At 46.4% G+C, this 473,641-nt stretch overlaps 40 protein-coding genes, 10 long non-coding RNA genes and 1 other non-coding gene across 83 annotated transcripts; 29 read left to right on the top strand and 22 right to left on the bottom strand.

Moving 5' to 3' along the window:
• Positions 1-4,810: 4,810 nt before the first annotated feature.
• On the bottom strand, positions 4,811-11,390 carry LOC127589145 (transcription factor Sox-10-like). Of its 3 annotated transcripts, XM_052048184.1 has the most exons (5): positions 11,221-11,390; positions 7,417-8,234; positions 6,963-7,231; positions 6,644-6,829; positions 4,811-6,556 (listed from the first exon to the last, which is right to left on the bottom strand). In XM_052048184.1, the coding sequence occupies exons 2-5, from the start codon at positions 7,845-7,847 to the stop codon at positions 6,015-6,017; spliced, it is 1,428 nt and encodes a 475-aa protein (XP_051904144.1). In that variant the 5' UTR covers positions 7,848-8,234; positions 11,221-11,390; the 3' UTR covers positions 4,811-6,014. The 3 variants fall into 3 exon arrangements, with proteins under 3 accessions (XP_051904144.1, XP_051904143.1, XP_051904145.1); XM_052048183.1 differs by having other exon boundaries at positions 4,811-6,829; XM_052048185.1 differs by having other exon boundaries at positions 4,811-6,829; positions 7,071-7,231.
• A 4,749-nt stretch (positions 11,391-16,139) lies between these two features.
• LOC127589372 (ATP-sensitive inward rectifier potassium channel 12-like) lies at positions 16,140-21,851 on the bottom strand. Of its 5 annotated transcripts, XM_052048501.1 has the most exons (4): positions 21,700-21,851; positions 21,414-21,473; positions 20,086-20,208; positions 16,140-18,445 (listed from the first exon to the last, which is right to left on the bottom strand). In XM_052048501.1, the coding sequence occupies exons 1-4, from the start codon at positions 21,759-21,761 to the stop codon at positions 16,939-16,941; spliced, it is 1,752 nt and encodes a 583-aa protein (XP_051904461.1). In that variant the 5' UTR covers positions 21,762-21,851; the 3' UTR covers positions 16,140-16,938. The 5 variants fall into 5 exon arrangements, with proteins under 5 accessions (XP_051904461.1, XP_051904463.1, XP_051904462.1 ...); XM_052048503.1 differs by lacking the exon at positions 20,086-20,208; XM_052048502.1 differs by lacking the exon at positions 21,414-21,473.
• On the top strand, positions 17,246-20,852 carry LOC127589404 (uncharacterized). The gene is made up of 2 exons (XR_007959386.1): positions 17,246-17,292; positions 20,482-20,852. It is a non-coding gene; the product is annotated as an uncharacterized LOC127589404 (long non-coding RNA).
• A 1,448-nt stretch (positions 21,852-23,299) lies between the features above and the next one.
• On the top strand, positions 23,300-26,957 carry LOC127589389 (ER lumen protein-retaining receptor 3-like). The gene is made up of 5 exons (XM_052048528.1): positions 23,300-23,767; positions 24,513-24,613; positions 24,698-24,856; positions 24,939-25,191; positions 26,153-26,957. The coding sequence occupies exons 1-5, from the start codon at positions 23,677-23,679 to the stop codon at positions 26,194-26,196; spliced, it is 648 nt and encodes a 215-aa protein (XP_051904488.1). The 5' UTR covers positions 23,300-23,676; the 3' UTR covers positions 26,197-26,957.
• LOC127589402 (uncharacterized) lies at positions 24,999-26,157 on the bottom strand. Its single transcript, XR_007959384.1, has 2 exons — positions 25,666-26,157; positions 24,999-25,294 (listed from the first exon to the last, which is right to left on the bottom strand). It is a non-coding gene; the product is annotated as an uncharacterized LOC127589402 (long non-coding RNA).
• On the bottom strand, positions 26,764-29,305 carry LOC127589381 (GTPase IMAP family member 7-like). The gene is made up of 2 exons (XM_052048520.1): positions 28,859-29,305; positions 26,764-28,056 (listed from the first exon to the last, which is right to left on the bottom strand). Exons 1-2 carry the CDS (start codon positions 28,890-28,892, stop codon positions 27,026-27,028), a joined length of 1,065 nt encoding a protein of 354 aa, XP_051904480.1. The 5' UTR covers positions 28,893-29,305; the 3' UTR covers positions 26,764-27,025.
• Positions 27,915-31,423, top strand: LOC127589400 (uncharacterized). The gene is made up of 4 exons (XR_007959381.1): positions 27,915-28,072; positions 30,781-30,933; positions 31,050-31,130; positions 31,308-31,423. It is a non-coding gene; the product is annotated as an uncharacterized LOC127589400 (long non-coding RNA).
• Positions 29,406-63,171, bottom strand: LOC127589369 (ankyrin repeat and fibronectin type-III domain-containing protein 1-like). 2 transcript variants are annotated; one of them, XM_052048498.1, is made up of 19 exons: positions 63,152-63,171; positions 37,696-37,840; positions 37,324-37,609; positions 36,617-36,817; positions 36,205-36,318; positions 35,641-35,738; positions 35,206-35,296; positions 34,485-34,592; positions 34,242-34,341; positions 34,030-34,159; positions 32,943-33,062; positions 32,646-32,752; positions 32,303-32,417; positions 32,033-32,199; positions 31,728-31,905; positions 31,304-31,466; positions 31,041-31,207; positions 30,706-30,910; positions 29,406-30,478 (listed from the first exon to the last, which is right to left on the bottom strand). In XM_052048498.1, exons 1-19 carry the CDS (start codon positions 63,154-63,156, stop codon positions 29,742-29,744), a joined length of 3,237 nt encoding a protein of 1,078 aa, XP_051904458.1. In that variant the 5' UTR covers positions 63,157-63,171; the 3' UTR covers positions 29,406-29,741. The 2 variants fall into 2 exon arrangements, with proteins under 2 accessions (XP_051904458.1, XP_051904457.1); XM_052048497.1 differs by lacking the exon at positions 63,152-63,171 and adding an exon at positions 39,360-39,497 and having other exon boundaries at positions 37,696-37,881.
• LOC127589366 (meiosis inhibitor protein 1) lies at positions 37,514-62,887 on the top strand. Of its 3 annotated transcripts, XM_052048493.1 has the most exons (33): positions 37,514-37,633; positions 40,637-40,797; positions 41,142-41,265; positions 41,533-41,583; positions 42,375-42,448; positions 42,888-42,993; positions 45,958-46,167; positions 47,000-47,163; positions 47,735-47,849; positions 48,201-48,320; positions 48,762-48,861; positions 50,149-50,283; positions 50,496-50,604; positions 51,177-51,268; positions 51,408-51,555; positions 51,726-51,837; positions 52,382-52,442; positions 52,841-52,938; positions 53,261-53,441; positions 54,020-54,170; positions 54,338-54,523; positions 54,654-54,776; positions 55,097-55,286; positions 55,545-55,655; positions 56,367-56,477; positions 57,065-57,237; positions 57,465-57,549; positions 57,894-58,078; positions 58,587-58,668; positions 59,375-59,481; positions 59,658-59,789; positions 61,838-61,959; positions 62,517-62,887. In XM_052048493.1, the coding sequence occupies exons 2-33, from the start codon at positions 40,654-40,656 to the stop codon at positions 62,584-62,586; spliced, it is 3,972 nt and encodes a 1,323-aa protein (XP_051904453.1). In that variant the 5' UTR covers positions 37,514-37,633; positions 40,637-40,653; the 3' UTR covers positions 62,587-62,887. The 3 variants fall into 3 exon arrangements, with proteins under 3 accessions (XP_051904453.1, XP_051904455.1, XP_051904454.1); XM_052048495.1 differs by lacking the exon at positions 50,149-50,283; XM_052048494.1 differs by lacking the exon at positions 37,514-37,633 and having other exon boundaries at positions 39,630-40,797.
• A 2,460-nt stretch (positions 63,172-65,631) lies between the features above and the next one.
• On the top strand, positions 65,632-69,121 carry LOC127589387 (coiled-coil domain-containing protein 134-like). The gene is made up of 6 exons (XM_052048527.1): positions 65,632-65,749; positions 65,945-66,066; positions 67,160-67,244; positions 67,493-67,674; positions 67,943-68,014; positions 68,304-69,121. Exons 1-6 carry the CDS (start codon positions 65,653-65,655, stop codon positions 68,427-68,429), a joined length of 684 nt encoding a protein of 227 aa, XP_051904487.1. The 5' UTR covers positions 65,632-65,652; the 3' UTR covers positions 68,430-69,121.
• On the bottom strand, positions 65,635-68,307 carry LOC127589401 (uncharacterized). The gene is made up of 3 exons (XR_007959383.1): positions 68,202-68,307; positions 65,860-65,952; positions 65,635-65,766 (listed from the first exon to the last, which is right to left on the bottom strand). It is a non-coding gene; the product is annotated as an uncharacterized LOC127589401 (long non-coding RNA).
• A 748-nt stretch (positions 69,122-69,869) lies between the features above and the next one.
• LOC127589395 (uncharacterized) lies at positions 69,870-70,508 on the top strand. The gene is made up of 2 exons (XR_007959377.1): positions 69,870-70,126; positions 70,271-70,508. It is a non-coding gene; the product is annotated as an uncharacterized LOC127589395 (long non-coding RNA).
• Positions 70,509-71,189: 681 nt separating this feature from the next.
• Positions 71,190-83,288, top strand: srebf2 (sterol regulatory element binding transcription factor 2). Its single transcript, XM_052048496.1, has 20 exons — positions 71,190-71,501; positions 74,244-74,596; positions 74,675-74,828; positions 74,968-75,110; positions 75,217-75,336; positions 75,458-75,712; positions 75,801-75,915; positions 75,984-76,135; positions 76,218-76,416; positions 76,520-76,695; positions 77,627-77,876; positions 78,894-79,063; positions 79,143-79,314; positions 79,413-79,530; positions 79,618-79,724; positions 80,136-80,268; positions 80,467-80,638; positions 81,017-81,193; positions 81,327-81,438; positions 81,631-83,288. Exons 1-20 carry the CDS (start codon positions 71,414-71,416, stop codon positions 81,831-81,833), a joined length of 3,369 nt encoding a protein of 1,122 aa, XP_051904456.1. The 5' UTR covers positions 71,190-71,413; the 3' UTR covers positions 81,834-83,288.
• A 320-nt stretch (positions 83,289-83,608) lies between these two features.
• nol12 (nucleolar protein 12) lies at positions 83,609-85,783 on the top strand. Its single transcript, XM_052048526.1, has 6 exons — positions 83,609-83,793; positions 84,160-84,265; positions 84,346-84,394; positions 84,554-84,699; positions 84,788-84,882; positions 85,086-85,783. The coding sequence occupies exons 1-6, from the start codon at positions 83,684-83,686 to the stop codon at positions 85,285-85,287; spliced, it is 708 nt and encodes a 235-aa protein (XP_051904486.1). The 5' UTR covers positions 83,609-83,683; the 3' UTR covers positions 85,288-85,783.
• Positions 85,784-87,535: 1,752 nt separating this feature from the next.
• On the top strand, positions 87,536-91,425 carry LOC127589370 (uncharacterized). The gene is made up of 4 exons (XM_052048499.1): positions 87,536-87,717; positions 87,854-89,828; positions 89,992-90,109; positions 90,702-91,425. The coding sequence occupies exons 1-4, from the start codon at positions 87,624-87,626 to the stop codon at positions 90,807-90,809; spliced, it is 2,295 nt and encodes a 764-aa protein (XP_051904459.1). The 5' UTR covers positions 87,536-87,623; the 3' UTR covers positions 90,810-91,425.
• A 210-nt stretch (positions 91,426-91,635) lies between these two features.
• Positions 91,636-98,996, top strand: triobpb (TRIO and F-actin binding protein b). 3 transcript variants are annotated; one of them, XM_052048509.1, is made up of 13 exons: positions 91,636-92,020; positions 93,391-93,447; positions 94,041-94,109; positions 94,175-94,287; positions 94,403-94,512; positions 94,697-95,126; positions 95,524-95,761; positions 96,116-96,227; positions 96,575-96,734; positions 96,871-96,972; positions 97,358-97,444; positions 97,772-97,953; positions 98,121-98,996. In XM_052048509.1, the coding sequence occupies exons 2-12, from the start codon at positions 93,417-93,419 to the stop codon at positions 97,931-97,933; spliced, it is 1,614 nt and encodes a 537-aa protein (XP_051904469.1). In that variant the 5' UTR covers positions 91,636-92,020; positions 93,391-93,416; the 3' UTR covers positions 97,934-97,953; positions 98,121-98,996. The 3 variants fall into 3 exon arrangements, with proteins under 3 accessions (XP_051904469.1, XP_051904470.1, XP_051904468.1); XM_052048508.1 differs by having other exon boundaries at positions 91,637-92,020; positions 94,198-94,287; XM_052048510.1 differs by lacking the exon at positions 97,358-97,444 and having other exon boundaries at positions 94,198-94,287.
• A 68-nt stretch (positions 98,997-99,064) lies between these two features.
• ndufa6 (NADH:ubiquinone oxidoreductase subunit A6) lies at positions 99,065-100,633 on the top strand. Its single transcript, XM_052048531.1, has 3 exons — positions 99,065-99,247; positions 100,193-100,308; positions 100,405-100,633. Exons 1-3 carry the CDS (start codon positions 99,109-99,111, stop codon positions 100,534-100,536), a joined length of 387 nt encoding a protein of 128 aa, XP_051904491.1. The 5' UTR covers positions 99,065-99,108; the 3' UTR covers positions 100,537-100,633.
• Positions 100,634-102,028: 1,395 nt separating this feature from the next.
• On the top strand, positions 102,029-104,492 carry LOC127589398 (uncharacterized). Its single transcript, XR_007959379.1, has 3 exons — positions 102,029-102,166; positions 103,338-103,468; positions 104,356-104,492. It is a non-coding gene; the product is annotated as an uncharacterized LOC127589398 (long non-coding RNA).
• fam234b (family with sequence similarity 234 member B) lies at positions 102,311-108,334 on the bottom strand. Its single transcript, XM_052048500.1, has 13 exons — positions 107,931-108,334; positions 106,373-106,876; positions 106,148-106,261; positions 105,915-106,082; positions 105,575-105,690; positions 105,305-105,455; positions 105,047-105,188; positions 104,771-104,965; positions 104,614-104,692; positions 104,362-104,529; positions 103,332-103,455; positions 103,009-103,235; positions 102,311-102,847 (listed from the first exon to the last, which is right to left on the bottom strand). Exons 1-13 carry the CDS (start codon positions 108,097-108,099, stop codon positions 102,845-102,847), a joined length of 2,160 nt encoding a protein of 719 aa, XP_051904460.1. The 5' UTR covers positions 108,100-108,334; the 3' UTR covers positions 102,311-102,844.
• Positions 108,335-108,516: 182 nt separating this feature from the next.
• On the bottom strand, positions 108,517-108,670 carry LOC127590558 (U12 minor spliceosomal RNA). The gene has a single exon (XR_007959684.1). It is a non-coding gene; the product is annotated as a U12 minor spliceosomal RNA (small nuclear RNA).
• A 330-nt stretch (positions 108,671-109,000) lies between these two features.
• On the top strand, positions 109,001-113,277 carry poldip3 (polymerase (DNA-directed), delta interacting protein 3). Its single transcript, XM_052048511.1, has 10 exons — positions 109,001-109,221; positions 109,861-109,961; positions 110,337-110,770; positions 110,867-110,911; positions 111,033-111,110; positions 111,194-111,412; positions 111,691-111,768; positions 112,000-112,129; positions 112,287-112,353; positions 112,612-113,277. Exons 1-10 carry the CDS (start codon positions 109,127-109,129, stop codon positions 112,823-112,825), a joined length of 1,461 nt encoding a protein of 486 aa, XP_051904471.1. The 5' UTR covers positions 109,001-109,126; the 3' UTR covers positions 112,826-113,277.
• A 577-nt stretch (positions 113,278-113,854) lies between these two features.
• On the top strand, positions 113,855-115,833 carry rrp7a (ribosomal RNA processing 7 homolog A). The gene is made up of 7 exons (XM_052048522.1): positions 113,855-113,991; positions 114,195-114,337; positions 114,465-114,590; positions 114,684-114,807; positions 114,897-114,994; positions 115,068-115,275; positions 115,726-115,833. The coding sequence occupies exons 1-7, from the start codon at positions 113,928-113,930 to the stop codon at positions 115,809-115,811; spliced, it is 849 nt and encodes a 282-aa protein (XP_051904482.1). The 5' UTR covers positions 113,855-113,927; the 3' UTR covers positions 115,812-115,833.
• Positions 115,834-116,145: 312 nt separating this feature from the next.
• LOC127589374 (zona pellucida sperm-binding protein 4-like) lies at positions 116,146-119,033 on the bottom strand. The gene is made up of 12 exons (XM_052048506.1): positions 118,841-119,033; positions 118,647-118,771; positions 118,344-118,464; positions 118,059-118,193; positions 117,802-117,974; positions 117,538-117,617; positions 117,348-117,481; positions 117,097-117,280; positions 116,875-117,013; positions 116,715-116,784; positions 116,385-116,519; positions 116,146-116,318 (listed from the first exon to the last, which is right to left on the bottom strand). Exons 1-12 carry the CDS (start codon positions 119,031-119,033, stop codon positions 116,161-116,163), a joined length of 1,647 nt encoding a protein of 548 aa, XP_051904466.1. The 3' UTR covers positions 116,146-116,160.
• A 392-nt stretch (positions 119,034-119,425) lies between these two features.
• Positions 119,426-123,293, top strand: wbp2nl (WBP2 N-terminal like). The gene is made up of 8 exons (XM_052048521.1): positions 119,426-119,595; positions 120,273-120,381; positions 120,492-120,630; positions 121,136-121,228; positions 121,323-121,523; positions 121,716-121,829; positions 122,203-122,285; positions 122,380-123,293. The coding sequence occupies exons 1-8, from the start codon at positions 119,537-119,539 to the stop codon at positions 122,434-122,436; spliced, it is 855 nt and encodes a 284-aa protein (XP_051904481.1). The 5' UTR covers positions 119,426-119,536; the 3' UTR covers positions 122,437-123,293.
• Positions 123,294-123,837: 544 nt separating this feature from the next.
• On the bottom strand, positions 123,838-128,151 carry LOC127589390 (heme-binding protein 1-like). The gene is made up of 4 exons (XM_052048529.1): positions 127,823-128,151; positions 124,824-124,962; positions 124,487-124,667; positions 123,838-124,208 (listed from the first exon to the last, which is right to left on the bottom strand). The coding sequence occupies exons 1-4, from the start codon at positions 127,898-127,900 to the stop codon at positions 124,031-124,033; spliced, it is 576 nt and encodes a 191-aa protein (XP_051904489.1). The 5' UTR covers positions 127,901-128,151; the 3' UTR covers positions 123,838-124,030.
• A 1,203-nt stretch (positions 128,152-129,354) lies between these two features.
• On the bottom strand, positions 129,355-130,989 carry fmc1 (formation of mitochondrial complex V assembly factor 1 homolog). Its single transcript, XM_052048532.1, has 2 exons — positions 130,840-130,989; positions 129,355-129,795 (listed from the first exon to the last, which is right to left on the bottom strand). Exons 1-2 carry the CDS (start codon positions 130,966-130,968, stop codon positions 129,592-129,594), a joined length of 333 nt encoding a protein of 110 aa, XP_051904492.1. The 5' UTR covers positions 130,969-130,989; the 3' UTR covers positions 129,355-129,591.
• Positions 130,990-131,795: 806 nt separating this feature from the next.
• Positions 131,796-192,596, top strand: grin2ba (glutamate receptor, ionotropic, N-methyl D-aspartate 2B, genome duplicate a). Its single transcript, XM_052048492.1, has 17 exons — positions 131,796-132,686; positions 136,929-137,033; positions 137,696-137,803; positions 149,251-149,865; positions 163,868-164,010; positions 164,714-164,984; positions 167,796-167,988; positions 173,033-173,147; positions 174,630-174,838; positions 174,992-175,163; positions 177,331-177,484; positions 177,825-177,950; positions 179,125-179,354; positions 179,444-179,604; positions 180,125-180,312; positions 182,575-182,813; positions 185,944-192,596. Exons 3-17 carry the CDS (start codon positions 137,755-137,757, stop codon positions 188,191-188,193), a joined length of 5,115 nt encoding a protein of 1,704 aa, XP_051904452.1. The 5' UTR covers positions 131,796-132,686; positions 136,929-137,033; positions 137,696-137,754; the 3' UTR covers positions 188,194-192,596.
• A 5,856-nt stretch (positions 192,597-198,452) lies between these two features.
• On the top strand, positions 198,453-212,473 carry tcf20 (transcription factor 20). 5 transcript variants are annotated; one of them, XM_052048490.1, is made up of 7 exons: positions 198,453-199,220; positions 199,307-199,453; positions 201,627-209,613; positions 209,793-209,886; positions 210,053-210,102; positions 210,621-210,676; positions 211,004-212,473. In XM_052048490.1, exons 3-7 carry the CDS (start codon positions 202,654-202,656, stop codon positions 211,101-211,103), a joined length of 7,260 nt encoding a protein of 2,419 aa, XP_051904450.1. In that variant the 5' UTR covers positions 198,453-199,220; positions 199,307-199,453; positions 201,627-202,653; the 3' UTR covers positions 211,104-212,473. The 5 variants fall into 5 exon arrangements, with proteins under 5 accessions (XP_051904450.1, XP_051904447.1, XP_051904451.1 ...); XM_052048487.1 differs by having other exon boundaries at positions 199,307-199,465; XM_052048491.1 differs by having other exon boundaries at positions 199,307-199,465; positions 210,621-210,701.
• A 1,490-nt stretch (positions 212,474-213,963) lies between these two features.
• Positions 213,964-216,503, top strand: LOC127589380 (germ cell-specific gene 1-like protein). Its single transcript, XM_052048519.1, has 5 exons — positions 213,964-214,289; positions 215,078-215,125; positions 215,213-215,377; positions 215,446-215,557; positions 215,682-216,503. The coding sequence occupies exons 1-5, from the start codon at positions 213,992-213,994 to the stop codon at positions 216,172-216,174; spliced, it is 1,116 nt and encodes a 371-aa protein (XP_051904479.1). The 5' UTR covers positions 213,964-213,991; the 3' UTR covers positions 216,175-216,503.
• A 278-nt stretch (positions 216,504-216,781) lies between these two features.
• Positions 216,782-221,276, bottom strand: LOC127589391 (peripheral myelin protein 22-like). Its single transcript, XM_052048530.1, has 5 exons — positions 221,128-221,276; positions 219,624-219,714; positions 218,339-218,447; positions 217,992-218,132; positions 216,782-217,891 (listed from the first exon to the last, which is right to left on the bottom strand). The coding sequence occupies exons 2-5, from the start codon at positions 219,699-219,701 to the stop codon at positions 217,731-217,733; spliced, it is 489 nt and encodes a 162-aa protein (XP_051904490.1). The 5' UTR covers positions 219,702-219,714; positions 221,128-221,276; the 3' UTR covers positions 216,782-217,730.
• Positions 221,277-221,448: 172 nt separating this feature from the next.
• LOC127589399 (uncharacterized) lies at positions 221,449-228,833 on the top strand. The gene is made up of 2 exons (XR_007959380.1): positions 221,449-222,052; positions 227,938-228,833. It is a non-coding gene; the product is annotated as an uncharacterized LOC127589399 (long non-coding RNA).
• zgc:65811 (uncharacterized protein LOC393524 homolog) lies at positions 228,389-234,811 on the bottom strand. Of its 3 annotated transcripts, XM_052048524.1 has the most exons (9): positions 234,735-234,811; positions 234,371-234,458; positions 232,465-232,564; positions 232,204-232,301; positions 230,592-230,666; positions 230,401-230,502; positions 229,949-230,044; positions 229,784-229,867; positions 229,231-229,514 (listed from the first exon to the last, which is right to left on the bottom strand). In XM_052048524.1, exons 2-9 carry the CDS (start codon positions 234,434-234,436, stop codon positions 229,317-229,319), a joined length of 819 nt encoding a protein of 272 aa, XP_051904484.1. In that variant the 5' UTR covers positions 234,437-234,458; positions 234,735-234,811; the 3' UTR covers positions 229,231-229,316. The 3 variants fall into 3 exon arrangements, with proteins under 3 accessions (XP_051904485.1, XP_051904484.1, XP_051904483.1); XM_052048525.1 differs by lacking the exons at positions 229,231-229,514; positions 234,735-234,811 and adding an exon at positions 228,389-228,810 and having other exon boundaries at positions 234,371-234,475; XM_052048523.1 differs by lacking the exon at positions 234,735-234,811 and having other exon boundaries at positions 234,371-234,475.
• LOC127589397 (uncharacterized) lies at positions 234,340-234,727 on the top strand. Its single transcript, XR_007959378.1, has 2 exons — positions 234,340-234,475; positions 234,641-234,727. It is a non-coding gene; the product is annotated as an uncharacterized LOC127589397 (long non-coding RNA).
• A 1,790-nt stretch (positions 234,812-236,601) lies between the features above and the next one.
• Positions 236,602-267,043, top strand: LOC127589378 (RNA binding protein fox-1 homolog 2-like). Of its 5 annotated transcripts, none has more exons than XM_052048513.1 (13): positions 236,602-237,585; positions 245,526-245,576; positions 251,135-251,284; positions 251,837-252,010; positions 252,349-252,402; positions 252,597-252,689; positions 258,657-258,744; positions 258,935-258,991; positions 259,297-259,450; positions 262,206-262,248; positions 263,617-263,723; positions 263,850-263,925; positions 264,227-267,043. In XM_052048513.1, exons 1-13 carry the CDS (start codon positions 237,328-237,330, stop codon positions 264,269-264,271), a joined length of 1,350 nt encoding a protein of 449 aa, XP_051904473.1. In that variant the 5' UTR covers positions 236,602-237,327; the 3' UTR covers positions 264,272-267,043. The 5 variants fall into 5 exon arrangements, with proteins under 5 accessions (XP_051904473.1, XP_051904476.1, XP_051904474.1 ...); XM_052048514.1 differs by lacking the exon at positions 262,206-262,248 and adding an exon at positions 261,837-261,879 and having other exon boundaries at positions 236,603-237,585; positions 258,938-258,991; XM_052048512.1 differs by lacking the exon at positions 262,206-262,248 and adding an exon at positions 261,837-261,879 and having other exon boundaries at positions 236,605-237,585.
• Positions 267,044-268,881: 1,838 nt separating this feature from the next.
• Positions 268,882-272,983, bottom strand: LOC127589379 (G-protein coupled receptor family C group 5 member D). 2 transcript variants are annotated; one of them, XM_052048518.1, is made up of 4 exons: positions 272,600-272,983; positions 270,203-271,362; positions 269,186-269,241; positions 268,882-269,026 (listed from the first exon to the last, which is right to left on the bottom strand). In XM_052048518.1, exons 2-4 carry the CDS (start codon positions 271,326-271,328, stop codon positions 268,937-268,939), a joined length of 1,272 nt encoding a protein of 423 aa, XP_051904478.1. In that variant the 5' UTR covers positions 271,329-271,362; positions 272,600-272,983; the 3' UTR covers positions 268,882-268,936. The 2 variants fall into 2 exon arrangements, with proteins under 2 accessions (XP_051904478.1, XP_051904477.1); XM_052048517.1 differs by having other exon boundaries at positions 270,203-271,357; positions 272,596-272,981.
• On the top strand, positions 271,434-272,741 carry LOC127589403 (uncharacterized). Its single transcript, XR_007959385.1, has 2 exons — positions 271,434-271,787; positions 272,052-272,741. It is a non-coding gene; the product is annotated as an uncharacterized LOC127589403 (long non-coding RNA).
• Positions 272,984-274,021: 1,038 nt separating the features above from the next.
• Positions 274,022-276,146, bottom strand: pde6hb (phosphodiesterase 6H, cGMP-specific, cone, gamma, paralog b). Its single transcript, XM_052048533.1, has 3 exons — positions 275,971-276,146; positions 275,162-275,310; positions 274,022-274,709 (listed from the first exon to the last, which is right to left on the bottom strand). Exons 2-3 carry the CDS (start codon positions 275,302-275,304, stop codon positions 274,592-274,594), a joined length of 261 nt encoding a protein of 86 aa, XP_051904493.1. The 5' UTR covers positions 275,305-275,310; positions 275,971-276,146; the 3' UTR covers positions 274,022-274,591.
• A 1,354-nt stretch (positions 276,147-277,500) lies between these two features.
• mgp (matrix Gla protein) lies at positions 277,501-291,952 on the top strand. 3 transcript variants are annotated; one of them, XM_052048258.1, is made up of 5 exons: positions 277,501-277,577; positions 291,032-291,143; positions 291,231-291,260; positions 291,433-291,535; positions 291,683-291,952. In XM_052048258.1, the coding sequence occupies exons 2-5, from the start codon at positions 291,053-291,055 to the stop codon at positions 291,840-291,842; spliced, it is 384 nt and encodes a 127-aa protein (XP_051904218.1). In that variant the 5' UTR covers positions 277,501-277,577; positions 291,032-291,052; the 3' UTR covers positions 291,843-291,952. The 3 variants fall into 3 exon arrangements, with proteins under 3 accessions (XP_051904218.1, XP_051904217.1, XP_051904219.1); XM_052048257.1 differs by lacking the exon at positions 277,501-277,577 and adding an exon at positions 289,691-289,853; XM_052048259.1 differs by lacking the exon at positions 277,501-277,577 and adding an exon at positions 289,727-289,857 and having other exon boundaries at positions 291,038-291,143.
• A 1,220-nt stretch (positions 291,953-293,172) lies between these two features.
• bglap (bone gamma-carboxyglutamate (gla) protein) lies at positions 293,173-294,735 on the top strand. Of its 2 annotated transcripts, XM_052048256.1 has the most exons (5): positions 293,173-293,321; positions 293,564-293,749; positions 293,792-293,854; positions 294,135-294,216; positions 294,350-294,735. In XM_052048256.1, the coding sequence occupies exons 1-5, from the start codon at positions 293,264-293,266 to the stop codon at positions 294,450-294,452; spliced, it is 492 nt and encodes a 163-aa protein (XP_051904216.1). In that variant the 5' UTR covers positions 293,173-293,263; the 3' UTR covers positions 294,453-294,735. The 2 variants fall into 2 exon arrangements, with proteins under 2 accessions (XP_051904216.1, XP_051904215.1); XM_052048255.1 differs by having other exon boundaries at positions 293,564-293,854.
• Positions 294,736-296,051: 1,316 nt separating this feature from the next.
• On the top strand, positions 296,052-301,340 carry LOC127589155 (WW domain-binding protein 11). Its single transcript, XM_052048195.1, has 12 exons — positions 296,052-296,245; positions 296,652-296,737; positions 296,852-296,883; positions 296,970-297,063; positions 297,199-297,395; positions 297,580-297,713; positions 297,892-298,052; positions 298,172-298,360; positions 298,850-298,975; positions 299,065-299,337; positions 299,629-299,811; positions 300,211-301,340. The coding sequence occupies exons 2-12, from the start codon at positions 296,674-296,676 to the stop codon at positions 300,855-300,857; spliced, it is 2,100 nt and encodes a 699-aa protein (XP_051904155.1). The 5' UTR covers positions 296,052-296,245; positions 296,652-296,673; the 3' UTR covers positions 300,858-301,340.
• A 216-nt stretch (positions 301,341-301,556) lies between these two features.
• On the top strand, positions 301,557-305,102 carry ddx47 (DEAD (Asp-Glu-Ala-Asp) box polypeptide 47). Its single transcript, XM_052048196.1, has 12 exons — positions 301,557-301,735; positions 301,943-302,036; positions 302,228-302,416; positions 302,495-302,566; positions 302,791-302,909; positions 303,050-303,121; positions 303,275-303,391; positions 303,501-303,647; positions 303,862-303,999; positions 304,087-304,157; positions 304,300-304,429; positions 304,751-305,102. Exons 1-12 carry the CDS (start codon positions 301,601-301,603, stop codon positions 304,916-304,918), a joined length of 1,452 nt encoding a protein of 483 aa, XP_051904156.1. The 5' UTR covers positions 301,557-301,600; the 3' UTR covers positions 304,919-305,102.
• An 878-nt stretch (positions 305,103-305,980) lies between these two features.
• Positions 305,981-333,246, top strand: LOC127589114 (myosin-10-like). 3 transcript variants are annotated; one of them, XM_052048138.1, is made up of 42 exons: positions 305,981-306,151; positions 307,542-307,919; positions 310,671-310,827; positions 317,051-317,078; positions 318,375-318,477; positions 318,751-318,780; positions 320,778-320,870; positions 321,056-321,119; positions 321,369-321,467; positions 321,908-322,051; positions 322,153-322,248; positions 322,767-322,885; positions 322,996-323,148; positions 323,233-323,406; positions 323,488-323,661; positions 324,595-324,709; positions 325,343-325,536; positions 325,744-325,865; positions 325,986-326,055; positions 326,134-326,294; positions 326,399-326,507; positions 326,576-326,707; positions 326,791-326,997; positions 327,357-327,494; positions 327,614-327,737; positions 327,830-328,001; positions 328,915-329,127; positions 329,200-329,344; positions 329,420-329,626; positions 329,777-329,881; positions 329,971-330,123; positions 330,212-330,460; positions 330,535-330,747; positions 330,831-331,043; positions 331,119-331,280; positions 331,358-331,486; positions 331,547-331,635; positions 331,712-331,835; positions 331,913-332,121; positions 332,196-332,304; positions 332,391-332,563; positions 332,650-333,246. In XM_052048138.1, the coding sequence occupies exons 2-42, from the start codon at positions 307,575-307,577 to the stop codon at positions 332,816-332,818; spliced, it is 5,985 nt and encodes a 1,994-aa protein (XP_051904098.1). In that variant the 5' UTR covers positions 305,981-306,151; positions 307,542-307,574; the 3' UTR covers positions 332,819-333,246. The 3 variants fall into 3 exon arrangements, with proteins under 3 accessions (XP_051904098.1, XP_051904096.1, XP_051904097.1); XM_052048136.1 differs by having other exon boundaries at positions 306,006-306,151; positions 318,751-318,784; positions 320,782-320,870; XM_052048137.1 differs by lacking the exon at positions 318,751-318,780 and having other exon boundaries at positions 306,006-306,151.
• Positions 333,247-333,598: 352 nt separating this feature from the next.
• On the top strand, positions 333,599-335,396 carry LOC127589115 (serotonin N-acetyltransferase-like). Its single transcript, XM_052048139.1, has 3 exons — positions 333,599-334,121; positions 334,714-334,868; positions 335,011-335,396. The coding sequence occupies exons 1-3, from the start codon at positions 333,677-333,679 to the stop codon at positions 335,368-335,370; spliced, it is 960 nt and encodes a 319-aa protein (XP_051904099.1). The 5' UTR covers positions 333,599-333,676; the 3' UTR covers positions 335,371-335,396.
• Positions 335,397-336,046: 650 nt separating this feature from the next.
• On the top strand, positions 336,047-337,725 carry LOC127589258 (uncharacterized). Its single transcript, XR_007959333.1, has 2 exons — positions 336,047-336,091; positions 337,690-337,725. It is a non-coding gene; the product is annotated as an uncharacterized LOC127589258 (long non-coding RNA).
• Positions 337,726-340,107: 2,382 nt separating this feature from the next.
• evplb (envoplakin b) lies at positions 340,108-352,639 on the bottom strand. The gene is made up of 22 exons (XM_052049944.1): positions 352,428-352,639; positions 350,248-350,347; positions 350,019-350,173; positions 349,449-349,572; positions 349,236-349,367; positions 348,554-348,595; positions 348,302-348,463; positions 347,795-347,902; positions 347,624-347,719; positions 347,440-347,550; positions 346,723-346,869; positions 346,450-346,604; positions 346,280-346,377; positions 346,037-346,209; positions 345,764-345,942; positions 345,520-345,658; positions 344,871-345,064; positions 344,587-344,737; positions 344,427-344,510; positions 344,214-344,357; positions 344,039-344,131; positions 340,108-343,930 (listed from the first exon to the last, which is right to left on the bottom strand). Exons 1-22 carry the CDS (start codon positions 352,466-352,468, stop codon positions 340,451-340,453), a joined length of 6,108 nt encoding a protein of 2,035 aa, XP_051905904.1. The 5' UTR covers positions 352,469-352,639; the 3' UTR covers positions 340,108-340,450.
• Positions 352,640-354,685: 2,046 nt separating this feature from the next.
• ddx5 (DEAD (Asp-Glu-Ala-Asp) box helicase 5) lies at positions 354,686-359,830 on the bottom strand. 3 transcript variants are annotated; one of them, XM_052049945.1, is made up of 13 exons: positions 359,660-359,830; positions 358,871-359,048; positions 358,646-358,742; positions 358,430-358,563; positions 358,282-358,347; positions 357,999-358,140; positions 357,764-357,924; positions 357,507-357,679; positions 357,296-357,406; positions 357,163-357,224; positions 357,031-357,090; positions 355,556-355,777; positions 354,686-355,406 (listed from the first exon to the last, which is right to left on the bottom strand). In XM_052049945.1, the coding sequence occupies exons 1-13, from the start codon at positions 359,710-359,712 to the stop codon at positions 355,036-355,038; spliced, it is 1,830 nt and encodes a 609-aa protein (XP_051905905.1). In that variant the 5' UTR covers positions 359,713-359,830; the 3' UTR covers positions 354,686-355,035. The 3 variants fall into 3 exon arrangements, 2 of the variants coding, with proteins under 2 accessions (XP_051905905.1, XP_051905906.1); XM_052049946.1 differs by having other exon boundaries at positions 355,141-355,406; positions 355,543-355,777; XR_007959611.1 differs by lacking the exon at positions 354,686-355,406 and having other exon boundaries at positions 355,574-355,777; positions 356,114-357,090.
• Positions 359,831-360,824: 994 nt separating this feature from the next.
• Positions 360,825-392,042, bottom strand: smurf2 (SMAD specific E3 ubiquitin protein ligase 2). The gene is made up of 19 exons (XM_052048151.1): positions 391,545-392,042; positions 378,380-378,418; positions 377,297-377,405; positions 375,655-375,788; positions 372,971-373,036; positions 372,706-372,790; positions 372,430-372,513; positions 372,074-372,288; positions 370,923-371,007; positions 370,402-370,560; positions 370,227-370,274; positions 367,969-368,170; positions 366,405-366,508; positions 365,911-366,025; positions 365,599-365,777; positions 364,734-364,992; positions 363,988-364,189; positions 363,177-363,252; positions 360,825-362,975 (listed from the first exon to the last, which is right to left on the bottom strand). The coding sequence occupies exons 1-19, from the start codon at positions 391,594-391,596 to the stop codon at positions 362,876-362,878; spliced, it is 2,313 nt and encodes a 770-aa protein (XP_051904111.1). The 5' UTR covers positions 391,597-392,042; the 3' UTR covers positions 360,825-362,875.
• Positions 392,043-392,678: 636 nt separating this feature from the next.
• Positions 392,679-396,705, bottom strand: kpna2 (karyopherin alpha 2 (RAG cohort 1, importin alpha 1)). The gene is made up of 11 exons (XM_052049930.1): positions 396,580-396,705; positions 396,237-396,356; positions 396,005-396,145; positions 395,321-395,409; positions 394,860-395,128; positions 394,677-394,771; positions 394,227-394,490; positions 393,546-393,779; positions 393,268-393,450; positions 393,021-393,170; positions 392,679-392,945 (listed from the first exon to the last, which is right to left on the bottom strand). The coding sequence occupies exons 2-11, from the start codon at positions 396,291-396,293 to the stop codon at positions 392,856-392,858; spliced, it is 1,572 nt and encodes a 523-aa protein (XP_051905890.1). The 5' UTR covers positions 396,294-396,356; positions 396,580-396,705; the 3' UTR covers positions 392,679-392,855.
• An 859-nt stretch (positions 396,706-397,564) lies between these two features.
• Positions 397,565-415,353, bottom strand: bptf (bromodomain PHD finger transcription factor). 3 transcript variants are annotated; one of them, XM_052049929.1, is made up of 31 exons: positions 414,625-415,353; positions 412,824-413,637; positions 412,383-412,603; positions 412,083-412,271; positions 411,470-411,619; positions 410,982-411,143; positions 410,771-410,856; positions 410,345-410,688; positions 410,030-410,161; positions 409,793-409,922; positions 409,569-409,704; positions 409,191-409,445; positions 407,633-409,112; positions 407,368-407,492; positions 406,969-407,097; positions 406,633-406,783; positions 406,338-406,461; positions 405,961-406,219; positions 405,582-405,712; positions 405,437-405,494; positions 405,102-405,337; positions 403,525-404,560; positions 402,064-403,427; positions 401,905-401,987; positions 401,607-401,832; positions 400,730-401,244; positions 400,471-400,647; positions 400,191-400,383; positions 399,701-399,785; positions 399,429-399,615; positions 397,565-399,082 (listed from the first exon to the last, which is right to left on the bottom strand). In XM_052049929.1, exons 1-31 carry the CDS (start codon positions 415,142-415,144, stop codon positions 399,067-399,069), a joined length of 9,714 nt encoding a protein of 3,237 aa, XP_051905889.1. In that variant the 5' UTR covers positions 415,145-415,353; the 3' UTR covers positions 397,565-399,066. The 3 variants fall into 3 exon arrangements, with proteins under 3 accessions (XP_051905889.1, XP_051905887.1, XP_051905888.1); XM_052049927.1 differs by having other exon boundaries at positions 397,565-398,314; XM_052049928.1 differs by having other exon boundaries at positions 397,565-398,314; positions 411,470-411,616.
• A 2,534-nt stretch (positions 415,354-417,887) lies between these two features.
• grb2b (growth factor receptor-bound protein 2b) lies at positions 417,888-430,411 on the bottom strand. Of its 2 annotated transcripts, none has more exons than XM_052049931.1 (6): positions 430,203-430,411; positions 428,780-429,026; positions 421,697-421,794; positions 420,643-420,765; positions 420,175-420,358; positions 417,888-419,793 (listed from the first exon to the last, which is right to left on the bottom strand). In XM_052049931.1, exons 2-6 carry the CDS (start codon positions 428,855-428,857, stop codon positions 419,608-419,610), a joined length of 669 nt encoding a protein of 222 aa, XP_051905891.1. In that variant the 5' UTR covers positions 428,858-429,026; positions 430,203-430,411; the 3' UTR covers positions 417,888-419,607. The 2 variants fall into 2 exon arrangements, with proteins under 2 accessions (XP_051905891.1, XP_051905892.1); XM_052049932.1 differs by having other exon boundaries at positions 420,190-420,358; positions 430,203-430,409.
• A 2,961-nt stretch (positions 430,412-433,372) lies between these two features.
• On the bottom strand, positions 433,373-459,244 carry usp43b (ubiquitin specific peptidase 43b). The gene is made up of 16 exons (XM_052048210.1): positions 458,339-459,244; positions 454,633-454,779; positions 447,209-447,303; positions 445,384-445,476; positions 444,197-444,332; positions 443,872-444,016; positions 442,197-442,362; positions 440,850-440,961; positions 438,757-438,860; positions 437,338-437,415; positions 437,122-437,251; positions 436,656-436,983; positions 436,395-436,553; positions 435,910-436,074; positions 434,730-435,776; positions 433,373-434,223 (listed from the first exon to the last, which is right to left on the bottom strand). The coding sequence occupies exons 1-16, from the start codon at positions 458,972-458,974 to the stop codon at positions 434,213-434,215; spliced, it is 3,552 nt and encodes a 1,183-aa protein (XP_051904170.1). The 5' UTR covers positions 458,975-459,244; the 3' UTR covers positions 433,373-434,212.
• Between the last annotated feature and the right edge of the window lie 14,397 nt (positions 459,245-473,641).

Raw genomic sequence — 473,641 nt, 5'->3', positions numbered from 1 at the left:
GTAAAACCACGGTTGAACTTTTTGGCTCGCTTGCTCATCAACAACACAGCACAGTGGCAACAGCGAAGCACGGCAGTGGCGGCAACACGAACGGGCTGCTTTTGTTTAGCTTCAAGTATGTAAGGCAGAGGGAATTATGAACCGTTCAAAATGGCCGTCAGTGTTAACACAAACTTCCAAGCTTCAGAGTCAAGGTTTCAATGTGATTGGTTTGTTCCCAATTTTTTATTTTGACATCACAAAATCATGACACTCGACCACGGTGTGTAGACTTCTTCAATCCACTGTGACTATTGATGTGCGCGCAAACTGTGGCTGTCAGTAGAAATATATAAAAAAAAGAAAGAAAAGCCGGCAAACAACAAAGAATGGGGGAAATTTGCAGCGATTTCGCAATGAATCCAGTTTATGCCGGTTGTGATGATTTCATATGTGAAGTCTTTTGATAAGAGGAGATGACGCTGCCTCGGGGGCACTTGTGGGCTGCTTTCATGGCCATGTGACAATCAGCTGCACCAACCCCACTGAGGACACCATCAGGTCGCCCGCAGCTGAGGATCCTGCTTCTTATCTTCTCATCTCGTCGCTGCACGCCATTACTTTGCTGCCTTGCCACATTTGTCATTAATCATCTTTCCATTTGCTCATTCAGTCACACATTTTTTTCTTTGTCTGTAGGACGGCGATCTCTGAACAGCCGCGGCACTGTCCCCCTTCACCGTTTGATGTCTTGCAGTTGTGCTTGTCTTCACCAAAAAAAAAAAAAACATTTACTTTGATCCAATAATCCGTTTAATTTTGAAAAACTGCTGTGCCCGGCTGATATGACCCCTCGGATAAGCGGAAGAAAATGGATGGGGTGAATGGAATATTGAAAAGCAGTCCGCACGTGTACCTGGCAGTTCTGATGGCAGGGGTTTCGAGTCTGGGCTCCGGCCTTTGAATGACCGAGCTTAGAACTGTAAGGCAGCTAGCTATATTATCCACAAGTCAACTGTGCTGCCCCGTGCCCTTCCAACTCCATATGAAGAGCCCTATTTTCACACCCAACTTGACTTGCGGGGTTCTGTGCATGTGCATTGATGAACGTGAAGCGTGTAAGAAAATGTAGCAGCAAGATCTCCCCTTGCGGATGAGGCACCCACAAGTCCTTCAATTAATTGACTTCTACAATGATCCAAAGGCATTGGTCCCATGCTTCTATCACATTTTTGATTGAAATAGGACGACATCCACCTCACAAGTCCTTGGGGCTCCCAATCTTGTCTTCCCGCGCCACCATCAAATACACCCAAATATCTTCCGGTGCCACAAATTTGACGTGGCTTTCAGTATTCTAAAATTTAGTCTCGGATGCGACAGGAGGATAGAATAGAAATTGACCTGAGCGTGCTCTACCAAATTTGGAAACGGGCTCAACGAGACTTGCCATTTTTATGGCAGGCGGAGCTGAACGGTTGATTGTCTATAAAAAATAGGGCCCGTTTGTATTGAAAACCGAATGAGCTTGTTTTCCCGCCGCTCCTTTTCATTCATAAGCAGTTGTGGAGTCGTGGGGGTGCCTTGCTCAATGTGGCAGCAACCAGTCGGACTTGTTTTTTCGACCGTTGACAGGCCCTCTCCACTACTGCCCATTCTTATACTTGCTCAAATGAAGTGTTTGTTATTCTTCGGAGCGTCGACTGTTTTTTCGACCTCATTAATGAACAGAAAAACTAACTTCCCCGTGCATTTTTTTTTTAAGCACACAAAGCTCTTTTAATATTTACTCCAGGGCTCCTCCAACAACAGTTTATTGATCATGATATTGTAAAAATAGACAGAGGACTGACAAATACTGCGAAAACAGCTCAAGATGTCGTGTGATCTTAATTCTTTTGGTAGAACGCCAACTTGAGGCTGAAGGAAATGGAAAAAAACAAAGCAAAGCTGGCCATCCAGCCAAACATCGTGCAGTGGAAGCTCCATAGTTCAACACAATCCATTTGCTAATGCCAATTGTATTCCAAGTCCTTCCACTTGTCATTTCCAAGTAGGATTTCCCATTTATAGAGTGAATTACTTTGTGCCGAGCTCACATTGTCACTCATAAAACATAAAACATTTACTCCGTGACAGTGTTTTAAGGCATCAATTAGCATGAGCAGCAACATGACTGCGCTTTGACGGAGTCTCAGCTTGTGCGCTGCAAAGTTTGTACAAACAAAGTCCTCTTTTGAGAACTAATATCATCAGGTGTCCGTGAATATTATGTGTGGTTAAAGTGGGTCAACAGAGATGAAGCGAAGGCATTGATCCATTTTCGATCGCGGTCGTCCTCATTACAGTCACGGGGTGAGGCGGAACCTACGCTGAGAGGCAGAGGACAGCCTGGCATGGTCACATGCATGGGGGAGTACAGGCCAATGAAAGCTAATCTTAAAGTCAAAATTTATTAGATTTTATTTTTGCTGAATTCATAATTGCTTTGTTGTGTTCTACCTGTGATGGTACAGACATCAAAGTTGCTCATAAAAATCAGATTGAAGCCTTTCGGGGCTACTTTGTCTTTCGATGAAGGGTAAATGAACAAACAAACAACCATTCGGATCGCTGAGATGTGTCAGAAAAGTTCCAGGACTTGATCAAGGTCTCCTGATGTCTGTGAGCAGGAATGTTACTCCAGCACAACGATATTTTCTCACCCAGGAACTGAGGGATGTTGGGCATGATGAAACGGCAACAAATCTCCTGCTACAATCACACGCGATATCTTAGTCGACGGGCTGATTGATGGTCTGGCCCGCAGCGAAGGGGAAAAACTCCACAAAGTTTGTCATTTTCATTTGTAGTCCTGAGATTTTTCTGACGCACCTCATTTGCCTCGTGCGTTGTGGTGGGTGAGGTTTTTGTGCTTTTTACCGTTCCCCCGGCATCAAATTGGCCTTTAACAGTCAACATTAACTACTCGTGCTCTCCCTGGTAAACGTTCTCGAGTTTTTACATCTCGTTCGGGTGCCAACGTTTCTTTAATCAAGGGTGGCAAATGCAGCAGATGAGATGACGGCACAAGTGGGGTCGAGCGGGAGGGGTGTTGGGTCGACGCCGGGGGAGTATGAGAGTCTCTTTGTATCCTGGTGAAGCTTCAGGCCAGTCAGCTATGGGGAAGGCTCCCCTCATTGCTCTGCCACCCCCCCCCCCCCCTACCACCACCACCCTCAGTTCCCCTTCAATGGCCTGCTTTGTCTTTACCCGGCCGATTAAATAGAGGGAATTAGGAGTCAATCTTAACCTGGCACTTACATAAAAATGCATCCATGAAAACAACCCCCGCAAAAATATACACCGGACCTCCACCTGATGTCGGCTTTGGTTATCAAGTTGTTAGCGATCATCTCTACAGAGACTTTAGCGGTGTGTTGTAGTTGCCATGCGTTGCGTAAGAAGGCTGATAAAAATGATTGATCCGCCAACAGCTTCTCATCCAGCCTCATATTTGTCCTGTTGCGCCTTGATTTGTGTTTCAGCTCCAGCCGGAGTGGAAGGCGTTTCCCTCCAGCTGGGCGCACCTGTGCCGCATTTCCTCCTCAAGCAGAGGTCGCTTCCCTTTTGTCCAATTCTTGACCTCGCTTGCTGTCGCGCGTCAAGTCTTGTTTTTTAGGCCTCGCGATACAATTCATCATGGCTCTCGTTTTCTTCTTTGTGAGTATTTAGTTTTGTTTTTTTTTTCTCTATTGCTCTTGATTGTTTTGGTGTCATTGAATTTTTGGACATTTCGTTTGGCAAATAGTCTGCGTTTCTATTTACTTGGCAAGTAAATATTTTCTTCCATGCGTTTTTCTTTTTTCTAATTGCACTTTGTCTGACCCTGCATCTTTGGACTCCTAAAATATTATTTTGTTTTGTGTGAACCGAATAATATTGGCCTTCACTTTGATAGTTTGCGTCTCAATCAGGCACCGGCTGCGGGGGTGGGGGGGTCCTTTTTCAACGTGCCATCACCTGAATTTAATAAGTAGTGACAATAACAACGTTCTAAATAAGGGCTGAAATCTCTAGCTTGTGTTTTGCGTGCAATGTTCAAGGTCGGCATCGAATTTCACACAATGTCGCGGCTTTCATTATGCTCTCACGCACGGGGGGGGTCGGGGGGGCGACTCATTTTATCGCAAGGGCCGTTACGAACCGCGAATACTGTGAATGTCGATTGACCTCATCGCTTTTAGACAGAATTGCCCCTGGATTTGAGCGTCTTTGTGTGTGTGTGTGTTATCGACAACCAAATTTAACTTGACATCACAAGTCATGGAAAATGGTGCCCGAGAATATTTTTAGGATCGGCCAACAACTATTATCTCATTTATGTGGAGAAAAAGGGGATTTGGCCGCTTTTAAATGCTTGGGTAACTGATTAAAGTGAAGAAAACGAGCAATTTTGGTCCCGTTTTCTGGCCAAATGAAAAGAACGAATCCATTTGGCGAAAAACAAGAAGTAGACATGCATGTGCTTTAAACAGGCCACGCGGAATACGTTTGAGTCCCGAATGCGGTTCACTGGCGCGAAAGACGACACGAAAAGAATTCAAATTGGAGTAAGGCAAGGTTTTATTTGAAATGTGTGCAAATGATCATCTTCTCGCGTTTCAGCTTCACTCCTGCCGCAAGCAGCCGTCACGCACGACGGGCGACGTATCGACCGTCGAGTAACGACAAAGGTAAGCAAAAAGTACAGAAGTGGATGAGAGCATTTTCATACACGGTATATGAATAAAAAAATCGGTACAGGTGCTTACACAATATTTAAAGAAGAGCAAAGCCGTATGCGATTGGATTAAAAAAAGGATATTTAATGATTATATGTGAGACAAATCCATCGGATATGTTTTCTAGCTTTTTAAACAAAGAGCAAGTGGAGATAAAAATGTAAATATGAGCGATGTTGACAGATATGAAATGCATGCTTTGTAAATTCATAAGTAATATTTAAGGAAATGACGCTGGGCTAATATGGAATATAATGTGTTTAATTTTGGAATTGAATGCGTAACGAGCACCAATGAAGAGATGAGGCGCAGCGGCGATGAAATGTGACGCTTCATGAAAATGCATCTTCAAGTGGTTCTGTGAGCCCGCGGCGGCGTTTTGTGAACGTTGCCGTCGGGCTGAAATTGTGCACAATGGTGAGCGTGGAACTCGCATTTCGGCGAAAAATCTTTTTGACGTGACATTTTAAGTAGCAATTTGCAAATCGGTGTTGTTTAGGTAAGAATGTAAGACGGCTTGGAATGTCGCATCGGATCACATTTTTGGAGTCATTCATTGATGGTATCGGATTTTCCGATGATCTTGTGTTGTTGGTTTTTAATAAGCGAGCAATGGTGCAAGCTCTCTCCTACATGCATATTCATTGTAGCTCCAAAAAAAAAATGCAAAGAAACGTGAACCCAACGAGATGAACGGGGACAAACGTGCCCTGAAAATCAATTGCGGTATATTTCAAAATGGTGCCTGAGATGTGAGCGGGCTCTCCTCCGCAAAACAAACCGATACATTGAATGAGTGCTCGGGCTTCGATCGCCCTTCATTCTTTTGTAGCTTTACAGTTTGTTCCTTCTTCGAGTGAACCATCCTAGCCCGTTTCTACTTGCTCATAAGCACGCAGGGAGCCGCCATCCCGGCAAGGGACGTCGTCCTTGATCTAATCGTTTGGAGCCGTGTCCATTTTGGTGCCGTCGAACTTCGGCGTGGTGCCAAAGTCCTCATTTATCCCACCGCAAGACGGGCGGTAGTGCACCAAATGATGGGCAAAACGCTTTTTAAAAGCGCCACGCTCCAAACTCGGCCTTGACCTCCGACATCATTTCCGCCTGCGGGTAAGAACGGGGCAGGGTTTCTTCCCTCCCGTCTCCCCAGCAGGCTCCCCCGGTGCCAGCCCGCTCCCCTCCGCCCGGACCGCTTTCACCAAAACCACCGCTGCTCGTCGGGTCGGGCGTGGGGGCTGGAGCGGCACCGGCGCCCTCTGGTCTCGTTATCTGTCATGGCCGCGACAGCGTGGTGTAGACGGGCTGCTCCCAGTGCGTGGGGCTGTGCGACTGCGACGCAGCCGACGGCTCGGCGATTGCCGTGTACAGGGGCCTCTGGGTGGGCCCCATGTAAGAGAAGGCGGAGTACAAGCCCGTCGCCTGGCTGGAGTGAGCGTAATACGACCCGGAGGCCTGCTGGTCGGCATACTCGGCAAACTGAGCCCTGGCTGCCAGTGAAGGGAAGGCAGCGCTGTAGTGGGGGAGGCTGAGAGGGCCGTAGGTGACGTGGGAACCGGCCGTGGCCAACTCTGAAAAGTGAGCGCCGCCGCCGCCGCCGGTGGTGGCCTCGCTCTTGATCTGGGTCTTGGATGGGTCTGAGCTCACAGGGGAGCCGTGGTGGTGGTGTTGTTGCGGCGGCGGCGGCTGCTGCTGCTTGGAGAGCCAGGCGGCGGAGTGTCCACAGGCCGCCGCCAGAGCGGAGGAGATGCCGTAGGTGTATTGAGATGCGGTAGTTATGGGCGTCGCTGCTCCTGACCCAGAACTCTGCCCGATCCCTGGATGGCCATTAGGGGGAAGGTACTGGTCAAACTCATTGACATCAAAAGGCTCCATGGTGGCCATCACGTCGTTGCTTATCTCACCGACGTCCACATTGCCAAAGTCGATGTGAGGCTTTCCGGACCCTGCCGCACCTGAACTACCCTCCGCTTCCATTGGGCCACGGGAGACCCCGTGGCCCAAAGCCTCCCTCTTTCCTTCCCCCGCCCTCCCAGACTGAAGTTCCGTCTTGGGTGTGGTGGGTGGCGTCGGAGGACTGTGGCCGTGACCTGAGCACACAGAAGAAGAGACCCGCGTTACAAAAGGCCGCCGCGCTTTTGCCGGCGGTTCGCTCCGCATTCTCAACCGCGGATATCGTCAAGGGCATACTGGTGAGGTGGGTCAAGGGAGCCGGCGGCCCACCTGCAGCATGAGGGTGATGCTCATCTGCCAGAGGGAACCCAGCTCCCCCAGTGTGGACCACTTCCAGATGGAGGCCCTTGTAGATGGATTGTCTATGCCTGATCTCACCCTCCAAATGGCCTTCCGCGTCACTCCCCGACCCGGAACCGGTCTTTCCGTTCTTGCGGCGTCGAGGCTGGTATTTGTAGTCGGGGTAGTCCTTCTTGTGCTGCTTTCTCAACCTTTCCGCCTCTTCGATGAAGGGTCGCTTATCGCTCTCATTTAGAAGCCTTGGATGAAGGGGGTGGGGGGGACGGGGGGGGGGGAGAAAAAAGGTTGTGGATCTCGTTTGTAGAAAAAGGCCATCTCCATGCTAATAAAGAAATTCGCGACGTTCAATAAACGACGTATGAAGTGCATCTTTTGGTGGGTCGCCGGCCGATAGAACGACAATAGCCCCCCCCACCCCCCTCACCTCCAAAGCTTCCCCAGGGTCTTGCTGAGCTCGGCGTTGTGCAGGTGCGGGTATTGATCGGCCAGTTTCCTCCGCGCCGCCTGCGCCCACACCATGAAGGCGTTCATCGGTCTCTTGACGTGCGGCTTGCTCTTGTTGCCGTTGTTGACGCGCACGGGCATGGGCACCAGCGTCCAGTCGTAGCAGTTGAGCACCTGACTGACCGCCTTACGGATCCCCGCCGGGAAGCGCTCGTCCTCGTCGTCGGATTTACCGAGGGGCTGACCCCCGGCGCCGTCATCCAGAACCGCCAGCAGCCGTTGCCTACGGAGGGGCGACTCGTCCCCGCCGGCGCCGGACGACTGACCCGGCGATCGGGAGCGGCTATCGTCCGACGCGCCGGGACTGAGCTCAACATCTGACGAGCTTTGCTCCTCTCTGGACATCTTCATGAAGATGCTTGATTTCTTTTAATTTTTTTTTCTTTTTCCTAAAACTCTACCTGTTGCCTGCCCGCCGTCGGTCGCTACTCTGATGCACTGATGGGCAGTACTATGACTTTGGCGCGTTTGATCGTCACCTCGGACCGCTGTCGAATTATAATATAAATTGCCAATCTGTCTCTACTCTCAGCCTCCGTTGTAAAACTCTATGAGGGTTGAACATCAAAGTTCTTTCCATCCGTGTGGTTGATATCATAGGCGGCCGAGTGCGCACCTTAGACCCCAGTTTACCTGCTAAAGCACAGCGGTGTGCACCAAACTCGCCCCCCTAGCCGATGACTTCCCCGTGTCGCTCTCCTCTGTCGCTCCCGCGATGAAAAGTCAACAGGGCGGGACCTGAAACGGCACAATTTCAGATGTGGGGGGGGGGGGAGGTTTTCAAACAATTCAAATCGCAATTCAATCGCTGAGGATTGATATCATGTGATTGGCATCCGTTTCTCCGAGTTAATATTTGTGAAACTACGCGATATAAAAAGAAAGAGGGCTCTTGTTCACTAGCCCGGGGGTGTGCCCGGGGGCCTTCCGCCTCAGGTCATCTGTGATGGGCTTCAACGAGCCCACGCCCTGCAGGATCATCCGTACACAAAAGGGATGGACGGGATGGAGTGATTCAGTCAAAAGAACTGCGTTCCAATTGCTGGGTTCAAGCAAGAAAGCCAACAGAGCCAAGAAACGTCAGCCCAAAGTCTAGTTCGTGTCTACTTTGCCGTTTTATCGTCCAGTCACACCCTTGGGCCTCACGAGGACAAGCGTTATTGAAAATGGATGGACAAGAAAGACTTCACATGCTTCCCCATTCCTTTGTCTTCTAACTTTATGGTCTGGCAGTGGTCGCTCCCCCCCCCCCTCACCCCCTCCCCTCGAGACTGACTTTTGCATTACTGTGTATGTGGTATAAAGTGTTGCGCAATACTTGATGTGATTTGTTTTTTTCCACACAAGTGAGAATTCTGGTTATTCCAAAAGGCTTCATATTGGATTGGTGGAAAAGAGATATCGGGGGTGCGACGTGTCCATTGGTTGAGTGGGAGTGGCAATGATACTGGCTCTTTTTTTTTTAATTTTTAGATGCATTGAAAAGTGGACGTATTAAAAAAAAAAAAAAGTAAAATGGAATGACTCTTTTGTATCTTAATTCCCTTCCATGCCTGTATGCTGATCCTGTCCAAATGAAAAGATCAATAATGAATCTGTTCGTTGCAAGTAACTAAAAAAAAAAAAAAGAAAAAGGGTTACATGCCGGCGCTTTGTGTACGCATCACCCACACAACCGCACAAAAATAAGCCACTGCTGTTAAAGATTTGGCAGTTAGTCCAAGCTCCCGGGAGAGAAAGCGTCGGAATGATGCGAGGCCGCAATAGCACAGACCTTGGATTTACACGGCGCTTCTTGGATAAACACGGCCTAGCTGTGGAAATAGAAACCCCACGGCGCACGGTGTGATTTGACACAGGGGCGCTTGTTGCACAAGACCGCGGCCATTAGAGGCGGCAAAATGTGTCCTTGTTTTGTCCGTTAAGTCAACACCCCGTCTCACTTTACACCCGCGTCGGCTAATGTGCCGTGAATCGGCAACTTACAAATACGTGGTTTGTTTGCCACCTTGTCGGGGTAAATTGCGGCAAAATTAGAGCTGGAGCCCACATTATAAGAGGGTTGACAATTTAAATGTCGTTTTTTTTTTTTTTTTAATGGAAGTTTCAGCGACGCCCCAACCCATGCACAGCACTACACCGGATCAAGGGCTATGGCCCTGTCAGAAATCAGTCGAGCCCCCCCCCAGCAGTCAATGTTTTTCTATATTTATTCAAGTTTTAAAATATATATATAAAAAAAAAAACTTGACAAGTAGCCATCCTGATCCAATACAACTCCTATACGCCTTGTCTGTGTGTGAGTGTAGGGTGGGGCGCTGTGAGTCTTTCAGTTACTTGCATAAGAGGCACAGTCGCAAATAATTCCAAAGTGCGCACTTGTTCATTGCCAGTGTTTGGCAACTTGGAGCGTGGCTCAAATTTGTCGTTGGGCTATTCAGAGTGCACCAAAACGGCACTAGAAGACGAACGGGGTGGGGGGGGGGGTCACGGTTCGCCAGTGCTTGCTGCGTTCGGAAATTAATGAGAGCGGAACGCACTCTACCTCTCCGAACAAAACCACTCTCAGAGTAGTGCCGAGGCGTCAGAGTGAAATTCCAAAAACGCTTTAGGTATGAGTTCGCTTATAGTCCATCTCGGCAATGGATTGCTTTGTAATTTAAAAAAAAGGCCTATGTTTTCCCCTGAAAATCTCCCAGTCTCCTAGGGAGGGTAAAGAATGAACCCGGTCCAACTCCTGAAGGAGCATCGTTTGTAGTTCGGTACACAGACTTCAAAATAATGTGCAACAGGCATTTCCCCAATCAAACCAGGTGAAAACATCGATGTGATGTGGCCATACCATTTGGGCAGTTCCCCCACCACAAGCCTTTTCTTAGCCATGGAAGGGAGAAAAAAAAATGCCGATGTTGTGCCTGCCCCACCCTTTAGCATCCAACTCCCGCAACTTTCCATTGCAAGGCTAGCAAAATACTTTTCGTACTGACCTTTTGCTACCTGTGCTTCTTGTGTGTGTGTGACTTATTCTAAATTTGCATGAGGCTCCTTGAGGATATTTTTTTTCTGCTTTACCCCTCCAAATAGTCTTCACTCACAAGCTAAAAAACAAAAAAAACATCCGTATTGCTGCAAAAAATTGTTGCATTTGTGCCCAACTGATATATGAATGTATATTAAAACAGTGGTTGTAATTTTCTCCTCTTCAACTAAACCACATTTGTACTATTTCTTATGTAACAGTTTACAAAGAACACTTAATTACTGTACAATTTTTTTTCAGTGCAGACAATGAATTTCATAAATTTGAACTTTCTCCCCCTCAAATTAAAATAGCAAATATTTACTTGGATACTACCAACGACCTGAAAACAAATAACAAAGAAAGGAGAAAACGCCGGATGCAATTTGCTGCACAAACTGTTAATAATTACTTTTCGATCATAAGTATTGCCATCAGACTTCCACCGAATTTCATTCAATATAAAATAACCAAAATATAACTTGGACTATACTGTCACGGGGGTTATAAAGGTCATCCTCTTGTGAACCAGTTCAAATAATGTAATCGGCAGGCAGGCGTGATGTGTGCAGACGTTGAATGACAGTTGAGAGAGCTTCCATAAATGTCAGCCAGTGGGTGTTCATTCAATTCAGAGTGATGGATTCAAATTGGCAAAAGGTTGAAACTAGAGCAGCAGTAGAATGAAAATGCCGGGCGTCTTACTTCAGTACTGAGGAAAAGTTGAAGGTGTCTTGTGCAGGAGAATCCCCTCAGTTGCTTTCCACGGTGACACTGCAGGCTTCCCCAGCCACCTCGGTCGCTGTGCCTGGCGATGAATGCAAGCTCTGTGTGACTGCGACAGGTCTTAAAGGGCTCCTTGTAAGTGGCCAGAGAGGTTTAAAAAAAAAAAGGAAAACGAGGGAGGACAAGCCTTAAAGGAACAGCAACTCGAACGGGGATGGGGTTGGCCTCAAGTTATTCTCTCTCCCTCCCAGTCTTGAATTGGACAAAGCTCTTAAAACGAATAAAATATGACTCGTGCGTAAAATAGACGAGGCGCTTTATGCGTGGTGTTCGGGGACTTGCTCCCATTCGCGTGTGATTATTGTTTACGTTTTACATGCGCGTATTGTATTATTTCACCCACAGCACTAGCATATGGATTCTACATCATTAAACGACCGCACAAACTCCAAAATTGCATACTAACTAAACTATGAAGCCACATATTTTTCAAGATGTTGTTGACGACATCCTTGGTGTCATATTTATGAATGAAATACGTGACAACCATCACACAAGTCGGCGCTGAATCTGTTTACCTGCACCTCGATCAAATGGAGTAATCCCTCGTTTATCGCGAGGGTTGCGTTCCAAAAAGAACCCGTGATAGGTGAAATCAGTGAAGTAGTCATCTTTATTTTTTACGATTATTACATATACAATACAACACTGTATTGAATAAAAACAGATGAAACCGTGTTTTTTTTTTCAGTTTTAGCGAGGGATTACTTGACATGACAATCTCATTACGCCACCTGTGCTGCGCAATCAAGCACCTTTTATCCATCCATCCATTATCTGAACCGCTTAATCCTCACTAGGGTCGCGGGGGGTGCTGGAGCCTATCCCAGCCATCTTCGGGCAGTAGGCGGGGGACACCCTGGATCAGTTGCCAGCCAATCGCAGGCCACACAGAGACGAACAACCATCCACGCTCACATTCACACCTAGGGACAATTTAGAGCGTCCAATCAGCCTACCATGCATGTTTTTGGAATGTGGGAGGAAACCGGAGCACCCGGAGAAAACCCACGCAGGCCCGGGGAGAACATGCAAACTCCACACAGGGAGGCCGGAGCTGGAATCGAACCCGGTACCTCTGAAGCCGACGTGCTAACCACTGGACTACCGGGCCCAAGCACCTTTTAGCTAGTATAAATTTGGTTGACTTTTTGTCGCCAAATTGCGAGATGAGCCAAGGGGCACAGCAGCTCGGTGTAACGGAACGCCCCGCTCAGTGAGGTGTATCGTGGCCCCAAACATGCTTTTTAAATCAAAGAAATCATGGAGAACAAACTAACAAATTTACAGTACGTGTTTTCACCCCCAACTACAAAAAAAAGGAATACTGGAAAAGAAAAATCTACAAGTTGGGGAATCGTTGAACCACAAATATGCAAAAGTCCAACTGTATAAAATATTGGGGGTTTGAATGCATGCAATGCTTATCGTATGTTGTCATTCCAAATATAATATCAAAGGTGGCGCAATGAGTCGCTCAGCTGAGTTGTCCGGGGGTGCGTGTCTTTTCGGCTGGGAGCTGCACAGCACGTGTTTCAAGCAAACAGCGTCAGTCCATGTGAAGAAAGAAGGAAGGCTGGAGTCTTTTTGGATACAGACGCAGGCGCTGTTCTTTGCCAACAAAGACATCCGCTGTCCTCGGCATGCGACGCTCTGTGCCCCAAACGTTTGGGGCACTTTTTTTTCTTCTTCTTTTTGTCTTTAATTGTTGAAAACAGGAATCCAAAACTTGGCCCTGTGCCTCCTGTGCCTCCTTTCCCCTCCCCCCCTTTATTTTTCGTATAATATCGCAGATGAAATCTAAACGAAGTTCGGCAAATAAAACTGGTCGAAAAGCAAATCGATGCACGTGAGACGGCAAAAGTTAAGATGTTGCTCGGCCAATTGACAAAAATGATCCAAGTAAAGGGCGGTGGGGGGGTAGTTTTGCGCTCTCGGCTTGAGTTAGCCGGCCTGTGGCTCGGCCTCTTAACTCTGCCGTGATTTTGGTGCCAGTACGGATGATTGTCAAAATCGTCGACTTTGCCGCTCCGTAGTGTTGGCTGAGCTTCGTCTGGGGGGGGGGGGTGGATTCCCTTTCCGAAGTAACGGGCGATTTCAGGCTTCACGCACAGATTTGCTTCAGACCACGTGCCACCACGTTGCTCAGCAACGGATGGGGAATCTCGCGCTGTTATAATTCGTTTCTAAGCTAAGCCGCGGCGGGAATTAGCTTCCCCGGGTTCCTTGAAACGAAGGCCCTTTCACAGTTTTGTGGGAATAATCTGGTCGTTGTCATGACATTTACGGTGTAAAGGTGTTGGTTGTAAGCCAAATCGCCAAATGGAAAATGAACCGCGTGAAATTGCGACTTTGAAATGTGAATGTTACCGAGGCGGAGAACCTGCGCTTTTCCTTCCGGTACTTTCCGCGGGGGAATTTTTGGGAACAACCGGTGAAACGTAGTGACTCTCTCAAATAAATGTTTGAATTGCAAGTTTTCTTCACGGTTATTAAAATCCGCTTTGATACGCAGAAGAATGACGGAAGGTGTGGCCATCGCCTCGGACGAGAACATTGCTGCAGTTGTAGCGAGAGAATTACAAACGCCGCCTTTTCTATCCGCCAACGGTCAGTCCCGCTATCTTTCACATCTGCCACTTTCGTATCTTTTCCATCTCTGCACGGATGCATAACGGGCGATGGCGTCGCTGTCCGATGAGGGCGTTGACTGAAAATTGCGAAGGACGCGCAGATCGAGTCATTTGCCGAAACATTCCGAAAGTGACGCGCGAGAATTGAGCTTCAAACAAAGGATGTGCTTTGTGGGGACCTTTCTGCATCTCGTCTCGGGCGTCAGGTTGTGTCCGAGGCGCAGTGCGGACATGGCTTGACTTCCTTCGTGACACATTGTGAAGATTAGGACTTGTTACAGGTTGATTCTTCTATCGAGACGGAAAGTCAAAAGACGCATCTCGAGACAAGATATGGAGAAAAAAAAAGAAAAAGTCACTTTCAAATCATGAGTTTTTCATGGAACATTGAATAAAGCAGAGTGAATGGGTGGGGGGGGGGGTCTCGAGGGTCTGCGGGCGGCCGCCCGCAAAGATGCCTGAATGAAAGAGTTTGTTGTTGAAGACTGAGAGGGGGGGGGGGAAGATGAAAGAAGAGAAGGAGACGGTAAATTAGTCGGCTAGCGCTTCCCTCTCCCATCGCCTTGTCACCCTGCGGCCCTGCCTCGCTTTGCCCATGTGAGCCCCGAGTTCAAATGCGGGGCCCACAGCTGCTTCTTCAGACTGACATCAACACACACACACACACACACACACATATCAAGTTTTGCCAATAATCGCAACAGATTCCAGTTCAAAATCTAAAATTCTCATAAATGGATCCATAAAAGCCACACGCACCAAATCCGTTTATTTGGACTCCTTTTTCGCATCTTGCTTGTCGTGTCTGAAAACCGAAGACTTTGTAGACAATCGCTGGATGATTATCAAACCAGAAACAAACACGAATGACAAACGCATTATGCTGGCATCAGGTGGGAACCTCCTCTGTCCAAATTTGATCCGTTTTTTTTTTCTTCCATACAGATAAACATGATTGCGTCATCCCCACATGGGTCTGTTATTTTCACAAATTACAAAAACAAATAAAACTTAAAACCTGAAATGTTCAGAATGGTTTGCGCTCTGTTACCATGGTCGTTGCTCAACAAACGTCTTTTTTTTTGTGGTGGGGGGTGGCGGGGGTGTCCTGAAAAGTGATGGAGGGATTCTGTCCGACGTTCGACATCCGAAACAGGCAATGTATTGTTTATCAGTTGCACATGGGAGGAGTGCAAGGCCCAGGAAAAAGAAGTGCACTTCCTTGACCGTGGAAAACCGTGTGTGTGTGTGTGTGTGTGTGTGTGTGTGTGTGTGTGTGTGTCGCGCGCACGCACACACACTCACACACTTATGCACAGACAAATATCCCATAATTAGCATGCTTACAGGCAGTTAAATGTCCGGCACAAAGACTCAAGTGTTGGGCCTCGGTTGCTCTCTTTATAGACAATGCACAATACGTAAGCCCGTGGGACACCCCCCCCCCCCCCAATCACCCCAATAACCGCCGTGACCCGGCTTCTCCCATTTCACGATTCCACCCATGACTCTCATTCACTCGGTGACCCGTTAATGAAAAGCCGATCGCCTCCAGGCCGGTTCCTGCACAGCTCGCCACTTTCCTCCATCGTTCTCACCGTTCTTGTGTGTGTGTGTGTGTGTGTGTGTGTGTGTTGCCAGTAGATTTGCACTTCCTGTCCTCATGAGACTCAAATGTCCAGCTTGGTGCCGGTGCATGGGAACCGCAACGGTTTGACGTGATGGGAGACTTGGTGCCGAGTCAAAACCGATCCCCAATTTTGAAAGATGCCGATTACATTGAGATCCCGATGGAGACACCGCAACAGGAAGTAGAAACGAGCGGCAGAGTCCGTCAGTGACGGATAGAACTGAAAACCAGCTCAAGTGATTTTTAATGGGATGAATGTTTGATACCGCAGCACCTCTGTTGAGTGTTTGGGCCGGGATCCATGTTGGGCCTGGTGCCTTTGAGTTTCTGCGTGCGTCAAGGGGATCTTTCTTGATTGTACATTTGGACACTGATTCGACCTTCTCCAGATGATTTTTTTTTAATGTTGTGACATTTTTGTGTTAGCATTCACCAAAGATTGGATTTTATGAGCAGTTTTTGTCGACTTTACTGTGAGATCTTGCCAAAGGCCTACCGGGCGGGGGCTTGGCGGTGGTTTTCATGCACTTGAAATAGCTGCACTGACATCTAGTGGCACGGAATAGAACAGCAAAGACAATTCAAAGATTTATTTCTGACATTTTAAGTTCAACATCAAATATTAAAGTGCAGTGGGGTTTTTTTTAATAAAAATGCCGCTTACATTTAAAATAAATTATTTGTGTGTGTTTGGAAAATGTAGAAAGCTGGGAAGAAAACACATTACAGCGATATGTACCATTTCTCTTCATCTCACCCCAATGAATGTTGAAATTGAAAACCCTCAAAACATGCACATCGTGTGTGTGTGTGTGTGTTTCGATTTGCACGTGGAAAGTGTTTTTTTTAAACCTACTTCGGCACTACCAAAATAAACAACAATACTTTTTCACGTGAATGTAATGTTAGTTGTCAGTGAGTGACGCGTAATTGTTGCTCATTAGCACAGACACGAAAAAAAAAGAATACCGTACTTAATTTTCGGTTTGATATGATTTAAAATGTAATTTTCTTTCCTCTAAGCTCCCAAATATTCAAACGATATACCGGTAGGTTAGTTGAACACATTTGAATCATGCGGAACCAACAGCACGTGTTCGAATTCAGGAAATGCAATGGAAGCAGGCATGTTTTTTTTTCCAGTGTACGATTCCTCCCAAATCCACATTTGAACCAGACATACGTTAAAAAAAAAAAAAGAAGAAATGAGTAAGTGCAAAGTGATTACAAGCTCAATGTTGCAGAAAACTTGAAAATAAAATAAAACCGCCATAAGCAAGATTGCGCACTTTGACTTTTTTTTAATGATTCCTCCGCCGTATATCAAATGGCAAACTGCAAGACGGTATTAAATGTACGACTTCGCCGTGCTCTTCAAATCTCCGGCTCGTTCTTATACGTCACCGGATCAAGCGGAATGGCCGCCTGTAGGATGTCAAACTCTATCTGGTTATTGTCCATGTCGAGAACGCACATGACATTGCGGCTCACAGATGTCACGGCGGCCGTGTCTTTAAACGTGTTCTGGAAGTCCACCGAAGTCCTTCTCTCCTCCGCTCTTTCCTTCACGACGAGGTGAGAAGAGTCAAAGATGTCATCGTCATCTTCTTCTTCTTCTTCCCCGCAGCTCAGCGCGACCTCGTTCTCATAGCAGAAGGTGCTGACCGAAACCGCAGAGGACGTCCGCTCGAGCTCTTTGGCGCTGAAGTGGGGCGTGGACGGCACCTCGTAAGTCTTGTCGAAGCGCGCGTAGTCGACCTTGTAGCAGTTGCGGTCCTCGTAGATGACGGGCTCGAACCTGTGGCCCCAGAAGATCTCCCTGGAAAGGTATGAGCTGCGGAACTGGGTGGTCATGGCCGTGGCCTCCACCATCCCCTCGAGGATCACGACGATCTCAAATTCATCCGTCTCCAGATCCGCCGGGCTCACGGCGTACAAGGGGCTGTCCTTGTCGATCTGGTGGACGATCACCAGCGGCGAGACCAGAAACAACCTGTCCGTGCCTTCGTCGTAGCCCACGTTGAGGTCCGTCTGCTCCAGCGGGACGAATTCTCCTTCGGCCGTGACGTAGGAGCGTATCAGCTGCGCCCGGACGTGAGCCTCCACGATGTGGCTCTTGCGCAGGTTCCCCACCCTCCACATGAGGCACAGCTTGCCGTCGCGAAGGGCGACGACGGCGTTTTTGGAGAACACCAGCGTCTGGTTTCGTTTCTTTGGCCGCGCCATCTTGGCCATAATGGTGCCGATCATGAAGGAGTCGATGATGCAGCCGGCGATGGATTGAACCACCACCGTGACCACGGCCAGGGGGCACTCCTCGGTCACGCAGCGCCAGCCGTAGCCGATGGTGGTCTGCGTCTCCATGGAAAACAAGAGGGCGCCCACGAATCCCCGCAGGTGGAGGATGCAAGGCATCCTCTTGGCCTGGCCCGCCACCGCCGCCGCGCGCGCCGAGTCGGGCGAGCGCGGCCCGCCGGCCGCCGGCCGCTCCTCAAAGTCCCCGTGGGAGAGGGAGACGCCGTAAAAGATGATGGCGAAGAACAACCAGGAGATGATGAAGCTGGCGCAGAATAGCGACAGCAGGTATCTCCAGCGGATGTCCACGCAGGTGGTGAAGATGTCGGCCAGGTAGCGCCGCCTCTTCTCCTCCATGTTGGTGAAGACCACGTTGCATTGGCCGTTCTTCTTGACGAAGCGGCTGCGAACTTGGCTCGAGCCCCTCGTCGGAACCCTCCCGTTGAAGTTGCTCATCCCTCCTTGGACAGCAGCGGAGGCTCCTGACCGCCGCCGCCGCCGCCTCCTGTCTGGTTCCGTGCCACGGGCCGAGTGCGAGCTCTTTAGACGTTCCTCGTCTGGTATGTTGTTTGACACGATGCTGTACCTGGGGAGGCAAACCAAGAGGTCACGAACAATATTGGGGGTATTTTCAAACCCAGACCGCAAGTCAACAAGCGGGGGCCCACAAACGGATTCAACATCGGACGGTTTCTGGCTTGCATGACCTGGATCGGGTCAATGTTTCCACTCTGGTGGGGTTTTTAAGGAGAACAAACCGAGAAGACCCGGAGGACTTCAAGATGGCCTTCATTCATTCACTGACAATGGAGCTGGGAAGTGGGAAGTGGGAAAGCGCCTTCGACTCTGGAAAGGGGAAAACTCAACTCTGTCTTTTGGTTTAGAAATGTATTTTTGGGGCAGTGGCCCGGTAGTCCAGTGGTTAGCACGTCGGCTTCACAGTGCAGAGGTACCGAGTTCGATTCCAGCTCCGGCCTCCCTGTGTGGAGTTTGCATGTTCTCCCCGGGCCTGCGTGGGTTTTCTCCGGGTGCTCCGGTTTCCTCCCACATTCCAAAAATATGCATGGAAGGCTGATTAAACACTCTAAATTGTCCCTAGGTGTGAGTGTGAGCGTGGATGGTTATTTGTCTCTGTATGCCCTGCAATTGGCTGGCAACTGATTCAGGGCGTCCCCCGCCTACTGCCCGGAGACAGCTGGGATAGGCTCCGGCACCCCCCGCGACCCTAGTGAGGATCAAGCGGTTAGGAAAATGGATGGATGGATGTATTTTTGGTGATACGGGTTCTCCGCTGACGGTTCGAGATGTCTCTCCCTTCAAGTGGATTACCGTTTGAGGAAGGTGAGCTTCGTGAGAGGGATTAGCGGTCATGGCAGATTATGAGATTATAAACTGTGTGCGTTTATGAATCTGAATCGGTCACAGAGTCCCTTTGGAGCCAACATGCGAGATGCGAAAGGGGATTCTTCCGACGAGGTGGCGGCGGTTTGAGGCAAAGCCAGCGCGTGTTCATGAGTTTCGTGCCAAACAATGTGAGGAGAGCCTTCACGTTGACCCTCCATCAAAAAACCTTTTCGGAATGAAACGCAAAAAAAAAAAAAAAAAAATTTTAGCGACACGCCTCCATTATTGCCAAGACGGATCCACTTCATATTTTCTTCCGTTGAATCGTTCCATCCAGATTCATGGATCTTAATTGAGTCCAGAAGAGTCATCTGCAGCCCTGTGAATAATTCATTCCATTGCGGGGAATTGAATTAGGAACCAAGTCAAGAAAAAAAAAAGGGAAAGAGGGAGAGAGAGAGAGATCCAGTCCACTGATAACGGAGATGCGCATACGATATAAACAATCTGTCAAGATATGACATGCGCTGGTTGTCATAACAGATGCTCGTGCGGCTGCGGGATGAGGAGGAGAACTCTGTGTAGGACGCTACAGGATGGCCTTAACCTTTTGTGAGGATCTGCTGGCTGGAAATATCCCTGAGCTGGTTCTGACTCACACCGTTTAAGGGTCCAATTAACCAGACCCCCCCCCCCCCCCCACACACACACACACCCCTGCACCAAATTGTTCGACCGTTGGTGAGGTTGCGGCCCGCCTGACGCCGCACGCTCGCTCGCTGGCGCCCGGGATTTCATCTATCGCCGGACGGAAGCCGTCGGTGAGACCATTCAAACGGTCCCACACAGAAGCCTGCCTCCATATCACCTGTGGGGACCTACTTGTTCCCATGGCAACAATAATCCCTCATTTGAGGTTTTGGTGGGAGGCCAGTCTGATTACTCCTCCCACAGATCAGGCGTCCAGCGGGCAGGCAACGCTCGGGCCTCGGAGAAGACCGCTCGCTACACAAGAACAGAAGCAAAAAGGGAGTGCAAACAGTCTGTCATGAATGGGGGGACTTTGGAAGCAGGAAAAAAACAAAAAAAGAAATAAAATAAAATCACCAGCCAGAATGACGTCGATCAGAACATATTTGCAATTTGTGAGATATTTCTTCAACCTAATCGGATTTTGTCCACGAGGGGGCGCCAGTCTTTGTATCATCTGTGTCGTATTGTCGATATAGAAATGTGGATTTCGATTTAATCCTTATTTATCTCGGCTGCGGTTTACAGACATCCGAGATGGGATTATCTCGTCACGAGGATCACGGCGGACGCAATGGATCAGATGGTGCCCGGACACCTCAATGTCAAGAAAGCAAATTTTTGGAAAAATCCCGTCATATAACAAAAAGGAAATAGGCACATTTCGTCTCGTGCTCTTTTGTTATGATTATTTCAGCCCTTTTGGAGGGAATAACAAAGAAAACATTCACAGAAATTATGGACCGACTGTTTCGGTCTCCGGTGAAGAATCAATTTGACAATCAAGTCTTGCATCTGTATCTCAGATGCGTTTGATTCAATTACTGGAGTGATCGATTAGGACGACTGTACACGCGGCGATAATGAAATGATAAATGCTTTCTCAAGAAAAAAAATGGTCGCCTGTGAGCACGGTTCGGCTAGACGTTTTCTGGCCTCCAATGAGCAAAGATGATCATTTGACCCGGTATCGGGTCAAGATGGCCGCAGTAGCTTGGCGGATGACTGTCGGATGTGATTCAAAATTCATATTCAAAGCTGACTTTTCAGGAAAAATATATTGCGAGCTGGTGGATTAACGAACTTCGCACACTCGGGATGAGATTACAGGCTGGAGCAAAAGAAAGAAGAGTTGATTTTAAATCTATGGAAAAATCTGCATCTTTGGTGAGTCTGATCTCTTGTTTTATTTTTGTCATCTGACCAGATAAACTTTGAATGTCAACCACTCAAAAGGACATTTTTTTTGGTGTCGCGGCTCGGAGCCGCTTGGAGGAAGATAAAGGATAGGTGGATGTGGCGCAAGTCTGCAGGTTGACTTTAATTTGGCCACGGGATGTCTGTCAGTCCGCCTCTTGGCTTAGAAGGATCAAAAGCTCAATGATGCAACCTGACAAATTATTTGAGTTTTCAATTGATCGACAGCTGCACGGCGGCAACGACAGCTGATCGTGACGTACTGTATCGGCATCATTTTTATTTTCCCATCCTGCTGTGATATCGCCTCTCTCGGCTTACTCCTGTGAACATAAAGTGACCCGGTCATACTTTGCCCAGCAGTTTTTTTTTTTAGACTACTCTAAAAAATGTTGACCCTAATATTTGAGACGATGCAACTGCAATTTTTCATCTACTCTCAACCAGTGCAAGCAGAAAATTTGTTGTTTGTTTGTTTTTATATATTGCACTAAAGTTCAACTGTCAAATCGAGAATGAAAAACTGACTAAAAAAAAAAATCAACTCACCTTTCAGGCTGATTGTTGTTTTCTCTGTTTGGATTCAGTTTCCCTTTGATTGAAACTCCCATCCCCACTTTGCACTGTCCGCAGCGACTTGTTGCCTGGTGCTCGAGTTTCTCTTTTCCTTCATTCTCGTTTAGTTGTTTCTTCCTCGGCGTTTTTTCATCATTCCTCCCTTTTTAATCCGTTATTGTCCTCCTTGGCGGATTGTATAACCCCCGCCACTGAGCACGCTCCTGTGTGTAGCCTGGTTTGAAACTGCTTTGTCAATCTGGCCTCTGCACTGCATGAAAGATATGCAGAGGGAGGAGGCGAGTCGGAGAAATGATGAGAACGAAAGGTGGTGATGTGTGGGGGGGGGGGGGGGGCTCGCCTCTGGACAAATATGTGTCGATGTACGATAAGTTTGCGCCGTGTTTTCTGTATTAGCAACGAGAATAAAGGGCACAAAAATTTAAAGGTGACTTTTTAAAAAACAAAAACAGCAAAAATCATGTCTGCGCATCATGCAACACAACACTGAAGACGAAATGAGACAAAATGCCTCCCTCGCAGCAACTTTGTTGACGCTTTCCGAACTGTGCAGCTTCATTTCTCCGCTGCCTTTGGAGCCGCGATGGGCTCCCACTCACATTCGTGATTCGTCCACAATGGACGTCATGAGGGGCCACGTGGGAGCGCGACTATTTTCAACTGCGCATCTGCAGATGCAGGCTAATTAAAGCACGAATAGCCGACAAAACTCATTGTCTGAGTTCACCCACAATCCGTTCGTTGTTCTCTCTCCCATCAAGCGCCGATTGGAATCTTTTTTTTTTCAACACCACCTCCTCTGAGTGGGGATGTGGTTGTAGCTCTGCCAATGTGCCAAATGCAAAGAGGAGCAATACGGGGGTGGCGGGAGACGTGTAACCTGTAAATAGCTTCTATGGTGTGGTGAACACAAAACATAAATTTAGAGATGCTGTCGAAGCTGGAAAGAGACTTCCAGGAAATTGAAAGAAGTGTGCAAAGAAAGGGTGAACTTCAAAGAAGGGGTGACGCAGCTGAGCAACAATGGATTAATAGATAAATGGATGCAAAATGTCTCTCGAGCAATAAACCCCCTTGACGATTGAATTCACAACAAAGACTTAGTCGCGAAACAAAATGAATACATCCACTATCTACTGTCTATTTGGAAGAGAACATCAAGTCCGAGTGCTCGGTGAGAAATTGATGGCGGGAGAGCCGTTGCGCAATCTGAACAATATGAGATGAATGAGAAGGATGATGGCGAGACCTGACTCTCTGTATGTATAAATAGAAGTTAAGCAGGCCTAGGTGTCAGATTAGTTGCCAAAACCTTTAGCTCAGTCCTGGGGGTCATTTGTCCACTGTAGGCCTATGTCTTGCACGTTTGATTTCCCTGTCTGCACATTTGTCTTCATTTTTTTAATGGGTACTTCACTAATGTAGAGCAAGAACATTCATAACTCTTTCTATCCACCCATCTTGCTATCTACAGCTACTGAATCTCGAAACCAGTTCACATTCAGACAAAGGTTTCTAATAAAATGCCTACTGCCATTTTATTAATGTACGTGTTCAGTTACGACAAACAACTGAAACGCGGCATGTCCGGTGTTATGTGGACGCAATATCCTTTAACTTTGGAAATCAGCACCGGAAACGCTTTATTTCATGAATGTAACTTAACAAGGATTTCGCGTTTTGCTTCGTTAGCTGTCAGCCACGTCACCTGGTCTCGCTGAAACTTTAGTTCCAGACAACTGCCTTGTGAGCAGATGCTAACTGATGCTTGTTTTGTTTTTGTTTACGAATCGGCACACGTCGACGGTTGGGTGAACGGCGATCAGCGCTCGGCATCTTTTTGTAGCCTTTTTCATAAGCTCGTAACGCGAATTGCATTTACTTGTCGGCCCAGTGGCCATAGTTATTCAACTAAATCAAGGTGTACTGTAACTGAAACGGAAACACAAAATGAACGCCTTTCGCCTGGCTGGTGATTTGTCGCATCTATTGGCCATCATTATTCTCTTAATAAAAATATACAGATCCAGATCATGTGCAGGTAGGTTGGCATTTTTTTGTACATTTGTGCTTCAGCTTATTGTACAGCATTGAAAAGTGACATTGATTTGAAGTGAGGTCGTGTTTTTACAGTACATGTACGAATATCGCTGATATCATCCATAAGTTTTAACGGAGGAATTTGAATCATGTGTCTGTAGTAGTGGAAGCTACGTGGCAGTTAGCATACTGTGATGTACTTCCCCTCCCACTTTATTACATTGCTGTCTATGGATGTTGGGCTCACAATAATCTTTCGGCTGAAATGTGTTGATTAACCTAAAACGCAGGCGAACATGATTTGACCATCTGAAGATGCGATACATAACTCGACGGGGAGACGAAGGAAAGTCATGTCTCGCTTACGCTCCACACAAAACTAAATTGTTACATTGCAAGCGGCAAGCTACTGATCGAGTTGATTTATCCAAGAAGCAGGCTCCAGCACAGATCAACTGGAAGCGTTACAAAGAGGCAAAGGCGTAGACCTCATAATGAACAGAAAATTCCCGCAAAAATGACTGAATCGTGCAACAGTTGGACAAATATTCAATCATTACGATAAAGGTCCCCTGTAAAGGTTACAGTATATTTTCGGTTCATTGTGAAATTTCACCTTAAAGCCCAATCAACATCCCTAACTTTTTGTGAGTCGTGTTTGCAGCATGCCCACTAAATCCTACGAAACGCAACATGCATTTTAGATTATAATATCGTAACCGCTCTCGTTGTTTTTGTGTTTGTAGGCATCTCTGGGAAGTCTCAGGTGCTGTTTGCGCTCGTCTTCACCACCAGATACCTTGACCTATTCACCATATTCATTTCTCCTTACAACACAGTCATGAAGGTAAATGGGCGACGATGCTTGTACTTGCAAGCGAGAGAGAGGATGTGTGGATGTGATTTAATCAAAGTTCCGCTCTGGCCTCAGGTGGTGTTTTTGGCGCTGTCCTACGCGACCGTGTACATGATCTACATGCGCCACAGGGGCACTTACGACTCTGAGAATGACTCGTTCCGTGTGGAGTTCCTGTTGGTGCCAGTTATTGGCCTTTCCTTACTGGAGAACTACGCGTTCACGCCATTGGAGGTAAGCAAACGTTTGACTGCACGGTGTGAAGTTTTCTTTCAGTTCCGACTCCCAACTTTTGTGCTTCTTTCTTGGCACCCAGGTCCTTTGGACCTTCTCGATCTTCTTGGAGTCCGTGGCCATCATGCCGCAGCTCTTCATGATCACCAAGACGGGCGAGGCCGAGTCCATCACCACCCACTACTTGTTCTTCCTCGGCCTGTACCGAGCCCTTTATATCGCCAACTGGTTGTGGCGCTACCACACGGAGAACTTCTTTGACCATATCGCCGTGGTGGCGGGTGTCGTCCAGACCATTTTCTACTGTGACTTTTTCTACCTTTATGTCACAAAAGGTGAGCCCAAACTACAAATGCATGACAGGTGCACTGTAAATTTGACATTGCTCCTTGAAGTGTTCATTCATATACAACGGAAGACACTGGCTCCAAATGGCGGCTTGTGCTCAGGCGTGGATCACCCAATTTGCTGGAACCCTTGCTCGTCTTTTCTTTGGCTAATCCGGTTTCCTCCCACATTGCAAAAACACGCATGGCGGGTTAATATGGCACTTTATAAATTGTCCCGAGGCGCATATGTGACCGCGAAGGGTTGCTTGTCTTTTTGTGCCCTGCGATTGACTGACAACCAGTTCAGGGGTGTACTGCCCCAAGACGGTCGGGATGGGCTCGTGAGGGTAAGCCGTTCGGATAATATTGGATGTATTACCGACACCGAACCTCAGTTAGTTGGTATGCAAAAAAAAAAAAAATCCAAAAAGCGTGACGGCGCTTAGATTCAATCAGACTTAAAGCACGATGACGTTGCACCCGGTCATTGGACATAAGACGGTGTAGAAAGCAGTAATTAGTACAGGCTCAACGAGTTTGCTGTCACAGAGCTCAAAGACAAAATCAGACTGAGAAACGGCTTGCTGCATTTCCGCTCGACATTACCGTGAACTACAGCCCACGAATTTGAGCAAATATTTCGGAAAAGTCACCCACCAAACACGCCTGAAAATTCATCAATGGGCTTCAAGGCTTTTGTATTTAATTCCTTTTTTTACACATCTGGCACTTGAGAAAAGGGGGCAGGTCCTACTTCTAAAATATGAAATTGATATTGAAAGTTCCACATCAGGGCATCTTAATGTTTGCTATCGGAAAACAAAACGACCCTTGAAGTTTTTTGCACCTCCGAGTCAGGTGAAAGGTGCCTTTTTTTGAATCAAAGTGACAATGTGTCGAGTTTGCCCAAAGCCTCACTTGTTCTTTTTTTTTTTGGTAATCTTTGTCTTTTATATTTTCTCTGCAGTGCTCCGGGGGAGAGGAAAAATGAGCTTGCCGATGCCCGTTTAGTCACCGGTCGGAGCGCACAGACCAACCCCCTCGACTGTACGACTTTTAACTCTGGGGACAGATGAGCTGACATTCCGTCGAGCAAAACAAGTGCTTTACTCCGAATGTAATTGCCGCCTGGCTGGTACTTCTTTTTCGGTCTTTGTATGTTGACAATGTTTTTACGTGCGGCCGACATTTGGGCAACCTTTACCATCACTATATGAACACCATTTGCTTTCATAATTGATGTCACAAAGACAAACGAATGCAGTTTCCTACACGTCATGTACTATGAGTCGATGAATTGTAGACCCCGCCCCCTCAAATATTTGTCGGAATCATAGTCCATCTACAATCTCCATGAGTGCTTACACTTTGGAATGTTCTAAACATTTCTGCATGAACGCAAACATAACTTTGTATGTAAAAGTGTACCCAGTCATGGAGCACAAAGTGCCTTCTTTCATTTGGAATTATTAGACACTCCTCCTTTATTCATACGGTATCTTTCCCCCTTCGTGCCAAGGATGTGTCCGTGATGCGTTATTTTTTTTTTTTTCTCTCATTTACTTTTTCTCAGGATGATGCGTTTCGTCACAGGAGTAAAAAGGGCTCAGCATTTTTTTTTTTCAGGAACAGCAGCCAAAAATGAAGCATAACCGTGTAATATAAATAGAAATTCATTCCAATGTATCATTTTAGCTGTAGTCAGGATTTATTATTATTTTTTAACTTTAAATGTGTTTTCCGCTCTAAATTAAATTGCACATTTATTATCATTGCCTTTTTTTTTTCTTGATCCGTGAACACTTACGTTGCAAATGTGTGCTTTTTGGAATCCATTCAGTCAGTGTAGGAATGTTTTGCGGTGCTTGTAGAGCACCTTACTTCCTTCTCTCACAGCACCTCCAACCACCTTTGCAGCTGAACTGATGGAGAACGGCGAGGTGACCAGAGCCGCCGCCGCCTTCTCCACCACTTTGACTTTCTTCAAGGCTTTGCCTTTGCCTTTGTCCGTCTCGGTGAAACCAGCCCCTTCAGCCGCACCTGTTCCAATCGCAGTCAACAGCTCGCACCAGAAGAGCCTCTCTGCCCTCCGTCTGGCAGCCGCCGCCTCCTCCTCCCCCCTCTGTCTGTCTTGCAGCTCCGGCTGTGGGCCCTCTGTTTCGTTATCCTCAACATGTAGCCACCGTTGTCGCTTTTCTTCCAGAATCCTCTCCCGGGTGTTCCTGATGGCATTCTCGGCCTCCTTGAACATGTGGTTGCTATAGCAACCGCCTCCGTTGCTTTCCACAATCTTGTTGATCTTTGTCAGAAGTTGCTCCACTTGTTGGGAGCAGGGAGTCGTATTCCTCCGCTGGCTATTGTCAAAGACGTGAAAGCTTCCATTGCAACTGCTGACAAATGCAGACAGCTCATCATTCTGCTCCAGAAACTCTTCCACGCGTTTTCCTCGCAGCTGGTCTCCCCACGTGAACAGCACCAGTGTAAACCTGGTGGCTTCAGGTCCAAATGTTGCCTTAATCCACTGCAGGACATCGCTCTCCTCCTGGGTGAACCTGCCAAGTTGCAGGGTCACCAAGAATACGTGGGGTCCAAGAGTGGACGGGGCGACACACCGTCCCACTTCTCCAATGACCTCCTGAGTGGACAAGTGTGTGTGAAAGAAGCCCGGCGTGTCAATCACAGAGATGCACCTTCCGCCTGCTGTCCCCGTCTCCTTCGTGCAATGTGTAGTGACAGAGCAGGGGGAGACGTCCGCCGCGAAGGCCGGCCTGCCCAAGATGGTGTTGCCAGAGGAGCTCCTCCCCGATCCCGTCTTTCCCAGAAGAGCGAGCCGCAGCTCGGCCTCCGACGTGGACCGTGATGCATCGCGAGCTGCAGCAAAAACACGGTAAGCTGTAATATACTGTAGAATATTTTCCGTGTTATCAATGGCCACTGATAGACTTGCACAATCCAAATTCTACTTTTCAAAATCTCTGAATAACTAAACCTTCATGTTCATTGATAGTGCAAAGTATTCCATTGGACAGGAATTAAAATGAACCCCCCCCCCCCCCCCCCGCATCTCTTCATATTACACAGAGAGTGTAATTAGAGTTACATTGTACAGAGAATGAAGGCTGACAAGTGAGCTACAAATAATATGCTATATTTTTGCCCATACTGTATTAACATTTCAATTATTGAACACGTTAATAAACACTTTCAAATGCCCAGTTGAAGTGCTTATTAATGGCTATGTTACAGTTAAATCTAACACTTGTCAACAGCATTTAAAAAAAAAAAATCTGAGATGGCTTTGTGTGTCCCGGAACGTATTTTTGATGTTTATTCAAAAAACGTCTTTTTTTTTAATTCAAGCAGATCAGGTTTTTGACATTTTCGTTTTTTTAGTTTGACGTACGTGTGATGTACGTATCAAAGCTTGCGTAATATGGATTTTTAAAGTGCCATAATTGTATGCTGTAGCATCATTTTTACGGGCAACACTTTTGATAGAACAAATGTCGAGTGCAGGCGTCTAATGTGGCCGGTAGCACAAACTACAATATTCGGTCCATCATCGAATAACGAAACATTAAGATCAGGAGTTGTTTGGAGAGTATTGGGGGGGGGGGGGGCATTTCGTTGGCACAATGCTGCAATATGATCACGCAATTCGCTCGCGACATACCTCCAGATGACCAAGCATTTTCAGATGTTGACATCCTGACAGAGAAGATGCTACGTCCCAGTCTGTTGGGGGGGGGGGGGTACCTAACAAATAGACTGGATTACTTTGTTAGAGTAGAATGGTATTTAAAAATAACGTAATACGTCGAAATTATTTTCCGTCACTCTGGTGCAGTGCATGCAAGTTTGATTTCATGGCTGTAGTGGCTTATTATGGCCACACGAGGGCAATCAAACACTTTACATCAGCGGTTCGCCAAGGTTTTTTTTTTCCTCCCACATTTCAGTACCACCTCAAAATTATTTGGCTCTCCCACCACCGATGATCAACACGATAATGATCAACGTTAAAATTCAGGCACGCAATAAGGGAGGGTTGACTAAAAAGGATAGTGGTTTTATTCCTAAAATGCTAAAATTACTTTTAATATCATCCACTGTCCACAGTTTCAACATTTTACAGTTTCAATACTGTACACTTATTGATATGAGTAAAAATCAACTTAAATTACATTTTAAAATACAAAATAAGTAAGTACATGACACACTTTAGAAGATAGAATACTTGTTTTTTTTAATGTCATAATTTGACAGTTAAATGTTGCTTCACCACATTTTAGGTGTCAAGAAAGAGAATGTTTGCATTCTGGATTTGTTCGGAGTTTTGATTTGAGTAGAATCATCAAAATGGGACAATCAGCGGAAATTATTTGTTGGGCAATCAAGGGAGCGCTCAAGGCAACATAACTATAAACTCCAGAACAGGTTTTCTGGACTTACACCGACCCATTATGAAACGACTCCGGTAAATATGTGCAGCTAGATCCAAAATGTTGCTGTGACAAATCAGCTGACCTGCAGCTGCATAAATTATGAAGGTCTTTTTATCTGGAGGAATTGTTAAATGATCTGTCCCATTCGGCCTGGTTCCTGACTGGAAAATGCAGTCCCCTACTGGGATCCTGCAGAGATACGTTACCTTCCGGGGCACTGTCTGTGTCAGGCACCGTGGTGTGTGAGCTGGACACGTCTTGTTCAAATAAAATAGTATGGTGAGAGTTTGTGTCATTCACGCTCTTGCTTTTGTTAGGACACAGGATTGTCTCAGTCCCACATATGGCCCCATCCATCAAGCACGAGTTCCCCGAGTGGAAACAGCTGCCCTTTTCAGCCATCCCCAGTCCAAAGCTTTGAATCATATCCATCACCGACGGCGCAGAGGGACTACTCGGGGTCTCCTCTTCAATAAGACTCAGTGTGGGCAAAATATCCACCAACTCTGCCATCTCCATTGGGCGGATGACCTCAGAAATGCTGGAGGGGAAAAGCTCCGTCTCACCGAAGGGCTCGGGTGCGTCCATCGCTGCGAAGCCTGCTTCCAAGGGTCCAACAGGAGCAGGCTCGAGTCCAGATTCAAATAAAGTGCTGGCACATCCCAATTCAGACTGGCCGATGCTTGTCATATCCGCAAGAGATTGGACACTGATGTCGACCGGGTAGCCTCCCTTTGCAACGCCTTCCATTAACACCAGTGCGGCCTCCTCCACGACGGCCAAATTTCCTGCTGGAGAGGACACTTCGGCCGTGACAACATTTGGTGGAGCCACGCCGACTAAAGTCTCTGAAACACATACAAAGGAATTCATATCGCCTGGTGCTATTATCTCAAAATGCTATCCGACAGCAATTTTTGATCACAAATCAATTAGCCACCGCGTTTTTGACCACTGCACAAGTCCATTGCAAGGACGGTATCAAATATGCAGTCTATACAAAGGTGGAAAAGCACATTTTGGGTTGACACTTGAAGAGCGCAATCCACACGTCCCCCATTTTTTTTTTTTTTACCTGCGGCGGCCCTCTTTGACTGCAGCCGGAAGGGCCACGTCAGTCTGGCCGTCAATCTTTCGTTCTCTTCCTCAGGATCGGGGCATGGCGGCGGGTCTCCGCCCATGACCAACCCAAGAGGCACCGCTCCCACCCACTGCTTGGACCGAACGCACTGCAGACAGTCCATAATCCATCGGGCATCTCGCCACACCGCATCCAGACGCTGATTGAGAAATGCAAGAAATGGTGAGGATTGTTGTGATTGAAAATGATTGGGGGACAAAAGCCCTTGCGATGATGCAACATCTCGTTTATGTGAGCATATTTTCCACAGAATAAATAAATCAACTTGCATGGGACAGGTCGGTGACGTGGTTGAGACGCTCACGTGCCACTTGCACTTCTCTGGTGTCCAGCGCCTCCCGCAGAGCCTGCTGAGCCAGGTGAGTGTCCAGATCCAGCCTCACCCAGGCCCGGCAGTACTGGGACGCAAAGTCCCGCTCATATGTCCAAAAGTGTACTGCTTACAAAGACGGTAGAAAGGAAATTCAAATGACAAAGAGCATAAAATCACAAGAGAAATTTTGGGATCTGTTTCGGTGTCTTTTTAACTCACCCAGCTCAAAGATCTGCAGGGGCATGGTCAGGCCGCCCTCTTTGGTTCCCAACAGTGGCCAGTAGCTGGAGCTAAAGTCTTCACTTGGAGGGAGAAGCAGCAGCATGGACACTTTGTCTCCTAACTGCAGCAGCTCTCTGGTGTATACGCCATACTGGTAGGCCTGTCACGGATACACATCACAGCCATCCTGTTTATGTCAAATCGCCGTACATGCTGTAAATCGCAAGCACAGGCAAGCATGCTTGCGGACACCAGAGGAATTGAAGACTAGTCAGTCCACATACGTGAAAATGGTTGTCTGTCTGTATGTGCTCTTTGTCCGTTAACCAGTTCATTGTACTCTCGGCATGTGTAAACCGAGTTAAGTAAGTGGTCAAGTGGATGCTGCTTGGATGGATGCATCAAGTCAATCTGCGTTTACCCTGTAGAGGGGGATGTTGAGCTTTGTCAGAAGATGCGAGACCGCTGCTCTCAAGGCCCTGATGAACTCCACCAGGCTGCTGTTTTCCACCAAGTTGTCCTCCTTGCTGCCGAGTAGGTTCTGAACACCGTCACTGGTTGTTTCATAAACGTTGCTCTGGAGCCACGCCCACTCTTCCCTATGACAACCCGGTTTGAGTTAGCAAATAACGACTCTCACAAATTATACGTATAATTACCGGTATATAAGGTAGTAGGTAACAATCAATTTAGTTCAAGTCATAATTGTAATTCAATGAGTGTCACCTGGTGACGTGGGCATTGTGTCGGACCCTCGTGTGGCACAGCAAATTGGGCAGCCTTTGAGGCACCAGAACTCTGATTTGTTCCACTGAGCTCCATAGTTTCAGGATGCCCACATACAGACCCGATTTGGCCCCCCGAGTGCTGTGCCTGTGATAGTCCAGCTTCTCCTAGGAACAAAGTTCATAAATATATATCCTAAGTGTGAATACCTATATGTATTTATACTCCCCCTCCCCCTTTTCTTTTCTTTTCAAGCCAAATATGGCTCACCCTTAGGTGTTCATAGAGCATATCCATAGCAGTGGGTTCAGGCAATAGAGGAGCTCTGCTACGATTCTTCTCCAGGCGAGTCAGAGGCATCCATTGTAGTGGAGGCTCAGGATGGCTTGAATCGGAGAAAACAAAAAAGCATCAATGTATGAAATGTATCCGCACTCTGATGAGTGTAACTGAGTCATAGATATGACAATACAATTTAAATGTCATTTTTGTGGAAAGCAAACTATAGTTGAGTAGATTTTGGCCCTGACCAAAAAAAACTATAGGCAAGTGGCAACGTTTCAACATTTTGCTAACCAAGTATTGTGGTTGTCTGGTAGGAGTCAGCAATCACCTGTTAGCATTTGGGAACTCCTTTAATGTCACAAGCAAAATGTTGCCCTGTCGGTCTTTGAGCGGTTCGTAGTACACTTGGCCAAGGTCTTTTGTCCCCAGTGAAGACTGGCAGCAAAGCAAAGAGGAGGATGAATATATGGTACGTTAGTATTGGGGATTCACTCAACAAACAAAAAAGGGATTTGGAATAGCATCGGGTAGAAAAAAGTGAGAAGCTAATTAAAGATTATGCCCATAAGCAATTGACCTATTTTAATTCTTCTTGTTATACAGCGTTAGCAATTAAAGTTCCTACCTGCAGCTGGGAGACGGCTTTTAAAATATTGTGCCTATTCTGTAGGAGGGATGAGGAAGATGAATGAGCAGAGGAGAGTTCTTGCTGGAGCCAAGGCACTTGCTCCCATGCGCAGGACAACTGCGGGAAATAGACGGCATTCCGGTCTAAATTGCACTTTTGTGCACACAGTTAAATAACTTACATATGCGGAATCATTGATAAGAACGAATAGCTGTGTAACCACTGCAACCGCAACATTATGACTACTTGCACCATTTAAATGAGATTTAATACAACGGTTGTCTAAAAAAAAAGTGCATTTACAAGACAACAGGGCGTTCATTTAAGAGAACCTTGATCGTCGTGGTTGTGATTTGCATTGATTGGTTACTTGATGTAACAGCAGCTCTCGCTTTAACGCAGAGGTTTGACGCCAGTGCACTTTCAAAACAAAAATAAACCCGTTCAAATTATTTCCTCTCTTAGACTGCAAGTCCAAGATGAGCATTTTTATATGCTTCAAGGCGAGACCTTTGTGAGTTGGTTTGTTTCGTTGAGTCGTCAGAATGTAATGACAAAACTCTCACGGCCAGTTCCCGTAGAGCTCGTGAGTTGGGCGGTAAAAAGGAACATAAAAATGTGGTTTTCCATCTCCTAACGTCAGGTTATATTCCATGGCTTGTGCCCTGCTACCATATGGATTAAAAAAAAAAAAAACACATCAATATGATTGATTGCACAAATTGCAATGCGATGTCACAGGACGGGAATGCATTGGACAGAAACATCACACAATCAGACGCCGCCTCACCACCTCTCTCACGCTCGCATTCCAAATTATAGCGTGCGGTATATCGATGCGTATTAAACACTGATGTTGTCAGAAATTATGGAGACACTGTATTTTTCTTTCACGCGGTAGCTGCAAATGTGTTATATTGATATTTTTAGTCACCTTGGTAGAGGAAGGACCTTGAGTGTCTCGTTATGCTTTCAAAGGCTCCGACCGCTTTATACGGCTCTTGCATTAGATCACAAGTGGTGTAACGTGGCCGTAATGGCGTGGGTGCTGATATGTTCGCCCACGTGTTCCTCGGGAGCTCACCTTGGCAAACCAAACAAAGTTGTGAGTGAGAGTGGTTGAGCAGCACGGGATCTCCACCAGTGGGAGTTGATCTTCCGCAGTTACCAGGATGTTTTCCTTGTGGTAGAACACGGTTGCCAAGTACACGCCCCTAATATATGAGAGAGGGAGAGAGATAATAATAATAATAATAACAAGGTAGACTGAGACAGGTGAGCGAGATGGAGGTTTACCTCTGTAAGAGACGAACAAACTTGGTAGCAGACTGGAACAGTTGTTTGATGCCCCGAGCCATGGACAGGCGCATGCTGGGGCTGGAGGCTTTCGGAATCTCTGTTAAAGAGCAGATTGGGAATGACTGGCATGAGTCACTATTTTTCATTTGATAAGACTTTGTGCACTCCCGGAGCCTTTGATTATAACTAAAAGATGAAGAGGCGGATCCCAATAGTACCAGCAAAGATGTGTTGGCTTACCTTTGTAGTAAGCTCTGTTATGAGGCTCTCCGGCATCCTCCAGAAGCTTCCTCACGAGGGATTCATGGTTTCTGTCTTGGGACTTGACACCACTGCATTCTTTCCAACCTGTAAAGGAACAAAACGCGCTATGCAATGATGGAAACTCCTTCGCCCCGCCAAGCCCTTGCTTGCAGTGAAATCTCAAGGCCTTGGGCTGTCGATTGACGACCATCACCGCAACTGTGAATGGAATAGTGATGTTTCGCGCTGAAACCTTGAAATGAAAATTCAGAACCGAGTATTATAATCGACTGTTTTTTTTTCCTACTTTCTAGCAGACGGCTGAAGATTTTGTGCAAACCATAACGGCCGTTTTTCACAATTTCATCCATCTGGTCTGAACACGCTTGTCAAGAATCATCCTTCATTTTTGCCGTATTGGGATTTCGTTGGATAATTTGAGGCAGAACTTTGTCATAATCATCGTCTAGCATCATTTCTCAGCACGAGGGGGACGTGACTGCCAGCGACAAATGTTAATTCAACCGCCCAGCGGCCGCGACACAAAGCCCACAGTCACAGGGACATCTTTTAAAGCCTCCACCTTTTAATAATTCAGGAATCTACCCGCAAATGAGTTGATTACCACTGTCACATCAAGGCGGGTGTCACCGTAGAGCGAGAGCAGAAAAAGAACACCAGCCTTTCAAAAATGTTGATCCAGGTCGAACATACTTACTGGAGGGAGCAGCACTGACGGGAGTAGAAGACCGAGGCGGGCCCCAGCCTTTCACGTTGTAGGCACTCGCCCTGACAAAATAATCCACTCCCTGCATATGAAGAGGCTAAATTATTACACCGGACAAAGGGTCACTTTCAAGATAAATGAAATGACAATGAAAATGATTTCATTTTGCTTAAGTGGGACAGTTGGGTGAGATAAGTCTTTGTTTGATGTGATTTCAGCACATCCAAAAGGAGTTTAACGCCGCGGATGATGATAAGGGGATAAATCTCTTCTGGGGGTCCAGCCCGCTGCGTGGGAATTGCACAACACTCCAGCAATAAGTGAAATCCGCGAGATAGAAACACACCTTGGGCGTGTTATTATAGCATACACGGGGTGGGGTTGGGGAGGAGGGGGGGGGGGGTGTGTAGTTGCTTGATGTCTTACAGCGATGAGTCCCCGGATACTGCAGGAGGGATTCTTGGTCTCGGTAACTTGGGCTGAGCCAAGGATGCGCTTGAAGCTCTCCGAGGTGCTCCATTCCACTGTCAAGCCAAAACAATCTCACTGACAATTTATTCTCTTTGTCCTGTACAGGGATCGAACTTGAAGTTTCAGTGCCTCGGGTAAGGAGACCGTACTATTGGCCGTGATATTTGTGCAGTTGGAACATTCATTCATTCATTCATCTTCCTAACCGCTTGATCCTCACTAGGGTCGCGGGGGGTACTGGAGCCTATCCCAGCTGTCTCCGGGCAGTAGGTGGGGGACACCCTGAATCGGTTAAACAACGCTGGAAAAAAAAAAAGGTATCGCTCTCCGTTCCCTATCCCGCTGTAGTCTGAAAACATTTCAATTCATTCTCTGACCAAAACATTCAACGACTGTTCATTCCCATGGAAGGTTTCCAACTCGATAACATCCCAGAATGTTGCTAACCGCCCGTCGACGATGCGACAACGTATCAATCTGTAAAATATTCCCGGTAAAATGTCTTTGTTGACTACTTACCCTTGTAGCAGGTGATGAGCCCCGTGCGGTCACCTTCGAGCTCTTTGATTGCCACAAACAGAGAAGATGTGCTGGTCACCACAATGGATACTTGACAGGGAGGACCTGGGAGTTCTGGATTTCAAACGTACACAAGACAAAATGAGTCGTATTAAAAAAAAAAAAAGCAGAGACTTGTCGCATTTCTCATTAAAACAGGAAAAGTGAGTTCTTGTTAACAGTTGAGCCGGACACTTTTACTCAGACTGTAACACCATGGCCGCCCGCAAAACTGTCAGATAATTGCTCGTGAAAGGAAAGCAATGAGAGTCGAGGCAAGGAAACGGCCTCAAGGCTCACAGTGTTCGCGGCTCGGACCCCATTAATAGAAATACACGCGATGCCGACCGTCCGCAGCAGACCGTTGACTGACCTGTGTGGTGGAAATTCTCCTTCATCCGGCAGTAAAGTTGCAGCCTGAGGCTCCAGAGTCTGATTTGTCTGTGGACATCGGCCTGCGCGTGGGAGCCCGCCCCGGCCTTCTTCAGTAACTCCTGCTTCTTCTCATCCACCCTTTCTTTCGCCAACGTCACGAGATCATCGAGCTTAATCGCCCATTCTTCCGGTCTCAATACTAGCAGTCATACAACACGAAAAGGAAAAAAAAAGCAAGGCTTCATTTTCAATATCCTTTGTATGAACGCATTGAATCGTACCTATCAGTGAAGCTTACCAAGGGAAATCAGGAGCAGGGATAGAAATTTGAACTGCGGGGACCGAGCCGTCAGCAAATGATTTTGAGTCAATGAGTTATTTTTGCGTCACTTACTTTCCTAAGAGCCCGTTGGCCAAGGTTTTGCATTCAAAAGCAATTGGCGAATTCTTCGTTGAAATCAAGGAGCGAAAAAAACGCGTTCAGATTGATTTGGCTTTTGATGACCTGCATGTCGGTCAACTTCATCTCCCTCCAGTCTAACCTTGCTCTGCCCCTGCTTCTTCGTTTGCAGCCCTTTTGTTGGTTTTTAATTTGGCTTTGGATTTAATTGTGCAAGTGGTCGCTAGGTTGCCGGTCTATTCCCTGTTAAGCAAATCTATCGCTGCTTCTAAACACGGCGTGACCGTTTCCAACCATGTACTTACAAATCGGGTTGTGCTTAGCTCCGGCTTTGACTAGCACATGAAGCAGAGGTGAATTGTGGGTGAGGGCAGCCACATCCAGGGGGACGAGACCCTGTTCGCTGACTCTGTTCACCCCCCTCTCCCGGTCTTTCACCCAGTCTCTCTCTTTCTTTTCTCCTCTCTCCCACAAGGTTCCTCCTCCTCCCCCTCCTCCACCTCCTCCTCTACAGTTATTGTGGATTCGGGACAGCAGACTTTGTACAGCCAACGTGTCTTCATTCTCCACCGCGTCCCACAAGGTCTTGTACTAATGGGGTGACAAGAAGATGCTGTGAGTAGGCGGTTGGCGTCGCCATAACATACAACGATCACCCCTTCAAATAAGTATCTTACAGCATCTGCAGATTTTCCGAGGTGCTTGGGTGTGTCTGCTTCCCCGCCGACAGATGACTCTCGTCCCCTTAGCCTGACTGATAGGTTTCTATAGAGCCGCTTGGGTGAGACGGGACTCAAAGAGCGCCGGTGATGCGGCGGGTTCCTCGGGGATACAGACATGACAAAGCAGGAAGAGAGAGGAGACTAAGCAGAAAGGGAAGTGGGAGACACAAATGGCAAGACTGAAGACGGTGGTGTGAAAGATAATTTTTTTTTTGTTCATTATTAAGCATTGTTTAGAACCCTCAACCATACAAAACCGAAGGGGGAGACAGGATGAAGAAGTGAGTCTTAGTCTGCTGTCCTTGTGTCAACTCAATACATCGGTGTGCAATTCGAGGACCAAATAGGAAGGTTTTTTTTTTTTTCCCCCGCGATGCCAATTCTGTCAGGGATACATAACAGACCGTACCTGCGCCTGCCAGGATGTGGGTATGTGACAGCAAAGGGTGATAATAACAACCACTGTTATTGGTATAATTATCAGAGTTTGTTTATTATGCCTTACGTCAGCTTTAAAGTGCTGACGGGGCAAGTGGGAGAAGGCGATTAGCTTTGAGGCATTACAGATAAGTGAAGGCAAATCATTTGGGAAAAGAAAAGGCTGGACGCAAATTATGCTTTGGGGTGTAGCGCTGACATTAATTGTGTAGTAATGCGCGCTTGGAAAGTAGCAGCAATGACTCATGACAAATGCACCTCATAAGGCCTTTGTGGTTTTGCATTTGAAATTCTGTCGCGTCTCGGCATCTGGTGACAGGCTGTGTATTTTTTTTTTCCGTCTCAGTTGTGGCGCGTACATGTTGCATAGACTGTCAAAACTGTAATACGGAGGTTGAGCTCAGAAATGTTTGACTTTTGTTTTCATCTTTAGAATCCCACAGCAATCTACAGTATATGCATTATTTTATGTAGCTTTCTGTGGGAATGTAAACTTGAATGAATGAATGAAAAATGAGGACGTTAATGACATAAAACTTTCACCTAAATGTAATGAGAATCGAAATTACCTCACGATCAAACACGCGCCGAGTTTGCAAACAAAAACAGTGCAGCTCAGCTTTCGTCACGGGCCAAATTGTAGTGATGGTTTTCTTCAGCTCGATGCTGTTTGTTTTGCTCTTATATCCAAATGTTTTTATGCAGTGTAAACAGGACAAATATTTTTGTAAATGAAGACAAACGAATGATGTCTGACAGTTCCAAAAAGAAGAGATGTAACCTGCTGATGTTTCATATTGAATGTCATTTGCTCTGCTCCTGTTTACACAAAACACAAGTCCCGGTAGTATGTTTTGCATTGTGTTTCTTTACTGGACCGTATGTGAAACCAAGCGATGAATCAAAATCAAGGCAAGTAATTCCCAAACTGTGACTGTTGGCATATCGTGAGACCTGCAGCAATTACATTCCTTGAACTACCGGTATAACGAAATTCCTATGACAGTTGTTGAGTTGAAATTGAGTGTTTGCAACTAGACTACAAGATAAAAATGATCATTAGACGAGCATCACCTCAAATTTAATCTAAACGGGACAGTTGGCAATGAAAGAAATAAAAGGAACAAAAATAAAAGGTAACAAGTTGAAATCAAATTTGCACAAGATTTTGTCATGCTTACCTTCTCATCATTTAGGTTCCAAATAGTTGCTTCAACCTGATAGTCTTTGAGAAATAACCATCTTTTGATCAGATATAATCCAGTGATGTGAACTCAGAACTCTCTGGCTGAGATGCACCACAATGCATCTCGGTGGTCAGAGCACACCCCTATACCCTCCTACTGGATGGGCTGGCTGGCCCTCCTCCAGCTCACGTAATGTCAGCTGCAAGAAGTACATGTGTCAAACTTGTGTAAGATTATATAATATTGTATTCATCATTTTATCAATACAATACAATACATTATCAGATCCATATGAATAATTATTATTAAAAACACATTTCTAAGACTAAAGTGAGTTAAACGATGATACAAACGCCAGTGGAAACACTGCATCAAATAACGTGCAGAATGATTACGTGACAAAATATATACTCGAGTTGACTGGAACGAGATGAAAGACGTCTGGTGTTGCACAACAGGAAGTGGCTGACATTATGCACGGTGACACAAGAGTAAAGACAATTGCTTGCATATTTGTTTGCGTGTTTGGCCGCCAGCCGAATCCATGTATCTCCATGCTTTGTTCGCCATATAACATTTCTATCACTGTAGCCTCAGGCCGATGGATCAACTATGTTCTAGCACAAAGAAAGAAATATAAATGTTCCCACCTTTTTATCTTGGGCGGGGTAGTTGGGGGGTTTATTACACATTAGTGAGAATTCCAGTACAGTATTTACCAGTGTATGTGAATTAAACGTTGCAGAGAAGTCCAATGTGATTTGGGGCTCTCGCTAGCATTTAAAGTCTGACTCTTTAAGCTAGCTAATGTACTTCTTTTATTTCTCGATCTCTTAAACAATTGCCACTATCTTTCTTTGTTGGAATGATAGATTTATACATAATTGGCTTAAAAATCAATTGGTATTGACATGTACAAACAGCTTTTGTCACTGTTGATATCAATAAAGTTTCCATTCAAAAATAAGGGGCCTTTGCGTTCGAGCTGTTAGCTAGCTAGCATTAGCATTATTACACACAGATTGTTGCTGCTGTTCCTGAAAGGTATTGTAATTAGATATTTTAAATATTGGCAAGAGTAAAGTGTTTTGGGAGCATATGAACAGAAAAAAACATCGCTTAATAACGCGTTTTTTTCTTATAACCCTGTAGTTGTTATCTAGTCTTGGCTCCATTGGATTCATTGCAGCTAATTAGTTTAGCATTTGTTAGCAACTCTCACAATTATTTTATAGATAATGTTTCGTGTTGTTTTTGTGTGCGTGATTTAGAACGGCATAGCTCCAAAATGGCAAACAAGGAGATTATATATGACAAGATTCACTTCAGGCATGACCCAAGATGGAGTGGGCGCCTGGGGCCTGCTGAGGAAGGCGGGCTGCTTCTCTGCGTGGCTTGTGTCATTGAAATGGTGGAAACCGACGAGATTTCAGTGAGTAAATTTAGATTTTTTAGTGAATCACCTCAACCCTTTCATTTCATCTGCGAAATTTCCACAAAGACGGTGGACACTTGTCGTATTGCGCCAATGGTATATTAGTTTGTTTTAAAAAGAATAATTCGGAAAAAACAATGCCTGAATATTGTTCATTTTACATTCATTAACATGTTACTGTTAATGTTGCCAGTTCTAAATTATTACAGTGGCCTTGTGGGTTTTTCTGTCAAAAGGGTTCCAATAATTTTGCCTACTTGTCTATAAATACTTTTATTGGTAATGATTAATGGCAACCACATTTTGATATGTGACTTTTCCATATGTTCTCTGTCTTTCAGTCAGTCAGGAAGGCTTATGCTTTGTCTGCTATTAGTGGGTTGCTAAAGTGTTCTCCTGGGGCTTTGAGACAGTTGCTCCAACAAGACCACCGAGTCTCCATTCGATTTATAGATTCTCTAATGGGTAAGAATCATCACTGCAGAGAGGTGGGCATCCAAGAATACTGATTTGGATAGGGGGAAAAAACTGCATCCAGTCCTCCAACATTGACTTTTCTCCAAATCTCTTTCTATGCAATGTTGTCCGTGACACATCAGAAGACAAGCTAATTGAGCAAACCAGTTCAAGAGACAAAAGATATCGAGCAAATCACCACATAAAGGCTCATAAATGCCTCACCATTGCTGTTACCTTGTGCAATCAAGCCTATCATTATTGCTCTATACACAGGGATGCTTCACACGATGGTGGACCCAGCCACTCTGGAGAAAGTCGATCAAGGTAAAGAGCAAATGTGGATAAGCATTCCTACGTTACCGATGCACAAATTGCGCAGTTATCCTACTTGCATAACTTGCAACTCGAATCGTAACAGCATAGAAGTGCATGATCAATATTCCTCCACTGCCCTGTGTTATGTCTTTTTATTCGAACAATCAAGTTAGCCTGCTGTGTGCTGATATTTCCTTCTTGTTGACCCCCCAGTGAACTGAGAGTTTTTAATGCAGAACTAGAAGTTTGAATCCAAATGACAGAATTATTTTATAGCGGCTGTCTAAGTATGCCTGAGGGAAAACTTTGATGTAATGCTAGACTTCAATTGAAACTTGGGATATGTGAGAAAAAGAAGATAAAATTAAGCATCTACATCACTCAAAAACTTGTTAGGTGAGAGTGTGGGCGGTTTACAGAGCAGTGTTTCAGCTCATCATGACTGATATGATCAATCAATCAATATGTCACATCAACATTATGTTCATTCGTCATACCCGCATAAGAGTTTCATATTCCGTTTATGACCATAAAGGACAAATAAAAGCAATAAATATTCATCGGCTAATTTTGAACAGATTCATTTGGTGGTGGGGGGGTGGTAAATGACTGCTTAACGTTGACACAGCTGTTCAAATTGCTTTCAGTTTGGTTGCATACAGGAGTCATTGAAAATGTAGTTTACTACAATGACAAATGGTGGAAAATAAGGGGCATAGAACTTCAACACTCAACTACGGTACATATGATAAAATCGCTCCGAACATTAAAATAAATGTTTCTCTCTACGTCATGTTCAGTTCTGGTTCTGTTCCTGGTGGAGCTCCAGAGTGAGCTGCCATTGCACTACGTTTTGGATCAAATAAACAGACAGGTAAGAAAGCCACCTCGAGAGGGTAAAATCTCCTTATGTACACATGTACTGTACACTAAAACATGTATCATCACCTTTGCAGCCAACAACACATCCTCCTACAGTTGTTTAGTAAACAGAATAACGCGCATGTCTCCCCTTGCTACTGTTGTGTAACCTTTGGGGGAGGGAATCGTGGTAAAAATAGCAGCAACCCACCCTGCAAGTGCAAAATAGTAAAATCAATGGCAGAAATACAGAACACAATTCACCTCATCGGAAGTGTGCATGAATAAAAGTGTACAGAATGTATGCCGCTGGATCATTTTGTGATACATTGATAAATTCTGTTATTCAAAACTTTAGCATTGATTTGAGTACTCTACCTGCCTCAAGAATTATATTGACGTCTATCTTTTGCTGTGTGAATATGGTTTTATAGTTTTTATTACTGCTCTAGGTGATTGACCAGCTCAACGTGAAGAGTTTCTTGCCAACGTTCAACTTCTTAGGGAGTTTGGTGGAAACCGTTCCCAGCGTTGCCTTCATCCTGGTGACTCAATACGGTGAGGCCCGAGCAAGACTCACATAAGATCATAAGCTGTACACTTGAAAACACTTGTAACAAATGCGTCTTGTTGTTTGCCCTCCCACGCGCCGATCAACTGACCTCCACTTTCCCTCGTACATGAACATTCACACCGTTTCATTGTATTCAAAATCCTTCAGATTAATCTTGACTTCTGATTCATCGATTTGTTTTTGTTTTGCATTGTCTCTATGTAATAGTGTAAGGAGGTGATTAAACGTGTTTATGGTCTCACAGTCACAACGGCCCCCGAAGGGAAACTTCGATTACAATAAGACACACGACAAAGATGAGTTTGACAGCCCTGATATACAGCTACGTGTACTGAATTATTTAGTTTTGAATTAGATTGTGAAGGAAGAAGTGGCTTGCCACAAAGAGATGAAAGAGGACGAGAATAAATCAGTCTGCAGATATTGTGGGAGGCTGTTGCCGAAAGGCTGTCCAAGCGGGGCGTGCAAAAGTCAGACCCGACCGGGTGGGGACAATCCAAACCCCTCACCCCACGTGACCCCGTCGATGATGGTTGATGAAGGGGCATCGTACAAAATGAAAGGGCATTCGTCTGCGATTGATGGGCATAAAGACCTTTACCCCGCCACCGCACATTGAAAACTAAACCTGAATCTGCACGTTTTCTTTGTTTTGTTTGTTTTTCAAATAAGAACGTACATGGTTTAACACTGTCCTATATCAATTAACAGTCATAGGACTAGAGAACAATGTTTACAACGTTAAAGAATAGAGGGAAGGAGACTTCAACCCAAAAATTTAATTATTTATTTGCAATGACATTCCTCTCTGCATTAAATATCGTTTCTGTCCGATGCCCGTTTCAACCAATTTATTTATGACTGTGTCCTCTTTTTTGGGAAACTTGGCCATGTGTTGCTCTACCCAACACACTACGTCTCACACTGTGTCTTTTTCACTGACCTCACTCATTTCAGTTTCTCGAACTGACCTTTTCAATTACGCTCCAGCTGCACTGAGCTGCTGTGTCACCCTCATATGCAATGCATCGCCAAACCCATGTTTGAAAACAGTGTGCAATCCAACCAGTAGTTAAGCTACAAGTAAATGCAATATTTGTTTATGACACCCCACAGGTATAACATGAATGCAAATGCACCTCTCAGAGGCATCAAAAAAAAAAAAATCTCTCAGTCTTATGATAGCCACTCCTGTGTTTCTTTCTGTACAATTTGTTCACCCCGATGAGCATCTTTGTGAGTTTTACAAGCTCCACATGGAGCCAAATAGTAGGGAGGCGCCTGATGCTAATGCAAGATGCAGGCTACCTCTATTGACTGTATGTCTGTCAGTGGCCTGTCACTCAACACTTCTCCATGGGGTTGTTATGACTAACGACATCAGCCCCGCACTGACAACATGAACCGGGTATATGTCACACGATCGCTCTTGCCGTCTGCCTTTCCGCCTAACCAAGTTACTTCATATCTTTCTCCATTTTTGATGATGATCAGGGTAGCTTCAAAGGACAACACGAGTAGCCTGCGGGCATTGTTCTAAAAATAGCTCACCAGTGAGGACACATTGTGATTTTCTGGGAATGTTGTAGAGATGATCATTTAAAAATGTTCTTTCAGAAGTGTGATCCAAAACTGGTAGACCCTTTGGATCAATCGGTCCGACAACCATCTTGGATCTATGAATGGGATTGTTGTCTAAACCGAAATACAGCATCTCTTGGCCAACGGCAGCAGGACCTTAACAGTGTGTGGCGTCCATCCTTTACTTGTCTCACTTAAGCACCTCTGTCGATGTCATCCAATGTTCTCTCTTTCTCCTCGCATTTCCAACTTCTGTGTATCTCTTGCGTTTTCAGACTGCGCTCTTCCCACTCCTCCTCCCTTTCTTCCTATGGCTGCGTCTCATCTTGACCGCCTCACATTCTTTGGTTTAATCAAACATTTCTGGAAGCCTCACTTGGCTCTTGATCTGCTTTTCAGAGCAGCCTGGCTTTAGCTCGGCTCGCCTACTTAGTCAGTGCGGAGTTTCTCCTGTTTGCGGCCGCGTCCCTGCCATGGAGTTAAACACTGCTTATCCTTCTGTACAGTCTTTCCTTCTTGCAGCTGCTCTCTCTGTAATACTGCTATGATGTATGTGGTATTACCTGACCTTGATGGATGTACAAAACTGCTTTTATCTGCTTGATTCTACCTCTGACATCCTTGCTGATTTGAAGTCTAATTTGAGTTCAGGCTTTTAGCCGGCTGTTCGTAATGTACGTTCCTCTCAATCAGGGAAATGGCTCATCGTTAAATTGCTTTCTTAATAAGAAAGCCTCCTTTTCACTGCTAAGATGTTCGAAGTTATGTTGTCAATGGTGCTTGAAACGAACTAACCCCCCCCCCGTAACTGGCTGTGTGGCATCTGCCCGTCTTTCTTTCCTTCTTCATTCATATGATCTGGACACTTGTCCCTACCTCACTTACAGCTGCCTCTAACTATCTTTCTTTTGCAACCTTCTCCTTATCACAGTCCCTTTCCAAATCAGTGACACACTTTCTCATCGCGGCGACAAGTAATGAGCATTTGATTAATGTTCTCCTCTCGGTTTAGTCTCTCCCCCACCTTTCATTTTGTTCCACTCTTCTCTGTAGCTGCTGCACTCGTCTTAATGGCAGCATTTGGCGTGTTTTTTTACTTTCATTTTTGGTCACTGCTAGATTGAAACTTAATAGTTGCATTTTGTTGCCAAGGGCTTTTTTTTCCTACATACACACACACACACACACACACACAAATACCAAAAGCCTACTCACCAGCATAGCATTTTTTTTCTGTGTTATGTGTTTGCACACAATTTGTAAGACAGAATACAATATTTCTCCATGGTTGCATCCATACTGTTTCTTTGGCTATTTGCGCGTGCGTCGTCTAGCCCAACATGGTTACTCTCACCTTTGTCCTCCAGTGCCCTTACTCGAGCGCCTGTGCTCGGTTTTGCTATATCCGGATGAAGGGGTGAAGGCATCAGTTCTCTATGTTTGGCTCAAGTTGTTGGGGACCTCCGGGGGCTCAACAGCACAGTCCCTGCCGGTCACCATTCGGGACAGAGTCTGTGTCCTGTTGCAACAAACCTTTGCCTCTGCCACTTGCCCCCAGCTCATCAACAATTGCATTGGTAAACACAGCATTCATCTTTTCTTCTTATTACAGTATTATTATTATGTATGTCTGCTAGAGTTCACCTAGTTGGAGGTTATGCATTCAGTTCCCCTTAATGGCCAGTTTGAAAATTGCATCATTCACGATTCAGGAAAAGGTCGATGTTTTATTTTAAATTAATGTATTATGTATGTTTGAGACAGTTCCAGAAGAACATTTTCTTATTATTTCCGTGCTCTTCACAGGGCAAAACTGCATTTCACTTGTTCCATGGTTATAGGGTGGTTGGGTTGTTTCATAATGCACAATGACATATTGTACCTATTGTATTCCGTTTCAATTCTCCACACTTCACGATCTCTGTGGAAATGTACATTCAGCAGCTGTAGCTGTTTTGAAAGCGTTAAATAAAATAAGTTGAGTTGATATGCCTTGACACTTACTTGAATGTGGATGGGCCTATATTATTCTGCTTTTTGTCGCACATCTGCAGCACTCATTATGCTCAGTCGGCAGTATTCAACCTCCAGATGAGACTTATGGGGTTCATATTAACATTTAATGTGCTCTATTTTTTTTTGTGATGACCTCAACACTACAGTGTATATTAAACCGTTATATTTTATTCATGCAATGCATCAGCACATTGCATTTATTCAACATTTTATAGTCCTTGAACAAAATTGTTGGCGTTGTATTTCGATAGCGTTCCAGAGACTACTGTTTCCATAACAGATCTACAGTAAAACAACTTTGTGTACAGCTATCGACATATCAGTGTCCCGTATAATTTTATAATTTGCATAGATGTCATGAATCGTCTTGACACCATATCTTCCATTTCGTAGCTCTACTGTGGATTCTAGTGCAGTGGGGAGAGGCAGTTTCAGTTCTTATGAGCCACGCTGGTGATCAGTTTATGTGCAGCCACAATGGGAACACCATTTCCAGCAGCCAAAACCAAGAGCAACAGACTCCCGATCACTGTCATCTCCCTCTCATCCTGAAAAAGGTCTCTGTCCAAACATCCTGCCTCTATGACCAAAACTTGCATTTGGATACCGAGAACATCTAATCCTGGATTAGTGTGTCTTTGCAAAGGGAATCAAGGGGTTCTGCTCTGGATAAATATTTTTGCTTCATGTCTGGGAAATCAATGTGTAGATGGCATAGCAGAACAGCTCAGACTTTAGTTGATGACTGTGTACAGTCACACAATAAATTCAGTAATCTACTGGTAGATCCAATCAATTGTCAAGACAAACCCTCCCTTTAAAACATGACAGTCACGCCATAGAATAAATATAATAACTTTGAAACTCTAATTGGATATCATATTGTACTTTTTCATGCCTATGATACCACAATCTAACAAACGCAATTATAAACCGCTTGCAAGTTTGACCACATACTGAAAAATAATAGGAAGCCAAGTAATTTCTACCACTTGATCTCAGGCTGTCGAGACTAAACTAAACAAGAATAGTCAGTGGTGTGTAAACCATGCAAACGTTTTTTCGGAGCTGTGTGTCTTTATGTGGTTGTTTTTTGTGATTCTAACAAAGTCCGTTCTCTGTTTCCAGTTACTCTTGAGTGGTGATGATACATTGAAGGTGACCGCTGCAAAGTGCATTGCAGCTATTCTTGTTCATTCTCCCACTCAGTACGGTGCTCCTTTTATCAAAGCTGACATACCAGGTAAAATGTGTATACATACACCAGGTACACTTTGGGATCCATTTTCATGCTCAGCGTAAGAGTACCGGTAGTGGGAAGCGTGTTCTTACTTTGCACGCGGGGTGGGCTAGACCAAGTGTTGATATTTTGGCAGACCCGTGCAAGGAGGCGCAGTGTAAAAAAGGCCACGTTGCACCTTTATTTAAAAAGGGGCGTTTGCGTAGTTTTGGGCGTGAACACTGTCTTCGACATTGGTAATTGTTTTGTCCCTCGGACTGCTCCTTTGTCTGAATCTCAGTCTCTCTCTCAATCCCTTTCTCCCTCGCCCCATCTCACTCCCCCCACTCTCTGTCTCTCCCTCGCACCTTAAAGAGTTTCTGTTTGACCGGCTGGCTGATACAAGTATTGAGGTACTGCTGTGGTCTATCTACAGCTGTTTGCTGTTACTGATTGAAGACCCACTATTCTTCTCCCAGTGTCACGCAGTATATGGTGAGGGAGTTTGCCATCATCCAGTTTTATTTTTCCTGTGTTTTACTTTGAACTGGTGTTCTTGAAACTTTCACAAAAGTAGTGGTAACTTGATACCAAATCCCTATGACCAAAATGGAAGAATATGCTTTGTCATTAGAAATTGGGAATATTTAAATCAGTGATGTTGGATGAAAGGGCCTGGCCTGGAGTCACCTTTGGCCCAGTTCCAAACACACAGGTTTTTCAACACTCAACACATCCAACCGTGCTTGGTTGCTTCCAGCCGTGCCTAAAATATCTTGGTAAGATCAAGAATTAAGACTTGAGGAAAGGGATTTTTCTACAAATCTCATTTATGATTGACTACTGAGTTTTGAGGAGATTTGCACACCACTGTCTGTACTGTGCATAGCAATGTCATTGTGTGATGTATTATGCGCATGCTATTATGTGTGTTAGGTATTGAATCCCTGGTGCGCAGTCTGAAGCAGGCACTGCAGCTGACTAACGTGGATGTGATGAAACAAGGGCTCTTTCTCCTCACTAAGATATTGGAAAGGTGAGACTGCTCAGTAAGAAAAACAGATTTAAAATGACAGCCGACACTTGTGACGTTGATTTGGCCATGACAGAACAATCCGCTTCATTGCTTTTGAAAAACTCTTGGGATGTATTTATCACATACGACAGAAACAAAAAACACAAATGTGAGCCCTTCTAATCACACGCGTCTCTGTGCACACTGCACACGCATAATCATTATGATTTATATTTTCACAAATTTAATTCAATTCAGTGCAATAACAACAGATAAATCACACACCAATTGAAGTCTGGCAAGGCAAAATGTTAGCTATTTCCAACATTTTAATACACAAGAACGCAACCATATGGGAGTCTTCAAAATCATCATCAAAATAAGGAAAATGTAATTTGTGCTTAGTGAGAAATGGATAAAAAAGTTTTGAAATGGTGTGTACTCGTGTATGTCAAAGGCTGTATGATTTGCACTGGGAAGTTTAATTAGATTTAAATGAAGTGTCGAAGTGGCTGTAAATCAGCAGACGGTAAAACACTGCCGCATTTTTGGAAGATTGACATAATTTTAATTGGATGTTTCCGCGGTCACAAATTACAGATAGATATCTTAGGAAAATCTGTCCTTTACATTGTGTGACACTGTACAGTAGAAAGTATTTTAAAAGTGCCGAACAAGCAAACGTACAGTACACATAAGAGGGCCGCAGAGTCTTCAAGGCTCATCACAGTTTTTTGAGCGCAGTCGAACCCTGTGTGTGGTATATAGTACATAGTTTATGGTAAGGCTAGATTAGGTTGCACGGGCATGAGTGCGTGTGCACGTGTGCGTGTGTGCACGCAAAGAGTTGAAAGGCAAACCACTATTGTGACTGCAGCGAGACAATAGTTTTGTTGCTGCATAATGTAGCAGTGACAAACGTCAATATTTGGAATGTCAATAGTTCGTCCTATTTGTTATGTTAGCCACCTCTGTGTCTTGTGTAGGTTAAGGAGGGAGAATGGTCATTTAAAAAAATTGCACATGATGTGCATCAAGAGCATATTGTAATTTTAATGGCCCTTTGTCAAAAGATGTGATGTGATTTGGGATTCTTAAGAGCAGATGCACTTCATTTCTGTTCTATTCCAACTTTGGAAAACATTCGACATTGGAAACATTGGGAAGTTTCTCTTGCATTTAATATCAGAAGTATTGAATTTAACTTGGCATAAAGCTGTATAAATCCTCAATAAAATCAGGTTATTTGCATTTAGTTGAGTTTTGTTTGTTTGTGTGTTGTGCGTGTGTGTGTGTGCGCGTGCGCAGGCACCCCACAAATCTACACTTATTCCTCAGTCCTCCAGCATTTGTAGCGGTTTCAAAGGCTGTGCTTTGTGGACTTTCTTCTCCCTGCCTGAGTGTAGCCACACAAGCTGCCAGCGCCGCCTCCAATCTCTTTAGGTATCAACATGCATGACAGCCTCAAAAACAGCTCGCAAAAACAGCTCGCAAAATTTTTAACACCAACCTTCAAAATTGTATCCATCAGTACATCGTAAATTTAAGTATGGTTGTTGTACAATTATTACTTTAATTACAGTTTGGGCCTTGGGCACCCTATCACCACTTCGTAATTTGTATTTATTGTCAAGACTTGGTTAAAATTTCTCCAGAATGAACCACCAGTCCAGACCAGTCCAGTACCAGGAGTTACAAGGACTTGTTGGGGCCATCACAAAAAGGTTCCCTGAGCTTCCTGCCTTTAGCTGCCAGCAAAGTAGAGTGAGTTTGCTTTGATATGTTTTATAAAAAAATATGTGTATGCATGAGCCTCAATGGAAACTTGAAAACTGCCGAAATGAAATTTGATTTCATGTCTCAAGCTTGGTACACACCTCAAGATCTCTGGCTGATTTTCAGCCACATTTTGCTCAGATCGATTGTCACATTTTTTGGAAAGATGATCTTGACGTAGTGTGTGATGTTTTGAGATGTATTTTTTCTTTTCAATTTGCTCTTCAAGCGGTCAGCCGACCAATTTGCAACATGTTCAATATTTGCAATCATGTGTTATGAACATCGAGAAAGTTCAAGCCGCGGACTCTGATTGTGATGTGGAAATTTAAGTCAATCTGCAAGCAAACAGAAGTAAGTGGTTCAGTTGAGTCATTGTATAATCGTCCCCTCAATTTTGTTTGTTCCGTTTCTTCTGTTACCACTTTGGCCACCATGACGAATACTAACCAGGGGTGGGCATCATCAGTCAGCTGCTGTCAATATTTTAGGCTGTCCCACTCCATTGACATTGACATTCTTTATGTCTTCTTTCATTTTCCAATTTTCTGTATTAATAGGTGAGTGGGAAGAAGTCGGAGCACAACAGCCCGGAATCTTGGGCAGAAGGATTTATGCTTCACTCCTCACTTTGTTTTCAGACTGCTTGCAGGTCAGCCTTGAAAGTCACACTTTTGCACAGTCAAAATAATTGCTCAGTTTTGGTGTATTTTTTGATTTCACTGCGTTTTCTTTACTTTGGCAGACACGGGTTTCGTTTTGTATTGTTGTTGGTATTTGTGTGCGTCTAGATTGGCTGAGGAGTGTGCATCAGATCCTGTTCTGAAGGAGAACGCGTTTACAGCGCCATCAAAGAAGAGCCATGGGCCTGACTCACTGGAGTCTCTATGCCAATGCCTGCTTCGGTGTTGTGACTCTCTGTGGATACCCACTGTTGTTGTGAGTGTTGGTCGCGCACACACTTGCAAATTGCAAACGTCTGTTTCGTCATCTTCTCATCCAAACTGCATCACAAACGCGAATGAATCTCGTCAAGTTCTTTTCAGTTGTGTACAGTTATCATTTCGCTTAGTGTGTGTCTGTGTGTGCGTGTTGGTCTGTGTATGTAGAGGATGTGTGAATATGCACCCAGTCCTCAGATACTACAGATCTTCTACTCGGTCTTGTCCTCCCTATTCGCCCTCGTTCCATCCGCCATGCCGGCCTTTGCAAATAAAATGGGTAAGTGAAATTGCAGATGCATTATTTACCTTGCGGCTGTTGATGGAGGAATACAGAGAAGGTCAGAATGAGCTGCAAAGAGGAAGACCTGAGAGAAGAGTAATAGACGCAGTGAGGGATGGCACAAGGGTGTTAAGTGGAAGAGAAGCCGCATTTGGTTTGCTGTGGGGGGAAAAGGAAAAGGAAGAGTGTATGTGATACATGCTGCTGGCTTTAATGCAGATGCTGCGGGTGGGATTCGTGGCCAGTGCCACGGGCGGTGCCAGGCACACACAAAAAATGAGGATGGGTTACATCAGGAAGGGTAAAAACTAAGCCCAAATAATTGATGTGATTGACTCACAAGCAGAAAGTTGCAACAACTAGATTCGGGAGATGCTGTCCACGCGTGTGTGTTCTTAAAAGCTGCTTCGGTTTACAAGTGTATGCCAGCCTACCGGTAATATGTTCTGTTCCCTCTGCCGTTTCCTTTCTATACTTCTGCTTATCCATCTTCCCCGTACTTGCTGTCTCATCCCGATGCTTGTCATTTTCTTCCCTCCAGCGTCCTCTGGTTTCTACAAGTTGGCTTTGGAACACAAAGGGATTTTCTGCGTGGGAAACAGGTACACTGCACTGATGTATTTGTGGGTGAACGTGTTGCTTTTTTGGACGGCCGATAATAAATTGGTGGTTCCCCAGAAAGTTCTCTGTTTTCAAACTACTGTGTCTGTGTTTTCATCCCATACAGCTTTCTTCTCTCTATATGTTTTTGTGGTCTAAAACGGAGTTGGCACAATAAGTGTAACGCAAAACTGCTCGATGCTGTAATGAATTGTTGAAAGACTAAATGATGGTGGCATCCATTTGAGTATCACATCTAGCCGATTCGAAACTGAATTCACTGGGTGCTTTGTTTCTTAAAGGTGTCCTCATTCTTTATTTCGATCAGTCACTCCTTTTTCTGCACTCCTTCCGACATTTCCATATTTTAATACTTATTTTCTCTCCCAAATTCTTTCAGAAACACACATTTAAATGTGACTTGCTGTGATTTCCTACAGAAACTCAGTATGTGTTTGCTCTCCCAGTCAGTTCCTGCTTCTGGCACGTCCCAACGGGGTATGCAGATCCAAACGCGCGGTAGCACCACACGCAGAGTGCAAAGCACCTCGCTGTGTCCTCATTCAGTTGGTGACTCTGCAATTCTGTGTCGGGTTCTCAAGATATGATTGTATGATATAGATTAACCCCACCTAAGTTCCATAAACCTTTCTGAACTTGGCTACACAGAAATTGCATTTTACATATTTTCATTGCCTTTCTTAACAATTTCAATGAAGATAAATAAGCAAAAATTAATGAGTAACATCATGTTGTTGAATAATTCTTCGTGCTTTGATGATAAAATTCTTTTGTATTTCCATGGTCTCCTCCAACCCAGATGTAGAAGAATTAGAAAATCTCCTGCAGTCCAATCTTTCCTCACTGTGTTGTCGGCTCTCAGACTGGCCGACACTGCTTCGCGAGTCCCCGGGGCTCCAACTATGTGATTATAAAGGTCCAAGAGCCACTCAATACTGCCTGCTGATCATCCTACACCTCGCTCTGCAGCAAGGAGACAGGTACACGCAGATTTGAAACAATAATCAGACCCCATGCATCCACATTGAGTGGAATTGTTGGTATGTGTCACAATAATTGAATTAAATGCATACGGTCATAAGTGTTGTGAAGGAAAAAGTACTCTTGATGTTATTGTAAGCTAATTCAGCTGTATAAATATGTTTTTCAAGACTTAATTTTTATCTTTAGGTTCGTTGGTGCCTTTGGATTTTCATAGAAAACGCACATTGAATGTTTATCGGCCTTTTTGAAGAATTTTGGGGGAGGGTTGTTTTTATTTTTTTTACCCCAATGCATTTAAATGGGCACCAATTATGTACAGTTTTTTGTGAGGTGGATGTACTGTAACTAGTAGTACCAAAACAAAGGTCATATTTGTTGGCCTGTGGAAATTTAGGAAGAAAAAAAAGGGTAAATATTTGCTCAGCGATAGGAGTATGCATTGTATCTTTGTTTGTTCCATTTAGTATATTCACACTAAATCTGCCTGGGGGTTGATTTTCAGCTACAGTTGTTCTGTGAATGTATGTATCTATTTTGTCTTGTCTGTTGCTTTTGTGTTGCATACATGAACTAGGCTCCTCCCAGACCAGACAGTGTTTTCCAGTGTAGTGTGGCTCTTGCGTTCAGTGCAGGAGGAAGGCAGCAGCACCCTCCCTACCTTGGTCCTACGGTCTTCTCTTTATCTGCTAGCCGTGACACAGGATGAGCGCACCACGCTTGATGGGGTAACTTAGTTTACATAATACAGCATGTCTTATTATAGTTTATTTATTGGTACTTTTTTTGCACAAGTCGCATTTTAATTTTCTACGAAGCAGTTAATACTTTTCTGGTGTGGCAGCACAAATGCCAGCATTTTTATGTTTCACCTTTTCTCGGCACCCTATTCAAGGCTCCATTGGACTGTATCACCAAGGCTCTCTCTTCCTGTCAAAGTTTCTCATCGCTTTACATCCATCATCCTGCCGTCCTCCACTTCATTTGCGGCCATGAGCTGCTTAAAGAGAAATTTGGGGGCCCGGTGTTGGAACTTTGGTTGACCAAACAAGCACAGTCCACAGATGCGGAGCTAACTGTGGTGAAAAGCATTTGGTTTATTGTCCCTCATATGATGTTTTTTTTTCTACCCAATTAGTTACAGTCTAACGGTTGAGACTCATCAAAATTGTGGTTTTTTTTCTTTTTCTTTTTTTTGTGCGTGTGTGTAGACAGACAGACATGTTAAGGAGAATAGTTGTGCTGGGAAGGCGGAAGAACAGGAGCCCGCCACTGAGATTGTGGAGCTTTTGTCTGTGTTAAAGAAGCACCCGTCTGTCATCCTAATCCTCCTGGTGAGATCAAGATACATATGGACTTCAGAAATATTGTGCAAATTGGAGTTCATTAGGAGTACCGCATACGACAGGAAGATGATTGGTGAATTTCTAAAAATAGAAAAACATAGTTTGACATCTCAGCGAGCTGGTGTTGTCACTGTACTCCAAAACCCACCTGTGTGTCTAAAAACAGTTGAGATGCTATTCATTGTTGAGATTTGACTGATTAAGCTCAGATGACACTTATGTGAAGCTCAGCTTTAACCTGTAGCAACTGGTTTGATTTGGCAAAGCCAAGGACAGCTGAAAATTGTTTTGACTGTCTTACCATATAGGACATAGTCTGTACCAGGGAGGCATCGCTTGCAGAGCGAGCAATATCAGTTCTGATGGTTCTATTGGATGGCCAGAGTGACTTTCAGGCAGACTTGTGTACCAGTCTGAAACCTGCCTTGCTCCGGGTGTTGCAGAAGCTCAGTGTCGAGAGTGTGGCCCATATACAAGGACAGAAACTTGTTGAAGAAGGTAGGCAAAATGAGTTTGACACCGCTACACTGTATATCTTATATTTTTACTTAGTTGTATTCACATCCACATCAATGAAACACTTGTAATAGTGCCTGTAATTTAAATTATTTTACTGTAGACAATTGTGATTGGATAATGATAACATTGGTAAATGAAAACATTGGAATGCTTTATTTTCATACAATGATGACGTCCTCTCATTCAGTTAAAACCCTTTTATTTATTCATTTTTTGCATTTACTCTTTCTCTTGCAGTTAATTCCCTCCCTCTGGTGCTTAAGCTGCTTTGTGCAACACATGCCAACCTCTCACCTTCCCTATCCTGCAGTAAGATGGACGAAGTTCACTTCAAGCTGTTCTACCATGGTGAGCTCAAAACACCCCCGCTGGCAAGGTCACACTATTCCTCCCCAGCATGTTATTCAGAAATAATGCTTCTTCCACGTAGTCCACACCGATCCTTCACTGCCATTGACTTGTACCGAACACAAATACATGTGTGTGTGACAGACCGACTGGATCAGCATTGGAGCTTTATTCCCAAACCACTGGGAAGCAAATAATATATTTTACTGTTTTTTTTTTCTTGACCAAATGTATCGTCCAGTTTGTAATCTTTGAGCCACACCGCAGGCTTTGAGAACGATTGCAGATTTACCTAAGGACATTTCTAATTCATATTCATGCTGTGCACTGACTGACTGACTTATCCTGCCTGGATTCATCTGTATTTCCTCATGAGCGGTATCTTTACTCCTCTTCAAGATCGTCAACATACAACAGGCTCTGACTGCAGAATGCAATGATGACATTTATTAAACCCTTAGATAAATGCACCTTGATGTCCAAATCCCTCCGTGAATAATTATGGTAGTACTGTACTTGGCTTGAGATCATGCATACATTCACTCAGCCTTATCCGGTGTTACATTTTTCATTTTGTCATTTTTAAATTAGCCTGGTCTTTACTAGCCGCAGTTCGGCACGAGTGAGGTAATCACATCATAGTCTCCTGTTGATGTATTGAAACTAATGTCTGAGAACGTTGCCTGATTTTGCATGTACTGTTTGTGTCAGTCAGTAATATTGCAGGTCGGCTGCATCAGTCCAATACGGAGAGTCTGGTCCCTGCCTTTAGCTACCTGTACTGCTGCCTGAGTCTCTCTCCTGCACACTGCACTAACAGAGGTTTGACACGCTCTCTTTCTTCAATTTATGCGTGTATTTTCCAAGAACCTCCAATTGCGCTTCTCACGCTTGCCGCGTTCTGTCTTATTTTGACAGAAATGATGCTTCGAGATTGGTTTGAGTATTGCGTAAGATATAAAAATACCATTTGACACTGGCTGCTCTTGAGTCAATATCACCATCAAGGTGCCTTGGAGACGCACAAAAAAGAGCTTTATGTTAAAAAAAACAACTCTTTTTTATATTAAGAAGTTCTGCTGGTAGAAATGCAAATTCAAAATGCATGCAATCATCAATTTACGGTATATAAAAGTCCCAATCCCCACCAGGACCAAACAAAATGGCCAAAGTTTTAACCACAATTAAAACATTAGGATAATTTAATTCAGTTCAAAATCAAAATGTTGTTATGTACGGGCAAGTGGGTTGTGTATTAGTTTACCAGCTCTGTGTGGGCCAACGTGGGTGTTTTTTTTATGGTGGTGGGGGGTGATTAAGTCACACACAGTGACAGGCCTGTGATGCGCTACCACACACACACGCACACACACACGGTGACACACGTTGTGGCACCTTCTCCTCCCCAGCTGTCTCCATGCTACTCTCCAACTGTGGAGTGATGGATCAGCTTCAGACAATCCTCTCCTCATCCTCTGCGCCATCCGTCGTCTCTTCAGCTGCTTCTTCCTCAGCCCTGCTGTGCTGCAGTCATCTTCTGCTGTCCTCCCTCATCACTTTGCAGCATGAGCACTCGATCCAAGTACATGTTGTAGCTCCTCACACGAGACAAAAGAACTTGAAATTCTAATGACAAAACTGCTGTTGTAAATGCATTTTGGTGTGACTTGCCAGTCTCCTCGCAGCTGAGGATAAAACAAACTCTCATACTTGCAATAAGCATTTGGGCTAAAGCTAGTTCCTCCTCTGATTCAGCCCATTTTCTATTGTTTACTTCCCCCTCTCTCTCGCCGTCTCCATTCATTGAAGGTTCACAAAAGCCTGAGATGGAGTCTGGACACAGCTGTGCAGCGAATACTTATTCAGAAACGGAATACAGACACTATCTTGCTGGGTAACGATCTGAACAATGTCATTCCTCTCAATGAATTGTATGAAAGCAGAGTGGCAGTTTGAAAGATTGCATGCAATCATGGCTCAAATTACTATCGGTCACGCCGTCTTTGTCGCTTCCGATTTTTGCTGTGGCAATTCAAATGTTCTATACATTTCCACGCCAGCACGCAACTCTGATTACTTGTGTGCTGGAGACAAAAAAAAAACCAACAACGAAAAAAACGCATGATTACTGACTCAAGTATAACAAGTTGTGAGATTTTGAAATCCCATCTCCTTGTCATGGTTTTGTCCACAGCCATCTACATTTTTGCCTTTTGCATTTTTTTAAACTCTTTCCAGTAAGCTACTTGAGGTTGCTGCAGGCCTTACTCAATGTTGACTTGACCACCGCACTGGTGTGTGTGACCACTGGCCCAGGCTTAGTTGGCGAAACACCCCTGGAATTTGAAGATGGTGCATTATTCCCGCTTGGCTCCAGAGGGGCTCGGTGCCTCTTAATTGCTCTCAGTGGACTTATTTTACAGGTTGTATGGCCTCGGTGGGAGATTGGGTTTCAGTATCATTTGTGTGCTGTCTGTATACTTGACTGTTCCGCTATTTGTCCAAAATCTTGATCATTTCGAGAGAGATTTTTGAATGTTCTAGCCCTTGTTTTGCTTGACTGAAGTGATTCTAAGCAAACCATTTTTCATCTACTCTCGCTCCTGAAGACATTCTTGACCTCTCCATTTCAAGATTAGTGTACTCTGTGTTTCGTTGATCTATCTGCCTACGTGATTATTTTGGGATAGGACCGCTACATCAGGAAAGACAGTTATTATTAAATCCTCATCTTGGCCCTCCGTTTGATCTTGCGTCGTCCTTCTGTTTCTGATTGTATCATATTCCAAGATTGAAATATATTTTCCTTCAAGCATCAAGATATGCTTGCTTTTTTTTATGCTGCACATTCATTTATACGGCATGTTGGTAGTATACGGTAACTCTTATTCCCCCGAGAGGTATAACGACTTCTCAACTTTCCCTCCTCAGAGGAATGAGCTGCTACTGAGAGCCTCGGTCAACTGTCTAAATTCCGTGCTTGGCTTCCTTCAGAGGAAAAGTCCTCAGACAGGTATTTGTATTCATAAGAAAATATTTCATGTCTAGTCTGCCCTTTCAGTATATTGTACTGCTAGCCCCTACTTAGTCTACCCCGGAACAGTTGACTTCCATTTTTGTATTCAGAGATGCATCCCATATTGATTCATTTTCAGACCATTGGGAAGGAAAAAACAGCCTTTTTGTAAGCAGTCTTTCATCAAGGGAGAGGGGTTTACGGTGCGGTGTATTTTTTTCTGTTGTAGCTCGATAACCATTTCTGATAATATGCAGAAAGAAACAAAATCGGATAAAACTACAGCAGAATATGCTCTAAAGCACAGAAATGTCATCAAAGCACTAGCCTTAAGTTCCCTACTTAGCAGAGCACTTCCTGGTTTTTATGTTATGTACTGACAGGCAGTGACATTTTTCCTTCTCAAACACAATGGACTTTGAAGGCAATCACTGCCAAACATCAATATTTAACGGTTTCCTTCTTTGCACACGCACCACTTCTCCACAAAGTTTCGGAGAGTCATAGCGCTGGTCTCAAACTGATCAGTTCACCGTTGTTGGGAACTAGAAGATGGGTGTTGTTACAACAGTTCATGTATGTACATTTTTTGGGGGGGTTCTGTTTCTGTTACTGGAACAGATAGAGGGGCTGAGTCTCCGTTCATTGGTATTCATACTTAGCATTAACACATTTGTGTGTGTGTGTGTGTGTTGATTTTTAGCCAATTATGAGGTTTGTCAGCCATGGAGTCGATTCCTCCTCTTGTGCCTGCAGAGCTCAGGAGAGAACGTCCTCCTGCACCCAGCCATTCTCAGGGTCATCACACTTGTGAGATGTGACACACGCCCCACAACTTGGAATCAAGCATCATTTATGGCGCTTTAGTCTAACAGTAGTACATTGATCCACGGGGGGTTCTCTGTGTGATCAAATCCAATACAAATGGGACAAGTGTGGGTCTGTGTGTGTGGCCGCATCTACCCATGTGTTTATGTCCGGTGTAGCTTTTGCAGCATGGCGATCTGGTGGTACAGTGGGAGCCTGACCTGCTTCAGGTGATAGATGCAGTGGAGAAGAACGGAGTTAAGAAGCTCAGCCAGGAAGCATCACAAGCCCTCAGGCGACTCCTCACACAGGTATGTCCATGTGGTTTGATTATTTGAAAAATAATAACTAAGACGGGAAAGCCCAAGTTTGTTGCAAAGAGTCCTTGAGGAGAGAAACAAGACTGAGGGCCCCAATTTAAATCAAGTTAGCTGTCAAAAACGGACACAAAATGTTGATATGTTTGGCTTTTGACTGCCTTACTGTACCCCGATAGGCCGAACTTGACCCTAATATGGAGACTTGTGTCTCACTTGCAGCTTAACACACTCGGTTGCTTTTTATTTCTCAAACAAATTATTTACGACTTAGAACAATTTCACTGTACTGAATTGGCAGTCCTGTACCGTTCCGGCAAAGTGGCTCTTTTCTTGGCACGGCCTGCACTGCTCGAGACAACCCAGATGAAACATTATTTATTACACTTTTAAAACTAAGCTCTGCAATGTTTCAATTCATCGACCTTGATTACTTTTTGACCAACCGCCCTTATTCTTACGGCATTATTCTCCATTTGCTATCCACACCGGAATCCTCACAAAGTTTTTATCGTCATTCTTTCTCAATGTTCTTGAATTATTGAATGATGAACACGACTGCAATAAAGACGTTGCACATGCCAGCATAGCTGCTTCCAAGCGCGCCAGCGCAAATGTTTTTAAATTGTGGCTAAATAATTGATGAAAGCCACTGCGTTAAACTATGATGATCATCAAACAAAAATCAAAAGGAGTGCAAGCTTCTCATTGTAATTGGTTTATCTAAAAGGGAAACCTTTCATTATTAAAAACTTGTTTTCGACCAAATCAAAAATGGATAGTAATAAAAGATAACACGAGTCGAGGCAATAGTATTGGTCATTGTCCCTGTAGAAGCCAGTGTGGATACGTTTGAGTATAAAACACTGCGTCAGAGCAGCTTTATAGGGGTTAAGTTGTCACTTTCAGAGCATGCGACAGAAGAAATGCTTTTGGTATGCAGAGAGTAGCTCCGAATAGGAGGAGTGACAATGATGGCGTCTGCCCAGTGGAGTGTGTGTGTTGCCTGGGAATCATGAACCGGGTTAACACTAACGCCTCCCTGCTTATTTGCAGGAGATGGTTTGCGTGACGAGACAGGCTGCAGTGTGACAAACACTTCTCTTGATGTGACCTTTGCTCTGTCGTCACCTCTCGTCCCGTCGAATCTCACTCAAGCACGCATACGCACGCACAGAGTTGGTGTTGATCTGCCTGTGTTTTATAGTCATGTTTCATTTTGGGAGGAAGCTGTCTGCACCTGGCAGCAAACTGCTGTTATAACAATAGCACGCCTCACAGTGCATAGATACAGGGTTGAATTCTGGCTCCTGTGTGGAGTTTGCATGTTCTTCCCTGTGCCTGCGTGGATTTTCTCCGGGTACTCCGGTTTCTTCCCACATTCCAAAAACATGCATGGCAAGTTAGTGGAGCGCTCTGAATTGTCCCTAGGTGTGATTGTGTCCGCGAATGGTTGTTTGTCCACGCGTGTGCCCTGTGATTGGCTGGGACTGAGTTCAGCTGGGATAGGCTCCAGCGTGCCCACGACCCTCATGAGGAGAAGTGGATTATAAAATGGATGGATATTGCAACCCTGACAGATCTGTTGGCAGGAGGGGTGCTCCGCCATGTTGTGATTGTATTTAACCCACATTAGAGTCCATCTTTACTGCCATCTGTTGCCTCCATCTTACGAGAGCGCACTGCTTGCTTGGATAGTGGCACTTATGGAAAATCTCTGAACGTGCCTTTGAAAATTGGCTGACTGCCAGATGAGTGAAGCTCATGAAGACAATCAATGAGTGGCATGTGCTTTACGGGCCACTGCTCTAGTCCTTTTCAATTCATATTTTTTTTCCCCCGATTTAAAAATGCCATTAGCTTCTCGAATCTTCCTTTGCATAACTTTTGTCACGCCGGTCATAATGGTGTTACATCCCACCCCTCTCTATTCTTTGCGATCTTTTCATGTCTTGTTATACTCGTAATTGTTCTCTATAAGCCCATGTTATTTTTTTTTTATTATGCAAAATCAAATTGCCTATCTTCATTCTTTTGTTCAGATACAGAGCGGTGTCTTTCAGCCTCCACCCACAGAGGAACACAAGCAGAGAGTCAGGAGTGTGATGCACTCCCTGGACTCACTGCCACCCTCTGAGAGCTCCAGTTTGGCCTGCAACATCTTGTATCCAAAACTTCAAATGAAAGTCACTTTTCACCCAATATAAAGCTCAGCGAAACCTATGCACACACACACACAAGGTAAGTAGAGTAAATTAATAAACTACGGGTCACATCCAGCAAAAAACAGAACAAACTGTATATCAGTCAGGGTCTGATTATGTTGCTGCACACACCCATTATGCTGCCAACAGCTACAGTCCACCATCATTGATTTTGTCTGGCAATTCACTAACTGTTACTGATGTACTTTTTACTCCTCTGGCAAAGTGTGTAGCCCACGCACTTATTACTGTTTTTTTCAGTAACAGTAAATATTGCTACTTTATAGACTCACTTAATCTTTATACGTGATTGTCTCTTTCCTGATCACACAGACCACAAGGAAAATGGAAATCAGTCCAGTAAGTGATTGCTGAAAGCAACATTTGATTCAAGATCCTTCTAAATAGAACATTTTCAGAAGATGTTGCCATAATTTGGGGTCTTTTTACAATACAGACTTAAGAACAAGCTCCTTTCGCTCAAAGCCACACTTTGTTGTTCCTTAATTGTCTTCAGACGTTTGGGGGAGGTGTCCATCTGTTTGTCTGACTTCACAGTGAACAGTGAAAGTGCGGTAGAAAAGTGACACATTTGGAAAGCATCGTTATCGTTATGCTTCTATTGCAATGTCCTTTGTGAATTCACATGACCCAATAGTATTTCCACAAACATTTTATTTACTGTGTACAGTATATTTGCTAACTAAAAAGTAGCATTTGGATGCTCCTAGATAAACGCTGAAATAAACCGTCACTTCAACTTTGCAAATGACACACCATCAATCAATCAGTACCATGATTTGACAGTCATTTGTGGTACAGGGGCTTCACAATATGTCATGTTGTGCCTCATGGACCTTGTAGTTTCAGTAATCTTTCTCAAGCACTGTTTTTTCCATTGACGGTTTTTTGTTGTTGTTTTGTATCAGTATTTTGTCCGTTTTCTGTAACTATAATAAACTTGACAGCTGTTAAAACATTTGTGTTTTTATACATTAGTGCGGTCCACGCTGTTACATCATTGGTAGAGTATATGCTATCACATTACAGCCAAAAGACCTCTGATAAAAACTCATTAGCGTTTATCTTGCCCGGTTTTTTTTTAAATTCTCAAATACTCTACGGATGCGGCGGTGCCGAATCGGAACGGACCCCATGTGGTGTCACCCTCTAATCATTCCGGGAAGAAACAATCGCCTTAGGCGGCTGGCTGTTTGCTGCCAATCGTCGGAGGGAAGCCTGTGCGATCGTGGCACCAGCGGAGTGGAGCAGCAGCGAGCGCAGTCCGCATATGTAAATGAGCCACCGCAATCCAATGTGTCTGTTTTATCACCTGAGGATCTTCGTGGGTCAAGTGTCCTGTCGAGCACTTCGGCTCGCTGAAGTAAAAGATTAGTACGAGGGAGAGATTTAAAAAAGGACCTCCGATTCTAACGCGGTGAGTGATGAGCGAGTTTCATTTATTGTTCTGATCTTCTCTGTTGGCTCAGAAGTGACGATGTCCTTTGCAAAATATCCGATTCCTTTTGCAACGAGAGGTAAATACGCGTGACACGTTAATAGCTTGAACAAAGTCAACAAACTGGTAAGTGGATGTCAGAATTCTTTGATTTACACACGACGACCCATATAATCGCCCCTGAATGAATGGGGAGAGGATGTAACTGCAGTCATGTGTCATTCTTCCAAGATGAAACTTGCTTGCTGGAGCCTTCAAAGAACCTTTGGGGGATTCCGCAACACTCGTTGTACAGCTGTCTGATCAATATTGGCGCCTGTCCCGCAATGTGCTTTTAACACCTCCGGGCTCAGATATGTCTTTCAATGGATGTGGGGCATTTGGCTGCTCCAAGCTGCCTCCCACACTTAATTATTTTTTATAGTTTTAAAGCGGTGGGACTTCAGCAGTAGCAAAGTGACATCGCATGTTTGGATCCCGGATGCATGTTTTCGCGTCACATGGATTTCAACGGCAATATGAAAACAAGTTTAGCTTCTTCGTCTTTTAGTATTTCAGTAACTTCACGAATTCCATTTAGCAGACATTTCACCTTAGCCTCTGCACCACAGGAGGTTGTAATCGTCTGGCAAGACTTGAGCACACTCCACTGGCCTTGGAGCTAAACACACCGAATTGGAGCAGCAGCAGCTGAAGCAAAATCCAACCAGGTGAGAAGAGAATCCAGGGCGGATGGAAATTCAACACCCTGTTTAACCCCCCCCCAATTCAGTTGAAAATCTGTTCCTTGCAGAAGTGATCAAAATTGGTCAGAATGTGAAGCATAGGTTTTATAACACCACCGATTTACACTTGGGTATTCATCTGGGTTCTGGCTGGGCAACTCAAAAACTTTCATTTTATTCCACTTGAGTCTTTTTTTTTTTTGTTACTGATTTTTGTGTGTATTCTGGTTTGTTGTCATACTGAATGGTGCCGTTCTTCGACCTCAGCTTTCGAGCTCAATGAGAGATTTTGTCCAGGTTTGAAAATTCCCTCGACATGGATTGAAGCCCCAATGCCCCCAATAATGACAACAACAAAGTCGCTGAAACAACTCGTCTCGTCATTAATTTTTTTTTCATTGTTTTCCATTTATGCTAATGTTATACAACTACGCGGGCCCTATATTTCATGATAAATATTTAATTAGTATCATTATTATTCGAACAGTGCACTTATATGGGGAAATGCGGGTCCATTTTAAACTCCTTTGTTAGCTGGCTCTTCTCTGTATTCTCCACATATAAGAGTAATCAAATGATGCTCTTTAAAAAAAAAAAGAGTGTTTTTGTACCAACTGACAACTGGGCATTCATGTTTTGTCACCACTTTACCTTTGCGACAATGTTCCGGCGCTTTTGTCCAGCCTGTGACTTCTCCGCTATCTTGCACTCAAACGACATTATTTGCACTTATTTCCACTGTGCCTCAGCAAAGAAAATTTGCCGTGACCCTCTTCTCAAAATGCTACTCTCTGCTCTGCCTGGTCACCTTCATCTAACCTTCTCATAGCGCATTGATTGCCTTTGCTAAATTATTCATCTGTCATGTGATTTATCGTCCGGCCTCTTCCTCTATAACGTATACCGCTCATTCTTTTTTCTGCACTTCTATTCTTACTTCATAAAATCTTAATTCGTTGAGGCTCTATTTGTCATTATTTATCTTCTTTGCCTCCCTTCCAAAAAAAAGCCTCCGCACAAGGGAAAGTAGCAGCCGGACATCAAAATCGAATGCCAAGGCAATTGGACTGTAGGAGGAGAGGGAGGGAGGGAGAAGCAGAGAGGCAAAGCCGGTAGGAGGGAAAGAGGGTGATGCTGTGCTTCAAAATTCTCTCTGGAGATTAAACGAGTGCCAGAATCACATGTCTTCGATTAAGAGGGACATAAGGAGCCCCACTTTGTAACGCCGACTACCCTCTGGTGTTCCATACTGACCATTTTCCACAAGTACCAGCGTAGAAAACTGGTACCACAAACGCATTGATTTGAACACGCCTTTTGTTTTCTTTCCGATTGTTTCTGACCGAGCTGCATTACGCCAAAAACGTCACCGGTTTCCACTTTTGAGGGGAGGTTTTCGGATTTCATCCATTTTCTGCTTTTGCCTCTGCGTGCAGTCGATTGGCGGCCGCGTCGACCTCTTCCTGACCATGTGGGGCGTATGCGTGACGTTTCTGGCGCTCGCCTCCCTCAGCTCAGGAGACACCGACACACTCAAGCCAAGACACGACTCCAACCTGCAGATCTGTATCCTTCTGCTACGGCTGTGGTGAAAGAAGGAGTGGAAATGTAAGACCCAAAAGATGTACTTTTGTTCAGAGGGGAAAAAAACGAAAACGTAAGTGTAGTACAAGTACCTGAAAGTGTATGGTCAGAAAGAATTTTTCCGTAGTTATGTTCTACCGCTATGTGCGTTTCCGCCTCCTGACTCGCTCCCACCAGATAAGCGTCTGTTTGAAACAAAGAGAAGAGATCAACTCAACGCGCTGAAGAATCTGGTGGAGCTGAATGACATCAACCAGCAGTATAAGATCATCGACATCATGCTCAAGGGCCTCTTCAAGGTAATGTGTGACATGCGCGCAGGCATTCACGTCACGTCAGAAATCGCATAGATAGCTTTCGCGCGCAAATCAAGCTGTTCCTTTCTTAATTGTAAATGTTCGTTCTCTCCATGTGGAGAGCGAGGTGAACCCTTCAGCAATTCAATTCACCGCTCCTCCTTTCGACGTGCGTTTTTGTCTTCTTCCTCCTCTCTACACTCGAGACTCGTCGTCGTTCTTGATGCGTGGCGCAATGGAGCGATTTAACATACACAATAAACAGTAAGACAAATCGGTAATAAAGGCGGTAGAAAGCACCAAGCAGTAAAATCAAGAACAAATCTAAGTCATGCTGAGTCGAACGCCAAAGAATTACAAGTCATCCTCCCTAAAGACGTTGACGTTGTCTCTGCATTTTACGCGCATTGGCGGCACGTCAACCGAATCAAACGCGCGCTCGACCACTCGCGGAGGTCTTACGCGCGGCTAATCCAACCGATTGTATTCATCAGCAGGTTCTCGAGCTCTTGAGAGAATCTGAATTCCTCTGCTTGCGCGCTCCATCCAGTCTCGCTGTGACTAAGAGCGACGCCGTATCGTCATTTGCCAGAGCCTCTGTTGGATATCCCGCCTGGCATCTCTTGTGTGTGCCCCCCCCCCAAGGACTAGTCAACCTCCAGCTAAAATGCATCATCGGCAGATCTTGACCGCTTTGTCCAATCACCCGCCACAGACAGGAAATACAAACTGCACGTCATCCCCTTTAGGAGTCTCAGAAATGCCTTTTGAGGCGTAATGCGGAGTTTCGACATGACGTTTGTAAAGACAGAAAGTCACTGCGCTGACTTCACTTGGATTTGTCATTTTGCACGTGGGCCAATGTCTGCGCCTTATCTCTCGTGTGCACTGTTGTGGATGCATCACTGGCCCGGCACGAAGGCACATTCCACTCGGCACGACCGTCGCGGCAAAAATGTCAGAACGCTACATCAGCAAGATGATCCAAAACAACTCCTCGTGGATAAATCTAGCCAGTGAAGAATCCCCCCCCCCCCCCCCCCGCGGTTTTTTTTTTTCAAAGACCGTGTCCTAGTAATGTGATTTTCTTCCTAAGGTTTTGGAAGACTCCAAAGAAATCCTGGTCTCAGCCAACATGCGGCCCAATGACCCATTCCCTCTGGACGATAAAATCAAAGAAGGTCTGACTCCCTTTTAATTTTTTTTTAAATGGTTTAACCTTTGAACTTTCAAGCATCAGCTCCGCGGTATGTTTCAAACACACCGACTCGACGAGTTTGATTGGAACAAAATGAGCATTTCTCTTTCTTCTAAAAGCAATGCCTTCACCCATCACTTTATTCTGAGTGTTCTCTCAACACCTTGCTTTTAAATATTTCTTCTTTTTTTTTTTTTTTCGGACTAACCCTCTCGTCATTACGCTCCCCAGCTTATTCCCACATCGTGGAGAACACGGCATTTTTTGGCGACGTGGCGTTGCGCTTTCCACGCATTGTCCACCACTACTTTGACCGCAATGCCGACTGGGGTGGACTGCTGCGGTGGGGGCTTCATTTTTGCAACCAGACCGGCGTTTTCACAGGAGGAGCCCACCAACATGTCCTCACACTGGTAAGATTGCCAAATTAAAGTATCTTCTCCTCTCAACTGTAAACATTTTTTTTTTTAAGTGACGGTTTGTCCAAAATTCTCCACTGTGACGTGAAGCAGTGTTTACGAAGCTTCTTGAGCTGAAGATGCACATAAGAATTTTGGTTCTTCCCTGAGGCCCAAACACTCGTGGCCACCTCTACCTCCAATTGAAGCGATTTGCTTTATTTCTTATATTTTCATTTGACTTTTTGCCTCCATCTGTGTGTCACCCACCCCAATCATGAAGATGTCGCAAGAACTGGGAATAACAGAGAAATCTGCGGACTTCATCAACCCTTACCGGACAGAAAGAGACGATGTAAGTGAAATGTCGATCAGGTCGCCCCCATTTTGCATGACGCGGTGCGTTTAGATACTAGCAATCGACGCTACGCTGCCATGTTCTGCAATTGCTGTGAATCTTTTAAAAAATACAGTAAAAGTAACACGACTGCAACCGACACAAGATAGAGAAGCCCGATTGTTTCACCTAAGCAGCCACATACTACTTTCTTTTGTTACATCCAAGAGCCCGCTGACAGATCGTCTTGTACTTTACTGCTGTACACTGCATCTTATCCGAGTCGTCTGGGGTTTCGTGGCCTCAGGTGCTTCACACTGCGGAGGCCTTCCAGAAGATCCTGAGGGAGGAAGAGAAGAGGAGGAGGAAGGAGGAGAAGAGGAAAGAAATCCGAAAAGGCCCTCGCATATCTCGCTCCCGCAGCGAGCTATAGCAGCACAACTCAGCGGGGCTTCGTGGAGGAAGAGAAAGGATGGAGGGAACAAGCGGTTTCCCTCGTGGACTCTTGATGACAGAGTGGGAAACAAAAGCCATGATCACTTTGTCATCACAAAGGACGACCATCGTGGAAGATTAAATGCGACATCACATGATGTAAAAAAAACAAACAAACAAACATGGAATTGGGGTGTGAATTGCTGTATACGGTCAGTGATTGATGATTAGAAGATAAAAGTGTTATGTTCCAGGCAAATGTCAGAAGGTATAATTGTTGGGGTTTTTTTAAGCATCTGATGGTAAATTGATAAGGATTAAATATCTGTGTTTTAAAATTAATTTATGTGATTTACTTCAAAACTTGACCGTTTTGCAGTTTCGACATTCACCGTCTGTTTTTAAGTCCTTATGCTACAGGTTGCTAAATATAAATTCCAGCTGACCTCGCTGAATATGATTGACTTGTTTCTGATTAGGCGACGCAAATGATGATGGGTCTGAAACTTGCTCAACGATGTACAGATGTATCTCACAAACCCAATTCCAATGAAGTTGGGACGTCGTGTATAACAAATAAAAACAGAATACAATGTTTTGTAAATAATGTTCAACCTATATTGAATTGAATACCCGACAATGACAAGATATGTCATGTTCAAACCGATAAATTTGAAGGAATTGACGATATCCTTTGACTTTTGTTTTACAAGAATCCACACGGATATGCTTTAATTTTCCGATTTGGATCGAATGTGCAAAAATGTTGTATTTCTAATGTTGTTATGTTGATATGTACAGTAGAAGTATGGTGTCGCTACTGCAAGAATTGTACGGCGTACAGTTTTTTTCCCCTTGTGGTTAGGGGCTATGTGCATACGAGGCACAAGAATACAGTAATCACGGTGCACATTCTTACAGCTTTGCGTTTTGTATGTAAGGGGTGCCACTTGTTTTTCAAACAAGTATTTATTGTAACGATAATTTTAGTACTGCTATGCTGATCGATCCAAGTATCGATATATCCATCAAAACCAAAAAGCGGGGTCGATTTTTTTTTTATGGGAGGGGGCACCTGGGTTCCTCGCGCGTTTCCTTTTTAACTCGCGTAAGTGAACGATACATGTCCGTGACAGCTGGGAGCAGTCTACATCTGAGACGAACTTGAAGTTAAATGCCAAGTTTACTACCTGCCAGCAGAGGTCGCAATTTTTCTTCCAGTGTGCGGTCTGACCAGCTGTGCGAGACCACTGGAAAGGAAACCAAAACATCGGTAACTTTCATCACCGCAAAAGCGGAGAGCTCGCAACAGATAAGGCTTTTGATAAGACGCAGCGCGGTCACGCAGAAATCTCTGTCGTCTGGATGAGTCTAAAGTGCCAATGCGTGCCCAAAACATTTCCAAATGATGTCATTTGCTTTTTGGGCAAGTGACGAACCTTCTCTCGGTGTTGACTGCCCCCTAGTGTCTGTATTTGTTGCTGCTCTACGACTATCAGTTGTTTCAATGTTAAGAATGATGTACCTCTATGTTAATTTATTGTTACCCTCCTACCAGTTTGATTGAGCATTTTTTGGTGTTTAGCACCGTTAATTCCTGTTTGTTTTTGTGTGAATTTTACAGTCAACTTCAACTTGGAGTGATCAACAAACACCTTGGAGCAAGTACGCGTTGACCCTTACATGGAGAAATATGTAAGCAAGAGTGTCTTTCATTTGTCAGTACATTGTACTGCTGCTCCAAATGATGTGGGTGAAAAATAAAAGTTTTTGAAGTGACTGCATGCATTGATCAGTTTTTATTCCCAATTGTAATGAGTTTCAAAACGTTTTGTGCAGCTTTCCCCTTCACTGAGTGGAAAGGAGCACGAGCCAGTTGATTTGGAGGATGTTTTGGGGATGGCGGGGCTTGAAGAAGACCTCAGGTTGGTTCTTATCGGAAATACGGGTGATTTTTTTTTTGTTTCGTTTTTTTTTTAGGTATTTCCTATATACTGTATTGTTAATGTACACGGTGCCTCCTTTTTGTGATCAACCATGTAATGCCAAATGACAAATAAATGCACTTTTAAAGACATCTGGTCATCTAGTTTTGTTTCTATACCATACTTTTTTAAAAATCTGTAATTTCATCTTCGAGGATTAATTGTTTTTTTGTTAAAAATGTGCTCGGGTGGTGGGGACGTCATAGACAATGCAAGTTATTATATGATTTGGTTTATTTCACCTGATAACGGACATTGTTTTTAATCCCTTTTAATTTGCGTCAACCGCCGCTTAAATAAATAATGGCATTTTAACAATACGTAAACGAATTTAGTAATAAACGTTAGACTGTTTAACAATTCACCCAAAAAGAGGGGATCAAGCTCAGTCCAAATATGTCTTATTTGATCAAGAAATAATGCTGGCATTGTTTAGGTTGTTGGTTAGAATGATGAAACGCATTTACCCATTATGTAATCGGTAGGCGGAAGACGGTGATGATTTCAATTACCACGTGTCCTGAATCTATTTTTAATTTAATTTCTATTTCAGAACCAGTATTATCAATGTATTACATTTGGCGGATGCGGTTCACCTCTCGTTGCAGGCGGGTGCGTTAGGGGCGGGGTTTATTCAAATGAGACAGGAGCTTCTGATAGATGACGTACTATCAGGCCACGAAGAATGTGGTTTTCCAATTGGTCGATCGCGGCTGGTCTGCTGACAACAACACATCCGTTTGGACCAATCCGAGCGCGTTTTAGACCACGGCGTCTGTTTGTGAATGACGTAACTACTGTAAAACAATATGGCGTCTTCGGCCGACACTATTAATTGTAAATAAGTACAGCCGGATAGACCGCTGCCTCTTTTGAGGCGCTGGTGTCCGACTTCAACTTTTAAGCACAACAAATAAATACTAGGGACCTGCGTGTGCGTTGGCTTCTGTTTGGATTCAACTCGAGCCGAGAGCTGTGTCTGTGACGGCGGTCAAGGATGGACTGTGGAGAGTACATGTCTCCAATGGAGAACGTGGATCCGACTTTGGAATTAGGAGATGGCTTAACACAAGGGGACATCGATGGTGAGTTGTAATGTCACTGACCACTGTGTTTCGTCTTAATTGTCGGTTTAAGCTCAGTCTGGTAAGGATGGGATCTGCGAGTCATAGCACAGCGGAAGAGGCTGAGGCTGTCTAATTTATTGAAGTCACGAGTAATTAGTGAGAAAATCAGATTAATCTCTCCCGTCGTTGAAAGCAATGTTGCTCGGGAGCTCTCGTTCAGTATTCGGTATGTTTTCATTCTAATTACTTAATTGCATTAAAAAGTCTCATGGGAATGGTGCTTCTGTATATACGATTGTTTCAACGCTGCTGTATTTGCAGTGATGCAAATTCATACAACTAACTACATGCTCGCGTTTGCAGTGATGTAAATTCATAAAACAAGATGCTCGCAGAGCTTCACCATTGTATAACACTCCCGAATACTGAAATGGATTGCAGTGCACTCCCTTTCAACATGGGAGACATGGGAGACTATTTTATAACATCACTTTGAGGAAAAGAAAACTGACTTGTACGATTTGCAAATAAGATTTGTCACTTTGAATTACAAAGTCAACCGTAACATGAATAAAATAGACACAAAACATTTTATATTTCAATGTTCAAATGCAGAAACGGCACAGACGAATCAACTGAAGGTAGTGTAGCTGTTAGAGTAATTCTAAAACTTTCGACCGCAGCTACTGCACTGGAGGTGTGCAACTCTAAACTCAGATGTGCATGTGTCCTGTAAAGGCTCATTAAAAACAATTGCTTGAAAATCCACAATTTTACGAATGATGAAATGTGCGATAGCGAGGAAACCATAACAACGCACTTCAACTTATTGTTTTAATGCTGTGTTGTGCAGTAGCTCTTCTGTGCAAGTTGTTCATGTACCAGATAGCCAAGTCCGAGACCACAAGCATCTACTTCTGCCAAATTATTATGTCATAGCGGCATTTACATGGTGCAAAACAGTTATAATGGACAATGATGATTAATGAATGAAGGAATTTATTTTGAACGTGTAGCACTTTGCGAGTTGCTGCGTGGACAGCCTCGTACAAAGTGTTTGTTTACCATGAAGTCTTTGGGACGTCATTTTATAATTCGGAAGACCAGTTCTTCGGGGAACCACCCGACCACCAACATACCCTTAACAATGGAACATACAATGTTCAAAATCATGTTGTTGTCTTTTTTCCTTAAAAATCAGTTGACGCTTGTTTCGTTTAATCATGTCCACATACTTGTGCACTTGTCCCCGTACATCTAGAACATTCCCTCCCACCTTCTAATTAATCTCTATGGAACTCTAATTACAAAACCTTTTTTTCTTTTCATCGAGAAGCTCACACAATTAATTCTCATTGTCTGGGGCATTGAGGGCTCCGAGCTACCTTGTTCTGTCTGTCCGGCCAACAATGTGCCCCCCCCCCCCCCCCCCATTGAATTTGTCAGCATAAATGCATTCATCTGTGATACATGACAAAATGAGCCTGAGTTTTCATAGAAGTCGAATAATTAGTGGCAAGCACTGGATTGTTGGTAGTTGCGCAATTATATCCGCATGTCATTTCATCAGTTTCCCAATGGTCAACACTTCACTGAGCTTTCAGCTGGAGGCCTCAAAACCGTTAAAAAAATATTAGATACTTTCTTCCTGAAGATCTATAGGTATTTTAAAACCAGTTAAATAATGACGGTATTCAGCTTCATATGAATAAATGTAGTCGTCGGGCGTGTACCGAGTGATGTCACGTCACCGGCGAAATGTGTCTGACTGCTTTCATTCTTTCCGCCCAAAGCCGCACAAGGATAACCCTCAGGCTGCCTTGTACAGTAGTTGCGTTAGAAGTAAGGCTGTTCAATAGGGCCCTCGAGTCATATTCTGAAAAATTTGTCACCATTTAGCCTATGGATGTTGTACATCTACTTATATGGTTACAGTGTTAAAGTTTAAGTTAAAAAAAACATTTAGGATGAAACAATTTTTGGGGAAATTGAGAACCGAATAAGATTTTTAAAATATACTAGTCGTCAAAATTTGGGTCAATATGTCATTCATCAACAACAATAGCAGACTGATTTTCTCTGCTAACGTGTGACTGTGTCACTTGTACTGATCTAAATGTTGGACATCTTAGGACAAACCCAGTTCCAATGAAGTTGGGCCGTTGTGTTGTTGAAATATATGCCACAAAATATATCGACGAATGATAACATCGCGAGATACTACCCAGCCAGATCTAGATGCCATTTTATTAAAATGACACCCAGAAAAAAAGGTGGCAAATTCCCACCTTCAATCAGCAATTAAGTTTCATCAGTGCCACAAACTTGACGTCAAAATTCCAGTTTTACAGTTGGTCTTGTCTGTCTGGGCCATCGGCACCTCATTTTTCAAGGCCAAGAGCAGAAGCAGAAGTCTATGTGCGCTTCAAGGCCAGTCTGCGACATTCGCACCTATTTCTTGTCTTATCTTGGTGCCATAAAAACAGCTTTGACACTTCAGCCGTATCGACAAGGACAACTTCCTTTTCACTTTTACTCAAGTACATACCGAGTCATCACCGGTGTTACTGTTACAGTGGGCACAGTATTTGTAAAGACACACATGAGAAAATTGTTAGTACCTATAGATCATTACTTTAAATAAACAAACCAAACAAAAGACATTGGTCAATTATATAACTTGATCTCCGCGTACTGTGCTGTACATGTACTGCAGTATAGATGTCACGGCTTGTCTTGATACGCTCCGTATTTCCTCAGAATTGTTCCAGCTCGTCAACCCGGTGGGGGACTTCCTCGACTTGTTTGCGGAGCAGATGAGCTCCGCCGACACTCTGAGCACCGCCGCCCGACCGGCCAATCAAAACAGTGGACCCACCCAACCGGCAACCCCAGTCTCCTACAACGGCTCCAGTGTTGGCCTTTCTGCCCCTCAGACATTGTCCCCCAGGTCCGGGTCCCTCCCCCCGGCTCTCTCTCCTGCTCAGAGCCCCTCCGCGACCACAGCATCCGCAGTACCGCAGCAGGTGACCCGCAGCCCCCCGCCCCTTCAGCCGCGGCCTCAGGTGGTCCAACCCATCCAGCCCCACCTCATGGCCCAGCCCACCATTCAGGTTGGAAATATGAAAGGTTCTTCATATCTCATTTGTCAGTGTTGATGGAACTTGTTTTTCCTTTTTGTTTTGATGCAGATGCAGACCCGTCGAGTCCCAGTTCACACTTTGGTTCCAACACCCATCCAGACGCAGGCGGCCCAAACTGTGATGATTGCCTCCAGTGGCGGGCAGTCCCATTTCATCCAAAACCCAGTCATCTGTCACCAGAGCCCTACGGCTGGTTACCCAGGTGATAGAGACTCGCTAACCACAACCTTCACTTTTCAAACTTGCATCACAATGTCTTTGAAATGTTCTTGTTTATTTAGTTCAAATCTCGCTATTCACGTTGTACTGGTTCTCATTTGTCATTTCTCATCTTCTTCCAGTACTACAGCCGCAGATGCAAAGTCTCATGACATCTCCCCAACTGCATCCAGTGACCATTCACCAGCACCTTCTGACAACTGGTCAGGCCATTCTTTCTACAGCGCCCACTACTGTCCATGCTGTGCCACAGCAGATGCAGCAGGTACCCAAAGGATTATTTTGCTATGTTGCGAGATTATTGATGACTGAGACACATCAGTTCTGCAAGTTCTATTTTTTTTTGATGGTGTGAGTGTGCTTTTCACCAGGTTTTGGTTCAGCAACCTCAGATTTTGAAGACAGATTCCCTGGTTCTGTCCACCATGCAAAACCCAGCAGGGATCACCACGTTGACCACGCCCCTCCAGAACACAACACTGCAAGTTCCGGTACTCAGCCAGCAATACACTCCAAATATTCATTGTCACTGTTGTTAGTACAGGGGGTCCTTCGTGTTGGACAGCCAGAATTTATATGACAGTCATGACTCGTCATGACTGTTGTCTGTAGACACTGATGGGTGGCAACCTCCTGACTCCTGTTCTGGGAGGCGGAGAAAAGCTGACAATCAAACAACTGCAGCCAGGCTCCTCCCACTGCGCAAACGGCTCCATATCAAGCATAGAGACGAGCCCTATGACTGGGGGGGTGGTGAAGGAGGGTGAGAGGAGGACCACCCACAACATCATTGAGAAGCGGTACCGGTCCTCCATCAATGACAAGATTGTGGAGCTGAGAGACTTGGTCGTAGGCAATGACGTCAAGGTCAGTCTTACCTTTTGAAGCTAAGCGTGACGGGATTTTCACATTAATTTTTTTAATTTTTCCCCCTCCTCTGCATTTCTGCCCTCAGATGCATAAGTCGGGTGTGTTGAGTAAAGCAATCGACTACATAAAGTACCTGAAGCAGGCCAACCACAAACTTCGACAGGAAAATCTGTCTCTTAAAATGGCAAACCAGAAGAACAGTAAGTGTGCTTGCGCAGATGGCCGCCTGTAGCAAATACCGTTGATTTCATATCTTTGTTTATCACAGAGTCGGTGACACTGTCTGAGGATATGGAACCTAAAGAGGAAATTGCAATGATGTCCCCTCCGGCCTCTGATTTGGGCTCGGTCTCCCCTCACCAGTTCTCTCCCTACGGTGTGGATTCTGAGCCCAGCAGCCCCTTAATCGATAACGATCAGGTAATGTACTTGTTGTTTTATTTCAAGTCCCAACCGTGGCATGTTAAGCCGCATATGGGCATGATGTCACTCTTTCTTTCAGATGAAGTGTGAGCCAGACTCTCCTTCCTCTGTGGGAGTGATGGATGGCTCTCGTCTGCTTCTCTGCGCTCTGACCTTCTTCTGTCTCTCCCTGAATCCACTGCCCTCCCTGTTGGGTTCCGAGAGCTCAGAAAGTCTCTCTCCCGGGCACGGGCCCTCTAGAACTCTTGTCTGGTTCCCGAGCGCCACCCAAGATTTTGGTGAGAAACCGAGAAACTTTGGAACTGATGTCCATTTGAATTCCCAGAAGTGCTTCTGCGACTCTGATTAACCTGCGTGCGCTTTGTTCTTTCTGAATCCTAGCGACTTGGCTGCGTTGTCTGTTGCCATGGGTGATGGCGTGGCTGCTGAGTGGTTTGGGAGCGGTGTGGGGTTGTGTGCGGGTGCTCTACCTCTGGGAACCCGTCACGCCGCTTCACTCCCCCAAGTCGGTGTCTTTCTGGAGACACCGAAAGCAAGCTGATGTTCACCTTAAGAGAGTAAGTGCGATGAAATTGTCCATCGGGCATAAAGTTTAGCACGCACGTCGCAAATTGTGGCTTCTGCATTTAAAACATCACCACCAGGACATTTGGTTGGGTGAGAACAAAGACTGAACAAACACCGTGCCTACTTTGCAAATTGGAAGAGGCTCGGATATGCCCTACCTTGCCATACCTGGCGCAGATTTTCTCTAAATATATCCAGACTGCTGCTAAAATGGCAACACTCACCCCTGTCATTGCTATTTATATAGTTGCACATTCGTTTGCATTTGCAGGAGAGTAAAACCCATGATTACCCTCCATCAGTCTGTTTTCATTCATTCATTCATTCATTCATCTACCGAACCGCTTGATCCTCACTAGGGTCGCGGGGGGTGCTGGAGCCAATCCCAGCCGTCTCCGGGCAGTCGGCGGGGGACACCCTGAATCGGTTGCCAGCCAATCGCAGGGCACACATAGACGAACAACCATCCACGCTCACACTCACACCTAGGGGCAATTTAGAGTGTTCAATCAGCCTGCCATGCATATTTTTGGAATGTGGGATGAAACTGGAGCACCCGGAGAAAACCCACGCAGGCCCGGGGAGAACATGCAAACTCCACACAGGGAGGCCGGAGCTGGAATCGAACCCGGTACCTCCGCGCTGTGAAGCCGACGTGCTAACCGCTGGACTACCGGGCCGCCCAGTCTGTTTTCGTCTCGTGTAAAAGAGGGGCCTGTTTTTGATTGACTATTTTAAAAGCATTCAAACAGTGCGCTTCAACGGGTAACTTTATCAAAGGCCGTTGACTATCTTGCTTCTTTTTATAGGTTCATTCTCCTTGTCATTTGCACCATCAGACACTTTGCCTGGAAGGAAACGCCGGAAAAACGCCATTCGCTCTTCTCCAAACGCCTTTCCTCTGTTGTCCTTCTCACACAGGGAGATTATCCTGCGGCATTGACCAGTTTAAAGACCTCCTTGTCCATCTTGACCAGAGCGTTGCCTTCCACCAAACTGGACCTGGTCTGCTCGTTATCCTGGAACCTGATTCGGTATTTTTTGCATCGCCCGACCCCTCTCGGATGGCTCGTTCACCAAATCAGGGGCAAACATGAGGGGGATGAGGCGAGGACAAGCGCCAAGGATGCTGCTCTGGTATACCATCGTCTGAGCCAGCTGCAACTCACTGGTTAGTAGGAATGGTCATTCGTCAAAATTGGGAAATAACCTTAAACGACAATCTCAACAAAAATATACGATCGATTGTGGACTAATTGTTTTCATCAAGTTGTCATACATGTCATGACGATCCGAGTGACACTAAGGGCAAGAGTTGAAAACGGCTCTTCCGAAACGTACTGAAAATGGGGAGGGGCAGGCCCATGAGCATACCTTGTTACTTTGCAATTCTAGTCTCTTCTAGTTTTTACTTCTTCTTTCTGTTGTTGCATTCCGTTTCAGTTTGTACACTCGTCTGTGTTGCAAGCAAACTGGTTCAACCTGAATTACAATTTCTATCCTCGGATTCATTGAAAAAAAAAATCAACTGCAGTGGTACCTTAATATTTTTTATTTCAATAAAAACATGCAGTAATGATGTGTTTAAATAAAAGGCCAGAGTTTTTGCCCAGTTTTTCTAATGTGTATTCCTTGGGCACCTCCCGAAAGTATAATACGGACGTAGAGACGCAAGGAGAGTTTCACAACTGACTTTTCGTCTGGAATTAAGAATATATGCCTGTGAGTTTTGCTAAATTGTCTGTCTACATGTGTTGCGCTGCCGTTTGTATTGCCCATCGCTGAAGGGCTGATCGCACAACATGGATTCAGTATTCGGCTAAACGGGCTGTCGTAAGGAAACCTGTGTGGTTATTTTAAACGCGCATTGTGTCATTTTCTTTGTTTACTTCGACGGTACACTTCAAATGCGAGTGGCGATAAACGGCTCAAAGTCCCTTTTTTGAACACCGAGTGTTGTGAAGCGAGTTGAGTTCACTGCCGCCGTACAGTGCTTATTTCGCACAATTTTTTGCTTGTAGTTAAAGCAGAAAAAAAAAAATCATCCAAAGAATGGCGCTTAGCTTGGAAAACTCGTAAGTTGGGGAAATGATCTCTCAAGTCACCACTGTACCGTGTGCACGTGTAGAGGAGGGTACCGCTGCACTTTGCTCAGCTTTGTTTTGTGATTTGATTCTTTTTTTTGTAGGAAAGCTGCCCCAGCGAAGCAGCTGGTGGGCGCTGTCGCTGTCTCTGAGCGCTGTCAACCTCAGCGAAAGCGCTCAAGGAAAGATGGCATCCGCTCAACTCGCAGAGATCTACGTCACCGCCGCCGCAGCCGTGCGCACCGCGCTGGGTCTCCATCTCGCCTGTCTGCCCGTGCGTATCTCACGTCTTGTCATCTATTTTTGAAAATTGTATCCATTTCAAGTGACGCAAAGTCCCTTCTTCCCCGCAGGGTTACTTACTGAGTTGTGCAGAGCGCATCGCAAATCAATGCGAGGCGAAGCACACCCCCGACTGCCTGCGCTGGCTCTTCACCCCGCTGGGCAGGCACTTCTTTCTAAGCTGCGATTGGTCATTGAAGTCGGAGAGCAGCGACGGGGTGTTCACATCGCAGAGAGACCCAGGTACCCATTTGGAAAGCGTCATCAGGCGTTTGTCAAAGGCCAAACCTGCTGCCGTACTCGACGCTGACTTTGCGTGACTGTAAACGTTTCCCTTCCAGCGGACCCCGTTGCCCAGTTACACCGCTGTTTCTGCAGAAAGTTGCTTGAGAGAGCCGTTCACACGCTCATACAGCCTCAAAGTGACTCTGAAGCGGGCAAACATAAAACCGGCTCTGGGTATGACGGCCAGCGTTGATTTAACAGAGGCTGAATCAATGACTGACATTATTCTTCATCTATTTACTTGTTGTTTCCTTCTTCCAGGGACTTTTCCAGTGCCCTGGAGTTCCTGCAGCAGTTGAATAAGTGCACAGAGGACTCTCCGTCAGCTCCTCCCTTCTCAACTCCTCCCAGTCACGTCATCACACCCGGTATAAGCGCAAAGCCGACACTTCCTTGTTGGGGATATTTAGAATTGAACTTCCTTCACGGGATTCTTGAACGTCGGAGTGGCAAAGAAAGAATCGATATGAATTGATTTTCATCTTGGACCCGCGGTACACTTATAGAGCTAATAATTGGACACGTTTTTTTTTCCTGAAATAAAAAGACGTGCAAATTATATGGTGCTTGCCACCCCCGCCATTTAGTTCATGCTTGTTAAGATGCTGAGTCAGACCATAACGTGTATTGGAAATAATGGCAAAAGTGCACAAGACATCTTCAAACGTGATCAATTTATCTCAGAAACAGTAAGACAAAAAATGACGTGATGTGTTGTTTTCGAAGCCTTCCTTTAAAGTCGTCCTCAACGGCGCTTTTCCTTCCCTTTTCTCTGGCAGTGAAAGATTCAGTGAGTCGGTGGTGGGCTTCTGTGATCAAAGCTGCCGTCTATTGGCTTCAGGGTGATGATGTCACCGTCAGGGCTCTGTTGGTGGAAGCAGAGCGAATGCCGAGAACTCGACACACTCTTGAGTAAGTGCCATCATGGGTTGTGAAGTCATCAAGTGTCTGAGGGTGTGTTCACGGTCCGTTCATGCACTGCAGTACTTTTTTTTTTTTTTTTTACTCCAACTTCAACTTCACAACATTTTGTGTATGTGTGCGTGTGTTTTCCAAATCCGGTTTACCGTACCGTGTTTTTAACCGTCTTATCTCCCCTGTTGGTTTCAGCCACCCTCTGCCCAAAGCTGTGCAGTCCCTCTGCAAGTCGGTTCAGATGAGTCTGTCGCCTCTAAAGGGAGAAGGAACCGCAGCCTGCCTGTCCCGTTGCGACCAAGCCAGCAGCTACCTGCGCTCCAGCATCTCCGTGCCTCTCGGCCAGCCAGGCGACTACTTAAACAAGGTGAAATATTTGCCCCACGGCGTCTCGTTTGGAGTTTTTGTTGGGTTTGTGGTTCGCGATGCTTAAAAGTATATGGTGGGGCTCGGTGGACGTTGCGGTGAGATGTCAGGTGGTGGCTGTGGTGCATTGTAGTTGCATTGCATGATCTTCCAGCCAAGTGCAATGCATCTGCAGTGAATGACAGAGGCCTCCCGGGTCTGCACGCCGCTCCTACACCAAGCACACAGTGCTGGGGCACGTTAGTGACTTGCTTGTTTCTTGCTGTGTGCAAGAAATGATCTACCTTCAAAAAGTAACAAGATTTTAAAAGTAACAGATTAGATTAGACGTGTCCTACCGTAGAGTTTTCTGCTCATCTTTTTTCCTTTATCGTCTAAGGCGATGGAGCTCTTGGTATGTGACCTTCTACTGACCTTGAGGACCAGTTTATGGCAGCGAGGAAGCACCACTAATGGGGAAACTGGCCCGGCGTCTGCATCTCAGTTGGCCGGTTTTCAAAGTGACCTCAGTGTGCTCAGAAGACTCACGCAGTGCTCCAGACAGACCCAGCATAAGGTGAGGTGTCAAATAACCCCATGAATCCCAATAATGATAATAAGGAGAAAAATCGTTCCCGTCGGCGAGTTTCGCGAGCTTCTACCGCTCCGACTGTCGTTAAGCCATGGCTGCTGCGTCTCTTTTGGTGTAGGTGTTCCTCCACGAGACCACAGTGAGGCTGATGGCCGGAGCGAGTCCCACACGGACGCACCAGCTGCTGGATCACAACCTGCGACGCCGGACGCACGGCCTCCACGCTGCAGGTGACGAACACGGCACGGTTGCGTTGGCGCATTGCACATGACGGTCATGTGATCGATGTGAATAGATTAGAACGTCGTCTTTAAATGTTCAACCAAACCAATACAGCACAAACGCGTTACTCACACGTGTATATATTTTGGACTCAACTTTTCTCTGACGCTCTCTACTTTTCCTCCCCGTGTTCTCGTCAGAGGGTGAGCGGGAGCGGGCTCATGCCATTCTGCTGGCCTGCGGCCACCTGCCCATGCCCCTGTTAACCCCGGCCGGGCATCGCGCCCATCTGCTGGCCGAGGCCAAACGCACGCTGGAGCGGGTGGGAGATCGTCGATCCCTGCAAGATTGTCAGCAGATCCTGTTGCGGCTGAGCGCCGGCACGACCGTCGTGGCATCCTGAACGCTCGCGCACATACAACCCGAAGGCTACCGTTGATTGAACTCATCAATTTACAGCCTATAAATGATGAGCGCCAATTTTGTACACCCAATACATCAGCTTTAGAACAATCTCGCCACCTATTGGTCATTCACGGTAAAAAGTTGGCTCACTGGCACATTGTGTGTGTGTGTGTGTGTGGGGGGGGCTTTTAAAGACAAAGGGAACAGTTTATAAATAACTGTTCAAATTCATGCCATCCCAGAGGTGCATCGTTTAGCTGTTTAATGCCACGCTTGATCAGCACTTTCTATCATCTCAATCGCTCGGCCAGCTCCGTTTCCAAGGGCCGTAAAATACATACTCATGAAAATCAGACCGGTTTACTTTCAACTTTATTAAAGAGTGTCGCTTCTTATCTACCTCATTCACAGTACATTATACTGTGGGGGAAATCAGAATACGCAAGCGCCGGGTCGCTTATTCTCAATTGGAAGTCAGAAGGTGCAGCTTTCAGTCATAAATCTGCTGCTAATTAATCGAGTTTGATACAAACGCTTCCTGACACAGACAATACATCTTGTAGAACATGTAAAAATGATTGCATATTTACAGTTTGTACTTGGGTTGTAAATACAAATAGAACAACTATGAAAAGTAGATTGAATAGTACGCGTTTGCGTAATTGTTCCACGTTGTAGATCACATCACAGGTAATTGTTCCTCATCGGGTCGGTCTGATGGCAGGACCACCTGAACAATTTGAGCTGTCTGGCCCCAATTGTCAAAATATTATCCCGAGTTTAAAAAAATACTTCTGTTTTATGTAAAAAAAGGCATCCCTTTATTTCATCAATGAAGAATTTTTAAAAAATGTAAAAACAAGGTGTTTGTGCAGTGATACGGTTGTTAATCCTTCAAGCAAAACATGCTTAATTTTTAAGCAAAAATATTTTATGTGTCATCACATTTAAAATTGAAATTTAAAAAAAGTTTGCTTTTTAGTTTGTATTTTTTTCTGCAAAGCGCACTTCTGTCATTCCAGCTTTTGTGTCTTATTCAATGATGTACATTTATGATTAATGCTTTGCTGGAGGGGAGGAAAGTCAGCCTGTTTGTGTGTGTTATTTTTGAACATGAAGAATTGGTGTGGTAGCTCAGCGTTGCCTTCTGTACACATCGCAAATTATTCATTTTAGAATAGGGGAACAAACAAATTATGCTTGGAGGAACTTGCAGAACATCTTCTTAAAGGTCAAACTGGCAGACGATTTTTTTCTTGGCTGCACAAAGAACAAATCAATGCTCATTTTACCAGAGGTAGGCTGGGTTTATTACTGTTGTTCCATTTTTAATTGTTACATCATTTTTTGTTTTGTTTTTCCTTCCCCATTACGCATTTTATTTTCCAAACTTTATTCTTGTCCATTATTTTGATGTTGGTGGTTTTTTATAATAAAACAAAATGTGATGGTGTTTAGAGTTTGATTGACCCTTACTCTGTGTCGTCTATGTACTACGCTACATTGTTGCATAAACATTGAACAGCTCGTGCATTCAGAAGTTGAGAGAAGGTCACCTGAAAAGGTTACAGTCCATTTTTGGTAAAGCCTGATGGTTCATCCGAAAGCCGTATGGTCTTAACTTTTATATTTGTAGCGTATATCGTTGTTCTTTGTTTATGTATATACTGTACTGTCCAGTGCATCCAATTTTTAACGTATGTAACTGTGTCGATAGTTGCCGGACCCAATCTCACTAATCATGTTTTGAGTCGGACGTGATTAGCGAGCACGCAGTTAAACACTGAAAGCCCGGAAGTTGTCAGACAGCCGACTCCCAATGCACATGGGAAATACGAACACAGAGCAATGAAAAACAGAAAAAAGCCCAATAATAGGCCCAATAAGGCCAAATTCAAGCCTGGATCTAAGAAGAGGGAAAATAAATGCGTCCTAATATTTGACGACGAAGAGAGAGAGTAAGTGTACCGAATAATTCTTTTATGTTGCTACAGCTACAGCTTTTGTTAAAGCGTTAATGCCGTACAAATAAATGTATTGGCTCAGTTAATGGCTAGTGACCACATCACTAGCTGTATTCGTTGTTGTTTCGCATGTATATTTGAATTGGGTCTATAGTTTAATACATCTTTATGAACGGCGTTTTATATCATTATTATGATTGTTATTTGAAACCTATAAACATCTCTGAGTATAAATTATAAATGAGTAAAAATTTGATTTTACACTAAACTGCATTCACCAAACAAAGAGCATTATTAGGCTATATACTGGATTTCTAAAGGCGGATGTGTGTGTGCTGTGTTGATACATCTTCCTGTCAGGGATTATCTCACTGGTTTCCATAAACGGAAAGTGGAAAGGAGGAAAGCAGCTGTGGCAGAAATACGCAAGAAGATCAAGGAAGAACAAAACAGAGTCAGAGAAGAGGTCGGTGCCAAACAAAGGAGCAGATTGTCCAAAACTATTTTCGACTCAGACAGCACCGTGTTGCTTTGACTGTGTTTCAGAGGCATAAGGAATACGTGAAAATGCTGAAGGAGAGACAAGAAGCGCTCGGTGAGTCAGAAGGCTCAAAGCAGACATGCATTTTATTTTCATAATTTGAAAGAGTTCCCAGGTGGGGGAATTTCAGACTGACAGATAACAGATACAGTGGTACCTTGGCATGTGAGTTGAATTTATTGACTTGTAACGTGATGTTGATGTCCCGTACAGCGGAAAGTGAAGATGATCTGGAGGATGTGATCACCAATACAACAGAATCTGTTCAAATTGACCATCCAAATCACACGGTCACAGTGACGACCATCAGCGACCTGGACCTAACCGCCAATCACCTGCTCGAACGAGTAGCAAATAAGGTGAGCATGCTAACTTGAGTGCTTAAAGAAAACAACCGTATCGAGGTAGCATCGACCTACCATTCACTGTTTTTTGTTTTGTTTTTAGGCCAACGGGGAACCTAAAGAAAATGAAAATGGGGAGGAAGAGGAGAAACCAATGACAATGCCCAAAAAAGCTGGCAATCCAATCTTGAACAAAAAGTAAGCTTCTCCACACGCGAGCTGCAACTCATGAAAATCGATCGTTGTAATGTTGTGCCTTCGGGTTCCACTCGTGGGAGCTCACCAACCACAGGTTGAGAATCACTGTCCTCTGGGAAATTATGATTGGATGTAAAAAAAAAAAAATTTTCCTGTTTATTGGAATTTCTTTGTCCATCTTTCCCCCCCCCGTACTATATCAGGATCCGCTCGCTGACCGCCTCGCTCGGCGTCTACACCAGCAAGGGGAAGAGGAAAGGGAAGCAGGACGGCCGAGGAGGACGAGGCCGACAGACAGATAAGAAGGCGGACAAGAGAGTCAGTGAGAGCAAAATCAGCGGCAAGAAAACCAGCAAGTGGCACAGGCGACGCATGACGGGGAAGAAGCAGCGGCAACAAGAATGAACGCTCATCATCTTTTTTTCGGACTGTTCACACCTTGGTTGAAGTGCTTAACAGATCTTAAGATGGTGGTTTGGCTAATCATGTTCAACATTGACCACTGGCTGAATTTAATGAGAAGCGATTGTAAGAGCCGCGTCCACATGCAAGTACTCCGTTTTGAGCAAGCGGCATTGCCGCAGAGGTATGACAATAACAACGCCTTTGTGATTGCGGTTGTAGTTTGCCAAATTGCACTGCGGCATACCGAGAGCTGCCCTTTGTCACGTTTAGATCTCGGTTCATTCATAAAAAATTACCAAGTTCGATTTGCGAAAAGGCTGTTCCTGTGTGCTTTATTGTGGCCGTGCAGGTGTGCCTTAATGGTGTGGCTGGTCCTGTATTTCCACACGTCCTGCCATGTAAACACTTGGTATCCTTTGACTCTGTCATTTTCATACACTCACTGTTTTAGTTTGATGAAAGCTTAATCGCCTCATTAAATCCCAACATTGTCACACTTGTTTGTTTCCGTGCCACTGTTTACAAACGAGAGTCGTGTTTACCGAGCTTAACCTCTTTCACTTTGGCCAAATGTATGTTCAGCCCCCCTCCTCTCTCGTGTTTATTTATTTACACTAACCTGAGCCTGCGTGCGCCGCAGCAGGAGCTTTCAAAAGCCATGATATTTAATACAAGGGGGCTTTGCAGGCCGCCAGCTCCGGGGGTCGACCCCGGAGCTGTAACCCGGTTCGCGGAGAGCCGCGGCGCTCGTCTTATCGACGCTTCTGTTTCACTCATTGTGTCCTCAGCCAATAGGAGGGATGTGCACTTGGGGACTATTGCGACCACGCGGGTGAGCCAGGTGCCCGTTGGCGGGTCAACGGGCAGTTCTGCTGAGGCAACGAGACGCTTCCCCAGTCAGGTGAGGTTCATCATTTGTTAGGACACATCATTGAACGTTGTCTATAAAATATGTTTTGTAAGAATCTTGTTTTTCTGACGCTCTCTCTTTTTGCTTTTGTCTCAGTTTTCTCCACGGGATGCCATGACGGTAATTCACATCCCCAAATCATCATGCCTCTCTCTGACGACGAACCTGCGTGCCCCGCTTTTCAACCCAACATCTTCGACCCCTCCCGCTGCCATGACTGCCTGCGTCAAAGGCATTTTCATTCCTCGCAGCGGAACTCTGCCGCAGACGCTCCCGCTGGATCCGAATGTGGGACGGGACCCGGCAATGGAATACCCTTAACGCCAATCTCCTCGCAGGTGGAGGAAAAAGACACCAGCAGCAGCAAGGTGAGAAAGATAAGATAAGATAAGATAAGATATCCTTTATTCGTCCCACACTGGAGAAAGACGAGATGGGCGGACAGGAAGCTGCGGTATCTTGCGAGGTTTCAGATGGTAAGAAGAGAGCTTGAAGCGGTGCATCTGCACAAGCCGAAACAAATCGTTTCATCCTCATATTTTGCTGACCTTACCTTCGTGCCTTTAGCTCAGTGAGATGCGAAAGTGCTCGAAACAGCTACAGCGCTATTCTCCAAGGCCTCTTTGTCCAGAGATATTACTATCACACCGTTTGTACAGCTACCCGGCGTTCGTGAGGATCGCGTCTGCCACTCGACGGGGAGATCAGTTACAATCAAATTAAAACAGGAGGTTGCGGCAAGAAAATGTGTCAATAATTCATCAGGCGGCCCTTGAAGCTGAGTCAAGTTACACAGCTGTAACCCGAATCGAACGACAGACTGCACATGCCAGTGTGTCAGAGGTGAGAGAGCGGCCAAAGAGACAAGAGCCCGTCGGACACATTTTCTTTTGTATCGTGCATATCTATCGGAATATCAAATAGTAGCCGTAAACGAAGTGGATTGAAGGCTTACATCTTCTACATTTGGAGGAAAGGTGGGCCAACTCCGTGGCACGTATGTGTCTTGTGATTGGTCCGTGTTGATCATCCCTATCAGGAGGATTCGGAGCGTTTGTCTGTGGTGAGCAGCTGCCGCGATGTGACTGGAGGTTCACCGGGTCGCGCCGAGAGCTCTTTGTACATTCTGAGCCCAGACTGTGAGCTGTACATCTGCGACGGAGATGACGACGACAGCGCTGACAGGTAACTACTGCGTTACCGATTAATAATCGTGATAAGTTTGCCTTGTCATTTATGGGTTGTTTTTTTTTGTGTGTTACCAGTTCCCAACACCATATTAGACTTTTTCTTTACTTTTAACTTCATCTTCATTTTCCACCGCCATCCCCCGTGACACTTTCCAAACAGCTGTCTTGACCAGAGTGACGACTACCGGGAGCTCAGCGGCTCCGGCAGCGCAGAGAATGAATACCCGCCGCTGAGGATGACTCGACTTGACCCATCACCTCACCGAAGCGACGCCCGGTCCTGGACGATGGACGAAACTCACAGCAGAGATGGTCTCAACAGGCGTTCAGGTCAGTTGGTGAGCGATCACAGCTTAGCCAGGCCTGCTGTGGCGTCAAGACTATCAGAAGCCGTGACCTAAAATGGCGGCCGAAATGATAGTTCTGAATATTTTTTGTCACATTGTTTAACTTCACCCCCCACCAGGGTTTAAAGAAGAAAGAGAGAAGCGAGAAAGCGGCTACTTCTCTCTGGGGAGGCCAGCAGGTGCCCGCGCCCCCCGTGTTAACAGCCCCCAAGCTCCTTTTCGCCATTTCGAAAGAGGCCATCCAATCTTTAACAGTCAAAACATCGAGCCCAAGGATACCGTCCCCTTCAGAAATCCCGGTCTCGGTCTGGCCTCTGAGAGGCAGGTACCCGAGGTTCAGGATGAAGATCTGCCTGTGGAATTCCTTCCTCCTGACCCCTACGACATTGCCGTTGAGGTTGAGGCACAGGTCGGCGCTCGTTCTCCGAGTCCTACCCCTTTCAAAATAGCTGAGTCGCTAGCCGGTGCGGAGCGAAAAGGCTTGATCCGCTCGTACGGTAGAGGAACGGCTTCTTACAATTCTGCCTCCCGACAATTTGGGCGCTTTGATTCTTCGAGGCAAGGCTCAGCTCTACAATCTCGCTTTTCCTCCCCGCCACGTGGAAACGCTCGATGGAGGGATGATGACTTTCTTTCTCCGATCAGAGGGCATACCGTTGATGCTACGGAGCCGCGATTGAGAGGCACCCTGCGAGGATCACATGGCCGACATGTAGACTCTGGAACTTTGCCAAGAAACTTTAAATCTCTTGCCAGGTCAGTCAAATCCCAATCCAGTACAGTCTCTGATTTCCGGAGCGCCTTACGAAAAACGGAAGTAAGTGGATCCTTCAGTGGTCTGGAAAGCAGGAGCTCATCTGCTGGCCAAATGTCACTCTACAAAGCCGGAAATGCGATCAGTTCTTTCCACGGACTCGCCAATCCTACGCACGCTCCATCTCGCAGACCTTCTGGGAGTCGCCGTGAAAGTCGTGCGTCCTCGCCCGCAAGAAGAACTTACAGTTCGTCGGGCCAATTTGTCCTACGTAAATGGGAATCGATGACCTCACTGGACGGAAGAGGTCATCACGGACGCTGCGGGTCCCCAATACGAGAAGGCTACGACATTGAAAGTCAGGCTGTCCTGCGAAATGGACTGAATGGTCTCGATCGTGAAAACCCAAGCCGCCCCCCAACCAAATGTTGTTATGACACAACGAGTCAGCCAAAATTTAACAAGACGGGATCCAATACTGGCAGTGGCAGTCAAGTCCTTGATAGCTATTCTGAAAAAAGATCCTTTCAGACTACTGGTCAATATCCACTTCGAAAAACAGGAAGCTGTACTTTGTTTAATGGTCGTGAAAGTCGAAATTCCTCTCCTTCAAGGAGAAGTGATGAAACTTCCACTCAGTCGACACTGCGCAAGTCTGAAGTTAAAACTTTAGACAGCCGTAGCTCTTTGCCATCAAAACAGAGCTACAGGGCCCCTCACCAAGCCTCATTTCGTAAAAATGAGCGTGGCAGCTCGCTAAAGAGAAATAATAAGAACACCCGTAATGCTTCCCCGTCTGGAAATACCACCAACGACCCTCCGGGCTACTCTGTTCTCAGACATCCCAACAATGGAGAGGGCGGCCGTTCATTTCAGAGAAAAAACAACGATAGTGTCTCCAAATCTGCCCCTGATCGCTCACCACGGTCATGGCGGGGATCAACACCTTCCCTACGCAGCTCCTCGCTATCCCGCGCTGCTTCTCCCACCATGCGGAATGCACAAGTCCACAAAAACGCTTCGGTCACCTTGCAAACTCCGAGAAGCCCCGGTGGTCTTCGATCTAGGGATGGGCGACGGGGTCTAGAAGATCGCTATACCACCCATCATGCTCAGAGGAGCCCTTCGCCTGTACCCCCAATGAAAATGCGCAGTCGTACTTTATCGCAGAGCTCCATGGATTCCTCAGAGTCTGTGGCCTCCGCTGGAAAGAAAAAGGAGGACTATGCCACGATGGCTGATCTGCCCAATGTCAAAAGGATCCATCAGAGAGATGAGCACGACCACATGGAGAGACCTCACCAGCGCTCTCGGAGACAGCAGCTCTTCAAACCAGCCAGGTTAGATTTGATCGAATCCGATAACGCACGATGAAACATGAGATGTGCTCTGGGCGGCTCCCCCGCATCCGCCATGGTGGCACATTATAAGCACTTAGTGGTTGCATCGGGTTCTTCCGTGCATTTCATTGATTCATCTGACACCTCCATTGTGCTCTTGCAGCCACTCCCTAAGCAAGCATCCCTCCAGAGAGTGGGAAGACACGGGGGAAACGGACAGAGAATGGCACTATGGCGGCATCGGGTATCTACCTCGAGTTCACTCCTGCTCCTCGTTGCAAGTAGGTTGAGAGATCGCAATGAAATGGATCCAATCGATCGGGGTCCGTATGTCCGCCCGCCTGTCTGTCTCGCTCGCTGACATTTAATATTCTCTCAGCACACTGTTTCAAACTAAACTGTTTTGGGAAGCATTTCTATCTTATGCAAATGCTTTCGTTACCATGACGATATCACCCCTTCACATCAAAAGCTTAGCCGCACAAGTATGCGCTGGTGATTAGAAGCTAATGCGCCGAACTATGTCCGCTAATGCGAATCTACGGTAACCTGACACGAAAGCGTTGCTTACCGTTTGGCTTCAACGTGATAGCGCTTTCATGCCGTGCCGACAATTCGCTTGACAATGGCAGATCTGGGAGGGCCTTCATGAGCGGAGAAACTTGGTACAGGTAGCAGTTATCATGTAAATTAGCTCAGCCAGTTAAAAGACTGAACATTTGTCACATGCATTCAGAATTTTGACGGTCAAATTAAGTTCACCATTAAAGGTTTTAATGTTGTGCATTTTGGATTCATCCTGAAATTTAACAAAAAAAACTGAAATCTTGTGAATACTTGTGCTCTTCTTAACTATGAGTTACTCATTTTCAGAGGTCTTGCAGTCCCCCAGCAGATGCGGGCAGTACTTGGACAGATTATCATCACAAATCAGCGCCAATGCAGGTATGCGACACAGCTAGTACAAACAACTTTCACTGATTTCATTTATTTATTTTTTGAATTTTCTCTGGTGGCAAATCAAAACACAGTTGTTACATAAATGCAACACAAAATGCTTCCCAAATAGTGTCACGAGCCAATTCTTCAGAACACGAAAGCTCACTCATACGGTAATAAACATTATCTTTCTTTTCTACAGTTGTCAGACCAGATGACAGCTTGCCCAGCGTTCACAGATCATGTTTATTATTTGTGGATTACACCGAACCTTCTTTTTGTCAACGTGCAGTTGTTTTGTAGACTCTCTACCGTAATGGCTACAGGCATTTCTTAAGATTGAGCTGTGTCACTTGTGGCGTACTGGCTGGGGCATGTGTTGAAATTCCTGGGTTGCGCCAAGTGAAACCAACAGTGACAAAATTGGGTGACCCGGATGTAGGTGGTGTGGACCATACATGTAGATACGTAGACGTCGCCTTGGCGCCAATTGTACGTCTAAGGCGCGACCATATTGGGTGTGGAAAAGTGAAGCGGTTGATGAAGATGGCTCATTCATTTGCCCGATAGAGATTTACGACTGACTGACATTTTATACTCAAAACCAGATCTCGTGGGTTTAAGACTGTGTGTGGGGGGGCAATTGAGAGGCATTTACTTTGTGCACTTTATAGGTTTTCACTCTATGGCGGTCAAACCATTAGCGTAAATTGACGCCGAGTAGATATGCCACATCAAATATGGCTGACGCGTGAACGTACGCAGCAACGGGTCACGATGCTTAACGAGGTGCTCAGTGTCTATTTGTCTTGGCGCTGGCAGTCTTGGTGCTGCGGACCGCGAGCGGGAGCTACAGAGCTGTGTTTTCTTCAAAGAGTCAAGCGGAGCCGCCCAGGAAGTAAACCACAAGTCAAAAATACGAGTCGAGTCTCTGCTGTCCAAGATCACGCTAAACGATTTTCTCTTTTTTTTTAGCCGCAATTGCGTCAAAAGGGGTCTGTGTTTGGCAGAGTTCACTTTCTCCTTAAGAATGTCGAAGCATCGCTTGATGGGACAGTGAATGGCGCGGGTTTTCCAAAGTCGATTAACGTTGGTCTTGACCAAGAAAGTTGTACAACTTTATTGACGAGTTGATTGAGTGAAGTCGAACGGGGAATTCCAACAGAGAGAGGTAGAAGTGTGGTTTTTATGAGTTAACGGTACTTTGCTTTTTTCCTTCAACCACGTCCTAACCGGATCCTGTTATCATGACGGTAAGTCTTTTTTTTCAAAGCAACGTCTTCCTTTCTTCCTTTCTCATAGACGATTTAGCAAATGAAACCCGATGTTCAAATGGCAACTACTTCAGTTTAAAATTGTTGCATTTGTATTCTCCATTTGCATGTTATTACCTGCTTAAATGAGCCGTCCTGGACAGCGTTTTTGTCACAGTCCAAGGGTGTGTTTTAAGTTGGTAGCTTTATTGCTATTTACGCTTCCGAACTATTCATATGGACACTAAATTTAGTTTTGTACGCTTCCCATCTCGGATTTTCTCCATTTCTGAGACCAGCGTAAGCATCTAAAAAGTGTGCCGGTTGCTTTAGCCATACTTTTATGCGTTGTTTACTCTAAAAATCTGTCGGCTGCTTCGTGCTTTCGTGTACGTTCGTCATTACAGTTAGCAATGACATCGGCGCGTTGTCAGCGACAATAACAATGTCATAATATGCAAGATACATCATAAACCAAGCAGACCAAATCACCCCCATTTGTGCTTAGAACATGGGCGTCGATCTTGGGGGAATAGAAAGCCTTCCCGGGGAGCCCCTGTGAAACCCCCCACCCCAGCTCGACACATTCGTTATTCAAAAATATCGTTTGGCAAAATATTTGTCTGGTCAACATTCACACCGAACGTCAGCTTGGATAGGCTCCAGCTCAACACCAATGAGGACAAGTGCAATAGAAAGTGAAGAGCTAATTTGATACAATACTAAAAATAATACTGATACAACGGACCACAATCTGGTCTCGGATGCTGGTGAAATGCCTCGTTTGACTTCCCGCTTCGTCCCTATTGGCTCCAAACTTTTCTCATAGGAAACTTTAGTGGTATTTATTGACTGCTGTCATTTTTACTGAGAGTGTTGGACTAACGTTTGTCAGTGAAAAGCAAAAGGGAGCCATGCGCCGCAAACAAGATTGTCTCATTGTAAGTACAAGTAAGTACAGTACTCACCAAAACCTCCCTCTCGACTCCTACATGTTTTTCTGCGGTTTAAAAAGCAGAAACAGACTGACAGCTGGATATGGGTCAGGGGTTAGTTTGAAGAAGAAAAAAAATCTACTGTCACTGGTTTATGACGAGTGATACTTTTGCCCTCTTTAAACGCCTCACTTGTTTTAATGGGTTTGCTGATGCTGATAGTAAATCCTTTGACCGAAGCACTTGGCTGTTACTTTTCACACCCGTGTCTGACGATGCAACTTTGTCGCACAGCACGAGACCACGGCCATGTTGCATGCAGTGGCTATACGATGGATATCTACATCAGGAGCAAAAACCTTTTGTCTGTCATGTGACAAATCTGTATTTGCGGTGAAGGTTCCTCACATTGATTTGTGATTCTCTGCCCCGCAGCCTGACCTCCTAAACTTCAAGAAGGGATGGATGTCAAAACTGGACGATTGTGGCGAGGTGAAATACCCTAGAAGATGTACTTTCGTTTGTTCTCCTGCAACTCTTTTCTCCCCACCTTCCCACCAAGTAGCACAGTTAGATTTGATTTTCCCAAAGGTTCACGCAGGGGTGAGGCATACTTTTGTGCTCAAGGGCCACGTTTAATTTCACACGCGCACAGACAGATGGGCAAGGAGTTTTGCAGAAGTTAAAACCTATCTTTAAAATAGTTTACCGGTATTTTGAATGCTAAGTGGGTCCGATTGAAGATAAGAGTTAGTTGTCTGTGTTCCTTGGGCCATACTTTATCTGCCACTGACAGTAAAGATAATGGCATTAACCGCGCCGTGAATGTCAACAAAAATGAAGTCAACAAAAAAGGGGGCACCAAATATAATCCTGCACTCTACTCACGAGAAGCAAATGACTCTGATTCCTGTCTGCCTTGGTTAGTTTGGTGTTTTTTTTTCTTCCCTTCCTTGCAGCCGCTCTCTCGAGTCCAATCAGTGGACAGCAGTTTTAGGCTGCTCAGTCCCCCTTCGACTTTTCTGTTTTGAAGTCCGTAAATGTTTCGGTTGCGTTGTCTGACATGTGATATCTGCTGCATACAGTGGAAGAAGCACTGGTTTGTTCTGACCGATGCCGGACTGAAGTACTACAGAGACTCCAGTGCGGAGGAGGTGAGTTGAGTCGCCTGTTTTCGCAAATAAACAATAAAAGGCGCGTTGGAACATCAACTGAAAAGGGCGCTTGGGTCTTCTGGTTCAGAAAGACGACTCGGACGGGGAAATTGATCTGAAATCCTGCATCAAGGTGTCGGAGTTTGATGTGGAGAAGAATTATGGGTTTCAGATACAGGCAAGTAATTTCACTGCTTGAACATTTGATTGTTTTCCTTTTTCTTTCTTTTCCCATCTGATGAACATGTGGCCACGTCTTGGTATCTTTGAACATTTCATCTGTTCTTCTCCAGACACGGGAGGCCATGTTTACTCTTTCCGCCATGACAGCGGGAATCAGGAGGAACTGGATTGAGGTTTTAAAGAAATGCATCAGGCCCAGTACCTCACCGGACATCACACAGTAATTTCTGCATTGTTCTTCATAGAAAGTTTGAGTTTTTCAGATTGTGGTCTGCCAGTTGCCCATCCCTAAAGGTAGCTTCAGATTGTATCCTATCCTCTACCGCTAGCTAACAAAATGATGCTAATGCTACCTTGAAATTGATCCTTTTTTTTTGTATTTGTTTGTTTCAAATATTCTCCAGACTGCCTGATAGCAGTAGTGACAAGGAAAACTCCCACTCCCGCCTTCAAGCGCCTTCCCGGCGACCGTCATCACGGCACGCTGACGTGCCCTTGGAAATTCCTGCCTCTTCGCGCAGGTTTGACTACGTCGAGCTTTCGCCCGTTTCTGCTTCGTCCAGCCACGTGCAGGCCAGTCAACGAGAAATCGGGGAGGGCCACCACAAGGCGCACAGCCAACGGCAGGAGGACAAAACACGGGACGCCACCAGCGGCCAGTGGGAGGCTGTGCTGTCTCGGAAGGGCACCGGCGGAGGAGTCGATCAAAAGCTGCGCATGGAGGAAGAGATTGAGAAAAAGTGGGCGGAGTTTGAGCGGATGCCTTTAAAGGAGAAACCAACAGTGGGGTCGCGGCCTTTCAGCCAGTCAGCCAATGAGGCGCTGCAGAGGGAGGTAGTGTGTGGACAGGTTTTTTTTTTTTTAATTTGCAAACAAAATTCTGATGCAAATTAACCTTCATCTTTTTTGTTAGATGAAGTCTTTTCCAGTTTCTGCCTTTTAATACTTCAAATAGACGCTGTCCTTCTGGCCTGTGTTTGCTTTAGCAGTATTCCTCTTAGCTTAAAATTTCTAGAGAGATAGGATGATGTCCCCAAAAAAAAAAATTGGACTTGAGGAATGCTGCCAAATCTGACTGCTGTGCGTCTGTGTTCGTTTTTTTATACAAAACGTGTTCCAAATTGTTGGATTGAAAAAGATCCTCCCTCGCAGTTTAGAAATGCGACGGTCATGGTTAGACTTGAGTTCAGCGCTCTCAGTGGGCTTTACTTCCGTCTTTGTCTCTCTTCAGGTGGCCTCACTGAGGCAACAGCTTGAACAACTACAACAGGGGGGAGGGAGGGGAGGGGGCGGAGGGGTGGCGGCCGGCTGCGGGCCCGACGGTCCGTGCAGCCGCAGCCTGACTGCCATGGACCAGGCTCATCGACAAGCCATGGCGGAGCTGCAGAGGCAGCACGACCGCCAGATGGCAGAGTTAGAAACCGAGAAAAACAGGCTGCTGCTGGAGGAGATTCAAGATACATCACGAGGTCAGCTTGACTATATTTTTGTACTGTATAATTTAAAAAAAAAAGAAAAAAAAAAGGGTTGACTCATACGAAAAAAAGTGAAAGTGGTGAATTGCGGCATGGTTTTGTTTCAGCCGTGCAAATACAGTATCGATGCACACTGCAAGAAAATGGGAAGTGTGACTTTGCTGCACTATTTCCCCAGCCACACTGTCCCATGCGCCACTTTTGATTTAGGGACTCATTACTGGGGGTCCCGGGAAGCCAGTTTGAGCTTCACGGTGCATAAACAAAACCTGACCACCGCAAACGCACCTTATTTGGAAGAAGACACGGTGCCTCTCGGCTTCTAAGAATGTCCTGTTTTTCTTTCAGTAATGGAGGCGGTCAAGAAGAAACACAAAGAGGAGCTGGAGAGAGAGGTGGAGAAGGTCAACAGACTAAGCAGCGGATCGCTTGATGCGCAGAGCTTGCGCATCCAACAACAGTAAGAGATTTTGTCCGTGTGATATGAATCGATTGATGGGTAACGCATTGATTGACGCCGTCCACAGTTCATTGTCTGAAGAAGGAAAAAAAAAAAAGATCACTACAGTGGCCACCAAAGAATTTGGCTGTATATCGGCATTTCTTTTTTAAAAGCTTCACGCAGTTGCTGCAATGCTTTTCCTGCGGTGCTTTCAGGAAGTGTCGTCACATCAAGCCTGTGACAGTTTTTCATTTGTCAGTCTTTCATTTCCCCCCCCCCCCCCTCTTCCTGTCCCTTCTCCCGAGGTGAATGGACAGCATTGCACTGAGGTTCATAAAGTTGTGCTCATTTCCACGTGTCTGCAGGGCAGAGAGTCGGGCCTTGCAGAGAGAACTCGGCGGACTGTCGGAGCGCTACTCTCAGAAATGTCTGGAGCTGAACCGAGCTGAACAGAGCAACGCCGAAAGGGAGAGAGAACTCAGTCGAAAGGAGCGAGACCTTGAGCAGCTCAGGAAAGAGAACAAAGTACGTTTTCTGACTAAAATGCACAACTAAACAGACATTTGCATCACGGCAGAAAAGTGGTCGTGTGTTCAGTTTGTCCTGTAACAAAGGAAAAGGTGTTGCATGCCAATTGATTTTGAAGAACTCTTCTTTCCAGAGCTTACAGGACCGTTTGGCAGAGGAGCTCCTCCGCATACGATGTACCAACTCGGATCTGGGTTCAAAAGACGACAAAAAAGCAACATCTTGTGAACTCGAGGTGAGGAAAGCTCTATTTTCACCTCAACACTTCAAAGTACATAAGGAGGGAAGTCCTTTCAATTGCACAGGCGGCATTTGTATATTCAGTTTGCCTGCTGCAAGCGTGTGGGTGTGAGCTTGCGTCACCCCCTCGGTCTTTTGTAAGCAGATTGTTGTGAGCCGCAAAGAACGCTGCACAATGTGCAAGTCACACATCACTCCTTACTCTCTCCTTCATTCACTGATGTAAAATATTTTTCGAATCCATGTCAATACCCCAAAGTCGGCATGGGCGGAATAACCTGACATCTAAGGATGACATCATTTGTGCCATCGCCTTTGAGATATGTCATGACCTTAGCGAAGGAAATGGAAAACCAACCACACTGTTGTTTCTCTTCCAGGTACTTCTCAGGGTCAAAGAAAAAGAGATTGAGTACTTATATAAGGAGATCAGCTGTCTAAGGAATGAACTGCAGTTCCTCAACACGGTACCGTATGTGTGTGATGACGTCATTCAATTTGGTTAAGCAGGCGCGGCGTCACCTATACGCCGTTTCACGCGCGCCGCGTAATCCGTGCTGTGTTGGATGAATGGTTTCCCTGATCTTTCCCTTGGCCCAATCTTTTAATTCCCAACCGCCTGCGTTGTGTGGAGCTTCTGTGAAGCGTGTGAAAGTTTGTAAAAAAAAATGTGTTCGGCGCTCAAAAGCAACACTGAATGCGAATGGCGAACCAGGAAAATGTGAAGGCTCGTTGACCTCGGGGATGTGATGACGCAACCGTATTTTAACACAAATGTCCACACTTCACACCAGGAGAAACGCCTGGCCAGCGAGCGATACGCGGAGGTCAATGAGGAGCTGAGTGGGATGAAAGGTCGCAGCGAGCGGGAGATCCAGAGTCTAAAGGAGCACTTGAGGCTGGCCATGGCCGCACTGCAGGAGGGCCAAAGGCTGGGCAACAGCATGGACCACTGAGAGCCTGCTTAGAGAAAGGTTTGAATTGATGCTGCTTATTAAGTGCAATTTTCCGAAAATGCACAACAGTGCCTGGATTATTTGACATTTTCATTCGGCTCTGGGCGGAACATGTCTTCCAATTGGCCTTGTTATTCAATGCTAAATAGAAATTTGACGCGAGTCTGTCTTTTTTGCTGTCTTGCAGGTGTCTGCTTCAATGTGACTGAATAAACACGAGATACAGAAAAGTAGAGAAAACGGTTGAACTTTGAGAGGGCGGGGCCACGATGGTGCCTGAAATTTCAGTCTTTCCGCCAATCAGCAGCGAGGCCCAGCTGCAAACTGGCTTCATTACACTGGACCATGTGTGACGTATATACTGCACTTTGCCATTCTTCCTGAAACTTCTGCCTCTAGCAAGTGAAAGCGTGTATGAGTGTGCATTTTGTCCTAAAACTGGAATATTTGTCAACTGTTATATTGCATAGTTTCCGTTATTTCATGTTATTTTCAACTTTTACTATGGATGAACCAATATATCCTTATGTGTCTGTTTTCGGCTTGAGGCCACCGGCTGACACAGAGCTACTGTCATCTCGGTTTGTTTTTTTAATGCTGTACAGCATACTGTACTTTTAAATGAAAGGCTAGTTTTTTTTTATATTGTTGTAAACAGGAAACCTGAGCTTGGGTTGTCTTTTATTTTTGTAAAGATGCAGAAAAGAGTTGGGATTCATACAACAGAGCAAGACAAATTATCACTCCTGGTAGGCTGATTAGACATGAAAGAAATAGTCTCCAACCAAATTTAGCCTCAAATTCCTTTGCTTGGAAAAATTCAGGATTGCTTTATTGCCCCAAAACACCTCCATTTTCTTTTCCTCTGTGTCTTCATCATTACTGGCCAAAAAGAATTGACAGGTGTTGCATTAATGAGCCAAGTTGTTGACAAAGATGGGACTCAAACATGTTGTGATAAAATGACTTACCTACCTTTTATAAAAAAAATATATTTAATATACTGTATTTACGGTATTTTGTAAATGATCCACTTTTACCAATGAATAAAACGAGAAGCTCATGTCGTGCTCTCTGTAAATATGTCGCTGGCGCCTGTCCTCTAGAGGGCACTATTCTGTTTGTACAACAACACCAACAAATAAGTCAGATGCGAAAGCTCGACGGCAGCAGTTATGGCGTCGTCAGCTGCGACTCGCACCGCGGCCGGTGCGGCCAAAGTTGTAAAGCCCATTTTTAGCAGGGATTTGGACGAAGCGAAACGCAGAGTCCGGGAGCTTTACCGAGCCTGGTACCGAGAAGTCCCTAACACAGGTATGTCGCCCGACGCTGTCCGATTTCAAGGCTAAGGGTGTCAAGGTCGCGTCTGTTAGCGGCTAACAGTTCCCCCACTAAAACATTGAAGAGAATATGTTCGTTTATTTTCTAAACGTCATCACAGTATTGTTCATCTGGCTATTGTGAGTACATGTGTACTGTCTCAACACTTTATAGGTTATATATTGCGTTGCAATCTTCATTAATTTTTAATGAAGATTTTAAAAAATACTCTGAAAGTAAAATATCAAACTATTACCTCATCTAAAAGCAAACGAAGGGGTCATATAAATTTTAACATTTAAATGAGTTTCCTTTATTTCCTATTAAAACCCTTTTAACCAACCCGTTTAGTTCACACAAAATTATATATAAGCGCACACACAGGTTTGCAATGTTGTGAGGGAGAGCTGTCCATACAGCTGATGAACGTGGTGGTCTATCAAAAACCAATTGTAATCCAATAGCAAATAGATTACTTACAAAAATATATTTTCCGTAGGCTCACTAAAAGTACTTTTAGCACAACAAACAAGAAGCTGTACAGCGAAATGAATTACCGGGTTCGAGCCAGAATTGGATCAAAGATGGAACAGTTACCATTGTGCAGCTCCAAACAAGATATTCTCAGATGGCAGTGGACACTGAGTTTAGAGCGTCAGCAGGTTACCATAAGATGCAGAGAGACTGGAAGAGTAACAGAAAGGCAATGAGCTAGAAGTCCTTGGAAATGTCTTGGTTGATTCATGGTTCAAACACCTTTTATCAAGTTTTCCAGTCAACTCTTGTGGAAAGTGCTGATGCATTTCAAAGTTGGACTTGTACCGTGTTGTTACTGCACCCGATACATAAAAACACTCACTAATTAGCATTTCATACGTGAAAGGCTTGAATGAAAATGCTGCTGTGTCAGCATAGTTTCTCATCTGTGTTTTTCGACAGTGGCGATGTTTCAGCTGGATATCACAACGCAACAGGGTCGAGACAAAGTGAGGGAGATGTTCAACAAAAACAAACATGTCACTGACCCCCGTGTGGTCGACATGTTGGTTATTAAGGTAACGCTTTGGAGTTTATTTTGTGACCGTATCGGATAGGCCTCACGTTAGGAATTGTTGTAGTTATTTCCTATCTGCATGTAATGTCACCTGCAGGGGAAAATGGAACTCCAGGAGACCATCCACGTATGGAAACAGAAGACACACATTATGCGTTACTTCCATGAGTCTGAGGAACCACGCCCTGCTGATTTCCTTTCCAAATTTTACCGGGGTCACGAACCCTGAACTCCAACTTGGCTTGCACCCACGCCCCCTTTTTTTTTTTGCTTGCCTATTGTGACAGATGTTTCCTTTCATTGTAAATACACACGAAACATTCAAAGGCTCTTGTTTGTGTCTGTTATTAATGAGCAAACGGGCTTTTTCGGGATTGCTATTAGAGGAGCTATTGAACAGAAATATCCTACCTTGATATTCGTTTCCCAAATGCTAACATCATGGGCAGCTATTTGTCTGATTGTCGTATTGTTTCTCATGATGACATACAAAAATAGAGCACATTATCAAAACCTTTACTACAGCATGAGAAGACAAAACATTTCTAGAGGATTTGATCAGACGCAATGACGGTTAAAAAAAATCCTGATGAGGGCGCAAGAACTCCTGGTTGAGTGGTGACTTGTACCCGCAGATGTGTCAAAAGAAAATCTGTCAAGGAAAGGAAAAAGATTCAAGTATTAACAAATGGATGAATTGGTCTGTACAAAACAAGGCAGTATAAGATGAACTTTGACCTCTAAAATTTCAACATCACAGATCCAGCTCTGTTTCAGTAGCCTACCTTTTGACCAAGTAAATGTTTTCTAACAAGGAGCTGAATGACAAAATTCGGTTCTCCCACCCGGGCGTCGACTAATACACGGTTCTCGGCGTCTTCTAGTATGTCTGTATCAGTTGCACACTGCAATTGTTTGTCATCTCTTGTTCTAATTTGAACAGCATGATGAAGAGGACTGTTTAAACATCAATTCATAGTGAAGAAGGAAATGGACTTGGCCCTTAATGGATCTAATATGTGTTGTGAATTTGTGTTCACTTGTTAAAGAAAATAAAGTTGTATTTAAAAAAAGTACTGAAACATTGAACAGTTGGACTTTGAAATGTTTAGAGGTCGAAATAAGTAGTACATTTTATCTGAAATACGAGTAGTTTATTCAGTTGCTGACTGGTGTTCGTGCACGTGCCTGAAAACATTGCTTTAGTTTTTATATTTACGGAATGCTATTGAACGCAGCACCCACCTGGCCCGGAAGATTTTGTCCTTGATTGGCTCGCGGTGCTCATCAGTCGTCGTCATCGTCGTCCTCGGGGACAAAGATGTCGTGTTCCTCCAGAAGCTCAGCGAAGCTCTTGCTGATCCGAGTCCCCACATACAAGAAGGGCACCACTACCGCCGCGATCCGCCAAAGGCCGAAGGGAGTCTGCTTGCCCCGTGTCCCGCCCCCCACCATAGAAACATCTCGGTTGGTTAACGTCAGTAGAGATTAAAAGGAAAAAACAAGGCAAAAAAAGGTTCCTCCGTGCATGTGTCATTCTTCAACGGTGAAATCTCAAGTACCAGAAGTGATTCGTCTTTAGTCAGTGCACGCTGTGCTTTACTCGGCTCGTATGAACACTCACCTTCTTGGGTTTAGGTAGAATAGCCCCGGAAGAGGAGCACACAGCCATCCGACACGCTGTCGCAGTCTTTGCCGGCGAGGCGAAAACGTTTGCGACAGCCGAAACCCAGCCGAGTCGACTAAGGGCTGACGCCATGATAAACAGCGTTTGGATGCGGCAAGACAGCAATGCGGAACCACGTTGAGGATGCGACGAGAACAGCGCCACCCAGCGCCAATATAATGGCACAGCAAAGGTATGGACCCAAACGTCTACTGGCCGCATACACAACCAGTAACTAAGTCAGTTGTGGTTACATTGGGGAGACAAAATAGACTCAACTAATCCTCTGTGCGGTTCCCCGAAAATTGCTTTAAGTTAAAAAAACAAAAGATCCGTGTTGTGAACATTTTTCATTTTAATTTTTGTAGTACCAGAACTGGCAACTTACAATAACATACTGTACTCATGAGCAGCCAAGTGAGAAAAAAAATACAAACAATACATCAACCCAATAAATACTGTACAACAATCGATATTTACACACATAACAACTACAAAATTACCACTTGAAGGGATTCTATTCGTGATTCATTGTGATCTGAGAATATGCAACACTGGCCATGTAAGATTTACAACCATGAAGTACCGCATTTACACTTCTTTTACTTGAAACAATGTGTGGTGATCAAGTCCAAACAATCGATCTTTCACTAAAATCTTAAAAACACTGGCGTTCAAATATATACAAGTTTTGAGTCAACATGATATAAATAACATGACGATAAACGCTTCACATTTAATGAACTGAAATGAAGTACTAATTAAATAGACAAACGGGTGTAATGTAAACGGGTTCAAATGAATCTCGCCTCAGTGCAGTTCTCCAGTTGTTACCCCTTCTTGTGACACAGCATGGTGGAAAAGCGGCCCGTTACTAAAAAAAATAATACAAAGCATGAATAGTTATGCACATCGTATGACCGTCCTGCATGATGTTGAATGTGTGGTTCTGCTGTATATACTCATCAAGGTCAAATAAAACAGTTCATGACTGCGCTAGGAAAGGACCCCCCCCTGAGCCGCCGGCCCCGTCACCTGATGTTTGAAGAACAGTTGTCTAGAGAACTTGTCAAGCTCAAACGCATCCGGTTTCAGAGCTGTCCCAGAATTGCTGCTCTCGCCTAATCTGACCACTTGTCCTCGAGCGACGGCTGCCCGCAGCCGAATGCTCTTAACGATCCGAGCGGCGGCCTTCGAGTCGGGTGTCGGCCGCGAGGATACGGTGATGTAAGACGCGTCTTTCTGGCGCTCCTCATAACTCACTGGCACAAACGAACAGAGTCATTGTACACGCTGGCTAGAATATCGGCGGTTCTTGCATTTTTTTTTTTCTTATAAACTTATTCTCCGACTTCTACCTGTAGCAGCCACCGTGGTATCGGTGGTCGTGGCGAGCTGCATCAGGATCGAGGGATGGGCAGGATGCAACAGGAACAGCTTTCTGATGACCGGCTCTGCTGCCACAACAGCCGGGGGGGCCACCTGTGTGTTTAAGGTACATTTATTCACGAAATAGATATATCCTTGATGAGAATTGCTGTTCTTTCAGATGATCATCCTCCCTTTTGATTGACACATTCAGATAAGTATCGAGTCAACAAAAGGTTGATAACGGCTGATATCGTTTGTAGTGAAGCTGCATTGCACCTCATCATACTCTGGAGAAAGTATATTCTCAGGCGGCTAAATCAAGTGAGATGATTTTTTTTTTTCTGCTTGGCTCTCGACGAAGGCGGGCGCTTTTTTGCAAGGCTCCGCCCCTCACCGCTCCCTTTCCTTGCTCGCCACTTAGTCTTTGTCTAACTTTTTTCCTAAGAGGGAGGCCCTTATTACATGTTATGTCTTGTGACTTGTAACTGTCATAGGCTTATTTATGTGCTAGGGTCTTTTTTTTTTTTTTATCCTGGACTTAAATTATCCTCAGTAATTTAATAAAGGACAAATAAAGGATATTCATTCATTCATCTTCCTAACCGCTTGATCCTCACTTGGGTCGCGGGGGGTGCCGGAGCCTATCCCAGCTGTCTCCGGGCAGTAGGCGGGGGACACCCTGAATCGGTTGCCAGCCAATCGCAGGGCACACAGAAACGAACAACCATTCGCGCTCACACTCACACCTAGGGACAATTTAGAGTGTTCAATCAGCCTGCCACGCATGTTTTTGGAATGTGGGAGGAAACCGGAGCACCCGGAGAAAACCCACGCAGACCCGGGGAGAACATGCAAACCCCACACAGGGAGGCCGGAGCTGGAATCGAACCCGGTACCTCTGCACTGTGAAGCCGACGTGATAACCACTGGACTACCGGGCCGCCCCAAATAAAGGATATCTTAATCTTAATGGGAAACAACCAATGTTGAGGACGCTTGCTCTCTTGGCAGACTCACAGTTGCCTTGGTGATATTTGTCCGTGCACCGATTGGCTCGCTGGCCCAGAAGACAAAAGCCGAGAGGCCGGTCGAAGTGGAGACGGCTGCCGTTTCCAAAACAAGACGGGGGCACACGAACTGCGCCGTCCAGAGAGGACGGCCGTTCGCACCATCAATCACCTGCGCCTACGTCAAGAGAGAAATTAGGTCAACAACCATGCGAACAGATACCCGATTGCTTTAAAAGCTCAAACTAAAACCTTGCATTACCTTCATAATGCCATTTGCCGAGTGCTGGAAGAAAAGATCGAGGATTCCGTCCTCATTAAAGTGTCCCGGAGTCGGCTGGCTGTGACGCACAAGGGCATGTTTTCACAGAGACGTCACTCCAAATTCATTCTGTTCCAACACGCGGCTCGATACCGACCTGTGGATGGGGGCGGAGTTAAAGGTCCACCGTTTGCGGACATCCTTCTGGCCGAGCACGGAGATCTTGCTGAAACCGTACACCAACACCCAGTCACTCTTGCTGGTGTTCAGGTTGGAGACCGTGTCCAGGTTGTTGTGGTAGGTGCCAAAACCGGCCACCAGGGGCAGCAAGAACTCCACACTTTCAGATCCTCTACGCACACACGCACGCACAAAAAAACCATCGGCACGCATTTAACTTTGCAAAAGGGAGCCATTCAACGCTCAGGCCAACCTGAAGATGTGTATGAAGGAGGACGAGTTGCTTTTCTTCAGTCCCTCCCACCTGGCGTCCTTCCGTCTCAACGCGGGAATCACCGGTAACTTGCCGTTTGCACGGACGTACATATCCCGCAGTGAGATGGCCACAACGTTACCTCGGAAGACAGACCGATTTGTTGAGATGAAATAAGCGTCAAGCCATCTGCTCGTTGCGCAATTCCGACTTCACGTATCCGGAATCTTGAACATCGAGCCGAGAGTCTGCGCTTACCTAGGCCGAACACGATGTAGTGTGCCCCCTGTTGCGTCTCATGCAGAAGAGGCCCGATCAGTTTCCCTTGTCCGGTGAGGTTGAACGACACAGACTGTCCCAGTTTCGCTCCGGTCAACCCGGAAATTAAAGTGAGGGAGAGATCCAGAGCCTGAAAGTAACTCGCAGACGTGCGCGGTGAGTAAAAACGCCAAACAAAATCTCCCGCGCGTGGTCCCTACTGTGTGTGTTTATGTGCGGACAGGAAGCCAAGTGGGGAAGTGGCTGCACCTCGTCGACGGGCAGGGTGGCTACCAGCAGATCCGGGACCGAGTCTCCCTGGACGTCTGGGAGCAACACCGCCTGAGATTCAATGTTCCTCAGCAGCGCGGACCACAAGTTCTTCCCTGTGAAGTCAAATGGAAACTAGATGTGAAGATGTGGGATGCTTCCATCACAGTAAGTGGAGGGGGGGGTGGAGAAAATCTGGAGTTCGACTGTGTCTCCATAATCTTCTCGTACGACGGAGGGCATCTGTCAGAATTTGTGAGCTCGGATAAGAATCTCTGTTGCGGTCCTTGCGTGCTCAACCGTGACGTGAATGTGCAAACAAAAATGACGCTTCTCTCACCCGAGGTTCCGTTCACAGCCACGATGCTCGACTTCCCGATGAGGAGACATACGGCTAACGCCTTGCCGTTGAGCCGCAGGCCGCACTGGATGTACAAGACCGACTCCCGCGTGACTTTCCTCCATAGCGGTTGCCCGCTCGCACCGGAGAGGGCGACGGCGCTGTAAACTGGGGAGCGCAACGCCATACGAGTCATCCGGGCGGAGGTCAGAAAGTATCAAAAGTCGCCCTACTTTTGTTTCCTTGCGTGGGATGCGTGTCATTGGTCCACTCCGTGACGCTGAGCAGCACATCATCCACCGAATCGCCGTCCACATCCCATAATGCCAGCGCAGGCGGCGTGACACCTAGATGGAGCGAATGATTCACGCAGCAATGACATCATCTGATGGATTTGGTGCAAATTAGAAAATGCCCACCGAGGAAAATTCAGCATACGGCAATTCTGGTTTTGTTACCTCCAGCATCGCCGAGTGCTCTCTCCCATTTTGTCCTCCTTGCCAGTGCTCCTTTCTGACAGGGGATGAGGAAAGCGCAAAGAAGCACGACAAGCATGGCGCAGACGAGAGGCACCAGGAAAAAAGACGCCCGCACTGCGTTCTTCCTCCTCAGTCTCTTCTCTTCTTCTTCAGTCCCGCGAATCCTCAGTCCAGATCCGCCACACTGCTCCCTGTCCTCCCTGGACGGGCTCCAGTACGGCCCGCCTTTCGCATCATCTCCGTCCTGCTGGCATTTGCTGGGGAGTCGCTCTCTCCAGTCGTCGTCATCCTCCTGCGCCGAATCTCCGGCCGCCACCGGTCTTCCGACTCGACCTCCCCGCAGCTTTGTGGAGCCGCCGCGGTAGGTGTCCCGGCCCAGACCGTTGCGGGGGTAGTTGAGTACCAGGTCATCCTCTTCGCTTTCGTCCTCGCTGTCTGCTTGGGTGAGTGGGTCGTACTCACCCAGCTCCGAGCCCTTTTTCCCTGCACACACACGCGTCTTGTCGCTTGAGTTTGTCAAATGCACCATTATATCAAAATCATGATCCAGACCGACGGAATAAACAGACAAGAACTGAGACTGTAGCGAATCAAGCTATTTAATTGACAGCTAACAGCGCGTTAAGTAGGAACAGAAACCCGAATGGCGGCAGCAGATATTACATGTTTATATGAGAAATATTAACATTCTAAAATATCCAACATTTAATAACGTCATAATTATCAGAAAAAAACGTCGATGACTTTTTTTTAACATCCATTCATTTTTATCCTGAAGAGATTCGCAGACAAGAACTTGAACTGGTCGCGAGCCAGTCGCAGGGAACGTAATCGCGAAAAACAACCATCCGCACCCAAACCGTCACTGCGTGGGAACCGATCTCGAGCTGCCTGCATAATAAATCAGGCGAGTGTACCGCTACACCATCAGGGACACCTTCGTAACAAACGAATTTAAATGACCATCGAAAGAATAATGAATTTCCATTTAAGATGCTACACGACCGTAACTTTGCACGATGTACTTCAGTCTGTCCTGTTCTTTGCACATGGTTGGCGAATGCATTTTTTTGTTTATTTTTCAGGTTTTTATTTGTTTGTTTGTGTAGCTCTATAATAAATTGGAGAACTATATTCGGGGGTATGTAGGAAGTCGCTAAAATGGATCAAGGATTTTTTTTTAATGTGACGAAATTTGAAGGTAACAAGAAGGTGAAGATGCGCTCTCGGGTCAATGTGACAATGGGCTCTGAGGGGGTAACTTTAGCTAGCAGACTGTTAGCAGGTAGCAGAGATGCTTACACAAGAAAATTAGCGAGCATTTTCTGAGATACATGCACGCGTACCCTTCGTTGGGCGCAGTGTATGGCCGTTATAAATAAGGTCCTGAAACGCTCACCACGCGCCGGAAGGATGCTAATGAAGCGGCACGTAAAATGACCGATTTGCATGTCAGATGCGACAGATGCTGGTCATATAGAGCGCTGGACGTCACTACCTCGTGTTTATAGTTGAGATCACGGTGTTTGCATCTTACCCGGTAGTTTGAGGGCACGGGACAAGACTGCTGCCATTTCTCTTGGAGCGGATCTGCAGTACAGCGGTGATGAGCTGTTGGAAACTGGAGGGGGGACCGATCCACCACGCTGCGCTTGAATCTGTGCTTTTTGAGTTGCATCATGGGAGTTGTAGTTTAGCCTCTCCATTGTTTGAAGTCAATTGACAGGTCAGGTCTGTTTGTAATGGACGAATGCTACCCTCTGTTGGTGATGTTTCATAACATCACCCTATTAAAATAATTATTTTAAAGTAATCTAACATGTTTGATCAACAAGTACATCTGGTTAAGTTTATGACGTCATTTTACACGGCCAAATTCGTTTTGATTTTTTGACTTGTTTTCCAGCAGCTAGTCGAAAGAATAAATTCATGTACATGTTGCAGAAGATTTAATGACATTGTCAAATATTATATGACGTACTTTTCATACTGATAAATATGTTACGATACAGTTGAAAATATGGCGAAATAAAGACATCACATTGGATTGCACAGTGTATCGTGGACTATTTTGAACGAATTTTATTATATGGTAATTTTTATTTTTCTACAAGTGAGGGGATAGGGAAGATCCAAGTCCTGCAAAGCATCTCGCAAAGTAGGCAAGTCACTTCAGCGGGCGGACCTTTCCCCTTTCAAAAATTCTTCTCGTGATATGTACGAGGACACGGGCGTCACCCCGCGTCGTTATTTTCCTTACTCATCAGTTTAAGGCATGCCGGTTAGCTCTAGTGAACTTGTATATATCCACGGTGACTATATTTGCTCAGTCAGAGTTGCAATTATGGTCAATATGGCGTCCTGCATCAAAATGTTTTTTTCAACGGTTCATGTTAAACACAACATATTGAGTTAATTATCTGCGTTTGATAACAGCATGTTTACAGTTAATTTAGTTATAAGTTGCTTGTTTAGGTCGAATTCGCTGATGATATGCGCAAAGGCTCATGGGAAGCCAGACAGAGCTACGTTTCAAGAACAATCGATGGTTAATACGCTTATATACATGAAACGTGTTTTTGGGTCGTGTTTTTTGTGTATTTATTACACCAAAGTATTGAGTATTATTTTAGTGTAATATACGTGGACGGTTTGATAGACAAATAACAGAATTAATTTAAGCTGAGAACCCTTTTTGAACCAAAAGAGCGTCCGTAATAGTGTCAACTGTGTATGCGCAGTTTAATGCAGAGTGGCAAAATGGCGGACGTGTCTTTGGATGAAGTGATACGACAACGCGGAATAAACGTTAAGATGCCAGTGAAACGGTAATAAGACTGCAAAATTACTTTACACCTGGTTCATGGTTGGTAGCTTTAGACACTTCTTTGGCAGTAAGACTGTTAACGCATGACCGAGGCGTATTTGTGAGCTTGCTGTCCAATCGTGAACTCATGAGCGCTTCTTGAGTTAGCATTAGCTCGATGTTAGCCCATTCGCATTCGAATTCTGTTTTCATTTAGTTGGGAATGCAATTCGTTTAGATTTCAGTCAACCAATGATTATTGTTGATACTAATGTTTGATAAATTGCGTTAATTATAAAGCTGATTTTGATAGTGTGACCCAGTCGTGCGCCTGATAATTTAGCAGACTGGCTAATTTTAACAGCTACGAATTAGCGTGTGGTCTCGTCGAAATACAACATGCTATTTGAGAAAATCTATCAATCGATTTGCTCCATTAAGTAATGGTCTGTTTAATACAGACCTGCACAGGGAATAACGGCACGATTTCGTGTGTATGAAACTAACTTGGTACGGTTGAATATCAAGGTTTGGTCATTTTTATTTGACCACGCAACGTAGTCATACTAGTTACTGTGGTTTGATTAGTAATCTAAAGGTAAATGCGGCATTTGTTTGATATTTACAATATATAATCTGTTTATTGCATTGCTTACCACAGAACCATGTTTGGACGGGGTGCAGGAGGAGTTGGCAGGACTTTTGATGCCCGTCAAAGGATTGGCATGACTGATGCACGGCAACGACTTGGAGGAGGAGCGGGTCAGAATTAATGTTACAGGATTACTGTATTGACTTTTCAAAATTGAGTGTTAACATTTTCTTGGCCATTCTTTAGCAAGGTAGAGTTAGTATTGGGGTCCATATATGAGGTATGGAAGTAAAAATCCAGGAATGGGGTCACAATAGATTGACTTCAAATTGAAAGTACAAGCACTATTACTAGTTTTCCCCTGAGAAAGTAATCTCCATGGAATCGCCAACACGCTTTCTCCGCCTTCTCCACATCTTGATTTTGGAGCTGAAACAAGAATCAGTAGAATTCAAACATTGCCCAAACCTAGTCCCAGATGTCTGTGTGAGTCCCGCTCTGCATTTAGTGACATCACGGCCTGTGTTTTGTCCGTATTTTGACAGGTTTCCCATTGAAAGATGCGAGAGAAAAGCTGATTCAGAAAGATGCTCGCTTTAAAATCCGTGGCAGGGGTGGAGCGGCATCAGGAGGGGGAGTCCAGGATGCTCGTCAGATGATCAACTCCCGTAAACAGCAGCAGAATGTGTTCACTGTGCCTATACAGACCATCCAAAAGACAGCAGTGACACACCAACTGCAGAGCCATTCACTTGTGCCACAGATAAAGATCCAAGCTAACAACAACTTTGCAGGTGCGAACGCGAGGCTGTTTGCCCAAAACGTGCAAGGGCTGAGTGGGAGGGATGGCACAATCGGCCATCTTAACAAGGGAATGACAGACGCTCGTGATAGGCTGAGCCTTAAGAGGAGCATGAGTAGTGGGCTACAAAGCCAGGCATCTACACTATTGCCTCTAAAAATTACCAAGACCATCCAGGTGAGGAGAAATGTTTTGGTCTATATTGCACGCCATATGATGTCCTGTAGGGTTTTACCAGCAAATTTAAATCCATCGTCCAACCTCATTTTACAGCAACGCCCAGTTGGGGTACTTGGTGGGATGCGTCTGCATTCACAGGTATTTATTATTATTTTTAAACTCTTGGTATGTTTCACCATTAAAATTTCGGATCACACTAATTTATTTTCTGACTGTAGTGTAAAAGAAAAAAACAATAGCTGTAATTTGTCTCCCACAGCCTGTCTCGAATGATCATGATTGCCCTCCAAGTAAACAAATAAAGATCACTACTTCGAACAATTTGCTACACTCACGGGTAAGAGTTTAGATTCCATCAAAACACTTTTTCTTATCACCTCTCACACACATTTAAGCTTTTCTCTTTCGCCCATTTAACAGGATGGTCTAGTGGGCTCCCCGTTTTCTATGTCGGCCCCAATAACCAAGGTCGTTAAAAATGATGCTTACTCAGCCCCTCGTCCCCCTGTCCCTGTTGCGCCCGCCCGGCCCACCACGAGCACAGCAGCGCCGCGGCCTCCCGCTGCAGCATTGAAGTCCGTTTCTAGGACTCTGCAGCACAGCTCGGCTCAACACAGCCCAGCGACTCCTCCCCCGAAGGTAAACGACCTTATTTGCGTCTTGTTCCTTGTAGAAGCAGAGTACTTTTGTCGCAGCATCTGGTTTTCAGAGCCTTGATGCACGATCTCAGGCCGACTCAGAAAATAGAGGAACTTTTTTTCTCTGCCGCCATTGAAGTTTTATGTACAGATGACCAGCAAAATGCGACAACTGTAAAGTGCATGCTAAGAGAGTAGCTCTTGCTCTACCGATTCACAAACTGATGTGCAAGTGTAGGTTTTAAGATATGCACGTTTCATCTCCTCTTTTTTTTTAAGCCTGTTACCAGCCCTTTGGAAGGAACAAAAATAACAGTGAATAACTTGCATCCCCGTGTCACCGAGGAAGATATAGTGGTGAGTAAATCCTAGAGGTTGACACCAAGCTTGTCGTTTCATCGCGTGACTCTCAACACTCTTTATCGGAAATGGCATTTAAAATTCACATTTATGAGCCAGAAACCAGAATTGTGAAAACGAACGAACATCAACCCCATCCAAGCCTTGTGTTTCATATTTATTCATGTCATGTTTTAGCCGTGGTGACTCATTGTGTACTTTGGCCCTTTCACATCCATTTGTGCACAGGAGCTGTTCTGCGTGTGCGGTGCCTTGAAGCGAGCGCGCCTGGTGAAGGTGGGCGTCGCTGAAGTGGTGTTTGTCCGCAAAGAGGATGCCGTCAGCGCATATAGGAAGTACAACAACCGCTGCCTTGACGGTGAGTGTTGCTAAGCAAACAAGCCCGTCAAAATCGGGGCCAATGCTTGAAGATTTTCTTGCAATCTGCTCATTTCGGGATGGCGATATACATGTGCCGTATTAAAGAAAGCCAAACATTTACTTTGATTGTTTTTGTGCCCCTCGTTCACATACAGGTCAGCCCATGAAGTGCAACATTCACATTCAAGGAAATGTCATCACTTCTGATCAGCCCATTCTCCTGTGAGTTGAACGGGCTTTCGTCTTTATTTCCATGACGTGGTTCAGTTTCATCCCTCCTGACTCGGGCCGAATGATTTTGATTACTTTTCAAAATCGAATTTCTTTAACAGGGGTTTTAAAATATTATTTAATTGGTCCTCATATTATGGCAAGCCAAGGTGATTTCGACTGGCCAGGATGTTAAATACCGACTATCGTTACTGCATAGGTTGGGAAATTTGGAAAAATGACATGAAATGACCCCCCTCCTTCTTCCAGGCGGCTCAGCGACACCCCAAATGCAGGAAGCGTGGCCAAGAAAGATGGCCTTCCTCCATCTTTGTCACGTTCTGCAAGCCAGCGAACTTCCCAGCCGACCCCTGAGGTGGACCCCCAGACGATCCTGAAGGCTCTCTTTAAGTCCACCGTGCAGTCCTCCTCAACCACCGAGCCCCCGAGCTCACAGGCCACTGCCTTCCGCATCAAAATATAGCTCGTCGCTCGTACCTGTTGTTGAACATACCGATGCGTCCTCATTGATTTTCTTCCGGACAGCGGCCACACCACACGTAGAAAAGTGATTTGTACACATTCAGCATTCATAACTACTCGGTTATATGCAGCGTCCCGTTTTTGATTGGTCTGCTGGATGTCCGACGTACTCCCAGGATTGACCAGTTGAAGCAAATGACATTGCCCCCAGAGCCAATCAATTTGGTTATTGCTTGTAATACTACAAATGTTTAATCCTCACATACAGTTGTGTTTGATTTATGATCATACTATTGTTGTTGAGCTGTGTCTGTGTGCTCAGTTCATAGGGATACTTCAGAAAATACACATCTGACCTATTTTATTACGTAAGATAGATCGCCTTCCTGACTGTATTCCTGATCAGGGGACTTTTAGACAGGTAAATAAAATAACCAGAGAGATGGTCCAAGACTAGTCCAAAGTTTATTTTGTATGTAAACCAGTTTCGCCCCATCATTTTTTTTGTTGTTTTGGATTGTGTGACATTGTTCATTTTGACAACTGACTGGCTTTAATTTCTCGTTCCCTTGATTATGTTATTCGTGTTTTATACTGTAAATGACTTTGGTCTTTTGCGTAGTCGGTTTCAAAAAGCACGAGAGGTCAGTTCTTGTCCTTAAAATGTCATTAAAAAAAAGTAGCTTTGTAGAGGCTGTCGAGACTTATTTACCAATTTTAGCTGGTTTCGCCAGATTACGCCCATTTTATTTCAAAGTAACGATATGCTATGTGCACCTGTAGGGTGATACCATCTTATCTTCCATCTATCACTTTATTTTGAATAAATACATTATTGTGATAGTAAAGAACGTTACAGTGCACTTTTCCTGGTCGGAGGTCGAAAATTTTCGACTTCCCACTGTCATCGAATGCGGCAGTAGGAACATGACATCGTATCGACTGAAAAAGGCAGCATCTTCGAAACGCAATTGTACGACAGATGCGATGAACCTAAACACGTTTTTAGTGCACATAACGCCGCTCCCTACAAATTAAATTACGGAGAGGGGCACCATGTGACCCAGTATGGTTTTACTTCCGGTGTGAAAGGTCACAACAAGATGGCTCCGTCCGGACGCAACCGTGCCAACAACAAGGCTTGTGTTATTCCTGGAGGATTTACAGGTATTTAAATAATATTGGTATAGTTTAGCTTGTGGGATCTTAAATTACCAGAAATGAAAGTATTTTCGTCACGTAATAGATAAATGGAATATCTGAGGTCATTCTTTTTCATCCAACGTGGGTACTCGCCCGTGGGGACGGCCCCTTTGTCGTAATATGTTTTGACTGTTGTCTTATGTGTTTGTCGCTTTTCTTGCCCTCAGCGTTGTCCTTGAAGTTTGACTCGGACACGAACGCTGAACACAAGATATATGTGAAGGAGCACAAAGTTCGGACGGAGACCAGTTCCCACCGACCGCTCGACAGGACGTTGTTTGTTCTCAACATACCACCATACTGCTCAGAGGTACCAGTCGACACTGGGGGAGGTCTAGTCTTCCAATAATTGATTCGTGTCGTGTAAATGCATCCCAAAATACACAGAGAGCACCAGTTTACCAACACCCCCAAAATTCTGTGTGTTTGGCATTAAGGATGTCGTCAAGGAATTGTTCTCGCAGTTTGGCACCGTTAGGTCCGTGGAGTTGAGTGACCACCCGGGCTCACTCCTCCAGTCTGGGCCTAAACTATCAAGATTCTTCAAACCGGCTGAAAAACAGGTATACTCGCAGTCTTTCCGTTGAATCACCTGTGTACTATAATATCATTTCTCCCCATTTCATGCCTGTCCTCTCTTTATTCTCCTTATTCAGGCTTTCAAGGTTGGTTACATCGTGTTTGATCGCTCCTCCAGTATTGCAGCTGCAAAATCGCACCCTCCCAACTTGCCTTTGGTGGTCTGTTCAACAAAGCGTACGGTTCAGACTGGTGTACAAAGTGAGTCAAGTTGCAGAATGAATTACTCCATATTGAGTATTGTGTTGCGCTTTGAATTCTGTTTGTCTGACCCGTTTCTGGCTCGGCAGAATGGATTAAACAGTACAGAGATTCCTTTGTTCAGCCGGACACACTGCAAAATGTAGTCGATGAGTTCATGAAGAACTTTGACAAGATGAAAGAAGAAGTAAGTGCTATTCTGCTACACATGAGGGGACCACACTGCACGAAGGTAACATATTTGTTTTCATTTTTACCAGGAAGCGGAGCGCCTGAAGCAGGAGGAGGAGCAACAAAAAGAGGATGAGGAGGGCTGGGTCAAAGTCAGCAGGGGGCACAAAGGCAACAAGGCTCGTCCCCACAGTGAGGCTGCCGACAGAAAGACTCTGCAAAAGGAGATGAGGAAGAAAAAGAGGAAGGAGCTCTTGAACTTCTACTCTTGGCAGCATAAAAACACCCAGAAAGAACGTAAGTTTTTTTTTTAAAATCTGGGGAGGATTTTAAAGTCATAGTGATCTGCATCATGGTTATTATAGTTAATGAAAACTAACAGAAAAACATCGTTAAAGGGGAAGTCAAGTTAAAAAAAAATCTTCTATTCACCCCTGGGCTCCCACTCATCCAAACACTGCATTTGACAAAAGCCACGCATTAACCTTCATTGGCGGCGCCCAATCACAGCTGACTTTTCTTGGTTTGGTCATGTGACATTCGCAAGCTGAGCCCTGAGGCATTGTGACCTCATTTTCAGTCCACAAAATGATCATAACAAAAGAACTCGAAAGCTACTTAAAACCAAATCAACGGTTATAAAAACAAAAAAATCCCAAACGATAACCCTGCTCTGCGTGTTGTTCTATTTTTGTTTTGAAAATGAGGTCATCGTTCAATTTTGTTTTTTTTGTTTTTTTGTTTCAGATATTGCTGAACTCAGGAAAAAGTTTGAGGAGGACAAACAAAGAATAGCCCTCCTCAGGGCCCAAAGAAAGTTCAGACCATATTAAAGCAACAACCATTGTAAATGCACTCAGTTCACTGTATCGTTTCTCACTTAAACCTACATGTTGCCCTTTTTTTAAAAACTATTTTGCTCTTGTCCATGAAATTCCTTATCTACTTGATTTAAATCATATGATTTGAGTAATATTGGTAGTGTTTTTTTTTTATGCCAGATCAATTTTTAGACCGATTTCATGATTTATATTCTCGGGTGGCCCGAACCACTTTTGAAAAGTGATGCTGACCATGGAGAAAAATTTGATCGTATATGTGAACCCTTCCGGCTAAAGAGGCAATTGGAGTCAGAAGTCAAGCAAACGGGAACACGGCCTGAGGGGTGCAGTGAAATGTTTATTATGATATCACATCTTCAACGTGAGCCTCAGAACCTTGTGTTGTCTGTGGCTTGTGACAATTCCTCTTGCTCAAACACAATATCACAACCACCAGCACCAGCAGCAGCAGCACTGTTGCCCCGATGCCAGAGAGAACAAACATGGCGCCTTGATACACTTGAGAAAAAAAAAAGGACAGCATTGTTGAGTATCATATCTTGGCGTGGCCTGAGCTGGACTCACCGGCGTTGTGCTGAACACACGGATCAGCCTGCTTTTTTGTGCTATTCCGACGCAGCAGAAAAGGGCCCAAAGTGACGAGCTGGGTGGGAGATGCTTCGGAGGAAGCCTCTCTTCTGCGTCTCTCGCCTTCAGATGCTAGAAGGGCAAACAAAAGAATCCGCAATCGATGGTGAGTATGGCGAATTATTTTCGATTTGTTTGTGCATCGCTAAATATTGAAACTGTAATGTTGCGACATTGATGAGTTTCTATAAGTGCAGTGGCGGGAGTAAAAAATGTGTCCCATTTGAAAGCCCGCCACGAAACCCGGCCATCGCAACTCGTACTCACAAACGATAGCGCAGCGTTGCGCGCAGTCTACCTCCTCCGTGCAGATTTCCACCCAACAATAGAAGTAGATCTAATAAATGACACCATACAATAGCCCCAAAAGGGAGCGAGTAAGTTTCCTTGTACTTAAACAAAATGCTCATGTGCTTTCACGGCTTACTTCCTCAACACTTGGTTGGCCTTCATCGACGAAGGCAAAGGTCTTGACGTCAAATCTCCTGACTTGGGAATGGGAATAAATTTGACCCCGATTGTCCACAGGGACTGAACTTTTGGAGTCATCCAGGTGGTTGGGACATCTATCCAGGATGGGGGGGAAAATTGAAGTCAGCAGCGCAAAATCAGCCCTCCCGATTTTTTTCCAACGCTGCTCATCCCTTACCCTTCGTAGAGAAGCGTCCACGCAGAGTGTCGAGATGCCGGGTAGGCGAAGCAATCCCTGACATGGAGGGAAAGTGCGGGATCCGGCGATGGTTGGCCCAGAGAGATTTCCACGTAGACGGTTTCACGCAGCGGCGATATCACAGGAAGTTGGTCCTCAGGAAAGAAACACGTGAAGGACGCGTCTGAACGGGGAAAGAAAACGGTTGGGGAGTTTAAACTCGAGTGCAACCGTCTCGAGTGTTTTATTACCTGTGGCGATTCTCATCTGCACTTTGATGTTTCCCAGAGCAACCACAGGCGGCGGCTTGGTCACTGTGTGGAGGGAAGTCAGATTGACGGCACGCTTCGCAGCCGACTCGTCATATTCACAATCCACCTGGAGACTAAAATAAATGAAATTGGTCATGCGGCGGATTGCCGAGGATGCGATAGAAATTACCGAAACGGAGCGTGGTTTGTTCTTCTCGGATCAGGCAGCTCCTCCACCTCCAACTCATAGACGACGACATCTCCCTTGACCTAAAAATCAGGCGGAGTTACTTTGTCAGCTAAATGGCACCCGGAATGTTCTGATGTTGAACGAAAAGAAACGTAAGGGATCGCGCAATCACAGTGTTTGCCGCTGAGGTGCTCACGGCAACTGATAATGTCATTGAGTCCGATGCCCCGATTGACAGGTTTGTAATCAAGGAAAGTGCCCGACCTTTGTCTTAACCCCACAATCCGTGACGTGAATCTTAAAGACGGCAACGTCTGGGGTGGTGAGAACAGGAACGCAGCGTGGCCGATTCTTGACCACGAGGCTTCTGGGGCGCATAGGCGGGTCCATCTCGGTCCTTTCGACAGCAAACACAAAGTGCCCGTCCAAAGAGCAGGCTGGAAGGGATGCCAAAAAAAAACAGAAAAAGCAGGTTTTTTTTACACACTCATTAAAAAAAAAATTCAATTTCTCAAGCTTACAATTGAGTCTGTAGTAGCATGTTGAATCTGTGAAATTGTAGCAGCAGCCATGGTAGGCGCAGGAATCAGGGGACAGTCTTTGTGTCCCACATGTCACCCGGAGGTCTTTGTGAATGGCACACTGCCCGTGGAATTCTGGAAGCAATTTTAATATTTTTTTTTTCACCAAACAGTAAATTAAGATTGGTAGTGAGTGATGCAAAGTGCTACAGCGCCACTAAAGGTGGGCGAGATTGAGAACGTGATGGTGTGAGTTAAGTTTTCAGGCAGCTCATCCGCACTCACCCGGTGACTGCAGCGGTGGCCTCCCTCTGGGTCTCCTCGTCAGAGGACAGCTGATGTTGACCCTGAACCATCGATCGTCTCCCGTCAGCTGCACTTGCAGTGGGACGACCACTTTACTGCCCTGAGGGCCCAAAGTCATCACCATGTCCAAGTTATACATTCATTCGAATGGCTTCCCTTTAATAAAATATATATAGGAATGTCGCTAAATACACAAAAAAAAGTCAATACCATTATATAAATGTATTGAAACGCGCCAGTATTTTCAACCATTCTGGATGACATCACACAACATTGCTTTACCTTCACTTGAGCGTAGCAGCCGTCATATGTGCTGAAGAAAACAAGACTCTGGTTGTCGTTTCTGCCCATTTTGACTCCACACAAGCTCCCAGACCGATCCGCCGTGAATGTGGCCCCCGACTTGTCTGACATAGGAGTAAAGCGAGTAGCTTAACGGTTGTTGACGTGACAATGTACACATGTGGCAATCTCACCTTTTACACGAATATCACTGATGACCTCAGAGCCAAACACAGCCTTTATTCCCCTTTGAGAGCAGCTGACTCTGGGCAAGGCAAGACTTTGCCTCTGAGATGGCGTTGAGCCCTTTTCGATACTCAGACAAAGTTGAGCGTTGAAGGTCAAAATGCTGGAAATTAAAGAAAATGTCACCAAATTAAAATTCATCTCTTTATAGCTTTGATTGATGCTTTGTTTTATTTTATGTTTTTAAGCTTTGCCCACTTTTATCTAGGGGGCCCTCTAGTTGAAGCAGGTAGGTATCACGTGACAGCCCAATTATCTTTAATTGATTAGAAGCCTGTTGGAGCCCACACAGACACGAAGCAACCCTTCATTAAGCCCATGTGTGCTGATGGCAGTCATTAAAATAATTTATCGAAAGACATTCTATTACATTGTTGATGAATTAATAATTTACATTGAATAAAACAAAAAAATAATTCCAATGTATTATTACCATTTTATAATCAAATTTAAGTTTTGTCGTTCTCTTCAGGCTTCAGCAAGGGCGTTTTGGAGGCATGGAAAACCCACTTTTAAAAAAAAATAACAGGAAGTGACGTAGGCCCAGCTGATGTAGTGTCGTAACGCGTGTGACGTTTGAGCCGTTTCTTGTCCGTGGAGCACAAACAAACTCCAACACTGCTGAGCATAACAGCTACACGGCCATGGCGTTAAATAGAAATCACTCCCAAAACGGTGGAGTGTTGATTAACAACGGAGAAAGGTATGGATTTGTGTTGGTCTTTTTGTCTTGTGAATACGATATGAAAATGAGACTATTTCTGGCTAGTTTTTTTTCCAATCAACATCAAGCTTCGTGGCCTAGTTTAGCTTTAGCGCAACTTAGCAAACGCAGCTCTGTCGCTGACAGTGCTTAGTGATTATTTTTCCAAAGGCTATTTTAGCCGATTTTCCAAGTGAGCGTTCTTAAAAATAACTTCCTCGCGGAAGCTCATCTTCGGTTGGCGTCTAAGCTAACTTTCAAAACAGGAAGCCAGTATGTTGACATTATGATCATGATTAGCGTGTTGACACTTGCTTGTCGGATAAGTCGGTGTAAAAAAAAAATTAAATCGAGGCATTCTATTATGTGGGTAGTATTTTTAATTCGAAGAGACGTAGAATTAAATTACATCGTCATGAGAGGTGTTTATGGAAAGCTTCATTCAGCTAAACGGTGCCACGGCATTCCAATACTAAGCTAAATAAGGTCAGCGACGTTAAAAATATCATTTTATTATTTGTGTTTGTGTGTGAAATACATGGATAGGGTCAAATAAAAGTTTGTTGGCTTAAAATTCACATGTAGGTGTATCGTAGAGGAATTTATATCAGTAGGGTTTGGTGCCTCAAGAAAAAAAAAAACCCAACACAGATTTTAATGTTCTCTTTTCTCACCAGTGTGTTAAGAGAATGTAAGAATGTGGAGCTGTCATTCAGTGACGTCGCCTGTAAAACAGACCTACTGAAGGGGACCAAGAAAGGCACCGTGTACCTCACACCATACAGGGTACTTTACACAACTCATTTGTTGTCATTTGCTCTTCTTTTCTTTGTAAAGTTGACCTAACACTTCTCATGTGCCATCATGGCCTCTCTTTCTTTTCCCCGCTGGCTTAGATGGTGTTTGTGTCAAGTAATACAAAGGATTGCTTGGGGTCTGCCATGTTCCCCTACTATCTGATGAAGGGCTGCAGTATCGAGCAGCCCGTGTTTGCTGCCAACTACATTAAAGGGACAGTGTCAGCCGAGCCGGGTGGTAGGTGTCCTGTTTTTACTTTGCATGCTTTTTTAAAATTTCTAATCGGTCACCACCATTGAAACGTATATTCGCTCTGCTTGCAGTGTTCAAAATAACCATGTCACCTTCTTAACTGCTGTATAGTGTAAACAAAGTACAAGTAATAAAGTAAAAGTGCTCCTCTTTTGGCAAAAAAACGCAAAGAGAGTTTGACTCCACTTTGGCCACGGCGCATTTAAATAGTCTTCAGTCACGCTTGCAAATGAAGCTCGCATGCGCCCAAGGTAAGAAGAGATCTTATTTCTCCCATTGTCCACGGGTAGCGTGGCTTGCAATGAGCGCCATGTCGGCGCCGCACTTCCTGGTGCACTTGTTCTCCAAATTATATTTTGTGCCGTCGAAAGAACATCCTGCGAATTATTTATGAATCGGCGGGTAGGTTTTATGTTGAATCTTGCATCTGTGTAACCGTTGCATGCGTTGTCTGCAAACACGACTGAGATGTTGCGTCCTCTCATGCTAGGCGGCTGGGAGGGTCAGGCCCATTTCAAGATGTCATTCCCCAGCGGAGGAGCCATCGAGCTGGGCCAGCATCTCTTCAAACTGGCCACAAATGGTTTCTTCATGACTTCCCCTTGTTGCAATGTTCCGTTACCACACCACGCCGGTAGAATTCCTTGCAAAGCGGCTGTTACCAAATTGTCTTACAGCTTCTCGGGGAGCCCCCGCCCAGAATGGCGGCGCGTCATATCACGCCTACCCTTCTCCCGGAATGATGAACGGCTACAACCCACCTCCGCACGCCCCCCCAGTCTACCCATATGCACCCACTCCGCAGCAGAATGGATTCTACCCGGCTCCTCCACCTCCCGCTGGCAACATGGGCTACACTTATCCGGCAGCTGCTCCAGGTGCGCGATGCAGTTCACGTTTGCTCGTGCACACAAGACGCACAGAAAGGTTGAAATTGTTCATGGAAAAAGTCATGACTTGACAGTCGTAATCGTTAGTTCGTAGCTATGTGTTGACAATCTGGCCATGTCGGAAACCTGCAAACTGTTAAGTGATCATTTGTGACTTTGGGACTTGTTTTTGTGTTCCAGGAATGTACCCATACCCGTCGGGGGCTGACTACATGGCCCCGCCTCCCCCGTATCCAGGGCCACCTCCAAACTGGGCTGCGCCCCCTCAGAATTGGACAGCTGCGCCACCTCCAGGTCTGAACCCCCCGCCTGCCCCGCTCCCTCAAGTCCTCTTCCATGTCTGCGTCATTGCACCCGTCAGATGTGATCCATCTGGCCCAAAGTGAATCACTTAAAATCACGCCACCGAAAAGGAAAGAAAAAGAGGAGCTCTCATGCGCCGCGATTCAACGCAATTTAGTTCATCGGTGCTATGATGGCACAGGATGGCGGCAAAGCATTACTTTTGTCTAAAATCAGCCAAAGCCAAAGTGCCACTTTTATTCCTTTGGCCCGAGAAGAAAAACACAAGTTGTCGTGGATCTTATGAGTGCGTGACCATGTACCGCATGTTGTGTGTGTGTTGAGCGGTGCCTCGTCTTCCCTTGATGAGTTCCGTTTCTTTCAGGGCCGGCTAACGCCAAAGCCGCAGAAGCGGCGGGCAACGCCTACTACAATCCCAGCAATCCGCACAACGTCTACATGCCCACGGTAAGCGACTTTTCCTTAATTGTCGAGTGACTTTGAGCCGTCTTGGTTCCGATACACAATGACCGTCTGTATTTGTTTTTTTATTCCCCGTAAGGAGCTGCCTCCTCCATATGCACCTTACCCAAACTCCCCTGAAAAGAAAAACAACTGAGGCGCGCAGACACTTGGACACTTATTCCTTATCTTCCGATGGAGCCCCCAGTTGCAATTTACGGCCCATTTACAAAATATTGACTTTTAGCTCTTACGGTAGAGTGTGGTGAAGTGACAATTTGTAACTTTCCCCACAGCCCCCCCCCCCCCCCCCCAAAAAAAAGTCGTCTGTGGCTATTTTGCTTGGTATAATAATTTTGTTGGCACGTTGTAAAGAGCATTTTGGAGCTGAAAGGAGGCAGTGGGAAGTTGAATGTACTTTTCTCATGACAGAACTGTATGGCCACACACTTTCTCAGAGTTCATTCTTGTCGCTTTTAATAACAACCAAAATTGTCAGTGTGTTTTTGCGGTATCATTTACAGTGTTTCGCCCCCCACCCCCAACCTCTACTGTCTTTGAATAGAGTATTGTTAATCATATACAATAGCAGGAGTGGGTTGAATAGATTTTAGTCGTACGCTCTTGGCCTCGATGCTTCCTGATTCTCATCGTTTTTTTGCTAATAGCGTGACTTACAGACTAGCTTGCTCTCTAATGGCGTTCGTGTATGCAGAAGCAAGCTGATAGCTTGTTATTCGGCCTCGGTCAGGACGCGGTTACCGGGTTTCACCGGGTTTCACCGTTCAGAGCACAGCAGTGTTTTGCCTCCTGTCAAAACTCCCGAGGGCTAATCGTTTTTTTCCCCCCTGTTAAGCAGTTGACCCCCATTTGCAGGTCTTTGCGCACCCTAAGCGGATTTCCTTAGCGTGGCTTGACGTTTGCTTTAATCATATACTGTCTATAATTGAATAATGCTTGGCTGAATTTTCTTTAACTCGAATCTAATAAATTTGTCATTTATTGATTATACTACTCCCTGAGCCTCGGCGGTATTTTTTTTTTTCAAATGTATACACTTTTTCTACGCGAGAGGGGCGTCGGTGTGTTTTGGCTCAGGAGAATTACTGTCGAGAAAATCTGCACAAAAAAAAAATTAGCCTTGCACATACATGGTCTTAACTTCAAAATTCGTCCTTTACACTTTACAATCACAGAGTCGTAAAATGTCCTTTTAAATAAAGTGTTTGAGCTGCGTGACAAATGATGAAGTCGAGCAACATATTTATTATTTTGGGACAGACAAGTACAGTAAACCCTTCCGGTTTTCACTCTTTCCATAGTTAGTCGCACTACGGATGTATCACAGTCACATTTTCAGGGATGAAATTAAAAAACGGAACCTCCACAACAACATGAAAAGATTGAACGAAAGTGACCATCACAAAGTGACATGATCGGCGATCACAATACAAACTGCTCGAAAGCGAATCATATTCGAAACATGACTTCATGGGTTGAGAACTAGTTCCTAATCGAAGAACAGGATTTTCCACCATTTCTCCAAATCATAATACATAAACCACAGCGTACGGGACATTTTGGACTCACAAACATACAACGGCGCTACTTTTTGTCCGCATAGTCGGGGGATGTGTTGAATTCAAAAGAGACAAAACAATACTTAAGTCGCGTTGGTGTCCATTTGCGGGAGTGGTCGGCGAAGCAAGCGGTCAGTCTGGGGAAAGAAGCCAAAAGGGGCAAGCGGTGGCCTACGGCTCGTCCTGTATGAACCAGACCTCGTTGCGGCGTCCGTAGGGCTTGATCGGCGAGTCGTAACTGCAACAGAAGTATTGCTTGCGCTGGAATGGGGCCGTCTCGCCGAGCGTGCGTGTCAAACGCAAGGCCTCTGCTCGGTACTCGCTCTCACCTGCGAAACCTCCAAATTGCCTGCGGGTGGAGGGGGGTGGGGGGGAATACAAAACAATAGTTTGTCTCAGTGTGACGTGCTAGCGGTGAATGTTTAGTCAGATAAGTCCTGACTGAGGCCTGGGTACCAAATGCACGGCCCGCCACTGCTCAAATTGTTTTTACGTACTGCTCATTAATTTTTCAAGTGGGGAATAATGATCCCCCCCCCCATCAAATCTGCAACCATTGAAGCGTTTGGATCAAGCCCATTTAAATGCCGTGCTGTGACTAAAAAAAAATCACTGACACACGCTTACAGTGTATAGACAGTCATGCCAGGCCGGTCCTCGACCCTTATGGTGCTGTCCGTGGGGGCCGGGGGGCTCTGCTGGTATACGGTAGGGATGCGGATGGCGACCACCAAACGACGGGACAGAACGCCGTCGTTCCGAGGGTAGACCGTGATGATGGTAGGTGCCGCCGTACCCATCGCCTCACCTTGACGAAATAAGAACATTGGGAACATTGCGATTTGAATGCCGTTATTGTACGTTTTGTAACGGCGCTTTTCCCAGGGGGAAAAAAAAAATCTGCCCGCATTGTCGCACAAAGTTCCAAGCAGGCATGACGAAGCACCGCTCTGAGGTGTCCCACCTTGCTCGTTGCTCCCGCCGATGTACATGAGCAGCTTCCTCACGAGCTCCCCCGTCACCTGGTCATAAGTGCGCCCCTCGGAGGAAACGACGGCGTATTTGGCGGCGTCGTAACGCCGTACCTCAAAGCTTACGCCATCCTAGGGGAGAACCCCCCCCCCAAAAATTAGGAGGTTTTAGGCATTAGTGAAATCAACCAAAGCTAAGTGCAACATTTTTTTTTCGCAGATAGCATTTAACATCAGCCAAAGTAATAACCAGTTATCGGGTAGCCGATGTTTATCCACCGGTCTGAAAACGAGCACAATAGCGCTAAGTCTAGCACAATTAGAATAAACTATTTAACATGCAAGATTTTTACTTTTAACCCGTTGCATTTTGTGTATGATCTCAAATAAATCCAACTGTTTATAGATGTGCTGCCTAATAATACAAGACAAGAAATCTTTATTGATTATAGCGCTTTCACAACAGCTACAGTGCGCCAGATCGTAGCTGATCGCATCGCAAAAGCGTTTGAAGTAGACACGGGTCAAGTTACTGCCTCAGTGTACACAAACTTGGCGTTATTTTTTTTAAAATGTCATTTTTATGTTTGAATGGTTACTTTTGGCAACTTATCCCATTTGAGGGTTGATTAAAGACCGACATAGAGGGGATTCTAATTGCCGTCAAGTGTCCAAAAGGCTCAAATTTGACCCAACAAAGGAGTAACATAATCCTTTTTTTTTCTGGATGAGTGCAGTCACGGGGGTTATGATGGGGGCCGTTGCACTTCAAAGACTGACTCTGTGTACGTGTCGGATGTTTGTGTCCGCACGATTGCACATACGTCGGTTGCGCGGCCCAGATAAAAACATGGAGGGGGGGGACGATACATTTTGCACTCATGTGATTTAACGTCTCCTGCCGCCGCCGCGGGTTCACTCGGGCTACGCATTATAATAGGCCCGAGATACACAACGTTACGTAACGCGGGCGAACACAACTTGCCCCCCCCCCCCCCCCCCGGCGCGCTGCGTTAACATGATGCAACCGTCTTTTCATGTGATTTCGAGAGCTTCATGTGGAGCGCGGCCACGCAGCTCCAACGCGATGCAATGACCTTAATGCGTTTTGAGGGGGTTCTGGTCACAAATGGGGGGGGGGGGGCTCCATTTTCCATGACAGTGATTATACATACGATGAATCATTCGAGTGTTTTTCTAAGGATGCAGCTGTAGGAATGGAAAGGTCATTCGAATGATAATCATTCCGCGAGCAATGTTCACCCTATGCATATACTGTCCGCAAACTGTATTTATTCACGTGATCGGAATCGAGAAAATAACAGCACGCCATTTAACGTCGCTTGCCATCTTGACTTCAAGAAGTATGCCTGCGATTTTTGGCTTTGCGCATCAGTGCGTAATCTAACACTGGATAGGTCATGTTTGCACTCCATAGTCTTCGCACGAGAAATGTGAGTTTGAACGCATTGTAAGTAACCAAGTGCAATTAACTCCTCAATCACGTGTCGGTGGATGTTTGCTACATTTTCAACGCTAACTGTTAATTGCAAGCTTTTTGGGGGGTTCTTATACTTATCTCAAGACTTTTAATGACATCACTTTTTCCATTGTGTCAGATGGGTGCCCGAGGGCTTCGGTGACAATCTCAGATTTCAAGTATCCGTTGTTTAAACTCGAGTTCACTCAACAGATTTTCCCAAGGAAACTCAGTGAATGTTTTGAGAATCGAATATTAGTATTTGAACAGATTTGGCCAAATAATAGGTCCGCTGACATTTTGCACGATATATTGACATCCGATATAAAAGCTACATCAAATGTTTTACTTGACAATGACAATAATAATGCTTGTTATTTTTTTTTAATTTATTTTTTGCCATTGTGATTTCAAATGCAATTTACCTTTTTCTACGATATGCACAAACCTGACCCAGCTCAATTGACATCCCAATAGATTTTTAGCTTCTATTTTATTGAGAGCGATTCATATTTCAGTCTTATGTAACGCTTTGAAAACACTTTGTCTTTCATTATCATTTTGACGCCCCCCCACCACCACCCCCTCCTTCTCATGCGATGGTCATTTTGAAACACGTGAGGACCTCATTCTGATTTATTGATGTGTTGCGGTGTACACAGTTTTTTTTATCCCAATGAAGCGCAGAGGGCCAAAGTCAAAATAATTTAGCATCAAAACGTAGAAATTGAGAAGATGCAGAAAAACGGCAAGACTCGGATGCTCTTGCCAGGAGCGGTCGAGCTACTGTCAGCGTCAGCCAAAGAAGAGTGACTCAAATGACACTTTTCATGACAGAAGTGAGTAATCTGCTCAAGAGCATTATGACAGTTCAGTTTTAGAGACTTGATCATTGAAGCTCTTGTTTTCAGGTAAAAAATCAAACTTTTGTCAAGGTGGCGCACGGATGTGGAAAGACTGGGTTAGCCTTACACCCCCAAATGCCCAAACATTCCCTGAGGACTTGCAAAAAGATGATCACCAAAGCCTGCGTGTCTCCATGCACTCGTACTTGCAGCGGCGCGCTGTGGGTCAAAGGAGAACTCGGACCCGATACCGAAGTCGCTGCTGGGCATCGCTTCGGTGAACACGCATCAGTGCCTTGCCATCGCCGCTCTTTTCAATGCACAAAGACGCCAAACGTCACAAGGACGCCGGTGAACGGAGATACGAAAAGGTCACGGGCTTCGCTGTGACGTCACGGCAATGGTCGCGTTCGCTCGGTGCGCATCATGTGAGCTATGAGATTGACCACTCGCGGGCTCAAGTAGCTCAAGTAGCGCACGATGTCAGCGTGCATTAAAAAAAATAGTCATTTTTAAAAGCGTTATTGACGAAATCGACGATATGTGGGTCAGTTTAAGCCCAAATCTGACTGGTCACAATATGTGTGCGATTTGGGTCTATTGTAAGCGCAATGTTTTTATTCATGCAAGAAAATCATTGACGTGGCGGCTTTAAAAAAATGCGTACCTTGGTCTCCGTGCTTAGTAGTTTGTATTCGGTCTCCTCGCTGTTTCCGAAAAGCGAATTCTTGATCATTCCAAACATGTCGCCCCTCTCGATCGCGTCACTCTTTTCCTTTTGCACCTCCTGTATGTTGCCCCCAACTCTTCTCGTCAACCTAACCTCTTGCACTCGTCGCTTGTAAATGCCGCTTTATATTCACTCGGACAATGGTGAACGTTTTTTTTTGGCAATCCGCTTGGTTGTTTCGGTGTGCGCGCAGCCTCCTCCTCAAGTCATACTTGTGTGCGCCTTCTGCGGCCACAAGTTGGAGATGCTCGCTGCCTTGCCGTTTTTTTTTTTTCCCCCAGTGAGAGAGAGAGCCGAGCCTCCCTCTCTGTCCGCCTTTCTCACACTCCTCTCGAGCAGAGAGGAGTGGATCAATATGATGATGAATGATTTTCCAAAGAACGTATTAGTTGTATTGGCTACAAATATGCATTTTCGTCAAGTTCCCACTCATGTAAAAAAAAAACAACAACAACGAAATGAAAATGACGATCTACACGGCTCGCAGCCTGGACCCTGAACGTGTCATCTCCAATCGCGGTGTCAATATTTGGATGAAACCAAGACGGTGTCACTTCTGTTCGTGTCCAGCGGGTGGCAGTGGCGTTCCCGGTTTTCCTGCTGCACACCTGTCTGGCATCACACTTATTGGGACGATTTCAGGACCTCGTGGACCCACATCAAGCTGTCACCTCGCTCAAGTGCAGTTAGTCTACTTTTTACTCACGTTCCGTTTTTTTGGGGGGGGGGCTCTTGCCTTCGCTTACGTTCTTCGAGTAAGTAGTTTTTGCTGTGTTTCAGTGTATCCACGGTTTGGTCAAGAGCAAGCTGTTGAGTTGCTTTGTTGTGTCTTGTGTTAAGCAGAAGTCATTTTTGCTACAAGAAGTAAATACTGCAAACCGTCTTGGACTCATTTCTTTCACTCACTGCTCAGCGATATGCTTACTTCTGTCCTTTTTTTTGTTTTTTGTTTTGTTATGAGTGTGCTTCACAGACACGGTCGTGTGTCCAAACCCATCCTGTACTCTCCGCTTATTTGTGCATTAATTGTGACACAAGCCTTTGGTCTGTCAGAATGCATTGGAAGGTTTTTAAGCGCGCGGAATGTGGGCAATGCATGAGTGCTTGTCTTACTCCCGGTGTCGCCGTGAGTTGCTTGGCTTTGGGGGGGGGGGGGGGGGGTCATTCGATTGAAATTCACTGTGAAAGCAATGTTGGTCATCAGTGGGGTAACAGGAAGAGGAGGGCGGGGGGGGGACAAAATGGGAAGATGAATGGCAAAATGCTCCCCGACTGTCACCGTGGGCGAAAAGGGAAAGCAATGAATGGGATGAGTCTCAGCCTAAATGGGCTGCGAGGGACAACTTGGTCAAGTACTGACCCTCCAATAGAAAATGTCTTTTGGAAGCCGGAATTTCTGACAATGCTGCCCTCGTGATTTATTTCTCTTTCATTTCCCAAAGAAAGCACAAACTAATTTGATGCAAATATTAGGTGAATAGTTTAATTGAGAACTCAATCAAAGTCAAACCCTTTTTTGGTTATTGTGAATGTCTGCCATAACCTTTGAACATTTAAAAACATTTGCAGGACCAAAGCAAAAGGTGGATTCAGGATGCATGTCCTCCCTGGATCATAAGGTAGAGTCGCTAGCCTTTGCCCTTCTTGAATAACGCGTATCCCTTTTTTGGAGGTTGCTGTTCACGTAGGCATCAGTTCTTCCACCGTCACTTCTCCCAACCTTTGCCTCCCGGCTGAGTGGGCAACCTGAGCCCCACCATGCCCGCCACATCTTCGGCATTGCGCTCTCCCTTTGCATGGTAAAAGTTGTGCAGGGCTTGGTGGTTCCTGGAGGATGCCAGCAGACACAGATATGTTTGGGAGGCATGGAGCGCCTCCTGCTGGGCACGGCAGTACCTCTCTCCTGTCACCTGCGGGACAGGAGAAATGAATGATTAAAAAAAAAAGTCCTTAATCATACCTGACAGGAAAAGGACATTTGTAGAAGGGGGAAATTAACGAGTGACGTCAACAACAGATATGCCATCTTCACCAACTTTTCTCAGTCAACATTCTTCTGCTTTATCTGACGGAACAAATGATGGTGACATGAAGCATTTGGCCCAGTCCCCGTGGTTTCGCATATACATTATGTCTCTGGGTCATTTTGGGGAGTTTCCACAAATACACCCTGACAGGCTCGAGTGTTCCCCCGAGCCGTTTTGCACCACCGCACATGCGGTCAGCCAGCGATGGTGAGTCTTGTTCTCTCAAGCATTCATAATCAGAGCTTGAAGCCTATATGCTTAACAATCCGAATGCTTCATTTCAAGAGGGGTGGGGGGGGGGGGGGCACGTGTGATTCTAACAAGTGTTGCCATGAAAGACTATCACAAGGTGTGTGCTATGGGAAATTATCCAAATTCACATAGTTGGTCCAAAAAGATTAAGATATTTGTATCCATGCAAATGTAGATGACAGGAAGTACAACTAAACTGTTAACTTTTCACACAACGCAATACAGCGAAAGCGTTGTGTTGAACTAGATTTCACATTTATGTGTTGGCCGTCATTATTTCAGTATCATGTACAGTACTTTTTGACTTTTTGGGACATGGCCCGGCACGAAGTAAGCGTGACTATCACCGTATTAATTACATTTACATGACTCCTCAACTGGATATCAATGCAATGTGCACGCGTGCCAAATAAAGTGTTTTACACTGGAGTACACAGTACGGTAGTGCGCAGCAAGTTAGCCGTTAGCATGCCCTTGTGTTGCGCTCGAGTCACATGAAACCAAAACATACGTTCTTAAAATGGCCACCCACATACATGAGGAATTAAAGCTTCGTGAGCCTGGAAATATGTAGACGCGTGTAACAAATAGAGGAAAATGCCACTAAAAGTGGATTTATTATAATACTATAATAACAGCTGGCGGAAGTAAAACAGCAGGAAAGAGAAAACATGCCTGATTTTTGCGAAATTGATCCGTTACGTAGTTGTACGCCAGAGACTGCTTGTAATTTTGTCCTTGCATTGCCCGCAGTTCTTTGAGAATTCCTCTGTAGACGCGTAAGGAGGACGGCGAAGCTACCATCTTCGGATAATTTGTGATTGTGAAGCGATGCCTGCGCTCACCAAACCAGACCAACTCAATCTAACGTCGCATCATCGAGCAACCATGTCCACCACAGGGCGGCGATGTGTCGACCGCACGTCATCACCGGACACACCTGCCATGACTATGTTTCCGGAGGCAGAAAGGTAACGCAAACTTTTCAGAACACATGAGACACTTGTGCTTTCTGTTGATGTTGACATGTTCGCAATAGAGTGACCAAAGTTGGCGCAAACACTGCATTTGTCTTTTCGTGTCTGGCCATCGTGTTTTTGCTATAACGAGCAGTTAGTACTTCTACACTATCGAGTTCGGAGGGTGCAAACTCACTTTGTCTTGGAGCTCCAAATAAAATCAAAGGAGAAGGACATGTGTTCAGCGTGTCCCAGCCTTTCACCCTTGATGTATGTATTTTTAAAAAATATATCACATAGACGAAAATAAAATAGTCGACCAGCTGGCACTCATGATTGTCATTTCGAGTGAAAACCGAACAGGTGTTTTCCGAGGTTCAATCTAAAAAGTTCGACATAAGTGTGAACAAATACGCTTAACCGTGCTTCTGAGCAGAATCGCCCCAATATTTCTAGTTTTATGGACAGTAAGATTTCCCTCATCAGGTCGATCCAGGTAAATTCATCTGCAGTGTTTGAGCTGGTGTTCCGACGAAAGCCTCTAGAGGGAGCCATTCTCTTATGAATTGGAAACAGCGGTTGGGTTCCTCGACATTTCTGCCCTGCGCTCGCTTTCTGCCACACTCTTTCAATGAATACTAATGCAGCGAAATGGGCCCACCTCCCTTCCTCCCATCTTTTCGCAGAGATGGGCGGGAGAGGGGAGACAGAGCAATTCCAGCTCCACATCTTTTCCTCATGAGGCAGGTAGTGCTCGGCTGTCCGCCTTTTTCCTCCCACTGTGCGTTGCTGCCGCAACAATGTCTTACCTGTGTGAGTGGCGCCACACGTCCAAGCAGAGTTGAGGGACAGAGGACACCCGCGCCTGCTTTTTCCTCATCTGGATGGGGAGCTATTTGGGCGGGGGGGAGAGAGAAGAGAGCAGAAGGCAGCCGGGGAAGGGGAACAACTGGCACTCGCCAATTCCCCCTTCCGCACATTAACCGGAGACGACGGAGGCCACTGGAGTATTTGCTTTTATCTTTCGTTTTCTCTTCTTTTTTTTCCTCATCGCACTGCTGGGAGGTGCTTTGTCTGTTCATTTGCTGGCTCTCTCACTTCTCTGCCTCCTCATCTATTTTGCCATTTACCTGGTCAACAATTTTTTCTATTTATGAGCCCGACGAGGAGAGCGAGAGAGACGGGAAAGAAGAAATTGGAAGGGGATTTTTTCCCTCCCCTTTTTATCTTTTTTTTTTTCAAATCCCCTCTCCATTCATTCCTTTTCCCCTCTCAATTGCTCTCACCTCCAGCCCCCTTCTTTCCCTTTGCAGCCCACGCTCCCTCCTCCCTTCACCGCCTCCTCCTCTCGATGCCACTCATTGTCCGCTCATAACTTGGGATACTTTTTAATTCCAGCCAAAGGGGAATTTGCTTCACCGACCATGAAGACCTTTTAATCGGCTCCCCCGTCTTTTGTACTTTTTTTTTACTTTTATACCTTTCTCTATTTTCCATGTCCTAGTTTGTCCCTCCTTCCACCCAATGCGTCCTTTTTTGGGCTCTTCGTAAATCTAACGCTAGGTAGGTCTTTTTAAGTGTTGACTGTCTGTCACCCGGTCTTGTTTTCTCACGCCAGCAATGTTTTTGAAAGTCTGCTGCTGAGCATTTGCTATGCGCACCTTGACACATTTCTGCACACACTTTGACTGCCCTCGTCATATTCTTACCTCCCAAAACATTCTGTTGTATTTCTTTTTCTGTTTGACTACAATCAAACCTCATTCCGGCAGCGTTGTCGTTTCTGTGTTACTGCACACACAAAAAAAAGTCTGCTCTTGTGCATTCCTTCAAACATTGGAACATGTCTCGCACCTTCCTCCTCCCATGTGCCGCCTGAGCCGGCATCCGACATCCTCAACATCTGTTCAGTGGAGGACATGTTCATTCGTGATCACGGTTTTGCAAATAAAACGAGGCTTCTATTCAAAGTGAGGAACGTGGCAGGTCAAACACTTTGTTCGAGACGAGCACTGAGTCTTCACGTTGGCTGCCATCTGTGTTTCGACACCCCACAATCTCATCCCCCCACCCCCCATTCCACCCACGTTCCATCAACTGACTCGTTTCTACAGACAGACACGAGCTTTGAAAGACAATGGACTAGGAGGAGGAAGAAAGAAAAAAAAAGCCATGATCACGCAAAGGCTTTATTGCCCCCACTTTCCTTGTAATTTTCAATATTTTCAGTCCCTTTGCTACGATATGGCACCTGTTTTCTATCTTTTCATCTCCATCATCTAAAAATGTGGCACCTACGGGTTTAATTTCTGTTTGTTTTGCTCATCGGCCATCTTAAAATAATGTCACGTCTCGCCACGCATACTTGGCCTTGCTCGTGATCAGAGTAGTTGATGTTCACTTAGCGGAAGCTCTGATACAATTTAATTATCGTCATCGTTATTATGATTATTGCAAGACAAGGAACAGCTGGTTAATGATTTTGTGAAATTCATTTTTTAGAGGTCAAGCCGTTGGAGGGAAAAATCAAGGGGGGGTCATTTTGTTTGCGTACACGGACGAAGACTAACGTGCCAAAGATGCATAGAAAATTTGAAGCCAATCACAAAACTCCTTCTGCTGTCTACCTCATTTTTTTCTTCCCCACTTCCGCCCACTAGGGGAGGTTTTATGGTTCCACTGCCCAGTAGATGAAGATAATGAATGACAAAAATCGGACGATTGGGAAACAATTAGCTCCATATGGGCACGCTGGATGGAACATTTTTTAAATTTTTTTTGGTCTATGGAATTTCCATTTCCAATCTTGGATCTGTAATTCCAAATATAAAAATTCTAGCTGTCACTAACAGGATTTTTAATTTTTTTTTTTTTTGGACGCAAATGGACTGAAGCCACTTTGCCGTTTTCATCCTTTGTTGGATTTCACGAATAGATTAAAGACCCAAGCAGCGTCTGTGTCGAATCGATAACGTAACGCTGATTCGTTCGATTACTCCTGCCAACACAACCCATTGAGTCGATTTCTTATTATTTTTGTTCAATAGGTGAGTACGCTGCTTGGAATTTACTCATGGTGATCATATTTACTTTATTTTTTATGCTGAATTAGAGAGAGACAGAGAGAGAGTTAGCCTTTCATGCACCCTGTAACCTGAGGGTGCAACCAACCTCAAAGGGTTAAGGTTGGTTGAATGGAGCATATTTCATCTTTTTGGAACTCTTTCAATCTACTGGACAGCAACAGTCACGGACGCAAATCACTTTTATCTGCTTAAAGGCTTGCAAAGTATGAGCGTGTGAGACGTTCACCGTGTCAGATGCAAAAATGTATTTTCACACCCGCTCTTGCTTGGCCAGACACGCAGCCACGTCAAAATGCTGTGATTAAAAATGGAAAATGGAAAATAGTCGACGCAAGTCCGGAATCAGACATTGTCTTATGTACGCGAGGCGCTCCTACAACGCAAATGCGGACATTGTGGGCATTTTTACGCTTCCAGTGCCCGTGGCCAGTTCCGCGTAGGGGACGCTGCAGTCCTTGAACTGAGAGCGTCCGCTTGGGAAAGTGGAGGAACGTCGGCTGTAGCTTAGCATCGCAAAGCGGGAGTTTTGTCAATCATTCCAACTGCCTCGTCTGTGCTTTATCGCCAGGCTCATCGTTTTGAGGAGTGCACAATTATTGATGGATTGGTGTCAGTGTGAGGATCTTTGGTGTACCCCCCCCCCACCCTCCACCAAAATGCGGAATTATTCTAATACATTCATTAGAATCGGCACATCGACTTTGGAAATAAGGTTCCGTATTCCAAGCATTCCCCATCCAGGATGTCAACATACAATCCAACGGCCAGAGAAATCTTTGATATTGTCATGCTGCCAAAAAAAGTTCATTTTTGGAGAAGAGAAATTTGGGCTGTTCCACTGTCTCCTCCCATCCATGTTCGACATTGTCAAGTCAAGTCAAGAGTATTTCTCGAGCACTTTCAAACAGCCATCGCTGCATACAAAGTGCTGTACATGGAGCGATTTAACATGCGCAATAAACAGTAAGACAAATCGGTAATAAAGACGGTAGAAAGCACCAAGCAGTAAAATCAAGAACAAATCTAAGTTGAAACAGAAGCGGTGTGTCACATGGAGCTTCTTTGTTGTGGTCGCAAAAAACAAGAGTATTTCACGATGAATTCCCGTCCTGCGCCCCCACGGGACCGTTTAGTGTTTTAAAAACCACCCTCAAAGCTTATGCGGAAAAAGTATGCCCGGAGAGCCTTCATCAATAAACGGGCCGAGAGGGGAGACGGCAGGAGAATACTAATCTCCCGCCGTTTCCTTTTCCTCACCGCGTTCTTCCGATGGTGACGTATCGCATGTCCGGTTTCTGAGGACTCGAACAGCCTTAATTAAACCGCTGCAAATTGAGCACTTGGTTATGCGGGGCGGTGCGAAAAATACCCCGGAAGAACTCGTCTCTTTAAATGAACGATTACATCTGCAGAGCTACATGGATTGTTAGTCTTCCATAATGTGTGTGTGTGTGTGTGTGTGTCTTGCACGGTGATTAAAGCTTATGTGGGCCAAGGAGCCAACTTAAAAACTAAATCTGGATTTTATTGGCACACTCCCTTCAAGCAGCCGGAATATAGGTCATAATCTAATATAAAAAGCCTGCTCAATAATTCATCGCAGCTGATTAAAAGACGACGTATCGATGCAGGCGACTGTCGGCGAGAAGCGACGCGTCTCCTTTAAAAGCAACAGTTGAGCTCCTTGTGTGGCATCTGTATGAGTCCAAAGACATTTTTCGGTGAGCCGTCTCGGTCTGCGTTCACGTGTTTTGTTTTTGTTGTTGTTGTTTTTTTTCTTTAGCACGCGTCGCGTTGGGCAAGTTTGCGTGCGGCCCAATCGAGCGATTAAATATGAACGGAACAATCTGTTAGCCTGCAGCCAAGCGTTTATTATTCAATGACATATGTCACCGAATCATTTCTTCACCCCAAAGTATGGCCCGCGCTCTGCCAGCTTTGGCGATGGCGTTGGCAAAATGACCACGACGTGTCCGCTCAGCTCCGTCGAGATCAGATTTTGGACTTTTTTTCCAAGGTTCAACGCATCCGACCTGAAAATGTGCTTCGTAAGCGCGCCTTCATTAGCATAAGCGCCATTTTATCAAGCTGATCTGAACAAACAAATCCCGGGTCGGGTCTCAGCCCCCCCCCCCCCCTCCCCCGAATTGATTCCTCTTCAAACCGGGCTGGACATTCTGGCTGCGTTCATTGGCGGTACCGTCGATATTCTTCTGCTCGCTCTCTTTTTCCTACTTTCACATTCTCGCTAATCGTGTGTAATTTACGACGGCATTGTGGAGGATGAAAGGGAGAGAACTTTCACAGAGATAAGAAAACGAAAGCTGCGTAGCCCGCGCGGGAAAATCGCTGACTCTCCAGCGCTCCAACTCCAGATAACCGATAGGACGACGACGTCGACTTGTGGAGATGAAGACAAAGTCATCAACCGAGTCTCCGGGGAGTTAGGAGACGCACTTAAACAAAGTAAAGCTGAATGTAGCTGTTTGTTTATTTTTGTTGTTGTCGTCTTCACTGTGTTTTTCCATTTTTATTCGAAACTCGATAACACCATTGGGGGGGGGGCGGTTTGTGTTTGTTAGCTCGTTCTATGTCGATCAATCTTCGGGCGGCGGGTTCAAATGTTGCAGCGGGCACGAACGGCTCTTGAAAGCGTCGGTGACCCCCCCCCCCCCCCCCCCGCTAACCGTCTGTCCTCCTTGTGCCCCTTTTAAAACAGCAGAGGTCAGCTCGCTGGAGCCGAGAGGAGAAGAGAAAAGAAGCCGCCTCCCGTGGAGTACGTTGACCTTGAAATTGCCGCTTTTTCCCCCCCCTGAAATCGCTGGTGAGTTCTCCAAGTGATGTCATTACGAACCAAAGTTACCTAGCAACCGCCTCACCTGCTCATTCTGGACATCTAATATTGGCAAAATGAAAGCCTGCGTGCTCAAGAGTTGGAGAGGTGTCAATTAATCAATCAAGAAGGGCAAGCAATTGTGAAAAAAAAAAAGATTTAGTCCTCCAAATGTTGTTTTATCCTCTTCTGAGTTCATTCTAGTCATTTTTCGATTAATTGGCCGAAGATGGATGCTATCGTTCAAGTTTATGAGACACGCTTCTCGCTTGAATCTCTCTCCCTTCGTCACCGTCTTTTCTAATCGCGGTGACATGACATCACAAATCGCACCTCCGACTGATTGAATACTCGTTCAGTTCCTTGCCTCCCTGATGATAAATACTTGAACAAATGCATTAGGGACCACGGCACGTTCAAATCAAATCTGCCGTGTTCTGCTTCGTGGAGGAAACGTTTTTAAGAAGAAGGGCGATGTGCAATGTGGTGGGAGCCAAGCTGTTCAGCTCGAATTTGAATCCTGTTTTTTTTTTTAATGTTTCAATTTCAATGTAGAAACCATCTTTGTTGCTATGGCGTCTGTGTTGCATTGAGGAGCTTGTAAGCTAGTTGCCGATAATCAATAATCATCTCCCCTCTTGCGTTGATTGTAGTGCAGCCTCCCTCAGTCCGAGGCTATGAGAGGGAGAGCGGAGGCCCAGGCTGCACCATCATGCTACTTCTGAGACCGAGGGATGAGACTTGGGCCCACAAAACACAAGGTAAGACCAAATGAACGCCTGCGATGGCTGCTTCGAAGTCCCGCGGCCTTCTTGTATCTCGTCGTGTGCTTAAGGGTTGGGATCAAGGTTCAAGGTGGAATTTACGGCTGCAGTGCTTTTTCACGGTGTGCGCTTTGATCGATGCCCCTTGACTTGATCCAGCAGCCGTCGACATTCGCGCTTTTTTCTCGTGGACGCTTGAACCGCACGCGAGGATTTGTTGAGTGTTCGCCCCGTTGATGTGTGTTGTGTGGGGCCTTTCGCCGTCCGCTTGCGTTCATGTGGATTCTGAAAGAAAGGAGGAGGTTCTCTTTGTTGTGCTAAGACATCATTCTTTTTAGCCTTGGACCATATTGTGCAGATTGAGCTCAAGGGCGGCCGTTGTCGCACCCCCCCGCCCCCCAGCTGCATTTTTGTGGTGAAAAAAAAATGCTTGTTATTCCGAAATGATTGATTCGTTTGACACCACATGCTTCTATCGAGTGTCCTCCCGTGCACTATTCAGAAGCCAAACCGTACCGGAAATAGAGCGGGGGGGGGGGGGGAGCGCGAGTTTTTGTTTGGTTCTCTTTTTTTGTAAAGCGGGGCTGTAAACTGTTGTGGGGTCTGCGCACCAACAAGGCGGTCGTAACACACTTCCTCCTATTACTTAATCGTCTGCCTTGGCCGACTTTGGGTTGGAGGGGGTGCACGGCGCAATAATGAAGTGCCTCTGCCTCGGCCCGCTGTCATTAGCTGAAAGTCACACAGCTCCGTGGGCCAATGCTGACGCTGCACCGCGCCTACAACCGACTTACATCATAAGCCATTACCATATAGATGATTTGACTGCACGATTGCGTCGCATAAACGGTCATCCTCGCTCCTCGGAGGGGGGAAAGAAAAAAATGAAAGTGCCACTAATGGTGATGTTTGGGCCCCCCTGGAGGCTTATTTCGTCTCGTCTAATAGGACAGTTTCCAAACGGCGTCCACCTCTGGAGTTACCTTGCGGGGGCTTCGGCCCCGAGGCTGAAGCGATTCTACGGTCGGAACTTTCCGGCAGGAAAACTTCCGAGCCTTACTCACGAAAAATACTTTTGTTAAAAGGCTGAGTGGCCTCGATTGTATGCGAAGTCATTCTCGATGACTAGGTTAGGACTGGTCTAGGTTTGGAGCCTTTAGTTCAGGGGTTCTCAAACCAGGGTCAACCCCCCCGCCCTCACCCCCGTTTTTTTCCCCAACAATTTTTGTTCTGCATATCATTCCAAATCTGCAAAAAAAAAAAAAAGATTTAGCCTATAGTGCAAAATCAGACTTGTAAGTGCAACTAAGACATCTCTCTGCCATCTGTTGGTGAATGGTGATATTACAACTTTAAACTCTCGGCGATCCCTGCATATTCTCGGTTCTGCAACTGCGGATTTGCATCTTCACAGATTTTTATTTTTGTTTTTTCCAGTTTTTTTTCATGAAACTCCGCCCCCTCCCCCCATTTCTTAGCCCTCCCTGCATTAGAGCTCTTCAAAGATTTCCTGCTTTAGCGTGACAAAATGGCCGCCGTGGAAAAGGTCATTCAAACAAAACAGCCACTGGTGGTTTTTGCACTCCGGTATGCTCATCTTTGATTGATCAGATGCAGCTTTTGATTTTGCAAAATGAAATTACATGTCATAGCCAGAGATTTGGGATGGACCCTTTTGATGAATGCCCCCGTATCGAAGGACTACTCTAATGCATTTCTCTTCATCTCCGCTCCACTAAGCAGCATTTTCTTCACCGCTATAAAAGCTGCGCTAGACAAAATAAATCCGGGTATTCTCGAAAGAGGGGCGCAATCTGCACCCCGCCATCGGATTTGATGGTTGCGCATCACGGGCTGCAGCACAGGGAAGAGAGGACAAGGCTGCTTGTAATGTGACTTAAGACGAAACGGCCGAGCGTGCTTACTGACCCCGCCGCCGCTTTGCGAGGGGAGCGGCGGCGGAACGCCACCGCTGGCCCTCGTTGCTCTTCCAACGTCATGGCTGTGATGCTCCCGTTGCTCGGGCGGCCTCAACCGACTCCGGCGAACTCCGCGGGCTCCTTTGCTTTTTGCCGGAGGGCCTCTCAGCCTTGCTCCCTCTGAATGCCTCCCCGAGAGCGAGCTGGGATTGCGCCAGGACGTAATACAAAAGTTATTGATTGGGTTGCGTTAAGGGAAAAAAAAATAAAAATACCCGCCAGGAAGTGTAGGGGAAGAACTCGCAGTGGGAAGCTAATGCCACTCTGCGGGTCTTTAGCCTCCAAGTGGCAAAACCGAGGGAATGCGGGAGCTCCGCCGCAGAGAGGAGGACAAAATGTGAGCGCATGAAAAAGAAGTTGCATCACTTCTTTTTGTCACACGTCGTCCAGCAGTAAAATGTTGCATTGGAAACAAAAAGAAAGCGAATTTGCGAAGAAAGTCTGACTGATTGACAGTGTGGTGGTGGGGGGTGTGGGGGGGTGTAGGATGTTTTTAAAGTCTTACATTATAAAATGATGAACCATAACACTCCCCCAATTTAGTTGATTTAACCCAAAGTGGGCATGCTAATGATACCCCCCTACACCCCCCCTCCCATCATTATATGACTGCATTGTTAAAACATGAGCATTTTCTAATTGGACTGTGTGATAACTAGCACAACAATGAGTCACTGAGCGGCTCCATTGAAGCCATTTTAATCGACTCATAATCGTCGATGGTGGGAGGAGAGACAGTCGGCCTTCAAAACGTCCTCGTTCCTTCCTTTGTTATGCGACATGGACGCGACAGGTTGATGCGCTACGCCCAGCGCAGCATGCCATTTGCGCTACGGTTAGTCCTCTTCACGATCGCGGCTGATGTTGACGGCTTGTGGGCGCGACCAGATGAGAGCGTAGAAGCCGAGAAATATGTTTTTATCATTTGATCGATTTTCAGTGGTCCGCCATGTTGGAGGTTCAGATTAGAAGGATGACAAAGGCTTGAGCTAGAAAGACGAGTTGAGCAGTTTGTTTGTGAGGTAGGAGCCGTGTTGTTTGGATGATTTTTTTTTTCCTTTTCATGGGAAAACTATTGATCAGAGATTGTGAACTGTTTTAACCCCAACGACTGCAGTGCGTTTAATTTTCGGCTCCCTTGATTTCCTCACTAATGGCCGATCTCAACCAAGCGCCTGCTATGTTGCCTGCACTCGGCAAAACCTTCGAGGGCCGTCCTTCTGTTACTCTGAGAGGTGTTATTCCTTGCAAAGTCTTCATTTCTTCATAGCATATGACGATATCATGCCCCCCCACCCCCCCATACTTTTTCTCACTCCTGTGACTAAGTCCCGTGTTAGCTGCACAAGAACTGAGGCAACATTTAACCGCTTCAAGTCCGTTTGCTGCTCACTTGGAAACTTCCCTGCAAACCATCCCAAAAAGCTGTCAGTTGCGTTTCCCTCAATGTTGTCTTTGCCATTTTTTTACTTGTTCCCTCAATGTCTTCCTTCTACACGCACGCACCCCCCCCCCCGACTTAAACACTTGTTTTTAATTATATCTCTGTATCAAGGGATTCTCTAATGGCGGCGGCAGACACGAGCTTAACAGAGCTGTTAAACCAAAGCAAATTTCATCAGTTTAGGGGGGAAAAAAGTTGCAGCGCAAGCCATTTTCTGACACGTCGTAATATTTTAAAGCCAATATCGATGCTGTAGCCATTTCTTCCCCTTTTTTTTTCCAGGTCAGAGGTCAAAGTGATGCGTCGTAAAATGTTCATGTGAGATTGGACTCTTTCTGGGGTTAATCGCTCGGTGTGTAAACTTACTGGTGACAAACCCCCCCCCCCCAAAAAAAAAACTCGGTTGTGATTCATATTGTCAGATGGGAAATAAATTCTTTATTTTTATGCGCGTAGTTCTCGGTGATGTACGGACGTTTTAAATTTTACAACTGTAGTGCTCTGTTTAGTAATGTGTCCATTGCATACAAAGTATTACCCCCCACCCAACCAGTGGAGATCAATGCCAGGGATGGGCAAATTAAATGGTTGAGGAAAATTTAAACGTCGAGGAAAATTAGGTCAAAACAAAACAACAAATAAAAACAAAAAAATGGTCTCAAAATTCTGATAACTCTCAAAAGTGGGGATTAACCTACCCCCCCACCTCAAAAACATACTCATTAAAAAAAAAACCCAAAATCTTGATGTTAATATGAACCAATCGCGTTGATTTAATCAGCATCAACTGCAGACCCCCCCACACCCCCACACGTATACACACATATGTTTGCATGCGCACTCTGAGACACTCGCGCCACGTTATCCGCCTACAGTCGCGACCACCTCGCTGTGAGCAATGAGACATCCCCCCCCCCCCCTGCGCCCGAAGTCCTTCTGCTTCTCGATCGCTATCCCCCCCCCCCCACCCCCCCCGCGGACTCGCTCTCTACGGTGGGTAGGAGCCTGTGGTGAGGTCTTCATAAATCAAGACGCTTGCGCCGGCTACTTTTTAATTAAAACTGTGAATCAGGCCGCCTTGATTATGAATTGTACTGCGCTGCAGCTGAATAAAATACACCAGGCTTCGTTCGCTTCAACCCAACTCCCCCCCCCCCCCCCCCCCCCCCGCCTCGCTGTCTGCTTCCATCTCGCATTCACTCTTCAATTTTCGGAAATGGAGAAATGTTCACAGCAGGCTTTGTTTTTACGCGCAGCTGCTGAAGGTTGACAGTATTGCGAAATAGCCAGGGAGCTTAGCGCTTGCATAAATGTGTAATAACTCCAAATACAGAGTGCGGCGCCAACCGGGGTCAACGGCGTTGCATCACAGCCAAACGCACCGCTACCTGTCGCCGCTCCTTTCATTATCGCCGCCGACGCGCTGCCGGTTTACGCCGTCCACTCGCGTTAGGATGCGAAGGACATTGAAAATAAATGCATGCATCGTGGCGTCTGCGTTCAATACGTCCGTGTGCCTTTAAGAGGCGGGGCCTAGCATGGCGGCATGTGATGTTGGAGAGAATCAAACGCATGAGTGATAACGGCCTGCAAATTGAAGGGACCAAAGTGATTGACTCTGACCACTCTCGCGCTGTAAATAGAGTCCTCCATGTCGTCATGGCGACAGGCATGGAGGAGTCCTGTCCTGAGCCAGCTCGCCCCTCCATATTTCACTTGTTGTGAGCAATCTCGGATTTAAACACAACCGACGAGCGTTGCGGATGTCATCATCTCGATGGATCCTCGCTCGTTTCGTCTGAAAACGTCCCACGATGCTCCCGATGACAGAAGCTCCGTTAGCCATGTTACAAATTACAAACATCCCGCGTTCCAAAAAGCCAAAATGGCTGCTACGTGGACCTCCGAGATGCCAAAAATCGCGCGGCGTGGTCACGGGAGACGAGCGTTAAGTGTCGTGAGCAAACCCAGACTGTCATGGCATTGCTTGCAGCTTTTAATCGGGACTTTTAAAAACACGTGCGCATTGCTGTGCTACTCCTTTCATCACTACTTCAGATTTGTTTTCCTCCGATGAAATTCCAAAGCAGTTTGTGCCCCCCCCCCCCCCCCCCCCCCCGCACATTTGATAAAATGTACCTTTTTGCTCTTTTTTTTTTTTTTTTTTTTAATGAGCAGCCAACAAAGCAACAAGTCGGAACATGAAACGCTCGGTGGACTCTTGTTGTTTTTTTTGTTCACCGAGCGCGCGTTGCCTTTTTGTCGAAATTATTGGCAGGTTAGATTGTGCGGCCACGCGGCAATTGAAATTCACAAATTCAGCCTTTGTGTGTACGGTGACAGTTTAGAACGTCTGTGCCGAGGTTGGTTATTTTTAACTACGCCTGATACAAGGCGATACCGGTTTGATATTGAGCCCCCCCCTCCCCTGCACCCTACCACCCCAGCAGCTGAGTAACAAGTGGGCGGAGAATCGTTCTCACGCTGTCCCAACGTTGCTCCCCAAGGACACGAGGACAGTGTGGGGACGAGCTTAGCTCATTTACTGAGCACACATCGTCATCATTGGGGGGGCGGGGGGGCAATTGCTCATTGTTTCCTTTTTGACGTGACAGCTGCGGAACAGATGAAACTGCCCGCAGCTGTTTGGCAACATGCCGGTTCTGCGTCTGTGGGACTGAGACCAGTGTGTGAGTGTTGTGTGTGTGTGTGTGTGTGTGTTCAAACATCCTGGTCCATGCACCTCAGTCAAGCCCGAGGTCAGAACAGAATCAAAACAGTTTGTTCTCGTCTCGGGAGGGGGGGTACAGTACTCCCGACTGGAAACTGCTCCTTTTTTTTTTTTTTTTGCATATCAAGTCTCTTGCAGACAGAAATATATTCAAACCTTCAGATTGAGAAATGTTTTGACACCACTGCGCAGGTCTCCCCCCCCCCTCTCCCAGGGACATGTTTCTATTTACACCACCTCCTGAAGAGACGCTTAATCTTGTCAATGATTTGTGGTTTTCGCAGCTCTCGCCCTCTTCTTTCTCACCCCGTGGCTCGCTTTTGTCTATTTTGCTGGCTTCCACCTCACTCGCCTTTTGCCACAGGTGGCGCCCGGCCCGCGCTTGCTAGCGTCAAACCTTCACAGGAAGCGTGTACGCTACACGGCGCAGGGAAATGTGCATTGCGTGTTCGCAGGTAGAGGCCTCGGGGCAGGCGAGTGACCCCTCGTGACGATAAAAGCGCCGTCATCACTTTAAAGGCGTTTTATTGTCATCCTTTCGCGGATTAGAAACGCAATAATCTCGTCCATCTCGTTCCGAGTTGTTATTTTTGGCGGCGGGATCCCGGCGTTTTTTGGATTAGTAGGTTTTTGGGGAGGATGTGCGGCGAGGAACAACAAGGCTGCGCGGCGAGGTATTTACTCTCATTGTGCGTCCGCGGCGGATGTTCGACTGAAGCGCTTTTCTCGAAGGATGACAGTTGAATGCGATCGCTTCAAGTCCGAGTCGGCGTCTCTCGGATACGATTGGATGCAACGCAACTCCAGCCAGAACACGGACTAAATCCGCCGCTGCGGCGTCTGCGCGTATGACAACGCAAAAAAAAAAAGCAAGAAGTATCTTTCTATGGGGACAATTTCAAAAATAAACAGCATATTTATGATAATATTCATTCATTCATTCATTCATCTTCCGAGCCGCTTGATCCTCACTAGGGTCGCGGGGGGTGCTGGAGCCGATCCCAGCTGTCTTCGGGCAGTAGGCGGGGGACACCCTGAATCGGTGCCAGCCAATCGCAGGGCACACGGAGACGAACAACCATTCGCACTCACATTCACACCTAGGGACAATTTAGAGCGTCCAATCAGCCTGCCACGCATGTTTTTGGAACGTGGGAGGAAACCGGAGCACCCGGAGAAAACCCACGCAGGCCCGGGGAGAACATGCAAACTCCACACAGGGAGGCCGGAGCTGGAATCGAACCCGGTACCTCTGCACTGTGAAGCCGACGTGCTAACATTTATGATAATAATAATTTCCAATAGCAGATTGTCCGATGCTGGCCAGTTCAACAGATGACATAAAATGTCGTTAAGTGAAGTAACGCTGCACACCCGTGACGTATAACGAAGCAGAAGGAACGCGACGCCACCTCTTCCATCTCTCCCGCGGCTGAATATTGACTGATGAGTTTCATTTTCAGCTCTCAATTCTCTGGCTAATTTTACACATTTCAATTAGTCTCAGGTATTCTTGAGTCAGAGCCTGATTAGAAGCTGCGGGGGGGGACTTGGTCTTCACAGTCCGGAGCTTTACGCGACGCCTCCCGCCCTCCATTTTTTTTTTCTTCTTCGCTTGATCATCCCAATTTTGTCTGCTTTATCTTTGGAGGGTCACCGCGGCACGGCGAAGCGCACTTTGTGAAAGAAAAGAGATTCACGGCAGCGAATGAGTCCAGCCACGAAGGCACTTGAGCAGGTGACCCGTTGCTAAGCTGGCCGGTTTCGACATCTGACTCGAGAAGTAGAAACCTTGTTAGTCTCTTTCAAACGGTTCTTGGGGTGAAAACGGTGGAATTAAATGTTGCCCGGATGATCTTTGTGAACTTGACTAGGCCGCATAAATATTTATTTGAGCAGTTTGTAATGAGTCGGCACAGCAAGCCAGAATCTCCAAGATATGTTTTGTGTTTCGCGCGGGTCGAGCGGCCATTCGGGTGTCCGGTTCATTCCTTCTCGGTATGCGGCGCGGTGACCCGGTGGCGTCTACCGGGGGGGGCAGAGAGAGGTTCACCTTCTCAAAAAGCCTCCCACAGACCGAAGAGCGTTTTTTTTTTTTTTACATTCTCATTTGCCGTCGGCCTGTTAAATCAATGGCATAACAAAACCATCTCAAATCGCAAGGCAAGGTTACTTTTTCTATAAAAAAAAAATCCGACAAAAATGCACGAGGGAGCGACTGCTGCACGGCTCCGCTCGCAACCTTTCAAACCAAATTCATCATCCAGGCGCAAACGTGCATTTATGTCTTCCACAAGTGCACAAACCATTCTGCAGCTTGCCCAGTGTGGATTTATTACAGTGAAAGCAGCGCATGTTGCTATAGGAACAGAGTGCAGTTCACTTAAATATATTAAAGTCAGAATCGGCTGTTTTTTTTTGTTTTTTTTTTTTTCCCTCGCCCCACCTGCACAAAGATTCAGGCTTGTTTGGCTGACTGACAAGTTGTTGTGTGTGCACGTTTGTGGCATCCGAATCGTGACCTGCGCTCTAATAGCCGTCCCACTCGCAGAGAAATGCCCGCTCTCTGCCGGCTATTATTTTATGATTCGAGCTGACATCAATTGGAATTTTAGAGCAGCGCCAATTACGGAGCGCTGGCTGGCCTCACATCACCTGCTTTGTCACCTTCCACTGCAAAAAAAAAAAGGAGTCGCGTTGACCTGCATGTCCATGAATGACTTGGTTCATTGTTAATTTGGCTCATTTTGTACTCCTCCCCCACCCCCCCTTTTTTTTTTTGGTCTGAGTAACTACCAAGACATCTTGTTCTTACCTAATTGGCTGATGCCTCGTTGCATTCTGTGCAGCATCAGAGGCCGGAGCCAGTCTTAAAAAAACAAAAACAAAACTGAATAGTACCCCAGTGCTTGGAAGATTGAGTGATGATTTTTCTTGTGATGAGCTTTCCGGACGCCTCTGTGCTCCCGATGTAGCGGGATTTGCGCCTTCAGATGAGTTCCGCCCTGATTCGATCCTTTTTCATGTTCTCAAAGCTCTCCGTTAAAACAGGTTGATGAAAGGAACATGTGTGAGTTGAGTTGAGTTGAGATACGGCCGCTGTGTGCGCTGGTGTGGCTAATCGAGCAAATGGTGGGTGAGATGAGAGGGCTGGCTGATGGGGGGGGGGGGGGGGGGGGGGTCATTTAGTGCCGTAACCTCGTGTGTGTCTTAATGAGGAGACAGGCATTGATTTGACAGTGACATATATATATTGCAAATTTAAAGTGTTCCATTCACCTGCCATGCATGTTTTTGGAATGTGGGAGGAAACCGGAGTGCTCAGGAAAAAAAAAATTTTAAGTCCCAAAATTGTTTGAATACAAATCTGTATTCCATGAAAAAAACAAGGGAAATGGAAACAAATCCCAGAAATAAACAGGAAAAAAAATCTCACATTGAAAATGGATAAAAAGAAACAAAATCTGCAAGGCCGACCTGCGAAGATGCAGGGTTCATCTGTCGTTTCAAGTGTAATACCACCATTCGCCACTAGTTGCCCGAGTTGCGCTTTCACTTGTCGCACGCGTCTGCAGTGAGCGTCGCCGTATGTCGCGTATCTCACGTGTCCATCAACTGTGCCCGAATGTGAATGCATGTGGGGCTCTTTTAATTGTTGCCATGGAAACAGAGTGCTGCCAGAGAAGTCCAGTAGCTCCCGCGCGCCCTCTCACTGTGCAAGTCTCTCTTTCCGATGCCTCCTTCGTGTCCGTCTTAAATGACTTTGTCTCTTTTGTTCCTCTCCTCTTTGCTTTCATCTTTCTTGCGTCTCGCCAAGGTCCTCCTTTTGGTTTACGCTCCACGTCTTTCCTCCCACCGCGTCGTCCTCCCTTTCTGTCCTCATGCCTCTTCTCATCCTCCGTAATTCCTTCCTCCCACCTCTCCGTCTTTCCCGGGGAGGTTGACTATTAACGCGGGGACCTGTAATTAGAGCTGACGAACCCCCGGCAATTAGTTTTCCCTCAAGAAGTTGTTCTGTCATCGCCGCATACGTCCCCCTTTGTCTTCCTCACATTCTCTGTCCTGTTTTTTCCTCACCCTGTCTGTCACTTCTTGTCTTATTAGCTGTCAGCCTTTTATTTTTTTTTGCCCGTTTATTGTTTTTTTGTTGTTGTTTTTTTTCGCTTCTTTGTTCCGACCATCTGCTCCCAAATGCGGTCGACTCGCACAATGCAGCGCTTTTCGAAGCGGTTACGCCACTACTGTCCTGGGTCCATGTTGCACAATCAAAGTGGAGCGAGATGGCTTACTGGAATTGAATGTTAAGTGCAGTGCGAAAAAAAAAAAAAAAGCCCCTGTTCTTTTCACATGCAGTGGTGGAGCTACGTGGTAGCCAATGGTGGCCTCTGTACACCCGAGTAGCACCAGTTGCGAAATAAGAGCCGTCTGAACTCCGATTAATAATTTTCACTTGTGAAATCATCGAGCGGGCTGCTAAATAGAGCATCGATTCCGCAAAAGAGCCTTTAAAGGAACAAAAAAAACAAAGTCTTGTGAATCTGACCGCAACACAGAGAGGCGCGTTGTTAGCAAGCAACGAGGGCAGCAAATAAATGTTAGAGAAACTAGGCCAAAAGGGTGATGGCAGTTTGAAGGTGGGGGTTTGTGGGGGGTGGGGGTCAGCTGTCAATCATCTCACATCAATTTTAGCATCAGTCACTTTATGGAGAGCTCATTTGGTTACTGATCTTGTTTACAACAGTTTGTCATTCATTTGGAATCCGGGGGCACCCCCCCCCCCCAAAAAAAATCTTCTGCTTGTTCTATTCTGTGACAAAACACCTATTTCCTACTTTCCCTTCCCATGTTGAGAAAGCTGCTATTTTATTCACTGGCAGGATTTATGTCCGCATAACGCATCCCATAATATCCTTTCAGAGAATTCCACATAAATGATTGATTCTTGAGCTGCAGCTATGTAAACTATATGGCATCATATCACGTCCAAATGTGTTTTATGCACTATTCATGTCCGCCAAGTGCTTCTCCTCTCCCTCTTGTTTTTTTTTTTTCCTTGGGATGATTTTCTTCTTTTCCTCGACTCTTCCCACCGTGCTTGCGTACAGACATTGACACGCACTAATTCACATAAGCCACGTAGCCTCTCAGCAATCCACTTTGCTCAATCAATGTTGCACGCTTCTGTGTTCACCTCCGTCTCATTTTCCCGACCGCTTTATTTGCTCGCTTTGTTCACTGTATTCACGTTTGTTTGTTTTACCCCCCCCCCCCCCTTCTCTTCTTTCTCCAGGTATTTCTTTCCCGCATCTCCACCATGCTGTCGGCGGCTGCCCCTCCCCCCTCCGCATCGGCACCTACGCCCCCTCGGTTGTCCAGGACCCGGGGAGGCGAGGGCGCCACCTCCATCCGCCCCCGCCCCCGTCGCCGCACTGCCACACCGTCTCGCTCGGCGTCCTCCTCTTACTGCTCTGCCTTCTTCACCTGCCGCCCGCCTGTCAGTCGCGGAGAGAGAAGGGAGGCGGCGGAGGAGGCGGCGGCCACTACATCCCCATCCCCCCTCCCCCTCCGCACCACATGGCCCTTCCCAACATCCTGCGCGGCCTCAGCATCGCCGTCGTCCTGGTGGGCAACTCCAGTGAGATGGCGCTGGCCGGGGCTCGCGAGAAGGAGGACTTCCTGCACATGGCGCCCAACGTGGAGATCCTGACCATGAACGAGACGGACCCCAAAAGCATCATCAAAAGCATCTGCGACTTAATGACGGAGCACTGGCTGCAGGGCGTGGTCTTTGGAGACGACACCGACCAGGAGGCCATCGCGCAGATCCTGGACTTCATTTCGGCCCAGACCCACATCCCCATCCTCGGAGTCCGCGGAGGTTCATCCATGATCATGGCTGCTAAGGGTAGGATTATTATTATTATTATTATTATTATTATTATAAAAGTAGTATGAGGGCGGCCCAGTAGTCCAGTGGTTAGCACGTCGGCCTCACAGTGCAGAGGTACCGGGTTCGATTCCAGCTCCGCCTCCCTGTGTGGAGTTTGCATGTTCCCCCCGGGCCTGCGTGGGTTTTCTCCGGGTGCTCCGGTTTCCTCCCACATTCAAAAACATGCACGGCAGGCTGATTGGACGCTCTAAATTGTCACTAGTTTGTGAATGTGAGCGTGGATGGTTGTTCGTCTATGTGTGCCCTGCGATTGGCTGGCAACCGATTCAGGGTGTCCCCCGCCTACTGCCCGGAGACGGCTGGGATGGGCTCCAGGACCCCCCGCGACCCTAGTGAGGATCAAGCGGTACGGAAGATGAATGAATGAATGAAAAGTAGTATGAGGTTTCCTCAGGAAACGGGAAACGCGAAAAAACACCCTAACAAGATGAATGAATTGTATCTGTGGAATAGTCGTCCTTTCTTCGCCAAGAACATTTGGGAGTCAAAGGTCACGGGTCGTGGCTCACCATCTCTGTTTTTGTTCATTTCTGTGTTTGTTGTGGTTGACGCATTACAACCTGAGATGTGAACACGGTTCGCCCCCACCCTCTCCCCCGATCCGTCCTTGCCTCACTCTCAAATGATGGAGTCAGTCAATCTCGACGTGCAGAAAGACGCACAGGCTAAGCCCGCCGTTTGACTCAAAAGTCAAACGGCCGCGAGGGATCGATGCCAATGATGCGATCGGCACCACAACAGTGAATTGAGCTTTGCCAAGTTATTAGGCCCCCCCTCCTAATGGGATAAAAAGAACGCTTTATCTGCGTCGGCCTGATCCGGACCTTGAGCCCATGCGTCAAAATCCTTATCCGTTTTTGATACTTGCGCAAAATCCATGAGCTTGAAATCATAACCGGTGGAATATGCCGAGTGGCGTTGCTCTTTATGCTGATAGTCTGCCGGTCGGTCTGTGACTTTGTTGCCTCGGGGAGCCTTGTTGCAATTCGCCTGCCGTGCCACTGCCATGGGGGCCCGGGTCGTCACATGCACACCGCAAACGTCTTTGGAGTGAATGATTCATTCATTCATTCATCTTCCTAACCGCTTGATCCTCACTAGGGTCGCGGGGGGTGCTGGAGCCTATCCCAGCTGTCTCAGGGCAGTAGGCGGGGGACACCCTGAATCGGTTGCCAGCCAATCGCAGGGCACACAGAGACGAACACCATTCGCACTCACACTCACACCTAGGGACAATTTAGAGCGTCCAATCAGCCTGCCATGCATGTTTTTGGAGGGTGGGAGGAAACCGGAGCACCCGGAGGAAAACCCACGCAGGCCCGGGGGAGAACATGCAAACTCCACACAGGGAGGCCGGAGCTGGAATCGAACCCGGTACCTCTGCCCTGTGAAGCCGACGTGCTAACCACTGACTACCGGGCCGCCGGGAGTGAATGAGTTAAGAAAAAAAAAATAAAATATATATATATATATAGATCGACGTTTCGTGCTTTCGGAGGTACTTTCACCACACTGCCTTGTTTTTATCCCGCGGGGCTGAACTTGAAACGTTTCCTTGCGCTTATTTCCCCCAATTGATGGCCTACAATAGGAACCATTGTTGTGCTAATCGCCGCGGTACCCAACTCATTTATTATAATGCGTCTCCCGCTCGGCACCGCCTCGTACTTTGCGTAAACGGACACAATTAGTCGCCTTTGGAGGTGATAACAGTTCCTTTGGCACTTTTTTTTTTTTTTTTTTTTTTTAGCTTTTCATGTTCCTCTCTCCGCTAAGCGCTAGTTGCGACCATTTGTGAGCCGTCTTGAGCTGCAACGTGTCCCCGATTTGGATTTTCTTGAGTCCAGTTTTCTCCAAAGCTGCACTTTTTGTTGCTTTTTGTCCAGGCATGACGCCGACGTACACTGACCGGCTTTCTGTGTGTGTGTGTGTGTCAGTCTACTATGCCGATGATTTTCTAATCCGTATTTTAAGATGAAGGCACAACTTATTATTGTGGTGAGAATTATTTTGTTGATCCTCTGGCTGCAAGGCTCGTGTTGCCCCGGTTTAGAAAATGTTGACAGCCCACTCTGTTTTCCCTTTTTCCTGGAAACAGAGTTTCCAAAATGAATTTCGCGTCCTAAATAGATGTGGCCTATTTTCTAACCCCCCTTGGTCTCAATTACTCTGGTCATTTAGAACGTGTCCATTTTGAACGCCCCCCTGCCCCGCACCCCCTCTTCCATCTCTCCCAATAACTTTCTTTTTTTTCACCACCTCTTCTCTCACTCCGAGCAGGTCTTTTATTTCTCTTATCGCTTGAAATCAGAACGAGGCGGCGCTCCCGTTGCGCTTGAACGATGAGATGAGAAAAAGACGCCGGACCAAATGGAAAACGCGGGATAAAATTATACTGTCACTATATTCGGTCACACACCCGAACATTTCCGATACTCTCATGAGCCGACATAAAAGTGCTATTTATAATCTGCACCGTAGATTCATACACCAAAGCTTAGTTTCAAGTAAGAATTCATTCATAGGAACGTCACATTGTTTTCATTTTGTAAACGAAATCACCCCAAATGGCCTAGCGGACGGCCTTCATGCGGAATATTTACACAATGCAAAATTGTCATTCGTTGAAAGGTTAACAATACAAAATTCTTCAAGCAGCTCTGCAAAGTTATGTAACTCTTGTGGTTGATTTCGTGTACCGTGCTCGAGTCTGAATGAGAGCCTTTCTGTTCTGGATTGCCCAGAGGAATAAATGAAGGCATGTTAAGGAAAGTTGCTTTTTTAAAAATTATTAAAAAAATTTTTTTTGCATACAAATACATGGAGCTGCTGTTGGCTTGGTCAATGCAATTGCACGCACCAGAACTGAGAGCCATCTTGGCTTTCCCACCCCCCCCCTCTTCTTCAGATTTCCACCCCCCCTTTGCACAGTCACGTAATTTTTCTCGTGTTCTCTGGCTTCCTGGTAAATTCTGGTTCATGTCGGGACGGCTGACAGGAGGCAGACAGTAGCGATTTGCAGCACACGTGCAAGTGTTAATTCACTCTTCGCCGCCCACCCTACCCACACACTCTTTGTGTATTGCTTCGCCATGTTCGCATGCCGGTCGAAGACAATGGAGTGGAATACATTTTGACAGGAGTGTGTTCTTCACACAAAGAAGGGCTGAGTAAATGTTACTCATCATCCATCCCCTCCCCCTCCCCCTCTCTCCCCCACCCACCCTCAGTCACAGTCTCACTCTCACTCTCACAAGGGCCAGGCTTCTTTTTTTTTTTCCATTCCACCCGCTGGTCCCCCTCAACATGGCACTCCATCCCATCTCGCCACTCGTGTCTCTGCGCTCCCTGTGGACTTGCACTTACACCACAGTTTGCACACACACACAGACACACACACACACACACACCTCTTTTTCACCACATGAAAAGGTTTCCTTTTATTCCCCTCTTCACCTCTTGTCCCCTGAATATATCAGTTGCACCCGCCTGCACCTCTTGCAGAGCCCCCTCCACCCATCAAACAGCAATATTTACAAGTATAAGAGCTCAAACCCACCCAACCCGCCCCCCACCCCCACCCCACTCCTTGAAGACCAAACACCAGCCTTTTGCTGGACGTCCAGAGGAGTTAATAGGCCAGTGTCTCCCGTAGTTGCTACCCAAGATACATTTCAACACTTAAAAAAAAAAAATTATGATGAAGAACCAATGTGGACTTGCTCCAATTGAACAAAATATTTTTAAAAATATTTTTTAGCAATCAACCACGCATACATTGAAACCACTAAAACAACTATTCTGCATGACCACCAAATTTTTTGATCCCGTTCGAGTGTTGAACAGTCACCCAAATTATTGACTCTGTATCATATCTTTCCAGTTTAAAAATAATCACTGTGAACATTCGAGACAAACACGGCACGGCGCTTTATCAAATTTGACAACTTTTGAAATGCACGCTCACGCGTCACACACTGCTTTTGAATGTGAGCCTGCGAGACTCTGCGAGCTCTTGTCAAGTTCTTTTTCTCTCCGCGGAGGATAATTCTTCTTTTGGAATCGTCTTATGTCACAAAGGGCCACAAAATGGCCGTGATTGAAAAAAAAAACATTTGGATTCTTCTCTGATTCTTCCTTGTGACGTTTTTGTGTTATTTTCAAAATTGCAACACGTATTGTAGTAAAAACCAGAATAATCCTGAGGACTGATGATGAAAAACACTCTCTCTCCTCTCAGCGTTTTCAATTCTTCCTGACAAACTTCGCTGATTACGGCCGAGAGCAAAAGTATAAATCACTCCATTTTTTTTCCTTCATCCCATTCCATCCCTCACGAATCCGACTAATGAGATTCTAGTGCAAGAGCCGTGTTAATGATAATATCTTGGCAAAGATCATCGCACTGTTTGATTGACACTTACAGCGAAACGTTAATTAACCATTTTTTTAAGAAAAAAAAATGAAATGATGCAGCTCTTGTGCGGTCCGAGCAGAAAAAAAAAACAAAAAAAAAATTCTAATGGGATGAAAAATGGAGACTGGTACAGAAAGGTGAATCGTGGGGAAAAACGGAGAGAGGACCGCGCTGTGGTCTCTGCGCAGGTGTTGGGGGCACTTTTCTGGTGAGCTGTGCTTGTTTGCGCCGATACTTTTCAACCCGAGACACAGAAACAGGCCGGTGGTCCAACAGCAACGCGAAATAGCAGGATGAGGAAAGTATGAGAAGAAGGCACGTGGCAATATTTCGTCCGGGTTACATTTTTCGGAACTTTAACTTGGTAAAGGCGCTTGCAACTTTGACGTGAAATCGACATTTGCGGCCGAAAAAGGTTAGCGGCCCCCAACTGCTAATTGCACTTAGAATATGAGGTTGTTCCCCCCCTCCTGAGGATGTTTCACGTTTCCCTTTTGTAAATCCAGATTGTGTTTATCAATTCATCACCACAAAGGTAATCCAAGGGAAGAAAAAAACCAAGTACTGTAACACCGAAAAGATCTTTTGCCTCAACCCCATTCTGTCTCTTTGCATCTGTTTTTTTTTTTTGTTTTGGCTTTTATCTTGGGCTGCAGCTCCCCCCCCCCCCCCCCCCCCCCCCCCCCCCCCGCCACCACCTCCTTTTTTTTTCTAACATCACGCGGGTTGAGGCGAGGTGAGCTCCTGTGATGAATCTAAATGTCGGCCCTCCCCCCCTCACTCGCGCTCCTAAATTACCGCAAACGCCGTCCGTTGCCACCTTCGGTCCTCTTCGGCAGAACTCTGCAAGCCGCCGATGGCCCTCCACAGCCTTCCATACGTTCACGTTTCCAAAGCGAGTCCGACCCGATGAAAAGTCTCTCAAGTACCGCCAGACCGCAAGCACCTCCGATTCCAAGGAATGTTTAAACAAAGGCTGTCAAGTCTCGGTTGATGTTGTAAAGCGCTTGAAAACCCCCGCAGGCATTTTTCCCTCTGAATTATTATCATTGCTCTGGACGGTGTGATCTGCCCCCATTTTTGTGAGCATACGATGAACACGGCAAATGTTTTCGGAACCGCGATGAGATGCGGGCAAGCGCTTTCCTCTCGTTCCAGATGAAAACATTGGAACGGTATCTTCAGCCGAGGTCGGGTAGGAGGACACGCGAGGCTTGAGGGGTGGCCGACTTAACCGCTCGGCTTTCATTTGGCTTCCCACTTCACTCCGACATTTTCTGCTGCAGGTGTTATTCTCACTAAAAAAACATTTCGCAACTTTTGGTACATTATGACACTTTATTCAATGTGAGATTTGGATTTGGAAACCTGGCTGTGAGGCTTTTACAGTTGGTTTGCTTTTTCCCCCCCGAGAGAGCGCCGCGCACAATTTGAAGCGGAATGAACTGATTAAGACCGGAAGTGGTTGAATGTAAATGGATCAAATGGACACCAGATGGCGTCGGTTCAGTTCCTGCGCAATTTGAATGTGCGTGGCATCATTTTATAGCCAAACCTTTTCATGATTGCACGTATGGCTAAAAATAAAAACCAGAGCAAGACTAATCACTTTTTTTTTTTTTTTTTAACGTCGTCCCTCGTCCCATCACTTGTGTGATGGAACCAGGTTATGAACAAAGTCTGTTTGGGGCCCCCGCAGTGGAAACTGGGTTATTGTCACGGATGCCCTGGGGCACAGTCGAGAGCAAGCAACATGCCTGCTGCCTAAAGTAAGACCAACATGCTGTCTCATAGCCGGCCGGCCTTCAACGGACTACGCGTTCATACTTTTGCACCTCATATTATCTTCTTCATTTTCCTGACATCAATACGAGTGGAAAAAAAAGTCTCTGTTCTCCTTTTATGCAGCGACAGAGCACCGATTGATTTTTTTTTTTTTTCTCGGCAAAATTAATAACGCCCGTCGCAGTTGGAGTACTGTACACGGCGGCCAGATTCTCTTCAGCATTCGGATGCGGCGTTGACCGTTTGTGGAGGCATACATGCAAATGCAGGGGTGGGTTGGGGGGGTGAGGGGGGGGATGTTGGGTTGTTGAGTTTTGCGTCCGCGCGTGCGCTTCATACAAATGGCGAGCGGCGTTCTCTTTTTTGTTCCTCACTAATGGCATCCTCAGCAGGGCTATTACGGTTGAAACCACGTTGCCGGGGAAACGCAGCTCGTCCCTGTGAATTACAAGAGTTTCACTCCCTCTCTTATCTATGTTCACCCCCCCCCCCTCCCACACTCTGGCTTTCTGTCACTCTCCAAGCATCCTCCACCGGCCCCCCCCCCAGCACCCTTTCGCCATTCCGCTCTCGTTCGTGGCTTCCTCTCCACCTGTCCGCAGCTCAACGTGACGGGGCCTGAAGCGTTCGTCTACGGAGAGGCGGGCGCGGAGCATGAAAAGGGGGGGGGCGGTCCCACAAGCGGCACCTTCGGCCAGATGTCAAACGGAAAAGCGCACAAAACGTCTTTGGGCTCGGGCAGACATCTCGCCAGATTGTGCGCTTGATCGCGGCAGACTGCGCACCCTGAATCTGTCATCAAAACCGAGGAGGGATGTTTAAGTGAAGAGCGGGGCGGGGGGGGGGGGGGGGGGGGGGATTGACATATTCGCACCAGAAAGGCTTGATTGGAACAGAGTGACGAGATGGGAAATTAAAAGCTCAGAGTCCCGCTCCTCATCTCGATGGCATGTAAAATAGGGTGAGGGTGGGGGGGGGGAAACCGGGAGAATGAGAAAGCGGGAGAGAGGAAGAGGAGGCAAAGGAGCGATTGATTATGTTCCTCTAAGTGCTTCCGGCATTATTGGAACTGTACTGTCCTCCCGACCGGGCAATTTGAATTAACTTTGCGGAGAGACTTATTGAGAGAGGGGAGAATGGAGAAGCGGGACTGGGGGGGGGGGGGGGGGGGGCGGCAGTGAAGGAAGGAGCTTGGGAGCAAGGCTATCGAGCGAACGGGTTGGCAGTGAGACGGAGAATGTGGGGCTGCGGAGGGAGGACAGAGATAGAATAACTGGGTTCAAAAGTAGGACAGAGAGGCAAAGGGGGGAAAAGCTGCCGAACGAGCGTTTAAATGTTGGAGCAAAAAGCACAAGACAAGCCAATTTGAAAAGATCAACACGCTTAAACTCCGACTTTTTATGAATTCCAGCCGGGCACCGTGCATAATAATCCCTTTGAACCACAATGCCGTTTAGAAACCCAACTTGAAATATTCATTCCAAATGCTGAGACAAATCCATTTGGGGGTGGGGGGGGGGGGGTCGCACTAATCGCAGGCCACACAAAGCAAAACGCAGAGTCGTGCTCGGTGATACGTGGTGGAGCGCGTTAGTCTGAAGAGGAAGGCCTTGGAAATGAAACGCCGGTGATGGAGCGCCTTCCCTCTTTAGTCTAATGAGAATCCTGAGCAGGTGATCGCTTATGGTCGAGAAGAGCTTGTCGAGGTGTTTCACATCAGCTGCGTTTCACACCGCTTTCGACATGATATACCCTCTCGGTGCTTGAGAATCGCATTGATTGCTACGATGATGGTCTTTCACGCCCGGTTAAGTTTTAGAACCATGGGGAATGGATGGAAATAGTATTTGTGCACTTGTAGTTTGGCCGCAGATGCGATGAGCTCCGTGTAGCCCCGCCTGCTTTCTCTTGTTGCTTTGAAGTCACAAATCAAGGCATAACGCTCCAGTTATTTGTATTTTTTTTTTGAAGTACCGGTAACTGTCAAATGATGCTCATTCACCTTACATGTAAACGTGACCGAACATGGTGATGATTGTTTGTGAGCGCTTGGCACACCCAGAGACTGTATCTCATTCGCAAAGTTGCTCATCCTTTTTGTAGTTGTGCACCTCGCCTTGGTATTTTATGAGAGGTTTTACCACCCAATGAAAAGAGAGAAGAAAAAAAAAACTCAACAGCAAATAGCAAACAAGGAGCCTGTTGTGGTCTTGCGAAAATACTGCTACAAGCCAGATGGTAATTTAAATATGGATTCGGATCACAGGAAAGTTTCGTTTTTCCCTTCGGTTTGGCTAATATTAATTTGTATACAGTATATCATGACGGATTTGCCGGAGTGGAAGCTAGTTTGCAACCAGTAATCATCTGACCATATTGTAAAGAGTGTAAATAATTAGCATGTTTCTTGAAAGGGGAAGTGTGTGTGTTCTTTTTATTTTTGGTAGCCCTCCTTTAGTGGGATTTGAACACCCCCCCCCCGAAAATTGTAATATTATTCATAATATAGCATGATGGGATAGTGGTTAGCATGCCAACGTGAGTGAATATGTGCCATACGATTGGGCGGCGGCCATTTCAACTCGCGCCGAAGGTTAGCTAGGATAGGCGCTAGCTACAAGTGCTATGGAAAATGTTTGGATGGATAAAAATAGAATCTTAAATTGTAAAATGATGGCAGTTTAAACTGTAACAGGTGTGATTCAACAAGAAAAAAAAACATCTGACATTTTTTTTTTCTTCTTTCTGTCTCATTGTCATATGAAAATACATTTCCCCGTGTGCGCTTACAGCTGTTCTCAACTTGTTTTGACTGGGCTCTCGCAGCCTTGCATTCGTGTGACCTGATTTGCCGAAGTGTAATCCAGCGTACCTGCTCGGTAAATACTCCCGTTCTGCAACGCTTCTCTATCGATTGTGGCTGCTGCCAGCCCTCATGTCCTGAAAAACGTTCTCCCAGGCCAAGTTCCTCATCACGCAAACGAGCGCTAATGCGATGCGCACGCCTTACGACGCTCGCACTGTACCGCCGTTACCTGCTGGAGCCCGCCCGCCTGCCCGCCCGCATCTAAATCATGTTGTCGTAAGCGCCGCAGGGGTTTACACTTTTGCACGTGTCCTTACTCTAGTCCGCTTTTTTTGGTTAGCGCGCTAGATTTTACGCTCAAGTTGAGAAACAATGTGCCGCTTATCACCATAAAACGGGTTTTCTTCCTTCGTTCCTTTTGATTATTTTTAGCACCCTTTCAAAATGAATACATTTTAATCAAGAATCCGGAGTCGCCGATGCAAAACTGGAGATGTGAAGGATGGGAGCGATCCATCTTGTGGGAGTAAAGCGGTGATGACGAGTTCAAAGCGACACAGCACACACACCCGGCAAGTATGAAAGTGATTTCAGTCACAAACATGGCGGAGACATTTTTAACATGAAAGCTGTACGTTCATATGTTCACTAAATGAGATGCACATTGAGAGCGCATGCGTGTGTGTGTGTGAGTCCGCTTAGCATGCAGCGTCGGGCCTCTCTTGGTTGACAGTGTACAGGGAGCAGAGGAGGAGAGAGTGAATCGGAAATCACAGCTTTCATGCCAAAAGCTGGCATGAAAGTATGGTTTTTAGTCGTTTTTAGATGTTGGAATCAACACATCGGTCCTGTTAATACAAATTTAATTACAGCCAGGGGGTTAATCAGTCAATAAAGCAGCTGTCATGAGGTCGAAACGAGGCGTGAATTAATAACAAAAACGTGCCGAGTATGAATTTTAAAAGGTTTAATTGAAAGTTCACGTCGCCCGCTAGGAGGTTTTCATCAGCGGCCGCAATTGCAATTTCACTTTGTGTAGTTCTGTTGAGTCATGTGGCGATTAACATTTGCAACAAACATATCCAGAGAAACCTCTAACCCATGAAATTGTCCAACTGCCCATTTAAATTAAAAAAAGTTGGGTTGGGTTATGTGATTGACAATTAAAAAAAAAATAAAATAAAGTAGAAGGCAGCTCTCGGGTTTGATGCCGTCGAGGTGATCGAACGTTTAATGACGGAGGTTATTTTGTTGTCAGATGGTAGCTTGTAACCTACAGAGGGTGGGCTGAGTATGGCCATACGATCCATACGCTCCCGATCAGCCTCTTATTTGAAGAGTCCACTTTGATCTCCGCTAGACTAAATTAAGTAGCTCGCGAGCAAATGTGGGTTTGCACCGACTGCGTCATGCGCATCCACTTAAAATGCTTGTTCTCCCTCTCCCGCGACATGTGAGGACTTTAGAAATGAGACGTGGAAAACTAGGCGAGCGTGGAGTCCCCCCCCCCCCCCCCCCCCCCGGGATGTCGAGGACGCATCTGAGCCCCGTCACTTCACTTCGCGAAGCAATACGTTTTCCTGAAAAAAGCCGCCAGCCTCCCTGCTTCGCTCTCCGTAGTGTAGCTGTACTACACACACACACACACGCCAAAGAGCAACTATTCCCATTCAATAAGAAGGGAAGGGGGCGGGGGGGGGCACAAACAGGAGCAGCAGGAGCATCAGACTGCAGAGGCCCCTTAGTGGCTCATCTGCTAAACTTGGAGCAGAAATGGGCCACTGAGAAATAATCGTGTGTGTGTGTGTGTGTTTGTATGACTATTCTTGTGAGGACCACTGTGATTATAAGACCAACGTAGTGAGGACATTTTTGACAAGTGAGGACATTTAGGCCAGTCCTCACAAGTTTTTCATTCTAAAGGCCTCTAGAGGGTTTATATAGGCATCTCTCAAAGTTTCAGAGAGGTCCTCACAAATACACCAAAAATGATTTTTGTGTGTGTGTGTGTGTGTGTGTGTGCAGACATGAACCAAAACAGTGTCCTTCGATCGATATCACAGCCATTAAAATAACTTCAATGACAGCTTTTGAGTTTTAAATCGAGGTTTAAAAAAAAGGGCTTGAAATAGGGTCAGTGTTAATTAGGTGATGCTGTGATAAATGTGTGAGCTAATTAAGCAGGTATTGGTTGGATTAAGGAGAAGGCGGCGTGTACGATAAGAAAGGAGCTGATAAGGTGCAAGCGGCAGGGGGGTAAAAAAAAAAGAGGCGATGCGGGTTCCTTTTAATTGAGGGAGCGACGCGAGGAGCGGCGGAGCGAGTTGACGCGGGACAAAAGGGAAACGAAGGAGAAGGCTCGTCATCAATACGTAATTTCAGCTCCCGTGCTGATGGCGCCAACGCGCACACGGGCTTTGTCGGAAACGAAAGCGCGTGCGAATGTGTACATGCGAGTGAAAAGAGCCGCTGGCAAGTTTTTCCTGCTTTCTGTCTTTTCAAGTGACTGTGTCGAAGTGAAGGCCAGATGTTCCTCCCACCTGGCCTCCCACTCGGCTCTCTCGCTTTTTTTTTTTTTCCAGCCTTCCCAACCTCTCCCCTCTCCTCCATCTCACTTCTCTCCCGCTCCCTCCATCAGACGGCGTCAATACCGGCGTCGCTGGCCCACCAGCCCCCCTCTCTAGTTCAAAGGCGCCCTTATAGACGGGATAGAAATATGCTTTGCCAAAAAAAAAAAAAAAAAAAAAAAGCCTCCCCGCAGCGGAGCGCGTCATCGCATGCGTCGCTACTGCCTTCACTTCGACTTTTTTTTTTTTTTTGCATCACTACTTCAGAGAAGGATACAGTAAAAAAATTGCACAAAAAAAATGGCTACGTAAAAATCCGTGACATCAACCTTTGCATTATACTAATGAGCCGCTCCGGCGGCTCCGGCGGAGGTTTGTGCTCTTCCGCCATCCAAACAAATGCTCCAAGCCAGCACCGCGACGTCCTTTCGAGTTGTTCTTTTCGCTCCGTTCTCTTGACAAGAAGCGCCGCTCTCTCCCCTGCTTTGTTTTTCCTAAATGCCTGTCCGGCGCACGCGCGCGTGCAGCGCCCAACGTCCTGGCCGCTGTCCTACGTCTGCTCCGCGGCTCCGCGCCGGATGGCAGCCGAGTGGCAGCTTGGCCTTGTCCTCTCTATTTATTCCATTGTCACATTGTCCTCTGCCTGCGTCCCTCCGGAGGCATCACACCTCGTCTCCGTCCTCCTGCCCTCCCTCCCTCCCCCGCTTCTGCTACAACTCACTTTTGCCAATCCCTCTCATTGAATTCCTTCCTCTCACACTTTTACGGGATACCGCATTGTTTTGTGTGTATTGAAGCCTGCGTTTGACGTGAAGCACGAATCCAAGGCCTCCCTGGCCCGTTTCCCCGAATCCGGCTGAGTGCCTCGCTGGCCCCCGTTAACCCCCTTCTGGGAATTTTAATACTCGCTAATCGATCGCATTGTGCCAACAAGAAGCGCTAATGTGGCCGCGGTCTAATTATTGTTGCTGTAAATGAGGAGCGAGGTGTTTTGCGGCACTTCATTTTGCTCGAGGTTTCTTGCGCAATTCCATCAGCAAATTTTCTTGTTTGCCCGACCACTTTACTTTCTCACCCTCTGCCTTTCTGGGCTTCGGTATCGGTCTTAATTATGTATTTTTTCTGAAAGGCTAATGGAAATTTGGCTCTCTGAACGAGCATGTTGGACAGTACGTTAATACTGCTCTTAAGAAGAGTAAAATCGAAAGAGAGCCAGAGGAAACAATGGAGTAGAGGGGACGGGGGGAGGGGGGGGGGTGCGCAAGTCTGAAAATTCAATTATAACTGTGGCCTGGCAGACATTCCGCCGGTTTAAATGAGAGAGCGGAGCAGAGCTACGGTTGGATGATTAAGACGGAGCAAGATAAAAAGTTGAAGAAGCAAATGGATTCTGCTTTGGCGCGGAGACACGACTCCGGCATCAGCGGGCGCATCATTATTTCATGATTTTCAAACACAAACTCATTTGGCGAGTCGGCGGTGCGCTCGTTTTGCGTTTCACACGGCACACCGTAACGACATGTTTCCATCCTCACGTTTGCCGGCCCGCACCGTTAAATCGCAAGCTCCCGCCTCAAACGCAACAGCCCCTGATCTCATTAATGCAGAAACAAGGTAGCGGATGAAGTTGTGCGCATCCCCGGGGAGGGCCAGCTTCGCCTTTGATGTGGAAAGAAGCTCAAAGGCGGTCCTGAGAAGCCGAAGAGATTTCAATAGCCTGTCATCTTGATTGTTAGTCACACCGCAATCTCACATGGAGGCGCGGTTACATATAGTGACCGCCCCGCGTCTTTTGAAGACCGCCTAAAACCGCGCGGCATGGATTTTTAAGGCATACGACTATCTCGGTCAGCCATTTTTTGGTCACTGTTGAGTACTGTAGTGGTATATCGATACGTTTCCACGCTAGCGATACGCAAAGATATCAAGACTTGATGACCGTGGTCACTTCTGGAACTGAAGGACTTACTCATGGAGTTCTTCTGACTTAGGGGGCGTCCTTGTAGGTGAAGGTCATCTAAAGGAATGTTGCATATATACCAACTGTTTTCAAAGAGCGTTCTCCCCACAGGGGGTGTGTGTTAGCGTCAACCGATGAGAATGACGGATGGGATCGGGAACAGCAGTTTGGAGTCTCCTGAATTAAGCTTGTGCCGGCCCCGCGGACAAACTGATTAAAGGAGTCATCAAGGCAACTAATGAAACTCGTGACCGCTATCGTTATAAGCCGCCGGTGTCTTCTACGAGCAGAAGAGGCTAATTTAAAGCAGCGCCGTCCTTTCAAGTAGTTGACCGATATCCGTTGCGCAAAGCCAACGACGGTAAATCAAAAAGTCCGGGCCAAATGCCGTTCCTGAGCCTGGTCTTTCTCTCCTTCGCAGGATGACGACTCCATGTTCTTTCAGTTTGGACCCTCCATCGAGCAGCAGGCTTCGGTCATGCTCAACATCATGGAGGAATATGACTGGTACATCTTCTCCATCGTCACCACGTATTACCCGGGGTACCAGGACTTTGTCACCAAGGTAATGCCGCTGAGAAGAAAGTGACGGTACATCGGTGTCGTGAAGGAAATGGAAACGACAAGTCCCGGCACGGTTTTGTGCGTGGGACTCGTCCGCGACGTTTCCGAGAAATTGTGCTCCGTCGTGTCATCAAAACAAAATGTTGCGGGTTGATTGTTTGGTGGAGATGATAACGAATTCTTTCAGAGCCCACCGTCCATCCAACCCGGATTCCTTCATCTCCGCTCACCTTTCCGGTCAATTAATTAAGTCCACATTCCAAAATGGCCGCGATTTAAAAGGCTTGGGTGCTCACCGTTCTTCCTTCCGTGGACTGGCTTCCAAATCAAGGCACACTTCCTCCACTCTTCCGCCGCCAAAGTGCTCCAAAATTGATTGTGAAGGTCGATAATAAGTTATTCGGGCTACCTCAGCGGGGCAATGAGCTCCGTCTTTCTATCACTCACCATCTTCAAGCCATAAAAAGTCTGGCTAGACTGCGACCACTCCTTTAGTACCTTTAAAATCATTCGAAATACCTACTCATGAAATGTCAATAGCGGATCGTTTTTTTTTTTGAGGCGCATGTTCCGTTGCTCTCACGCAGTACTTGATGAGGCGGACCGAAATTTCACTTGGTGCTCTTAGTTGAAACTGATTTACACTTCAGACACGGTTGATACATTTGATGACCCTTATTTTTCTGCCTCCACCCCCATTCCAGATCCGGAGCACTATCGAGAACAGTTTTGTGGGCTGGGAACTGGAGGAAGTTTTACTTCTGGACATGTCCGTCGACGACGGAGATTCAAAGATTCAGAACCAGCTGAAAAAACTGCAGAGTCCCGTAATTCTTTTGTACTGCACAAAAGAAGAGGCAAACACCATTTTTGAGGTGGCCCATTCGGTTGGGATTACTGGTTACGGCTACACGTGGATCGTGCCCTCGCTCATCGCCGGAGACACCGACGTGGTCCCTGCGGAGTTCCCAACAGGTAGGAAATTGGGATGCAGTCTTTGGATTTTGAACTAGATGACACGACTCGGACACATTTGCCACAACCGAATAACTGTGAGCATTTCGAGTTTGTTTGGCAGGAGCTTGCAGCGGGAATCACAGCTTTGACTCGTTTTTGCCGTCTTAAAACAAATGGAACATTGCCTGACTTCAGTTCAGGGGGGGTGCATTATATTTCACACTTGGATGTGCACCTGATTGTGTGTTGGCGTGAGGCCTCGAGATTCATAATCAAAGTGGACGTGATGTCACCGGTTGTTCTCAGCTCGACATTTTTTAGCTGTGCTCTCGGGGGAGTTATAGAGGTGATTTACTGTCACCGTCTTTGTTCCCTCATGCGTGGGCTCTGCGCGTATGCTTTATCTGTTTGCGTGCTCTTGACTGCCGAACGTGCAGACCGGCAGCTTGTGCCTCATTCAGCTCCTCAAACTCCAGTTAAAAACAGTGCACCCGTGAGTTTGTCTCCCTTTGACTTCCTCAAATTTGGTTTATGACCGTATCGGTTGTGCAAATCACACAAGTTCCATCTTGATTCATGCAGCCAGAGAGGGATGGAAAAAAAAAATCACCACCCGCTCATGTGGTGCCCGGGTGTTCTTTCGGTTAACGCTGAAATCTTTTATAGGACATCGTGACAGAGAGAAGACTAAATGTTAGCTACTCATTTAACGCCTGATAAATCAAATACAGACTGCTGCACTAGCATACACGACATATAACAGATTTATCATCCAAACATATGATGGCGAGATTTATTGACGTACTGACTGGCGGACTAACAGATAACTAGCTATCTAGCTAGCTATCTGGCTGGCTAGGTAGCTACTGTATCTGGCTGGCTAGGTAGCTATCTGGCTAGCTAGCTAGCTAGCTATCTGGCTAGCTAGGTAACTATCTGGCTGGCTAGCTAGCTATCTGGCTGGCTAGGTAGCTATCTGGCTAGCTAGGTAGCTATCTGGCTAGCTAGCTAGCTATCCTATATGATTCATCTCCGATTTGCGATGGCACAACAACAAAAAATATGATGTCAGATTACATCCACCCACATCTTTATAGTTTTATTGCCACAAATACATGAATTGCGGACATTGGAAAAGGGAGTTACTTTCGATAGACAAAAGGAAATCAGCTATGGGAAAACAGAAATGTTGCCAGTTTACGCTCCTCTACTCTTAGGACTGGCATGTCTGTGTTGTGACACTTTTAAATCTACCCTCCGAGAGGAACAAATATATGCACATCAAGGCCTAGTTCTTCGGTCTGAGCACATCGACGCGCACATTTTACATCTCGTGAAAAATAAGATCCAAAGTTAAAGCGATAGATAGGCAACTGAGGGCGAACAGCGAGTGGTCCTGGAGGAAGAGAGCTGTCAGCGGTGAGGCGCACCCCCCCCCTCCCCACCCCCACCCACGAGGGAGGCAGTTTGCCAGGCCGCCTGTCTATTTCTCAAACGCTGACATGCTAGTGCACTGGCTGACATGCGGTCATACACTGTCACACGGATCCAGACAATTTGATGGCGAGTGAACGGGGCAGATTAAAAGGCAAACTGAGTGACAGATATCCGGATAAATTGTTTTGAAAGCGGCGCGGTCTTAGCCGAGGGCGATGTGACCCCGATCCCAGCGGTGCCCGAACAAGAAGGCCACTTACGAGCTCGTTCCACAAGGCGCGAGGGCACTTGTCGACGGAACGTTGGAGAAAGAGGCAGACCCCCCCCTTTCAACTTTCCTTGTTTGAAACTTATTTGTTGGACGCATCATCGACAACCCAAAATATATCGAGTTCATTCACTTTTCACTTTTATTACTCCCCCACGTCAACCGCGAGAGACTGCGGCTCCCTCTAATTATGACAAGCGCTGTAGAAAAAGGATGGATGGGCGATTACCAAATAGAGTGGGAACATCTTATAACAAAATCCTGACAGACCCAAATTACCCGTAATTTCAACGTGATCTACGCGCCGCGCTCAAATCGGTGCGTCGCAGAAGCCACACGGTGTCATCAATTATGGCCGACTATTTGTCACGAGTTAATCATATGAGGTCAATAACGGCAGATTATATCAATGGATCTCATTATCAAAATGTCAAGCGCATTCTAATATATGGAGCTCATTTTCCAACTAAATCACCCCCCCCCCCCCTCGCATTGGGCGTCTTTCAGTTCTCGCCGTTTAATGCCATAGCGCAAAACGCATTCCATCATGAGTCAACCAAAGCGTTTGAAATGAAAAGTGACAGCGGGTCGCTCGCATATGTCGGCACCTTTATTAAGTGGACGGATGGCGTGCAGGTTAGGTAACGGAAAGAGCTTTGAAAAAAAATGTTCCTAAAGCGACAGATTGGAGAGAGAGTGAGACAACAGCACTCAGGTAGAGGATAAACAGACGCGCAGAAAGGCTAACAAACGGAGAGCGACACGGCTTCAGACTGACAGATGGGCAAACAGAGCAAGGTGACGGATGCGCAGCCGCTGCATCGTCTCTTGGAAGCCGTTCAAAACATGTCCTCTCTGTCGAGTCAAGCAGAATGATCAACACTCCCTTCCTGCTGCGACTTTTCTTTTATTGTATTCCCCCCCCCCCATCGGTGTCTCTTTGCTCCTCCCCCGTTTGATCCCCTCTCCCCCCTCTCGCTCCTCATCTTGCAATGTTTACCTTTCGGATTTCACGTCCTTCCCCGACTGGCGCTCATTTTCAACAAATCCGTCTGCCGCCTTCTGGATGTCTCCAGCTGTCTTTTGAATCTTTTCTCCGCTCGCCGTTTTCCTTCCCGCCAAAGGGCTGCTATCCGTGTCCTACGACGAGTGGGACTACGGCCTGGAGGCCCGCGTCCGCGACGGCGTGGCTATTATCACCATGGCGACCTCCACCATGATGATGGACCGAGGACCCCACACCTTGCTCAAGTCCGAGTGCCACGGAGCTCCTGATAAGAAGACCCCCATCTCGGGAAACCCCAATGAAGTCCTCAGGTGAGCGATGCTGAAGAATGCCGCGCGCTGTCGACTGAAAATGACATCACACGTGGTCAAGTAACGGACCAATCGCGGCTCAGGTCACGTGAACGTGACCTTTTTTTACTCCCGAAAAGGAGTCAAATATCCCTTTAACCTGTTGCGGCCTTGATGGATCCGCATGAAACGGCGTCTCATCGTGACGTGAAAGCACGAGACCCCGCAAACACAATCGAACGTTATTTGCTGATATCTACTTGTTAAAAATGTCTCCGACGGCGATCAAAACACAACCCCGAAGGCGAACTTGAATAATGCTACGATTTGGACCGACGTTGCCCTCGACGTGTTCATTTCGTCATCTGTTTCTCATCGTGCTTTCATTTCATAGGATTGTCAAGCTGCCCCCCCCCCCGTGTAATAATATGCGGGAATTGGATTAGGTATCCCTCTGACTCGCCAAACCCAATTAGGGGGACTCATTAACACGCGGCAATGGAATGAGCACGATTTAGACACTGCTTTGTCTCTTTCGTGGTTTCGATTTGCTCCGCGCATTTCCCGATCCTCTACGTAAAAAAGAGACGGGCATTTTTGTAACGCGGGTGTTTTCATATATTTGCCGATGTCGCTAAATAGGGCGCGGAAATATTAGGCCAAAGCCATCGGTGCCGTTCTACGCCAATGACAAAACAAGCGCAATATGTAACATGTAACATTTTGTTTGCTAACAATACAATCGCCTCAACGAAGCCAACCTGCCAAAATGGAGGAGTGCCTGGTCTCCCGAGACCGAAAATGGTCACAGATGCTGTCGCGCAACCCCAAACACCTTCTTCCCCCCCCCCCGCCCTGCATACTGCGATCATCACCATCTACCATATAGCCGCAGCGCGCTCACACAAAAATCCAACCCCGCCCCCTCAGCTGTCCGTCTCGGCGGCAGGCCCCTTTTTTCGATCGGCTGCGAAGCTCGGCGCACGGCGTCCTAATTGGCGTCCGAACAGAATTCTATTCGGGAGGGGGGCATCACCTCTCAGACACTCCGAGTGTCATGTCTTTGCAGTGTGTGTGTGTGTGTGTGTGTGTGTTTTTCTACTCTAATTAAGAAAGTCGGTGAAGGCTGACGTGTGTGGAGCCCAACAGATTACGACCTCACTCATGCCTGAAGTGTTTCCCCGTGACTTTTGGAAAAAGTGTGTTTGACGCTTAAGTCGCTTAAGACTTTGCCGTGTCCTAATTTGTCCCGTTTCCTTCATCAGCGGAAACGGGACAAGTTTCAGCGGTGAGGGAGTTACAGTATGAACATTTGGTGACCGCTTAAGCTCTCTCCTTCTCCATCCCCTCCGCCGGCGTCCGTGCTTCGGACGTCCAGTTTTATAATCAACTTAGCGATGTTGTTGATTCGATCAGCCGCAAGCGCCGCGGAGATCCTTTTTATCCGCTTTAACTCCATTTGTGCGGCGATAACCTTTGTCTTCAAGCGCTCAATCAAAGAGATCATCGTTCGGATGCAGTCTATGAAGTTTGGAAGTGAGCGGCCGGCCCCCCCCCCCATCCCTTCGGCGAGAGTCTGCGAGAAAAGAAGTCCTGGAAAGACAAATCATGGAAAATTGATTGAACCCCAGCTGCAGAGAGGAAGACTAATCGGCAAATGATGGGAATTGGATTAGAAATTGTTCTGACTCTCCAAAACTAATTAGGAGTAGTTATTAATCTGTGGAAATGGAATGGGCAGGATTCAGAAACCGCTTGCTCTATTTCCTGTTTTCTGTTTATTCTGAGCAGCCCCATCTGAAATTACCTTCCGGAGCGATAAAACCTTTTTTCCAGTGGAACGTATTTTTACTCAATTTCAGGGAAATCGCAGCGCTTCAGAGAGAGCGGGGCCATCATCAGCGAGAGTTCTCCAGGTCAACAAAACCTGTTCGATTTATCTTTGGAAGCTGCGACACGGCTTGTTTCGCATTTGCGGACAAAAGTTTGATTTCTGGCCACCGATTTGTTTTGTGCTGTATCCTGCGAGTCAAATGAGGGGAAGCATGAGATTTGTGGCACGCCGCATTTTTTGTTTTGTTTTTTTATTGTCTCGCCACATATTCTGATCATAAAATTGAAAACGACTTGCATCAAAAGGTCCGGAGAAAAATGTTGACAGATTGGCGCACTTAAAATAAGTTGAATCTTGCGCGTCATTCCACCTTTTTTAGTTGTAAATTCCTAGTTTTACAAAACAAACAATATTCTTTTGTGTCCATGAGCAATCAAATGGTGGCAACCACTGCAGGACCAAAAAAAAAAAAAAAATCACAGTACGCAGCCCTGCGGTATCCCGACCGGGAAAGATAACAGAGGGAAGAAGCCAAAAGAGAGCATCCGAAAAGAGGCGCACAAAGCACAACAGTGTGAGGATCACGAGTTTGACAGCAGGGGCCGCCGACCCCGCGTGCCGTTGGCCACGTTCCAAACGAGCCGGAGCTTGGAAAGGTGTCAAGCGCTTCTGAAGCTCTCTGGACGCTTTTGAACTTCTGCTGCCTCGGTGGTGCCCGCGAAAGAGTGTGTGTGTGTGTGCGCTTGTTAAACCGTGTCATCACCCGACTGGGCTGTGCAGTGGCTACGTGCTAGCCGCACCTGAGCGTGCGAGCGCTAGACTGCTCCTCGATCTGGGTCAATTTAGGGATTATTACTGTTTGATCGCCAACCTGGCACACACACACATATATATATATATTTTTTGCATGACCACACAGTGACAAATGTCACATTTTCCATCCATCCAGGTCCCCGTGTGCAAATGTAATAAGTAGCGTGTACTTACTGCTACTTATTGCCATTGCTACACTAATTGCTACGGAGCCGTCATTCATGACTAATTTATTCTGAGGTTAATTTATTGAAACGGCCTTATCAATATTTCACACGCCTCCTCCATTATTCACCCGAGAACACGCGCTCCAACGTATCTGTGTCAACCCGTGAAATTTAGCACAGTGAGCGGGCGGTATGTTGTTCGCATGTTGTTCTCCACGCGTGAACTTGAAATAGGACCGCGGATGAAAGCAACGGTGTGACCGGGGTCACTTCATTTGCGAGTGCTTTTTAATTGGACAGGTGGAGAGAGAGAGCTGCTGCTCGTCTGTTATTTCACCGGGACGGTCGTTTTATTGGAATTGAATCATGCCGGGTGCTTAGTTGAATGAAATTTGTGGACAATGACACGTCGTCACATAAGAGGAGGAGGCGGCCAGAGTTTCCATGGCGACCTCAGTCATGGAGTTTTAAGCACGGCGGGACCTGCGGAATCCGACGAGTTACATCGGGTACCTGCAAAAAGGGGCGGGGGGGTGTGATTATTTAGGTGCCTTTCGCAAACTTAACGACCTTTCAATTTGAGCGTTCACAAATTACAATTTAAAAAGGCCTCAACATGACACCGTGCATTTGTACAGTTTCAACCGCACAAATGTACCGTCCGTATTGAGTGCAGTGCGAGAACCAATATGACGCAAGAACACATTTGAATCTCAACCACCTGCCCCCCCCACCCCCCCGTCCCCTTATTTTCTCTGAATCTCATCACACTCTCTCCCTCTCGTTGCCGCCCACCCTCCGAGAGATTACCGTTACCATAGCGACGCAGCGGATTGGCTGGGAAGTCGCAGTGGTTGTGGTTGCCACGGCAACTACACCCGCGCTCCCGTCGCCGCTCGTCGGGCAGGTGCGGGAGACGCACACGCGCCGGCAAACAACGGCCCGGCGTCGCGCCGCGCGTCGCCGGCTCGGTCGAGATGAAAGGCGCCGCGGCGTCGAGTCAATTTGTAAATGGCCTTCGAATGACGCAGCGCATTCCGTGCACCCTGCGTCGGTGCCGAAGCTCCGTGGGACGGGGCCGCGCGCGGGTCGCACGGGGCCGCGTGCGACGCCGTTATCCCCGGATGTCGCCGTCCATCAAATTCCATTGTGAGAAGATCAATATTGAATGCAGGGAATCGAATAAGTATGCTAGCATTAGCGTAATTGCTGGATTATGACCTTCCATTTTGTCAAATGGACGTACGGTCTATAGGTAGGCGGGTAGTTACGAGGCTGCGTCCGCGTGCAGATGGATGGATGGATAGATTTTCTCCTCTCGTACATATTTCATCTCCATATACATGGTCGCCATGGTTATGAGGTGGAATGTTGCCATGGAAACTGTCAGAGAGAGGAGGGGGTGGGCGGGTGAGAGACCAAGTGTAAAGGGTGACGAGCGAAAGAATCAAGAAAGAGATCCTGTAAGGGGGGGGGGCGGGGGGGCGGGGGGGGGGGGGGTTGTGTGTGTATGTGTTGCATCTTTATACCTCTCCGAGGAGCAGTGAGAGTTTTCGACTCCACACTTGCACACATTCTGGTTACTTGTCATCTGAGGACACACTGTTCAAAGGGAGGTTGCAAATTAAAGAATGAAAGAAAGAAAAAGGAGTTTTTTTTTGGGGCGGGGGGTAAGTTAAGGTTTAGGGTGGGGGCTATGCATTATATTCAAGAGTGCCCGTGTGTGTATATGAAGTGATTTGAGCTCACCTGACAAATATTCCCATGTACGCACACTCGCACACTCGCACTATAATCGTAGCCACGAGTGTTTGAAATGTACGTGTGTGGCGTCGCGATGCTGAAAGGAGGTGAAATTATTTCACCTGACGGGAACAATGCTGCTTTTGCTCGCTTTCTGCTCCTCCACCGCACAATCACACCGCCGGAAAGCGACACGCTGAATAACACAGAATGCGCATCAACCACCAGGGAGTCATTTTTTAATTCATTTTTCATTCGGGAGATTGTATGCGTCTTTTTGGGCTGTATTTCGGCCACTGATATTACAAACAAGCATCCGTATGATGCAACACCGCAAACTATCACCGCAATCATGACACACGTGACACTCGCATCGTTCGTTGAAACCGGATCATTTCAAATGAATATGCACAAGACGCAATGCTGTCCGATATTTGTCCCGGCGATGCGAACCTCGCTCAAATCTTCAAAATCAAACTCTTGCCCCTTTTTGTTTTTCTGCACTCAGGTACCTGATGAACGTGACGTTCGAGGGCCGTAATCTGTCATTCAGTGAGGACGGCTACCAGATGCACCCCAAGCTGGTCATCATTCTGCTCAACAAGGACAGACAGTGGGACAGGGTACGTTTAATGGGCGTATTCGCCGTCGACGACGCGCACCCGCGGCTCATTTGACAAGAAAACTTTTTTTGGGGCGGGGGGGGGGTTCATCGCATGATGTCAGCGCCACTAAATCCCTTTTGTTCTCCTATTTTGTTCATCACGAGTTAGTTATCAGAGTCGGATCATGTCGAGCTGACTCGAAGCGATGACGGCAAAGCGAGTTTCGCGTTGGCGACGCAAATATGCGCTTTCCCCTCCTCATCATCGCATTTTCGGTTTGGAAGCACTTGAAAGCTTGACAGGCACCGCACTGATGAGATCTGATCAGATTGGTGAAGGTGCCTTTGCGGCAGCACGCCGCTGCGCTGCGCACGCTCCAGAGCGATGCTTCGCCATGTGCACTTGTGACAAACGATCACAATCCCGACCATTCCGCCTTCGGTTTTTGTGTTCCGTCATCTAAAACGTGGTTCTAATTATCTAATTATTATTATTACAGCGCATCAAATTGTTTGGATTGCTTTCATCTATTTTCAGGCCATTCTTCGGGTTTGTGAAATGCTCGATCATAAGATGTGCTTTGCAGTATTGAAGTGGTGGGGGCCCAAAGTGATGTTTTTATTTCTTTTCATTGGGCCTCCAAAATACCCGGCAGCACCTCTGAGCAGGCCTCCTTCTTTGGCCCGATGGCACATTTTTGAACAAAAGTTCAAAGTTGGAATTTACAAAGTACAACAATGTTTGTCTCTTTTTAATTCTGAGATCAAATAAGGTTGAAGAAAATGTCTTGAGCGGATAGAAAATAGGCCGTTTGCGAGCGGCGCTCGGTTAATCGTCCTCAGATGCGTCCGTGGCGTCCTAAGATGAATCAATCCAGCCCCCCTCCCCCGCTCTCGCGGCCGACTTCTGTGACTCTTCCTCTTCTCTCCTCTTTTGTCTTTCTCCGCCCCACCCGCATCCAATCTATATTCTGTCCTCTGATCAGAGAACAAGGTGAGCGTCTCCCCTTCTGCCCCCCCCCCCCCTTCCCCTCTTCTTCGCAGCCCCTCTCGCCCCTGCCGTTCTCACTCATGTTTAATTCTCAGCTTGACTCGCAGCTGAACCGCTGGTGTGGATCCTAATGAGTTGCGACTCTTACACGCGTCCTTGCCGGCACCTTTCGAAGGAGTGCGAAGACTCCTGAGCGTGTCCAGTCACGCGCTGTCCCCCCCCCCCCTTCCCCCCTCCCCGCCAAGTTCCTCGCCGCGCAACACGTGGCCGCACATGTACACATTCTCGGGGGAATGGACTAATTGATCACTCTTGGTTGGAGGAGAGCCACAAGCCCTCCAAGCCTACACGCCCCGCCCCCTTTCTCCAGGGGTCATGTGACGCTTTCGCTCCACCCATCTCCCGTCTCGTTTGTCGATAGAATTTCCGCTCTCGTCTTTCTTTTCTTTATTGACACTCCAGCTGTCGTTTCAAACCCTTTTTTTTTCCTTTTTTTTAAAATGGCGACAGGTGGGCAAGTGGGAGAACGGGTCGCTGTCCATGAAGTACCACGTGTGGCCTCGCTACGAACTCTACGACGGCATTGCGACCAGGGAGGACGACCACCTGTCCATCGTGACGCTGGAGGAGGCTCCCTTTGTCATCGTGGAAGACGTGGACCCGCTGAGTGGCACTTGCATGAGGAACACCGTGCCCTGCCGCAAACAGATCAAAACATTGTGAGACGCCGCGGTTCATTTATTGATCACAAAGTGCCTTTGATCGGAAATTGCAATCGGTTTACGTTAAATGCGCTTCACTCGGCTCCGTTACGTGTTTTTTTTTTTGTTTTTTTCATTCACAAAAAGAGCTCATCGCGTGTTCCAATGCAGGAATCAGACGAAGGAATCTGGGATCTACATCAAGCGCTGCTGCAAGGGCTTCTGCATCGACATCCTGAAGAAGATCGCCAAGTCGGTCAAGTTTACGTACGACTTGTATCTGGTGACGAACGGCAAACACGGCAAGAAGATCAACGGGACTTGGAATGGCATGGTGGGAGAGGTAAGGGAGGGTTTTTTTTTTTTTTCCCACGCGTGTCTGTTTTCAGTCCGTAAGATTTGCGAGTGCTCCTGAAACAGGCCCATGGACACGACCACCAAAGGTTGCATTTATTGCTCATGAAGGACTCGGAATTTTCATTCTTCTTCTTCTAAGATTTATGACTCCCGCTTTGTGGGAACCGTTGAACCGAAAAGTGCTCTGTTCCGATTTGAGAGCCCTGACCTCAACCCCTAGTTCATCATAATCAGCTTTAGATGCTGGCCGTCTCTCAGGACCAACATCAGGACCCAATTTAAAAAAATTTTTTTTTTAAGTGTCCGCCTTTCTTCCCAAAGTTTAAACGAACTCTGCTATATTTAGCTTGGCCGTCCAAAGGATGAATTTCTTTCTGTATGTTTGTTTTGCTTGCGCCGTCTGGCCGCTGCAAAGGGAAAGCCGATCAATTGCGGCTCAAAGGTCACAAACTGTCGAGTCCGCGTAACCTTCACAAGTCACGGGCTCCATGACGACCGTATCTCCCCCGCCGCTTGGAATTTCAATTTCAATTTACATGAAACGGACCCATTTCGTCGATTATATGAAGCCGTTTAAGTTACCCTGCCGGGGGCCGGCTAGTGCGCATCGAGCTACGAGTGTCGTCGCCTGTAATAAACGCCATCGCCCTCGCTAAAAGCGTCATAATGTGTGCTGCCTTCTTCTCGGGGCCCCCGCACATGAATGATCATTAGCAGTGGGTTGGGGGTTTGGCTATTTGTCAAACTCTATTTCGCACATACACACACACACACACACACACACACGCAAAGGTGAGCATCAAGTACCAACACGTACCCAAACCGATGATTGCACAAATGTCAGTTCCGTTGTCCCCTTCGCTCTCTCTTCCTGAATTCCTCTCAAACAAGCACACTGCGCTTTAGCTGTAGCTAACCCCCCCACCAACCCACCCCAGCCCCCACGTCTGATAGAGACTTGCTGCGACCTTCTCCAGTTGGGAAACAGCCAAAAAGATGAAATATTGATTTCCAACTCTTAGTTAGACCGAGATCTGGACCGATGTTGAGACACACGCCTACACACACACACACACACACACACACAGTACGCACTTGTGAACACTTTCCAGATCACTTGAGGGCTTTTACACAATTAGTCACAACTGCAAAAAGAAAATAGTTCAAATTTGGGGGGGGGGGGCCGGGGGGCGGTGGGGGGGGGGGGCAATAATTGCTTTTCCAATTAAGTGGCATTTGTTCACTGCAGCAAGAGATGACATTGCCATTCATATTCTTCTTGTAAAAGCTTACTGCCAATTTCATACTGGGCTAGGCCTTCCAACGAGTTACACACACACACACACACACACACACACACACACACACACACACACACACATACACACACCAGCTGAGACGCTTGCACACACTCGCACAAACTCTGATCCTTGCTCACTCATTCTCAATAACACCCACACGGGTCACTTTCATAACACGGAGAGAACATGTCGTAGGAGGAAAATGGAGGGCGAGCAAATGAAGAGAGAGAGAGAGAGAGAGAGAGAGGAAGTGAGTGCACTGCCGCACTCACTGGGCTTCTTCTCCCCCCCCGGGCCGACACTCACACATTAGGCGCTCTTCCCGCTATCAAAAAAAATTGTAAATACGCACTCGTTGCCGTACCACGTAGGCTCACATCGACAACCGGGTGTCTCTCTACCTGTGAGGGGTCCTCTACGCGGGTGGGGGGGATGTGTAGGCATGCCTATTAGGTTTTTCATATTTATATTGTCGTTGATGATTTTCTAATTAGAATAAAAAAACAACAACATCAACTCTTGTTTCTTTCGCTCAATGATACTCTTTTGTTGCAACCTGACGGTTATTAAAAGGCACCTTGCGGTATCCTCACCCTGTTCCGTTTTCTCAGGACGTCGTTTATACAGACGTTCACACGTTCGTTGGCAGCGATGACCAACCCGTGTGCCACGACGCATTAGTGTTCCGTGAGAGATCAGCAGCCGCGCCACGCCAAATGATTCAATTCCACATAATTGTCCCGCTAAATCTGTGCCAGCGGCACATAGTGACAGGCCCGAACCGTGAAACGTTCTCAACCGCAACAGGCTACGCAATTAACCCCCGTCGCCACGTTTTTCTTTCTTGTCCAGGTGGTGTTAAAAAAAGCCCACATGGCCGTCGGCTCCTTGACCATCAACGAGGAAAGGTCAGAGGTCATCGACTTCTCCGTCCCCTTCATCGAGACGGGCATCAGCGTGATGGTCTCCCGTAGCAACGGCACCGTTTCGCCCTCCGCCTTCTTAGGTGAGCAACGCGGGTGTTTTCTCCGCGGGGGGCTTTCATGGAAACGGCCGTCCGCATCACCGTCGTATTTGATATTCCGACCAAGCGCCACGTTCGGCTGGCGATTCTCCCGAAATGAAATGTAAACGCTGGAATAGAAACGTGGAGCGGTGCCGGTGGTGGCCGTCGGCTAGAAAAGATGGCGAAGGACGGATGAATGGATTTACTTGGAATGTCCAATGAATGTCTTAGCATTCACCCCCCCCGTTCTTATCGCCATTGGTCCACGCCCGTGCTCCCTCTCACTCATCTCTCCTCGTCTCCACTTCTCCTCTCTCTTTTTTCCCGGCTTGCCCTCCAGAGCCCTTCAGCGCGGATGTGTGGGTGATGATGTTCGTGATGCTGTTGCTGGTGTCAGCGTTTGCCGTGTTCATTTTTGAGTACTTCAGCCCCGTGGGCTACAACCGCTGTCTGGCTGACGGCAGAGGTGAGGGCCCGCAACTCGACGCGCGCTTGTGAAACGCGCAAAACGACGACGAGACGCGGTGGCTTGGATCACGCGGGTGTCAAATATGCTGGTGGTGGTTGGGGGCGGGGCTTACGACTGCATTTGTTTTGTCATCCAAAAGTCTCTCATAAGAGTACGCGCAACGGCTTTTTTTTTCCCCACACGTTTCATTTGCGAGTTTATTTGCAGACATTTCCGGACTGACACAATCAAGTTGTCGCTGGCGGCAGCGCTTATTGTTAGCGGCTATTGTTCTCTTTGAGCCTCCGTTTTTATTTATTTTTTATTTTTTAATTTAATCTTCATCGAGCCAGTTTGGAAGCATAACAAATGCAGATCAAAGTTTGGACACAAAGGATTCGACGCAAAAAATATTTAAGTATCAATGGCTGGCGGACTGTAGCGCCACCTCTCAATGTATTGAACCGACTCTCTCGCAAAGGAGAACATTTGGCGCGAGAAGCTTTGCTTATCCCGTGTACAAAGCACCCACATCACAATTCAAACCCACATAATACCGTCTGTCTCCCTATCACGCTCGCTCTCTCTCTTTCTCTCTCGCGCACACACACAGACTCCCGTTCACACTTACCCACACGGACATTGCAAATCCAAGTGCTATATCACTTCATAATGAGTAGACGGAGACAGTCTGCTCTCAGTTCATGAGTCGGAACTAATTAGTTTTATTTTTTTTGTTTTTTTTTTTTTTCTTCCCACTACGCCACAATTCGTGATCATAATCTCAATACAGTGGATAGGGTGTCAAATAATACGCACGTGACACAATGAATGCAGGTGACTACGATTTAGGCCGCCATCTTTTATTCATCGAGCAGAGCCGAGTGCCGAACCCCACCGATCTCAAAGTCTGATTTCATTTTTTTTTCGGTTGCATCAGTGAAAAAAAACTCCTCATCATCGTAATAAAAGACTATTTATTACGATGATGAGGAGTTTTTTTTTTTAACTCAACATTTATCTTTGAATTCTGTTTTATGCGGTGACCTTGAGTGCACCTAAATAAGTTGAAATTCGAGTCCTCCCTAAATAAGTTGAAATCCGAGTCCTCATACTGCTTCATCGTGTGTGAAAACCAACGTTTGCACTGACCACGAGTTCCTCGCCGATGTGGTGCCTGTATCCTCCTCAGAGCCGCACGGTCCGTCCTTCACCATCGGGAAAGCCATCTGGTTGCTGTGGGGTCTGGTCTTCAACAACTCGGTGCCAGTGCAGAACCCCAAAGGTACCACCAGTAAGATCATGGTGTCGGTGTGGGCCTTCTTTGCCGTCATCTTCCTGGCCTCCTACACCGCCAACTTGGCCGCCTTCATGATCCAGGAGGAATACGTGGACCAAGTAACAGGACTCTCGGACAAAAAGGTCGGATGGTCGTCCTCGCCGTTTGCTTCCCCTTCTGCCTCGTGAGGCGAGTGTTTCCTACCGCCGTGTTTTGTCTTCCGTGTCCTTAGTTCCAAAGCCCCAACGACTTCTCGCCTCCCTTCCGGTTCGGCACGGTGCCTAATGGCAGTACGGAAAGGAACATAAGGAACAACTATCCCGAGATGCACTCCTACATGACCAAGTTTCATCAGAGAAATGTCAACGAGGCTCTTCAGAGCCTCAAAGCCGGGTGAGGATTCGGACCGAGCGTTTTAAGAAAAAGCTTCTTTTCGTTCTATTTTCCCCAACGGCCCATTTGGGTTCAGCAAGGCTCGCGAAGATTTATGAGGCGCACCTGCACCCATGTAAAGCTCACAATGCGCCAATTACTTAAAAAAAAAACCGAGAGAAAAACACTCGGTTTGGACTGATTCAATCTTTTGAGTCTTATTTCAATTTGATCTCGTTGATCTCTTGCCTTGCGTTGAGCATTCTATCCACACTAAGTGGCTGAAGTGGTCACTTTCTTTCCATTTCGACGCTACATGGAAGCATATCGTCGCTAAACCCCTCCCACCCCCCTTTTTCATCACATTGGGGGGGCTTTTCACCACAGCGTGTGCCACTTCAGCCGCGGCAAACCGTCTCCAAGTCGATTAGACTTCTCATCAGCTTCGTGCTATTTAGCAGGTGAATTGGATCCTTGTCGCTGCGAAATTAAGTGTGACCCACCCCCCCTCCCCCCCGTCCCTCTCCTTCTTTTTCATTAGCAAACTAGACGCTTTCATTTATGACGCGGCCGTGCTGAATTACATGGCCGGCAGGGACGAGGGCTGCAAGCTGGTGACCATCGGCAGCGGCTACATCTTCGCCACCACCGGCTACGGCATCGCCATCCAAAAGGAGTCGCTCTGGAAGAGGCACGTGGACCTGGCCATCCTGCAGCTCTTTGGGGACGGTGAGGCGCGGCGCTCGGCCGCTTTCTGAATTTCTCAATTCGCCCCGGCCAGACCAAGGACGATCGCCCGACTCCATAAGTGAAGGCAGCAGCTAGTTGGCAAGGAGGCTCCGTTCTTGGGATGATTTATCGAAAGATCCGCTCGCGTCCGAGTTTCAGATGAGACGATCACGGCGGGCCGGTTTCCCCGTCAGGAAATTAAACATGCCAACACCTTGGAACGACTGCAAGCCGATACTCTCTGAATGTTTCAAAAGTGAGATAGCGTGACATCACACATCAAACGTCTGCTTTGGATTTATTGCATCCCCTCGGTACAACTCGGAGGTTGCGTTGGATTTATTTATAGTCGTCTGTCCGCCGCCGCTGCATTGTTTTGGCGTGTGCACAAAGCGCAGGCCACGCAGTATTGTTTGGATTTTTTTATTTTTCTCCCTCTGACTTCTTTTTGGTGCTAATTATGATGAGGTTGCTCATTTGGGTATGCGGTGCGTTAATCCTCTGCATGTTTGGGGGTCACTCTTGGCAAAGTTATCATTTGTCAATCTATTCATTGAAAAACTCAACTATTGGCTGTTTAAACATTTGAATCCTCTTTCCAAAACGTCCGAAGATGCCACAAGATGTCTCCAGTGGCATCAGTGACTTTGTATGAGACACTTTTGATGAAATCATTTTAGAAAATAATCTTGCATAAAGACACACATTGAGATCAATTGAGAAAAGGGAAAACACACTACGTCTTAGATTTTTTTCTCCGCCCCCCAAGAGATTTCAAAAACCTGGCAAGTCAGACTCTGAGCTAGCGGAAAGATATGCAGAGTGGGTGAACCGTAACTCGGGGGTTCAAAATGAGTCCCATTAAAAATGTCGTGAAACAAGACGGGAAGAAGTCATGGTGACTTTTGCTCCATTCCAAATATGCTTTTGTAATGGTGTGATGTCGTCTTCTAAATTCCCGAAAACTATCCATGCTAGTTCCTGAACCATAGACCCTGCGGGACCGGCTTTCGTGCGTCCCAGTTAGTGTTGCCAGCATCGCTCCTGGTGTATTTCGACCCTGCGTGCGCAAGGGTTTCCAGGTTCGTGTGTGTGTGTGTGTGTGTGTGTGTGTGTGTGAATATGGGTCATCGCTTTCAACATGAGTGCCTCATGAGAAGCTATGATGGGAGTTGTTTTTATTTTTATCACCCTAAAAAGATGAGCGACAGGCTGACTCAGTGACACTTTTTTCGGTTTCGAAAAATCACATTTCAAATGTCAGGCAAAGTTTCCCCCCACCCCCCCCCCTTACAAGCTTCTTTTTTATGTCTTTGAACATCGGTTCTTGACTCGACAATCGGCCGCGTCTTCCCACTGCTCTGGATTTCAATGTGACATTGGCCCACCTCACCCCGCTTGCTTGCGCTCCCGTTGGCCTAGAAAAATATCAGACTCACGCGGAGAGCCCGCTCGTCCGAAATCATGTCTGGAAGGTCATACCGTTTGACGCGGGCTAAAAATAAGAATCGGTTTTCCAAAAAAAATCATGTCGGTCGTATCATGAACATGTTGTAGTTTACAAAACAGAATTTGGCATTTGTTTCTGCTCACTTTATTTTGTGATGAATTGATATTTAGACAAGATCGTTTGCTGTTGATGCATTGCCGTTTCTACACATTTGCAGTATCGCCACTTTGCCGAGACAGGTAAACGGGTAAACCTCCATGTTTTGTCTTGCAGCATTCAATTGGCCAGCCGTGACCTATCCCTGCCCACTCTGAAGCTCTTAAGTAAAAACAAAAAATATACATTTATATTTTCAAAAACCTATCTCCTCCAAAAAGCATGGGAATATCAATTCAGAGTTCAGACCCAACAAAAAATTCGCCATCTTCTCTCCTCTCCTCCTCTTCGGTTGCATCATTCTCTCCTTCCGCTGGTGTCCTCTAATAGGCATCATGTTATTGCATCATATCCCTTCTGCTTGCCACTTAAAACACACACACACACACACACACACACACACAGTCCTCACTACGTTGGTCTTATAATCACAGTGGTCCTCACAAGAATAGTCATACAAACACACGCACACGCACACACACACAGTCCCTCATGAATTATAAAACTATTCTCCACTTGTCATCACCCTGGCCCAAAAGTGACTGTTTGACCTTGATTTCCCCCCCCTCCCCCAACCACCCCTCTTTCCTCCTTGTTGCTGCGCATCATTAAACCCCGACCCTCCGTTTTCCTCTTCTCCATTGTTTCACATCCAGGTGAGATGGAGGAGCTGGAGTCCTTGTGGCTGACGGGAATCTGCCACCACGAGAAGAATGAGGTGATGTCCAGCCAGCTGGACGTGGACAACATGGCGGGGGTCTTCTACATGCTGGGGGCTGCCATGGCACTCTCGCTCATCACATTCATCTGTGAACACTGGTTCTACTGGCAGCTGCGTTTCTGCTTCATGGGCGTCTGCTCGGGCCGCCCTGGCTTTGTCTTTTCCATCAGCAGGGTGAGATTCTTACTTTTCATTTGAAAGTATTTTTGGAGTCATCGTCCCTCTCCACGACTAACAATTTTGCGACGCAAGTCTCTATATATAAATAAATTACCAAGCACAAAATGACACTTGCTCCGGAAACACGAAAAGGTGGTTAATTTAAAAGCCTCGCTTTTTTCCATGCTTCAAAGTGACTCTGATGGGTCACTGGCATCACTACTTTGCTTATTCGTCCACCCATCCATCACTGCGCATTTATTCAAATCAGGCTCTCACTTTGTTACCTTGTTGTTGAAAATGTTCACTTTTTCAGAATGATGGATGGGTTTGTTTTTATTGAATACACACTGTATGGTAATTCCCATGCACCTTCCGAAAAGATATACAGGTAAACTGGAATCTATCCAAATTGAACCACAGCCTAGACCGGTTGCCAGTTCATCACAGGGCTCTAGTTCAGGTCCACTAAATTTATAGATGGCTGATCCCTAATGTTTCGTCCGATGTGCAAATATTTGTTGTTTTTATCTGCAGACCAAAACCACTTTGGTGTCCTTCAATGTAATATTTACAAACAAATGCGACAAAAAAAATCAATAAATCACTCAAAAGCCTTCGAACTGTCACGGGTTGAATTACTAGATTGCGGGAGAGCAAAGTCACCCGAGGTGTTTGATTTGCATTCCAATTGTTCTGACACGGCTCCGGTGTAATTCACCGCTCGCCTCTGAAGGTTGAAGTGCCGCGGGCTAAAACGCACGAGGCTAATTTACGGCGCAGGGCCGCGAGCGGTGGCTCGCTCCTTCCAGTTGATATGCTGCAATGGCACCCTGGGCCGCAGAAAAACAATCCCGCTTTCTCGTATTTCCTTATTTATGTTTTTAAAGCGCGAGAATAGGTCAAAATGAAGCGCACAAAAGTATGGCAACTTTACGTCGGGTAGATTATTTTTGTCTCGTCATCAGATCTCTTGGCAATAGATTGCCCTTGCCACTGCGTGTTTATGTCCCTTGATAATGGCGCCGCGTTTGTGAGGAACACGCATTTGTGGGATGCGAAGCGGAACCGGGTTACGCCGATGAAAGATTTCGCCAAGTCCGCCAATGTCAAACGTATTTTGCCGTTGCCATTCCGATGTGCGCCGCACGAGCCCTGCTATTATGTTGATGAGAAACACCTCTCGCCCTCCCAGCCGACACCACAAATAACAAACATCCAGTGAATAAACAAACAGGGGTGAGCTAATAAACCGCTTTTAGAAAGAGTCGCTCGGCTATAAAGTCACACAAACAAAGTAGAATTGACGTGTGGAAGTGCGCCTTGCGCACGTCGTTTCATTTTGCGTTCTCCAAACCGTCACGCTTCAATTTTCCTTCACCTCATGGCGCCGTATCTGAAGCTCGCCCCTAAATTGAATTTTGACCTGCAACAAAAAAGCAAAGAATTGACGAAATGATCTCGTTACTTAAAAACTATATGTAATAATATACTGTATATATATTTTTTTATGGGAAGTTGGGGCCAACGTACAGTAAAATCAAAGGTTTATCACTTTCCTGTTAACTGAATATTTCCCGGGTGGGTAACTGTGCTACTTTTTAAGGCAAAATTTGATTACACTATTCTTGTAGCCGATGGCTCGGGCAGGTTTACATTGTCAGCATCAACTTAATTAGCATGATCTAAAAAGAAAAAAAAAAATCATGTCCTGCCTGACGTTAGTTTTTAGTAGACGGAACGTAAAATGACATCTGCCAACAATTCAGGTGACACTGCATTTCGCCGAAGCAGGCTGTTCAGAGTTGTTCTTTTTATGATTGCGCCGTTATCATTTCTATGGCCGTCGACATAATCCGAGAGCCGTTATTTTTGGGAGTAATATTTGCTGATTGCTCTCGTTTGACGCAAATAACTTCCATCTTGCTGCAGTGAGGCAACATAAATGAAAGTCACATGTCCACACACACACAGCCAGATCATTTTGTATGTAAAAATATTCGGGGGGGGGGGCATCAGGCATTGAGCAGTTTATTTGCATACGCATAGCAGAATCCTAGTAAAAGAAAAAACAGCTGACGGAAAGACCGGAAATGAGTTGAATATCATTGCGCAGGCGTCGTTCTCGCTCTCGGTTTCTTCCTCACTTCTGCTTTTCTAATTTCACAGCTTAATTGGCTAATTGTTATTGTTATTGCTGCCATTAACAATTGCGTTTGGGTGTGGAAAAATGAGTCATTTGTCACCCTTGGTTGGTTAGCGTTCCTTCGTTTGGACGCAACCGATAGCTTTTTGTCCCACAGGCTAGCTGTTCCTTTCGCCGCTACCCGAACCACTGCTGCAAATTAATTAAAAAGATTGATTAAGAGGCACCTAATGAATTGAGAACAATACATATGTCGGGGTTTTGAATTACTCCTTACCCCACCCCTCCATGTCGTTGTCACCTTCATTTGCATCAAGTATCGCACGGGCACTACCAAATTATGATCTGCTGCTCGTAGGCGCTTTGTATGCACTTGTACACCAGAAGCAGCTCGTTATTTGTTGATTTCCCGCCTCTCCTTAGCCGCTTAATCACTTATAGATTTTCCTGCGATCCCCGAGAGGAAAAAGAAAGGCCACTCTTTCCGTTTGCCGAGACTGCTCAAACAATCGGCGACTTTAATAAAGGTCCACGAGCAAAGTGGTACATTTTGTCAAAGACCGACTGCTTCATACCAAGATTTGATTGGTATGCAATGGCATTGCAGTGACGTTTGCTGTTAGCACGGCACTGACATTAGCGTCAAATTTTATTTAAGTTAGGAGCCAAGCTGAGTGTTTATTTTCTAACCTGACGTGTGAAGCGGGTACTAGCTCCAGCGTTGGTATTAGTTTTTGAAGTTTTACTTTGAAAATGTTACATGACCCAAATTATTCATATATATACGCTATACACTATCTGCACGTATACAAACACAAAAATGTTTTGCTTTTGCTATGCACGGATTTTGCAGGAAATACCTTTTTCAATATACGGTATATAAGTGACATCAATCGTGTCCATGCGGACCCGACCGAAGAATGCACCGTTTTTGGAGCGAAACGTTTGAAATACGCGCATCGTCTTAATGCCGCTCCTCCCTGCGTTTTACCTCCACAGGGCATCTACAGCTGCATTCACGGCGTACAGATTGAAGAGAAAAGCAGCTCCGCATTGAACTCCCCGTCGGCGACCATGAACAACACTCATTCCAACATCTTGCGCCTGTTACGCACGGCCAAAAACATGGCCTCCGGGGTGAACGGCTCGCCGCACAGCGCGCTGGATTTCATTCGACGGGAATCTTCCGTTTACGACATCTCGGAACACAGACGCAGCCTGGCGGGCCACTCGGACTGCAAACCGCCTTACTTGGCGGACGATAACATGTTCAGTGACTACATCGGTGAGGTGGAGAGGACGTTTGGCAACGTCCACATGAAGGACAGTAATCTGTACCAGGACCACTACCTGCACCATCACGGTTCCGCACTTGGGCTCGGCGGACCGGCGGCCAACAGGCCCCGTAGTTTGGGCAGCGCCAGTTCCCTGGAGGGCGGCATGTTTGACTGCGACAGCCTCGGAGGGGGAGCTCCGCCCATTTTCACCACCCAGCCCTGCTCGGCGCTCACCCACAGAAACATGAGCAAGTTTGACCTTCTGTCCGGACAGACTCCCCCCTCGGGGCCGGGCTTTAAGAGCGGCCTGCCCGACGCGTACGGAAAGTTTTCTTTCAAGGGAGGCGCCTCGAGTTCCACTTACATCCCCGGGCCGAGTTACTGCGCGGGGAGAGCGGACGACGATGGGAATATCCGATCCGACGTCTCGGATATTTCCACGCACACGGTGACCTACGGCAACCTGGAGGGTAACGCCAAGAAGCGAAAACAATACCGCGATAGCCTGAAAAAGAGACCGGCCTCGGCCAAGTCCAGACGCGAGCTGGATGAGATTGAGCTGGGCTACAGAAGAAAACCTTACCACATCAGCCACCACCACTACCACAACCATCGTTCTGCCTCACCGCCACTTTTGCCATCCGAACGGAAGCGAGGGGGAGGAAATAATGACGCCAACTATCTGTTCAGAGAGAAGGAGAGCGTGAGGGACTTTTACCTGGACCAGTTCCGCCCAAAAGAGGGCGTCCCTCAGTGGGAACACGTCGATCTGACCGAGGGCACCGGAAATAGAGACGGCGGAGTACCAACTTGCACTTCTTTGGTTCCGGTGGAGGACTTCCTCAAGGGCAAACCTAAAAAGTCCGAATCCAAAAGTGGCGGAGGATCCGGATTGGCGGGGGGAGAATGGGAGTGCAGGAACTGCCGTTCCGGAGCGGGAATGAAGCCGATGTCCATGCACGGAGGAGTTATCGGGGGCGGCTACGGCGGCGCTATGAGCTGCGGGTCCTCGGGGGGCGGAGGAAGCAGCCGCCCCAGCTCCGCGACCTGCATGCGCTGCGAGGGCTGTAAAAAGACGGGAAACCTCTATGACATCAGTGAGGACAACAACCACCTCTTGGAACAGATGGGAGGAGGGGGAGGAGGTGGGGGAGGCGGCATGGGTGCAATCCCCCAGCCGCAATCTCAAATCCAGCAGAGGAGGAAGGCTGGAGGATTCGGCAAGCCGCTCAGGCGGCAGCATTCCTATGACGCCTTTGTCGACCTTCAGAAGGACGACTCGGGCGGCGTGTCCGGCATGATGGGGGGTATGGGAGGCGTTGCGGGGATGAGCGGTCCGGGTATGGGAGGGATGCTACCGCCTCCCAGAAGCGTTAGCTTGAAGGAAAAGGAGCGCTACATGGAGGGCACCAGCCCCTTTGCGCACATATTTGAGCGTCACGGGGGCTCCGAGAGGGACAGGGACAGGGAGCCTTCGTTTTATGGAGGCGACGGCCGCTTCGGGGGCTTGTTTCGAGGAGGTGAGGGCCTCCATCGTCGCTCCGTAGGAGAGAGAGACATGAGAGACAGGGAGAGGTCTCTGATGGAAGGTGGAGGCGGGGGGGCCGCGTTCTCTTTGTCCAAATCTCTTTATCCAGACCGGGTAAACCAAAACCCCTTTATCCCCACATTTGATGATGACCAGTGTCTCATGCACGGAGCCAAACAGTATTACATGAAAAAGCAGCAGCAGCAGCAGGTTGCCAAAACCAGCCGAAGTGACTTCAGGAGCCAGTTGAGCACCACGTCCTATCTGCCCACATCCGCCGCCGCCGGCGTCATGTCAAATGCGTCCCCCCGGTTCCCGAAAGAGCTCAGCCTGGGCGGGCTGAACCATCACGGCTCCATGCTCGGGGTCGGCCCATCGCGACCCTTCAACGGAAGCAACGGCCACGTCTACGAGAAACTCTCCAGCATCGAGTCGGACGTGTGAGGAAACCCCCAAACCCGGATTTGGGATTCGGAACGGGATAGAGGTGCGTCGTGTTAGGAGATCAGGGATGTTTTTAAAGACGCTGTCCACGCACTGCATCTCTTATCCCGTACGGAGACTGGAATTTAGGGTCGGCTGGGCGAGAGCCAAATGCGGTGTCGGAAGCGGGATGAAAACTTGATTATAGAGAAAAAAAAATCTATATTTTGCAAGCTAATCTTGGTAAACACACACACAAAAAAAAAAAATCAGGACACCTCGCCGAGGCGGGGGATGTGACCCCTCTCTCGCAAATGGCCAAAGCTACTCTTACTTTTATGTCCAGTCACGGTCAATGAACCGGCAAAATGCACTCGACTCAAGCCCGGCGTTTTCATCCAGCGGCGAAGGCGCAGTCGCCGCACTCGGCCATTATCGCTCATCTTCATTTGATATCGGGCGCGTGAGCCCGCCGAGATTCCACGGGCAGCTCGAGAGCCGGCGAAGGGAAAACTCGCGAGACCGGAGCGCCCGCCGAGCGGCCCATCTGGGCTCGAGTCGTCGTCCCCCCCCCCCCCCCGAAGGAAGACCTCGTCGCCTTGCCAGAGTGGCAACACACGGGATGACTTGTCCCTCCCGCCGCCCTCTCCGAAGGGATCGTCTCATCTCGCCATCCTGAACTTGTCTCAATCTTCTGTTGTCACCAAAACATTTGTTCCTTGGAAGAAATACAATCACGGATGACGAGATTTTTGTCCGAGAAAGAACAAAAAAAAAGAAAAAAAAACAACAGGGTATAAGATCAACAATAATATTAATCACATTGTGAATAACAACAATGATTGTGTTAACGCCGCTTATAATATTAATTTTTTGTTTGTTTTTTTCATGCTTTATGCTCAATTAGTGTGACATTCCATCCCCGTTTTGGTACTTGGCTGGTCGTTCAACCTCCAAGCCGGACTTGAACTCTGTAGGATGTTTTGCTTCACGTGAGTATACAGTCCATCTATAAAAAAAAAAAAAAAAAAAGAAGGATCTCAAAGACTCATACTTTGTTTACCGTTTGGAGATATTTCAAATCAAGTGCGGATGTTACGTCAGCGCCCGAGAGCCGAAGTCGTCGAGAGAAAAGGACGTGCCTTAGCGGTCTCCGATGGGAAGTGTGTCCTCCTGTTGGCGTGCTCACTCGGTCGTGACTCTTTTACGTCCGTGCAGTAAAAATTTTACAAGCGGCGAGAGATGCCGCCTGGCAGTGGTTTAGATACGAGATGCTGCAGAGTTTTATAACTTTGTAAAAAAAAAAAAAAAGGCTTTTATGAACCTGTACGCCAGTTCTATTCAGGATGTCCCACCACACTGTTTCGGAGTGGCCCACTTGACAGCGTAGGCGGCCTTCTACTTAGCTTCTTTTCGATTCAGGTTGCATGATAATAGTCACCCGCCCTTTTTGACCTCTCACTCGCCTACGACAACATCCGTCCGTGGTCCGGGAGCCCGGTTGAACTTTGTGACCTCGGTTCATCATAATCCGTTGAGCAGAGGAGCACGTCCGTTCGAGAAAGGCCGCTGAGATACCCGCTTTGAATGATGTAGATAGTTTACATTTTTTTTTTGTGTTTCTATTTTCCTAAAGCTGGCCGAGCCTCATTATTGCACAGGACCTTTACCCCCCCCCCCCCCCCCCCCGTGTAGGTTCAGGCACTCGGTAGACATGCCTTATCATGCCATCACGCAACCCCCGCCCAACTCTCCCTCGCCCTCTTTCACGGGAGCTGTCTGTTAATGACTCATCATCTAACTGTACAGAATATTTTTTTTTTTTAAAAAGCCTCCATTAGCTATTTAAAGGTTTGATCTTCAATTAGCTGGCGATGTCGGCAAGTTCAAGGGCTGCAAGAGATTGCGCAGGAGTGCTCAGCCAAGATTGGAGCTGCTGGAGTGTGCAGAGCGCTGACATCTATCTTATAACCTCATCGAAATGCACCACTGTTACAGGTGTGTGTGTGTGTGTGTGTGTGTGCGTGATGATGTAAGTCGCAATTTAATAACAGCATTTTTTTTTTGTTGCACAAACTTGCTGATTACTCTTGATAAATTCACAGATAACAATGTAATCGTGAGATTGATAGCCTTAAATCAATTCACCTAGCATCAAAAAAATAAAAATAAATAAAAAAATAGACCAGCATCTCTGGAATTTTTTATACCCTGCACATTTTCAGATCAGCCATTCTCGGAGAAGCAAGTAGAAATATTGGAAAGGACTGTGCCGATGTAAGAAACACTTTGCTCAAGGCATCCGAGTCGGCATTTCAGTCTGCGACGTTTTACTTGTAAATAGCATTTTTTTCCGAACCTCTTTTCACTTTGTACAGTCAACGGACAGAAAGGATGTAACTTTCATCGAGTTTTGCAGCAATTTACGAAAATAAATCAATAAAACGTATAGAGTCGAGTGAAGACACCAATATGACTCCTCCGAAGTGACAATTGATTTCCCGCTCATTGTACGACAGTTTACCAATCAATATATAGATTATGTTAAGGTTTAGACTTTTTTTCCTTACATTCACTCAAAGTGTTTGAGAAATTGATCATTTACCGTAGGTGTAGATGTCTGGTGATATAAAAGGGGGGGGGACAATTTAGTTTTTAGGTCTTTGTTAACGTTCCCCTCGGAACTGTGTTAGATTCTCTTTTTTTAAGGCCGGCTCGACTTTTTCAAGCTCGTTTCGAGCGTCGGCGCGTTGATGTAATACGATATGACGTGTATGATATTTGCAGATAGAAGCAGCATATTGTGAGCTTTCATTTTAGGCGGCGATCCTTGTTCAAAACTTTACGACATCACGGTGTTTTGTTTTGGGCTTTTTTTTTTTTTTTTTTTTACAAAGCTGGCTTTTAACGGTGATTGCACACAGAATTTAGAGCCATCGTGGGCCCGGCCTATCCTGTTCCCTTTTTATCATTGGGATTGACATCACTGTGGTAAAGAAAGATGTATGTACATAAATGTGTGTGTGCGTGTGTGTGTGTATGTGTGTATTGAACACACTGGACACTTTCCGGTGTTGCCATTGCTGAGAATTTCAGCACAATAATGCGGGAAAGGTCTTGGTGAGAATTCATTTGAAACTGAAATGCATCAGTCCCTTATCAAAAATCAAGCCTTTGCTCATTTTTCAACTTGCAGTCCAGCTTTGCTGCAGGGAAGTCGACCGTTTTATTGTTGTTATAATTACTGACGCTTTGGGTTGCCGTTTCTTTTGCGTGTGTCTGAGAAGATGATTGTAAGCTAGATGTTGCTTTGCGCCTGCTTTTTGCCACTGATTATTTGTAATCCCGGGTATCGATTTTGGTTCGGTTGTCCACCTCCAGTTTGTTTGACTCTCATGCGAGAGTCTAGCTTGTTGTGAGAGTTGCTGAATTTTTGCCCGAGACCTTTCATATAATTCCAAATGTGCGACGTTCCAACCACAAACTTCTGAGATTTTTCCAAACAAAGTCGCCTTTGTGTCGTTGCCGTAAAATGCTCGTGAGGGGTTGTCAATGGCTCTTGTTTTGGGAGGTCAAGGTGCGCCCACACACACACACACATATACACACATATGCATGCACACACGCACACAGCGAGTGCTAGTCGGCCTCCTCGTCACAAGTCTTTGTTTCACTACAGCCCAAATTGGTCCCGGCCTGGCTTCTCTGCACACAAGCATTTGTTTCGATGGTTCACGTTGAGAAAAACACTGTGTCACAATTTCTTTCTTTTTTTTTTTTTAACAATACAAAATTGAGCTAGCTTTGAGTTACTGGAACATCCTGCAGCTGGAGGATGTAAATATCCCCCCCCAGCTGACATCCGTGACGAGCGGATGACAGGCGTCAGTAAAAATGGTTTTGTTTTTTTTAGGGGCGGCGTTGTTGTTCATGATGTTTGTCAGCAGTATTTGCAAAAGCACCTTGGGTTTTTTTTAGCACTTAATTTCATCACTTGCAGTCAGGAAGACTTATACTGTGATACTACTTGACACATTTCCTGGGAAGTTTGACATAAGACTAATGATGTAATAATTCTACCAAGTTGGTCGCGGAATCTCTTTGCTAACGTTGGACGTTTTTGTGTGTGCTTGCGTATGTATAGCGCTTCTGATTTATACAAATGCATATCATTTCTATTAAATGATAACACGATTCTTCTGTTTGTCCATCCTTTTAATTGTGACAGAAGCGATTCCACCTAAAGACACACGACCTGATTCAGTTTATTGTGGCTCAACAAAATGTCAAATATGAGTACTCTCAATGCTATACCGAATTCCAGACACGTATTTTGCTCTTGGCCAATCTTTTCTCTTTTCGTGGCCCTTTTAAATAATACCGACATGTTTACATCATGAGAACAAAAATTACACCTACACACACACACACAAAAAATGATTGTACAGGTTGTGTAAATACTATTAGAGAAGACATTAACTTTTTTTTTTGTATGAAGTCAAAGTAATCTCAATAACAAAAATTAACCATGTCATGACAGAAACTGCAAAAATGCATCGCGATGGTACTTCTAATAAGGATAAATACCTACAGTTATAAGTGCTTAAATAAGACTCTTCTTTCTCTTTGTACATGAATAAAATGTGTTGAGTATTAATAATAAAATGCTATAAGTTTCATGCAACTGCTGCGGAGTCTTTTCGGCTTTTTTGTGTTTTGTTTGTCATGATTATTATTATTATTATTATTTTATGATTATATTTTACAGTGGTGTCTTAATTCGTGATGTGCCTACTCTCGTATCTCCAATCATCTTTCCCTATGGAATGGAATTGCCATTCATCCAACTCAACCACAACCCCCCCTCCCCATTTTTTTAAAGGCAAAATAGCACACCATACGTTTATCATTTTATAAAAACATAGAATGATAACAATTAGAATATAAAGCATTAAACGGTTGGTGTATCATGATTTGATGCTGCAGTCCATTTAAGAGTGCTGCCCCTTCCGGTATGCCTACCTTGGCCACTGGGAGGCAGTACTGTGCAATACAATCATGCAGACAAAAACAAAGAATAGACTTTGACGGCTACTCCGTAAGTTGCTCTCATATTAGTCGTTTTTCATAGAGGATAAAGAATGTATGCCAGCAAATATTTTTCTATTGTCTGTCTAAATGTGTTGTTCCACCATTTATTTAAAAAAAAATCAGTTGCTTAAAGGGTTGTCTAAAAAAAGAAAAGCATTCAACTTCAAAATGTTAGCATGTTAGCATGTCACTGAGATTTGTCCTGTTACTGTTAAGTGGTGGCCATTCTTGGCGTACCAGAGTTAAGTGGTTTTATATACGCAACTTGAAATTCTCTGGTTTATGTTTTCAAGAGTGCACTTCCAACTCGGAGTGGCATTAAACATCTTGAAGGGGGTTTTTTTTTTGGGGGGGGGGGGTTAAAATTTGCAAAAGGTCTTGCTGAATGTGAAGTGAGTTGAATGCGTTGAGTTAATTGCCACGATTAAGATTATTATTGCTATCATTACACTAGCAGGTGAGCAGCTGAGCGTCGTGCTGACAGAAACGGAGGCCATATGGTGGAGCGGGTGGGTCCGGGTTTATGCCCTCCACCATCGACACTGCTGCTGGCACTCCGCAAAGCTTTATGTGGTGCCATCCAGGCCCCTCAGGGTGCTCTCGTGCTGCTCTCGCCTCCCCTTTGTACAACACTCAACTAGGCTAGTCCCCCACCCCCCCCCCCCACCTCTAACTTATCAAAACAAGACTGAGGATGTCTTTTGGAAGGATATTTGTGGAACACCCCCCCCCCCCCAAAAAAAAAAAAACATAATTGTATTGCACCTGTAGCTTAAACATTCAAATGCAGGACGAGCCATCAAGAACAGGTGCCAACCATGTTCGCGTAAATCGAAAGTGACGGGCTGTTGAAGTCCTTTTCGCAGGAATAACCTGACTGCATTTCGCGTCATGCCTTTGTGCCTATAAAAAACACCAGATGTTCATTAGTCATGTTTGGAGCTCAGCGAAGACGCAAAGGGTGAGTAATTAGCTTCTTTTCGTGATGCCGCTTTGACCTCGTGCCATTTAGAATCCACCTCGAGACAAAAACCCGAATCACGAAGCAAATCAGGCTGAACGTTTTTCGCGTTGTTGGAGTCGCTCCGGCGTCGGCTGCTCGGAAAGAGCCACTCGGCGTGCGTGCGGGAGGGAAGAGTCGTCCTTTGCTCTGTTTCCGCTGGCAGGCCGAGCGCTCAAATATGTGCTCTGCTCTCCAGTTCCTGTCCTCATTTTGAAAATGTTGTCACTCTCCAAGTTGACTCTGTGAGGTCAAAAGGGGAATGCGTGTCCCCATTTTTAAGGCATTCTGAACCTTTTACGTGCCCCTTGATAACCTCCGTACGTAATTACGCCGACGAGAGTTCAAATAAACTCTAAAATATGATCCATAGGAGAACTTTGCTCCTTTACACTTGGCGAAAACGGAATCCACGCTTGGAAAGCATTCTTTTTCTTGAATATCATTTATTTACTGCATCCCGTTCCTTCCCATCCTCAATTAACACCCACGGTGAAACAATGACTTCCTGATAGTTAACACCGGACAGTCACAGTTCTTTATCACAGAATGAGTCGGCGTGAACAAAGCGCGCGCGCGCACGGACAAAATGGCAGGTGTGAGGACGGACATGAGGGCGAGTAATTAAAAGATTAAGACCAAACGGCTCACAGATCACAACTTTGTTTTACAGCGACGGAGCGGAGGGATGCGCGGCCGGCCGTAAAGGAATGGACAGATGGCGTGAGAGGACATCGGCAAAGTGTGAGAATGTGGCGGTGGTAAAAGACAGAATGTGAAAGGGACGTGTTGACGAGAAAGGGTTAAAGACCAGAGTCGAGGAAGATGGTTGCCCTGGCAACAGTAGCAAGCGTTTTTTTTTTCCCCCCCGCATTATTTTCACGATTACAATTCATTTGTTTATTCGAAGGAGAAGGTGGCAGATTCTTGAGTGTGTGAATCATTTATTGTGTGAATTCCGAAAGCTTTTCATGTTTATACATATTGTATATATATTTAAATATCGTTTTATTGGCATCGCTTATTGGATGTGCTGCGCCTTTCACATTTCTCCACCCAATTTTCTCCATTCCAACCTCGACGTATTTTGAAAATTCATGTCATGTCATTAATTCCATCATTACAACAATTCACTTTTTTACACAATCCCACCCCCACAAAAAAGTCCCCATTCGCAATGACACATTCAATATTCAAAATAACAGATTTACTTCATTCCCATTAGAAATCCAAAATGTCCGGATTATTCAATTCACCTCGGAAACAATTATCAAAATTTCCACATACCCAAAAAAAAAACATTTTTTTTCTACACCAATGTTATCCAATCAATTTTATAACAGAGAACAACTTAAATATACCGCATATGTTTTAGTGAGCTACATGTGGTCTACGTAATGATATTGCCAACATCACATATGGTAGGCACAAATCTCGTCGGCCTTCAGAGGTTTGACGTAAGATTCAACGGACATCTCATATTGAAAGTCTCCTGAGCTGCTGCGTCAGCTTCCACTCGGTTGGCTCCTGTCGTCAATCCACCTGACATTGATGGCGGCTCAGCGTTCCCGACAAAACCCCCGTCACTCCTGTATCACTGTTGCATATCCTCACATGACGGCCACCGTGGGCGATCGGGACAAAGAGTGGAAGGAGGAGGAGAAGAAGGATAAGGCGGAGGGAGGAGGAGGACGGGATCCCGTGACTGAGGTCAGTGCCGCATCACACGAGAATTGTGCGAAAGCCTGTGCACTTGAACTGTGAGAGCGTGTGGGGGGCTTGCACTCATTTGCATGACATCCTCACAATGCTCCTATAGGGTCTACTATGGAAATCTGTTTGAAAAGTGAATTGTTATCCACTTTAAGGTCCATGTATCCGTACAGGTCATGTATCAATTCAGCACTTGTTCAACCGCATTAACCTGACATCATTGGGAATTAGCCTTTCCCAACACTTTATATGTCGCGATAATTTGTCAAAAATATCCTGTATGTTTATATGTCCAGCCACATTGCGTAACTGCGATTCATATTTTGAATCACCGCAAAAGTAGCGGCTGACACTGAGCCACTCGTGAAATCTGTGGCAGAATCCGGCACGCAAGAGCCCCCGTTTTAATGGTGAAGTGGAAATCATCTTTTCAGGTTTGCTGCATTGGATGCTGATACCTCACCAGCCTCTTCTTCTCCTCCTCCTCCGCCTCCTCCTTTGACTCTTTCACACTCTCCGCCCTCCCTCCATCCCTGCCGGTATCCGTAGTGATTGGAGGCAGGGTTCTCTGGTTGCTAGGATACGCGGCGAGTGTGGCTCAGAGGGGGCTTGAGTGTGAGTGAGTTGAAAGAGCGAGCAAATATTAGGTGATACCTCCCCCTGCTGGTCGCTAAGGTCCCCCGGTACAACCCCACTGAAGCTGCTCACTGACAATGAAGGATAATAGGTGGCAGCGCCCCCTGTTGTTTACCGATAGTAAAACCGCATTCACTAGAAATTGCCTCCCAATGTGCGGCACCGAAACGAATGCAGTACCATTTTATTGGCACCTTAATTTCTAATGATTATCTAATGCTTTATAGTATTTTTTGTATCATTTCTCGGAATAAGCTCTATTATAATTTTAAAGCTAATCCAATTCATTGATTGCAATGTTATAATTTATAACTTCCATTATTTTTACATATACAGCAAATATCACATAACACACTAGTAAGCATTTGCAACGTAGTGGCGCATCCTGCCGCCTTTCATTTGGACAATGCGGGTTCAATTCCCAAAACGTCATTCCCACCAACCATTTCCACTTACAATCACACAAATGGATCATTTACAGCTCTGAGGGAACCTAACATGCAGCACACATCCAAAGAGCAATTATTCTTTCCAAGGGTGACGTATCTGTATTTTGAAACCCATCAGATGATGCCACATAGTTGTAAACCCATCCTGAAAAGTACAAACTATGACTGTAGAAATGAGAGTGTTCAAGTAATACCGCACCGTTTGAGTCTATTTTTTGATACATCTTGTGTATTGGCTACCAGATTAGAATTGACGACACGGGAACTCTTTGTGCACCTCTACAACAATTACGACACACCCAAACGAGTTGCATTCTCCACCGTGTGCTTTGTGGCTGCTCGATGGATGATTTTCTGACCTTGTCTGTGATGGAGCGACGGTGTGTAGCCCAGCAGGCATTTCTGTTGATTGACTAGGCCCGGCTGGCTTGACTTACTACTTCGGCGTTATCAATGCGCGGCACATGTCGCCTCTCGGCGCTTTCTCTTTCAGCTCGCTCGCACAAGTGGGCAACCGCACGTTGCACGCAAATTGTTTGGTTGCAGGATTCTACCTGAATAGTGGATGCTTGTGAAAATGTGCAGGTGAGCTGCAAATGTCGGTAGCCTAAAAAAAAATATTCACAGTTAAAGCGCTGTGCTGCAGTTGCTATGGCAACGATGATGGAAATAGACGTGTGTCTGCAAGGGAAAGAAATGCATTGAAGTGTTGTTAAGAAGACAGGATTTAGCCTTGATTGGTGGGTTAAGTGACCACGAAAGCTTAATTGTTTTAATCACCTGTTTGATTGTTGTATTTGTGTGTGAGTGCATCTATCTGGAGCATCCTGCTCACCCGAGACCCAAATCAAGATAAATGAGCAGATTGTTTTAAAATGTACAGAAAAAATATGACTCAAAATATCTGCTACTACCAAAAGTAATCAATGAATATTTTCATATGGGCATTCTTTTGCTGTTAAAAACTGGAAAAAAATTAGTTATAGAATTTTTAACTAAAATACAATTCAGATGGATCCATCACAATAGATCCATCATGATAATAGCACGGAAAATCATACACAGCAGTCCTACGTTACAGTCTATGCAAGACCACAGTATCAATTTTGTTAATTCTTCTCAAGCTGGTGAGTCTCCATGGAAGGGCATTTGACTAAATTTACTGCTTGGAAAAACTAACAAATCATTCATTGTATTTAGTGAAATATTATTTTCAAATGAATGGTAAAAAATATATAATTCCTAATGTAATGAATGCCAGTAAAGTTAAAATCTATTTGGAAATTAACATGACCATTTATAGTGTATCCCCAAATTTTCCTGTTTTTCCCCAAGCTGATATGTCTCCCCGGAAGGGAATGTTTTTTTTTAAATTAATGAATAAATTGGGCCTGACAAGTGGACGAAAAAAAACTGTCTTGCATAATGTGTTGAATGCCAGTACAGTTACAATCAATTTATCGATTAATTTGCACGTTCTTACATCAAAATGTAGTAAAAGTTAAGGTCCATTTTAAACAAAAGTGCAATGCAGCTGTCAGAACGATATATCTATGTTTCAGCAGCCATAAAGCCCAGTAACATAAAAAAGGCCACTTTGCAGTCTTACTCTGCAAATCTATTTTATGTCTGCCATTGTACACTGGTAACTCATTCACTTTGACTGAAGCTGGGACAAGAACAAAGGGGCTGCAGTGTGGGGGGAAAACATCGTCATTATAGATGAGAACAAGACACCAACATTAGTCCAATGTATATATTTTTCATGGTAGAAATAGGTGAAAATCTGAGCAATAACAAAAGAGATGGAGGGATGTGATGTGGAAGATGAGGGAGGGGGGTGCAGGCAAATGTGTGTGTTTTGTGTGCGCGTGTGTCAAGGCGGTCTTTCGGTTGCGAGAAAAAAAAACAGTCTCGGTGGGAAAGGAGCATATGATGAAGGTATGTAAATGCACTTAAGGGACGGAAAGTGGCGTCGGGGGGGGGGCTTCGTCAGACCGCACGGAGGCTTCTGTGTTTGATTTTTAGTTGAAGATAGGTGCAGTCACCTCAGCGGTGTGTGAAAAGAGCGAGAGTGGGCGGCGGGTGTGTGTGGACCTCATCGCTGACGGGACCCACAGCCACCCCGCGATTGTGCCCCGCTCTCTTCATTTCTGGAGGTGAGGACAAAAGGGGAATAAACAGGGGACAAATCAAGAGAGGCCCGGGATCCGATTGTCGTGACGCCCCCCGCCCCCCTCCCCAGAAATTGGTCGCCGGTGGTCGGGATTTCCTGGACCCAAAACGTCTGAGGGGAAAAAGCGGCGTAGCATTCGACTGAGACTGGGGGTTTCCTGCCACAACAGCGGGATTGTCAAAAGGAGCCTTTCACTCTCAACGGGGCCTCGTATTGGTACGTTTTCAGGTATGTATGTGTTGAAGGTGTTAGCTTACGTGCCCCGACCCACGTTAGCTCCGAAAAAACGCCGAGGTGAGTGATGCTAATTATCTCACATCACGTCTCTTGCTCGTTTTCTACCTTGACGCGAGCTAAACCAGTTATTTTTACAGCTCCGCTGAATTGTGAGGGGCGAAACATCTGCATCTCATCACCCCTTTTTTTCTAGCTAAACGCTGCTTTTAGCCTGCCGTGGCTATCGTTGCGTGAACGCTTCTCAAATAACGTGCAAGAGCGTAATAAACCTTAATTAGCTGTCTTGCTAGAATGCTAACCACAGCTAGTAGCTTTGCTAGCTTCCAATTGGCAGTAAATATGAGCTAACGCCAACCGTACAAAGCTAAAAAGGCAGCTCGACTAAGCTAATTGGAATGCGTAAAGCCTGCTGTTGGCTATTGCAGCTCCGAAACACCAGCATCATGTTTGGTATAAAAGTGGTGCAACAATATATTTGCGTATGCTGTTGCTGACACGATAGCCATGTCTTGCTGACATTACACTGGCTATTTTGTTTAGTTGGTCGTGCTCAAGCGAGCTACTGTGATTAATTAGTTATCAAGATTCAAGGGTGGAGATCGATAGAATCCCTCCAACTGAACAGGGTCTCTCCCCCCCCCCCCCCCTCTAAACCAGCCTCCAAGACTCCAGTGGCATGCTTGCCTGATACATGCACTTATGTTTGCTTTGGTGTCTCTGCTCATCGCTGGATTATTTGTGTTCACTCATGTGCAATCTATTGTTAAGAAAGTCACAGGCAGTTACGTTAATAGTTTAATTATAATGAAATTCTTTCTGGTGTGCTTTACAAAACGCAATTGCCTAAATGTGTTGAAGGGCAATTAACCATTCTGTCGGTTAAGAAAAAGACACAATGCAAGCTTGACACTCAAGGCAATTATGGGCCCTGACCCCATAAAAAAAGGGTGCAATCCCTCAAATTGTGAGCCTTTGTAATTAAAAGGAGTGTACACACAATCAAGTTTACATATAGTGCCACTATAATGAGGCTTGGCTTCATCAAGTTGTTTCAATCCAGCAGTTGCAGTGGTAGTTCATTCATTACGTGACTATGAATGTTACTTAATTTCCAGAGTTACTTGCTCTCACTGCCCCACTTTTGTGTCCACCAAACCTGTTTATCAGTCAAGAGGGAACGCTTAGGCATGCCTTCTTTATTTTCCAACAGCTGTGTCGAAGTCCATAAAGACAACTTGGTTTTCATAAATGTATTGAAAGGCTTTGTCATATTTATTTGTTTCATAAAATATTTACAAAGCCTGTATCTAAGCTTATGTTTATAATGCATAGACCTTTAGAATCTGTACGCTTAAATAAATTACAATTACAATAGCAATTCCTTGGGAGTAGACAAATATCTACAGTGCCAAGCGACGCCATACAACCATGGACTAAACAGCCACGTTATGATCACTCGCACAATGTAACGATACCTACTGCTACGGCTGCATCAAATATTCATCCCTTTTTTTTCAAGATGTTTATTTTCTGTTTTGGTTGTCACTGAAAGAGGGGTATTCATTTAAAAATGTTTCATTGTCTGGGGAGCTTTTCCTAATATTTTTTTAAATCTCAAGCGACTAAATGGGGTCAAAATATTAAGCGCAGATTTCTTCACCACTGCAAACTTCAGCCACAATATTAAACAAATTGCCTAATTAATAATTCTCTGACAGTGTCTATCAAAACTCTCGATTATTACTTTTTGTAAAGACGTACCATTTGATGGAGCTCTTGCAATGATCATTGTGCAAGTGGTAATAATGTGCGGCTGGTGGCTGGATGTTTTGGTTGTTGTGTACGCTCCAGTTGTGCTTGTATGTGTATTTCTTCGCTCCTAAGCCAAATTGTTGTCATGTTGTTTATAATTTAAAATAAATATATGCACACTGAAAATATCAATACACAGTAGAAGCATGAATTGGTGACGATTTGTCGTCATCACTAAAAATGGTGGTTGGTGACACCTGCTGCAGGCTATGCAAGTACATAATGTTCATAGTCTGTCTTGTCTCTATGCATGACTTCGTATGACCACAGAAAGAACTCTTATGTCGGGTATGGATTTGTGTTACATGCTGACTTAAACATTTGTCTTTTGTTGCTACAGGTTTCTACGTGTCTGGCCAGCTGGAAAATGAATTCATCTGCATGGAGTTGCTGAGGGAAAAACGAGAGCTGGAGTTTGAAAGGATTGAACTGGAAGTGGAATAAATGGATTACCTTCCTTTTGGGAAATACGTTGCTCTGGATTTGGGTAGAATTAAATGATGGCTGACAGACAATAACAAAGGTAAGACGGCTAAATGCTCAAGTACCAGGAGAGCGCCAAGAGGAATCGATGCCCGGAATAATGAAATAAGAGGGACCAAAGACTGTTCTCGCCCAGATGAATGCATGCAGTGAAAGAGGAAAACAAAACAAAAAAACAAACATGATATGAAATGAGAATGATCAAGAAAGGCAAGAGCTGAAGTGTCACCCTGCATCCAAGAGTGGATGAGAATATCAATGGAGTTCTGGGAGGTGTGTTGTCAAAGTCTGTTTTCAGACCTTTGTGACGCAAATCTTTTGAAACCTTTCTGGTCCACGTCCTGGCAAAATTACACATTTTAACGGAAGAAAAAGACATCTTGTCAAAATTCTGTCTCAATGGAACAAATATTTTTTGCGCCATTGCAACTGTGTCTTTCCATCATCGGGCTCCTGAAAGAGCCATGTTTACAGGAGCTGTTTTGCTACAGCATCTGCAAGTGAGACTTTTAAAGTTGCCTTACATAGTGATGTGTTAGTCATCCAGGATATCAGATTCTTGATGCCAAACCGCAGAGGAATGACGACAAGTTTGAAACCCACCGCAATGTCGGCCTTTGTATGTGGAATCAACCATATACCAATGCCACATTGAAGTGAGAACATTTTTACTCTTTGATATGACTTTGATCTGTTGGGTACTTGTAGCATTCAGCTATACATTCCCAGTGTTCCAGTGAATTGAACCGAGCATTTTTTTTTTTTTAAAGTTCTGCTGTCTTCTGCATCCATGATTGCCGTTATCAGCCCCTCATTTATACATGGGTGGCATTTCCCACGGACATTAATGGGTGTCGTCTTTCTTTAAGTCGAAAGGGACAAAGATGCAGAATTTTTCCAATAGCCCCACCCCCCATTCTCTGGCCCCCGGCTTTAGCATGAGGGGTGGAGGTGCACCTCCGTATCCCCCGCAAACCGCAGACCCTCAGGTCTCCCCGAGGATGACAGAAGATTATGCGGCAATGCAACAGCAGAGCCTACACAGAGGCCAGCTCCAGTCCAATCAAGCCAGCCCCATGCTCGCTTACAATGCTCGAAACAGAGGCATTGTCGAGGCACCGCCCACACAGGGTAACCTTCACAGCGGCAGTAACAACCCTTACAGGAAGGACACAATGGATTATTATTTTTCATTGGGCGGGAAGGACAAAAACAGAAGAGGGGGCCAGGTCTACGGAACAGGATTTGGTTACCCGAATATTGATGGACACATACCTCCCCAGTACAGACATTCTGGCGCAGGATCTGTATTATCATCTGGCATCATGTCACAATATTCAATAGATTATGGGCCCGGCACCGGATCAGGTGGAGGATCGGGAGCTTTCTCTCCTCATCAATACAATATGAGTCAGAACGCTGCATTGCAGGCCTTGCCATCTTCTCAGAGCCGCCAACATGGACAAACGTTCTCCTCCGTCCACCATGGGCAGCAGCATCGGAGTTATCCGAGCTCTGGGCATAGAATGACCCCTCAATACCCACAATACTCTCCACAGGCTGGAGCGCCCACAGGGTCATCGGGAATATATAGCCCACCTCCACAGAGATATGCTGATGGCACTGCTAGCACGGGTTTTGATCCCAAAGTCAACAGTTCTCACAGTGTCAACTCGAGTGCAAACTCCGCCTCTGGTTTATCTGCTGCTAACAATATGGGGCCCATCGAGAGTGTTCAGCAGCGTTACCATGCATCAAACTACGCTGGATACGTTCCGCAGACGCAAACGCTTAATAAGGACGGCACACTGCAGCACTGCAACACGCAGCACAATTTAAGTGTGGGCTATGACAACCCTCTTAAGATGCAGCACCAGGGCCCAACTCGCGGCTCCGTATATGCTAAACATCCCCAGGCCTCCACGCCCAGTATGCCTCCTGCAGCATCTCAAGAACTCGCTAAATCCCCATTGCATCCTCAACAAAGTCAGATGAACCAAAACCTCAGCCCGATTTCCAACCCGTCCCCAGCTGCCTCTGCGGTACATTCCCCCAGCTGTAGCTCCACCCCTTCCCCTTTGATGGGTGTCTCAGAAACCTACGTGAACCCCTCTATTCCTTCCCACCCGTCATCTACCGTCCATAGCAGCAGTCACGGTCATAGATTAGTACAGGCTGCGTCACAGTTAAGTCCAACACCCAACTCAAACAGTAGCATCAGTAGTTGTGGTAGCAGCGGCAGTCACAAAGGTCATAACATCAGTACTGCTAGAGTAAACAGTGTGCCACCATCAAGCTGCAACAAAACTGGTCTGGGTTCAGGGCCCGTGCCCCGAGAGGAAGGTCCCTCTCCCTCCGTTTATTCATCTCCCCCAGTTGGGAAAATGCAGGACGCAGGAGTAAATAGTCTTAATGCCTTGAGCTCCCAGGTAGCGAATTTACCCAACACCATCCAACACGTGGTCCGCACCGACAACGTGCTCTCACAGAAGAAGGGCAAAGATGGTGGGCAGGTGCAACAAGCAACCCACGGTGTTCCGCCATTGCCACCGAGGAGTAGAAATGCAAGTGCAGCCTCAAGCAGCGGCACGGTTACAGATGCGACTGTTGTAGGACTTGCCGAAGGTGCCTGTTTAGAAAGTGCTGCCGATGAAGACTCCTCCTATGTGTCCGCGGAGACCAAGATAGAGCAAGAGGATCACTTGATAGAGGGCGGGCATACGAGATTGAGGCAGGCGAGTGGTGCAAGCAGTGCATCCGAACCCATTTTTTATCATCCTCCTCACAGTCAAACCCAGCCACAACCTGGACAAGCATTAAATGCCAAAACCTTCACTTACAAGTCATCGCCAAAGGTAATAGTCTCAAAAGGAAATGTTTGCCCCGCTTCTGCATTAGCATCTCCATCTGAGTGTCACTCGTCAGAAGCTGACCCAAATTCACATTCAAAACCTCCAGTTTCCTCATCCACCTCCTGTATTATTACTCCGCCCCAACCAAACCGTGTCTCGCATCCTAGTTTACTAAATAATAACTCAAAAGGCGGCCATAAAAAGACTGCAGAAATCATCAAAAACGAACAGATCAAAATCGAACATGAAGATGGGGTTGAGAAAATGGAGAAAGGCAATAGCCAAATACTTCGAGATGGCGAAATCGGCACAAAGCGCGGACAGGACAAAGAAAACATGTTGCGTACTGCTTCCGCGGCGCATGACGAGAGTGATCACAAACCCATTTCCGAGGAGCAGCTAAGTGTTGGCGTGATCGTTTCCGCTCGTTCCGAGGGAAGTCAGGTAGAAAAGGGCAAGCAACCCCAAGACCTCTGTTTGAAGGAAAAACCCTCGCAATCCTATTTGAAAGAGTCGTCGAGTAATAACGGAGAGGAAGGTATCGACCTAAGTAGATATTCATCTCAGCACCCAAAATCAAATATGGAGCAGGCCCACAATCTCAACCAATTTGGATCACATAAGTATGGCTTTGGAGACTCATCGTATGGCTCTGATTTGTCCCTGGTGAAGAAAGGAAGGACGAGGCCAGCGGGTGCGATGGAAACAAGTTCCAGAAACTATCAGCAAACGCATTCCGGTTATGGTCCCGAGCATTCAAAAGAACTGAGTTCTCTCGCCGAGTCATTCGGAAAGAGAGGCCAAGCCATCGGACCAAAAGGCCAAGAGGATATTTCTCAAATCCAACAATTCCCGAGCCTTTTACAAGAGGTTCTTCAGGGTTATAATTTAGATAGACGTTATGGAAGACCAGAACAGGCATTTCCTGCACATCTTCAAGTTCAACAACCATTTCAAACAAGATACGCTTATGGTATGACCGAAAACATGAGGATGATGGAAGGTGGTGGAGCCAGTGACAATTTGGCCCTAATGGGCACTGCCGGAAAGCCCCAACATCCCAATCATCGACTTGGAAGTAAAACCAATTTTGCCACAGGTCTTCAATCCTCCATTAAGACGGATGTTTCCAATCCCAAACTTTTGCAAAATACTGCCAAAAAAGAAGCGGATTTCTCTGAGGATCATCTACCAGCGGCCTCGGACGCACAGCCAATCCAACCGAAACACATCAATTTAGCCGACTATTCTCTACCGCAAAGAAAAACATTGCCCAGTAAGTCCACTTCATCATCTGCTGTACAGGAGCTGCTTTTGCAAGAGCCCGAGCCACTGAAAGGGTGCACCGGTCAAGGAGAATCTCAGAAATCTGAACGTCGCTCTGTCATCTGTGATGTGTCGCCAAATACACGGAGCACACCAGAGAAGGACAGGGACAGTAACAGAGAGCGAGAGAAGAATCAGAGCGCAGCCTCTGTCATTCAGCAGCCGTTTTCCTCCCCAGCATCAGTCAATGATATGAGTAAAAAGGACCTTTTAGAGAAGAAAGTGGTCAAAATCGAAACGGTAGCCAAAGAGATCGGCCCGAATCCCGATTTTCATGGCAGCGGTGGAACTCTTGACAGCGATGTGGAATATTCTTCAAAATCGGCACATTCGTCCATTCTGCTAAATGCTGACCCCTACAGACACCCGCCGCCCCAATCGCTGAGCACAAATCCTTTATCGTCACCATCGAGACATCAGTCGTATCTTCACGGTGCGGATTTAGCGACGAGCAATGCCAACAGTTTCCCTGGCTATCGCTATGGAGACACCAGAGAAAGCAATGTGCCTCACGGCCACTCTCATTTTCCTTCCCACCATCCATACCACAATTTATCGCCGCCGGCTCAGATTACAAACAAGCTTCAAATGTATCCTCACCCTCGCGGGCCTTTCCAGCATTCCCACGAAATAAACGATTGGGTGAAAGCAATGAACAGGTCCGCCAAGGATATGATGATGATTCCAGGTTCTTCCCCGGGAAGACATAAAGTTAGCCACCCAGAGCACAGACAGAGGATGATCCCTCAAGCAGACATTCACGGCGATCACCATGCTAGCAAAACACTGCTGCATCACCAGGGCGGATATTATGACGTGAAAATGTGGGACTCGACAACCCCGGGCAGAGATGGCGTTAGAATAGTCGACGCCGATTCTTGCTACTGGACACAGGCACATCCGCCGCCGCCGTCATCTGTTCCTGCAGTTTCACGGGTTCCTCCGAAGGCTCATGGCCCGAACACGGCTGAACTTGAGGAAACCAAACGTCCCTGCTTTCCTCCTCCGTGCAACTCTACGAAACCTCAGACTGACGTAACTCCTGCTCAACCACAGGTGCCGCGTCAAACCAAGTCTGGTGGTCCCGGAGAGACAAATCCTCTTATATTGAGAAGGAGAGTGCGTTCTTTTATCTCTCCTATTCCTGCCAAACGACTCATGCAGGATGCATCTCAGCAGAGGGCCGCCGCGAATTCACACGCTGCTGGAGCGCACGCGGAGTCAAACCATCGCAATGAAGACGAGTCGTCCTCTTCTGATGTTCCGCATCTCTCTTCCCCTTTGCCTGGCGAGAACATCTTTCCCAAATCTCTCTCTCCATTAAGTGGAAGTACAAAGGCCTTGCCTCCAAAGAAAGGACGCGGTTTGAAACTCGAGGCAATTGTTCAGAAAATATCACCGAGTGTTGGAAAGCCTTCAGGCATGGGTGATGATGGAACAAATCATTACCCGGGCTTTACTAATGCCACAGTGCCACCGTTTAGTGCGTCACAGGACCAAGACATGACCCATTTTCCCAGAGTTGCCGGAGGGGATGACGGTTACATTGACGACACTCACTCGTTAAATGACATGATGTCCTTCAGAGGTGTAGATGAGACTGGCCCGTTGCCACTGTCTGGCTACCCGTGTGATCCACAAACCCGCAAGCAAAAAGATTTTGACTTTGGCTTAGGAGGTGCCGTGGCATCCGGTGACAAGGAGGACTTTGCGCTGCTCGGGCCTTTACCCCCTCCTCCACCCCTCCCTCGCCCGGTTCAGGGTTCTCCTCCTCCATCCTCATCTGCCCTGTCAGACATTCAGCATTTCACCAATACTTACCAGCAGCTTGAGACGAGAAGAGGAGAGCAGTCCGCCGCCAACCTTCTCCGACAGAAACTTCAAGAATCTGGCATGGGGTTTGATGACTATGCTGGTAGTGACTACTACGGCGCCACCTCACCGCATCATAGCCAGTCTCAAGGACATGTTCTGAGCAGACATCAGATGTCTTCTCCTCGGCCACTTCTCTCCTTACAAGATTGTAAGGCTTCAGATAGCGCTGTGCCTAAAGGCTATTTTCCATCTGGCAAGAAGAAGGGCAGGCCGGTTGGAAGTGTGAATAAACAAAAGCGTCTCCCAACCCAAGCCCAAACACCGATCCAGTCTCAAGCCCCAGCTCAAACCGTGAATCAGAATTCTTCTCAACCGCCACCGACTCCCGCTCCAGCCGCCCTTACGATACCGGACATAGTCCAAACTGCAGCCAGCACAGCCACCTGCATCTCGGAAAACAAAAGCACTCCTCCTCTGACGCCGCCCACTTTAACCCAGATGGTAAAAGTGGATGTTGAGAGTCCGTTGAGTCAGCCTGAGATTGAAGTGAAACCTGCGAGACGGCGGCGCAAAGTTTTGAAAGAGGAAGGCGGCTCACCGGAAAGAAGAGGCCGCCAAAGAATAAGGAGAGCAGGCGCACCGCCGTCACAATCGGCGGCTAAAGATAACCCAGATATGCCGCCGGGGGCAAAAGGAGCCAACGGCATCAATAGAGCATTCCCGGATCCAAATCTCAAAGGCCTGTTTGTGCCGCACATTCACGTGGAGAACAAAATACCCGAGATCGGGTCGGTGTGCACCATCGTAAATGCTGAGGACGACAAGTTAAAAGGCGAGCGTAGTGCAAACGGAGGGAAAACGGGTGTCGGCGCTATTGATTCTCTGCCAATCTCAACTTTTTACTCGCAGTCGTCAAAGAGAGAATCAGAGCTGAGGGAGACGGACCAGGTGGAGACGACGCTTCAGTCGGGAAAAGCGCTTCCTTCTTCTGGCTACGTTGTTTCCGGACCTGCCGTTACAGAAACTAAACACTCTGGGCGTCAGCTGTGCTGTCTGTGTCAAAAATGGGCCAATTACAAGCACCTCGGAGATCTTTACGGGCCGTACTATCCTGCAGAATATGCTGCCAAGCTCCCCAAAAACCAGCCCCAGCTTCGACAATGTCACACCAGCACAGGTGCCACCAAAACGGCACCAAACCCACAAATCGGCTCAAACGCTTTGGACACTTTGCAGAACTCGCAGAAACAACACGTTCCGTTCTCCAGACCCGTGGCTACAACTAACTGCACCGTAAACTTGGATTTGAATCTTAAATCTCTTTCCGCCGCAGTAAGAGCTCCTCCCTTAACTTTTAGAGAGGATGTGATTGGCGAGTCCAGCGCCATTGCCTCTTCTTATACCGCCAATAAAATGCCATCTTTATCCTGGGACGTGAACTTTGATATCATACCTATTCCGGAGCTAAAAAGAGAGCCGGACTTTGACACGTCGCACCAGCAGCTGCAGCTGCTAAAACAGCCACAGGAGCAACAAGCAGAGGAAGCCCAGCAACGACCGCAACACCGAAAGCTGACCTCCCATCCACGCTTTAAACGGAGGCACAAATCGAGCGAGGACTCCCCCAGAATGGTGCCGTCCAACAGTAAGGCCTCTCTGCCCTTTCAACCTCCGCCGCCGGCTCTGGACTCCCTGGGACCGTTGGCGCAACTTGCCCAGTTGCCTCAGATGCCCATGGACCCGGAGGAGTTGTGGGTTCATGAAGGATGCATCGTGTGGACCAGTGGAGTATATCTTGTCAATGGGAGGCTGTACGGCCTGCAGGAGGCACTAGATGGTGCCAGAGAGACAGTAAGTAGATCTGTGTCATCTGTTGCGATTTTTGTTGTCAAGTGAATGTCCTGGTGAATTATTATTTTTATTATTATCATATTTTTTTCCTGTATCCGTTTCGAAGGGAGCTGCTGAGTTAAGTGGCTGCCGCGTCGTGTCCCGATTGCTCATGGACATTTCTGCTCTTTGTGTCCTAGAGCTGTTCATACTGTGAGATGGTTGGCTCCACCCTGGGCTGCTACAGTAAAGGCTGTATCCGGCGATATCACTATCTTTGTGCCATTGAAACGGGTGAGCCAAAATTTTCTGAATGCTTACAACGTATCCGTTGTTCTTTTTGGTCATGTTGTCACTTTCCAGAATAATACCTGGTATTCTTAATAGATGGGTTTTGGAAGGCCGATCTGTTATTTATTTTAACACCCCCCCCCCCCTCCCCCTCTCCCCCTCCGTCCAGATTGTTCTCTCAATGAAGATAACTTCTCATTGCGGTGTCCAAAGCACAAGGTAAAGATATGATCATGATATATGCCCCCATATTGTATTTTCACATAAAATGACACGAAATTAATAGCAATATTCTCTTCTTTTTTCTATGTATTTATATAACCCTATTTAAATAGAAAATACAATCAGTAAAAGGTAAATCACAGATAAAGTACAAATATGCAGTGGACAATCGCCATTCCAAATATTTGCAAGTAGAACCAACGCAGTTGTGCAAAGAATTGAAATAAATAGAGTTAAGTACTTCAAATATTGTCCAAGTACTTGTTTCACCGGTAATGCTAATAGAAGAACTTTTTTCAGAGGTGGAGCGCTCTGATATGAAATCCAAGCCTTTCAGTAACTTTTTAGCTTTTTGGTCAAGGGATAAAAAGCTGGTCAACTCTTTCAGGCTTGAGACGAGGGACCGTTTAAAGTAAAATAATGTAAACACCATCGTGTTATGGCACAGAAAAGGTTTCTATATCATCCATTATTATTTCATACGATCGCTTATTGGTCAACCGTTCCCTCTGCAGGTAACCCAGAACTTCCGGCCCGCCAAATCCATGTACCTGGAGCAGTCTGAGAGAGGGTGAGACTTATTCCGCCTGGAAGCGGTAAATTTACTCACGTTACATTTTTTTATCTTATCCAGTCGAAACGGGGACTCTGGTCTAAACCGTTTGAGGATTTTCTCAGTTTTTCCCTTCTTACTTGGTTTCTGTTCACATGTAGAATGAAATGAAAGCAAACCGTAAGTACCTTGAAATAAATGGCGCTCTGCCATCGGTCAGCAACAAGCACAAAAAGCCATACCTTTTATACACCCTCGCGTTAATTGGAATTGGGGTTTGTAGGACCACGAATTGCACGGTTTGCGATGTTTGTATCTCAATGTGTTTTTTTTCTTTGTGCGCAGGTTTGGACAAGAGGTCGGCTCAGAGATGCGACTCGGCGTGAAGACGACTTGCGCAGGGCCGAGCACCAAAAGGGAATGTACAATTTCACCAGGAATCTGAATCATTTCCATTCAAGACATTACAGAAAAGAGGCCGCTATTATTGCTCTGTGACTTCAAAGCAGAAAAAGACCCAAACATGCAGATTAAACGAACAAAGCGGGAGGAAAAAGACCTTGAAAAGAAAACACTGAGATCCAAGTGGAATCGAGTGACAGGGGAACAAAGGAACGTTTCAGTCAAGAACAAAAGAAGCAAATTTCTTCTCTGGGCTCACCTTGGTTTTCTTGAAACACCCCCTTAAGTGTTCAATTCTTGCTCATCATCACCTATTTTAACATTTACTTTTTTTTTTAGTCTGGATATTCTTTTGATTGTTTTAAAGGAGGCTTGTTGGGAGAAAACGGGATGTCAACCTGAGAAAAGAGTGATTGGGAGGCTCTCTCGCAAATAGTATTTTATCTCATGATATCAAAATGAAGTCATATTTTAGCCCTCATTATTATTTTTGTATCCTCATCAGTATTTACCCGTATTGATAAAAATGGATGTATTTCACTTTATATTTCGTCAAAACGTTAATTGTCTGCATTTTCCCCCCTCCCTTCTTTCTTTCGTTCCTGGAGAGAGGGAGAGAGGAGCCAAATTGATGTCCTGGAATGTCAGGGTCAAGTTTGCCACAAAGACATTTATTGCCTTGGAGAACGGACATTTGTTGCCTTTCAATGGAGTGTAAGTGTGTGTGTGTGTGTGTGTGTGTGTGTGAGCGAATGCGTAAGAGAAAGAAAGTGCTATACCATTCTGGTCCTTTTTGAAAAGTGTTCTTATTTTTCATCATGAGCTTTTTACGGTACAGCGAGTATTCCTGAAAAAAATCAGATGGACACAGTCTTATTTTTGGAGCACAAATGTTCCTCACGTGCGCGGAGAAGGTCAAGCCATGGACCAACGTCCGGGTTATCTTTGACCATGCGGAGCGGACTAAGATCGAAAGATGAAGGACATTGAGCGCGGTGCCCAGCATTGCGCAAGCGCGTGGTGGGCACTACGTAGGAATTGTGACGAGCAGGCGTCAGTCACGCCTTCGGTAACACTTTGAGGAATAAGACCAACGCGAGTATTGAGGATGTCGTGGACGGCTGCGATTGGCCGCGCAGGCCAACGGGGACCAATCTTCACTAAGTAGTTTTCCAGCGCTGGCACAGCGGGAGATCCAAAATCCATTCAAAAGAGACATTGCCATCCGATTTCAAACTGTAAGTTGTACATGGTGTTGTCTTGATCATTTTTTATTGTTATTCTTGTACGAGGAGAAAAAAAAAGAAAAAAGAATCCAGCTCGAAGACAGCAGTAACACTATCAGAACCATGTTGTATCACAAAAGTTGTCAATATGTATATGAATTATGAATACACTTGTTAAATGCTTCAACTATGCTCTTTTTTTTTTCCTGGAACATATTTTATTCTATTCTGGGTAAATATCCGCGCACAATCGATCAAGTGTTATTTTTTAAATACTTTGAAAGGGGTGGCAGAATCTCTGGATGTGCTGAGCTTCTGCTTCCGCGCCGGTGTTGTATTGAGCCCAACATTGCCCGCCGCTCTTTGTGGATGTGTCTTAACTTGCCATCGCTTTGTTCATCAGAACAGGAAATTGTTGTCACTGACTGAACAGCGCCTCTGCAGGTTGCAGCCGAGTAGTGCACGGCTTTTTGCTTCAAAACCCGACAAATCCACACAGGTAACGCTGCACAGAATTACGAATGATTAAGAAACCAATAAATAGATTATACCACCCCTGATAAAATGATCACTTTTTTTTTCTTGTAGCTTATTCTCAAGTTCATTCTTGGCAGCTTTAGCCCAGGCCTTTTTCATCACGCTGTGCTATGACATGCACGTTTTTCTTTATTTACAGCTAGAGCTTCTGGAACTTGAAGAAAAGGAGCCCAAATAGTTGAGCTAAATATAATCCTTAAAAAAAAAAAAAAGTAACTCGTTGGAAAAGCCTTCCCCACAGTTTAACTCCATTTTGTCGAGTGTGTTACTGAAAAAAATGTATCATTTAAGGAATGCATTCTTTTTTGGCAGCTGTGGGTTTACCTGCTGGGTCCTCAACTCAAAAGTGAGTTGTGGACCCGTTTTGGCTTGGGTGAGTATAACTTGTTTTTCAATCCTTTGCCCAAAACAACATCAATCTTCTGGGTAGAATGCGTGCAGTTGTCAAATAAGTCATCCTCTGGGCTTTCCCTTAGCGTCACCACCTCGCAGACCCAAGCGCAGTCGTACTCGGCAGCGAAAAGCAATGTTCATGTAATACTCTCGATTTTCATCATGTCAAGGTCAATGCCGATGTCACAGATCAAAACGGAAGGAGAGCACCCCTGGGGAACACGAGGTGGCGGGGGGCAGGGATGAAATGGAGAGAAGATGAATGGGAGATTTGGAAATGAGTTACAGAGCCAAAATGAAAACAGATGGAAAAGAGTTGTGTGGTTTGGATTAATATGGATTAAAAAAGAGGAGTGTGTGTGTGTGTGTAATATGCACACAGTTGTGTCCGACTGCTGGCTTCATTTGGCACTCCTCACGATGTGATCAAGAGGGAGAGCAGGCTGCAAGTAATGCAAGGGGGGTGAGTGCATTTTTCTTATTTTTAATTGAATTTAACGTCTGTATTCATGTATGTCTGATTCCGAAGTACTTCTGCTTTGCTTCTCATTGACCCCTAATTACCATAACTTTGCTCTGTTGTATCCCCCCCCCCCACCCTCTTAGTGAAATCCTTTAAATTGGATGAAATCCTGCACCTTTTGTGGAAAATCAAATTCAAAATTGTCAGTCAATAGTTGTTTGCAAGTAATGCGGTGAGACCAGACAAAGTTTGACCCCCCCTGTTATAAGGCGCACGCACACACCCACTGACCAGCGTCTCCGCCACCCAGGCATGATGGCGTTCCTTCAGCAACTACGTTCCCCGGCGCTCTCCTTCATCCAGACGGTCGCGTCTCTCTGCCTGGCTGCCATGGCGCTCACGTCCTCCTACTGGTGTGTGGGCAAACAGAAGGTACCCAAGCCTCTGTGCTCCCCCACCAAGCATAGCAAATGTATCCCGGTTCCCGGCCTGTCCAACTCGTCCAGCGTTCAGTTCTCCTGGGAGACGGGAGACGACCGCTTCGTCTTCCCCGCCTTTCACACGGGCCTGTTTGTCACTTGCGAGGAGAACATCTACACGGATGCGAGGGGTGAGTGCGGAAAACACAATACCGTGTTTAGAAATATTCATTTAAGACTAAAGTCTCCAAAGGAATGCCCACGGGCCATTTGCGGCCTGCCATCCACTTTTCAGCCGCCCGCATCAAAGACCAAAAATTACATTTGACACGCGCCCCGCAAAGTCAGCATTATTATTTTGTGAAGGCAAGATATTAGATACTGTACAACAATTGCATTAAATGGTTCAGATGTACGTGGAGTTTAAACGACATCCTCACGTTAATGCACAAAACTGTTATCATTAGCTGTCCAATGCCACAGTTGTGCCATTGTGCCACTGGGATTAACGTGAGTGCAGCACAGTGAGATGAAGATCTGCACAAACAGGAAGTGCAGACAGCAAATTGGGTCATAGAGGAAGTGGAAATCCAAGGTGAGAATCGGGCCTGAGCTCCCGGTCTGTGTTAGTTGCAATTTGTGTGTGCGTGCACGCTCGCTCATCCTAAAGGGGATTAACTCAAGTGTGTTTTGTGCTTGTGGAGATTTAGTCTTCAGCAGTATGGCTCAATCATGGATCAGGAATCCGAAGAGCAAAAGGTCAATAGAATGCACAAACACGGGCTGAATATCATCCGATTATCTATTAGTGATTAATTATACCAGAATTGAACCCCGGCACCTCTGCGCCGTGAGGCCGACGTGCGAAAACGTCTCGCCTTCACAAGCAATTTTTTTTTTTTCCTCGGGTGAATGATCGACTTCCAGATTGTATGACTTCATGAGTGTCCACCGTCCTGTCTCCTCGTTTCTATTCCAGAGGAGAAGTGTCGGGGGTTCTACACTTTAACGCCGCGTTCTGAAAGAGGTGACTTGCTGCATCCCTCCTTCTGGCTCACATTTTTAAATTGCTGGTAAATTCATTCGGATGCTTTGTCCTTGTCTTTTCCCTCAGCCATGATGTGGCTGTCGCTGTCCTTGGAGCTCCTGTACGTGGGTCTGCTGCTCATCAGCTGCATCCTGCTCTCTGTGCAGTTGTGCATCAGGGCCTGGTTCCCCTCCACGCAGCGCTGTGGCCAGCTGCTCAACGCCTTTGCTGCCGTTTTCACAGTCTTGGGAGGTACAGAATCGCTTTCGATGCCTGTGGTATTCTGGACTACAGTCTATCTTTTGATTTGGACTCCCCAGGTCTGCTTGGAATGGTGGGTCACATGATGTTCATGCAAGTGTTTCAGACTACAGTGTCCATGGGCCCAGAGGACTTCAAGCCTCACAGTTATGGCTACTCTTGGGCGTTTTAGTGAGTACATTGAACGTACTCGCGCGCATTGCAGCAAATTCTTCATCAAGATGCCTTTGAAGTCAAATGAAAGTGCCGGATGTTTTCAGTGGTGAACAAGTTCCCTGTTTTGCGTCTCCTTCAGCGTGGCCTGGGTCGCCTTCACCGTCTGCATGTCAGCTGGCGTCTCCACCCTGAACAACTACACAAAGAACGTCCTCATGGTGGCAGCGCGGCTTAACTCCAGCCTCAACCCCTTCAACTTTGTGGGGCTCCTACCCCCGGCGCCATATTTCTCTGCGCCGAACTCCGGCGTGGCCCGCGCTTTTCACCAATCCCACGCGCCAATCTCCCATTTGTCCCCTTACTACGAGCAGCCGCCATCCAAGTCACCACCACCACCACCACCACCACCACCCGGTAAGCCTTCCTACTCCATTCCTCTACCCTACTCGCCGTCCTCCCACCTCGCGTCCGCATCCTCTTTGCACCGCTTGTCCCTCCCATCTCCATCTCACTCGCCCAGCTTGCCCGCTCTTGTCCGCGGACCCCTGAAAGGTCATCAAGGACCCCTGAAAGGTCATCAAGAGAACACGGTCCCCCTTTACACGACGCAGGATTACTGCAGCCCTCTTTGAACCGTTATGGTGCAGTTCATTCGGTCAGGTGCCAACACCGTTTTCAAACTCGTGTGCGGATCAAAATCGACCAGTGGTCTGGTTATGGTTCCCAACAAACTTTGGTGCGATTCACGTGATTTATTTGCCAGTGTCCTGTAGCGGATAATAAACATCCAATAATTATTCCTTCAGAAGAATTCTGTTTTGTCCTCACCGGCTGTGCGTCCAAACAGAATAGCGTACACTATTCCATTTCACCACAGGGGGCGACAGAACTCACTCACTCCAGCTTTATCAAAAGAAAGTAAAAAAATATTATGATAATAAAGATAGAAACTAAATGTTATGATCCTCCAACTGAAAAAAAAGTATCGTTACAGCGAAAATGTCCTGCGTTTTTGTCCCCGTCAATTCAAACGTGAGCGTTTTCTAAAAATGAAATAAAACTACACTACGTCATCTCTGCCTTTCGTATCCACTTGGGGGCAACGATGAAGTGGCGCCAGTGCTGATGACAGGATGCGGTTGCCCTAAAGATGACTCAAGAAAAATTGGTCCCAAAAATGAAATGGAAACGTTGCGCCGGATAATTGCACATGAGAACAAAACTCTCAAATGACAATAATTGGTTGGAAATCTCTTTTTATTATCGTAAAAATAATTGTCATTGTCATCCATGGTGAGAAACAACAAAACAGAACAGCATTAGATATACAAAGCAGAACAGGAAACGTATTTACATTTAATGTGGGGCGCCAGTTTGTTAGTTTTTTTTTTTTGTCTGTCAATTCCTTAGTCAGCAATGACATTTGGAAGGCAGTGAAGGTGTACATTTTAAGAAAATTGCTTTAAATTTGGTTTTTACCGGAACAATAATATGAACAGTTTCTCGTTTCTTGAAAGCACTAAAACAAACGCGTCATTTAGAAAGCATGATTGAAAAGTTGGTATCTTGAAAAAGATGGCTGCGACACACTTTCTAATCTTAAATAAGTCCTAAACAAGCACAACCTTCAGACATCATTGTTCAAAATTAGCATTGCGTCGTCCTTAAATCTACAACACGGGCTGATGCCGTCATGCTGGGGCAGCACCGGAATAATCTTTAGTAACGCTTAACATATAGCAAGACCATCGAAAATACACAAATTGAAGTTGATAAACTTACAATGAAATAATGGTGGGGTGGAGGGGGGGGGGGGAACCTTGAAAAATAATAGACTCACCCTCTTTTTTTTTTTTTTTTTTTAAAATCTACTTATATCCACATTTAAAAGTACGTACAAAGAAGATCACAGATTTTACTTTTAAAAACTTTTGGGGTTGCTGAAAATCATGATGGATCTCACTCTCTCTTTTTTTAGCAACGTGGCGCATATTTCGGCCGAACTCTGTGTGGAAAGAATAAATTCCACTCCATTACAACTTAAGTTGGTTGCGCCTCTGTTTTACTGCCATTGTGGAATGTTGCAATCTGCTCTTGCTCAGTAACTAAAGATCAGCTTTTTGCGAAACAGAATAGATCCAGCCGAACATTTTTTTGCTTGGATGGGTGTTATTTCTAGCAATCCCTCTCATGCCGTCTTCTTGCGTAGCACAAAGTAAGTGACGGCGGAGATAAATGTGAGCGCAAAGGAGATCCATGCCAGGATGAAGCAGTGGCCATAAGAACCGAAGCTCTCGTCCAGATGGAAGCGGTCTGTGTAGATGGAGGCTGCGATCATGATGCAGAGACCTGAGAGAGAGAAAGAGCGGGTGACGGACAGGCGGTTCTCGGTTGGTTACCGAAAGAACTCAAAGGAGGCCCCCGATCGGAGAACCGACTCAAAACTCACAGGCGAGGGCTTGGAAAACCCCCGAGATGGTGAACCTCTGTCCTTTGTTCAAAGTGAAGAGCTGAGCGACAAACACAAAGATTCCCAGGATGGAGAATATACAGGCAAGCACTGAGGTGGCTTGCACTGCCTGGAGGTAGTCTGTAGGGGGAGCCAGAAAGAATCACGCCATGAAATCCGATGAGGTTGAAATATGCGAGTGACGCTGCTGCTGCTGCTGGCTCTTGAGCGAGCTGATTTGAACACACGGGCCGAGCCGGGGCTTAGTTCATGCTGTGGGCGTAGGAATTGGGATGTAGCATGCGGGCATTTTCCCTCTGACTGATGGCGACGTGTGTACGTCTTACCCTGTGGGTAATGGGAGCCTGTTGGAAGATCGGTGTAGTTCCACTGTCCGTTCATATATATCCACCGGGCCCAGACGTCAGTGGATATGGTGTCCGTCACCCACCAAGCCTGAGGGTGATTGTAAAGACAATTTAATTGTTCGGCTAATACAAAAGTTGCAGTACCTTATAATCATTTGTGTTCACTCAATGGACTCAAATCAAAATTCCCCATTGAAATGAATTGAAATGATGTTAATTCGTTCCGGCCCTCCACAAAGAAAAAATTGTGTGGGTGTGTACGCGGTGAGGAAAAATAAGAAATATTCCCTGTATTGATTTGCAACTAAAACCGCAATGTGACCTGCGTCTTGGCAGGAACTCGTCCAGTTTGTCTGCTTGATTTTTGTCCTAAAGTAGCTCTTTGCTAGCATTTTCATTGCAGCGCTGCGCGTTTTGACTTTTTTTCTCCATGTCCGCAACCGTCTGTTCTGTTGTCGCTGTAATACTTCTGTTGTCGCTGTAAAAATTTGTGTTTTTAGATACCAATAAATCGGAATCTGATTCCAAAAGCGAATTGGCGCCTGTCGCTTTCCTTCTTTTCACTTCACTTGAGAGGAAGTGCATCCAAAGCTCACTTGAAATGAAATTTTTGGCTAACAGGTTAACCCTAATTGTAGCCGCAACACAAAACAAAAAAAAGTCAACCAAACTATCTTTCGTAACTTGAATAACTTGTAAGCTGGGACAAATTCATGCGCGCAGCGGCAAATACGTTGCATTTCATTGTTCCATCATTGCATGAGGAAGTGTTCACTCCTCGTGTTGAGACATGTTTGCGATCCAAAATCAAGAGTGTGCGGAAGGTGTCGTTCAGCGTGGCATTCCGCAAGTGTCGATGTGGTATGCGGCGCTCACGACAACAATGTCACATATTTCTGCGTGAATGACGAGTATGTGCAGGCACGCCGTCTCCCTCGAGCGTCACCTGCAATTTAAAAGCAATAACAACAGAGGAAGACAACCACGTGCTTCATCCATCTCTCATCCGTGTCAACTATAGCCCCGCCCACCTATCATGTCAACTACACCACGGCCTGAGTGAAAATGCAGACTTTGACTCCTAAGAGTTGCCAATCAATCAATCACTCGTCAGGGCGTCTTTTTGCTGCCACCAAAACATACCACAGCAGACTTCCATCACGGTAATTTTGAAGTCACTTGTGGTTTGGCATGCCTTAAAGCCTCACGGCGACGTGACTGCGGGTTCACGCAACGAGGTGTGTAGGAGCTCAAAAAAACATACATTGTCGATGGTAGCCACCAGGAGTAGGATGATGCAGATGATGTGCAGGGCAAAGATGCCGGCGAGGAGAATCAGCATGATGGCGGCGGCGCTGTGTGAGACCAGGGCAGAGAAAGCTGGTGAAAAGAAGTCGGGTTGCTTTTATTTTTTCTTCACGTGACACACAATTCTCTTTTTAATGAATTTGAATGAAAAGTCAAATATGGCCGCTAGTTTTCTGAAGTTGAGCCAGTTATGTCAGCTTCAAGACACACACACACACACACACGCCCATTTTCATAAACACACAGGAGGCGAGCAAGGCCAAGTCTTGGCTCAACATTCCTTCTCTTTGGTTTTTCTAACTTCTAATTACTTTGAGTTCTCTCCAAAGCATGAGTGTTGGCGTTCAATTCCTGGGGGACCGAATACAACAAACTGAATCTTGACGACGCTTGAGGAAACTTTGAGAGCGCGAAGGAGGGAAGCTCATGGCGGGAAGATGAGTTTGGACTTGCCTGCTGACGCCCGCAAGAAACCTGCCACTCCTTAAAATAACCGTAAGGAATATTCCCCCTCTGCATGACTGGGCCTAAACTTATCCCTCCTCGAGTTTGAATTGAAATCCGCACTCAGCAGAGCGCAAAAACCACACTGGAACGGTTCAAATCAATTCAAGGCGCATTGTCACATCCGTCAACCTAAAAAGGCGGACGATCGCCGAGCGAGTACTTTAACGATAGCTTTAATTCTTTTTTTTTTTTGTACCCAAATTCATATGACGGCTCTATTCCCCCCCCCCCCCCCCCTTTTTTTTTACAGTGGCCAGACTGGGTGTGAAGTCACATCTGGAATGTGCTGCTTCTCCCCACAGTAAAAAGGAGTGTTCAAGGGTTGGGCCAAGGCCCTCTTGCCTCGCGCACGCGCGCGCGCGCACGCACGCACGCACACACAAACAGCCAAGAGCATTAATGTGGACGCCGAAACACGTGTTCACGCCCGACATATTAACATAAATGTTTGGCCGCCTTTTTTTTTTTTAATCTGCCTTGCACAGTGAAGTGAAAGATTGAGTTTCAAATATTTGCGTTGTACAACCTCTGCCGGAGGCGATGGCACATGAAAATGCAGACGTGCTCATCAGCTTTTTTTTTTTTAAAGTTAGTGGGTAATATTTTAACGAATTAACGGGGGTGGGGGGGGGGGGCATAGAAAAGGCGAGGAATGTCAAAAAGTTGGAAACTTGACATGGAAAAACACACACTCTCAATTTCCCCCCGCCACATTCAACACAAGCACGTTACATTGCATTACACAGCAATAAACCGAACGTCCCCAAACCCCCCAAAATGGCCCTTCTCGTGGCAATAGAAGCGTAAAACATCCTAAATGTTATTTTAAACGGATAAAGAACTAGCGGGTGCGCGCGCGAGCGTACTCTCAACTACTCATTACAACAAGCAACCATTTCTCAAAGTTCAAGAATTGTTCACCGAGTTCGGCAATAGGGATCTTCACAACTTACTGTTTGACGGCTGTCTGTCTCGAACACTAATTTCAGACTCAGCCTGGCAAAGTACAAACGGGAGAGACGACCAGTCCGCCTACTTTTGCCCCACCTTCTTTTTCAAGTCCACACACCCATCTTGCCTCTGCCGACTCCCCAAAAGAAAAAAAAAAACCCTACACTCCGTTTCACTGTGTCCAACCCACCCCTTAAGTTTTTAGTGGTCCAGCTCGCACCCCCACAACTAGCCGCCGCTGGCCCAGCCCTTCCCCCTTTCTGTCCACACACGCCCCCGCGGGGGGGGGGGGGGGCTCTTATACAACATCCTTTTTCTCCTTCGGTGTCTCCTGACTTTGTCACTCAGCTGATGGTGAATTTGTTCTGGGAGGGCAGCAGATGACTCACTGAGTTTTTTTTGGGGGGGGGGGGGAGCTGGGGGAACTCCCTAACAGTGGACATTGATGAATGTGTGCAGGTTACCATGGCGACAGACTGGCCGAATCATAATCGCACTCGATACGGGCAAAAGCATCGCTCGTGACGTCTGCAGAAGTTCTCCCCGTTGGCATATTAAATAGTTTCCGCACCGGAAGACTTACAAAATAGTGGGGTGTGTCTCCCCTTTTTTTGTTTTGTTTTTTTGACAATCAATCCAGAAAGTCTGAGACCACTAAAACTATTCCATTGTGTGTGTGTGTGTTTGTGTGCACGCGCGTTTTTAGACATCAACACAAGTGCAATGAAACATAAGGTTCCAGTAGCATTTCTTCCTGATCGACACCCTTCTTTTCCTGCTTTTGTTTCAGGAATAAAGAATGTTGCTGGTTGCAATCGAGAAAGAGGTGGGGGCAATTGAGTGCATGTCCAGGCTTGAGCGAGGAAGGAAAAAAAAAAAAAAGAAGGGCGGGGAAGAGACGGGTGGAGCGAAGACCTGGAGGCAAAGGTAACGAGAAATCGAGGAGGCCGCTTCACACTCGGAATGAATTATTATTTTTATAGCTTGTGGTATACGGGTTTGGTCTTTCCAGTGAGTCAAAGTCATGTGCCACTCCACCGCATTTTTTTTTTCGTAAAAGGGAAAATTTAACGGCCGAGGTCCCTGAAATGATCTCATGTTGCCCAATGTACGGCGAGCACGTCATCGGTACGCGTTTGCTTGGTCTTTGCTTTCCGACTGTCGTGGATTTCAAGAGGCGCATCAAAAGTATTTGTGCGGTATTTCTTGCGATATTCATAAAGTAGGCGTAAAGCAGGAAAGCGCGATCTCAGAAAAACGGATTTTAGACAAAACAAGCCAGAGAAGCAAATTTGTTGAACGGTTTATTACCAGCGCGTACGCTGAGAAAAAAAAATCATCTGGATCTAGATTTTTTTTTTAAGATAACTATCTATTTCTAGACAAAAAATCCAAAATCGTGTGCAGCCACTTGAAAAAAATAAAATAAAATGAAATAATTTTTCAGTAACTTTTTCAGTGTGCACAAGCGCCAGACATGAATGTAAATGTGATCAGGTGTACTTATTCAAATAAAACACGAGTTGGACCTGCTTGTGCACTTTTGACACATGGAACCACTTTGAATAAGTGCCACTCCCGAACTGTTGCGGTTTACAATTCGGCGAGCCTCGTGGTCCCGTGCATATGCTAGCAAGGTGCTCGTCGTGACAATATTTAAAAGCCTGGAAAGTGACCTTAGGATTGACTTGGTGCAGAACCTGAAGGCAGGTTCAGATGAGTGCATCCATTTTGGCGAATGAGGAAAGGATCCGCCCCGTCTAAGAGTCTGGGAGGGGATGGGGGGGGCGGACCGGGGGTAAGGCCAGAGAATGAGTCCGACTTTTTGGAAAGGCAAATCGGCATCAGAGGATTCAGCGGAACGTCACGTGAGGAAGGAATGCAAGGACCGCAGGCCGATGACTGCATGGCTCGAGTAAAATTTGTCCCGGATTGAGGTGGAGGGGTCAACTGGGGGGAAAGGGCGGATGAAGTGCTGGACTTTGGAAAAAGTGGCATTGATGGAATGTAAAAACGCATCAGGAGTGCAAAGGCTAGAGAGACGTCAGAGGAGGAATAACATAAAATAAAAGCGGGGGGAAAAAAATGATTACATGTGATAAAGACCCCCAAAATATACAGCATCACTAAAACACAAGAGGTCAGGGTTTGAACCCTCCAGTTATAAGCAGATTTTTTTCTTTCAAATGTTCTTGTACTTATTATAATTCCCCCAATGGGACCGTCAACTTGTGCTTTGCTGTGTATTTGCATTCCACAACACACACCGAACCAGATCACGCACATCCAGGCGCGCATTACACGATGTGCTTACAGTGCCGCACCTCAGAGCCTGGGAGGAGGGGCGCGGGGATTGTGCCTTGCTCAAGGGCAATTTGACAACGCTTTGGAAGCAGCTCTCCAACATTTTGTCCCGAGTGGGACCTGAGCCAGAAGCCTTCGGCTTGGCAGCCCGAGCCTTTACATTTCACCTGATGCCGCCACCGTTATTTGAAAGATTCCAAGTTGGCTGTTAGCTGAGTTTTGCTCTGACCCTACAGAGGATGGCAAAATGCAGATGTCACCAAAGGCCAGGTGGCTGTGAGCTTGAATCTGAAATTTGATTTGTTAAATGCTCACGTAGTTTTTAAGTTTCAGCAAACGGCACTTGTGATTGTGATGGCCCTGGGCTGATTAGATTGACATGGCAGCACTTATCGGCTAAAATCTAATTGGACCCAAAAATACACACACACAGCACTGGAAGCAGTGCAACCCAAAAAAAAAAAAAAAAGAAGGAAGAGAGCAGACCGTTGGGAATAATTTGAAAACAATTTCATGGAACAAATATTCAAACAAAAGTTATAAATGAAGGTCAGGCCTTCTGATAATGTTGAAGCTAGCAAAAACGGTGTTGCTAACGGCTAGCAACGCCGTTTCTGCTAGCAGCTGCAGTTCTTTGTACAATCTGGCTACCGTACCGAATCTAAAGGTTTCTATGTCATTACATTTTCTTGCCAATGATGTAGTATTGAAATATTTTTCCAATATGTTGTTACTTTGGCGGGGAAAAGGGCCATACAGTGTAACCAAATACGGTCCCGGGCCTGATGAAAGGCTACAGATGTGCCTACGGCCTGGAGGTGCTGTTATCAGTCATTTCCTTCACGCAGAGCCGGACTTGTGTAAACAAAGCGCTTATAGCGTTCATTTGTCGGACGTCTCGACTTACAATGGATATTCTCTCCCCCCCGTACTACGGCATAGATATATATCGACGCTAAGTGCTCCACCCCCGGGGGCCATGCTGGCATTGCAAACTCCCGATTAAATACACGACGCGGTGATAAATCTGAGATTAGAAAGCGTATTCGCCGCGCAGTGTGAGGCAAGAAAGAAGCAGGATAGAGAGGAGAGAATGCCGCCGAACCCGATTGTGTTCTGGGCGTGTCGAACCCCACCCTTAGGTGAGGTAAACCAACGTTTGCTCTGTGCCGTACGTACGGTGTAATAGAACAATCCCCGAGGTCGTTTCACTGAATAAAACCAAATTTTTTTGGGGGGGGGGCGGTTGAATGATGCAAGAAGTGGTCTGCCATCAATGCAAAATTATCTCGGGTTGGGGGGGGGGGGGGACTTGGCCAACAAGACGCTGTTTTGAAGCAGGCACAAGTCAACGAATCACATGCCTGTGTAACGATGGAGTCGACCAATGGGGTGGCTCGCTCAACAAACAGCTCTTTGTCATACTGCAATTGCAGGCGAGTACCAGAAAAACCTGAATCAACGAGCATAGTTTGAACAGTGTGATATTGTGTGTGCTGTGCGCTCGCATACAAAAAAAAAAAAAAGATGAATCCATGAAATGAAATGCTCCCAAGCATTCCTGGATGAGGGTGGTGCTTCTATGAAGTTCCTGTTTGGAATTTACTGCGGGATTTTTATGAGAAGTGAAAGCAAGGGCACAATATGCTATTCAACACACACAACTGAGCTATGCAACTCTTTTGATATTTCTTTTTTTTTTTACTTCCCAAGAATGAGTTACATGCCCTGTCACGATAAGAATTTCCAGTCGCTTTGAACGACATGCGCCCTTTTTAGCACCAGAACGCCACAGCTTTTCTCTTTTCAAACCGCGGCCTTTTGAATCAGGAATGCGCGTACGCGTCGTCTCTTTGACGCAAGCAACGGTCTTGGGTGCAGATGCAAAGTCTTGTCGCAAAGGCATGTGACTCATGTTTGTCGGATGATAATGCCTTGATGAAGGTGTTTGTGAAGGGAGGGAGCCTTTCAACATGTCCGTGGGAAGTCAAAGCGGCGTCGCGCATGCCGGATGAGCTCGCCCGACCACAGCCAATGAGACTGCAGGCTGACACAATTGTAAAACTCTCCTCGTCTGCGGTTTGTTCTTCAGTCCGCTCATTCCATTGCTCCCTCGCGTGTCACACCCTGCCGAAAGACACACGAATGCTCGGTTAAAAAAAAAAAAAAAAAAAACAGCTACGTGTTGATTAAAAATGGCGGTGCCTTGAAATATTTTTCACTTTGAGGTGGGAGGTTATGAATTAGAAGGGCGAGCTCGAGCTTACCTCGAAAGATTTGAGTTTGAGGTCTGGTGCCCCCCTCCCCCCACCCCATGGCCTTGCTTCCGGTGTGGGCGAGCTTGCGTTTGATGATGATTTGGAACTGCACGGGCATGCTCCCCGAGTCACACATGTGCACATTCACATGCGGAATACGACGCATCTGGCTCGTGACACATCGGCTCCCGAGACAAACAAAGACAAACACTTACTCACTCACCAAGGGAGGGACACAGAAATCGTTTTTTTCTTCTCTTTACTACAGTTTGTTTCACAGGGTTGGTCATCGGTCCCCATTTCCCTGCACCCACGCCTTGTTTACGTCGTTGAGAATGAGAATTTACTATTGTAGGAAAAGTTGAGGTCACGCTTGTCAAATTTACGCGGCACGGCGCCACATGTGGCGAGCGGGTGTGCCGCACAGTCAAAGGCTCGGGGTTCAAACTCACTCGGTGCTTCGTGTACAGTATGTTTGTCCTCACTTGGCATTTATACTCGATAGAGAAGGATAATAAACGGAAAACTAAAGTGGGCTCACTCCATTTTTGTCTCCTTGTGACGTTAGGTGCAGAAATGGCCAGAGAAGCGTCATATCTATTTAATTTCAATTGAATTTCCATTTTAACATAGATGTGGCGGTCCATTTTGGCATTTCCTCATTCATCAGCGCAACAACGGGGCCAACTCCCATTTCCAAGATGGCCGCACCCATGAAAGCCGGCTTCCCCCTGTGCAAAAATATCCCAGGAGCTTCAGTTTAGACACTGACGGAAGACTCTTGGTGTGTTCTAATGTTAGTGTCAGTGAATTTTATTCCTTATCGTGAAGTACAAGTGATTCGACAAGTGTTTGGAGTTAACTAAGGAACACCACAATCTCTGGTGGAAAAAAAGGAGTAATTCATGCCATATAAATCACGAAAAAATAGAATGTGAAAATGGGGGAACCCATTTTAAAAAAACAAGCTGACATGAGGCACTTGTGTTTTGCTACATTACGGCCTCCAGTGGGGCAAATGTGAGGCGCCCAAGCCACTGTGTTTACGTTCACTTTAAAAAAACACACACACACACACATTTGCCCAAGCTGACCGTTTCCATGGTGACTGGCCAGCGGTTTTTCATTCTTGACTCACTACCCCTCACCCCCACTGCTGTGTTTTTCTGCGTCGGCATAACTACACTCAACTCTAGTTTCTACTCACGTGATGTTACTCCTTTTTGGGAACATTTCTGCTCCGCCTGTTTCCGCCTGAGAGCCACCCCTGTGTTTCGGGCTGCGCCCACAAAGTCTCTCTCGCTCCCCCCCCCCCCCCCCCCCCCCCCAATGAAATGCAGCCATGCACGCTGTATTCTCACTTGAATTCGAAAGAAAACAACTCCAGGCTGTAGCTAGGCAACTCTAAAATGTGAGTCATCCAACTGCCGCACCCATCGTCTACTGAGCAACACACGCGCACGTACACGCGCAGGTTAGGGTTGACACGCACGAATTCTTCAAATATAGCCAAACTCAATGTGCATCGTTGTCGTTCTCACAACCAACTAACTGGCATGATATAAAAGAACATAGCGGACCCATCTTGACGACATGACAACAGTATGATCAAGGCGTGGCTTTTTTTTGTCTGATTGTCACAACAGTGGACAGCAGTGTGATTTTATAATAATATCAAGTTCAACGTCATGCTAATACACTACAATAATAATTTCCACTTCGTGGTCAATGAGAGTTTAAAGAGATCATCCAGCGAGGGCCGTCCATTTCTCACAAACAAGCTCTATTTATCATTAGATTCTGTTTGAAAATTAAAAAAATAATTTTGAAAGCACGAGCTTGCGTTTTTAATTACATTATTTTGTTTCGGAGACATCAATAAATAAATAACTTTAAAACCGCCGGTTGGAAATGAGCAACCTTATGTTTAGGTACACTGTATGGCGATAGATTGATAAAATGCAATAGGTCGCCCTCTAGCGGACGAAAGGCAGCATTAGAATGTATCCCATTTTATTTCAGTTTTCAAACATGCTTTTATCTCATTCAATAATTGGTGAATTCATTGATTAGAAATAATAAAGTAAAATGAACATGTTTATTCCTGCCACTGGTGTTTTATCCTCCCCACCAACGTTTTCAGATATTTAAACAATGCCTGTTGATTTCAGCGCAGCTGTTCTCTGACTTGGTTACCTTTTGCCCGCGCGTCTAAATGTAAACGTTACATTTCCACTTGCTTTCTCTTAGACAAATCCTTGAGCAGCTACCACCCCGAGGCCCACCTGCGTCTCGACTTCGTGCAAGGAAAACGACTAAGTTTGGAAGTGAGAATGCAGCTCCATACAGCAACTACAAGCTTCTCGACAAACGGTAACGTTACGGCCGAGTCATGTAATTGACAAATATTCTTGTCCAGGTTTAGTTTTTCAAGACAATTTTATTTGCGGTTTCGTGTACATTCGCTGTCCTTTTCGACATTAGCATTGTAGCAATTGTCAAGCCTTGTGTACATAGCAGGGATAGTTCATCCATATGATCTTACAAAATTTGTGTGTGCGTGTGCATAAGATCTCCCCCCACCCCCACAAGCAGTGAAGTAATTTTGTGGAAGCCCATTGGATTGATGCAAAATCAGATTCGTGTTCAGATTTTGTCATGAATTAGCACTTGTTCAATTAAAGACACAAAAATCATGGCATTAGTATGAAGTAGCAGTTTATTTATAACAGTAGAGTCCAAAACAAAGTTTCAAAGACAAAAAGAACATTCATGAAAGGCAGCAGCAAGTCTTCAACGGGAAGAGCGACCCCAGACGAAGAAAAAAAAATGTTACGGGTATGTTGCTGGCAAGGTTTTGTTGTTCTATATGTCAAATTTGACCTTCACAAAAATCCAACACTTTGTACTTCAACAAATTCTTGACATGATAAGTGACGATTCAGAGTAAGCACTTGCATATCAAAGGACTGAATCTGTCAAGATGGCCGTGACGTTTTTATGCTGGTTGGGAATGAAATGGGAACTCTCCACCTAGTAAGCAGCGCGGTAGCGGGCAGAGGCGGCCGTGTGGTCTTTCTTGATCTGTTTCAAGAGGATAATGGTGCACACCAGTGCAATGATCTGGACACAGAAAGGAGAGAGGGAGGGGGGGGGGGGGGGGTAAAGCAAGGGTGGATGAAGCAATGAATGAGCCCCACCTTTTGGAAGTCCAAATTAAACCTGTCAAACAAAGAGTGAAAAGACTAAAGTTTGGCCTTGGGTATACGGTCATCCCTCGTACCGTACGTTGTTTTTGGGGCGCTAACCAGGAGCAGAGTGCAGCGATGGCAGATGATGGAAAGGAAGGGAAATGATTGATATTCGAATGAAAATGTGAAAGTAAGAGTTTAAAATGTACATGCAAGGAAACCCTCCATTGATTTTTGATGTCGAATTCCCACGATTCCTTCTTTCAACCCGGAAAATTGTTCATTTTTATCATTCCATTATTGTGTCACCTTGTTAATTACGTGTCGTCCATACCAAACACTTGAGCATGCGTGACAAGTAAAAACTATTTATTTGGAGTTATGGTGTGTGTTTAAAAAAAAAAAAAAAAAAAGTGTAACATGAGCAGACTAAGCCTATCACGCATTGGTGTTGACTGCTGTGTGAGGAATGAAACTGATCAGTTCTTGGTCAGGGATTGAGCTGGAGACAAGTTCATGCTCGGACACGTTAGGCAGGGAGGGAGAAGCGTTGGTCAAAATGATGTAATGAGGAGAAGATGAGCTGGACGCGCCGAGCTTCTCACTGAGGATCGCGCTGCATATTAGAGCAATGATCTTTGTCCAGGGGGATGGAGGGTGGAGTGGGGGTGTGGGGAGGAAGAAAATTGGCACATTAATTGGCATAGGAAAATGGCATCTTCCACTCTCGTCTTCGTCCCTCCTCCTCCAGCTCCCCCTCTCCGCCCAGGCCGAGTGTATGCGCACTGCCAATTGATCTGCTATTTTTGTTCACGGCGGGCCGGCGCGGTCCCCACCCGTAGATTAATTCATACAATCCGAAATTTCATTTGCTTGATATAAAAAAAAAGTAAAAATCATCTTACCAAAAGAGCTCCGATTCCAATGAAGACGCCCATCACCGTTGGTGCGTTATAGACGAAGAAATCGGAGAGGACGCCAGGGCATGTCTGAAAGCAAGTAGCAGAAATTGAAGCCACGCCTGGACAAAAGATTTTGGCCCACCCATGATGTCCAAAAAACTATCTTACAGGCATGGCGATGTTTTCCAAGAACCCTTTTGGCGCAGGGCATGTCTCTTTAACAGTCTCCAACACCGCGATGCCTGTCACGCCGCAGCAATGAAACTACACAATGGAGGAAGATCAAGTCAAAGCAGATGAGATCAAAACACTGCCAAGTAAGAACATTTCAACAACTTATTCCAAATATTTTCTCTGTTAAAATTTTTTTTTTAAAAAGTTTGATAAATTGTTGATGGGGCGGCACGGTGGACCAGCGGTTAGCGCGTCGACCACGCAGTGCCAAGGTGCAGGGTTAGATACCGGCTGCGGCCTTCCTATGTGGAGTTTGCACGTTATGCTAATTGGAAAATGGATGGATGGAAATTGTTGATGATTCTGTAATTCAAAAATTACGAGCAGAAACGGTACAGAGCATAATAAGACAAAGCGGCATTTGGGAGGAGAGACTCGGTTCTCACCAGCTCATGAATGAACAACAATGTGACACCAAGGCCAAGGTCGTTGGTGACATTAAACAGAGTATAGATGCTATTGTAGAACTCCACAACCTTGACCCCAACCTTCAAAACACAGGGGGAGAAAAAAAAAAATGGGTGGTTAGTACAAGTGAAGTGCATGACTCCATTTCTATTGGTGACGCCGCAGGTACCTGTTCCCTGTTGGTGTAAGCCAGCACGCCAACAGTGATCTCTGCAACCGCCAGGATGAACAAGAGAACGGAGAACTAGAAGAGGAAGGTGAGATTGATCATTATCGTCTGTTGAAGGGGGGCGTGGGGGGGCTTCACATTTATTCTCTACGGGTTTTGGAGTCACGAGCATATCCTTTGTATTCATTTCGCCGTGTTGTGATTGCGGCGACGGTTTGAGTGGCGTAGCATAGCGCCGCGTCATCTTAAGAGCAGTGATGTGAAGACACCTTCACTTTCATTCATTCATTCATTCATTCATCTTCCAAGCCGCTTGATCCTCACTAGGGTCGCGGGGGGTGCTGGAGCCTATCCCAGCCGTCTTCGGGCAGTAGGCGGGGGACACCCTGAATCGGTCGCCAGCCAATCGCAGGGCACACAGAAACGAACAACCATTCGCACTCACACTCACACCTAGGGACAATTTAGAGCAGGGGTGTCCAAACTTTTTGCCAAGGGGGCCAGATTTTATGTGGTAAAATGTCTGGGGGCCGACCTTGGCTGACATTCTTTACATTGAACAACAATATTGTTCAACAAATTTTAGTAAGCCAGTCTGTTTCACATTTCCATTTTTATTTGAATTTCAACAATCTTAAGAATTTCTTTTGGTTCATTTGAAACAGGAATTTGAAATATGACATATCAGTCAATATAAACACGGAGTGATGTCTTGTTAACTCGTGAGTGATGCCCTCTAGTGTCTAAATGCTATTACTCATTTAGTGAATGTAATTACTCATTTAGCCACTAGAGGGAAGCAGTACTCTATGAAACATCACTCACCAGTCTACGAGACCTCAGTCAATGCAACACGTGTTCCATTGCGCCCAACCTGCGGGCCAGACGGCACTGATTTTATGACAGGGGCCGAGGGCCGGATGAAATTCGACCGCGGGCCGGATTTGGCCCGCGGGCCGGACTTTGGACATGCCTGATTTAGAGTGTTCAATCAGCCTGCCACGCATGTCTTTGGAATGTGGGAGGAAACCGGAGCACCCGGAGAAAAGCCATGCAGGCCCGGGGAGAACATGCAAACTCCACACAGGGAGGCCGGAGCTGGAATCGAACCCGGTACCTCTGCACTGTGAAGCCGACGTGCTAACCACTGGACTATCGTTCTCTCTCTGTGAAAGCCTGGCAAAAAAATCATTGGGAGTTCCCCCCCCCCCCCGACATATTGGCGCGTTGAAGGAAATCGCGGAATATGTTCTTTGCTGATATATTTGGTGTCGCTGTGTCACGGTATCATGGTGACGCAAGTTTTAGATCATGTCAACTGAACCACCGAGTCTTGTAATTGTCATCCTTTGGGTGTTTTTGATTGGAGAATGTCGGAGACCCCTTCAGACGCCTGCGAACCGTGCTGAATCGTATTTGAGATGAATTGGTATTCGTTTTTGAGAACTTTTTGCATCTTAACCTTGCTGACCCAATTTTTTCCCCCCCAAAAAAGCAACAAGCACGTTAAATTTCACACATTCATTTCCACATTTGCGCTGGGTTGTCAGTTCTTCTTAACCCGGCGAATGTGCAAATGAAACCCGAATTGGGTTCTTTTCAAACATCTCACCAACTGGAGAGCACGTTTCTTCTTACTGCAGGCCCCGTACTCTCCGACCATAACCACCAGCAGCATCACTGTGCCAAGCACGATCAGTAAAATCACACCTTGAATAACAAAAAAAAAAAAAAAAAAAGAGAGCAAAGTTGAGGTCAATGAAAATCGGATTTGATTGAAAAGATGTGAGCATCGCTTCGCAAACTGAGTGCCGTTACAGAACGCCATATATCAAGATACGTAACGAATTTGTCTTTTAAACACCAAACTCACCAGCCGCAAATGTGCCCGAGCCGTTGATAGCAAAGAGCAGTTTGGTGCTCTCGCTGAACCGCAGCCACAGGCCCAGGCCCAACAGGGCAAAGCCCAGCACCTTCAAAGTAAAAGCAGAAAAGAACACGTTCCTGTGGCGGCCTGGAAAGGAATTTATTCTTCACTCTGATTTCCCAGTCCCTGGATCTGTTTAAACCCTCGAAAGCAAGAATGTCGTCTGCTGTTGAGTGTATATCCTGCTTACTGTGATTCCAATCACCTTTAGTGACCCCCCTCACCCACCCCACCATTTTTAGGACCCCTCCAGGGGGGCGTGTTTAGCATCAAAAGGGGGAACTGTTAGATCAAGTATCTGCGTTGCTGCCTTCACATCAAAGCTCAGACCGAAGAAAATAGGGCTAGTGGTGGTCTGGTCTCGCCTCACCACCCCCCCCAACTTTTTCCAGGGCACCAGGTCAAACGTGAAGCAGTTATTTAGCTACGAGCATGATCAGCCTGACGGCGTATTTTGATTTAGGACGTGACCTCGCGTTGAACTGCCTTTGCAACGAGACTATTCTAAACAACATTGCAGACGGACACCAAACAACGCTTGCGCAAGCTGCGTCTTATTCAAACCGGCTAGAGACAAAAGTGCTGCAACGGTTATTTGTAAACAAGAGTGTTGGAAACGTTTCTAAGTAAACGAGAACATCGGGACAGTTTCCAAGTGTACTAAGTATTTTTAGGAAAACGAATGCACTGCAACAGTCATTTGAAAAACGAAAGTGAAATATCAATTGAAAGCTGATTTCACACATCAACTCCGCCCGAATTCAAATGAACACCCCCCAGACAGATGACATGTTAATTTCTTTGTTTCCGGGATTTGCATGAAGGCGTAGCTGCTCGCCTCTCGTTATCATATTGTCTTTATTGTATACTTGCGACTGGATTATTCCGGCGCTTTTTTGACGAGATCTGAAACTCTCAGAAGCGCCAATCGATTCGTATTGTGTTGTGATAAACTGCGGAAAAGACCATGTGGTGTTGGGTCTTGATTCTTTTTTCCGCCTGATAGAGAAAGGAAAGAACCTGTGGACAACCTAAAGAAAGGGACAGCCCCCTCACCCTCTTGTGTATTCATAAATTGATCGCTAGCTTAGTTTTTTGTTTGTCAGTTTACAATATTATCAAAAGGAAATTCTTTTGACAATTTGTTTCCCTCTAAATCGGGTAGTGTGCAAGTAAATAAAGGAGAAATAGTTTTGGTTTTGACAAGTTCTCAATACTAGTACATACATTTCAGAATCCGTTCTTTTTGTTCAACTTTTACTTCATTTAAGTATCTTGACGGTGTGTGTAGTTTTACTCAACGGGTGTGAGTACTTATTTAATACTATTCAAATGCTGCACGATGAAGTCGGGAATAGACGTAGTTGATGCGAATTTCACAATATTTTACAGTAAAATGACGCGGCAAGTTATTGGAAATGGGGTTACCCACAATGCATTGCGGGAAACAGTTAAACGTTGTAAAAATGGTCAAACAAGGAAGATACTGAAGATTTTAAACCAATTTGTTCCAGTGTTATGTGTTGTCTCTAAGACTTTTTGCATTGTGTCTCGGTTTTTAGCCCAACGAGGCAGAAGGAAAACTTGGCACCGTTATGAGCTGCTTTTCTCCAGAAACGAAACTAACCGAGCAGTCAAGCCCACCCTTTATTAACTCGTCATTATGTATATATTTTGGGGCTAGATTACTGATCCAACTTTCAATCATCCCAGAAATACCTTCTGGTGAGTTAATATGTGTACGAACGTGTTTTTTTTTTTAGATGCTTGTATTACAAAAAACGAACGTGGAAAGACGATCTCGTTCCAAGCAAAATGAGGCACCGATGTTCAGAGTAGAGTTCAGACTTACCGCAAAAATCGCGTTGAAGAAGAAGATGACATACTGGCACACGAGGCCACATCCGTCCAAAGCCATGGTTCAAAACGACGGGACGAGTCTGAAAAGCGTTGCAATGTGAGCCGCGGTGGTAATCGCATCAATTGTTTTAACGGTTCGCACGTTGAAGATGCGCACGCACGCTTGCGTCCCCGTCCAATGAAAGGACTTGGCTTAATCGCACGCAGTGTTACAAAGACGCGTAAGCGCTAAATGGACAAACCATCAATATTTGCCGGACAGCGTGAGCAGACGACTCCGGAACTCGGCCCCAAAATCTGTTCTGTGAACTGTAAATATTGTATTCTAACAAGAGAACGGGAGCACAAATACCGACCTTTTAAGATGTGTTTCAATGGTGGGATAGGTTGAGCCACTTGGACCGACACGAAACAAAACCGAGACGAAAGATATGCGAGAGAGCGAGGGGGAGGATGTGCATGGGGGGAGGGTCCAACAGCAAAAACGCAATCGAAGGAAACGGTCCCTCGTGGTAGTTCTTTATCTGTTTTTTATGTATTTTAATTTGTGAAAGCCCTTTTAAAATTGTTCACTCCTCGGGAAATTAGTGAGCCAACCTGTTTTTCGGTTTCTTTTCTGGACAAACGCTCTGACATTCTACAAGTAGTAATAAACGGAGGTAGTTACAAATTTTAGGAGTTGGCTTTTGAAATTATTTGAAACTTGTATTTAAATTAATGTGGAGTTGTTTTTTTAATTGGTTACTGCATATATTTCCCTCCTGCTCGGATTTTTGGGTTTATAATGTATATGAATTGTTCATGACCCACAAGTACAAAGAATAGTATAAAATAAATGAATGGCTTAGCCTGGTGGTTCACTTGCCTGACTGAAACTGAGGTTTGGCTGAAAACCTGAATATGTTCTATTGCAGGGTTGAAAAGAAATTGCATCACGTGACACTGATTTGCCTCTCTTAAATGAAAGGAAAGTTCGAATTGCATAAGTCAACCAAGGTTTTCAGTATCTTTAACAGGAGCACACTTTCATTTTGTAAAAGGCCCTTTTTTAATTTATGATTATCATGAATTTACTTTGTATATGTGTAAGTGGGTGTTACTGCCATTGGCTGCCGAGCAAGATTCATAATTTTAACATGGATCTTGAGGCTAGGTTAGTAAAGGACATTTACAAAGTTGTCCTGAAACCACTTCTTCAAGTAGCTTGGGTTGTGTGCTCGCAGTCAATGTGCTCCTTCAAGATGAACTGTCACCCCAGTCTCCTCCAATCGCATAGTTTGGATGAGCGGCTAGCTCAAGGAAAAGTTCCGGTGGTTCCAAATTTCTCCCATTTGTGGATGATGGAGGCCACTGTGATGGGCACAGTACTTGTTTTCCTCAGGTACTCTGGCTCCCTCCCATATTTTAAAAATATGCAATGCTCGATAAGTTTGGAGTTGGAGCTGGGTCGAAGCACCTTATTAATTTCTGCGTGTCTTCAAAAATTAATACATTTTAGGATCCACATCAAATGAATGTAGGTAAAAGGTTTCCATTTCACGCTCCATAAAAATGCTGCTTAACATCCACCAGGAGGCGCACAAATATTGCAGAAATGATGGTGCAGCGTGTACTGCAATGGCTTCATTTTGCGTGCCTCTTGAAACGATATAAAATATGTTTTTTGAGTTTTTTTTTGTCGCAGCCATTGTGATTTATTTATTTGATTATGTTATGACCAATACTCGCCTAAATGTATGAGCACACTCAGATTCCGTCCAAGCCGAATTCAGGCCTAAATGGTTTTAATTGGATTGTTTTGTGTTTATAGAGGAGAAGTCCTTTTCGCACAAATGCGTACTGTAATTATGACTTTAAAACGGCGTTAGCGTAGGTTAATGACGGTCCGCATTTGTATTACATCGCCGCAGCACGAACGGAGCTCCGCAGTAAATCGACGACCCCCAAGAATGCGCTGCCTGGAGAGTATATCTTCACGTGGAAACATTCAGCTTAATAAGAGAATTTATATTAAATTATACACGTTTCACATTTAACTGAAACGTATTTCAGGTATTGTTTGGTTGTTTTATTTTTCCACCCCATAAAACCACTCAAAATATTATTTTGATTAGATCGAATGGAAGCGCAGTAACATAATGTAAATAATCAAATGATGTCTCGCATGAAAATAAAATGATGGAAGAGGAAGAGGGGAGGAGAGCCGGGGCCCAGAACCTCGAGAAGAGCCGAGTTACAGATCTCAGACCAGTCATCATTCCCAAATCATAGCTAATAATGGGAACCAATCTGACCGTGGACCAGCCCACCCGGGCTCCCTCCTCACTAGGAGTTACGCCAAGTGGGATTCAGACCGGAGGAAATCGTGCTGGAGCCACATCCACACTCCACAGCAGCCCACGGCTTGAAGAGGCACGGACAGAATTAAGTGAAAACCTGGTAGGAGCGACACAAAGGTTTACTGAGAAAAAAAAACACCGTAAGACGCGGCAGACATTGAGATTCGGCGTCCACGCGTTAGCTGGAGACAATTTGGAACCTTTTCTTTCTGTTCCTACCGGTAGAGCGAAAGTGCTCTCACGGAGCCACGTTTATTCAGAGAGCTAGCGGAATGTATTGCTAGCGAGCTAGCTAAGGTTAGCTAGCTAATTAGCTTGTCAGACAGACAAGAGTCGGACGTGTGGTCTTCACTAAATTAGGTCAGTTATTTGGCGGCGTTTGACTTGATGGAAAAAGCCGTACTCGCTGTGCTTTATCCATTATCCTGACACGGTCATTATGTTCCGCCAATAAGACACACAATAATTGCCCGAATAGATGAGTTACTAGAGTCACTTTCGTCTTATTCAACCGAATCCTTCGTTGAGGACAACGCCAAGAGGAGAAGGAAGGGGGGAAAACGCAGCTCAACGATTTTTTTTTTCCCGAACGAAGACTCTCTGCTGTCCAATGTTAATGTCGACCGACGTTGCATCTATAATGCTACCCGTTAGTCGGGGGATAATGGACCGAGAAAGAGACATCGATACGTCAGCGGTGCCGCATACAAGCGCTGCCGGAGGTCCGGCGGCGGTCCGGGGGATGAAGCGAGGAGACCCGGAGCCCGACGCTCTTGCAGCAGCAGCAGCCCTGACTGACCTGACCGGGGCGGAGTGCAAAAGACCAAGGATAGACGGCACTGGGAGTGTTATTGGCGAGATTGGACAGGTAAACATTCATTTGTCACCTCTACATTCCTTTGTTTGTCCGTGATTTGACAGGCCCGCTTTTCTTTGGCGAACAACATAACCGTGCGCCAGTACAAAACCCGTCAATCGCGTCTTGCTTTTCAAGTGTGGAGCACGAGCGAGCCAGACAAAGGTAACATGATCCTGGCTCCATGGCCGTGACAGACGGCAGTGATCAGAACCCTTCCCTTTGCTTGTCTTGTGGGGAGCATATTGCGAGGCACGCTTAATGGAATATTTTATTCACATAAGCCACAATTACAGAGGCTGTTGGCAATTCACGGTGAGTCACCACATCAAGAACTGATGCATACTCTGCATGTGCTGTTAATCGCGCTATTCACCCCCCCCCCCAACCTCCTCCCCTTGATTGTCGCTAGGTGTTAAAAGGGAGGCAGACAGCGGATTGGGGGAGGGGTCACCGCTGTGAAAGACAAAGAACAGAGCCTTTTGGTATTAGCTCAAGGAGAGAGGGTCTCAGGGAGGCCTCTCTGCTGGTCTTCCCCTATTTTCATAACCCAACTGCTGAGACTGCAAAGCATCCGCACCTAATCTTGACCTCCTCTTAAATGAAATAATTATGCCTTTGATGCACTGTATCTCACTCACGCTTTCAGCACTATCGTTCCTCCTGCCATGTGCATGCATGAATTGGTTCACGAGCCCAACGACAGATTTTCCAATTTTGGCCGCGTTTGCCATATTCGGGCAGCAAAACAGCTTTGGCAGCAGCCGCCGCAGGGTATGTGTGAATGAGATCTAAGGTCATCTGCAGGTAATTGAATCGTGCAGCACTGGTAAAATTCTCAAATTCAACTCGTACAGCAGATCAATTGCAATGGCAAAAAGGTCCTGTAGTTATGCTGAGCACGCTTCACAGCAGAAGGTGAGAAGCCACTAGTAAAGTTGATGTGGGAACACGCAGCATGGCACGGGGTGGACTGTCCCTGGCCATCACTTGTATTGATTTCCAACCACGGCGGCGGGAGGGCGTGCATGTGTTTATGAGCAGGGGTTGGGAGGGCCACAGTCGAGGACAAAGAGAGATGATATTTAGCTGGAAAAAGAAGAGCTGCACAGATGCTGTCAGGATAGATTAATTAGGAAATAAAGAACTGCACAAAGAAAGAGGCTCAGCTCCGTTGTATGTTGTCCTCCACCTGCAATCATGATCAAGAACTAAAGGGAAGTGATGGATTGCAGGGATTTAATGAATTGGTGGAGGCAATTAATGAGCAGCGAGCTGGCTGATTGAAACCGTTGTTCTCTGAGTGTACTTTCTTCGAAGTTACTTGCAATAGTACAATGGCAAACAGCAGTATACTGCATATCCTGATGTTTACTGTTTCATCGTTTGCTTTAAAAAAAAAGTTAATGTAAGGTGTTGTGCCAGAATTTTTCACACTGTTTTTATTTGTGTAAATCTGTCATTTACTACAACCGTTTGATATAGCATTGGGAAAAATGTAGACTGACCTTGTTTATGGCTGTGAATGCTTATATTAAGTTGCATATCCTGGCGTACAGAGAGTTTAAGGGCCCCACTGAAAACAAATGCAAGCCAAAAAAAAATCTTGCAACATGTTGAATTCACATTGCAACACAAATGGAACAATCTGAGATCAGCACATAACGTCCATGTTGTATTTTTTTGCATAGTAAGTCGTTATTAGTTTGTTTTTTTCTTCTTCTTGTAATTAAAGTACCCTAACCCTGCTTTTTTCCAGTCTGAATCGTATCCAATAACGCAACAAATAATAGACGGTTTCACAAATGACAGCGCAGGAGTGAAATTCACCGTCAACATATTTCGTTTTTCACACAAAACCAAATCCACCTGATCGAGTGCCGTTGAAAATGTTGAATTTGTCATTGTATTTGAACTGAATTCTTGCTGTCCCTTGAATCACGCACGCGTCTGTCTTTCAGACTGCCTGCTTTACAATCGTTTTGACTTACTGCTAAATCTCAGCGCATTTGCTACACGATAGAGACCGTGGAAAGGTCACCACTGAAGCAGAGTGTATGCTGAGGAATAAGTGGAGAGGATGCTCCTAGATGCAGCTAGTCATTAGCATGGCGTTCCCACTGAGGGTGTGCGGGACAAGACGCGTTGGCCCTTGCTGGCTGCTAATCAACGCTGTCATAATAAACGAGAGTGCTGCGGGTTGCTTCTTCGGCCTTTTGTTGATTCGCTCTCCTCCCACCGCTTTGACTCATACAAACGCCTCCATATAGCCCCTTGCATCTCCAACTCCCCTTGGGCTGTCCTCTGATTACCCCCCCCCCCCTACACTCCCCCCAAAAAACAAAACCTTTCTCCCCCAGGCATATTTCCAGATTGCGAATTGACTCTTGGTTCACAGGCACGCTACCGCCCCTCCCCCATACTCTCCCCCATGTCCTGTTACACTTTGTGATTAGCCTTACCTTCCTTTAGTGTGCGCGATCACTGAAATGAGAGAATCTCACTTGTTTATTCACTCCTGTTGGTTTTATTTAATTTTATTTATGATTATGTGCGTCTCAGGACAGCCCCTCGAGCCCTCTCCTCAGTCCTCCCTTGGTGTTGGTATTGAGGCTTCCCCTCAAGGCAAGGCTACGGTGTACTGGCAGTACAGTTTTGATGCTATGTCGCGTCTCTGTTTCGGATTTGTCCTATCGTTGGCGGTAAAGAGGCTTTGTGTCATTCTAACAAGATCAAAGCTCATTTAGGGGAGGGCATTAAGTAGGCTGATCGCTCTCCAACGGGCATCGCGAAGCCAGAATGGGTGCTTAATATGAACGCATAGAGCTCCATATGTTACCTACATGTACATGTATAGGTTACCTACTCAAGAATAATAGGAATTCGCACAGATACTATAACAATACTAGTCTTCTTCATCCTTGATTCTTGATTCTTCGAATTTTGAATGCAATAAATAATCACCTTCATTCATCGTGATTTGAAGCTCCGTAAAAATAACGGTGATGGGTATTTTTTGCCCTCATTCCCCAGCCCTTGTTGTCACCGAAGACGACAGGGTGCTGCAGACTTGAGATTATAAAGACGGTCTCAGGATGACGGTGGTTTATTAGTAGCAGAACCAAAATAAACTTTCAGGTGTGTCGCCGGAAGGCAGAGTTTATTTTTTTGTTGTTCTTTCATTTGGCCTTAATGAGTCATACAGCCCAATATAACGAGAATAAAATCTTGCCCGTGCATCACGACTTCAAGCGGTGTACTAAGTAGGTGTGTGTGTGTGTTGCCCGCTCTTCTGTCTGGTACCTGATCTCTCCCGCTGTTTAAAGATTACCGTTAAACTTTGAGCTGTAACTCAGGCGGCGTCACATCTGACTTTTGAACCGGCAGCGATAAGCTACAAACGACCGTTGGTCAAGTCCTTCTGTGAGTCCTCACCAACAGGCAAGTCACATTTCCTATTTCCTCTGAATAAGCCCCCCCCCCAAAAAAAAAAAAAACAGACCTCCCCTCCTCATTTGCACTTGTTCCTACACCGATTTCAGCCCCTAACATGACATTCTCATGTTAATTCTGCCTTTATGCTGAGTCCACTTCACACAAAGCCTCTCACCGTACGCACTCGTACGCCTCCTCCCCACGGCTGCCCCCAAACTGTCATCTGTGATCCCATCTCCAACCACACACAGCAAAATGTCAATTCCGTGTTTTCCTCACACGAGATCGTCGGTAATGGACGGCGGCTACGGTGTCAAATAGGACTGGAAACCATTTTTCTCTTCATTTCGTTTGCGATTTCTTTTGGTCTATTTTTGATCAGGCGATAACTCTAGAAATGTGTTTTGAGCAAATGTCAGCGCAGGTAATTGAAGCAGATGCTTTTAAAATCAGAATGTCCCCGGAAAGGTGTACCAACCTAGCACAGTTACAGACCGAGAGTGACGTCCGGCGACGCTGGGAAGTGGAATCGAAATTCATTTAGATTATTTTTCTCTATTTTTCTCTCCACGCGATCATCAATGAGTAGCCTGAAAAGCCATCTCCAAGTGAATATTTTTGAAGGCCCCGCCGTTATTTCCATTGACAATGTCAAGCCGTCAGTCTACATGTCCGTATACGTCACAACCGAAGAAAATTGGCGGACGACGGTGCGGTCTTGGGTTTGAGTTGAATTGTTATGAATCCATTTCGCTCACGTCAAGGAGAAGAAAAAAAGATCTTGCCCCCAGCCGCAACCTTTTTTTTCTTTTCTCTGTCCTGTTAAAACGATTCTTTGGCTCAGTCTGAACAGTGCTTGTGTGCAACTCTTATTTGACAGACGTTTTGTTGATTATCAACTGAATTGATAGGTTGTGTTCCGTGTTATGTTAAAAATGCTGTCAATCCAGATTTTTTTTTTTTTTTTAATGAACAAGAGAACATACAGCGGCTTTCCAGGGACTTTAACTGCTGACACAGTTTTTCAAACCAGTGCAGTCTGGGTAGAATCATGGAAGTTTTTCTTATACGCTGTATAGTGTAACAAAACAATCAATGTTTTCTCCAGGCCCTGCGTCTTAAATCATTTTTTTCCCCTTAAATTTTTGTTTTGGGTGGACAAAGCATGATTTGAAATAGACGACAGATAAATGTATTTTTGTAATATTTTCTTAAGGCAGTGCAGAAACATGTGATTAGTGTGTTACCTTTGCCAGCAAGTCTTTCTCAGCATTCCTTGACTAAAAGCAATATAATTGGAAACTAGAAGTACTTTAACAGACCTGAATATTATTCATTACAAATAGTAGTTGTCAAATAAAATTATAGCTCTATGTGCAGTAAATTTTGGATTAAGAAAAAAAAGCAGTCGGCCCGTGACGATTAAGACATTTCATTTTTGTTTTCAAAGGATTTTGTAAAAAAGCTCAACGAGATTCCTGTAACTATCCCCCTCCTCTAATTTATCCTGCGCCCCTCCCCCATCTGTCACTGTTCCCCATCACCCCCTTCACCATCTGTTGACCTCATGTCATTTTACCTTCCGCCACCACTGCTACTTTCCCCCCGCCCCCCTTTCCTTCCACTTGTTTGCTCCAGTAACTCCTTGACTTCTTTCCTCCTCCTAAAATAGTGCGTTGGTGCGAGAGAAAATAAACAAGAGCGATGCCCTTTACTTTTGCCCCGAGAGCGTGTTGTTGGTCCATGTCAGCACAGCCCCAATCTCTGAATGTCAGTCTTCCAAAGCCCCTGCTCCTCCACCTCCAAAAACGACATTTTGATGCTGACTACGTGAAAACTCGACTGTCTGCTTTTAGCTTCTCTCCAATCCATTTTCATGGAAAAATGCATCAACGGATGAGAGCCGGAGTGTTCTTAATCAGAACCATGTGGCAAAAGCATGCGCGTACGAGAACCGGGTCTCAAATTCAGCCGCCACCACCGTTCCACAACCCCCCCCCCCCCACCCCTTACAAAATATAAATCACGTAGCATTCTTCTCCCATGACTCATGGTCTCCATTTCGCCAGTTTCATTGCTTTATCGTTCTCCCTTCTTTTTATCGACTTTGTCCCGGCATTCCACCTCCTTCTCCTGTTTCTCTCTCCTTATTTTCATCCCCTTATTCTTTTTTTTTTTTTTATCCGTCCGCTCAATCCACCCCACCCCTCCATCCACCCAGCTCCCTCCCTCCTTTCTCAGCAGATTGATTCCAGATGTTGCTCTAACCCTCCTCCCACCCTTTTGTGTTCCCTCCCTTTTCTTCTTTCCACTCTGCTCCGTCCGCTGCAGAACCGAAGCTCTGTAATTTTGACGGCCGAGTATAATTTTGGTTCGGATTTAATTGGTATTGCGGTTTTCCTCCAAGTTTTTGTTGGTCGCGCGGCAGCATTTCGACTCCTCGGCTGCGAACGCGGTTAATTCGCCTAGTCTACAAGGCACAGAGTATTTGCAGTGTTTCACATCGCAAGCAAAGTTATGAGATGCCATCACGGAATTAACTCAAGTGGGGCACTGAATAAAACGCCATCAACTCTGAAAAAAATGACTCCTCATATCGATACATGATATGTATCCATCCATCGTCTGTATCGCTGATCCTCACGCGGGTCGCTGGCGCGTCGGGGCCTATCGAGGCGAGAGGCAAGGGTACAACCAGGACTGGGCATCCGGCAATTGCAGATGACTAGATGTGCATCATAAATATAATGTATTTGAAATGAATTTTCAGATTAAAAAGTAATGATAGTCGATAATTCGATGTGTATTTACATTTTACTATCAATGAAACAACATTGAATAATGTATCAAAGCGTCGGCCAGAAATTGAGATCGTCCTCATAAATACATCGACGCGTTTGGTGTTGAAAGTCTAGTTCAGTTCGACCGAGTAACGTTAGCAGCATGCAAAATGGCTGTCGTTAACCACCAGCTGTTTTTACAAAGTCACTCTGTTGTCCAATATGAGCCGGTTCGTTCCCCTCTAAATGTGGCGCACCAAGGAGAGTGTTCCCTCCGGGGACAAGGCGTGGGGGGGGGGAGAATTGGTTCCAGATGAAACAGGAAGTGGTGAGAAAGAGAGAGAGAGAGAGAAACAAAGAAAAGGCTGTTTCATATGAGCGAGAGAGGACGGGTCGAAAAGCCATCATCTTTTTTCCTAACTCTTTTCTCATACTTAGCGTCACTCGGTGACCAAAATATTACGACCAATTCAATGTTTAGGGAAGATCCTTTTGTGTTCCAGCATTATGTCACACCAGCCTGCTAGCAAAGATCTTCCAATAGCTAAACAAGTTTTGTAGTCGCCCCTAAGTCCGTCAACATGGCCTCCATGGCGGCAAATAAATTACCCATCCTCAAATTACGCATATCACGGAAAAATGATCTGGCATTTGTTTTGGAATCAAAGTGCTTTTGATGGAAAAAAAAAATCAGTTGAGACATTTTTATATCCACTATCTACAGTACGCGTGTGAGCTAATGCTAACCCCAAACTCAATCTACGAATCATCTGTATCTCATCAGGCAGCTGGAGCTTCGAGCCAGCAGGTTGGAAATCTTTTGAGTCTCCTCAGAAGTCATGTCTGCCCTTCTCAGTACTGCGGAATTACCCGATCCAAACTCGGGCGAAAACATTTTATCTTATCCTTTGTCCTGTAGCTTTGAACTTTTATACGTTTGACTTTCTTTAAGTGCGCCGTTGCCCATTCTTAAAGCTATATAAGCACATGCATATTTTTCGCCTCCCACCCCATTCCCGCAACGACATTCTCATGTTTTTCCTCTCTGTCCTGTAGGAGAGTCTCGTGGCATGGGTCTCGGTAGGGGGTCGTGTTTTCTCCGCAAAGGCATGTCGGTCAGCAGGCAGTATTGCGCTCGTGTCTTCTCCCCGTCTGCTGTCAAAATATCAGCGTTTGGTTAACTCTCACCCATTGTTGTAATTCTGCTCCGCTGCCCCCCCCACCCCCTCCTCTTTTGTTCCACTTTGCCTCCTCCTCGCCTCGCTCTGCAGAAAACAATAGTTTCTCTAACCAGGACAAAATAACCTCCAGGAAGAAGAGAAAAGAGGCAACAAGGGACAAGAATAATCTAATTAAAATTAATTACTGAACAAAAAAAAACCCGGGATTAGTTTCTGGGGCAAGTTCTGGCCGTGTGCGAGCATTTAGGTGCCTCTCAGTTTTGAGTAGTAGCGCTTGATCGGTCGCACGAAAGAAAAATGTTTGTAAGCCGCGCTCGTTTTGACGAGTCCGCAGGCTGTGAAGGCTTTTTCTGCCGTTTGAGTTCATGTGCTTTTCTTGGCATTGACGCAAATCAATCACCCTGATAATGTCGGAATATTGTTTTAACAATGTTACCAGCTTTATGTAATTTTTTTTGCACCAATATAAACTGACTCTTCGATGCATTCATCTGAAAATCAATGGTTCTCCCAATGAAAAAACTAAACTCTTTTCCCCTCCGATTGTCTCTTTCAGAACAACGAGCCCTTAAATCCTGGTTTCCATGGATACACGCCTCACAATCAGGTAAGCTAGCAATTTCTTGCAAAGCTTTATGACGAGAAATATGTTTTCAAATGCATACATCGTGGCTCCAAATGCTTCTCTCCTTCTTATTCGAGATCCATGACACAATGAAGTCATACAAAACACTTTTCCGCGAAGGGGAAGTGTAAGAAAGAAGTGTTCTTGAATCTTTTATTATTATTATTTTTTTAGGTTCATCCATTTACCGCTAGTTGTGTAGCAGCGGGATTTGCCGTGTAACCCTGCCGGGCGCTCTTTAATTTCACACTGGCGTCATCCGTCGGTAGCTCATAATTGAAGCTTCCATGCAGGACAGGATGAAAGAACCCGCTCGCGATTGAGCTTCTCTTTCAGCGGCCCGACACTCAGACAGCAGCTCGCAATGCTGTTCTCATCTGCTTTAGAGAGATCTCTGCAACCCCACCCACGCAATACTCTTCCATATTGTTTCTATTCCTTCTCTCCAACTCATTTGAAGCATCCCCCCCCCCCCCCCGCGCCCCCCATGAATACTGTGCAGTCTGTGCAGCGTTGTGGAAGACTGGCTGACGATTTTCTTATCTACCTCTGTGCAGCGGCGCACTTTGGGTTGCTCAGAGCAGCTCAGCGTGTGTGTGGGCGATGAATTTGTGTGTGTGTGTGCATTTGCAATTTCTATTTTGGTGTGCTAATGACAAAGAGCTTATGCCCCCCCCCCCCACTTCCCCCACACACCTTTGGTTGTGCTTGCGCAGGCACACTTGTTTCTCTCGTGGTGTTTGGGATGTAGCTTTCTGGCGGTGCCACAGGAGGGAAGTGTTGGTCTGTGAGTCACTTCTCCCCTCCAGACTCCTCACGGCCCCGACATGGGAAATGTCCTCCTCCCATATATGCTTATTTTTCTCCTGGTCCCTTCCTCAACCTTCTCTGCACTTGGGATCTCCTTTCTTGGGAATACGGCTCTCGTAGCTTCCATGGCAGGAGCTTAAAGAGGGCACGCCTGGATGAATTTAACGGTCGCGTTCAAAGTCGCCTTTATGCATTTGATCTCTCTTTCCTCATTTCCCTTCGGCTACGTATTCGTTACCGTTGGTATTCCGTCATCTCGAGATGATTTATGGGAATGTGTCGGAGGAAGTAAAGAGGTAAAGAAGAAGCAAGATTAAGATGGCTTCTCCGCTGGGAGGCCCCACCATGCAAATGTGGTTCCGGCAAGGGCGTCAGCTGTGCTTGTTTTTTTTGTTTTGTTTGTTTGGCTTGCTCGTCTCATGCAATATTCTCGTTTTAATCGTCGTTCGTGAGCACTTTTGCATCCCACAACAATTCAACTCTTTCATATCGGGACATTTTAAACAAACACTATATTGAGTCATTTTGGCTCATTTTTATTGTACCGCTTACTTTCCTTTTGCAAGTTTAGGGTCGACCGGTACAAACGTGTGGCGAGAGAAATAACTGTCCGTCTTGGATTCTGTCATGTCTGGTGGTATGAAAAAGAGCTCCATTTGAAAAACAAACGGAAAAAAACGGCAAGTAAATGTGTTTGCTGCTCTTTTTGCGTACTGCTTTCTGCAAGCGTGGAAGAAAAAAATGCTCGCACCTCATCTGTTTTATTCAGTATTTAAAATATTCCTGCCCGCCTAATCCGCACGCTCCTGTACACAAACCCCCGGTTACAATGCAAATAGAGGAGGCCAAGGCCTGCCTTGCTGGATGAGCTTGTTTTGTGTTTTCCAATATTAATTGAGCCACGGCAGCATATTAACATGAGAAAAAATGTCACCAAAAGTATAAAGACGAATGCAATTATGACGCTCTCAATTCAGGTGGACCCACAGATCTCTGGGAGATTTTTTTTTTCTCCATCCCGTGGCGAGACATTAAATTCTTCTGCCTGTCAACCAAATCGATTTGAAATTTCGGAAATCATTTTGGCATGAAGTGAAATTGGACAGAATCCGGCGGCATTCCTGTTGATCTCAATCAACTGTGGCACAGCTCCTTGGTCGGGAGTCACGGACTGAGCTAGTTCATCGCATATATGCGATATGCCCCCCATCATACGTCATGAACCTCAAATATTTGCTGGTTTAGGCTTTTTTTTTGTGTGTGTGAATGAAGTCTATTGGTTATCTACGGGTGTCGTTGGGTGCGGGCGGCATTTTCATTTGATTCTGCGTACCCAGCAAGGTTGAGCAGCATACAGTATGATCGGCGCAACACATCAGCGTGTGCATAACGTGCATGTGTTGATCGCAAAAGTCATTCTGTGCGCGCTTAATCTTCAGATCATCCCTCATTCATCCTCTCATCCTCCTCACTTACAGCCTTTAATCCTGTCATCCCATCGCTCTTTCTTTTCACTCAGCCCTTTATCCATTTATCTTTTCATCCTGTTATCTGTCACTCGCATCCACTGTCCCATTGTCCTTGCCCCCACTCCGGACAACTCCCTCTCGATACCCCCCCCCCACCCCCACCCCCACCACCACCACCGCCGCCCCCGACTCTGATCCCGCCCTTGCGCCTTCCCTCCAAACTCCAGCCAGACTCAGCAGATGTCTGAAAGCTTGACATCAAGGCTTCTTTGCGCAGTGCTCCATCCCTTGCATATGGAAGTGCGGTGCGGAAATCTGCTCTCTCATCGCCGCTACAAGATGCTGTTTGGACACGTGGAGCCGCATCTAGAATAACGATGCCGTGCAGTATGTTTAAGATTAATGTCGGGTTGGGGTTTCGAGGTTCGCTATTCCCTCATTTTTGCAAGACTCCCGTCTGTGTTTTGAGTGCGGCTGCTGCAGAGGATGGTGAGCTTGGAGCTTACCTCCCCACTCAGCAAAATCTTTTCAGCCCGCCCCAGCAGCTAGCTACTGCTGCTTTTTGGAGCCGGCGAGCTGTCATGCAATAAATAAATCATCTAAAAAAGCTGCACTGCAGTGGGGGGTTGCCTTCTGTACGCTCACACTGCCGGTGTGAATCGCAGAAAGCCTTTTCTCCCCTCCCGTTTTCTCCTCACCCGGGGATTGAGAAGACTGCAGTGAATCCTTTATGATTCCAAGCCGGAGAAGATTTTAGCTGGCTATGCGGATGCGCTGATCGTTCGGAGAGACCGAGGCTGAGAAGGAGGTTAAGTTTAAAAAGGGAGGCGGGAACAAGAGGAAGCTTGGGGGGGGTGGGGGGGAGAGAGCGGGACGTGTAACATGAGCAAGTGAATGACAGACAGACACGGCAAGAGAGCAATAGTAGGAGAGGAGAGTCTCTGGCTGTCAGGCGCGGAGAGACGCTAAGGCCGAAGGGGATCCGAGCAGTGGCGCCGGTGAGGCAAAGAGAAAAAAAAAAGGAAGTCGTATCCGGCAGTCGAGGTTTGTGTTTGGAAGAAGCCACGCGGACGAATTTGAATGTGAAGACGGTACGTGGACTAAAACCCTTGTTAGCTCATGGTCCTGGAGTCCAGGCCGAAGAGCGGAGGAGCAGGGGCGAAGGTCGGGACGCACCAGGAAGGGGAGATGAAAGTGTCAAGAGTCGTTGTGCCAGCTCAGGCAATGATGGGGCTCTACTACCCAACTGCACTGCTGGTAAGTGCTTCAACACAGCCTAGCCACTTGCTGCTTAGGTTGTTGACACTTGAAATCGGGCCAAAAACAGTGTGCGTTCATCCCTTTATTGCCTTTGTGCGGCCGGGCTACCCGAGGCGATGGAAACTATATGATGGCGTCAATTAAGATGCACTTGTCTGCTCTTTAAAGTCACGTTTCGTGCTGCGCAAGGAGCTGCTCTCGTGTTTGTTTTTCTGTAAATGTGGCGTTACTGTCGAAATCGGCCTTGGCTACAAACACGATGACTTGCATCGTTAGCGGCGTTGTTTTCTTATCACGAATGTAAACGCATCTCAAGAATGACAGAAGAGCGGAGCGCTCTATTTTCACGTAGCAAGATTGCTACATTTAATCTTGATACGGTTGATTGCGGTTGCACGCTTCACTGCTACAAATGTCTGTGCGTCTGTGCTCCGTAGCGGATGGAAAGAAGCCTGCGGTATGGATGGAGCTGCTTCACGGCTCTGTTGGAACACGTCCCCTTCTCTAGATTGTGGCTCCGTGCAGGGTTAACAGAGCTCGCTAACGTTGCTTTACTGACCTGTGTTGACAAGCAATGCGCCTTTGGTATGACTGCACACTGCGTCGTGTGCAGAAGTCTGTGTGTTTCATGTGTTGCAATGTGCCGACAGATCCTTGCGCACTGTTGAACTTCCTTCTGGTGCTGGAAAGACTGCCGGATTTTTCCACGTCCCGTATAATTACGCAAGAATTGCTAGTCACATACAACGTTGGAATTTGAATGGGATCCTCAACCCGGGTGTGCTAGCTTCACTGTTCGCACTCGCATTTCCTGTCTTTAATTTCTAGCGCTCTCTTGAGTATTTTTCTTGTCTAAGATCACTTGTCGTGTCTTGAGTGTGAGCCGGTGAAAAGCCGATGTCGTTCTCAGGCACGTTTGATGATTGGCCCGCAGTGAGGAAGGAGACGAGGGTTTCTTCTCTAAATCGAATATCAAAGGAGATGGGCAGTAGCCTTTACATGATTGAGATTACACTGAAGGAGTTTTGAGTGACTTGGGGGGGTGTCCATACTTTGAATGGTAGGGTAGGAGTTGTTGTATTTTTATTTTTGTTTTTCGCCAACCGCTGGAAAAGTCCTGAGTGTACAAGTGCAGGAGAAGGCGTGTTTCAAGGTAGTGTATTACCAGCCTCCGCCATGCATTACATGGGACATATGGGAATTGTTTGATTGATGAGTCGGTGTCGAGGGCTGCCACGTTCACGGACCTTGGCCGGTGTGTACTTCCCTGTGGCCCACCAGATGGTCGTAAGGCTAACTCTTGAAAGGTTTCCCTTGAAAAGGCCGCTTTTCCAGCCCTCATCTGCTCTGTGTATGGAAAAACATATGATGTCGCAGGTTAAAACAACTGTGTGCACATGAGGTGGGAAGGAAAATCTGCTCAAGAACAGTTTCTTCTGCAGTTTGCCGTCACGACCGACTGTTTCGGTCGTGACGGCAAACTGCTCTCTCTTTTGTAGTGGGAAACCGACCACCCCAAAATGAGGTGGATGCAACCGTGGCAAACCGAGTCGCTAGAATGAAATGAATGAAATTTCATGTCACCTCATAGCCCGGGCCACAGTTTTCGGATCCTCTTCTTAAGGTAACAAAGAGTAGGAGCTGCAAAACGCATTAGCAAACAACCCTTTCAGAGCACGCGATCAGCCCCGCGTCGATAAGTCTCGAGGCTTTCCTTTGGACAGCTGCTTCATCAGTCTCTGCAGCTCAATCTTGCTCAGCTCATTCAATGGCCGGCGTGGCTGTCACTGCGGCAAAACAATGAGCAATCGGGCTATTGGATTGCGGGAAGAGAGGGGGACAGGGCTCATTTGCTTTGTGGCCAAGCGTCTTTGTTCCTCTAATTAAAAAGCTTGTCTGGAGACCAAGTGTTTCTAGGCGTCACCCAGTACACAGCGGTGAGCAGCCCAGTGCCATTTTGGATTTGTGCTAACTTTTTTTTTTTTTAATCCCCCTATGCAGGGGTCTCAGGATACGTCAGGAGCACAGGACGGTTTGGTGGCACCAGCCTTCACAGCGTTCCCTCCTCCACCTCCTCCCCAGAATGGCATCGCTGGGACAGAATTTGGCCCTGGGCCCATGTTTGGCGCAGGGGGTCAAGGTACAGCTGAGGTAGGCCCCGGCGCTAATGATGACGCCACCAGTCCCATCAACAACAACAATGTAAGCATTGTGTGCTGTAAAAGGGTTTGCTGATAGTTAGCTTCACTCTCAGGCCTAACTTTATATTTATCGGCCTGGGTGGAATGAATCTTGGAATCCACACAACACAAACCTCCTAATGGCACCACATGATTTCCGAACATGACATTTTGATATGTCAAAATAAGGGGTGGCTGCGAATTCTATTTGTGGGGAAACCATTTGAATCAACGGGGTACTGCTGTAATATTATTATTATTATAATAATTATATTATTATTATAAGGTATCAAGTTTTGTTGGCTGCCTGTTGACTGGCAACTAGTCCAGGGCGACGCTCACCCGCCACTATTTTCTATAATGCTTGGTGTGAGGCCAAGCGGTACAGAAAATAGCTGAATGGGTAGTTTGCGAAATGGGTTAGGATAAAAAAGAAAACTTGGAAAGAGCATTTAGTCACCTGATCTTTGCCTGTACCTTTGTGTTTTTCACCTGTCCTTCTGGTCTTCATCTTCGACCACAGATCAAGGCTGATGACACCACCCAAGGGGAGGCAGCTGTACAGTGTGGTACTGCAGGGACAGCAGCAGGGGGATCTGGAGGAGACTCACCAGAGGCCAAAGGAACCCCCAAACGTCTCCATGTTTCAAACATCCCATTCCGCTTCCGTGACCCAGATCTCAGGCAGATGTTTGGGGTAAGAATGAGCAACTGTGTCGCCTTTCGTACAAGAATATCAGTGAATACGCATTAGGGATAGTTTGGCAAGACGGTGGACCGAGAGGCTCATGGTTCGTCCTCCTGGAGCTTTATTGGGGCAGTGAATATGTGTGTCAGTGTGTTAAATCGAGTGGAGGTGAGAGAAGGACGGTGAAACAAAGAAAACGCCGGTGTGCTGTGTGCACTAGTGACCTCTAGTGCAAAAAGTTGTACTCGACGTGTCAGAACCTTCTAAATTTCTCCTTAAACTCCAGTCACAATTTTTGTTAGTTTTTAAAATGTGTTTTTTGTAATTACTATGTGTGATTTTTGCAGCAATATGGGAAGATTCTGGACGTAGAAATTATTTTCAATGAGAGGGGTTCAAAGGTAAGAGAATCAATTTTTTTGTTCTAAAAAAAAAAAAAAGTGGCACAATATGACGTAATAGTGAAACTCATTTTTCTTAAACTACAGTAAAATATTAACCATTGTCCGAAATTCAGAATGCGCCCCAATGTGAAATACCTCAACTGCACATTCCCCCATGACGAACCAGACTTGACCCGTGCTTTGCGCCACAGGGTTTTGGCTTTGTGACATTTGAGACCAGCGCGGATGCAGAGAAAGCCCGCGAAAAGCTCCATGGCACATTGGTGGAAGGTCGTAAGATTGAGGTAATTTTCCCCATCTGCGTCCATGGCATTTTCTGTCCTGTCTCGACTGCCATCCTAACTCCATAGAACTCCTGATTGCTAACTAGCTAGCATTGATAACGCTCTGATGCAGCACATTCATGTCCCACTGCCTGGTCCGCTGTAATATGTTTTTCCATTTCTTGATTTATTTAATTGGTTTATGTTGTGGTGAGACTGATTGGGGGTGCAAGAACACATATTTAAGGCATGCTGGGGTACTTTTCCTCTGCAGCATTTTTTTTCCCCTCTTGAAGCTGTTCTCTCTTCTGCTTTTTTTTTTTTTTCTTGTGCAACTCGTAGCCACATTGATAAATGTTTTGACCAACAATTGGAATGACGTCTCTGTGGTTGGCACCGGAGGGCACCAGAGGAATGCAGCGGAAGGATAATGCATGGCAGATTGCTATCGGGATGCTCTTGATTTCTTCCCCGGTGTACAATAAATCCTGTCCTCCCCTTAAGTGGTGATTGTGGCACCCTGTATCAAAGCAGCATGCTGGGAATCACAGCAGAACCAACGCATGTCCACTTGATGTATTTCTTAATTTGTACTAAAGACCTCTACGGTGCATTATATATTTTTCCAAGTTGTTTTGCATTCTGATTTTTTGTATCCGACATCTGTTTTGGATCTCTTGACCCAGGTCACTTCAGGACAAGAGCTCTGCATGGGCTAACTGGGCTGACTTCAATTTGTGTGTGTGTGTGTGTGTGTGAGAGGGAGGGATGGGGGGCTGGTGAGAGAGGCACAGCGAGTGTTGTCAGGACCTGCATGATGGATGAAGGCTGGACCTTTTTCCCTCTTCAGTCCTGTATTTTGTTCTTCTGTTGCATTTGCAAATACAAGATCGCGGCCTGCATCCACTGGTACAACCTCTTGCCAGCTCCATTTTCAGTCAGTCCGCAAGCTGAATGGAGTTACTTGAAGTGACGGCCTGTCTTGTCCCCTCGCATTGCTTTAAGCCGATTGTGTCTCAACCCAATTAATGCATGAAAGCAATGATGCCTCCGAGAGAAGTTTGTTGCATGCCCTGTTGTACTTTTGTTCCAAGTAGTCGTGTTGGGCTGTAGTGAGTGATGAAGCAGTAGTGGGTTACAGTGTTCGTTGACCGGTGCATGGGCTTGAAGAAACAAAGGGCTGGCACAGGGCACATCTTGGGGTTTGGTTTACACATTCTTCCTTCTTTGGAGAAAAGGCCAGGCACTTCTATTTGCGGCGGTGCTGTCTGGAAGTTCTCCTCTCTTGCAGGTGTTGCTCTTGTAAACGTTTCCTTTAATTGGTCATTTCAGAGTTTGGCGAACGGTCTTTTCAATAATAAAGTTGGCAACATTCATGATAATAAGCTCTGTCGTTCGCAAACTCTGACGCATAGGCCCCCACACTGTTTGCTATGGTTTTACTTCAGTGTTTAGTGTGTGTCAAGGAGGCTGACTTTTGATTTCCTACTGGCATGAGATAAGTTGATGTCGCCTAATTGTGCATGACTAGTATTTTCCGACGGAAATAGATCCATTCAGGGTGTGCAGGATTCTCCCCTTGCATGTTAATTCTCGAGCTGTTTGTTATACGCATTAGTTTTGGTGACGGGGTTGTGTTCTGTTAGCATGGAATGTTGCACCTGGGCAGGTCAAAATCATTGTCTCTTCATTGCAGTCTGACTGATTCATTATTTGGAAACTTTGCCCATATTAAAAAAAAAAAATCCAATATTTTCTTCGGTCAGCATAACTGCCAACTAATTATCGGTACACGCAACTGTGAATCTAACTAAGCATGTATGTGGCCTCATTTCAATAAGTGGAGACTTGTTGCTCTTTACGTTCTGTTGTACTTTTTTTTTTTTTCTGCAAGCAAACTCTGCGCTGCGAAGAAGTTATTTTGCTTTCAACCTCTAATGCAGCCACGCAAGTCGCCCAGTTACAACTGACTTGACTCTGGACAAAGCAGCTCTACATGTTCCCGAACACGAACCGAAATACTCAGTGTGTACTCATATTCTGCTTAAGAAAACTGTTATTGGTGCCTCCCTATTTTCTAGAAGCCTCCTCCGCCTCGGCAAGCCCCCCCCGGTCAACAGGCAAACGCACAACCACTCATCGCATTCCGCTCCCATTCCCTGCGGCGCGCTCTCAATTGTGTTTCGGTGCTTCATTCTGTGAGATGTGGAGTCTTAATAGGAAGTGTCAGCATCTCCGCAGCGCAGAGTTTCCATCCGGGCATTTTTTAACACAAAGCACGAGCGCGTGTCACCGATTCTGCATGTGTAATGTCTTCCAAACGGGGGGGGGGGGGCTCATCTGGGAGTTTGGTCGTCACTGCATGGATATGTGTGGGGAAGCTTTCTTGGCCCCCCCCCCGTTTCGCCACGCGGTGCCACACACGTCTTCGTTTGGGCACGCCTTGACCAGATGCAATTTCAACACATCAGATAAATCATGAAATGGTTCATTCATGACCGCAGCCCGCCAAATAGATATGACCTGCTCTGCTTTGAGATTGAAAAATACTGTTCCAACGCAATTGACTTTGAAATGGATGGCGCCAATTCGTCTGACAAAGTTTTTCCTGTGTAATAATTTGCCGATTTAACTTGGAAGAAAAGGCAAAAGAAAGTTGGGCCTTTCCATCCTTGTCCTTCTTGCTGTCACGTGTAACCCTCGCCTTCTTAAATTCTTAACGCTGTCATTGCCGGCCACTTTTTGCCATTTTCATCACTTCACTTTTCGTTGCACACAATTGTCCTATTTTTATTTTTATTTTTTTATTTTTTATTTTTTTTACACTTGTATTGTCATTTTATGTCTCCTTTATTGGTTGACTATCAGTTCTTTATAGTGTTCTTTTTTTTTTGTCACCGGTAGGTAAAAACTGAACATTTTTTACCAAAATCATTTTCCCAAGTGCAGTACTGTCGTGGATTTACTTTACCGCATCAAATCATCGAACTGATGAGAACCTTTTACCTTCGTGTCTCGGTATACTAGGGTAAAAAGTTCATTATTTCTATGAGCTACATTTGACCCCTTTGCCACTTGTCGCCATTAAAGCAAGGTTGGCCCGACATTACAGTGGTTCACCTTAACCGATTGTATCCGATCCGTTCACGGGTCTTACTGCATTGTTGTAATGATGCCGACATCTCTGTTAAGCTTTGAGGGCTCCCATTTCCTTTCCCTCCTCTCTCCTTTCTCTCTCATTCTCTTCTGAGCTGTAACGCTGCCGCTATCAGGTTTTTTTTATTTGACATGGATGGTGAGGGGGGGGGGGATGACATCTGGCTTTCTTTTGTTGCCTGGATTATTTGTTCCTTTATTTATTATATATATTTTTTTCTGTTTCCCTGACGACTTCTGTGTGTTGTTGTCAGTCTCCACGGTAACCGCTCGCTGTTTCTGCTGCAATGGTAAGTTGTGTACAAACGTTCATCACTGAACTGATCTCTGCCCCCCAACCCCCCCCAATCCCCTTTCCACCTCACCGCTAAAATGGGCCTTTGATTTTCATCAAACATGTACAAAGTGCAGATAGTGAAGTGACCACCGTTAGTCTATCGTGATACTGGGGAGCTTAAATTCGGGCCCTCACATTTTATTTCCAAAGCGAGGCAGCTGTTGTACATCTCGTTTGACAGTCACAACATGGATGAAGTACCGGTAGTCTGGTATTCGTAATACTTTCTGCACCCATCCAACAACCCCCCCCCCCCTCCCTCCCTCCCTCCTCCCCCTGCCATTAACACCTCACCGGGAATGATCGAATGTAATCACCCTCCTCTATGCAATGACACAGCTTTGCACAGTCTTTCTGCTTACCCATCGGCGTATGAAATATTCATCCGATTGATTCATAGAAGTAAAATAATGTCTTTGTTGCGACCAATTTTCTAATTTCTTCATTTTATTGACCTGCCAGCATTGGCGTAGCAAAAAAAAAATCTCTCAGGCTGCTGATTTCGGTTTTCTAAATAAAAATCCCTGATCATCCAGCTCACAAATCAGGCGGCGTTGTAACCGTGTGCGTCTCGAAACCGATGAGGGGTTGGTTTTCTTTTTTGGGGGGGGGGAGGGGGCAGCTCTATTTTGCTGCCATTTCGTTTTCTTCTTTTGGTTTGGTATTCTTGTAGTGGATTGTCTGTGTGTGAGTAGTTGTAGTTCTAGTCAAAGTGTACTGGTCTTAGTTTTTGACACACAGTTCTCTGCCTGGCACAGTGTCTCATGTCCATTTGATTTCTCTTCTTTTTGGGAATGAGAATTGCTCTCCCTCTTTCTGCCTCTCTCCTCTAATTCTCTCTCTCTCTCGCTCTCTCGTTCTCCCATCTCTCACTCTCGGTTCCATCCATCCTTTGGTGCTCTGTTTCTCAACCCACCACATGAGATCGTCAGGAGAATGGTCACCAGATCTAATTGAATGATGCACCTTCATATACTTATTTATATATTTTGGACTTTAGATGTTTTATTTTGTGTGTGTTATTTGTGTCAATATTATCCCTTGTTTCTTATTTTGTCTTAATTTTTTGGATATGGACTGGCTCTGTCTCTGTACTTCTCACCTGCATCCTTTCCTCTTAACACACCTGGTTTTCCCATTTTTGTCTCTTGTTTGATGTGGGAGTGCTGCGATTGTTTTGATTGGTCTCTCTGCTGCATCCGACGCTTGCTGATTGGCTGATTTTTCTTGTTTTTTTTTTTGGTTTCTGAACTCACTCTTGCTCATGCGATGCGCCCATATTTGGCTGCCTGTAATTTCTGTGTTACATGATGATTGAGTTTGTAAAACAAATGTTTTTGCACCCCCTTTTACTCTCCCTCGTATTGTTTGTATTTGTTTTTAGGTGTGTAAACCCCACCGATTTGGTTTCATACGAAAATGTGATTTTATTTGCTCGGGGGGTCTGTTGGTCAGAACGGACTGGGTGGGCATAAGGGACAGGAAAGTGTGAGTGTTTTATTAACCTTTTAACATTTTCAGATTTACCTTCCATTTGCGTCTCTGTTGATTTGCATGTCTTGTCCTGTCAGGTTTACCCGATCATTGATCGAGGTTACATTGATCGCACACGACAGCTGTAAATTAGGCATGCTTTGAAGATTGCACCGTGATTCCCATCAACACGTACGCAACTTTGCTCCGATACCAAAATGTTTCGCGTTAATGTCAATGTCGATGCAGAGAGAAGAAGAGCATGACTCCGTTAGAGGGGCGATATGGACGGTCATCCAAGCCATTAATGGCCTCGAAATGGGAGCGCAGTGTCTTTGAGCACACCAAATACTTCTCCTTCCTCAGTCTCGCGCCTTTTTTGTCAGGCGCATGCTCTCCCCTCATCTTGCGTAAAGGTCATAAAATCCTCGGGTTGCGGCGCAGTCCGATTTAAGGGCTTGGGCTCGAATCTCCTTTTTCTTAAAGCTCATCAAAGGCAGATGAGAATAAATTCGTCAAGCCTCATCTGATCCTTTTGAAGTGCTGAGACGAGGAGGGATAATCAACCATCTCGGATTGCACAGCCTCCTTTATTCGCCTGAAAAATCTCCCGCCATGCGTTTGCGCAGGGCAAAAAAACGCGCTCCTCTCTTTGTAGTCGCTTTGGCGATATAACCAGTTTAGCCTAAGGCAGTAATGATTCATCAGATCTTTACCAGACATCTCGCTCCTAATTGCATGACGACTCGGAATAACCACAACAGTCCCCGCCCACTTTTGTACACAGTCACGAGCAAGAGTGCCTCGCAACTAACACTGCAATCGCATCCATTTCACGGATGCGTAAAGATGGATTAGGCGCGCATACTTGCAGCACATAATCTCGGCCATATCTGTGGAACGACTCTCTGAAAATAGGACACAGCACAGCCGCGGGCCCTAATCGTGAAGAAATCGCCATTGATGTCTACTTTGCAGTTGTCGCCTTTTGTGGCTTTGACTGTGTGTCCTTCCATCGGCAGGTGAATAACGCCACTGCCAGGGTGATGACTAACAAGAAAATGGTCAGCCCTTACCCTAACGGAGAGGCTCTGAGCACGCTGCCTTACGGTAACAACCGCACTGACCCCCTTGAACGACGAGGCGCTCTGCTCTAACCCGATCACCAAAACAAACCAGTCGATCTGTGTCATTGGCTCGAACCCTCGTGGCTTTTTTTGTCTTTTTGTGTCTATGCTTTTCTTAAACTGCAACATCTCGTCTTATTCCCTCCCCAACGCGCCTCCTCTGTGACTTTCAGCAGGGTGGAAATTGAGCCCAATGGTCAGCGCTGTGTACGGACCGGAGCTCTATGCAGGTAGTGCTACGTCTCCATCGCTCATTCCAAAAACATCCATCCTCGTTCCTCATTCATACCCATCTTCTAGTCTTTACTCTGTATTACTCAACTGCTTGCTTAGCGCTTGTCCCCGCTGGTACTTATTAAAATGAACCCCTTGAAGGCTACAGTGTAACGCTTCACTTCTGTTTGCTTTGTTCCATTGCTCTTCTTCACCCCGGGCTTCCAATGTGTTCATTTTTATTGCTCTCCATACGTTATTGAGTCACTCTACATCCCTCTGCAATGCCTTTTCAATCTTCCCCCCCCCCCTCCCTCTGCAGTCCCAGGGTTCCCCTACCCTTCCGCGGCCGCAGCAGCCACGACGGCAGCCGCGGCGGCTGCGTTCCGCGGCGCTCACCTTCGCGGGAGGGGGCGGCCTGTCTACAGCGCGGTGCGGGCAGCCGTGCCTCAGCCTGCTATTCCCGCGTACCCCGGGTAAGAATTTTCCAACCCTTCCAGTACATGTAAGAGATGTTGGACCTCGCATGATTTGTTAGAGTGCCAAAAGTGCCCCAAAAGTCATCTGGAACACTTCCGAAGCAAAATATAAATCTGGTAGCGTGACAAAAATCTAATTTGGACCTCACAATACAATACAATACAATACATGCTGATTTATATAGCACTTTCACAACAGCGGCAGCTGTAACAAAGCGCTTTACAAAACAGTTATTGATTATTATTATTATTATATATCGTGAAAATAGGAATCTGCGGTTGCCAAACCGTGAGTATGCGTGGTCCACTGAATTAGAATTGAAGTTGCAGATAGAGGCCAGTGCTGCTGAATTTGTTTCGGCTAGCAGAGAAATCCCCCCTGCCCCTGACTGTCCACCGCCGGGATTGTAGCTGCACCTGCTTTAAATTGGGAAAAAAAAAACATCAAACAGAAATATCGGTTCCATTGATTGAGGAACATCTTGTCATTGTTATTTGGCGATTTGTCTCCCACTTTCTGTTTGCGCAGGTGACGATTTAGCACAGCTGTGCTCATGCGCTAGCTCAAACGTTAGTCACACTCCGCTCAGAAATCAGAGTGTCCATTTGGGCAGCTTGTCAATGATTTGGAGCGTCGCGCCGAAGGTTGATTTGAATAAACACAGATACGGCCATCCTGGCGATTTGCATTCGTACAGAAGCAGCCATCGGTGGATTTGCACAAACACAAACCGTCCACCTGCCGTAATGCCGCTTAAACGCTCACCCTGCTGCACACACGTTGACCTCATCCCAAGACTGAATGACACTCTGCATGTCGCTGTGCTGTGCTAGTTGCATAATGGCCACGTGACTGCTCAAATATTCCAGTCAAAGCACGACTGTCAGCCTCACGTCCCCGTGGCTGCTTAAGATAAAAATCACACAAAACAGATAAAAATATCCATTCCGTGTTTGCCCGACTGAAGATTTGCTCAGAAAATGCTCTTGAGACGATTTTGTTTTTTCTTCAACCATAAATCGATCATTTTCTACTTGGTAAACATCACTTCTGACTCGTCGAGTCCAATGAGTGGTTCATGCATTTTCGTATTGAACTTTTTGGATGGAGCTTATGAGGACAATTTGTAAGCATCCGAACAAGCTCGCCGTCCGTCGCGCAGCATCGCTTCACCTCAGGTCACCCAAGCGCACATATTTTGATGCTGTTGACCCGTCAATAGTTTTCAGCATGAGTAGCCCCTTTGGGAAGCGGGCAATTTTATGTCGGGCACTTGTATGCGCCATTCGCTGCTCAAATTTTGTGCCCTGTAGTTGAGAGCATTACAGCTCATGTTTTCCCCCAACCTTGACTGAGCCACGGCACACATTTTACATTCGAATAATCCAATGACACAAAACAAAAGCGTCATAAAAAGTGTATCTGATGAAATATAACTTCCTCGCCAAATTACAGACTCAATTTGAAACGCGGCACAGTGCATTGGAACACGTAGGTGACGTGCTTAACGGGTTTATTGTACCTTCTGCCATCTCGTGGACGAGTCGTCAATTGTTACGCCTGCCTTAGATGAAATTGAAGAAGTTCCCTTGGCACTATTGACCCCATCTTTTAAACAGCTCATTCAGTTTGTTGATAGAATTTTATATATAATATATATATATATATATATATATATATATATATATATTTTTTTTTTTAAATGAAATGGAGTTGTATTTCTTCTGCATGCTGCATGGGTGTGAAATAAACCTCTCTCTCTCTCTCTTTCCCTCTCTGTCTCACTCGCTCTCTCTCTCCCTCTCTCTCTCTCTCTCACTCTCTCTCTCCCTCTCTCTTACCCTCTCTCTCTCTCTCTCCCTCTCTCTCTTACCCTCTCTCTCTCTCCCACTCTCTTTCCCTCTCTCTCTTTCCCTCTCTCTCTCTCTCTTTCTCTCTCTCTCTTTCCCTCTCTGTCTCACTCGCTCTCTCTCTCCCTCTCTCTCACTCTCTCTCCCTCTCTCTTACCCTCTCTCTCTCTCTCTCTCCCACTCTCTTGCTATCTCCCTCTCTCTCACTCTCTCTCCCTCTCTCTCTTACCCTCTCTCTCTCTCTCTCCCTCTCTCTCTCCCACTCTCTTTCCCTCTCTCTCTCTCTCCCTCTCTTTCTCTCTCTTTCCCTCTCTCTCTCTCTCTCTCTCTCTCTCTCTCTGCCTCTCTCTGTCTCTTGCTCACCCACCATGGTTTTTGGGACTGTGCACCATTCTCTTTTTGCACTCCTGGCCCCACGCCCCCTCCCGCCTCTCTGGCTTTCTCCACTTGCCTCCTTTCTGTCTCTTTGTGTTCCTCCTCTCTCTCTCTCTCTCTCTCTCTCTCTCTCTCTCTCTCTGTCTCTCTCTCTCAGCGTGGTGTATCAGGATGGGTTTTACGGCGCCGCAGACTTATACGTAAGTAAACTGACTGGCCAGCAGCACGAGCTCCGTTGCCCTCCTCTCACAGCTTTCCCTCCTGCTCTTTCCCTCTGGGTGCGATTCGGCACGTTGGTCCCGTCATTCGCGACACAGAGCTTGCACGCTCGCACTCCAGACTCTTTTGGAAATTGCCCGTTTAGATTTCAAATGGTGTCATTTGAGCTCATGGGTCATAGTTGGCCGACCGAATTTGAGCGTCTAACAAAAGCCTGCTCTGTGTGCGGATGAAGCGGCGTTGCGGGTGTACCAACAAAGTGTGCGTGTCTCCAGGTTGACAACGGTTGTTTCTGTTTTCTCTATAGACTAGTGTTTCAGGACTCAGTCCTTAGTCCCAGATTGCCTCAGGTAGGGTCAACTGAACACCAAAGCCACCGTGTGCATTGCTTTCCCCTTACTCCCTCCTCTGACCTTACAGTCATCTTCTGATCTGGTCTGGAACACATTGTCTTTTCGTAGATGTTCTCCTGCTTTAAATTGTGCTTTTTTTTTTTTTAAACTAACTCACTGAATTGTACACTTTGATCGTGGGGTCTTGACTAAAACACTAAATTGTTCTCCCCATTTCAGTAGAGAGCCTGATCTCATCCGGTTGACTAGATTTTGAGGAATTGACGACCACTCTGATTTTGTTCTGCATACAAAATGTAGCAAAGCATGAAAAAAAAAACAAACAAAGATGGCTTGATACAAACTTGGAAGTTTCGGCGTCCTTCCTTTGCAATCGGAGGTTTCCGTTCACGGCGAGGCGCCTGCGGCGAGACGCCCCGAAGTTAAAACGGAGAACATGGTCTCTTCCGGATGGTTCTTTGAGCATGTGTGCCGCATGCGGACCAGCTGCGTTTCTGCTAACCACCACCTCCACTCTTGCACTCATCCGCAAGGCCTTGCTTTCTCACGAATAACCCAATCTTCTCCACCCCGCGCGGCCGTACATCCGAGCCTCTGTTTTGGAGCGGCGTTCTTTTTTTCCGCTTTGCCGTGCCGTACTCGGACCGGGCTCGCGCAGGCGTTCGTCGCCCGTTTTATTTCTTTTGCGATCGTAATTTTGGTCGCGCGCCCGGTCGGTGTTCGATGGTTTTCATTGTCAGCGTAGGCGTGTGTGTAAGTGGTGTTGTCTGCGAGTGTGTGATCCTTTTTCCAAGTCTCCCCCTCTCTGTTTCCTTGGTGCTTTCCACCGAATCCACACGAAAATGATCCATGTTTGAAAAACGATGCAATTGATGTGTTTGTATTCGTACTCTGCATACAAACTGTTCATGATGTGCGTCACGTGCCTTTTTGAACTGAACTGTTGGGGAGGTGGGGGGGTCCAAGATCACGGCCATTCAATGTTGGGTTTCCGCCTTGTCGCTAACGAGCAAAGATTTCCCCAGATTCTCTGAAACTTGATGATATAAAGTCCCTCAATTGTTTACAATCGTCCATTGGTAAACGTTCTCACCCGTATTCCATTTTCATTTCTATTTTACGTCCCGTCGCGACTTCATTGGAAATCTGTCTTTGTATTTTCTAGTCATTTCCTTGTCTAAATTGAAAACTGAGAAATCACGGCCGCCGTGGAATTCTTGAAAACAACGCGTCTCACGGTGACCTACTGACCTTCCTTCGCACAGTACCCGGACATAACGAAAAGATCCTGCCTGACGTGTTTTTTTGCACGTCGTAACCCAACAGTCCGTCTGGGAGTCAGTTGTGTTGCGCGTGTGTCTCCAGGGAGGCTATCCTGCAGCCGCCGCCGCTGCCGCCGCCGCCGCTTACCGCTACACTCAGCCCGCGGCTGTAACCGGAGCAACCGCCGCAGCTGCCGCGTACAGCGACAGGTGAGGACAGACGCCAGCAAACGCGCCGTACAAAAGAAGTTGAATCACGTAGAAGGCGGAATACTTCCAGGAACGAACCGCAATGTATATATTGACGGCAACATTACGCTGTGTTTGTGCTTCTAGTTACGGCCGAGTTTACACGACGGATCCATACCACGCTTTAGCCCCTGCCGCCGCCGCCTACGGAGTGGGAGCCATGGTGAGCGAACGCACGCAAACACAAGCTGCATTTTCGACGTATGCGGATGCAGTTGTCGATGGCTTGCAAAAATAGAGAAGAGAATTCTGGCGTGAATGTTTTTGCTTGCTGTTGCATGGGCTGCATCTGCCGTTTTTGTGGATGATTAAATTATGAAGCTGAACCGGACAAGCTTCCGGGCGTTTGCTGTTGGCCTTGCCACTACAAGAGTTACAAGGCTTATTTAAAAATGCGCTTATCGATTTTTTTGTCTGATTTCACCACACCCCGACGATACCGTGGTCTCTCTTGTCTGTTTCAGGCCAGTTTATACAGGGCGGGGTACAGTAGGTTTGCTCCCTACTAAAGCCACAAAATTACACCCGAGGAATTTCTTGTCTCTCCAGAAGCCTTTTTTTTAAGCTCTTTGTTTGGCAGACGCACCCTTCCGACTTTCTGCTGGTGGACTACAGTGACAACCTCCTCCTTTTTTTTTTTTCTTCCCCCCCCATCTTTTTTTCTATTGGCAAGAGAGATGGTTGCCACATCATCACTTCTTCTTTCCCCGTCCGTCTGTCTGACAAGGATCTAACGAAAAAGCTCTGGGCACAATTTCTGAACGCTAACGTTTTTAGAAACACTATTGGATCCGTTGGAAAGAAACTGCTCCTGCTTGATCCTGCGCACGACACACTACAGCGTTTTCTCCAACTCCTCATTAGAACCCATTCTCAAGTCCCTGCGCACCCAATCCCACGGTGTCCTTCGGTGATTGAGCTGCCACAAGAGCAGCATCGCTTGTAAAAGCGACACTAAAAAAAAAAAAACATCTTGAAGACAAGCGACGTCCCTCTGCTTTGGCACTGTGGCGCATTCGTCAAGCGCAACTAACGCGACTGACAGGAATTGCTCCTATCCCCCGCCCCAAAAAAACCCCACCACCCAAATCATCAACTTAAAATGCTCAATTTTTGGTGCAATCCCCAAAACGTTTCTCTTTCACCACAATATGTAATGTCCACAAAAAAAAAGTTTTTAAAAAGTTTTTTTTTTCTTCTGCGTTACCTCAACATTTTTGCTGCCATTCTTATTTAACATGCCTTTATTTTGGGTCACCACATCATTTCGTTGAGTAAATGTGTCAGCTGAAATCATTTTGCTCATCAACTACCAACACTAAGAGGAGGAAGCATGATTCTCTCCCCCCCCCCAAAAAAAAAGACTCTTTTGATTACCTTGTAGCTCCAGCAGTAATGCGGTGACTGAACCATCAGATGGATGGAGAGGAACAGGACCCCCCCCCCACCACCACCACCTTATGAGATTTAATAGACGAGATGAGGGGAAAACAAACATCTGCATTTTGGCGGATAAACTGACCCCTGACCCCCCCTCCCCCCTCCCTCCATTCTGCTGGTTTCATGCAAGAAGCAATTTCAATGTTTTTATCCGTTTCTGGACACAACGAACAATAATTTTGGCAGTACATATATATATATTTTTTTTCCAGTTAACTCCTATCATCCTGTCTCTGATTTTTGTAGGAGGCCTGGCCAAGTTTGTTCCATGTACCGGTAATCCACCTCCGTATACTCGCACTATGTTATTGTTATTGTTTGCCTTTTTTGGTTCCAAAGATTTTTTTTTTCTTGTTGTTGAAAAAAAAAAAGCACACTTTAGACTTGATATATTTCTCTCTTTTTTGTGGTTGTTTTGCCTGCACTTGACTCTGATATATTTTTTAATCTCTGGGTTTAAAATGTATTTTTCAAGGTTGAAACAGTCCAGTGCTGTCCGCAAGACACATTTCAAAGGTTTGCAGCACCTTTTGGGAACCTGCAATGAATACAAGTCACAGATTTTTTTTTTTTTTTTTGAAACACATGGTGATAATTGACTTTTTTTTTTCTTCTCTACATTCAAACTGTTTTGCTGCAAATCCAAAAATGACAGAAGTTGGAGTCATGAGGGACATTTGGCGAGAGGATGGGATGTTTGGAATTGCCAATGCGAGAGGCAAAGGGACAGGACTGCGTTTCCACTTTGGAACAATGGAACGTTGTGCGGATGGCAAACATCAGGAATATTGAGGTGAAAATTATTAATCCTATAACTGACAGGACACCTTTTTTTTTCTCATTTCGGAGTTGCTCGTGGAGCAGAGAACCCTGTGAGGATGTTTTGTATGATTGTGACACTGAGTGCTGTAGTGAGTATTTTTGGTGCGCTCTTTATTTTTTTTTTTTGTCTTATTATTCCTTACAAGTATTACCACAAGTGTTGCTATGCATGCTTTCCCGGGAGAGGAACCGAACTATTTGCTTTGTGCATGAATTCTAGTCGGGATTGCTGGAGGACGAGACGGCGGAGGTGCGCGAGCGATGTGTTTGTTTTATGACGTAGCGAGACGAAGGAACAATTTTGGGATGTTCCCTGATTGAAGATGAGGGAGGAAAGTCAGAAAAAAAGTCAAAGTATCCGAGCCCAAAGCTGATTGCGCTCTGCTTTAATATTTGGCTGATCTCGGCCAAATGCCTCAGAGGTTGTCACGGTAATCAGATATGTCATATCAGATATGTTGAAAGTTTAATTTGGGATGTCCACCGCCCCCGCATTCCTCCCCCCTGCGAGTTTCCTTTTGTAATAAGTGATAACAGTGCTGAGACAGACCAGACCCACTGTGGGACACTTCAAAATGTTGCCCGCCAGTAGGAGGGGGGAGGGGGGGGGAGAAATATTGATGTTGGGTGCACCAAGCATTCTGTGCTTTTTCTTTGGATGGGATGTTATTTAAACAGCTGAGCGGGGGGTGGGGTGGGTAAAAAAAAAAAAGCGTAACAATTTGAATGCTGGAAGCCAACTTTACACACAGCTGGTCTTCAACTCTGACCCCTGAGTCCTTGCACTGTGCTGACATCAAACTCGATGTTGGAACATTGTGATCGGGATGAAGGAAAAGCGTGTGAATTGCATGCGGCCTCTTTTCTGTATCACATGCTGTCAAAAGGTCGCATTTGACAAAGTGACTTTTCATTTCACTCTGTATTTTCTCACCATGTTTGATTTTGCCATCCTTGTATCTGCCTTATGTTTATTCTCCATTATTATTGAATGTATATAATAAACGGTTTGGTTTTTATACTGCTTTGTGGATATGAGTGATTGCTTCACCTGGATGCGACGAGCGCATTTTCCGTTAAGTTGCACACTCGCGCCGTTTTTGTTTGCGCCGCTCGAATGGTTTTATCCAATCGGGAGAGAGAGCCTATTTGTCATAATGCGAAAGGGAAATGAGCACACGTTTCCATTCACTGCTGTGCGGTCTTCCGATTCCACCCGTCAGGCGCTTTCTTCGCAGCACACGAGCTCATATGACTCAGATGGCGAGTATTGTGCACCATTAATGGCTGCTTCTCGACTTTTGCTCTGCACAAAATCGACTGCGTCTTCCTCCATCTCTCCCTTTTCTAATGTTTGCTAATGGAGAGCCGGGGGGGGGGCAATCTGGAAAGCATCTTTCGCTGTAAATGTGCCGCTAATGGCTACGAATTGGTCGGCTGTGTCGACAAGTCTTGTATGGCTGCTAATTGCACCGATGCGCAAGGGGACAATTGGCCGTTTGATGGGAATTCTCGCCGACTGATTGGAGGGGACGACTGAATGTGTTTGATAGGAGGGGATTTGTGAAGTCATCATTGGCCTTTGCACGTTGCGCTGTCTCTATAGCAGGGAGAAATGAAGTAGAGATTGATATCCGTCTTTCATCCATCCATATTCTACTGCTTATGCCGTTCGGGGTCACCGGTGACCTGATATTTATTCCATCGAATTTAACTGGGCTACAACCCGATAATATCCTGTAGGTTTTACACACGCAGTATTTTTGGGGTCGATCAGCCGGTTTTAAACATCGATAACCCACCGCCCCAAGTCGAGACAGAATCATTAATCTTACAGTTTATAGATTTATGTCACGTAGAATTGGTCAAATGCAATGTGTGGAATGTATTTTATAATTTTTGTAGATCTTTTTCGTCTTCTTTTTTATGTATTCATCTTAAAAATATTTAAAATGTCGTCAGCGCTCAGTTTTTGTTTGTTGGTGTGCAAACAATGCCCCCATGTGGTTGAACCGCGGCATTACCACACTGAGGCATGCTTTTTGTTGGCTGTTTGTGCACCATCGGCACAGTTCGTTCGCGGGATAACGTTCCACCCAAAAAGAAAGCAGGCTTTACATATCAAGAAACCTTTATTGACAACGGTAACGCGTCTTTAAATGTACATTTACGCTGCACCCACAGCAGCCAGGAAGTGTGCTATAACATGGCACGTGACGATGTTAATGAATGAGTAGGACTTGAGGAATCTAATCTTGTGCTTGCCTGCCCTTCTTTGCCTTTGCTAATGTCTACTGATTGACAGTTTCCACCCGTTCTATCACCTCAGGGCTGCTCTGTATGCCATCTTGTTGAGAATAGATCTGCATTTGCGATGTTGCTTTACAGGTTTGCGTGGAGATGCAACAGCAGCTCGAATCATGACGAGAACCATTTGGAAGACGACAGGATTATGTGCAGTATCATACACGGTATTATTCATATTCTTATTTGGGGTTTTCTAATCTCAGAGGAGAACTCGGCTTTACGCACCGCTGTATTCGGGTTGCATGCGTGACACAGAGAACCGACGCGCGCTTTAGTACAGAGCTGCATAGATTTACATAGTCATTTACAATCAAGTTACACCAATCTGTATAATTGTAATTCTTTTTACAGGTTTGTATTTATATTTTTCTTTGTGTGAGGACGGATCGGAGTCACAGGATTCTCAGAGCGGCGTGAGGCGTTTACCAAATTTGGATTCATCGTTACTCCTGAAGTAGACTATCATACCGCCTAAAACAACCCTCATTATAGTATAGTTTAAGTACATATTTCATTTTTTCCCCATCTTTCAGTCACACAGTATTTATAATTAGGCCATAGTAAAAGAGCATCTGTTTCATGTACTTGTATGTGCAAGAAAGATTTTAAAATTGTCCATAATATTCGTCATATGGCTCTCTGAAGTTGGTGCTCTGAGGGCGAGGAATGCTATAATCTTTATTGGGGTCAATTTCCTGCAACACACACACGCACACACACACGCACGAAACATCAGTGCAATTACAGTAACACTTGTTAAACGGTGCTGTCATGAAGCATACAGTGTGACTTAACAAGGGAAGGTCACTGGCATTTACATGTGAGATGGTGAATCCTGACAGTTTATTACTTACGGTCATAGAGAATCCGGACTCGTAGGGCGATCGCAGTGTTGGATCAGATCGCCCGCCTGAAGGGAGAAATGTCACACGTTAGCACATATCTGCCGTGCATTATTCACTCCTGCTGACAACTGAAAACATAGAAATACTGCATTGTACTGCGACATGTTTTATTTTGTGTTGTTTTTTCACGATCGTCTTAAAATTATTTACAGAATACAGTAATATGCAAATGTGTTTATTCCGGAAGGAATTCGTTCATTATATACACCGAGTACATTTCAGAATGTTGATCACTTCCTAGTTTCTTTAATCGAAAAATCGTTTTGGATTATTTCTTTTGTAATGTGCCTTTTCTAGTGTGCCTCCATGAGAGGTGAGCGGTGTTGCCATTTGATGCAAATCGAAGTCCTGCTGCTGCCATTGATGGCTGTGCGGTAACATTAGCATTAGCATTAGCTGGCGCTAAACTGGCTTGCCGCATGTCACTCATGCTTTTTTTTTTTACCCCATTTAATGTGCCTTATATCTGTTTATTTTTTTGATCACATTCGTATCCAAGTTTGTACAACCCCCCTGCCCCATCAACCCCTCCCCCAACCGCTATCGCTAAACCACAGTTTAGCATTAGCTGGCGCTAAACTGGCTTGCCGCATGTCACTCATGCTTTTTTTTTACCCCGTTTAATGTGCCTTATATCTGTTTATTTTTTTTTATCACATTCGTATCCAAGTTTGTAGAACCCCCCTGCCCCATCAACCCCTCCCCCAACCGCTATCGGCGAGTACGTTTTGGCTCAAAGGTGGACGCTGTCCACACCGATTTCCTTTTTCTACAATGTAGCGCCGGCTAGTAGTGAGCAGGACAGACTGACTTGATGTCTGATTGTTTTGCCTGAAGTATCGATGACGGACATCGGCATCCTTCAAGACTACCCGATATCTTGAAATAAGGTCTGCCTCTGCCGTTACCTGGTATGGATTGTCGCCCACCGTATTTACGCTCAAGACGCTACGCTAGGCTTCTTACCTCTTCCGTTTTGCGGGTCATTCTCAAAGCTTCCATTCTCCGTTCCCGCTTTGGGACTGTTCAATCCTGGGATATCGGCACTGGGGCTGGTCCAGCCCGCGAAGCTCAGGGGCACCTCCCTGGACTTGGCCTCCCCCCTACACAGGAAGGCAATTTGCGACAAGCCATGTCCCATCAACAACACCCAGCCGTTGGCGACCAAGGCCACGGCGAGCGTCGGGTCGTCCCACTGCGGCCGCCGGCCCGACTTAGCATTCCCTCTGGTGAGCATCGCAATCCACGCCGCCCAGATGCCCGCGGAGAGCAACAGCGTGAGGAAGAGGAGCACGGCCTGTTGGCGACTCTGCTGGTGGGTGGCCCCCGCGTAGCTGTAGCTGTACGTGAAGCAGGAGCGACACAGGAAGTGCGCCGACAGTATCGAGCTGATGGCCAGGAGGCACAGGACGTAGATCTGCAGCATGACAAACTCGTCTTGGCTGTACTCGCACGGCTTCTTATCGCGCACCAACACCACGACGAGCCACTCGGTGGCGATGATCACCTGGACGGCGAAAAGCCCCAAAGCCATGGCGGGCTCGCCCCAGCCTCTGGCGGCCGCGTAGCCCAGCAGAGCCAGGCAGTGAGCCAGCAAGCAGGAAAAGGCCAAGGCGAAGAAGACGCCGAATAGGAAGAGCCTGGCGGGGCACGTCTGAGGGCTGAGCCGGATGATGAAGGAGAAGGTGATGGCGAAGATCCCACCCGTGGCCAACAAGAACATGGACACGCAGGCCACCGTGCCTCCGATGTTGCTGCGTTGCTGCCGTAGGAAGACGCAGACCCACAGCGACCAGATGAGGAGGCCGAGCAGGAGGGACATACTGAAGAGGAAGCCCGAGGAGGCCAGGGTCTCCAGGATGATGCCCCACATGGCTCTGCGGTCACACAGGTACCTATAGAGAGGATCGAGTCCCGGGCGGCAACCCGAAACGGCCTCCCTGAAGGTGCCGTTGGAGGAGGAAGCGCTCGCGCTCCCGTTACGGGTTGCGCTCGTTGATGTTGACTGAGTTAAACATGTCGAGGGGACGCGCAGGAGGCACAGAAGTGCGAATGCCAACTTGGGATCCTCACGTAAAACCGCTGGACTCATTTTGGACCTTTGGTGTCCTTGGATATTTTCTCTCCTGAAACGAAATGCAACCTTTGCGTTAAGGAAAATCCAATCGACCGGATTTTGGAGTGTGGCTGTGGGAATTGTTATCTGGATGTCGTTGATGTTGGACCTGAGCGAAAGCCTGCCTGACTATCTCCTCCGAGTTCATTCCAAAGTTATCGGCTCGGCTTCTCCCACATTAAAGTCATGGAAGCGCGTTGACCTTCCTTTGAGCAACGGGGCGCGGTCATACAAACAAAAGCTGCTTCAATTGTGAGAGGAAAAGTAACAGGCGGAGGGAAGACGGAAAACATGTCGGAACACGGACGGGAGCTTCGAGCGAGGGCCACTAAACGAGATTGTCGTCCTTTCGCGTGAACTGCTCAGTATCGGCTCAAGACTTGGCACAAAATGAGGATTCAGACGGCGGGGCGAGTCCATTAGATTTGTTTTGCGGTGCAGTTTGAAGAGGCCGTGAAAGATACTCCCTCCAGATAGTCCAGTACCGGGTACGTTTCACTTCCTGCTGGCTTCTGAGACGGCCTTTGTTTCATTGGCATGTTTAAATACGCTCTTTATTTGCATCAGTGGATTGATATGACACAGGCTGTCCAAAACAAATGTGCCCCCCACCCCACCTCACCCGCCACCCGGCATTGAACGAAAACTCCATCCATCCATCTTTCACAGTGCTTCATTTGGATCACAAGTGAGCTGAAGCCGAAGCCAAAGCCGGCTGACTTTGGTCGGGTGCCATTTTAGAAAATGCTAAAATGGCCGCCAGTCAATCAGAGGCCAGATGAGGACAAACAAATATTCACGTGGCTCCGGCGGAGTCTTCATTTCACCTCACATCTGTTTTGGAAACATGGGTGCTCCATAACTTCACACTACCACAGAACCAAAAAAAAAAACTGAAGGTAGCCATTTTCTGTTCCTTGACGATCTTTAATGTGATGTCTTCATAAATGAGCCAGAGGGCACAAAGTAGAAAGAAACAATTTTTTGCGGTGTTTTGAAGATCATTTTTTTTCGTCATTTGTATCTTGGAATATATGCTCCCTTCTCACTTTAACTCAACTTGGATAGTGTGTCGCAAATGGCCCCCGGGCCGCAGTTTAGAAACCGCTGTGCTCATCGACTGCCTTTCTGATGCATTGCTCAAAGGCCGACCGTTTTGAGCTTTGTATCCGCCGCTTGCCATTTGGATCTCTCGACTCCAGGTTACGCAAAAAGAGCCAAAATTAATAACAAGAAGCGACACTTACCGTTCAATCCTTTTGTTTACCGCAATCCTTTCCAGACTTGTTGCAAGGCACGATTTGGTTGCCGCATGGATGCCTACTCAGCGTGTAGCCATGTGGACGTCGCTCATTTGGGGCACTGGCCGCTCTAAGATAATCGGGGGGGGGGGGGGGGGACACCAGAGGTGTGGACGCCGCGGAGCCACTGGGAGTGGAGTGCTCACACCTGGGCAGCACTACAAGAAACCCGCATCCCTCCTCATACTTTTCCTTTCTCCCTCCTCCCGTGTCCCGCCGTCTATAGGTGGGGCTCGCACACCTGGAGGAAACGTGCACACACACAAAGGGAGAGTTCATTCCTGCACGGTCTCCCTGATTGGCCGCAGGATCTACCTGGAGTGAGTGAAATTCTACAAACGTGATTCTTAATCCGAACCTGCCCGAAAAGCCGGGGATGGGGCGCGGGGGTGGTCCGCAACCGTTGCCGTGGTTACACTTATCACACAAGAGTAACAATGGCTGACGGTTGGATAAATTTGGCCTCAGGGTATGTCGTGTCCAAAAAATGAGAGCGCCGTTCTCTTACGCAAGACCGCCTTTTAAGTCGTGTCGGGACAAGATGGGATGTCGGCGGGTGTGTTTGCTTCGATCCCAGCTCCTGATTCCAAACAAAACCCGTAGCAGTGCGGAACGCGGGCAGAGTTTGTTTTATGTTAAAAAAAAATCTTTTGGGGGGTGTTTTAAAATGCTCAAAGCAAAGCGATTTACGACTTTGATGAGATCCTTGCGAAGCGTTCCGACATTGTGTTCGTTGACGCGGATGGCAGAGTTTTATTTTGGAAAGCAAAAAGCAAACCATAGCAACCCGAGTGTGGGGAAACTTTGGTGACGATGACTCATTGGGACAAAAGCTGCAATGTTGTTTTCATGATTAATTACGGTTAATCGCAGAGTCCTCAAAAAAAAAGACGTGACGCAGACTGAGGCTTTGGGGCTTTTAGGGGGGGCATTTATCTTTTATGTTTATGTTTATTTATTCATATTACAAGGCGGTGATTCACAGACTACTAAAACGACTCGACTATATTGATTTTATATGAGGTGGTGCTTTTCCGGATATGCTTGGATGCGGATGAAGGTTAGCACGTGGGCTTCACAGTGCAGAGGTACCGGGTTCGATTCCAGCTCCGGCCTCCCTGTGTGGAGTTTGCATGTTCTCCCCGGGCCTGCGTGGGTTTTCTCCGGGTGCTCCGGTTTCCTCCCACATTCCAAAAAAAACATACGTGGCAGGCTGATTGAACACTCTAAATTGTCCCTAGGTGTGAGTGTGAGTGCGGATGGTTGTTCGTTTCTGTGTCACATTTGCGTTGAGAAGCGAGGTTAAGGCTCGATAATATATCAACAAACAATCGATACGCGTTTCCAATGACAAAGGGACACGGTGAGTTCTGAAAAGAAAGCCATTTAATGCCACTATTAGGACGCGTCAGTTCACGTTACGTTGGCTCTGTCGTGTGCTTGGAAGGACGAGAGCATCTGAAAGGGGTTAAAAGGGCATTGTCATGTTGACGCTCTCCTTGCAGCCCGCCATGTTTTCCCGTGACCTTGTGAAGTCGGACAATGCGGCATAACAAGAAAGGAAATACAAAAGGGTTACGCCGGGAAATAAGGTACCAAATATTGACCCTTAAAATAACCAGCTAGAAGCAAATCAAACTAGTTTCGACCAGTTTTTCTCGCGTCCTTTGGCGTGGGTTGGGGTGGTGGCACTCTATGAATGTAAATGGAGGAGTCGGCAAGGAAAAGGGGGCGTGAAGTTTTCTCGTCAATCTTTCAAGAATATGATATACTGTAAACAGTATGATATGTATAATAATATAGATATAAAAAAAGAGTGTAATTAAGATGACCCTCTACGCAGTAGAGTGACGCAAGAGGTAGATGACGAGAGGGGCATTAAGGGGACGGGGGCAGCCGAGCAGGGGGCGGAGAAGAGGACAAAGAGGAAGAGCGGCTTTAAATGATGCCGTATTTGGCCAAGTCGCTGAGCTCCATGTCGCCGAAGGCTTCCCACGGGCACACCACCGTGATGTCCGTGCCAAGACCCTCCATGCCGGGGATGTCGTCGCCGAAGCTGCAAACGAGGGGAGGGGTACAATCAACATTTTGTTTTGTTTTGTTTTATATTCATTCATTCATTCATCTTCCAAGCCGCTTGATCCTCACTAGGGGCGCGGGGGGTGCTGGAGCCAATCCCAGCCGTCTCTGGGCAGTAGGCGGGGGACACCCTGAATCGGTTGCCAGCCAATCGCAGGGCACACAGAAACGAACAACCATCCGCGCTCACACTCACACCTAGGGACAATTTAGAGTGTTCAATCAGCCTGCCACGCATGTTTTTTGGAATGTGGGAGGAAACCGGAGCACCCGGAGAAAACCCACGCAGGCCCGGGGAGAACATGCAAACTCCACACAGGGAGGCCGGAGCTGGAATCGAACCCGGTACCTCTGCACGGTGAAGCCGACGTGCTAACCACTGGACGACCGGGCCGCCTTATTTTATTTTATTTTTATTTTTATTTTTACCCCTTCTGGCCTGGTTTGGGGGCCTTGCTCTTGAACGTGCGAGTCTGCCTCTGCTTGAATTTGGGTGGGCCCTTCTTGGGTGTAGTGGGGCCGGTGGATCCACCAGGGGCCAGGGCGCTTCCTGCCGGTGGGCTGGCGTTCATTGTTCTCTAAAAACAACAACAACAACAACAACCCCAAAACTTTAAAAAAAAATTTTAACTCAAAGAACACAACCAGTTTTTGTGGCTTCCCCCTCTCTGCCTGATTCCCTATAAATAATCCTGTTAGCATCTCTGCGCTAATCTACACAGATTATGCAGCCGCTTTTCAACCCCCAGATTAACTCTAATCCCTCTTTGATCCGCTGAGAACTAATTTGCTCTTCCTCGACAACAAGGATGCTTGACCGTCCACTACGTTTCGTACGGCTGCCTGCGAAATGGAGATTGGCGGGACCTGATTTGAACTCATATCGCACATGGTGTCACGTAGTCATGCGACGCAGCGCGTGTGGAATTGCTGCCTGGGATCCGCATCAAGATGTTGCGATTTAAGAAGCACCTGTTTCCGCGACTGCTCGGTCCTCTACACCTGTCACGACCGATTTCTCTTTTGGTTTGCGAGATTAACTGCTTTTCTTTTTTTTTTCCTGCCCTTGCGTCACATCTTTTCATTCCTCACAAAAGTTTAATTGAAAATCATCGGCATACACGCTGTCATATTTGATTCAACCCTGCTACGAATTGAGACGTGCCGTAACAATCTAACATTAAGACACATAAAGTTCAAAAGCATTGCCATCACGCATCCCGATTGTTAATTCTCACCTGTTGGAGATATCCCAAGGAGGCCGCCGCTGATCTCTCCTTCCTCCTGCTTGTGTCTGTGTCATTGGCCGTCGGCGCCGATCTTTTATACCTTCATCTCTAATCCCTTGAGGCGCCTCTTTCCAGTCACGTGGTCACCAAAGGTCGTCCAAACTCCTGCAGCACTCCCTCAGGCCTTGCTGTGTGAACCAAAGTCACAGGTCAACCTGTAACGATTTGATCAGGTTTATCCCTCTAAAACCTCAGTACGCCTGTCATGAGATTTGCAGGAAAGAGGAGGAGAAGCTTCTGGTCGCGTTTCAAGTCCATGTGCTCCGCTGAGCTCCCACATGCTTTTTTTTTTTTTTGGTCCACTAATGTTGACACGAGCGCTTTTGTGACCTTGCACAAAAGAAGAAACTCTTTAGTTTACGGTGAAAATACAACGGTCAACAGCAGCACAAATCGAGTGTGAGCCAAGTTAGTTTTCTAAATAATGATTTAAATATCGTTTTGGTTGGACAAGTTCGATTTAACTACAGTGTTGTGGAAATTGAAATGTCTGTTATTAATGCAAGAACATGCAAAGTTAGGTCGTGTTTTCTGTAAAGACTCGACTTTATTGTTTTGACTGAAAAGTTTTAAAAGTTATTCAAAGGAATGAGTGACACATACTGTAGTATCTGCATCCATGCCAATTAAGTACTGTAAATAAGAAGAGATGCTTTTTTTCTTCTTCTTACCTGGTCGTCTTCCAAATGAAGGCAGCACAACGGCTAAGCCTCTTGAGCCGCATGTAGGCTGCTGAGCGGAAAGAGTTACCCTCTTGAACACACTACACACCTCCTCCTACATACACCGGATCTCCAATCTAAAGGTCAGGAGCCAGGAAGTACCAGGCCCCACCGATGCAGGTCATCATATCCAGCAGACGAGGAAACACAGGGCATGCAAAAAAAAAAAAGTGTACTTTTACATGTTAATGAAATAATAATCAAATAGCGAACTGAAGTCGTCAAGTGAAATCTGAATACTGGTGATAGTCATCATAGCCAAGAATTTGGAGTACAGAGCATGACGGGCATGTTCCTCTCATAGAAGGAGCCACACAATAAATAATAAAACGAATGATAAAGTTCCTGAAGGCAGACGTGACATGAACCAAGGCGTGAATGATCCGAGGTCATCGTCAATGAAGGGTGTCATAAACATGTGCAGTGTCGAGAAGACCTCTTTTGTGGGTCAACGGGTCAATCTTCAAGTGCAGCCACTTAAAGGCGCTAATAGTTTTAATTAGATTAACGCAGGGGGCCTGGTAACCGAAAAATAGCACTATCACATAAAGGCTAACGTTAAAAACACAGTACACACCAAGGTTGGAGTGGCCTTCCTGTGTGAAGTTTCTCAATCTTAATTCGGAGACTACAACGGATCATAACAGATACCCTTAGTTTCAATTCATACTTTCTCATCAGTTTCCATTTCCGTGTAGCTATTCCACAGCCGTCCACTCGGAGGTGCAGTGGCGCAGGTGGCATCGAGTAGCATTTGAGCAACGAGGAAGAGTAAATTGGCTTTCAGAGAGGACACCAGCAACTCATCGTGTGCCTTTCCTGTTTGTGTCACGGGTGAGTAAAATGTACTAAAATGTCACAAAAATCACTCGTTAACATTGTTAAAACATTAGTACTGAGCACCTAATGTCCGCGCGAGCGGTGACTGAGCTCGTTTTAGGTGAAAGCGTGAGCATGAGCGTAAAATGGATGCTAACTATGCTAATGCTAGCGAGTGTATAGCTATTAGCGAGAGAGTATCAAGAAACTAAACGTGAGAATTGAAGAAACTGCTGAAATGTCTGTTGAACTTAATTCACTAAGACCTTGAGAAGATATTTTCATCTTTATTTTCTGGTCAGTTTTTGTAACAGAAAAGTTTTCAATGTCCTGTTTTCATGTGGTCATTTTCTGACTGAAGCTATTTCTTGAGAACTCGTATTTCTGAAAATATCGTTCAAGAAGTATTACAGCATTTTTGCCGAGACTGTTGTTGGGGAATGGGTACAGGTAAGTGTATTTCTTTCATCAGTAAATACAATTATTTTGTACGGTTGGTTAAAAGCAGCAGGACCGAGCAAACATTTTATCTGCGGTCTGAAGTGAGGTTTCTATTGTATTTATATTTTCCTTGCCATGATAGCAAGCTTATGATTATGTATGTGTCTATTGCCACATAGACGCATACATAATCATGAGCTCATGCCACGATTGATTCGCAATTGCATGTGAGCAAATGCTGCAGAGTTGCGTCATCTTTCTCTCCACTCCCATGAAACGTGCGTCGACAAGCGAGAAGGTGGTCTTTGAGCCATCTAGAGCAAAGAGCTCAGACTGTCTGCCCTGAGCTTATTGGTCACTTAAGAAGTACTGTTCCTGACACTTGCACAGTTCATTCGATGTCATGCAGCCTTCTAATAGGAATAATGAAACATTTCCTGGCCTACTTCCAACATTCACTGTTGCCGTCTGAATGCCGACCTGTGACTGGAAGGCACCACAAGAAGCAGTACCCATGCAAGATCTCAGGAGCTCCGATGTAGAGTAAGAACCGAATCAACAAATTCTCCCCCCAACACCCAAAACCAACAGACAAGCGAACCTCAAAAACAACGTAACCACTACATGGCAGGATGGCAGCCAAAGTGGATGGAAACAAGGTTTATAGCAGTCATCACACACTGTGATGTCAACGTTTACCCATACTGGAATTCACTTTAATCTCTGTTAGTTTCTTGTTAGTTTTTACATTTTCAAAAATGCTGCATTTGCATTTTTCCCCCCTTAGTTTCGGTCATACAAATCATGCATCGGACCAAAGCTGTCTGGATTTAAAAAAAAATTTTAACACCTTGCGTGTGAAGCTTTCTTTGACATTCTTACTGCTCAGTTCGGTTGACGTTTGAAAGTGGCTTCGGGGGATCTTGCGCTCTTTACTTTGTGTGTCAGGGTTATGTAAGCGTTGACGACGCCCAGTTGATCAACTAATTGAATGTCTGGATTGCCCTGAATCTCATTGCCAAGGCTTAAGACCGCTTGTCGTCATGAGTCGCTCATCAAACATTTTCCAGAACTGCTAAGCCCTCTGTTTGTCCTTTTGTTGAGGCTCAGAGTCTATTTTTGTACTCGCCACGCTGTTGCAGAATTTGCATTCCGCTCTTGATTTACATTCAGACTTTGAAAACTTTACTTATCCAAGCGGGCCAATTAAGACCAGCGGAAATGATGTCGCATACAGTAGATTATTTAAGTCATTCAAGTAAAATCAGAGCAACATTGTTTCACATGCAAACTGTTAATTTGCTTACCAATAAAAACATTTTTTTAAAATCCACCTTACGGGTATATGTTGTTTCACTGTGTACTTTTGATCGCTGTATCCTATTTTATTTTAGTCTCTTTGCAACGGCACGGCATGTAAATTGCCACCTTCAAATAAATTGTTGCGCGTACAGTCAACAGTGGTTTGGGCAAATAAGGTCCGAATTTCTGAAGAAATGTATTTGACAATTGTCGTGATTTAATGTCATAGATTCAATTGAATTTTGCACAGCCTCTCAACATTCTCGCAGCTGTGCTTTACGCAAAACGCGTTTAAAAAGGTAAAAACGCCTTGCCCCGATATTAACCGCACACTTGAGCCGGCAGCTCCAGCCAAGCGGAGGGAACCTTCTCAGACGGTTAAATGTGTATGAAGTGCGTTTGGCCGCTAGCGTGTGGGAACTGTCATGTGGGCGTTGGCTCCCATTAGAGTGAAGGAAGAAGGCCGTTTATTCGATTGGCGTGGCGAGCGTTCTCCTCCCAGAGGGGCAGACTAATTGGATAGTCCTAAATCAGCGAGCATGACGCCATCGTGACAAAGAAGGCGGCGCCGCTGGCATGAAAGCGATGGAAACGCAGGTTGCTGCAATTGGGGGGAGACCGATGACGACAACGTGATGACCACTCGCACAAAATAACAATTTCCAATGCACGAGCCTCCCCAAATAACCTGCGACGGGATACGCTTAACGATAGGTTTGTTATGGTGGTCGTGGTGATTCATTTTGAGTTTAAAAAAAAATGCTCACAGTTGAAAATTGAAACAAACATTTACAAAGAGTCAAACTGCGTTTTAGACGTTTCACCTAAAATGTATTATTTACTATAAAAGACCGCTCGCCATTTTATGCAGAGTCTGCGGCCATATCCGGAGAAATAAACCCCTAATCGTGAGGCCTTTGCAGCCTGAAGTCTGGAGCCCTTGGACATAATCAAATTCGGAGGTTCCTTCCTGTCGATGCCAAGCCAGTCTGTAGTAAACCAAATGGAAAGGCTTGAAGTCGGGCCGCTGTAGAATATTCCATTGCTTCTTTCTTTCAAAAGGCCTGCGTAAAATGGAACACTCTAATTCGGTGTACTGCTGTTTTAGAATAATTGAAATCTAAATTGTCCATCGTGTGCCAACTCACCTGTGACCAATGAGAACAAGCAGCATAGAAAATGTATGTATGGAATATTTTTTTTCCGGCATGCGCAAAGTTTGAAAATAAATAAATAACCCCCCACTGCTGTTAATACGTTCTGTATATCACACAAACCGCAACAATGCTTGCAAATCGTTCCACGACACGGCAAGGCCATACTGAAGCACCCGAATGGGGAAAGACAAAATGGGTGCGGATAAAGAATGGATTAATGGGGCATGGCGGCAGGATAGAAAGAGAAGAGAAGAGAGGGGATTAAAGAAAGAGAAGAGGGGGGGGGAGTCGAGTTAGAGAGGAGAAGTGAGTAAGCAAAAGGTTATTCAATGTGACGAGTGCTCCGAGGCGTCGCACAGCAAAGCCAACGTGCTGTTTTGGGGATGATTTGAAACTGCGGAAGCAGTCGCCTTTCTCTGTCGTCGTCTAACTCTCAGCATTCATTCTGCCTCCTTTCCTTTCCCGCCGCTCTTATCAGGGCATCGATGGCGCAGAAGGATTTGTTTTGGTGTTTGGCGAGTGTGCGTGTGACTTCCCATTAGTCGTAACGCACTCATTACTGCTCCGCGGAATCCTCAAGCAGCCCATAAAGCCCCAGAAGCCAATGATTGCGACGCTAATGTAATGGCGGTAGTAGTGGCTCGAAAGGCCAGATGCGGTCGAGTCCATCACACACACCGAGACGTGGCAGGAGGTCATTTGCGAGGACTTGCACTTTTCGACTGGAGGCTCGCGCTTCAAGTCCCGCAGCAACGGAACTTGATTGTCGGAGGGTGGTGGGCACACACGTCGCACCCTGGAAATGCTTACCCGTGCAGAAACCACCTCGGTTCAAACTAGCCATTCAAACGCTAACATTTTCTGGGGATTTAGAGAAGCATACAGTTCCTCCAAATTTCAATTGAAAAATTCCAAATTGTGCAAATGGGGCCACTGACTTGAGCGCTCCCGCTGTACCTTTTCGATCCAGGCGCACCATAGTGAGGATAGCAGCAGGCCTTGCCCGAATTTTTGGAGAGGAAAAGAGCCCAAACGCTAGCTGTGTGCACATGGGACCACCACGCCGCAATTTCACTCGTCCCACTGCCGTCATTTAGAGCAACACAGCAGCCACGCAGGCTGTGGCGGAAGAGTGAGGGAGAAAAGATGCCATAAAACCGAAAGAAAGAGGGGGTGGGAGGGGGGGGAGAAGCGGGGGAAATACAGAAGAGACACTTCAGCTGGCATGAAGAGCGAAGGGAATTCAATCTGTAGAAGTGAGGAGAGAAAAGAGCAAAGGAAGATGGAGTTAATAGCGCTTTCCTCCCCTCCCCACTTCGCTCTGTCAAGAGCAAATATCTCATTACGAGTCTCGGCTGGCAGCTCTCAGGCAGCCTGCGAGAGGTCAGGAAAGCTCCAGAGAGACACGCAGTCAACAGCGAGACTCTCGGAACGCACTCGCGGCGCACGGCGTATACAAAAGACTCTCCGAAAAGCATCCGCGAAGAGCTTGCTTGTTGGAATGTTGAACCTTTATGTACGCAGGTGTGAAAAAAATGTCTGCCGGAACATAAATGTGTTTTCACTGTGCGTAAAGGGAACGTTTTTGGTTCTCTCAGGGGTCACAAATGATTTGTGCTTAGCAATCAACAGTCGTGCCTTGAGAATCGAGCTCAAAGATCTTTTTTCAATCATGTAATTGCAGGGATTCAAATTGTTAAACCCCAAACTGAGAGGATAGGTGTCAAATCCTGGGCCAGAAAATAAGAACCCTGCCAGAGCTCAGCTTTAGTCGCAGGTCTGTGGAAAAGAGCTCTCCTGCAGTGCTTGCTGAAAGACCACAAAGTCCAAATTGTAATTCTGTCGTTGCACCAGCAGGGGGCAGATTAGCGCCACTTGGTGGCCTTGGAAATGCACACTCCAGTCCCAGGATGCAAGTCCAAGTCTGTGGCGGCTGGGGCGAAAGAGGACACATTGGTGGGGATCCACAGTGCCTTGCACTTGGTGACACTTGAGCACTGTGCAACCCTTGTGCCGCAAGGCAGCTCGGAATATAATCTGTGGTTTTGAGGGTCAGCAGTGTGGACTTCCACTTGTCTGCACCAATTTATAGAAGTTTTGAATTCATAGAACCGGGCTTGACGGGTCAAACCCGAGCCACTATCACAATATGCGGGTTTGTGCACAACGTATGCGTCGACCTGCAGCCATTTAAAGGGCAAGGAAACAAAAATTCACAAGAGATCTTTGTGATTGCTCCCAGCCAATGACTTGACGACGGCTCGTGATATTTATGGAAACGTTATCAAATACTGTCCATCCGTCCATTTTTCTTGTCCTCGTTCGGTTCGCAGGTGCGCTTTGAGCCTTTCCCAACTATTGTCGGGTGAAAGGCCGGCGAACCCACCCACGAACGGTCCCCAAAACGCTCAACACATATTCACACTTATGGATGATTTGGGGTCTTCGGTACACCTGCATGTAAGATATATACTATCTACCCATTGCTACTCGCATTTTTCGCTCTAAATCAAACATTGACACAATCAAATTCAGTGGTCTAGTCCCATCAATTTATTTTAGTACAAAGACTCAGTTTAGAACAAGAAAAGCCATCGACACTCCCCCCACCCGCCACTTCCCCACAAACTCCCCCAACTAAAACCGCTCATTTTATTTCGAGGAGTCTGGTATGCTTGGCTGAGGGTTAGCCGGCATTTTGCGAGCGGCGGTTTGGGTTGGGCGGTTAGGTCCTCAGCAGATGAACGCACGTCAACGTGTGGTTCTTTTAAGTGTTATAAGGCCAGCGTACGTTTGTTTATGTGCACCGAAGCCGAAAAGCCCCGTCAGGTTGTCGGGCCTCGTGTCCCTGCCTGCCTGCCTGCCTGCTTGCTTGCGTGTCATCGGTCGGCTGCAGACGACGTGTCGATTCACGGCTCTGCCTGTTGTGTGGCCGGCAAGCTTGTGATTACGCCGACCGCTTTTGACAACCGCAAAGGCGGAGAGACGGGCCGAGGGAGAAGGTTTCAAACGTTAGTTAGCGGGGGTGGCAATAAACCCGATGATCCCGATTGAGAACAAGTCATCAAATGCGACTGACAACTTGAAATTTGAGTGTCGGGCGCAGGAGAAATTGGATCATAAGACCAGAATAGCCATTCGACTTTGGCTCAAATGTGTTCCGACCATATTCCTTATCTTGTCTGTGCACGGTCAGCTCAAACTCCCACTGTAGGTTTAAGTTTAGATTACCAAAAGCATGTCAAGTGGAGTCCAAGACGTCGGATAATGAGCGGTAATGCATAGCCAAGACAAAAAGGGGTGCAGTGACTGCATCGTTTTGTTTGCAGACTTGGGAAAAGCAAACAATAAGATGATAGAAAGAAGGGGAAAAACGGTGAGCGAGGCAGCAAATTGTGATTCTCAGTTTGTCCGTGGTTGCTGCCGCGATAGGGAAGTCCTCCAAAGCGAGTTGCAAAGCGCAGCCTCTCTAAAACACATTTCACTATAACATAAAACACAGCCGCAAGAAAGAAAAGGCATTGAGATACACCCTTCATCCGTTTAATGAGTCATCAGAGTTTAGGCTAGATAGACATTTCTGACCATTAAAGATCAAATGCGGACATCTCCATTTTTTGTGAATTTGCTGAAAGAAAAAAAAATCCACTTTTGAAGTTCAATAATGTGCTAATGTTTTATTGTTGTGATATTGTAAATTTGCATAAATTAAGCAGTTAAGAGGGATGGCTGAGTACATCATCCGCAAGGGGCAATCTTGCACTTTACCGACCAATCTCGGGTCTAGCATGCCTGGACTGCCTTTATTTTGATGCAAATTAGGAATATCGCTTGGATTGGCTGGATAAAGACTACTTCCATCGCAAAAATGGGCAAACACCCCCATTACGCCCAATTCTCGCTGCGAAAAATCTCGCAAAAGACCAAAAGAAAGAAAACATCACTCACGGGCACAGTTCAACCGCATCTTGCTGGACGTGTGCTCGGCACGAAAACGGGGCCCTCCTTATATGTTAGCATCACCTCCGTTTTTTTTTCCCCCCGTGCGATTGCCTTCGAGCATTCTGTGCTCACGAATGCTATCTGTTGTGGTTTGTGAATGTTTGCACGTGCGTGTTACATTCCGGACCGTGGGTGCCTTGCGCGTATTCCGCAGCTCACTTTGTTGGAGTTGGCTGCGCAGGGGAGAAGTCAGGCACCAAAGGAATATGGACGTACCCCCCGCCCCCCCCAAAAAATTGGATGGTGCCGTTATGAGAACTGCGAGCTGAGTTATGCAGCAACAGCATGGCAAACATTCTCATATACATGGCTGACTTGTGCCAAGGGGCGGCGTCCATCCTGTACCGGTCGCCGCCCATCTGCACATGCAAGAGCAGTCTACTGTCGACTCGACTTTAATCAGAGATGGTTTTCTCAAAAGTATTTCTCAAAGGCCTTCAAACCTTTTCGTATTGGTTTCTTATATGCTCTTGTTTGACCGAGGTCTCTTGAACGTGTAGCCATAAAAACAAGAAACCAAACACAAACTTAGTTTCGCACCGCAAATTTACAAACATAACCGTTTTGCGGTCGTGCATACGTTGAATATTTTGAAATCGTCGTTGACGATGTCACTACACGAGTGCAAAATATGTTGCGTCAACAAAGACACTCGAACGGTTGAGTCAAGGACAACAACGGTTGTCCGAGATGTTGTGAAATGACCCTGAAATGTTGATTAAACTGTATATTCCCCACATTCTAACAGGGATTTTTTTGTGTGCTCAGAATAGCGCATAGGATAAAAAAAAAGGGCTGAGGTCAGACCAGCAACTTTTACTTTTTTCCTCCGCATTTTAGATGCCGAAACAATGTCGTTTTTGTTCAACTCTTTGGTCTGTTTACTGTCGTCCAATACTAATTTGGGGTTTCCGCTGAGCTGGATTGTCTTCAAAAGTAACAACAAAAATAAATATGTTTTTGAAATGCAAAGTATTTGAGTTTACAAAGAGTCAGCTCGCCTAAAATGAATTTAAAAACCTAAAACGTTCAAAATGCAGCTTGAAATTCTCTTCTGTCATGCTTCCACTTGGTGTTAAAAACTGCATGATGGAAAATAAACTCGTGTGATCGAAATTATGGCTGACTTTTTGTCCACTAAAATATGTTGGAATTAAAAAATACATTGAATTTTTTCCAAATATTTGTAATCACTTAAACTGGTATTAAATGGATTAATTAACACAGTTTCTAATTGTTGTTGTTTTTTAATATATACATTTACAGTCACTAGCATGCAGTGAGTTTTTGTTCATCAGGTCCTGAAATAACCTTGCTTACGGATGCGTTGAACTCGTTTTAAATGGTGGTTGTGGCCTTGTGGATTCAGTGAAGTCAATCAAAAAAAACAAAACAAACACCACTCAATTCCAAGTCACGCAATGAGAAAAAAATTGGGGGTTATATGTTATACATTCATCTGGATTCCACACACTCAATCTTGTGAAACCTCACAAAAGAATAACTCCAAATTCATACTTCTTGCTATTCTTTGGTCTGAGTGTGATCTATTTCCTGAGCGGGATTGTGTTTTTTTGGATGCGATGGCCTCTTTCGGCACCAGGTTGGCTGAAAGAGTTTGTTTGCAAGGCTGGAGGTGACGGCGGAGCATCCAGGCAGCTGCCTCTTCCTTCCCCCCCGGCACCCGACTTGATCATTTGAGAGACTTGCGACAATGAAAAACCTCGCTGCGGATCTTTGGCCATGCCAAGTGGAAAGCAAAAGTCTGCAAATTGCGATGGCCATCATGTTATTGTGGAGCACAAATATTTTAAATCATTTGTGACCACATAGAGTCCTCGTTCTCCCCCCGCCCCACCCCAACGTAAAACGCCACGGATGAGTAAATACCGTAGATCACATTATCAGTCCAGTCATATGGGGATATCCATTTTGCAAGATTTATTTTGGGAACCATTTAAACAGCAGGCCACTGCGCCACATTTGACAGCTGCATAAATTCCCCCCATGAGCAAGTGCTTGGCATCATTAGTAATGGGGGGGGGGGCGAAAAAAAAGTACCTCCCATTTTCAAATAGGACGCAGCTTTTGAGCAGACCCAAACTCACACACATCTGTCTTAGTTAACGGGCTTAAATGATTCAACCACGCCTTGCGGAAACTAATACGCCCGATGTCTCAATGAAGCCTGCGTCTTAAAACTGTAAATAAACGAAGAAGAAATGAATGTAGTGCCGGCTAGCGCAGTGGACAGATGACACGCGCCACCACTCCCCGGAGGCTCTGCGTCATATGTTGACGATCTCCGAGCAATTTGTTTGGGTGCCGAGTAACCCCATTGGGGTGGGGGTGAGGGGGGGGGTGCCGGTGGCATCACTCTTGCTTTGTGTCCACAACCTTGGCAGGTCTGGTTTGGTTTGTAGGCACGATGACAACGGCTGTGGCAGCTACATATAAAAATAAAATAAAATACAGCACCGTAGTAGGTTGTAGTTTTTTTTTTTAAGCCACTTTAATAAAACATCATGGGGTGGAACGGTGTTAAGCACATCTGCCTCACAGTTCAGAGGTCCCGAATTCGAGTCCGGGCTCTGGATTCCCTGTTTGGTTGAACACAGATAATGAATAAATGAGGACATAAATAACACATATGTCATTTCTTTTTTATAACCCCTTGGCCACCACTCCCTACACATTTAAATGCTATGAGAAATCATAATAGGTCAACCGATGGAATCACTGCTGGAACTTTACTGTGCGTCGATGAAAACTGCGCCCAAAAAAGATTTATTGATTTTTTTCAGCCACATAAAATATCAATAAAATAGGATTGCATTCAACCTAAATTGTCCCTGCTGGACGTGCCACGCAACACAAATACATGTTGGTGTTGACATTCAGACGGCAATATTTTACAGCCGTGAGACAACACAACCGCCAAAAGGCTCCGAAAAGCGGACGGGGCTGCGTAACGTCTGCCCTTCATCCCCACTGGCCCGCAGCTTGAACTGGCACGCTCAGGGAACATGATTACAACGCCGGTTATTTTCATCGGCCATCTGAGTCACCCACTTTTTTCACTGTTTTGGAATACATTTTTAGACAAGTGAATACCTGCATTGGGGGACAAAATAACTAGTAAAAAAATAGCTGGCCAAACGTCTTGGTGCTGGAGTTGAGGTCCATAAATAGCAACTGTTTTGTAATTTGTGCGTCTGCCTGAACCACACACAGCACCCTGAGGTACACCTGCTAGGCCACCCGGGGAAGCAAGCCAGCCCAAACCGGTTGAATTACGTCTCTGTGTTTTTGTAGACATTAGCAAAATATTCACTCATTTGAGGTCATTTGGAAATCACCCAAATTTGTTTCCCCGAGTCCTAAAATGCAGTCGCACGTCTCCACACGCTCTTCTTTTTTGTATTTTCCGCCTCCCCTTTTCGCTATTTTAATCCTTTTAACACAAATACAATTGAGTAAAACATTTTTTCTGTGTAGTGACCAATTCCGGGTGTACCCCGCCTACCGCCCGAGGACAGTTGGGATTGGCTCTTGCACACCCCCCGAAAACCTGCTTGAGCATAAGTGCTTTGCGCAATGGATGGATGTAGAAGAACTGGAGAACGCTCGGATAGAAGAGTTCAGAATGGCAACTTTGGACAGTCGTGATGGATGGCATCAGATAAAAGGAAACGCTCGGGGTGGACAGCCTGGGAACAGAGCAGATGCAGGAACGGAAACGTCTGAGGAACGCACTCGAAACTGACCGCTGCGCTCCGAATCTGGCGAGTTGACAGTGTGGGTGCAGCCTGTGGCTTGTTGTGGAAGACCAGGTGTGAGGTCTTGAGAAGGTACAACCACGGGAGTCTGCAGGCGTCCTGGCTTGCCGCCTTGGAATCACTCACCAGTTTCAAGGCGCGTCGATCTCACAGTGCAAGAGGTGCGGGGTTCGATTCCGCCTCGGGCCTTCCTTTGCATGTTCTACCTGCGCCTGCGTGGGTTTTCACCGGGTCCTCCGGTTTCCTCCCGCATTGCAAAAACGGCCATGGCAGGTTAATGAAACACTCGAAATTGTCCCGAGTTAAGTGAGAATGGCCGTTTGTCACTGTGTGCCCTGCGATTGGCTGGCAACCGGTTCAGAAAAATACGGGAAAAAAATACGTTGAGCAGTGGAATTAATGCAAAAGTTTCATTGGAGTGATTCCCTGAGCTGTTGCACAATCCCCCTCGGAGCTGCTGAAATTGGACATTTCGTATTTTCAATGTGCAATGATCTGCGCTGCGGTTCCAGAGTCAACAACAGCTCTCCTCCAACACACACACACACACAGTCACTCACTCAAGCGTTCCAGACACAACATTATGCGCAGTCTCTGCCAATCAGAGCCCATCCCCCCCCCCCCTCTCTCAAGTCTGCAGCCTTTATCTCCCTCCTAATGTTGATCCGAGTGTCGGCGTCTCGCTGCTTCCTGGCACGGACTGGCCTCTCATTCTCGTTTGTTTCGTGATTCTGCCCGAGCCAAAAGTGAATTGGCAGTTACATAACTTTCAGATATACACACCATAATCTTCCTCCTGCATCGGCCGCGGTGTAATTGGGCCATTGAGACATTGGTGGACTTGGCTGCGAAGCCACCACATAAGCGCTCAGACATGTTCACAAATAAGCCTCTTTTTTTTCTCTCTTTCAAAATAAGGTCTTGTTATGTTTGCACCTTCGAGCTTTGCTTTCTATTGACCAGCACAGACATCAGCGGCCATAAGGAGAACACATCTTCCTTTCACAAATGTAAAGGTACATTTCCAACCCACCCCACCCATCCACGAGCAAATCTCTAGCGGCCTGCACTCTGAATCGCACCACCATCAAGAATTGCTGCCCATGCCTGACCACATCTGAATTACGGGGCCTCAAATTGGAGTGCATCCACCGACGGGGCTGGAGAGACGGACGGTGGTGAGTGCGTTTCATATAATTTGCTGTCAAATGGCAGCGAATATTATCGTGTACCTGCTATGTGCCAGGTTGAGTGTCCCTGTGCCAGCTTTCATTCAGCCTGCTTCTGTTTTTTTTTGTCCCCCCCCCCCCCCCCCCCCCGTGTGTGTTTTTCTTGCCTTCTCAGCTCTACTGGTGAATCATGGGAGTTGGGGAGAGAGTGAGCTAATACTCTGGTCTGAATCAATGATGGGGGGGTGGGGGGGGGTGGTTGATACATAAGAGAAGGGAGGAGAGAGCGGGCAATTGGGGAGGGAGTCGGTGGGTGAAATGAAAGGGTGGAGGGAGGAGAGGTAAGTATAAAAGACTTGCGCTGAGGAATTAAGAAATATTGCACAGGAAAAATCGACTGACTGATATTTCCAACACTTCTCACTTCAACCTGAGCTGAAGGTGAGTACATGATGGAATCCAATTTCTTTTTAGTTGAGTAACACTCACGTGCGGCGTTTTTGTTGCACTTCTGACATTCATTTGTTTTATTTTTCTACCTTATACAAAAAGGAAAATTCAAGTGTGTGTTTTAAATACGACACTTTTCATACACGCTTTGCAATATTGCAAATTGACTTGAATCTTCTCGCCTCATGCAAAGTGGTCTTTCTCGTGCAAGCAACCTTTTTTCATTCTACCTGAAAAGAGGCTCGTGGGCCATCAACACACACACACACACACACACACACACACAGGGCTTCTTTTTGAACTTTGGCCTGCAGACTCGCTGCCTCTGTTGCCCACTGCTGTGGGTTTTTAAGTGGGGCCAACATATGCCTGAGGCCTTGCTGTTAGAAACATCCCGAGAGTGTGCAAGCATGTGTCAGAGTGTCCCGTTGGCTGACTGGCTGTGCTCACCGGAGAATGAAAGCATCTATTGACGGTGAAAAAGGGGGGCGGGGGGGCAGCGGGAAGTGAATCTTAACCCAAATCCCACAAGCAGACGGGTGGAGGTGATGAAAGCTCCTTTGCAGCGCAGGCGTGCAAAGACCGCACGAGTGCGCGGGAGTCGCATGAAAAAAAGTCATTCTGTTGCTGCAAGGGCGCCGCACGTTCTTGCGCATGTGCCGACGCTGCTGCACCTGCGTGCGCGCACGCCGCTTTATAGCCGTCGTCTATTCCTCCTCCTGCGTTAAAACACCCCGAGTGCTCTTTTATGGCTCTTCCTCCCAAATAGAAAATTTGAACTGCACAACCCTTCTTGTGGATTGGCTCTGCCTTTTGAGGCTTTTCAGACTGGTTTTATAAATACAACTTAAGTTATATTTGTCACGTTTAGACATTTATACTGCGTGGGAAAGAAGTTTATATATGACCCGCGGCCATATTTGTATATCAGGCTCTTAATTATTTCATGCAGGCACATATTTTAGAGGAACTCTCTAAGGTCATATCAAGTCAACTGCAGCTTGTGGTTGAGGAGAGGGAAAAAATGTCAATAAGCTCTTTATGTAAATGTATATATATGTAAATGTCCCCAGTGTGGGACAAATAAAGGATATCTTATCTTTATATTAGATTCTTACCAATGGCAAAGATATGGATCCCATCAATAACTTTTTTTTCTTACGTTCCAGGTAAAGACAAGAGGCCCAAAGATGAAGAGCCTTGTTCAACTCCTTGTACTCTGTGCTGTGCTCTCACTGTGCGTCTCCCTCGGCAGAGGAAGAGCTAGCCGGTCAAATTCAGGTGCGCTACCCTACGGGGGGGTCCCCTTCCCGGCGACTGTGTATCCATTTGTGACGATTAACCCTCTTCCATGCGTTTCCCTCGTAGACTCCAATGAAAGCACAGAATCCAGTGAAGGTAAATCAAGATTCTGTCTGTCCCCTTTCCCTGAAATCAAGCCTCCACAAGGCCCCGCCTTAAGTTCACGTTCCAAAATCAGTGGGGCGAAATAAAAGTTAGTTACTTGAAATGTTGTCTGGCTCGCGCCAAGTGGGTGTTTTTGCGAAATGAAAAAAGGTTGTGGTTTCAGATGTGTTTGTGGCCCCGAGGCGAGCCAACTCCTTCATCACGCCACAGAGACGCGCCGTATACAACCTTCCCCGAGGAAACGGCTACAGCAGTTACTTTATGAGGTAAAATACACATCCATGCAGAGAAACGTCCGCTTCTGCATCTGCAAAAGCGAACGCTTTTACACGACGCGGAATAAGATCGACGGCCATAATTTGAGAAATGCCAAAACGGACCCGTCCGTCCGTCTCTCTCCTCTCCATACTCAGTCGGCGGGTCAAGTCTCCAGCAGAGAGACGTGCCGAGACTTGCGAGGATTACTCTCCCTGCCGCTTCTTCGCCTATCGCCATGGCTACCAGGTGGCCTACCGGAGATACTTTGGGACCGCCGCTCCACAGAGGAGACCATCTGCAGCTCGTCGATATTAAACATCCGCGTTAGATGCTTGCAACGGACACACTTCACCAACGGGGACGTATTATGGCAGTCCATGACTTAAGTTATAACGACGGCCTCTTCTGGATGTGATTTTTTTTTTTTTTTTTCCCAAAAATGATCAACCTACATGACAACCCCTCATTCTTAACATCCATATTCATGCTCCGTCATTTGTATCGGCACGGGATAACTGTTTCATCCAAATGTATGTTTTGTTTTCTCCCCATATGTTAACCATTCGTCCCTCTCACCACACTTTATGATCCGACCTCAGCTCTGCTTTCAGTGTGAAAATAAAAATGATTTTATTTTGGGTTTGTCTTCCTGCTCTTTTTGCCTTTTCATTGGGAGTGTCGGCAGATGTTCAAATCTTCTTATGGAGGCTGTTTGCAATCATCGGGGGAGTCCACGCGCCTTATAAAAAGCGAGAGCTTTACTGCCGCGGGCTATTGCTCGAACGCACCGCCGCACGGCCAATTTTTAAAGCCTAAAAAGCTTTAATGATTTCGTATTCTGTGCTCCCGCATGCCCACAAATGACCCAATCAACATGTCCCAAAATGGAACTGAGAGTCCGTTGGAAGTCATTCCCCGAAATACGTCCCAGGCCCAACATTGACCCAGACGGTGAAATTACATCCCACGGCGATTCCAGCTCCAGAAATCCAGAATCTAAACCAAATAGTGGAGCAAAGGGAACAAGATGTGAATAAGCAGTTTGAGGATTATACAGTAAATAGTCATATGGTAGTAATATTAGAAAATAGTCATACTGTATATGTCACGTTGCAGCTCGGTGTCAACGTGAACAAAAATGGACTTCTTGCTACAGGTATCATTTCTGATTGTTTGGCCAAATCATGTGAGTGATAATAAGTTGCAAAATGAAACAATTGTGCAAGAAATTGCGTTTTATACATGCCCGATTCCCCTTGTGTACAGTATGGCACGTGACGTGGGAGAGTCCGCCTGATATCGCCAGGCTTCTCTCGGGCATCGCCACACTGACACGTTGTCATACTCGACATTGAAATTCCACACAAACCCTGCAGCAAAGTTTCATTCTAACTCTGCAACAATCTCACATTAATAACAATCAATCAAAAGAAGCAGGAATAAGATGAATCATGTTTTTTTTTACAAAACTAATATCAGTAGGTTGAGCCAGTTTGATTTCACATCAGCTTGAATTTTAGATCAGCTTTTGAAAGGCTTTTGAGAGTTAATCTTTTTTCTACTTGGGAGTTTTTTTTATGTGTGTGTGTGTGTGTGTGTTTGTGTGATACACGATTCCCTAACCAATCATATCGAGAGAGCCACGTCTATAAATCTGAGTTGGTCTATACATTTGCAGAGAGAAGAAGAACAGAGCCGCTGCGATCTCCAAGCCCCGTCGTTGCCTGACACTCAAGATGAAGACTTTGGCCATCCTGCTTTTTGCCTCTCTGGCTGTTGCCTGTCTGTCTTCAGGTAAGAAATCCAATCAAATATTGCCTTGCTGTTCAATTATATAGCTGAGGAAAGTCTTATGATTGATAGTATTGAAACATTTTTGTTTAAAAACAAAATCTGCACTGATTAAAGGCCAAGCATATCACTATCATTATCCTTTCTGGGTTTTTTTTTAATGTTTTTTTTATTTCTTGCTCCCTACTTGGTTTCTTATTTATTTTTCACTTGCCTGACTTTTGTTCTCATCTTATATTTTGCAGACTCCATGGATTCCAACGGTGACGACCGAGATGATGACCGTCATGACCGCGATGACCACCGCCGCAGCTACAACGACCGCTACGACGACCGCCGCTACGACGACCGCCGCAACAACGGCCGTTACAACAACGACCGCCACGACAACGGCGACCGCTCCAACGGCGACCGCTCCAACGGCGACCGCTACGACGACCGCTACAACGGCGACCGCTCCAATGGCGACCGCTCCAACGACAACGGGGACCGCTACAACAACAATGGCGACCGCTACAACAATCAGCGCCATCCGGGTAAGGTCAAGAGTTCACATTTTAGCACCTCAGCTACTTAATGACTATATTTGTGTCTACGAATCTAACATTGTGCTCACGGTGTTTTCTCGGCAAATGACAACAGATAACATTTTGTTTTATGACCCCGTCAAATGAAAATAATGACACTGTTCTCCTTTAATTAATGTATGCTACTATGATTTGGTTTGTTTGATCGGTCGGGTCGGATGTCTTGGTCATTTTTTTTACCAAGTAGACAAAAGTAAAGTTATGTTTCAATGTGCTTGGTGTGCCGCAGTGTTTGTGGATAGGTCACAGGCCGCTGCAGTGGTGCCGCCCAGGAGAGCAACTGTCGAGCTGTCCTTGACCCAGCTGGAGAGGTACAGTACTTGCGAGCCATTGACCAACATGGGTGGTGGAGAAAAGTCACAAATAATCACCTCGGGTAGCTTTTATGAATGTCTTTGTTCGATGGTATGTGGACTAGAATATCTCTTTCATATCTTCAATCAGTTTGAGAGAAGTCTGCGAGTCCAACGTGGCTTGCGACCACATGATGGATACCGATGGAGTCGTCGCTGCTTACAACGCCTACTACGGACCCGTTCCTTTTTAGATGCCAAATCACATCAGTTGACTCCTTGTCATGGCAGAAATAGTTTGATGTAGCATTTTGTTATCACCTGCCTCTTTCAAGTTAACCCCCTTTTCTATCTAAATAACACGAGAAAACAATTCCAAAAGTGTTTTGACCAAAAAAATGTGAGAAGCAGTGCTGGAGGAGTAGCACCGATATATGAATTTATTTTTCAATTCTGTACAGAGCGGCCCATTTGTCTCTGATTCGATCACCTCTTTCAATCTGTAGTGTGATGAATAAGTAAAAATAATCAAAATCATTGTGTCTGTTGCCATTATTCCTCATGTGATAAAGTTTACATATCACAGAAATATATGTATGTTGATGCCAATGTAACTTCACATTATTTACATTATTTTTTTAATCAAATATTAACCCCCTCCCATTCCACACCCCCAAAAAATGGACGACGTGCTTTAATTTACTGGCTTACAGCACAGTTTAAAGTGATTTACATTCATTGATATAGCCTAACCTTCAGTTGGACTATGTAGTTTGATATTCCTGTGTAAAGTCTTACCGTAACACTTACCGTATACAGTATCATGCTATATAGTCACCCTTCAATCTCAGACTGGGCGGGATCACACCCTGGACTGGTCAGCAGACAATCGCAAGGCCCATATAGACAAACAGTGATTCACACTCACATTCACTCCGGTGAGCAGTTTAGAGTCTTTGATGAACCTTCCATACATGGTTTTGGCATGGAGGTGCAAACTCCCCACATGAGGGCCTAACCACAAGGACACAGTGTTGTCCCATTGTATATAACTGTATTGCTTGTTGTATATAATTTTGATTTCATTTGCTTATGTCAACAATGAGATATTTCTATTTCGACATGTATGGCTTAGTTTACCAAACCCAACTATCTCATAGTCTACAGAAATCTTCCAATTGCTGGAGTGAGAAGGCTTATAGAAAGCTCAGTTTTCTGACAACCTGAAGACAGCAAAATCCTAATCCAGTCTATAGACAAAGCAATCCAGCAAATTATTTTTTTAAAGTGGGCTGGTGGTGTCGGAACACCTTTGACCATTAGCCTACGCCAGTTTATCACCAACGTGTGCTTGCTTTTTGTTTATTAGTGTCATTGGATATACTGTATGTCAGCAGGTTTTCTGCAAACCAAAAATGGTTCGTGACAATAAAAAATAATATTGTAGTTGTATGTATGTATTTATACAAACAGTACAAAACGGTGATATGTCGCCCTCTGCTGAGTACATTTTCCATGTCCTCAATCCATGGAGGATTTTGTGGGGGTAAAAATTGTTCTTTTATTCGTTGAAAGAAATGCACATTTTTGGTACAGGCTGTCTGCCAGTGCTAAAATAATAAAACAATTTGGAAAGAAATATGATATACACTCTATTTGCTTGAGTGGGACACGTCATGGTGAAAGAATAATCGTTTCGACATAATCAAGATCATAGCGACAATATAGCTTAATTTACGCCCCAAAAAAGAGTTGGCGTTTATTTTATTTTATTTTTAGTGTATTAATGACGCCATGTTTTCATTTTCTCAGACCTGGGTCACAACGCTTTGGTTGCCACCGCTGTCTTGACGTCATATGTCCGACTTCCGGCCTGGCTCGCGGTTGAGCGTGCTAACATGGCGAGCTAAAATGGTTGTGTTCCATTCAGTCACGAGGGCTCTAAGTTTCTGTTATATGGCTTGAGCAATATATCGCGTTTGAACCTTGATACCTGAAGTCTTCCGTGTAGGGTATTACTGCTTCTACTTGTTTTCTTCTTTATAAGGTAAATTCTGGGCATTCTCTGTTGTTGAAGCTAACGCGGCCCTAGCTAGATGTACAGGCTTAGCTCTTAGCTCTTAGGCTAATTCCTAGCATCTTTTGAGTGCGCTGGCTTGTTTTTAAATTAAAACAGCCTGCATATGCTTTGTTTCGGATTAATTTTAGTGCATTGTGCTTTACAGATAGTGCTAAAATGTTCATTCGTTGGTTGATCGCGAAGTTTGTGAAACAATGTACTTCAATGTATACAATTTGAATGCACTGTCGATTACTATATCTATTAATTTGTTAATGTACCTCCATGGGATTTGTAATCTACTGCTTTTCGAAATAAATGTGGTTGAAGTGCATATAGATGGAAGCTAGTTGTTTCATATGTCCCTCATGACGGATTTCAATGCCCTCCCAAGGTAAAAGGAGCAAAGCATCACAATGGGGCGACGTTCGACTTCCTCCACCAAAAGTGGGAAATTCATGAACCCCACGGATCAGGCCAGTAAGTACTCGCCAGCAGAATCTATTGGTATAAATAAACCAGCTGTTTGTTGTGACTAAGTTAGCATAATAATGCACACGTTCCACCCACCTCCCCTTTTCCCCCCACAAACAGGAAAAGAAGCCAGGAAAAGGGAGTTAAAAAAGGTAATATCATATTTATTGTATTTTTAAGTCATTTGGAACGCAATTCTCTTACCATTTACCTGTCTTGTTATTCATTTTATTTGTAGAATAAAAAGCAGAGAATGATGGTGAGAGCAGCAGTGCTTAAGATGAAGGACCCCAGACAGATCATCAGAGACATGGAGAAATTGGATGAGATGGGTGAGAGACTGAATTTGAACTATTAATATTGCTTAGTTCTTGTCTGGTGTGATTCTTTGTGGTCCGTGCACATTCACTGTGGTCTAATTGCAAAACTCATTTGAAACTGAAGGTGTTATTTAATCTCTGCAATAGAGTTCAACCCAGTCCAGCAGCCCTTGCTGAATGAGAAGGTGCTGAGGGACAAGCGGAAGAAGCTACGGGAGACATTTGAACGCATTGTTCGTCTGTATGAGCGGGAGAATCCTGAAACCTACAAGGATCTGCGGAAATTGGAACTAGAATATGAGAGTAAACGGGGACAGCTGGCACTCTATTTTGATTCAGTCAAGGTTTGTTTTGTTTTGTTTTTAACCTTTGAATGACATGATGCTTTTCCTCTACTATGTCAAACATGCAGTGAGCAGCATGTTTTGTTTGCAAGTTGTCATACTTCATAGGAGTGACATTAAAAGTGCCAATTGAAGGCCATGTTTTTGTTTACAGCAACACCGTTAATATTTTATTTCCTTTCAGAATGCAGAATCTGTGGAGGTTGACAGCATTCCTTTACCAGATATGCCACACGCACCATCCAATATCCACATTCAAGACATCCCTCTACCAGGGGCTCAGCCTCCTTCAATCCTGAAGAAGGGCTCCTTTTTTGGGTAGGCTCTAATCTTTAATCTTTGATTTGGTAATTTTGGACATGACCACTGAATTTTTCCAGAAACCAGCATTTTCTTGATTGATTAAGAATTAAATACTTGCTTATGGACATTGGCACCCTGAATCAAATGATCAAGATTGTTTAAATGCCACCATTCATTGATGTGTGTCCCATAGTAAAGCAACTTTACCGCCTGGCTTAATGTTGCCAACATTGCCCCCCGTGCCACGTTTACCCCCTGGGAAGAAACCCCCCGGGCCTCCACCTGGGCCCCCACCACCACAAGTTCTGGCACTGTATGGTATTCCTTCACGGCGACCTTACGGCACTGAATTTGGTAAGACATGACTCATCACTTTGTCTTCATAAATGTTTTTTTAAAAAAACATTTTGGATGATGGATGTTTAGTTTGTTTTACTAACTAGAATGTTCTTTTTATTTTTCTGCCCAAATAGAACCCTCAATTCCTGGCTTAGAGAAGGAGTCAGCAGACTTGGGAAGAAATCAGGACAGCGGCAGTGGGAGCGACAGGGATGATTTGGACGATGATGACAGTGACTCTGAGGAAGACAGTGACGATGAGAGGGATGAAGATGGCGACTCGAGAAAGGGAGACAGACATGAGAAGAGAGCTGAGGATAAAGGTGTTGAGAGTTTCCTTTTTTTTTGTTGATTGTAACTGCTTGATTAGATATACAGTAATCCCTCGTTTTTCACAGCTAATGGGGACGGGAAAAACATTGTGATGGTAGCACTATGATATTCATCTTATCACCTTATTAGTTGAAATAGGTTTACGGTTTCTTTATTATTCTTTTTTTTTTAATCAGCCAATGGTCTTTTTCTTGTGAGAAAAACAACTCTTGCCAAGCTGCAGTATTTTGGGAAAACCCGCGACTCACTGAGGCTGTGAAGCACCAAGTGGCGAGGGATTACTATATGCCATTAAATGTAAAGTCTACCAATCGCTGTTGTCAGTTCTGCTCGAGTTATCAAAACGAAATTCACTTTGCCAGAAGTAATTAAGTCTTGTGGGATATTTTTTCATTCTTTTTCTGGGTGATTTGCAACGGTTTGTAGTAAGTTTGTGCCCTGATACTAAAATGTTATGTTGACTTTCTACTGAAAATTAGGTCGCAGTGTACGCTTTGCAGACATGCCTTCCGATGTATCCCATGATGGAACGAAAAAGAAGAAAAAGTCTGGGAAGAAGACCAAGGCCATCACGCCTTTGCAGGCGATGATGTTAAGGATGGCAGGTTTGTATATTGAACGCGTGCGGATGTTCTTTCCTCAGCCTTAGTTAGCTCTGTCAATAATGTGACCTGGAGATATTCTCTCCCTTCAGGTCAGTCTATTCCCGAAGAGGACGAAGAAGAAGTTGAGGAAGAGTACAGCGATGATTCGGATAGTTCTGACGACGCTGAAGACAAGGAGTCAGCAGGGGACCCGTCCCAACTGATTGCCAGTCAGCATCTCCCCCCTCCAAGTGGGCCGGTGGGACAGCCCCCACCGTTGCAGGGTCCACCGATGACTGGGCCTCCACCGATGGGTCCTCCACCGGCTCCACCGATGAGGCCTCCCGGGCCACCCTCTGGTCCACCACCTGGCCCTCCACCAGGTCAGATTAGGACCCCGTTACTTTTCGCCTCTGCTGGTCTGTCCCGGACCCACTGCAGTCAACAGAGCAAACACGAACCAATGTCCCGTCATCACTCTTAATTCGTTGAGCAAACCAAATCTTGAGTTAATGCATCTTTAACCAGGTTTCAACAGCTGTGCCTAAGCACAAACATTATCCAGAACTTTAAAAAAAAAATACACTGCAACTCTTTGCTATTTCGCTTTGCTTGGAATCTTGTCCTAGCTCATTCGCAATCATAATTTTTATTGACATGCATCTTGTTTTCAGGTGCTCCTCCATTCTTAAGGCCGTTGGGTATTCCTGGCATGAGGGGTCCGATACCTCGACTTCTACCCCCTGGACCGCCACCGGGTCGTCCACCTGGCCCTCCACCTGGTCCCCCCCCTGGTCTTCCTCCAGGCCCCCCACCACGCGGACCACCTCCACGGTTACCGCCCCCAGCACCACCTGGTAAGCTTTTGGGTGCACACTAAAGTCAGGTGAACTGCCGGCATTCCTTTGTGGAAGGAATTTAAAGAATGTCAACGTGTTTCGACGCGGTATTCTCGACATTTAGTTGCGAAATGTGACCATTTAGCTGCAGTCTACTTCTGAATGGCGTGATTGTCATTGCAGTTCAAACACTCTGTTAGTAAGTTATGGTCTGCTCTGTGACCCCGCTGGATTCTTTTCATGACCAAATACGTATTCCTAGTTGGAAATAATTGAGGTCTTTGACTTAGGATGTAAACGTCCCAAATTAATATAGAATGCGGTTAATTCAACAAAATCGAAGGGATGGCCAAGAGGTCAGTCATGCGCTTCTGAAGAGCTCATCAGTACATGCATATTTTGTGCTTTTGCTTCCAGGTATTCCACCTCCTCCCCCGAGAGCGGGAGGGCCCCCCCGTCCCTTGGCGCCACCTCTTGCCCTCTTTCCACCACCTCTCAGCGCCAACGTGCTTAGTGCACCTCCCAGCCTCGTCCAGCGACAAAAGGGCCCAGGATCCGGCCAGGATGGTTCACAAGGCAGCATGCCTCCTCCGTCTATGTCCATGCGCTCCAGTGTCATGCAAATGCCCCCTCCCCCGGGAACTGCCGCAGCCTCTGCTGTCAGCCACCTCCATGCAGCCACCATTGAGAAACGGGCCAACCTCACCTCTGTCGCAGGCGGCCTGGCAGCCGGGGCAGGCTCCGGAGCCACCATCTCTGCCAAACCGCAAATTATCAATCCAAAAGCTGAGGTCACACGGTTTGTGCCCACCGCACTTCGAGTGCGAAGGGACAAAAGTGGTGGAGCGCCGGGGCCAGCGATTGGTCCGTTGGACAAGGGTGCTATGGGTGGGAGGAGGGGAGATGACGGTATGGGAAGTGGCCAAGGTCACAGACATCACGCTTCCGCTGCTTCCGTGGGCGTGTCACACTCAGCTCAGATGGGGGCTGTGGCTCAGCCTAGTATGAAGACCAAGGACCAGGTGTATGAAGCCTTTATGAGAGAGATGGAGGGACTCCTCTGATACGCACCAAGGTCCAACTGAAGCAATATTGTTCCTTGGTGCAGTAGGAGAGGTCATGTTTTTCAAGGCTATCCTGTATATGTTTCTCTTAGAACCCAAGACTGCTTCATTCTCAGAAATGATCTTAACTGTTTTTTTCATTTAATTTGGAAAATTACTATGGTGAAACCAAATTAATACATCAAACAAAATGAACACTTGTATGAATACTTGGAAACAATTAGATGTAATTGATTAGTAGCTTTTCCTCCACCACCAAAAAATATACTTCAGTTTTTTGCCTGAAGCCATTCGGAGTTTGTCTCCTTTTTGTTGTTTTGCTATTGTTCTGTATTTTACTATCTGGAATAACACGTTTGTTTGTTTTGTTTTGGTCTTATAGAGCTCCAACATCTTGGGCATGGCTTTTTTTAAATGACACTGGCAAACAAAGATGGCCCAAACTGTTTGATCTGTGTCAAAATAAACACTTCACTTCAAGAACTCATGTGTGTATAAACTCACATTTCCAATGTCACTACATTACATTTTGGGCTGCCCTATACATTTCATATATCTAACGAGTACACAGGACAGCAATGAAAGGGAAACTTGTAAGACTATTACAACACAAGATTCAAGTGGCGCACAGTATTTGCGTAACAACCCCAATTCCCATGATTCCTTGCTCTTTCGTCATGGACGTATTTCCGCATCTGCGCACTGAGGCGCACGAAGGCACGTTGATTGTTGGGGCAAAAAACATGGCGGACGTTTGTGAGGCAACCTCGAAGCTAAACACAGATGTCGAAGAACGTGAAGGGTCGAGTGGTGAAGATGAAAACACGAACGACAACTGTGGCGAAAATGAGGAGGCGGTAAAGACCTTCCAAGACTTGGTAGGTTTACCTCAAGCGAATTAAGAGACGGAACACACTGTTTTAGATGGCAGGTATCATAGCCGTGCAAATGATAGCTAGAAAGTAAACCAATATCTAAATGGTCTTTTGAAATGCTATTCCAAAGTGTGTGCCTTATAAAGTTCAACAGCTATTTCCAAATGTACATCTAACTGTCTACACATTTCATTAACTTTCCGTCGATAGGGCGTCACCGATGTACTGTGCGTGGCTTGTGATCTCCTGGGATGGAAGAGTCCAACAAAGATTCAGATCGAAGCTATTCCAGTGGCACTGCAAGGTAAGACATCTCAAATAGTCGTAATCGATTTTTTTTCCTCAAACAACTGGGCCATCTCAACTGTATTTATAGACCACTTCATGTATTTATGTTTATCAACGAGTCATTATAGTTAACAATGCCCTGAAAGACGTGGGTATTGTTTTGATATCTGCATATATATTTTTAATTGTCCTTTTCTTGGTGTGAAGGCAGGGATGTCATTGGCTTGGCTGAGACTGGTTCAGGAAAGACGGGCGCTTTTGCTCTGCCCATCCTCCAGTCACTGCTGGCCTCACCCCAGAGGCTTCATACCCTCGTCCTCACTCCCACCCGAGAATTGGCCTTTCAGATCTCTGAGCAGTTTGAGGCCCTCGGTTCAAGCATTGGCGTCAAGTGCGGTGGGTGTCCTGTAAAAGGAGCAAGGCGCACAACAGCATAGACAATGAATCTGTCTTAAAACCATGTTCTCGTTACAGCTGTCGTAGTTGGAGGCATTGACATGATGTCTCAGTCTTTGGTTTTGGCCAAGAAACCCCACATTGTCATTGGTAAGAACTTTGATTCTTTCAATTTCTGTCCATGTTTTATATCAAAATGAAAAGAATGAAGCCATCTCGCATAGAACATGAGAGACTTACTTCATTTGCTTTTGTGGGTGATAAAAAAAATGGGGCGGGCTCTGGGCCCCTAGACTTTTAGTTTGATATTTGTGCTGTGGAATTATTATTTTTTTACATTTGCGTCAACGACGAATACACCTACGTTTTTGCAGCCACGCCTGGTCGACTGATGGATCACTTGGAAAACACAAAGGGCTTCAACTTGCGAGCGTTGAAGTTCCTTGTCATGGATGAAGCGGACCGAATCCTCAACATGGACTTTGAGACGGAGGCGGGTCATTAAACTTCTACCCTCAGCAGAATTTGCTGTTGCTCAACAGCTCCGCAAATACAGCTTTCGTTCAAATATTTCCATTTAAGTATTTCATCTAGAGGCCCGCGATGACGTGACGATGACATTCTTTCCACCAGGTGGATAAAATCTTGAAAGTGATCCCCAGGGATCGGCGCACCTTCCTTTTCTCTGCAACCATGACCAAGAAGGTATTCACACGTCTGTGGTCATTTGAAATGTTCTTTAAAGCCCTTTGTAAAAGCTTCCGCTGTTGTGAAAGCGCTACAGACATAAACATTTCTCGTATTGTTGGCTAGTGTTACGCCGTAACTCACATTGACCATCCTTTTGATTGCCTCCAGGTCCAGAAACTACAGAGGGCCGCATTGAAAGACCCGGTCAAGTGTGCCGTTTCTACCAAATACTCGACAGTCGATAAACTGCAGCAGTATTACATCTTCATACCAGCCAAGTACAAGGTGGCGCTCTTAATTTGTATAACGTGCTGGTTTTCTGGAAATTAAAGAGGACTTGTTTAGTTTTTTCCAACTGACATAGCGGTCGGTGCTTTGTGTTGGTGTGTGGCAGGACTGTTACCTGGTGTCCATCCTGAACGAGCTGGCAGGCAACTCCTTCATTATTTTCTGCAGCACCTGCAACTGTGCGCAGCGGGTGGCGCTGTTGTTGCGGAACCTTGGCATCACTGCCATCCCTCTTCACGGTCAGATGAGTCAGGTAGACTGTCGGAGCGGCTTTTCCAAACCGTAAAAAAAAAATTAGCTTTCACTTCTAAACAGTCCATTCAGCATTTCATCCACGACTTCGATTGTGTTGTGCACAAACCAATGCAAAACACGGTCGTGCGTTCTGATGATGTTTGTGTTCTCTTCTCGGTTCAATGGCACCATCTGTCCATGTGCAGTATTTTTTAAGACCTGGTTCTTTTCAGGATAAACGTCTGGGGTCGCTAAATAAGTTCAAAGCCAAGTCGCGCTCAGTGCTGCTGGCAACCGATGTGGCGTCCCGAGGGCTCGACATTCCGCATGTCGATTGTGTCATCAACTACGACATCCCCACGCACTCCAAGGTAATGTGGCGCCGTCGGTCTCGAGTTCGTGTCATGAGTTTCGGCAGATGTTTGCTGATTCTCGCATGTGTCGGTCGACCCACGCAGGACTACATCCACAGAGTCGGGAGGACAGCCAGAGCAGGACGATCGGGAAAGTCAATCACGTTTGTCACCCAGTAAGCACTTCCTGTTAGCCTCACCGGCAGCCCCTCTTCAAGCGGAATCATTTTCCACTTTCAACTTCCTCCTGCTGCAAATTGCCAACGTGTCTCTAACCTGGAATGCGCTCCAGTGAACGGACCCTTTTTGTGCCTTCAGATATGATGTGGAGCTTTTCCAGAGAATTGAAAGCCTGATAGGAAAGAAACTTCCCGCCTTCCCCACACATGAGGAGGAGGTGATGATGTTGGCGGAGAGGGTCAGCGAGGCCCAGCGTTTTGCCAGGCTGGTGAGTCGGCGTTGTTGCGGCATCTCAAAATAAACAAGTCTCCCTTTTCAATAGTCTGACTGATGCGTTGCCCCTGTCGCGAAGTTAAGATAAGATAAGATATCTTTTATTCGTCCCACACTGGGGAAATTTACAAAGAAGGTTAAAGAAGGTTCAGATTACAAACGCCTCTGGTGTGATGCAGTGCAGTTGAGCAAAGCAAACGGCACATAGCCAACGCAACGTTGAATAAATTCCTCTCGGACCCTTTTTTTTTTTTTTTCTCCAGATCTGTGTGAATAAAATAATTTAGAATGTGACACTTTGATTGTGTTCCTTCAGGAAATGAAGGAACAAGGTGAGAAAAGGAAAAGACACAGAGACCGAACTGGAGATGAAGATGACACGGAGCAAGCGAGCGGCGTGAGGAAGAAGGTGAAAGGAGGCTCGGGAGCAGGACGAGGCGGCGGGAAGAGGGGGGGCGGACCTGCCCGAAGAGGCAGACGCTGAGGCACTCTGACTTAGCGAGAGACTGGACATAACCACATCATGAAACATCGTTTTTCATGCCAGAACTGAATTATGACGACACCAGGTTTTCGTGGGGGTCTATATGACTTTCATTACATAGAAAAAGTCTTTCTGTCGTTGCATTTTTTTCCATTTCTAGTAAAATTCATCCCGTTGAAGCTTTGATCAAGAAATGCCTTTCTTTTCAGACCCAAGAGCGAGCTGTTACTCTCAATCATCTTGATAGTGCAGCGCAGGGGATCCTCAGTTTACAACATTTCGACGTTACCAATGGACGCGGCACCAGAAGGCACGTTAAGTTAGCGCTGTTTAATTAAATGTCTGAGGAAAAAAATGATACAAATAAGACATAAAAACAAGAAAAGAGTCTTGAGACTAAACCACCCAGTTTTAGGATGAGTAAATGTGGGAGTAAATTGAAATGAGATTATTATTTCAGTATATACACTATTTGTGTCATTTCTGTTTGGTGGTGCACCATGAGAGTTTTCCTACGCAAAATATGTGCCCTAGCTCAAGACAGGTTGGGAAACACTGATGTATTGTAGCGTTCATAAAAGCTCCACTAGATTTCAATCAATCAATCAATCGCATCAAGATCTCAACTTCTGTCTTGACAAGTGTATTTGGACAAAGTAAGCGGGAGAATGTACAGCTCGCTGTTTTACGATCTGGGGAGTGAGAGTAAAAGGTATTCAGAATAGTACTCAAGCCAAGTATAGGGTACCTGAAAAAAAAGTACTGTAGCGAATTATTTGGACTTTGTTAGGTCCCACGACCGGTACTTGTTCAAATTTGACTTAAGTACTGCAGTTGGATCAGTACTCCTTTTACCACAATCTCTCCCTCTCTCTATCTTTTTTAAATCTAAGACTGTTCAATGTCAGTATTTTTAGCACTTCTGCAGACTAGCTATTTCTCTCAAAAGTAAAAGTTGTGTCGGTTCAGATCGTGAAGGGTCGCGTTGTGAGTTGGGTGTCGGTTGTAGGCGGGGGCTGGGGCGGTCAAGTGAGTAAAGTGCAGGGTCGAGGAGGGGCCCCAGTGTCGAGGCAGCAGCAGCAGCAGCCCTGCCTCTGCGGTGCATACCAGAGCCCCAACACATGCTTGTATCTCCATTGTGTGCCTGGAGCAGAACGTGACACACAGGCTGCGCATCAGTGGCTCAGCGCACTGCGTGGGGAACCGGACTCGAGCTTCTCGGAACGACACCAGGTGAGTTTCGGAGGTCACTGGCCGGATTATGGATAATGATGGGTGGAAGGCTGCGTTTTTGGGAGCCGGTGTTCTCGGCACGGAGGGTGTGTTCGATGTGCTTTTCCAAACTTAGTTGGACTCGGCTCATTATTCGTGGGAAGCGGGTCCGGAAGGCTGATTTGAATTCTTGTTTATTCTTGTCCCCCCCTCCCCTCCTAGACTCTTGTTAATGAGATAAACTTGAATTAGACGACACAGCTTGCGATATAATTAGCCTTTTAAGCTAGCGGCAGGAGTGCACTTTGGGTGAAACTAAACAAACAGGTAGCGCCATTATCACCCAATTAAGATGCTTCCCTGTAAAGTTAAACGTTTTACGCCTTCACGCAGTACCATTATTATCCATTTGGTTAACTTATAATGACCTTTCTAATGTTTATGTTGTTTGCATGCGTATACAAGTTTGCTGTCGCATGCTCACGGCGTGCCAATGCGCACTCATCTTTCATACATACGCCGTATGTCTAAAGATGACCAAGTGGTGTGAGTTAAAATCGATTTTTTAAATTGCGATGGTTTGGTCGATGGGGATTTGTGTATCTGCCGTTCACTTTCTCGTGTCCCGTCGCCGTGCAAAAAGCGGCGCAGTTACGCACAATGCGCAAGATCGTGACACTGCGGCTTATGCGCACTCTCCATTGAAGTCTATTGTTGACAACTTTGAATTCTTCTCCCAAATGTCATCATGTTCTGGATGAATATGCGTTTCCCGCTTCGTATTCCGGAAAACTATTTATCAGATACAACCGGACAGACAATTAAGTACACAGTACGCTGGTACAAAGTAAAGACAATGTCATCATCGAATTCAGGAGATGTATCAAACCGTTGCTTTTATTAAGTTATTGTTTTGTAGTGATTCGTATTGTGATTGTAGTCTAGTACGCAGAGTACTAGTTGAGAGGTTCTGATTCAAATCTGGACCCAAGTCCTCCCATATGGCATTTGCATGTTTTTTTTTTTTCCAGTACTTGGGTGAGTTTTCACAGGTTAAAATGTCAAAAACACGCGTGTTAATTTCACTGAGGAGAAAGTGAGTGGGGCACTTTGTCTCTTTGTATCTGGCCTGTAATTGACAGTCAACCGGTCCAGTGCGTACCCCACCGCTTGCTCAATGTTAGTTGCGATCGGCTCCATATGACCCTGAACTGCAGCAGCAAAAAAAAAAAAATGAATGGCAACATTATTATTCACTTAATTGTCTCGTGACTCACTTGCCAGACTTCAGCTCACTTTGTGACCGTGTGAAAGTTTATCTGTCGCTGTATATGCCCTGTGATTGACTAGTGGCCAGTTCGGGTGATGTTTTGCTGTTAACTACGTTCATAGTTCAACTTGTCTCTTCCAGGTGCCCACATTGCTCTCGTCAAGCCAACCCAAAATGTCCCATCGAAGCGGTCATGAGGACCCAGAACGATACCTGTTTGTGGATCGCGCCGTGGTTTACAACCCGGCCACGCAGGCTGACTGGACAGCCAAGAAGCTGGTTTGGATCCCGTCAGAGCGCCATGGCTTTGAGGGGGCCGGTATCCGCGAGGAGCGTGGCGAGGAGGTGGTGGTGGAGCTGGCTGAGAATGGCAAAAAGGTGGTGATTAACAAAGATGACATCCAGAAGATGAACCCTCCCAAGTTCAGCAAGGTGGAGGACATGGCCGAGCTCACCTGCCTGAATGAGGCGTCTGTGCTGCACAACCTGAAGGACCGCTACTACTCTGGACTCATCTATGTGAGTGACCTCGTTCTCTCTCAAGGCGTTTCGCATAACTCAATTTTTCACCGGGTGATGATTGACCCGAAAACTCACCTCATATTCGGTGTTTCTTGCACACCACAGTTGACCTTTAGTCGATTATGCAATAGCGGCGATCTAATATTTATCAGTCTCCTTTTGGGGGCAGGATGGGGCATTGAACTTCCCGACCACACGTGTTGCACATGGATCGTAAGTCTGTGTTGGGGTTAAAAAAAAAAAACATTGCTCTCTGCTTCTGGAATTCTTCTCTTTGTGGCCCATGGGTGCAATACAGACTATATTGAAGTACTGTATCTTGTAAAGTCACGATCAATTGAACAGTTTTTTTGATGTTCCAGATTTCTCTAATTGTGACCCATTTTATGGTTTTCATAAATAGAATGTGGGTTGGTTGTTACCTAAGGGGGTGGAATATCATTCAGGGACTTCGAGGATTGTTGAAAAATCTCCGCCAATGCACAATTCGGTCACCGTTTATTTCACCAGGAATGGAACGCCAGCTCCAAATGAAGAGAAAGCGACACATTTCATTGTGCCTTTTGTCATTGTCAAACGTTTCGGAAAAGACGCCCCTGGGATTTCTTGCACTTTCTAGCATTGTGGATTTGCATTCTTCCTCTGGCACTGGTGTGCAAAGCTTCGCATTCTCAGTCATTTATACTTTGCATCCCAGTTCCGTAGCGGAAGGTGGCCCCGTCTGTGCTTTTTCATGGCTCATGTTCCGCTTGGGATCTTGTTATTTCGTATTTTGGCTGAGACAGATTGTCAACATGTGTTCTCACTAAGTGGGATTTTTTTTTGTGTTGTTGACAGGAAGAAAGTTTCCTAGCTGAGTTGTTTGACTTACCTCCTCAGAGTGCAACGATCCGTTGCGGACATGCTGTAAGGCTCCCCCTAACCCTTCCTCATGCGGAGGATTTACAATTTAGGCGATGGCTTCCATATCCGAGTCATCGCGCAGACATTTGACGTGCGCCATCATTGAGGCGCCGCTCATTGTCTGTCGTAGCATCTCGAGCGAGTGACGGCACACTTTTGATTTGGGAGGATTTATTTCAACGCGGTGGTGCGTCACAGGCTAATCGGAGCTCCGCGGTGGGCTTGACCGCGCTAGCTTGGAAACAAGCGGGCCTTTATATCGCAAGATAAGCCTCAGCTGTCAGAAAGCATCAGCATTCTTCCATAGCTAACGGATTGTCCGTCCGTCTGCCGATCTGCCTTCCTTCTGCCGTCCACCTAAGTTCTTTTATTTTCAACTGCAACATGCGCATTTGTGAAAAAAAAAATACACATTTAGCGATCAGTCACACCGCCCGCTCTTGAATCCGAGCTTCCCAATCAGGAAGTCGTTGCCATTTTATGAAAAACTCCTCATCGTTACGTGAAAGGCACTGTTGTGTCTAGCGCGTCGGATGTGTACAGATGAGAGCGCCGCGAAGCGAGCAGTCAAGGTCTTCGATCCGCCCCGCAGAAGACTCGTGGCATCTGTTGTAACGCGACAGAGCGCCGTCGACTCGACAATGTGGAGCGGCGTGTCCACGTCCTGTCCGGGGATGGCACTCGGCTGTCGTGTCCGCTGTTGCTCAGCTGTTACCATGCCGCAGGATCTCCCCTTCGCTGGATCTGATTTCACAGTTGAAATATCACCTTCCCTTTCCCGCACGAGGCTCTGCATGATGTTGAGTTATTTGGATGGTCTGCCGCTGCCAGTGACCGACCATGAAGGTTTGCCAATAGTAGCGAGCATCGGTGGGATCGTTTTTCATCACTCACGTAAACAACACGGCAGCTATAGAAGGTTTGATGTGTTTTCAAAATATATGAAGGAACTCGGCGCCTGCCCCCCCCAACCCCCTACCCCATGAGTCACTGTCTGTCATGGCGGCAAATATATATGACCTCTGGAAAACGTTCAAGGAAATTTCCCCCGTCTCAGAACGCTATTTCTATTCGATGTACCGTATGTGGATGTAAATAGAGCGAGTGACGCACCACATCGCTATCAAACGTGATTTTGGGGTGTTAAGGTGCGCCGCCTCTGTCATTTCTCAAGATCACAAGCTTTGTCTGGGCTTATGTGGGGAGCATGTTCCACACAAAAGCCAGCACCGTGTTACACCTCGACTGAACTGGACCTTTGGGAAAGGCCATCGGGTTCATGTCTTTGTTTCTTCCAGCCTCTCTGTGCTTCGTCAACTTCTTTCGCAAGCGTTTTTCGTTTTCGTCTGCATCGTCGGAACAGAACATCCACTTGTTTGTTTGTGTTTTTGTGCGTGGGTGGTGGTTCAGAGGCGCCGCACTGAGCGATTACCTAACGATTTCAGTATGCGATCTAGTTCCTGGATGCCTGCTCCACACAAGTCCTGTCACAGTAGACTCTAATTATGATACACGCATCAGCGTGACGGCTCGGTGGGCAATGAACGGCCGCATGCACTCTCCTCTTGCCAATGAATTGCACGGTGTCGAAATGTCGGGAGTTAAAAAAAAAAAGTTCTTCAAATTAGGCTGCCTATCACCAAAACAAATCTTTCCAGAAACATTTTGGCCTTTAGGTTCCAGATGGGGACAGAACAAATAACAAAGGTTCAATTGCCTTCAGTTTGAGTGATGCTAAATATGAAATGTCTGGCATCTGTCGGCTCTTATAACAGAACCACTCGTGAGTCGGGTTTTTTTTTTTTTTTTCACCAGCATGTTTCACAGTCCATGTTCTCTTTGCAGACCTATTCGGGCCTGTTCTGTGTGGTCATCAACCCCTACAAGAACTTGCCCATCTACTCGGAGAACATCATTGAGATGTACCGAGGCAAGAAGAGGCACGAGATGCCACCTCACATCTACGCCATCTCCGAGTCGGCTTACCGCTGCATGCTTCAAGGTACGACTTTTGTTGAGTTGCTCAGAACGGGTGAACGCTCATTCTAAGAAGCGGATAAAAAGTCGTGTTTTTTCTTATTTTATTTTTTTTTTAGCCAAGGGTGACTTCAGAAATGTGGTCACCCCTGTGAAAGAATTTAGTTCCCTTGCTGGCGGCGGCGGGTTTACCGCATACTCCAGGAGATTATTGTGTGGAGAAAGTCTTTAAAGTGTGTGAAAGGTCACAAGGTCAGAGACGATTGACATTATTGATTATATCTGAGAAGAAGCACCTAAATATCAATGTATAGTACACCTAATAATTCAACATCAAAAATATTAGGGAAGTATGTGGTCATGCGATTACAAAAAAACCCCCAACAAAACCTCATATTTGTAAAAATACTCCAAAAGTTCGACTACATATTGAAAACCTCTCTCAGTCCATGAACATGATGCAAGATGTTTACGCCGGTGCGGAACCACTCCTGCGCCACCATTCTACTTTGACCCGATTTTTTTTTTTTCCCTGCGGGAGGTTTCATTCTTTTGAGCCCTGCGGCGGGAGGGGCACGGTGGCCAGTGGAATGAGGTTATCACCGTCCCCTTCGATGAATACCCTGCCGTGCTAAATTCTACAATTTCTATGTTGCGCGTGAGCGACCCAAGTAATCATCCCTCGGAAACTCGGATCGATGTGGCACTTCCTGCGTGCCGGTGTTTTAGCAAGGCGCGAAAAAGGGGCCTTTGTGTTCCGCTGACTCCAGCAAGCACTCCGTCTCGTTCTTGGGCCTTTTTTTTTTGTTCTCCCCTCATCCAAATCACATTCCTGTGACTTTTACCTCCTTTTCTGACTGACCAGCTGGTGTCTCTTTATCGCCCTTCTGTCCTCCACACTCCAGAATTGGTTTCATTCCTCGTTTATTCCGACAACAAAATCCTTTGGCTCGGAAGAGAGGAATTTCCCACATCCTTGAAGGCATTTTGGTTCTCCCTCGCTTGACATGAAAAATACCACCGCAGATCTGCCGCAACTGTTCTAGTCACTCCGTCCTCCTTTTTAGAAAAAAAAAAAAAATAGCAAGCGTAGTCCGGAATGTCGGCTCTGTCACTTTTAGGATACGGCAAATGTTGCCGTGGTTAGGCCCCTTTCGTTGGTGACAATGTCGCATGGTGAGGTCAACGCTGGCGTTCTGCCCCCATTCCCGTACAAGATCTGGTGGAACGGCATCGGTGTAGTTTGGGAGAAAGGAGACCCCCCCCCCCAACCCCCACCCCACCACCACTACTTCTGTTACCATTGCATGCATTTTTGCACCCTCGTTAAATTGTCATTGAAAAGATTTATGACTAAATTATTTCACGGAGAAAGAGGAATGAGCAGAAATGTTGAGGAATGTCAATACTCACTCCCTTCGGTGGAAAAAAAAACATTTCGTTTCGGAAGCGAGATTAAACAATTTGGTCGCTGGAAGGTGACTGGAAACGCACAGCGCAAGAGAACAGGAGTTATGCAAAAGCAAGAGAGGGGAGAGTTATGGGGGGGTAGATGGGAAATTCAGAGGGGGCAGCCAACATTGTGCCGCACAATGGAGCCTTTGTGCAGTCCGAAGGGGGGGTGGGGGGGGCTGGGACCTGCGTGCTGTGTGGCTGCAGACGGGTACTCCTGAAATCTCCCCTGGGAAAACGGGGCCTTTCTCTGGGGGCAACGAGGGCAAGCAGAGCCAGTGGAAGGGGGGGGGGGGGGAACGTTTGGTTTGAGTGACAAAAACAGGTGTGCCGCGTCAGACCGAGTGTGTGTGTGTGTGTGTGTGTCCGTCTGTCTGTCCTCATCTTCAAAAGGTCTGTCCGTGCAATGAGCGTTTTCAGGAGATGACTTTCAGACAAATGTGAGGCCTGTTGAAACGCTCTGTTGCTCGTTTTGTGCAACTTGGCAGACGCGTCTTTTCAGAGCACACAGCTGTGGAAGTCATACGGCATGCGCTCATATTTTTGCGCTGATTTTTTAAAATTTTTTTATACCTCCGTCCTTAGTTGCAGATACATTACCCAGCACATGCCTCAGTGTTGCCCCTACCATTCGCCTTTTGCTACAAGATTTCCGATTTTTTCCGATTTTTTATTTTCGATGTATACAGAGTGCATATCATCCACTCATCAGGGTCACATTTGGTGATCCAAACTTCTGAAGTTGACCGAAGAGACCTTCAAAAAAAGTCTTTTGGCTTCATTAAACCCGTACACACCCTGTTGATAATCCAGGATTGCGTTTCCACATCCATTTCACTCAACGTTTTAGCTCGAGCCCAACAGATCGGTCTTAACGGTGTTAAGCTTAACACACGCCCTTTTGTGATTGCCCCCCCCCCCCCGACCCCCCTTGCGTGTCTGTCCGCATTCCCGTGGAGTGCAGCACTCTAATATTCCAGGTGCCATCATAAACACACATGCACAAGGTATGCAGACGTTGGTAGCGGCGAGGGCTTCAAGCGAGCACAAGCGTAGGCAGGAAGAACACAATCAACAGTCCAGACTGAAGTGTGACATCATGACGTCTGTTTCCACTCTTGCGCCCCCCCCACCCCCCACCCCCGCCGCTCGACAGATGTTATCCACCCAAAAGGCTTGTGACAAGAAAGCGCTCCTCTCTCATTAAAAGACGCGCTAAAGCCTTCAATGACGCGCTCGTGCCATCTCGCCGAGGCTTCGTGAGTCATCGCGAAAGAAAGCCGTGACATTTCAAAGACTGGATTCCGCGGCCCATATGAGCACCTCGCCGTGAGAAACATGTGCTGCCTGGACTTCGTCACCACATTTAGAGCATTTCAGTAACATGCTTGGTGGAAAATTTTTAAAAGGGGAAGGGGAAAAAAAAATCTCTGAGCTGTGGATAGAATAAGAAAACGAAATATGTCCATCCGCTGGCCACATTCTGTTCTTCCTTCATGTTTGATGACAGGTTTGTGATTCTAAATATAGACTTGCGAAGAAAATATTCGCCAAAAGCACTGCTAATATTTTTGTGTTTTTTTTTACTTTCACGGTGCAATTAAGCTGATGCAGTGTTACCACGTGATAAACTTGGAATTCTTCTTTGTAACTCCAACCTCCGGCGCATCCGTTTTCGGTGTGTCTGCATGGGCACCGTTACCTACCTGTCTTAATCAGGGTTGACCTTTTTGACCTTTATTAAATTTCCCCATTATGGGACGAATAAAGGATATCTTATTAACTTGAAACAACAAAGCATTTTATTGCGCTTAAGGCCTCTTCTCATGGGCTATTGTTAGTGTTCTCCCCCCCCCCCCCTTGCGCTTTAAATTGGGTGTCTACTCGCTACATAATGCCATCTGCTACCGGCTCCGTCAATGCTACAAATTCGCCCTTTGGTGAATTTTGACACATAATGATAAGGGTGCGCCTCCAGTATGTAATTGGACAGCCGAGGTGCGAATGACGACGGCTTCCTCGCGTTCCTCCCTGTCGGTGTGTGTGTGTGGAGAAGCCTCCACAAACAGCACAGGGGGGCGGAGAGGGGGGGGTGTCGTCGTCTCTACCTCACTGTTTTCTGCAAGGGCGTGGGCCTCACTAACTCCTGATGACAAACTATTTTGGTCTGTGATCTCAGCTGCCGACTGCCGTCACTCGTCCCAACGTAGAAACAACCTGAGGATTTCATCCGCGAGTCTATCAGCGGCTGACCAGGTTTTCCTTCCCCCCCACCCCCTCCCCCACCACACGGGTTGTTTGCTCTCTTGGTCCGTCACCTCTTGAAAGAGCGCCGCATTCCTCACGCTCATGTCTTCCCTTTTGTTCACGGGTTCATCAAGTGGAATGATGCCGCTCAACAGCCGGCCGGCATTGTTATTTTACGTTCATGTGTCCGATTGGCACAGGAAAAAAAAAAAAAGCTTAATTACGAGGGGGGGGCAACGGGTTGTTGATGACACACCATCGCTAGCTAAAAGCCATAAAACCCAACTAATTGGTCGACATTTTGTCTCCCGCACACCTGCTTCTCATTTCCCCGAAACTTCACAACCTGCCGTAAACGCCGCCCGCCCGCTCTGCACCCCGCAGCCCCCCCCCGGGTGCTGATGGCGCCTGCTGAATTCCAGCGCGCACGCATAGATCGGTCCGCACAAATGGCCAGTCAGCTCGCTCTGTCGGGGTCGTGGGCCGCGCTCCTCGTCGACTGGCGCATGCCTTTGAATGCCAAGCTGGCAGCTGTTCCGACAGCGTGCGAATGACTAATGCTTAGTCATTTGGCAGTTAGCGAAAGCCACCGTCGGTGTACCGAAACCCGCGTAGTTTGACCTCAAAAGCGTATTCTCCTTAAGCGAGAGGTCCGCAACGATGCCAACGAGTTATGAGCATTGACCGCAACCATTTGATGATGTCATTTGGCGCTTCTCTGCTTTTAGCAGCTATAATCCAACAAAAATGATTGTGGTTGCTTAATAGTAAATTACGTTCTTCAAAATCGGATTTAGAGCATGATCATTTTGTCATTTTACCAAAAAAAAAAAAGATGACATCATTGCGTTAAACTGCGGATCCTGATTTAAACTCTCCTTCAAAAGTTTGCCACAAAATCGATTCAGAGATTGTTGATAAAAAGACAAATGAATCGGCGTCGAGCTGGAAATCCCTTTTGTCGAAGAGCCCAAAGGATCCCTTCATCTTGTTTTCTTTTAACAAGGGAGAGAAGGGTGCCGCCGGGGTTGTGCAGCTGTGGCTAAATGTCACCAAATCTAATCGGAATGAGTAGTTTGGCTGCTCGGGATGTCTGATGCGCGTGAAGTGGTTACCACGGTGATAGACCCGGCGCTGCATTCAACTGCGTTTTACGACTTTCTTTTATCAAGCAAATTGTGAGCTTGCGCAGTAGCGTGGAAGAAATGTTTTACAGCCATCTTGTTGGCAAGATGTGGTGGAAGGAGGGTGGGAATGCTCTGGAATGTGAAGAATTAAGGTTGCTTAATCCCCTTTGGGAATAAATTATTCGCAGCAGAAGGAACCCTGTCATCCATGACACAAATATGAACCAAAGTGGCGTTCATGTTGGCTATGTATGAATCTTTTCCGCCGAAGATGCAATCTATCCACGTGTAACGCGCATTAATTTTCCAGACTCCGCGGGGGGGGGGGTGCTCTGTGAGGTTTTGGTCATCTGGCTTGGCGTCATATGTGCAGACGTTCTATTGGGGGAGAACTGAGGTGGGGGGGGGGAGGTGAAACGAGAGCCACCGACAGAGAAGGAAAGCATGAGGGAAGGAGAGATTTATGAAAGGGGGAAGTTCTGGAAGCTTCTGGAAGGAAAGAAAATGTTTCTTTGACCCGTGCCTTGCCGCGATAGCATCCTGGGGAAATATGAGCTAACCAAGAGCTGCCGAGTGGGTCAAGGTGGGCCAGGGTGACTTTGTAGCCATTTAAAATACACATGAAACTATACTCCAAGAAATATAAAACGTATCTTATTTAGCAGCAGCGTCTTAAAAGGTTGTAAGATGACGAGCGCGGTGGCTTTGCCGGCATTTCGTTGAAAGTACGCAAAGGTGCTTCTGAATTGATCTGGCAGGAAACGAAAAAGCTTCTCACTTCCTGCCACAAGAATTCCAGCAAACACTGAAGGCAGCGGGAGGAGAAAAGAAGCCCACTGGACGATTTGGAGAGAAATGAAATTCAACTGGCACCTTTTGTGACGGCCGCAGTTCATCAAACCCGTGTTGCCTGAGCCTTTTCCGTGAACCAAAGTTCAACTTGACAACTTGGTTGAAGACCAAATGATTCTATTTGGACAGTCCAAAGATGAGGTCAGCTCGTGCACGATGGCGACTCTGACATCAGTCTGCGTAGCGAGCCCAATAATGAAGGTTTGAAGTGTTGCGTAGCAAACCTCAGTCGGCTTACAAGTTTATTTTGGAATCAAGAGGAGACTGGCTGCATTTTGGTGCCTATTATATGCTGGGGGAGATAAATCACTGAGACACCCCCCACCCCCCAGCCCCCTTCTAAGAAAAGCAACTGCTTCACATGTAATCATTTACCCCTCCAAAAAAAATCTTCCTTGCAAGGTTTTAGGCTGATTTAAAATAGACTATTTAGATCTCAGACAAACTCGTCTCTTCATTTTAAGAATGAGCAGATTCTTAAAAGATGCGCAAAACATGTTGACTGCAGTTCTTGACAGCTGTGGTTGTTTTACATGATGGTGACCTCCTTTTTTTTTCTTTACCCAACAGATCGTGAGGACCAGTCAATCCTTTGCACGTGAGTATTGTGACGACTCTTGCAAAAGCTCTTCAGACACACACACACACACACACACACACACACACACACACACACACACACACACACACATCACGTAACTTTACATCAGTGGTGAGCGATTCATTTTGCAAAGAGGCCAAATGAGAAACCAGAACGCAGGCCGAGGGCCAAGCTGACATGCTAACCTTGACTTTGAGTTTGTATTTTGAAAAAAAACATCTTGTCACGTCACTTACGCAAACGTAAGCACGCCGCTCTCATTAGCAGCGTGGCTGTGTAAAAAGCGCACACAAAGGCCATCCAGAAATGCTCTTGCAGCTCTTTTGCAGGACATAAAAGCGGCTGTCGCGCTGAACAAAAAAAAAAAGACTTTTGTGGAAATTGGATTGGATGTTTCTCACAATCCTGCTGAAAATCTGTCCTACATTTTGCTGTTTTACGATGTCAAAATGATCAGGGCCATTAAAACAACAAAACTAGTGGTGGTGGTGTTGGCGGCAGGGGGACGAGGGGGCTTTTCAATCTGTAATTTTGGCATTTTACACAAAGAGTATTCAGTCATTCGTCATTTTGCTAGAAATGCTTTTCGGAGTTGCGCTGCCATTGGCAAGCCACCAGTTGACGGTGTACCATATTGGTCACATTTCCACGCGATACGATCCCTTTTCTTCGAGGCTGCTCTCAAAATAGATGACGAATAAGGAAGTTAATAATCACGCTCGTATACAGGAGTCAAAAGGAAAAACTTGTCAAATCTTCCAGACGGCAGTAAATCCAAATTTCAGCTTCCCGGGCCACTGAGATGCTTGATTTACAGCCCAGATGGTTGTTTGATACAAAATCAAAAACACGCCGTTAAAAAAAAAAAAGCTCCACATGCTCCCTTGTGTCTATTTGCTGCGTTTTCGAAACATGACAAAACGGGGAGGTTGTTAAATTTCTCACTTTGACAGTATGGCTGTGCGCCAACATTTACAATGTGAAACGCGGGTCAGGTTGCTGCAGCCAAATGGGATGCGCTGACCTACATTGCCATGTTTGCAATCCTGCTTTTGCGTCTCAGCGTCTCAATGCAGAGAAGCTAATGAGCAGCTTGACAAAAGCCACCGGTATGTTGCCGCACGTCCAACTGCTGGACTGCCTTCCGCCTTGGCCAAGGTTTTCCGGGCTGTGGGAAGTTGGGATGGTCCTCGCTCACCGCGGCTATCATTAGCAACTCGCCTGAAAAGCAGAGCCTGGAAAAAAAAACGCACCCACAAATTCAACCCTTTTTTTGTGTGTGTTTTTTTCCAGAGGTGAATCGGGGGCCGGGAAGACGGAAAATACCAAGAAAGTGATCCAGTACCTGGCCCACGTTGCCTCCTCACACAAAGGACGCAAAGACCACAACATTCCAGTAAGAGGACCCCCCCCCCTCCCCCCGACTTGAGCGTTAGCCGAGCTTTCTTCCGCCGTCATCCATCCTCTCGCTTTAACCTCAAAATGGAAACGCTCATGCTGACTCGATTATTATTACACGCGGATTTTGCCGAGCGGGAGTCCCACGCTAATCAACAGCTAACTTCATAGGTATGCGTGTAGCTTGTTCCCGCTTTGTGCCATCATTGGGGCTGGGGGGCGGGGCTTGTGTCTGACATAACACTTGCATCTGTTTATCCATAACAAACAGCCAGAATCTCCCAAAGCATTCAAGCTTCAGGCAAGTGCATCTCCCGCTCTATCGATACGCGTTATCATTTGCGTGTGTGTGTGTTTGCATGCCCTCGTCTTCAGATATCCGCCGCTTCCAAAATGACTTTGCATGATTTAATTGAAGCTTCCTTCTTCACGAGATTATTTGTTTGTGCTGGCTTCGCTTCCCCTCGGCACTATTTGCAAGCGCTCTAAATCTGCCGTGAAATCGACAGGCGCATGAAGTTAAAGGCCCGAATGGAGTTTTAGTTCGAAACACATGTCAAAAATGTGCTGAAATAATCCTCACATGTCACAATCCAGCTCATTTCCTGTTTGGCATTTGTGTGGATTTGATATCTGGATCATTTCCAGCCACCGCTCACAATGAGCATCTCGTGACATTGCAAGAACGGTTGCAGTGTCCTGAAATCTGACAATTATCAACGGGGTCTTCTCCCCTTTGTTTTTTTTTGGGGGGGGGGGGTGAGGTCGCCAACCTTTTTGAAAGTGGGAACTACCTATTAGATTAATGCAAAGGGCTACCAGTTTGACGCATATAGAAGGCAGGGGGGGGTGAAAAGATGCACATATCTTAACTAACTATTAGAAATCGAGTGTTGCCGCATGATTTTAGCACCGAATAACAAACGCAGCATTTATCTCTAAATCGACGATGGTCACGTTATCGCCCCATGGCCAACAAACCAAAAATGGGAATCGGAGGGGCGGAATGCCCCAACTGACATCTCCCCGCATGCCGTACGACGCGTAATGCCGTCTTGATATAACCGTTGGCCCATTTACAGCTAACCCAAAAGAAATGCTAACTACATCTGTCCGTTGCTAATCTAAAACGGCGCAAGGCTCCCTCGTCTGGCCAGACAAACGAGGCGAACGATGCTTTTAAGATGCTGTGAGCGAGTAATCGTTAAACCTCGGGCCCCCAGTCCCCCCCAGTCCCCCCCGCCTGCCATCAATCTGACCTCCATCGTAGCGCTCTCCTTCTGCAGCACATTATGGCCGCCTCTGAGCAAAAGCCAGAGGAATGTGGACGTGGCGATTGAGAGAGCGAGAGAGAATGAAAATATGAGCGAGTGGAGAAACGCAGCAACTCACTTGGGAATGTCTGTCAACTCTCAACTTGTTCGTGTGCCGATTTTTGACTTGGTGTTTGCCATCGTCGGCTTCAAAAGACAACGAGTAATCGCTGTGTGAACCACTCGAGTCGTAGCCCGTCGCAGCTGATTTTTGGGGCGAGAAGTGGGCGACGCCCTTGGACTGCTCTCCAGTCGATCGCTGGGCACATACTGGCAAGAAAACTGTTTCAACTTGAGGGTCACCGGTGGTGCGTGAAGGACCTGGACAAAATTCTTCAATCTAGTCTGGCCACAAATGAAGTCGCAGGAGTTGCAATTTGGCGATCCGGCGCAACGGGAACAAGAGTCCAAGTCCTATCTGCCGAAATGGCGTCACAACTGTTTTTTGAGGCCTTGGCCCTCTTATCTTGTTGGCCTTCTCTTGACAAAAATCACATCGTGCCGATTAAAGCAAAAGAAAGTCGTGCCAGAAGCCGCTCTGTTCAATATCGGCAAAATGTCGTGTTTCATTTCATTGCCGTCGTAATAACGTGTCCTTGCACTCGCCCCCCCCCCCCCCCCCAAGTGCTCCGGAGTTGTCTGAACTTTTCCTGCTGCCGAGACTTTTTGTAGCCTCGTTGACCTTCGCAACCACATAAGAAGCTCAAAGGGGCTCTTGGATCTCATGTCTCTTATGCATTTTTTTTTAATCACAATTGAGAGCGTTACCTTAACGTGTTTTGGATGTCGCACGCGTTTCATGTAAATCCGCACCTTTAACCCTCCGACAGTATTTTTAACCTGATGCTCGTACCTCCAATGTTGACAAATCCGTTGAATTGTGCTCTGCCGACGGCGCTTCACATTTTCTTTTTTCTGGATTGGCGAAGGCCTTGCAGTTGTTGGCCAGCCAGGCGACCTCTGACCCTGTTTTCTCTCTCCGCAGGGAGAGTTGGAACGCCAGCTCCTACAGGCTAACCCTATCCTGGAATCGTTTGGTAATGCCAAGACGGTGAAAAATGACAACTCGTCCCGTTTTGTGAGTTCACCGTTATGCGGAGGCCATCTTTGTTTTGACTGTTGAATTAATGTGCAGGAGCAAAGGATGCAAAGTTATGATCATTGCATGCTGCACCCAAAGCCGACATTCACACGTCGGAAACTCACCGGTCTGAGATTGAGATTTTTTTATTTTTATCATTTTATTATCTTCCTTTACCACAGGGCAAGTTCATCCGAATCAATTTTGATGTCGCGGGCTACATTGTCGGGGCCAATATTGAAACCTGTATCCTTGTTACTGGAAGAGCGATTGAAGATGAATCCAGTTTGTCCTTCCCTGACAATAATAGACGCGGTCCGGCCTTGAGGGCGTCCGGTCGCAGGATTATATCACACAAATGTTTGGCTCCAAGGTTTTTGTCCCCTGAAAGAACTCCCGTTCTTCAGTCGCTAGGCAGATTTTGTTGTCTCGCCGTCTAATGGTTGCTATAGCGCCCTTGTCATCCCACCGTCACTCCTGAACAACCGCCGTCAGACCTTCTGGAGAAGTCGCGGGCAATCAGACAGGCCAAAGATGAAAGAACTTTCCATATTTTCTACCGCTTGCTGGCAGGCGCCGGAGAGCATCTCAAAAGTGAGTTTTCTTCCTTCGCCAGCATCGCAGTCGGAGCAATTTATTTACCGTTCCAGCAACCATAAGCCACTTTAGAAAGCTGCTTTGAATTACTGCTGCCTTTTCATTTTGGATGTCCTTTTTTCATTTTTGGATACTTTGATTATCCCCCCCCCCCCCCCCCCCCCCCCCGTCCTCAAGAAATGTCTCTCCGAGCATACTTGGGAAACAAAGTGCAGTACCGTCCTGTTTGATTCATACGAATAATTCTTGAAAAATTCTTAATACGTCAATTTTGGTGAAAATGTTGTCGTTTTTACCAAAAATGAATTGTGGATGAAAAGTATCCATCGCATCCATTGAATGAATCCCCCCCCCCCCCCCCCCCCCCCGAGTATGGATTTATGACTTGATGTGATCGATTCCACGGTCTCAAAAGTCATCTTTCTCTCCCATGACAGCGGACCTGCTCCTCGAAGGCTTTAACAACTACCGATTCCTGTCCAATGGCAACCTTCCCATCCCTGGCCAGCAAGACAAAGACAATTTCCAGGAGACTCTGGAGGCCATGCACATCATGAGCTTCTCACACGATGAGATAGTCTGTGAGTGGGAGTTGTCGACGCATCGCTGTTACTCCGCTGGGCTTCTCTCCTCCACGTTTTGCCGACAACGATTTAGCTTCTGTTTGTCTTCTTCTTGTCAGGCATGTTGAAGGTGGTCTCAGCGGTGCTGCAATTTGGAAACATCGTCTTTAAGAAAGAGAGGAATACCGATCAGGCCTCGATGCCTGAGAACACCGGTGAGCTTTCAACAAACACACACACGCAATAACACACACTCACGTACTTAATCTCGAAAATGGGATGACGACGTACTCTCAGCTTTCACCACAACAGATGTTCAAAACCTTCTTGCTGAGTTCCAGCAAAAGCTCACCCCGACAACAAGTTCGATTGTCTTCCTGGTATTTGACGGTGTGACGTTGCAATCGGTCTTTCGAGTGTCGCCGGGCCACATGTTGGAGTGTCGGCGCGATCTGATATTCCTGTACAAGTCAGACACATGAATGGAGAATAACTTCCCTTTCATAACTTTGCTGCTGTGATTTGGGAATTTCTCCATTGCGAGACTAATAAAGGTTTTCTTATCTTATCTTATCTTATCTTATCTTAAAGTCTGACCACATAATGATGTTTTCTCTTTCCTCCGTCCTTCTCATATCATCATCAATTCATTTTATTTGTAGGTATGCAAATGTTATATTGTACGATATGTTGAAGCTTGTTTTTGTTTTTTTTTTGTTTTTTGCTCTTTCAGCGGCACAGAAGCTCTGCCATCTGCTTGGAATGAATGTGATGGAGTTCACAAGAGCCATCCTCACTCCGAGGATAAAAGTAGGCCGAGACTACGTCCAGAAAGCGCAGACCAAGGAACAGGCACGTCACTCATTAACTATAAGAACTCATAAGAAATGTGTTGCCGAATGATACAAAGACGTATACCGGTTCTGGAAATTGGCCCGGCTCATTTGTAAAAATTTGCGCAGGCCGACTTTGCCGTGGAAGCTCTGGCCAAAGCTACATACGAGCGACTGTTTCGCTGGCTGGTCCACCGCATCAACAAGGCCCTCGACAGGACTAAACGTCAGGGGGCGTCTTTCATCGGCATCCTGGATATCGCCGGCTTTGAAATCTTCGAGGTGGAAACGAATCTCCCCGCTCGCGCGGCGATCTCCCGCTCATCCCGGGACTAACTCGACTTCTGCCTGGCGCCTCCTTTTAAGCTGAACTCATTCGAGCAGCTGTGCATCAACTACACCAACGAGAAGCTGCAGCAGCTCTTCAACCACACCATGTTCATCCTGGAGCAGGAAGAGTACCAGAGGGAGGGCATCGAGTGGAGCTTCATCGACTTTGGCCTCGACCTGCAGCCTTGCATCGAACTCATCGAGAGGCCGGTTTGTGCTCCCTTCGCTCGAAACGGCGCCGGCGCTCTGTCCCCCTTTTGTTTGTTTTAAACGAGCCGCGTCCCCCCTCAGAATAACCCGCCTGGTATTCTGGCTCTGCTGGATGAAGAGTGCTGGTTTCCCAAAGCCACAGACAAGACCTTTGTGGACAAAGTGCTCCAGGAGCAAGGCACCCACACTAAATTCCAAAAACCACGTCAGCTCAAGGACAAAGCCGACTTCTGCATCATCCACTACGCAGGCAGGGTATGTCATTCCGTCCAACTGGAGCGCAGCTTGGTGAGCTTTACATGCGTGGAATGTTATTCTAATATAGGCGAGGGGGGGGGAGTATCATATGATAACGACTTAAAAATAGATGTCACGTTTCTTCCTGCCGTTTATGTCGGGCTAATGTTTTAAGACCTTGATGAGTTACATCATCGCTTTTGTACAATAGCCCAGTTGTTGTACCGCCGCCTCTGCGGGATTCTCACATCTGGTTCGCATTGACGTGAGGCCGACGGCTTCGTGCGGTTTTCACCTTTGCGCGCGCTCATGTGTGAAGAGAGAATGTGTAGCTTACGCTCCCGCGTCCCCCCCCCCCTGCGGCAGCTCGTCAGTCAGAGCCGATGATTTCGGAGCCTCTTGAGTTTTAGTTGGACTTAAATGCCGCGTTCCGCCTTCTCGCATTTGTCCGCATGAACGCGGGCGATGAGCGAAGCTCGCCGCGCCAAACGGAAGAGACTTCCTGGAGTCTTCGCTCCCGAGAGGCGACGTTTCATTTCAGCTTGTTAAAATAAATCCTCCCAGGCGGAGTAGCACCGAAGAGGAAATATGTGCAAACGGCGTGAGTTTGCTTTTCCGGGATTGTGATGAATCCCAGATGGGGGAGCGGGCATCCCTCATCTCGGGTTCCTCATTGTGTCAGTGACTTGGTATGTCGTGCTGCGATCCCGCGTTCTCTTTAGCGAGTCGGCCATCACCGCGTTACAGGCTAATCCAATGAACGTAGCGCGGCCGACATGCTCCCCCACGATGGATGCGGTGATCCCGTCAGTCAAATGAAAAGATTGGACAGGAACAAATTTGCTCATCCCTGTTGACGCCGCGTGCGATTTCGTTCTTAATTGAAGTCGTAATTCCGCAAGTGGATTTTGTCGTTATGCTCCAAATAACGCGGGAGTGCTGCGTCCTCAGGTGGACTACAAAGCTGACGAATGGCTCATGAAGAACATGGATCCGCTCAACGACAACGTGGCCACGCTGCTGCATCAGTCCACCGATAAGTTTGTGGCCGAACTCTGGAAAGATGGTGAGAGGCGCCCGCTGCAGCGCTTTGGCTTGGTTCTTGGAGATGAAATCATCATACTCTTTAACTTTTTTTTTTTTTTTTTAATATCACTGGGTGTTATTTTGTCATTATGACTGGTGCCTTCCTCGTTAACGTTTTCAAGTCTTGGATTTGCTTTTGTAAACCTCCTAAAACATAGAGAGACAATCGCGTTTCCAAATCACTTTTTTTTTTCCTTCTTTCTTCTTTCTACCCACAATCTTGCTGCTGTAGACTTTAAATTTCCCCAAATAAAGGATATCTTAATCTTCAAAATGAGTCAGAAATATTGAAGATTGTAACTGACTATTTTTCAGGTCAAAATTTTTACCATAGTAAAAAAAAAAAGGGAAAAAAAATCAGTACACGTTTCCAAAGGCAAAGTAGACACAGTATGTGTATTTTGACAGCTTTGAGGTCAAAACGGCGTGTTGTGGTCTCAGCGTTTTTCGCCGCCACTGCCACACCGGCAAACAATTGCACACACACGACAACTTCATCTTCATTTTCCAATATCCCGCATTTATCATTTGGCCGCTTAAATGTGTTGAATCGAGCGCCCGGTTGTCTGGACGCATCGCTAACAATGTCATCGTCGTTTGCCGTCCCCACCAGTGGACCGCATCGTCGGCCTGGACCAAGTCGCCGGCATGAACGAGACGGCATTCGGGGCGGCGTACAAAACGAAGAAGGGCATGTTCCGCACAGTGGGCCAGCTGTACAAGGAGCAGCTGTCCAAGCTGATGGCCACATTGAGGAACACCAACCCCAATTTTGTCCGCTGCATCATTCCCAACCATGAGAAACGAGTGAGTCGCAAGACCGCTCGAACTATTTGCGATTTCCCACAGTACATTTTACAGACAAACAACATGCATGTGGTATGATATCGTGAACTGTACAAAGAAAAAAAAATCTCAAAAATAGCCGTGCACAGTTTCAAGTGACACTGCCTGATCGGTATAAAATGACAGTCGAGGTTCATTTCCCGGTTGTGGTTTGTCCGCCTCCTCCAGGCTGGTAAACTGGATCCCCACCTGGTTCTGGACCAGCTAAGATGTAACGGCGTCCTGGAAGGCATCCGTATCTGCAGACAAGGCTTCCCCAACCGGATTGTCTTCCAAGAGTTCAGACAGAGGTGCTTTACTTTCCGTCCATAAAAACTCACTTTGAAGTTAACGGTCCATCGATCCTGACGGCTCATCGAGACTTTTCAGCCGTCTCGCCCTCTCGCCCTACCATTCACTTCTTTGCCCAGGTATGAGATTCTCACTCCGAACGCCATCCCCAAAGGCTTTATGGATGGCAAGCAGGCCTGTGAGAGAATGGTCAGCAAACGCACCCTTGTCATTCGCTCTTCAATACGCTCTCGGTGTTGTTTATTTAAACATTTCCCTCTTTGCTAGATCAAATCCCTGGAGCTCGACAACAACCTGTTTCGCATCGGCCAGAGCAAAATTTTCTTCAGGGCCGGAGTGCTGGCCCACCTGGAGGAAGAGAGGGACCTGAAGATCACAGACATCATTATTTACTTCCAGGCTGCTTGTCGCGGCTATCTTGCACGCAAGTAAGGGGACGCAGCCGCCCGCATCGCTCATCTGCATCAAGTTGACGTTTGTGGCAACCACATGACCCCCCCACCCCCCACCCCGCTCTCTCGTCTTACTTCAGAGCCTTTGCCAAGAAGCAGCAGCAGCTTAGCGCACTCAAGGTTCTCCAAAGAAACTGTGCTGCGTACTTGAAGCTGCGTCACTGGCAGTGGTGGAGACTCTTCACTAAGGTGGGCTTTTTCTGTGACCGCTAGAAAACCGGACTGGTCAGAAATGACACGTTTCCCTCCGAATACAGGTGAAGCCCTTGCTGCAGGTGACCAGACAGGAGGAGGAGATGCAGGCTAAAGATGAGGAGCTGGTCAAAGTGAAGGAGAAGCATACAAAGGTGGAGGGGCAGCTGATAGAGATGGAACGAAAACACCAACAGGTCGGATGCGTCGATGGAGTTGATGCTGACAAGCGGAAGATTCCTGTCACGCTCAATCGGTTGTTGTTGTTGTTTGGACGTAGTTGACGGAGGAGAAAAACATCCTGGCCGAGCAGCTGCAGGCAGAGACCGAGCTGTTTGCGGAGGCTGAGGAGATGAGGGCTCGCCTGGCTACCAAGAAGCAAGAGCTGGAGGAGATCCTTCATGACCTTGAGTCCAGACTGGAGGAAGAAGAGGAGAGGGGCCAGGGCATGGTCAATGAGAAGAAGAAGATGCAATCCCACATCCAGGTCAGCCCCGAATTCCTATGTGCAGTTTGCATGTTCTGCCCGTCCGTGCCTGCGTGGGTTTTCTCCGGGTACTCCGGTTTCCTCCTCCAGGCTGCTAAACTAGATCCTCACACAGGAAGGCCGGAGTCGGAATCGAACCCTGCACCTGTGCACTGTGCAGCGGACGTGCTAACCAATCAACCTTTTCCTTTCTGTGTTAGTCTTTGAGTGTTGCTCCACGTCCAGATACAGTCTGCTTTCCAGTCGTTCTCATTTTTTTTTGTTGAATTGATCGCAAATGCACTCGACACCTGATGCACTTGCATATGTTTCGGTGAAATGAACGCTGTGGGTGCGCTCGTGCGTGTTTGTTTTGGTAGGACCTGGAGGAACAACTGGATGAGGAGGAGGCTGCTCGGCAGAAGCTGCAGCTTGAGAAAGTGACGGCTGAGGCCAAAATGAAGAAATATGAAGAGGATATTTTGCTGCTCGAGGACCAAAACGCCAAGTTTGTCAAGGTGAGACGTTCAAAGTCTGCTTTTCTTCATGCCAAGTGATTTTCAGTCAGTTCTCCGGCATTAAAACACAGCGATGAGCATACACGCAACCTAAGAAGTGTATACATGGGCCCTTTCAGGAGAAAAAGTCACTGGAGGATCGCATCAACGAGATGACCATTTTCCTTGCTGAGGAGGAAGAGAAGGCGAAGAACCTGGGAAAGGTCAAGAACAAGCAAGAGATCATGATGGTTGACTTGGAGGGTAAAGGAGATGCGCCTTTCGCATGTGAAAGAAGGCCGCCAACTACCTCTCGGCATGTCTAACATTGTCCACTTTTTTTTTTTTTAATCCAGAGAGGCTTAAAAAGGAAGAGAAGACCCGTCAGGAGCTGGAGAAGGCTAAGAGGAAGCTGGACGGGGAAACCTCTGACTTTCAGGACCAGATCACCGAGCTCCAGGCCCAGATCGAGGAGTTCAAAACTCAAATTGTCAAGAAGGAGGACGAGCAGCAGTTACTTCAAACAAGGTAGCGGGGGGGGGGGGGGGGGGGGGTGAGTCACGCGGGACGAATGCCGCGTGCTGGAGTCTGGGCTGGATTAGCCTTTTAACACCACGGAGAGCTTCTGGCATCAATGTTGCCCTCACCTCATGTCACGTTGATGCAACCACCTTTTATGTGCTGCATGTTATTGCACTGACGGCACATGCAAGTATACAGATCGAGTCTCATCACCTGGGTGTGACCCAACAAAGTCTTTCTTGTTCTATTCTTACTGTCCTGGAATGTGCCATTGTGTGATTGGCGGCCCTTTTTGCACCGTACGGACTCTCGTATGCCTTCCACGAATGTGGCCATGGAAGTACTGCTTCGAACAAAAGTCCAAAGCATGGTTGCGAAAAAATGCAGGATACAAAGCCAACTGCGCCGTTTTGAAGTTGAAGTCAACATGACTCACTCATTCACCGCAAATGACTATTGAAGTGCAAGCGGGTGATCGGCGTCAGTCAGAAGTCAGAAAGGATTTTGGAGCAAACGTCTCATCAGAAAAGAATGCCAATATGGCCATATTGGGACAACATTAATTCTGTCTCTGCTGCCACCCAGTGGCGAGGTGTCAGAACACACTTTTAAATGACATTCTCTGCTGCCACCCAGTGGCGAGGTGTCAGAACACACTTTTAAATGACTATCTCTGCTGCCACCCAGTGGCGAGGTGTCAGAACACACTTTTAAATGATGATGATTATTATTTTTTTAATAATGATAACAATTTCACAACGTGACTTTACCATCGCTAGTTTTGTCTCCATCCTATTTGAATTGTTACAATTGGCAGCACATCTGCCTGACAGTTCTTTGGGGAGGTTTGCATATTCACGCTGCGCTTGTGTGGCCTTCCTCTGACATGAGCTGTGAAAACTTGCTGGATGTTTGACAGGGGTGAAGATGAGGTCAACCAGAAAAACAACGCTTTGAAACAAGTGCGAGAGCTTCAAGCCCAGCTGTGTGAGCTGCAGGAGGACATGGAGTTGGAGAAACAGGCCAGGAACAAGGCCGAGAAGCTCAAGAGAGATTTGAGTGAAGAACTGGAGGCCTTAAAGACAGAACTGGAGGATACGCTTGACACAACTGCTGCCCAACAGGAGCTCAGGTAACCATTTGCTGGATTTGTCCCGCTGTATCGGAAATCAAAGAAGCTCGAGACATTCCTGTCCTTTTGTAGGACCAAGCGAGAGCAAGAAGTTGCGGAGCTGAAGAAGGCCATCGAAGAGGAGACGAAAAACCACGAGGCTCAGATCCAGGATATGCGACAGAGGCACGCCACTGCTTTAGAAGAGCTCTCTGAGCAGCTTGAACAGGCCAAGAGGGTGAGGCGGGGGTGCGGGGGGGGGGGGGGGTCTGAAGAGGTCTGAATATTAACGTTACCTCCAACCTTTCTCTAGTTCAAAGCTAATCTGGAGAAGACCAAGCAGAGCCAGGAGAGCGCCAACAAGGAAATGGCCTGCGAGGTCAAAAGCCTCCAACAGGCCAAGACGGAGTCCGAGCACAAGCGGAAGAAACTGGAGGCTCAGCTGCAGGAGGTCACCGCCAGAAACGCCGAAGGCGAGCGCGCCAAGGGCGAGCTGACCGAGCGTGCGCACAAACTGCAGGTGAGACGGCATTTGCGACGCCCCAAAGCGTGCCTGACGACCCTCGCCGGCGTTGCGTGTTCAACCGAGAGTTTCGCGTAGATCTCGAGATTTCAGAACGTGTTCCAAATACTGTCCCGAGCCGTCAACAGAACACATTTCCCCTCGTAGGCCGAGCTGGACAACGTGTCGGCCACGCTGGAAGACACGGAGCGGAAAAGCATCAAGTTGGCCAAAGACGTCGCCGGACTGGAAAGTCAGCTCCAAGACGCGCAGGTGCCCCCCCCCCGCGCACGGTCTTTGGATGAGATGCGACGGACGTTTGTTGATGGGCAAGTTGGAAAAGGGATGACGCCTTTGCGCAGGAGCTGCTCCAAGAGGAGACCCGTCAGAAACTCAACCTCAGCGGCCGCATGCGCCAGTTGGAGGAGGAGAAGAACGGCCTCCAGGAGCAGCAGGAGGAGGAGGAGAGCGCCCGAAAAAATGTGGAGAAGCAGCTGTTGAGCTTGCAGGCTCAGGTGGGCGGGCGTCGTCTCAGAAATCGCCGGCGTCTTTTTCGGCTTGGCTTTCTCGATTTGGAGTGGCGCTTCCTCCTCCCCTTTGCAGCTGTGCGAGAGCAAGAAGAAGCTCGAGGACGACGCGGCGACCATCGACGGCCTGGAGGAGGCCAAGAAGAAGCTGCAGAAGGACTTGGAGATGTCGGGCCAGCGCCTGGAGGAGAAGACCGTCGCTTTTGAGAAGATGGAGAAGACCAAGACTCGTCTGCAGCAGGAGCTGGACGATCTCACCGTCGACTTGGATCACCAGAGGCAGAGCGTGTCCAACCTGGAGAAGAAACAGAAGAAGTTTGACCAGGTGAGAGCCCAACGGGAAAGCGCCTTTTGATTCAGCCGGCAAATATCGGCGTGTATCCGCGTTCTTCTCCGTAGTTGCTGGCTGAGGAGAAGAGCATTTCGGCCCGATACGCCGAAGAGCGCGACCGGGCGGAAGCCGAGGCCAGGGACAAAGAGACCAAAGCTCTGTCGGTGACCAGAGCTCTGGACGAAGCTCTGGAGGCCAAAGAGGAGCTGGAGAGGTTCAACAAGCAGCTCCGCGCCGAGATGGAAGATCTGATGAACTCCAAGGACGACGTGGGCAAGAACGTGAGCCTCCTCCCAGCCCGGCGGCAAATCCTCTCGGCCGCGCCGGCGCAAAAGCACGCTTGCGTTTGCCCTCTCGGCCGAAGGTTCACGAGCTGGAGAAGTCCAAGCGGGCGCTGGAGCAGCAGGCGGAGGAGATGAAGACGCAGCTGGAGGAGCTGGAGGACGAGCTGCAGGCCACCGAGGACGCCAAGCTGCGCCTGGAGGTCAACATGCAGGCCATGAAAGCGCAGCACGAGCGAGACCTTCAGGGCCGCGACGACCAAAACGACGAGAAGAAGAGAGCGCTCCTCAAGCAGGTGCTGCGCCGTCCGGCTCGGATTTGACGCTTCGCCGCCGGCCCCCACCGCATTGCCTCGGCTCCCTCCTTTCAGGTCCGAGAGATGGAAGCGGAGCTGGAGGACGAGAGGAAGCAGAAAGCTCTGGCCGTGGCCGCCAAGAAGAAACTGGAAATGGATTTGAAGGACGCGCAGGCTCAGGCGGAAGGAGCCGGCAAGGCTCGGGACGAAGCCGTCAAACAACTGCGCAAGTTGCAGGTGCGCCTTTTCACGTCCTTCTTTCACATCTGATGAGCTTCGCGCGGCGGCGACACCAACAACGTTTTGGTCTTCAGGCCCAAATGAAGGACTACCAGCGGGAACTGGAAGACGCCCGAGCCTCCAGAGATGACATCTTTGCATCGTCCAAGGAAAACGAGAAGAAACTGAAGAGCCTGGAGGCCGAGATTGTGCAACTCCACGAGGTAGCGTCCCCGTGTGGACAATGGAATTTCCCCCCTCCCTCAACCTCTTTGTCTCCGTAGGACCTGGCGGCGTCGGAGAGAGGACGACGCCACGCCGAGCAAGAACGAGACGAGTTGCAAGATGAAATCTCCAACAGCACATCTGGGAAGTACGTTTGAGAAGCGCTCCGTCGGGGCTCCGCATTCCGACTTTCCTCCTCAGCCGCGCTTTCTCTTCTGTCAAAGGACGGCTCTGATGGACGAGAAGAGGAGGCTGGAGGCTCGCCTGGCTCAGCTCGAGGAAGAACTGGAAGAAGAGCAGGGCAATGCGGAACTCCTCAACGAGCGCTTGAGAAAGAGCACCATGCAGGTGCGGCGTTTTCGCGAGAACTTCCCCGCTGGAGAAGAGAACGGCCCCAAATGCTTTTTTTTTTTTTGTCCCGGCAGGCGGACGCGCTGACGGTGGAGTTGGGCGCCGAGCGCAGCGCGTCGCAAAAGAGCGACAACGCCCGGCAGCAGTTGGAACGTCAAAACAAGGAGCTGCGGGCCAAGCTGGCCGAGCTGGAAGCTTCCGTCAAGAGTCGCTTCAAGGCCGCCGTCGCCGCGCTGGAGGCCAAGATTGCGCAACTGGAGGAGCAGCTGGAGCAGGAGGCCAAGTCAGAACGCTGCCGCGCGGGAAAAGCCGTCCGGGCCCAAACGTCCAAGCGTGTTGCGTTGACCTTCTCCGCAGGGAGCGAGGAGCAGCTAACAAGTTGGTGAGGAGGACTGAGAAGAAGCTGAAAGAGATTTGCATGCAGGTGGAGGACGAACGCCGCCACGCCGATCAGTTTAAAGAACAAGTATGTTCTGCCGGCACCTGGCGCTCTCGCCCCCCCAAAAAAAAAAAAAAAAAGTTGCGTTATTTGCTTTCATCTTGCGTGCCGAGGTGGAAAAGGCAAACTCGCGTATGAAGCAGCTGAAGCGTCAGCTGGAGGAGGCCGAAGAGGAGGCCACCAGGGCCAACGCCTCGCGAAGGAAGCTGCAGAGGGAGCTGGATGACGCCACCGAGGCCAGCGAGGCTCTCGGCCGCGAGGTCAACACGCTGAAGAACCGACTCCGGTACTCTCGCCGCAGACACGTTGCACAATTTGCAAATCCTGGGGGGGGGGCGTTTTACTGAAACGGCGCTCCTGTTCCTGCGCTAGGCGCGGCGGCCCCATCAGTTTTTCCTCCAGTCGCTCGGGCCGACGTCAGTTGCCAGTTGAGGGATCGTCTTTGGACCTCCTGTCCGACGACGAGCCGGAGAGCAAGGTCACGGACAACAACGCCAACGAGGCCACCGCCACCCCCGCCGCCACCCCCCAGCAGGAATAAAAAAAAAAAATGGCGACCCGCCTTCGCTTGAAAGCGTTGGCTTCAAGAAGGAACTCTGTCGGCTTCTCGCGTCTAAAAGGCCTTTTTTTGCGACGGCGCCCGATCCCCAACATCGTCTTTTGCCAACAAGTGTCGCCTTATCGGTCGCGCAGAGCGTCGTTAAGCCGAAACGGCGTTCAAATCCCAGCAGGTGCATTAAAAAGTACACATAAGTTATTTGGGATGAGGAGCCCTGCGCGACGACGCTTTGCTTGTGTCTAAAAGTAGAGCTTGAACGCAGTCCATCTCCCCCTGCTTGCAATTAGCTTGCGCGCAACCTTTTTGTGCCTTCTTCCACTCCCTTCAAATACATTTTTACGCCAGCCATACTGTTTATATCCGCATCATTTTCTGAAGATGTATTTTAATAAAACATCCATGTCACGATACTTTGGAGAGCCGCCGTCGGTGTCGTTTGTCTCCGCTGCTCCAACCGCGAATTGAAATCAACGGCCACGCTCGAGTTTCTATCCAGCGTAACAGACCTCAGCCGCGTTTATCGTCGAGGTGCCTGCGAGTGAGCCGAGGAGATAACGCGTCTGTTCATCGATCGGAAACAACTTCTGTAATCCTCCGCGACGTGACTCATTGTCATAATCTGTCCGTCCTGCCGCTCGAGTGCCCGGCAGAGCCAGTCGGACAAGGAGAACTGCTCGACCAGAAGATCCAAAACAAACCTTTACAAGTAAGTGACCGCATCTCTCAATGATGACCTCCATCATGTGTGTGTGTGTGTGTGGGGGGGGGGGGGTTATGGTTTGGAATTCCAAACCATAAACAGCTGCTTTTAGTCGCTCACGTCGGTTCTCCAGTGAGTGGATGTTGATGAATACGCCGGAGGAGGAGATTGATGATTATATGCCTCGCGGAAACAAAACCCAAATTGCATCCGTGCGAGTACAAAAAAAAAAAAAAAATGACGGGCTTCAGCAGGAGCAGCTGCGACCTTCGACCCAACGTGGCGATATTCAAATGCAAATGAGAGAGAGCGTGACTCACGGGCGTCCTTTAAAAACTCAAACCGCGCGTCTGCTCTGTCCAAGCGACTCCCGTCCGAGGCCCTTTCTGGAGCGGCGGGTGGCGGCCGGCCGGCGGGTGTTCAAGTGCGCCATGTCCTCGCTGATGGCTCAACCCTCCGGCGAAGCCACGCAAGCGTTGCCCTCGGTGTCGCCCGGCATCCAAAGGAGGCACACGCTCCCCGCCAGCGAAGTCCGACCTCTCAACGCGCAGGATGCCGTCAGTGTGTTTGAGATTGAGCGAGAAGGTAAGACGTCTCCTTTTTCGCCGTTTTGGGTGGACTTGCAGGCTGCGCTTGGAAGAGATTGTGCGCTTCTAACTGGGATTTCTGCCGCTTGTTCAATATTGCAGATTTAATTTTCAAAAGAAATCGTGGTAAATTAACCATTCAAAAAAAAAAAACTTCCCGGAAAATTATTGCAGCTCATTCCAGTCGCATTTCATCGTATTAGCCACGATTTAAATCGGTCTCGATCTCTTTGTAGATTGAGCTTCTCAGAAGGTTTTCAAACATACGGCCTGCGGACTGTCAGGGGGTCCGATATTTGGACTCAAAAGTTACTAAATCTGGTTATTTGCCTCCAAAAGGGGCTACTTGTTTGCATTCCAAAGTGTATTGTTCTGTCAGGAACTTTATTCCTGATTCCTAAATTTATAATCCGTTTACGATCCCTTTGTAGGTTTTCGCCGACCTACTTGTAAAAAGATATCAAATGATAATAAGGACCAACGCATACAATGACAAGCATTGTAAAGACTTGCAATGAACTCTCGTAAAAATCTGTGTGTGTGTGTGTGTGTTTGTGTGTGTGTGTGTGTGTGTGTGCTCCCCCCACTAGCATTCATCTCTGCGTCAGGCGAGTGTCCACTGCACCTGGATGAGGTGCGTCACTTCCTCAATCTGTGTCCGGAATTTTCCATGGGCTGGTTCGAGGAGGGCCGACTGGTGGCCTTCATCATCGGTTCGCTGTGGGACCGCGACCGGCTCGCCACTGTAAGTCATTTGCGGGGGAATGTCGAAGAACGGGGGGGTTGTGTGACGCAAAAAGCAGGCATTTGAAGCGATGCGCGTTGCCTTTTTTTTTTTTTTTTTTTTTATCGCCGCTTTCAATGTTAAGCGAGTCAGTGTTCCTCAGGAGGCCCTGACGCTCCACAAGCCGCGCGGCTCCAACGCGCACATCCACGTGCTGGCGGTCCATCGCACCTTTCGGCAGCAGGGCAAAGGTCCCATCCTGATGTGGCGCTACCTCCAGTACCTGCGCTGCCTGCCCAACGTGCGGCGGGCCGTGCTCATGTGCGAGGACCACCTGGTCCCTTTCTACCGCAAGATGGGTTTCAAGGTGCTGGGCCGCTGCGCCGTCACGGTGGGCGCCTTGACCTTCAAGGAGATGTACTACCCGATCAGCGGCCACGCCTACATGAGGCGCAACAGCGAGGCCATCCGCTTCCCCAACGCTCCCTTGACTTTGCCGCCTGCCCGCGCCAACGACCGGTAGATGGACGTGTGACATCATCGCCCCACGCCTAAATGAACGCAATATGTCTCAATCGCTGCTCCATAGCTCAACACTGGGGGGGGGTTTAGCGAGCCGCCCGTTAGCTCCTCTTTAAACATTAAATTGCATCTGACTGTGAAAATTCAAATAAAGTGATTTGCCCGTGCCAGCAGAGGACCGTCTGTCTGGGAGTCGTTTCAGTGTTTTGTTTTTTTTTCATAATTGTCGTGGAGCCGTCGGAGCGCTTTTAAAAGCTCAACAGGCTGCTGATAGGAAAAAGGTTCCCCGCCACTGCTGTAGTTTGACCTTGTAGTCTATGAGTCATATCTAATCGGTATCCTTAATCCAATCCTCAAAGCGTATGACTCATGAGCGTTAACAAGCATTTGCGTTTAAATCCAGTTAATTCGCATTGAGATGTACATTCTAAAAGCGTCAAATAGAGCGTATCAAACTCGACAGATTGCTGAACCGATGCAATTTCATCAAACTGGTTGCTGCAGAGACACTTTCACAGACAGCTTGGCACCAACCTTCAAGCAGATTAAAAAGGTCTCTGAGGCATTGGACGAGAAGTGGCATGAGTACTCGGACTTTGTACTGAAGTAAAAAATTTAGAAATGCTGGTAAAAAAAAAGTACAGGGTCAGGCAAAATATGTACGTATGTATGTAAAAATGTATAGTAAGGCGTTTTTAGCCGAAAAAAAACGACCATGTATAGTAAGGCATTTTTTGCTAAAAAAAACGACCATGTATAGTAAGACGTTTTTAGCCGAAAAAAATGACCATGTACAGTAAGGCGTTTTTGGCCCAAAAAAACGACCATGTATAGTAAGGCGTTTTTTGCTGAAAAAAAAAACGACCATGTATAGTAAGGCGTTTTTTGCCGAAAAAAACGACCATGTATAGTAAGGCGTTTTTAGCCAAAAAAACCGACCATGTATAGTAAGGCGTTTTTAGTGGAAAAAAACGACCATGTATAGTAAGATATTTTTAGCTGAAAAAAACGACCATGTATAGTAAGGCGTTTTTAGACAAAAAAAACGACCATGTATAGTAAGGCGTTTTTAGTGGAAAAAAACGACCATGTATAGTAAGGCGTTATTGGCCAAAAAAAACGACCATGTATAGTAAGATATTTTTAGCTGAAAAAAACGACCATGTATAGTAAGGCGTTTTTAGACCAAAAAAATGACCATGTATAGTAAGGCGTTTTTGGCCCAAAAAAACGACCATGTATAGTAAGGCGTTTTTTGCTGAAAAAAAAAAACGACCATGTATAGTAAGGCGTTTTTTGCCGAAAAAAACGACCATGTATAGTAAGGCGTTTTTAGCCAAAAAAACCGACCATGTATAGTAAGGCGTTTTTAGTGGAAAAAAACGACCATGTATAGTAAGATATTTTTAGCTGAAAAAAACGACCATGTATAGTAAGGCGTTTTTAGACAAAAAAAACGACCATGTATAGTAAGGCGTTTTTAGTGGAAAAAAACGACCATGTATAGTAAGGCGTTATTGGCCAAAAAAAACGACCATGTATAGTAAGATATTTTTAGCTGAAAAAAACGACCATGTATAGTAAGGCGTTTTTAGACCAAAAAAATGACCATGTATAGTAAGGCGTTTTTGGCCCAAAAAAACGACCATGTATAGTAAGGCGTTTTTAGACAAAAAAACGACCATGAATAGTAAGGCGTTTTTAGCCGAAAAAAACGACCATGTATAGTAAGGCGTTTTTAGCGGAAAAAAATGACCATGTATAGTAAGGCGTTTTTAGCGGAAAAAAACGACCATGTATAGTAAGGCGTTTTTGGCCAAAAAAAACGACCATGTATAGTAAGATATTTTTAGCTGAAAAAAACGACCATGTATAGTAAGGCGTTTTTAGACAAAAAAACGACCATGTATAGTAAGGCGTTTTTGGCGGAAAAAAACGACCATGTATAGTAAGGCGTTTTTAGACGAAAAAAATGACCATGTATAGTAAGGCGTTTTTGGCCCAAAAAAACGACCATGTATAGTAAGGCGTTTTTAGACAAAAAAACGACCATGTATAGTAAGGCATTTTTTGCTGAAAAAAAAAACGACCATGTATAGTAAGGCGTTTTTAGACAAAAAAACGACCATGTATAGTAAGGCGTTTTTGGCCGAAAAAAACGACCATGTATAGTAAGGCGTTTTTGGCGGAAAACGACCATGTATAGTAAGGCGTTTTTGGCGGAAAAAAACGACCATGTATAGTAAGGCGTTTTTAGACAAAAAAACGACCATGTATAGTAAGGCGTTTTTGGCCGAAAAAAACGACCATGTATAGTAAGGCGTTTTTAGCGGAAAGAAACGACCATGTATAGTAAGGCGTTTTTAGCCGAAAAAAACGACCATGTATAGTAAGGCGTTTTTAGCCGAAAAAAACGACCATGTATAGTAAGGCGTTTTTAGCGGAAAAAAACGACCATGTATAGTAAGGCGTTTTTGGCCAAAAAAAACGACCATGTATAGTAAGGCGTTTTTAGACAAAAAAACGACCATGTATAGTAAGGCGTTTTTGGCGGAAAAAAACGACCATGTATAGTAAGGCGTTTTTAGACAAAAAAACGACCATGAATAGTAAGGCGTTTTTAGCCGAAAAAAACGACCATGTATAGTAAGGCGTTTTTAGCGGAAAAAAATGACCATGTATAGTAAGGCGTTTTTAGCGGAAAAAAACGACCATGTATAGTAAGGCGTTTTTGGCCAAAAAAAACGACCATGTATAGTAAGGCGTTTTTAGACAAAAAAACGACCATGTATAGTAAGGCGTTTTTGGCGGAAAAAAACGACCATGTATAGTAATGCGTTTTTAGACAAAAAAACGACCATGTATAGTAAGGCGTTTTTGGCGGAAAAAAACGACCATGTATAGTAAGGCGTTTTTAGACGAAAAAAATGACCATGTATAGTAAGGCGTTTTTGGCCCAAAAAAACGACCATGTATAGTAAGGCGTTTTTAGACAAAAAAACGACCATGTATAGTAAGGCATTTTTTGCTGAAAAAAAAAACGACCATGTATAGTAAGGCGTTTTTAGACAAAAAAACGACCATGTATAGTAAGGCGTTTTTGGCCGAAAAAAACGACCATGTATAGTAAGGCGTTTTTGGCGGAAAACGACCATGTATAGTAAGGCGTTTTTGGCGGAAAAAAACGACCATGTATAGTAAGGCGTTTTTAGACAAAAAAACGACCATGTATAGTAAGGCGTTTTTGGCCGAAAAAAACGACCATGTATAGTAAGGCGTTTTTAGCGGAAAGAAACGACCATGTATAGTAAGGCGTTTTTAGCCGAAAAAAACGACCATGTATAGTAAGGCGTTTTTAGCCGAAAAAAACGACCATGTATAGTAAGGCGTTTTTAGCGGAAAAAAACGACCATGTATAGTAAGGCGTTTTTAGCGGAAAGAAACGACCATGTATAGTAAGGCGTTTTTAGCCGAAAAAAACGACCATGTATAGTAAGGTCGTTTTTTTTGTCTAAAAACGCCTAACTATACATGGTCGTTTTTTTCTGCCAAAAAAGCCTTTTTATACACGGTTGTGTTTTTCGGCTAAAAACGCCTTACTATACATGGTCGTTTTTTTCGGCCAAAAACGCCTTACTATACATGGTCGTTTTTTTATCTAAAAACGCTTTACTATACATGGTCGTTTTTTTTCGGCTAAAAACGCCTTACTATACATGGTCGTTTTTTTCAGCTAAAAACGCCTTACTATACATGGTCGTTTTTTTTGTCTAAAAACGCCTAACTATACATGGTCGTTTTTTTCTGCCAAAAAAGCCTTATTATACACGGTTGTGTTTTTCGGCTAAAAACGCCTTACTATACATGGTCGTTTTTTTCGGCCAAAAACGCCTTACTATACATGGTCGTTTTTTTATCTAAAAACGCTTTACTATACATGGTCGTTTTTTTTCGGCTAAAAACGCCTTACTATACATGGTCGTTTTTTTCAGCTAAAAACGCCTTACTATACATGGTCGTTTTTTTTGTCTAAAAACGCCTAACTATACATGGTCGTTTTTTTCTGCCAAAAAAGCCTTATTATACACGGTTGTGTTTTTCCACTAAAAACGCCTTACTATACATGGTCGTTTTTTTGTCTAAAAACGCCTTACTATACATGGTCGTTTTTTTTGTCTAAAAACGCCTTACTATACATGGTCGTTTTTTTTCCGGCTAAAAACGCCTTACTATACATGGTCGTTTTTTTCGGCTAAAAACGCCTTACTATACATGGTCGTTTTTTTTCCATCTAAAAACGCCTTACTATACATGGTCGGGGTTTTTTTCAGCAAAAAATGCCTTACTATACATGGTCGTTTTTTTGTCTAAAAACGCCTTACTATACATGGTCGTTTTTTTCGGCCAAAAACGCCTTACTATACATGGTCGTTTTTTTGTCTAAAAACGCCTTACTATACATGGTCGGTTTTTTTCCGGCTAAAAACGCCTTACTATACATGGTCGTTTTTTTCGGCTAAAAACGCCTTACTATACATGGTCGTTTTTTTTCATCTAAAAACGTCTTACTATACATGGTCGGGTTTTTTTTCAGCAAAAAATGCCTTACTATACATGGTCGTTTTTTTGTCTAAAAACGCCATGGTCGTTTTTTTCCGCTAAAAGGGCGTTCGTACTGGCGTTTGACGTTCTGTGAACCAAATATTTATTTGCTGGAATGGACAAAAAGATGCAAACATCATGAAGGTTGTCATTTATTATGTATATAAAGTATGATTCACATTGATGCAGTAGACATACTGTACATATGTTTTGAAAATACATAAAGAGTATTGCTTTAAAAAAAAAACAGGCCTGTAAAAACCAATGCATGATGTGTGGATTCTTGGATTTGACTTCAGAATGCTGAATGGAATAACAATCATGACCCCGATTTTTACAGCAAATCCCCAAATCATATTTTGTATTCACACGAGATCCACAATATCAGTGTATTTATGTCATCTCTTTGTGACTCGTACCATGAACCCTCTGGCACCAGAGGCTACGTCAAACATTTCACTCCTCTTTAAACTCACAATCTAGATTCTGCTGTTTGAAGAACTAAACCGAAATCTGGAGTATGACGGTGAATCGGTTTCATCACGCGAGGCGGCGGGAAGGAGCAAGAGTCCCGTGCTCTTGTCGACCTTGCACTTATCCAACGCTTGCTTGTAGGAGATTTTGTCTTTGCTGATGGGGTCAACCAAAACCTTTGGGTAGGCGGACTCTTTCCTCAGCTCTTCGGCTGTCTTGCCGTCAATCACGTTGGACGCTTCGGCTTCTTGGAGGGGGATGCGGCCGGCTTTCGTGGGATCCACCAAGCCCCCGGTCAAGTATTGCACCTCAATATACCACCGGGCGTTTTCGTAGGGCAGGTAGCCTTTTTGCGCCGCTTTTCCCACGGAGAGACGCTCTTTGGTCAGGGGATCCTCAATGCCGGTGAAGGCCTTCTGAGCGTTCAGAAGTTTGTACATGTCAGCGTTGTCGATGAGGCCCTGTTCGGCCGCTTTGTGGACCGACAGTTTGTCCTTCTTGTTGAGATCGACGATTCCGCCGGAGGCCGCCTGCGCTTCCAGCAGCTTCAGGGCCGTGTCGGCGTCGATGAGCTTACGGGTCAAGGCGCTTCTCACCGACATGCGGCTCTCCGTGGTGGTGTCGAAAATACCGGAGATGGGGTACTGCTCGTCACCCAACGCAAAGACGTTGTCGGCGCTGTCGCTGTTGAGACTGGCGCGGGGGGACGTCACGGAATTGGGCGTGGAGTTGAAGGGAGAACTTGGGATGGATTTCATGGGGGATCTGGGGCTTGGAACCAGGGGAACAAAAGGTCTTTGAGGTTCCCCCGCCACAAGAAGCGCAAACTCGGAAATGGGCATTTCGCCGTCCTTGTAGCGCATCAGGTCATAGCGGGTCAAGCGGCCGTCTCTCAGGGCGTCTTTGACGGCGTACTGCATGCCGCTCTTCCGATCCTGCAAAATTGTGGAGTCGCCGTCGGGACCGGTGGACGTGATTTCTTCCCAATCGCACTCCAGTTCCGACAGGTGGATGTACTGATTGCGGTCGATGAGCCCTTTGATGTAGGCGTCGTAAGGAGCCAGGTCTTGGCCGGTATCGGGATCCATGATGGTGATCCTGGTGGAGAGGTTGGTCTCCCTCGTTTGAGTTTCAGCTTGGTCTTCGCTCCTGAGGGCTTCTTTCAGCTCGGCGAGGAGGGCCTCCTTTTGGTGGTGTTTGTGTTTTTCGTGGAGGATCTCGCTCTCGAGCCGCTGCGCATCGGAGGAGGCCTTGAGACTCCGCTGCTTGGCCAACTGGTTTCTCTCGCTCATCAGCTTGGACTGTTGCTGGAAGGTGACGCTGATGCTCTGTCTTTGAGTCTCCAGCAGTTTGAGCTGTTTGAGGAGGTCTTCCTTCTCCCTCTGCAGGCTGCTCCTGTTGAAGACCAGAGTCGTCTCCTCTTTGGAAATGACCGATATGGACGTCTCCAGGTGGGACAGTTTCACTCGAAAGCTTTGAATGTTCTCTTCTTTGTCACGCCTCATATTTCTCTCCTGCGCGACCAGATCCCGCAAGTGGTCTCTCTCGGCTTCCACCGCCGGGTCCATCTCTACTCGCACCACTTCTCTGTAAACAATCTTTTCGGTGGTCTTTTCTTTTTCCAGGATTTCCAAGGTCACCTTCAGGGTGCTGATTTCTCTCTGGAGACGAACCAGTTTGTTTGCCTCCCCTTCCATTGCGAGGCGGATCTCGTCCATGAGTTTTTCGAGCTTCGGGTCCCGCTCCACTTTCAGGACTTCCTCGATGACGATCTTTTCCTCGACGGGCTTGGGGGAATGCTCGAGCTCGTGAATCCGGGCTTTGATCTGCCGCAGCTCCGACTCGGTCTGGATTTTCTTCTGCCGTTCGTCCATTTGAGCGACGGTGTTCTGTTTTTCTTGAATCAGGCCTCTCAGCTGCCTCACTTCGATTTCCAATTTCCGCCGGGCTTTGACCTCGTCGTCGAGGGACTTGTTTAACCTCTCGTGCTCCAAAATCTGCTTGGGGTCCCTCTGAAGCCGCACCACTTCCTGGACCACAATTTTCTCCTCCGGCTTCTGGCGCTCGAGGTCAATGTATTGGTTCTGAAGGTCAAAGAGGCATTCCTCCACGCTGCGCCGTTGTTGGGTCTCTTCTCTGACCGTCCTGCGGAGTCTGTTCACCTCTTTTTCCAACAGGGGGTCGTTCTCGTATTTGATCAGCTCTTTGCTCACGAGCTTGGTCTCCACTTTGGATTTTTCCGCTTTCAACTCGTCTCGTTCTTTGCGCAGGTGCATCAGCAGCTCGAGGGTGGTGTCGTAGTTGACCTTGAGACGCGACACTTGGTTGTTGAGCCGCTGCAGCTCCCTCAAGACCTCGGGACTTTTCTCTTCCTTGATCACCTCCTGGTTGACTTCCTTGTACTCGATTTTGGGCTTCTGGGTGCGCAGCGTGGTCAGGGCGGTCATCACCACGTCGGTTTGTTGCTCTATCGCCGTGCGTTTTCGCACGCAGTCCTGCAGCTCGGTCCTCAGGCGCTGCAGGTGGACTTCGGTCTCGGGGTCAATTTGGAAAATCTCATTGATCACCTCTTTGACCTCCAATTTAGTCCGCAGTTTCTCCACTTCGCCGTAGCGCAGCTGAAGCGTGGTGATGTCCTTCAGCAGGATCACGTTCTCGTCTTTCTCCTCTTCCAAAGCCATGCGCAGCTTCTTGGACTCGTTGAGCGTTTCTGGATCCTGTTGTACTTGCTTCACCGTCTTGGTGACAATTTTGGGTTCGATGGTGGGTATGATCCGCTCCAGCGAGTTGATCTTGCTCCGAACGCTGAAAATGGTGTTGTTGATGCTCAGGCATTGGGCTTCTTCCGTTGCGATTTCATTCTTGAACGCGAAAACCGCTTTGATCATCTCGGGATCCTTTTCCAGCTTGACCACGTCCTTCTTCACGAGCCTCTCTTTGAATTTGGGCTTTTGCTGCGCCAGGAGACTCAGCTCCTTTTTCAGACGAACCACCTCCGACTCTTTCTTCTGGATCTCCGCTCGTATCTTCTGTATCTCATTCCGGATCCGCTCCATATCGTGATCAAGCTGCGGGTCTCTCTCATATTCGGTGACCACTTTGTTCACCAGCTTGGGTTCAACGCCGGAGAGCTGCTTTTCCATTTTGAGGATTTTCTCATTGAGCGCGTCGATATCCGAATGGGTTTGCGACCTCTTGTATCCTTCATCTTGAATCCTGCTTTTCACCGACTGCAGTTCTGCTTCCAATTTCGGATCGCGGTAATACTGCACCACCTCCTTCTCCTCCAGCCTCTCCACGCCTCTCCTGCTCTTCAAGGACAAGTATCTCTGCCTGTATGTTTCCAAGTCCTTCTCGGCATGTAAGCGACGAGCCGTTTCCTCGTTCAGTTCTTTGCCCATCGTCTCGGCCTCTTCGGCGTCGTTCCTCTGACTCTGGAGTAGCAACCGCTGACTGACGACCACGCTGCCGACGTGGTCTTCGTTCTGTCCGCAGATCAAAGATCAGAGAGAGAGAGAAACGGTGACGTTTGTTTCGGAAGTGGGCGGAGCTTTACGCGTCAGACCCAATCAACTGCATCGTTGCGCCTTTACCCTGAGAACGATGTTCTTGGCGGTGCCCATCTGGCTGAGAAGCTGCTCGTTCTGCGCAGACACCTCAGCGAAACGGTTCAGTAAATCCTTTTCCTGGGGGACAAACGGAGCTCAAGCCTCAACGACACTCAAAAAGTTTGCTCCGTGACGAGATGAACCTCGGATGCCGTCGTACCTTCCTTTGCACCGCCTGAGCCATCGTTGAGCTTTGCCGCTTTTTCAGAACGGGTTCGTCGTCTTCGTCCTCATCGTCCTCCTCATCATCATCAGCATCTCCATATAAAACGCCGCGGTAGGTGTTTGATTTCGTTTCGTATTCCTGAAAGGAAAAATTTGAGCAGAACCGCGCGTCTGGTGGAAATAGCCGACGACACCAATCCCGACTTACAATGAGGGTGTTTTGAAGTTCTCGGGAGAGATCCCTGATCCGCCGCACGTCACCTGACTTTCTGTTAATGTCGTCCAGCACTCTCTAAGCATCAGACATGATTCCAGAGCGACTGATAAGAGAAGGAAGATTGGGAAAAGGACATTTGCCGCACACTCACCTTCTGAGAGTCGTGCTTGGCCGTTATGTCGGCCGCGTTATCGCGAGGCCCGATGCTGTTATTTGGTATATTGACCAAAAAGAAGTCCAGAGACTGAGCGCTATTCTGGAAGTCTTGGTTTTTATTGCTGGCTTCCTGGATGAGGGTTGACCTACCGCAGCAGAGCGGCAAAGACACAAATAACGAGCGGCATTTTTCGGATGTCATCCAACCGCAAATGCACATACCAAGGGCGTGAACAACTCGCTGCGGAAACTCCCCTCAGCGACTTTTGCAACTCTCACCTGTCCTGCAGCTGATTGGCGACACTGGTGAAGCGGTTCTTCAGATGTTTCACTTGGCTCTCCTGGCGGCGAATGTCGGGGCAGTATTCGTTGAAATTCTGCTGCAGGGAGCCGCACGCTTGCTTGGTCAGGTCCAAGTCTCTGCCTAAGGTGTTCAACTCATCCTTCTTTGAGGAAACCTCCTGCCGAAGGTCCTGTTTGATGACATCGACGATGGCTCATGCGTTTTTAGCACTTGGGCCTTCAGCGGGGACTAAGGAGACTCAATTCAGCAATTAGCGATTGCGTTGCCATTATACAAACCGTCAACACAAAACATCAAGCAGCTCTGTTTCAACCGGTTTGGGGACCACCGATGTGTTATCTGGAGCGGTCATGATTAGCATAAGCGGTAGAGGTCGTTTTGATCGTTGAATTTGGCTGTGAGCATTTCTTGCTGGGCTGGGACAACTGGCTGGCCCATGACGGGACTCAGGATGGATGTGAAATCTGATCAATATAAACGATGGTCGCCAGAGTTCATTACATCAACGAGCTACTCGCAAAAGGCAGATTTGACGGGCGCGGGAACACGTAGGACGAAATCTAAATCGGAAAATATAAAAATACTGCCACATTGCGTCTTGTTACGCGTGAACTTTTTCCGCACCTGCAGATGACGGCCGCGACTCGTCAGGGCATTTTTTTGATTGGGGATGACGCCGTCTTTGGCCAGCTGCCGTTCGAAGCCGGAGACCACCTCTTCCACCTTCCGCATCTGCCTCTCCAAGAACATGGAGGCCGAAGCCCTGTGCGACGGAGAGCAGAGGGACGACGACCCGTCGCAAAAAAAACGTTTCTCCGTTGAAAGTGTGCACCGGGGAGCGCCACGGCTTCACGCCCGCTCCTCTTACTTTTTGTCGTAAAGATCAAGAAGAGTGGAGATGTCGTCCATTTTGGCGTTGGCAGCGGCGAGTTTGAGCGGCAAGATGGTGGCGTTGGCTCCAGGCGCTTTCTTGGCCCCGAGGGCTTCCATTTCCCTCTGGACGGCGGCCATTTCCGACTCGAGGCTCCTCGCCGTCAGGGCCGATTTCTAGAGGGGGAAAAGCGTATCGCGCGGCCACGTAAACGTACAGCGGCGGAAGGCGGCAAGAAGCCGTTGGTCACACGTGGCTGAAGCCGAAAACCTTGAGATCCTGCAGCCTGTTTTCCAGATCGAGCGCCGGGTTGCGGTTGTCCACGGGGGCCCTGTGTCGTTTCTGCATGTCGCTTTTGCAAAGATCCAGATTGTGGTTCAGATCATCGATTTGTCTGGCCAGGAGCGCCGCTTTGGAATCTTCCGGAGCTCTTTGAACGGAAACTAGAGTGCACACAACGAGGACACAAAGTAAAAGGCTGTCCTGCGGGCTTTGCAAACGATTCCTTCTCACCTGCACGCTGAGGGCGATCGACCTCCACGGTGGGCGTCTTCAGCGATGTCATCGTCGCCGATCTCTGGCTCTTCAAATTTAACAGCGTTTTCTCAAACCTGAAGGCAAAAAAAAGACATTTCCCGTGTGAATCCCCCGAGTGACGGACAGGCCTTCTCTTCAAGGCGTACCTGTTTACTTTCTCCAGGGCCTCGGTATCGGGCGGCGGCAGCATGAAACACGCCCCCGGGAGCCTTTTGCTTTTCTTGCCGCTATCCTGCAGCTCCCACGTCTCGTGATCGTAGATGGACTTTAGTGTCAGCTCGTCACCGCGCCTCACGGCTCCCTGAAGTGGGCGCACAGCGGTTGGGAACGAACCGGGAAACGCGACGTGGCCTTCATTCAATTTGTTTTTTTTGGTCATTGTGACAAAAAAAAAAATTGTGATTGCGACGACTTCTCACGTTTTCATCATCCCAGTCGCACAGAGCCACGGCTTTCATGGGGGCGGCGGGATTGCTTCGCCGTAGCTTCAGAGGCGCTATGTTGCGACTGAGCTCTCTGAGGGCCGCCAGCCGCTGCTCGTTCCTCTTGATGGCCGGCTCGTCTCCCTGCGAGGCGGAAAACGACGTGTCACAAAGACCTCGGAGAACAAAAAGCATCTGCTCTGGGTTTGATGGAGTCAAGGTGCTTCTCAAAACAGACCTGTGCAAACACACGGGGCTGAACAAATACCAAATGTCAACACGGGGCCAAGACTTGGAAGAACCTGAATATTCGGACTCCCAACTTGCCCTTCTGTCACCTTCGCTCAAGCAGACTTACTCTCAAACAAAACAAGTCGCCGATGGTGCGGTTGTACACTGGTGTCTGGGAAGCTTCCCACTCAGTGACGGTGTGAATCTGAATCGACTTTTTTTTTCTTTCTTTTTATTTGATTTTTTTTTGACCTGTAAAAGCTTGCTCAATAAAGATTTTACCACGTCTTGTCGTTTATAGCTATGACGATTCCGGAAAGAACAATTTACAGATATTAATAAATAAATTTCAATATTACATGTTCTGTGTTTGATTTGTAATCATGCGCAAAAAAAAACAAAAAAAAACAAAAACGCGTTGACCAATGTGTACCTCAGCGATTCCGCGAGTGCCGACATTGATCGCAATAGAAGCCAAAGCACCTGAAGTTCCAAGAGGGCCTCCGAGTTGCTCTTGCCCTCAAATAACTTTGGGTCCAGATTGGAAGCGAGTCTGTCCAGGGACTCGGACAAGGTCTCGGCATCGAGTTGGAACTGGAACAAAAGAGTCACCGGTGAACGAGGAGCAAGTCCAAAACGGAAGAAGTCGCACCACGGCGGCTTTTACTTTCTTGTAGTCTTCAACGTTGTCCAGGTGGATTTCCTGCGCCAGGCACAGGTTGAGGAAGGACTGCCAGCCTCTCTGCACCACCTCTTTGTGTGCCTGTCCCGGCCGCATTCACAGTCAGACAGTCAAGACGGACAAGAAGCCGATGGGTCACGCGGAGGCGAGGCCAACCGTGATTGCCGAGTCGCCGGGATGGTTCATGTTGGACAGACGATCGCCTTCTTCCAGGAGCTGGTTGATCTCGCCCTCGTGTGACAGCAGCCCGTTGCTTTTGAATTTCTGCACGCACACAAATGGCAAAAATGAAGTCGACGCGGCGCCCGTGCAGCCGGCGGCGGCGGCGGCTAATTGAGTCACTGGTTGTACGTGTTTGCGGCAGGGGCCCCTGAGGCAAGCTGGCAAACAAAAGCAAACCTTTTTGTGTGTGTGTGTGTGTGAGAATGTCATGGTGGCATTTGTGCCTGCCTAAAAATGTCTGCATTTCAGCCTACGAGAACGCCACTTGAGAAATATTTGCTATACAAAATTTGCTCAGCGAGGTCCTTTTCACTGTGTCCAAAGTCAGGCCCATCAAGGCTGAGCTGATTTTCACTTCCTGATGGTGGAATAGCAAACTGCCCCCCCCCCAGCCCCAAAGGTATCTATTTGCTGTAGCTTCTCGATGAAAACAGGACTGACCTCATACTCCATGCGAACGCTGGGCGGGTCAACCATTCGATCGCTCCAGTCTCTCTGCAGGATCCTGTTCTTCTGCTGAGACAGGTAGTCCAACTCTTTTCGGCAGCTTTGCATGTAGTCGTAGAGCGAGGCCAGGTGCTTGCGCCTTTTCCGGGAGGTCTCCTGCAAAGATGTCACGGGACGAGCCCCTCGTACGCAAACACGGAATGGACAAATGGAGACCGTTGTGGGGGGAGGGGGGGGTGCACTCACCAACAGTTGATTGTACTTCTCTTTAAGGCTGGCGTATTGTCCCTGTTGCAAACGGATGGCAAAGAAGTCAAAAGAGGCCCGAAAGCACAAAGCATTCACCCAACTTTGTTATGCGTTAACCTCGTTTCTTCAGAATTCGACACGCAAAACACACCGTCATCAGTTAATTTTGCAAGTTGCTTAAAAAAAAAAAAAAAGTCCATGTCCACACTGGATATAATTTTCAATGAGCCAGAAAGTGACCTTCTAACACGAACGTATCAACGGATTGCGCGCGGTTAGCAGTTTGACCATTCCAAGTAACACACCTTTTATGTAAATCGCGGATTAAGTACTTATCCACGTTTAATGTTTTGTGCATGTGTGCGGATGTGGGCGTGCGTGTCTGGGGGTGTGGCGGCGTAATATAATGTCTCCATTTTGCAAAGGAAAAAAAAAAAAAAACGGCATCAATTATTTCTGCTGAGCCCATTCTGTCAGTGTGTCAAATATACGCGTGTGCCAATTTAAAATGTGTCTTAAAAATGCAAAAGTAACAAAAGTCAGCTCGACAAAAGAGGCTCAATGCAATTTTGCTAACGCGGCGCAACGTTTCCATTCGAGGAGCGACCTAACAGGACGGTTAACTACTGACGACGGCCTCGTTAGTGAGAACACGTGATTAGAAATGACGTCGGGCTACCTGCGACGAGGTTGTGCTGGGCGTCAGCTGCTCGCTGTAGGCCTCGATCTCTTGATGCAGGATGTTGTGAGCCGCGATCTGTTTCTCGATGTCGGAAAGACTCGGACCGTAGCCTTCGGCGTCTAAACGCCTCTGCAAGGGGACCAGAAACCGAGGGCAAGTCTGAGTTTTTCCATCACGGGCCGCCGTGGGCTTTGAGGTTCATCGGCAAACCTGTTTCTCATCCAGCGCGGGACCCCAGTCGATCCTCGACTTGGGCGCCAAGTCTTGCACCTGCTCATACAGTTCCCTGTAGGTGGCGCAGTCCTTCACCCAGCGGTCGTGAAGGTTCTTCACACTGCGAATCAGAATCGAGGCGCGTAATTGGCGGAGCCTTTCTGAACTTTTCCTCCCTTAGCCTCGGATCAAAACCTTTACGTTGACAAAGTGGCCACGGAACGGAGATTTTTCTCACTCGGTGTTGGCGTGAAGTTCGCTAAAGTGGCGCTAGCTTGTTACGGCGCCATCATTTCTAACTTTGAGGTGAACCGCAAAAAAAGATTACATATACTGAAAAAAAAAGAAATATTGAAGATGCAAATCCGTTGATGCCGAAACCGTTTCAAAATGGAAGCAAAATAAAATGATCGGAATCGTTTCTTTGGTCGGGACGAGGTGCGCGGGGAGCGGACGGGAATGTGGAAGCGATGGTTTATCTTGACGTGAAGGTATGCGAGGCGTGTCTACGAGGCGTGGATGTCAACACGTTCCAGCCAGCCACGAGCCGAACTCGGGTCAACTCACTCGCGCTCGATCTCGTTGGCCTGCGGGTGCTGCAGGCGCTTGGTCTTGTCCACGTCCATGAAGAGATCCTTCAGCAGACCTTCGGCCTCCGCCAGGTTGTCTGCGGTTTCCTTCTGGTGGATCAGAGCCTGGTTCTTCCCCTCGCGCTTGGCGTCCTGCAACGGCAGCACTGGACTTTAATCTCTCAACTCACTTTTTCCGAAGCTCGGTGCGATGGAGCCTTTCATACCACAACCAGCAACTCCTCCGCACTCAGGATGTCCTTCTCGACTCGGTCGGCATTGGTCTGCATGCGAGAGATGACGAGAGCCAGGTCGCTGGCCTGGCTCCTGCGGAAAACACAAGATGATGCTCAAATATCACACTGACAGGCAGCGCTGGGAGACAAATACTTCTTGCCCGTGTATTCGTATTCTCCGCACAGGCATTTGTATTGTACTCAAAATATTTGCTCTCCGACTCGCTCCTATTTTTCAACCTTCCCGAATGGCGGCATGCCAAATGAGTCATTTGGCACGCCGCAACAAAGAAACCCATTTAGCAATGCAACCAAGACCGGCAACCATATTGGGTTTTGCCCAACATGGCGGTGAAATGGACGCCTCACCATTAAGCAGTTGGTCCACCTAAATTTACAAAGCCAAGGCGACAACAAAAACGGGGGAAACGACTTCTCCTTGATTCTTATCTTCTACTCGCTTTTTTATTTCATGATTTACAGGGCAATGCTGTATGTCCTTTGTGTCGAGTTAGTCAATTCTTAGGTAGGGGCGTGATACAGAAAGTGCTTAAAAAAAAAAACAACACAAACACACACAATTTTGAGTCCAGAAAAAATAAAAGAAACATGCATTCAAATGTATTTCAACATGTGAAAAATGTTGAAGTAAAGACTGACATGACGTGAGCAATTATTTTGAAAGAAATTTGCGCCGTAAGCTACAAATCACAGCATATGACAGGATCAGGATAAACCAGTCCGTCTGGTAAGATATTTTGGGGCCCCATCCATACTGATGTTGACCTCTTGGCCACTTCTTACGGTGCACCTGCACCAGCTAATGAGGCGCCATAAAAGCCGTGAATCGTGATTGACGCCGTCACCAAGGCAGCGCTGCTGTTTGTTATGTGTAGGTGCACTGCGCCTCGACTGTCGTTAGATTGCGTGGCTGATGTTCAACACCATCCATAAAGATTCTTTATCAACACGTCGCTCACAAAGTGGTGACCCGTCGCCGCTCTCGGCGTGTTTGCTCTGTCGTTCGCTCACCTCTGCATGCGATATGAAAAGCAACTATGCGTCCCGACACACCCAGCAGCAGGACACAAGGGGCAATACGCCATCGCCGCCCCCGTCACTTAAGTCGCCTGCAAGAATGTTGTCGAACGGAAACGTACACGAATGGCGACATTCATGTGCAGCAATGTAGAGAGATACGGAGACGGTCAAAGGCACAAGTGAAGAGTGCACCTGCTCGCCAAGAATAATTGTATTTATGTATTTATTTTATTGCTCCTCAATCTCTTTTGTGTGCTGTAAAAGTTGCAACAAGTGCCCAAGTTCTCATGCAGCCATTTAAAAATTAGCACGACTGTCGATGAAGATCAATGGACTGTTAATCATCTTGCGTTCCAAGACCTCAGACACTGCCCAGGCCTCACAATTTTACAGGTCACATGGCACCTTCATTTACACAAGCAACACCTCTGGCGTGCACCCACCCTGGAGAAGGGTGACGGGTCACATTGAGAAAATGGAGATGAACAGTGTGTTCTTGCGCAAGAAAAAGGCGCATTGCACAATGACACCCCATTGCACTTGTTTCTATGAAGATGATAAAAAAAAAACACAGCGTGTGGACAGCAGAAAGTCCGGACTCTCAAATAAAACATGAAATATATTTTGTCATGCGTTGTTGATTGCTAAGTAAGTACATCGTGATTAGTCACAAAGAAGTCACCCAATTTCAAGACAAAGCGTTCTTTGATTCATGCTTGTAATAAATATTAGCTATTTGCCTTTCTTTCTTTTTATGATTATAAGCAGAGGTGGGCAAATACATACACCGGTAGCCTATTCCCTTTTGAGCATTTCCATTATCATGAGTCCTGTAATATTTTTTATTGATAAACTTTACTATCTCATGATACCCCACCACTTACAAACAACTGCTTGTTGGCATGACGACACACACCGACACTCGGAACTAGCATGTGAGATCGTTCATTCATAACGCACAACTGTTCATTCGTGACGACCATATATTGTAGTTAGCATGTGCGCATTGAATTGACTTGGCAGAACAGATGAATGCACTGGAAAACGTGACAGGTTAGACCAGTGAGAGCAGAGTGAGACACCTGACACACACGTACACACACACTTCCACGCTCAGTGTCCCTACTCACTTGCTGATCTTCACAGGGCCACTTTCCTGATTCTTCGACATGACGGGAAGCTGTTCGGGCCCGCTTGTGTAACCGGAGTACGAGTGTTGTCTCGGTGTGCTCCACCTTCCTTCTTCTCTCTCTCTCTCTCTCTCTCTCTTTCTTTCTTCCTTCCTTCCTCTCGCTCCCTCCGACCGCGTCTCCGGCGGCGTCTTTCCTCACTTAAGGCGCGTCTCTCGGCTCCGCCCAGGCTAGCAGGTGTGTCGCCAATAAAAACCAGTCAGCGGCGAGGGGCAGACCGGGCAAACCTGTTCCACGTTCCCCAAAGTGCCACATAAAGTAATTCACACATAAGAGCATTTCTGCTCTGAACCACAAGTCATCAAATTCTGAGCCGCCCGTCACTATGAAGAAACAAAAGTCAAGTTGGTTTGGTTTGCATGTTATGACTTGGCATTCGGCAAACAGAAGCAATTGCCTCGGGCAATGGGGTTTCCGGATGCCCCCAAAAGTATAAAATCTCATACAGTCGAAACTATTTTCAACATACCCGGTTGACAATGTTTTCACCCCTATCACATTCACATTTCATTTTCCACTTGCCGAATTTGCTGACAACAAACACCTTTCTAATGTAAAGTTATTGGCTGTACAAAACACGCTACAAAGGTATAGCCGAGTCACAAGTACTGTACTGTATCACTTGTAACGGCAATAAAACATGGCGGGAAAACCAGTCTTTGAGTTAATATCAGTCTAAGTAAGGCATCGGAAGTGGTGTGAACAGGTTTTAAAGTAAGAGCGCTAACCGGAAGTAACAAGTTAGCTGCTCATGTCTTGCTGTCTTAACATTTGATAAACTGACTCAGTCAGCGTAAAGTGTCGAATGTTGGATGCCCTTGCTTATTGGTCCTTTTTTTGTTCACGTCAACTATTTATGCTCTAACACTTATTCAAATAAACACAAATGTGTGATCTTGAAAGCAAATTCCATTCTAATTTTGATTTGTGATCGAAATACAATATGAATATTGTTGTGTAAAATTCAAACGTGTAGAATTATTCTCATCAATACGGTGCGAATTAAAATATACCTGTCTGAGCCACGATGAGCCTGCAGGCGACAATCAACCTTTTCCCCGTGATAGAGGTTCTTGTTAGTCGCTGTAGCACGGTTGTCGGTCTCACCTGCGGAGAATGCGGATGAGGTGCACAGTGACATGAATGACACGTTTCGTCGTGAAAATGAGTTGTAAAGTGGCTGAAATGGTAAACCACAATTAAATGTTGATTACTGTTATTATCAATGACAGCAAAAATTGAGAGATTATGACATTTTAGTCTTTAGAATACAAAGATGTGGAAGGTCCCCACCCCCAAAATACTAAACATGTTTCTGACGAGTTCACGTCAAGATGTGACCCATTTCCAAAAAAGTGAGCTTGCATGCATGCACACAAATGCCGTGGAATGTAGAAGAACGAGTCACTTGTCAGCTGAACATACGGATTACTATCAGCAATTATGACATGGCAGCTCACCGGCATTTGTGTACTTTTGGATGAGCATTACTGAAAGAACTTTCAGAACGGAACGTAAAGCTCATCTGTGGATTTGTGCTACACACAGAAGCGAAGTTTTTTTTTCAATTTCTCAGTGTGAATCAAGCTTACGCTGTATTAAGACCATTATCGTATCAAGCAGTTCGTGTATTCAATTTTAAAATAAATAGCAAACGGAAAGATACAAGTTGCTGTTGATAAAGTGGGCAGCGGCAAGCGCCGTAACGTGACTGAATGCCTCAATGGAAATGGTGCGACTCGAGCATGCTGCTCCGGCTCATGCTTGCTGTAGGTGTGTCGCATGCACGCCCACGCAACGAGCTCTCCTAAAAACACACCCACATTCATACAGTCACGGGGGTGGGCAACAAATGGGAACGGGAGAGCAGCATACTTTACAGGACAGGCAGCACGAATAATGAGTATGGGGGGGGGGGGGGGCTCAACTGATAAATGACTCCAATACAGTACCACTGAATCCTTCCATGAACATTGAATACAATCGTCAGAATTACGCCCACAAAAATCCAAATTGCCGCCTTTGTACCGCACTGTAAAAGCCTTTGCGAAACCATACAAATTTGAAATCGATTTTTGACAAGGCTACATATGGATCGCCAAAACAAACGTTCAATAGTTACTTCCGCTTACCAACTGTAAACGTCTGATGACACCCAGTGGCCGAATATGGCAACGATTATTTCAAACAAAAGAGCACAAAGTCCAACGTATTTTGGTTTTATTGTAAAGATCATGCAGTGCACTTCCATGGTGGGAGGTAACATCACTTTCAAGGATACACGTGAAAAGACAGTACTCCTGAAATTACTTAGTACAAAACATAACTAAACATTACAGAGGAATGTAACAAATTAAATAGCAAGAGTGGCGGAGGGGGGAACAAACAAACAAAAATATGTGCAACTGTTTGCACCGCAGACCTTAAAATGCTCACTAGGTTAGAGATGTTTGTAACCATGTTGTGTAAATACAAAACAAAAAAGACACCCAACCTAAATTAGGAAGGCAACTTAAAAATCAAAGCCGCAATAAATTACTTTGCATGTTTACTGAGGGAATTGTGGCGCCATTTGGTACGGCGCAAGGGGGATCTGAGGGGGCTGTGGTTGGGGGAAGGGGAACGAGGGTTGAGTGGCACCACCATTCTGCTGGGCTTGAAAGTTATTCTGAGGTGGGAAGGATGCCGGCTGCTGGTTAAACGACTGTCCATTGCCATTGTAGCCGCTGCTAAAACTGTTGGCGCCACCGCTGTCCCCCCCAAAACCTCCATTCTGCGTATTTGTGCTAAAGCTTTTGTTTGGTCCGCCGTCATAACCTCTACTGCTATCCCTGTCCCTAAAATTGCCAAAGTCTCGCCTTCCAGATGAATACCGATCCCTGCGGTCAAAATCACCACCTCTGCCTCCCCTTGAACGACCTGCAAAGATAGCAGAGAAGTATTAATGGGACCCCTGGGGTATGTTGAACTCAACCAAATGTACCCTTAAAAAAAAAAAGGCCTATGGCAGAGGAATAAAGTGGCTGCGTTTGACAGCACAGTTTCTGTATCTCACCAATTTGATTTACCTCCTCTGATTTCACCCATTTGGAGGAGCTTAGGGTTGATGGCCTGGTTGGCCTCGCGTAGAACAGAGATGAGGTCGCTGGCCTGCCTCACGTTGTTGGGAGTGAAGAAGGTGTAGGCAGTGCCAGTCTTTTGGCTACGGGCCGTTCTGCCAATGCGGTGGATATAGTCCTCAGAGTTGTTGGGGTAGTCAAAGTTGATGACAAATTTCACGTCCTCAACATCTGTAAGATTGTGGTGCGGTGTGGCAAAAGGGCAGAGGAGGACAGCACACAAAGGCGTGCGCCAGCGCCACCACAACAACCAGATCAAACAAAGCACTGTTAGTTGCGTCATGGGTTGGGAATGTAAAAAGGGCTGAAAAATCACTCGTTAAAAAAGCCGCACTCAAACGTATGGTGAGACTACAGTGGGAAGAGAGAAACAATGCACACTCCAGTCGCTTCTAATTGAGGGGAATTAGGAGGAGAGGGGGGGAAAAAAACGATACAAAAAAAAAAAATCCACAGATGTCCTCCAAGTTGTGACCAAACCATCAAAAAGCAGATCACAAGCCTTACCCTTCATTGGAGCGTGCATTCACTAGTCCGTTCCCATCGCAGCGCACCCCCCCCAACATTGTCTACACAGTAGGGCTACTATGCTCACTACTGCCTCCTCGTGTCAGTGATTGACTCAATGTCCATTTGTCAACGTACACTGGTGAGGTTACTAAGTTCATACGGCAGTCTCTAGGCAACAACGTGGAGATGTGAACTGGTTTGCAGGATGCCTACAAACAGCGCACCCCAGTCGCCAGGGCCAAGTTAATCCCAGTGATCACACAGTCTCTCGTTGGCAGGTCTCGACATGACTTTTCAAACGCAGGCGAGGGAGGAGTGTGAGCTTGGAATTTGTCCAACTAGCATGTCCCACTGTCACCTATAGCGCCAGTAGCCATGTTACTGCAGAGGTGAGATTCCAATCGATCTTACAAGCTGCTCGTCCGACGCGAGTTGAACTGCAACAGCGACGCCACCCATGCTTTACAACAGGCCTACGCAACCGAAAGCACCTTAGGAACGACCCGGGACTCGCTTTTGTCCAGACAACGCGACGGGGCTTTCAGCTGGGACAGTTACAGAGCCTGGGTGTGTGACACAGTCCAAACCGTTGCCAGAGAACAGTCGAGCGTGGAGGGGAGGAACTGTGGCCTTCCCCGCTTTTAGTTAGGCCAGCGCGTTGTATGTTGCACTCGGACCTTGACACCTCTGCTTATGTGCACGACTGGGAGACCCGTGCCTCGCCAGTCAGGACATCTCCAAGAATCCTCCTTCCCCCTCTGGACACCTGGGCTTGTCATGCCAAGGCCCTGCCATAAACACTGCTCCTTAGGCCCATGGGAGAGACTCAGAGAGAAGCAGAAGAGTTAAAGAAAGCCAATATACTTTCCTCTAAAAAATTCAAAACACTTCAGTGCTTTACGGGGGATACTGACCTAGACCACGAGATGCAACATCTGTAGCGATCAGAATGGGAGCCTTTCCATATTTAAATTCTGGAACAAACAAACAGATGTTGGGACGCTGCGGTTTGTAAATGGTCAACTGGTAACTAAGAGTACACTCACCATTAAGAACCCAGTCTCTCTCCTGCTGGCTTTTATCTCCGTGGATTCCCATTGCTGGCCATCTGAACAATTCAAGAGCATTTCATTCACGTGTTGCCCGAGAGTAGTGCTTATTTAATGCTTCCCAACCTACCCGTCTCGCCTCATCCTTCTTGTCAGGTCATCGCATCGCCTCTTTGTCTCTACAAAGATGATAGTCTTGTTCTCCTTCTCGCTCATAATTTCCTCCAGCAAACGGATGAGTCTTTTTTTGGGAGGGCGGAGAAGATGATAATTCAATTTTATGCTCGATTGTCACCATGAGTTCAGCCTTTTAATGATGCGTCACTGTGTCGTGTACTAACTTGTTCTCTTTCTCGCCATCATTGCACACATCAACAATCTGAAGGATGTTGTGGTTTGCACTGAGTTGCAGGGCCCCAACATTGATTTGCACGTAGTCTTTGAGAAAGTCTTCAGCCAGCTGACGCACCTCTTTCGGCCAGGTGGCGCTCCACATCAGCGTCTGACGATCAGGCTGCAATAAAGACAAATACGGCACTGATCAAACCAACACAGGCCAAATTGGATTCCGACACGCAAAGGACAACTCGAAACATACTCTGATCTGGTCAACAATTTTCCTGATCTGTGGTTCAAATCCCATGTCCAGCATTCTGTCAGCCTCGTCCAATACGAGGTAGGTGCAACGGCGCAGGTTGGTCTTTCCTGCTTCAAGGAAGTCAATGAGCCTGCCTGGAGTTGCGATGCAGATCTCAACACCTTTGGCGGGAAAGGAAACAATTAGGAGAACGGGAGATACCCAGCCTTCCGCGCCATTTTAATCAACAGCTCACCTCTCTCAAGGTCACGAATTTGCGGCCCCTTGGGGGCTCCTCCGTAGATACAGGTGGACTTCAGGCGAGAAGCTCTGCCATACTCGGCAGCCACCTGTTGCACCTGCTGGGCTAGCTCACGAGTCGGGGCCAGCACCAAGCACTGACAACAGAAATATTGGATTTACACACAGGTTCGACTAGCAACACAGGTTATGCGGGAAAACCACATCATTTTAATAGACATTTTTGATTAGCAACACACTAATCTGTCAAAAAGGTTCGAAACAAAATAAACACTTACAATAGGTCCATCACCGCGCTCCAGGAAAGGCTGGTGGTTAATGTGAACGATGGCAGGCAACAGATACTGTACAGAAGATGCAAAGCAATGACACGCCTTTCAAGAACTACTACACCATCACATTTAATCTCAAATCACGTCAACCTACCGAGAGAGTTTTGCCAGAACCAGTCTGTGCGATGCCAACCATGTCATTGCCACTCAGTGCTAAAGGCCAACCCTGAGCCTGAATGGGAGTTGGGTCTGTCCAGTTTTGCTTGTTGATGACGTCCATAACATACGCTGGTTTGAAGGACAAAAACATTGAGACAGGTTTTCAAGTGCAACAGCTTCAAGCAAAGCCATCAATCTATTCAGCACTTACATGGAAAGCTTGCTTCGTGGAAATTCACAATTGGATTCGGGCAGTTTCTCCCTTTCACTGTGATCGTTTTGGTCCTTCTGTAATTTTCAACTTCTTGCTATAGCGGTGAAGAACGATGAAAAAGAATTCAATACGGTGGGCATATGTGGATTACATAACGCAAACACGTGTAGCGAGCTCACACACGTGTTGCGTAACACAAACTAGCATTGTGCCGGAACCCACCAAAGGCCTCCTCGTTACGTCCGGGTGCTCCTGGTAAAAGTTCTTCTCAAACTTAGGAAGCTCGTCCAGATTCCAATGCTTCTTTCGCAGTCGTTCACCGGGGTTGCCGAACTTCGATCCTCCTCCACCGCCGCCGCCTCGGCCACCACCACCAAAACGATGAGGGCCGCCGCCGTAACTGAAACACAAGGTCGCTCACAAATTAGCCACATTAAAGCGATTCGGTCGAGGGCATCGACGATCCACGCGAAGAAAAACGTCTTAACCGAATCACTGAGATAAAATGTTCTGTTATATACTTTCCTCCCTGTAGGAGAACAATGGAAAGAAGCCGGCATTTTGTATGTGCTTCGACATTGCCACATGGCGAAAGAACAGACTATCAATATCCAACAATGACGGGCGAGCAGTTCAACAAGACCCAAGACTTGCCATGGGTGTGAAATAACTTTCCTGGATGAGGTCCGTCTTTGGCCTTCACTGGCTAGGACCACGTCTCACAAGCGAACAAAGTAGTAGCTTGCAGCTAACGAAAGCCGCCATATCAGGCACGAGGCCAGACGAGGCCTGGACCCAAAGACGCCAGGCTGTCTTTTAGCGTCCATCGTCGAATACACGTGGCAACGGTTATTTACCCGGCGAATTTCTCAGTATTAACAAAAATCGTTCGATTTTTGTCAAAATTGACAAAGCCCCACGGTATTCAGTATCATTTCCGCGGTTCGGCCCGGTCGGCCATTTTCCATGAGGGGCAAAGCCGCCTTAAAGAAACGAAAATGGTGTACTTACCCTCGATCTCTGTCCCTGTCTCGGCCACGATCTCTGTCGGAATATCCTGGCATGTTGACTAGTGTTTTTGTGGAGCGTTAATTCAAAAATAAGAGATAGGCTAGTTTAATCGCCTTTTTGCGTTACACTCGGCGGCGGTGACGAAATGCCGGTAAAAGAAAAAGGAGGTCCGGTTTATATCGCAAGCGGAAGTTCGACTTCCGCCGTATTCATCCGCTCTATTTTTTTGCCCCCTTAACTTCAGCGGCATGAAATAGCAGCAAATAGGAAATTAACTTGTTGACATCTAAAGGTTTCTTTGCAATGTGTGTTTATATGAAACGAAATAAAAAGGTGAAAATACGACATTTCCTTTTGGCCTTATGTTTCATCGAGTAGCTAACTCCGAAGAACCACTGAAATGGCGGATGAATATGTTCCAAACGAAGTCAAGTAATGCGGTGCCTCCGGAAAAACACACACGCACACACAATGACATCACTAGGCCCAACCCAAACGTGACGAACACTTCATGCTAAAGTCGGTTTATCGTTTACAGTTTAAAATTATTAATTCATTATTCTTTGGGAACATTACTTTTGTACTCTTAAATAAAGTCTCCACAAACATGTTCCAATGCCACGTTTAAATAAAATAAAGCTAAATCATTTCAACTTTTTTTAAACCACATAATAAATAAATAAATGATAGATCTATCCATGATCTGTTTTGTTTATTCTCACGAGGGTCGCAGGCGTGCTCTCTTCAAGCAGTAGGCGGGGTACACCATGAACTAATTGCCAGCCAATTGCAGGTCAAACAAACAACCATTCACACTTAATAGTCACACCTAGGGACAATTTAGAGTGTATCACTCACCTACAATGCATGTTTTTTTTTTAATGTGGGAGGAAACGGGAATACTGTAGCATGAGAAAACTAGAGATGTGCAATTAAGAGAAATACAGTATATGGCACAACAACGACGTTACCAAAAAACTGGGCACTAAGTGAGATAAGAAGATAAGAAGGAAAACTAACAAAAACTTTTCCACACAATCCCATTCATGTAAATGTGATCACCTTATCACCAAAGCTCATGTTAACAGGCAAACTGCCCTATTGTAAATTCTTAGACTAAAATGAAAAAGGGCAAACTACAGAAAGAATGGGAAGAAAGACAATGTTTCTTTGTACAAGGCCTTACGCTGTTAGAGAAAGGCGAGTTTAATTAGAACTAATTACACACAAAAATTAAATACTCTTACAAAATGGTAGTGTTAACAGACATCAAATTGCATCAGTCAGCAAGGAGAGATAATAGTCCTCGTGGATCATGCTTAAAAAAAAACAACAACAACAAAAAACCAAAAGGCAAGAGCTGCAACTCTTGACCATTTCTGGTTTGATAAGAACTTCAATTCTTCAGTGAGAGGCAGCAATGAGACGACATTGGATAAAGTACTGTAGGAAGTGTGATCGATCTGCTTGTGCACTGGACTTCTAAGTGGATGAATATGGCCTTTCGGTCACAATTTGATACCCATAGCAACCTCCCTCTGGTTTTGTGCAACTCACCCCCACTACCCATTAGGACAACATCAGTTTCTAATTAAGTTAAACATAAATTACAGGTTGTTTGATCCACATATATGAACAATATATTTTTACTGTACAAAGCACCATGTGAGGACATTTGTCACTTTGCATACACTTGTTTACATTAAAGAACAACATAACAGTTAATTTCTGTGTGTGTGTGTGTATGCAAATGTGAAGAACAGTCCACGGTCAGAGAGATTGCTAAACAGGCAGCATATTTTTGAAAACATTCTCAAGAATTTTATGCTGAATGGAAGAAAACAATCTTGTAAAGAGAACATTATTAACAGAAGAGTGTAACAGGAGGCCATCTCACTCAGCTCATGTCCAACCAAGTGTTTCAACGTGCAACACTTATGCCGAAACAATGAACGTGGATGCTTATTATTTCGAAAATAAGGTACAATGGTCAATTTGCATGTAGTTGTTAAAAACAACAATACAAGGTCCGCATTATGACCCCTGAGAATGTGGCCAGAGACTTATTCTGTTTTATTATCATTATTATTATTATTATTATTTTTGGTGGCATCAATTGTGTACGTGGGCTTTGTTCGAAAATCAATCAATCAATATACGGCATATGGTATATGCGCGCCAAAGTCAGGCAAATGCGGATACTATTTAACACCAGATGGTATTGAAAGAATTTTGAGTCGAAGAACAAAAGCGTGCATTTGAAAACATGCATAAAGCCCTGTTCACGATGAGTGGCAGTTGATTGAAGGTTAAAAAAAAACAATCAATCAAACAAAACATGTTACTGAAGTGCCTCCAAAATGATAGCAATATATTTTAAAGGGTATGCTCGGTTTGACAAAGATTCAACAATGGCTATTTTGGTGTGTATGTGTGTTTATGATTTGCGAGCCTCTAAGATATACCTCCTATTAAAGATTAGAAAGTGATAAATAAACCCAAATACTGAGTGAAAATCAGCTTATTTCTGTTCTTAATTCCTTTGATAATTTAAACAGTTAGATCTACTCGAAATGTGCTCATTTTATTCCATTACCCCCGTTACTATATAAAAATAACCCATTGCAAGCATTTGGTTCATGTATACACAGTCAAACAAACTGGTGGTCGATGAGTGACAATGGGAATGCAGTTTGTGCAGCCACTCACTGTGTTGCTTGCCGCCGTCTTTGGAGAGCGATGAAAACCTGTCCGCCAAATTCAGACTCATCGTTGCATCCGCACACGCGGTAATCCTGTCGGCCGGGCACGAACGCTCGCTCCCGTGTGATCAGTCCAAGGCACACTCCATGTCGAGAATGAATGTTTGCAAGTGGTGATGATATACATCAATGAAATTACCCTGTACTCGAGCAAATGAAGCACGCGTGTATCTGCGGTTGTTGGTTCAGAGTGCTCCTTGCTACATGGAATAGTCGTCGTTTTAAAACGCTCGAATGAACATAGAAAAAGAGGAAGAGCCAACCAATATCCTGCATGTTCCACAAGTTAGTAAATAGTCTGAGTTATTAGCAGCTGCAGAGATTTTTTTTTCTCCCCCCCACATAACAAGAAAGGCAATTGAGCGTTCGATGTTTGTGTGTAAAAAAAAGGGTGCGGGATCATCGCCAAACCATGCGACTTCAGCCGTTTGTTGCACCTTGGCTCATCGCAGAGTCACTCCACAGCAAAGCCGCACGTCTCCTCGATGGCGGTGAGCAACTTGTCATATAGTTTGTCATAGCTTTCGTACGGAGGAATGTCGATCCGATTGAAACTGTAAAAATAGAAGATGATTAGTGCTAAGAAACTTTAAGAAGTTCAAGGAAATGGAGACCAACGAGTAGCGAGTCAAACAACAGACATTTCAAGTCGCGCGAGCATTTATTCCATAGCACCAAGTAAGTTGTTTGTCTTTTTTATGACTTTTGCTTGCAGAAGGCACCTCCAAAAATATTTCTCAAAACATTTTTCTCACCACGTGTGGGCTTTGGGGAGGTTGTTGGTGTTGGCATCAATCTGGTGGATAGTGAAGAGCCGTGGGCCAGCAGCACCTACACTCAAGGAAAATAAAAGAACGCTTCAGTCAAAATCCACAAAGCGGGCACTCGCTTCCACATTTGCACCATTATTAGAGATATACAGACGCGTTTTGAGCTGTCGTTGTAGTGATGATGGGCCTAATGTGAAGACTCGGCTTCTGCGGCAAGCCTCGGTCAATGAATGCCACATTTTTCATTGTTTACTAATTCATCAATTGATCCGTTTTGATGTGGGACACACGAGCCATGTGCGAAGCTGGCATACATGAGACAAAAAAAAGCTGCATGATTATTGGACAGGAGGCCATGATGTATGAGGTGGGATTGAATAGTTCGGAATGACTTTTCAGAGTCATTCAAGGACAGGAGGCCAACAAAAATGAATTAGTGGGATGCAACGCTCAGGCCAGATGAGCAGAGGCCGCCATTAAGCTGGTCCCATGATGGCAGCAATACGTCCGTTTATCACAATCAGTGCAAGGTCACCCATAAAAACTGCAGCGAGTTCATATTTGCAGGGGAAGTTTGGGTTTTTCATTCTCTTTCGAGTTTTAGCCCCGGAAAAAAAAGGTAAACATTATTATTGGCTGGCCATGAGATAACAAGAGCTCCAAGTGTCCTCCCGATGACTGAGCGCTTTGTCTGACTGCGGCACTATCTGCCAGCAGGGCCCCTCTGTTGCCGATTCCAAGGTGACGCCGTCTTTCAACAAGCACTCCCATTCTCTCATCACGAGTGTTGCTTTACCTTGGAGGGCCTTGAAGCCTTGCAGTGGAACCCTGGAAGAACCCGTGACGAATTGCAGCAGGCGGGCTCTTCGCTCTTCGTCGAAAGACTCCACGGCTTTCCAGAACCACTTGACAATGTTACTGTCGGGAGTGCAATGTTTAAGCCGGGTGTTGGACTTCCAGTCATTAATGTCGATTTTACCCAGGCCGCATACGATCAGCTGCGGAAGGAAGAAAGGAACATGTTCATTTAGGAAGTATGAGCGCACAAGCTACAATATCAGGTACGCAGGCGGAACCCGATTGGATCGTACAGCGTAAAATAAAAAGCTGGCTTGAGCAAAACATTATTTCAAAGTACAGTTAAGATGCAAATGATCCAACCGATTGGAGAATGTCACTCCCACTTCAAGTTGACTGTCAAGCTAAACATAAAAACAAAGACAACAAGCAAATCATTTCGCCTTAGGAACGCCACCGGTAGCTTCATGCTAATACTTCATGGAAAATGCCTCACGGGGGCTAACAAATAGCATTGACAGTCACTGTGTTGTAAATATTTAAGCAGCTAATATTTGAACACGAAACGCGGAACAACATGTGCAGACAGACAACATCACGATACTCAGGTGGATATTCTTTATCCTCCGTGAACAACAGCTAATATCGGAGCTTATATTTGAGAGTCATGCTGACTCTCTTTTCTCGTTTGTGTCTGAATGACTGTCCTCCTGAATCAAACTGACATGACAAAAAGGAAAGTACCTCGAGCTCTTTCTCATCGAAAGCCTTCAACAGGTGCTGAGGGATGACTTCGTTGAAGCCCTTCTGCAGAGCGAGGAACTGAGCCTCGATGCCGCGCAGAAAGCGCCAGTTGACGTACAGGCGGACATATTCTTTCTTTGTGTCCTGCGTTACGGAGATACTTTTGCCATTGGGCTTGAGCTCATGCTGGATGATCTCTCCGTAGGCGTTGTGTTCTACACAGAAGGTGTGGTCCAGCACGCCTGTGATGTCGTTGTCCCTGAGGAGTCATGACAGGTTAAATGACCATTAAAAGTCAATCCAGGATTTGTACAAATATATACTTAAAAGAAATACAATACAATACAATACATGCTGATTTATATATGGGCAAAACATAATCACAGAGGAGAAAGAATCCATTTTCAATATTATATCAAAACTCTGGAAGAAAGGGCTTCCTTTTGCCTGGATTGAGCCGAGTGATTTTGCGGCAGGTTTTCCGCTGATGCCATTTTAGAGACGCTATCGTGATAACGTGCTTTTGAATGACATCGTCTTGCTATCGATGGCTTTTATTTGTGGTCGAAATACAAAAAGAGGAGTGCAGATGAGCACTCCTCACACAAAGAGTGATGCAAAAAACTCAAAACATAGACCATAAAAATCCATCCTGAGTCCTTCAGCTTTGCTCAAGAATAAAAGCTAGGGGGTGCTGTCGTGCAGCAACCAGGCCCGATCAAGTCTTTTGGTTCATAATGTCAAACTTGTTTGTTCGTTATTTGTGGGTGAGTTGAACCGAATTTTTTTAACATCTCAATGAAACATACAAAAGCCTCAGAGAGATCTTTTTTTTTCTTCCAATAAAAACGTGTCTTGTACATACAGGATCCAGACGAGACTGTTGTGCAGGTCCGGGTCGACGGACTCCATGTCGTCCAGGGTGATGGGTTTCCCGAGCAGTTGTTTGTAGAAGGGTAGGGTAAAGCCTCCATCAATGTAGTGGCCATGGAACACTGCCATCCCCATGATACGCCCCACAAAGTGGAAGTACGACAAGTGCTCCTAGACCAAGAGGACACGCGCGACTTGAATAAATGATTTACACGTGGAACCTGCTCCCGTGTTGCGGTGGCCACCATCTTCTTTACGGCAACAGAAGCCATGACTTTTGAGTGCCGCTTTGCATATGACTCACAGGGTTGACTGCAGAGTCCGGGTTAATCTGCAGCGTGTAGATGTCATCACGGGAGTACTGGAACAGGCCATAGTACGGGTTCAACATCTCATGTGAAAGCAGATAGAGCCACTCCCTGGATAGAGATCAAACAAAGAAAAAAAAAGTTGACTAAAATACTGCACAGGGAACGCCTGCATATTTGCCGTTCAGGATTCTCAAATTATCCTCTTCGCAGAGGAGTATTATTCTTATTTTTTTAACCTCTCGCTACCGATTTGCGGTTTTTGTGCTCAATCTGAAACACCAGTAGTATTGCTTTGCCATCTCGGGGCCAAGAAATGATGCTCAACTGAGTTCAGGTGCTTTATTCAGACAAAAATAGTGCTTTTGCCAGCATCTTACGGCTTACAGTGGCAATTCCGAACGGTTTTTAGGGCGTGTCAATTACTTGTGAATGTCTCGCTATTCACAGCACGGCTCAGTCTGGATTGCACTTTTTAGAACTTTCCTACCTGGCCACTCCTCCATAATCAAGTCCTTCTTCTCCCCGAAACTTCACCATTAGCCTTTTCCATAAGTCTTTCGGCCTCATCTTCATCACTTGTCGATAGGATTCCTGTAGTGCGGTCATACAACCTTATTAAGAACAATTTAGAAAAACGCTACAACGTCACAACATTCGAGTGAATCAGTCCATCATTAGATCCATCAACAATTATGCAAACAAATCTGTGGCTTTATCGCTTCAACTTTTCATGTTCCGGAAAACGAGGATATGTAAACATGTGGACTGCACTTCTGCAACACCAAACTTATACGTAAACGTATGTCACAATGTACAATTCTTAACATTAAATTGTAGACCCTCGCAGCAGTCGTGAAAATGATGCACCACACGAAAACAAAAGAGAAATTCTACAGCCTTTGAGATGGCTGGAAAGTCCCGCACTGTGGCAGTGTGCCGCATCCCCCGTTTTGACGAATTGGTTCGTTGCCGTCATGCTGCGGCTCAATAAAGTGTTCATCCCATGTGCAGACGGCTCGCGTATTAAGGGCACGGCTCATTAAAAGTGGATTAGGGGCGGTTATAATAAACACAGTCATAAGGCTATCATAACACAGGCTCCTTTACCGCCACGTTCCACTCTTCCCTTCAGATGGGGCAGACAACATAGAGCTGCTGTGAGGGGGTTGGGGGGGTCAAGGTATCATCTTATCTAGACCAAAAAGTACACATTGAGAAGGCTCCGACAGTCCACGGGCTAACAGTTGCCCATTCAGTCACGAGTTAATGCTTCGGAAGACCCCGAGAAGCTAAGCGGCTATGTCTCGCACCACCTTCAGACGTGCGTCGCCCTACCGGCCGTCTCTCTCACGATGAGATCAGCCGACAAAAATGTCTTCGTTCCGATTAATAGACGTGGCTGTTCCAGCACATTCCACCGCATATTTTATGAGGGTCGTGTAGTCTATTGCAGGTGTTGTTGCGCTGATAAAGGCCCTGCAACTGGCAGAAGCAGAAACACTCGTCTGGCGAGCCAATGCATTTGAGAGAGCGCTCGGCTTCAAATTGGAAACAGAAAAGCTTCCACGTGCGTGTGTATGTGTGTGTGTGTGTAGTCCCACAAACAATGCCCCCTGGCAGTTTGACTGTGACACACACACGCACACACACACACAGACAAGATAAAATGTTCACATTCAGATAGCGTGAGTAAAACTAAAAATAACTCGGAACAGTTAACAGCAGAACTTGTGTTGTCTGTGTCATAGCATTATATGTACAAGACCCCCCACCCCCGCAAAAAAAGCACTATTTTGTATGAAAATATAATATCAAGAGTAGTACTGTTGTTGAGAAAAAAAAATACTCTTACTCTCTCTTCCAAGTGTAAAATTTACTCTGTTTAGACTAATTGAAGCTCACTCAAATAAGACTCGTAAAATTTGTAATTTGGGGGGGACTTGTGAGTCAGCATCCATCAGATCCTGAAAATTAGTCAGTTGGTTCTATGAAGCTCGTGTAATAATCAAAAGGGTGGATCGGTAACAGCAGTGACGTCATTCCCTCCTCACCTCAAATATTTCCTCGCGGGATACCTCGATGCGACAATGCCCGGCCTGCGGCTGCTGCTGAGAAAGTTCCTGTCGGAGGATTTTCAGCTTCTGGACTAGGTCTCGCTTGTACTTGGGTACGGTGAGACACTCTGCCTCCTCTGGGAGCTGACCCGTGGACACCAGAGCCTGCTGGACCTGATCCTTCAACGGGTTCTGACGACTAATGGGTAAAAGAAATGGAATTTTAACGGAAGATTGAACAGACCAGAAAATAAGTCACAGAGACAGAATCAATCAGGAGTTTTTAGATATTACAATTTAAGTAGGAGACAGAGGGGATCGGCACGGATAAATAAAAAAACATATGTCATCATAAATATCAGTTATTCAGACTCTTCATACACCTGGAGTATTTCAAATCCATTTCGGGGTAACTTGGCCACATGCAACCGTAATTCCGTGTAAAACCAAGAGGTGGGGCTGCTGTCTATTTTTGTTACAGGAAAAAACAAATTTAACGGAAAATTATTTTGTACAATTATTTGGACAGAAGTTCAAGTCCGTTAATCTGAAGAACAGCCAAACTTTTAAGAGAGGACTTACTTTGTGCAAAGGCAGAGGCAAAACAGACGGCAGACTCAGGGTGGCTGCAGTTGACAGAGGTTAAACGAGACCGCAATTGCTCTCGAGTATCCTTCTTAATGGCCTGCGTTGTCCATAATCGCATTGACAACTTAGTTTCTAGTGTCTGCCAAGTGGAATTGAGTTAGGCTTTTCAATCACTTCCTGTTAGCCCAGAAAGCCGCGGGGCCCCAAAGGACTCTCAAGAACTCCACTTGAATCCTTTTATTTCCTGTAGACTAGACTCTCGGTGAGGGATGGGAAGTAGGAAGCGCTCTCGCCTGACAGTATCCAAATCCAGCGGACAACTCCAAGGGTGGGAGGGAAGGATGAGAAAAGGCACAAAGCGTCTTCCGAACTTTCACCTATAAAGTATCTCTCGCCCTCGACTCTCCTTGTCGCAAACAAAGGACGCGGGTCGCTTTTCTTGGGACATTCGCTGGCTGCGAGACGTCACCAAAATGAACCAAAATTTCCAGGATGTTGATACCGCAAATGTAAGGTGACGTGACAGCTCCTCGTGTCGCTACGATCAAAACCGGTATGGAATCAAGATTTCAGTGACCCTGACCGGTGGGATTTGTAACGTCATTGGGGAAATTTATACTGTAGCTGGATGGATGCTGAGACATAGACTCAATGAAATAAAAAGCGGCCTTAAAAGTGACACATTTGACATACTAAGACGATACGTCAAACATTTTTGTGGTATGACGAAAGAGGGTGGGGCTTGGGGTGGGGCGAAATCCCTGAATTGATAAAAGGCAGATGTCTTGATGGAACTCCGTGACGCTTGATATCTTTTCCAGGTCGCACATATTTCCTAACATCATCCCCATCCTGCTGGATTTTGTAGCAGCCGTCATAAAAGACGTACCGATTTGAGCGGCTAAATATCATCTTAAATTTGGCCATTCACTATTATGCATCTTAAGTGAAATTTAATTTGATCAATTTCACCACAATAAAAAAAAAACAACTTCTCTGCAGAATCTTGCTTATGAAAAAAGTGGCGTGCCAAGATAGGTTTTTAAGACTTTAGATTGGACAACAGGCACAAAAAAAAAAAGTAGAAAATGCAAGCATGTTCTTTGATCCACGCAAAGGAGAAAAGAAGCAACCGGATCTCTCTGCAATGCATTCCGTCCCTTCACAGAGGAGGAGTGAGGTCAGGCAGAGGAGGCCCGTCCGTCAAGACACCCGTCCGCCGCTCCATCTTCGTGAAGCCAAAGGACTACGGGTAAATCTAGCGCCGTTAAAAGCACAGGAGGTGTTTGAACAGCTGCGCATTCTGAACATGTGTCCGGGGCCATGCTTGGACCATGGACCAAAGGCTTGGACCGTGCACAAATACATAAACCCATGCCTAAAGCTCCGCGGAGTGACTCAAACACAGAATTCATTAACAGAGTTAACATTCATGTGCTATTTCCTGGATGTAAGATGGTAGTCCTTGTCTCCGATTCTCCTGTCAGATGTCTCGCCAACACCAGCTACGTGGCGAATAGTGCGCCGAAACGCCTTGAGGATCCCAAGGATTTAAGCATGTGTGATGTTTGCGTGGAAAGTGGAAAAAAAGAGGAGAGAATGTGTGGCCGTGTGCAACGGGGGGGGGGGGAGGGGGGGGCTTCCTGGAATGAATAACAAAATCTTACCTCACATTCTGACTTTCAATGCCTCCTCGTGAGCCATTCGGGCTTGGACTGGAAATGCAAAACAAAGACAACTGAGTCCAGGAAATAAAACAGAACCACATTTTTTTTTCTCAAAATTTAACACGACTTGATTTCACAAGGATATACTGTAAGCGTACAAAAGGTCAAAACTTACTTAAGGACACGATGCAGGTTGGCCGAGAGGCGTGGGTCAGTGAACTGCGTGGTCCGGTTGTTGTGGTCCACAAAGTATACTCTCCCCGTGGCAGTGTTACGTATCTCCCAACCAGGAGGTAGCGGACCCAATTCTTCACAGTTTACATTACTCAGATCTCTGACAAGTGACAGAAAAAAAAGCAACACGTTGGAAGAGTTTGAAAAAAAAAAAGATCATGTAGACACTTTAGTATCATTCTGATAAAGGGAGACGCCATGTTGATTGCTATGCTAATCTAAGATTGACACAGCTAGCACTTGAACGCCAGAATTAAGTGATTGATACAGCAAAATAGCATAGAAGCGTCTGGACCGTGGAGAGACAATCTAGTCGTTGAACAGATTCGGATCTGGAAATGAAATCAGCCGGCCAGGTGGCCTATAAAGTTAACAATACATGAATGCAGTGCATAGCTCCTCAACGGCTTTGTCATGTGACGTGTTGTCGCCATAAAGTCCCAAATCCCGGAAGTCACATACCTTGGTACTCTGGGGTCATGCCATGTGCTGACACCTGTCTGAGTGTGAAGGAAGTACACTTGGCCTTGTTGCGTGGTCCTCTGTTCTGTAATAGGATTTTAAAACAAAGGGGAGGCGGGGGGGGTGTCAATTCAACACAAGACGCAATATAATAACTCGCATCCGAAAGGAGACAAATTGAAGAAATTCTTTGGAGGTTTACAGGGTAAGAAATATCAGAGAGGATGGGGCGTATTTTTTGGTGCTTTTGATTTGTTTGAGGAAGTGAGCTCATTTATCACCTGCCACAAAGCGGTTCTTAAGGTGGCGCTTCCAGACGGCGTCCTGCTAACTCATTGGATTATCGTCCTGTTTTACACATAACCTGGCAACCAACGCACCGTAAATTGCAAACGACAACTCTTGTGTGTGTGCTTACACGAGAAGAAGGAGACTTTCGGACAGATTTTAAAAGCATTGTGCAAATAAATAAATACATAATCCGAGGATGAAGGACAGACGAGCCTCGAGAGGTGCCGAGCCTCCTAAATCTCAGACACCGAGCGCAAGGCTACGATATGCGTCTCCAAGTCTGGCTCCAAAACCGCGGCAAAAGAAAATTCCCGTGAGGATAAACAAAACTCCCAAAGATGTGTCTGGAGGACTGCAGCTGGCGTGCGTGTTTACTTTTGACATGAATGTGTTTGATTGTTTGCGTATGTGCAGAAACAGAGAAAGAGTCTGGGGGAGGGGAGCAAATGGCCGCAGCCAGACTTGAACAGCGAGATCGATTCAATTAGATTGTCTAAAATGGAGCCAGGCTCCTTGTGTGGGGGCTTCGGCATCACAGAGGGCTCGTGGATTGAACGAGGAGGGCCGGAGGACTTGCGGCTTTACTCGGCAGGAAGGAGCGAAGCAATTAGCGAAATACCATTAAGTTATGACAGGCGTCGTCGTGGGGGTGGACGAGGGCAAAAGAAATACCATTTCTATCCCTTCATTTCAAACCGACGCAGTGAGTAAAAGCAGATGTTTGGCACAAAGGTCGGCAATTCAGGATTACAAAAATCGGAGATGATCATCATTATAAACTGGACGCGGAAATTCCAAGGAATTGGACAATTTGGGCTCTGAATTGACGAATTGGAATTGGAATTTGCCCCGACACTAACCGTAGCCCTCTGGGAGGTCTGGAGGTGTGTGCAGGTGCGTTCTGCTCATGTAGTTGCGATGCCTCTGGGAGCGAACGCGCCTCTCCTGGGCACGCTGGTCATCGCCGTTTGGCGGCAACGCTGCTGTCGGCGTGGCTCCGTTTGTGCTAACGGGAGTGTTCTCATCCACGATGCAGCTAAGCGGCCGCCCGGGGCTTGAGTACTCTGATGCAGATCTGACGTGGACAACAGTGTCATGGGGGAGGGGGGAAAAAAAAACTAGGCTCAAGAAGTCATTTTTGATGAGGGACTTTTTGTTTGAATATTTTGGGCTGAAACATGGAAGTCTTTTGTTGCCGGCGACGCGACGGACTCACCTGGTCGGCCTCTCCCACTGTGTGGTGCGCGTGATGTGGTTCAAGTACTGGATTCGTCCAGATGCGGTTCTCCTCTCCTCCCAGCTGGAATCAGAAACCGTGCACAGCGGTGAGCGGATCTTGTGATGTGGCCAGGGGGGGTCGTATGAATTTCCATATTTCGTATAGCAGAGTGTATTTTTTCGGACTTGCATCACTGTCTACAAAGCTCCCCCCCTCAGACGACTAGAGACCCCCCCCCCCCCGCCTCCCTCCCGCCCCCCCAAACAGACTCACCCGTCTGGAAGATCGTTGTCAAACAGTCGACTGCAGTCTACCACTGGGCCTCCTGTGCCTATCCGGTCTCTGGACTGCAAGCTCACTGCGGCAACACATGGCAGACAGATGCACAAACTGGAATTACGAGACAACCGATGATAGGGCAAGCCCGGTTACGTTTTTATTCATTCCTCTTTTTTTTTTTTTTTTTTTTACTGGCCTGTTCAAGTGACGACAGTTTGTGTGAGATCTGATCCATGTTTGTGTGTCCTCGTGAACTTACCCACGATCTGACCTCTGACCGTGTCACTGTCATTCGGACTCAGTTTGTTCAAGTCTAGTCTCTGGTCTGTGGAGGGAACACAGATGAAAAGAAAAAAAATCGGAGAGACAAACAGGAAATGAGGTTAGAAAGATCAGATGGGAGAAGACACGCTTCATCAGTTTCATACAGCTAAGTGTAAAAAAAATATTCAATGAAGAAGTGGGACACATTTTCCTCATTGGGGAAATTAGACTCTTCTGCATCATCTCCCTCTACCTCAGTTACACGCTCATCTGCTTATCTAGCTCTCCCCATCCCCAAGCCATATATTGAGGGTGCACCCCCCCCCCCCCCCAAAAAAAAGACGCACTGTTGTCCACAGGCTGTAAAATCTGACCGGGCATCGGTAGAGCGCGGCCTTCAGTTCAAAAGCAAAGGTCAAACAACACGTTGGCAAATGTCAGTACAAAGCCTGCACTATTCCACTCAAGTCCTTGTATGCACATGAACTATTTCCCAGTCTGGAAACTCTTTGTATTAAGTTCTTAAAGACTGGAATTAGAGACACTCACACACACACACACCAGGCAGGGAGGAAAGAAATACACAAACATGGCCTGCAGACATGAAAATGGCCACTATCTCTTCTCTGTTGTCTGGGTGTCATGCAGATCAGCTCAGGATGTCTGTCTAGACTAAACAAGGGACCGAAACAGGCAATGGTCAAACCATTACAAGGCTGGCGGCAGGTCAGCAACCGCAGAGAGACAAACACAAAACACACATAAATGCCTTGAGGAATGCGCTGGCTCACATTGCGGCGCATGTCATTGAACTACATGGGCAGCCTCGTAAACCAGAACCAGTTGCGATGATACACAAAAAAAAAAGGAAAAGAACGAGGCAAGGCGCTGTACGATGAAACGCAAATGTGGAATGGAAGCCAAGGCTGCGTTTCGGGCGAGCAGATGGGACAAAACCTCCCTTCATTTCCATGCGCATCCAACCCGGCTCGTCTCAAGTTGTACCGCGATGCACGTCTGCATGAAATGAGCGGCTGTCTGGATCAGCAGACAGATATAGAGGGAGGCCGAGTCCCCAAAGGCACGCTCTTGTTGTCTCTTTCAGTGTTGGAGGAGGGAACAGATGGAGGGGAGGGGGGGCACTGAGGGGTGAAGGTGAGGCCAGGAGAAAGGAAAACGCGGAGCGAAACCACACGCAGCTGCGGCACAAGGTTCAGGTTTGCTCCGTCGCGGAAAACAAGCCCTTCGAATAAAGTTTTGATACTCCCGTCCAACACCTCCACCGCGCGGTTCTGCGTTCGTGTCCCAGGTTGTATCGCGGCTTTTGGAGGACACGGTGGCTCAGGTGGCTGAGCGGGCTGCCCGATCACCCTACGTTCTATCGAGGTAATGCTCGAGCATCCTCGACACAGAGTTGCCTTTGGTCCGAGTATCATCTGGATGATTTCTTCTTCCTCCATGACAGCAGGAGCGGATGACGAGTACGTTCAGTGCGAGTTCTAAACAAATGCCAGCCTTTCAGACCTATAAATGGACTTTGATTACGGAGCCGTTGCTTAAATCTTCATTTATCCAGTTTGCCTCTTCGGAGCAGCCGTTTTTAGTGTAATGACAGGGTGATGCGGTTTGAAGGTCCACCCCACTTACGGCCTCGTCTGAGTTTGACGTGACACGACTTTACGCGGCATTTAACCTCTGGCTGTTGTTTTAGTTTCGTTGTAATGGCAACTGCGTCCGTAACCGCTACAGACTTGTTTTAACACCGCACTCCTGCAGCCCCTGATTAGTTAATAACGGAGTAGATTCAGTGGTTAGGGTGCGCGCAGGAATTTGCTGTGCCGTATATTTCGCCTTTTACACATTGGGGCCTATGTGGCAATTGGGAATTTTGACATTTTTTCCAAACGTTTCCACTAAAATTGATTTAATAGCGACAACGTTGCCATTGTGCTGGTCTCCTTTACAATCGTATAATGATAAAAAAGTGGGCGGCCCGGTAGTCCAGTGGTTAGCACATCGGCTTCACAGTGCAGAGGTACCAGGTTTGATTCCAGCTCCGGCCTCCCTGTGTGGAGTTTGCATGTTCTCTCCGGGCCTGTGTGGGTTTTCTCCGGGTGCTCCGGTTTCCTCCCACATTCCAAAAACATGCATGGCAGGCTGATTGAACACTCTAAATTGTCCGTAGGTGTGAGTGTGAGTGGGAGTGGTTGTTCGTTTCTCTGTGCCCTGCGATTGGCTGGCAACCGATTCAGGGTGTCCCCCGCCTACTGCCCGAAGACAGCTGGGATAGGCTCCAGCACCCCCCGCGACCCTAGGGAGGATCAAGCGGCTCGGGAAATGAATGAATGAATAATGATAAAAAGGCGGTACGGTTAACACGTGTTAGCGCGTTGCCATCACAGCGCAGCGATGCAGAGTTCGATTCCGGCTCCGGCTTTTCCTGTGTGGAGTTTGCACGTTCTCCCCTTTGCCCGCGTGGGTTTTCTCCGGGTATTCCCGCATTTCCAAAACGTGCACGGCAGGCTGATTCGACACTCCAAATTGACCCCGTGAGCGATTGGCTGTTTTTGACCCTTGTGAGGATAAGCGGCTGGGATAATGGATGGCTCATGATAACTTACATGATGACAATGCGTTTTGAAAATGTCACGGTGCACACCGAGGCGGAGTATCGCTTACAGCCCGTGTCTTTAAGGCGGTTGATAGCGTTGGACAAAAGGCGGATGCATCCCAGGAAGCCGGCCCCTTGTTTCTTATGAATCTTCTTGTGGTTCCACACGCTGATGGTGATAGAATCCGATTTCCCGATGTATCTGAGGGGAAAAATACAAACGCGTGAAATATATTCATGATACTTTCACACAGACACAACGGCAGCCTGTTTTGTCCAAAATTTTGAAGCAAGCGCATCAGAAAAGTGTCCACGTCGTCTCTTTGCTAATACATCAGGTGAAGCTATGAATGTGATGACAACACGACCACATGTTTGGACACATGTAGTCTGGCGGACTCGCGCCTTCTAAATAAAACTCTGGAGAACTGACAGAAAGGGATCCCGCTGTAATTATCATAGCAGTTACCAAAAGGGATATGAAACAATGGTCTGTGAGTAAGACGTCTGGACATTTTGAGTCCATGCCAAATGCCTGTCTGGGGTGCGATGTGAGAGTGCGGCGGCTCGGTCAGACAGACGTGGCGGGAGGGAAGCGCTGTCGAGTCCGGGACATCTGCAACACCCGCCGTGTCCTTTCATTACGTAAAGTCTTTTGATAGACACCAGTCGCATGAATTCAACTCCAAGTTACTGCCGCGCTCGGAGGTTTTCATTCGATTGTTTTACATTTATGGCTCGCAACGGTTTTGAATACAAATATTTACTGCATTAAGGTGAGGTTGGTGACAGATGACAACTTGTTCCGACTTCCCGACTTGATTTCAGCAGCCCTCGTACACGATTAATCAGGTTTTCTGACATTTATACAACAAGACTAATAAATATGCCAGACTGCACTGTGCCAGTAGGTTGAATTAGGACGGCAGGTGGAGTATAATTTAGGGCCAGATATCTTGTTGCGTTGATCGGTCGACCCCCCCCCCCCCTCGAACAAACTCTCCTCCATTAAATTGGGATTAAAGCTGAGAGTTCGGAGGGTGTAGATTCAACCTAACTTTGGAGAAAACATTCACAGTAAATCCTCAAGGATTTACGCTAAACCCGAGTCTGTCTCCATCAAACTCTTAAAATGTAAATACGCGCACGCAACTTTCCCCCCCACCGAAAGTCAAATGTGACACGAACAGATAAAAAAAAAAAAAAAAAAAATTGGCAAGGTGAAAAGAGAGACTGCGGTATCCCGAGCAACCAAACAAAGTTCCACGAGCGCTTCCTCTGCAGTTGGCCACGCTAGTCGGTGGGATAAACATTGGAAACTTTCACTCTCGCATTCACTCAGGCGCTCTGTCTGCAATTTTTTTTTTTTCCAGGTGACTTTCACAGGACAAGCCATATTTGGAAAAGGAGATCAGGGTAACTTTAGCGGACATGCAAGTGTTGCAGTCATTGGGAGAAAGTACGAGTCGAGTCTATTTCGGCGTATGACGTCCTGTTCCGAGGGACATTTTTAGAAATGTTTGTTCGCATTGACGGGTTATGTCATAAGTGCGTCGAGGAAAGTGCGAGCTTATACAGCCGCTTCTGCTGGAATCTTAACATTCCGAGATGCGCTTACGAAGGGTTAACGAGGGAAACAAACACGGAAACTTCCATCACAGTTTCATTTGCGCGGGAAACATTGAAAAACACAACAGTGGGTAAACTCACAGGTCATAGTGCTGATTCCACTTGGGGTCAAGTGTGTTCCTCACAGTATCGGTCGAGTGGCATTGCCCCGAACCGTCCACGACCACCTTCGCAAAAGGATCGGGCAGGCCTACAAAAAGAGAAAAAAATACCAGCGCGCCAAATTAGCCGACGACTTCATGAGGAAAACATGCCTGGAATCGGCGCCGATACAAAAATCTCGCTTGACAAAGAGAGCGACGAGGTCGGCTCGTCGGAGTTGTCGAGGCTTCGGTTGCCGTCGCGCATGAGCGTGTGGCTGCCGAGCGCACAAAATTCGAGATGCAGACAACTGGCGTGTGCAATGGAAAATGCCGCTGCTAATAATCATCAACCTTTCTGTTTCTGCGGGTATTAAGTTAGGTATGGGGGGGGGGGTTGCATAAAGTATAAGGATATCTCTATTTCTGTTTGACAAATGAAACGTTTGAGTTACGCTTTCTTGGCGAGGGATAAAAATGATTCAAGTGCGACACACAGTGCAAAGTGGGGACAAATGGGTCAGCCTGATCTACGGGCTCAGTGCTGCTCTCTACCGACTCCCACCAAGGCAATGTTTGCTCAGCTCCGCAGCGTCGGAATGGCAGGAATGGGCACCACAGAAACCACCTGAGTGAGCACTCGACCTTTACATGCGCATTTACCATGACAGCCTGACCCAAACACACCAAAACAAAAACACAACGCATGCACAATTTCCCAGGGAAAAGGACACCCCCCCCCGGCCCCCACCCTCCCCACTACCCTGGCCACTTAGTGCAAAGTGGTCCCAAGGCACTAGACGCATCGTCACTCGATTTTCGGTTTGAATGATTTCATGAATGTATTGAGGCAGACAAAAATAGAACTTTCTTTATGTGTTGAAGATGACGGAGCGAAAGATAGCGTCTATTTCCGAGGAATCGTTTTTAGTAAAGCCTTCACATCTGTGCAAATGATGTGCCGATTGCTAGTAAAGGGAGAATTTTATAGTATGACCCATGTTTGCTCATCTCAAAATACCTTTACAGCACATTTCTAAAGAGAAAAAAAGAAAACAAAAAGAGTCGTTTGGCTCATACTTACGGAAGAAGTCCTTCTTGACGAGGTTTTTGGCACAGAGGACTGAAAAAAAAAAAAGGAGGGTGTCATATTAATTACTAAAATCAAAAGGTATCAAACCACATCGCCAATGGTAGAGTTTGAAGGTCATTTGGCAGCACCGTCAACACTCTTCAAAGTATTGCAAGTTAATCGGTACAATCCCAGCGAGTAACTCATCGTATGTTATGTTCTAAAAATGTCAGCGTTGATCATAGGCAAACTCAAGTTTTGCCCAGAAAGAGAGCCTATCCCGGCTGACTTTGTCAAAGAGGGGGGAGGGGGGGGGTGCGTCCTGCAACGGTCACCAGCCAAATGCAGTCAAAAGATGATAATACGAGTCAAAAATACGCTCAATCGCATTCCCAGACTTCAGTAAAACACAAACACACCAGGCCAGATTGGCGTCATGGATAGGAAGCCGCTTTGAACGCAAATCCACGACCACTCAGAAAACGAAGGCAGCACAAGCTCGCGAACGTGAATGCACGAGGAAGCTCCGTCACCATCTGGGCATTTGGATTAACAGCTACGGGCAGTGAGCCAAGCGTAGTTTCTATTAGCGATGAATGGTCGAAAAACTAATGTGGTCAAGAGTAAAGAGCTGATAACCTTCGCGGGTAGCGACTGGGATTCATTTCCCTGCACTAAAATATTAGTCACGATGGCAACAAGCAGAAGGCGATTCCAACGAAGCCTAACACACAGTATATGATGTCACAACTCGTACACAGTACCTTGAATCATCTTTTTAAATTCAGTGGAACCAAGGCTGGGAAGAAAAAAAAACATCTATTTGTATGTTTTACTTGATGAGACCAATAACTCAAATATCTGTTGTATCAAATAGGTCATCTTACTTTAACTGCCGAGATCACGAATGCATCGACACATCTATTTGGAAAGTGTCTCAGCAAAACTCGAACGGGGCTTGTTTGCATTCACACTTGTCCACACCACACAAACAGAATTGCAGTTTGAAGTTTGTTGGAAGCAAACCGAGCGTAAATGACTGCACTTCCCCAAGTCCACTCTGAGAAGCGGCGCCCCCCCCCAACGAATCACGATCCACATCAATCAATAAACGGCGCACTTCCACAACAGACGCCTGCGCTAGCTGGCAGAAAACTCTTTTTTTTTTTTTTTTTTTTACCGGGACACCTGATACCACCCCACGTGATTGAAGATATATTTTCCAATGGGAAACACAAAAACATTCAGAAGTTAACCTCTTCTATTTGGGGGGTGGGGGGGGGGTGGAATCTATGTACACACAATAATACAAACTAGCCCGAGCATCATCATTCCACACCATTAAAGCGGGCAGTCTGGATCCGTGATTTGCTTCCAGGTGCGCCTTTTTTGGGGGGTTGTGGGTGGTGGTGGGGGGAGTCATGTGCAGGTGGGAGTATTCACACAAATAGACAAGGGCACACCTATAGTGCCAGACTGCAGTCTGCAGCCGCTGCGTATTTATCTAGCGCTCCAATCCCATTCCGCACATACTCAGACACACAGACAACTATAGATCACGCTGCATTATTTGAGGTCAAGTCGAAACATTCCCCCCCCCCCCCTCACCCAGAAAGAGAGGGAAGTGGGCGCCGCCGTCTTTTTGATGGATCAAAGAAGAAAAAAAAAGTAGCAACGCTGCGTATTGTGCATACATCGAGACACAAAAGGTCAAATTCAATAACCGTAGCGACAATGAAAGACAGGAGGAGAAAATGTGAACAAAAAAAGACGAGTTAAATTAGACGCATAACCTCTTGGCGCTGGGGGGGGGGGTTGAGCAGAACATGCTCGACAGATGAGGAAGAATTTCTTTCCGCAAACATCCCTGGGAATGTGTTACGTTCCATAGAAAGCCACTCATTTCGGCAACATCTGGTATACATCCATTCCAGTCGGCCCGAACACACAGCCGCGCACGTGCTGGAGCAAACGCAGCCCGAGACTTGTTCACTGCGAGTCCGTCCGTCTATCCAACTAATTATTACCAGGCACAGAGACCAGTGTGTGCATATGTCAACATGCGCCACTTGGATTCTGTGACAGGGGGAGCAAGAGGGGTCTGGCTTAGGTAACAGGTGGCAGATCTCGGTTCCGCTATCCAATGAGGGAATCAAAGTGCATCGTGGCGGTCCTCTGCGAGCCACACGGCGCAGGAAGAGGAACGCTAAAATGATGCCTCCACAGGATTCTTAGGAAGGCGTAGCGCATAGGGATGAATTACAACAACTGGCGAGGAAACTGGCCGACGCAGGAAGACAGTGGCAGCAGGGAGGCCAATTGCAAGTCTGAAACTTCAGAGCCGCTTGAAAAGAAAAGAAAAAAAAAAGTGCGAGGAGAGCAATTAGAAATTCCATCCATTAGAAAAATAGCCCTCAGACATTTGAGAAAGCACCTCCGCCATCAGACTTGTGAACTTTCAGAGCAACTTTGAAGTTGCTGAGCCCACTAGAGACCAGTTGGGAGCAGGTTAGCAAGAAATTCCGGATTTTTTTTTAAAAAATCCATTTTCCTTCAAATTATTTTACTTTGCTCTACCAATTGAGCATGGGGGGTGGACAACAGGATTTGACTTGATGCAGCAGATGAGCAGAAACGTTTTTTTTTAAAGATAAGATAAGATAAGAAACCCTTTATTAGTCTCGCAATGGAGAAATTCCCAATTCACAGCAGCAAAGTTATGAAAGGAAGAAGTAGAACAACAAAATATAGGAGCTGCTGGAAAGGCAGCCACTCTCGCGGCGCCATTTTGAAGTCAAAATAACCCAAAAAAAACACAACACAACACATAGGACACGGACAGTCGTGCAATCCTAACCACTTTTCCTGCATGCGCTTTGTAGTTTGAAGCAGTTATGGATGAAAGAGGAGAGGATCAAAGTGTCCTTTCACCAGTGGATCAGAGGTGAAAATGTGCACACGTCTGCTACAAGCTAAGTTTTGAAAGCAAACTCGAAGCTGTAGCATCCATTGACGAAAAGAGATTAGTTCACTTTTCCTGTCCCACGTAATCCGCTTCAAACTCCAAGTCGCGACTCCCAGCTCCAAATCTGCATCTACAATGTAAAAATGGCAAGAAAGTACTGTCAAAAAAATTTGCTGAGTGAAATTGAAGAAAAATGAAAACACAGACACTCAGCCAGCATCCACGCTTCTGCTGTATGATTTACTGGCTCCGCATTTCTTTTTTTTGCCTGTAGAGAGGAGTGGCGTGGTATTCGACTGTCCCAGACAGTAGCTAAGTTTGCAAGAATTTGCCAAATTTCAGGCTACATAAAGACACGTGCGGAAACCCTTTTTTTTCCCCAATATTAATCATCATCAGAACGTTGTTTAGCAGGCTATCAAGAGTGTGATTCAAATGCAAAGTGGCATGAATGCAAATCATTAAAAAAAAAAAAAACTTGCATGGGAAAGCCTTGAGTGCACTCCCTCATATGTCCCCTCGGTAATGGAGCGTGCCATGAGTGATACGTTAAGAGTCAATCCATTAGAAAAATGTGTCTAGTTCAGTTACAGCATCAACATGTGACCGGTCTGGGCACGCAGCGCAAGAAAAACACGGCAGAGACAGAAAATCAGAGGAGACAGCGGGAACATTTGATAAATATGCCCGAGAATGGTGCTGAAAATGTCTTGTGATACGACAATGGCGCTCGCAACGTACAAATGGAATGAAAGTCCTTTTTTTTAAACTTAGCTGGCTCATGGTGGCCCAATAAAAAAGTGAAACTGTACGACCCGCTTTGGGTTTAACTGTATGTGCGCCTTTTCATCATGTATGTTGGTTGACAAAATTCTGAAAGAAATGTTCTAAAGCGCCGACTCTTTTCATCGGACCCGTACCCTCGTCTCACACAAAAACACACAGACGCCCACTCCGGAAGAGCATCAAATAACCCTTTCGCGTCTTGGCCCATCTGAAATTCTCTGTCGTCATAGCGACGGCGAGTACTGAAGCAAAACTGAGAGAAGGGCGTCTCTGTGCTGCCTCCGTTTCTCATTCCGGTCGCACTGCAGCTTTAGGGATGCGAAGAGACGGCGAAACGCAGACGGGACCACCGCTGAGAAATTCACAATAGGGCAAGAAAATTAATAAAAACCAACATGGGACTCCTCGGCTTCCTGGAGCAAATTAAACCTGAATAAAGTGATTGATAGTCTGATTGATAAGTCAGCGCAAAGTTTTTCCACTGCGTAATGCATCAACACGAGACGTCAATCAATCACACCGGCACGAGAAGTGTGCAGAGGAGTACGTCAGACAACAATATCATACATCACACCGATATCTTTTTAATTTTTTTAATTTTTTTTATGATGAGGTTGTGGGTCATTAAAAAAAAAAACGCAGCGTCATCTGACAATCAATGACAACGGATTGGACGATGCCGTTATCAACCCTCGGTTCAACACAAAAGGCCGGCAGACGTTGGGCTTTGGCCTGACGTTTGAGTTCCACCTGTGGGGAGAGGATGTGCTGAGACCCCCCCCCCCCCCCACACACACACACACCCGCCCAACCAGACGAGGGCACAAAGAGCTCCACTGTGCGGGCAAATCAATGTGCTCCGGCAGACGCAAGCCAAACACCTGTGAAGGGAGAGGTCATGTGACATTGGGGGGGGGGGGGGTCGCCATGGTAACAATCAGATGGGAGGATGAAAAGTCAGCCGTACGTCTTTCTTTTTGCCATACAAGCGGACAGAAGAACCACATTCACACGCAAAAACATTGAAGCATGGGAAAAAGACAGCAGCGCGGCGGGGAGGGAAGAAAAAAAAAGGGGGGGCTCAAAGTGCCTCCAGTCTCTTGCTCTGTGGTTAACCATTACACTGGAGACCGCGAGGGGGAGGAAACAGGGCGTGTTGGAACCCAGACACACGCCTGGTAATGTTTCACCATTGCCATCCCTGCCCTGAAGTCAAATGTTTAATCGGAGGCGAAAGGAGAGCAGTCGGCCTTTTAGAAAGAGCAGACGGTCTTCGGTTTTTGCAAGGAACCATTCACGTGCGCAAATCTCTTCAGGACCACCAGATCGGCTTGAGCGCCCTTTCTGACCACCTGACTCCTCTGCGAGTCCAGTGTGATGTCCCGCCTCCCCAGAGACATTTTTGGATCAACCTACTCTCCCACTTGCTACACTACACACACGCTCACTACCTCTGCCATCCCCCCTCCCCTTTTTATTCCAATCCTTGGACCGTGCACCTTCATGGCGAGCATTTCTCACCTGTAAACAACAATCAACTCCGCTCCGAAGCAGCCTTTCATCAATCTCCCGCGGCAGGATGTTGACCGTCCGGAAGCGGGACTCAAAATATAGCGTCCCATCCCTCGCTAGGAAAGCCCAAAATAAAACACGGACTGTATGCTTAGGTTCATATCCTATCCCACAGCGTCCCTTGCGCTTTTGTGGTTTGTCTCAGTCTCCTCTCCGCCTTCATGCCCCCCTCCCACCTTTGTTTTTTTTGTTCGTTTGAGTACGTTTTGAAATTGAAAGCAGACTTCCCCCAAAACAAGGTAAACGGAGCTGAGCCGAGATGTCTGCGCAGTTGAAAAATGTAATTGGCAGAACACGTATTCCAGTCCCTGCCCGCCCCCCCCCAAAAAAATGTAATGGACTCTGTCTGAGAGTTTGTTTATATTTTGAACATTTTAGGGCAGACTTCAACTGATGTGGAACAAGAGGGCCGTGCTCTGGTTCTCCGTCCTAGTTGATTCCAGTGTTATGAGCTTGAAGGGGGGCTTTCGAGTTTTTCCATCCAAATTCATTTGACGTGAAATTCCAGCAAAGGTTGAAAGCGCAGACTTATCGGTGGTCCCCGTTGCTCGATGAAAAATGAAAATGGAGAGGAACTAAAGTTTCGAATAAACGCCACTGATGAATCTTCAAAAAGCTTCGTTTCTGCGCACCGTGGATTTGGACGTCAAAGTGCAACATCAAGACGGACCAGCGCGAAGGCCTTAAAAGGCTGCCGTCGTCCAGCCCGAGCAGAGCGTCACATCTGATAAGATCTGGTCCGGCCCCCAGCGTACGTACAGTAGAGACACCAGACTCATCACGGAACTTTTAAGATCCAGGAAAATTGGCGAATGGCTCTCAGATCAGCCCTTTCCAAGATTTCAAATTTCAGGAAGGAAAAAGAGTAACACGCACCCCCCCCCCCCCCCCATGCATCACGTTTTGTTCAAAGAGCAGTGCCGGGAGAATCATTTTTTTTAAATGAAGGGAAAATATTTCAAACAATTACTTCGGCATTCAAAGCTGTGCGATGAGTATCGAATTTGGCAATGCGAGGGAAAAAAAAGGCCATTTTGACCACAGACTCGGCGAAAGGGCGGCCGCTGCACGAAAATCACAGTCGCCCGGGAGAGACATGAGACGCCGTACGTCTTCTGGTTGCTTCTCATAGGACAAAGGTCAAAAGGTCATGCCTCCAGAGGCCATAAATCATCATGATTATCCATTCGACTCTGCTGCACCTGCTGGGGTGCTGAAAGATCTCGGCAAGCACATCCAGGCATGTGCCTCTCACATAAAACAGACATCCCTCCCCACCCCCCCTCCCTTGGCTACAAACGATATTTCAATCTCATGTGAATCGGACTCATTGTGCATCCGTTGTCTAGTCGTGGGGGGGAATTGCTTGTTGGAAGAGTTGCAAAAAAAAAAAACCTCAAATGGTATTTCCCGGCTGTTTTTTTTTTAAATTTTACTTTTAAAATGGAGGTTTCAAACGTGAACAGCAACGCTCATAATAACAAGACGGGTCGCGAAGCTCCATCATGGCTTCATAACTAAGCAGTTTCCATTTTCTGTGGTTTATTCGCGGTGGTCGAAGCTGCTATTTGCAGCTGTTTTGACAGTTTGTGGGCCTCACTTCCTATCATGCGGCAGATCTGTGGAGAGTCTCTTAAAAACAGAGTGGGGGGCGGGGGGTAGGGGGAGGAGTAAAAGACGCTGCAGTTCTTGTGGAGGAAACGACTGACGAGAGAAAGCTTTATCCGATGTGGAGATTTTGTTTCAGTTCATCATCCGTCATTCAGAATCTACAGAAGGTCCTCGGCTTATACGAGAGAGAAACGCGAGAGTTGGGTCGCCATGTGCATGGTGGACCCTTACTCAGTAGTAAATTCAAAATCAAGTCAATCAATAAAATATTGATAGGGAATATTGGGAAATGCGCTCTTTGCACACCTTACCTCCGCTGACCAATATTTCCATACCGCAGACAATATAGTTGTCACCTGACACTAGCTTCATGTTAGCTTAACGCGACAAGTAGCAGAAGGTTCCCTTTAGCGAGATAGATTAGACAGATCAAATGATTTTTTTTTCTTTTGGCAGTATCTACTTATCTCTTCTTCTTTTGAATTTGTCATGGTGGTTGGCAAAAAAAGTTCATGGCGCTGAATAATTCTGTTGCTTTGTGGCCCGTAGAAATTTTTATGATCGGGCGGGAACCGGGACATCCCTAAACTTTTGAATAGGAAACAATAGGAATGATTTTAAGGTTGAAACTAATCAAAAAGCGGCCATGCGTAGAGTCTTTTTTTTTTTGCATCGCAAAACTTTGAGAGGTTCCCCCGCTCTCTTGAAAAGCAATTTTGTAAGCAAGTTACGTCGACAGCTTTTAGCATGGAGGAAGCCGTTGCGTTTGCCATTGGTTTTGGTAAATACGTCTTTCTGAACAAACCCGTTTTCCAGGCGCTGCGCGACGCAAACGAGTCGAACAATGTTGGCATTCGAGCGCTTCAAACGGGAACCGGTTTGGCTACAACGAGGAAACTCGCCACGCGCGGCGGGCGAAACCAACAAGGGGCGGGCGGCCATTTCAGCGCGAGAACATTTTTCACCCATGTCACGTCGCCTTTTCCCTCCGTGATTCAGGGCTTGTGCTGTTGCATAACAGAGGAGTTGACCCCCACCCAACTATTTTCAGCTGCCAATAGTGGGAAACGGCGCCACATTGGCAAATTTGAGAGGCAAATCAATCTCTCCGTCCGCTACAACGTGCCGAACAGGCAGTCGGCCTGGGCCCAAGCCGAGCGGCTGCGTGGCTCCCCCCCCCCCCCCCCCCCTCTGACGTAATGGAGCCGGTGCATCGCACAGAAGCCGAGGAGCACGCCGCGGAGGCTTCGGCCAGTGATTTCGCAACTTGACCGAGAAACAAAAAGTTACATCACTCAACCGTCCCCCCCCCCCCCTTTTCCTACCATCAACACCGCCAGCGAATGTGTTAAACCGTCAAGGATCGGGACGGTTATGTCATGGCGGGAGATGAAAGCGTCAGAAATCCTTCAAACGGAAAAATGGATGAGGACACAAATGGCACAGGAAGGGAACGCGAGGAGCACTTTTTTCCTTTGCGCCTTCCCGTCATTGTGCGACGGGAGGTTTTCCATCGGCGGCGGTCGACGTGAATTCCGGGTCGATGTCTCACCGAGATACGCTGCTGCGGCGGCGCGGCGGTTTGCGTCAGGGGGCAACTTTTTCAGCCACGCGTGAAGCGGATCGCACGCGGCATCAAGACGTGACATCATGTGCGAGGCCTGATTTTACCTGAGCAACAATGACATCATCGCTTGGCAAGGCTTCTCAAAGGGCCTTTCTTGGGTTCTTCCGAAACGACTTCAATCGTTCTCTAAAAATTATTTTCCCGCCTATTATTAGTTTTTCTTTTCTGTCATTTACAAGTGAGAAAACGTACGAGTGATCACGACAACCGTTTAGGAATACTCATTTCGAATGAGACTTGGGAGTAGGCCGCGGCTAATCGTTTCATATCAACAAATATCACGATAGACGCCTGACCGATATCCATCGAAACTGCCGTCAATGTAATATGGATTAAAAAAAAAACTACTAATCATGAAGCAAACTTGAGCATTTTGCCCGCTGCAGGCAGAGACGACGGGAAGATGTTGGCTTTGTGCTACAATAACAAACGCAAATTTCCTACTTGGCGATCATAAAGAAGAAAAAATGTGTTCGGATGTCCTTTAAAAATAAGTCAAGACGAAATCGAATGTCCGATATGTTGGAACTGAGTATTTCCTGTAAACAAAAAAGGCAAAAAAACCCACAAAAAATTAAGGCAGGCGGCAAACGTTTCTTTCACCGAAATTCAGACAAGCAAAGCGCGTTGAAGCAGACGGCGATGGTGTCAATCTCCATCTCCATCAAGAGTGGCGAGCAATGAGTCGTGCTGCTCTTTTGGGATTCTTGCACATCTGGGCCAAAAAAAAACAAAAAAAACTGGACGTGTAATCCACCGTCGGCCTGCGTGTGCAGGAACGCGCTGGTGTATTTGTTCAACTTGAGCAGAGATGCCATTCGAAACGTGATCGGGTGCGAATATAAACGACTCTCCTCTCATCTGGTCTCCTTTGGCGACTGAAGGGCCTCAAACGTCATGCGCAGACACAGACAGACGTCTCCAGTCAGCTGGTGGGGCTTTTTTGGGGGGCGGGGGGGCGGCTTCTGCGCCAACAACACACACGCTTTCCAGAAAGTAAGACGGGAGAGACCTCCACACAAATCGCAGTTCAGCGTATCAATCCCCAATCGGGCAGAGGTGGCACATTCAAATTTGTCTCCTCCAAATTGAAAACGCCCCCCCACCTGCATTGGGAACTCGTCACAGTTCATCAAATGACTTTTTCTTTTTGCAATTGCAATTTCACGTGCCATTATTTCGTCGAGGTCCACTTCCCATGCAACTTTGCTATGACAACCCACCCGCGCGGTGACGTTTGCATAAACCTCGGCGGGGGTCCGGGGTGCACTTCCTCTCCGACAGCTCGGCCGCCGGCTCCCTACGGCTACATCGGGCCACCTCTGGGCTCCTGCTGGCTACGTTTGGGGGGGTCGAGCAAACGCGGGAGCAGCTGAAGCAACAGGAAAGCAAAAGGCCCCAGCCGCTCCATTAATTGATGGAACAATGTTAAAAGTTATGGGAGTGTCTCGGCAGGAAGAAGGAAAATGTTTACAAATGGCGCCCGAGTAACCGATAATTAGCGGCCTGCTTTTTTTTTTTTTTTTTTAAATTCCGCTCTTCTCGTCTTTTTCATCTGGTGCACCGTGTCCTTGTTAACGGCCAATGTGGAAAATGTTTGCACGGCGATGACGACCGGGGGCACATGTATCCCGTCTGAAGCGTCCACCCAGATGGCTTCCGCGCAGCTGCGACCGGGAGCGCACGGCTGTCCCGAGTAGCGAGTGAAAACCACATCAAAGCTAATCTCCATCAAAAGGCTCGCGTGCGTCAAAAGGGACGAGCTTTTGGCCGCCCGTCTTCTTGCCTGGCGGCCATCTTGAAGGGCAACCAGCTCGGACCGTTCTCGCAATGGTGGGCGGGAAAGGCGCTTTGGGTGTGGTCAGGGGAAGACTGAAGACTGACATATTTGCCCACGTTAATAGCGGACAAACATCTGAGACGCCCGGTTCAAAACGGACATGTCGGGGTGACGCCTCGGGCACAAACGGCCTCGGGCCCCCGTTTTGGATGGAGCCAGGGAGGCCGGAAACCAATTTGGGTTTCAGGCAGCTCCAGTGACACTCTTTGGGCGCACGTGAAGCGCCGCAGAAGTGCGAGCCGGCTTGTATATACACAGCTGCGCGGCGCTAAACAAAGACACGCATAATGACAGCGCGCGGCAAAGATTTGGGTTTTAGCAGCAGACGGCGTCCCTTCCTATTGCGTTTCCTTTTTCCCGCACTGCAACGTCGCTCGGCGTTAGGAGGAGGACGAGAGCTGGTCAATGAGGTCCGGCGCTCTCCTTTTTCCACAGCCGGCTCACATTCCTGGCATTCCAGGAGACCACTGCGGTCTCCGACCACGGTGACAAACTCAGTCACGGTCGAATGGACTCCCCCTCCCTGCATTTGTAAAATGTTGGCTTGCTTCAAGTCAAGATGAATTCACATTCCATCTCATGTGTCGCCCTAAATTCTTATCAAACTCCAAAAACGGTTTGAATTGGAATATGCGACGTCAAGCGTATTCCAACGCTGCCATGACATGCATCCAAACTTTGCTCCTTCCACCCTGCAGTGTCAATCCAGCCTTTAAAACAGGTCATGTCATCTATCAAGGATTTTCTTTTTTGTTTTTTTTTTTTAAACGGAGACAGCTCCAACCTGGAATCGATTATTTTTACATGACTTTCCTCACAGGGAGGTTCTACCGTATCAACAAAACAAGGCATCGAGTCCAAATGACTTATCAGGTTACAAATACTTAGTAGCGTTCTCATTACGCATGTGTGATTTATGACAAGCGTAAACAGGTGGGAAAGCTCGCAGTTAACTTGGCAATGCAATGCGCGCAGGTCATTAATCCTTCTCATTAAGATCGGCCCTTGTTGTCTCGACTTACGCCTATCAGAAAACACTTTCGCTTCAATATTTCACTTGGCACTTCCACACGTCTACAAACAGTTCCCGGGGAATGTGATGCGGGTCGGGTCCTGGAAGTAGATCAAAAAAAAAAAAAGGAGGCCACGCCGTCGGCCCCTTCTCGCAGTCAAAACACCGAGCTCTCATGTAAACCTCGATTGCTGTTTGTGTTGAAAAGCAGACAGCCAAGGGAGAATGTGCAGGAGGAAGCTCAACTAGATTATCACCGGGCTAAAAAAAAAAGCTTCAACATTTTGATATTTGGTGATCAAGAGTGTTGCGCTTAGGAGTTCACGGCATCATACACTAAAGAGGAGAACAACGGTGCGTCGTCACGCAATTATGGAACGGCACACATTCACACTGTGAAGCCCACTTCCATTTCATCAATAAAATGAGACAATCTCTCATATTTAATATTGAGAATGGTATCCACCTACGTTGATCCTTGTTCTATTTACCCCCGCTGTCCACATTGGATCGCCCCCATTCAACGACCCATTGTGAGCTATGCACTTGTGTGTATTTTGGCCACCGAGTCTACACGCTTCACGATCTTATCTGCCGTTAAGACATCATTTTACATTTCCTTAAGTATTGTTACCTACAGGGACACCACCCTGAAAGGCTTAATGTCAAGACCCAACATTATTTCCTGGTCTATGTACACACGAATTTGATATGACTGCGTGCTGTACAAGTTTCCACTTGGAGAAGAATGGCTAAAGGACAGGAAGTCAAGCTGCCTCACACTCAAGCCACGTAATCCATCAACAAATGCATTTGCAGACTGCAAAAACGAAGACGATGCAAACAACTCCCAGTAACATTTTTTAACCACTGCTTAAGTCACAAATGCCACTGGTGGATTTTAAAACGTGATGATTCCACTTCCCTAAAAAGAAAGAATCAATGCCAAGATAAGTGAAGTGTTGTGCTCACATTCATCCTCAATTTCTTAAGGCGTTTTGAAATGCACTTCGAACACGTAGGAAATTAAGAATAGGGTCGTTTTGTTGATTTCCAAGACTATTTCTGAATAATTCATTGTCCTTATCATTCCTAATCTTAATTTCTATATGCTGTATTCGAATATTTAGGGAAAAGCAGGCCCCGAGGGGCAAAATAGAACCAATGGTTGAAATGTCACGTAAACTTGTAAAGACTTCTTTCCTGCAAAGTCGGCGGCGGGCTAACTAGCGAGCTAACGCCGGCTAGTCAACTTGAAATGAGCTCGTCTGACAGCACCGCAGTGTGATAGTCGGCTGGCCTGGCTGCACTGGAGAATGCGACAAGTCGATGTGTTAATTCAAAACGTATACTGTGACATATGTACGGCTCACCAAATAACGACTTACTTAATAGAGTGACAACACAATCACAGCCGGCTACTTCTGCCCCTGCTCGGGCAGGACCCGATTTACAGCGGGTTAAGTGGCGACAATCGCAATTTCCACCAACAATTATCAACACTTTCAACAAAATGTAGCGACGAACGAAGCGGGTGCGCGAATGTCAGAGTAGCGGGGGGGAATTCGCGTAGTTTAAAATGCATTGCAGCTCTCAAAAGGGGCAGCCGTGGTAACGACGGAAGAGTGAAGCGGCGATGAGCCAACTCCGTGGCCCATGGGGACGGTTCCTCGGATCCAGGAAATACACTAAGCCCTCCTAGCTGGTGTACGACGGAATAGAAGCATTACTTGAGGGGGAGCTTATAACAACATCGCCACATACCTGTTAATCGTAGCTTCACGGGTCCATTCCGCCGAACTCCTTGGTTAGACATCACCTCTTTGTTTCAGCCTCACGGCGCGTACAAAAGGAGTCGTTAGGTGGGGGGGAAAGAACAAGATTTAGCAGTCTCTCCGCCAGTTTTAGACGATAATGGAGTCAAGGCATTGTGGCCCGGATGTGCACAGAACTGCCATCGCAAAAAAATAATCTCAAACAAAACTATTTAAAAAAAATCGTGAATGGTGTATAATGTTTAAAGACGAGTTCTTCTTAAGGCGGCGTTACATCTTGGGAGCCGTCGTCTCCTCTGGCGGGGACTAGAAGTGAGGAGTCCTCCGGCGTGTAGCCCAATTGAGGAGGCTGCCCCTGCCTCTGCCTCTTCCTGGGCTGCGGGGAACTGACCAGTGACAACACCGCTCCAAACATTTCCCCTCACATGTGGCACAACACCTCCAACCTACTCTCTTTTTTCTCTCTCCCTCTCGAGCGCACACACAACCCCCCCCCCCCCCCCCCCCCTTGAGCGTGTCCTCAATGTCGGAGATTCCCGATTTACTGTCCCTTTAAGAGCACACGTAACCCCCACGCCCCCCTGCTCTGTTGAGCAAGCGTTACATTTGGGGATGCGTGGTTGGATTTTTATCAATTGTCATTACGAACACTAGCGTTTGAACGAGTAAGGGGAAAGATGTGAGGTGCCATGCACGTGTTCTCGGCAACCTTGCTACACCGGCCTCCATAATCAACCCCTGTCGAAGAGGTGTTCTGAAGCATCTAATAAATTCATTTTTGTCGAAATAATGTAGGGCCTTTAAGATTGTATGCAACATTGAAGTGCATTTATTCAGTGTGTGTGAAAGGTGGGGAGGGATTTGCTTTCGCACAATCATTTTGTATCAAACTAACACTAAATATTGACATCCCTTCCGTTTCACACGAGGGGAGAATACAAAAAGAGGGATCTTCAACCAGTCCTCTTTGCACAATCTCTCCAAATCATCCAGCAACCTGGAACCCCTTCAATGACAAATTTATTTTGTGCATGAGCTGTTGTCTATGCACTGGGGGCATATTTTGTTAAATTTGAAAAAGGAGTTCCCAAAGTGCAGGCAGACACTCAGTAAGTTATTCATCCAAGTCTTAATAGAAGTTTGGGGGGGGAAAAAAATCCCCCACACAACATCCATCAGCTTTATTTACATGAGTGGTTCATCAAGTGTTTAAAACAGTATGTACACTCCATACAACAGGCCACAGAAGAGCACATTGACAGGAACAAGGACAAAGCGTAGCAGTGAAGATTCAGTCCAGTTAGAAATTGAAAGTGCTCTGGTTTTCACCAATTTGGAATTCATAACCATCAGCCGTTGCTTCTGGGGCAACGCACTGCAACTCTTCATCCTAGAAATACAAATAAGGCAAAAATGTCACAATACTCAAGAGAAGGAGGAGGACTTTTTTTTTAAAGGCAATTACCTCTTCAGAGAAATACTTCTCAATTAGGTTGAGAGCCGCTTTATAGACCATCTCATTCTCATGAGACTGTAGAGATTCAATGCGATCCAGCCCACCACATTCTTCAATCATCAGTGCCAACTTGTGCGACTCGTCAATTTTGTCACCAGCCTACAAGGAACGGGAATAAGTTACAACCTCAGTGATTCCCTTCTAAGGTCAAGCAATGGTCATTTTTAAAAAAAACGACCGAATGTATTGCACTAACCAAAAATATATTCGTGATGGCATCCAAGATGACAAGAACAGTTTTGCTGTCCTTCGACGACAGAAGATTGAGAAGCGGCTCCAACACGTTGCACTGCACCAGGAACACAACTTGCTCCACGGTGCCCCCGCTGGTGAAGTTTGTCACAGCCCATACAGCCTCCTTCTGGGTTTTGTAGTCGCCCTGTCGAAAAGAGCCGGGAAACCCCACGAGAGCATGAAAGGGCACATCCGGGGGCAGATCATTGAAAAGGAGAGAACAGACAAGCTATGGCATACCCTCACAAGGACATTGACCAAATGTGGAATAAGGCCAGCGTTGATGACTTCCTGAATCTGGGTGTCTTTTCCCGCCGTGATGTTGGACAAAGTCCAAGCGGCCTCCTTTTGAATGTTGGCCTTGTTGTGGCATAGTAATGCGGCGAACATGCCCAGGGCCCCGGCGTCGAGCACTGCCTGAGTCTGCTCATCTGTGCCAGTCACGATGTTACCGATGGCACGCAGGGAGGGGGTCTGGAGGGAACACAAATGGGTCACTGTAAAACCCTTTCAGAGTCGTTTACGGCAGCGGTCCCCAACCATCACCGAAAGATCGATAGAAAAAAAATAATTCTGATAAAAAGGGACATTTCAGGATGACTGCGTTTCACTGAGCACAGTCTCATCTCAGTCAAGTAACAATAGTTTAAAAATAAAAAAAGGGGGGGGGGGTCCTTCGGAGAGCCACTTTGGAAAGGAGAGGGAAAGTCCAAAGCCAGCAACTTCAAAGAAAAGGTGCTTATTAGCAGTTCCTTAAAATGCAACTTTATAGCTACATCGCGATCCAAAAGTACCACGCCCAAGTTTCATCAAACTGTATGTGGCAACAAGTTTACAAATGAGGCAATTAAAAAAACAAAAATAAAAAAATTGGTTGGGGATCGCCGTTTTACATGAAACTCTGCGAGGTGCACGACTTACCACCACAGGCAGTTCTGTACTGCTAAGCAGTTGAACCAGGCGAGGCACCAGGCCCGCCCGCACCACCACGTCGATGCGATCATTAGAACCGTCAGTCAGGTACGAAACCCCCCAACAGGCGTCGGCCAACACCTCTTTGTCGTCATGGTGAAGGAGGCGTATGAGAGCAGGTAAGAGCTGCTCGATGGCACTTATGGGAGGTGAAGGGTTCTTGTTGCGGCACAGGTTGGACACTGTCCAGGTCACATTTCTCAGGTAACCAGGCTGAGAAAAATAAATACATTTCATCATACTTCATTTTAAGTTGGGTTGCCCCCTAGTGGCTACAAAAGAAATACTAAAGTCCAACACGAGACTGAAATGATTCATTTCAGTGTATTGTCAGCATTTTGGAAACCCGTTTGAAAATTCAAGTAACCTTAACATGCGCATTTGAAAGCAGGTACTTACACTTAATCCAGAGAGGTCAGGCACTGAGAGCAGATTGAGCAGGGCAGCTACAGCTCCATGCTTGATCACCTTGTCCCTCAGAGCCGATCCGTCACCTCAACAACGGAATAAGAATATGATCACGCTGGACCACCAATTCAATCGGTGCCTGCTCATCATATTGACAAATAAGGTGATACTTACCAGCAATGTTTCCAAGAGCCCAGACAGCTTGCTCACTGATGTGCTGGTGGGGGGACGTGACCAACCTAACGAAAGCAGGAATGGCCCCGCCCTGGACCACGGCAGCCGTCTGGTTAGACGTCCCAGAGGCAATGTTGGTCAATGCCCAAGATGCTTCAAACTGGATGGGAGGACAGTCGGATAGTCCCAAGAAGGCCACAAATTTGGGGATTAGACCAACACTGATGATCTGGTCAATGGGGGGGTGCCTCTCCCGGGACAGCAGTTTCCTGCATTCAGAATACACAAAAAGCGATGAGACTAGAGGCAATGGATTTGATTCCAACTTCCATCCATTTTCTTCAGCGTATATAACGCAAGCTCCACCAGAGCCAGGAGTTTCACCTTGAATATAAGAATTTTAAGTCAGACAGGTCGGCATGCCAACCACCAAGCTAAACAAATTAAAAACTTAAACTTGCCTTGCTGCCTGTGTCGCCTGCAGCTGTGACTCCACGTTATCACTGTTGACTCCACGGAGAATTTCTGCAACTGTCCATTGGCTAGAGGTCTTCATTGACAAAGATATATATAGACATAACATACAGGACAATATTAGTGTTTTCCTCAAAACGCCTTAAAAATAGAATTCTCACAGAGCCACCCAAGTATCCAAGACATATCATGTATCTTTAAAATTTAAATACAGTAAGTAAAAATAATTGTGGTTTTTTGTCACGGTTTATTTGGTCTATAAATGCAGTTGACTTCAGTATGATTCACAACAGGTAACCGTCCGTCACTATATGCCAATGGTAGATGGACAAAGACAAAGTATTTCTATTACATTTTTTAACCATTTAAGTGGAACTGAATTACTTGATCAGTTAGAAATCCCCACAGTAGACAAAAATGCCAAGGTGACATGGTAAAAAAGCCCTTTACATAAAATACGTCAAAAATTGCGTTGCCTACCCATCTTGAGGTTTCTAAAGAACAAGACTAAGATCGAATCAGTAATAAAAATTCAACTCCGTTTTTTATCAATCGTACATGACGATCTGCGGTTGTTAAAACGTAGCAATAACGACGTTAGGCCAGTACATTGTTCTGTACTATACGTTGAAAAAGGGGCGCACGTCAGAAAAAGACAACAATTTCCTTACCTGACCGTTCTGACTTTTCTCTTGAAGTGGAGATGTGGCCTCCTCGGGAAAGGCAGCCACGTTCCTTCTTTTGAACATCTGATCATCTTTCTTGGCCTTTCGTAGCTCGACGTTCACCTCCACTCTCCTGCGTCTAAGCTCCTGTGTGCGTGTCATACACAAATAAAAATGGTCTCCATTGCGCCATCGAGCAAGCCAAGCACTCAACTTCACTTTAAACACGCTCACTTACATTAGCATCCTTGCCTTTGTTCTTGAACTTGTTGAGACGGGTGACGTTCTCGGACATTTTAGACAATTTCAACAAAGCTTGGCAGCAGTGAGGAAAACGTTGATTTGCGAAGAGGATTTCCTGCCGTACAAGGATTAAGGTTAACTAGCTTCGATTTCGCGACGCCTCGTGACACTTTAGCATGACGACAGGATACGTATTAAGCATTAATATTTAACCGATTAAACAATAACTGTCGCAGCAGTGAACATGTTATAATGCGAAATGTCAACCACTGAGGTAAAAATACGCTAAAATAAAATATTAATTATTAAAACGTCAGGAGAATCGAGAACCATCTTACCTATTGCTTGGGAAACAGTTCAAACTGTGTGGAATATGACGCACAGACCTTTAAATTCCCGAATCAAAGTGTTCTGATTGGACCGTTTGAGCACAAGCATTCAGTCGCCTACGGTCATTGGACTGTTTGAAAAGAAACACTCAGCGCACCGGAAGTGGTGTCAACTCCGTTTTATCGCGAGATTATGAACGTGGCCATCCATGAGCTGTCTTTCGTGCATGTGGCCACGTCCATACATTTATGAAAGCCACGATTCACATCCATTATGTTAACCGCTTTATCCTCCCGAGGGTCGCGGGACGAATCACATTGATTGCGTTGTATTTGTCATGCACTGTTGCTAATTCACTAATTTTAGGAGGAAGCGTTCACAGAATTTATTGATGGTGGTCTGTAGCATATTAGCGTACTCTTTAGGTCACATCCGATGGGAGATCCAAGAAGTGGCATGTTTTCTGCTTCCAGAAAATGTATTCATATCCTTTCAACACTCGGCAGCAGAGGTTGAAAAAAATGTCACTTTCAGATTTAGATTCTTCAATTTGTTATACGTGTTTGAAGGGGAGGGTGGTGGTGGGTGTAGAGAATCGATATATATTTTTGATATGCTGTGATTTTTTTTTGTACAACGACTGGACTTAGTGGTGCGTGGGAAGGTAGCACAGTATATGCCAAATACCTTCTTTATTCTAAAGTTTTGTGACCATTTTAAAACGAGCAGTTTCCACGTCTTCTAAAGGTTAGATTACAAAGTAAATTTGTGTTTATTTACAATTAATGTAACAATTTCCACGTGTCTTACTTTTTATTAAAATAAATGTGCTCAAATAAAAATGTTACAAGTATATGAACTAATTAATTTTAAGGAAGGAATTAAGAATATATAATACTCAGTGTGCTAAATGACACAAGACTTGCTTCACCCACCACTGCCTCATCTCCACATTATTGACAATTGTAGTTATTGTCAAAATAGGGACGGGACAACATTTCTGCCTTTTATTAACTTTCATATACATCCATATTTCTTCGGCTGTAATACAAAAAAAAAATTAAGTCAAAATCTGACCGTTTTTTTTTTTACAAACAGAACAGGAACCTTCAAATACACAGATTCATCATTCTCAAGTCATTCACTTTTGCAGAGCAAGGTAAGGAGCCGAACAAGCATCTACTGTTGTCCAGTCATTTGGTACTGGACCGTCTTCTCATGCCACCTCAGGCCGAACAATGGAAATAGTACAAAATGGAAGTAGACACAAAATATTTTAGTATGCTCAGTAAAACTCAGCCATTATATTCCATCTCCTACTTCTCAATGAACAAGTTGACCACTTAGATGGCCAGAGGGAATTTAACAAGAACAAAGAAAAAGAGTCAAACAGATGAGACCCCAAAATAAAGTACATGGAAACATGAGAGCTCCTTGAGAGTCTTTTCTCCGAGGTAAAGTTTCTTGTGAAATGCCAACTCGTCCATACAGTTCCGTTTATGAAGACAGGTACTAAAAATAAAAAAAGGTCCCTTGAAGCTGAAATGGTGAACCTGACCAACTCTGAAAGCAGCAGTGCTTGCTTGCGCGCAAAAAAGAGCACATCTCCGACACAGGACGCGTGTCACAGAGGGACAGTCGAGAAAAGCCAAACGTCTTGGCAAGTGCATTTTGTTTTTCGGCGTTTCATCAATGTGCCACGCGCTCTAAGAGGATGATGACTGTAGCTTGTTGTTATGAGACCTACAACGTGGAGATAAGATATCCAAAAAAATTATTCAGAGAGGGCGAAGTTGAGAGGCCTTCACATGTTCTCAGTAATAAAAACGTGGACAATGATCATGTGCGCGCGTGCACACACACACACAGTGAATGCAAAAAGGCCTCCCTGGAAGATGATCCTACAGCCATGTCGGATGTTATGTACTGGGAATGCCTTTTTCTTTGATGACAATTTTGCTGACGGCATCATTATTTTTGGAACGTGAGGGGGGCGGGGGGGGGGGGGGGGGACACAGAATGACGATATATATTGCTCACATGTACTCTCCTAAACATTTGTTTAAAAAACATCACTTTATATTACAACCGCTGTACATAATAAAAATATTTACATTAACCTTAAACACTGATCAAACCAAAGAGGCGGAGCCAAGCGATACCCTCTCATAAATATCTCTGCAATAAAATATACAGCTTTGTATACTTTAACAGCTAACAACTTTGACTCAGACCCAATCAAATTTAACCAAGATGTACAGTACATCGGGAATAAACACAAATTGTGCTAAAATCCCCCACAAAGATGCAAACTACCGCGACCGCTTGTTGGTTAAGACTAATAACTTAATGCGGATTGGACAAAACGTATTGCCATCATTGAACTGATGGCGTAAAGTCAACATGGCTGCCACTTTATGGTGATTACTGAACACTCTTGCCATAATTATTAGAGAGACAAGCATCCAGTCCAGACTCCAGCTAGACTGGCCCATTTAAGAATCTGACAATCTGCAAGACAGAAGAAAATGGGATGGCATAAATCAAAGGCATGCAGCAAAGGTAAAAAAAAAACCCAGACATGGCGGATGTTGTAAACAAGCACATCATGCATATCATGTGTTGACTTTATTGTTAGCCCAGTTAGTTCTATGCTCGAGCTAAACACAGCTTGGGGGGAATCGCCTACTATGAATTCATGCAAGGGAATAAATAGTACAAACATTTGGGGGTGGGAAAAACATGACTGAAACTGATGCAATACAGGAGAAGAAACCACACAGTGAGACCGAGCTATTACAGCAAGCAAACAACTACGGTGCAGCAAAAACAACATCCGGGGCGCAGCTAAGCTTACCTGCCAGTTTTGAAACATTTGAGCTTCTGTACAAAGAAGCCTTCAAGCACCTCCGCACACTGAAAGAAGGGCGTGTCATTGGGGTTGTAGTAGCGGCAGTTGTCAAATATTTTGGTCACGTCGGCCACAAACTCTGTGACTTTGTGGTAATGGCGCTTTTGTAAACGGCTTTCCATTGTGGAAAAGTCTGCAAGGGAGAATGATTGTATCGGTATCGCTGGACACGGTTAACGGTGGCAAATCGGAGGCCAGACGCGCGCACGAACGCTTACCCATCGGTTCCTTGATGACGCGGTAATAATCAGGTGCATCATGCGGATCCACCGGTTCAAGGAAAGGCCACGCCATCTTGTGAGACTGTTACAACAGGAATATCGTACAAAGTTGATTTGAAAACCATCCAGCACGTGGCCCTAAATGTAAATGTGTTTTGAGATTAAAATTTCACTACATTCCCTCGATCTACATAAGGATGAGATCGAACTAATGCATTAATATTCGCCTCTCCGATCCAATCCCTTTTATATTACAGATGACTTTGGCCTGAGCACAAAAACGGCAAATAGGTTAGTTTTTCAGCAAATTATGGAGTATATAATCGGGTGGAGAAAAAAGTGAACATGTGAAGGTTCGCCACAATGTGCTGATTTAATTTGGTGATGTAGATGTGAGTGCAACTTCTAAAGGAGACATGTCATATTATTATTATTATTATTATTGTTATTTGTACTCAACAAATGCTGTCCAGAGTAGCCTGCATACCTGTAAGGAGCGTAAAATCCGTTTCAAGCCCTCATAGTCTTTGTCAGTAAGTGGCGTGAGGACAGTCATGGCATCTTGCGTCGACTGACACTGTGGGCAAACGTACACGTCGATGTGATTGGCCTCGCTCTGTAGGATGCCCACACAGCGCCCGTGGTACCAGTTCTGGCAGCGGTCACAGCCGATGTAAAACCTGAAAGGGGGGAGGGGGGCGGGGGAGAAAAAAAAATCAGGACTTGTTCATTGCTAGTCCATGGGCACCGTGCGCAAGAGGCCGTACTGTGATTCGTCATATGGCGTCCGACAGATGCAGTAGAGCTCCTCCTTGCTTCCTCCTTCGTGGCCTCGTTTACAATCATTACACACAAAGTCCTCTAACTTTTTGGCTTCCTTCTCGGTGATGCCCACGCATGCGCCATGGAACCAGTTGGAGCACAGGTCACAGCCAATGTAGAACCTGAGAGCAAAGACAAAACGTGTCTCGGTATGAAATCACGCAAAGCGCTCAGCTGTTGGCACGGCCTGACGCCCACGTTTACTTGGACTCGTCGTAGGGCGTTTTGCAGATACAGTAGAGTTTATTGTCCTTCTTGTGATCCTTTGAGGTAGACGAGAGCTTCTTCTTCTTCTTGTGTTTGAACGAGAAGGGATCCCTCTCCTTGTCTCGGTCCCTTTCTCTGCCCTTCTCCCTGTCCTGAGGTCGATGATGCTCATGCGCTCTCATCCTCTCCTTTTCTCGATCGCGCTCTCGGTCTTTGTAGCGATCCCGGTCTTTGTCCCGTTCTCGCTCGCGTTTCTTGTCGTGATGCCGCTCCTTGTCCCTGTTGCGGTCCTTGTCTCGCTCCTCTTCACGCTTACGTTTATGTGTCGAGGACGGCGGTCCGGCGGTGCGGTTGCTGTGAGAGGAGTGCGTCGAGTGAGAGGGTTGAGAAGAATGGGAGGAGTGGGAGGAGACGGAAGATGATTTGACTGCCGCTGCCGCAGCCTGGGCGATGGCAGCTCGGGCTTTCTCCTTTTCTTTCTGGAGCCTGGCGATGTCCCGCCTCAGCTCCTCCTGAGGGCAATGAGGGGGAAAAAAAAAAACACGTCATGATACGTTGGGTAAGGGGAAATCTCCCGGACAAACAGAGTACAGAAATCTCTCCTTTTTTTTGTTGCGGGTTCCATTCCGGACCGCTTCACAATAGACTTAATCCACAAAGTAGTGACCATATTAATTTTTTAAATATATTTAAAAAAATAAATACATTATTTTTAAATATATTTTTACATCAAACCAATAGAAGATGCAATTGAAGTGAGGGTATTATTTTCTATGCACGATAGAAAAATGTGATGATTAGCGATTCCCGTCGGTGTCCTTTTAACTTTCAATCCATAAAGTGTGCTTCGGATCAAGTTAAATGCGTGCCCAACCTGCACTTGCAACTGAAGGTCCTTGTCCAGCAGAGCCCTCTTTTTTAGAATCTCTGCCTTCAGGTGTTCTTTATGCTTGTACAACAACGCCGTCAACTTGGTGGCATTCTGCTTGGAGCGTTTCTGCTCAACCACCTCGTCCTTCTTTCTCTTCTTAGCTGCCTGCTTCTCGTCCTTCTCAATCTTATCGAGAATATACTTCATCACCTGGTTGCACACAATCATTCTGGAGAAAGTGGACGCAAGGAAATTATTTCGGTACGCTTTGGTACAGCAAAAAGGCGCAAAGTCTCCAAACCTCTGGTTTTCCTCCCGCTCAGCGGCGGCTTGGGTTTTCCTCTGTTTGAGCTGTTCCGCCGAAATGCTGTGCTTCGCTCCCACCTGGCAGCAAGCAGAAACGTGATTTCAGAGCCGAAATGCGCGGCAACAGACCAAGGTCGTTGTTTGATAATCCCACCTGTTTATGAACACCGTCTCCCGGGCTCACGGACGACTGATTATGATCCTTATGCTCCCTTTTATTCTCTTGCTGTTTCTTCTTCTTTGGTGGCAGATGCTGATGTTGCTGAGCGTGTTGCTGCTGCTGCTGCTGCTGCTGCTGTTGCGGTTGCGGTTGTTGCTGGTCTCTGGGTTGCTGCATCCTCTGAAGTTGATCCTGCAGGTTTGTCGGGGCCTGTATCGTCACCACGTTCTGGATTTGGTGAGCCTGCTGGATCTGGATAGGCAGTTGCAGTTTGATCTGCTGGGGAACCGTCCCGCCTTGCTGCTGCGCCTGTGCTTGGATCTGAGCCTGGATCTGGGCCGCAACGTGAGGTGGAAGAGCTGACAACAGTTGGACCGGTTGTTGAAGCCCCGGAACAGTGATGAGCTGATGTCGAATCGAAGGCTGGACGTGAAGTTGAGGCTGAGCTTGAATGTGGGTTTGCTTCGGGGTTTGGAACTGGACTTGAACCTGCGCTTGCACTTGGGGTTGAGTCTGTACTGGAACCTGGGTGGGCGACTGCGCTTTGAATTGAGTTTGGGTTGGAATTGGACTTGTCATTGGTGAGAGACTTTGAACTTGAGGTTGCTGTGACGCATGAGGCAGAGGGTGAATCTGGTTCTGCTGCTGGAAATGAACCTGAACCTGTGGATGCAACTGGGCTTGTAGTGGCGCCTGAGGCTGCTGCTGAGTCTGCGGTTGGGTGTGCACTTGTGTTTGGAGCGCACTTTGCGCCTGTGACTGGTACTGGTGTTGGTGTTGAACTTGAACCTGGGGCAAGGTTGGCTTTGGAGATTGAAACTGCACCTGGGGTTGAATTTGAGGGAGGTGTTGTACTTGGGGTTGGGACGCCGGCTGAGTTTGGGGCTGAAACTGAACTCTGATCTGAGGGTGGATTTGCGCTTGCGCCTGGAAGTGAGGCGGCGACTGGAGGTGTTGTATTTTTTGGACTTGGCCGCAAGGCTGGACCTGAATTTGTGCACAGATTTGGTTTTGAGGGCAGGACTGCAGTGGACTGAAGGCTTGGGGCTGTCTAACCGTTGTCACTACAGAGGAAACGGGTAAGGCCTTCATTTGAAGCTGCACAGCTGAGAGAGGAATTTGAGACACCTGCTGAACAGACACGACTGCAGGGTGTTGGACTTGAGTTTTCAAGGAGAGAGACGCCTGGGGCAGTGAGGAAACGGGTATGGAACGCGACGCCAGGGTACAGGCAGGAACTGCGGTGAGGGCGGGGGGACTGGGAATGGTTGCCTGTTGAACAGAATGGACTGGAAGCTGGCCTTCGCATGAAGCCTGTTTCCATACCTGGGGCTGAGCAGCCCTCTGCTCTATTAGCGCTACAACGGGCACGGGAAAAGAGATGAACAAATGAATGTACAAAATATTTCATCACACAATGCTGACTGTGCTGCCACGCCGTTCTCGGCTTCTTACCTGGCACGGAGGGTGTTGTACACGTGGCCGTGACTGGCGTGACCACAGCGTGTCCCGCAGCAGCATGAAGAGGGCGAGGCGCTAGAGTTTGAATTTGGGTTAGTGCTTTAGCGGGGGACAGGACACCGATTTCATTGGATACCACGGCGATGACTGGACCAGAGGCGGCAGGGAGGGCGCAGGTTGGTACTTGGGGTTGGACGGGTGAGGGGAGAGATGCAGAAATGCACTGCATTTGGGTAACGTTTGCATACTGGACAGCAGAATTGCCCGAGAGAGGGACAAAAGCAGGGGCGGGGACTGTAACGTGCATCTGGAGCGGAGCTGAGGAAGCGGGCGAAGTTTGTGCCGAGATCTGGGATTGGGTTGTAACTTGTCCCGCGACAGCCACGGTCATTACTGTTGGATTCTGGTCTAATAGTTGGGGTGGAATCATAGTTTGCCCTCCATTATGTTGCGGGGCAGGCACAGATTTTGCCACTTCGGTTTGTACTGGGGCAGAGGATGAAACTAGCGTTTGTGGCAACGCTTGGGCTGCTATGGGAGAGAATTGGGATGATGGTGCTGAAATGCGGGCTTCTACTGGAACCTGCGGAGTAACGTGAAGCGTTGTAGGAATTGAGGCTGTCACTTGAGGATGTATGGGGACGGAGGTTGGGGTAGAACCCAAATCTGATCCGGGTTGCGAAGAAAGAGGTGAAATTGGTTGCGTTGGAGCAGGAATAGGGGCTGCCATTTGGGTCTGGGCCAAGGCTGAAGGCGTAGTCTGGACGTTGGACCTCGATATTTGGGTTGGCGGACTCGGTAATGCAGCGGGCTTTGCGGGAACAGCGGCGGCGAGCGTTGACGTTGAAATCGATGAAGACACCGGCATGGGAGTGAAGAGGAAGCGATGGACTTGGCCATTGGGCATCGCCGCCTGCATCAGCTGCTGACCGGGGGAAGGGATGACGGTGACGCCCTGTGGGACAATTTGCAGCTGGCCCTCCGTCTGGCCTTGACCCTGGATCACCACCGTCAGACCAGGATTCCCCCCCTGAAGTGGTGCATGGAATTTCAATTGAGCAAACAAATAAAAAGTCAAACGTGACACATCCTCCGAATCTTTAAGACGTGGGACGAGGTTTACAAAATCTTGGGAAAACCAAAGTAGAGTACAGTGGAACGTCTGTGTTACAAAAATGAATTCGTTCTAACACTGTTTTTAAACATTTAGAAACGGAAACAACGTTATGTTGACCTTGTTATGGATTTAGTTTCAAATAAAGAAAGAAATACAAGAACCCCATTTTCTCCTCTTTGTCCTGATGAACCGTTTTAAAGTTCCTATTAGCACTCAGGACTAATTTAAAATACAAAGAGAACACCCTGCAAAATATGTGACAAGCGGCGCTAACCATTTTTACGCCGTGCTAAAGAAAGTGCAACAAATCAAGTGTTCCATATGGATACCGTCGTGACTGCGAGTCAAGTGCACAAAAAAAATCTTGTTAGCAAATCGATTGGTTCATGAGCAGGGACCTTCCCGAACAAAGGTTGCACGGTAGGACTTTCCGAGTTTTAAACGGGCCCCTCACCTGAGCACTCTGCGTTAACTGCATGAGCTGCGCCATAGTGAGTTTGACTTGACCCTGCTGTGGTCGGCTGGCTTGGGAAGGAGTCGCGGGAGCCTGCCCGGGTGCTGCGCTGGTCGCGCAAGGTGACGGCGCGGGACCTGCGGCTCTCTGACCTTCAATTGTCTGCGCGGGAGTAGAACCAGATACAGCTGCAGATGCAACATGGCCTTGGCCCATCTGGACCTGTTGGGAATGGCCTAGACAAACAAATAAAAACGGATTTGATTTTTTTCTGGCATGAGGGCTTTGACGGCTAAAGTTGAGTTAAAAATGTAAATACCAAATTGAAAGAATACCTTGTAGAGTCAATTTAGGACTTGCTGCAGGTTGCGTTTGGTTCCCTGCTCTCATCATCTGAAGCAAAAACAAGAGTGAAACTATGGACCGTGTCGCTTGCTTGAGGTAAGATTGAACAAGCTTCGAGTCAGAGAGACAAAATACCTGCTGATGGCTCGATGAAGCCGAGTTGCTGGCTCTGAGATTGATATTGCCGGTTGTCGGATGGAGTGTACTGTACGTCCTCAGGTTTGCAGGTGGGCCGGACGGGAATATGCTGCTGCATTTCTGCTCATCTGTCGCGAGAAACACCGATATAAATATCCATCCATCCATTTTCCCATCCGCTTATCCTCACGAGGGGTCGGGGTGCTGGAGCAGTGAGTGTGACCTGCCCATGAATAGCGTACTAGTTCCGATTGGTGAGCTCAGGGGGGGAATGGAAGCACTTAAAAAAAAACCCACACAGCTCTGATGAAATGGCATTGTCTGAGATTATCTGTAGTTTTTATTTTAGAGGGATTGGTCGCACACAAACGCTTACCTGTATTACTACTGGTCTGACCCTGCTTGACCCAGGTGGCAAAAGACTGGTGGAAGTTCTTGTCTTGCTGCAAGGAGACTGGTGATCCCAATTTGGAGGCCAAGACCATCTTGGTTCCTGATGTGACCTGACTTGTTCTCTGGCCCGTGGACACGGGGGTACTAACACAATTTGAAGTGCTGGATGATGAGGTTGTCGTGGTGGTGGTGGGGGTGGTTGCGACTGCAGCTGTGGATACAGCTTGTTGCTCAAAGCGTTTCTAAAATGAGACGTTCAAGGGAATCTTTACTTTTGTTTTTATTTGACTACCAATCTGATTAGAGGTCTCCTGAGATAATTGAAAAGATGATAACTGCTGAGTTTTGCCGTCTTCTCACCTGCTGGGCAGCCATTCTGGTCTGCTTCAGCTGATTCTCCAAATGCGTCTTGACATCCTCCGCACTCTTCAGGGCGCTGACTGTTTTGGGGGAATCAGTTCCTTGTAGTTTCTCCTTCTCCATTCTGTTATCATAAGGAAAAGGGTCATGGAGATATAGTTATAAAACGCTTTTCCACTAAGGTACTTGCGTTCCCTATTACGGTTCCAAAACAACAGCAGTTGGGATATGTCATCCGGAAAAAAACATAGCTCCAAAAGCATTTGTTTTTGGAACAGTTTTAGGCCGAGCTCACTTTTCTGCAAAGGCTCTGATCTCCCACAGCTCCAGATCCTCTTCAGGAATCCACGTCTCCACAGCAATCGGTCCGGTTGGCTTGGCTGACTCCTGTTTCTTGGGTCTCAAGGCACTGGATCGTAGGCCTTTCCTTTGTGGAGTCGGCGTTTCTATTGATGCAAAAGGAAAAGCGACACGGCTAAAAGCAAACTCAACTGGACAATCGCAAACATATTCGTTAGCGATGCACGCCACACTACAGACAGTTTGTGGTCCTAAAAATAAATCTTTTCTTTCGCCGCGTCGCTCGGCGGCCTTGGACTCTCCAACCTGTATTAGATCATCTAAATGTTACCTTTTGGAGTGTCTCTGCTTCCGAGCGGACAGATAATCTTCCTGATACAATATTCTGAGTAGATGCCATAAGGCCCCACGTCTCTGCGTTTAATGATCTCCGTTGTGGTGATATCTGTGTCTGTGGTTTCTGGGGGCGGAGAAGGCATAAAATACGGCACACGTTATTAACGCACAGTATCCACCCCATCCACATTGTATGGCACTGGTGGGCTGGAGCTTGTCCCAGCTGGCTTTGCGAGAGGCTGAACTTGTCGCCGATCAATCGCGGGGCACGTGTAGACTAACAACCAGTCACTCTCATATTCAGACTCATTACACACGCTAACACAAAACAAACGAGCCGTTCGCAAACAAAGGTGCGGCACAAAGGGAGGAAATCAATCCGGACAATCCCCACCTTTGCGCGTCAGGCCTACGGCAACAGAGGGCTTGACAGCCATGTCATCCCATCTCAGGCAGGCCCAGAGCAACCTGAGCATCAGGCTGACTCCCGCCAGCGATCTCATTGTCTGAAGACGGTACCTAGACAGGGGAACAAATAGGAGAATCTGCATATTCAAAGCGATTGTAAAAATACACTTCTATTTATAGCCGTAGAGAATAAGCGCGATGATATCAAGAAGTCGCAAAGAGGAAGAAAAAGACGCCGCCGTGATGCCAACCTCCACGTGATTCCAAACGTAGGCCGAGGAGACGGGTAGGGCCATATATCCAAGGCTGGCTTGGCATTGTAGTTGAAGATGGGAACCTCTTTGAAGCCTCCTTTCCTCGCGAGCCTCTTCAGGTCATCATTGGGCAGGACAAAAATGCTCTTTTTGCTGCTTTTGGTGACAAATTTGCGATAGGACGGCAGGGCCGTGCCTGACCGAGCCTTCTTACATTTGGTGAACTTGAGGAGAGTGACTCTCTCGCTGGTGCTGTACTCTTTGCATATCGTCGAAGAGGTGGAACCCACCTTTGGACAAGTAACATCTGCACCGGCAGGCTTGGAACTCGGAGAGACTGCCGACACTGGCTTGTTGGCGGAGGTCGGAGTGGAAGAGACCGCGTTATTTGCCGCAGAGGTTGGGGCGTTTTGAGACTCGAAGACATTTTGCGGGGGTGTCTTTACATCTTCTCTACGACTGCCGTTGTCACTACTATTTGAAGTTTGAAGATGAGCCGGCGCTGCCCCGTCTGAACCTTTGAGCGCATCCTTGTCGCTACTTACGACATTTTGCGGCTCTGCTGTATCGGCCACGTGGTTTTCTAATTTGGGGATCTTTGTGGGAGGTGAATGACCGTCGTAGGAGGCAACATTTTGGGAGAGACTTCCATTCATTAGCGGTTTGACAGGTTCTTTGTTACCGCCGTGGACTTGATTGCTGAGGTTTGAAGGTGAAGGAACAGCGAGCCCAGTTTCTCCATTCAGCTGCTCTGCATTGGTCTTGCTTTGGTCAGCCTCCACCATCTCCCCATCGGTCTGCCGACTGCCTCGCTCCATTTCCTCGTAGCTACGTTTCTTTGTGTTGTCTTCAACTTCCTGTTTCAGAGGTTTCTCCTGGCTTTCTATCGCTTCGGATTTGAAATTGTTTTTACCGTTGAGCCCAGTGCTTCCCGTGGATCCTCCGTTCACTTCGTTGTATGCCGCGGCACCTCCACCATTGCCATGCGCGGGACCGATTTCTGTCTGCGGTCCGTGACCGTCCAATTTGATATCCGAGTTGACTTGGAGCTCATTGGGTTCCTGATCGAAGTCCAGCTGTTTTACGACGGGGTCTTTCGCCTTCTTGTCACCTTTCTTTTCTTCAACTTTAACGCACGGATTCACCGCCGACGGCTGTTTAGCTTCAGTTTTGATGACAGAAGTGGGCCGCGCGGAAGCCATTTTTGACAGCAAGGCTGCCTGTCTGAACCGCTCCAGTCTCTGCTTCTCCTCCAAAGTGAACTGTTTGACACGCCGCTCCAAGAGTCCATCCAATTTGGAAGGCTTTACCTTCTGCTTATAAGCCGTTCGCAAATGAAATCCTTCGCTGACATCGACAACGTCATATGAAGGCTCCGGTGCAGGGGTCTCGTCCTGAGGTGGCTCGTCTTTCTGGATCGGCTCCGTTTTTACAGGCTGCGCAGCAGGCAGTGACGGGCCTTTGTTTTCAACATTTTCTAGAATGCAGAGGAAAGTGAGATGATGTGATCTCCGAAGAGTAACGACATTTACAAATGGCATTTTGCCTTTATTACCTCCGTCTTCATTTGATGGTGCTGAATTCAGACGGGGTTCAATCTCCATTTTGTCGTCTTCTACATTTTCTTGCTCCTCGTCTTTGGGCTTGGCTTCCTCTTTTGCTGCCTGTTCTTGTTCAGATGACGCACTCGGAGCTGACACACTCATGGAAACCGGCTGCTTTTCCTCCGCCGTACTTTGACTCGTCTGCATTTCATCCTCTGCCTTTTTCTCTTTGTTGGTGCCAGCATCATTTTCCTGCCTAATTTTGGCTGTTGGGAAGACAGGATTAGATATGCAATTTTAGGTGCTGGCATCTAACAAACATATTTTGGAGGGGAAGAACCCCCCCCTCCCCCCCTGTACCCCCCAAACATTTAATCTTTATTTCTTACCTTTCAGTTCTTTTCGGTAGTTTGCATTCGTGTTTCCTGGTAATTTAGGAACAAAACGCGGTACGCGGGTCTTACTGACCCAGCTCCAGCCACCATACCCCGTCACTCTGTACTCTTCACCCTTCTGCTTCCACACCTAGTCAAAACGCCACAGCGAAATACTAGAATGAAGCATGCGTTCAACGGTATGCAAATGTCACGCTCAATGTTGTTTTTTGTTTTACCTGGTGTTTGATGTTAACGCTGTACTTCACCCATGTGGCCTGCTGCAGCGACTCCTCATCCTCCAGCTTTTTCTCCCGTTTCTTGACCTTCTCTTTCTCTTCACGCTCCATGGAGGTCATGCGGTGTAGCCTGAGACAGGAGAACTTTCTGTTCAGAATCTTATCAAGTCGAAATCGTAGATGACGTGGCACGATTTGAACCGTTATACGATTCCTGTCGTTATACACGCGGGTCACCTCGTGTGTCCAAGGGAATCTTTCCATACGGGCAGCATGACAACTGGCTTGATGGCACACTCCAGGATGGCCAAGGCGAGCGCAAATTCCCTCGCTTTGCTACACATTTGCACTGCTTTGTTCCAGTTAGTTCTAGAGAAAAAGAGTAACACAATGTGTTCGTGATGCGCAAACAGATTTCTTGTCAAAAAAAGAATCATATACAGGCAGCCAGAAGGCTTGAACTTTATGGTCGTCAGTTTAAAATAAAATAAAAAACTAGATGACAAAGTGAACGTACAAAAAGAATCTGGTTGACCCGGTCAAAGTTCTAACCTGTGCGATGCCCAGTTCAGGTGCATAAATGGCGGTGGGATGTTGCTCTCCAGCTGGATGATGTTGAAACGCAGGGTGGTGATAGTCAGGCTCCGGGATCCGTAGATGGAGCCGTTCCACTTGAACTCCGACGCGGCCGTCAAGCTGAACTTGTGGGAGAGGTGCCGCCTTTTGTCGTTGTCTTCCCGGTGCTGATGCTTGTTGAGCGCCAGGACGTTGGTGCTGTACTGGTTATGGTACACCCGATATTTACCCTCCTGACCCAGTTTGAACAAGTTGTTCAAGTTCAACGCAAAGTCGCTTTTGGAAAAGCTGGAATGTGAAGTCTCGAAATCTGGGGAGGACTGAAACACAGGAAGAGGAGGAGCTCTTGTTGGCAAAATAATGTCACTAAAAGATTTCAGTCCAAGTGGACACTTGTATCACCTCTTTGCTTTTCCTCAAAATTTGGTTCACAGAGTCCAGCGCCGATCCAGTTGCTCTGTTGCTCCTCACATTAACATGACACTCCTCTGTCAATCACAGGGCAGATGACATTAATCCAGTGTAATAACAAACCACAAAACCACCTTTAACTTAGTCAAAATTGTGGCATAAATGAAAATAAGTGCGTTTTGAAACAATCACAACCACTGACCTGTCCCATCTTGACTGGTGAAAGATGACCGAGAGGACCTTTCAAACAGGTCTGGCTGCTCTGGTTTCCCGGGGCTCCTGCTGTCTGAGACCTTCGGCCCTGCTTCAGGATGCTCGTCAGGGGCTTGTGCTTGCGTGGATTCACTGCTCCGCTTAGCTTCATCTTAGAAAATAAAGTACAAGTGTGCAAACCGTGGGTTAAGTCAAGCAATACCGGCGCTGTGATCGGTATGACGGAAGAACTTCTTTTGCAAAAGAAAAGACTGCTGCACATAATGACAAGTTTTGTGTGCAATATACTTCATGGGATCACGAGCAGTGAGGGTTGCTCAGGTGATGAACTGGGAAAGGCTTAGTTGACAAGCGACGTCTTTGATTAGCCGGGTTAGCTGTAGAAGGTGTGGCTACGGCGAGCGGGCAACTGCATTTACACGAAACGCTCGGAATGGCGAAAGAGGCGGCGGACAGCCACACACGGCAACCGAGTACCTGTCCTTTCCTGCTTTGCCGCTGGCGGGGATTCCCCATCCTCCTTGGCGTCGATGTTTGAATCAGGAACTTCACTTGAGTCCCGGGGGGCCGAGCTGGACTTAGAATCAGACGCGCAGCTCTCTTGGGCGCCGGTCGGAACGACAGCTGCTGTGGCAGGTCAAAGAATACACGGATGTGTCTTTAGATCAATGAGTTTGTGCCATGGATTGCACATGAGTCAGTAGCAGCATGGGAAACAAAGACGTCCCCATCCGAGGACGTGATCGGAAATTGAGGCCAATCACATGTTCTCGACTGATCCGGTGAAAAAGAAAGAAAGCTTTTATTCATTTTCAAAACATTTAAAGATCAAAAAGCTACCAAATCATCAACATTTGCTGTGATGATGTCACACTGTGACATTTCAGTTTATTTACTTATTCATTTATTTTTATTTCGTAGCGGTGTAGTCAAGAAAAATTGCCCAAGTATCGGATCGGGACTCGGTATCGGCAGACACCGTACTTTAAATCAAAGACTGGGATTCGGACTCGGGTGATTAAAAAAAAAAAGCATGATCGGGACATCCCTGCAAAAGTCCCGTGCATAGAGTTATTCAGTTCTCGTTTACCAGGCATAGCCGCCGCGGTCTCCTTGGGCTCGATGTCTTTGTGCTCTCCATCGCCGAGCTGCGACGGAACTTTGGCAGAATCCCCCACTGTCGGCACGCAACTTTTTTCCGCTTGTGTATTCACTTCCTCTGCTTGCCGGTTTGCTGTCCGCGCGTCCCGTCTGCACTTTAAACGTTCTGTGACCATCTCTGTCATAAGACAGACAGACAAATGGCCGTTAGATTGTAAAATTTGGACAAATGTCATGTCTATTTCAGCAGAGCACACATGCATGGTTACACTTCAAATCAAATCCCTACCGTTGACAGCAGTGAGGTAGGCTTTATTGTTTCCGCGAGCTTTATCGGTAAGGTCCTCCGTGATGTCCATGTGAGTTTGAACTTCCTCCTTTATCTCCTCCAGACTGGCCCAAAGGTCCATCTCCCAGTAGTCCTTATCCAGACACTCAAGCAGCTCTTGAAACTGCCATCTGCTGCTGTAGTACCAGATCTTTTTCTTCTGGTGTTCACCGTCCTCTTCACTGGCAAGGAAGTGACAACAAGAAGATGACTCAGGGTGGCATATGGAAATGAAAACCATTATAGATTGGTTATATAATATGATTTGAGATCAGTGTTTTCAGTTACGTGCATGGTCAAGAAACAAACGAAGGCACCGGTGTAGCATTAAATACCCGTAACCAGCAAGTGTCAAATCTTTTGACTTCCAGTGTATTTTGGTACAGAGTGGCATTGACTTACACAATAATCCTTCTGCTGAGAAACCAGTATTTCCTCTGGTGGCGGTCATATCCAAGAGGCTCCTGGCGTATGTAGGGCCTGTTCTTCTGCGCTTCCGTCACACAGTCGGTCACGCCGGGTATTTGATGTGCCACACAGATCTCGCACTGCCACTCGTCTTCCGGAACCTCCTTTAGTGGTGGCTTCACACACTCCAAGTGGTAAACCGCAGAGCAGGTCTCGCAGCAGAGCAGGTCACCGAGCCGGTGACATACGCGACAGTGGTCGTCATATTGCATGACGCCATCAGACATCAGCTCTTCACGGGCAATGTTGGTGGTAAGAAACTGGTTCACCAGGAACTGAAGCACCTTGATTTTACTTTCAACGGGACCAAAAGGATAATCATCCAGTTCCTGATCGGGCAGAACGTAGTGGTACTCTGTGTCGCTCTCACAATAAGCACGTAGCACCTCGGGCCACGTCATGCCGTCGATGAAGTACAGAGTGGAATTGACGCTGTCCTTGAGGTCAGCGGGCCCAAAGCTAGTGTTGGACGTTTCCTCTTCATGCAGGATGGCCTTCAGCAGAGAAATGTGAGTCTCCGCAATTAAAGTGCATTGTTCCTGGCCGATGAGCGCGGCGCAAAAGTCCTCAAAGCGGAAGGGGGACAGCCGCAGCACCGTGCTGAAGTTCCGAAGCACCTCATAGATGGAGGTTGCATTTAGCAGGTCTTCGCTAGGCACCAGGAGATCCTCGGAAGACGCGGGTAGATCAAGAGGGGGGATGTTTTTCTCTTCCAAAATGGGGGTGCGGGGTCGGGCCTTTTTCCTCCCTGTAGGACACACAGAGGTATCAGCAAACGATGCTCTTTTCATAAACACACAGACATTTAAAGTCACGTTCAACATTACAAAGCTGTATATAGACCATACGTCGATACGTCTTTGTCTTACCGACTGTTCCGTTCAAATACAATTTCTGATAAATATGAATTCATTCGTATTTGGAAAGTGTTTGGGCAATATCCAGGAAGCTGTTATGGTTGGTGGCACTTGAGTGCATCTGTCGTTTTATTTGAAGCAAAATCAATTTTGTTTTTGGTCGGGGAAGGAGCAAAATCAGGACAGAATAATACGCAACACCATGTTTTTTTTTCCTCATTACAAGCGCTGTGTCAGTTAGTAATACTTGAACTATTATGCGTGCAAGAGTTTTTGTAGGTTTTGCCAAATTATCAAAACTGATATCGTATACAACTGACAATAAAAATTCATTTGAGGTTTTGTATATCAGTTCATTTCAGAGTGAAGTTTGTATTTACTCTGACCCAAGTACAATGATGGAATTGGCATTCCTATTTTTTTTAAATGAGCTGTTTTCAAGAATATAATAAACATATTTTAGCCAAGTACAACGTGTGAGTACTTTCGCCACCTGTGGTTGACAGTAACTTGTTTGTATGGGCTAATTTTGCTTGCTAACATTAGCATTCAAAGCTACCACTTAGCTGAGGGCAAAACAATAGCCGAGCCCGGATCCACGCGTTTACAATTAGGTCACAAAAGGTCCGTGATTTGACGTGAACGTGCAATGTTTAGCTCCCGTGATCTAACTTTACAATCCACCTGCCTGCGATAACGAAGCGCAGACTGCGGCCTGTGTTGCTTACACTGTGCATTCTCCATTTTGAACAACAACCACACTGCTTTTGGTGTACCAAACTATGTGCAGCCCTTGTTGGGCTACGGAGTGTGGGAGGGTGATTACGAGCCATGTCGCCCCTGTTAGCGCAAAATGAAAACGTTTATTGTAGAATTACCCGGTGTGCTGGCGTGTGTGCTCTGACTCCGAAAGCTACTCTCCGTACAGTAGCTGGCATCATCTTCCACCTCCTCCTCCTCCTGCCGCTGCTGCTCGTCCAGCACATCATCAAGGCAGTCCGAGTCCTCCTTGAGGGCCTCGTCCTCGTCGGACTGAGGGTCCTCGACCGGCTCTTCTTCCTCGGATCTCAAACTGACAGCGTCGTCGTCCTCGTCGCTCTCGTGGTCGTCGTACACGACCGTTTTGGAGACAGGGGTCCTTCTGCCTCCGCGAGCCCCTCTTCTTCCTCGGCCACCTCTGCCTCGTCCCCTGCCTCGCGTCGAGATGACAGATGCCGCTTTCTTTTTCCTGGTCGGCTTGGCTACTCCCCGAACGGGACTCTCCGCGTCCTCCTCGCCGCTGTCTCGGAAACGGGGCTTGATATTCCTCCTCGGCCGCAAGCCCCGTGTAGTAGCCGGAGCTGGCGAGTGCTCCTCGGTTGCTAGCGGTTTGGGCGGCCTGCCCCTTTTCCCTCTCATGATAGGCGAAAGCTAATCGTTTATATTCCCAGTGATTGCGTTCGCAGGAAGCGAGCGAAAAGCGGTCCCCCCACAGTATCGGAGTGGTCGCGGTTGGTGCCGAGCATGCAAGCCCGCAACCCGTGTTTCCTCGGGTATGAAAGCTCAAAATGTTAGCCCGGCGTCCCGTTCGGGTTCGCCGAGAGCCGCCATTTTTCTTTTCTGCCTCTGTGGCTCAACAAACACTACAGGCCCCTACCACTCGGGTCACGTGGTACAGCCGCTCGCTCGCAAGTGGTTACAACAACCCAGGAAAAAAGGATTTTCATATTTATCGACAGAAGTAATATTGACATTAATAGTTCATGTCACCTCAAGTCCTTTTTTTCCTTAACCGCAGAATATCCTCCAACAAAATGTGTTGGACAAAATAAACGAAACGCATAATTCAATAAATAAATTCATTATCGGTTCGTAATAATGAAATGGTTTTTTTTAACCAATGCAGATGTACCCAGATAGAAGATAAAACTGATCTGTTGACACATTTATTACCAGAAAATCAAATGTTGATAAAACATTGTCCAGTCACGTATTGTACTGTACTTATGGAATGACTGTACTTCACACACACAATATATTACCAGCAGGCGGCAGTACAATAATGTAAAACTCGAGAAAGAAAATGAAGCACTGGTATGATAACAGCAGAGTTGTTGCACACACATTTTCAAAAATGTCTTTTTGTCTGCAAGGACAGTTGTCTTTTTACACATCATATTAGCATGACCATTCATTCAGTCGTTTTATTTGACTACAATAATAGGATTTTTGCTACAATACAGCACCTTTAAAGGGACCCAAGGAGGTTTAACAATAACCTGTAGGGCTAATTAAAATGCTGCAAATGCCATAGTCGCCTGGACTGACATCAAACTGCAGTTTTATGGAAGATTGCAGGAGGTCAGAGAGGCTGCAAATATCAAAGAGGAGAGTGACATTTGAATTTTGTACAAGTGAATTACCCAACAGGCGGCATGTTTTATTAACCTGTTCGCCAGTGGGAAGAAAATGGAAATTGCTGACCTTTGCATGGTAGCTAAATCTTGTAAACGCGAGTGTTGGTGGCATAACCTGATTGTTTCCCCAGGCTCTTCATTTAATGTGTTACATGGGGAGGCAGGTTTAAACTTCAGCTCAGTGCTGACTCCAATATGATTAACAGCACTAACCACTGCTGAAAAATAGGAGCTAAACCGAGGGAACAGTCAAGACCCGCAACAGCAAATAACAGTCTTCACACTTTAAAACCGCACACCTCTGGTACACAAATGGAAACGTATTCATAGAAAAAGAAAAAAACTCAAGTCGACCATCTCTCTTGAGCTACAATGTCCATCCATAACAATCAAAAGTGAAGGAAATTTGTCATTTCATGAGAGATTTTCTGCCCCCTCAACCCCAAAAAAGAATTGCAATAAACCCGAACTCACCCGATTTGTTTGCATTCGTGGGCCACATGAAGTGATGCGGGGGCCGAGTAAGGCCCCTGCGCCTTGAGTTTAAAATCCCATTGTTCGGACTGAAAGAGAAAGGTGAAACATATGATGTGGCTCGTGCAAACGGGTCATTGAGTTCAAACGCAGATGATAATCTTCTCAACTTTGATGTCCCATCTCTTGCAAATCCTTCAATCATCTTAAAATGCTGGCATGACATGCCGCTGGACACAACATATGGTCAAAAAGCCTAAAGGCCACACGCGTGCAGTACGTTTAACTTGCACCTTCTTGACAAATGGGTCATCTTCCGAGAGGGAAAAAAACAGCCTTTCTTTCCATTGGTATGAAATGTGTCAAGCTATTGTGCACGGAGGAATACTTTATCAAATACAAATTTATATCCCAGTACATACTGTATATATTAGGCTTTTTTTCACGCATTTTAGAACAAGAATGACTGTATTCTATGAGAACACCAGAACCTATTGAAATTAAAGGCAACATCAGTAGTTGTCAGTGAATGCGTCACGGGTGCGTTGAATTGAATGGGAGCACTGAAGCGGGCTGATATCTTTCAGGAGCACAAAAGAGCCTAGATGAGATAAGTAAAAAGGGGACTGCTGATGTAACGAGTACGTTTAAAAGACTCAAATGACGGTTGAGAAGAATGAAGTTGCAGGAAAACCACACAAAAAAAAAGAGTTTGTACAGTGGTGTGTGTGGTCTGTCTCAGATTAAAAACATAGGGTGTCATCCGTGCTTTGTTCAACAGACACTTAGCAGGAGGCTGTCACACTGACCCATTCAGCTGGCAGTCAAAAGTGCCTGTGGGCACAGGCGGCGGGGGAGGGGCGCCGCTCTCTTGGACCGGTGCTTCATCTTAGCATATAGGAGAGCAGAGCCTGAAAAAAACTTGGCCTATCGTGGACCCGAAGAATGATGTAAAATGGCACCGGACCCTAACATTAAGGCTTGGCAGTGACCTTATATGAAGCGCAGTCAGTTCAAATTCAAATTCATCCTTTTAAATTCTGAAACACAACATTTTGCACTGGCCTGATGTTTACTGAGACCAAGGCAACCGAAAGAACCGCTGCGAAATGACGAGAATAGACTGTTGGGAATAAAGTCGGACCATTTCATGGAACCGATATTAGAAGCAAGGATGTATAGAGGTACTTCTGATACTGCTTAGGCCAACAGAGGCCTTGTTGTCCCTTTTATAACCCACCCAGTGGTTCTAAATAATACACAACGCCCCCTTTTATTTTTTAATAATTGCATTTTATTAATTGAAAAACAATAAACAAAAAAGAAAAGCAAAAAAAAAGAAAGAAAGAAAAAAAAAGAAAAAGGAGCAGAACCAGAACAGTAGCATTAGGTAAGACAAGGCGAGAGACACTTAAATAAGAGTTCCATGGAGGTGGGGACTAAGGTGAAGGCGAGTCGATGTGGGAGCGGGTGGAAGGACAGGTTAGATTATGTACACTTGTTTCTCACTGCAGGACTGGAAGGCCCCATAAAAAGGGAGGGGGTCGGAGACGCTAAAACACCAGAGAGAAAGGCACTATCCAGAGAGAGCAAGAAAAAAAAAAAAAACAGAAAACACAAGGACAAACACTGGACAGAACGGAGATCGAAATCTTTGACCAAAAAAAACAAAACAAAACCAAGTGCTCGACACCACATTTGACAAAAATCAACAACATTTAAGCTGATCTGTCATCTGAACAACAAAAAATGGACAATTTTGGGAAGTGTTCATGTGTGCCTGTTGCCGACTGTTTTTTTTTTTTACATGCGATTATCCAATCTTGGCCCCCCCCCCCCCATGCTATGCGCACGTATGATGAGGAGAGTTTTTAGAAACGTGTGTACGTCAACTAGCTGGACTGAACTTGGGACCAATGAACGTGCATTAACATTACAGCGTGTTTTCCCTTGCGCGGCCGCGTAGTTCACTTCTTCGGGCCTGCTTCCCTCATGCTAAGATCTGGGAACACTCAGGTACATTCAAATGGTTGCAACAAACGCAATGTCTTGAGGGAGGGGGGGGGGGCGTGGGGGGGGGGCGACGTCACACATGGCTTGCATTCGCGGCTGTGTACCCTTGCCGCTCAACGACAGGAGCTTTCCAGCTCGATTGGTTTCTTCTCCCGGTGCCGAGTGGACTTCCCTTGCGCGAGGAACGCCGCGTTATCTGAGACCTCTCAGATAGAAACTTGGAAGGACAATTCAGCACATTCTACAGCTACCAGGTCTTATCCAGACAAACCATTGAACATAAGTTACAAATTTGTGATGAGAGGTAATACAGACAAACACATACAAATATATAATATATATATATTCTTTAAAAATGGATTCTCTCTATAGTCGATTTATTTATACAGCCAGTGGCTGATGTACAATGCTCACGAGCCAATCATCGTAGACATGGAAACTTGCTGTATATGGCATCAGTTTGCTTATTTTTTTTCTTCGGTTTTTTTTTAAAAACAATTTCTTTTTTTTTTTTGGAACATTTTCCTGTGTTTTTCCTTTAAAACGGACGTGGCCGATAAAAGAACATGCGGCGAAAGCAAACACAAGGCGGCAGAATGTTAAGAAGTTAAGGAGTAGACAGAAGCGGCTCGTGGGGAGTCGAATCGTTTGGTTCTCTCTTTTGCAATCCTCACCGAGGCGCTCACGGCTCTCGGTGCAAGTCAAGGTGGATTTTGCTCAGCTGCCACCCACCACAAAACGCCGCCGATGACGGCGCTCCTGTCGGATATCTCTCTTTCTCTCACTTTTCACTCGTTTGCATTCTTCCTCTCCTGCTCCTGCTCTTGTGGGGTTGGTGAAGAGGAGGGGGAGGAGTAGGGGGGTTGTTTGGGGATCAGATGAGGGTGGAGGTTCTGATGACATCTAGAATGATGACTATGATGATGATGATGATGGTGGTGGTGGTGGTGCGATGGCCGTTTACATGGCGGGACTGTTTCACATGTTCCGATTGACCGGCGTGACGTAGTTGCGCGGGAACATGCCCGTTTGGCCGTGGCAACCGCCTTTCCACCAGTTGGGGTCAGAGTTGTCCAGCACTTGGATGAAGTCGCCGCGTCGGAAACCCAACTCGCCTTCCTCCTGGGGGTCGAAGTCAAAGAGCGCCTGCACGTATGTGGGATGCTGTCCCGTGGGAGCGAGGAAACACAAGCGGGCGGGCGTTAGCCAAGGTGCAGCGGCATCACAGCAAGGGAGAAAAAAAAAAACGGGAACAGTAACACTGGGGACTGATGTAACTCTTAATTACAGTACACGGATGAGACTAAGGCGGGATGTCACACTGCACACTTAGAATCACATTTCCAAATTTCAACTGGGATGTGTGCCACGGCAGGGCGAAGAAAAAGAAAAATGAAATTGACATCTATGCTAATTTGTGTTAGCATTACGCTAGCGTAATCTTGTTGAATGCAAATATTTTGTTGCTTCATTACATCACGTTTGTCTTTAATGTTCACGAACAAACAAGACGGCACAAATCCAAATAGCTCCACAGGAAGTTACCGTGCTCGTCGTTACCTGGTGGACCTGCTCGATGTCCCGCAAAAAGATTTGCTGGTTACGGGAGACGGAGGTGGAGCGATGGTAGTCCACCAGCTCGTTGAGGGAGTTAAACTTCACCACCCACAGGAAATATTTGCCGGCGCCGTCGCGCAGAACCTTGAAGTGCTGCACATCGTTCCCGAACCTGCAAAGGGGCACGGCCAGAAAAGCATTTAGAGAGATAAGACGCATCTTTCGGGAAGGTCAAACTGGAAACGCAGAAGAGGAAGTAAGGTCGTTTACGAAGCAAATACTGGAGAAGAAGATAATGGGCGAACGCGGCTCGGACTTCACGAGAATAAGGAAGCGGCCGCGTTGATGACTCAGACCGCCCGAGCTCGAAAATGTGTGAAGCTGGTTGATTGTTCTGAGAGCGAGCGATGACGGACGTCGAGAACGTCGAACCCCGGTTTGTTCGGCGCTACTCACTTGACTGAGAGGGAGAAGTCGCCTGGCGCGCTCTCACTCTCTCGAATGAGGAAGGCGCCGTCGTGCCTTTGTTTGTTGAGCATCTCCTCTGCTTTGGCCCGAGGGATCTTCCCAAAGAACCATCTGGAGGAGAAAACAAACACTTGGGGTGACCGTTTGGACCCCAAGAAATACAAACATCTTGACGGATATTCTTGTGCCGGTACGCGCGGCGTGTCTCCGCAAACACAAACGTGTACGAGTCCATCAGTAGTGTTGCTAAGCAACAGAGGGGAACCCCGCAATGTACATTTTGTACCCGAGCGAGGTCGCGGCGGCAGTTAACTTCCCACGGTTCGTCGGAACAAAGGCCTTTTCGCCATTTTGTCCTTATAAATGGGTTTGGTGTCATCAAAATCGGCCAATGGAAAACGAACCAGGTGTAATCGGGACTTTGAAATGTGACCGATATCGGGGCGGAAATGTAAATGTGCTACGTTGAAATGTTTCTGTCGTTAACTCGTTTCAACTGAACAAGTGACCACGCAAGTACATGTATGCAGACTTGGTCGGGGAGGGGGGTGGGGGTGGGGGGGGGTATCAATGCATCCTGAACAATTGACCCAGCGGGCAAAAAGGTTTCATTGCACAACAATGCTAAAGTCAATATCTCATTAAAGATAAAAGCCTGCAGCCTCCGACACGGAAAGCAGTCGAGCTTTCAAGCGAGTACGACTGACGTCACTTTGTTTTGCTTTTGGTGAGCTGACGTTTGGGGCGTGACTATTTGTTGTAGTCTGTTGGCAATTTCATTAATAATTGATCATGGAAGGCCCAACAATGGCCCGACGACGGCGAGTCAACACATGAAAAATAGCCTCAGTCGAGTTATCCAGAGTGTGTTTGCTTTTGTGGTTGTGCAGTACTGTGTGTCCACTTTCTGAACCGCTTGCCCTCATTAGGGTCATAGGCCGTTTGCATGGGTGGGGGTGGAGGGGGGGCAGGCATGGCTATGAGAATCCAAGCATGCAGAAAAGTTGTCAACATGACAAGAGCAGTGCGCCCAAGTACTTACGGGTGGGCCTTCATTTCGATGTAATTCTTGGGAATGAAGCCATCCTTCCCATTGAGCTCCGCCTTGTACCAGTTCTGATCACACTCTTCATTTAATACCTGTCGATGACAGAACAAAAACAAGGGGGTGGTTCACGTCACGCATGATCACGTTAACAACGGAAAGCATACGACGTCACGCGGGTCCCCCCCCGAATGGCAATTTCACCTTTGACGCGGACGCGCGACATGAAAACGGCAGAGCACCATTAAAAATTAACTAATTAACTAATTAATTAATTTAAACAACTACTATTAAAAATATGATGCAGTCAGCAAATGAGCCGACTGCCGAACAATTTACGGTGAACAACTAGCGTACAGTAGGGAACACGTGAAATTCTTGGAATAGAATGAGCGGAAACAAATGCAGATCAAGTCAGCGATGGGAGTTACCTCAGCCACAACCTCAAGTTGATATTTCTGGATTGCATCATTGGTGGCGTGTGCGTGCGTGCGGCCGGTGGGTTTTTACTGTATAATCCTCTCGCCCCGTTCAAAAATAGAACGCAGACCTTTTTACTTATGGGGCTAAGAATGTCGGTACCATTGTTGCAGTTCGCATTCACTTTTGTCTAAAAGGTCTTTTTGCTCTCAAAAGTAGGCACGAGTGCCGTCGTTTCATTTCACTTCACTGGCATGTTGAGCACACCCGCTTTCTTGCAGCCTAAGCAATTAAAAACAACAAAAAAAAAACGCAGAAGCAGTCATTGTGATGCAGATGAGCATGAATGCGTGACAAAAGTCAGGCAGTCACACGATTGAGACTCTGAGCGGCTTGATCGTATTAATCTCAACCCAAGGAAGCAGAATCCTGCCTTGACGAATGACTCCGTTTCACAAGCTCACAGGCTTGACTTCCTTTGATCGCATCGCAGCTACATAATTCAAAAGAGGAAGAGATGGTTTTTTTTGGGGGGGGGGGGGCAGCGATATCTCTTGCTGTTAAAAATCAGACGTCCTCGGCCTCTCCCCCTTTTCCGGATCGCTTTGCCCTCTCCCTGAAAACTTGAATCGTTTCCCCCCACCCCGGCCGAGACAGCTGTCCCGTTGGCCCCGGCGGATTGCAGGTGGCCCGGGGTCATTTTTTTTGTTGCAACGAGCTCGCAGAATGTCAGCTGTCATTTGCTTTTCTCAGCTGCTAACCCTCGTCTACCTAACCGAGCGCTTGAGGCAGTGGACTTCAAATACTAGTTGGTGGAAGCATGTCAGCGGTACGAGCGCCTGCGGGTTCTGGTTTTTCGAGGAGCCAGAAACAGTGGCACCGCCGCAAATAGACACCGTAGTCTCAGGTCGTCGGCGGGAGCATCGTCCACTCGCAAGCACCGATCGACCCTGCGCAAATGTGCTGTTAAGTCTCAAAACAGGACAAAAGGGGTCATGAGAGCTAAGCGAAGACACGCCGATGCTTTTCTTGTCAATTTGCCAGTGAAGTCATCTTACCGCAGAACAAGAGACCACCTGTGCAAAAAGATGACACCCTACGGACAGCGCGGCGTAATCTGTGACCGAGTCATTAGGCCCACCAAATCCAAGTGCACAGATGGTTATCTGATTTGAATAATCCACATCGAGACGGCCCCGAAAAAACCCAACGGACTGGATATCGGTGACAGAGCAGTGTTTACCAAAATGAGCGGCGAAAACAGCGCATCATTTTCCCTCCATTTGGGTCAGGCCTGGTTATAATCAAAGCAAAGCCACTGGAATCGGTCGGCTTTTTCATCTGCTGTCTCCAGAACCGAATATCTGCTTGGCAGGCAGTTTTTCAGACCATAGCGAAATGGCACAACTACAGCCATATGTCTACGGATGAGTCGTGTCTGCATGCCGTCGGAAGATTTGGATCCTTCTCTTTTTGCTGACTATTTGTTTTGGTCTTTTTAATCCGATTGGGCCACAACAGATCGAAATTGCTATTTGACAGAGTCGGGGGGTCCATACCAGGGGATCATCTTCTCCACAGCTGCCACTGCAGACCTCCTTTCGCACGTTTGATTATTAGAGTGCTTGAATCGACACAGCCACGAATGAACAGACGTGCTTCTGCGACCCAATGGAATTTGAATACACACAAGTCGCACTTGCGTAGCGGTCGCAGGACTACAAAATAAAAATTGCAATTTATATGTGGAAATTGTTGAGCCTGAATAAAGCGCAAATGAGGGAGTTGGAGACAACAAGATGACAAATGCACTTGTGCAGTCCACACGGGATGGAAATAATTCCAGAGCAGGGATTTAGTGCGAGATAATCCGAGCATGAGACAGAGCTCGGTCGCTGGAGAAAGACAAATTCAGATTCAGAATTCATTTTGGCCTCAGAGCAACCCCTTCTACTAAATCGCGTAAGATATCGATTGGCAATTTAGACCACAGGAAACGGTCGCTTCTAAAAGGGGCATGCAGAAAACGGTAAACCAACACGAAATTAAGGTAACAAGAGCAGAATAATTCCAACGTACAGATTTTTCCACTTCTAACGCGGCCTGACAGCTATTTCAAAGGCTCGTGATCTACTTCACCTTATCTGAAAAAAAAAAAAAAATTAATAATAATAATCAAGGCGCCTCAGTCGACCTTGTTGGATCCATCACCAAAGGATTAACTCTGCCTCGGGGTGCGCAGTATGTGGTAGATGGTAAAAATGTGGCCTACTTTACAGATTTAGACTCTCCCAACCAATGGGATAATGCTCAGTGACTCAAGTGGCGCGCAAAGGACAGCGCGCGCATGTGTGTGTGTGTGTGTGTGTGTGTGTGTGTGTGTGTGTTTGTATGGTGGTTCCCCTACAGGTGGACGCACAGGGCCGCCGCCCCTTTGGCCCCGCCCTTTTGGTGTTCTCGTTGAATCGGCCTCAATGGGGGAAATGATTTCAAGCATGTCTAATCACAGAGCTTGGTGGAGCTGCCAGCCCTGCATGTGACTACGTCAAACACTAGCCCGTCCTCCCTGCTTAAATCATAATATTCATTTGATACAACTGATTTAGAAAGCACTTTTCTAGATCCTCAAATACGCTTCGCGGCAATGTTAAGCGCAAAGCGTCTGACATGACTCGGCCTCTTCGGGCGAACGCCCTGACAGTGCAAGTACAAAATATATAATACATTTCTATAAAAATGACAGATCAAAAAGCCTCGCCTCATTTCCCCAAAATATTTCTACCTCCTCCTGCATTGCCCCTCTGTAGATACGAAATTCCTAGTAGTTCTTTTACCTCGACTTTTTCAGCAACGTCCCAAAATGTGATCTCCTGCATGATAAGCAAGCAGGCGTTTTTGTTTTTTTAAACCATTCTGTCCATCCATTTGAAGGCCCACAAGCAGATTTGCGTAGTCCCAACGTAGTTAAGTCAAAGCATGGATTTGGATGTTTCTGACATTTCGCTCTCAAAAGGCAGCGCTGACAAACCACTTTTCATCGAGCGGGATCAATAGCCGGAGTATTAGGCAAAGTGGGGCCCATTAATCAGGGATGGGCGGAGAGGCTTCATGGAAAGTAAGGCGGCAACAGGCTTAAAAGCTTCTTTCGAGGATCCCGTTGAAGCGGTGTGACACAGAAAGGACAGCGAGGCAGAAGAGAAGAACCTTTCGTCGTGAAAACGCCAACGCGAGGAGAATAAAACGGCCGAGGTTGGGCAACTTGTGTTTTTCAGCACAACGCCGTGGTAGCTGCAGACAAGGCTTGCTGGAGTTGACTGTGGAGATGCAGGAAGTTGCAGGGGGGGGGGGGGGGGGGGTTGGACGACACAAACAGGATGTGAAAAAAGCTACGCTGTGGTATTAATATAAACGCAAGCAGATACAATAAACTTGCACTACTGTTGGGACAAACTACACAGTCTCTCGAAACCTCATTTGTCCTCAGAGTTTTGGGATGGGGGGGGGGGGGGGGAATTGCCAGTTGCAAATGACTCCAAAAAAGAAAATAAATTGGCCAAGAAAGGTTAACATTTTTAGAAAAGGAGTGAGAATAGGCCGAATGACTGCTGATGTCATATTTGCTGGTTTCTGATTGATTACAGAGCCGGAAAGAAAGCACGAAAAGCAAATAAAAAAATGAAAATGAGAGAAAGAAAAGAGACGCAGACAGAAAGAAAGAAAGAAAAAGGGGAAAAAAGAAAGCACAAAAGAGATGCAAAGTGTGAGAAGCTCGAGAACTATGCTTTGTTTAAAAAAAAAAAAAAAAAGAAGCAGCTTTTGAAAGCGACACTGTAGATAACTAAAGAACGACTTGCGTAAAGAGATCCTGATTTGATCATTCAGCCGGGTAACTTCCCCCTCAACACCCAGCATGCTTTGTGTGAAATAAACAACATGGCCCTTTACAAATGGATTCCAAACAAGCCGAGATACGATTTTACGATGAATGTTCTCGTCCTCACTTATTATTTTATTTAATGCCATCAATGATGGATGAACTGGGTCCTTTCGCTACACTTTTAACTTTTTTTTTCTGCAATTCCGGTTCATACCACAAACATTGGTGAAAGGAGCGCTCATCATCACCAACTCTGAAGAGATGCGATGCCATCGTTAACTTATTGCACTTGCCAGGCGTAGAGAAGTCGGCGGGTAGTCAGCAAACGCGGCGAGCGCAACGAGTTTCAATTAGAAATATTGACATAGAGCGCCGAGATCTGTTGACAGGAGCTTATTCGATGGGCTGTTCATCTTTATTTATTCAGAGAGGAAATGAGCACAGTGCTTGGGGGGCAGTGGCCAGACCTTCGCAGTAAGACGTCCCCCGCTTTGCCCCCACATCGGCGGCCGTGAACATGAAGAACAGCAGGTAGGCAACATCCAGCAAAAAAAATAAAAAAATAAAACATGGCGCAGGAGTCCATACGGCAACCTAACCACGATCTAAGTCACTTTTCTATGTGGTGGTCTTCCCATAACAGTTCACCCGCACAAAGCTGTGATATTTCGAGGTGATGCTTTGCTTCATAACTCACGAGAGGCCAAAACAGAACTAAATGTTGGGGAATGACTCAAAGCTGCAAATTAGAAGGGAGCCCGGTCGGGGCGGCCGGCCGTTGTGAAACACAGCGATGCAGTGATTGCTCGCTGGAGGCCAGTTGCGGAACCTGATTACTAAATATCCCGGCGACAGTGGACAATGTGGGCCTTTCTTACATCTTAACCCGTGGCCACAGAAACCTCTCTCAGATGCACGAATCTCCGTTGGGCCGCGCGGCTGCGAGGACACGTGCGGTCCACGTACAACTCTGCGATGATCACCTTTAGTTCAATGAATTCGAGATCGATCCAAAGAACCTTGGCCATGGCCGGATGCGTCAGAATCGGACTACGGCTAGCCTTGACCGCATAAACGTTGGCGCCGCCGAGAACCAATTTGTCCGCCGAAAGCCGGATTTCAGCGTCGCGGAGCACATGCGCAGTTTCGGTCCGTCTGATCATATCTGTATCTGGGCAAGCGGTGTTGGTTGTTGCGCACACAAGTAGCTTGGGCAATATGGTTGACATAAAATAGAAGATCAATTAAAAACAACTACATGTTTTAAAGATAAAACAACTATGAAGAGGAACAATATCATTGAAAATATTTGGTCGTAAAACACCCGTGTGATCCAAACGTTATCTTTGGTGCTTGTAATCGTGGCACAAATCTCACGTCAGACCCAAGTCTCTGCCGTCTACAGCTATTGCTAATAGCTATTGCTATTGATCAGGTGTCAATTGCAACTGGCCTGTAAGGATGACGTCGTGATAATAGGTTTAATCACTCGGGTTGCCCAATAAAATGCTACTAAAAGGTACAGCTTTCCTTTGAAAGAGAAAGTCCTGAAAATGTCGTTACAAGTTACATAACATGGTTTCATTTTCTTCCCACCGTGCATCTGTCTCGGTCAGACAGAGCTGTAAAGGATGGCCGCAGTTAGAAGGCGAGGAAACGAGAGCAAGAGGGGAAACGGGCTCAAGAAGATGAAAGAGCGAAAGAAAGGAGGATTCAATCCGACAGAGTTGGGAAGAACGCTGGGCCTGCTTCTCAAAGCAAATTAGTCCGACGGGGAAAGCATCCAACAAATGATTCGGATGAATCGCCGACCGCGCCGGGGGCAGTATGATGGCAGTCTATTTTAGACTCAACTTCTCTCTAGAAATAACTTGAAAAGGAAAAGAAAATGCAAGTTCGAGGAGCAATATAAATTTGGAGAATGACGATGACATGCAAGATTTAAAATGCTAATTTAAATAAACATTCTTGGCAGTTGAATCATTGAGTGTACAGTGGACTCAAACAGAACATTTTAAGGAAAACATACAATTCACCTGCGACTTGCAAGACAGCCAGATTTTTTTCGATGCGACAATGAACTCAATTCCTGCTTCAATGTTGAGCACACAATTTTACCGTGGCATCACTATTATTCTTTTATTTCTGGGGCAACCGACACAAAAAGCAAAAGGGAAAAAATAGAAAGTGTTACGCTCATAAGCCACACTAAATATTGTGGCAGTTTACCAGTTGCGAATGATGGATTAAATATAGATTGTGTTTGAAGATTTGGACCTTCCGCTGTTGCATTGATTTCTGCGCATTCAGTAAAAACATAGCTATGCACTCTACTGTGGAAATAGTGGACACCAAGTACACTAATAATTGCAGAGCCGCGGGGACCAAGCCAGGCCACGAGTAGTGAAAAGCCACAATCAGGCTTATTATAGTTCTGGAATTTGAATTCTAGTTCGTCTTTATTTTGCTTTGAGTCATGATCTTGTCATTTAGTGTTAATTCGTTGTCAGGCCGGCATTGTTAGTTTTTAATTGCATAATGATAATTATTTTTAAACACTTAATTTTAGTTTTCGTTTTTTTTTTTAAGTATGTAAGCGAGCGTGCTGCGTGACCACATATTCATATGCAAACGAGTTCATCACCTCAGAAGGCATGCATTTATGGAATAAAACAAACCGAGGACCCGCTGTGATGTCTTGTTTTTGGCACTCAAACAGTGCTTACATAAAGACACGCAGACAAAGTATTCCTTCCAATGAAAAAGAAATGACTTCCACATACCTTAAGGACCTCTCCGCGCTTAAAGCTAAGCTCATCTTCAGCAGTCGCTTTGAAATCGTATTTGGCAATGGCCTCCATGGTGTGCGTGCGAGATAACGTCTTGGCTCAAGTTGGGATTCAGGGACTGAATCAAAAAATAAAAACAACGCTTATCCTAGCTCCAGATGCTTTGCTCCCGAGTCTCTCCTCCCGTCTGTGACCCGTTGCTTTACGGCGTTGACCTTACATAAAGGTCGCAGCGAGGTTCCTGCAAAAATGGGGAGAGAAAAAGCCGACTAAAACAGACGGGCCTGGTAAAAATGCACGTTTGTGCAAAACGTTCTTCCAAAGAAGCAGCGATGTGTCATCCTCATGCAAACCGTGACAATTGACGGCAACTGCTTTTGCATTACAAAATGAGTAAAATGGCGTTTGTGAGGACATTCAATCCACCCATGCCTGTCTGTCGTTGAGTCCTAAGCACCTGTGCAGACTGGAGATTATCCAGAGCAGTCAGTAATACATTTGTGCAACCTACACTTGCTAAACGGATAACGCAGCGTTATCTCATTAGGTTGTTTACGATATGCATCAATCTAATGCAGCCGGACGATCCCTAAGGTCATTAAACCTGACTTGCGCGTTTCACGCCAACAGTGAACATTGTCACTTATGTGTGTGTATTATATATATACATACATACATAAAACAAACACACCGTATAAGCGTTCTAAACGTGAGTCAGAGACGTTACAACAGAGGATGTGAGACACTTCTAGAAAAGTCGTTAAGAGTGCGCAAGGCAAGCACATAAATATGACTGCAATCCGCGGATCACAGGTTTCATCTATTAAGTGATCGTCAGAAAAGTTAGGAACAAATCATTGTTATCTGTCTATAAAAAGAATGAGCTGGCGTTCAAATGGCACGATCGTGCTTTCATTGCCACTAATCTTGATATGTTTTTACCCAGTAGTGCCGGCTGGGATGTAAATGTACACAAACGGCATATTTGGGATGGTATCGTGCTTCCAAGCATTCCCACAGACCTCTGCCTTTAGCCCCCAAAAGACTGCGCCCAGTCAACTGGGAGGCTAAAAGGTTAGCATGCCGGCTAACGGTCGGATAACAATAACTCAAGTGATTCTCCAACTCGCACTAATCTATCACAACCAGCTAAGGCAGAGGTGACATTAGTCAACAAGTGAAAGCGTGTTTAAGCCAAGCGACGCGTTGCTACATGACGGGGAAACTTGCCGCTTGCTTCGCGTTGGCAATTTTGACAAGGGAGAAAACAGCTTTTTTTTCCAGAGCGCAAGCTGTTGTTGCTAGCAGAGTGGCACGGTTAGCCCCTCTAGCCTCACTTAACTTGACTAGCCTGCGTCGCGAAAAGGGAACAGCCGTACACAACTTTGACGCGTAAAGACTGGGTGGGGAAACTCACCACTCGATATATTCCGTGTCGATGTTACCACCGTAACAATGGAATCCAGATCGCGTTGTTATCCGCTCCTCGTTCTCGGTTTTGGTGGTGGAAAAACAACAAAAAAATCCCCCGATGTGTGTCATGTATCGCTTCCAGCCCGTCCTCGGAGCCTGACTCGAGCGTTAGCTTAAGCTTGGCGACGTTTATTTCCGCTTCCTTTCACTGAGCAGGGATGGTCACCTCGGTAGACATACAAACCGTAGATCGCCGACTTGAGCGCCGTGTCGTACGCCATATTATACAAGACAATACATCTTTAGTGCTTTCATCTCACAACAGCTGCAGATGTAACAAAGTGCTTTACAGAACATCTAACAAAATAAAAATAATACAACAGAACACATAACATAAAACATCGCCAATGATACTCAACTCAGCTGTATTTATAGAGCAATTTAAAACAACCACTGCTGTGTACAAAGTGCTGTGCATGCAGCAAAACAATGCATGCAACAATTAAAAGCAAATTAATACCGAAGACAGTAGAAAGCACGAAAACAGTACTCATACTTTAAGTCCGCAATACTGTAGTTGCGTTCTGTGAATTTTCACAGTGAAATTTACAGACATTTACAAAGCATTGCAAATTGATTTTCAGTCCAAATGATATGGAGCTCAAGAAAAAAGTGAACTGGATGCTAGTGTAATTAAACAAAAATGTGAAAATTGGGAGAAAACATTCAAAGATGGATACAAAATAACTAGCAGTCCAACGTTGAGAGAATTTGAGCGGAAGGTGAAGATGCAGTAGATCTAACACATCCAATATGGCGCAACGCCTAACGTATCGGAGCAACGGGCAATATGATCCCACAAATGTCTACGTATGATGTTTATTTTATGTCACACAGTGCTTGTAGGAACTGAAACTCCGCCCGCCCCGACTGTTCCCCTTTTCTCCCCCATCATAACTGTCACCACCAAAACGCCTCTGTCATCCGTGTGATTATTCATCTACATCGTGGGGGAGGGGACATTTTTTTGCGCTCAGGGGCCACGTTTGTTTTAAAACTCTATTTTTTTTTACTTCAATTAATTTTGAACAAAGACAAAAACTCTGATTGTTGTCATTTTGATTTTGGCACTTAAAACATATTTATTACAAAATGAATGCTTAATTTTTAACTTAAATTATCTATTGCAGAGCGACTCTTTTACCTTTTGTTAGAATTAAAAAGTATTTCTTTAGAATGATCTGAAAATGGTTTTATAGAAATTTGATGTATCAAAAGGACTAGTGGTATTGGTTACTTGGCACCAGTGAGTTGCAATTGTTGAGGACTTGTCCAGGTATCCGTTTGAAAAAAAAGTGGTACTGCACAGCCCTAATGTATTTTGACTTAAACTGCTATCAACTAATCGCTTCCCGTTCCCTCTACATCATGTGTCTAGCAGGTATCTTCAAAGGATGGGTAGTTTTATTTTCCTTAGCTTCATTTACTACTCAGGGGCTAACTTATTATTACTCGTAGAGTGAATGGACTTTTGGATATGTAAGAAGTGTAGAAAACAAATGGACGTTAATGGCCATTTATTCCATCCCAGTAATGCATGCGGGTTGCAACTGGGCGTATCCACGGAATAAAGTCAGATAATTCTGTCAAACACGGAATTTCCGTGGAATGCAGTTTGACCGCACGCATGACTCACGTTGGTGGCATCCTCATGGTTTTAGACGGATGATGCTTAACACGGCTACTCCATACTTTGTTTTATTTTTTGTGATCATTACTAACACCAATTTAAAGGAAGCCATCCATCTTGATTCAAACAAAAACACAGACAAGAAAATAAAACACACACACACATTTGACTTTTCAATTCACTTCTCTTCATTTTAATATTAAATGTTACCAAAGTATCTTAAATACACTCAAGTTTGATCTCTGCAAAATATTTTTGGATGAGATACGCGCATACAATGAAATTACACGGACGTATCACTGGTGAGCTATTTTTAGAACAGGTTGGTTGGCTGACAGATGCCCGAGTCTTCTTTGAACCTCACCTACAAGTTGGCATGTGTTTTTTTTTGGGGGGGGGGGGCTGTCATAGACTCACGTTAAGCAAATTATTGGTAACAGTGCTAATGACTACATACAATTGTCACATCACAATGACTTAGACGTCCTTTTGATATTTCCTGGTATTGCTTTGTGATCATTTTTCAGCCATCTGGTTTTCAAAGTTGGACCCCCTCCGGAACAGACAAATTCCTCGTTACTACTGACACCTGGCGGTGAGATTTCAATTGTCGTCGTAGACTAAAATCTATCGCAACGTCATGTTTTTGGATGTGACTTTATTAATAGTTTTTAGTATCGACATCACTTTGCAGTATCGCTCAAGTGGGCTGCGTCATACTAACAGAGTGAGAATCATTTAGGGTCAAGTTACTCAGACGTCAAGTTAAATGCATTTTAAATGGGTCAATAATTTGTACCAAAATGTATTGACGTGTGACAAAGTTGTGTTTAATGTGAAATCCAGAAAATGTCGGTACATGGAGCAGATATAGAAAGTCCAATACAGGGACCGTTGTGGATTGTGTCAGGTTTAACTACGCCCCCCCACCCCACATATCAACATGAAACAATTCTGATAGTACACGTCAGTACAAAACTTAGATATTAAAAAAAAGTTAGTAATAAAATAGACTCTATAAGCATCTTTCATAATTCCTTTTGTTGAATAGCGTTGAGTCGACCGCAGCTGTGTAGCGGGTCTCTCCAAATGGTGTTATTCCAGTGTGCCACTTTTACAAATGTGTAAAACACAAAATCGAAAAGGCCAGACAGGATAGTCATGGAAGAAGTGGCAATGGGTAATTCCGATGTTTGAGGAGCACTTCGATGTGCTTTTCTTCCTACATCACAAAAAGCAGGATTACAGTAATGAGATCGTTGGTGAAAGTTATCCAAGCTTAGCTGTCTTTTTAAATACACATTTTCAATTGGTCCAGGCAATATTTCATGCGCAGGGCTTCAACTTCATTTACCTTAATTTGCTGTATATAATCATAACAATCATAAACATGTGCGTGTGCGGGCACACACACACATACATCCATGAATTGCCGGGTGCAAAAATAAACAAAATTCTGTTGGTGTGTAAGCGAAACAAGTTGAGGATTTTTCATCGATAAAGTTGAACTTCTTAACCAAGCTGGAAATCAGGCAATTTCCCAAATGTGCCGCGGTTCATCGGTGCATCCTCATCGAACATATTTGCACGGAACACCGTTTCAACCAGTACCTGGGTCACTTAGAAACACAATCAAAACTTTAAACAGTGTCATTATTCCTAAACTTGGATGGACATACAAATGAAGTCATATAAGAAAATAGGCCTTTTATAAAAGTGCAAATACAAAGACGATGATTGAACAGCCAATTTACAGTGCAGTTTTTTTTTCAGTGTTTAAACGTGTTTAAAATGTATTCTTCTTCCCATGAGTGAATTAGCAAACACCTCGGGTTTTAAAATACAAGGAACCTCCGCATATTTGCAGTTTAAAGTTCAGAAATTCCCGTCATCGCTGGCTCGTCCCCAAGGCCCCCTGCCGGTGGGATGTATCCAGAACATCTCACCAAGGAGGTGTCCAGGAAGTATCCTAATCAACCCCCACCCCCCCGAAATTTCTGGCATCTTTATGTCAAGGAACTACGATGAAGTGAAACGAGGAATCTCATCTACACAAAAGTAGATTTGCCACCATTTTGGTGCCGAGGAACTATGTTGAGATGCGTCAAAGAGTTTCATTGAGGCGAATAGTCCAACGGGCAGCAATTCCTACAAATGACAGCAGTAACTCAACTCTGCATAGATTTCGTTTTAAGACACACACAGGTAAAAAGTAACAGTACTACTGTATCGACGGAGGAGCGACGACACTCCTTTCCAGCGACGCTTTCAGGGCGTGACATCTCAGCCAAGAAGTCGGAGGCTCCACACGTCATTGGGAGATGTCACAGAGGCACTGATGGAAAACAGAGCCCCGAATTACTTCACAAAACGCTCACTTGTCACACGAGCCATCCATGAAGACGGATAACGCGCAGTTCAAAGTGGCCTAAACACCATCAGAAGCAGAAATTATTGACATAAATGCCATTTTCAACCACGCGGGGGCGCCTGTAATTCCCAAAAGGGTTATCATGGTCTGGCAATTTTTCCATGATGGTTCATTTGGATCTTGTTTTGACTTTTGCTTTTTAAAGTCGCTTAGTTTTAATTATTATTTATAATTAAATGTACATAATAAAATATATTATAATTTAATTAGTTTTTTCTTTCAGCCTTTTATTTTTCAAATAGGTGTCATTGTCATTTTTATTTGTTTTAGTGTTTGTTTTATCGATTACAATATAGCGCAGTTGTCCAATGCAAGACAGGAAAAAAAACGCAGTTTTTTTTCAGTGTTTACGACAACTCCTAACCTTGATTTACAAACATCCAACGCGCACGGGAACGCTCCACGCTTACCCAGGGAGGTGGTACTGAACTGCGTCCTCTGCAGGGTGGCGAAGTCGGGCTTGTCCGAGAGCAGGCCGCGGCGCGAGGCCGCCACGTCGCCGTTCCTCTGCAGCGAGGCGCAGCCGCGAAAGCTCGCATCCATCTTTGTCTGAATGTTGCCGGAGCTGTGCGCGCGCTTGATGTCGACGCAGTCGGCACAGGCAGCGCGCCCGTTCCGCAGCCGGACCTGGCGCTCGTGCTTTGTGGCGGCGCTCAGGGTTCCGTTGGACAGGGACAGCTCGGTGAAATGGCCGCTCGCCGTCTTTCCCAAATGCGCGTATCCGTTCACGCGTCCTTCCCGATCCACCAGAGGCGATCTCGGGATGTCTTTGCGCGTGAAAGCGGGCTTGACAAAGGCCACGAGGCTCTCTTGGCTGCGACCCTCACGGCCCCTTTGGCCCTCTGCTTGAAATGGATCTCTGGGGGATCTGGTGCTCCCCCCGAAATGGACCTTGTTTTTTCTCAGCGTGGAATCTCGGCTCGGAGGTGCACTGTGGCTGCTGAGGTGCGCTCCTAACACGGCCACTCTCTGAAGTTGCACGTCCCAAGTCCTGCCGGGCTCCTGCCTCGCTCTCTTATTCGATGACCTCACCCTCAGGGAGCCATCCTCGCCGCCCTTGACAGCGCCGCCGAGGTGCCTCTCCATAGCGGGCCTGCTCTGTCCCTCGGGGATTTTGGGGGAGTAGCACGATTCCGCGCAGCTCAGGCTACTGCCGCTCGGCGAGCTGCACTCCTGTCCGCCGCCCTCGAAGGCTCCCCGCTGGGGATGCGCTTGCGGCGGGGTGGCCACCAGAGCTACAATCGGCTCTTTGGTACATCGAGGACGGCGGCCCGACTCCAGATATTCCACCAGCTCCCCGGACTGAGTCTCGACCGAGTGCTTCACGCGATCCTTGGCTCTGAAGGACCATCGCAGCGGCAGGACTTTGCCCAAAGACTCCCTGGCCTTCGTCGGAGATCTCATGCTGACGCTCCTTGCGTGGGTCCCGCGGGCAAACGCTTTGGACTCCGATTCACCTGTTGGAATAAAAAGAACCCGGACGCTATAGCACGGTGGTACTGTATTTTATCGCGAGGTTTTGTTTACAAAGGCAATTCCGCGTGTGACAATCACACTACAAGACGGAACGCCGTATACCGAAGTACTCACCCGCGTCCGCAGTTTTGCGGCGCTCTTCGAACACCGGCCGAGCGGTTGGATCCGGACGTTGCACGGGCGCCGGCGGCACCGAGCTACATGCCGCTGACACCGGGGCACCTCTGTCACTAGTCAGACGCACCAGCCAGTGGTCCGAAGTGTTTGAGCTGGTGGAACCTGCAAAGACCGAGAGAGAAGCTGTCAAGAAGAAGTGATTTATCCCACCGGGCATCCATCTTCTCATTTTTTTTAGGAGACTACTACACGAGGGGTCACAAACTTTTCGGAAACTGAAAGCTATACTTTTTGAAAATCAAATTGTCACCTTTTCTCTTAAAAAAAAACATCAATAACCTCCATTTCAGGTCAATTCAAAAGACAACGTGCTTTCATACAGTTCTGACCTTTGGAGGCAAGAGTCTATCATTCTGAAATATCGTTTCGATCCCCAGGCTGAACGCAAGCAAGCGAGAGAAAAATGTCGCGGTCCGACTAACCGGTGACCGAAGAACTCGCAGACCACGGCGGGATTGTTTTTCTTCTTTGATAGAAGAGGATATAGGCGCCTCGCGTGCACACGTCTCCCTCCGGAACTGCCTCGGCGTTGCTGTCGTCGTAGCTGTACCACTGAGCGTCCACAGAGTTTCGGCAAAAGGCTGCAAAACAAGACGTGCAAATGCGTCTTGGCAATCGTTGTCACACGTCGTCAAGAAATAATTCCTGCATTCACGATGAGGACGCTCGTTTTGCTGACCGACCTGTGTAATGGCCCCCGTGCATCCCCCCGTGATGGTTGCACACGGCGTAGAGATCGTAGAGGACGTCAGGGGGAGCCAGCTCGGGCCGGCTGGCTTGCTTCCAGCCCTGAGGTGGGCGGTGGTCGCGGTTCACCACGTGCGGCGTCATGTCCAGGTCCACCAGGGGGAAACGTACAAACGTGGTCAGCTTGTTTCTGCGCTCGCCCACTTGCCTGAAGCGCTTCAGGTGGAGGATGAGGATGTCCGGTAGCGTCCACAAGCTCATCTTCACCGTCCCCTGCTGCAGCTGCTTGCAGTGCGGGCACTTCCAGGCGTCGTCGGGGGCGAGCTGGAAGGCGTAAGACGGGACCCACGTCTCGCATTGTCCACTTGCTTCATTCGTTCGTTCCACGAGAATTTGATACGGGACGCTCCGACACTTCCGATCGATGTGATCAAATGCGCCGCTTCTGAATAAATGACCCACCTGCTCCTCTTTGGTGTAGAGCTGAAAACACTCATCCAAGGTGCAGCTGTACTGCTGGACATGCTGCTGCTGCTGATTCCTCACGCTGTCCGCATCCTTCACCACCTCCTCCTGAATGTTACCAAACAGGCTACAAGCCAGGATGCAAAGAGGATTTCAGTACAGTGAAGGGGTGGGAAAAAAAAATTGAGTTGAAGCAGAACCGTAATTATTCACCAGTCTTTGATTCTGTACTCCCATTCGATGATGAGCTTCACATGCGGCGGTCCTCCCGGGCTGCAGAGTTTCAAAGCTCTAAACAAAAGCACCAATTTCTTTAATGACTTCTTTCCAGTGTAACATCGATCCATTTACGATTGCGTTTGCCCTCCTTCGGGCCGGTGGGACTGGTCACCAGCCGATCGTAGGGTGCATATAAATAAATTATTTATATATAATTATATATAATTATATATATAAATGAAATGCGCATATAAATGAAATTAGCATTCACGCTGACGTTCACAACTGGGACCGGTTTTTGATCTTCAATGGGACTAAAATGCACATTTTTGGAACGCGGGAGGAAGCACTCAGAATCCATCCACTGTACTACAATAATAAAAAAAAAAAAAGTATTTTTTTTGTATGGGCGGCCCAGTAGTCCAGTGGTTAGCACGTCGGCTTCACAGTGCAGAGGTACCGGGTTCGATTCCAGCTCCGGCCTCCCTGTGTGGAGTTTGCATGTTCTCCCCGGGCCTGCGTGGGTTTTCTCCGGGTGCTCCGGTTTCCTCCCACATTCCAAAAACATGCGTGGCAGGCTGATTGAACACTCTAAATTGTCACTAGGTGAGCATGGTTGTTCGTCTCTGTGTGCCCCGCGATTGGCTGGCAACCGATTCAGGGTGTCCCCCACCTACTGCCCGAAGACAGCTGGGATAGGCTCCAGCACCCCCCGCGACCCTAATGAGGATCAAGCGGCTCGGAAGATGAATGAATGAATGAATTTTATTTTAAAAATGTGTTCAGCAGTGATTGTCCAATACAACATTCGCTCCACTAGATGTCAGCCTTTCCAGGGAGCAGAAAGATGAAGAACCTGCTCCCATTCAAATTGGGAGATGTTTGACCTTTACGACCTCTTGTACCCTTGTGAATGGTCATAAGACAAAAAAAATGGTTCAGGAAGTTACAAAACGCATATCTGTAAATATTATACGACTATATAGAACACTTCTGCTGGATGACGGAACAAACCAAACATAAAAGGATGATTCAGTGCATTTCTGTTCTTTCCAAGGAACAATTCAAAGTGTTTGCGCAATCGCATTGCACCGTATGGATTGAGGTTGATGAGATAAAACACTCATCCTCAACCAAACAAATAAATAACAGTCGTTTTATCTTGCCAGGTGACACCAAAACTATATATTCATGCAAATGGGACTATTTTGAGTGATTGCTTCGGGTGTGGCCCACAGCAGAAAACAGAATTCAGCAGGTAGCATAATTAGCACCCCAAGATTACACAGAAGAAACACTTTTTTTCACTGAATCATGGGACAAGGTTGGGTGCTTTCAGAGGGGGGGGGGGGGTAAAAAAAGTCGTCACTGCACACATTCTGTCCTCGTTTAAAATTCACACTCCTCACTGACCTGTCGACGGCAGGATGGTAGAGCGGCCGACCGTCCTGCGGGGACAAGTAGCTGTAAAATGACGAGCCTCCAACCACGCGGATGTTGAAGAGCACTCTGTTATTCTGCAAGGAGAACAAATCACGCGATCGCACCGTGTGAAGACCTCAAAGTTGGATTGCCGCAAGAGTCCACTCTGCATTTTGAGGTTGAAAAATATGCCACCCCATTGCTCAATTGCAGCTTTCATTTGCATGTTCTCGTGCCTGCGTGGCTTTTCTCCGGGTGTTCGGGTGTCCTCATTAAAGATTGATTAAAGAACAGATCGTGGTCACCGTTCACACACGTTTTAACGTAGCTCATGCGTGCGTTAACGAGGTGAGAACGATGTTCTCGTGCCTGCGTGGCTTTTCTCCGGGTGTTTGGGTGTCCTCATTAAAGATTGATTAAAGAACAAATTGTGGTCGCCGTTCACACACGTTTTAACGTAGCTCTTGCGTGTGTTAACGAGGTGACTTTGTTACAAACTCTTTTCAGAAGGGATTTTTCGAACAACAAGCAGAGTACAGCCCGGCGGGACGCTAACATATCGAGAAACGGTAAAAAAAAAACATCTTTGCAGTCTGAGTCTGAGGCCAAAGACGAGGACAAAAACGGGAGAAGCAATAAAAGCCCGATCTTCTACGTCTCCTTTGCCGCGTGCTTTTATTCCTGCGAGATTTGCTCAGACGGGAGGTGCTTTTGGGAATGAAGGAGCTTTGCAAAAAAATGAAGCAGATTTCCGCTCTTCCCATATGAAATGTGGCCGCTGTATGCGGGCTGATCTCTAACGCAAACACCCACGTAAGCAAAGCCGTTTCTGACGGAACAGCGCATTCCTGAGAGAGAGACGCTTGGATCAGAACCATTGCGGTGCCATGAGCAGATCTCGTCTCCCCCGCTGCCCCAAAATCAGCCGAGTAGCCCTCAACGGGACAAAGGGGCCATCTTGTGTGACCAAAATTAAAAGCTTCAATTTAGGACGAACCCTTTCGTGCGCCCCGTAACCTGCTAACACCGTAAGCTGTCACTAAGCTAGATGACAGCATCCCTCGATCCTTTTTCACAATCAACCAACACTCTCCTCGTTCTCATTGCAAAATCGACAGAATTTGGGCACATGAACATACTCCGTAAAAACGAAGAAGCAATTTGGATATAAAGTCCGCGTATGCGAGTGGGAGCTAATATGACAACATGTGAACATGCTGTGAAAAATACCGCAGCTGTCAGTGTGACTGCGGGAGGGAAAACCTGTGAAGATTCCGATCCGAGCCCCGATGGAAAATGGCCGCAGAGCGGCGGCCTCGCGCCATCCGAGTTTGTTTCGTCACAAGAGAGTCTGTTGAGCAAACCTCAGAAGCGATTGGCTTCAAAGCGCCAAAAGTCAACACGTCAGGTTTCAATGTGGGCACGGGGGCTTCGTTATCTTGCTTTTGTCGTTTTGCCGGCGTGAAGGAGCGCCGCTGTCATTTCTCACACTAAATGCTTTTTAACCGCTTTAACGCACACGTTCGCCGCTCCACTGAATATTGCAAGGCTCACATCTCTGCCAACAAAATGTCCTTCTTTTCACAGCTCGTAGCGAAAAGATCAATAACTTGGGCCGCCTGCGTGTTTTGTAACAGATTACATTGCCATTCGCGCTTTCGTCGGGACCTTGCCAACCTTTTCAAATCCTTTCTGGCGTATTCAGTCGCAGGGAAAAGGACTGCCTTTGAATTTCAATCGGTGCGCCGGCTAAAATTAGAAGCGGAAAAATCCACTTGACAGTGTCATTAATTGACACAAGCTGCTATTGATTTCCTTTCAGCGTAGAGCAAACATCTGCTCTTTCGGGGAGCCGGGCGGCTACCGAAAACCGGATGGCACTTGACGGTGTGCTTTGAATGCTCACCGCCGAGGTGGCGCGGAGAAAACCCGCACAAGCACGTTGAAAACATGCAAACTGCACACACGAATGCCGGAGCCCGGATTTGAACCCCCAACCTCACAACTGTGCTCGTAAACTTGAAATGATTTACTTCAAACTTCCTACAAAGGATCCTATTTTTTTGTGACGAGTTTTCCCGTACCTGTGCCGGCGCCCCGTTGATCATCAGGTAGTAAAGCTTGCTCAGAATGCTTTGCTGCAGCTGATCCCAGGAAATAGACCGATCCTCCCTCATTAAGAACGGAGGGCCGAACCTAAAACGACGACACGGGACAAAAACCTCGTCAAGTTGACATGAAACCTTGCGCGCTACCATGCAAAGAAAAGAAAAATTGGAGCTAGGTACACATTTTGGTGTCGTCAGCGAAGCGCGGTGAAGGACAAAACAGAATTAGCTGATGAGAAGTGGGGGGGGGGGGGGGTGAAACTTCACTCTAAAAGAACGGAACCCATGACACATTTATGATAACACACATTTAATTGATGGCAGTCCGCCATTGTCTGCTTGAGATTTATGAGCAGTCCCCGTAGGCGCGGACGGTGAAGAAAGAAAAATAAAAAGCGGGGCTCTGCAGTCAAGGACGAAGCGACGACGTCCTTGCGTTATTGCAACAGTGTCTGTTCACTCCCAAAGTCAATGTTCTGTTGGGAAGCCTTTGGATCAATCGTTTGTGCTACAATGGTGACATTCAAAAGAAGCCATCAATGCTTTTTTATTTTTAGGTTTCACACTCACCACTCCCAAACTTTTGCGCAGTTTGGACAGCAAACGCGCGCGCACACACACAGAGAGCAAGTCATTTCACATCGGAAGGACCTGCGCTTTGATCACAGAGAACCAGTTCGAGAACACGTGAGCGCAATGTCACCCTCTTGGCAGGGCAAAAGTCTCCCACTGTCATCTGATGAGTCCGACAGGCGGCGGGGCGCTTTGATCAATGACGGTAAGTCATTTTTCAAGGAGAAACCCACACGCGGGAGTCAGACTCTTCACGGGTGAGAGTGGCCTTTCTCACGGCCGCGTTGGCCGGCTCACCTTTATCGATCCGCCTCGATTGGGCCCGGCCAGATGTTGGATTCCTTCACTCATTTATTTTCAAACTCCTCTCGCGGGGAGATAGATGCGAGGCACTCCCCCCCCCCCCCCCCCTCCCGAGAGGTGAGATGACCTTGATGTGCTTCTGGCACAGAGTAGCGCTAAATATAAAATGACCGAGCATCCCACGGAGGAGGGAGAGCAACCCGGATGATAATAATACTCACTCAAGTAGATGAGTGCCGAGATTTTAAAGTGCTTCAACTCAAAAACTCTCATTCAGCGACTGACATGATTGAACATATGATTGTATTTATTATAATTTTTTTTGTATTATTTTTGGGGCATCACTTTCTCCTCATCTTAAATCGCACAAGAGAGCAAGTGGCGATTATGGGCAAAATGGAAGATGTTCATCACACAGACGAGGACGCGTGGAACTCGTGTCATCACCTAACAGTTTGCTGGCCTGCTCCTGCCGCGTTGCATACCAGCAGCAAAATCTTCAGCGGGACGCCCTGGTTGAGGAATTCTGAAGACAGCGCCCCGGACGCAGGTAATCGTTTAGCCTCGGGACCGGCGGTGTATGTCGAAGATGGCGGTAGACTGTGATGGGATCCTGAAGAGACACACAGGGAGAAACATTTGAAGAGCGCTCCATCTGGATGCCACGCAAAAAGAGATTTTCAGATTGCTTCTCGGCAAGGCGACCGATTGTAGGACTGATGTCGAAATGGAACACCCTGAAGCGGGAGCTTTCTGTTGAGGGGACTTATTCATGGAATGGATGGACTGACGGTGGTCTCAACTTCTTATCTCATGCAGCTTGCGACCCCCCCCTCCCCCCGCTTGTGTTTAGACGAACAAAGGAGGAGTGTGTTTATAACATCCCCGTGAAAATGCGACGGTGCATTTTTGTCACACAGTCGCCAGGCTCAGTGTTCGGCACGCCTACGAGCGTGACTGTGATCAATCGCGAGGCGAATTCTACTCAGACGACAAGCAATGGATTGGCCAAAGTTACCGCCCCCCCGCCCCCCACCATTCCTAAACCACAATGTTTTATTAAAGCCTGTTGCTCCCCCGACAAGGTGATTCATCACTGCCAGCGGCGGTGATGGGTGTGATCTTTGCAAAGCAGCAAACAACTGTGTTAGCACGAGCCGCCTCTGACGGCTATAATTGGGGTGTGCCGGGCGCATTAATCTGGATGCTGGCAAGAAGGGCAAGACCCATTCAAAACTCATCAAAGTCGACAAAATACGCCATCAAAAGCTTGAGCGTGAATAGACCGATTGCGATGCCGTGACCTCGGGAATTCAAATTGCGACGTGAACGCGCGGCTTTTAATTTGGTAACGTTGCTCTCATCGAGCTGGCGATAAAACTCACTTCCGATGGCGCGTGACAATTTTCTCAAAAAGTGACCTCTGACAGCTGCGGCTGCGGAGGTCACAAAAGCCCTTTTGAAAACATGTTGAGGAAAGACTAAAACGCTGAGGTCACCTCCTGGTCCGTCCCGCTGAGAGTTACACGGCGCTGCCGCCGCCGCCGCCGCCGCTAAGCAGAGCCAGCGCTCATCCTGCATTAAATCAAATCTTTTTACGGCTTGCTGTCAAACGCCGTACGCTTTTCCACACTCCTGTTTCTTGTCTCCTTTCGCTTCTCCCCTCTTATTTTCCCGCACAATTGTCTTTTGTGTGGTATCACGATTTATATGTTTTGACACCACGTCGACAAACACGCACCCCGGCGCCTGTTAAATTGCGGGTCTAATCGTGGGGGGGGGGGAATGTGTGGGAAATCCAATGTTTGTGACATTGTCGCCGCTCTGCACTCCCGTGCCTCTTTCAGCCGAGCGCCCACCAGGAAGAAGCAGACTAAACACGGTCAAACTATAATTAGAAGTGACTTTTCCTCAAGGATTCAGCTCTCCGCACACACACACACATGCTGCACACGCACTGTAAAGTGACGCGACACCGCACTACAGTATGAGGAACTGATACGAGAAGGGGAGGGGGGGGGGTCTATTCAAATGTTTGTGCTTATTCGTGCATTATGACTTGCGATCAAACCAGCATCTTAAAATACATGTGCGGCAGTTATAAATGGACCAGATTTTCAACCTGAAGTCCGCGCAGAGCCGCCTCGAATGTAGAGAGGCGGAGCCTGGAAGGCGTAGATGACGTCATTTTCCGCTATACTGGTTAGGTCGTCTTCATCAAAGAAGGAGCGCTGGAACCCGGTGGCGTAAACTTCAGTCAGGATCACCTATGGAGGGAAGGAGGTTTTTTTTTTGTTTGTTTTTTTTTTAAATCTGGTGGGCCCCCGCCTTGCAGCCTCCATATAGAAAATGAGTCTTCATGAATGAAGGCAAAAGTGCATTGTGCTGTAACACTTATTCGACTTCACGTTACTCCAGTCGGAACATCTCTTTCGCAGTGGTTTTACCTGATCCGGGGAAACGTCGCCCTCGTCAGCCACCATCCTCCTCAAGCAGGCGACAGAGCCGAACAGAGGCACGGCCAGACCGACTCGCAGGTACCTTTGTCCCTTTGTGCTGAACACCAGAGTGACACACACGGGCCTGCCGGAGAGAGCGACGCACGGTTAGGATGAGCGAGAGCCTCGCCTCGCCTCTCTTTGGTCACGTTCGGAGTTTGAGGCAGACTGAGCGATGGCCAGGAGGGGACAAAAGAAGACTTTCATGAATAAATCAATACATTTTAACATGAATAATGGATCATTAGGAGTTAAGTTTTATGACGGGCAAATAATGGAATCTATTGCATTTTTAAAAGCAGGCAGCCCTTGGCTCTGACCTCTCCAGAGGCAGCCGCCCCTTTTACGCAGATTTTCAAGCTGACAACATAGTGCGCCAGGTACTCCTCACCTCTCTTTGTAAAGTGCACCGGGCATCGATAAGCATTAAAATAGCGACACGGAATGCGTCTTTGCCTGGCCTTCAAATGCCCCCAAAGATAAAAAAAAAAATCAAGTGTGGTGAGATCTGGTAGGCCGCTCCTTAGGAGACCGATCCAATCCAAGCTTTTTCCCCCCACCAATCGATACCAACAGTAGGTAGCTCATTTGGACTTCAGGTCAAAACAGTGACGGCACCTCTGCACCAATGCAAGATAGATTAGCAACCAAACTGGATCAACAAAATGATTCATTATGCAAGGATTGCAATACCGTCGACAGAGGATCCAATGTTTGGGTTGTTCAGCACAGGGCACATTTGTTTGGAGGCAATCTGTGTGTTCCGAGTACATGGCTCAGCCAGTAAGAATATTTGCACACAAAGAAACAAAAAGAACCTCGACAACTGACTTGGTTTGACTCAGTAGACCCTTTTCAGTCAAGCCCAAAGAAATTACTGTTTGAAAATGCTTTCACAGAGAGGATCCACCAGTTTTGGAGAATAAATACCGGAACGTTTAGGATGCTCATTCGCCATGCTTAGAGTCCATTCCGCAAAATGACCCCAACCACCCCCCCAACATAAATATACACATCAAAGCAGATTGAAGGGTGATTCAAAGCGCTGAACGACATTGGCGTCAATCGCCTAAACCGCTGGTGGCGGCGGATTCACGGACAAACTGCTCATCTGGTGAAACCCTTGCGGTGCTCACCTGGTCTGGCGAAGAGGAATCGGCAGTGAGATGCAAAGGAAAGGGTCAAAGGTGTTGCTCTGTTTCAAACAATGGGGGCATGTCAGTGAAGATCTGGGGGAAAACAAAAGTGCACACTTATCAGTCTCCGGGACTTGCAAATTAATCTCACTGATTACGTCTGGCAGCAATGGAAAGGGCTTAATTACATCACATGAGAAGAAGAACACCCCCCCCCCATAAAAAAAATATATAAGAGATATATGCTCTTATCTGATTGAGAGGGCTAGAGGAGACGAGCTTTCCATCATGTTGCATCACTTTCAACAGTGCCAATAATGCCGTGTAATGCCACAGCGGGGTGCTTGCAAGGAAATGTTGAGAACTTCAAAAGGATGATGTCGTTCAAATGTACAATTGCCTTTTACGGTCAAAAATAGTCCAAAACATATTGGGTGGATATAGATAAGAGCCAGGATGGGAAAAAAATTGGGACTGAATAAAGCCCTATTGAAGCAAGCCCAGCTGACACTGGCTCACACTGGATCAGTCCCTCTTGGCAGAGCGGAATGGCTGCCCTACGGATGTCTGAACCTCGCCAGGAAACAGCGAGGGGCCGTTGCGCTCCGCGCATGCAAATCACACTCAAGCCGCTCTCAAACATAAAGACGTGCCGCGCGCTGCTCGAAAAGACTTGAAAAGTGAAAAGCCAAAATGGGACAGGTCATGTTCCGGTGACGGACTAATGGAGTAAGCGTGTAAAAGGACCGAGGATGTATAAAACACACCTGACTAAAAAGCGCAGCGGCTAAATTTAGACTATTTTTGCACACCCGTTAGCTGCTTGGGATTAATAGCCACCGGTCTTCACGTTATGACACAGGGGTCGTTGAAAATAAAGACATAGGAGGCATTGCATCCAAATATGGCCGCCGTCATTCACTGAAGGATGTTACAATACGCCGGCAAGGTCATGCTGCGGTCTATCAATTCTTGGCGTTGCGTTGCGTCAGGCCCCCCCACGGAGAAGTGTTCCCAGGGCTCACGGGAGCGCTGAGGCCTCAGGACTTCAGAGGAAACCAGAGTGAGGGGAGTTGAGAAATATTCACCTCATCCAAGAGCCTTCAGGGCATTTGTCGCAGAGGCATGCGCGCCCGCTTTCACGCGGTCAAAATGACCCCGACCGGCCCGTTCGTTGGGTTCGCGTCCACGTGAATGCGAGTCAAGCCAACTCCTTTGCATTAGTTTGCATCCTGATGTTACGAAAATTGCAAAGTCAAATATTTCACGCCTTTGAGGAGAGTAATTACGAGGACGCGCATTATCGTCAGTCACACCGAGTTGACAATGTGGCGAGGAACTGGCAGCTCAGCACTTGGAAACAAGATTAGAGCAAGTTCACTCGGGGGGGAGGGGGGGGGGCGCCTTTTAAAAAGTACATGAAACATTCTGATGTGCTGTTCGTAATTTTCCTCGAGAGTACATCCATTGGTTTTATTGTGTTGCATCGCTATCAGCCCCCCCCCCTTCCCCCCATGGTGTAAATGAAGGATCCGTACTTAAGTGGGCTCTCCGTAGTGCAACGGAAAGTAGTCCAAGAAGGTCAGCATTGTCACAATATTGCTAAGAAACTCCAAATTGTTACAGAATTGCGGGAGAGGGCGGAAGGTGACTTTTTGATCAAGGTTGTTGAGGAATGAACGAGGTTGTAAAACCTTGACAATTAAGTGTTCCTGTTGACAATCTTGATTAGGGCTGACGATGAATCACTTTTTTTTTTTTTTAATCGACATCGCAACGTAGTAAATTTCAAATGGCCAGGATTAAAAGAAGCATGATGACTCACTTGTACTGCGCCTGAAAATGTTCCTGGACAAAACTATGTTGCTGCTGGCAACGGGGCGGGTCAGGATGCGGCAGGTTTTCATCTTCGTCGGGATCCTGCAGCAAATAAAGAGCGACATGCCTTCAGTAATCCACAAAAACGCGAGATGCCATCCACCTATAAAAGAAAATAAGGCAATTTGTGGAAAGCACCGAGTGGAACGAACACCCCGCGCCCCCGGGAGGGCAACGAGGGAGGAAGAGATAAATGACAGAGGAACATATTTATCAACACCGGCGGAATTTTCTCATGTAATCAGAGAAGACTAAGGTATGCCCCACACACACGCGTCAAATTTGCGAACAAATTCCGGTCGTCTTTGGGAAAAGTCTGTCAGCACGGGACCGACTTCCGCACACGGCCAGCAAGTGAGCATTCCAAAGGGTACTAAACTCCTCTTAGCCAACGTTTATTTCGGACCCTGAACAGAAAGGTGCTTTGGAAAAGCAGTTTTTGCCGGCATTGCGCTTGCTGCGGCGCCTGCATTTGGGTCCAGCTTCCTCTAACGCAACAATATCATTTCCATCACACACATCAGCATTCACAGCCCCCGCAACCCCCCTCAAAAAATGTCCATTTTACAAATGGATCTGTGCAGGAAAGTCTTGATGGAAAGTGCCATACTTGAGAATGCATAAAGTCATTTGGTATCATAATTTTATAGACTGAATCTGTGCTTTTACACCAAAGCAGAATTCGGTAGTCCTCTCGGCCTTGTCTGTTTATATCGCCGCTATTTTTAACATTTCCCGGTCCCGCACAAACTGACCCCGGCTTCTCAATCGCCGGCTCTCGCTTCATTCACAGGTTTTCGGACGGCAAGGCGATTCTTTCAAGCGTGTTCGAGTGAAAGCAAGATTGAAACGTGACCTTCTGACTGCAGTGTGCTTCTTCAAGCGTGCACAATAAGAGAAGAAAACCTTTATTTGTCGCACAATGGACTAATTCCCATAATGGCACACCGCTTACTTTGTTCTCTTTATCCCCCCACTCCCCCCAAAGCTCCTTTTGGTCAGATTCTGACCCAAAATGTCAAGAAGCACACCGATATTGAGTGATCCAATGTCCTCTTATGTTTGCGCTGACATGAGAGAAATCAAAAGGTCAGCCATTCTCTATTTGACATACAGTACGTACTCCATGCACTCCGCCCCAGCTATTTCCCCTCCCACGTAAGTCCCGTTGGCGTTATCTGTGCGGCGATAACAAAGGAACATTCAGACCAATGCGTGCAGACAGATACAGTCGGGCTTATCGCTTCTCAGCCGGCGCTTCCCTGGAAATAGACTGCGAGGTGTCACTTGTGTGTTAACAGCAGCCGTGGCGTGTGACCGCAGAACAGGTTACGTCTGCGCCGACGTAATTGCTGATGAGCGCACACTCATCTAAATGATGACGGACAGATCGGGTCAAAGCACAAGAAATGCTGAAGTGCTAAATGGTGAGGGATTACACGACGAGCAAAATAAAAGCAAACTAATTATAAGTCATCAAACGGGCGTGGCTAGCTGTTGAGACGGTCCTCGGGTGGGATCGAAAAGAGGCTTTGCAGGTGCGCCTTGAACAAACTGCATCTTGGTTCAGAATAGTGAGCAATAATAAGCACCGAAATGTGCAGTTGCTCATCTTCATAAAATGTTCAACCAAAGAATTGTCGGATTTTGCTTCATCTGTAATCCTCAGTGCTGCAATGGGCCTCGTGCGAGCGCCTTGAGGTGTTGGGAGGGGAAATAAAATCCTTCATCTTGGCATCTGGCGTGCTGTAATTGATTTGTGGGATTTAGATAAATGACAAAGATATCGCGTAACAGAGTGGTGACTTGGAGTCGGGTTGCCTGCCTCAGCCACTTGGTACCGACAGCTGCCATCGATTGAATACTTTATAGAGAGGTGTATGCCTGTAAATTAAACGATGATTTTTTTTTCCCTTTGGCTTTACTCCAACATTATAAAAAGGATAAACTGCTGCCTTGCATCATGTCTCACCAGAGGAGAGTGGGTTTTTTTTTCTGTGCCGCTTATTCAAGTCCCTGTCAAGTAAATATAAAAATGCCTTGTAAATTTGACACTCCAGAGTCAAATACTGTACGCTACTTGGAATAAAAAAAATCTTTTACACCTGCAATAAAAGTTTTATGATGGTGACCGTTTAGCTATGAAAATGTTTCGGTTTCTCTTTTTTTTTTTTTTCGACAGGAAAAAAAATGAATAAAAACACCTTTTAAAATATGAACCTTTCTCTGGTCAACCGCCATCCCAAAATGGGATCTGTTATCGTTTTCTCAAGAAAGAACATAGAAAACTGAATGGCGGATGCGCTGTGGAGCTTTTGTGTTAGTTCCAAAATGTCAAGGGGGGGGGGGGGGGGGGGGTAATACAGTAATGCACAAATGCGCTGGAATCCACCAAGGGGGAGATCGATGTTATTAATAGACTATTTGTCAGTCTTGACTCAGTATTGCGTTCCGTCATTAGCCATTTAAACAGGAAGGATGCCGAGTGACGCAGCTCACTCCCACTGCCGTGAAATGTGAAACTCGTGGGCATTCGTCTTTCAACATCAGAGCCTAAAATCGCACAAATTATCAGTGCACTCTGTCCCACCCTGGATCTTGTCAATAATTCACCTCCCAGAGTAGATCCACTTGTGAAAAAAAAAAAAAACAGAAAGTGTAGCCCGCGCCCAATCTTAGCGGAGCACGTTATCGTATCCTGATGGCCTTTCATGGGTGGGCTTAGATTGTAAAAGGGGGTGTGGGAGGGGGGTGCTCGCGAGTGTTCCCAGTAATGGCATTGATGTGAATAATTCAAACTGATGGTGGAAACAGAGATAGATACGTGATGTGGTCGAGAAAGCTCGATCGTGGAGTGATTGCGAATGAGAGCCAGCGGCAACAGAAAACTCCGGGTGATCATCGCGGCCGATTACGTGCTTGTTATGTCGGCCAACATACTCTGTGCAGTATGTATCGATAGGCTTGAATGAGGCGTAGAGCTATCGTAACAGGAGAGATAAATGATGACAGACTATAGTGCCTATAGTGGTGGAGAAAATTCTCAGAAAGCCGGGGAAGGATGAGACAAACTTTAAAAAGAAATCCGTAATGTGCTTTTTTTTTTTTAAGTGGTAAAAACAATATATTTATGGTGGCTGGAAGACCTTCTCTCCTTGGAGCTGTTATCTGTCTGGGTGGAAATAACTCAACAGAAAAACTAAGCACCATCTTAAATCTGTCGCCAAATTTCTCCGGGCTTTCAATTCCATTTCCTATTCTTAGAAACGCCCTGCATTTACTTTTCATGGTGGGTGGTAGCCATTTTGACTCACTCCCTTACTTTCTCTCCGACTTAAATAAACAAAGAAATGTTTGCAAGCACACTCAACGGAATCGACTCAAATGTATTGTCAGGTATCCATTAAGGTTTTTCTGGACATTTTTGTATTTGTGTGGCTTGATTTGCCTTGCAAACGAACAATAGCATTGACGAGATTACAGCGGTTAATCTCAGTTCTAATTTCCTGGTTGGCACCGTGACATCCGTTCTGATCGGCCTCGGCAAAGATGGCAGATCTTTCCGGGTTCGTCGTTGGGACGGATGGCGATTCGCTTTGCATGGCGAGTCGAGCGCTAACGTGGACTTTGGACCCTGCTTTACCGCGTACGGTGAGAATGACAAATATCCGCAGGGATTCTCTGCGGGCAAGCATCCACGATGAGGAAATTACAACTCCCCGCTGCCTCTTATTCTGCGTATTGTGCCCTCCTGGTGCTAAACTAAAACAACATCTCAAATATTTCCCAAAGTGATCGCAAAGTCGAGTCTTTCCAAGCCATCACTTCAAAACGGCCTTCTCGAGTATTACGGCTCACCTGAGCGCACGGCAAACGGATCGTGATGATTTCAATCCACAATTTAAGGACACGCAATCCCATTTGTCACAATTTAAAACATTTTGCGGGCGTCTTAATAACAAGCGAAAAGTCACCAAAAGATGAGCATCATTTGACATTTTCACTCACGGAGACAGCACTTCCAATCACCAATCACACTTGAGCATGCGTCTGCACATCCGTGGATAGTGATCGCGCGGCGGACACAAATTAAGCATGACGACGCGCCGCTTGGAAAATGGCAGCTCTTTTCTTGACCTCGTCGGTTCGGCACGAACAGATTTTATTCGTGCTCTACAACTGGAGCGATAGAATGGCTGATATCAAGAGGCTTGCGTTTAAACACGGGCATCCGTTCAGTAAGCTAGCTAACAGCAAACACGAGGGCCATATGCATCTGCCTCTCAAATGCATCCCTTCCTTGTTTCTATGGAAATATCCGGAGAGCCTCCAACTGCACAGTGAGCAGAGCAGACTTGCGCCACATTGAAATTGGAATGAGAGCGCCAAAGGCGCCGTTTGCTGGTGAATACGAGGCTCTCTCCACCTTTAGAAGACTCTTGCTGCCCACCGGGAGAGCCGCAGAAAGAATCATTTGGAATGAGAAGTTGGTCTCGTAAACAGATGAGCTTTGCCGTTCCTCTCCTTCCTCCGCGGCTGATCGCGAGCGGCGTTGTGACATCGACGACAGTCGCCTCAGTCGTCGCGGTTTGCGCCAGCAGCTAATAAGACTTTGCTAAGATGAATAGATTTCATCAAGGATTCAATGACTAAATCAGATTGATTCTTTGCAACACTCGTCTCGTGTATTTTCACACTTATTGCCAGATTGATCATTTGTTATTGAAGAAAAAAAAAAACTCTTCACAAGCAAATTGTAGCGCGTTGAAACCGGGCTTCACCTCCCCGCTTTGCTTGCCAAAACGCTAAATCATAACCGACAGTCCGCCCGTTTGCAGGCAATTGAATTGACACGTGCTGGAGAAAGCTTCCACTCAGCAAATCTCAATCACATTAATTGATTGGTCGTACCGGCGTCCAATTAGATATGAAGTAGAGAATAGTTTATGTGCAAGGGAACTTTTTGTTATTCAATAAAAAGCCAGTTTCTCCGCGTATAGCAGGCTTACACGTGTGATAGACTGGCTTAAAAAAAAGTCTCTCGCATTCTTCAAGAAGAATTCATCAAGGATTAACAATTAAGAGAACAAGCGGAAACCACTTGAAGCACAAATTGAAACCACCAACGTTTGCGTGGGGTTAAATAAAATTCAGTAAAAATCGCTCGCCGGCCCGCTCCGCTACGGCACCGGCGGGGTTTCATTACCATGACTACCGCAGGCGGCGCGAGAGCACTCTCAGTCAGTTCTGGATGCAGCACATTTTGAAAGAAGAACCTCCTTAAGTCCTTGACGATACTTTGAATCGCAAAATGGTCATTTTCATATCGACGCAGAAATTCGCGAAAGAGATCTTTTTAAATTGGAGGCTATAAGTTTGTTATGGACAAAAGATGAATCGTTGTGACATCGACATTCTTGCTTATTTGTGGCCCTGTTGACCAACATGCCCCCCCCCGTCCCCCCGACACCAAAAGAAGTGCCGTCGCTTAGCCAGGCACGTACATTCATGTGAAAACGGACACATTCTACACGTACAACATCCAAAAAATGTCAAGTCGAATCGAAGAAGTCATTCCTCTGATCTCACCCGCTGTCACCACCGCTTACTGCTCTGCCTCCCATTCCACTTTTGCACTGAACTCAGCCCGTACACCCCCCGCACCCCCCCCACACCACCACCTCTCCGCAAACTAGGTCTGCACAACAAGTGTCCCTTTCTTCCTCTAACTTACAAAGAGCCCCAGTCAGAGAGAAAGCAAGCTCGAGAGCGCAAACGCATCGTCCTCGCTCTCGTTTCCAGAGCGATCAACGATCAACAAATCAAGGGCGGCGAATGCCGGAGTGAAAGCCGTGGCGGCGATTCGGCAGCCAACGTGATTTAAGTGCGCCGTTTCAACTTTGCTTCCGCGCGTGTGCACGACCAAGGATTGCGACGTGCCAGCCTGCAAATACAAATTCATCTCAGAAATACTGAAATGCGGGAAGGCCGATGGCCGTTTCCACTTTGGACTCTGGCGCCGAGTAGAAAAGGCAACGCGCGCTTCGGAAGAATGAGAGCAGGTCAACGGGAGGATGAATCAGCAGCATTAGAAGCGGAGCCGGTGGAAACGTGCACCGACTGGTGAAAGGGGCTCGCGCCTCCCCATCGGCCTGACGACCCCCCCCCCCCATAACCCCATATGACCACCAGACATCTCATGCGCGAGAAGACCTACGGATTTTTAAGCGTCGGCGAATGACGGTTCGTACGCTGAGACGTGAGCTCATGGTCACGTGACCCGAGTGAGAGAGGTGAGCGAGCGTGAGCGAGATGCCGGCCCTCATCCGGGCCCCTCACAAAGCTCCTTTTGTGCCAAAGTGATAGCGGATCGGATCGCCTAGCGCGGCCTCGCTGCGCATTCTTCGCAAGGTACAACGGGTGAGCTTGGAAGCGCAAGTTCATACGATGAAGGAGAGACTATGATTCGTCGGGGGAGATCAACTTGACGGCACAAAGTGACGTCGCCCCCCGTGACGACTATTGGACCACGTGTTTTCTTTCTGACAGCAACGAAATTCATGACAACCTGCACACCGACTGATGGCAAAGTGCCCGGACTAATAAAAGAGACCAGCAGAGATTTTCCGCTTTGAGCGACGGGGGCTACTGTCCCTCGCATATGCGGCATTTCGATCACAGCCCCATCTGGACTCTTCTTTCCGTCCGCCTTTGTTTTGCTTGTGTTGTCAGGCAGATTCATCGATACGAAACAACAACGGTAGCAGGAATGACTCAAAGACAAACATTTACTCACATAATCAGAACCCTCCTGTCACTTTGATCAAATCTAAATCTAAAACTAAAAAGCTGAAACTGAAAGTCGACGTCTGTTCTGCCGTTTCCACAGAGGGAAAGTCTATCGTTTCCCCTTCGGGAGATGACGAGTTATCCACACACGAGCTTGCGCCATTTCTCTTGAATAACGACGGCGTAGCCTTGAGAGGACATCCCGACGTACTGTAGATATCTCCACACCCCACGGTGACAAAATAACGGAATAAATCACGACACCGTGCCTCGGGAAGGAGTTCCGCTCGATAGAATGAGTATATGTTTTCCCATCAATCACCAACAGCAAGTGTAGCTCGCTCGTCTCATAAATGATGCCGATGGTTATCATCACCTGCATACGACTACACGCGATGAGGCGTGTCGATTATCAACAAATCAAAACAGGGGGCTTCCAAACTTTTTTCCTCAATCATGCAATTATGATCTCGGTTCATCATTCATGGGATACGTCGACACGTCAGACGGCAGAAAAGTGGAGCAAAACATTTTAGCTTCCGAGGACTGATCTTAATTGACGATGCATTACAAAGCTCTTACCCGTTCGCAAGCTTTGGTTGTATTATTGTTGTTGTGCGAGGCCAGATTGATGTCTTCGTGGACGCGATCCAGCAGCCACAGAAGGAACTCCAGGGCGTCGTGTTGGGAGTTACCACGGAACTGCGATCCAAACTTGGACACGATAGCCTGCAGAGAGAAATTACAAAACAACATTCTGGCAGCGCAATCGCCCGATTTTATTTTTTTTCCAAGTCATTGATCATGAGCAAAAATACTTTTGATGTATTGTATACCAGTGGGGTCATCCAAAGTCTTCACAAATGTGACCTTTTGCAATTTTTGCTGTTTCAATTGTGTGCTTAAAGAACTTTTTAAAAAGTTTCTTAAACATGCCATGCTTGAAGTTTTAAAAATATATATATATATGTTATATTTTATCTGGAACATAAGCACGGCATTTGGTATTTGGGTGCCAGCTGAATCTATAGCTCCAAACTCAATTAAGCAGGAATGAAAAATGCGAATTATTGGCCGGCAGCCTCGAAAAACACAAACACAGATGAGAGATTATAGAAGAAGGGGCAACAGACGCTAATCTTTGCTTCCTAATCCCATCATATATTGCACATGCGCCTCTTCCAGCTCAAATGACACCGCAGCATCCTTATACTAAATACACTGCAAGGCCTGACCACATTACTTTCAAAATTGTCATTTTCATTCTGCGAAATGAGAACAATATACTGTCATACTCTGCGATTTTGGTTGTTGAAAGTGAATCGGATTCATGCAGGGGGTCCTCAATGTTCTGGAAAATATCATCAGGATGAGGCGCGGAACATCATCACGTCAGCTGGAGCATTGTAATTCCGATTTAAATATTTGCTTACCAACTTACCGTCAAATGAAATAAAGAGGATACCAGAAGCTATACTTTGGTTTTAAGCTTTACTTTAGCAAGACTTTTTTTTTTTCCAACTTCAATTTTTGTTTGACTTTTGCGACATTATTTTTACGTTTGTTGAACACCAAATTGGACCGCATGTCGGGGTGTTGCATGTTTCAGTGTAAGCAACAACAGTTCAACCTGTTCATGTTGACCCAGCTTGCATGTTTACCTGCACTCCATCGTTTCTCAGGCATGTCATGTTATGGGAACTGATAAACTGTCTGCCGAGTAACTGTTTGACTTTCAGGCTTTGTCCCCTGCCCAGGCCCCTCTGCGCAAACAGAGGGGGGAGGGTTCAAGACTCGGAGTATACACAAGAACTGTCCACATCAAAAGCTCAATTGTGCAGCCGCCGCAGCAGGTAGAAGACACTCGAGTTCGACACGCCTGGACACCGCTGAATCGCGAGAAACTAGATAACTACAGCGTTCGTAAACAAATGAATACGTCCTCCCACTTTTATTAGTTCACAAACCAGGTGGTAGTGGAATGTGGCAGAGCTCCAAGCATTCAGCAGGACTTTTCAGGGTTTTTTTGTTTTCCTCCTGACCGAGACGCGCAGCCAAATGACCCATTTCATTCATTCAACTTTCTTTGAAGAACTTTTTCTTTCCAACAAACGGGGACACATTTACATTTGGTGTCGTCGCGTTCGTGAACAGCATGAGCAGTACCACACAAAACGAGGGTTCAAGGGCAATGGAAAATAACTTTTTGGAAGGGTTTACAAATCAAAACGACGCCGCCGTTAAGATTATTAGGCTATAAATAGCGGCGAGAATGATTTCTTGCGGATGCAACTCCTTTCCAACGGCCCCTGAAGATGTCAGCCTTCCAGAAATAGCGCCGACTCCAAATGTTCTTTCAGGTGTTCCTGAAGCCGCGGGCCATGTTTACCGCTAGCCAATAACAAAGCTCTTCGGTTCTTTTATAATGCCCCCCTGGCAAGCCGCTTTGCTATTACTCAACGGGCAATTTCAGACGCGCTTGGCGGCATAATCTCGAGACTTTGTACAGGGGATGTGTGCGTTTGTTTAGGCAGGAAAGAACGAATCATGTATACATAAAAAAAAAAACCAACATCTTCTTGAAAGTTGTTTTGAATTGATGCGATTGAGAAATGAAAAATGCAGTATGGGGACTTAAACGATTTGGGCCGACGATCCCAAAATATTTGGGGGGGGAATAGACCAACTGACAGCGTTACGTGGGAGTCAATCAATCAATCAATCAATCAATGACTGTGAACAGTCCGTCTCTGTAACATGCTACAAAACGGATGGCGTTTCGGGCCCATGCATGATAGCTTGGCCTTCCTCACTCCGATATATTCAAGTGTGAGGGAAGTCATGGGTATCAATCAAGCCTAACATGTTCCGGTAAACATACTGTAACGTGCGTCGACTTATCATTTCCAACAGAGTCATTAGCATTTCCGAGAATAGATCCATTGTGGCGTTTCTTTGCTCACTCGCCCATATTATCTACTTTTTGCCTTGGCTCACAGGAATCCAGCACAAAGAACTGCAGGCAGATAAAGGACACTTCCCAACACCCCCCCCCCCCCCCTGCTATGTTAAGCATGGCCAGTGAACGGAGGAGCCTGAGGATCTTTCTCATAGGATTCTGTCACAGCCCCTGATCATCACAAGTCAACCCTTTCCTAAGCTTACCTGCACCTTTTATGTCTTTATTTGCAGACCAGACTATTGTTAGTACAATGCTGAGATGTTATGGAGGGGGGGGGGGGGGCTTGAACGGAGCACCAGATGACCCCCGGGGGCTCCAGTGACACTAAACAGAAGCCTTCTTATCAGCTCGCAGAACAACACCGAGGTCGTGCGGTTTGTGATTTTGTGTGCTCAAAGGTAAGTCGGAATTTATGACAAAAAAGAAGCACGCTGTCGGGAATTGTGGGCCAACGAGAGACCATTTCTGTCCTTCCAGGTACCGTCTATCCTTATGTTGGTTTATTAAGGGTGTACAAAACACGGACCAAATAAAACTCATTTTTTGCTGTTGTTGTTGAATACAATATTGTCAAAACAATCCCTTTAGTTATCCGCACACGTTCTTCAGTACGGGAGTATGTCCTTCTTTCTCGGTCATGACCAACTATTGCTAACAGCTATATCACAGGAGTGTGCAGTGAGAGGGCTTCAGATGTACGAGAAGTTGTCCTTAAATTGGAAAACAATGTATATTTGTTCATCCATCTATGCCAGCGCCATGTAATGACGGGCGGAACAGTTTAATACATCAAAAATGCCGTACAGTCTTCCACTGCATGCCGATTAACAAGCGTGTCCACTTTTCGTGACATTGTTTGATGGCATGCTGTGAGATTTTTCTTGGTTGAGTCTTGGCTCAATAAAGGTTGAAAAATCACTGCAATGTTGTTTCCCAACTTTATTGAGCCAAAAGGACACAATCTACCTCCATCAAACCATAAAATGTCACAAAATGTGTTAACTCAATTCAACTTTATTGATGCGGCGCTTTCACAACAGCCACAGATGGGCCACGGCGCTTTATAGAACACGGTAGCGATACTCCAATCACAGCTTCAAATCAAAAATATCCTTCTCCATTCCGACATGCTCTTTCTTGGAAGTAGTTACAGTTCAAAGAGGAAAGGTTTGAAGTGACCTTTCACCAAGTGGACTCGTAGATGAGGGGACACATTATTTGTGGTCAATAAAGTATTTCCAGAACACTAAAGTGAAATTGGATCATTTTGACGGTTGCCACGAAGCATTGCTTTGTACCGCAAGGATGCAGAACGTGTACCGGTACCTTGAAGTCGACAGACAGCTGCGGGGTGTATTCCAAAGTCCACAGAGCCCGAACGAGCGAGGCCAAGTGCTCCGTGACCTCTCCGTTAGCGACGCGAGTCTCCGCGCTCCTGGCGGTCCCATCGACCGCGGTGTCACTCAGGTCCAACTTGTACCTCTCCAGTCCCAAGTACTCGGCCAGCAGGTCGGTATTGCTCAGGCACTGGACCACGGCGTTCATGAAGCACGTGTTGCCGTGGTTTTTCAAGCCCAGGACGCCCGGCGTTTTGTCCCCGTACTGGTAAAGTAGTTTGTCCCTGCCAAGAGGAGGGTTCTTGGCCAGCCGAGGCACCTGCACATCCTCTTTGACAATCCCCGAGCTGGCGCCGAGGGTGCAAGGTGTGCCGTTCCCAAAGCCTCCATCGTCGTCCTCCGCGTCCCGCGCGTCCGCAAAGTGGGTGAAAGTGCCCAGAGTTTTGATGATTAATCTGTTCATAAAACTCCCCACGGACTTGAGTGATTTTTTCCGTAAAAGCCTGACGGATTTCGGTTTCTTCTCTTTCCGCTTGTCCTCCTTCGACGAGGGCATTTCCCGCTTCTCGTCCATGGCGGCGCCTACACTGCTCCCCCTTGGGTCCGGTCTCGCACTCTTCATCATTGTCTCGTCGATAGCGTCGCCCGCGTGCCGCTTCTTCTCCGCCAGCCCCCCCTTCCCACGAAGCACATGGAAGCGCGCCCGGAGGTGACACCGTCGCCATCACAGCGGCACCCTGTTCTCCTCGTCCGCCCACCCGGCACGACACCTTCCACGTCCATCCCGGCGCCGAACTGAACCGAAGGCGTTCTTTTATCACGTGGAGCGCGACAGGAGCCCTCTCAACGGCTTCGACCCCCCCTTTTCCAGCCTCGTTCCACTTCGCCGGGGAAAGGCTTGTGATTGTGGGACGGCGTGCCTCCTCCTCCTACCCCCCCCCCCCCCCCACACACACACACACACACGGAGCGCATACACCCACTTGACAATTCATTAGACTCGGAAGTACAGTCCGTCTATAGAATGTGCTCAATGTCAAGAATTCTATCGCGTGTCGGCAATTCATTGGCTCTCAACCGTTTTACACCAAATATCACTTTTGAAAAAATACTTTACACGATGTGCCACCATCGTGGCCAACATTTCAATACAGTCATGTAGTAGGCCTAAGTCTTCGTTAAAAAAAAATGAGACAGTGACTAAGTTTACATGCAGTCGATAACCCTTTAAAAAGTTGAATATTGGCAGTATTTTAGTTATTATAGGCCATGTAAATGCGCACCCCGCCGAATGTTATCACTTTTCTCACGAATAAGCACACTTTTAGCACGAGAGGGAAAACAAAGTAACAAAGAGGAAATGACGGCTATTTTTGGGGTCCACGCGTCGTAGTTTTACATTGGGTTATTCAAATGTGATCAACCCCATTTTTCACAACCCCGATTTGTTCAGCGGATATGTCAGCGCTGTTGGACAGTTGGCGTTGGTACGGCTGGATGGATGGCCGCTGAAGTTGAGGATGAGGAGAGAGGAGCGTTGGCGAAGAGCGCCGATGCGTATTTGGAACCGTGAGTCGCCGCTTGGAATTGAAGCGGATTTACATGGGACAGGAGAAGTGAACCAATCTCTTTTTTCGTCAATGGAGGCTACAGCTTCTTGGTGACTTTGAAACTTGTAGCCGACGTGTGCACATTTTGAGCATGACGTCTCTGATCCACTGGTTAAAGGACACTTTGATTCTCTCCTCTTTCATCTCAAACTGCTTCAAACAACAAAGCGTTTTGCTTCAAACAACAAAGCGTGTGACGGAAAAGTGGTTATGACTGCACGACTGTCCGTGTTTTATGTTATGTGTTGTGTTTATTATTTTACTTTATGTTAACCGTTTTGTAAAGTGCTTTGTTACAGCTGCCGCTGTTGTGAAAGCGCTATATAAATCAGCATGTATTGTATTGTATTGTATTGTATTGTATTGTATTGTATTGTATTGTATCAACTACGGTAACGCCATCCATCGTATGCGTTTACGCTCTTAGAAGTAAAGGTGCCGACTAGAACCGCATATCTCCTTCCAAAAAGGTTTGTCAATATTGAAATGCTTCTTACAGGAATCTTTAGTCTCGCAGAGAACCCTTGAAAAATCTTTTTTTTTTTTTTGAGAAAAGAGTCATAAATGTGGCTTTGATCTTTCAACCGATATGTAGCTTTGTTCCTTTGCAGTTTCATCTTTGCTGACATCACAACCAGGCTCTGCTTTAAAATTTCACCTTCGGAGCCTGAGAAATTACAATCCATTAAATATGGATTGTCATTTTTTTTCCCCAACTTCAACGAAAGATGCATTTTGGAATAGCAGATCCATTGGAATGCATTTATCATAGGTTACAGTGTCCCGGATTATAACCGTCATTCCTTTGGCATGAAGTAAATGAGCCACATTTAAGTACTCGGGGGGGGGGGGCTGTCCGACAAACACTCCTACTAGATTTTCTTGCAGCAGTGAGTAAAAGTTCTCCTCCCCTCAGAAAATTGCTATTCATGTGAGAAATACGTCACATCAAGATGTTATTTCCGTTCAGAGCAGCCACCGTGCAGGACTACGGCTGAAAACTAGCATTTCCGCTAAATCCAGCGTATTTACACAATTTATTCTTGTGTTGATTAATATGCGCCGTCCCGATGAAATAACTAAGCGGTCAAACATAATTTTTTGGGTGTTCCAAACAGAACATATACGTGCACTAAATATACAATACTCACTCTTAAGCATTTCTCCAGTCTTATCCTCTTTCTTAATAGCAAACACGTAACCTACGCAAGTTCTTTGCCGACAGCCCGTGGATCTTTTTCCTCACAGCCGCCAATGATATGAGAGCGATGTGATGAAACTGCCAAGTATTTTCATCATTTTCCTACAATAGACTGGCACAGATAACGCATTCAGTCTCCCATCAAGTGCAATAATGACCCTGTGGGCATTTCAAAGCTGTAGCAGCTTTAATCACCTCAAAGCGCAATGTTCAATGCGCATGTTAATTTGACCTGTGCGTTTGAATGCCATTTTCAACATTTTTTTTTGGGGGGGGGGGGGTCTAATTCCCTATCAATATTAAATTACAAATTGCTTACTATTCCCTTGTTTATGTGGATTTTATTGACGTCATGCAATGAGATCATTGTTCCCCTGATGTGGGCCGAAAGTTGAGTAATGACATGCTTACAATTGGTGACATAATCTATCTGCGATGACAGACAAAGACAGGTCTTAGCAGAGAGGGATATGTCATCTTCTGAGACTACGATGGCAACAGAGAACATCTCCCGGACTGACTCATAACCCAGGGAACAGCCACTCTTTCAGCTGAACAAACAATTCATGTTGTTTTGCTCCGACCATCTCATCATATTTAGATTAGTAGAGCCTCTGTCTATAAGGCACCTCCCAGAGACTGTCCGAAGAGGAAATCCACGTGAGTACAGTATGTCTCCATCTTTTTACAGCTCTGCTTATTGAATTCTGGTGTTTCATGCATTTAACAAAAAAAAAATCACAAATATTTTAAGCTTAGCTGGGAATCTCTTTGGAGAAAAGGAAACAGAAGGAGCAGAGTGGGCAAAATCTGGCTTCTACCAGGTCCCAGATGATGTAGGCCCCATCTGAGCTGGCAATAACTCGGATCTTTTCGGTCTCTTTCATCTGAAAGCAGTTGGCACAGGGTTGATGCTTTCTCACAGATTCACGCACCGAGTGAGCGCTGGGCAAGAGCCTCTGGCCCCCCATGAAAAACACCTGAACAGACAATAGACAAGCATTTCCTCAACTGCACACATCAGACAACGGTCACCACGGTACCTCCTGACTGTGGACACCAGGGCGGACTGCGCCATTTCCATTCTTGCCTTATTTCATCCCCGGCCAGTCCTAAAGCCACCGGACGTCAACTGTTATCAGTTACAGCAGGAAATTAGACGGCCAGCTGGCATAGAAGCAGAAATGTGTTTTATATTCTTGTCATGTGAAATTACCTGATGGGTTTATCTCCCCACATGACCGCCCACGCCGCGAAAAATTATTCTCCATGGTGGTTGCTGGCAACAGCTGTCAGTCATGAAAATATACAGTACTTGCTGAATTGTGACCACTATTCTTGGCTGGAAAAAGTTCACGCTGCTCCTATTTGTACATTAAACACATCGAAACATGCACTTGCCAGATGACGCCAATTGTTGGTCTGGTCTATAAATAAAGAGGTGTGGAATGTCACATTTATTGAAGTGCAAATTTCCTTTCAGCGAAGCATAAAGTGTTGTGAACAGCACGGTAAGGGCCACTCATTGCCAGAATTTCACTCATGTCATGAAAATGTGCTCGTTGTTTCAAGTGCTTCCATCCAACCATTTTCTATAGCGATTGGCCTCATTAGGATTGCAGGTGAGTTGGAAACCATCCTAGCAGACATTGGGTGACAGGCGGGATTGATCCTGGACTGATCACCAGCCAATCGCCAGGCAAGAAAATCAACACAAGCACAATGGTTGAGCGCATGCAAATTCCACAAGTGAGATCCAGACATAGAATGTGGCTAATGCTGCCCTTTTAAAATCCAAAATCATGTTAAATACTTAAATTACATATGCATTCCTCTCTCTAATATAACCTCAGACTAAACTCTCTTTATTGCGGTGACTTCCAAATGTATGTATGAGCATCTTCTTACATACATAATAGAATGGCTCCCTCTTCTGGTCAAATTTCATTTTAACACTTTTATTATTTGATACTTTTAAGATCACTCTTGAAAAAGAGAGATTTCATCTCAATGACTTTTTTTTACCCGTTTAACTAACTAAATACTATTTTACCATTATTATTATGTTGTGTCTGTGTGTTGGAGTGGGAAGGTGAGGGTTGGCGTCAGAAAAAAAAAGACTAGCCTAAACAGCTATTTATCGCATTACTGATTATTTTGTAATTATTTGTTAAGGCAGCGGTCCCCAACTTTTTTGTGTCAAGGAACGGTTGAGACAAGTACATGTTGACTGACAGCCATTTTTTTTCATTGCTTTTAAATCGCCAGTTTTAAAGCACTGCTACTGGCAAAAAAGATAATTATAGCCTAATTCTACATTCATTAACATATTTTTTGCATTCATTTCAAACGGTGTAATTCTGTCGTACACCAAATGCAGAATAAAATAAAATAACACAGTAAACTACAAAGATATGTGTGTGTGTCTGACGAAACATGTTTTAAAAGGCTTTTTTTGATACTGTCACGGAGGTATTTATTTTCCCTTTTAATCGTTGTCATATTCGACAGGGTACTTGGGCTCTAAAGCCACAATGTAACCATAGAAACATTTGATGTGACATCGTTAAAGTCCTGCCATGCTTTAAAAAAAGGAAAAAAAAGACCATCTGCTTGTTCCTTTGTGTTGTACATAATGTGTCGTGAATCAGTGGCCCCTGTCACAACAACAAAAGTGGGGCTCATGTTGGAGCAGCGGCACTCTGAACAAAGGTCTTCACCAGGGGTCACTTTGGGATCGGAAGACCACCCAGTTGTGTGCCCGAAGACACAGTCGGAACTATGCCCCCTCCACTTTGCAGGGACGATAAATGACAATGCCGGAGCAATGATTCGGTCTTTAGAAATGGCTCTGTCGATGAAAGAGTCTTTACATTCGCTTTGCAGCGAACATCTGCGTTGGCATCGTTGAGAAATGATTTATGCAGAAGTTACAGAGCTCAGAACTGCCATTAATAACGCCTTTCAGATCTTGTGTTCGATGGGTTCATTTTAACTCGGGAATCCCCCTCGTGGAGCCACCTAAGACTTGTCCTGCAGGGGGCAGTATTTGTTAGAAAATGGCCTCTCCCGGTAACATATCTCTGTGAGTGGAAGCCCCGATTTAAATGTTTGTGGGATTTGTGGCGCTTTCGACGCAGTGGTTTGTCCTGGATTGCGAGATATTTTGTTGACCGCTGAGTTTTATCTGGCATACATCATTAAACCGCAAAAGTGACAACCACAAACCATGCCAAATGGTCGAGTAAGGCCAACGTCTTTCAAATTTCGAGTGTAGTTTTTAGCGTCTCCTGGCAGAGAATGTACATAGCTGATTCAGATAATTATATTTAAGATTATGTTTTAAATTTCATTCCGGCCTTTATTTTCAATAAAAAGTAGCATATAGTTCAAACGTAACTATTTCACAATCAATTGTGAATATACTGGGATACTGGGAGATAACCCTACCCAACTGAAAAAAAATCTGAGGTTTATTAAAAGCACATTTTTAAGGAACCCCCCCCCCCCTCCCCAGACTCACAGAATTTTTAATTTGCATCATTCAGGTCTCATTTGCAAAGTTAGAATGAGAACAATCAGACACAGTGTGGGGTCTTTTTGAGCCATAGCAGTTTATCTTTCACGCCTCAATTATCTAAGATTTCCTGTCTGGAAAGCTCCTGTTCAAAACCTTTCGCAGAACCTTCATTGTCTATTAGTTATTGAAATACAAAAAGAAAAGAAAGAAAAATCTAGATGATAAACGGTGGTGTCTCTGGATTTAGGCCTCTTAGCTTCATTGAATGCGGCAGACAGTCCAGCTGCAGCGTAGCCACCTTAAGGCGGAAAGAAATCCTTTGGGGGGGAAAAAAAATAATTGGATGAACTTCTAATCTTCACGCCATCGCAATTGAAAGCAGTCTGAATGATTACACACAGTGGATCACCCGATAAATACGTAGCAAGGGTTTGGTTTAAACAAATATTTCGGTTTTATCAAATAAAATAAACAACAAAACAAAAAGAATAAGGGCATGTTAAAATTGTCACAGGGGATTATGACGCTCGAATGCATTCGAACAAGAGCGCAAGGATTTCTTTCACCTTTTGTAATAACTCCACAAAAACGTGACATGATATAGTAGCAGATGTTTTTGCAAAAGAATCGTTCAAATTCAATAACATTATTTTTGCTCGGACAGCTCTGAAACACAAAAATATTCCATAACAAATTAATTCAGCACGCCTGCTCCATGTACTCTGACAATTCTTGGCCAAGAAAAATCACTGTGCTAGAGTAACCTCAAGCGATCTCCCTGCATCTGATTTTTTTTTTTTTTTCCTATTTGCAAAGGTCAAGATGGTCATCACATACACAGGGAGTATAAGGTGGTCTCCAAGTGCCCACTTTGCAGTGAGTGGAGACTTTCTTTGTGGCTTTTTCGGCTTCTGCCATGTAGACCACATGCCACTCCTGCACTGAATTTGAAAGGGAAAGCAAGAAGCCGCTTCGAAAGGTCAGGAATGAAGTTGGCTGTGTTCACTCCCACAATGGCGCAAACATTTATGTAGTAAAAAGTGGGGCTGAAAATCTTTCTAGAGGTATTGGGCACAGCACCCCACAACCCCCCCCCCCCCTCCCACCTACCTACCAAGGTGCAGGATATCCTTATGTGGCATTTGCGAGAAGTAAGGGTGAAGGCTCAGGACACTTGATACATGTTCCATGTCACCCGTGCAAAGCTGCGCATTCCACACGCACAAGTGGATGTCACCGAGTCTGAAGGAGCTTCAAAACCGATAGCCGCACACAGACGCACGCTGCCAAAAGCAAGAAGATGAAGTAACCCCGACGGCGGCTTTATCTTCCCCGCGTGCACCTCCGCAAGGTGATGTGTTCAACAGCAGGTCAGGCGTGGCAAATTGAAAGTCGCAAGGGATTCTCAGAAGGAACGGAGAGCTTGATGAGTTCATCTTTTTTGTCAGCGTTCCAATGATCGTGGCATGGTGGGATGGGACCTCGGTGTGTGAATTTCAAAATAACTTATTTACTGTGACATTTTGTAGAGCATTGATCTCGAGTGAAACAGTGCCGTTCTCAGGTTCAGTCACTTCATGTTAACAATCAGGTTTCTGACCTCATCGCAACGCAAAAAGGCCGCTTGTTGAAGTACCAAATTGGATAAGATTGAATGACGACTCAAATGATGGTTTTTAAAATTCGCCTACCAGTCTGTAAATTGCTGAATGATTTAGGTGCAGATTACATGAAGGAATTGAGTTCAAAGCACACAAGGTGAAGCAGCATTTAGCTGTTATGCTGCATGCAAATGGAATAAAGAAGCAAAGTCAGTCTCAGGGGTCAATGTTTTTTAAATGCAGGTATAAAGCTATGCTCAATTTCCCATAAGGAAGGATTTTTTTTTAATGTTTTCTAAATTCTCATCATTTGAGTTAGCTACTTTTATGTCTTTACTTTGCTTTTAAATGTCTTCAACTATTTGGGTTGTAAATACGTTTAAACGTTGCGTTTCTAGTGATGTGAAGCGCATTGAGTTACTCGGTGTATGAAATGCACCCTATTTAAAAAAACAAAAACTGCCGTGACCCCATCCTGCCGCTTTATGAAAACCGGGCTTGCAATGCTGTACGGCAGCGCAAAAGGGACCGAGTCGAAACGAATCGGCTCCTCCATCGGACTGACTGGCCAGCCCCACCACAGTGAGGACAGTCTAATTGCAAGCTGCTTTCTCGCTAAAGAGAGCTCCCCGCTTCCATACGGAATGGCGATGACATGATTGGTGTTTTCCTGCCGTGTCGGTTCCGTGAATAGGGATGGCGACAGCAGGCCGGGGGGGGGAAGCGGCTCAAGGTTTGCCGTTCTCGTTCTGTGCCTCGAATCAGCACGCCGACCGACCGCAGCGGCTGCCTGCTCAGCGATTGCTCACATCGCACAACAGCAACCTGTCTGGCGACTCCTTTTGAGCTCAATTTGCAGCGTTTCAAAAGGTACCCGATTCTGTAATTGCACCATCAGTCATGAGATTCACGTTTTTGGTTTTATGGAGCACACATTTGGACACTTTCAACGCGCTCTACTGCTTCAAAAGCACACCAAGACGCCCACATCAGTGAAACGCTTTATGCCTCACTCCGGACTACGTGGCAGGATAGAAACGAGCAAGCCAACGGTGAAATTAATTGTCTGAGAGTAATACTTTGAAGTTCTGAAAACAGGATAAGGAATCACCCAGCATCAAGACGGATGTGTAAGCGCCGAGATATTTGTTCTGGTGCCTGTGGGTGGTTCTGGATCCCCGGGTGGGCCGGCTCGGGCCCCAGCGCGATCGCACCGGAATGGATGAGGCGGGAGTCCACTCGCAGGCGGAACGAACGGGCCCATGTGTTCACTGGCGCGTCTGAGCGCCAGATGCGAGAAACGAGGGTGTCCGCTACGTTTTTCACACCTCCCACAGAGACACGAGACGGGAATGTAGTCCGACTTCGCACGCATGCCAGACATACACCGTTTGTGCGCATACAGTACACACATCCACACACGCCATTGGGACTTGGTTTTTAACGGGCAGGAACGCTTTAATTTCCAGCATGTGCACGCACACGTCCACGTTCGACGGGTCCGATGATTGGCACGCCTTCTCGGGCTTTGCACTCAACAGGCGCATGATCTATTCCAGCTCCACCGGTAAAAATCGCGGACAGGCTGCGGCGCCTGTGATTTACTGTATGATTGATGCGCTCCTGACCTCTGCGATCTCACGTCTTTATTCACGCCGCTTGATATTTTTCTTTTTTAATCCAAATGATTATTTGAGAATAACAGTGGCCCCATTCTTCCCTGACGATCAACCCTATTTAGAATCTTTGAAGCATCCTTCGGCAAAAGGTCAGGAGCAAAAGATCTGCGAGGACTTCTAAAGTTGTTTCCCATGTTTTTCACACAGGTTAGGCCGCAGTCTTTCATCACGTAGAGTACGCTGTTGCCCAAATGGAAGAAGACGGCACACATTCTTCAGGAATCCCAAACATGACTGGGATGAACAAAGAGTTGGGCTCGAGATTTCTATTCCTGGACGCAGAGGACAAATGAAATGCCAATGATTGGCTGTTCCTGTCTTGCCCAGTTATTCGCAACACTGAATTTATGGGAGTGAAGGGAAAAGATGATGACATCTCAATGTGAGGAGAGAAAAAAAAACACACAATTTCCCCCCCGCATCTGATTCTTCTATTAATTGTTAAATTAGATGACATTGAAAATTCTGGCATGCAAATTAAGCACCCGTCTATTCTTCAATTGATGTTAAATGATTCGAAAGTTGTTCAAAATGAATGATCTGATGACAGACTTTCTGACAAACGTATTCAACAACAAACAATGACAAGAAAGCATACCTTTTTTTCCCCTTTGATGAGACATAAAAAGCGATGTGCAAGAGCGGGTCTGATGAATTAAAGAATGCAGGCATCACTATTCTTAGCGCTTTTCCACCACCACAAACTCGGTGCTCACGCTGTGCTTAGTTGGTGCTTCACTAGTTGTTACGAAAAAAGTGTTTAGTTTTCCACCGGTAAAGAGCCAAGTAGGAGCTACGTCATCTTAAAGCGTCCAAACGTCACTATTACATCAAAGATGACTCGAAGCACCTGCGCCATTAATAATAATAATAATGATAACAATAATAAGATAAGATATCCTTTATTCGTCCCACAATGGGGAAATTTACATAATACATAATAATGATAATAATAATAATAATAATAATTCGCAGTTAGCATCTGATCGGTCGCTTAGCATAGCATCGTTAATAATAATCCGCAGTTAGCATTTGCTCGGTCACTTAGCATAGCATCGATTATACTTGCATGTTCTGTAGCATATAACAGTCAGGGACGTACAATCAGAAAACGCTTCTATTTTTCTTAATCAATGTAGATGATAACGAGGCTGGCTGCAAGTCGGATATCGTATCCTAGCACATCCGCGATCGCTTTTCTGGTGGGACTACAAGTGTGTCGGTGTTCACCACTCAATAGTTGGTGCGAAACTTGCGTGTGTCCAGGGAGTCATTCCTCGACATCAGCGATCGTCAAGTTAAGCCCGCCCTGCGCCCCCCCACCCCCGTGATTTTTTTTCATTGTATTATATGTTTCCCTTAAATAATGAAGAATGAAACAATTTTTGTTTTCAGAAGAGTGGAGTAACAACATTCATTTTAAAGCAAGAGTCCAAGAAGATGATGAAGATGATGAAGGTGATGTTTTTCCAGGCACCTCAAAAAGGTCCCTAAGGTCATCTTTACATCGATTTGGTTGTGGCCGACACGCTGACTTAAATCACCCTCCTGTGAAGCTGAGTCGAACAGAGACCCGATCGATCCTAATGTCGATCGTAAGCCTTTGAACACCGTAACGTTTTGAAGTTTGGTCCGATGAATTGCAAGCGCCTTCTGTGAGACACAATGACCCAACGTGACATTTTGCTGACATTCTCTTGTCACTTTCATTTCAAACTCCCAAACCCGAAGACGTTAGCGGTTCAACGAATTGGTAACATACACTTCAGGATGTCTTCACCAATCCGTAATTGATTCTTGAAATACGGGTTTAAAATTTACCAAGACTCTCAAGAGTTATAGACACACTGACAGCGGCGTGAATTTTTTTTTCTCCCTTTTTTTCCAAACACTAAATCTCAACATAGGTCAGTGCTTTGTTTTCCTACGTCTGTCTCACACTCGACCCAGAACTGCCTGCGAGCTTCTCAGAGCTCCATGGACGAGCAAGGGGAAAGAAGCGGGTGGTGGTGGTGGGGAGGGGTGAGGAAAAATGGCAATAGAAAAAGTGATTGTGAAATGTGGGAGCGAGAAGTGTTTGGCAGCGTTCTTCTTGTTTGCTCAGTAAACTCCCAAGCCTCTGTTTGTGTGTGTGTGTGTGTGTGTTTTCTGCTCAGGGAAATGCCCACATTGTTGGGCCGGGAGACCGTGGTTACAGGCCAGCCTCGGGCCCAGCCAGCCACGATGCGACAAACAAGATGAAGGTCAGCTAATATAGCAGTTAATTCCGCTTCCTGGTCCCCATGACACCCAGGGGCTGCCTTTATTTGAAGATCCCAGACCCCAAAGTCACTCTGGAGTTTGTTTTTGTCCGTCAGCATTTCAGATATGAATGTGTCCCAATGAGGACCGGGTGGAAGAAAGGCGGCGAGGTGGGAGGAGAGCCAAGCATTTAGGAGGAAAAATTCCACGGCTTTTTTTTTTTTTTTTTCTTTTGTCATTGATTCAGAGGGAAAAACATCATCACATGCACTTGCGGATATTTGAACGGCAAGAATATTTCTGGAAACTTGCTAAATTTAAGTCACCACGCACTCTGCTACAATACTTCAGGTATCTGTGGGTGACCCGCAGTCAATAGTTTTCTCATCACGTTTGAAAACGCACAGCTGACTTTGTCAAAATAGGCTCATTATTTGTGCCGAGTCCCCTTTAAAGGAAGGTCAGCTGCGAATGGCGTTTGACGTCCATCTTGGGGGGGACTTGGAAGGCCCCAATTTGAAGATCATTTTTGATCTTGTCGGTCCCAAGAACCATTTGTGTTGCGTTTCGTGCCAACCGCCGGCTTCGGGCATTCAAGAAATAACTGCCTAATCTGAAAAACACACACTGGAATTTTTTTTTCCCTCACTCGGTTGTTCTAATTAGCGAAAGAGTTGTTTCTTTTTTTCTTTTGTGAGTCTGTTCGCAGCATACCAAAGCAATTGGAACAAGTCATTTTGACGGCCAACAATTTTTTTTCCCCCCCTAATCAGCACCTATACGATAAAAGTTTTTTTAAAAAATGCTTTGTGTCAAATTATCCAAATGTGCATTGTGTCAAATTGGCCGAAAAATGTCATTTTAACTGTTTTATTTTTGTACTTGCTGCATTTCTTTACTTTGACTGAGCTAAGCTAGTGTGTGGATGACTTCAACAGACATGTTTTGCCTTTTTTTGGGGGCGAGGGGGTATGCCATCATGACCGTCGAACCGGTAACGGGACTGTACGGCTCTGTATATTCATGCCGTTCTAAACCACGGCGTTCATTTGACGACATAAATTCGTTGAACAAATGCCCGAATTTGCATTATCGACATGCTGATTCTACGGGGTGTCTTCAAAGGAGCACCTTTGATTTATATGACGTTTCATTTTACACTGTTTATATAGAATGACAGCTCAGAACGTTACAAGGTTGCCTAAAATAACATCTGCGGAGCGCATAAAGTTTATTTACGATGAGCCTTCATGACCAACGCTTTCCAAAGGGGAGCGCCGATCAGGCAGCCCGACACGATCCGGCTTCTGCAGTTTCACCGTCGTTGGCCGTATTTTGTTCGGTTCAAAGCAAGAAACGACCTGGACCCCGAGGAATGTTAACTTTACAAAAGAAAAAAAAGTCAATTAGCAGATAGCGCGTTGTATTGCGCAGGTTGCGACAAGGCAGCGAGATACCAAGAGGCCGCGTCCGACAATGAGATCCCGTTCAGGCTGGTCTCAACGTGATCGTTGTGAGAGGACGGACACGAAAAAGAACCATTTTATGAGCCTCTTGTCTCACCGTGCAATTTAAGCGAGTGCCAGAGAATGCGCACGGGAGGCCGGGGAGGGTTAAAATATACTACACCAGATCCAAAAGCCAAGTGGCTTAATCCCGTATGGAAATGCTAATGAGAGGAAAGCTCAGTGTCTGTGTGCACTCTCGTATCCAAGATGGGATGGAGGCCTCTCTAGTAGGGCTTTCTCCAGAATGCATAAGAAGAGCTTTTGTGCCCCCCCCCCACTAGTAAGCCAGAAATACAGCTTTTTGAACCATCTGCATTGACAGACGGACGGAGAAATGGAGAGGTTTGAGGGGAATGAATTGGTGATTGAACGAAGAGGCGGGGGGGGGGGACTCGAAAAAAGGTGTGACTGTCAAATGCGGAGGGTGAATTGAGTTTGGTGAGTGCGCATCGCGCTTATATATGTATCCGGGCGTCTGCGATATCAAGTGGCTCCTCTCTAAGGCCTCCTTAGCAGCCCAAGGGTGCCTCACTCTTCAGTTCCCATTAGCCTACTTCGATTGTATCACACGACTGCGAAAGAGGCCTTGGGAAAAAAAAAGCCAGCATGGCACGGATGTCCGCTTCAAAACGTAGAATGTCTTTCGGTCGGCCGAGGCGGCTGTGATGGAGTCGATCCTGTGAGAGGCGGGCGACACTCTGAATTGGTCACAGATAAACAACGATCCACACGTATGGACAATTTGGAATCTTCGCTCCATCGACCATAATTTTTTTTTTTTTTTTGGCCAGCACTTTGTATACATACTCGAGAAATGCTGTCGAGTTGAGTTCAGGAAGACATTTTTCCTTTTCACTCACTTGATTGACCCACTTGGACCAAATCGCTCATATTCTACAATGTGCAATATCCGCACTGTTTAGCATCTGAGATTTAAAAACAGAAGGTGGATTTCAGGAAAGAAAAGTCTGAAATCCGAATGCGCTCTCGGGCCTGAAAGTTGAGCGGACGTCGCTTGTGAGTGAAGTCCCTTTTTCTTGACGTTCTGCCGATGTGCGGCGTGGCCCTGCGAGCGCAGATTAGACACGCTGGCGCTTAAGGCCGATGATGCAAATCAGACTCTGTGATCCTCTCGGGTGTTCCCCCTTCTTCCTCCCAAACAGTTAATCCACTTAAGTATCTCAGGCCTCTCGACTCTGTGCCCAAACTCATTTGGGCAGGTCTCAATAATTACTTTGCGCCCTCCCGGTGTGATAAAACCTCCGCTAATAGCCATTTCAACATTGTTCGTTCACACCAGAATGCCTTGGAAAATACAGTGAAACAATTTCACATTATACAACAATCTGAGAAGGCCACTTGTGCAATTCCGAAACCACATTGTTCCAAAACATGACAAAAAGAAGAATCTGCTCTATGCTGGCAGTATATGATGTTGCATATTTCGGTGTTTAGAGGAGAACATAAAGTACTACTATCATGTTTTTTATATTAAGGGTTTATTACGTTTCCTGTCAGTTGTCAGCACAGAACACAAAGGGCAAGAAGGCTGTTCCGCCTGGCAACAGTGAGCCAAGTCAGTGGATTTTTTTTTTTTTTCTAATTCCAAAGTGTAGTCTCACCGTTAACAGAAAGACAATGGCAGCGGTGCAATTCTGGAAAGTTCCATACTGATGCTGCTGCTGGGCCCATTGTGCGCTTTATGAGCATCATCCTGGAGCCAGGATGTACATATGTTCAAGATTCAGGTGAATGCCTGACAATAAGGAGGGCCACCTAAATACATTTTGTCAAAACAGTATACCGTTACACTGAAACCAATTGTGCCTTATTATGCTTCCTGCATTTTTTTTTCTTAGCAAGTTTGACATGTTTTACAGCCACTCGTAACAGTGAGCCAAAGTTAATGGAGAACACAGCTTCAACGTCACA

This window comes from Hippocampus zosterae, chromosome 17, assembly GCF_025434085.1.
Source record: "Hippocampus zosterae strain Florida chromosome 17, ASM2543408v3, whole genome shotgun sequence".
Classification (NCBI taxonomy): domain Eukaryota; kingdom Metazoa; phylum Chordata; class Actinopteri; order Syngnathiformes; family Syngnathidae; genus Hippocampus; species Hippocampus zosterae.
The sequence above is the reverse complement of the archived record's forward strand: the minus strand, read 5'-3'. Positions and strand labels throughout refer to the sequence as shown.

Excerpts from the sequence above, each read along its gene's own strand:
- LOC127589145 (XM_052048183.1), bottom strand. The coding sequence starts at position 7,847 with ATGAAGATGTCCAGAGAGGAGCAAAGCTCGTCAGATGTTGAGCTCAGT. Across the intron at positions 7,232-7,416 it reads ACCCTGGGGAAGCTTTGGAG|GCTTCTAAATGAGAGCGATA; the intron begins GTGAGGGGGGTG and ends CCTTCATCCAAG. Across the intron at positions 6,830-6,962 it reads GCATCACCCTCATGCTGCAG|GTCACGGCCACAGTCCTCCG; the intron begins GTGGGCCGCCGG and ends CTGTGTGCTCAG.
- LOC127589372 (XM_052048501.1), bottom strand. The coding sequence starts at position 21,761 with ATGGGAGTTTCAATCAAAGGGAAACTGAATCCAAACAGAGAAAACAAC. Across the intron at positions 21,474-21,699 it reads AACAACAATCAGCCTGAAAG|GAGTAAGCCGAGAGAGGCGA; the intron begins GTGAGTTGATTT and ends TTATGTTCACAG. Across the intron at positions 20,209-21,413 it reads ATAAAAATGATGCCGATACA|CGAGCGGTCTTCTCCGAGGC; the intron begins GTACGTCACGAT and ends GTTCTTGTGTAG.
- LOC127589389 (XM_052048528.1), top strand. The coding sequence starts at position 23,677 with ATGAACGCCTTTCGCCTGGCTGGTGATTTGTCGCATCTATTGGCCATC. Across the intron at positions 23,768-24,512 it reads CAGATCCAGATCATGTGCAG|GCATCTCTGGGAAGTCTCAG; the intron begins GTAGGTTGGCAT and ends TTGTGTTTGTAG. Across the intron at positions 24,614-24,697 it reads CTTACAACACAGTCATGAAG|GTGGTGTTTTTGGCGCTGTC; the intron begins GTAAATGGGCGA and ends CTCTGGCCTCAG.
- LOC127589381 (XM_052048520.1), bottom strand. The coding sequence starts at position 28,892 with ATGTCAACATCTGAAAATGCTTGGTCATCTGGAG. Across the intron at positions 28,057-28,858 it reads AAATGCTTGGTCATCTGGAG|CTCGCGATGCATCACGGTCC; the intron begins GTATGTCGCGAG and ends TTTTTGCTGCAG.
- LOC127589369 (XM_052048497.1), bottom strand. The coding sequence starts at position 37,857 with ATGTCTGTATCCCCGAGGAACCCGCCGCATCACCGGCGCTCTTTGAGT. Across the intron at positions 36,818-37,323 it reads AGCTAAGCACAACCCGATTT|TATTGAGACCGGAAGAATGG; the intron begins GTAAGTACATGG and ends TATGACTGCTAG. Across the intron at positions 30,911-31,040 it reads ACGTCACCGACCTGTCCCAT|CGTCTGGATGCGGTGTGGCG; the intron begins GCAAGTTGATTT and ends TTTCTCAATCAG.
- LOC127589366 (XM_052048493.1), top strand. The coding sequence starts at position 40,654 with ATGGCAAACAAGGAGATTATATATGACAAGATTCACTTCAGGCATGAC. Across the intron at positions 53,442-54,019 it reads GCTCTGCAGCAAGGAGACAG|GCTCCTCCCAGACCAGACAG; the intron begins GTACACGCAGAT and ends TACATGAACTAG. Across the intron at positions 55,656-56,366 it reads CTTCAAGCTGTTCTACCATG|TCAGTAATATTGCAGGTCGG; the intron begins GTGAGCTCAAAA and ends TGTTTGTGTCAG.
- LOC127589387 (XM_052048527.1), top strand. The coding sequence starts at position 65,653 with ATGTGGGGCGTATGCGTGACGTTTCTGGCGCTCGCCTCCCTCAGCTCA. Across the intron at positions 65,750-65,944 it reads CGACTCCAACCTGCAGATCT|ATAAGCGTCTGTTTGAAACA; the intron begins GTATCCTTCTGC and ends CGCTCCCACCAG. Across the intron at positions 67,675-67,942 it reads ACCAACATGTCCTCACACTG|ATGTCGCAAGAACTGGGAAT; the intron begins GTAAGATTGCCA and ends CCAATCATGAAG.
- srebf2 (XM_052048496.1), top strand. The coding sequence starts at position 71,414 with ATGGACTGTGGAGAGTACATGTCTCCAATGGAGAACGTGGATCCGACT. Across the intron at positions 75,916-75,983 it reads AATGGCAAACCAGAAGAACA|AGTCGGTGACACTGTCTGAG; the intron begins GTAAGTGTGCTT and ends TGTTTATCACAG. Across the intron at positions 80,269-80,466 it reads AGAACTCGACACACTCTTGA|CCACCCTCTGCCCAAAGCTG; the intron begins GTAAGTGCCATC and ends TGTTGGTTTCAG.
- nol12 (XM_052048526.1), top strand. The coding sequence starts at position 83,684 with ATGAAAAACAGAAAAAAGCCCAATAATAGGCCCAATAAGGCCAAATTC. Across the intron at positions 84,266-84,345 it reads AAAACAGAGTCAGAGAAGAG|AGGCATAAGGAATACGTGAA; the intron begins GTCGGTGCCAAA and ends ACTGTGTTTCAG. Across the intron at positions 84,395-84,553 it reads GGAGAGACAAGAAGCGCTCG|CGGAAAGTGAAGATGATCTG; the intron begins GTGAGTCAGAAG and ends TGTCCCGTACAG.
- LOC127589370 (XM_052048499.1), top strand. The coding sequence starts at position 87,624 with ATGACTCGACTTGACCCATCACCTCACCGAAGCGACGCCCGGTCCTGG. Across the intron at positions 89,829-89,991 it reads CAGCTCTTCAAACCAGCCAG|CCACTCCCTAAGCAAGCATC; the intron begins GTTAGATTTGAT and ends GTGCTCTTGCAG. Across the intron at positions 90,110-90,701 it reads ACTCCTGCTCCTCGTTGCAA|AGGTCTTGCAGTCCCCCAGC; the intron begins GTAGGTTGAGAG and ends ACTCATTTTCAG.
- triobpb (XM_052048508.1), top strand. Across the intron at positions 93,448-94,040 it reads AACTGGACGATTGTGGCGAG|TGGAAGAAGCACTGGTTTGT; the intron begins GTGAAATACCCT and ends TGCTGCATACAG. Across the intron at positions 94,513-94,696 it reads ACCTCACCGGACATCACACA|ACTGCCTGATAGCAGTAGTG; the intron begins GTAATTTCTGCA and ends AATATTCTCCAG.
- ndufa6 (XM_052048531.1), top strand. The coding sequence starts at position 99,109 with ATGGCGTCGTCAGCTGCGACTCGCACCGCGGCCGGTGCGGCCAAAGTT. Across the intron at positions 99,248-100,192 it reads CCGAGAAGTCCCTAACACAG|TGGCGATGTTTCAGCTGGAT; the intron begins GTATGTCGCCCG and ends GTTTTTCGACAG. Across the intron at positions 100,309-100,404 it reads TCGACATGTTGGTTATTAAG|GGGAAAATGGAACTCCAGGA; the intron begins GTAACGCTTTGG and ends TGTCACCTGCAG.
- fam234b (XM_052048500.1), bottom strand. The coding sequence starts at position 108,099 with ATGGAGAGGCTAAACTACAACTCCCATGATGCAACTCAAAAAGCACAG. Across the intron at positions 104,693-104,770 it reads AACTCCGCCCCCATCCACAG|CCAGCCGACTCCGGGACACT; the intron begins GTCGGTATCGAG and ends TGTGCGTCACAG. Across the intron at positions 104,530-104,613 it reads CGGCAAATGGCATTATGAAG|GCGCAGGTGATTGATGGTGC; the intron begins GTAATGCAAGGT and ends CTCTTGACGTAG.
- poldip3 (XM_052048511.1), top strand. The coding sequence starts at position 109,127 with ATGCGCAGTTTAATGCAGAGTGGCAAAATGGCGGACGTGTCTTTGGAT. Across the intron at positions 109,962-110,336 it reads ACGACTTGGAGGAGGAGCGG|GTTTCCCATTGAAAGATGCG; the intron begins GTCAGAATTAAT and ends GTATTTTGACAG. Across the intron at positions 111,111-111,193 it reads ACAATTTGCTACACTCACGG|GATGGTCTAGTGGGCTCCCC; the intron begins GTAAGAGTTTAG and ends CCCATTTAACAG.
- rrp7a (XM_052048522.1), top strand. The coding sequence starts at position 113,928 with ATGGCTCCGTCCGGACGCAACCGTGCCAACAACAAGGCTTGTGTTATT. Across the intron at positions 114,591-114,683 it reads TCAAACCGGCTGAAAAACAG|GCTTTCAAGGTTGGTTACAT; the intron begins GTATACTCGCAG and ends CTCCTTATTCAG. Across the intron at positions 114,995-115,067 it reads TTGACAAGATGAAAGAAGAA|GAAGCGGAGCGCCTGAAGCA; the intron begins GTAAGTGCTATT and ends CATTTTTACCAG.
- LOC127589374 (XM_052048506.1), bottom strand. The coding sequence starts at position 119,033 with ATGAATTTTAATTTGGTGACATTTTCTTTAATTTCCAGCATTTTGACC. Across the intron at positions 117,618-117,801 it reads ATTGTGGGGTTAAGACAAAG|GTCAAGGGAGATGTCGTCGT; the intron begins GTCGGGCACTTT and ends CCTGATTTTTAG. Across the intron at positions 116,520-116,714 it reads GCAACGCTGCGCTATCGTTT|CATCTGAAGGCGAGAGACGC; the intron begins GTGAGTACGAGT and ends TTGCCCTTCTAG.
- wbp2nl (XM_052048521.1), top strand. The coding sequence starts at position 119,537 with ATGGCGTTAAATAGAAATCACTCCCAAAACGGTGGAGTGTTGATTAAC. Across the intron at positions 119,596-120,272 it reads TTGATTAACAACGGAGAAAG|TGTGTTAAGAGAATGTAAGA; the intron begins GTATGGATTTGT and ends TTTTCTCACCAG. Across the intron at positions 122,286-122,379 it reads ACAACGTCTACATGCCCACG|GAGCTGCCTCCTCCATATGC; the intron begins GTAAGCGACTTT and ends ATTCCCCGTAAG.
- LOC127589390 (XM_052048529.1), bottom strand. The coding sequence starts at position 127,900 with ATGTTTGGAATGATCAAGAATTCGCTTTTCGGAAACAGCGAGGAGACC. Across the intron at positions 124,963-127,822 it reads TACTAAGCACGGAGACCAAG|GATGGCGTAAGCTTTGAGGT; the intron begins GTACGCATTTTT and ends GTTCTCCCCTAG. Across the intron at positions 124,209-124,486 it reads GGCATGACTGTCTATACACT|GCAATTTGGAGGTTTCGCAG; the intron begins GTAAGCGTGTGT and ends CTCCACCCGCAG.
- fmc1 (XM_052048532.1), bottom strand. The coding sequence starts at position 130,968 with ATGGTAGCTTCGCCGTCCTCCTTACGCGTCTACAGAGGAATTCTCAAA. Across the intron at positions 129,796-130,839 it reads ATCAATTTCGCAAAAATCAG|GTGACAGGAGAGAGGTACTG; the intron begins GCATGTTTTCTC and ends CCTGTCCCGCAG.
- grin2ba (XM_052048492.1), top strand. The coding sequence starts at position 137,755 with ATGCTACTTCTGAGACCGAGGGATGAGACTTGGGCCCACAAAACACAA. Across the intron at positions 137,804-149,250 it reads TTGGGCCCACAAAACACAAG|GTATTTCTTTCCCGCATCTC; the intron begins GTAAGACCAAAT and ends TTCTTTCTCCAG. Across the intron at positions 182,814-185,943 it reads TTGTCTTTTCCATCAGCAGG|GGCATCTACAGCTGCATTCA; the intron begins GTGAGATTCTTA and ends TTACCTCCACAG.
- tcf20 (XM_052048490.1), top strand. The coding sequence starts at position 202,654 with ATGCAGAATTTTTCCAATAGCCCCACCCCCCATTCTCTGGCCCCCGGC. Across the intron at positions 209,887-210,052 it reads TCTTTGTGCCATTGAAACGG|ATTGTTCTCTCAATGAAGAT; the intron begins GTGAGCCAAAAT and ends CCCTCCGTCCAG. Across the intron at positions 210,103-210,620 it reads TGCGGTGTCCAAAGCACAAG|GTAACCCAGAACTTCCGGCC; the intron begins GTAAAGATATGA and ends TTCCCTCTGCAG.
- LOC127589380 (XM_052048519.1), top strand. The coding sequence starts at position 213,992 with ATGATGGCGTTCCTTCAGCAACTACGTTCCCCGGCGCTCTCCTTCATC. Across the intron at positions 215,378-215,445 it reads CGTTTTCACAGTCTTGGGAG|GTCTGCTTGGAATGGTGGGT; the intron begins GTACAGAATCGC and ends TGGACTCCCCAG. Across the intron at positions 215,558-215,681 it reads GGCTACTCTTGGGCGTTTTA|CGTGGCCTGGGTCGCCTTCA; the intron begins GTGAGTACATTG and ends CGTCTCCTTCAG.
- LOC127589391 (XM_052048530.1), bottom strand. The coding sequence starts at position 219,701 with ATGCTGATTCTCCTCGCCGGCATCTTTGCCCTGCACATCATCTGCATC. Across the intron at positions 218,133-218,338 it reads AGGCTCCCATTACCCACAGG|ACTACCTCCAGGCAGTGCAA; the intron begins GTAAGACGTACA and ends CTCCCCCTACAG. Across the intron at positions 217,892-217,991 it reads GGTTTTCCAAGCCCTCGCCT|GTCTCTGCATCATGATCGCA; the intron begins GTGAGTTTTGAG and ends TCTCTCTCTCAG.
- zgc:65811 (XM_052048524.1), bottom strand. The coding sequence starts at position 234,436 with ATGGCTTTGGACGGATGTGGCCTCGTGTGCCAGTATGTCATCTTCTTC. Across the intron at positions 232,302-232,464 it reads CTCGGGCACATTTGCGGCTG|GTGTGATTTTACTGATCGTG; the intron begins GTGAGTTTGGTG and ends TTGTTATTCAAG. Across the intron at positions 229,868-229,948 it reads TGGAAAACATCGCCATGCCT|ACATGCCCTGGCGTCCTCTC; the intron begins GTAAGATAGTTT and ends ACTTGCTTTCAG.
- LOC127589378 (XM_052048513.1), top strand. The coding sequence starts at position 237,328 with ATGTTAATGTCGACCGACGTTGCATCTATAATGCTACCCGTTAGTCGG. Across the intron at positions 252,011-252,348 it reads ATCTCAGGCAGATGTTTGGG|CAATATGGGAAGATTCTGGA; the intron begins GTAAGAATGAGC and ends TGATTTTTGCAG. Across the intron at positions 263,724-263,849 it reads GCTGCCGCGTACAGCGACAG|TTACGGCCGAGTTTACACGA; the intron begins GTGAGGACAGAC and ends TTGTGCTTCTAG.
- LOC127589379 (XM_052048518.1), bottom strand. The coding sequence starts at position 271,328 with ATGAGTCCAGCGGTTTTACGTGAGGATCCCAAGTTGGCATTCGCACTT. Across the intron at positions 269,242-270,202 it reads TGACCCGCAAAACGGAAGAG|GCGGGCGATCTGATCCAACA; the intron begins GTAAGAAGCCTA and ends TTCTCCCTTCAG. Across the intron at positions 269,027-269,185 it reads AGTCCGGATTCTCTATGACC|GAAATTGACCCCAATAAAGA; the intron begins GTAAGTAATAAA and ends TGTGTGTTGCAG.
- pde6hb (XM_052048533.1), bottom strand. The coding sequence starts at position 275,304 with ATGAACGCCAGCCCACCGGCAGGAAGCGCCCTGGCCCCTGGTGGATCC. Across the intron at positions 274,710-275,161 it reads CCCAAACCAGGCCAGAAGGG|CTTCGGCGACGACATCCCCG; the intron begins GTAAAAATAAAA and ends CCTCGTTTGCAG.
- mgp (XM_052048258.1), top strand. The coding sequence starts at position 291,053 with ATGAAGAGCCTTGTTCAACTCCTTGTACTCTGTGCTGTGCTCTCACTG. Across the intron at positions 291,144-291,230 it reads AGCTAGCCGGTCAAATTCAG|ACTCCAATGAAAGCACAGAA; the intron begins GTGCGCTACCCT and ends TTTCCCTCGTAG. Across the intron at positions 291,536-291,682 it reads TACAGCAGTTACTTTATGAG|TCGGCGGGTCAAGTCTCCAG; the intron begins GTAAAATACACA and ends CTCCATACTCAG.
- bglap (XM_052048255.1), top strand. The coding sequence starts at position 293,264 with ATGAAGACTTTGGCCATCCTGCTTTTTGCCTCTCTGGCTGTTGCCTGT. Across the intron at positions 293,855-294,134 it reads CAACAATCAGCGCCATCCGG|TGTTTGTGGATAGGTCACAG; the intron begins GTAAGGTCAAGA and ends GGTGTGCCGCAG. Across the intron at positions 294,217-294,349 it reads TCCTTGACCCAGCTGGAGAG|TTTGAGAGAAGTCTGCGAGT; the intron begins GTACAGTACTTG and ends ATCTTCAATCAG.
- LOC127589155 (XM_052048195.1), top strand. The coding sequence starts at position 296,674 with ATGGGGCGACGTTCGACTTCCTCCACCAAAAGTGGGAAATTCATGAAC. Across the intron at positions 296,884-296,969 it reads GGAAAAGGGAGTTAAAAAAG|AATAAAAAGCAGAGAATGAT; the intron begins GTAATATCATAT and ends TTTTATTTGTAG. Across the intron at positions 297,396-297,579 it reads TCTATTTTGATTCAGTCAAG|AATGCAGAATCTGTGGAGGT; the intron begins GTTTGTTTTGTT and ends ATTTCCTTTCAG.
- ddx47 (XM_052048196.1), top strand. The coding sequence starts at position 301,601 with ATGGCGGACGTTTGTGAGGCAACCTCGAAGCTAAACACAGATGTCGAA. Across the intron at positions 303,648-303,861 it reads TTCACGGTCAGATGAGTCAG|GATAAACGTCTGGGGTCGCT; the intron begins GTAGACTGTCGG and ends GGTTCTTTTCAG. Across the intron at positions 304,000-304,086 it reads ACATCCCCACGCACTCCAAG|GACTACATCCACAGAGTCGG; the intron begins GTAATGTGGCGC and ends CGACCCACGCAG.
- LOC127589114 (XM_052048138.1), top strand. The coding sequence starts at position 307,575 with ATGTCCCATCGAAGCGGTCATGAGGACCCAGAACGATACCTGTTTGTG. Across the intron at positions 318,478-318,750 it reads GCAAAGACCACAACATTCCA|CCAGAATCTCCCAAAGCATT; the intron begins GTAAGAGGACCC and ends CATAACAAACAG. Across the intron at positions 323,407-323,487 it reads TCGAACTCATCGAGAGGCCG|AATAACCCGCCTGGTATTCT; the intron begins GTTTGTGCTCCC and ends GTCCCCCCTCAG.
- LOC127589115 (XM_052048139.1), top strand. The coding sequence starts at position 333,677 with ATGTTGATGAATACGCCGGAGGAGGAGATTGATGATTATATGCCTCGC. Across the intron at positions 334,122-334,713 it reads GTTTGAGATTGAGCGAGAAG|CATTCATCTCTGCGTCAGGC; the intron begins GTAAGACGTCTC and ends TCCCCCCACTAG. Across the intron at positions 334,869-335,010 it reads ACCGCGACCGGCTCGCCACT|GAGGCCCTGACGCTCCACAA; the intron begins GTAAGTCATTTG and ends AGTGTTCCTCAG.
- evplb (XM_052049944.1), bottom strand. The coding sequence starts at position 352,468 with ATGTCGAAGAATCAGGAAAGTGGCCCTGTGAAGATCAGCAA. Across the intron at positions 345,943-346,036 it reads ACAGGCTGCAGGATCTCAAG|AAATCGGCCCTGACGGCGAG; the intron begins GTTTTCGGCTTC and ends TTCCCCCTCTAG. Across the intron at positions 344,511-344,586 it reads CCAAGCACGACTCTCAGAAG|AGAGTGCTGGACGACATTAA; the intron begins GTGAGTGTGCGG and ends TCTGATGCTTAG.
- ddx5 (XM_052049945.1), bottom strand. The coding sequence starts at position 359,712 with ATGCCAGGATATTCCGACAGAGATCGTGGCCGAGACAGGGACAGAGAT. Across the intron at positions 358,743-358,870 it reads ACGTAACGAGGAGGCCTTTG|CAAGAAGTTGAAAATTACAG; the intron begins GTGGGTTCCGGC and ends TCACCGCTATAG. Across the intron at positions 358,348-358,429 it reads GTTCTGGCAAAACTCTCTCG|TATCTGTTGCCTGCCATCGT; the intron begins GTAGGTTGACGT and ends TCTTCTGTACAG.
- smurf2 (XM_052048151.1), bottom strand. The coding sequence starts at position 391,596 with ATGTCTAACCAAGGAGTTCGGCGGAATGGACCCGTGAAGCTACGATTA. Across the intron at positions 377,406-378,379 it reads CGTCAAGAAGGACTTCTTCC|GCCTGCCCGATCCTTTTGCG; the intron begins GTAAGTATGAGC and ends CTCTTTTTGTAG. Across the intron at positions 366,026-366,404 it reads GATTATGGAGGAGTGGCCAG|GGAGTGGCTCTATCTGCTTT; the intron begins GTAGGAAAGTTC and ends ATCTCTATCCAG.
- kpna2 (XM_052049930.1), bottom strand. The coding sequence starts at position 396,293 with ATGTCCGAGAACGTCACCCGTCTCAACAAGTTCAAGAACAAAGGCAAG. Across the intron at positions 393,780-394,226 it reads GTACAGAACTGCCTGTGGTG|ACCCCCTCCCTGCGTGCCAT; the intron begins GTAAGTCGTGCA and ends TGTTCCCTCCAG. Across the intron at positions 393,171-393,267 it reads CCATCACGAATATATTTTTG|GCTGGTGACAAAATTGACGA; the intron begins GTTAGTGCAATA and ends CGTTCCTTGTAG.
- bptf (XM_052049927.1), bottom strand. The coding sequence starts at position 415,144 with ATGAGAGGGAAAAGGGGCAGGCCGCCCAAACCGCTAGCAACCGAGGAG. Across the intron at positions 405,338-405,436 it reads TCCTAAATTGACTCTACAAG|GCCATTCCCAACAGGTCCAG; the intron begins GTATTCTTTCAA and ends TTGTTTGTCTAG. Across the intron at positions 399,616-399,700 it reads CGTCATCAAGGAACCGATGG|ACTTTTCCACAATGGAAAGC; the intron begins GTAAGCGTTCGT and ends TCTCCCTTGCAG.
- grb2b (XM_052049931.1), bottom strand. The coding sequence starts at position 428,857 with ATGGAGGCCATTGCCAAATACGATTTCAAAGCGACTGCTGAAGATGAG. Across the intron at positions 420,766-421,696 it reads ATCGAAATGAAGGCCCACCC|ATGGTTCTTTGGGAAGATCC; the intron begins GTAAGTACTTGG and ends TTTCTCCTCCAG. Across the intron at positions 420,359-420,642 it reads GACTTCTCCCTCTCAGTCAA|GTTCGGGAACGATGTGCAGC; the intron begins GTGAGTAGCGCC and ends GCCCCTTTGCAG.
- usp43b (XM_052048210.1), bottom strand. The coding sequence starts at position 458,974 with ATGATGAAGAGTGCGAGACCGGACCCAAGGGGGAGCAGTGTAGGCGCC. Across the intron at positions 442,363-443,871 it reads CGGCTCTGCGCGGACTTCAG|GATCCCATCACAGTCTACCG; the intron begins GTTGAAAATCTG and ends GTGTCTCTTCAG. Across the intron at positions 437,416-438,756 it reads TACCATCCTGCCGTCGACAG|AGCTTTGAAACTCTGCAGCC; the intron begins GTCAGTGAGGAG and ends GCTTTTGTTTAG.